Source organism: Eleutherodactylus coqui, chromosome 13, assembly GCF_035609145.1.
Source record: "Eleutherodactylus coqui strain aEleCoq1 chromosome 13, aEleCoq1.hap1, whole genome shotgun sequence".
NCBI lineage: Eukaryota > Metazoa > Chordata > Amphibia > Anura > Eleutherodactylidae > Eleutherodactylus > Eleutherodactylus coqui.
In genome coordinates, this window is record NC_089849.1 from 28,696,796 (window position 1) to 29,231,123 (window position 534,328).

Consider the following 534,328-nt stretch of genomic DNA (forward strand, 5'->3'; position numbering starts at 1 on the left):
ACGGCGGAGGAAATAGTAACAAAAAAGGTGTACTGCACATGACCGCCTGTGTGAGTACGCAGTTATGTGCAGTACATTACATGGCCGGGCTCATAGCTGGGATCCACTGTGGGCCTCAGTAAGTGGACTCCACATATGGCCGTGTGAGTCCAGCATTATTCAGACTGCTACCTGTAATACGTATTTCCCCTCGTCATCCTGACAGCATACACCTGGAGGTTGTTCGCTGGACACCTATTGGGACAGGAAGCGGAAAAACACAAAAGGTAACTCCCACCACCGACTCACCAGTGTCTTCCTGTCCCTACAGGACAGTCCAAGCGGAGCCTCCAGGTGTATGCTGGAGGTGAACAAAGGAGAAGAAAAAAGACTCCCATGCAGCCTGTCTGCCCCTGGGGGGACAACTCTCTGGTTGGGCTGACAGGGCTTGCGCGGGTGAGACCCTACGAGGAGACCCTCACCCGCAGGATCTACCCAGCACTGTTCCCCCTGTGGGAAAATCCTCCCCCAGCACGCTGCCCAGAGGGTAGTCGTACTGGTAGAAGCAGCCCCGGTACCTGGAGGGCTTGGAACAGAGGCCCGGCGACTCCAGCGGGGATCCAGCAGCCCATCAAGGCACAGGTATGGCGCGCAGCAGGCAGTGCATCGCGGTAACAGCAGGGGCTCGGGCGCCGTGGTCGGCGTGCACGCGGTCTGTAGGGCATCAGCTCCATGTGTGCTCCTCCTTAGTCGGCATCCCTGTGTATGTGGCGTATCCCCTGGGTCCGGCGCGGCTGCGTCACGTGGGGGGTGGGGCCTCGCTCAAGGGGGCGTGAGGGCGCCAAAATTTGAAATTTAAAGGGCTGGATTTCCCTGTATGTCTCCTGTCTGCACCTTACTGAAGATGTCCGCCAGAGAGGATGCTGAGAGCAGCCTGCTTGTGAAGAAAACTCCTTTGGATCGTGTACCGGAGGGAGGAGAGATCAATAGATCCAAGTGCTGGAAGTTCTTTTGCTGTCTCCGTTTCTTTAGGACAGACGCGCAAAAGGTTAGAGAGGCCAAAAAACGCGTACACAAATGTCCGGTCTGCTTGCGGCGGCTAGAAGAGGGCCACACCAAGCCACTGTGTGTGGACTGTACGGAGAAAGTGGTCCGTGAAGAGGGCTCCTCTGCCATGACGGACATCCGATCCATGATTCGCAAGGAAATTGAAGCCTCTCTCTTTCTTTCTCTTCCGCCCCCCATGAAAAGGGCGAGGCGGACGCAAATGGAGGAGTCTGACTCTGAGGAAGGACTCCTGGAAGATTCTCCCTCAGAATCCATGCAACCAATGGAAGATGTGAGAAAATACTTCTTCTCATCGGCGGATCTGGGTCAGCTGTTAAACGCGGTTTGACGCACCATGCAGGTGGAGGAAGAGGTGCCGCAGCAGCCATCTTTTCCAAGATAGCCTGTTCCGGGGGCTCCTACTGCAACCAAAACCGTCATTCCCAGTTAATGACATTTTGAAACGACTGATCCTGACGGAATGGAAGCAAGCAGAACAAAAATTCTTCCTGTCCAAAGAATTTAGGGACCGAATGGTCTTCACACCAGATGACATTGAGTTCCTGGAAACTGTGCCTAAGGTGGACCTGGCGGTAGCCAGGGTTTCAAAGAAAGCAGCCCTCCCTTTTGAGGACATTTCACAACTGCGGGATCCACTAGATACCAAAGTGGATTCAGCGATGAAAAAGGCCTGGGAGATGGCGGCCCTGACCATTAAAGCTAACATCACGGCCACATCCGTGGCAAGGTCTATGACGGTCTGGCTGGACCAGCTTCAGACGCTGATCTCCCAGAGGGGCTCTAGGGAAGACATCTCTAACTGCCTTCCCCTTCTCCAACAAGCAACCGGCTTTCTGGCAGACGCCTCTATGGAGTCGGTGAGGTTTGGGGCCTGTTCAGCAGCCCTCTCTAACACAGCCAGGAGGGCCGTCTGGGTTAAGGCCTGGACAGGGGATAACGTATCGAAGAACAAGCTCTGTTCCCTGCCCTTCCAAGGACATAAGATCTTTGGGCCTGCCTTGGATACCCTCCTGGAGAAGGCATCGGATAAAAGGCAGGGACTACCTATGGAGAAGTCCTTCAAGCGGCCTTCCTCCTCCTACCCTCCATCCTTTATTCCCTCTAGGACATACAAGGGAAAAGGGAAAACTGGACGCTGGTCCTATCCCAAAGGTGGAAAGGGTGAGAATCCGCCCTCCAGGACCCTGCAAGTAGGGGGGGGGGTAGGCTGATGGGGTTCGCCCTTAAATGGAAGGAGGTGACCTCCAATCCCTGGGCCGTGCGCCTAGTTTCGGAGGGCTATAAAATCGAATTTTCCTCCTTTCCTCCCCGGAGGTTCATGGTCATCCCCTGCCAGTCACCCTCGTCTGCTCAAGCCCTCCAGTCGGGGGTGCAGGAGCTGTTGTCCCATAGGGGTCATCACTCAGGTTCCCACAGAAGAACGGTTCAAGGGGTGCTACTCCCCCCCCTGTTTCTCGTTAAAAAGCCCAACGCGTCCTATAAAATCATCATTAATTTAAAATTCTTGAATAAATCTATCTCATATTTAAAATGGAATCGGTGCGGTCAGCGATCCCCTTAATCACCCCAGATAGCGTCATGGCCACCGTGGACTTAAAGGACGCCTACTACCATGTCCCTTTACACACAGATTTCCAGCAGTTCCTGTGATTTGCCCTGGTGATTGATGGGTCAGTCTCTCACTTCCAGTTCACGTGCCTGCCGTTCGGAATTTCCTCCACACCCCGGGTGCTCTCCAAACTGGTGTTAGAGATGGTGGCGGCACTAAGGACTAACAAGGTGTTGATCGTCCCGTACCTCGATGATTTTCTGATCATAGCAGGATCAGTTTCAGAACTCCGGTTCCAGGTCAATATCACACTCCGTCTGTTTGAATCTCTGGGCTGGATCATCAACACCGTTAAATTTAGTCTCCTTCCCGAACAAAAGAAAAAATTCCTGGTCGTTATTCTGGATTCACACCGCCAGTGTTCATCCCTCCCTCTAGAGAGGCAAAAGGCGATTCTGGATGAGGGTCGGGCACTTTCTCTTGCCAACAAAGTCTCCCTTAGGAGAGGCATGAGGGTTCTCGGCCTAATGACTTCCTGCATCGGGGTAGTCACTTGGGCCCAATTACATTGTAGAACCCTCCAGGACTTCATCCTGAGCAACTGGGATAAATCACCCGCTTCCCTGGATCAGATAGTCATCCTTACCCACAAGTCCTCCTTGGATTGGTGGATGTCCATTACCAACCTTGCCAGAGCCACGGTTTGGTACCCCGCATCCCCAGTATCCATCTTTACCGACGCGAGTGCAACTGGCTGGGGGGCCCACTTAGGCCGACATTACGTCCAAGGGGGCTGGAACCGGAAGGAAGCTACTCAGTCCTCCAACTATAAAGAACTTTGCGCTGTCTGGAAGGCCGTCCGGGGCCTCGAGACAGAGATCAGGGGTAGACACATTAAGATCTTTTCGGATAATGTAACAACTGTGTCCCTCATTTGTCACCAGGGATCTACGTGGAACCCCCGACTCCAAGACCTGGCAGCGAAAGTTCTCGGGTGGATAGAACAGCGGACACCTTCCGTCACAGCGTTCCATGTAAGGGGCCCAGAGAACTCCATGGCAGATCATCTCAGCCGCAGGAAGATAGATTCGGGGGAGTGGACTCTACATCCACTCGCATTCCAGCTAATTATAGAAAGATGGGGGACACCGCAGGTGGACTTGTTCACCTCCCGGGAGAACACCGAGTGTCCCCGGTTTTACTCCAGGGGAGCAGACGGGGGCTCCCTGGGAATAGACGCACTGTCCCAGGCTTGGGATTGGGACCTCGCATATGCCTTCCCACCCATCCCCCTGATCCCTCTGGTCCTAAGGAAAATTCAGGGGTCCCCAGGCTCCGTTATCCTGGTAGCTCCATTCTGGCCCAAGAGACCCTGGTTCCCACTCCTGGCCGCTCTCTCGACACAGGACCCTCTACATCTGCCGCAGAGAGACGACCTCCTTCAGCAGTGTCCTCTGATATGCCCAAAGGTCCGACAGTTCAGACTGGCGATCTGGAAGCTGAGCGGGTAAAATACCTGAGCCAGCGCCTATCAGGGAGGGTAGCCACTACCTTATGCGAGAGCCTCAAAAATTCCACCAGAGATATATACACTAGGGTTTGAGATACCTTTTCTAGGTGGTTGGGGCATAATATCCATGACCTCCAACAGCCTGACATCGGAAAGATATTGGAGTTCCTGCAGGATGGTCTGAATATGAGGCTAAGACCTAGTACCCTTAAGGTCCAGGTGGCTGCCCTGGGAGCCTTCTTTGACTCCCCCTTGGGCGACCATAGGCTAATTAGGAAATACCTTAAAGGGGCAGTCAGACTCCACCCGTTTGTAAGGGAAACCATGCCCCCCTGGGACCTGAACCTAGTCTTACAAGCCCTCTGTGCACATCCCTTTGAGCTCTTGGAAGATCTATCCGTTAAGATCCTCTCCTATAAGGTAGTTTTTCTAGTCGCCATCACATCCGCTAGACGGATTGGTGAGATCCAATCCCTCTCTATTAGGACCCCGTACATGAACATCTTCCCGGATAAAATAGAGTTCAGACCTGACCCCTTTTTCCAACCTAAAGTTCTCACAGACTTTCACAGAGAGCAGCGCATAGTCCTTCCCTCCTTCTGCCAGGAACCCCGTAACACCACAGAACAGAGGTTCAATAATCTAGATGTTAGACGAGCAATCCTGAAGTATTTGGAGGTCACACATTCCTTCAGGAAGTCTAACAACCTTTTTATTGAATTTCAGGGTCCACGCAGAGGAGGGGCCGCTACTAAGGATTCCTTAGCGCGTTGGGTCAGGAGGGCCATAGAAGAGGCATACAGATCCCAGGGGATCCCACTCCCGGGCAACGTTTGAGCCCATTCCACTAGGGCGATATCTGCAGGGCCGCCAGGAATGGTCGAGCACTCATACCTTCACTAAACACTATCGCCTGGACCTGAGGGCCAGCCGTGATATGGCCTTTGGGCGGAAGGTGCTACAGGCAGTGGTCCCTCCCTAAAAGCCCTTGGTTGTTGGCACTTCTCCAGGTGTATGCTGTCAGGATGACGAGGGAAAGACAGGAATTAGGTCCTACCTGTTAATTCCTTTTCTTGAAGTCATCCTGACAGCATAGGGGCTTTTCCTTCCCCTTGAGTTGTTTTTACGTGAAGTAACGTATTGTACTATGATTTCTGTATTAAAAAGTATTGGTTAAGCAAAGCCGGGTCACTGTAGTCATTTGGTACACACTGGTGAGCCGGTGGTGGGAGTTACCTTTTGTGTTATTCCGCTTCCTGTCCCAACAGGTGTCCAGCGGACAACCTCCAGGTGTATGCTGTCAGGATGACTTCAAGAAAAGGAATTAACAGGTAGGACCTAGAGATGAGCGAGCACCAAAATGCTCGGGTGCTCGTTATTCGGGACGAACTTTTCGCGATGCTCGAGGGTTCGTTTCGAGTAACGAACCCCATTGAAGTCAATGGGCGACCCGAGCATTTTTGTATTTCGCCGATGCTCGCTAAGGTTTCCTTGTGTGAAAATCCGGGCAATTCAAGAAAGTGATGGGAACGACACAGCAACGGATAGGGCAGGCGAGGGGCTACATGGTGGGCTGCATCTCAAGTTCACAGGTCCCACTATTAAGCCACAATAGCGGCAAGAGTGGGCCCCCCCCCCTCCCAAAAACTTTTACTTCTGAAAAGCCCTCATTAGCATGGCATACCTTAGCTAAGCACCACACTACCTCCAACAAAGCACAATCACTGCCTGCATGACACTCCACTGCCACTTCTCCTGGGTTACATGCTGCCCAACCGCCCCCCCTCCCCCCCACAGCGCACACCAAAGTGTCCCTGCGCAGCCTTCAGCTGCCCTAATGTCTCAGCACCCTCATGTCTATTTAGAAGTGCGTCTGCCATGAGGAGGAACCGCAGGCACACACTGCAGAGGTTGGCACGGCTAGGCAGCGACCCTCTTTAAAAGTGGCGGGGCAATAGCCCACAATGCTGTACAGAAGCAATGAGAAATAGAATCCTGTGCCACCGCCATCAGGAGCTGCACACGTGGGCATAGCAATGGGGAACCTATGTGTCACACACTATTCATTCTGTCAAGGTGTCTCTGCATGCCCCAGTCAGACTGGTAATATGTACCTTAACAGTAACCGCGTTGGTGGTAATGTGGTGGTGACTGCGGAACTAGTAGCGTGGTTTTATTTTGTTGGTTTTCGGAATGTGGCCAGGATTAAGTGGGCCGTGGCGGGGGGATGGTGGGGGGGCTCTCTTGTAGTGTCGGTAAAGGTGAAATTCTTGGACTGCCACCAGACGAACCAATGCAAAGGCATTTGCCAAGAATGTTTGTTTGTTTTCCCTGTTGGAGGAGGAGGGGGATGTTTTTGAGGCACTACGTATCCTCTACACGTGTCCGTGGTTATATGCACCTTTACAGTAACCGCGTTGGTGGGAAATGGCCTCGCCGCCATCATGTCTTTGGGAAGCCTCTGTTTCCACACCCCAGAGACATACCATTAGCAGCGGTATAGGCAGAGCCCAGAATTCGTAACATTTCAGCCGTAGCATTTAGGACAGGCCCCACTAACATATCACTAGCAGCATTATAGCGGGAGCGCAGTCTTCGTTCCATGTCAGCAATAGTAGCACTCAAGACAGGCCCCACTAACATATCACTAGCAGCATTATAGCGGGAGCGCAGTCTTCGTTCCATGTCAGCAATAGTAGCACTCAAGACAGGCCCCACTAACATATCACTAGCAGCATTATAGCGGGAGCGCAGTCTTCGTTCCATGTCAGCAATAGTAGCACTCAAGACAGGCCCCAGTAACAATTCCGAAGCAGCAGTATAGTGGGAGCGCAGTCTTCGTTCCATTTCAGTAGCTGCAGTATAGCCAAGGCCCAAGTTACATTTATGTAGCTAAAGTGTAGGCCAACCCCACACACACTTCTGTACCATGAGTGCAGGTGAAGAACATACAAATTGCTATGATTACACTGTAGGTGAGGGCCCCAAAAAATTGGTATACCAACAGTACTAATGTACCTCAGTAAAAATTGGCCATGCCCAACCAAGATGGCAGGTGAAACCCATTAATCGCTTTGGTTAATGTGGCTTAAGTGGTAACTAGGCCTGGAGGCAGCCCAGTTTAACGAAAAATTGGTTCAAGTTAAAGTTTCAACGCTTTTAAGAGCATTGAAACATATAAAAATTGTTTAGAAAAATTAGATGAGTGAGCCTTGTGGCCCTAAGAAAAATTGCCCGTTCAGCGTGATTACCTGAGGTTTCAAGAGGAGGAGCAGGAGGAATATTAGACACAGATTGATGAAGCAGAAATGTCCCCGTTTTGGATGGTGAGAGAGAACGTAGCTTCCATCCGCGGGTGCAGCCTATGTATTGCTTAGGTATCGCTGCTGTCCGCTGGTGGAGAAGAGAAGTCTGGGGAAATCCAGGCTTTGTTCATCTTGATGAGTGTTAGCCTGTCGGCACTGTCGGTTGACAGGCGGGTACGCTTATCTGTGATGATTCCCCCAGCCGCACTAAACACCCTCTCCGACAAGACGCTAGCCGCAGGACAAGCAAGCACCTCCAGGGCATACAGCGCTAGTTCAGGCCACGTGTCCAGCTTCGACACCCAGTAGTTGTAGGGGGCAGAGGCGTCACCGAGGATGGTCGTGCGATCGGCTACGTACTCCCTCACCATCCTTTTACAGTGCTCCCGCCGACTCAGCCTTGACTGGGGAGCGGTGACACAGTCTTGCTGGGGAGCCATAAAGCTGGCCAGGCCCTTAAAGACTGTTGCACTGTCTGGGCTGTACATGCTGCTCGATCTACGCACCTCCCCTGCTACCTGGCCCTCGGAACTGCGCCTTCTGCCACTAGCGCTGTCGGATGGGAATTTTACCATCAGCTTGTCCGCCAGGGTCCTGTGGTATAGCAACACTCTCGAACCCCTTTCCTCTTCGGGAATGAGACTGGGAAGGTTCTCCTTATAGCGTGGGTCGAGCAGTGTGTACACCCAGTAATCCGTAGTGGCCAGAATGCGTTGAATGCGAGGGTCACGAGAAAGGCATCCTAACATGAAGTCAGCCATGTGTGCCAGGGTACCTGTACGCAACACATGGCTGTCCGCACTAGGAAGATCACTTTCAGGATCCTCCTCCTCCTCCTCCTCCTCCTCCTCCTCCTCCTCAGGCCATACACGCTGAAATGATGACAGGCAAGCAGCATGGGTACCGTCAGCAGTGGGCCAAGCTGTCTCTTCCCCCTCCTCCTCATCCTCCTCCTCCTCCTCCTCCTGAACGCGCTGAGATATAGACAGGAGGGTGCTCTGACTATCCAGCGACATACTGTCTTCCCCCGGCTCTGTTTCCGAGCGCAAAGCGGCTGCCTTTATGGTTTGCAGGGAACTTCTCAAGATGCATAACAGAGGAATGGTGACGCTAATGATTGCAGCATCGCCGCTCACCACCTGGGTAGACTGATCAAAGTTTCGAAGGACCTGGCAGATGTCTGCCAACCAGGCCCACTCTTCTGAAAAGAATTGAGGAGGCTGACTCCCACTGCGCCGCCCATGTTGGAGTTGGTATTCCACTATAGCTCTACGCTGCTCATAGAGCCTAGCCAACATGTGGAGCGTAGAGTTCCACCGTGTGGGCACGTCGCACAGCAGTCGGTGCACTGGCAGATTAAAGCGATGTTGCAGGGTGCGCAGGGTGGCAGCGTCCGTGTGGGACTTGCGGAAATGTGTGCAGAGCCGGCGCACCTTTACGAGCAGGTCTGACAAGCGTGGGTAGCGTTTCAGAAAGCGCTGAACCACCAAATTAAAGACGTGGGCCAGGCATGGCACGTGCGTGAGGCTGCCGAGCTGCAGAGCCGCCACCAGGTTACGGCCGTTGTCACACACGACCATGCCCGGTTGGAGGCTCAGCGGCGCAAGCCAACGGTCCGTCTGCTCTGTCAGACCCTGCAGCAATTCGTGGGCCGTGTGCCTCCTATGCTGAGTAGTTTCAGCACGGCCTGCTGACGCTTGCCCACCGCTGTGCTGCCACGCCGCGCGACACCGACTGCTGGCGACGTCCTGCTGCTGCTGACACATCTAGATTGCGAGACAGAGGTTGAGGAGGTTGAGGAGGTTGAGGAGGAGGAGGAGGAGGAGGAGGAGGGTGCTTTAGTGGAAGAAGCATACACCGCCGCAGATACCACCACCGAGCTGGGGCCCGCAATTCTGGGGGTGGGTAGGACGTGAGCGGTCCCAGGCTCTGACTCTGTCCCAGCCTCCACTAAATTCACCCAATGTGCCGTCAGGGAGATGTAGTGGCCCTGCCCGCCTGTGCTTGTCCACGTGTCCGTAGTTAAGTGGACCTTGCCACTAACCGCATTGGTGAGGGCGCGTACAATGTTGCGGGAGACGTGGTCGTGCAGGGCTGGGACGGCACATCGGGAAAAGTAGTGGCGACTGGGAACTGAGTAGCGCGGGGCCGCCGCCGCCATCATAGCTTTGAAGGACTCCGTTTCCACAACCCTATACGGCAGCATCTCAAGGCTGATAAATTTGGCTATGTGGATGGTTAACGATTGAGCGTGCGGGTGCGTGGTGGCGTACTTGCGCTTGCGCTCCAACACTTGCGCTAGCGACGGCTGGACTGTGCGGTGCGAGACATTGGTGGATGGGGCCGAGGACAGCGGAGGTGAGGCTGCGGGTGCAGGCCATGAGACGGTTGTGCCTGTGTCCTGAGAGGGAGGTTGGATCTCAGTGGCAGGTTGGGGCACAGGGGGAGAGGCAGCGGTGCAAACCGGAGGCGGTGAACGGCCTTCGTCCCACCTTGTGGGGTGCTTGGCCATCATATGTCTGCGCATGCTGGTGGTGGTGAGGCTGTTGGTGGTGGCTCCCCGGCTGATCTTGGCGCGACAAAGGTTGCACACCACTGTTCGTCGGTCGTCAGGCGTCTCTGTGAAAAACTGCCAGACCTTAGAGCACCTCGGCCTCTGCAGGGTGGCATGGCGCGAGGGTGTGCTTTGGGAAACACTTGGTGGATTATTCAGTCTGGCCCTGCCTCTACCTCTGGCCACCGCACTGCCTCTTGCAACCTGCCCTGCTGATGCCCTTGCCTCCCCCTCTGAAGACCTGTCCTGAGTAGGCGTTGCACACCAGGTGGGGTCAGTCACCTCATCGTCCTGCTGCTCTTCCTCCGAATCCTCTGTGCGCTGCTCCCTTGGACTTACTGCCCTTACTACTACCTCACTGCAAGACAACTGTGTCTCATCGTCATCGTCCTCCTCACCCACAGAAACTTCTTGAGACAGTTGGCGGAAGTCTCCAGCCTCTTCCCCCGGACCCCGGGAACTTTCGAATGGTTGGGCATCAGTGACGATAAACTCCTCTGGTGGGAGAGGAACCACTGCTGCCCAATCTAAGCAGGGGCCCGAGAACAGTTCCTGGGAGTGTTCCCGCTCCTGAGCAGGTGTCATTGTAGTGGAGTGAGGAGGCTGGGAGGAAGGAGGAGCAGCAGACAGAGGATTCGGATTTGCAGCAGTGGACAGCGCAGAACTGTGGCTGGACGATAGGTTGCTCGAAGCACTTTCTGCCATCCAGGACAGGACCTGCTCACACTGCTCATTTTCTAATAAAGGTCTCCCGCGTGGACCCATTAATTGGGCGATGAATGTGCGGACGCCAGAAACGTGCCTCTCTCCTAATCGCGCAGCAGTCGGCTGCGACACACCTGGATCAGGAGCTCGGCCTGTGCCCACACCCTCACTTGGGCCTACGCGTCCTCGGCCACGTCCACGTCCTCTAGGCTTACCCCTACCCCTCAGCATGCTGTATTACCAGTGATTTGATTTCCCAGGCAGGAAATAAATTGGCGCAAGCCTGCAGGCCAAATATAATTTCTTTTCCTTTTTTGCAAAGGGAAGACCCCACTGCGTGTATTCAATGAACAAGAAGTTTAATATCTGTGGTGTGGCCCTCAAAAAGTGTCACACAAGTATAGTGTAGCAGAGTTATTAACTCTAGCAGAGCAGGTATTTGCCAGTCAGGAAAGACAATGGCGCTAGGCTGCAGTAAAGCGTAGCTGGTTGCGTCTGATTTTTGTACGTTGTACACGCAGCACACACGTACATGGAGACCTTAGGACTGACACAGGCAGGCCAAATATAATTTTTTTCCTTTTTAGCAAAGGGAAGACCCCACTGCGTGTATTCAATGAATAATAAATGTCTTCTGGCCCTGCCTACACAATTCTATCCCTGTAGTATTAATGCCGGGTGCAATGCTCTGCAAGCCGGTTTTGAGAAAAAAAAAAAAATATGCAACACTGCTAACAGCAGCCTGGACAGTACTGCACACGGATAGAAGTGGCCCTAGAAAGGACCGTTGGGGTTCTTAAAGCCTACACTAACTCCTAACACTCTCCCTGCCTAACCCCCACTTCTGTCCCTATTGCAGGGCGCAATGCTCTGCAGATCCAATTTTGGACAAAAAAAATAAAAAATACTGTGCTAACACAGTACTGCACACTAGTAGATGTGGCCCTGAGAAGGGCCGTTGGGGTTCTTGAAGCCTACACTGACTCCTAACGCTCTCCCTACAGCAGCACCAGCACGATACCACTGTCCCTCAGCTAAGTCACAAGGCATCTGAGGCGAGCCGCGGGAGGGGCCGACTTTTATACTCGGGTGACATCTGATCGCCCCAGCCACTCACAGCAGGGGGGTGGTATAGGGCTTGAACGTCACAGGGGGAAGTTGTAATGCCTTCCCTGTCTTTCAATTGGTCAGAAAAGCGCGCTAACGTCTCAGAGAGGAAACTGAAAGTAACCAGAACACCGCGTGGTACTCGTTACGAGTAACGAGCATCCCGAACACCCTAATATTCGCACGAATATCAAGCTCAGACGAGTACGTTCACTCATCTCTAGTAGGACCTAATTCCTGTCTTTACAAGAAGTCCTGGGAACGGTCACCTTCCTGCAGTTCCAGGAGCAGCTTGTTGAGCACCTTCTGTGTGAGAACGCTGCACCTCAGCAAGATTACAAAGCCTCACAGAGCGCCACTTTTTACACCCCATCCCTGCTGGGCATGGGGTATAAAAGTCAAGAAAAACCCCTCAGAAAAGTGTTGGGTTTGCAGCAGGCATGGGAGGAGGAGGGATACCCAGTTTAATTGCCCCATGTGCCCATCCCAACCAGCCTCTAATTCCCCTGTTTTCAGACATACCACACAGCTTACATTATTACTTGTATCTACATTTTAAGGAATGCCGAGGAGGAGGTGGCGGTGGTGGGGGGGTGGGGGTGGGGGTGGTTAAAAGATTTGACTCTCTAAATTTTTATTTATTTTTTCTACACAAGTGAGCAATGGGGCCTGGAATTTATTCAGTTGTGCCCTGAAATCCAATGGGTGTTCTCTCCATTTACAGGCCTAGCAATGTGTCTACTAAGTAGATTGTCCAGTGTTCAGAAACCCACCCATCGTAGCCCCAAACAGGGGCATTCATTTTGGGGTGAAAGTCTGTTTGTTTTTTCAGCACACATGACAGGCTTTTAAAATGACACAATTGCCAAAAATAAATTTTATATATATATATGTATATAATTCCCCCCCCCCCCTACTGTTTTACTTAGATTCATACAAAATGTGGGGTTGAAATACACAGTACACCCCTAGATGAATTCATTAAGGGGTATAGTTTTCAAAATTTGTGGGGGTTCTCAAGGGCTCTACAAGTGACCAATGAGGCCTAAAACACCTTCAAACAAAATGTATTTTCTGAAAGCTACTGGCTGCTCCTTTCCGTTTGGACTCTGTTGTGCATAGAGGCATAAGCTTAGGACCGCAACGGGTATAATTCTGAACACAGGAGAAACGGGTATCTATTTTGGGGTGCAAATCCTCATTTTAATGTGCATTATAGGAAAAAAAATCTGTCTTTTTAAAGACATAGTTGCAAAAATATGACCCTTTTATTTTTTTCTCCTCTACATTGCATTAACTCTTGGCAACCCCACAAATTACCCCATTTAAAAAATATACATCTTAATGTATTCACTGAGGGGTATCTATCAATATGATACCTTTTGAGCCTTTGCAATCTTGGCTTGGTGTAGAAAAACAGTGTTCCTCAATGTGTTAAGAAAATTTCACATTAATTTTTATTGTTTCCTAAATGTTTAAAAAAACTAAAGTTTTTCAAATGTGCTTCCAAAATAAAGTAAACAGATGGAAGTATCTTATTAAAAATTTGTACAGTAGGTTTGCACATATTTGAGATACTGCAGTTGAAAATGTGAAAAAATAAAAGATTTTTCAAAATTCTGGCACTTTTAATAAATATACACATCGTGTCTATTTTTACCACCTAAATGAAGTACAACATCAATGTCAATCACTTGGATATGCAAAACCTTTATGGAGTTATTCTATGTTAAAGTCACACATGTCAGATTTCCAAAATTTGGCCTGGTCATTAAGAGGTTAAGGGTGTGTGTATATTGATGTGTGCACAACACAAGTACACGGTATACTCAATATATTGGGCTTTATTTATTGGAATACTATTGAATTATGATAAAACAATGAGACAACTGTGTACTTGACAAGCCTGATTTAGTACATTAGTACAACGGTCACTTGGTGCTACATTTTCAATCTGGAAAGATATAATTTTCTTTTTTTGTCACATTTTCCTGGAATCTGTAATAAGTAGACCTGCTCAGTCAACTTGTATCTCTTGTAACAGTTTCTTGCATCAGTGCCAGAGATACTGTGGGCTAAAGACAAAATGGATGTTAGATGACTGCTTGTCACTCCAGTGGACTTTAAGGTCAGACCTAACATCAGGCAATACCCTTTGAGTGCTGCTCAGGAAGCCAGTAATTATGAGCAGTTCCAGCCCTACCTTCTGTAAGGGGATCAAACGCGAATGGCATTCCCCTTGCAATACTTCATTGTTTCAGGTCAAGAAAATGGTTGCCAAGTGCAACTGCAAACCTTTCTCATGGTCAACAACTGTGACGGAACGAACTGCTCACAAATTAATACCCCACTAGTGCCAAAACACCTCACGTTGTCACAGGTACCGGCCAGATTCACCACCTTACTATGGACAGAATTCAGGCAGTTCAAGTTATCCCACTCCCCAGAAGCCCGCAGTAACTCCACACTTTCCTGGGATTGGTTGGGCTATTGCATAGAGAATGGATACCCCAAGTCTCCTCCTTCTGCAACCCCCTCCCAAAATGGTACCTTCATATATCACAATTAGAAGATGTTCATTCTTGAATCCAGCTTCATTACTTCCACTGAATTCAGAAAAGATGAGGGAGAAAAAGTAGAACATCAAATGCATAATTGTTTTAAAGTTGATGGAAAACAACGCCAGAGGTCTTGAGAATGTTGTTGAAATCCTCATTATTAAAGTAGAGTTTGAGTTTTTAGCTCCAAGGCACCGTGAAAATGGTCATGCAAAACAGGCTATGCATTGGTAACCAACAATGAGGTAATATGATAAAAAACACTCCCTCCTGGGAAATCTGTTAAAGAGCTCAAGCTGATGGCACCCGCCAAAGTGTATAAACTGTCTGCTGTCAAGACTATTAATGTCTACACCAACTCGAGGGGCGCCTTTGGAATCTCACTCAATTTTGCACCTTTTGTGGCGCAGTAGAAATTTTGTTGGCTCATTGGGTAAAAAATCCTAAATGCAGAGACAGTATCGGGCTTTAGCTCTTCCCAAACGAGTAGCTGTCATCGAAGTCCAGGCTCACACCAAGGAAAGTACTCCAGAAGCTTTGGGTAATCGAAGAGCAGATGCAGCAGCCAAAGTGTGGACCCGACTCCCCCTAAATGAGGTAACTGCGGTCAATCTGGTTGCAACTGACCCAGGCATGGATATTTCTTTGTTGTCCATTTTTGCAGCACCAAGAAGGAGTGGCATTAGAAGGGTGCCGTGGACAAACTAATCAGTCAAAAAAGTAATGTCTTCTGCTTGGATTGCCCCAGGCTTCAACAATGCTGCGACCAGGTTTGTGCAGGAATGCATGGCTTGCTCCCGACAAACCAGGCAAAGTTGCCAAAGTACCTCCTCGCTGCATTCCAAGACTACCCGTTCCAGCGACTGCAGATTGACTGCATACAGCTACCTAAGATAGGTGTTGGAGGTTGTTGGTTTGCATAGGCCACTTCTCAAGTTAGCCAGAGGTGTGAACGTAGAAAAAAAAAAAGAAAAGTGCCAAGACTAAAATAGTTGAACAAAGTGACTGTACATATGATGTACCAGAAGTCCTAGAAAGTAATAGAGGTATAACGTTTATTAGCCCTGTACTCGATAAGAACCATACCTAATAAGAACGCCAAGCTGTCCCTATTCGAAGTTGTTTGGTGGGGAAAATGTAGACCTGTTACATGGGCCCTAACAACTCCAGGCCTAGCATGGGGACCTTGACTCCTATGTAAGTGCTCTATACCAAAAATTGACTGCCACCCATAAATGTGTATTTTCCTCTATTCCAGATCCAGTCTCAAAAGATTCGATGGTCCATACCAGATCCAAATGACAACTACCACTTCAGTCAAATTGGAAGGAAAGGTCACCTGGATACATGCCAGCCAATGAAAAAAGGTTTTTAGCTCCGGAGATTGAGAAATGCTTGAAAGGCTGCATCTACTGTCCTGGACAATCCTCCGTATAAGGGGACTCTATAATATGCTAAATACAGAACTGGGATAATAAATTAAGCATCATGAGATTAAAGCTTTTGATAAATCAGAGAAACTTAAATATTGATATGTACAAACAGTCCCATAGCTGCAACAACTATGTCAAATATAGCCATTCCCCTTAATATGTTCATACTGAAAGAACTGGCTAAGACCCCATACATGATGGTGAGCCCCCACCAAATTAAAAGCAGTTACACTTGTAGGTCAGTGGATCTGTATTGCAGTCATTGCAATGATAAGACATCCAAATGAAAGGCAGTAAATATAAATTTAGCCCAGTGGTTAGCTGGTGTCCTCAACCATACCGCCCTGGCACTTCTCTATATTGTGTGTAGGCATGAGGCCAACGAATGGCTTCCATTGAACAAGACAGGATTATGTACCCTTGCTCAGCTTATGCCTGTCAATGATCTCCTAAAAAGGGTACGTTTAGGCAGTGGCGTAGGAAGAGGGATGTAGGTCGCCCTGAGTGCTATCAGTGGTGGAGGGTGACAGCTTAGCTGTGGTCCTGCCCACCGTCCGATCCTCTCACATCCCCAGCCTTCCGCTCTCACAGTCAGGCTGGCTGCAGTGCTGGGATGGACAGCAGTGGAGAGGGACAAGAAGTTGAGCCCTCAACTTCCAGTCCCTTCTGTTCTCCATCACTGCCTTCTGCAGCAGTTATTGGTGCCTATCAGGATGGCACAACTCTGCTTCAGCCTGCTAGTTTCCCTGGCAGTGGTGGCCCTGGCATGGAGGGGGTTAGTGGCACTATTTGTATCTGCAGTTGTACGGGAGACACATTGGCCTGAATTGCTGTACAGATGCTGGATGCGGTCCGCTGTGTGTTCTCCACGGAGCTCTGTGTCCTGGAGGTGCGGGGATTCTCAGGCTGCTTGTGTGTGCGGAATAGGTGTGTATAGAGGAGCATGTATACTCCGGTGTAAGCATGTACTTCTTTATAACAAGCTAGGGAATACATGATGTACCGAAATAGATACATCCATTATCTGCAAGACGTGTGTGTCTGTCTATTACGGTGCACCATGTATTTCCCACTGTGGCCTGCTGGGGTGCCTATACTACTTCTAGGGAGGGGATTGTATTTCTGACAGCTAGAAGTTGTCAAAATCTAATGAAACTTTACCTGTCTAATTGTAACCTTGCTATAAGTGATTTATAATATAAGAGCAAAAGGAGAACTTATAGCAAAAAACTGACCACTTGAAGGGAGGCTCTACTATTCTGTTGTATCTCCTATTGGTTGGATACGAGATGTGATATGGGCAGGCATTGAGGCTCTAGTACCCTATTGTACCGCCTCTAGCTTGGATACAAGATGTAATACAGGAGGGCATGGAGGCTCTAGTACCCTGTTGTACCGCCTCTAGCTTGGATACAAGATGTAATACAGGAGGGCATGGAGGCTCTAGTACCCTGTTGTACCGCCTCTAGCTTGGATACAAGATGTGATATGGGCAGACATGGAGGCTCTAGTACCCTGTTGTACCGCCTCTAGCTTGGATACAAGATGTAATACAGGAGGGCATGGAGGCTCTAGTAACCTGTTGTACCGTCTCTAGCTTGGATACAAGATATGATACTGGCAGACATGGATGTTCTAGTACCCTGTTGTATCACCTCTAGCCTGGATACAAGATGTGATACAGACAGGCATGGAAAAAAAATCTCCACATCGGGTACCGCCTGTCCTTGCTACACCACTGCGTTTAGGGATACTCGTATAGGAGAGACAATCGTGTGAAAATACAATGTCCCATGGCCTAATAGTTAGTCCTATGTGGTATTTATGGGTAATGCTAATAAGGTTTTTAGTCTTTTTTTTTTTTTTTCCTTCTTCAATCTATCCCATGTTTTTACAAATGTGGTAGAAGTTGGTAGTGGCCATTATTTATCTAGATGACCAATTATTTGCAGTATCTGAACTGGTAAATCAGACTAATATAATACAATATCATTGTGGCAAGAACTAACATATAAATCTTAAATTATCTCACAGCTGCCCAGGGTGGGATCTGTCAAATGGAACCAACCTGTTGCTATTATGTGGATCCTGAATGCAAATGTAACATGCAAACTAAAGAGTGTCCAGATAGTGGCCGAGATGAGAGAAAGGGTTAAGAGAACATTAGCAAAATCAAGATTTGTGGTGGTGTAAAATGTCTTCGATAATTAACACTGCAAATTGGCTCAAATCAATTAGTAGGGTGGATAATGGGGATAATACAGGCTATTTTTCAGATAGTACTGCTATGATTAACTGCTTATGTTGTATTCAAACAGCTCGTTTCTTGAAAGCCTTAAAGGGGTTCTGTCATTAGAAAAAAAAGATCAATACTTACCTATCCCTCCGCAGGCAGCCTTCTTACCGCATTTTTTCCTCCCCGATCTTCTCCGGTCCCCCGGGTCACCTCACCTCCGGCCGCTGAATCCTCTTCTTCCCGTGACATTGCGTACATTCTCGGCAGTCTCCTTCCAGCAGGTCAGTGTAGGTTACGTCACTAGCGACGTAGCGTTCACTCCCTAGCAGAGAGTGCCGAAGTATTCCCGAGACTGCACTTGCGTGCTGTCTCACGTCAATAGTATATGAACACTTGTGGCGAGACTGCACACATGCCCAGTTTCAGCAATAGCCCGGCATTTCTTGCTAGGAAGTGAACATTACGTCACTAATGACTGGCTACCTTGACCTGCAGGAAGGAGACTGCTGAGAATGTACGCTCCATAACGGGAAGAAGAGGATCCAGACGGCCGTCTGGAGGCAACGTGTCCCAGGGGACTGCAGGAGCCTGGAGAAGATCAGCGAGGAGAAGATGCGGAAAGAAGACTGACGGGGGAAGAATAGGTAAGTATTGATTTTTTTTTAATTTTTTTTTATGACAAAACCCTTTTTTTACGGGATATAGTATGCAGCACTTGCAAAGAAAGACCATTAACAGGGTGGTAAACCCTAGACAACGCCCCTGTGTTTATCTAATGGCAATTTGTAATTCTGTACCACAATTATGGAAGCTGTCCTTCACTTCGTTCCCCAATCCAGTGTGCCTCAGGGTTAAAACAATCCAGGTCAGGGGCTAGTCCTGGCTCGGTGAAGATGGAAGCTCTCCCTTTGGGATTAGCTTTAGGGATATACCTGAATCAGGAATAATGTGTAGAAACAAAGGGAGGAAATGTAAGAGTCAGACTGCCTTCACACTTGTGAGAAAACCGTGCATTTTTTTTGTTTGCTCAGTGCAAGAAAACGCAGAATTATGAAACCCACGCTTTTCAATTACTTTATTTACATCTGTGGTGTTTTCTACCATGCGATGTTGCAAGATTTGGAAATTGCTGCATGTCCTATTTTTCGGCGTTTTGGGTTATTGTTTTTTTCCACTCGCCCACATTTCCCTGTGGAGCCTCTGATTTATTGCAGAGCAAAGCGCACAATTGTGATGTCCGTGCGATACGTTTTTGACATTAGAAACTCATATTATCTGTTGCATGAGAAAGCAAGAGGCAGCGGTGCAAGATTTTCCAGAAAAAACATCATTGGCACACTTGCTGGAATATGCCAACCGGTCCCATAGACTCCTATGGGAGCCTATGAGAGCTGCCGGAAAAGGGAGGTGGGAGGGAGTTTAGCAGCGGCTAAATTTTATCCAAAATTCAAGGATAGCATGATCACTGCGTCCTAAGGTCCCAGCCATTCCCAGGGGAATTTGCACACAAGAGGAGAAGAGTCACTTGGGACCTACAATCTGTTACCAGCTAAGAGGAACTCATTTTGGTGGATTCACCATATAAATTACATAGTCTATGGAAAGTAAACCACACCACCCTGGCACCATTCATTTCCTACATCACCAAAATGAATACATTTTTGCTTACTTGTATACATTGTACAGACAATTTATAGACATGGCAGATACTAACATGACTTGGGGTTCAGGCACACAATATTCTAGTACTCTGTTCATTTAAAGTTTCTCCTATCAATCAGGGAATTCAGCAGGTGGCGCTGCCCACCTCTCCAATCAAAAAACACCAGCAAATGTGTCTTTTTCTTAAGAGAAAGCCATAAAATGTATGTTTTTCACTAGGAAATGTATACCTAGATCATGCTATGATTTGCAAAACAATAAACAACTGATCCAAATGTGAAATGCACTACTAAGTAGAACTTTTGTAGCATTTTTCTTACAACTCCTTATTGAACTACAACTAATCTCCGGGTGCTGCCTAAGGGCGCCCACCCACTGGCGTTTGCGATTTTCGTGCGTGAAAAACGCCGCGTTTTCGCGGCGTTTTTCCCGCGTTTTCGCGGCTTTTCCATTGATTTCCATTGACTTTCATGGGTGCATTAGGAGAAAAATAAGGACACATATGCAACTGACAGTTCCTATGTTAAAAAACGCAACGCAACGCAAAAAAAAACGCCAGTGGACAGGAGTACATTCAATTCTAATTGCTCTTGAGAAAAAACGCAAAACGCAAAGAAAAAAAAAATCGCCAGTGGGTGGGCGCCCTAAGGCTGCTCTCTCACTGAACGCTTTTTTACCACAATTAGTGTGGGGTTCGGAGCGCTGCACTAACCAATGGGGCTTTGCAGACCAACAATTGACCGGCGTAACACTAACCTTAGTTGTGGCACAGAGCCTTAAAACAGTGTTTGGGGTTTTTTTTGTTCCAGAAATGGAAATAAACAGGAGTATAAAGCTAGCACTATATGCCACCTTTAGCACTGACACCGGTTAAGCAGTCAAAGATTGCAGAAGGCACTCAATCAATATGATCATGTTGTGGCCTACAAGGGCCTGCACCCTGCAGGGCATCTATTGTGGGACGGCGTAACTTATGAGCCGCACTGTGACCTCTGCTGGGTCACATAGCTGAAAAATTGGCATTAAAAACGGCAACTTTTTAAGAAAATGAGATCTGTGTAACTACCTTGCACTATTACTGTGCCTACTGCCACACCTTCAATAGTACCTGTGGCATTAATGCAATTAATTTCCACGTGAAGACATTACAATTTGTACTATGACATGAGGTTCAACTTCAGTGCCTCGATGAGTGACCTATTGCTGCAGCAGTGGGCGCATCACCTGCCTGTGGCAACAAAGCTGGGTGAGGAATCTGCGCTCCAGTGAGGGCATAGTATGACGTGAGAGGAGTGGAGTTGCAGGTTCAAATGGACTGCGGATTCACAGCTGTATAGCAGTCACAATCCACACAGATTTTGATGATGTGGGTTTTGTTGCAGAAATGCTGCAGATTTTGTAGCGGAAACATCAGTTGCAGAATATTTGCAGCATTTCTGCTCCATGTGATCGCACTCTAGAATGGTGAGGAATAGTGAGGAATCACTCTGATGCACAAGTGGTGCAGCCAAGTAGATGTAGCAGCACATAACGCTGGTCCTCCAACTAATGTCTGAACGTAGAATTCCTTCCCTAACGACATTGTCTAAGAAAACCAAAGAGGAGACTCCAGGGGGCAAAAGAGCGCAAAAATGTAATCACTGAGCAGCGGAAAAACATCACCTGGTCAGATTAATCCAGATTTCTATTGCACCGTGCTGATGGGAGGTCAGAATTTGGTGCAAGCAGCATGAATTGATCCCTTCCTATCAGCTGTTCAGAATGCATCAGCACCTATATCTACAGTAGTTTGTAGCAACTCCAAGAAGCTTCCTGTCCACAGGGGCCAATATTTCTGTAGAATGATTTCAACACCTAATGCAATCTATCAATAATCAATTGCTGCGGCTCTGAAGGCCCAACGCTCTACTAGATGGGGGTCTCTAATGTAGTGGCCATTTAGCTGTATAACTACACTGCATCTTTATTGTTCATCCACATTCTTTAGATCACTTTATAAATGCCTAAAATAGAGGAAGCTTACTCATGGCAAGAGATTGGGCACGTATTATATTGATGGATGGCACTAAATACACTTCCTGGTAAGTCTCAAAATCGTCTAGTTACAATAAACTGCAGCAGAGAAAGGGCGGCCGGCTGCAGCTCAGGAACCTGACAGTCCAGGAACCCAAGTGACAACATAATGTATGAGCTGCTTCACTATCTCTGCTGCAAGGAATAGTTTCATTACTGGTACAGAATACAGTAGCAGAATAGACTTCCTAGTGAAGTAAAGGTCTATAAAAAGAGGGTGCCTTGTCATGCCTGTAGTGTGCTGCAGCTGGGCACTGCCAACCTTCATTACTGTGTAGCACTGTAACCCTACGGCAGTGGTAGCGAACCTATGGCACGTGTGCCAGAGGCGGCACACAGAGCCCTCCCTGCTGGCAAGCGCCACCGTAGGCAGCTCACCTTGTTAGTGAATACCGGCAGGGGCTGCGGCTCCCCTGCCGGTATTCACTCACTGCACTGCTAGCGGCGCTGATCCTGACACACACTGTGACGTCAGTCTGCAGCAGGGATCCTCCTCCCCCCTCCCCTGACATCCTCTCAGGTTCTGAGAGAGCAGGGGAGGAGGCGTCCGGAAGCACACTGACATCGCAGTGTGCACCTGGGATCAGCGCCGAGCAGAGGAGTTTCCACGAGGAGGGGGGGGGGGGTAAGTATGCGGAAATGGGCAGGGCTGTTTTAAAATAGACAGGGTGCAGATTTTGACTGCTTTTTGGATGTGGAAATGCTGCAGAATTTTCCACAGAAATTTCCACTGAGGACATTCTGCAGTATTTCCGCATCCAAAAAGCAGTCAAAATCTGCACGCTGTCTATTTTAAAGTGGCCCTGTCCTTTTTAGAACGACGGGAGTATAATCATACGTCGTGATAAGCCCCGCCCCCTGACATGTTGGCACTTCGCAGTAAAAAAATGGATTTTGGGTTGTAGTTTGGGCACTCGGTCGCTAAAAGGTTCGCCATCACTGCCCTAGAGTAAGGCATCCTGCCTCAATAAGTGAGCCCCAAGTTCTAGTAATCATGGTGTAAGGCACACATGTCAAACGAGTGGCCCGCTGACCGAATCCAGCCTGCCGTCTCATTTTATGTAGCCCGCCGTCCATGCAATAACCCTTGAAGGGCAACGCCCGCTGGGATACACTGGGGTTGAAATAAGCACTGCTTCCTCCTAAATGGGTTCTTTTCAATGTGTATTGTGCACAAAAAAGCACTGTAGACTGAGTGCATTAGTCTGCAGGGACTGTACATGTGTGCAGAGGTGCCGCTAAGACAGATGCAGCAGTCTGCAGGGAAGCTGCTTAAGAGAGGCCCATGGTGGCTTCCCTGAGAAAACAAAGAGTGGGAAGAGTCAGTGCAACAGCCCTGAACTGGTAGGGCAATATGGATTTTAACCAGAACCAAATGGAATGACATGGTGAAGTTGTATTCCTGACCTGAGGCAGCTAGGGTCATTTGAAGTGGTGACTCCCAAACAATGCATCCGTGAGTATGGCCGGCCTCCAACAGATAGGTGTTTACACCTGAAAGAGACTTAGCCCTATCTTCTATAGCAGGTCTGATAACTACCGGTAATGGACTAACTGTATGGACATAGCACTTTATGAAGGTTTTGGGTCACTCGAACCTGGGTTAAGGATTGTTTCATTTAAAGGAACACATGAGTAACAGGGAACCAGTGTTCTTGAGACTGAGTGGGCTATTGATCACTGAAAGTGAATTGTTAATGCTTTAAAGACAAACTCTATAACTTTTGATTTATTTTTCAATTCCACAGGACTGATTTGTCTGCAGCATTATTGATATTGATTTTCTGACACGGTTATTTCATGTTAAATGCAAAGTATTAATCCTAGGATTCAGTTTACCACAGAACCACCTCTTACTAGCTATGGCCAAGGTTGTTTTCTCGTTAACATACTATTTACTTGTAGGTTTCTGTTCTTAAATACTTTATCTTTGTAAAGCCGCCTCTTGCATCGTATCCTGAAATACCACCAATAATACTGCAATACCCCAGCTGTTCCCAACCAAAACATTTGTTCCAAAAAGTCAGATTCAGAGTCCTAGAGTAGAAAAGATTACAGAATCTAAACCTGGTTATGGAAAACTATGTATAAACTACCACATGCAAGTCTACACTGAAAGCTCATGAACCAGACTCTTGCGTGTATTTTCAATGATTTACTCGTGTCCTTTCACATTGTTCACACACAACAGATGTCTCGGCTACTATTCCATAATGACATGCTTCTTTTTTTTTTACATTAGCCCATTTACCAGTGAAGCTTACGATCTGAACACAAGATATCATGTAGAAACAAAAAGTAGCTATTGAATATTAATACCCATTATACATCTAATAGCCTCCTTGTGTGTGTGCGTGGGGGGGTGTTGTTGCTTAACCCTTTAAGGACCAGACACTTTTTAGGGATTTTACCCATGTTGTAGTTTTACTGCCCTATTTTTTTTACTTTAGCTACCAAAATTATTTTTGCTGCATTTTGTTTTCCGTGACATATCGGGCGATTTTTTTTAAAATATCTTTTTTACTGACTTTTTCCCCGTTTTTTAGTTTTATTGGGGATAAAAAGCTAAAAAAAATTATTTTTTGAATTTTTATTATTTTTTTTAAATTAGTATATTTATGCTAAAATAAAGTACGGGAACGGGTTCCTCTATTTGATTCGGACATTTTTATATATAATATCTATTTTTTTGGATTACAGGGCGCTTACAGCGACGGTTTTGGTTGGTGTTGGCTTTGAGTTATTTTCTTTCTTATGTATATATTGTTATTTTATTCTGTAATTTTGTTTTACTGATATATGTAATTATGTTTTTTACTATCTATGTCCCCCATGACGCCATGTAAGACCTCTGAGGGACATTCACATGTTTTTGTTTTTTTTTATTTGACATTTTCCCACTGTAGCTGGGGCATCCATAGGAGCCCCAGTTACAGGGTAACCAACCCCGGGAGTGACATTAGTCACTGGCAGAGCTGATCAGGGTCTTGTACAACCCTGCAGCTCTGCTATAGCAGAGAATCCCATGACCTCCAGGCTCCTGTAGTGGAAGTTACACTCCCACTTTCACTTTTCAGTACACAGTGCTGACTGAGCGCTGTGTACTCGGGGAAGGAAAAGGCAGTTAAAAAACCCTCCTGCCTTCTCCTCCGGGTTATAAGCTGTTACTAACAGCTGACAACCCGTCCTGCCTCTAATTGATTGCAGAGACAGGAGGCTTAAAGCCTCACCATAATTTTACTATCAGCGGGGCTTTAAGCCCAGGACCAGGCGCCGTATATTTACTGTGCCTGGTCCTTAATGGGTTAAAGCATACAGTGTCATGCAATGGAGATTTTGTAATTGGTCTGATATTGTTGTATTTTTATGGTGTGAATATGCCCCTTATGTACCTCTTGTTGAGAGATCACTGACTGCTAGACATCTTCTATGACACCAAGACATTTTGACCAGTTAGTAGGGTGCATCATTGGAATGAGAAGCAAGATGGTTATTTTGATGAATTGCCCGCCATCTAGAGCGCTAAGAGATGTTGGAAGCAGTTGTTACATGAGGGCACGCGCACACGGCGAACAGGCTCCCGATGCCTCAGACAGACCACCAGTAGAGAGGATCATTTGATACACTGACAAACACGAACAGATCCAACGGGTTTGTTGTCCACCATCCATATACAGGTGCCACCTTCATTACGGAACCCTGTCTCTGCCCAGACCATTTCAAGGTGCTTAGCAGAAGGGAATTTGGTCTCAATGACAAGACATGTAATGGGGGCCATAATACCCCAACACCCTCACTTTTGTTTGTAGTGATGGTGTTTCTGCTATTGACTGGAACCGTATCACTTGTAAAGATGAAGCCAGATTCTATTTGGGAGCTGATGATGGTCGTGTTCAAATATTGAGGCTGCATGGTGAACGCCTCAATTCTGCCTTTGCTGTGGAGCAGCACACTGCCCCCTGCTGGTGTGATGATCTCTGGGGCCATCACATATGACAGTCAGTCACCCCTAGTAGTGGTACAATGGACAATGGCAGCTCAGCGATATATTCAGGACATCCTGCAGCCACATGTGTTCCTCTCATGGCAGCTTCCAAGATGCATTTTTCAGCAGAGTAATGCTCAGCCGCACCCACAAGGGGGTCACAGGGATGTCTCTGCCAGGTTGCCTCATTTCATTGGCCTGCGCTGTCAGCAGATTTATTGATGATTGAGCATTTATGGGACCCACTGGGACATTAGATCCTGCACAATAGTAGACTGCCAAAGCTAGAGGCCCAGTTGTAACATCCTCGGGCAAATATACTGCAGGATAACATACGGAACCTTTATGCCTCCATGCCCGCCCATATCTTATCATGTACCCAAGCTAGAGGCAGTACAACAGGGTACTAGAGCCTCCATGCCCACCCGTATCTTATCACATATCTAAGCTAGAGGTGGCCCAACAGGGTACTAGAACCTCCATGCCCGCCCGTATCACATCTTGTATCCAGGCTAAAGGTGGCCCAACAGGGTACTAGAACCTCCATGCCCACCTGTGTCTCATCATGTATCCAGACTAGAGTCAGCCCAACAGGGTACTACAGCCTCCATGCCTGCCTGTATCACATCTTGTATTCAAGCTAGAGGCGGTGCAACAGGGTACTAGAGCCTTCATGCCCACTCGGATCACATCGTGTATCCAGGCTAGAGGCATCCTGATGGGGTACTAGAGCCTCCTCTGAATTGTACAGTTTTCCCCATAAACGTATCTTTTCGCTCTAATCTTATAATCACTTATATATATCATCATTACATGAACACACATAGTTGTACCAAGAAGGAGTGGTTGGAATCTAATGAATTGTATTTTTTGTCAATGAGTACATTTGTCTCTGATGCAGTACTACAGAAGTGTCTGATTTCTCCCCTCTCCTCATTGAAATAAAGCATGTTTATGGTGAAGTCGGGAGAGAATCAGTATCTGACCCAAATCTCCTGCATGAAAAGGTCCACTTGTGAAAATAAAAAAAAAAACATGAAATCCTGCATAAACTGCACTGAATAAATGAACTTTGGGAAGTGTTCATGTGATCAGGTATAAAAAAGGAGCCAAATTGGAGTATGGGCTGTCTAAGTGCTACAATGAAGTCTGAAGAATAACCTGATAATATGGTTCACTGTTCGTTAGGGTCTATTTATAAAAGGTTATATAACCACACAATGTCTCCTAAGCTGCAATTACAAGTCTGAAACTAGAATGCAATTTATATGGCTGCTTTTAACCCTTCGGAAACATTAAGAAAAATTTGTGAAATGCTCTTGAACACTGCATAATACTGCACCAGTTTCTTTGTATTTGCCCTTTTGATAACTTTAAAAAAGTGGTTAAACTAGAAAGTATACATATAATAAAAGGTTTAAAATTAGAGTTGTGCAACCTTTTGGGCCAAATACACAAATTGTTAGTGTTGTATGTAGGAACCAAACAATTCTATCTTGCACTGCCAGTAATAATCTCTAGAGAAATAGGGAAGAGGACACAAAGTGATATTTCGTCTTTCTCCACCTTCATCCCATTAATGGGATTTCATGGAAACTTTAATTGTGAAATGATCTTTTAGGCTGCCCTCACATGGGGTGAAAAGTCCACAGCAAATCCGCACCTTTAGGCCGCCTGCACACGAGCGGAAATTCCGCGGCAGGATTTCCCGCGGAATTTCCGCCACTGGAAGCCTGCATAGGATTGTGTTAACAAACGCAATCCTATGCAGACGGCTGCGATTTTGCCGCGCGTAATATTACTCGGCAAACAAATCGCGGCATGCTCTATTTCTGTGCGGGGCTCGCACAGAAATGTCACTCACCCGCCGCCGGCTCCGGTCTGCGCATGCGCCGGCTGCCCGGCAAGCCGGGCGCGGGTGAGTAAGCGCTGGTCCCTGCATGCGCTCGGGTTGGGTCCCGCGGCGAGAATCCTCGCCGCCGGATCCAACCCGCCCATCTGCAGGTGGCCTTAGGGTGCATTCACATGAGCACGTGCGTACATAGGTGCGCATAGCATGGACAGTGATGGTCACAAATAAGGCGATCCTAGACCGTGTCAGACCAAAAGTATCACTAGAAAGCAAAATCACCAAACAATGGCTTTCATACTTTGGTCATGTCATACAAGCCAACTCTCTGGAAACAACATTAATGCTCGGCACAGTCAGTGGATCCGGAAAAGGAGGACGCCAAAGAACACGCTGGCTAGATACAATCAACAGGACTGTGAAAACCATTGTCACCTCGTGCGCATGCTATATGCATTTTTGCTGCGTATGTGTGTTTTATGTCTGTATTGCATCCATGTGTCATCCGCTTTTCATGAGTGAAAAAAACGCAAGAAGGGCCTAGTGATGTTGGTTTTGTCACAGCCCATAGAAAACAGGGTGCGCAAAAAACTTGCAGTGAACATGGATGCTATTGTGTGGGGCGGGACACAGCAGGGAGAGGTGAGAATATGCTGATTAGTTATGTTACTTCATGGGGAATGAGGCTTTAACATTAACTCATTGGGTCCAAGTGTAAAACTACAGACTGAATATAAACAGGAAATCCACCCGTATGAAGGGGCCCTAACTAAATCTGCAATGGACATTCTGACTACGGGAGAGTACTGTATTGTCTATTGTAACGATTTTCCGTAGATGTATCCGTATTAACTAAATCATTTTCCACCAATAAGCTGTACGATTAAGACTTTTATATACTTCTCTGTATTTCACACTATTTTTTTTAATGTCAAACAATAAAATATTTTGAGTTGGTTCTAAATGTACCAAAATGGAGAAGAAGCTTTTGTGATTCTTTAACAATACATGAGTAATTTTATGGAGTATCCAAGGTGATAAAAGGATTAGCGCAACTTTGGAATTCACCTCTTAAGTTATTATTCATAGATCACAGTAATTGTTCATCTGGCATTCAAGAATTTCTATAGAAAGAAATGAGGGCTCTAGTATCTAAAGTGAGCCGACTGACCACTAAAATATCAGTGGTATAATATTTAAAGGGGTATTCTGAGCCGGACAATCGTGATCCCCATCGCTGAGTTGATCATTCGCCCCCCTGCCAGTGCAGCAAGCTGGATGTCAGCATTAGTGGTCAGGGCAGGAAGTATAATAGTTGGCTTGACACCCATTGAAGTCAATGGGAGTAGTGCTTCCTTTTATACTTCCATCTCTTTATTGAAGTCGGGGTTGGACGTCTGATCCTGACTGCAACGTGGAGCCAGAGGTTTAATAGGAGACAGCGCCCCCCTTGATATCAGTGGGAATGAATACTACTATTACACGTCCTTCTCTGACCACCTCGGATGATGTCTGGCCTGTTGCACTGTTAGCAGGCTGAACCATCAGCTACTTGACGAGCACCCATCAATCAGTTACTGATGTCCTGTCTTGATGATAGGTCATCAGTGGTAAAAGTACCAGAATACCCCTTTAAGTTATCCACAGCATTCACATCCTTTGTGAATATACCCTAAGGTCTTCTGCACAAGGCAAGGTCATAGGCACTACGCGATGCCTCTGCATAGCACTGTATTACAGAGATATTGTGTAGTATGGCATCCAATGGAATGGTAGGAACCTGACAATTGGAAGTACTGTATGGCCACAATTCTTCCTAGTGTGGCAGCACACAGGCTCTGTTCAGCTTGGGTAGTGGCAGATTAGGTAGACCATAGGCCCTGGGCTGCTCCCTCTTTTCCCCACTGGCACCTTGCAATGCTGTGCCTATAGTCAACACCACCTTTGTGTGCTGCCATTTTTAAATTTGGTTGTTACCATTCCCCTTGTCCAAGCCCTGTGTCCCTAGACATAAGCACTGTTCAATCATTGTTTACAGTATCAGGCTGTAAGTGTACATAGTTCTCACAATGGAACAGCAGCATCCAGTTGTCATTTAGATTAGGCCTACATAGATGACTTGCTGTGCAATACAAGAATTTACTATAATGCACATGTCAGAAGAGTAGTGAGATCCTCTATAAATTTAGTGACTTGTAGGTGATATCATTTGCATGTAGATGCTCTTTCATTTTCTTCTCCAGCAGGCCCTGTCCACCATGATGACTTTTCCTGATGACTTAAAAGTTCCCTGTTGAGAGATCTTTGATCCCTCACTACTGAAGCCATCTCCAGCATCTATAATAACACAAATTCAGACCCTACTCCAAGCCCCAGGATGAAAACAGAGCCAGGAATAAATATCGACTCCCCCTAAACTAATAGTCACTAGAACCCGGACCCTCTGAACAGACACTCTAAATACATACCCAGACCAGACCTCCTAAATAAATACAGACCCAGGAAAGATCCCTAGGATCCGTGTCACGGGGGAGCCACACAAAGTGCCAATATTTTAATCCACCATTGAGCTTGGGGGCTACTCTGTGGAGCCCACTATCACATCCTATGTAATATCCACCCAAAATATCTTGAAGACAGTGCACTCTGCATGAGAGATAGGATGCACTTAACAGCTTTTAATTAATCCTCTTGCATTAGGATTATGTACTTAAGACAGTGTAATTAGACATTGTACCGTATGCAAGGTTTGACAAAGCTGCATAGACTTTGAGTTGTAATGAGTCTCTATAGAAGCTTACATAGGGTTCATCATGAACATGAGCAGATTATGGCTCCAAGGTTGCCCATGCATTTTTGATAGCGGTCATCTCATTTGACACCACTACACACATGCAGACTCAGCTAAGCATGCATGTGTTGTAAATGGAAGAAGTGGAGAAAACCACTGACGGACATTTCTGGCAAGGGCTTATCTCTCGAGAACAAAAGAATTGCGCAGTTGAAATCCAACGGCCCTATTCTTAACACCCCTGACATCTGCCATTGGGGAGGAAGTCAGGAGGCCACCGTACACATTAGATGATTGGCTATTCCCCCTGAAATTGGTGAGTTTGGACAACCTATGGCTAAACTGTATGGCCACACTAAGTCTATCCATTGAGTTTTTTCCTCCTTGGCCAGGAGCGGCACCTACAGAACTGCCCCTTATGATCGCGGCCTTATCTACTGCTGACTGGTAGATTGTACAGTAATAAAAGGGAAACAAATTAGCTCAGACAATCCTTAGTGTAGCACTTTTAACACAGCACAATATAGGACTTGGTAAGAGTTACAATTAATTAATAAGCCGATGTTCCTATAACATTTTTTACATTCATTTTTCAAACTTTTTCAGCCATGAAATTGCTTTCAAAATGATTTAAGGAGCAGAGTAATCGCCGATATGTTGGTAGTCTTGTGTAATTGCATTGTACACTGATCATCTAATCACTCATAGCTATCTGCAGTTGTTTGTTTAGAGGCATTTTTGCCCGGTTACAGCGGAGATCTGAGATACACAGGAAAAAAGTACAATTACAGGGGTAAAGTACGTGAAGCCGGACTCATGTTGTTGGGACAACTCGCTCTCTTGACCCCATTAGGCCGCTTCCACGCGGCTGAAAAAAGCGCGCAAGATTTGTGCGTTGCAAGATGCAAGAATATGAACCCCGTTCTTTTGAATGTGGTCATATGCATGAACAATTTATTTATCCATTTATTTTTCTGCATCGTGGGGTGGGGAAAAAATCGTAGCATGTCCTATCTCTGCGTGTGCGCTCAGAATGCATCGCCCCTTTGTTTTCAATGGGGTCGGAAAACACAAACTCTTTGCTTGGTCATGTGATACTAGGCAAAGGTACTAGGGAAATGTTGATGTTCAAATCCTCTGCCACCAAATAAGAGGCACAACCCCTTTTTCCTAGCATTAGCATTCAGGCCTTAACGAGTGATAATCTAATTATAGCTGGAGGTAGTCTTTAAGGTTACTCTACCCTTCAAGTCAACATGATCAGTGAATGGGTATTAAATAGAGATGAGCGAACGTGCTCGGCCATGCCCCTTTTTCGGCCGAATACCGCGATTTCCGAGTACTTCCGTACTCGGGCGAAAAAATTCGGGGGGCGCCGTGGCGGCATGGGGGGTAGCAGTGGGGAGTGGGGGGGAGAGGGAGAGAGAGAGGGCTCCCCCCTGTTCCCCGCTGCTACCCCCCGCACCGCCACGCCTCTCCCCGCCCCCCGGCGCCCCCCGAATCTTTTCACCCGAGTACTGAAGTACTCGAAAATGGCGGTACTCAGGCGCGTAAGTACTCGAAACGAGTACGTTCGCTCATCTCTAGTATTAAAGGCACCTGCCAGTCACATGTCTATAAGGTTTACAATTACAATCCAGCTCCTAAGCCTTGGGGGTCCAAGGGCCCCCCTTACAACAGTCACAGCCCCTCCCAAAGTACTGACCATGAAGATTACAGGCTGCTTTATTATACTGCAGTGCTATAGTCTCTCATAGTGTCTTGGAGCATAGCACAGACCAGCTCCTCCGCCCTCTCCAGAGCACATAGACTGTACTGAGAGCAGGAGAGTGTATGTGCTGTGGAGAGCGGGGAGGAGCCGATCAGTGCTATGCCCCAGAGATGCTGCCATAGGCAGCGTGAGTAATGCAGGAGCCTGTATTCTTCCTTGCCTGAGCTTTTTTTGGGGGGGGGGGGGGCTGTTTGACTACAGGAAGAGAAGGGGGACCGCATGCAGCATGGTAGGTGGATACACGGTGCATGGGAGTTTGCAGAAGGGGTTCAAACTCAGAATGAAGGGGAATATACAAGAGAGGTCACACTAAGCTGGGGTGGAGGTTGCAGAAGGGGGTCCACACTCCACATGAGGGAGGGGGGCACAGAAGGAAGGCCAAGCTGAGCATGGGTGGGTGTACAGAAGGGAGTCCGCTCTCAGCATGAGGGGGTGCAGAAGAGGAGCCAACATGACCATGTACAGGACACAGAAGGAGATCCACACTCCGCATGGGGGGGGGGGGGGGGCACAGAAGGAAGGCCAACCTGAGCATGGGTGGGTGTACAGAAGGGGGTTTGCTCTCAGCATGAGGTGCTGCAGAAGGGGGGACAACATGACCATGCAGAGGACACAGAAGAGGGCCACTGTGACCATAAGGGGAACTCTGCAGGGGAATTAGTGATAGATACTAGGGGAAAAATATAAGGATACATGCACATATAGTGAATTTTAGCGCGTAAATTGACACAGATTTTGGTGGTGATTTTCCGCAATTCTGCTATGTGTGAACGTACCTTTACTGTATTTAAGGCACTATTACTCTGCAGGGCACAACAGTGGGCACTAGTACTAGTACAGTTTTGAATACAAATGCAAGCATTATTACTATGGGAAGGCACTGAGAGGGAGCATTGAGGCTAGGATCAGGAGAATGCGCAGAGATTAATCATTTTTACAACAAGAGAATGTTAACGACATCAATCAGACAAGACGCCAACAGTGATCACTGTAGGTAACTGCACTGTAATCACTATCCCTGTGTAGAACTAGTATCTGATGATTATATGGTGACTGCATTATTTAAAGCTACACTAGATCAGAACTGCGGTATCTGAGCCCGCAGTAGTATAATAGCTGTCTACGAGTTTTTAGCTAGCCCCCCCCCCCCCGGCACCTGTCCTTTCACAATTGGAGCTTCCCTGTGTGGGAAAATCCAATTACATGAGCGACTTCCAACGAGATCTGGTCATTGGTGCTAGACTAGCCGGGGTCAGGATTTCTCTGCGAGTCTTGTAAAATTTTCTCCTGCAGCAGTGTGGAAAGTATACTAAAAATGGTGTGATCGAGGAGAAACCTCCAGTGAAAGAGGATCCTGTGGATGGAAACAACTCTGCCGAAGAAAGGGGTCAGAAGAGGATGTCAAGAAGCATTCTAGCAGTGCACAGTCAAGTAAACTGCAACTGAATACAACGCTGGTTATCCACCACCATGTCCGAATGCACAACTCATCATTCCTCAGCTTGGATGGGCTATAACAGCAGAAAACAAGTTCCAGCATATTGATACTTCAGAGAAACAGGAAGGAGAGACTCCAGCGGGAAAAATAGCGCAATAATCGTATCACTGAGCAGTGGGAAAAACATTGCCTGGTCAGATGAATCCAGATTTCTCTTGCTGATGGGAGGTCAGAATTTGTCACAAGCAGCATGAATTGATGACCCCTTCCTGTGAGGCTGGTATAGGTGGAGTAATGGGGTTGGACATGTTTTCACAGCACACCCTGGGTCCTCTCATACTTGTGGATGAACACAGCAACAAATTGCTGCTATTGTGAAGGACAAAGGAGGTCCAACATATTACTAGATGAGGGTCTCTGAAAACATTGCCATTCACTGTACTCTACATTCTACATCTCTTTTTCATATTACTCCTGAATGAATGACTGCAGGCTTTTAAACCCCAATTCCTGGTTGCATCCCTAGTTTTGCATAATCATATGCATGTATTGTCATTCTTAAGTAGAAACCTGATTACACTGTGGTTTCTCCCCTAGATACAATGCAAAAATCTAAAGAATTTGAAGACTGGAATAGAGTCCTCTGGAGCGATGAATCAGTCGCCACCACCTGCCAGAGTCTTATATCAACCTGGTTTGGAGGATGCCAGGAGAATGTTACCTACCCAAATGCATAGAGCCACTTGTAAAGTCAGCTGGAGGAAGAATGGTCTAGGTTGGGTCTCTTTGTTCACATGAACAGAAAATCTTAAAGTGGTTGTTTGATTTAAAAAAAGCCAATTTCAAATCCTAGTAGGAAATGTTGAGTTAAGGTCTTGTTATACTTGCAGATTTGCTGCCAGGAACGAGACCTGAGCGTTGTTTTTGCAAGTCAATCGGGGCTCATTCAGCTCCAATTACACGGAGTGATGAGCACTACTGTATCTGTCCATACCAATATTCGGACACATGCAGCCCGTTGACACAGAGTGATGTGCTGCTGACAACAGCTGACTTTTGGTGCTGCATAAAAGATGCAGGGAAGGAGGGGCGCACATCTCCATAGTAATGTACATGTAACTCATGAATCAAGCGGCCATGTGAAAACAATCTTATTTGTTGCCAGACCACTTCTAAATTTGCTTTGCCAACAAGTGTGGAGCATTTTGGTTTATTTAAATGGGCTATCTATTACTAAAATATTGATGACCTAGCTTCAGGATAAGGCCCCATTCACAGAGGCGTATGCAATTTGGGTACGTGGAAAACGCTTCATTTTCATTGAGGGTGTATGTGCGGTTTTGGCGCATATGCAATTTTTTTTTTACGTCCGCGTTGCATTGGTATTCACTGCGATTTTAAAGTGCCAAAAAAAAAAAGAAGGCACAAATGATATCACTTTTTTCCCACTGTCCTCTGGCAACATGCACAAAAAATTGCAGCAAATACGTATAAAACTGTGTATTTGCTACATTTTTATTCGATCTCATAGACTCTAATGGGCGATTTCTGTGCATGATAAAGACCAAGATAGGACCTGCTGCAATTTTTTATTGAATGTAAATAAAGCACATCTGAATACAGCGATGCAAATCAGTGGTGTTGTATGCTGTCCGTATTATGTCCATAAAGAATATGCACGTAATATGTCCAGAAAATACACTTGTGTGAATGGGCATTACCTCATCAATATCAGATGGTGGGGGTAAATCCCAGAAACCCTGTCAATCAGCTGTATGATGAAGCCGCCATGCTCAAGTAAGAGCTGTGGCAGCTTCTTAGGCCTGTGATGTCATGCCCACTGGTTACATGGTTTTTGTGTAGGTTAAAGGGGTTGTCTCGCGAAATCAAGTGGGGTTATACACTTCTGTATGGTCATATTAATGCACTTTGTAATATACATCGTGCATTAAATATGAGCCATACAGAAGTTATTCACTTACCTGCTTCGTTGCTAGCGTCCCCGTCGCCATGGTTCCGTCTAATTTCGGTGTCTTCTTGCTTTTTTAGATGCGCTTGCGCTGTGCGGTCTTCTCCCTTCGGCTCTGCTCGGCAGCATCGGCGTTTTGGCTCCGCCCCCTTGTACGCATCATCGCGTAGCTCCGCCCCATGATGTGTGCCGGTTCCAGCCTCCTGATTGGCTGGAATCGGCACGTGACGGGGCGGAGCTACGCGATGACGCGTACAAGGGGGCGGGGCCAAAACGCCAATGCTGCCGAGCAGAGCCGAAGGGAGGAGACCGCACAGCACAAGCGCGTCTAAAAAAGCAAGAAGACACCGAAATTAGACGGAACCATGGCGACGGGGACGCTAGCAACGGAGCAGGTAAGTGAATAACTTCTGTATGGCTCATATTTAATGCACGATGTATATTACAAAGTGCATTAATATGGCCATACAGAAGTGTATAACCCCACTTGATTTCGCGAGACAACCCCTTTAATTCCAATCAAGAGAATGGGATTGAGAAGAAGTTTCAGCGTCCAAGGAGCGGGCCCACAGCCGAGGACACAGCGGGGTAGATTGAGGCCTTGTCACTGGGCTCTACCATCTCCCCCCCTGGGGGCAGCTCAGGACCCGACCAAGTTACTGCTGGGGGGAGTTTCACAGGGTAACCCAAGATGTGGTTTACCTTAAGTCCGTTTTGTCACTCGTGATGCCACCGTTCCATCCTCTGTGGTGAATCTGGATGGTTAAATAAAGTAGTTTACACACAGGGAAACATTTCGGAGCAAAACCGGGAATGGTCAGCAGTGCTCGTTTGCTTGTAACAAAGGTTAACAGTCCAACACTTTACATAAACCATCAGGACACTGCTGCAGGCAAATTAGTGGTGTAACAGGGAGGAATCACAGGATGGCAGACGAGTCCACAGTCCCAGTTATCTGTGGGGTTTTGTTCCCGGCCACTCTCTCTCCAACTCTCTACTGGTCAACACGCACGTTTTTAGGAAAAGGCACTCAGCGCTGCATGGCAGTTTCCTCTCAATCTCTCAGTCCTCCATGTTAATCGCAGGAAGGCCTGGGTGTATTGTGCAAATGGCACACACATTGCAATCACTCAGCCTTTTCCATCCTGGGGCTCTTCACAAGAGAAGGCACAGTCTCTCCTACTCAACAAAAGCTCCTTGCTTCCTTGACTGTTGCTAGACTCCACACTCCTTTGCAGGACCAACTCACTAACTTGCATCAACTAGACTCTCCCACATTCCACCTTGCAATCACATATATATGACATGGTCACATGACACACAACAAGATACATTTTCCAGACAAAACCCAGACAGTAACCCATTCAGTGCTGCAATACACATCAAATTCATGCACATAGAAGACGCTGATAATACATCGACACAAGACGAACACATTCATACTTATGCAGGGGGCCAATTAACTCTGGGCCACAACACACAGTACCAGTCACTGCCACTACAAAGTTTATGGCGCTGTTGCTTATATTCAGTGTAGAGGCTGCAGCGCTCCCCCGAACGCCACAGTCTCTTCAAACAACTGATCGGCAGGGGTGCTGGAAATGGGACCCCAACAATCTGATATTGATGACTTTTCCCGAGGATTGGTGATCTTTTTTTCTTTTAGTCCTGAAAAATCCTTATAAAATGGATTAAATGATTAAAGTCTACCAGCTTTACGCATTGATTCCTACTGTTGTTTTGCTGTTCGAGAGCCATAAGACTCAATCTATAGGCATCCAGATAAAAGTCATCGATCCACTAATGTGTATATATGTTATATAGTGTTAAGCGTTACACAGCAAAGAAGTGAAGCTCAACTTCAAAGTTGAGATCTATTGCTTTAATAAAGTTGTTACAAATATTTATGGATGTTTGATCGATAAAATGTTCCTAGCAGGTCCCCTGAGCGAGTGATAAGATAAGCTGCGTTCATAAAGGGAGATTCCCGTCACAGCAAATTAATTCTTACAAAACAAATGTCTCCGTATACAAGTGGAGGCGCCGAGGTTCAGTATAGGCAGGATATGGGCATTGTATTACAGATCCATACAGCACAAATTCATAGACCAGCCATGTGGATGTGGCCTAATGTTGCAGTAATTTAAGCTGAATGCATGGATGATTAGAAAGCAATTCAATTCTATATATTATATAAGACAACTTCCCCATCTGTACCGATGCAGCCGAGCCGCAATGACGGCGGCTCCTTGAGATCTGCCGTCATCATGTAGGCTTTCCTGACTTTTGCCATCCAGTAAATCATTCAGCTCTGCTATTTCTAAAGTAGAATGAATGGCAATAAGAGGCTAAAAAGCAATTAATCAAACGATATGACTTTTTCCACTTGTTATACAGCAGGGTTGAAGCTTTTTCCTCTATAGTACTCTCAGGAGTGCACTTTCATGTTCAATAAGCTGATTATACACTTTACCCAAACTGCTCTCTTCCACTATGTGACCTTCTGATGTCTTGTAATGTATGCCCTTACTTGGACAATCCTTATTTTCAAAGATCTAATATGTTCCACTGCAGGGGTGGATTCAGGATATCATGGGCCCTCGGTGTATGAAAACTGTGAGCCCCCTTGCAGCCCAGAATTGTAAAATGTTTTCTTTTACAGTAAATGTATAACTACATTCACATACTTACTTACACCTCCATACACATACGTATTAATTATACACATATATGTATATTAACTATGTACCAAGAGTGTAGAATTGGAACCTGGGTGCTTTGGATGTTGGTTGTCAGGTGAAAACGCCAACAAGCCATTCTCCCGTGGTTGGGTATGTAGATACAGGAAACCAAATCATTGCTCTACGTGAAGTATATCCTAGCTATGCGTCTGCTATTCACATACATACAGTAGATACTGATATTCACCATATAAATACAAACAGTACATAGACACTGAGATGATTAAAATACAGTAACGGATCCAAACTTACATTAAGAGAACCAGCTTACCATGTAGATATAGTAACAGAACCAAGCATACCACATAGATACAGTAACAGAACCAAGTTTACTATGTAAATACAGTACCAGAACCAAGCTAATTACGTAGATACAGTACCAGAACCAAGACAACTATACAGCTACAGTACCAGAATTAAGCTCACTATATAGATACAGTGACAGAACCAAGATTACTATGTAGATACAGTACCAAAAACAAGATTTCTACATAGATACATTATCAGAACCAAGCTTTCTACATAGCTGCAATACCAGAACTAAGCTCACTACATAGATGTAGTACCAGAACCAGGATTAATATATAGATACATACATACTGACATTCCCAGCAATTTCCATAATGGAATCCTCATTGGTTGCTAAGGGTCATAGTTTTTCTCTGCACTAGTTATTTTTCTACATCTCCCTTGTGTGTATTAAAAAGTTGCAGAACATCATTATACAATGTATTCCCATAAAATCGGACAATCCCTTTAAATCCTTTAGTTTTCATATACATATATTATGCTTTCTTCTCCCTCACTATCAGGTTCTCAGCCCTCATCTCAATTCATCAGCTCATCTTATTCTAGATTTAATCCCACTTTATAAGGAAAGTAAAAACCTAAACCAAACGTGACATCCACTACTGTAAGCACATAAACTTATTACTAGGCCAGAGCAGAAATATTTTGCAGTGACACAACTGTAATACTATTTTGAGATTTGCCTTGTGTAAATCTGACCTGCTGTGTCTGTTGGCGCAGCTATCCTCTGTGCCTTCAGCAATGTAATGTAATAAGGTATAAAAAATAATAGAATACATGTAATAACAAATCGTTATAGCCTACGGGGTGCTCTCCACCTTCCCCCTTCATGTAGCCATCGGCATTCTCCAGGCACCTCACTATTCCTCCAGTAGCCTCTGCATATAAGGCATGCATGTGCACGGCCCATGTTTTGATTACTACCTTGTATGAACTCCAACTTGCACTAACCTTGGCCTGTTATACTGACTGCATCTTTGCCTATTCCTCTGGTACCTTGCTTTGGTGTCTTTTGGTCCACCTGAGTTTGCTGCCACTGCACCCAGACCCCTCCTGGGTAAACAACATGGGAGTTACCTGCAGCAAAGATCAGACCCCTCAAAAAGGGATTAAAGGGTGAAGACCATAGGGCCTCTTAGAGTAGCCCAATGTCAAATCAGGCAGTGCACACCCGCTGCATTACACAAATCATAATAAAGTAATAGTTTGTGATTGGAACTGCACACTATTGGATATACAGGTTATGCTGCTGCACAAAAGTCATCCATCATAGAGCATAATGCATCAGCCGTCTACAATGGTGCAAAAAGTGCATACATTGGACAGCTGAGCAATGGAAGAACGTTCTATGGAGTAACGAATCACGATACTTTATCTTCACATCAGATGGAGGTATCTGGATGTGTAGGGTGTCTGGGGAACACTTTTTGCCTGGGTGTGTTGTGCCAACAGTCAAATACATCAGAGGTTCCATTATGGTCTGGGGATGTGTTACTTGGCATGGTCTCGGTCCGTTGATTGTAGTGAAAAGAACCATGAACATGAAGGTGTACCCTGACATTCTAGATAATAATGTGCTGCCGAAAATGTGGTAATACTTTGGGAATGGTCGGCCATACTTCCAACAAGACAACGTGCCTTGTCACAAATCCAAAGTTGTTTTACGCTGTTTTGAGGATATGGATGTTCCACGATTGGACCGGCTGCACAGAGTCCCGACCTGAACCCTACTGACCATCCTTGGAACGAACTGTAATGTTGAATCAGGAAATATGAACAGCATCAATTTTCTTTGAGAGAACTCGACAGACGTTTGCAGGATGAATGAAGGGAAATACCAGTTGAAGTCTATCAGACATTAGTAGAAATATACCACAGAGAGTATCCAATGCCATTAGGGAAAAAGGAAGCCCCACTAATTATTAACATATGGAAATCACTAATTATTAACATATGGAAATAACTACTATTTTGATTCTTGCTCAGCTGTCCAATTCCTTTTGGTAGGCGAGTATATAATGTAGTCTGTTTATAATGCACTGAGATACTATTGCATAAACTGTTAGCTCTTCCTTCACACATAGGAATGTGTGTGTGATTTCCAGCTGCTAATCACCACTATTCCCTCCGGAAAGGAAAGAGTAAGAAGAACATATTGATGAGGTCAATGAGTCCAATAACAGCTCTCTACCTGTTTGCAAAGTGTGGAATTTGCAACTATCATTTCCAGAGCAACCAGTGCTGATCTCCACCTTATCAATCCGGCTCCTCTGTACACAAGCGCAGATCTGCCCAGCGACGAAAGAGTGAACAGAAGGGATTTCCTTGCAAACTGTCTTATAGACATGGAGAATAAGACTTGTCTGTGCATGCAACGTGAGTCTGGATTTAATAGAGAGCGGCCCCACTCCACCCCCAGCCGCGGATTACATTCAGCACCACACAGAGAGGACAGCTCCCACTATCTGCCCATTGATCTGGATGCTGGCTCTTGGTGGTGATCTCCTGTGATCTCTGACCTCATTGAGGACTTGGTCAGGGACTATTTTAAGACATCAAGGAGCTGGGGCTGGATTGAAGTTGTCATCTAACAAACAGTTGTGGCTGCTGACAACTCCTCTCTCCTGGCACATGTGTAGTTTGGAGGTGGGGGGAGCACAAGCTCTATGCACTGCTCTTCCCATCCCTGCAAATCCCTAATCCTCCCATCATCGCACTGGAATAACTGGCTTATGCTTACAGAAAGGGTTAAACTGAACCGCAAGATGTTATTGCCATGAAGCTAGAAGATCGGATACGTGCAGCGAGATTTCCTTTGTTAAAAGACACAAATACAAGGGTCGCCTAGGGGGATTTGGGAACTTTTCTGCTGCTCTTACTGACGGGAGACACCGGATTCCAAGATGCCGGTGAGGAGGGGGCATGTGGCCCCCCAGAATACCTACCTGGACACCATCATCAGGAAGTTTGAAGGACAGAGTAAGTACTTGTCAGAAGTCTACATTCACACATCTGTGTAGTCATCATCTACCAGCAATGTCCCTCTGAATACAAGTGATTAGTGAATGCAAGGGACACATAATACACACAACAGATGCTGCACACAGATAATTCACCCAGGAAGGGCAGATGATGGTAGAAACACTCCGATGGCTCTAGTTAAATGTCCATTTGATCAGTCTGTTGTCAATCCCAATGATCTGTATGCCCAGGAATGATAAACTTCAACAGTGATTGTACTTGATGTGTAACACAGCCCTGGGATCACATAACTGCCAAGGCTGGTGTGCAGGGAGATCAGTAATATGTCCTGGCCTGAGGTATCAGCAGAGTCATCCACATAGGATTTAATGAAGAGACCATACACTGCAATGCTTACCAGATTATGACTAGGATCAATAATAATATATCACAGCCGGGACCTGTTCTCATCTAATCCTAAAGTCCATGACAGTAATGGGCCAGACACAAACTTAAATGATGGACAAGTACAAACTTTACATTTGCTAAAAGTTATGGTATTATATTAAGGGATTGAATGCAAAGTGGGACTTTCCACCCAGTACTGCAGACCCCCTTAAGTGCAGGGTAAAGCACCTTTAAAAACCCATTGATGGTGAGAAAATGTCCCCAAATCACTTTATAATTCAAACGCCAAAAGTGCTGGTGGTGTACATTAATATAGACCGTCCACCATCTCCACAGAACAATGATGATGGCAACTAAACTTATTTGCTTACTTTGCCAAGCAAGCATTGTGTTGATTTAAAGGGCATTCCCAGAATGCCTATCACTTAACCAAAGGGTTGGTGATAAAAGTCTGATCAGTGGGGGTCTCACTGCTATGATCCCCATCAATGCCGAGAACGGGAGTCCTGTGTCCACCTCCCACCTCAATGTATCCCTGCAGTGAGGAGGATCTTGAATGGAGTGGCAGCTGAGCATGGGTGCTGCCACTCCGTTCATTTCAATGGTGCCGCCAGAGTAGGCGAAATAGAACAGCACGGCATTTATGGCAGTCCTATAGGGTTGAATAAAGTGCATGCTCAGCTATGACTCCATTCAAGCTCCTCCCCACTATGAGGAGTGGAGAGGGGGATACGGAACACCATTCTCAAGTCGGTGGGGGTCCTAGCTTTGGGACCCCCATGACCAGTCCTTTTTCATCTATCCTGTGAATAGGTGCTAAAAGTCAGTTCTGGGAATACACTTTTAAATTGTTTGTTTTCTATACAATTTCTCTTTAAGCCATGTGTTGCTCTCACTATTACTACATATAACCTGGATGGATAATAGACATACAATGGAGCACATGCTTATAATCCTTAGGGCACAAATAGTGCAATATCAGTGGTTGTTGTAATAGTTCTACTAAAAGTCTGTAAAAGTCTGTGACACATGCTAATGATATATATGTACAACACAAGGCTGTACCTACTTATTCCAGTTTAGGCAATAGAGTCATAGTTACTATACTGTGTATGGTGTGTATGTGCTATGTAGGAAATATGGTGATGAAGCAAGAAGAATAGTTAGGCTGGTAATGTAGATTAAGAAAACTATAGTAGAATTGTCAATAGCATCATAATGAGACTCTTATGATAAACTTCAGAGCTGGAATGACATTCCCCACCACCTGATATGTAAGAGAGCTCATTAAAGAGTTTGTGCCAGGATTAAAAGTTATCCCCTACCCATAGGATAGGGGATAACTTGCTGATTTGTGAGGGTCCAACCAATGGGCTCACAACTAGTGATGAGAACAGAGATACCAAAGTTCCCTGCATAAATGGAGTGGTGGTCGAGCATGCGGACCGCTGTCTGATTCATTTCAATGGGATTGCCTGAGATAGCAGATTTCAAGCGCTTGGCTATCTTTGGTGGTCCCACCGAAATGAAATGCTTCAGATCCCTATTCTCAGGATCAGTGGGGTCCTAGTGTCAGATCCTACTTATCAGCAAGTTATCCCTTCTCCTTGTTTTCTTGGAGAACCTCTTTCACTAACAAATGCCTACTACAAAATCTGAGACTATTGTAGACATGCTTAACAAACGGGTCACAAACTTGTCTCATGATCTAAGCAAAATATCAAACTTTCTACTTTGCTATTTACTCTGTTAGAGGAAACCAAATCTATATCTATTAAAGCAATGCCGGTGTATCACTAGGATATACCATCAATGTCTGATCCGTTGGGATTGAATCTCTAGTGTCTTGTCCCAAGGCCTAGAACAAAAGGTCCAAGGTTCCTTTGACTTCTCTCTGATACAGCACAGCAGCTGGCCAAGTACTATACAGTATATGGAGCTGAAACAGAGTAACATTAAGGCTGGGTTCTCACAGGGCGGATTCTCGGCGGAAATCTCGCAGTTTGGCCGCAGCGAAAAACCGCAAGATTTCCGCCGGGAGAACCGCTGCTGCAAAACTCGCGGCGGCTTTGAAGCGGCCCGACCGCTTGCTCTTCCGCTGCCGCCGGCGCTCCCATAGAGGAGAGCGCGGCCGCGGCGGGAGAAAAAATGGACATGCTGCGGTCGGCTAATCCGCGCCGCAGGGGCGGCTTCTGCCGGCTTAGCCGCAGTGGATTTGCTGTCCCGTGTGGACAAGATTTCAGAGAAATCTCATCCACATGGCTGGCTAATCCCGGGATTAGCGGCCGCATGCGGATTTGCCGCGGCGGAATTTCACACGGAATTTCAGCGGCAAATCCGCCCCGTGTGAACCCAGCCTAAAGTAACTATGGCTTTGTTGCAGTTCTTACACAGCAGTGGGTTAGAGGTAAACTACATAGGACAAAAGCCAAAGGGGCCAATGCACTTACTGCTAAAGCTCCTTCATTCCAGGGACTTGTGGTTTGACCTTCACTGATTAGATAGTAATGGCAATTCCTAGCAATATTTAACCATTGCTCATAATCTAATTACCCTTTAGGTGCATCTTTTATTTATGATGACAGATAACCATTCTGAAGATGAAACAACAGTTAATAGTAAATTATAGGAACATTATGTAGAGTATTCAAATACACAGGACCCTCAAGTTCCAATATTAAATAGGTTGTCTCACCAAAAGAAGTTCTCCCCTATTCAGAGGATAGAGGTTATATAGCTGATCGATAGGGTCGGGCCAATTGGACTGCTGAAGTTAGCTGAATGCATGAATTTAGCTATCTCTGGCAGTCCTACTGAAATGAATGGAGTGGTTGACTTCATTATTTGGGATCTTGTGATCAGTGGGGTCCCAGTGGTGTGTCCTTCACCAATCCGCTAGTTATCCTCTATATAGGGGAGGACGTCTTGTGGTGTGACTCCACCATTAATTCATCGTAGTAAGGTGAAACTATTGTACAAGCCCTTTTACACGGAACTATTATTATTGTTCAAATGAGCGAAAATGAACGCTAATCATTCACTGTAAGCACAGCCAACAATTGGACGACGAACAATAAATTGTTCGCTATTTGTCCTTCGTTCATTTTATGCAGGCATAAAAATCATCATTGGCTGGTTCACTTATCATTCAGTTTAAATACTGATCGTTCAATCGGTCTCATTCACGAATACAGTGAATGTGAACGACTGAATGATTTCTTGTTTGAGTGAGCCAAAAATGTATCTGCTTGTCTAAACAGGCTGCACAAGCGAACAAGCTGAATCTGACATCGTCCGCTTGTTCAAACGAGAAATCGGCAGTTCTAAATGGACCCTAACTTGAGATCAAAGACAAATAAGTATAAACTAATACCTATAAAACAAGTCCTTACATACAACTGTCAGAAAGAGCTGTTGGAAGCTGTAAATCACTTACTATGAGGACACGAGCTTCTCCAGGATCCTGTACAATACACACAGTGCACCAGAAAATAACAGGAGAACATGTAATACTATATCACAGAGAGGTCCTACTAGACACCAATCAGTGCACAAACTTCAGTAATACAGATCCATTCTTCAATTTGCATGAATTTTAAGTCATACAGTTTGTCATGATGCCAGTCCACATAAGCGTAACTTGAAGCTGCTGCACCCCAATAAAAATTTGTAACAGGGCCCCCAACTATAATGCTTCATTCATAGTACTATTTTACCTACATAGGGAAGAGAGGCATTATAGTCCCCCTATGGCTCCAGGGCCCAGGTGCAATTGCAACCTTCTGCACCCATAAGGGCACCTACCCACTATGTTTTCTTGCAATGCGAGAGCGAGTGAAAACGCTAGCCTTGCAGCGCTAAGAAAACTCTGTGATATTCCTCACTGTTTTAAATGGGGCCGGCGGCAGGAGCGCCAGCACCATTGAAAAAATAAAGAGTACATTGCGGACTTCTGCCACAGCTGTGACAGCTATGGCAGAAATCCACAATGCTATCCAATTGTTTTCAATGGAACTGGCACTACTGTGGCCATTCTTCTGGTGGAGACAAGATACACCAGTACCACAGTTACCATAAGGCAAAAGTTGTGGTCACATAAGTAGCAATAGTTTTTAGCATATAGCAGCAAGACAGGAAGCACTTGAGGAAGTGCTAGGGCCAAGTATATATCGGAAGTGCAAGGGTGCTGCTAATCAAGCAATCAAGGCAAGGAATCCCAAGAGGCAAGAAATTAGTCAGTAGGTTCAGTATAGATGCTGTATAGTAGCTACATCCTGGGACACAGGAGCTTCTGAGTTTGCATCCTGACAGATGGCTTCTTCTAAGGATCGACTATTTATATAAGTACCCGGAAAAGTTCTGTAAAGGGAACTTGTCACTCTGAAAGTTCAGCTCTTTCGGCAGAGCAGATTGATAAATAGCTTTGATGCAATATTACTTGTAATTTAGGAGACCAGTCACATTTACTGATTGACAGCCGTCCCTGTATAACTTTATAGCTATCAGTCACTGATAGTACCGCTCACTGAACTCCTAAGTGACACATTATACTGAATCCTTTCCTATAAAACTACATATCTGCTCCACTTCTCTTGCTCTATTACTTGCTGCCTGCCGATTGGGCTGCATCTTCATCATGACAGGTTCCCTATAATGAATAAGAGTTGTCTGATACTCAAAAGGAGCAGGAAAATGAACTTCTGCAAATTCTCCAGTAGATACAAACTGCTGAAAAGTAATCCACATCTGCCTGGAGGCTGTTGGAAAGTTGATTTTCATGTGTGACCTGCTGTGTTATATCTGTCTGCTTATCAAGGGAGTGATTCTGATAACAGCACACAGTTGTCTTTCAAGATACAATGGCGTCAAAATACAATATTTTTGACGTACAGCGGTCTCTTCTGGGCCATTATCATTAGAACTAGAAGCTACAGTACAATCAATATCCGGTGACAGACACTTTAGTTGTAATTAGCATTTGACTGATAAAACCCCTGTACAGATGTGTCCTTCCTTAAAGGGGTTGACTGAGATATTTTTTTTAGTCCAATGATTCCCACATCATTCCTGCATAAACTTTTTATTTACTTTACTATACGCCAGATGCGTCCAATCGCCTGCTTCTCTGCGCGTCACGTGACTAGTGATATCACCTTCTCAGACATCCCGTAAACATGTCAAATAGACTATGACGTGGCAGTCTCGCCCATGTTTATAGGGCAGCTCGTTCTGGGGCCATACCTCCCTCTGCTGCTGTGTTTGCGCATGCAGCGTCCGTTCTTGATACTGCAGACTTAACTGGAGAAATCAATGCCAGTTAGCTGCTGCAAAAGCAAATAAAGTCTTGGGGTGCATTAAAAGAGGTATAACGGCGAGAACATTATTCTCCCACTATATAAGGCACTTGTCAGGCCCCACATGGAATACTGCGTACAGTTCTGGTCACCGGTGCGCAGGAAAGATGTCACAGTGCTGGAGGGGGTTCAAAGAAGGGCAACTAAATTAATAAACAGAATGGGAGGACTGGAATACCCAGAGAGGCATCAAAATTGGGATTATTTACACTGAAAAAAAGACAGTTAAGGGGCGACCAAATAACTATCTACATTAGGGGACAATACAAGGATCTCTTCCATGATCTGTTTATACCCAGGACTGCGACGGTAACAAGAGGACATCCTCTACGTCTAGAGGAAAGAACATTTCATCACCAACACAAAAGGGGGTTCTTCACTGTAAGAGCAGTGAGACTGTGGAACTCTCTGCCTGAGGACGTGGTGATGGCAAAATTCATAGAGGAGTTTAAGAGGGGACTAGATGTCTTTTTAGAGCACTATGATATTACAGGATATAGACATTAAATAACCAGTGGGGTTGTTAGCCGGGTCTTGGAGTCAGGTAGGAACTTGCAAAATGTTGATCTAGGGATTATTCTGACTGCCATTATGGATGTGGAAAGGAATTTTTTTCCACAAAAAAACTTCTGCCTTAGGGTGACTACCCACTACAGTTTTTTTTTCACTCCGAAATTCGCAGCGTTTTTTTTTTTTTGCAGGAGTCTATGGGACTTGTGATGTTAAAATCGTGATTGTGCAAAATCACAATTTTAGCTTTACAAGTCCCATAGCCCATAGACCCATGCAGAAAAAAAAAACGCTGCGAATTTCGAAGTGAAAAAAACTGTAGTGGGTAGTCACCCATATTGGGTTTTTTTTGTCTTCCTCTGGATCAACAATAAAGCGGTGGAAACAGGCTGAACTAGATGGGCATTGTCTCCTTTCAGCCTAACATACTATGCTACTATGACCATGCATGCACGGTCATCTCTTCTAGCCACCCAGACCTCCTCTCTAAAAGGCTATGGAGTCTGTATCTCAGCTGCACAGCGGCAATAGCTTGAGAAGACAGGCTAGTTATTAATGGCACTGTGATAGGGTATGCGTAAGGATTTCTTTAGGCTGCCTCAACCACGCATGTGCGATCATCCCTGTTCTCAAAGGCTGTGTTAGCTGTAGCTCAGCTGACACAGCACCGGCGCCGATGGTTTGAGAAGATCGGCTAGCTATCTCTGGCTCCTCTAACGTCATTAATTACTTGGTGTCAAAAACTCTTGTGTTAAATAGTTTCTGTGTTTAACATATACTTTTTTTTACTCTTTGATTGGCCAGGGTGTAACTGTTAGGGCGCCTACCCACCAGCAATATGTTTTCTTGCGAAGCGAGAGAAAACGCATGGCCCTAGCGCTCTGCTTTCTTCCCTCCCTGCTCAGGCGCAGTCGGTCAGCTGCCGTCAGTCTCCTCGCCAGCTGGCTTTGCATAATGGCTGCAATATCTGATGGCAGCAAGGGGACTGACAGCACAGGAGCTGGGAAGGGGACAAGGGACAGCGGCGGAGGGGTAAGTGACACGAGGCGGGAGGGGAGATGATAGACACCCATTCTCCTGCCCAGCCAATCAAGTTGTGGGCATTGGTTGTGGGTGTGCATTTTGTCTCCACCCATTCTTCTGGTGGAGACAAGGTACACCAGTACCGGTAACTGTTGTCACTTACCTGTGTACCAACCGTGCACTGTTACCTGACTAAGCTTGCTTTATAACACCATTCTTCTAGATTGTTTCAGCCACTAGACTCTGAACTTGCTTCCAGAACTTGACACCATCTATGTGCCATCAGCGGGTTTCAAACATCGGTGACCCCCCACTGAACAGTAGAATAGAAGGGCTGTGGTGCTGTTTTATACACTGCTGTCCCTTCAATGTGGTTTTAGACACAGACTCATCTATAAATATAGCTATGCCTGGAACTTCAGCTCAATCACATTTACTTGGGGGTCAAAGCCCATTAATCCCATATTGATGGTTTATTCTAGGTATAGCACATAAATTAGAATTACTGTAAAACTTCTTAAAGTTGGGAATGTCGATCATAGAAACAAATCAACAAACCTTTTCTACATGCACTATAATATAGACGTGAATGTAGAAAAGGTCATTCATGTATAGTCTTAACAGATTAGTTTGGTCCCGCAAACTGAAATCTCACCAAAACCATTCAAGTACACAATCATATCAAATTGATCTATACTTAATCAAAGAGTCCATAATGAGATTCATCAGTATGGAGTTTGCACAGCAGGACTACAGAAGTACAATTGTTCAGTACAGACGATGAATCAGCATTCCCACAAAAAAAGCCAATTGAACCAAATGTAAGAACAAGTCAGTTTAAAGGGTTAAGAAAACCTACAACAACTTCTAAGTGAGTAAAGAAAGATATGTGAAAACCTGGTGACATCTTGGAGGGAATACCAGATGAGAGCAAATATAGCCCTAAATATCGCATTAGCTTTCAGAAAGCCAGTGGATTGCCAATTGTACCTTTAGGCGATCATTATACTAGTACTGCTGATATCAATAATTCAAAGTAACACAAAAGTAAGAAAGGGTCACTTTGTGTCACAGCATGTTTCTTTTTTAATGAAAATAGAAACAATGGAGGAAACTGTATTAGATGCCATAAAAATGTGGATTTTAATAGGATTCAACAGTTATAGGGGATCATTCCAATAACTAGAGTCCACCGGTCATGCCTGGTATATGCAAGCTTTCTAACTCAATGTATTCCCCCTTAATATTTTATTATATGCATGTGACATTTGGTGCCTGAGTGTATTCCCGAGGACTGGGACTGTTGCACATCTCAGTATATTCCTATGGGCTGTGACTGCCACATAGCATAATAATGTATTCCTTTAGACTCTGGCTGCATTTGTATGGATGACATTAATAAATTACAAGATGACTTAGACACGCTACGTTTTCGAGTATCCAGTGTAGATGAATGCAAAGTTATGGATATTATAATATGTATGTATACATCTTCTGCAGTTGCAAGAAGAATTAAGTGAACCCCTTTGGAATTACCTGGATCGCTGCATTGATTACTAATACAATGTGGTCTGGTTGTTTTCTAAGTTGCAATTATAAACAAATACAAGCTGACTAATAGCAAACAAACAGTTGTACCTTTCATGCCTTTTATTGAGTACACTGAGTAATATCCACAGTCAGAGGCGTTAGGGCTCCTTCCCATGGACGGATTTCCGCTGCGTAATTCGTGGCGGAAATCCGCTGCGTTGCCCGCAGCTATTAGGTTCTATTGAACCTAATAGCTCAGGGCTCATGGTGAGGAATTCCACCGCAGAATTCCGCACCATGAAATCACCCGTCCTCACCCGCAGCATGCTCTATTTGCCGCGGGTGTACGCGCGGACGGCTTCCATTGTAGTCAATGGAAGCCGTCCGTTCACGCTATCTTCCGCTGTAGCACAGCGGAAGATAGCGTAAAATCGCCTCTCCGCCTACCGCGTCATGTGACACGGTGGGCGTGTGACATGACGCTGTGCGCGCGTCACGTCACGCCGGAGCGTCATGCGGGAGCGAGGACGCCAGATTCGCAGGTACGTTTTGGGGTCTCTGGCGGAGCCCGTCACGGCTGTGTGCAGCCGGCCTAAGGCCGCCTGCAGACGGCCGGGTCGGATCCAGCTGCGAAAATTTTCGCCGCTCACCCACTCCCGGCGTCTCCGAAGCCTATGATGTGCCGGCTGTCGTCCAGCCGGCGCATGCGCAGAGTGGAGCCGGCGGCTCTTCACTGACATTTCTGTGGGGCCACTGCGAGGCACGCACAGAAATAGAACATGCCATGATTTGTTTTCCGCATGTCTGCCTAGGACAAATCGCGTCGGTCTGTCTAGGATTGCATTTTCTAATGCAATCCTATGGCAGCGGCCATGGGCGGAAATTCTGCAGAAAACCCGCCGCAGAATTTCCACCTGTGTGCAGGGGGCCTTACTTGAAGCTTCTGGGCCCCAATGCAAAACCTGTAACAGGGCCCCAACTATAATGCTTTATTCATAGTACTGAGCTCCATATATGGAGAAGAGAGGCCTTATGGGTCCCCTAAGGCTCCTGGGCCCGGGTGCAACTGCATTCCTGTAGTTACGCCAGTGTCTACAGTACAGGTAAAAAAAGTAAGTGAACCCTAAATTTAATAATTTAATGATTCCCCTTTAGCAGCAATCACCTCCATCAAATGTTTCATGAGGCTGCAAATAAGATTTAGGGCTTATTTACAAGTCAGTATTTTTCATCAGTGTTTTCTAAGCCAAAACCAGGAGCAGGTCTAAAATGAGGAAGAAATGCAAATCTTTCCATTATACTTTCTCTCTGTACGTTCCATTCCTGTTTTACACTGTTGGGTTGCAGTATCATAACAAGGTAAATGTCAAGCTAACATTTGCTACATCTCTGCATAACTAGGTTACACATATTTTATAGTTCTATAGTCTGTGGCTGAGAGAAGCCTGACTGCGCGGTAATTCTCTGGATTTCTATGCTACTATGTATTCCTGCATATGCATTCTCCTTTTTATTACCAACTCTTGAAGCCCTTTAAGGACCAAGCACAGTAAATTTAAGGCACTTGGTCACTATAATCCTGGCCAATAGTAAAAATACTGTTCCTGCAATTTCGCAGGGCCCTCGGCTGTTAGTCAAAGCTAAGCACCCGGAGGGGAAGGCAGAAGTGGTTTTTAACTGCTTCTGCCTTCTCCTTTACAGGCTACATAACGCTCAGTGAGCACTGTGTGGTGAAGAGAGGAAGCCGAAGTGTTGCCTCTGCTATTCAACCCACTGATCATGTGACCGTTGAGTACCCCTGCCATAGCAGAGCTGCAGGGTCCTAGTAGACCCATATCAGCTCTGTTAGTGACTACAGTCACATGTTTTCCCCTGTAACTAGGGTTTCTGTAGATGTGGCTCCTATGAATGCCCCAGCTACAGTGGAAAAGTGTGAAATAAAAAAAAAAAAAAACAATGTGAATGACCCACAGAGGTCTTATATGATGTCATAGGGGACATAGATGATTAAAAAAAGGTAACAAACAAAAAAAAAATTATATATATATATATATATATATATATATATATACACATATATACACATATATATATATACACACACACACACACATAAAGAAAATGACCCACTGCCGACGCCAACCAAAACTGTCACCATATGCGCCCTGTAATTCAGGACTAAACAAATTGTATATCAAAACATCCAAAACAAAATAAGGAACCCATTCCCATACTTTATTTTTGTGTAAATATACTAATTTTAAAAGCAAAAAAACTGTAAAAGTTAAAAAAAAAACCTTTTTATCTTTTTACCCCTAATAAAACAAAAAAAGTGAGTGAAAAAAGATATAAAAAATAGACCTACACATCACGGAAAAACAATGCTACAAAAAGGATTTGGATAGCTGAAGAAAAAAAATAGGGCAGTAAAACCACCACATGGGTAAAATCCCTAAAAAGTGCATGATCCTTAACACCCTGGTCCTTAAACAGTTAAGCAAAAATAATGTATTGTGTTTTCCCATAGTTCACATGTAAGAAATATCATCAGAATTTTGTCAATCTATGGCTGATAATTAAACTGCACAAATTAAAGCTGTGGCAGTAGCATCCCATTTAGTTGAAAACATGCAGCTCTGCACTGTCTGCCAAGCTTTCCCTGCCATCTCCCTCTGGTGCCCTGGGGCACACAGTCTTGTCTGGACACTTCACAAATTATTCAACAAGTTTAGGTGAGATCCTTTTGCCAGACTGTTGCTGTGAAACTCCGAAGAAATGCAGAAAAGTATCTGATTTATGGGAGATGTCCTTGTGGACACAAAGATTGATTCTGTGTGCCGGCGTTAATAGGAAGAATAAGGCCGTGTGTGAGCCGCGATGACGCGATGGTGGTTATGGAGAGATAAAAATATTACTGGCACTGAAGCACTTTGTATCACGTAGCTCACCCGTTCATCACCTCATTCTACTTCACATCAGTCATTCATTCCTCGCAGGATGCATTTGAAAAATCAACTCTTCATTTTAAATGCTTCCTGTTAGGCTGGGCTCACATGAGCGTACATCGCAGCGTGCCGCCTGCGAGAGGTACATGTGCGGCACACAGCAAATACGCAATGGCATTGCACACTTCCTGCACTAGGTCGGTGTGTATGTATGCATAATACTCGCCAAGATAGAACATTCTGCGATTTTTCTCATACGCCTTTTTTGCGCAATTTCTGTCAGCAGCAACATGGCTGCCTATGGATATTGGTACAACATATTTTGCTTTCAAAACCTGTGTGCGGAATGCGCTATACCAACATTGTCAAGTGAGACCATCCTTAAAAGGACAGTTTATTATTGTGTGCAAGAAAGAAATGCTTGAGAGGGGTTTTCTTATCAAAAACATGTCACCTATCCACAGGATAGGAGATAAATGTATGGCCGCTGAGGGTCCAACGGCTGGAAATGGCACGCCCTGGCCCCCTCTAGTGAGTGGAGCAGTGGTGTGCACGTGTGACCATTGCTCCATTAATTGACTATGGAGATAGCCAAGCAGATGCACACAGCTATCTTAGTCAGTCTCACTAAAATGAATGGAGTGGTGACTGAGTACATGTAATGCTGCTCTCATTGCCAGTCACATACGGTGACACAGGACCTCAGTTCTGGCGATCAGTGGGGATCCAGGTGGTCAGATCCCAACCAATCAGATAGTTATTCACTATTCTGTGGGCAGGGGTTAACTTGACTTTATCGCAATACTCCTTCAAAGGATGTTGCTAACATGTTGGTGTCAGAAACCACAGGACATCTTCAGAGGTCTTGTGTAGTCCATTCTTCAACAGCTTAGAACACAAGTAGACCTACATACCGTGTTTCCCCAAAATTAAGACAGTGTCTTATATTTATTTTTGTTCAAAAAGGTTTAACTTTTTTACATGTATAGCTGCCTGGACACTATTTAAATTGACTTTTTCAATTAACTGTTAGCAGGGCCTAATTGTAGAGTAGGACTTATATTTCAAGCATCCTCAAAAACCCTGAAAAATCATTTTGCATCCTCAAAAATTCTGGAAAATCATGCTATGTCTAATTTTCAGGGTATGTCTTATTTTCAGGGAAACAGGGTAATATTAGGCTGGTGATTTTAGCAGTCGTAGCTGGTTGGAGTATACAGATTTTTAAATCTGTCAGCTACTTTGAGCCATATAAACTAAGCTTATGGGCTCAAAGTAGCTGACCCCCTGAGTTTGGGAATGTAAGTTTTATACTTACTTTCACCCCTGTTTCCCCTGGTGTCACAGCCTAGATGGGATGACTTATTCTGCACCATTCAATGCACAGAGTGGTGGGTTTGAATGCTAACACTAGGGGAACTTACATCCCTGGACTCAACAGGCAACCTACTTTAAGCCCAAATGCTTAGATAATAGAGCTGAAAGTTGCTGACAAAGTATCTTTAACATGTATATATATATACTCCAGTTTCTGGGGCAAATTACAAACAAATGCCCTTCCAACAAGTTGTGTCCCCTTTTTTAGAAGTAGCAGACAGTGGCACAGACATCAAAAAGTGACAAACTTTTAGTGCAAACATAACTTGTGCAAAATTTTGCAATTTTTTTACACCAGAATTTGACAGAAAAACAAATTTCACCCACCAACTCTTCTTTTTTTTGGCAAATGTTCCCAGCGCGTTTCTCTTCACACCTTATGGTCAGTTGGTATTGGCTTTACTTATGTGTTACCTGCCCCCCTTTGATACTTTTGACTTGTAATATCACAATATCAGTTCTCAAAGTTAACTGATCAGATCTGATGTGAAAAGCCATGGGAATAAAAATTATATAAATTTAACGCAATGCAGACAACTTAAAACATAATGAGTATAAGAAAATATATAATTAGATGATCCTATGGCTTGGAGGTAGACTCACCTGTCGTCGTAATCCCAGTGTCCGTTTACCCGGGCTGTTCCCATACTCACCAGCTCTCTGTCCTCAGGTGTGGGCTCGGAGCATGCTGGTGCATGTGCCCTTGAGGTTTGCCAGTGTCCTGGGAGCAGTAGTTGTGTCAAGCAGCCCCATGTAAAGGTGGATTGGATTGTAATCTACTTTCTATAAAGCGGACTATCCATAAACTGACCGGGAAGCATTTTTAAAGTCAAAATGTACTTGACATGATTTTCAAAGTGATACCCAAAAGGCAGTTGTTGCAATCATCAAGCTCCTTTATTAGTGGATGTGCTGTAGGTTATGTCTCTTGTCCCAAGCTATTGCAATTATAAGTCCAAGATTGGTCCCATACAAAACCTGGAACTTTAGCAATACATAAAATGCAGCATGGATAACTGGAAGTCCAATGCCTATAGTTAGACTTAGGCCACATGTCCACAGGGACAGATCTGCTGCGGATCACCCGCACGTGTGATTCGCGCCCCATAGGGATGCATTGGACACCCGCAGGTAGTTAAATACCTGTGTATGTCATTTTCCCTTTGAGGCGCGGATAGCGTGTGCACCCACAGCTGAATTCCTGCTCTCCGGCGCGGGAGAGCAGGAGTTCAAAAAAGAGTGCACAGTGCATGCGCGCAGCACGCTGCCGGCGTGCCGAGCACATCCGCAGGCCGAAGAAAGAAGATCCAGCCGCGACGGAGGGCAGATCCGCAGCATCCGGACAGGCAAGTAATGCTTATTTTTAGGCCTCATGTCCGCGAGAAAGGAGGGACCCGCTGCAGGATTCTGCATGAAGAATTCACGGCAGGCCTGATTTTCCCTGTGGACATGAGGCCTTAGAGACTTAGAAAAAAATTGTGATTTTTGTTTGTAACAGTAGCAATATGCAGTGATAAGAGAACTGATAAAATGTAAATAAAAAACATAGAGCTGATGAACATCTTGCCAACCTGAGCAATACGTAATAAATAATAGGATCTAAAATATAATAAACAGTATAAATTAATAATATGAAAAAATAATTATATTATTTGGACTAAACCTAATGTGAAAAGGAGAAGTGAAAAAAACCCCAAAAGTTACAATATTAGAGATAAATAAAAAATAAGTCATAAAATAATTAAATAAACATGCATAAATGTGTAATAAGCATCATCATAAATGGCAAGACAAATATTAACCCTTTTCAATCCACTGTCTGATGTCTAAAGACATTCTGATTGAAGGCTGTACAACTCCGATGTCGGAAGACGTCCGGCAGGGTATTCTTACTGTATATTACTGGCCGCTCTGTTGTCGGGGCGGCCTTTCCAACATGTCACATATCGCAGTACTGGCTCTAGCCAGTAGATGGCGCCATTGTATAATGGCAGAAAGAGAAACCTCCCCCTAGGAAACCCTGAATCCAGAATTGGATTGCAAAGGGTTAAAATTGGCATAAATGGATGAAATTACGTCACTTCAACTGGACTCGGCATAACGTGAAAAGGAGAAAGGGTAAAATATAGTACAATATAATAACGCAGGGCCTAAATGGAGCGGTAAAGCAAAATTAATATTAAAAAAGGGAAAAAGAGAGAAGCCGGCGGTAACGACCAGTTGGCAAGTCGCTGTGTTGGTGAACTATTTGACTAATGGTGTGCAAACCATAATACTGCAATACATAAAGAGTCTACAGAAACCTAAACATTTCAAAATCTGCAATGCGTTTTCTAATGAGGAGAGACTCCTATCCACCTATCATGCGGAATTCTGCCCCAGACACGAGTGATATGTAGTCACTCCTCCTATCCACCTATCATGCGGAATTCTGCCCCAGACACGAGTGATATGCAGTCACTCTTCCTATCCACCTATCATGCGGAATTCTGCCCCAGACACGAGTGATATGCAGTCACTCCTCCTATCCACATATCATGTGGAATTCTGCCCCAGACACGAGTGATATGCAGTCACTCCTCCTATCCACCTATCATGCAGAATTTCTGCCCTAGACACGAGTGATATGCAGTCACTCCTCCTATCCTTTGTAATTAATTAAAGACCTAAAAACGATGTTATAAATACGCTCTGATATTCATTTCTTTAACTGCCTAGAGGTCCTTCCTGTCTGTTGCTTGTTACACGGACACAAATTACCCCTTGACTACCGCAAGCCAAAAATTGTCCTACATTAAATAGATATTGATTTACAGTCGATCTTACGCTGCTTAGAAAACTTGTAATTCTACAATTACTACAGCTGCCACACCTGAAAGAGCTCTTAACTGGAAATGCTGATATGGGCTGTAATTTGGGACTTAGTTTAATTGTTGGGGTGATTTTGAAATCCAAGTTAGGAGCTCTGGTATATACCATAGTAGGCTTAGGGGGTAGAATGAGTCCTAAAAATGTGTCACCCTGGATCAAATGCCAAAGTGTTTGAACAGTTATTTTTACTTTTTTATGTTGTGTGTGATATGGTAGCACTGGTTTAACTGACCCCAATTCTCTGTGCTATCCAAGAATTGTAGGTCCTCAGTCCGTGGATGTGTCTCATGCCTCTTATGGTAAAACTCTTTCTTATCTAGATGTCTAGCTTTGGACAATGCCTCCTCTAACGCGGGTTCCGGATATTGTTTTTGTAGGACTTGATTGGTTAGTTGTGCGGCTTCTTCTTCAAATTTGTTGTTTTGGGTATAATTTCTCTTCAGCCTTCTAAACTGGCCATAGGGTGCATTAACGAGCCAACTAGGGAGGTGGCTGCAGGTGTATTAGATAAAACAACTTCTGGCTGTAGGCCAGATAAAGGCCATTTCTGCACTCAAAAAAGGTGCAAAGTAAAGAGGTAGTAGACAACACAGGTTAACTCCTAGTAGTGCACAAGACCAAAGAATGCCATCACCTAGACATCCAACATATAAGTCAGGGCTACAGCATTTTGAGGTGGATATTCAGAAGTTCCATCAAGCTGCTTTATTAGTTACGGTCCATTACAATAAAGCGCAACGTTTTGGCAAAATACCTGCCTTTCTCAAGCTGGAGATAATCAGTTATTTTGTCCAAACATCGCACTTTATTGTAATGGACCTTAACTAATAAAGCAGCTTGATGGAACTTCTAGATGTCCGCCTCGTGAGGCTATGATCCTGACTTGTACGTTGGTTGTCTTACAGAAAGTGCTGCCTTCAAGTTGCTGATTACAAGTCTTATCCAAAGGTCCAAATATCCGATACTTCTTTGAGTGATGTGGGGTGTGAATTGCAAGATGGACTCCTTTGTATTCAATGTGTGAATAAAATATTCTAAATAAAGGATAAGTCCATTCCATACCAGACCTACATGATCAATACACCTATGCCAGAGGAGTAAGTCTGAACCTAGCCTGGGACCGACAGTTAAATGTTCTTATAGTGCGAACCCAGGGCTGTTTCATGGTACGAATGCTCCCAGGGCATCAGTAAACCTCAAGGGAACATGCAATGGTGTACTCTGAGCCCACACATGAGTTTGGGGAATATGCAGACAGCCTTGATAAATGTACACTGGGATTACGATGACAAGCGAGTCCACCTCCAACCCTGTAACCTGGATTTGTCATATTACGTATTGAGTCACCCATAGTAAACGGGCATGTTAAAGCCTCAGACGAAATGAGAAATAAATACTTATGTACATATGCAGACTGAAATGTATCACATATAAGTGCCTATTTTAAGGGTTTATTTCAACTACCTGGAACCATATAGGGATTTTACTCATTAGTTGTTTATACACAAGATGGGGCCAATTCTTTAATTGCTTGCGATATGGGCCCAGCCGCAAACTGATGGTATCCTTGATTCCAGAAATGACTTTTTACCTTTCTCCTCTGATTCTTTGTATGGTTTTAATTATTCCTGCATTACTTTATATTTTCCTCTACTCATTCTTGTATTTATTTGTCTGCATTGCATTACATTCATATAACTTTTATTCCACTTGATTTTCCAATCAAATTTAATCAGAGCCGGTATTATGATATTGTACGATGATCCTCAGCCTGTGGATGCCAGTTTTATACAATGCACTCAGCTTCTGGCCATTGATCTATTAGGTTAGGGAGGCTTTACATGGGATGACTATTCTCCAACTAATCACTCAAAAGAACAGATGCAGATGACGGTCATTCCATGTAAAAACAGCTACCAATGGGGTGATGAGCGATGAGCTATAATTTGCTCACTAGTTGCTAGTTGTTTTGTTACAGCTTACCTAAAAAACAGTCGCTGGTTGATCAAAAAGTCGCAGTCATTCAAATTTGGACGACTTGCAAACAAATTTGCATGGAAAACTCCTCTATAAATGATATCTCAGCAAACAACTAATGAACAATCAAAGTGTTCAAACAACTGTTGTTTGTATGCTCCAGCGACTTTTGAAGGATAGTTGCTCAGGGTAAAGGTATCCTCAGTCAGCTGCCCTATCTTGTATACCATGCTGACTGCCATTTGACCACACAGTGATTATCTTGCAGGCTTAAAGGGGTTGTGCCACCTTATAAAGTTATCCCCTATCCATAGGATAGGAGGTAACTTGATGATCGGTGAGAGTCTGACTGCTGGGACCACCACCGATCCCAAGAATGGAGGACGGGTTGGTCCGCAGGTGTCGGAGGTTGCCAAAGTCCTTCAACTCGGTAATCTCCGATGCTGTCATTAAAGTGAACGAAGCAATGGTGCACTTTTGTGACCTCTGCTCCATTCACTCGAGACCAACTGGACCACCATTCCACCAGGATTGGTGTTGATCACAGCGGTCAGACCCTCACCAACCATAAAGTTACCTGCTATCCTGTGGATAGACAATAACTTTCTAACTTGGCACAACTTTTTTATTGCACAGAACTGGTTGTTTCACACATTAAAATGGTCGTAGACAAAAAAGTTGTCACTCAGACAACTGTTCAGCCTAGAGCTATTTTTCCTGACTCCTCATTATTATGACAACTCGGTAAAAAGGCATGGAATATATTTTAGAAGGAAGGAGTTAAGTGGCTGCCAGTAAACTTCTGATCCTGCTTTTCAGAAAGGTAAAACTCCCATCTGGAGTTTCCAATGTATGTGAAGCACTCATTATTGCCCTATTTTTATAGTTTAATGGGTTATAATAGAACTATCCTAGTGGATACAATATCACTCATGAACTGCTACTGAATTGTTGCTCTGGGGCTAAATAGTAGTGTGCAGTTTAGGGGTGCACAGCCTTTTCACATTGTCTAACTGAACCAACCCCAAAGGCTGGAATAAAACTTGACCTTACCATCGGAGACATTTATGGAATACTGAACAAGTATGCTACAAATGTCTGAAGAAGGGACGTAACTAAAGGTTCAGGGGTCCGGGTGCAAAAGTTCAGCTCATGCCCCCCACACCCATATAATGTATAGTGATATGGTACATACCTCGTTGCACCGCATGGTTCATTGACTCTGCTTTCCTCTTCACTATCTGGCACCGCCGGCCTGACCAATCATGCAGCTAGCAGTGCACTGATAGAGACTGCATTTGTGATTGGTCACAACTGCAGTCTAAGTGGATGGGAGGATTACACAACAGTGGAGTTCGCAGCCTGCAATTGGCTGCCGGCTCCCCAGGTAACGGACCCCCCCTCCCTAAGTGCCACCCCCAGCTGGCCCACATGCCGTAGCGGTGAAACGGCATATGACATGGGCTTGCGTGCCCCTGTTTGCTAAAGGGCGGGATTGGATTTGTGACCCCTAGCAGTACCCCAGTGGTCTGATGTGTGTTGGTTTCACATGCCTACTGAGCGAATGGGTCCACTTCTCACCCCAAAAAGGAAAAGTCTAGGGATGCAGTTTTCTGTATTGTAGTGTATGTCATCACACCGCACTCTGAAATGTAAAATACATGTAAACAGCCACTAGACACAGACCAGCATATGTGTGATCAAATGACTGGGGCACACAAAATGGCATGGTGGGCCGCATGTGGCTCCCGGGACACTGGTTGTGTACCCTGTTGTGGAGCCATGCAGCCTGTATGATTCCTCTAAACCAAGGTAGAATTTACTTTTTTGCAAACTAAATTTGTTTCCATTCAGCACCAAAAAGGGACTCTGGGGTCCAGTCAATGGGTATATTGCATTCAGTGGGGTCCAACCTATTGCTTTCCGGCTGCTGCAAAATTATTCACGTCTGCATTTGAGTTTTTGTTCTCCAACATGAGAGCAGGAAAATGCAGTCCATCCAAAGGATGGATCCAAAAGGGGCCAGACAGTCGTCACTGACTATAATGGGGTCCAACAATCATACCCTTTGGCATTTTCCATGAAACAGTATATAGCATACTGCACTATTTTGTCTAAATTTTGTTATGGATCTGCACAGGAGCCTCCAAGATATGAACAGATATGAACAATGCCGAAGAGTCCCAGAAATGGCAGAATCCTCATTGTAATTTACATAAAGTAATACAATAACACTTTCATATTTTATAATACATAATCATTTCCATAATAATACATAATATCCTAAAAAAAAACCACAATACTGCTAATAGATAGAAAGGTGCAGGACTATTCTTTAGGATTACGTAGCAAGGGGCAGGAATGTTGGAGCACTTACTGAGCTATCAGCCCTAATGGTGTGGTTCAAAGTCAATATCTATCATAGAAAATGAAAGCAAACAATTACTGTAGCAACCACAGAAAGCAGAAGCGTCCAGGGCGGGACACAAAATCCTTTTGTCCTCTTTAATTCCTTTTACAGTAATTATATTGCTATATAAATGGATTAAGGTAATGAGGTCTGGTGATCAGCAGTGATTTGTTTCTTACCACTTGGGAACATATGAACAAAGAATGTATCACCCGGCAGCACAGTGATAAGAGTAAGCCGCTGCCTGCTGCTTGCTGTATGACCTTTGTTGCCTAGTTTAGCTCATTGTCATAAAATAAGATGTGTATGAAATGGGCAAAGGTTAATCCCATCCTCATACATAACTGATGTAACTCGTACCTAAGCAATCAGTACTTTTTGGCCCAGTTTGCAAAACCGAATTCTTTACTGTAGTGTCTTCCAACAAAGATTGGGGAAACCCCGATATTGAAGGGGTATTCCCATCTGGAAATTATGGCATATCCATATTATGGGATGTGTCATAAAAGTCTGATAGGTATGAGTCTTACCTTTGGAACCAACATCTATATCTAGTTCAGTCCCTACTGCTCCCAGCACATATATTTATTTTCAGCCCAACTTCAGCACTATTCAGCAAATCCAACAACCTGATTGGTTCTGATTCACAATTCCAGCAACCCAATTGGTTGTTTGGGTTGTCTGTTTCAGAATTCCAGCAACCTGATTGGTGAATAGTGCTGAAGTGGGGCTGAAAATAAATATCTGCCTCCTGGCCACCCTGTACAATTGCAGACATGTCTGACTGAGATGAAAATACCCCTTTAGGGCGACTACCCACTAGCTTTTTTTTCCGCTGCGAATTCGCTGCATTTTTTTTCCAATTGTCAATGGGACTTTCTAATGTTAAAAACGCAACGCACCAAAAACGCAAGTTGAGTTGCGTTTTTAACATTAGAAAGTCCCATTGACAATTGGAAAAAAAACGCGGCAAATTCGCAGTGGAAAAAAAACGATAGTGGGTAGTCACCCTTATTAGGAATTTGGCTGAAGGTCCCCCATGTTGTTATTGTTATGGCATGGATGACCTGCTCAAATACATTATGATTATGTTGTGGCTTTTGCAACATTATTCTGAAATCTGGACAAAACTGATGCGTTTTTATTACAATTTCAGAAAACTCAGGGCAATAAAATGTGACATAACCACAGGCTGTGAATAAGTCCTTGTCAAGCAAAGCATTCAACTAATCTTAAAGGGGATGTCCCAACAAAAGAAGTTATCCCCTTTCCATGTGATAGCAGTTTACTAGCTGATTATGGGGCCCAGCTGTTGGGACCTGCATCATTCACAAGAATGGAGGTCCCAGAGGCCATGAATGAATAGAGCCATGGTCACACATATGCACTACTGCTCCATTCATTTCAATGAGACTGCTGGAGATAGCGGAGCTTAAGCATTCAGCTATCCGTGGTGGCCCCATTGCAAAATATACTTTAAAAAGCCACCAGGAATGGGGAGAAAAGTCATAGGGACGAGTATCTACAAGAGTGGGCTGTTTTTGTACAGAGAACAGCCAGCCAGAAGTCACCCCATAACTTATCTCCCTGGTCCCAGAAACTTGTTAAAGTATGTTTTTTTCCGAAACACTGCAAAATATGCAAACATGCATCCCTGTAATGTGGGCGCCTGTCTGGACTTCCTTCTGCCCCTACTTCAGGCAGTACGAACCTAGTGACAGGTTCCCTTTCAGATCACGCGGTGTGTGATTTATTTCAGACTCTGTGGGCTGATTATTCCATGACTCCCAGGCTAGCTTTAGGTATACGGTAGATGGACAGAGACCATGCCAACGAAGCTATCACAAGTCAAAAGTCAAGCAACTTTGCTAGAGGCTGTAAAGCAGTTGGTTATTCTGAGCGTTGGCTTTTCTGGACTCATGAGGACTACAGTTTAGAAAAACTGTCAGCATGGGAATAGTGTCAGGTACCCAGACTACACTGAGCTGTGTATAGGTAGGGACAGACCACTTGTTAACCCCCTAACAATCACATTAAGGGTGCGTTCACACGTGGTGGAAAGGCTGCAGATTTTTCCAAGGCGGAGTGTACCTTAAAACTGGAAGAACCCTCATGGAAAGGTCACTTTTTATTGTAGGTTTTGAATTTATGTGTCATGTCAATATATGTGGCGCAGAATTCAGTCACCTTAAGTCTATTTCTAACCCCTTAGTGGCAGAATTAATTTTAGTCCTAAGAACCAGTAAATCGTTTTCCCTTTTTTGTTCCAGCGGTCATCGCTTTTAGTTTTGCATCAGTGTAGCTCTATGAGACCTTGTATTTTGGGAGTCAAGTTCTAGTTTTTATAGGAACCAATTTCGCATACATGTTATGTATTGATTGACTATTAATTTTTTGCTGGTGGCAATGAAAAAAAAAACTATTTCATTTTTATGGTATAATTATTATGTTTCTGTTATGGGTCGTTAGGATTATGACAACACCAAATGTTCTACTGTTTTTGGACAATATAAACACTTTTTTTTGTTTCACAAAAAGACTGTTTAGGTGTCAACACATTGCAAGACCAGAGCAGTTCTGTTTACCATTCACATAGCTGTATGGAGGCTTGTCTTTTTGCAGGATGACTTGTAGTTTCTATTGGTACCATTGTGAGGCATAAATGACTTTTTGATTACTTTTTATTATTGCTTTGGGGAAGTAAGATACATAGACAATGGCTATTTTGGAATAGCTTTTTTCTTTTAGTTTTTTTTTTGTTATCGTAGCTACAAACAATGCTTTTAGAACCAGAGTTACATACACAAAGTAGAACAAGGTTTGTGCATCCAAAACTGTCTGTTTTGCTGTAGAAGAAACAGAGCTCGAAGCAATCAGTGGGGGGTGGGGGGCGGGTTAATACTGAACTGGGTGGGGAGAAGCCAGAGGGAAGCCACCCAGTGAACACCTTTCCCACCATGGCAGATATTTATTTTCAGCCCCACTTCAGCAATAAATATATGCTTCCCCATGCCTTGCACTTTCATGGTCAGGGCAGCATTAACCTACCGCATGTTCCCTTTTAACAACCTATATTGAGCAAAATAAAATATCTGACCAACATGATAGCCAGAAAGGAGGTGGTTATTTATTATGTCATTTTGTTTATGCTGCTGAATAACCCTACTATCAGGCACAGTATCAGCAGAGCTTCATGTGGTGCAGCAGGAATGCAGTCCTAAGCTCTCACTCCAGACCTGAAGGTTGTGGGTTCAATTCCTGCGTGGTTCAGGTAGCCAGCTCAAGGTTGACTCATCCTTCTGAAATCGGTTAAATGAGTACACAGCTTGCTGGGGGTAAAAGAGGATTGGGGAAGTCAATGGTAAAACAGTCTGCCAGGAAAACATCACAATGTGATTTCACCCTGGGAGTCAGTCAGATGAAATAGTCAAGTAAAGAAAAACGCTGCATGTCCCAACATTTCAAGTACAAAAAAGCCCATGTGTGCAAAGCCATGAATGGATGCCATTTCCATCTGATTTTCAGATGGGAAAAACATCCGTGTGCAAATAGCTTTAGGCTACATGGCAATTATATGATATTTTTGGATTGCACATCAAAAATGTGTGTGTTTTATTGTGTTATACCATGGTTTAATGGCATGGATTTCAGCCTTTTCACTTCTACAGGTGCAGTACATAGAAAGCATGTTTCACTTATACAAATGGATCACCTGAAAACTGCACATCATTTCACAATAGATAAGCATACACTTTTCAGTTAAAATCAAAATCGCCATAGAGTCTCCGTATAAGAGCCACTTTGAAACGCAGATACAGAAGTACTTCTGAACATTAGCTCTCATAAATATGGCAGAGCCCAGTATACGGTGCCTGTACTATAGTGCTAGGTGGTGGAACACGCGCTACTACAGACAGTGTCGGGTGCCCTATGTATGGAGATTTGCTCCTCTAGGTGCAGAGCTGTCTGCCATGTTCTGTCAAAACCTCCCCAAGCCTCTCTGTAGGAGCCCTATCATAGTTCTATGCAAAACGTTGCCATAATACAACCATGAATATGGTTGACTAAATGCATTCTTTTGGCTACCAGGATCCATATTTCCGCTAAATGGTGATCCCCATCTTTCCAGTTTGCAGCAGTAATTTCCAGAATATTATTGTGATCAGTGAGAAGCTCAGTTCCGTCCATAATGATACCGCGGAATGACTTGAAAACATACGGGATCCTTGATTATCCTCTTCTCAGTCAAATGGTATTTTGTTTATCAGCCACATGGTCTGAGAGCAGCTCAGTCTCATTCAAGTGAATGGGATTGAGCTGCAATACCAGGCACCACCTCTATACAATGTGCGGCACTGTTCCTGTTATGGATTGAAGTGACAGCGGTGCAGCGCCCCTGTCACTTCAATCAACTGATCAGTGGGGATCCTGAGCAGTGAACCCCCACTGATCTGATACTGATGACCTACCCTCTTTAATAAGATTTTATTGTATTAATGAGCAGCAGAATGCAATAACTCAACCATGGCCAGAAACTGAACAAACACTTAATAGGGTATTCTCAAAATTAACTTTTATCACTGTTACATAGATGGTAAAAATCTGATCAGTTGGGAGGGTCTTGGAAGAAGAGCTTGAATGGAGTGGCAGCTGAGCTCCTTTCAACTCTACACTTTGGGACTGCCGGACATAGTCGAGGACTGTACTCAGCTATCTCCAGTAGTTCCATTGGAATGAATGAAGCAGCAGTGTGCATGCTTGACCAACGCTCCACTCAAGCTCCTCCAAACTGTGGGTGTAGTGAGGAGGAATGGGAGAAACAGGACCCCATTTTTAGGATTATGGAGGGGCTCCGCATGGGATAGGTGATAAAAGCCAATTCTGGGAAACCCCATTACATGCTACGGGCTTAGCGTTTTGGATAACTAGAATATTGGCACATTTGGAGCAGTAAGCAAGTCCTCACCCCCCATTATACATTGCCATAAACTCAGCACAACTGTTATTGCTTTCAGTAGGAGAAACTAAATTATCTTGTAGCTATGATACCTTTTAATGGCTTTTTGTTAGCCGCTAAAAGGTATCATATCTACTAGATTATGTTCTCTAAAACAATTGTTATTGCTCCCAGTAAGGCTGGTGTCTCACCAGCGTTCGGCTTTCTGTTTTCAGTTCCATCATGAAAACAAGAAAACACAGTGCCAGATCTGTCCTACGATGGATACAAATTGCCCCAGACAGACCTCATTGACTATAATGGGGTTCATCCAGCTTTTGTTTTGCCTTCCAGCATTTTTCCCTGCCGCTTTATTTCATCCAACATTTTGTGTCATTTGTACTCTATGTGTTTTTGCATAGAACTGGCGGTCATCTCTAGGGAGTCATCTCAAAGCAATGCATTATTACCCTGCACAATAGAAAGAGTTCAATGACAAGTCTGTCTCCGTTACATCTGTATATTGCATAGCATCAAAGCTATGCAACACATGGGAACTTCTGAACCCTCGTGCTACAGAGTCTCAAAATAGGTAATCTTCGTCACTTCAGCTGTTCCTACACCAAAATCTACTAGCCGATCAGCCAGCTGGTAGATGATGACTTGGCTGAGCCTCATGGGAAATGCAGTTCAAACCAGCTGGAATGCAGAAGATTGCTCGTTGTTGCTCCGGCCTCTGAGCATGTCCTTGTATAAATCCCTTTCCTCTGAAAGCTACTATTGGTAGGTTCTGTGATGAAGTCTTCCATGATACATTGTATCTAACATGCCCTAAAATTAACTTTGCAGCAATTGCATAACAGAGTGACACGCGGGTTAGCATGATGGCCATGGCTAAGATTCCTGTGTCACTGTGACATCAGTCACCAGGATGGAGTTATCTGTGTACATCACTGAATATCTAGGATGATCTGGAACAGGAAAATCCTGCAGGGTATCTGTTTGTAATTTGATCTTCTGAATGGGGAGTTAAATCCTCTGCTCCCCCCTCCTCCCTCCGCCTCATATGCAGGCTGTGCAGGTTTAGCAATAGGAGGAAGGATTTGTATAAAGAGATAGTTATATCAGTGGCTGGCAGCACAATGGCATCCGTGTGTCTGATTCTATAAGGGGATGCGCTTACTTTACTGTCCTGAAACCCCACAAGTTGTAGAACTGGTAAATGAAGAGCTGAACTCTTGTAAACTCTGATCAGCCAACTAAAGATACCTTTATACCCAAATTATCATTGGAAACAGCAAATTTGGGCGATAATCGTTCCCTTTACAAGTGGCCACAGGAATAAAGAACAAGCGACTATCGGGCCGTGTAACAGAAGTTACCCAATCTTTGAGCGACTCCTGCTTACTGTGAATGGAGGCGGACGGACGGAACAATCCCAGCCTGCTTTGTCTCCATTCACTGGAACAACTATTGCTCCTATGTAAAGCACAGGAGCGATAGTCGCTGGTACGGGGTGCAGGAATTTTGCGCCCAGTTTTTTTGACGGATCTACACCGAACGCCGCTTCTGGCGCAGAAGTGAACAGAGACGGGGAATTAGGGGCCTTTTACATGGACTGATAATTATCGTTTGTTCGCTTGTTTATTCCCAATTATTGCCTTATGTAAACAAGGTTGCAATTAGCTGGCAAATGATCAAATTCTTGTTTGTCAGATGATCGCATCTTTTATGCTGCCAAAATATAATTGTTTGTTGGCAGCACGTATTGCCGTATATAGGGATATGCAAACTGTATGGGGTCTGAACGACTGCATTACCCATTGATTGCCCCCCATACAGTTTGTAAGAGGATGTTTAAAGAAACAGCGATCTGCCCTGGTAAAAGGACCTTAAAGGGATACTCTCATTATGGAACAGCATTATAAAGGAAATGATGGCGCTGTTTGGGGAGGTGATGGCGAGCTGGCTTATGTATTTTTTATACACACCTGCTCCTCCCATACTGTGGTGTTTCCTGGTGAAGTTCACGTGCGGTCTGAAAATTTGACACTCTTCAGACCGCTATGCGCACGCTCTCCCACAGACTTCTATGTCGGGTAAGTAAAGTGAGCTGAGGTCAGGAGTGGAGAATGCAGAGAAGTCAAGGTACAGTCAGAATTAGAACGAGGAAGTCAGAACAAAAAACCGGGATGGTAGCTCCATCCAAAAGACGAAAAGGCACCTTCCTATGGGACCTTCCACACGGGACGGAATTAGTCCACGCAGACATTTCTGTGTCACAATGTTATTCCTAAGGGGCTTGAATTCCATGCCTGTTAAAATCCTCGCATCTTTACTTCAAAACCGCAACATTAAATTCTACAGTGGAAAAGCTTTTTACTGAAGAATTAAGTACATTTTGCGAAATTGTTGTTGCGGATTTCTAACATACAGCAGATATAATTCCACAATTAAAGTCTGTGGAAAAATTGCAACATATTCTGCAAGATGTTCTGCAGAACACATTCTAAGGCTTCTTTCCCATGAGCGTATATCAGCTGGCTGTTTTCACGCCCGGCTGATATACGCTGTGATCTGATGCATGGGATTCCAATGCATCGGATTACATAGGCGTATTCCTGAGACATAAAAGCGCCCGGCCAAGCCAATATAGCACAGGGCGTTTTTACGTCGGGCCCAAAAGATAGTCCTGAAACTATCTTTTGGGCTGGAATACGTCGGCCGCTGCATGGGCTCCTATAGGAGCCCATGGCAGTGGCCGCAGGTGTTAGGGAGTTTAGCAGCGTGGCTGCTAAACACCCTCCCTCTGCTCTCCTCCCCGCTGTCTCTCTGCAATGGGAGGAGGGCGGGATGGGGGCCGCACTAAGCACTGACATCTCCCGCCTCCTCGTATTGCTGGCTGTGGAGAAGGGGCAGTACATGTGCAGAGCTAAGCTCCCACCCTCTCCACGCCCCTTGTCCATAGCTATCAATGGGAGGAGGCAGGACAGGACAGCACTGAGCTCTGCCCCCGTCCCATCCCTCCCATGGCAAAGAACGAGCAGGGAGGAGAAGAATGGTGAGCCTGCGGTGGGGCGGGAAGGAAAATGGGCGATGGCATTGTAGCCTTGGCGCATATGCGCCAGGACCCATTCCATCTGAACGGGCGCCCAAACGTTTGATTTGCGCGCCCGTTCACCAATTTTATCTCTCCCAACATAGTGTATATTGGCCGGCCGTGAAAGCGGCTGGCTGATATACGATCGTGGGAAAGAACCCTCAGGTTAAAGATGCAGCAAAATCTGCACTCATTGCAAAAATTTGCATCTGTGCTGAGTCCTGCGGACCATTCAGTTCCGTGTGAAAGGCCCATTTAAGGGAAGGTGATCGATAAAGGCAGAGGTGTCAGGGATTGTAATGGGATAGATTTGCCCCTTTACACAAGCCAAAGATCACCCCTTGTAACAAGCGCCCATCGGCAAAGTATGCACCTTTACTGCTGTTCACACGCCGCAGAGGATTGCTAGTATGGGGAGGAAAGATCATTTGTCCCCATACAGCTATCACTGTTTGACTGCAAATTTCCCTATTTACACAGGGAGATATGAGGTCAGTAAGTGAGCATTTTTATGTTTGCTAAAAAGCCCCAATGAACAAGCATTTCCTTGTTCATCAGCTGATGACGGGCGCATTTACAGAGCCCAATGAGTAGGTACATGAATATTCAGCCCTGATCATTGGGCCACAGAATGAGTGCATGATAAACTATGTAAAGTACTCAAAAAGCTACTCAACTTTGCAGGTAGATTAATTTGATCAATAACTCAAAAGCAGAAATATCCTTCAAAGTGAGAAACCTGTAACCTGTGTTCCTGCAGCAGTCACTGAGACTTCCCTCTGTTATGCAAATACACATGCTGGCACCTATAGTTCCACAACAGCTGTACATATATATAGGTAACATACACTCCGCTGATGCCGCTGGAACATTTGAATAATGCACCGTTAAGTTTTTCTACTATAAGTCTGTCACCTCGTCTTTCATTCTGTTACTAAACCAACCCGGCTGTAACTCTGCATAATCTCTGCCACTTCTATACGTATTAAAGCATGGAAAATGGAAAGCAATTAACAAATAAAGTATACATGAGATAAAAACACAGGCAGCTGGGGCAGATGCTCTGCGAGAACTAGGAGGGATGCGTTATAAATAACCCACAGAAGTACTTTAGATCTGCACATTTGTGATCGGGGAATTTTTTTTCCCTTGTTTGCCTTGATTTTATATTCGGCTGAATTTTTTTCCCCCCATATTTCACAGTTAGGAAACAAGAACTGCGGTAACACTGTTTATGCTGATTAATGCAGTCCCATTCATATCCAACAATCCCCTGTTTTAGCAGCAGAAGCCTATTATGCCCGAGCCGAAACCTAAAGAGCAAATATTTTATGCTGACTTTGTGATGGATGGTTTCATTATGTATTTTATGTGTCTTCATAACTCTGTATATTAACAGCAGGCTAGTATACTGGCATGCAAACAAACAGGCAGTCCCATCTATCTACATACCTACCTAATTCCCTGGGGGAACTCTGGATCAGAGAAATGAAGTTTAGACATCTGTAAAAATATGAAAAAAAATATTCAGCACAGACTATTGGACAAAAAACTATATAGTGTTGAAAGTAGAACATTTAAAGGGGTTTTCCAGGCAGAAATGACTGATGACCTATCTTTAGGATAGGTCATCAATAAATAAAAATAAGTAAATAAATCTTGCTATTTGTCTAGCGCCAACTTATTCCGCAGAACTTTCAGGTCATTTTGTACAGGCTTATGTACTAACCTCGGAAGGCTAGAAGGCTGAGTCAACCTTGAGCCGGCTGCCTGAACCATACAGGGATTGAACTCACAGCTTTCAGGTCGTGAGCGAGAGCTTAGGACTGCATTTCTGCTGCCTTAACACCCTGCGCCACACAAGGCTCTACAGTAGTTGACTGGCTGGGATCTACTACTCGAGACACAGGCCAATCGGCTGATCAGGTGACTGCTGTCAGCTCTATAGCACACAGGGGTAATGAAACGGAAGCAGTTGACTCCGACCCCTGTGCAGTGGGCAGTGCTGGTAATTGCAGGCACAGCTGTCATTGATTTTATTAAGATTCCAGACTGCAATTACAAGTGCTGGCCACTGCACAGGAGTCGGCGCTAACTGCTTCCACTCTGTAACCTTATCTGTTATTACACTGACAGTGGGTGGCTGATCAGCTGATCGGCCAGGATCCCGAGCTGTGGACCATAGCTTATCAACTATTGATAACCTATCCTAGGGATAATATTTGCCCAGAAAATCCCTTTAATTAAAGTCATGTTGTGGTCGCATGTGGCTACTTGTTCCTTATGATGGTACCTGCACAGAGACACTGTCAGGGACCATTTTCCATAATTTCTGCCTTACGATAGTCAGTGATGAATTTTGAAAGACCAGGTTTTTGGTGTCACCCATAAGTGACATCATAGGCCCACTGCCGGACTGAGTGTAATGTGATTTGACAAGTCATAGATCTCAGCGATGTATAATTCATTCCATCTAACTATAGATGATATATTAATTTCCATGAGAGATATAAATAGTAGTAACAAAAATGAAAATGCATTATAGTATCTGCAAGGTCTATTATAAGCTAATGGGAAATAAACTGCTAAAATATAATGGTAATATTCCAAAAAACGATTTCTCACTTTGACAATGACACTGATTTCTACTGTATAAAATTAAAGAGCTTGACCCCAAATGTAATAATATTGGAAATGACACGTGGTACCAAAATAACAGTATAAAGCTGCAACATACCATGTGTACAGAAGCTTATTACAAGTATGTGAGGTTTTCTGTAACCTTTTACTTAATTAGAAGGGGTTTAATTTCTTAGAAAATCAAAATCCCCCAAGATTCACCAATTATTAACTAGAAACATTTAATGCTCCCATTACTGAGGAAGAAATTGAATAAGTCATTAAATCATTGCAATTAGTAAATTCTGCATATCCTGATGGGTTTTTTGGGGGAGGATTTTACAAAATGGTAAAAAGGGTTGTCCGGTTACTGAACAACCCCATTTGAAAAGGGCGGACTGCATTAAAGTAATAAACTGAAGTACACTTACCCCTTTGCTGCTGCGCTGCAGCCCCACTGTGGTCCCAGTGTTTGTTGTGACAGATGATGTCACAGGGAATCAGGAGACCGCTGCAGCCAATGAGAGGCTATGGCATCTCCACTGATTCTCCTGGCATCGGCACTCTCATCCTGAGCACCATGATGCCAGCAGTTCGGGAATGTGATTCTGCAGAGGTCATCTGATTTCCTATGACACCATCTGTCACAACAAATGCCGGGACCACAGTGGTCCTGCAGTGCTGGATCCTTGTGGCTGCAGAGGGGTGCGTATGTTTCAGTTTGTTATTTTACTGCAGCCAACCCTATTAAAGAGGTTGCCCTGAATTTTTATTATTGATGGCCAGGATAGGTCATCACTTTTTGATTAGAAGGGGTCCGCCGCTCTGGATCCCCGGCGATCAGCAGATCACCAGGCCTACTGTCAGTGCTCACTGCAATGAAAGCAGATAATGCTGTCCTGATTGTAGCAAACTGGGTTGATACCGCAGGGACACATGGCATTGAATTTAATGCGGGGCTGTGCCTGCAGTACTAACCTTGGCCACTGCAATGTTGACAGTGCTATCTGCTTCCAGTGCGATCCAGACTAACAGCTAGGCCAGTGATCAGCTGATTGGCAACAATCATCCCAAAGATTATGGCTGCTGTCTCTTTACAGAAGAGTGTTCTGGAGATCTCTTCCGGCTGCCCACCTCCATTCAGAGTCAACGGGCAATCACATATAGGTGAATGACTGCCTGTTTACATCGACTGATTATAGTCAGGTTTTAATGCCTGCATAAAATGAACAAACTGTAAGTAAACAAATTATCGTTTGTCGTTCAATGGTTTGCTCAGTTTCACACGATCCAATGATTACTTGAATTATAATCGTTTCATGTAAAAGGGCCCTAACCCTAATTTTCCAGAAGCGAAACCCTCAACAATATATAACTCGCTTAATTAATTTGATGCCCTCATGTGATACCAGACCACCTAATGATTCTACATAAACCTGATACACTGCCATTGATTCAATCCTAAATCTCTCCTTTTATTGCCTGTTCTCACCTTAGCTATAATGGCCCCAAAGCTGATATGTATCACTGCATCATTGGACACCATTATATTATGCCACCCCACAGTATAATGGCTGTTCATATAGTGTATGAAGTCAGACAGTACTGCAAAGTGTGAGAACATTGTCGATAATGTCATATGGCTTATCCTTGATGGTCAACTTGTGATTTCTGGTGGTGAGTGGTACAAGCAGCATTAAAGTACATGAGGGTTAGAGAAGCATATGGCATCAGGTTGTTTTCCTGATGGTCAGTCCCATTCCTCCTTTGGTTTGATAACTCTAAGTGATCCACTGGCATTAGAGTCTTTGGTAGTCCAGTGACAGTCTAATAATCCTTGGCAGTCCAGTGGCGATGTGAACTCTTAGTTTATACTGTGGAAGTCAAAACTGTGGTCACTTTGCTCCACAAGTGAAATGGTTAGTCCACCATGTTTTGCATAGCTATATTTTTAAGCTTTATACTTTACCTTTAGTGTTCCTTGTAAAGCAACCCTCTGGTCCTGATACAAAATGTTATCCCAGGACTGGAAGGGGGCTGTTTTATTACTTGCTGTCCTTTTTTATTCCTGTACAGCTTCCAATTTGCCAGTTCCTGTGGTCCCACTCTGGGGATCCAAGATGGCTGCGCTGCTTCTCCGACTACCCGATGTACACTGTACATTGGTGGTGATTCTAAGACACTGCATTCTGCTCTGGTTGGCCAGCGCTGCTCATGTCAGTAGCACTGACCAGCTAGAAAGAAGCATGCAGTGGTTGATTATTGATCCACAGTGTGCATTGATTAGCAACAGCAGTGCCGTGTTAATAGTCGATCCCTGGAGTGAAGTACCAGGAACTGACGGATTGGTGGTTGGACAGGAATAAAGGTGGGTAATAGATTTTTGTCCCGGGAACGGAGGATCACTGTAGCCCAAAAAAGTTACTCTAGCTTTACTTTAAACTCATAGAAGAAAGAATTTAGAGCAGACAACTTTCAAAAAAAGAAATGGATGTGAATGGACTTGTGATAAGTGCAACAGCTGGGGGCCCTGATGAATAAGGCTCTTGGGAGCTTGTACAAACATAGGTGCTGAGTACTAATGTAGCCGTAGCTGAAGGCTCCTTGCTATTTCAGTTGTCCATTTAATTATATCCAGTGGCGGAGTTAACAGATGGCTTACCCCAACGCCTGCAGAGATCCCTGCAGGATCAAACAGGACGCTTTACCCAGCATAGATGATAGCTGTTGTCAGCTATATTTCTACATTAACCTCTCAAACACCTGCTGTTAAGGCTTAGCTCTTACAACGGTCACAGAAGAAGGCGTGCTGTATCATACAATAAAACATACCTTTTATTAACTCAAACATATAATAAAACCCTATTGCACCGTACCAGGTCCCAAACACTAACCTATAAGTGCTGAAGCAGGGTAACCGCCCTGAAAAGGACGACTTTGTGCTGCCTTACTTCCCTCTAGATAAAAGGGGAGAATGAGGTGCTATTGTAGGGGTCAGGAAACAAAAAAAAAGATTTGATCCAACCAATGAATATGTTGACAAAAACCTGGAATTACTATTTAGATTTGTACTCCAAATCAATGGTGCAATTATCTTTTAAAGACATATAGGATACTTTGAAAGACGTAACACTAATGATATCAGTATTCACATCCTCACAGCCTTCATGCTTCACCCTTAAGTCAAAGGGCTCATCAGGGACCATAAACAAAAATCCTGTGTCACGGTTATAGCTACGCTGCTTCCAATCATCATCAACAATTGTGTATAAAACCAGATACAAAAAACCGTATACCAAATAATAACCACTAAGAAAAATATACTAAGCACTCACAATTTTAAATATTTGATATATCAATTATGTATTTAAAATGGGAGTGCTTCGTATATGAGATTTGGTCCTTATTTTTCTTTGTGACTTTATTATTCGGTATACAATTTTTGAATCTCATTTAATACGCAATTGTTGTTGATGGTTGGAAACGGTATAGATATAACCGTGACACAAGATGTTTGTTTATGGCCCCCTAATGAGCCCTTTTTCTGTAACCTCAGAATATATTCTGTCTGTGAATCATTCATATTCTTGCATAGAGGGACATATATCCCAGGTAATTCTGTGAGTTATTAACTCTTGCAACACCTCAAGGAAACCCAAGGTATTTTATTTTGCACTTTTAAACGTGCAGATTATCGCTCACCAGATCAGGCAATGATGTATCTGCTTACCTATCTGTATGACTGAAATAACTATCTGAATTAGATCTTGGAGATAATGCAGTACAAGGTTAACGTGAACTAGTCGTCTTCGTATTCATTCCCGTCATAATCTGTGAGCCAGTTTTCTTATAATCATGTTTTTCTCTATGTGGCAGATTTTTAATTTTCCTCTATCCTATATACTGACCCTCTTTTTTGAAAGGAACACCCCACTAGAAGACAGTTTTCACTACAATTTTGGGTGAATGCTTTTATGTAGGTATATGTAAAAAAATAAATTATATGCCCACATTTTAGGTACAAGAAACACAATTCACACTATAATGTAAGTATCGGACGCTGATATGGTTACAAAGCAATTTCCTCTGTTCTAGCTCAACTCCTCCTTTTTAGCACACATGTTGTCTGTTTTACCATAAGTGCTAATAAAAAGTTAAAATAAAAAGTCCCGTACCCAAAGATTAAGAACGGTATTTATTAAAACCAACATTTCATGTCAGTCTTAATCTAAAGCTGCTAAAGGAAGATGCGCCAAATATATTAAATGGCACATATACATTTGGCATATGTGGCCGGTCTGTACGCCACAAACTGAAATCTCACAGCATACAGATGGCATAGATTTCTGCTATGATTTACACCAATTTTTGACATAAATTTCCCCTACATATTTATTTTGATTTATTAAGTTACGTTATAAATTTGCAGCTATACAACAATGTCTACAACACAACATTAAATATAAAATTCTAAGGCTAAAGCTAGTTTCACACGAGCAATAAAACGCCGTTTGAAAATTGCGACCATCTGAAGCATTGGATTACAATGCATCTGTTGAGGTGGGCGATTTTCTGGTGTGTGAAATTGGCAAGCCGGAAAAGATAGTGCATATGCAGCGCATTCCAGCCGGCCGCTTGTATGCCGTCCGGAAAAGATAGGTCTTCTCCTATCTTTTGCCGGAATACGCCAGCCGTTCCCATAGACTGCTATGGGAGCCTATGAGAACCATTAGAGAAGGAAAGCGGGAGGGAGTTTAGCAGTGGCTCGTGTTGCTAAAGTTCCTCCCATTGCCAGCAGTTCCCAAAGGCTGGGGAGGAAGATTAGCACGACTAGCTATGCTAAGCTCCCACGCTATCCCGTCCTCTCCGCTTGCCCACAAACAGCAAGGGGCGGAGAGTCGGAGGGAGTTTGGCAGAGGTGAACTCTCTCACACCGGCGGACGGTATTCTTGGTTACGGCCGTATACACGCCGCACCTGGCCGTCTGAATGGGCGAGAAAAAGTGATATGCTGCCACGACTTGGTCGCGGAAACCCCTTGTTCATGCAATTTTCGGCTGCGATTAGGGTGGCTGAAAATTGCAGTGCCCTAATCGCAGAGGCCTTAACTGGTGCTGTCCTCTTCCCTGTTCATTTGTCAATCTGCCTGCTCTTGGGGCTCCTCTTCATATGTCCAATATGGCCGCAGAGTTCCTATTACTTCTCAGCGCACACTGTGGTTCCAGGAACAGCACGATTGGTGGCCAAAGCAGGAATAGGACAGCACCAGGTAACACAGCTTTCCCCCTCCAGTTCCTGGCTGAATTTTGTTTCTGGACCAGACAGTCACTTTAAGACCACAATACAAATTAGACTACAGTTGTCAGTATTCACTGATCTTGACAGAACCGGAAGTAAAGTTATGACCCATAGACTTCTATGAGTGCTGAATTATGGATCCTTGCAAAACAGATCAGTAAAGCTGAATTCACACAAACGTTTTTTGGTGGATCCTGTAACGGAAGTCTAACTAACAGAAATGAATGAAAAGCGTATCTCTGCTTTTTATGGCAGATCCTTCAAAAAAACGGAAAGAGTGTTCCGTTTTTCAGCATTTTATATGAATTGGTTTCCTGTGCATGCTCCGAAATAAAACCTGATACATAAACAGGAAGGAAAAAACAGATGAAAATTAAGTGATTTCTGTTTTTTCCATCTTTCACTGACTACAATGTAAAAAAAAAAAAGATATGTTTTTTTCCTATGACAGAATAGCTAAGCGAATAACGCTAGTGTCAAATGGCCCTAATACACCCGTATGCATGATCCCTTAAACTTGCATGGGTGTGTGATGAATATAGGTTTCTCTCCAGCAGCAGTGTCCCTGAACATGTTTTCCTCTGCAGCCCATGATCCATGCCCAGGATTATGCTCATAGATCATGTGCAGAAATCCACACTTTCCAGGCAATCTGCCCCAGCACAAGCTGTAACAGAAATGATATTGTAATAGCAGTGCCGTAAGCTTTTCCCGAGTGTCACCTGTTCTGTAGCACTTTCCCGCTTATTGGTATTGTCTGATACAGTACGTGTTTTCTTTAGACATGTTCTCTTTGCCAAACTACTTTCTTTCACCCTGGAAGAACAATGTCTATTAGCGTGAAATGGAAACAAATATAATTACATTATGAAAAAAATAAATAGGATGTGAGGACAAGCAATAAGTAGCAATTACAGATCTCACGTTTCTCCATTAAGGGCTCGGTCCACTTGTGGTTATGGATTGCAGGCTTTAGTAAACATCTCTAGGTGCTTTTAGGTTCTAGAAGACATTCATAGCGCTGAAAAGTATAAACTAGTGGTGTAACTGCGCGAAGAACATTTTATATCTGTCCAGCCAAACTCCCTGCCATTACTTAATAGCAGGTGTCAGCTTTTAGTCCCTGGATCTTTACTTTGGTGGTGGAAGACCTCACTGGGTTTAAAGATTTTTTAATACGAAATTAGTTGGAATTTCTAGCTTTGCACATTAAGGGCTCAGTCAGATGAGCGGAGATCCTCACGGAAAAAAAACGCACCACGTGCAGAAAAATTCCCCATGACCACGTCCATTGCCACCCATATGTTCTATCTTTGGTAGGTTCGGATGTTTGCCCGCACACGTGGTGCATTTTATTTTCCATGCGGATCTCCTCTCGTCTGACCGAGCCCTAACAGCATACTAACAACCAAAAACAAAAATCGTGATTTAGACTTCCTTCGTGCTCACATTTCACTGGATGAGGCTAAGATTGTCACCTAGTCAGTTCAGTCTTTCCCCATCTTCATGGCAATCAAAGAATTAGGGTACTTTTACATCGGTCAACAGTCCCCGAGTAAGGTCCCAAAAGAACGATTACGGGTGACTGTTGTCCCATGTAAACACAGGACCCAACAGGGCAAGTGAGCGTGAATCGCTCATTTGTCAGAGTCACTTGGTTTTTAAATCACCTAAAAACCAAATGACTATTAGCCGTGTAAACAGACAGTTGTTTATTGATGAATGACTACCTGTTATGTTCGTGTGGGCTAGTGATCACCGGACTCACACAAATATTACCAGGTTGGGAACACCAGGTAAAACAACCACTGATCAACACCTTTCCTTATCTTCTACAAAGGAAGATGACCAAGGACCTACCAGAGCCGGCACAGCACCCCAATAGGGGGCGGCCCAGCAGTCTTTGGATATGGGCCCTTGCTGCCTCTAAAACCACATATCCAGGCTGAGACGCCTACACATTCCACCACCGACAGGGACAAGTGGACAGTATAAGAAGACACACAGTGCCAAAATCACACCATACAGCAGTCAATACGCAAGCACTATTAGCAGATGTTAATGCTATAAATGCCAGCTATTTGTTGACATTTTGGCCGAAATATAGAAGCTAGCGGGCCACGTCACAGCTCCCGGCAATACTGCCAGTCCCTACACTAACCAGGAGTCCAGTGACATAATCAAACAAAAGCCCAAGACACAAACCTTTCTTGCAGCCACCACTCATAGAACATGCTCACAAAACACAGAGAGAGAATGAGAACAGAGACAGCTGACCACACCCACACCTGGGAAGGCAGCTTATATGTATACTGACCTGGAGTGATTGGCTGACTGGAGACACACACCCAGCCAGCACAATCCCTACAACTGAGCAGGAAAGCTCCAGAGAACCTATAGTACAACAGATCTCAGGAAACAGATTTGACACCGGTTTGCTGTAAATGGAGGTGGTCATTCGGGAGAGATTTCCAGCATGCTCCACCTCCATTTACTGAGCAGTCATCACTCCTGTGCAATAATCATTGGGGCTGCTGTGGGGCACTTAAAGCACCTTTATTCTTCTTCAATCTTGGGCTACCGTAATGAGAACAGTTTCACAGACAGTACTTTTTGAAAAAATGCCACTGTTGTTTTTATGTAGCTTTTTGGGCCAAAGCCAAAAGTGGATCCAACAGGCAGAAGAAGTAGACGTCCTTTCTGTATATTTTCCATTCCTTTTGAATCTACTTCTGGCTTTGACTAAAAAACTGCAGCATTTTTTTCAAATATCACTTGGTGTGTAAAAACCCTATCATAGCAACTTTAAACATCTGACAGCTGGAGTGGTTAGTTAGTTATGAGCTGGTGGGTGCAGACTAGCTGCCATGATGTCTCTATAGGCTGCATACATAGAGAAGACAAGATCATGATTCACTATTTCTATCTGTTATATACAGAGAGGCAGCAGCAGGGAGGGCATATACTTCGAAATACTGAGTAGTGTAGATGTCATTTCAGTAAAACACTTACTATTAGCTGCAGCAGCATGTCTATGCCAGCCTCTCTGCTTTTCTCTCACTTGGATCCTCCTCCCTTCTTTTCCATTGATTACTATGGTGAGTAGGCTATCTAATCAACCAGTCAGTTGTTCGCCCATTTCGTTTCCAAGACAGATTTTAGCAGTTTTTCAGAGTGAGGCTTCATTCACGTGACCGCATAAATGGTGACGTTTTTACGCCTGCCCAATAAATACGACAATCTGAGGCATTGGTTTCCAATGCATCCGTTCACACGGGCGAATATACAGTGCGTAAAAACGTTGAATCGTGAAAATTGGAACATACACAACCGAAATATGATGCATATACGATGGACAAAAAGATAGTTCTGGAACTATCTTTTGCCCGATATACGGCGGCGACTCCCACAGACTCCTATGGGAGTTGGACTAAGAAAGGGAGGGGGAGGCATTTTAGCAGCGTTCAATGCTGCAAAAAAATTACAGGTGCCTCTATACAGGCATTGGAAGACATCCTGGGGATTTTTGCAGAGCGAGGGTTTTCCGCGATGCAACGTTTTTTCTTTTGCTAAAAACTACTCTCACGGTCACGGGAATGGGCAAGAAAACGCTGGCCGTGATCGCGGAAAAATATGCATTCATGCCAATAGACGGCGTGGACGTGAAAACATAAAAACACCTATGCTTGTGTGAAAGAGCCCTAAGGCTGCTATTACACAAGCGTCGTTAAAGCCCGTATAGTAGCACTAATGTTCTGTTTAAACACATAGCTCGCCCCATGTAAAAGCGCCCTCACCCATACAGCTCTCTAGTGGTCTGTGAAATTTCTCTATTCCAAGTGACTGGGGCTCCATAGGAAGCCAATATTATTGCTTTGTCTACAGTGCACAGAAGATCGGTCTGTTGGAGAACATCAATATTATCTGAAGTAAATGATTCAGTATAAGGAGAGCAAAAGCATGAATTGGTTTCACAGCAACTAAAGAGAGAAAAAAATGCTCCGAAAATGGGAAAAACAACTCTGAAACAAACAGCTGTCAGATACAGGCTCCAAAAAGGCGGAAAGTAGGAAATTATTCTACCAAAAATGACTCAGCTTTGTGGCGTTCCTCAAGACTATTTTTGTGAATGTGGTCTATCCTTAGCACAGTACACTTACAGACAATGCACGCTACTATGGAGACAAAAACACCTTGTAAGACAGGTTAAGACATAAATGCATAAACCTTAACGCCGTGACGATCAAACTCAAACATACCAGCTTCTTGTAACATCAATGTAAATCACATGAAAGAGTCATGTCCAGAGATAAAGATGTGATCATTTAATCCAATTGGTTCAAGTTTTAATAAGGCTGCTATTACACGCCTTTGAATATATGCGTTTTGCTGAAGATCCTCTGCGCAGACACCGATCGCGGATTCGGCAATTGAAATCTGCCTGTGTGGTGTGAGCCTGGCCTTAGGCTGATTGTAGCTGAAGGTTGTGAGTTCATTTCCCACATGGTTCAGGTAGCCGGTTTAAGGTTGACTCAGCCTTCTATCCTTCTGAGGTCGGTAAAATGAGCACCCAGCTTGGGGGGGGGGGGGGTAATAAATAAATTACCTGAAAGTGCTGTGAAATAAGTTGGCACTATACAAATAACAAGATTTATTTTAATAGCACCTGCACTTGTCAGTTCAACTAATATGACAAGTCCAAGTGCCCACCGCAATCAGCGTTTTGCAGGGTAGAAATGCTGCAGTGTAATAGCACCTTAAAACCTATACAGCCTATTACAACAGGCAAAACGATGCAGTTTTAACTGCACTTCAACTGCTCCATGTGAATGAATCCCTATGAGTGGGAGACCTTGATGTTCAGTAATAACAGTATTCATTATAATCTTGCCATATATCTATCTGGTCATCAGCTCACACTACATGTATAATATAATGTCATAGTCTTGCACCTTGAGCAAGTTACTCTTAGTATCCGCTTTTTTACACTGCCAGTCTTAGTAAATGTGTCAAAGTTATGTCATTTTGATGTCCAGAGTTCTAGAGAGATGAATGTGGTGGACAAGTCCTATATTTAGACTTTAGAAAAAGGAAGCTGCACCTAGGTCTGGTACTGGTGCATCTTGTCTCCACCAGAACAATGGGTGGAGGCGTGGGATTGTCCAGGGAAGGTATAGGATATGCCCATACCTCCCATCATTTCTGTACAACAGAAATCTGGATTCAGGTGATGTATTTCACTGCTCAGTGATACAATTTTTGCGCTATTTTGCCCCTTGGAGTCTCGCCTTCTTGTTTCTCATAGACAGCAATGGTGTAAGAACTGGTTGCCAACTGTTATAGCCCATCCGTGCTGAGGAATGATGAGTTGTGCGTTCAGACTCTTTAGTTAGAGCGCCAGCGTTGCATTCGGCTACAGTTTACTTCTTGACATCCTTCTCTGACCACTGTTGTCGATGACTTGTTTCCGTCCATAGAATTTCCTTTCGCTGGATGTTTTTCATTAATCACACCATTCTCTGTATACTCTCCACAGCATTACATGAGAAACCCCATGTGGTTGGCAGTGTCATCCTGACCCTGGCTAGTCTAGCACCAATGACCGGCCTCATTAGAAGTCGCACAGATCGCTGGATTTTCCCATCTAATGTGGATTCACACTGAAACGGATCCACAGAAAACTTGTCCCGTGATTTTGTGCTGCACTCCGGGGTCACGGGTCTAATTTCCATACAGGGAAGCTCTAATTGTGAAAGGCTTGGTGTTTCTATTAAAGGGGCCATTCAGTGTATATCCTATGTGTCTCCATAGTTACACACTACAAACAAACCTAGTCAGATCTTATAGCCATAACACACTACTATCTGTCCCCTACTTCGTCTAAACATACATTTAGTATGTCAGCATACAGTAGAAGACGGATTAGAGTATGACTGCATGATGAGACTGCACATAGATTTTGCTAGCTGCAGATTAAGCTGTGTCTTTCAGTGTATCTCGAACAAAATATTCCGCTCGTTTGAAAGCACCCTAGGAGCTGTAAACACCAAATGGTAGGAAATTTTAAACAAGACTATTTGCAAAATACAGCTCTCATCGCTGTCGTCAAACTAGATACATAGGGGATCTCTCTTGGAAACTAGGAAGTCATCGGCACGACAGAGCCCTCTAATAGTATGCACTAACAATTTATCTCTATCTGCTAAGGCACCATCCTCTTCCATGATGTCACGTCTTAATTAGCATGCTGTGCCCGCTTAATAAGCACGCTGCGCCGCTGGCATTTATTAATTATTTAAACTATAAAGATGAAAACTATCATTTTAAACATTAAACCACCCTTTCTTGTCTTAGCAAAAGTGAAAAAAATAACCCGAATAAACATTTTTATAGCGACCACATGCCGAGAGCCAAACAGCAAAGTTTCTTTGACTCTTCTATTCTAGAATGCATAAATGTATCCATGCAGTAATATTAAATACAAGGAAACACAGAATAATGAATGAAAGAGGTGAGACGTGGATGTTGTGATGACACGGTGGTGAAAGAAGGAGGCCGAACGTTTGATCAAAAAAATTTTTTTTTCTAAGCTTCAAAAATAATCTACATTTCATCCCTGTATGAGAAGGTTCAGTAATTAAGGCCGCCTGCAGACAGCCGGGCCGGATCCCCCGTGGGAATTCTCGCAGCGGGATACGACCAGCATCCCTGCAGTGACCAGTGCGGGTCTCACCTGCTCCCGTGGCTCCGGCTCTGTGATGTGCGGGCGCATGCGCAGAGCGGAGCCCGCTCGTCACTACTGACATTTCTGTGCGGGCCCCTGCGAGACCCACACAGAAATAGAGCATGCCACGATTTGTTTTCCGTGTGTATTTTCACGCGTACAAATCGCAGTCGTCTGTCTAGGATTGCATTTTGTAATGCAATCCTATGCAGGCGGCCACAGGCGGAAATTCTGTGGGAAATCCCGCCGCTGAATTTCCGCCCGTGTGCAGGGGGCCTAAAGTGTTTTAACAATAATATTACATATCCATATCATACAACATTCTTCTTAAAGCTACAGTAACTAAATATTCACTGAAATCCAAACTGCTATTCACATTATACTGCATTGCACATTACTACTCAGTTCTCTCCAGTGGCAGAGCAAGGCACGTGTTGTTGTGGGCCTTCAACATATATTCCTATTCTATACAATTTTGGAAACACGGTTTTACATAGTTCCGATCCATATGCATATGGGGCTCAAACCATAATTTCAAAAACCTACACTCATACTGGCAGCTGTTGGAATTTTTATTTCTGCCAAGGGTGTATGGAGGCTGGTTAGCTACACACACTTAGCGGACACCATACATACTATATGCATGGGAGCCTTCTCTCAAATATACACTTCTTGCAACTTATTTTAGTTTAATCATTTAGCCCGCACCTCTCAGAATCCAAATATCAGAACTTTTCCGGTAAAAGCGTGGAAGCCTTGTATATAGTATATTGCTGTCCGTGGCTCTATTACTGTGTGTCGCATATAACTCAGGATGTGCAATGAAGCTTACTATCAGACATTACTTTCAGGATACAGTTTGTACCTTGCCGTATCATTATATCCGTAATAAATCTATAAACATTGTATCATCCTATCATATAACTATGCAAGGCTTTGCACTTGAAATGGTGCCCAACGTTATTCCATTCACAAGCATTAACCCTTTGGAATAGTCCTATAAAGCTTAAAGGAGATGTCCCGCGCCGAAACGGGTTTTTTTTTTTTTAAACCCCCCCCCCCCGTTCGGCGCGAGACAACCCCGATGCAGGGGTTAAAAAAACCACCCGCACAGCGCTTACCTGAATCCCGGCGGTCCGGTGACTTCAATACTTACCGCTGAACATGGCCGCCGGGATCTTCTACCTTCGTGGACCGCAGCTCTTCTGTGCGGTCCACTGCCGATTCCAGCCTCCTGATTGGCTGGAATCGGCACGTGACGGGGCGGAGCTACACGGAGCCGCTCTCTGGCACGAGCGGCTCCATAGAAGAAAGCTGAAGACCCGGACTGCGCAAGCGCGGCTAATTTGGCCATCGGAGGCCAAAAATTAGTCGGCTCCATGGAGACGAGGACGCTAGCAACGGAGCAGGTAAGTATAAAACTTTTTATAACTTCTGTATGGCTCATAATTAATGCACAATGTACATTACAAAGTGCATTATTATGGCCATGCAGAAGTGTATAGACCCACTTGCTGCCTCGGGACATCTCCTTTAAGACTCTCCCCCTGACTGGAGGAATGAGTGCACTCACAATGGATACCAGTATTCTCTCCATAGCGCTTGGTCTCCCACAGCAGTGATGGTCCACCAGGACTCCTCTTCCATCTTCATCTACAAAAACTTTTGCAACACCAATTTTGTCTCCAGGGAATGGCGAGGAGGAAGACTTGCTCTCCTCCCACACACCGTATGGTCTTCGTGCCCAGTGGTCTGGACGCTCCTCCATTCTCAGTGGCCACTTCCTCGCTCAGCAGGTCTTTTCTTTATCTATCCATGATGGTGATGGCCTCAACCACTTCAGTAGGCTGGCTGGTTGGCTGGCTCTATAGGACACTCTACTTCTTCCTTTATCTACTGCATCATAATCTCACTTTCTAAATTGCCGAGTCACTCTACTAGTAATTATTAGGAAATTATAGTACCAGTGTTTTTGGTGGTGCAATGCGCCACACCGTTCTGCTACATACACGTCACACACCCACAGCTTTCATATATGCATGTTACACACACATACACACACACAGAGCTCTGCTACATGCACGTCACACACAGCTCTGCTACATGCGCGTTTCACACACAGCTCTGCTACATGCACGTGTCACACACACACAGCTCTGCTACAGGCACGTCACACACACAGCTCTGCTACATGTCCGTGTCACACATACTGCTGTGCTACATACATTCTTCATCCCATACAACAGGGATCACAACTGACACAGCAGTCCTGCACACACTCATTCCCCCCTGGACTCCTCTCACACAGGCGACTGATCACATGCTCCTCCATCTCACACATGCACGGCTCTGCTCCTCCGTCTCACACCCACACGGCTCTGCTTCTCCGTCTCACACATGCACGGCTCTGCTCCATACACTCTCTGAATACATCCTGGTGGGACACATAAACTGCATGTCACACAGCAGAGTCCTGCATACATTGTGACACCAGACTCCTTCCACACAGGTGACTGACTGATCACATGACAGTGACATCATCACAGATCCTATAAGAACACAATTGTTGTCTGGCTCTGCAGGTTTTTAATAAAGTGAAGGACCTGTGATGACATCACCATCATGTAATCAGGGGTGGAGGTTAGAGCCCAGGTGATTGATCACATGACGGTGACATCATCACAGGTCCTGTAAGCATACGGGTGCTGTCAGGCTCTGCATGTTTTATGCTTTAGGACCTGTGATGACATCACTGTCATGTGATCAGGGGTGGAGCATGTAACACACTCACACAAGGACTCATGGACAAGAGGTCATTACTACTTTAATTATGACTGCTGACTACGGCCAGTGGTTCCTCTCCTGCTGGTTGCAGCTGTCAGCGTTACCTCCGTTATCTATGATGCAGATGCTACAATGCCTCTGCATTTGTCGCTGCCACCTGTAGGGTATATATACCTTATTAAAGGATTAGTGCATACACTCATCTTTTCTGTCCTTATGGCCAATTCTGAACTCTCTCGGGTAATGAAGGGTGCCTGAACAATGACTCCTGGTTTTGATCCAGGAGCTGAGTGTTCACCCAGCTTTTCTGTCTTCTGCAATGACCTCAGTACTTTGACTAGGATTTATCTGATTGTTACGTAACCTAACTATAAAAGATAACTTTGGAAAGATAAGCTCTATGTTCATCTTTCCATTTACACGAAAACTCTACCTCTCCTGATATCGGCCTGTGCAATCGACTAAGTCTCTATTTGTCCCTCTGGTATTGCATTATGGGGCGTCTGACCTGTTTGTGTCAACTGCCACTGTACCAAGACTACTTTTGAGTTAAGGGCCTGCGGGTCCCTGCAGCTAAGACCAGAATCTACTTGGGAGGGGTTAAAGGACAAAAAACAGTGATGCTCTAAGTTAAATTGGTCAGTAGCACAGATGGACCACACCCACTGTGTAACACATACACTGTATATTAAATATAAATACTTTAACCCTACAATACTACACCTTCCTAGACAGACATTAATACTGCACTTCTATTTTTCAAAAACAGTTGTACAACAATTGCCAAGTACATCGTCATACACAAAAACAGCCGTAGGTGATCCATAATAATAATAAAAGAACATGTACTCTCCCATCTCGGATCCAGGATGGCATCTCCTGTCTTGTCACTTGCTGGTGCACTCTGTGCATCGGCCCTCTGAAGCACTTCACGTTGCATTCAGAATAGACAGAGCTGCTCACATGAACCACACTGGCCAATCAGAGAGCAGGTGCAGGGCATCAGTAGTCTAAGACACTACCAATGCACAGTGTACATCAGGCAGTCGGAGAACTGATGAAGGCATCAGGGAAGAAGAGGCCAATAACCAAATCCACAGCAGAATGCCCCAAAGGAAAGGTAGAACGTGACCTTACTCTCCCCACCAAAATTTATCCCAGGACCGGAGAGCCCCTTTATTTAAAGGAGAAAAATTATTTGTCCATGTACACACCAAACTCTGTATGCTGGCACACTGTGTTTCTACAGGTCCCGTAGACACAGTTACCTGGTGCCTTTGCAAAGAAAACAGAAATGTTGCATCAGTATAACCAAATGCTGCTTGTCTTTAATTAGAGAGTGCAATGTTATTTAAAACAAATATTATATTTGATTCTGTCTCTTTCTCTGCAGGTCGAAAGTTCCTGATAGCCAACGCCCAGATGGACAACTGTGCTATAATCTATTGCAACGATGGCTTCTGTGACATGTTTGGCTACTCTAGGGTGGAGGTTATGCAGAGACCTTGTACTTGTGACTTTCTAACGGGTCCAGAAACCACCCACAACAGCATTACACAACTTACTCAGGCCCTACTAGGAGCTGAAGAGCGAAAGCTGGAGATCTTATACTACAGGAAAGAAGGTATGGAAACTATACACCTACTGTAAGACACACCTCACAAGTGTCCCTCTTTCGAATGGACAGTCCCTACTTTTGACTCAAGTTCCTCTTCGCCCCTTTTTGAGCTAGGAATGGGATTTGAATTAATAAACTTGTTATATTGTTCCATAATTCATCTATATTGGTCATATTTGTATATTAATCCATCATATGGTGTGGTCTGGATCTTAAAAATTTCTATATTCTTATGATTTTTGCACTAACATTTTAATGAAAACTATTCAAGTGTATAACTCTGCACTCTCCCACACAAAGAGCCATAAGTGTCACTTTTTGACTGTCCAAAAAAAACAGGAGATATGCTGTCAGATACTAAGTAAAAAAAAAACCTGCTAGAAGTAGCCAAAAATCAAACCACTCAAGGGCCTCATGCCCACGGCCGTGAAAGACACCGTCAGCGGAGTATCGCAGCGGAGTCAGTCACTGCGCCCCCCAAAGACCCCATACTCACCTCTCCGATTCGCTGTGCGTGTCCCGCCCAGCAAGCTGGTGCACATGCGCAGTACAGTGTGTGATGCACCGGCAGTGTGGTATTACGCGGCTCCCGGGGGGCGGGGACGCATAATCACGCGATACTTTTGCTGTGCTACAGCGGAAATATAGCGTGATAGCCGACTTCCATTGACTACAATAAGGTGAACAAGGCTGTAAAGATGAAACGCGTACTTCTTATGCGCGCCTGACCATGTAAAGCATGAATTTGTAATAAAGCAAGGAATATACTACAAAAATCCACGCTTCCCTGTATCTACTATTGTTTATCAAAGAAAACCATTGGACCGAATGGTATGTGGAAAGTGAGTATATCATTGCATTTAAAAACAGACAGATCGGCGGACAACAAAAGAGGTGAGATACTTTCTATTATATGCCATTGACTACAATGGAAGCTGGACGCACGTATTTCCGCGGCAATTAGAGAATGTCACTTTTTTTTTACGCTGTGGAATTCTACGGTAGAATTCCGCAGCGTGAACATTGAGCTATTCGCCACGTAAAACGCGGCAGAAATCCGTCCGTGGGCATTAGCCCAAAGTGAGACAACATAATAGGAAGTTGGGTTTTGCCCTGTTTCATTTTATTAGCGTAATATAACTAATAGATATTGAAAATTAAAATACCCCCTGCTAAAGTATGTCCTAAACACTGGTCACCACAGAACTCTGGTGATGTACGTTTGGTGCAGTAAACCAGTCAGGGGCTCTGAAAATATAGTATAAGATGCTCAGTGCACCTCATTTCCTCTCTCTACCGGCTGCACCACTGACAAGAGGGCAGGGCTTGTGGTCAGGACCCAACAGGGGCCACTCAGGTGGAAATTATGTGGCGCTCCTACCAACATTTGTGGTAGTCAATGCCCGTACGGTGTACTGGTAAAATGGTGCGGCGAGTGGATGCACAGGTGAGCATAGCCTGGCCGGATTATGTGTTTCCGGCTTTGCAGAGGTGTAACTTGAAGCTTCTGGTCCCCAATGCAAAACCTGTAACAGCGCCCCCAACTTAAAAAAAAAGCTTTATTCATAGTACTGGGCTCCCTATATGGAGAAGAGTGACCTTACGGGCCCCCTACGGCTCCTGGACCCGGGTGCAACTGCATCCTCTGCATCCCCTATAGTTAGGCCCCCATAAATCTATTTACATGCCATATTTTTCCCATGTTTTATAAATGCAGTATGCACTACTTTTGTCCATTTTTGCCTCTGTATTTGACTTAATTGGTATTACTTTCTATTGGGCAAATATAGATCTGTACCAACCAATAGAAAATAAAACCAATGACTGCAAATACGGAGACAAATATAGATAATACAGTGATACAATACTGATGGCGTACGGTTGGAATGTCATCTGTAACACAGCGGTATTACAGATGCGTATTATGGACGTGTTACGGTACGCTCATGTAAAACTGGCCATACACATAAAGTAGCAGCACTAATATCTTGTGCAGATTAGCGACTGAAGTATGTTTTGACCATATCTACAGACTACAGGATTAATTAGACTGCTAGCCCTACAGAGCAGAGATTCCTGGAGGTTTGTAAAGCCGGTGACCTATTTTATGTCCTGCTAGTATGTACACAGGCATTTCTATAGAAATCCATTTTAATCAGTGAATGAAGCATTAAGTGGTCCTTTCACCTCATACCACTGGGACTCGCGCATCGACAAGCCGCTGTTGCTGGTATCATCATATAAGAACATGAGGAGGAACATTAGAGCAATGGGGATGGCCTGTTAATGCAACCCAAGGGAGGCTTCTGTGTGTGACTGGATATGGGAATGTATTAATGCAGAAGTCCCACTACTCCCTTCACACGGGCGTATTTGCGCGTGCAATACGCAAAAAATAAAATCCATTGATTTCAATGGGTTCATTCATGTATGCATATTTTCCTGCACATTTCAGTCGTGCAGAAAAAACACACCATGCTCTATTTTTCTGCACTCTTGTGCCCCAGAAGTCCCCATAGAAGTCAAAATACGCTAGGAGATGTGTGAAACACTGCATACTTGTGCAGGAAAAAGAACACATCTGGAACTCCTTAGACTAATTAGCCATTTCAATTGGTACTTATTTTTTGGAGGGTGCGATGAACATGCCTTGCGGGGGCAAAAAGTACCCTAAAATACGCCAATGCATGCGCAAAAAAGCCTTGAGTGGTGCAAAGTGCTAAGGTAGCAGAAATGCAGTCCTAAGCTCTCGCTCACAACCTGAAGGTTGTGAGTTCAGTCCCCGCTTGGTTCAGGTAGCCGGCTCAAGGTTGAGTCAGCCTTCCATCCTTCCTAGGTTGTTAAAATGAATACCCAGCTTGGTGGGGGGTAATAAATAAATTACTTAAAATAAGTTGGCACTATGCAAATAACAAGATTTATTTTTTTAACTCATTCCACAAATATGCATACGCTCGTGTGAAGGGGGCCTAATTGTTAATTTTGAATTAAGACCCAGAATAAAAAAAATACAGAACAAGAAGGAAGGACATAAATCTGGCACAGCTGTGATAAACGCTATCTCTAGGGAGGTTACAGATCTCTGACTTGTTATCAGTATGTAGAGAAACATCCTGCAGTATAATGTAAAGGCACAAAAAGAGCCGCGACCTACGCAATTTTATTTTAGATTTAAAGTCTTTTATTCTTCACATAAATATTGCACGCTGTATATTTCCTTTTTCACATCGCGCCTCTAAAGTCGGATCCCAGTGATCACACATGATATTTAAAGACTGTAGCTTGTCATGCCAAGGTCGTGTCTGTTTTTATCACAACTCCCAGGAGACAATCCTCCCAGAATGCACCTGGAAACGTACTATCATGGGCGTTAATGCAAAGTGCGCCATCTGCAAGGTGTGAAGAGGACTACCGCTTACAGTGTTTAGTGGGTTCATGGCTAATCCGACAGGCACCTGACTTTTTGCTTTATGTCAGACATTGTGATGTTTTGCTTGCATTACTCACTGCTTTATGATGCAGTTTTGTTGTCTAAGGGCTCAGTCACACGGGCGTTTTTTAGACCGATTTGCAGATGCGCTTGCGATCTGCGTCTATATATACCCAATGCTTTGCAATGGGATCGGTCACATGTCCGTTATATGACACAACGATTCGCAGAATGCATGTAACTGCGTTGTGCGCAAATCATTGTTCTTGTATATGCGCTCAATGGGGCCGGGGGCAGCAGTGCCGACCCCATTGAGAACATATACTAAAGATCATTCTCCTCTGCCACAGCTGTCACAGCTGTGACTGAGGAGAACGATGTGCACCCATTGAATTAACCCATTGAATGGAGCCGGCAATACAGCTGGCTCCATTGAAAGCAATGGGCTGACGGCAAGCCCTGTATTACTTTCGGGGAACGGCTTCAAATATAAGCCCTTCCCTGAAAAGCATCCAAAAAATTGTAAAAAATATATATACTCACCTTTTTGCAGCTGCCGGAGATCAGCCGCGTCCAGCTGGCTCTTCTCCTGAAATGCTTTCGGTAGTATTCAGCAAGCGGGAATTTAAAATCCCTGCCTGCTGAATGGGCTGCTCTGATTGGTCACAGCTCTCAGCCAATCAGAGGCACCACTCACTCACCCATTCATGAATTCATGAATGGGTGAGTGCTGCCTCTGATTGGCTGAGCACTGTGACCAATCAGAGGCAGCTCTCAGCTACTGAAAGTTCACACAATCAAAATCCACATTGGAAAAATCACATGTGAATTTTAAAGGAAATCTACATCAGAAATCTGCATGGGTGTCGTGGATTACTGACACATAGTCTCACTTGAAGATGTTGCAGATAAACAACAAGTTGAGGGCTTCTTCACATGGATGTGATTTAGTCCCGTTATGTGGCCGCTGGACTTTCTCCATTTTCCTGTGCAAATAAGACATTGCATGCCAAAAATGACACCAAATATTGGTGCAATTTTTGTCGTGAACTCAGCCAACTAAACTAATTGGTATATAATGGTTACTATTGAAAGGTTCACTAGTTCTGTATTGCACCAAGGCTTATCTGCTATCTCTGTCATTACATGATATGCTGTGAAAGCTTCATCTAGGGCTGAGTAAATGTGTTGCATCAGTGGATTTCTTACAAGATAACGTTAATGTGACAGCTGCCCAACACATTTATTTATCAAAAAACAGAAAAGAATTGGGCAAATACTTGTGATAGTCCTGCCTTAAAGGGAACCTGTCCCCTGCCTAAAGCACCATAAACTAACTTATATATACTAGATTGACCGGATGTTCGCTACGCAAACATAAAATGTTTTCAAAAATAGTGGTTGTGAACTTCTAAATCTGCTTGGTTAGGTGATTATTTAAACTGTCACTTTCTAATTGGAGCAAATAGTTAAAGGGGTTGTCCCGCGCCGAAACGGGTTTTTTTTTTTTCAACCCCCCCCCCCCCCCCCGTTCGGCGCGAGACAACCCCAATGCAGGGGTTAAAAAAGAACACCGGACAGCGCTTACCTGAATCCCCGCGCTCCGGTGACTTCTTACTTACCTGCTGAAGATGGCCGCCGGCATCTTCTCCCTCGGTGGACCGCAGGGCTTCTGTGCGGTCCATTGCCGATTCCAGCCTCCTGATTGGCTGGAATCGGCACGTGACGGGGCGGAGCTACACGGAGCTACACGGAGCCCCATTGAGAAAAGCAGAAGACCCGGACTGCGCAAGCGCGTCTAATTTGGCCATTAGACGGCGAAAATTAGACGGCAGCCATGGAGACGAGGACGCCAGCAACGGAACAGGTAAGTGAATAACTTTTGATAACTTCTGTATGGCTCATAATTAATGCACAATGTACATTACAAAGTGCATTAATATGGCCATACAGAAGTGTATAGACCCACTTGCTGCCGCGGGACAACCCCTTTAATACAAAAAAGCCTACAGGTCTCTCTCTCTTTCTCTGTTTGTCTCTCTCTGTCTCGCTCTATGTCTGTCTCTCTATGTGAATGTGCTGCTCTGTCTCTCTCTCCTTCTTTCTATGCCTGTTTGTCCCTCTCTGTCTATCGTTCTGTCTCTCTATTACACTCTCTGTCTCTTTATCGCTCTGTCTGTCTCACTATTGCTCTCTCTCTTTTGCTTTCTCTCTCTATTGCTCGCTCTCTCTATCTATCTCTTTCTCTTTCTGTCTATTGCTCTTTCTCACTGTTTCTCTATCGCTCTCCGCTGTTTCTCTCTCTTTATCGCGCTTTTTCTCTCTGTCTCTCTATCGCTCTCTCTGCCTGTCTCTATTGCTGGCGGGGGAGGGACAGCAGCCGAGCGGGTGAGTGGCGGGGGCATTACTGCAGGTATTATATGGGCACCCTGGTGATTGGGCAGTGTATTGTGCAGTTTAACAGTGTATGCTGTGCTGCTTAGCAACGCTTCACTCATTCCAGCGCATGCCTAAAGCGCAGCAGCGCCACCCATAGACTTAACATTGTAACTTTCAACCCGCCAGACAGTCCCTGAATGTATTAAACTCACATTTGATGATTTTACGCCACTGGTGAGCATGTGTGTCATCTAATAACACCAACATTATACACCAAAGTTACAGCAAAGGGGTCAAAGTGTGGTGCAAGCATGTAGGCTTATTTATATTAGATACGTCAAACTCCCCGCTTCCAGGTTCCCGTGGTGCCCATTGCTGAAGTCCATGTGCTGGACAAAAATCTGACTTTTTTCAGAGTCCCATGAGCGCATCTCGTATACAGAGCAAGGAACTCTGAAAAGGGTTGGATTCTCGGCCAGAGTGCAGACTTCAGCGGGAGACACAAATCTCCTCCCCAAATGGCATCATAAGTTAGTTTAGAGAGTGCTTTAGGCAAGTGACCGGTTCCACATAAAGAGGTTTTTTCCATGACTTAAAATTGCTTCACAGTCACTCTCTCCTTCCTGGTTGCTGTTGATCAGGACATATGACTGCTGCAGCCAATTACTGGCTATAGATGGTCAATGCTGTGATCAGTGATTGGCTGCAGTAGTCACATGTCCAGGTCGACAGCAACCAGGAAGGGTAGAGTGATTAAAAGCAATTTTAAGTAATGCAAAAAAAAACCTTTAAGTGACACCAATCAGCGATCGAGTACGAGGTTGGGGGGCTGTTGCATCAGCTGATTTCTAACAGTTCTCTGTTGGGCCAGTGTCCCTGATCGCAGCTTCAAGTCCCCTTAAAGGGCAATAAAAGTGTTAAAAAAAAGTAAATAAAGTTTAACATTTAGTAAAGAAATAAACACAGTTATGGAAAAAAAAAAAAATTAGGTATTGCCACGTTTGGAATAACCAGTACTGTAAAAATATGTTCGTTGTCCCACGTGATGAACGCCATAAAAAATATTTAAAACTGGCAGAATTGCTTTTCTTCATTCATCTGCTACCAAAAACAATAATAATAAGTGATCAAAAAATGTTACCCATGGCGACTACAACTGATCTCACAAAAAATGACAATAAAAATGTTATGGCCTATGGAATTCAGCAATGCAAATACAATTTTTATTAAAGAAGTACTATACACATGAAAAAAAACGATAGTTTTGGTATCGCCATAATCATAGTGATCTGCAATCTTAATGGGCCAGTTTAGATCCGCCCCCCGTCCCGCACCCTCCCATTGCAAACAGTCAGCAAGGGGCGGAGAGAAGCAGGGAAGGGGGTGGGAGTTTAGCAGTCATGCTGCTAAACTCCGTCCCACTTCCCTTCTCCGTAAAAGCGTCTGGCCTAAATGCACTATCTTGGCCGGCCGGGCTCTTTTACACTGTTGAAATACGCCCATGTACACTGATGTATTGTAAACCAATGCATCAGAGGGGCAGCGTATATCGGCCAGGCGTGAAAACCCGTCTGATATACGCCCGTGTGAATCCAGCCTTAGCTGTAGGTTAATGGAAAAGGAAATGATTATCTGCTTAGTAATTAAATGATCATAGGGGATCCAATATTGACAATCCTACATGATCCGTACCACTATGTAGTGCTAGGCTGTGGTCATTCACACCAGTGATTATAACAATTCCTACCATAGCTAAAAGGAAAATAATTAGAGATGAGCGAGTATACTCGCTAAAGGCAATTGCTCGAGCGAGCATTGCCTTCAGCGAGTATCTCCCCGCTCGAGACTGCAGGTTCGGGTGCCGGCGCGGGGGAGTGGTGAGTAGCGACTGTCAGCAGGAGGGAGAGAGGGAGAGAGAGATCTCCCCTCCGTTCCGTCCCGCTCTCCCCCACAGCTCCCTGCCCGCTGCCGGCACCCGAACCTGCAGTCTCGAGCGGGGAAGATACTCGCTAAAGGCAATGCTCGCTCGAGCAATTGCCTTTAGCGAGTATACTCGCTCATCTTTAAAAATAATGTGAATATCTTTGTAAGACTGTACTTACACGGACAACCGCCGTATCGGTAAATTGCGCTTTTCTATGTGTGTGATGTGATTTACGAGAAAATCGCATTGTACTGCTGAACATTCGATTCGATTTTCTTAATAGGAAAATTTAAAGATTGCATTGCACTTGCATGTGTATGTGTATGTGTATGTGTATGCAAGTGTGATGCAATTTTTAACTTGCCCATAGAAATAGTGGTCAAGTTTTCTGCCAAATGGTAGAAAAATAGAACATGCTCTGATTTTTCTATCTCAGTGTATGGCTGCGAGAAAAAAAAATAAAAATCACACATGTAAATCGACCCATTGAATACAATGCATAATTCTCACCCATGTAAATGCAGAGGAAGTTTTAAAAAAAATGGTATGAACAGACTAGTATCTGATTTATTAATATATAAGTTTTATATTCTGGCTGAAATCATTATGCGCACCGCTGTGTATATTACTAATGACAACGTTTACATGTTACATCTGATTGTGTCATCCTCGGCACTTACCTCTATCCGCACCATCTGGCGGGGTACCTTGATAGCCGTTCACTGTGTCAACACTTCTCTTTATTTGCACACTTTCTTGAATGTTATAACACCTGTGTGTACATCAGAACAGAAACAAAGCATATGAACGGATATAGAGGTTCATCGCTTCAAATCAAAGGGTACCATGGTGAGCAACAGGTCACACCAAATTAGAATTAACTTTATATCTCAACCATGCTGTGTTTAAAGAGAACCCGTCACCTTTCCTGACATACCTTGTGTTAGTAAATTACTCATGTAATAACAGTTCTGGAGCATCAGTTCTCATAACTCCACTTCATGTTGTTTCTGTTATTCTTCCTTGAGTTTTATGAATAAATCGACAACTAGTAGAGATGAGCGAACGTACTCGGCCACTCCCCTTTTTCGCCCGAGCGCCGCGATTTTCGAGTTCTTCCGTACTCGGGCGAAAAGATACGGGGGGCACCGTGGGTGAGTGGGGGGTTGCAGTGGAGGGGAGAGGGAGAGAGAGAGGGCTCCCCCTGTTCCCCGCTGCTACCCCCTGCTCCACCACGCCTCCCCCCGCCCCCCGAATCTTTTCACCCGAGTACGGAAGTACTTGAAAATCGCAGTGCTCGATCGAGTAATCACTCGAAACGAGTAGGTTCGCTCATCTCTAACAACTAGTAGTTAACATTCTTCTTGCCTAAGGGTGACTACCCACTACAGTTTTTTTTCACTCCGAAATTCGCAGCGTTTTTTTCTTCTGCAGGGGTCCATGGGACTTGTAATGTTAAAATCGTGACAAATTTTAACATTACAAGTCCCATAGACCCCTGCAGAAAAAAAACACTGTGAATTTCGCAGTGAAAAAAAAAACTGTAGTGGGTAGTCACCCTAAGGGATGTGTCCTTACACAGTCAGCACTGATTGGACAGTAATACGGTGCATAGGGTTACATCCCCAACAGGTAATACCCAGTTGTCAATTTATTCATAGATTTCTAAAAGGAGTAACTGAGGAACAGCAAAGAGCTCTAAGAAAAGATGCAGCAGATTTGTTATATTATAAGGAATACACATATTTACTAAAATAGATGTTAGGGGAGATGACAGGTCCTCTTTAAACCCTCAGAAGTAGATATCTACCTAAGGGCTTTCACACAAGAGTAGCTATTTTTGGTTGGCCCTGCCATGGCCACAGTGCGACTGAAAATCGCGTGAATGGGTGCACAAATCTGCAGTTTGGGCGCCCATTCAGACGGCTCGGGCCCGGCGCATATATACGACAAGCCTGGATTGCTGTTGGGCAGGGGGAGACAGTTTAGCTTTGCTAAACTGCCTCCCCCTTTTTGGCTCTCATTACTGCCGGAGAAGGGAAGTGGGAGGGAATTTAGCAGCGTGTCTGCTAAACTCCCACCCCCTTCACTCCTCCTCTCCGCCCATTGCCGGCTGTTTGCAAGGGGAGGGGAAGGGGTGGGACGGCAGATAGTTACTAAGCTCCTGTTTGCAGCAGACAAGGGGTGGAGAGGAGGAGTGAAGGGGGTGGGAGTTTAGCAGACACGCTGCTAAACTTCCCCCCCACCTCCCTTCTCCGGCAACTACCATAGGCTTTCCTAGCCGCCGCTGTATTCCGGACAGGAAGATCCTGAACTATCTTTCCTGGCCGGCTGTTTTATGCCGCTGGAGTACTGCACATCTGAACTGATGCATTGTAAACCAACGCATCAGATGGGCAGCGTATATCGGCCGGCCCTGAAAGCGTGGCCAATATATACACTCGTGTGAATGAAGCCTAAGGCAGAATAGGGTTGATTTTTTAAAAGTGCTACAGGAATATGTTTCGGCATTGTGCAAAAAAACTGTCATTAATTGGAGTTATGTATGCTCCATATTTAAAATTACATGCAGCTTCCAGGACTGGATGAGGTCAATCAATTTTACGCTAGCTCTCAAAAATTGTTATAAATATACAGAATTTTTTTATTTTTTATTTCACCAGATAGAATGGATGTATAAAACCCCTGGCCACAATGTTCTCTCAATACATCCGCATGACTCCCTATAAGCACTCTTACATAATTCCCTATGGCTTGTACACAGTCTCCTAGCTGGATCCCATACCGTGCCCAGCTTTATTTGAACTTGTATATACTGTCTACCCATGTATACGCTGCATATATGAGGCTTTGTTTAGTTTGTTAGACCCTCTTTACCTTTGCTGTCTTTGTTCCCCAGGGCATACTCTCCCTACCAACCTCCCCATGTATAGGGCATTCTTTTCTTTATTAAGGGCTACTATAAAATGTAATGGACGTTTTCAATGTTATATAGAGCCAAATCTGTTAGACATTTACAAAAGTCTGTGCGCCAGAATACTAGAGTACAGAAGTCGCATTTTTTTGTGCAAACACTGCTTGTACAAAATTTTGTGAGTTTTCTTTTTTCAGCGCCAACCCTGACATTTTTTCAAAAAGTGGGCAGGGCTTGTATTTATAATGTATGCCAGAAATTGGCGTAAATTATACCAGAAATGTACACCAGGCGTACATTTCTCAGAAGGCGCATGGACCTGGCAAGAATGTGCTGATTGCGCTGGTGGAAATTATACTTAGACCAGAGCAGGAAATACCAGGCTTACCAAATTTCCTCCAATATGCGTAGCGGCATGGAGTTTGGATGCAAGTTTTTGTGACTGCAGATTTCGTGACATCAGCATCATGTGAGCAGCCGTGAAGCAAGAAATCTAATAACACTGGTCGTTTATGCAATAGATCGTGATCATGGAAAGGCTCCTAGACAGAACATTTATAACTTAGGCTCTTTTCACATCCGCATTAGAGGCCCCATTCAGATCCTTCGCTGACAATCTGTCATGAATTGCTGGATAAAAAAGTCCTGCTTGTAGGACTTTTTTAGCCTGTAAGAATGCTGCGCAGGTGCAGCAACTGAACAGACCCCATTATAGTCAAGAAGGTCTGTTCAGCACCATTATGAGATGGATCACTTAATGCAGGGGATTCCGCTTTCCTGCTCCCGTAATGAAGCAGGAAAATGGAATCCCTAGCGCTGATGTGAATTTAGCCTTAGTCATACAAACTTAAAGACATATATAGGGTGTCCACTGAAATACTATCTGGGGGCAAAAGAGATCCTTCCAGCATTGCGCAAGTGTATGTGTATGGAGATGCTTGTTCCAACACTAAAATAACCGAAGAAAATCAACTTAAGACCAATTCACAAATAATTTCTGACTGTAAAGGATTAAGACAAATACAAACAAAAAATGAGCTTTATTATCTTACATAAAAAGGTTAAAAGCAACCGCCGTCAGCAGCCATACAAAGATGTACACGGTTAAGTGTGGCAGAGTGGAGGGAGTGTAGTATTTCACAGGTCGCTGTATTTGCCTCTTCAGTTCACCAACATCAGGAGGTGCTGCTGGGTATCTGTCCCAGTCAGCTGCCTAAAAGTAACATGGACTGTTGAAATGAAAGCTAGAATCTGATTGGTTCTTATCCATAGCTCCTCCTCTTTGTGGACTCTTTGATTGACTGATTTATTTTATTTCAGTGATTGCATTTGAAAGGACTCCCTGGCAGAGGGTTTCTTAAGCAGGTAGGTAAAGGTAGAGTCCCCTGGTGCAAGCACCGAGTCATGACTGACTCCTAGGGTTACGTCAGATTGTGACGTTTTCTTGGCAGACTGTTTTTGCAGGGTGGTTTGCCATTGCCTTTCCCAGTCATCTTTACTCCCCAGCAGACTGGGTACTCATTTTACTGACCTCGGAAGGATGGAGGGCTGAGTCAACCTTAAGTCGGCTACCTGACCCAAGTGGGAATTGAACCCAAAACGTTCAGGTCGTGAGCGACAGCTTAGGACTATATTTCTGCTGCCTTAACACTCTGCACCAGGTACTTTGCTAAAATTACTGCAAGGGATAAAGAGGGGCTCGGCAACTCTTCCACTCGCCTCTGGACCACCACTGGAAAGTCCTGGGAAAAGGCTCGATCACGGGCCCAACAAGGAATTTTGCAACTTGTTGGCAGCTCTTAATGGAAGAACCATATGGCTCTGTCTCTTGCTCAACTCAGAACTTTTTTTAACCCTTTCCAATCCACTGTCTGACCTCTGAAGACATTATGATTTATGGCTGTACAGCTCCGATGTTGGAAGACGTCCGTCGGGGTTCTCTTGCTGTATATTGCCAGCCTCTCTGCTGTCGGAGCCTATCCAACGTGTCACCTCATGCAGTACTGGCTTTAGCCAGCATATAGCGCCGTTGTATAACAGCAGAAAAAGAGTAAGCCCCCTAGGAAAACCAGGATACAAATTGGATTGGAAAGGGTTAAAAGAGGTTCGGCACTGGATACACCAGTCATGGACCTTCAGTATTGGAATTTTTTGAATGGTTGGAGCTCATAATGCCTAGCAGTCATATAGACAACACAGACAGCTTCACAACTTTAGGAGCGCTTCACGACTTTGGGGAAACCAACAGGTTCAGCGATGCTTGGTCACTTTACTTCACGGCAGCTCTCAGGAATGCAGCTCTTCCTTCTGCCAAAATGAATTCAGCTGCATCACTTAGGCCCAATGTCCATGGGCAGATCTGATTTGCAGAATCTGCATGGGTGACCTGTGCGGAAGATCCACAAATCAAGACGCCAATAGGCAAGCATGGGCGTCCGCACATGAATTAAAGCATACGGATTTGCTTTGTGGATCTTTTGGTTCGGAAAACAAATCGCAGCATGCTCCATTTCAGTGCGGGTCCCGCACGGACGGCTTCCATTGAAGTCAATAAAAGCTGTCCGATCCACGGCCCCACCACAATTGAATTGCGGATGGGCCGCAGATTCTGTGGGAAAGCAGGAGTTTTAAAAAGATAAATAAATAAATAAAACTCTCCAATGCACATGTGCAGCGACACGCCGTCCTGCCCTTTTGCAGACATACGCACTGAAGAAAATAGAAGACCCGGACGGGTAAGCAGTGTCCTCGGCCGCAGGCTGAGTCGGATTCCACTGTGGGCTCCTGCATGCGGAATCCGATCCGCCCATGGACATTGGGCCTTACACTGACTTCCACTCTCTGTGGAGCTTTATCAGCTCAGCAGTTACTAAGCAATAGCCATGAAAAATCCGCCTCTATGCAGTATCGCACCAACTCACCTGCTGATAAAAAATGTAAAGTAATAGTTACATAATAAACAAAAAACTTTTTTCTAATGTCACAATCAGGGTTTCATAGCGACACACACAGAATAAAGACCAAACTTCATATAGTCCTTTTTCAACAAAATTACTGGGACTACCAATCCTCTCTCACATTTTGAGGCATTTTTTAATTGTTATCCATGATTTAATGCATTGTTATGCTAATTCATCTTAAATTGATTCCCTTCCATTATTTTAGTGTGGAACAAGCAGCCCCACACACATCTCTTCCTTCATGCACTGCTGGAAAGATCTCTCTTGCCCATGATAGGTATTTCTGTGATCAGCCTATGTACTAAAAAGCCATGGAAGTATTTTGGCTAGATTAATCATACTTTGGTTTCTATAAAAAGGTGGAGGTGTCTGTTTCTCTTATAGTAATTCTGTATTATATTTCTTCTCCTTCCTCTCCCTTTTCTTGTTTTTCATCACCCACAGGTTACTCTGTTACCTCAAGCATCAAATTTGTTGTGACTTATCTAATGTATGTTGCATTTGATACTCTGTTTAATTATCTTGTATCACTAAGTTTTCTTCTGGCCCAACAAGACCCTAGTGTTCGTAACTCAACCTTAACTTAGTCCAATCTGGCAAGAATTGAACAACTGAATGTACCTGCTTGCACACCTTATTTCTGGTTTCAGCCACTCCATGCCCTTACTGCAGATTTGTGGGTTGAGCTGTAAGTGAGGCCGGCCACAACAAAAATTAGGTGTGCACACCATTAAGGAGTGTTGTTAGTAACCAACAGGCCTGCTGTGTAGGACTTGAACTGTTGCTCACAGTTATACACTGGGAAAGTTACAGAAGGGTGCGAGCCAACACAGTAGAGACACAACAGTGTGGGTTTGAACCAGTAGTTTCAATAGACTGTGCAAAGGATGAAGACCGTGATTTGTATTTCAGTTTATCCATAATGCCAAGACCGATCTCTAAATAGTATTACTGACATTGTTCATTTGGTCTTATCCTGTATTGTGCACCAAATATTAATAATTCTACGATTTAGCTAGCGGTAGTTGGTGCCAAGGTATTCCAAAGGAAAATGTTTGATGCTTGGCCTGTCCTGTTAGTATTTACCTGTTCTTAAATATATCTTGTAAATAGAGATGAGCGAGCATATTCGCTAAGGCAAACTACTCGAGCGAGTAGTGCCTTATGCGAGTACCTGCCCGCTCGTCTCTAAAGATTCGGGTGCCGGCAGGGGAGACCGGTGAGTTTGCGGGAGTGAGCAGGGAGGAGCGGGGGGAGAGAGTGAGAGAGAGATCTCCCCCCCCGTCTTCCTCGCCGCTCCCAGCCCCCACGCCCCGGCACCTGAATCTTTAGAGACGAGCATTCAGGTACTCGCATAAGGCACTACTCGCTCGAGTAGTTTGCCTTAGCGAGTATGCTTGCTCATCTCTACTTTTAAACTGTTGATACTCATTCTACTCCATCATATCATGAATCTGCATTGCAATACCACCACCCGTGACAACTGTATACCCACGCAATGTCTTGTCATGTTTTTCAAATATGTCCTTTAATAAATTTATTGATAATTTAAAAAAATAATAATAATGCACAGCTCCTAATAAATCCACTTTATTGTCGGTGCAGTAATCTATCGTGGTAACCAGAACAGAGCATATGAAAACAGCTTCAGAGAAATGGTTTTTTGCTGTGCCTTATATTTTCCTGGTTCTTTTTCATCAGTATTACAGCTGCGACACATTGATAACTCTGTCACAGCAGGCTTTGTAGGTGACAAAATGGAAAACATCTACCCAGAAGTGTGTTATATCACATCAGCACAAATGACTGCTGCATCAGAATTCTCAGAAATCCTCTTGCATTAGCCAGGCATCACTGTAAAGAGGTAAAGGCTTTCTTGCTGTGGATTCACAGTTTGTGGTCCTCTGTGCAGTCTCCTGTATTGATGACTGAAGTGTAGCAGCACGGACACATTTGAGAGCAAATAAAGTAGTATATGGAGCAAAATGAACAGAAAGACAGCTCTTGACAGTAAGACTTGGCAGTGCTGTTACAATGTGGTCTCCTACATGTCTTTCGGGTTTATTAATTCATTAGTGGAGTTTGTGGACTCCAATGTACTTCTTTCCAGTTTCAATGTAGTGTTTTATTATCGAAAATGGAATACAAGAGAGCCGTCTGATACAAGGTGAGGTCTAGGGCTCCTAAACTGCTGGTGTCTGCAGATACTATGATGCACTAATAGCATGGATGTTATTACTGAGAATTATTCTGTATGAACGCCGCGGAATTCAGCATCAAAATCTGCACAGATTTTGATGCGGAATTGCCAGCAGAATTCTGCCACTTTCATTCTGCATCAAAATCCACACATTAGTAGCACAGAATTTGCCGTTCTTGAATTCCACGCCAAAATCCACACTGCTAACTGCTGAATTTTATTTGGATTCTGCTATTTTCAATTCTGCACCAAAATCTGCACGTTAGTAGTGCAGATTCTGGGACTGAATATTCTGCAAGAGGGCTAATTATGCAACACTGCTGCAGATATTCTGTCCTATGTGAAAGGTCCTTAACCCATTAAGGAATAAGAGCTGTAAATGTACAGCGCTTGGTCCTGGGCTTTAATCCAGACTGATAGTAAAATCGCCACGCGGGATTAAAGCCCCTGCTTCTGCAATCAAGCAGGAGCAGGACGGGTTATTGAAAAATACCAAGGAGAAGGGAGAAGTGGCCTTCTCCTTTTCTTAGTACATAGCATTCAATGAGCGCTATGTACTAAGAAGTGAAAGTGGAAGTATAACTTCCGCTATGCGAGGCGATGGTCACATGATCACTGGGGTCCCCTGGCACAGCAGAGCTGTAGGATCCTAGCAGACCCTGATCAGCTCTGCCAGTGACTGATGTCACTACAGAGGATGTTTTTCCCTGTAACTGGGGCTCCTATGGATGCCCCAGCTACAGTATAAAAATGTCAAAAAAAACCAAAACATGTGAATTTCTCCCAGAGGTGTTATATGACGTCAGGGAGGACATAGATAGTTAAAAAAAAATTACATACATAAGTGAAAAAAATTACAGAATAAAATAAAAATCTATACATAAAAAAGAAAATAACCCAAAGCCGACGCCAACCAAAACTGTCGCCGTATGCGCCCTGTAAACCAAAACCATACATATTATATATCAAAACGTCCGAAACCTTGGGGGCAGTAATTGGTGTTTTAACTGAGGTATAGGAGTAAACTAACAAGGGAATTTATCCCCTGGTGGATTATACTTTACCAGTGGGATTATGTGAATGTGTTCAAGATGCAAATATAACCTAATTATGCAAACCTCCTGTATCGTAATGTGTTTGTTTTGATTATGAGAAAATTGTAATAAAGAGTTTATTTAAAAAAAAAAAACTCCCGAAACAAAATGAAGAACCCATTGCCATACTTTTATTTTAGCGTAAATATACTAATTAAAAAAAAAACAAAAAAACTATAAATGTTTAAAAAAAATCATTTTTTTTTAGCTTTTTACCCTCAGTAAAACTAATTACGGAAAAAAAAGTCAGTGAAAAAGATATTTAAACAATTGCACTATGGGCTTATTTACATGAGCGTATAGCGGCCGGCGTTTTCACGGGCGGCCGATATACGCTTCCATCTAAGCAGTTCCCTCCTTTCCTCCCACTCACCGACTCTCTGTCTCTCTCCTTCCCTCCGAGTGGTTTGCAATGTGAGTGGGAGGGACGGAGCTAAGCTGCAGCCCTCCCCCCCCCCCGCCCCTTGTCCATAGCCAGCAATGGGAGTGGGCAGGACAGAGCTGAGCTTGCAAACACCGGACTGGAGGAGAGAGGCAGAGAGCCGGTGAGGGAGGGGGAACTGCTTAGATGGAAGCGTATATCGGCCGGGTGCGAAGAACCGACCGATATACACTCATGTAAATATGTCACGGCAAAAAAACGCAGCAAAAATAATTTTGGTAGCTAAAGAAAAAAAATCCCTAAGAAGTGTCTGGTGCTTAAGGTACAAAACAGCCAGGTCCTTTAAGGGGTTAACGGTTCTTACATATGTGGTTGAATATTCCACAACACACAAGAGAATCACCGCTAATTGCCAGGCTACACCTGGACTTGCTATTGTTTCAATTAGCAAGTTCAGGTGCAGTCCAGCAATTAGTGGTAATCCGCACATGGATAATCCGCAGTGTGTACGGCACCCTAAGGTATTATCCAGAGCAGACAACACCTTTATCACCAACTGTTAAATTGTTTCCATGGGGAATCAGCATGCAGCCTTTACAGCCAGTCTATAAACTTGCTGCTACAGATGAGTAACTTGTTCGGCCTGATATACAGATTAATCCAATCTGACATTTCATAGAAAATAGGCAAAAAAATGTTACCTCTTCAATTTACTAAAAGTGGAAGTCAAATATGAAAGATTGTTTCCCTAATGTCTCCTAATTTCAAGGAATTATTAATCTCCAGCTCTTTTGATGTGTAGCGGTTCTTGCCCCTCATAAGTGCACAGTAGGATTCTGGTCGGCTAGGTAAGAGGCCATGAACTTGAGTCCAGGGAGAGATAATGTTTTTCCTTGTGTACCACTGCTAATCTGTGGTATTGGGAGTGCGTTGCTGGGCAGTGTCAAAGTACACATTTCTCTCTTTCCTACCCACAACTTCCAAAACCCCTTGCATGTACTCTATACTTTTGTAAATTTGCTCCACATCACTACCAACTCTGAAAACTGTAAGAAAAAAAGTCATTTTGCTGCAAAACTCGTCCTGCAGTTGCATCTCAGGCAGATATACAAATGATGAGAGTTGCGGTGATTAGATGAACGGTCTTGTTACCTGAGGACCTAAAAGTGGTTCCCCCCTTGGCCTATAAAAGGCTCCCGGAGGCTCCTTGTGTGTAGTGACCTCTTCTTCTGCTTGTGTAGAGCTTGTTGACCACTAGACGCCTCTACGGCGCAGAGAAGAGATTTAACCCCGTTACCAGAGTCTGAGGGGGGGCGCATTATTGGGATGTGAGAAGCCGGATGGTCATTCTGACCAGACTGTTGAGGTGTTGGGACCAATGGATGCGTGGGAGAATGCATGCAAGGAGAAAAGGCTTTGGATGCTCTCAACAGACCACCAAAAGAGAGGATCATCTGATTGTCCAACAAGCATGAGCAGCTTTATCTGTTTTGTTGTCCGCCATCCAGAGAAAGTGGCACCATAGTTACAGGCCTCTGTGTCTATCGGAACCACTTGGCTGAAGGATATTTGATCTCACCATGTCCATTAAGTGTACTGTCTTTGACACCCACCGTCGCCCCCGTTTGCAGTGATGTCAAGAACGACAACCTGGCGTGCTACAGAGTGGAACCAGTTTGTCTTCAGCGATGAATCCAGGTTTAGTTTGGGCACTGACAACGGCCGTGTTCGTGTCTGGAGACCTTGGGGTGAGCGCCCCAATCCTGCCTTTGCTGTGGAGCGGCACACTGACGTCATGTTCTGGGGGGCCATCGCATATGATAGTCGATCACCCCTAGTAGTGGTACGAGGGACAATGACAGCTCAGCGATATGTTCAGGACATCCTGCAGCCACATGTGTTCCTCTCATGGCGGCTTCCAGCAGGATAATGCTCGGCCGCACACACAGGAGCCCCCACAACATTGTCACACTTCCGTGGCTTCCCTGTCACCAGATTTATCGCCAATAGAACATGTATGGGACCATCTGGGACGCCAACTTCGAGAGCTTACGGTTTGCACGATCTAGAGGATCAGTTACAGCAAATGTGGACTAATGTGGCACAGGATGCCATACAGAACCTGTATGCCTCCATGCCTGCCCATATGACATCCAAGCCAGAGACGGTACAACAGGGTACTAGAGCCTCTCCTCAAGTGTTCAGTTTTCTACAATAACTTTAGCTTTTTGCTCTAATATTGTAATCCCTTATATCAACGTTACAATCACACATATAAAGTTTCATTTCATTCTGGCAACTCCTTCTAGGTGCTTGAGGTTTTTTTTGTCAAAATAAATATATATAGTCCCCAGTAATTTATCTAATCAGTTTCCTTTCCCCTCTCCCAGCTGTAAATATAGTTCACAGTAAGTTTCCTAGTCTGTCTTCTTTCCCTCTGGCAGCTGAAAAATATATATTTTTTCATATATATAAGTGTCATATAATATTGATGGTTTGTGATCTATAGGATAGGCCATCAATTTTTAAAGGTTGCATAACCCCTTTAACAGCTTTCTCACATAGCTATATGCAGTAGGTACAAATACATTTGTATAGAAATTAGCGTGATGGGATATGCTAAATATTTTAATTCTAGAGGAACGAAGATCTTTGATCAGAAGTGATAAAATGCTCCATGGAAATCAATTTCACCTACATTTAAAATGTTGAAGAGTTTAGTCTGAATTACACTTCAAACTGGAGGGGAGTAGAGAAAAACGTGCCGTTTAACACAATCCTTCACAATAATCTTACAAAGCGTTCTCTGCGCCTGTTGTTTATGAGAAGCCTAAGGCAAATATCTGAACGAAGTAATTGATGTAAATGCAGCAGAAATAACCGAATATAATAACTGCATTGAAAGACATAACAAAAACCCCATCACAATGCAAGAAATCACGGAGCGGCACACAATAGTTCCCTCAAGTTCAAGGAAAGAAAACAAATAACAACAGTATCGATGCATTAAGAAAAGCATCATCTCAGTGAAAAAGATCGAACTCTTGAATGTAGCAAATCAGCAAATTGTTCTACTATATGCACACCGGTAATGACTTTTTAGGATACTTCAAACTAGCAATTATGCTACGATCAAAACAACGCTGCTAGACTGAATTATTTCAAGGAAGAAATCCAACATGTTCACCAGTGACTTTTTTCGTATAGGGCAACACTGAGGTTGCTGTGTCCCACTTTTTTACTGCTTCTATCACGCCACCAAAGGCTGTCATGGAACAGTAGCCTAAAGAAGGATTACGTCATGCCTAAATCTTCTCTAGAGTTGGGGAGGACTATTCCCCTTCTCTCATCGCAAAGAAGGCAGTGAAGAAGGTAAAAACAAAAAGGTCCTAGAAGAGGCAAATAACGCCCAAGTTTTCTTTCAAAACATGGTTAATAATAGCTAAAATGGTTATTAGGGGCCTCCTATACAATCCCATTTTGTAGCAACATTGCAGATTGTTATGTCAGTTTAAAGCCAAATGCAAAGTTAGAGTAGCATAAATGGAACTGTATAAGGAAAATCTGCAGCGTTTTTTGTTACGTCCGAGCTGGACACAAAACACCTTGTCTGGATCAAACAAAAAATATTATCTTAAAGAATGGATATACACGTAATATTACGCGGATAACAGAATATGAATATAACAATACCAAAAAGTGGGAAAAGGGAGAATCTGATCCTGACTTACTAATGCAAGGAAACCCTGCCTAAAAGAGGAGCACTCGTCCTGATGAGGGCAACCCCAAGTCAGGAACCTAGGTCAACCCTGACTCTCCCTAGCTGGATACTAATAATAATAATAGCAATAGTGTGTATATATATATATGTTTTAAAATACAAGCAATTTGGATAACATTACAAGAAATCCCATCAACACACTATAAAAAAAGATTGCAGTGGAATTTGGCTGCGGTGTCGATTTTAAATCCACATCATGTTAATTTTCTCTGCAGATTTTCAGTGTGAAGTTTACCCTTAAAGGGGTTGTCCCGCACAAGCAAGCGGTGTTAAGCCCTTCTGTATGGCCATATTAATGCACTTTGTAATATACATCGTGCATTAAATATTGGCCATACAGAAGTTATACACTTACCCCCTCCGGTGTTGGCGTCCCCGTCTCCATGGCGCCGACCGAAGCCTTCTTCTCCCTCGATTAGACGCGCTTGCGCAGTCTTCTCGTCTGTTCTGTTGAATGGGGCCGCTAGTTGTTCTGGCATCACCACTTAGATGCTGGCAGACATGATGCAAGGAGAACGGCACCTGACCGCTGCGGCCTCTGACTGGCTGCAGCTGTCAAGTGGCAGCCATTCCACAAAAAAAAAACGGGAGGACTGTGGGGCTGCAGCGCTGGATCACCGAGGCAGAGGACGGGTAAGTATTGCTGCTTTTATTATTTTAACCAGAAAACCCATTTAAAATTGGAAAGCCAATCTGGAAAAGGGCTCCATGTAGCCCCAGTCTTATTGCTCCTTTTGGATTCCTTACTAATAAGTTTTTGTAGAAGGCTGTATTCTGTGCTTGTACATAGTCATAACAGCAGCGTATACACAGACTTTCATTATCAGCAGCAATATTTGGCCCGTGTCCTGTATACTAAACTGCTTCTGTTCTCCAGGGCTATAACACAACATTAGAGGGTAATGACTTCAGTGCCTTATCTGCTCTTGTTTTGCTTCGGTTACTATGGTGAGGTATTAGATTGTCATTTTCTTGTTAGAACTTCGGTTTTATAAACAGTAAGATACTTTTTAACAAATTAGAAAAATAAATATTTCTGCCTTTCACAAGCCTCTTTCCGCAGAACACATTTCTGCATACAATCTTAAAGGTTTGTTACAGGAATAGCCAAACACGGGCACACGGGGCACTTCACTTACACTGCGAAATATCCACTGTGGGGGTGATTATCTGCTGCAAAACAAATATTGAGTTCGATTCTAACGCCATTTATTTTCAGACACTTTCCCTGAAAACAAGGGAGGGAGTTCACAGTTGTACATCCTGCAACATTTCTCCTCTCCAAACCATTATGAATACAGCAGCCAGGGTCATTATTCTGCCCTGGCGCTCCACCGTTGCCTCTGTGCCAGTCACTGCATTGTTTCACTCTCATCCATAATGCTCTCCACAGTGCTGCACCGTCCTATATCTCTTCCCTCATCTCTGTCTACCATCCTAGCCATGCTTTCCATACTGTCAGTGATCTAAGACTGACATCCTCCATAATCCAAACCTCCCACTCCCATCTCCAAAGCTTTTCCCAAGCTAAACCAGTTCTCTGGACTGCGCTACCCTCGACAATCAGATTAAAGTGACCCTCAGATTTTGAACAGAATTCTGTCCTGGGACCAGAAAAGGTGGAGGGTATATTACCTGCAGTTTTTCTCTGCTGTCCTTCTAATTCGCTGGTTGCCAGTTCTTTTTTGAGCTGCATAAGATAAATCAGAGGGTTACTTTAAATCACAACATTCGCTGTATTAAGCGAGCCCATAAAACACATCTCATTGGGGAGGCTTATCACATTCTCTAATCTAACTCTTCTTCGCATATCCCTCTTCAACATTCTCCCAAAGAACCCCACCCCCTTAATCCGAGTGTATCCCCCACAACCCATACACCTCATATCCGTACATACACAGATACTAACTGGTAAATGGATTATACAGCTTTATGTATATCAGCCTACTTATATAAAGGATGGCCAGACCACTGAACAGAGCAAGCACTGCTACCTCTTGTGTCACCCCTATTTTCTCATAGATTGTAAGCTCTTGTGAGCAGGACAATCAGTCATCTTGTTTGAATTGTGAATTACTTAGCCGGAAGCCCGATGTACCTCATCAAACAGTACTCAATAGGATGCGTTCTATGCCATATGGGTCTAGTATGGGTTGAATTCGGCACTCTCGGTTTTATGCTTACGTTAACCCAGCTTTAGGCTATATTCACTTAGGCAAGTGCGATATAGGTCAGTGAAAAACTAACCATTTTATCTACGATTTCACAGCAATTTTTCCTGCGTATACAATACATTTTTGTGATAATTTGCATCAGATTTACATTTTTACATTTAGTTTTGTTTTTCATGCACATAAAAATAATGTAAAAATCACATGTGGTTCCATTACTAAAATGCTTTAAAAACGCATTGCAGTCGCATGCAAATTGCAAGTCGTGATTATTATGGTTTTTTTTCGGACTCCCATAGGAAATCATGGGCGAAAACTCACATAAAAATAGGACATACAGCAATTTTTCAAACGGTGACTATCAGTGCAAGAGAAGAATCGCTCGTGTCAATTAATCAATTCAAATGAACGGATTGTTTTACTGGGCAAGGTCTATCCATCAGAAAATCAGACAGAACTCGAGTACGAAAATTGCTTGTGTTAAAGCACCGTTATGGCTTGTTCACATGGGCATCAGCATTTTTACGCTTGCCAGACGGCTATGTAAAAACGTGTGAACGGGCACACAAATCTAACGAGCCCGGTGCATATACGCTGAGCCCCCAATGTCATTGGGTGGGGGGGGGGTGGACAACAGTTTATCCCTGCTAAACTGTCTCCCCTTCCCAGCTCTTGGCAAGGGGAGGAGGCAGGACGGGGCCGGAGCTAGTGTGCTAAGCTCCCGTCCCCTCTCCACCCCTTGTCGGCAGCCAGCAATGGGATAGGGCGAGAGCATAGCAACTAGCTCCACCCCCGTACTGCCCCCTCCCATTGCAAACAGGCGGCAAGAGGCAGAGAGGAGGAGAGAAGGGGAAGGGAGTTTAGCAGTCTCCAGCAGCTACCATAGGCTCCCATAGGAGTCTATGGCAGCAGCCGTATTCTGGCCAGGAAAGATAGTTGCAGGACTATCCTTTTCTGATCGGCGTAAAAGCTCCAGGACGAAATGCGCTATCTTGGCTGACCAGGCGCTTTTACACAGTGGATAATCGCACGTCTGATCTGATGCATTGGAATCCAAGGCATCAGATGGTAGTGTATATCGGGCAGCTGTGAAAATGGCAGCCAATATACACTCGTGTAAATAAAGCCTTAGTTGTATATTGGCTGAATCGGACAATATTGAAGGGATGCATGAAGGGATTGGTTGAGACAACCATGTAGTGCACTGCATGCATGGGCAATAAATACTTAGATGGGCATCTAAATTCATGGCAATCTTGGCAATGATCAAGATTAGCTGATAATTGATCAGAGTGAGATGGGGACTTTATATTGGCTGATACATTGGGAGGATAACTTGTTATCCTACAACACTTGGCATCCATTTTACAGGTGCAGTAGCTATACAGACGTTATTATCCTCTTTTGCTCCTTAGTATGAACATAAGCAGCTAGTTAGCACACTAGATATAATTGAAATAAAATTCATAGATCAAATTTTTTTTTTTCTTAAACAATAGCGATATTAGTATCTACAGTTGTAGAATAATTTCTAGCTAAGAAGACAAAGTAACAACTGTGGAAGAAGTCGCTAGATAAGACATGATACTGGCGTGAAAAGAATAAGCAAATGCATCTATTTTTATTAGAAGTCATTTCCAGGATGATGTTCTTTATGCTTCCTAGAATTCGGCTGCGTATATTGAGTATTCCATATTCCCTCGCCTCATTGCTTATTTATTGTTAGTCATCTGAAGTAATAACTCCCTTGTTTCTTCGGCCTGTCCTTGTATCCAGAAGAATGCCATTAATCATATCTTGTGGATTTAGACTGTCCTAAATACATTACTTTACACTTGCCTGGATGGAAGTGCAATTTCGCATTCTCAGAAATTGTTCCAGTTCTTGCTAATGTTCATCCAATCTGCTTAAATGGTTAAGAGGTTAGAAATACTGTGTCACCTTTAAAATAGGATTTTGCAGCATCTCATATATTCCATCTTAAAGAGTACCTGTACTCTCAGAAAACCTTTGTCATGCCTTAAAGGCATGACTGCTGGGACCCCCGCTGATCACTAGCGGGGTCTGGAGCGCTCCCCCAAGCACCGTGCCCGCTCGGCCATGTTCATTTGTTTTCAGCTGCTTCTGGCAGCTGAAGATGGCCTCATAGAAGGAAGCTTCTATACACCTCTATGAGGCCGTCTTCAGCAAACAAGAATAGCCAAAAATCAGCAAACATTTGGCTTTTTTGATCACTTTTATTGCGGTTTTGTGGAATGCAAAATGAACTAAATAAAAGCATGGCGGAGGGCTGATAATGTCACAGAGGGATCATGGAAGGGGTTAACGGCAAGGATTGGTGTTCTAACCGATCTCCGCTATTGCAGTGGGAGGCCAACTATCAGTCACTGCAGAAGGCGCAGGCTCAGCTTCTGGGCAGTGCAAAATCTGCAATAGGACCCCACCCCCACCCCCTATTTACCATGTGTCATTTATAATACTGTGTCTTCTTCTGTAACAGAGGGGCCTTGGGGCTTCATCGGGCTCCACAATCCGGGTGTGACTTCTGCACCCACTATACTAAAATCTGCAGTCTGTGGGAGAAATTTGAGCCAAATTCGGAAGAAAAGTAAAGTGATTCACCAGATTAAATATTTATTCTGCATGTATCTGCTTTTTTCAAAATGTGTTTAAATCTCTTTTCTTAGAGAATAAAGTGTTTTTTAATTGATTCTGGGGATTGTAAGGGGAATGCAGTTTGCCTAACCTGCCTAGGGCACCAAATCACATTGTCTCGGCACTGACTATCAGATCAGTTGCGGTCTGACTCTCAGCTGATTGTTTAGCAGGCACAGCTAAACTGGCCGCATAATATATCTCAGAGCAGCACAATTCCAATGGAGTGGATGGGACTGAGCTCCAAAACAGGTTACTGCCAGTACAAAATGTATAGCGCTGTGCCTGACAAACAATAAAAAAACAATAAAGGGGACATGGTGCTTCTTAAAATGTTGTGGCCCATTCAATCAGCTGAGCACAGGAGCTGCTGAAAGTCAGATCCCCAGCAATTTAAGGGCTTATTTACAGAAGCGTATATCGGCCGCCGCTTTCACGACCGGCCAATATACGCCCCCATCTAAGCTTTCCTCCCCCTTACCAGATTCTCTCCTCCCCTCTGGCTGTTTGCAATGTGAAGGGGGTGGGGCTTCCCATTGCAAACAGTCAGAGGGAAGGAGAGAGGCAGAGAGCTGGTAAAGGGGAGGACAGCTCAGATGGTAGCATATATCGGCCGGCCGAGAAAACGGCGTCCGATGTACGCTCCTGTGAATAAGCCCTAATAGTGAAAGTCTTTTCTAATTTTATGCTATTAATTTTGTAATCTCAGAAAACCCTCTAATATCTTCAGGACCACAGATTTTTAATTTTAAATTTTAGGTTTTTTTTTGTTCCCACTTTCTAAGAGCCATTTAAAATTTTTTTTGTATTTTCAATGTTTTTTTGCGGGACAAGTTGTATTTTTTAATCGTATCATATAATGTATGGAAAAACCTTTATACGTTTTTAAGTGGGGAGAAATGAAAAAATGCAATTATGCCATTTTTGGGGTGGGGTTATTTTTTACAGCATTCACAGTACAGTAAAAAAAGACATATAACAGGGATACCAAATTTGTATAGTTGTAAATATTTTTCTTAACCCCTTAAGGACCAAGCTGTTTTCTACCTTCAAGGATCAGACACTTTTTAGGGATTTTACCCATGTGGCGGTTTTACTGCCCTATTTTGTTTCCTTTAGCTACCAAAATTATTTTTACTGCGTTTTTTATTCCATGACATATAGGGCGATTTTTAAAATATCTTTTTCACTGACTTTTTCCCCCCCATTTTTTAGTTTTATTGGGGGTAAAATGCTAAAAAAATGATTTTTTTAACATTTAAAGTTATTTTTTTATTTAGTATATTTATGCTAAAATAAAGTATGGGAATGGGTTCGGACGTTTTGATATATAATATGTATGGTTTTGGATTACATGGCGCTTACCGCCACGGTTTTGTTTGGCGTCGGCTTTGTGTTATTTTCTTTCTTATGTATGTATTGTTTTTATTCAGTAATTTTGTTTTACTGATGTATGTAATTATGTTTTTTACTATACATGTCCCCTATGACATCATATAAGACCTCTGGGGGACATTCATTTATTTTTTTTATTTCACACTGTAGCTGTGGCATCCTTAGGAGCCCCAGTTACAGGGGAAAGCAACCCCTGTAGTGACATTAGTCACTGGTAGAGCTGGTTAGGGTCTAGTATGACCCTCCAGCTCTGCTGTAGCAGAGAACCCCAGCAGTCACATGACCCATTATAAAATTTACTCTTTACTTTCACTTTCTAGTACACAGTGCTCATTGAGCGCTGTGTACTCAGGGAAGGAAAAGGCAGGAAGGGTTAAAAACCCCTCCTGCCTTCTCCTCCAGGTTATCAGCTGTCACTAACAGCTGATAATCCGTTCCTGCCTCTGATTGATTTTACTATCGGCAGTGCTTTAAGCCCAGGACCAGGCACCGTAAATTTACTGTGCCTGGTCCTTAATGGGTTAAACAAAAATTGCTTTCCACCATCATATTCTAAGACCCATAACTTTTTTATTTATTCGTCAATTGGACAATGTGAAAGCTCGTTTTTTGCCGGCTGAGCTGTAGTTTTTATTAGTAGCATTTTGGGAACATAAGTGTTTTGGATCACTTTTTATTCCATTTTTTAGGGAGCTGGGATAAATATTGTGATATTTTAATAGGTTAGACTTTAATGTACACGGCAATACCAAGTATGTGGGGTTTTTAGTTGTTTTGATTTTTTAAAGGGGAAAACAGGAAAAACGCATTTTTACATTTTTTACTGTTTAAAAAAAAAAAAATGTATTGAATTTTTTTACATTTTCAGTTAGTCCCCACAGGGTACTTGAACTTGTGATCATTTAATCCCTTGTACTATATACTGCAATTAGAGATGAGCGAACGTGTCCGTTACGGACACATCCGCACCCGGACACCGGCTTTAGCGAACACTGCAGTGTTCGCGCGTAAGTGTCCGGGTGCCGCCGGGGGGCGGGGAGATGCGCGGCGGCGCGGGCGGCAGTAGCGGGGAACAGGGGGGAGCCCTCTCTCTCTCCCTCTCCCCCCCACTCCCCGCCGCAGCCCCCCGCGCTGCCACGGCGGCCCCCGAACTTTTTCGCCCGAACACCGAGGTGTTCGCAAAGTTCGGTGTTCGGGCGAAAAAGGGGCGGGGCCGAACGTGTTCGCTCATCTCTAACTGCAATACTTCAATATTGCAGTATATAGCTTTTTTATGTTGCCTATCAGGCCCTAGGCAGGGCTTGATAGGCATTTATGCATGGCAGCCCCAGGAACTTTCAGTACGCTCCAGGCTACCATGCTAGGTTACTGGCACCCACAATCACGTTGTGGGGAGAGGCAATGGGGTGTGGACATGGGTCCCCCCTCCCACTAACTGTTTAGACGTGCGGTCAGCTTTGACTGCAGCATCTGAACAGTTAACTGGCACGATCAAAACTATCTCTGATCAAGTCAGTTACCAGCATCTGTCATTTATAAGAAGCAGTTGATAGCCAGCAGATATGGAGCAGACTCGGCTACTGAACTCGCTCCAAACACACGCTCCCACCGGCAAACGTAAATTTCCATTAGGTGGTCGTTAAGTGGTTAATTAAGTTCCTGAGCTTCCTCTGGTGGTGGCTGCATCCTGAATTTTAGCATTTAACTCTAGGCTGTGAACAAAATCAAGGGTTTACAGTTCTGTAAACGAAAATAAAATCAATAATAAAGACATTGATAGTATTTTCCTGGACCAGGATCTTGATGACGTAGCCTCAGGATAAGTAATCAATGACCAATCGGTGGGGTCTGCTGCTCGGGACTCAACTGTTTGAAGAGCCTACAGTAGCCTTTTCTCAACTTATTGACACCATGGTTATTTTTCACATGGCCTATGTGCAGCTCCGTTCCATTTAAGGGAATGGAAATAATTCTGCAATACTAGGCACAGTTGCAACAAAATGTACGGCGCTATGTCTGGTATGCAGTGAAGAGGCCGAAGTGCTGTGGCCTCTTCAATCAGCTGATCAGTGGAGATCCCAGGCGGCAGACCCCCACCGATCGGATATTGATGACCTATCCTAAAGACAGACCATCAATATCCAAGTCTAAAAAAACACCCTCTCATCATCATAGCATTTTGGACCTGGTTAATGTAAAAATAAAACCGGTGCACCATGGCCAAGACGCAGGATTTATAAAGCCACTATTCACATTGTGTCACATTGTGTATGAGCCTTCTCTTGAAGGCATGCATCAGGAGCTAGGAGGAATTACAACATAACTGAAAGCAGTGCTGATGTGATAATGTATTTTTCTTTGTGTTAGTTTTTTTGTTTTACTGTATTCTTCTGCATAGAATTCTCTACAACTCCATTCTACATAAAAAAGGAGGTAAGGAGACACATACCGACTTTGTATTAACAAAAAAGATACCCTTTTGGCATAAGCCTTCTGAAAGGGACCCTATAGACACTACGTACACTGAACCTAGTTCACAAATGTGCTTATCGCCCGACGGCCGTCCTGTGTAAAGGTAGCCTTAGTTGCTATACGCCAATGCCTGTTTAGCCCATGCTTCTCCATACTTCTATTATACTGTGCAGCTAGAAAATCCGAATCCCCTGCCGCTCAGGGACTGTTTCATTTGAGTAGCAAACACAAAAAGAAACCAGAAAGTATATATATTGTTTGAATGCGGGTGCTGAAGCTCGGCACCATTAATGCTTCTTTCTTTTTTTGCCATTAAAGCGTGGGTTTACTTGAGGCCCCGCTATTACAGCTATCACCAATAAAGCAAATCTAATTAAATAGAAAAATGTAAGAGAGGAAGTGCAGTCAGGAAGCCGGTGATCGATCCGGCTTAATATCTCACTAATCATGGCCTAAATATTCCATGCACTAGGGATTTGGGAAAAGAAAATAATAATCTTCAGTATAACTACTGCGTTCAGCATGGTTTTTTATGTTTATTCATTCTCCTCGTAAAGTTTTTTCAGTGTTCTCACTGTTTTGTAAACTAACTCTTTGATTTACTCAACTGTATCTTCACAACCCTATCCACACGTAGTGGAAAATATCTGCACAGAATTCAGATTTTCTGACACTTTGTTAGGTTTTGTGCATAGATTGTTCTTTGCAGATCTGACTGATTATATTTATAGGTGTAAAGTGAGACCGCGAACAATTTAACGGGGAGTTTCCAAAAGCCCCTGACATTGGTGGCAGTGGGGGTGGAATAGAAAAAAACAAAACTAAATATTCACTTGCGCCTGTGCACTGCTTCCCCACCGCCAGTGGACTCTACTCCAGTCTTCTGTTTATATTGGCTGTAGTGGTCATGTGAGTTGTTTACCCATGTGACTGCTGCAGCCAATGGGAGGCAGACAGGGACATCATAAGTGACCTGCGTGACGGCTCTACGGCACATCACCCGGTCTCCTGGCCAGGTGACATCATTTGTCAAATGCCGAGGTACTGGACCACTGAAGTGATGTCCGGTGTCACATTGAGTATATTAGTTTTATATAGTTTTGGACACTGGGGGGACCCAAAATGATCTAAAAGAAAAGCTCTTTAACTTTCCGACAGTCTAATTTTCATTTTGTTTTACCATTCAACTGTGAATTTTTTTTCTATTTAGGGTCATACTTAGTCATGAGAGAACGTTTGAAAAGTTTAGTTCTGCTGGTTTGCCGAACTTTAGCAAAAAGTTTAGTTTGGTCCAAATTAGTTCCAACCAAATTGGAAGTTCACCAAAACTCCTAATACTGGTGTATAAGGGCTTGTTCAGATGAGCGCTGTTTTTGCACTGTTAGCAGTGCACATAATGCGCTTCTAATAGGAACCAACAGGTTCCTATAGAAGCATTCACATGAGAGAATCTAAGACATGCTAAATCAGTGCACCCAACAAAAGATAGGACATACGAGTGCAAACTCGCATGTTGGCTCCGGGGTGCGCACAAAGATAGGACATTGAAAGCACGCAGCAGACACCTCAGATTGTATGAACGGCCACTTCAAGTAGCCTGTTCACACACTCTTTACAGCACTATATCCGCAAACTTTTCTCACGGCTATAGTGCGCGAAAACAGCTCTCGTCTGAACGAGCCCTAACACTAAGAGCCAGTGTTCAGGACTAGTATTAAAAGAGACGAACCAGTAGAACCCTGTTTCTGGTAGAACTTTGCTAAAAGTTCAAATCAGGTTTGTGCCATTGGAGAATCACCCACCGCTGAAGCCTGTGATTAGCTGAGCGGTCACATGAAGAATGTACAGCACGTAACTGCCTGCCGGCTTCTTCTAGGTTTTGGGTGGTGCGGATCGGGGTTGCAGTACTGGATGGGGAGCCGCTGAAGCAGGTGAATGTACATTTTTTTTCTCTATTTTATGCTATTTTAAGCCCATTAATTTTTTTTTAATACCTGGAAACCTCCCTTAGGCCTTAGTCACACGGGCGTTTTTTCACGCGATTTGCGGATCACATGATGGATGCGCATCCGCAAAACGCGTGACCGGTGCGCGCAAATCGCCCGCAAATCGCCCGCAAATCGCCCGAAAATCTGCTCCTAGCCGCGTTTCATTAGAAACGGGCCGGAGCTGTCTAGCGCATTGCATTCAATGGAGACGGCAATAGAGCCGGCTCCATTGAAAGCAATGCGCTGCGGGCGAGCCCGGGATGAATTGTCGGGAAGGGCTTAAATATATAAGCCCTTCCCTGCAATTCATCCTAAAATGTGTAAAAATAAAACATATATATATACTCACCTTCTCCCGGCAGCCAGAGGTCCGCGCGGCCGTCCTGCAGTGGGTGTGAAGGGGGTGTGAGTCAGACCTGCCCCCTGATTGGCTCAGCGCTGAGCCAATCAGAGGCATGTCTCACTCACACCCATTCATGAATTCATGAATGGATGTGAGTCAGACCTGCCCCTGATTGGCTCAGCGCTGAGAGGCAGCAGTCTCTCACCCATTCATGAATTCATGAATGGGTGTGTGAGTGAAACCTGCCTCTGATTGGTCAGGGCTGTGACTAATCAGAGGCAGATCATTCAGCAGGCGGGGATTTTAAAGCCCCGCCGGCTGAATAGTGCCGTGAAGCAGTTCAGGAGAACTGACAGTGGCCGCGGCAGAACTCCGGCTGCAGCGGAAAGGTGAGTATCCAATTTTTTTTTATTTTAACACATTTTAACACATTTACAGCTGTGGCAGAGAAGAATGATTTGTCTTCTATATGTTCTCAATGGGGTCGGCGCTGCTGCCGCCAGCCCCATTGAGCGCATATAGAGAAGAGAACAGGAATCGCAGATCGCAGATAGGTGCGATCTGCGATTTCTGTTCTATAATTTATCGGACGAGCGCATAAAAAGCGCTCATGTGTCCGATACCATTGCAAAGCAATGGTTTTATAAAATCGCCGGACGCATGCGCATATCGCGGCTAAAAACGCCCGTCTGACTAAGGCCTTAAGGTCAGCTCAGTAAGAACGGCTCTCGCTTTCATCAGCCTTGTTGTCTTTTAAATGGACACCATATAAAACGATATTGTGTAGTTCTAGAATGTGACTTGCCAATATCATCCAATTCTTGTGACATTCAGAAAACAAGCCATTTAAAGTGGTTGCCTAGGAGTATAACATGCAGTACCCTCCAAACGTTTGGGAATCACGCAACCAGGGAATCACTCGTCGGAATCATCTGTGGAAAGTTCTATACCAAGAATGGAAACTTATCTGACCAAAATATGTTATTTCTTGAACAGCCCCATGCCCATAGTCCCCTAATCTGCTGTATACCCTGTAAATAAATACATACATCCCAAAGCATTCATCCCAATTTTACATTTTTGAAGAGCCCTGTATACCAAGTGCTGTATGTGGCAAAGCAATTGACAGATCTGCTGTAGGACCCACTATACTCTAACTTCCTTAGAGATCAGATAGTCTCTTCTGGAAAATTTAACTTTGTTCCAATCTTTCTCAATTTGTTGTAACAGCTCTCACTGTAATTGAAATATGCTGAAATCCCGGAACTTAGAAATATTGCTTAGCATACCTAGACTGTTGTATTCCTCATCCTTTCTGAAATTTCTTTCATTTGTGGCATTGTGTTCTTGAAGAAAGTCTGTAACAACCACTCACTTTATATTATTATTTATATTTTCTCTTGGTGTGATCAATGCTGGATACATTTTTGGGACCATAGGAGGCAGTGATCATGCTATCCTTGAATTTTGGATGAAAAAAAGGGGGAAGACCTGAGAAAACTCAGACCTCAAGGTTGGATTTCAGAAAGGCAGATTTTAATGAACTCAAAGAGAGGATAGGAGGGATCCAATGGGGGGATGTTCTTAAGGACAGAAATGTCCAAGAAGGTTGGGAAATATTGTGAAATGAGATTCTCAAAGCACAATCGTTAACAATCCCTAAAAGAAGGAAGAATGGGAAGCATTTAAAGAGACCAGGATGGATGAAAGCAGAACTTGTACACATGTTAAAAAGAAAGAAAAATATGTTTATCAAATGGAAAGAGGGGGAAATATCTAAAGAAAAATATAATGCGGTCTGCAGAAATTGTAGGGCAAGTGTCAGAAAAGCTAAAGCTAATAATGAATTGAGGCTTGTAACAGAGGCCAAAAGCAATAAAAAAGGATTTGGGGGGTATGTCAAAAGCAAAAGAAAAATCAAAGATGCTATTGGATGCTTACAAGATGAAAATGGTGAATTGGTTAAGAATGATGTTTTCTCTCAGAAAGTAGATGTAACATCAACTGATCTTCCCTGTGCTATTGGGGGAATAAAAGAATGCAGGCTATCTATAAGCAGAGAGATGGTGAGGGAACACTTCGCTAACTTAAATGAAAGTCTCAAGGTCCAGATGAATTACATCCTAGGATACTAAAGGAAGCAGCGGAGGTAATTGCTGAACCACTCGCCATAATCTTTGAAAATTCCTGGAGAACAGGAGAAGTCATAAAAGATTGGAAAAGGGCAAATGTTGTCCCCATCTTCAAAAAAAAGGAAAGAAGGTGGATCCAGGAGACTATAGGCCTGTGAGCCTGACTTCTATACCGAGAAGGATCTTTGAAAAAATTATTAAACAGCATGTATGCAAGTACTTGGATGAAAATGGAGTATTTAACCAGAGCCAGCATGGGTTTGTGACAAACAAGTCATGCCAGACGAATCTAATTTCCTTCTATGACGGATCAGGGAAATGCGGTGAATATAGTAAGGCATTTGACAAAGTATCTCATACCATACTTATTGAAAAAAAATGACCAAACATGGGAGTGACAAGGCAACTGTTAGATGGATTCACAACTGGCTGAGTGATCGTACTCAAAGAGAGGTCATAAATGGTTGCACATCCAAGTGGAAGAATGTATCAAGTGGGGTACGACAAGGCTCTGTCCTAGGCTAAGTGTTGTTCAACATTTTTATAAATGATCTGTAGGAGGAAATTGATGGGAAATTGATCAAATTTGTCAATGACAAAAAGCTAGGAGGGAACTGTTCATGAAAACTAATTTCTTTATACCCATCATTCAGACAGGCCTATTGTATCTACATTTAATTGTCCATCTTTTTGCTATAAAGAGGATCTATCACTGTACATTGAGAGGACTCATTGACATCTATGGAAAGATGTTGTGTGCTCACCCTGCAATCTGGGAGGGGGAGATAAACTGTGACATCACCTATTGTGAATGTTGTAATCCGGCCTATGTTGATGAGATGACTACTTGAGTAGTGATCTTCATAGAGCAGGAAGTGTTTGTGTATTGTGAAGCTGTAGACCATGGATGCCCAACCCGTCGCCCAGGGTGGCTATGAATTCAGCCCAACACAAAACGGAGACTGAACATGGAGGAGGCGAGGCCGCAGGCGGTTTCCGCTTAGAGACAGGCTCATACAGGCGACAAGAGAGTGTGCGGCACTCACAGCTCTGTGACTGTCTAACACACTCAGTCACTCCAGGTCTAATGTGGGACAGCGATTTTTCCTTCCTGTCCTCCTGAGTCCTGACCGATCCTATCCAGTATCGAGGTAAAGATGAGAGATGGTGGTGTTATCGTGGCCAGCTGACGCTGTGTGTCGCTACACTGTTGTCAAAAACGGGCCCATGCACTGCATGTGAGCCTGGACAGGAACTGACTCCAGTCTGGGGTCTGTATGGCCTCATGGCGTTGTTTGGAGGATGATGGGGGTTGCTTGGGGGTACAATGGAGGTTGTTTGAAGGACTGTAAAAGCTTGTGTGGATGACAATGAATATTGTTTGGAGGGCTGTGGATTAGGATTATAATGTGAGGACTCTTTTGCTTATCTAAAGTTGTAGATGTCGTGAAAATTATGCACAGACACCTTTCTTTTTTTTTTTTGATTATCAGCTTTTGTTAGGGTTTGTGAATTTAATGTGTGGCCCAAAACAACTATTCTCCTTGCAAAGTGGCCCAGAGATGCCAAAAGGCTGTACACTCCTGCTGTAGACTTTAGGTTTAAGGGATTGTCCAATTTGTAACATCTATGGACAACGCCTTTCCCAAGCAGCGAAATAACAAGTGGTGATATACTTACCTCTCTCAGCTCCCGCTGTGTCCTGCGTCGCTGCCCGGTCCCCTACTTCCGTCTCTGTTGACAGCTGTAGTCCCTCCCCGTTCACGGGACATCACAGGGGATGCAGCTTATATAAGAGGTCAGCGATCAATCACTGAGACAGTGGGAGTTGGAGGAGGAGAGAACATCGCCATTTAATATATTACTGCATGGGTAAGGGGTTGTCCACTGATGTTACAACTCAGACAACCCCTCTACTGTTAAGTAAACAATGTGGACGCAGATAAGTTTGCACACACTCCATTCCTCATATGTGTATATGTGTATATATATATATATATATATATATATACACACACATAGATACAATGTTTTGCAAAAGTATTCACCCCCTTAGTGTTTTAGTGGAGTTAGAATGGATTTTGGGTGTTCGTACCATTTGAGGGTGCATTCAGACGACCGCATATCGGTTGGGTTTTCACACCCAGCCATTATACGGCATCTCTCTCTGCAGGAAGGGGGGAAGGCTGGAAGAGCCAGGAGCAGTGCTCTGAGCTCCCGCCTCCTCTCTGCCTCCTGTCCACCCCCCTGCACTATTTTCAATGAGGAGAGGCGGGACGGGGCGGAGCTAATTCCCAGAACTTAGCCCTGCCCCATTCCACCCCCTCTCATTGCAAATAGTGCAGAGGGGCGGAGAGGAGGCAGAGAGGGGGCGGGAGCTCAGAGCACTGCCCCCAGCTCTTCCTGCCTCCTCCCCCTGCAGAGAGGGACACCGTATATCGGCTGGGCATGAAAACCCAACCGATATACGGTCATCTGAATCCACCCTGATTTACACAACATATAAAAAGTAATTTAGACAAAAAATGTGGAACTTTAATGTGCATACATATATACCACCTGAAAGTCAATACTTTGTGCACCTTTTGCTGCAATTGCAGGTACAAGTCTCTTGAAAGATGTCTCCACTAATTTAGCACATATAGACACTAGGACTTTTTCAACATTCTTCTATGGAAAACTGCCCCAACTACTTGAAATTTACACAGAACAATATTGCTCAGATTCTTGCTCTATCACGGGAATCTGAACGATAAGCATTCAGTATAAATGCTGCCAGTGACTAAACGACGAACAATAATTAATTCACTTACCATTTGGTGTTCAGTTTCAGCAGGCATAAAAATCAAACAATGATCGACCCATGTAAACAGGCAGTCGTTCATCTATTACTGCCTATTCACTGTGAATGGAGGCCAGTGACCAGAGTGATCTCAAACCTGCTCCGTCCTCCATTCACTGAGCGATCATTGCTCTTGTGTAAAAGCACAGGGGCAATTATTGCTAGGACGACCGTCAGGCGCTTCAGTGCTCTACAATCATCCCTTGTAGAAAAGGACCCTCAGGGCTCAGTCACACGGGTGCATCGGCACCCGTACACCGGCGCCGATGTGCCCGTGTGACTGACAGTTAGAAGACCGCCGTATCTGAAGACGGCCGTCTCTCTCCAGCGCTGATCATAGAACACATGACCGGCAATGGAGCCGGTCACATGTTCTTCCTCCCGGCGCTGCAGAGAGACGGCCGTCTTCAGGTATGTCCATCTGCTGGCTGCAGTAACACGGGCGCCGATGCACCCGTGTGACTGAGCCCTTAGATACACAGATTCTCAAATAGATTCAGGTTTGGGCTTTGACTAATCCATTCGTATGCACTGAAATGCATCCACAACCAATTATGTAACTTCTGAAGTTAATTGGTGAATATATATGCACTCTGCTTTTGTCTATTTTTAAACATGGTATTTTTTTACTCCACTGTAACGATTTGGATTATTTTGTCAGGTCCAGAATAAAATGTAAATTAAAATCCATTAACTGCAGATTGTAATGCATCAAAGCAGGAAAAAACATTGTGTGTGTATGAATATTTTCACAAAGCACATTACATACCAATATTTCTTTAATAAATCTGGTCCATATTATAACTCCACACCTTTTTTTTTGTTTTTTTCAAACATGAATTTGGCGCGCTCTATTTTTTTGGCACAATTTGTGATAGACTCCTCGGGCGAGATTGTTTATTACATACTGAACTGATGCGAGTTAAATCATAGTGCTTTCACACGCGCTGCTCGGAGTGCTGAAAAGGGGAATCCTCGCGGCCGAACGCTTTCGTCTCTGGACAGAACCGAGCAGCGCCAGGTGGATCCTATTGACTATAATGGGGTCCGCCCGCCTTCTACTCAGCTGGCTGGCTTTTGGATGGTAGAAAAAGTTCCGCAGAGCTTTTTCTTCCGGTATTTTCAGCTGCATCTATGACGTAACCTCCGATGCAGATGTGAAACCCGCCTCAAAATGATATATTTATTGACGTTTATCTCATGTTCACAAATGATTTGCAATATATCTGAGCTAAATAAATCTGCTGAATAAACAGGGGGGGGGGGGGTTAGAAATGTTTTTCCATTATCTGAAAAACAGTAGACAAAGAAATATGGACTAATTTCCAGGATTTCCACCTATAGTTCACTATAACAAATGTTTTTAGAATGAGGGTTTATTTCAGTTTAATGCGTTTGCTTATTGTTGTATAGAAAGCTATAACCAGTTCACTGCGCGGCTGACATCTCAGAATAAATGGTATTAATAAGAAGAACTTATGTTCCTCCCCAGCATCTCCAGGTACCAAGGGGAATCTCTGGGAGATTAATTAAAGGCAGAATATATTGAGGGGTAAAATCGCAGTGCTACTGCTCATCCCCAGCTGTACCCAGTCACTTTATAATGTATAGTCTAATAAACGATTATATATGAGCTTTCTGATGAACTGTCCATCCCTATAGTTCTCCACCTCTAACTCGCCACTATCCTGCAGTCTGCTTTCACACCTGTGCTGGGGATTCCGCTTTTCTGCTCTATCCAGGGAGCAGGAAAAGGGGATTCCTCGCGGACGAATGGTTCCATCTCTGGAACAAGAATGGGGTCTGCCTGCTTTCTGCCCAGCTGTTTGGTTTTGGAATGGGAAAAAAGCACTGCATGCAGCGCTTTTTCTTCTGGCATTTGCAGCCGGATCTGCGACAGAATCTCTGGCTGGAGGTTCTACTGCAGATGTGCAACCACCCTTAGAGAGTATTATTAAGTGGACACTACCTTTTCAAATAACTTGTGCTTATATGATAGCCAGTGTTATACCTAGTAAAACTGCTATTTACTTTATTTACCTAAAAATTAGAGATGAGCGAGCGTACTCGGATAAGCAATACTCGCTCGAGTAATGTGCTTTATCCGAGTATCGCTGTGCTCGGGGCTAAAGATTCGGGTGCCGGCACGGAGCGGGGAGCTGCAGGGGAGAGCGGGGAGGAACGGAGGTAAGATCTTTCTCTCCTTCTCTCCCGCCCGCTCTCCCGTGCTCCCCACTGCGACTCACCTGTCAGCCGCAGCGGCACCCGAATCTTCAGGGACGAGCACAGCGATACTCGGATAAAGCAAATTACTCGAGCGAGTAGTGCTTATCCGAGTACGCTCGCTCATCTCTACTAAAAATACATTTTTGTGCTGCAAAATCACTCTAAAGAACAGGACACTAGGGGTCTCCCTTCCTCCTGGCTTGCTGTCCACAATTTATTGCCAGGAGACTTGGAGGGATTTGAACAGGGGTCTGTCAGGGGAATGATGAGTCATCCTGCCCAATCAAATGTATAGAAAATAGAGCAGAGGGTAAGGGAGAGAAGAAAGTCACACAGACACTGTCTGCAAGCTAATAGGCAGACAACTTTTACTGCATTTTAGCTACAAAAAATCACATCTTCACTGCACTATTATTTGATTTTATGTTTGTGTCTGTGTACAGTCTATAGAACACAACACATCAGCTAGGCTGCTCCCACCAGTTCTGAGAGAATTGAGAATCAGATTTACACCCTGTAGAGGGGTCATATGGGGGAACATACAGGATACAAGTCATATAATGGCCACAAACAATGTTATTTTTCATGTACACACACGGCAGCTTATTTTGGAAAGCTATCTGGAAATTAAGGTACGCTAAAAGGTATTGGTAAAACAATTTTGTTACAGTGCAGGAGAGTTTGATGAGCTTGATTAACTGGTGTCTTTTTAATCTTAAGTATAATGGCAATAACAGTGACCACCTGCAGGTAACTGTTGTACGAAGTCATAGTAGGGCATCTATGGACTCATAATTCATCTCAATATGCCTTAGATTTCATACTGAGAGTTTTTCCCCATATAAATCTGTTAGCAAACAAGTGGCAACATCTATCAAAAGTACTCATCCTTATTAATATGGTTAGAACATCACCATAATGCCTTACTGCATGGAGGCAACATACAGGACCAAGAAGTTTGCCTACTACTCACTAGTATGGAGCCATAGGTATACTGTAAGCCAGAACTACACAGAATGAGCTATTTATTAGAGATTCTCATCTAGTAGTATGTTGGACTTCCTTTAGCTTTCAGAACCGCAGTAATGTATCATGCCATAGATTCCATTCAGTGTCAAAATTGTTCTTCAAGAATATTAGGGCCAAGGTGTGCCAAGAAAACATGCCGCACACAACTAGGATGCTAGTATAGGAATGCTAGTGGTTGCCACTATCATTTGCATTTTCACAATTGCTGAGCCGCACCTGTAAGATGCAGTTCAGCAAATAAGCATTATTACACAAGCATTAATGGTGCTTGTGTAAAAGCAGCCTTACTCCACCTTCACCAGCCTGAAGTGTTGACAGCTGACAGGAAGGGGTCATCGATTCATGCTGCTTACGCCAAATTCTAACCCTTCTCTCAGCATGGTGTAACAGAAATCTGGATTCAATTGACCAGGTGATGTTTCTCCACTGCTCAATGATACAATTTTTTGTGCTCTTTTCTCCACTGGAATCTCGCCTTTCTGCCTCTCTTAGAGACAATGGCGTTGGAACTGGTCATCTGTTATTATAGCCCATGTGTGCTAAGGAACAGTTGTGCATTTGGACACATTAGTTGGAGCACCTGTACGATGCAGTTTGCTTGACTATGTGCCGCCGTTTAATCAGATCACTATTCTTGACATCCTCCTCTGACGCCTTTCATTGACAAGTTGTTTCCACCCACTGGAGCCCCTTTCACTGGGTGTTTTCCTTGATCATGCCATTCTCGGTATACTCTCCACATTGCTACATGAGAAAACCCCATGCGGTTGGTAGTGAAATCCTGGCCTTGGTCCAGGCCTCGTTGGAAGACGTCTATATCGCTGTATTTTTCCCTTTCTAATGTGATATGAATATATAAAAAACTTCCCATGTAATTTTATGCTGCACTCTGGGGGCACGGCTCTAATTTCCATACAGGGAAGCTCCAAGCGTGAAAGGGTCGGGGTCTCTAATAAAGTCACTAGTCAGTGTATGTGCATGAAGACTAATATGTAATGCTTAGGTACCAGCTATCTGAAAATATAAAAGGATAATATTTTTGTATATTTATTTTTTTAGAAATACACTAAATTGAAGGCTCCTATTTACTGCCAACTGTATCTTATTCCAGAATAAGGGCGGATAGATTTAGTAGCATTGTAATTATTGAGAAAAATGGTTTTTGTCCGAGTCCTGCAGCAGCGTGCATATAAAGGGTACACAGACAACAAATCTTTTCCTTGCTTAGCAATCAGCTGGACATTAATGGCACCTATGTGGTTTGGTCTTTGATTTAAAATTCTAAAACTTTCAAGACCCTGAAATGCAAACTTTCACTAAAAATGTATCTAACAACAAGGAAATTGTAGATTCCTGTACATAGCTGTAGAGAAACGGTGTCACTTTTATGTTGCAGTATTAATGATACAGTGCTAAATTCACTCAAGGGCCTCATAAGTATATCTGCAGTCTATCCTTCCCCTGCTTATATATATACGCCGTTAGCATACAATCATTGCCCGTAGCACAGGGAACTGTATGAGCTAAATCGCCTCCTAAATTCTTACCTACCAAAAAAAGATTGTGCCCAGAGCATGGAACAGTCAGCATGGCTGCCTTAAAGGGGTTGTCTCGTGAAATCAAGTGGGGTTCAGCACTTCTGTATGGCCATATTAATGCACTTTGTAATATACATTGTGCATTAATTATGAGCCATACAGAAGTTATTCACTTACCTGCTCCGTTGCTAGCGTCCCCGTCGCCATGGATCCGTCTAAATTCGCTGTCTTCTGGCGTTTTTAGATGCGCTTGCGCAGTCCGGTCTTCTCCTGGTGAATGGGGCCGCTCGTGCCGGAGAGCTGGTCCTCGTAGCTCCGCCCCGTCACGTGTGCCGATTCCAGCCAATCAGGAGGCTGGAATCGGCAATGGACCGCACAGAGCCCACGGTGCACCATGGGAGAAGACCCACGGTACATCGTGGGTGAAGATCCCGGCGGCCATCTTGGTAAAGGAAGAAAGAAGTCACCACAGCGCGTGGATTCGGGTAAGTAATAAACTTTTTTTTTTTTAACCCATCCCTTGGGTTTGTCTTGCGCCGAACGGGGGGCCTATTGAATAAAAAAAAAACCGTTTCGGCATGAGACAACCCCTTTAAATATATGTAGAAGAGCATGGGCAAGATACTTTGTTTATATATACTCTGAATTGTTTCTTTCAGCTTTTATGTTTGATAACACGGTTCCTTTGCTACAGGCAGATTAGTTTCCCATAATCAGCAGCTATCGACGACGTAGCATGCCGATTGGCGCTCACTTAAGCACCTTTTACACTGGGACTCTACACCTGCTTTGATTAACCACTGGGCAATTGTTGGGAAATGAACGACTGAAAGTTGCTGTTGTAAGTTTTGAACTATCATTCGTGCGCCCGTTCCTTTCCATTAATTTTGGCGGCACATCCTGTGCTTTTGACAATCGATAATATTATCTCCCTGTATCTCCTGTATCTGCACATGTACAACTGAGGATACAGCCGCCACCATCTTTAGAAGCTATGAATGGTCTGTATCTGCACCTGTGCTGAACACTTTCAGCCCTTACATAGTAAAGCTACCGCCATCTTTGGAAACAATGGACACCACAGCTTGTTAGAGTTGGTAACAATGGGCACTATGGGGGGTGGGGTGGTGGGTAACTTCTGCATGTGGACTAAGCCATGCCCTGAAGCAATTGAGCAGTTTCTTAAGCCATTTCACAGCAGTGTATGGCTTATGTGATATGTTTGCAGGAAGTGGACAACCCGTTTAAATTGCGGTCGTCAATCACGATGTAGAAGCACTTGGATATATTACTAGGTCCAAATGCCTTAGGCTTTATTCACACAGGCGTTGCAATTTTTGGCTGCCTACATCGCGGGCAAAAAAAATCACATGAATGAGGGGAAAGCCGTGGCCAAGTCGCGGCTAAATGTCGCATTTTTTCTTCCATTCACACGGCCAGGTACGGCATATATATGCCATAGTCTGGAATTCCATCAGCTAGAGGAAGGGAGTCTAGCGCTGGTAAACTCTCTCCCCCTCACTCCTCCTCTCTTTGCTGGCTGATTGTGACAATAGAAGCCTATAGGAGCTGACAGCAAAAGGAGGGGGAGGGAGTTTAGAAGCACGATTCATGCTAAACTCCCTCCCCTTCCCTTGCCGGCATTTCCCTTAGGCTTCTATGGGAGCTGCCGGCTGATCGCAGCCAAAAGATAGGGTAAGACCTATCTTTTCCAGCCATGTGTAAAAGTGGCCGTCCGGAATCGGCAGCGTATGCGCTATCTTTTCCGGCCAGCTGATTTTACTTGTTGGAAATTCGTCCATCTGAACGCATGCATTGGATTCCAATACTTCAGATGATCATGACTTTCGGCCGACGTTTTATCGCAGCAAAATAGCCGCGAAAACCCTTTTCTGTGAATAAGGCCTTAAAGCGACCCTCGGACCTGGAAGTCAAAGATGGCCGCACCAGCTTATCTGACTACCTGATGCACACTGTGTATAAGTATACATCATTAGTTTTAAGACACTACACTGGCTTTGATTAACCAGTACTGCCTACATCACCAGCACTGGCCAGTCGGATACACAGTGAGCATCAGGTAGTCAGAGAAACGGTACGGCCATCTTTGTCCAGGCCCAGTGGTTTGCTCTAAAGCAGTTGACCTCCAAGGACAATACCTGTTGATTTGCCCTATTGGGACATATAGACTTATCCGAAAGGATCCCGAGTGGGAAAAAATGGATAATGGCGCATCAATGCCTTACGTTTACAGAGTCAACATTCATATATATGACAACCTTTTCCTATTTGGATGCAGACTTCCTATACATCTAAATGTGCAAAGCGGTTAGATACTCTAGGCAGTATTATACATGCGCTGCTCTATGAAGGTTTCCAAGAAGCATACCTATGATTCCTCCAACGACATTAAAAAAAGAAGACACATCAAGAGTTTTTAATGTTTTTGTGTCAATGTAGTGCAATTTGCATTCACACCACTAATATCTATGTTTGCCCCTATCTGAGCAAGGTCAAAAAGAACTCATACATGTAAACTGGCTTTATTATATCTTGTAAGTAGAGGTTTGGAAGTATAAATGTATCCCAGTTAATTCTGACTAGCCTCATCTTAATCACTGACATTTTTTATGGTGTGGTAGCGCAAGTTAACACCGCAGCGGCGAACACTTGGCAGAAAAATATCCCCTTCTATATGCAACCAGATTATTAAGCGAAAGCCTCATTATATTTAAAATTATTTCAGCCTGGACTTGCAATTAATTGATTTAACAAGAGAAAACAGCAGGATGTGCTTTGTTCTCTCCAGCTAATGAGGCTGCTCATCTACAAGAACAGGAATGAGAGGAGAGGGAAATCCTTCATGAATAAGAATTCACAAGAAAAGGTGGATAATAGACTTTGTAAAAAGTGTTATCAGCCCAGTCAGCAGATGCACCGTCAGTTTTATTATATGGGGCACGAAAATTAACTCCTTGGCAACATTTACCAGCAGAACTAATGTGGCTGTCATGGTGCCTGGAGGACTGAACACCCGACCTGCTGGAGGTACCAATTCCAAAAGCATCTTCACATACAAAAACATCTTTGACATTTACAGAAGGACTTCAACTTAAAAACACCTTAGGGGACAAAGTGGCCTGGAGTTTTTTTATGTTCTAAATTCTAATTTTATTTTCCTATGACAGACATTATGGTAAATAAATACCACGAAGACTGAATGTATGGATGGATTTCATAACTTTTCATGAAAAAAAGTTCTTAGATTTTGTCTTCATATTTTAGGTTATATAAACATTTTTCCATTACAATTCAAAAAAAAAAAAGAAAGAAAGAAATAAAGTACATCCTGGAACAACGCAATAATATTTTTCAAAAATGTTGCATTTACAAAAATGACTTACATCGTCCTCTTGGGAAATAAAATATTAAACATTAAACATATTGATCTCTTGTACTATTTCCTTTCAATGGTTTACTCGTCACTTTCAATCCTCCCATTGTCGTCGTATGAATTCATTTTTTTCAAATTAGGCAAAAAGAAATAAACAAAAAAAAAAAAGAGAAAGAGAAAAAAAAACAACAGGGACAGGGCTTATTTATACGGGCGCATATCAGCCGGGTTTTCACAGCCGACCGATATACGCTGCCCCTCTGATGCATTGGCTTACAATGCATTAGTGCACAGGGGTGTATTTCCGCGGCATAAAAGTGCTTGACCGGGCACTTTCATGCTGGCAGCTGCAGCTACATAGCTTCCTATGGGAATCTATGGTAGCTGCCGGAGAAGGAGGGTGGGAAGGAGTTTAGCAGCGTGCCTGCTAAACTCCCTCCCCATTCTCTTCTCTGCCCCTTGGAATGGGAGTGGCCGCAGCAGGGCTAAGTTCCACCCCTCTATTGTTGGCTGAGGACAAGGGGCGGAGTTTAGTTCCACCCCATTTCTTCCCCTCCCATTGCAAAAGGTCGGAGGGGAGAAGAGAGGAGGTGAGCCGGGAAGGGTGAGGAAAGGTGGAATGTCTCCCCAGGCCCCACAGCATTGCGGCCTTGAGGTATATGTGCCAGGCCCTTTGCCGTTCAGCCGTTTTTACGCGCCGGCGGGCGCACGTAAAGCACCTACGGCCGTGTAGATGGGCCCACAAGTTGTATTTTTCAACAATACTGTGTAATGTACCCTATAATTCACTGAAAAACTTAAAAAAAATTCTAAGTGGAGTGAAATGGAAAAAAAGCGCAATTCCGCCATCTTTGTGTGTGTGAGAGGGGGTGGTCTTGTTTCTACGGCGTACACACTGCAGCAAAAATGAGATGATAACTTTGTTCTATGGGTCAGTATGATTACTATGATACCAAATTTATATAGTTTTATTTTGCTATACTACTTTTAAAAAATAAAATATCTACGGAAAAAATAAAATTATTTTCTGCCGCCATCTTCTGACAGCCATAACATTTTTAATTTTTTTGTCGACGTAGTTGTGTGAGGGCTTGTATTTTGCAGGACATACTGTAGTTTCTATTAGTACCGTTTTGGAGTAGAGGACTTTTTGATCACTTTTTATTATACTTTTTCTTGGACATGGTATGACCAAAAAAGCACAATTTTGACATTGTATATATTTTTTTCTGACAGTGTTCACCGTGTGGGATAAATAATGTGTTACTTTGATAGATTAGACGTTTAGAGATACAACGATACCAAATATATTTAGGGTTTTCTAAATTTTGTTTTAATTATACAAATGGGAAAAGGGTTATTTTTAAGAAAAAGTTTTTACTACCTTTTATTTTTATAAATAATTAATAAAACTTTTTTAAAACTGATTTCTTTCTTAGCTCCCATAGGGGACATGAAATCGCGATGGTATTACATCATACTGCGACCTGACAGGCAGTCTACCAAGCCAAGCCACAGGCCTGCCTTGATAGGTGATAAGCAGTGGCAGCACTGGGTGCCTTAGCAACCAAACAGCACCCCATACTGTAAGGCCGGCTGCACACAGCCATAAGCCCATTTACGTGTACATATTTGCACGCGTCTGTGCATGTTTTACTATATTTTTTGCACATGCAAAAAAACATGCAAGCATGCTCCCATTGATTTCAATGGAAATTAAGTTAAATTAGCATAATATGTGCTATGTGCAGGAAAATAGAACATGCGTATATGTTCTTGTGAACAAAGCCATTGAAATCAGTTGGTTCTATTTACTGCGTATTGCACACGCAAATTTTGTGTTCGCAAATGCGTTTATGTGAATAAGCCCAAATAACCCCCCCCCCCCCCCACCTCATCTGCTTGGCGCTGTTGCTGCCACTGATCCTAGGAGCACACTGTGACGTGCTTCCAGACACCTTCTCCCCTCCCCTGCTCTCGAGGAACCAAGTAGGAGACATCGGAGATGAGGGGAGGAGGATCCCAGCTGCACACTGACATCACAGTGTGCGCCGGGATCAGCGCTGCTGAGTGAATACCAGCAGGGAAGCTGCGGCACCCCTGCCAGTATTTACTAATGTGGTGAGCGGCCGACGAAGGCGAGTGCCAGCTGGGAAGGCTCTGAGTGCCGCCTCTGGCACGCGTGCCATAGGTTTGCCACCACTGGTCTAGAGCATCTTTGGAGCACATGGTCTAGCTGTTCATCATTGCTGAATCATACTCCACAGAACATACTCAGAATGTACTATCTGTGCTTCTTCTAAAAACAGTATGACACAAAACATGTTAGTCAGTTTGTGGGGCAGTTGGCACCAGAAACTGTCAAATTTTCAATATTAAATATTGAAACAGCTCCACTGTGTCTAAAAATGTACTTGTGCTCATAGAAACCAAGAGGATATCAGCTAAGAATATAACATTCATATTTTTGATTGCTAAAAGTAATATCACACATCAGGTATGTTCAGCATGGAAGCCAATAAGAGTCCCACTAGAAACAATAATGTTGATCATGACAACCTAAAAATGTGACTTCACCCATAGAAAGCTTGACCCAAAAACCATAGATACTGCTTCCAGTCACTCTATATAACACCCATGGCCTTTAAACATTCATGCTAAGATCAACACTAATTCTCTCAGGTAGCCTTCATGGGCAGCTTCCGCACGTATATTTTGCTCTCTTTTTTTACTTTATTAAATAGAAATGTTGAAATGTAAATTTTTGGGAAAGTGTTACATTTTCATGATTATACCAAAATCTCCCTACCTCGTATCCATGGGGATAGGTAAAAAATGATTATTTTCTATTTCTCGTAAAGTTGGTTGCATTTTTGACCCCTTTTTACATTTTCTTTATATTTTTTATTCATCAATTTCCTCCAGAGATAATTATGACCTTAAAGGAGATGTCCCGAGGCAGCAAGTGGGTCTATACACTTCTGTATGGCCATAATAATGCACTTTGTAATGTACATTGTGCATTAATTATGAGCCATACAGAAGTTATAAAAAGTTTTATACTTACCTGCTCCGTTGCTAGCGTCCTCGTCTCCATGGAGCCGACTAATTTTTGGCCTCCGATGGCCAAATTAGCCGCGCTTGCGCAGTCCGGGTCTTCTGCAGTCTTCTATGGGGCTCCGTGTAGCTCCGTGTAGCTCCGCCCCGTCACGTGCCGATTCCAGCCAATCAGGAGGCTGGAATCGGCAGTGGACCGCACAGAAGAGCTGCGGTCCACGGAGGAAGAGGCCATCTTCAGCGGTGAGTAGAGAAGTCACCGGAGCGCGGGGATTAAGGTAAGCGCTCCGGTGAGCTTTCTTTACCTCCCTGCATCGGGGTTGTCTCGCGCCGAACGGGGGGGGGGGTTGAAAAAAAAAAAACCCGTTTCGGCGCGGGACAACCCCTTTAAGCTCTTAACAATAACATGTTTTGCTATCAATGACATATTACAGTAAGAACAATTTTTTTTATTATCCAAACTATTAAACTTCTCCAATAAATCTAGAATATATAAAGTTGGTGATAAATATAATAAAAAAACACTTAATATTTTGTGTGTGTGTGTATATATATATATATATCTCAAATACATCTCTTGGACAGAAATTTTCTTTAACCTCAAGTCAATAAAAATTCTAGTGCATGCCCTCATCGTCTCTTCTGTTGACAATTGCAAGATCCTCCTTGGGGCCTCCCACCCAACACTCTTGCGCCCCTGCAGTCCAACCTCAACCCTACAGCCTGGCGAATCTACCTCTCCAGTCGTTACGTCTATGCCTCTTCCCCCTGCCAATCTCTTTACTGGCTGCACGTTGCCCAGTGAATGCAATTTGAAATATCAATGACAAACCTGGCTGTCCACATCCTGTCCCCTCCACACATCTGTCCACATCCTGTCCCCTCCACACATCTCTGTCCACAACCTGTCCCCTCCATGCATCTCTGTCCACGTCACCTCCACGCATCTCTGTCCACAACCTGTCCCCTCCACGCATCTCTGTCCACAACCTGTCCCCTCCACGCATCTCTGTCCACAACCTGTCCCCTCCACACATCTCTGTCCACAACCTGTCCCCTCCACACATCTCTGTCCACAACCTGTCCCCTCCACACGTCTCTGTCCACATGTCCCCTCCACGCATCTCTGTCCACAACCTGTCCTCTCCATGTATCTCTGACCTAATCTCCTGATACCTCCCCACACGTAATCTTCTATAATCTGTCCCCTCCATACATCTCCAACCTAATATCCTGATATCACCCCACATGTAATCTCCAGTTCTCACAAGACCTATGTCTCTGCACTCCATTAGTCTGTTTCTTACGCAACCATATCCAAGGTTTCTCCTGTGCATCCCCTATACTCTGGAACTTGCTACCCCAACACATCACTCTCCAACTACCTTTAAAAGTAATCTGAAAACCTCACTTCAGAAAAGCCTTCAACCTAAAATAAACTCTATCATCCCCAAACTGAAATATAAGCAGCTTCTGCACTCCCTTATTGTCTCTTTCTCCCTTCCATTTTATATTGTACACCTTCATGGGTAGGATCCTCCTCTCTATAGCAATGTGTAGCTTATTTTGTTCAGGAGGGACGTATCTCTTCAACAGAGATTTATGAAAAATTCTATGAATCTTCCAAGAGTCCGGCAGTGCCAATTCATAAACTACTGGATTGACAATCCTGGTGACTAGGAAAGGTCCCACAAATCGTGAAACCAATTTCAATGCGGGGACCTTTAATTTCAAATTTTGGGATGATAAATAAACCAACTGACCAACAGAAAATGAGCCAGAGACTATGCGTCTATTCACATTATTCCTCAGCATAACCTTCTCAGAATGCTCCAAATTACAACGCACCTCACCCCAAATCTCCTGGAGCCTCTTGACCATTGAATCCGCAGATGGATTCTCGGAAGCAGGAGAAACAGAAAAGGAATACCGGGGATGATAGCCAGCATTGCAGAAGAATGGTGACGTTCCAGAGGCAGAATTGGAGTGATTATTAATGGTAAACTTTGCCAATGCCAAAAAATCTACCCACTGTTCCTGACAGTCGCTGACATATAGCCTAAGGTACTGAATCAGTTCTTGGTTCATGTGCTCAGTCTGCCCATTTGATTCAGGGTGAAATGCCGTGGAGAAAGACAAACCAACACCGATGTTATTACAAAATGCACCCCAAAACCGGGCGACAAACTGAACCCCTCGGTCAGACACCACGTTGTCAGGAATGCCATGTAGACGCACTACTTCCTTGATAAAAATGGAAGCTAATTCAGGAGCCGACAGTAGTTTTTTTAGAGGAACAAAATGTGCCATCTTAGAAAACCAGTCTACTACCACCCATATGACTGAATGTCCATGAGACAAAGGTAGGTCAGTGACGAAGTCCATAGACAAATGCGACCATGGTCTGGAAGGAACAGGGAGTGGCAGAATTGGCCCCTCGGGTCGTCACTTAACATTTTTCCCTCGAGCACAAACAGAGCCTCAGGACTTGACAAAAATTCTGACATCCCGGGACATCTGCGGCCACCAATGCAGACGTTTACAAATCAAACCTACCACGGATACCAGGGTGGCCAGCCAAGACTGATGCATGGACTTCCTCCAGGACAAGTAAACGCAAAGCACTGGGCACAAACAATTTCCCTTCAGGAAGAGCACCCGGCGCACCCAGCTGGGCCGCAAGAAACTGGCCGGAGATGTCTGACGTCAAAGCCGCAACCACCACACCAGGGGATAAGATGCTCTCGGGCTGAGAATCCTCTAGCTCAGGCACCCCAAAACTGTGTGATAGAGCATCAGCTTTAACATTCTTAGACCCAGGCACATAAGTTACCACAAAATTAAAACATGAAAAAAATAAAGCCCACTGTGCTTGTCGAGCATTTAGGCGCTTAGCAGACTCTAGATAAATTAAATTCTTATGATCCATGAAAACAGTAATCTGATGTGTGGCCCCTTCCAGGAAATGCCTCCACTCTTCAAATGCCCATTTTATAGCCAATAATTCTCTACTGCCAATATCGTAATTCCGTTCTGCCGGACTAAATTCGTAGAGAAGAAGGCACAGGGCTGAAGATTGGAGAGATTGCCAGATCACTGGGATAGGACAGCACCCATACCATGCTCAGAAGCATCCACCTCTACAACAAACGGACAATTAAGATTCGGTTGTACAAGTACCGGGGCAGTGGAAAACACCTTCTTAAGGCATGTAAAGGCTTCTTTAGCCTCGGGTGACCAAACATTTACCTCAGCTCCCTTCTTAGTAAGGTCAGTCAAAGGTTTGGTCATAGCTGAAAAATTCCTGATGAATTTACGGTAAAAATTTGCAAAGCCTAAAAAGCGTTGCAGAGCCTTTAAACTGGTGGGTTGAAACCATTCAGTTATGGCCTGAACCTTGTCTGAATGGAGTTATGACATACCCCAAAAAAGAGATCTCTTGGACCCTAAACTTGCATTTCTCCAGCTTGGCGAACAAATTGTGCTCTCGGAGACGGGAGAGCACAACACGTAAATGACTCAGATGCATCTCCCAATGGGTGGAGAAAGTTAAGATATCATCTAAATACACCACCACAAAAGTGCCCAAAATATCATGAAAAATGGTGTTCATGAATCCCTGAAAGACGACTGGAGCATTGCATAATCCAAACGGCATCACCAAATACTCAAAATGCCCAAAAGGAGTATTAAATGCGGTCTTCCATTCGTCCCCTTCTCTAATTCTAATCAGGTTGTACGCTCCCGAGGTCGAGAACCATCTAGCTCCTACAACCTGATTAAGAGATCAGGGATCAAAGGAAGTAAGTATTGATTATTCACAGTAATCTTGTTTAAAGCTCGATAATCAATACAAGACCGGAGACCACCATCCTTCTTTTCCACAAAAAAGAACCCGGCCCCTGTGGGAAACTCGGAAGGACGTATATGCCCCTTGGTCAAGCTCCCAGTTATATACTCCTTCATGGCCTCTCGTTTGGGAACGGTAACATTGTAAATTCCCTCTTTAGGAATCTTACCCCCAGGAACGAGGTCAATTTTACAATCCCATTCCCTGTGCGGAGGTAACACCTCCGAGAGTTGCTTGGAAAACACAACAGCAAACTCCTCTAAATACTTAGGTAAAACAGGAACCTCACAGCTGGAAGAATGAAGTTGGACAGATGTTAAATGATCTCCACAATCCGCTCCCCACTGCATCAACTGAGAGGCTGTCCAATCAATAACGGGGTTATGGAGACATAACCAAGGTAATCCCAATACAATATCAACTGATAAATTCTCCATGACTAGAAAAGTAAAGGTCTCTCCGTATGTAAGGCTCCCAGTGAGAATGTTAGCTCGGGTGTGACCTTCCTGACTATTCCCGCAATCAACGGAGTGGAGTCAATCCCAGAGACCTGTATGGGTGGACTCAAGTCACGCAATTCTGACGCTAAGGACTTGACAAACTCAAAATTTACAAAATTGGCAGCAGCCCCAGAGTCAATAAATGATTGACCGTACATTTGACATGACCCAAACATAATAGAACAAGAAAAAAAGCAACTTAGAAATATTCGGAAGTACCTGGGCTCCTAGGCGATCCTTCCGGACATCGCCTAGGAGCGGAAGTTTTCCTGCAGATGTCTCTTGTGATAGGTGGTGACCCGATGTCCAGGATTCACGCACTAGAAACACAGCCCGTTCTTAAGGTGGAACGCCTTCCGTTCTTGAGATCACATGGACCCCAGTTCCATGGCTTCAGTGTGGTAGCTGGGTAGAACGGAAATCTGCTCCTTCTGTGTGGGGGAGGAGCTAGTAGTTCTTGGGTTACGTCTGGCCCCAAGACGACGGTCAGCCCTAACTGCTAAAGTCATGGCAGTCTCTAATGTCTCAGGCTCTGGATGAGACAACAGCAGGTCCTTCACTGACTTAGACAACCCGGTGAGAAATAAATCCTTTAAGGCCCAGTCATTCCACCCAAAATCAACACAGAACTGCTGGAACTGAGAACAAAACTCTTTAGCTCAGTGCTTACCCTGACAGAGACTTAACAACTTAGAAACTGCATAGCCTGCTCGGTCAGGTTCATCATATATCTGACCCAGGGCTGTGAAAAAAGCATCAACTGTTTGACGAGAGGGTGAGTCAGGTGACAAAGAAAAGGCCCAATTTTGCAGATCACCCCTCAAACGAGAGATAACTATACCCACCTTCTAGCAATCAGAACCAGAAGAGTGCGGACACAAACTAAAATATAATTTACATCCTTCACGGAAAGCAAAAAACACTTTCCGGTCACCTGAGAAGAAGTCGGGAAGTGTAGCCTTAGGTTCGCATACAGAAACAGGACCCAGGGGAAGCGCCGCATGGGCACTAGCCGTGGCTTGCTCCTGGTGCTGGAGACGATTTGATAAATCCTGTACCAACCTGGTCAAAACTTGCACCTGGTTCACTAACCCAGACACAACCTCCATAGTAGGGAATACCCGGGGTGGGAATATACAAACCCGAAAACTGTATGGCCAGTGTTTCTGTCAGGACTGGCTAGAAACAGGGGTTTACGGAACTCCCTATGCCAGCCCTCTTCCGTGTCCCTGCCTACTTGCCCCCATGGGCTAGGCCCCAGGGCAACAACTGGGCGACGGTCCCTACTCTGCACTAGGGACGTGACCCCCGGAAGGGAAGGGACAAGTGGAGAATATATGTAAATGCACCAGACCCGTAGTGCCAACAAGCAGGGACAAACTGACCGAGAAAGACAGACCAAAGGAGAAGACAAGCTCAGAGTTAGGGAATAGCAGGGTCAAAACCAACCGGGAACGACAGACCAAAGGAGAAGACCAGCTCAGAGTCAGGGAATAGCAGGGTCAAAATCAACTGGGAACAACAGACCAAGGGAGAAGACAAGCTCGGAGTCAGGGAATAGCCAGATCAGAACTGAAGGCAGACTGAAACCACGCGGGTGTTAGCTGGACGAAACCTAACCAAACACTGGCACTGGAAGCCAGCACCAGACAGACTAAATACAGAAGTCCCCGTCTAAAGCTGGGCAGGGCGAGATGAGACGCCCACCAGTGATGTCATAAACCCAGCCCCGTCCTACCATGTGCCCTAGCAGGAGAGCTGTGAGTTTGGCCAGGAGAGACGTGATTCCACACGCGGCGGGGCATGCGGTGCTGGCCAGCCCAAGCAACCACCAGCACGGGAGAGCCCCGAATGGAGATGCCCGTACGACCACCAGCGACGCCAAGGAGGACAGCGCGCCCGCCGGTGCCCCCAGTGGTGAGCTTCTCCCTAACAGGATCTGGCTAGCTGGAGGTGATGTGACCCAGGGGACTGGAGGAGCCAAAAGATGATAGGTGAGTAGAAGATCTGGTAAGAAGGCGGCCTGGGGAGGAATAGGTAAGTATTGATTTTTTTTTCTAATAACAAAACCCCTTTAAGTAATGTACATACACCCCCGTACTCATATGTACAGCTACTTGAAATTAATGATTTGAAAATAAGTAACAATATCGCTTTAGTTTAGGCCAGTGTCAGAGAAGATACTAAGTTTCTCATTCTCCTTCCAATATTTTGGGCATTTAGAACACTCTCACTAATAAATTTTCAACAATACTTTTATGTATAGTATAGTCTACACATGATTTTAAATTGTATTGTCTAGTTTTGAGTTGTGCATGATTTTTCCCATCTGATTTCTACTGTGCAAATAAAATTTCTTCCACACCTTCTACCCATTTCAACCTTTTAGAATAATCAATTTCACTTTCAACCCTTAATCTTATGCAGTTTCCCCAAATTACCCTTTGTAATCACAGCTCTTTTAATACACTGTAAAATTTCCCATCTGAAAATAATTAAGTTTTCTGGTTTTTCTAAAGTTGGTGAATGATATAACTGGAGCTGAATTTTTTTTACAGTATCTTTATCTGTAGTGCAAAGTTTTAAAAAATTCTAAATCTTAAATTTTTCTGATTCAGAACTTGACATTTGCCCTCTTCACCGCAAATGTGTTCCTCCCCAATTACCTAAATATGTAATGACAAGTGAATCACAAGTTCCTGCATGCTTTGAAAATGGCAAGTAGAGTTTTGTACGTGGTGAGCAGAGCTAAAACTGCACCCAAGACCTTGTACTGTCAATAATAGAGACCAAGGCCGGAAGCAAGATAGTGAGTCACAGTTATTCCGTAGGAGACATTGGTCTCTGACAGACACTAATGGGGTGAAGGATAACACTACATATATTTCTGTGAAATATGTAGGTGCATCAGGAAATAAATGCTGCCGCATCTCTCTGCAGCATTTGACACTGTAGATCACCAACTCCTCTGCTCTGCTGGCCTTCAGGGCTCTGCTCACTCCTGGTTCTCCTCCTACCTCTCTCACAGCTTGTTCAGTGCATAGTTTGCTCTACTTCTCCTGTTCCTCTTGCTGTTGGGGTTCCTCAAGGTCCTCTCTTCTTTTTTTCTAGCCCCATCTGGACTATGCTGATGACACCCAATTATATACTTCTCCCTGCGTCATCACACCCTCACTGCTACAAAGTGCCAGTGATTGTCTACATTTGCTGTTTCTAACATCATGTCATCTCTCTATCTGATAATGAATCTTTCAAAAATTGAACAACAAATTGAACAACTTGTATTTCCAACATCCACTAATTAACTTCCTCATATTTCCATCTCAGGGTGTGGTACTACCGTAACTCCTCAGCATCATGCCTGCTGCCTTGAGGTCATATTTGACTCCAATCTTTCCTTCGCTCCCAATATTCAACCACTAGCACGCTCAAATCGCTTGCATCTTAAAAGCATCTTCAGAATCCCCCCTTTTCTTACTATGAATACAGCAAAAACTATTATTGTTGCCCGGATCCATTCTCTGCTTGACTACTGCAACACATTACTGATTGGTCTTGCCCTCACTAAACTTTTCCCTCTCCAATTCACCCTGAACGCAGCAGCCAGGTTCATCTTTCGATCGGATTGAAAGGAATCGTGAAAATTTGTGGACATGGAGACGCAGCTCTCAGGAAATGGTATTCAAGTAGGTAGTTTTATCCGGTTCTTATTTATTAAAAGTATTTTTTTTAAAACAGCCAATATTTAACATGTTTTTCGAGGACACAGCCCCTTTCTCAGAAATGAGTGTAATGGGTGCGGGATATAGCAGAGGTTTCTCCTATCCTCACTACCATTTTGGAAAACAAAATATACCCGCTGTTCTCCACAACGGTAGCAAGGATAGGAGAATCCTCTGCTATATCCCGCACCCATTACAGTCATTTCTGTGGAAGGAGCTGCATTCCCGGAAACACATTAAATATTGGCTGTTTTTTAAAAACCTTTAATAAAGAAGAACCAGGTGGTCTATCTACTTGAATACCATTTCCTGAGAGCTGCGTCTCCATGTCAAATTTTCTCAATTCCTTTCAATGTAATTGTTACGCTCTGTTACAGGCGGTTTGGCATTAGTGGACTGGCAGCACCTTAGTTTATTTATTTTTTCCTATAAGGAAAACTATCTTTCCTGCACCACAACAGCAGAAGGAGCTCCACCCCTCTCTTTTTTTAGTTTCAACAAATGTTATTAAAGTTCAGAAAGTTAATACAATAGTCATTCATGCTTTCTTATTACCCCACGCAGGGGGCGATGAGACTGGTAAAAGGAATGACAAAGGTTTACTTTCGGACATTTTGTACATTTCTTACATAACTTTTCTTCTAATGAACTGAATTCTATTATATCGCATGTTTCTGACAATTTCAGAAAATTCTTAGTATTCAGGCTAAAGCAATTACAAAATTATAAAGGAAACATAAAAACATGGAAAAATAGGTCTTCACTTTTTGTTTTCCATTCGTTACTAACGGTGGTTAGCTTTTCTGCTTAGCTCTTCTAGGATTTATATGGTCATCGGAGAGAATTTAGGTTGAGAGCAAGTTATGTCTGAGGCCTGGGATGTCTATCAATTCAATCCAAGGTCTCCATAATTCGCTGTAGTTCGTTAGAGTGTCAGTTTGTATAGCATGTGGTCTTTCATATAGAGCAATCTGGGAGATCCGGTTTTGGACTTCATTATATGAGAGGGTTGGTTGTTTCCACCTAGCTGCTATATGGATTCTAGTTGCCATGCATATGTGCTGGATCAGTTTATGCGCTTGGTATTTTATTCCTGGAGGACGGTCTCCTAGTAGGAATAGTGTTGGAGATTTTGGGAGTGGACCCATAAATAACCTTTGCAGTAGTCTGTGTTTCTGGGACCATAGTCTGGCTACCACCGGGCAACTCCCCACCCCTCTCTTTTTATTTACCATCTTTCCAATGAACACTGATGCCTCCACCCAGTGCCAGTCACTACACCAATGCTTCCACCCAATGCAAGTCACTACACTGATGCCTCCACCCGGCGCCAGTCACTACACTGATGCCTCTACCCTGTACCAGTCGCTACACTGATGCCTCCACCATGTACGAGTCACTACATCAATGCCTCCACCATGTACCAGTCACTACACTAATGCCTCTGTGTACCAGTCACGAAACCAATGCCTCCATCCTGTGCCAGTCACGAAACCAATGCCTCCATCCTGTGCCAGTCGCTAAACCAATGTCTCCACCATGTATCAGTCACTACACCAATGCCTCCACCCTATGCCAGGCACTGCTCTGGTTGCCTGTGCACTATAGAATACAATTTCTACTTATTACTCTCACTAATAAAACTCTCCACAGCGGTGCATCATCTAATATCTCCTTTCTCATCTCAGTCGCCACCCTACCAGGGCTTTCTATTCTGCCAATGATCTCACACTAAAATTCTTCATGATCCCAATCTCCCACTCCCATCTCCTAATCTTTTCCTGAGCTGCACCAGTTCTCTGGACTGCACTACCCCAGGCAATAAGAATAATTCTTAATATCCACAGTTTTAAGGGAGCCCTAAAAAAACACATCTCTTTAGAGAGGCTTATCACATCCCCTATCATCTTTGTATTCTTCCTCAGAATCGGGCCTACTTCATCTGCCAGTTTCCCCCATACTCCCTAATGCACATCATAGTTGTGCATACTCAAATACCGGCGGGTGACCTGCTCATGCAGCTTTATGTATACTGCCCTATTTATATAAAAGTTGACTGGACCATTGTACAAAACAAGCACTGCTACTTCTTGTATCATCTCTATTTCCTTATAGATTGTAAGCTTTTGTGAGCAAGACCCTCACTCCTATTGTTTGAATTGTTTCTTAGTTTACTACTGTATTTAATGTCTAATTTTGCTTTTTCATGTACCTTCTGATTTCTAAAGTTCTAATTATCACATTGCCATTATATAAAGATTATTATTATTATGAATAATAATAACAACAATAACATTTTTCCACTACCTTTTTTTGTCTTTTTAAACCAATATTTGTGGTGACAAGATACTCAAAATATAAAGTAGACACAATACAGTAGCCTATAATCATCAGCCCAAACAGTATCCATATAAAAGGTTACAAATTAAAACTAGAAAGTTAACCAAGGAAGGAGGGGGGGGGGGGGAGAATAAAGTAAAAATGCGCAATTATCAGGACTTCATCTTCATCAGTTGAAAAAGAACAACAGCCAATCAAATTATGGCCAAATACATCAAATATCACAAAAGAATAACAGTCTCTGCAGTGTGATTTTAACCCATCGCAGGGCTCTTTCACAAGGGCGTTCTGATTTTCGGCCACCGGCATCGCAGGTGAAAATCACATATACAATATAAAGCCGTGACCAAGTCGCGGCTAAATCTCCAGTTTTCTCACCCATTTAGATGGCCAGGCTGCGCTGCTGAAGTCTCTTCCCCTCCCTTTGCCAACTGATCGCAGCAGTATAAGCTCCCATAGAAGCCTATGGGTGCTGCCGGCAAAGGGAGGGGAAGGAACTTTAGCAGCGCTTGCCATGTTAATTTCCCTCCCCTCTCTTCCCAGCCTATGGGAGCTTCCGGCAAGAGGAGAGGGAGGGACTTTAGCAATGCAAGCCGCTGCTAAACTCCCTCACACCTCCCTCCCCCTCCCCTTCTCCGACGGCTCTCATAGGCTCCCATAGGAGTCTATGGGAATGGCCTGCGTATTCTGGCAAAAAGATAGGACAAGTCCTACCTGTTTCCAGCCACACTGCGCACCATATGCGCTATCTTTTTTGACCGGATGATTTTACGCGCCGGAAAACCGCCCACCTGAACGGATGCATTGGAATCCAATGCTTCAGATGGTTGCGATTTTCGAACAGTGTTTTATTGCGGCAAAAGAGCTGTGATAAAGCGCTCGTGTGTAAAAGCCCTAAGTATGGTAAGTGACTAAAACAAGGTATCCACCAAGATTAGAAATCCGAAAGTCTCTTTTGTCTCATCAGGAAGAATGTGTAGAAGTCATGTCAATTAAATCTTAATAGATGAGGAAGTGCGGGACCTCCATTTCCTAGCAATAAGTAATAATACAGATAGTTAGATGTGGCAAATTAATCTTCTCGGACCAGCGGGATATCTATCTATCCTTTAAGGCAAACAAAGCACGGGTGGGACTGGGAATCAAACAAAGCTTAGTAACTGTCAAAAAGGTTAAATATTGATGGCCACCAAGAGTGGATAATGGGACATTCCCAAAATATAATAATTAAAGGGGTTGTCCTGCGAAAGCAAGTGGGGTTCAGCACTTCTGTATGGCCTTCATATTAATGCACTTTGTAATGTACATCGTGCATTAATTATGAGCCATACAGAAGTTATTCACTTACCTGTTCCGTTGCTAGCGTCCTCGTCTCCATGGTGCCGTCTAATTTCAGCATCTAATCACCTGATTAGACGCGCTTGTGCAGTCCGGTCTTCTCGCTTCTGAATGGGGCCGCTCGTGCCGGAGAGCTGCTCCTCGTAGCTCCGCCCCGTCACGTGTGCCGATTCCAGCCAATCAGGAGGCTGGAATCGGCAATGGAACGCACAGAGCCCACGGTGCACCATGGGAGAAGACCTGCGGTCCACCGTGGGTGAAGATCCCGGCGGCCATCTTCGCAAGGTAAGTAAGAAGTCACCGGAGCGTGGGGATTCGGGTAAGTACTATCCGTTTTGGTTTTTTTTAAACCCCTGCATCGGGTTTGTCTCGCGCCGAACGGGGGGGCTATTGAAAAAAAAAAAAACCCGTTTCGGCGCGGGACAACCCCTTTAAGGTACTGTGTTGTCCACATAAACACCAACAAGTACTATCAGTTTCATTTAATATTTTTGACAATTTAAGGGGTAGTAAGTAATACCATCTCATCAAAAGTTTGAGATATACTTCTTGCAAATTTGCAGACAGAGATGCTGTAGTGGGACCATTTAATGACCGTAAACCACTGTTCTAAAGAGAATGACTCATCAAATTCCCTTTTCTAATTAAGTAAATGACTCTTCTTAGAGGTCCCCACTTCGCCATTAACATACTCCTATATATCCTTTCAACACTTTTCAGCTCCATTTTAGGTGAATTAAGGAGAAGCTCCTGGATTTGATAAAGAATAGCGAGTTGTGTAGAAGAAACAGATTTTAGCCAGTGTCTAATACGCAAGTATTTATAGATATCTTTTGTGGGATTATGATAGCTGGAGCATAGATCATGAAAGGGTCTAATATCTTCCCTATGTAAGTCAAAAAGATAGCGTATTAGACCAGTATTGATACCTACTTCAGGGAGACAGAATTCCACAATATCTAATGGAAAATGAAACTTTGATGTAGAACTCGGGTTCTTTCGGGATTGAATCAAAGAAAGCTGTACCAGTATGCAGGCTCTCAGAGTTGGGTACTGAGGAAGAGCCATGTTAGGGTCTATAATGTAGCCAATTAAATATGAATGGAGGGAAATTTTCCCCACTTAATTCTGTTCAATAGAAGGTCAGCTGATCTCATAAATAAATGAACAAGTTGGGAAATCCCAAGCCCCCTTGCTTCTTCTATTTCTACAATGTCAATAGTGCTACTCTGGCCCACCCCCTTTCCGATACAATTTCTCATTTCTTTCTGATGTTTAGTAATAGCAAGTTGAAAAGGGATCAGTAAAGTTCTAAAGTAGTACAGTATCTTTGGTAAAGTAAGCATTGTATACAAGACTGATTGTCCCAACCATGACAGTTCAATCCCAGACAAGCTTGAGAATTTGGAGTCTATGAGAGCGATAAAATTAATTTCTGATAGTTTGCTCAACGGGAAACATAACCAAATGCCTAAATATGGTACACTCTTGCTCTCCTAATTTGTGTTGAACAGCTTTTTTGATTTGCAATACAGGAACCCCAATAATTCGCAATTACTGGCAATGATTTTATAATAGGAAACCCGACTAATATCTTCAAGGATATTTGGGGCAGCCCTAAAAAAGTAGTGAGGAAAGGTAGTCAGAGTGATGACAATGTCATTTGCAAACAAGCCTAATTTATGCTGTCTAGGTCCAATTGAAATACCTCTAAAGGCCCGTTTACACATAAAGATGATCGTTCAAAATTCATTCAAAAAATAGGGAGAATGACAGTTTGCGCAATCATTTTGCATAAGCTGCTAATAGGCACTAATGCCTATTAGCAGTTTATTACCTTTATTTGCATGTAAATTAGCCTCCTGAGCTGTATGCAGAGAACAGCAGGTGGTCTGCTCTCTGTGTACAGTTCCTTTGTTCTGCTGCAGGCCTGCAAGCGGAATACAATGTAATCAGCGTTCCCCATGGAGAACACAGCTTTCGGTTCCTGCTATCAGCTCTCTGGCTAAACAATGGATTTTATGCTTACCTAAAAATCAACGTTCAGCCGAAGAGTGAAAGATGGGAGCATTGACACACAAGGATTATCGCTCAAAAGATGGCTTTTGAGAAAATTTTGAGCGATAATTGTTGCATGTCAATGGGGCTTAATATGGGAATGTGATCTAATTGCTTCTGCCAAAGTCTCCATTACCGTAGTGAATAACAATGAAGACAATGGACATCCCTGTCTAGTGCCATTTGTTATTTGTAAAGGTTTAGATAAAATTCCATTTGGCATAACTCTAGCTGAAGGCAAGACATAGAGGGCCTGAATTGCTTGAAAAATATTTCCCTTCAAGCCAAATTTCCCCTATGTGGTAAAGGCAAAACCCCAATGAATTCTGTCAAATGCCTTCTCTGCTGCTTACGTTGCATCACCCTCAACTCTTGTCATCAGGTCTTGTACCATCAGTCTCCCCTTGGAAAACCCAACCTGATCAGAATGAATTATGGATGGTAGAACATTAAGTTAATGTTGTGCAATACGTTTGGCATATATTTTTATGTCACAATTCAAAAGTGAAATAGGCTGAAAGTTAGCTGGGCAGCCAGGATCCTTCCCCAGTGTGGGAATCATAATAATAGTAGCCTGCAACATCTCAGAAGGCAATTTGCCCAGACTAATAACCTCATTGAATACATCTGTTAAATATGAGGTTACAACAGACTGAAATAACACAGTATTCATTTGTATGTCCGGCAGGGCATGGAGATTTACTTCATTTGGCCAAACTGATTATATTGCTTATTTCTGAAATACTGGTAGATATGGGAGCATTGATGGCTGTAGATGGTCATCATTATGGGCAGGTAAATGGATATGGTTGAGAAAATTATTTATGCTTTCTTACAATGGTTGGATAGTGGACGCATAATCCTTGGGCCTCCTTCACGAGGTTATAGGCGTTTTTACGCGCCCGCCAGCGTCGTACAAATGTGTAAACAGGTGCACAAATCTAACGTTTGTGCGCCTGTTTAGACGGCCCAGGCCCAGTGTATATACGCTAAGGCTGCAATGCCATTGGACTGGGAGAGACAGCTTAGTTCTGCTTAGCTGTCTCCCCCTTTCCTCCCCCTCCCCGGCTCACCTTCTCTCTCTCCTCCCCTCCGGCTGTTTGCAATGGGAGGTGGGGGGCCAGGGGCAGAGCTAAGCTCCTGCCCCCTCTCCGCCCCTTGCCCGCAGCCAGCAGAGGGAGGGGCGGAGCCTAGCGTTGCCTCCATCTTGCCCTCTCCCGTTGCAAACAGCCAGAGGGGAGAAAAGAGGAGGAGAGAAGGGGGAGGGAGTTTAGCAGTCACGCTGTCAGTGGCTCCCATAGGAGTTTATGCAGCGCCTGACGTATTCCAGGAAGAAAGATAGTTCCAGGACTATCCTTCCTGCCCGGGGTAAAAGCGCCTGGCACCATATTGGCCAGCCGGGCGCTTTTACGCTGCGGGAATACGTCTGTGTGATCTGATGCATTGGAATCCAATGCATCAGATGATAGCGTATATCGTCCCGCTGTGAAAATGGCGGCCGGTATACGCTCTTAAGATTAAAAAAGTTTGCAATAGAAAAGGCTAAAACCATCAGCAATATCTTGCGGATGCGATATTTTGTGACGTTTAACATCTGACCATACAAACAGAATCTTGGATTTAAGAAGCTGTTTGCCTTTTTGGGCCATAAATTTGTTAGCCTTTTTGTAAGATGTATAATATAACTTATGGAGGGGCGATAATTTTTTGTCATTTTCTGCTATAAGGACCGAACTTAGGTGGATTATTCGAAGTGCGTTTCCTGTAGAAAAAGCATGTCTGTTTAAGAGGAAATAACATCAATCCACACCAAGGACATTTAAGAGGCCTGTTTAAACCATTTGTATTAAGAGACATAATTTTTATAGCCATTCTATAATACATTTAAAAGCTTAATCTGGATCCAGCCTACTAGAATTGCATCAGACATAGGATATAACTAGAGATGAGCGAACGTACTCGGTAAGCCCGATTTCGCAATCGAGCACCGCGATTTTCGAGTACTTCACTACTCGGGTGAAAAGTACTCGGGGGCTCTGTGGGTGAGCGGAGGTTGCAGAGGGGAGTGGGGGGGAGAGGGAGAGAGAGAGAGCTCCCCCCTGTTCCGCGCTGCTACCCCCTCGCTCCACCACGCCACGCCCCGCCCCACAGCGCCCCCGAGTACTTTTCACCCGAGTAGTGAAGTACTCGAAAATCGCGGTGCTCGATTGCGAAATCGGCCTTACCGAGTACGTTCACTCATCTCTAGATATAACTAACCTGGCAGACTGTGAGAAGTTGCTAGTTTCAAAAATGTGCACCACATAAACATGGAAAAGACGAGGGAAGGAAAAAGTAAATAAAATAACTAAAGGGATATAAATTTTGCAGCATATTACAAGAATACCTGCAAAGAATTAACTTAACCGCCAGTGTATAGACACGGGTATAAATGGGAGAAAAAGTTCAGCTGTGGAGAAGATGTGGATCTCCAACCTGAAAAAGTACCTTTGTGCATAACTCATAACATCATTTCACTAACTAATCCGGCAACAATTAGTTTGGAGGCTCTCAATTTGTAAGCAGGATTAGCCTATCTTCTGGTTTCAATATCACATGAAGTTTGCCATCCTTATCACCAGCAATTTTGTGGTAAAGCTCCATTTGTAAGCTATCTTGTGTTCTCTGAGTGAGGTCATGATTGGGGTGAACAACTTTCTAACCATTATTGTCGTGGGAGGGAGGTTGATGAAGAGTTGGATGTTCTTGAACGAGTCAAGGAGTTTTCCTGCCTTAGTGGCAGCATAAAAATATTGTGGATAGCGTCCCTAGGTGTTTCAAAGGGTAATGTTTTGGGTCTTGGGCAGCGGTGCGTCCTGTCGATTAAAAGATCACACCGTTGATTCGAGGGAAGCATTACTTGCATTGGCCTCTGCAGGTAGCCTGTTAGCTCATAGGGTTGCACTTCAGGGATACCTCTGAATTTTACATTATTCCTCCTGTGATCCTCGATGTCAGCTAGTTTCATTTTTAGGTGTTTAAGCTCCCCTTCCAAAGAATAATGTGTGCCCACCACATCATTGTGCCCCTGGGTGATCTCTCCCATTTTGTTTCCTACAGAGTCCACTCTACGCCAATATCATCAATAGAGGAGTTCACTTTAGATATAAAATGTGTCATATCTTGTCGCAGGGATCCCCTTAATGCTATTATTGTGGACTTAATAAGTCTCTGATCCAGCATTGTTAGAAGATGGAATATTACTTCGAGGATCTGGAAGGACCGCAGATGCAGCTTGTATAGAGCTTGGAAGAGATTGCTCATCCAGTCTGGTGCGCTGTTTTGGAGAACTATTGGTTGGAGATTGCAAAGGACTTTGTGCATAAGCCCCTGGAAGAGCTTTTCCTGGGCTTTCTGATGCCAAGGATGGGGCTTTTTGGCCATCACTAATAAGCCCTGGGTCTGTATGGTTATGAGCAGGAGAAATAGGCCAACCAGAAGGCTCACCACTGGTAGCCCCGGCAGAAGGAGACCCACTGGCATCTTCTCCTCCCTTGTGCTGCAGGCTGCAAGATGGGAAGAAGTCTGTCAGCTGCTTGCATTCCTTCTTAGCGGCTCTCTTCCTCATTATAGCTTTTTCCTCTGATGGTCCCCAGAAGGAAATCACCAAAAGTTCCCATAAGGCCTCATTCACATGAGCGCTGTAAGCGCACAGTATAGCCATGTGCAAAGATCGCGGCTATACTGCACTAAAGATCGCGTGAAAGGCTTAAAGGGGTTGTCCCGCGGCAGCAAGTGGGTCTATACACTTCTGTATGGCCATAATAATGCACTTTGTAATGTACATTGTGCATTAATTATGAGCCATACAGAAGTTATAAAAAGTTTTTCACTTACCTGCTCCGCTGCTGGCGTCCTCGTCTCCATGGTTGCCGTCTAATTTTCGCCGTCTAAAATGGCCTAATGGCCAAATTAGACGCGCTTGCGCAGTCCAGGTCTTCTCCTGTTCTCTATGGGGCTCCGTGTAGCTCCGCCCCGTCACGTGCCGATTCCAGCCAATCAGGAGGCTGGAATCGGCAATGGACCGCACAGAAGAGCTGCGGTCCACGGAGGTAGAGGATCCCGGCGGCCATCTTCACCGGTAAGTATAGAAGTCACCGGAGCGCCGGGATTCAGGTAAGCGCTGTGCTGTTCTTTTTTTCAGTCCCTGCATCGGGGTTGTCTCGCGCCGAACGGGGGGGGGGGGTTTGAAAAAAAAAAAAACCTGTTTCGGCGCGGGACAACCCCTTTAATTCCAGCTACTTGGATTAACCTGATCACACAATCCGAGGTGCCTGGTTCGTGCTTTCCAGTTCCCATAGGAGTCTATGGAAAGCACGCACCAAAGATAGATCAGGTCCTATCTTTGCAAGCACCACGGAGTGTAGATGCGACCTTGGAGTCGCGTGTCCTATCTTTGTTAGGTGCGCAAATTTAGCGCGTCTAACATTCTTTCATGCGAACACTTCTATAGGAAACCATTGGTTCCTAGAGATGCGCTTTCTGTGCGCGCTCATACTTCGCGCCTACAGTGCTCGTGTGAACATGGCCTAAGGGTGCCTTCACACTGGCGAAGAAATTGCATGATTTCTCAGCGCTGCAAGAAATCGCAAAATTATGAAGCCACTGGCTTCCAATGGCTCCATTCACATGTGCAATGTTTTAACGCTTGCGATGCAGTGTGAAAACAAAATCGCAGCATGTCCTATCTTTTAGCGATCTCGCCCATTGTTTCCAATGGAACACGATCACTGAAGGAATCCCCTGCTGCAGCTGTCACAGCTGCAGCAGTGGATCCTGATGTTCTCCCATTGAAATCAATGGGAGATGATCGCAATCATCAGGGGCAGGGGACACCCCATGGCAAGTTGAAATATAAGCACTACCCGAAAAATAATCCCTAACTGTAGAAAACAAAATTAAAAAAAATAATATATCACCTTAGCAGTCCTATCATCTCCGGCGCGTCTTCTAGCTGGTCTAGCATTAAATTCAATGAATGGCTGAGCACTGCCTCTGAGTGGTCACAGCACTCATCTAATCAGAGGTAGCACTTTCAGGAGGCGGGGATTATTCAATCCCCGGCCAGAAAAGAAACTGAAGAAGAGTGCTGGGGACCTGCTAGAAGATGCGCCGGAGATGACAGCGCTTCTAAGGTGATGTATTATTATTTTTTATCTATTTTTTCTACAATTAGGTATAATTTTTGGGGTAGGGCTTATATTTCAAGCCCCCTCCTACCCCCCGAAAATTGTCACCGCGGGGAGTCTCCTGTCATTGCTGTCACAGCAGTGACAGAGGATCAAGATCATTTCCCATTGATTTCAATGTTGAGAACAATGAGAGAACATCAGGATCCACTGCTGCAGCTGTGACAGCTGCAGCAGGGGATTCCTTCAGCGATCGTGTCCCATTGATTTCAACGGGGCTGGTGCTGCTGCCGCTGGCCCCATTGAAATAAATGTGAAAAGATTACTCTCTCCTGCCGTGGCTGTGACAGCCACAGCAAGAGATTCCTTCAGCCCTGCTGGGATGGGAGGCTGTTTTCCTGCGGAAACGCCTCACATCCAGTGCTTCAGACGGATTGCGAGAGCAAGTCGGGGCATCAATCACATCCTGATATCGATCTCGCCAGTGTGCAGAAGCCCTAAAGGTATGCCTAGTAGCTTTTGGAGGTCTTCAGCACAGAGCTCAGTCACAAGCATCAAGCCCGATCCACATACAGGCCACATCCATTATTACCATGCCCCAAAAATTGGAAAGGAGAATGGGCTTTGCAACATATAATGGGAAATAATACCGTACAGCTGCATTTGGTGCTAATGCATATGGTTAGATGGACTACAGTAGTTGTACGTTTTACTTACATGTATTTTATGGGTATTAGATCAGTTTTTAAGGAAGATGGAACAATGCATGGCTTTATAAGTCTCCACACACCTTCTAGGAGGAGAGACAATAACCCTCCCGAGATCAGTTTTTGTCTTGGGATCCATTAAAATTATGTGCCTGTCAGCTTACCATGGCATGAGCCCAAGACGAAGAAGTGTCACATAAATACAACCTGATGCTTTTTTTTTTTAAGCTCTGGTGGTACAAATCTAGAGGGCGTTCTGATCTATTCTTTCATATCCAGGAGGTCTATGACAGAAGTAAGCACATAAATCAGAACGCTGTGATGTTTGTAGCAGGTGGATCCTCAAATTGCTCTCTAACAGCTGTCAGCAAATACTTTGTAACTGGCATCAGTATCCATATAACCTTCTTTATTGTCATTTTAATGTGATGGATAAGACTGTGGGCTAAAATAGTGGCTGCTGCTTAGTTTTATCTGGCGCTAAGCACTGACAGAAAAGTATTTTGACAGAAAGTTAATTACAATAGAGAAAACTGCAGATGCAGCAGTCAGAAGCTGTAGCATCATATGCCAGCGATATGTGACCAGAATTGGGGGCGTTCGCTGAAACAATAGGCAGAAGCAGGGAGGATGTGAAGAAAATAAGTAGAGCAGACAGTTATTTATGACTATATGAGACAATGTCAGAAACACGGGTCACTTAAAGGAACTAAACTACAATTTGGAGAAGAGGACTGTCATTTTTAGGGCACTGTCCATGCTGTAAAAAGAAAACTCAAAAAATTATGGCACAATTGAATTTTTTTATTTTGGCCCACTTAATAATAATAATCTTTATTTGTATAGCGCCAACATGTTCCGCAGCTCTTACATAGACAGGGTGAATATAGACAGACAAAAGTATAAAAATTACAGAACCACGGTTACATATCAGTTGATGGAAACAATAGGGGTGAGGGTCCTGCTCCAACGAGCTTACATACTACAAGTAATTGGGTGATACAGAAGGTAAAGGGGCAGGAGATGTGCACAGTATGGCGAGGTGGAGAGTGAGGGATGCTATGCACAAACAATGGTCAGACGTTCAGCCGTGTGCCAGGCGAATCGGTATGACTGCAGGGGCAGTTTATTATGGCTAGCAGGGATTGCAGTCAGTAGGACAGGGAGCATGTTATCAGGCGGAGTACAGAGGGGTTTGGCTTAGGAGACATGGTATGCCTCCCTGAAGAGGTATGCTTTTAGAGCACGCCTGAAGTTTTGTGAGTGTTGGATTGCCCGGGTAGCCTTTGGTAGTGCGTTCCAGAGGACCGGTGCTGCTCTGGAGAAGTCTTGTAGGCGGGAATGGGAGGTTCGAAATAAAGGGGGTGCTCAGTCTGGTTTCATTAGCAGAGCGGAGAGCCCAGGCTGGGTGATGGATTGAGATGAGGGATGCAATGTAGGGTGGCACTGCGCTGTGGAGGGCTTTGTGGATGAGGGTAGTGAGCTTAAATTGAATTCTGTATTTAACGGGCAGCCAGTGCAGTGACTGGCACAGGGCAGAGGCGTCCGAGTAGCGGCTGGACAGGAAGATGAGCCTGGCTGCAGCATTCAAGATGGACTGGAGGGGGTAGAGCCTGGAGCAGGGGAGACTGATCAGCAGCGACTTGCAATAATCGAGGCGTGAGTGGATGAGGGCAACAGTGGGCATTTTTAGCGTGTCTACAGTGAGAAAAGAGCGGATTCTTGCGATGTTCTTGAGATGCAGCTGACATGTTCAAACCAGAGATTTGATGTAGGGGGTCCACGTAAAAAAAATAAACATTGTACAGTATATTTTATGGTACATCAGTGGCACTATCAGATTTGGCTACTTGAAAGCAATGAATATGCCAGATTCATCTCATACAGTAGATATTTTGTGAAGAATAAGTGTCAGTGATAGGAAATAAAGTGTGCCTAACATTTGAAATCAAAAATTAATTATTATATTATAATACAGTGTGATAAAACATACTTTTAGGGGTTTTCTGGGACATGAGAAAAAAATTATACAGGCTTAAAATGAAGAAATACTGAATACTCAGCTATTCCAGTGTCTCCCAGTCCAGTGCTGCAGCCCTAGTGCCAGCCGCACACAACCCGCAAGAAGCGGCAGCGGTCACATGACGAGCATTGGGCATGTAGCAGCTCAGCCAATCACAGGCTTCAGCGGCGTTTCTTTCATGGACAATGAAGTCTGTGACTAGTTGAGTGTTCAGATGCACAAAGTAACCAATAAGAAACCTAAAATGTACCTCTGCAGTTATGATTAATTGCGCTGACACCTACTGATGATGACTTCTGGTACAGGATGTCTCTGACATATCAGAACTTCGGTGGAGGTAAGTGCACTGCGATCTCAAGTCGTTAGAACAAATGGCCTGTGGGGCTCATCAGAATGCCAGTCATCTTTAGAAACTATTGGGCCGGTTTCAAACGAACGCCAATCTTGTGTGAATTTTTTGCACTGCGAGACTCACAAAACTTGTGCGAATATAAACTCCATTCTTTTGAATGGACTCATACACATAAACGATGTTATCCCTTACAGCGATGCTGCTAGGAAAAAAATTGTGGCATGTTCTATTTTTTTGCATTCCTCAGAACGCATCGCCCATTGATTTCAATGAGACTTCAATGAGATTGGAGGAGCCGTGCAGGTGTCATGGCAGCCAGGGGCCTTCTGAAAGGCCCCATGGCTGTCTTGGCAGACTACCCATCAAGTCGTCCCCGTGGGGTGGCTTGGTAGGCTGTCTGTCAGAATGCAGTATGATGTAATGCTATGGCATTACATCATACTGCAGGAGCGATCAAAGCATCGCTGGTTGTGGTCCCCCCTGGGGACTAAAAGAAAGTGTAAAAATAAAAACAATAAAGTTTTACTAATTATAAAAAAAAAAGTAATAAAAGTTAAAAAAAACACCTTTTGCCATATTTGCAATAAAAGAATCTAAATAATAAAGCAGAAATATGTATTTGGTATTGCTGTGTCCGTACAAGTCCGATCTATCAAAGTAACATATTATTTACCCTGCATGTTGAACGTCATCCGAAAAAAAGAGAATGCCAGAAATGTGATCGAAAAGTTGTTTGCATTAAAAAATGGTACCAGCGGAAACGACAGGACGTACCGCACAAAATGAGCCCTCACACAACTATGTCGACGAAAAATTTTTTAAACTTATTGTGCGCAGAAAATGAAGACACAAAATAATTTTAAAAAATTAAATATCTTTAAAAAAATACAAGTAGTACAGCAAAAAAAAAAAACTATACAAGTTTGGTATCGTAGTAATCGTATAGAATAAAGTATAGAATAAAGTTATCATGTCATTTTGTTGCAGTTTGTGCGCTGTAGAAACAAGACACACTGAAAGATGGCGGAATGTCGTCTTTTTCCCATTTCTCTCCACTTAGAATTTTTTAAAAGTTTTTCAGTACATTATATGGCACAATAAATAGTTACATTGAAAAATTCAACTTGTCCCGCAGAAAACAAGCCCTCATACAGTGAAACCGACGGATAAATAAAGGAGTTACGATTTTTTAAAAGGGAGGAGGAAAAATCGAAAATGGGAAAAAAAGCAAAATAGCTCAGTCACTAAGGGTTAAAGGTCCCATTGAAATTCATTGGGCGATGCGTTCAGAGAAACGCGATGCCACGATTTTTTTCTGCACTGCAAGATCGCTTGTGTATATGACTCCATTCAAAAGAATGGGGTTCATATTCGCGTAAGACTTGTGCATCTCGCAACACACAAATCTCACGCGAGTTTCATAGCCGTGCAAAAGTGGACTGAGGGCTCATTCACACAGGCGTATGCGATTTTGGTCTGTAAGAGACCCAATTGATATCACTTTTTTGTCCTCACTGTTTCCGGATAACATGCATTAGGGACTTGGGGAAAGGGACTTGTTATTTGTATAGCGCCAACTTATTCCACAGCGCTTTCAGGTAATTTGTTTATTACCCCCCACCAAGCTGGGTACTCATTTTACCGACTCCGGAAGGCTGAGTCAACCTTGAGCCGGCTACCTGAACCAAGTGGAGATTGAACTCACAACCTTCAGGTCGTGAGCGAGAGCTTAGGACTGCATTCTGCTGCCTTAAAACTCTGTGCCACGAGGCGCGTAAAAAATGCTTAAAAAAACGCAGCGCACCCGCACGCATCTGTATTCGCGGTATTTATTTAACGCTCCCCTAGACCTTCATAGGCAATTTTGGTCCGTGAAAACAAACTAAAATAGTGCAATGGCACGGTGGGCTGTCTATATTCAGAGCTTCAACAGATGGGCGCATTACGCCACGATTTTGCGCCCAAGAAAATCCCGCCTGCAAAACTTGGACGATACCCATTGATTTCAATGAGATCATTTCACTTCTATTTTCCGTTGTTTTCGTGAATGAAAAAAAAATAGGATCTGCTCCATCTTGTGCCCCATGGAGCTCTGTGACAAGTGCGCCAACACGCCCACCTGCCCAGGCGGATATGCACTTTACGCAGCGCATACCAATGAACACCGGCACCGCGTTAGACTAACTAGTCAGTTAAATCAGGGTGAGGTGATTACCCCCCTGTGTGACCGAGCGGTGCCTGCGCTATTACGTTCAGTATTTGGGCAGGCATAAGCGCAAAATACACTCATTCACTGCGCAAAACACAAAAAAAGCACAGGAGCGAGCGTATTCCGTAACCCGCTGGTCTGTCAAAGCGTCAGTTGGTATAAAATAGCACAAGAATAGAAAACACGCCTGTGTGAACGCGCCCTATGGCGCGGCTTACGTTTCCATCTTGTGGTTTCTGCTACGAGTTCCATCAGAAACGCCATAAAAAATAGTATTTTGCGGTAAAACGATGACGGAAAGCGGATGGTACCCCTTATAGTCAATGGTTTCTGTCAAGCGTCGCTGCTTGCCGTCATTTTGACAAATCCGATGCGCCATTTTATTTTTGTCCTCCTGTTCCATAATAGTACGTAAGAATGGAAATATGACAGAGCTTCGGGCGCTAAGAAGACGGTTGTCCTGGGTGACATAAGAGGACATTTTATAAATGGAGCGGACTCCTCTCTACCTCCTGGCCCCTCCACACCAGCTGCTCACCGTATATTATATATACCCACAGGCACATTATATACATATATATACCCACTATTACAAGAGGCAGCCTTGTTCCCTCACAACTCTCACTACCTTTCTTCTATTTACCTCATAAACCAGGTAAGCTGCCGGCCATCACACTTTTACCTCACGGTTCGCTGCGTCGTCTCTCAGAGGATTGGAAAAGGGCGGGAAAAAGGCAAACCGCTTCCAGAATATTCCACCCCAACGAAGCGCGGGCTCTGAGGGAGCCGCCGGGGAGGGCTGTGTGCGGGCGGTAGGCTACAACATGCTAGATGGCTGCTGTGTGTGCGGAGGGGTGATATATGTTCCCGGTCCCCGCTGCTGGCTCTGGGCTACCTCCGTGAGGTAATAACACGACTGGAGGCGGACATGACAGTTGTGTGGTGAGAGGTCGGCCCGGTTAGAGGAGTATGAAGAGATGGCGGTGTAGTACATGTGCAGGGAGCACATCTGACGGTTTATAAGGTACTTGGACTCTCCTGCCATGCTTTTTTCTTACAGGATGGAAACCCCCTTTAATCCCTGTTTATCTACATTGGTGGGTATAAGGCTGTGGGTAATTTTAGGGTACATTAGGGGCAAATATGTACCGAAATCCGTAGCGCAATGTATGTCAGATTTCAGCAGTGATCAGGGTGTGTTCACACAGCAGAAGCCACCTTGGAATTTACCACCTGAATTCTGCCTCTAAAACGTTTTTTGGTGCAGATCCGCATACAGATTTAGCCCTGTCAATAGGTAAAATACACGTGCGCAATTCTGACAGACTTTGCCTGGGCTAAATACGCATGCGGATCCACGCCAAAAACCGCGTAAGAGAGACGCCTATTTCCATGCAGTTTTTAAAACTGTAATTTATGTGGACAGTTCTACGTTGAATCCCACCGTGCGAGCATACCCCGAATTACAATCTCTACCTTGTTTTTTTTTTTAAACACGATTTTTCACGTTGGAATTCCACACGTGGATTTTGTCCATTGCCATGGCAAATTCAGCATGCGGGTCCGCGCCAAAATGCGCTGCAAAAAGCTGTAGATTTCCATGGTGGATTGCACAATGTGAACACACTCTAAGGCTGGGTTCACACAGGACGGATTTGCCGCGGAAATTCCGTCCGGAATTTCACCTCGGCAAATCCGCCTGCGGCCACTAATCCTGGGATTAGCCAGCCATGTGTATTCTGTACCAGTGTAAAGCACTGCGCATTTTTTGGGGGGGGGGGGGGGGGGGGGGGCAGATTTGCAACAAATTCCATTTGGTGCAGATTTTGACGCAGATCTGCAACAATTTTCCACCAGATAGAAAAAATCCACCATGGACTTTAGTGTGCATCCACAGCAAATTTTACCCCAAGGGTGAAGTCTGCTGCGCATCCGCCTGAAATTTTGCACCAGTAGTACAGATTTTGATGCAGAATTTGATGTGGAATTTCCGCTGTGGAAAAGCCTCACCATTTCTACTACATGCGAATGCACCCTTAACCCTTAGGGCTTATTCAGACGGCCGTATATCGGACGTGTATTCACGCCGGCCGATATACGGCGTCCCTCTCTGCAGGGGGAGGAGGCTGGAAGAGTCGGGAGCAGTGCTCTGAGCTCCCGCCCCCTCTCCGACAATTCTCCACACCCTCTCCGCCCCTCTGCACTATTTGCAATGTGAGGGGCAAGCCTAAGTTCTGGAAATTAGCTCCGCCCATCCTGCCTCCCCTGATTGCAAATAGTGCAGAGGGGTGGAGAGGGGGCGGGAGCTCAGAGCCCTGCTCCCGGCTCTTCCAGCCTCCTCCCACTGCAGAGAGAGACGCCGTATATCAGCCGGGCGTGAATACCCAGCCGATATACGGTCGTCTGAATGCACCCTTAACCCTTAGGGCTTATTCAGACGGCCGTATATCGGACGTGTATTCACGCCGGCCGATATACGGCGTCCCTCTCTGCAGGGGGAGGAGGCTGGAAGAGCCGGGAGCAGTGCTCTGAGCTCCCGCCCCCTCTCCGACAATTCTCCACACCCTCTCCGCCCCTCTGCACTATTTGCAATGTGAGGGGCAAGCCTAAATTCTGGAAATTAGCTCCGCCCATCCTGCCTCCCCTGATTGCAAATAGTGCAGAGGGGTGGAGAGGGGGCGGGAGCTCAGAGCCCTGCTCCCGGCTCTTCCAGCCTCCTCCCACTGCAGAGAGAGACACCGTATATCAGCCGGGCGTGAATACCCAGCCGATATACGGTCGTCTGAATGCACCCTTAGGCTGTATTTACAAGGGGAGGAATTTGCTGCAGAGTGTCTACAGCAGATCCGCACCTCAAGATCTCATCCACTTTGCTGCTTCTGTAAATGCCGCAAATTGGGGAAGGTCTGCACAGAAAATCAACAGCAAACCCGCCCTGTGTAAACACAGCCTAAGGGGTTTTACCACGAAATACATCTATCCTTTGTCCATAAGATTGGGGACAAATGTCTGATCACTGGGAGCTGAACAACAGGTCCGCGTGCGAAATTCTCAACATGGATTCTGTGTGGAAATGGTGCAGAATCTGCGTGGAGAACTGGCATGTCTCCTTTTCTGCATTTGGAGTTGAAATCCGCATGCAGAGAAGTCCGTGCCGTAGACACCACTGCGCAAATTCCAATTAAAAGTAATAGAATGCAGATTTGTCACAGATTTCACAGCAAACATCTGCTGTGTGAACATACCCTAATAGTGTATGCAGTCTGTTGATTTTTGACCTATCTGATGGATTAAATCTCTGCGTGGCCACCCAACGCGGTTTCACACCAAAGCCGTGTCAGGAATTGACACTTTTTTTTTTCTGCAATTTGAAATTTAAAGTCCACACACAGAAAATAATTATTGAAAATAAGGGAAAGCGAAAGGAACGTGGACTCCGGCACAAAATCCATGAGGAAATCGGCTCCATTTCACCTTGCGAATGAGGCCCAGTAGCATGTTCACACGTGGTTGTATGCTGGAGATTTTCTGGCGCCGATTTGCATCCAGAAAGTCCACAGCGTAATTGTTGTGCAAGCAAAATGGAGGCAATCTAAGGAAGTCTTATCCACACGTTGCGGAAAAAAAATCCACAGCGGAACCTGACCCAAAGTTCTCACCCAGGAATCACACCGGAAAGTCAATTTAGTGTTGGCGTACCCTCATTTGGGAAAAACCAGGGGTGCCACTAGGTTTGGCACGCTGCATAAGTTTTGGCGTTTTATCTAGGGTTTGACTGCACCGTGTGAATATACCCCTAGCCAGAAAAGTGTATTCTCTGTCTGCACTCACTCCATATTTCTTATTGACTGAATATGGACCCGTTAATTTATCGTATTCAGATGCGCTTTTTTTTTTCAATACGTGTTAAAAAAAAATGACAGCATGTCCTGTTTGGTCCGCGGCACAGACCACAGTCAACCATGAAAGTCTATGGGATGTCACACGTGTATTCACTACGTTTGGACGCATGTTGCAAGGAGACAGTGGGGATGAGGGGAAATACATTAATTGTACTTTTTTTTTGCGTGTTTGCAAAAAATGCAGGGATTATGGATGCAGCGCGGAAGGGAGAAAAAAGCGCTACGCACTAAAAACACGCACCTGTAGTGAAAATGGGGCTTTTTAAAGGAGCAAAATTGCATATACCGGTGTGAACGAGGTCTAACGTCTCCGTCTGTCTGGCCTTCATCTCTCTCACAGTTGGCATGTTGTCATTCATGCCAGTTAGCAGCTGTTTGCTGGCCGCTTGTCATCACTGCTATCTGCCGTAGTTACTAAATAGGGAGGGGGGATTAATGGTGAATTTTGTGCTATCTGTGAGCACTGTTAAAGTCCGTCACTCAGGCAGTGGATTGTGGTGTGAGCCGTGCCCGCATCGCGTGTCATGGATGTTGTTGCAATGACATCTGTTATGTCAGAGTCATGGGATAATTCCATGTTCCTAACGGTTACAATAGCATGGTAGCTTGGAGACAGACGGGAATTAAATATGACACATGCAGGTAGTGGGAGATGTCTGTGGATATTCCGGGAGGTACTGTCTGCCGCCCACCCTATAGGGAGGAACGTATAGTAACTGCAGTATGTTTTTATTTCCCGACTCATGTCACAGGCCTCTCGCTAGCCAAGCCAGAAACCTACTGCACACTGATGAGGGGCAAACACCCCGAAACAGCTGTCTGTGTATGGATACTGGCTTGGCTTTCAATTCCCAGTCATTGTTACAAGGCTTGTATAAAGAGTCTAACATTGACTTGCAGGAATGCTGCCTTCCAATAGGTGGCGCTGCAGAGGTATTCTTCCAACACCCTTATTTGCATATTACCCAGAGGAGCATGAATGGCCTTAGAAGTCTCCTCACTCACCTTCTAAGCGCTCTCCCTAAGGAAAAAATATAGAATTCCTGACCAACACCACAGGCCTCTCGCTAGCCAAGCCAGAAACCTACTGCACACTGTTGAGCGGCAAACACTCTGAAACAGCTGCCTGTGTATGGAGTCTGGCTTTGCTTTCAATTCTCAGTCATCATTACAAGGCTTGTATAAGGAGTCTAACATTGATTTGCAGGAATGCTGCCTTCCAACAGGTGGCGCTGCAGAGTTATTGTTCCATCTGCCTTATTTGCATATTACCCAGAGGAGCATGAATGGCCTTATAAGTCTCCTCACACCTTCTAAGTGATCTCCCTAAGGAGAAAAGGTAGCGTTCTCGACCTTTACTACTTGTGACACACGCTAAAAAGGAAAAAATGAGACTGTAAACCTGTGGCTATTGTGAAACTACAACCCTGTCAGGCCATGCTGGGAGTAGTAGTTCCACAACAGTCCATCTTTGTTAGTACCAGCCAGAGGTGATGTCAGCTGCTATCTATCCATGCATGTGGCCAGCATTTACCATCCAGAGCGGGTAAAAATTTCACAATACTGGGACACGTCTAGAGGGGCTAATGAGGACCCCATGGTGCGGAATGTTTGCCCTTTACACACTTGTGCATTTCCTGAGGTGACGGCGGTTTCAGCGGAGTATTAGTGACGATGTTTGCTCTTTATTAACAGGTATAAAGTTGCATACAACTGGGGCATATGGCTAGTTTGAGTCCCATGAGGCTCGTAGTCCCACTCGATCTTAGTTTTAGCTATAGTGTTCTTTCATCTGAACACATAATTAGGGCAGGGACAACGAGCGTGTTTGCGCACATTTTTGTGTGCGCAAAATCTACCCACTATACACAGAGAATAGAACCCATTGAGTTCAATGGGTTTCATTCTGAGAAGTGCGTTCTTTGCACGTATTTCATGTGCACGCAACAAAAAATAAAACCTCTATTTTCCTGCGTTTTGCACAAAAAAAGGGCCACATACGTCTATGTCAAGTTCAAAAATACGCAAGGTGATGGGTGTGACACTGCCCAAAAAGTAGGAAAAAGAAGACAGCTGGGCCTTATTAGGCTCAGGGTGCATTCAGACGACCGTATATCGGCTGGGTTTTCACGCCCAGCCAATATACGGTGTCTCTCTTTGCAGGGGGAGGAGGCTAGAAGAGTCGGGAGCAGTGATCTGAGCTCCCGCCCCCTCTCTGCCTTCTCTCCACCCCCTCTCCGCCCCTCTGCACTATTTGCAATGAGGACGGGGGCGGGGCTAAGTTCCAGGAATGAGCTCCGCCCCCGTCCCGCCTCTCCTCATTGAAAATAGTGCAGGGGGGATGGAGAGGAGGCAGAGAGGGGGCGGGAGCTCAGAGCACTGCTCCCGGCTCTTCCAGCCTCCTCCCCCTGCAGAGAGAGACGCCGTATATTGGCCGGCGTGAAAACCCAGCCGATATACGGTCGTCTGAATGCGACCTTAAATAGCCAATAAACTCCATGGCAAGGGTGAGTCGCACGTGTGAGAACTGCACATGCAAACACTACAGTAATATGCGCAGACACGCGCTACACTCCGATGATAGTGATTTCCAAACTTCGTTCATCCACAAATACTCTGTGTTGCGACAAGCGTATTTGTGCAAATGCTCGTATGACGCCGCCCTTAGGCTCTTTGTGCATCATATTTGCTGATTTCTTTATGCATTTTCATTTAAGGCCGAATTTACAAAGCCGAGAAAACCGTTTGAGTTCTGTCCATTTGTGTGATGCACCAATAGTGCAAAACTGAAGCTCTTCCAATTTTCATGTAATTCTCGCGTGAGATTAGGTCTTGCAATGTGCGGTGCCTTGCACATCACACAGCGCGAATCTTAGCCCTGCTCCTGGCTTTTCCAGCCTCCTCCCCCTGCAGATCGACGCCGTATATTGGCCGGCGTGGATACGTGGCCGATATACGTTCGTCTGAATAAGCCCTAAGTCAGTGTCTGCGAGTGTTCTGTCGCCCATACTCAATTAACATTGTGTATGAGCTGTGAAAACGCTCGCAACTTCAGAGGAAAACAGAATGGCCAAATGCCAGCTGGAGGGGAGAGGGAGAGCTTTCTTCTACGTGGACAATATGTTGTGCACGGGAAAACGTTTACATCCGCGATCATTCGCAATTATTTCCACAAATGATCGCAGGTCTTCCGCTGCAGAAATCTGCAGCGAAATCCAACCCGTTCGTATGAACGCGGCCTTATAAGTAGAAAACAAGGTAGCAACATATTTGCATGCAGTTGGATACATTGTATAATAGCAGTATTTATCCATGATTGTAGAACCACATAGCTACCATAAAATGAGTTTTGGAACATCAAGTTAACTTATATTTGGCATAACTGACATTGTTATAGAAAACGTACGCGGTCGGAAGGAAGAGAAAGCAAAGAGAAGAAAATAGAGAGAAAGGTAGGTGGGGAAGGAATGTATCAGGGCTAGGGGTCCAATATTTTTAAAGCCAGGAACATCATTCTGCAGCCCTATTCCTGCTGTCAGAAGCACCAAACTTCAAAGGGAACCTGACAGGCCTAATTATAAGTCAGTGGAATCTGTCAAGAAGCATTGGCATCCCATCATACTTGATCAGAGACTTTAAAGGGCCACTCCGGGGAAACTTTTTAAGCTTATATCCTTGGGGTGCAATTGCCGAAAAGAGCATATTAGGGCAGATAACGTACTTGCTTGCTGTTCTCTACATTACTGACATTTCTGCTCTGTTCTGCTCCCGATCATCCTGCATGACCTCTCCTATATATTCCCATATCTTCTCTGTCCTGTTAGTGACTTTTCTTTAGGATGTATCCACACGGCCAATTTTCGCGCTTGATTTCTGTGCTTTGCGGGATTCCAGAAATCGCATGTGAAAAAGAACCCATTATTTTAAATAAGTTAATTTACATGGGTGATTTTCCTCTCCCAGCGAATCGCCCATTTTTGCCTGTGGCAGCAAAAAAACGCATCACATTCGCTTGTAAATGCGAGTTTCATGCTTGCGCAATGCAATTTGTTATTTTTCTTTCCCTATTGGAACAACATGCATTTTCACACGCGTGCAGTGATGCAGTTTTTTTATTTGCAAAACACATTACATTCACATTAAAAAAAATCACAGGTCAGAAGTGCGATATATCGGACCGATATCGCCCTCGCCCGTGTGAATACACTCTTACTCCTTCCTAAAAAAGTCTCGGTATGAATAAATTGAGAAAATTCACTTCTGCAATACAGAAGACCTCGGGTTCTCACGCGCAATAAAAGGGGAGTATGAACCCATTGACATCATTGCGTAAAGGTTGCGGATTCCGCGTCATTATTAGGTGATGACGTGGGAAAAGCAGGAGTTCAAAAAAAGAAAACTGTACTGCGCATGTCCGATGGTGAGCCGTACGGACCATCCGCAGTACAGAGACGCCGGAGAATGACAGGTACGCAGGGTCAGCAGCCGCGGTCAGGGCCGGATTTCGCTGCAGGTTTAAACAGACAAATGTGTTTGCGCCGGTTTTTGCAGGCGTGAACAAAGTGAACCCATTGAATTCAATGTGTCCGTTCTCGTGAATGTGTTTCTTGCGCGCAATTCCTGCCCTATTTTTCTACATGTTAGGCAGAAAGCTGCCATAGAAGTCTATGGCATGCTAAAAAAAATAAAGGGTAAAGGTGTGACCCTGTGGACAACCTCTGTTCAAGCGCAAATATGCTCCGTTGTCTACCAAAGCCCTTATGTAGTACATATGACGGCATATGTGTAGATGATGCAGCATTCTTCTATTATTGCCGCAGGAGCTGACCTTTCACACTGCTCTGTGTCCAGTCCCTTCCCCATCTCCTGCCCTCTTCCGTTATATAACATTGGTACAGATTTAACTACTGCGAATCCCAAGGATTAATTCTGCTGGACGCTGCCACAGCGAACGGAGGATGGGCAGCTGGCAGCGTCCGGGGTGGAGCTCATGAATAGATTTCATTATCTAGTAATGTATACTAGCAGTCTGGAGCGATGCCCGGCACGTTCTCCACCTGATCCGAGTGGGTTTTCCTGCGTTCTCTTGCTGTGCGTATTAATATGTGCGGCGGTAAATAGGAGGCAAGAGCTGATTTACATGTATGAAGCTTTCCCCCATGCACTGCCCATATGTCACTGATGGCTGCTAACAAGGTTGGTGTGCGAGGCCGACATCGTCTGCTGTAATAAAGGGACAACCTGTAAAGTCTGCTAGTCTGGATGAGAGAAGAGCACAACTTATATAGGATCATTGCATCATGTTGGCTGTGTCCGCACAGGGGAGGATTTGCTGCGGTGTGCAAGACCCACACAATTTGGTGCAGATTTTGGTGAAGAATTTGCCCCCTTTGAAGAGGGGGAATTCACATCACAAATCTGGTGCAGCTCATGGACATGCTGCAGATTTAACAGTCTCCGAATGGATTTTGGGTGGATTTTCTCTGCAGTGAATGAAGTTTTGAAAGTCTCATTCTCATGTTGCTGCTGTATATACTATGAATTTTCTATGGGCATCTTATATTTCAAACATACCGCACCCCCTCTCCCTACGAAAATCCCGGCAAAAGAGTACCATGCAGGCAAAATCACGATATCGCCGTGAGAAAATGCAGCAATATCGCACAGAACACAGATGTGAAATCACAGCAATTTTCTTGCGCCAATATCGATGTCGCCTGTGTTAAAGAGGCCTAAGCCATGGATTTTTTCCGCTGATCCGGACGTGGATTTAACACCAGTAAATAGGCAAAATCTACATGCGAAATGAATACAGCTCGGTTTTCACGCCGAGCCGATATACGTCGTCCTCATCTGCAAGGGGGGAGGAGGAACTGAGCTCCCGCCCCCTCTCTGCCTCCTCTCCACCCCCTCTCCGCCCCTTTGCACTATTTGCAATGAAAGGAGGAGGGATGGGGGTGGGGCTAAGTGGCGAGAATTAGCCCCGCCCCCATCCCGACTCTCCCCATTGCAAATAGTGCAGAGGGGCAGAGAGGAGGCAGAGAGGGGGCGGGAGCTCAGTTCCTGCTCCTGGCTCTTCCATCCCCCACCCTTCCCCTGCAGATGAGGACGACGTATATCGGCTTGGCGTGAGAAACCGAGCCGATATACGTTCGTGTGAATCCAGCCTTAGGCTGGTCTTACACTCACAATCATGATTTTGCCACGAGAAAATCGCAGTAAAATCGCACATTTTTACCCACGATTTTTGAGCATCCGCGCTCCCGCTTGCAAGTTATCGTTCATTTTCATTGCGGGGTTTTTTAGCGAGAGTCAATAGGACTTTCTAATATTAAGATTGCATCGCATCGTTTGTGCTTTGTTATGCAATAAAAAGAAGGCTCCGTAGGGAAACATGAAAGATAAAAAAATATATAAAAATCGTGCACCGCAGAAAGATAGGGCATGCCGCGATTTTTTGCTGTCACAATATTGTCCGAGTGAAAACATCACTAAATGGGAAGGAAACCATTGTAAATCATTGGTTTCATAATCTGCTTTCTTACTGACTCTTGCATTGCGTTCAAATTGCGCGATTTTTTTCGCCTGTGTGAAACTACCCTACGAAATGATACGTCACTTTTTTTTTCTGCAACAGGGATTTCAAATCGACAATGAAAAATTTGCGTAGTGAACACGCAAATCACATCAGTGTGAACACGCCCTTAGGCCTTAGTCAGACGGGCGTTTTTTCGCGCGATTTGCGGATCGCATGACGGATGCGCATCCGCAAATCGCGTGACCGGTGCGCGCAAGTCGCCCGCAAATCGCCCGAAAATCTGCTCCTAGCCGCATTTCATTAGAAACGGGCCGTAGCTGTCCAGCGCATTGCATTCAATGGAGACGGCAATAGAGCCGTCTCCATTTAAAGCAATGCGCTGCGGGCGAGCCCGGGATGAATTGTCGGGAAGGGCTTAAATATATAAGCCCTTCCCTGCAATTAATCCTAAAATGTGTTAAAATTAAAAAAAATTGTATACTCACCTTCTGCCGGGAGCCGGAGCTCCAAGCGGCCGTCCTGCAGTGGGTGTGAAGGGGGTGTGAGTCAGACCTGCCCCCTGATTGGCTCAGCGCTGAGCCAATCAGAGGCATGCCTCACTCACACCCATTCATGAATTCATGAATGGATGTGAGTCAGACCTGCCCCTGATTGGCTCAGCGCTGAGAGGCAGCAGTCACTCACCCATTCATGAATTCATGAATGCGTGTGTGAGTGTTTTCAGCCTCTGATTGGTCAGATCATTCAGCAGGCGGGGATTTTAAAGCCGAGAAGCAGTTCAGGAGAACTGACAGCGGCCGCGGCTGGACTCCGGCTGCAGTGGAAAGGTGAGTATACAATTTTTTTTTATTTTAACACATTTTAGGATCAATTGCAGGGAAGGGTTTATATATTTAACCCCTTCCCGACAATTCACCCCGCGCACGCCGGCAGCCCATTGCTTTCAATGGAGCGGCTGTATTGCCGCTCCATTGAATTCAATGGGCAAACATCGTTCTTCTCTGCCACAGCTGTTACAGCTGTGGCAGAGAAGAATGATTTGTCTTCTATATGTTCTCAATGGGGTCGGTGCTGCTGCCGCCGGCCCCATTGAGCGCATATACAGAAGAGAACAGGAATCGCAGATAGGTGCGATCTGCGATTTTTTGTTCTATAATTTATCGGACGAGCGCATAAAAAGCGCTCATGTGTCCGATACCATTGCAAAGCAATGGTTTTAAAAAAATCGCCGGACGCATGCGCATGCGCAAATCGCGGCTAAAAACGCCCGTCTGACTAAGGCCTTAGTAGTAGTTTGTAAAAAGTTTATAAAGTTTTTTTTAACTTTAGTTGACCTGTAAAAAGGCAGAAACCCCCCTTGTATGTCATACAGCAGGCCAGTTTAAATGGAAAAGATGCCTTTTATTACCCCATAATAGCAATCTGACTTCGTCTACGTATATTTGTCAGGCACTGACCTCACTATTACCTACAGACCTGCCGGCGGAGGTTTTACATTGACGTCTATTGTGGAGGAACATTTTGTATTGCGGATGTTCTGTACTCCCCCTAGCAAGTTTTTTCGAATCCTTGATAGTCCAGAACTTATTACATCCCATTAATGCAGAACGAAAGTACTTATTATTATTTAAAAGATGTATAAAACATAAGCCTAACTGTGCGCATTGTATAGGTCTCATCTCGCTGAGTTAGACTGTCTCGTCTGTGATTTAATCAAAGGTCACCGCCTGCTAATGTCAGGGAAATGTCCCACAATTTGGGCAGAGTCTTTCAGTCATCTTGGAATGATCTTTGGACGCAGTTTGCAATGAAAAGCACTTTTCTAATGATATTGAATTAAAAAGGGAACGTAGAGAAAATGGTTCTGCGTGTAATGACGTGCATCCATAAAGTCTACGGTGGTATTGAACGCTAATGCCATTACTGGAGCCTGTCAAATTAAATCTCAGTGCCTGCGCCCCACAATGATCCCTCTCCCGATACGTCATGGCATAGAGGCTCCTTCCACGGAGGACTGCGGAGTCGTTAAGCCAAACCTCCGACTCCTTCATATATGACTCAGATTTTTTAAGTGATGAATTTACTTACTAAAGTGGGAACATCAAGATTTTCATGACCATTATGATAAAATAATCAGGCTACATCCTAGTTCTCAATGTTTTTGATAAATAGGGGCTTAGATGGATAGAAGATATATTTATTGGACATTTCAGGACTTTACTAAATTCCTATGAAATGAAATATGCAATAAATTCTGCGTTTAATTAAAATATACCATATTTAATAATGATGAGCGAGCATACTCGCTAAGGGCAATTGCTCGAGCGAGCATTGCCCTTAGCGAGTACCTGCCCGCTCGAGAGACAAGGTTCGGGTGCCAGCGGTGGGCAGGGAGCTGCAGGGGAGTACGGGGAGGAACGGAGGGGAGATCTCTCTATCCCTCTCTCCCCCCTGCTGACTGCCGCAACTCACCGCTCCCCCGCGCAGGCACCTGAACCTTGTCTCTCGAGCGGGCAGGTACTCGCTAAGGGCAATGCTCGCTCGAGCAATTGCCTTTAGCGAGTATGCTCGCTCTTCTCTAATATGTATATATATATATTTTTTTTTATAAATCCAGATTCAGTAGTTTTCTACCGATTCCACCAAAATGGGAATGTGAGTCCAACTCCACTCCCCTGCTCCCAAGTGAACACTGTGTCAAGCCAAATATGAGCATATCCTATTTACAACCAATGGGGCAAGATATAGAATTTGTGCTTCAACTCATTTCTTCATGCCACAGCTGTAATATACACAGCGTAATATCACAGTGGTTAGATACTTGAGAACAACAGTAGAATACAAAGCGGATTGGCACAGCTTGCGAACGTGCGATGAGGACATTGTGTATTCATCAAGTGCTGCTGTATAACATGTATCTCTGCCCTAGCTGGGTTACTACTCAGCTGGAGACTATCAAGAATAGGACAGCGTTCATAACACCGTCATTAGGAGACATTCTTGATATTTCTCTTTTCGTAGCTTCATAAATATATAAATTGCAGCTGAAAGGAGGGTGAAGTGAAAAGTGCCAATACCTGCCGGGTGGTAGAGGTAGTGAACTATTGTAAAATAAGAAAACTTTACGGTTGATAGCATTGCACTTTTGAAGGTTTCTCCGGAACTACAAAAAAAATTATATATATAGCTGTTAGGCCAATTTCACACGGGCAATCGCGATTTTATCGTGAGAAAATCGCAGCAAAATTGCTTATTCCCTCGATTTTTAAGCGTTAGTGATGCTTTTTTTTAAGAGTAATCTCGCATCGCATTGCTGCGCCTGCAATAAAATGGCGCGATAAAAATGCGTGTTTTTTATTGCAATGGTCAACGCAAGTTTACTGCGTGGCGATAAAAAGTTGAGGCTCCATAGAGAAACATGGACGATAAAAAAAGGCAAAATGCAGAAAGATAGAGCATGCTGCGACTTTTTTTTTTTTGCTCATGGAAAATCACATGAGTGAAAACATCGCTAATGGGAAAGAAAGCATTGTAAATCATTGGATTCATTAATCTGCTTTTTTACTGACTCCCGCATAAGGCAAAAATCGTGCGTTTTTCTCACCTGTGTTAAAAAAAAAACGTGATTAGCGATGTGTTCACTCATGTGATTTTGCTTGTAATATATCATTTCTGTGATATACTTATATCAAAAATATTGTTGCTTTAGCACTGCAACACTAGGGGCTCTTTCTGCAATCCCCTCCCTGTTGTTAGGTACAGAGCTTCTGTAGTAACAAAAACATAGAGATGTTTCCATAGCAAAAGGGGAGGGGCTATCTTGACAGGCAGCTCCTGTGCACTCCAAGACTGCAGGCTGACAGATCTACAGTGATAATGATCTCTACAGTATTTGCCTCTCCTGCTGTAACACTGTGTGTGTGCGCCCATTATACACACACATTATAGAGGGTTTACTTACCATTGGGCCAGAATGCCGGAATCATCCTGGGAAAACAGAGGGGTAAGCATTCAGATGCTGCCAGGGGCGTAGGGATAAGAAAGTCAGGACAGTGAACTACTGGCAGAATGCTAGGCTTTCTACCAGCCCCTCCCTAATAGTGGATTACAAACAGCAGAGCAACAGAAAAATGGAAACAGCACTTCCAAATCAGAACTTACAGATTGCAAACTTCCGCAAATGAACGGGTAAGGAGAACCTGGTATATTTTAGAAAACTAGTTGAAAACTCAGGTACACATTAAAGGTACAAAAAAAATTCACAGAAAGGGAAATATTTTTAAAAAAATCCTAGAAAGTGGCCATATACTTACTGATATACCAATACAGGAGGGCAGGCATATTCACCACTTATCCATCAACATGCAGATAGCTAGACTGCTAAGTGGAGGAGCAAGTAACACATGTGGAGGACACTGATAAGACAGCCACTCACACTCCTTCCTTAGGGCTTATTCACACAAGCGTATATCGGCTGCCGTTTCACGGCTGGTCAATATATGCTACTTCCTGAACTGTCTTCCCCTTTCCCCGGCTCACCGCCTCTCTCTTCTCCTCCGGCTGTTTGCAATGGGAGGGGGAGGAGCTAAGCCCCCTCCCCGCCCCTCGTCTATGCCAATATATGCCTGCCCTCCTGTATTGCTTTCTGTTAAACTTAAAAGGTATGTTCACAAGTAGTGGAAATGCTGCTGACCTAAAATCAGCTGTGTATCTGTCTAACCTCACTATTCTTCCTGCTGCCCGCTCACCCTGGCAGCATCTAGTGAGCCAAGTTTCATAAAGTCTCTGCAACGCTGGGTGTAACACTTTCAATTTCTTCCAGTCGTATAATATCTGGAAACGGATCTCTTTCTTTCTCCCTCTCGGAATTTAGTAATTCCTGTTATCAATCATTTTTCATTTTTAAACTATTAACATAATTTGCCTCAGGGAAGGGAACCTGCTCCTGAATTAGCCTGAGACGGAGCAGCTCATAAATGGGAGCATAAAAAATGCATGGCTTATATTGGACATACAGTATCTCAAACACCGTTCACTGGATTCATCCTGTTACATATCATTACGTGCGGGACTTACAGAGGTATCCAAAGACTATAATATAAGGAATGTGCTTACACCTCTGCCAGGCGTACAGGATGTGCCGAGTGTATGAGAGAGACATAGTGAGGAGGATCGTTGGGCTATGCCGGATGTAACGGTAGAGATACACACTGAATGGCCACTTTATTAGAAACCCCCATCAAGTAGCGCATTGGATCTCTTTTAGTCTTCAGATCTGCAACAATTCGTCATGGTGTCCATTCACTGGTATGAGAGGACCTAGGGTGTGCCAAGAAAACATTCTTCACCTCCACTGGTCTGACAGGAAGGGTTCATTGATTCAGACTGTTTGCGCCAAATTCTGACCCCCCATCTGCACAGTGTAACAGAAATTGGATTCATCTGACCAAGTGATGGTTTTCCGCAGCTCAGTGATGCAATTTTTGGCTCTTTTTTCCACTGGAGTTTTACCCTTCTGTTTCTCTTAGACACAATGGCGCTCGAACTGGTCGTCTGCTTTTATAGCCCATCTGAGCTAAAGAATGAGGAGTTGTGCGTTTGGACACGTTACTTGGAGCACCAGCATTATATTCAGTTGCAATTTTCTTGATTGTGTGTGACTGTTCCTCAAAACGATTCTTGACATCTTCCTTTGTCCCTTTCGAGTTGTTTCTGCCCACAGGATACATTTCACTGAAAGTTTTCTGTCGATCGCACTATTCTCTGTATACTCTCCACACCGGCTGTACAAGTAAACCCCACGCGATTAACACGGAAATCCTGGCCCTGGCTAGTATAGCACCGATGACCCGGCCTCGTGGAAGTCACTTCGATCGGTGGATTTTCCCATCTAATGTGGATTCACACTAAAACATCCATGGAAAAATGTTCACATTATTTTATGTTGCACTTCGTGGTCATGAGTCTAACTTCCATACAGGGAAGCTCCAAACGTGAAAGGGTCGGGGCGCTAATAAAGTGGCCATTTAGTATAGTATAGCGCATATTGCACTCTGTGTAAATACGGCCTTAGGTAGTGGCTGAAAGCAAATCATATAAACATTCTGCTTGGCACACTTTGGGTCATATTTACATGGGTGAGTGCTATATCGGTCTGAGAAAATTGGACTGATATTGCACTAGTAAACCTGCGATTTTTTTTTCCCCTGAGATCGTGGTTTGTTTGCAAGAAAAATGCATTGCATCGCCGTACATGCGATTTTCACACACTTGAAAAAGATAAAAATTGCACGTTGTTCCAACAGATAAACTAGAAATAAAACTCATCACACTTGTATGACATTCATACACTCACAGGAAATAATGGCCAATTCTTGAAGAATAGCCCAAAAATAGCATATGTAGTTTTTTTATCTTGGACTCTCGGGACTATGTTTATAAACTGGATTATTTTCTCATGTGACTTCCATTCATATTACAATTGGACAGAACTCGGGCAAGGAAATAGTCTGTGTAAATGCAAACTTACTCCCTAGACACTGGACTATATAATATACGCTCTTCGCTAGACACCAAGAAATGCAATCCTGTCAACCCCCTTTGGTACCATAGATTATACTTCTCCTTCACTGATCACTAGAGAAGGATTCCCACCAATATAACTCCTTCCCCACTGGGCACCTGGGAACCAACTAATAGTCTTATTATCCTCGTTCTGAGAAAATCATATCGATATCGCACTTGTAAACCTGCGATATCACTATAGACACTAGATTCATGGTGGATCACTTACAATTGCAATCAAAATTATTCAACTCCCATTGCAAATTAGGTTTACTTGCCAAATTTACAAACCTACAGCTGTTTGCAAAGCAAACAAGAGCAAGTTAAATAGCTCAATGCAACTAATATAACCAGTGGTTTTTCCAAGTACAACTCAAAATGCCACTTTTAATGACTCTGCAGTCTCCGAATTATTCACGCCCTTCATAACAAGCGTCTTTAGCACTTAGTAGAGCATCTTCTGCTGCAAACGTGATGTATAGCCAGGCAGCAACTTCTGACAGTGTTCTTAAAGGGAATCTTAGCCTATTGCTCATGACCAATGGCCGCCAGTTCACTAATATTCTTTGGTTTCTGTGCTGCACCCACCTTCTTCAAGTTTTTCTTGCTGAGAAATCATGTGTTGTTCAAATAGTTAAAATAGAAAAAGACACATCGTACTCTCATGTAAATCTCATGGCATGCGATTGCGATGTGTTTTTTTTTTTCATGCAACCATGGGAAATAATGGGTGATTCTTGAATAAGACTTGCCCTAAATAGGACATGCTGCAATATCTCTATCTTGGACTTTAAGGCCCAATGTCCACGGGCAGATTTTATTTATAAAATCCGCGCGGGAGATCCGTGCGTCTTGCTGCCCATAGGGATGCATTAGCATCCGTAAGGCAGCGAAAAGCATGCGAATGGGATTTTTTCCCGACGTTCGGGCCGCACACATGGAAAGAAATTGCAGCATGCTCCATTTTCTTGCAAATCTGCCGCACAGACGGCTCCCGTGGCTTCCATTGAAGCCTATGGTAGCCGTCTGTATCCGCGGCACACCCGCAGCTGAATTTCTGCTCTGCTACGGAACCGCGGGAAAGCAGGAATTTTTAAAAAAATGTGCGTGGCGCATGCGTGCGGCACGCTACCGGCGTGCCGGGCCGAACAAAAAAGATCTGTCTGCGACGTAGGGGAGATCCACAGCGTCCAGATAGGTAAGTAATAAGGATCTTCTTGCCTCATGTCTGCGGGAAAGGAGGGATCTGCGGCGGGATTCTGCATGGAGAATCCACGCGGGCCCGAATTTTCCCATCGACATTAGACCTTTGTCCGAGAGAAAAATTGCCCCATGTGTATAATAAACACACAGAAAATAATGGGTTATTTTCTCGTGCAAGTTCCGCCCATATTGCAAACAGATAGAACTTGTTGCAAGGAAATCGTCCTTGTACAAACTCTCATGGGTCTGATGAGTACCCAAACAGCTAGATGATCTGTGGTCTCTAGACATAAAATACTGGGCATACATGTGAAGGGGTGTACTGTACGCCTATAACCAAATGTATATTTAGTAAGCCGGTAGGGTGATTATAGACGGAGGGAGCAATTAGAGAATAGAGCTGCTTGTCTGTGTCTACTGGGTGCACAAAGGATGAAGAAGATCATGAGGCTGGGACGAGGAAGATGTAGAATTTAATGAGATGCTATTAGAGATGAACGATGAGTTATAAATTGCTGTATATACAGGTGAAGGTAGGATGTGTTGGCGAGGTAGAAGAAACGCCGCTTGTTCTTGGTATTTACAATATTGCACTATGTTCCTTCTGCCTCAGAATCCGAGTCCAGCTGAGTGGGTATAAAGCCACCGCTCACTCTTGGGAACTCATTATAGGATTTTAAGCCTCAGGACGTCACCAAATACTCAGAATTAATAAGGTTCTTTAGACATTACTACGTTAACTCTTCCCCTCTCGACGAGTCCTAATCTCTTCTGACTTGGAAGGGGTTAACAGGCTCCCATTTCATGTACAGCTCATGTCCCCTTCTTCCTCATTTGGGCACATCGATGTCATATCTCCTTTTTCAATTCCTATATTTTTAGATTCCAATTATTATTTCGATTTTGCCCGTTCTATAAACGGGCCTTGTGTCTTTGACGATTAGCAGGGGAAGGGTTAAAGCCGTAACACGGCAAGGAGACCCCCACCCTCAGGTTTAACTCTGCCGCACTGTGACGGGAAGCGAGTCTGTGTTCTGCTAAATCCCTACCTTCCTTTTAATCTCAGTCCCATCTGTTTTGGTTTAATATGAAAAATTAATCAGATGAAGAGGTAGAGAGAGGGAAAGACCTTGCCAGCATCATGCCCAGATTGTCCAGGAGGTGGGCCTTGCGTCTGTTGTGGTCTCCTGCAGCTATGTGTCACCCTGTCCTTCCAGGGGAGGTCAAGAGGCAGAAGTCAGAGAATGACACCAGCAAATCTCTTTATAAATTCGGAATAAGCTGCAGTGAAGTGGCGGATATAGAGCGGTAAATATGAGGCAGAAGTGTAAACAGCGGTCATAGTAAATCCCTGAGAATAGACACTAGATTCATGGCGGATCACCTACAATTGCAATCAAAGTTATTAAACACCCCCCCCCCCCCCCCCACATTGCAAATTAGGTTTACTTGCCAAATTTACAAACCTACAGCTGTTTGCAAAACAACAAACAAGAGCAACTTGAATAGCTTAACACAACTAATGTAACAAGTGGTTTATCCAAGTACGACACAAAATGCCACTTTTAATGACGACCGACGTCTCAGAATTATTCACTCCCTTCCTCACAGGTGTCTTTAGTACTTAGTAGAGTACATCTTGCCATTATGACCCGCTACAGACGTGATGCGTAACCAGGCAGCAACTTCTGAGTCTTGGCCGATTCCTCATGACCAATGGCCGTCAGTTCACTTATATTCTTGGGCTTCTGTGCTGCACCCACCTTCTTCAAGTCCCACCATCTTGCCCTCTACCTGCTGCTAGTTTCCAGTGCCAGAGGAAGCAAAGTATCACTGAGCCACCACCATGCTTCACTGTAGGCAGGACGTTTTTTTATATGCTTCACTCTTCCTCTTCTAGATATACCACTGGTCCACAGGCCCGAAAGTTCCACTCTTGTTTAATTGCGCCACCGAACAGAATCCAAAAACTTCTCTGGCTTATTTATATGGTTTTGAGCACATTGGAGCTGACTTTTCTTGGACTATTTGGTCAACAGAGGTGCATGTCTTGGATTTCCGGGCAAGAAGACCTATAGCATTTAGGAATTTGGTGGTGGCCAGGGATGACTTCCTCTTTCTGCCACGTCCAAGTAGTGTAGTATTTGTGACTCTGCTTCTAGTTGAATTGAATAAAAGTTATACAAAATCTTCTAAAAATATACAACTAATCCGACAAAAAAAACAAGCCCTCATGGGCTATGTTGATGAAAAAATATAAAGGTTATGGCCCTTGGAATGCAAAGATGGAAAAAAACTGAAAAATGAGTTGGTCACTAGGGCGCAAACAGGCTTTGTTACAAAAGTGTTAAGCTATGTATTCTTGTTTTATTTTTTTTTGCAAATAGCTGAAAGTTGTAAATTTGAAAAATAAACCTAATTTATAATGGGGGTTGAATAATTATGATGACAACTGTACATCTTTTATGAGTCCTAAAACAAGAGGGGGGGATGGCAAAGATATTAAAGGGGTTGTCCCGCGCCAAAACAGTTTTTTTTTTTTTCAATAGCCCCCCCGTTCGGCGCAAGACAAACCCGATGCAGGGGTTTAAAAAAAAAACCGGATAGTACTTACCCGAATCCCCGCGCTCCGGTGACTTCTTACTTACCTTGCGAAGATGGCCGCCGGGATCTTCACCCACGGTGGACCGCAGGTCTTCTCCCATGGTGCATCGTGGGCTCTGTGCGTTCCATTGCCGATTCCAGCCTTCTGATTGGCTGGAATCGGTACACGTGACGGGGCGGAGCTACGAGGAGCAGCTCTCCGGCACGAGCGGCCCCATTCAGAAGGGAGAAGACCGGACTGCGCAAGCGCGTCTAATCGGGCGATTAGACGCTGAAATTAGACGGCTCCATGGAGACGGGGACGCCAGCAACGGAGCAGGTAAGTGAATAACTTCTGTATGGCTCATAATTAATGCACGATGTACATTACAAAGTGCATTAATATGGCCATACAGAAGTGCTGAACCCCACTTGCTTTCGCGGGACAATCCCTTTAATTTAAAAAAAAACCTGTAATAAAAACCCATGACAAGAAGAAAAATGCAAAAGACAAGTTCACACTTCGAGTGCAGAAGCTCCAAGAGACATTGACGAATGCATGCCGGGTGCTCGATATGCTGACATTCTCATTTTACAACAGCTCACGCTGATGGCTGCAGTGTTGGTACCCCGCTGCCATGTAATATCATGTACTTAGATTCCAACTGAGACTGGTAACTGAGAGGTGGTAACATGGGAAGAGATCCAAACTTTGGATATTGCACGTTTGGTTAAGCATTAGAAGATGCAACATTTTCATTTCTTGGTTTGTTTATTTGAATCAAAGAGTTTTATACATTTCAAAACAATTGACTGTATTATTCTCTTCTGACATGTTGCAAAAAATTATTTTCAGCTGCTTTAGATTGCCTGTCCACGGGCGTGATCTCGCTATGGAAAGCGCTGGCCCCCTGTCCACGAACGGAGAATCATTGCGATTCTCCGCTTGCGGCTGGCAATTCGCAGAATGCTGCGAATTCCTCTTATTCTCCGCGGTCAGCCTATCTATCAGATTAGGCTGACCTGTGGAGAACCGTCTGTGGCTCCTGCTCCTGGGCAGCGAAGATCCGCCGCGGAATACTGCAACGCCCGTGGACAGGGGGCCTTAGTATACTCATCCAACTTGACGCATCCAGAACAAATCTGCCTATAGAAACAAGGAATGTGTGGCTGCAAATAAGCAATTCAGTAGTCCGAAAAGAAATGGTGACAACTATAGATGAGCGAGTATACTCGCTAAAGGCAATTGCTCGAGCGAGCATTGCCTTTAGCGAGTATCTCCCCGCTCGAGACTGCAGGTTCTGGTGCTGGCACCGGGCACGGAGCGGCGGGGGAGAGCGGGGCAGAACGAAGTGGAGATCTCTCTCTCTCTCTCTCTCTGTCCCTCTCTCCCTCCTGCTGACAGCCGCTACTCACCGCTCCCCCGCGCCGGCACCCGAACCTTCAGTCTCGAGCGGGGGAGATACTCGCTAAAGGCAATGCTCGCTCGAGCAATTGCCTTTAGCGAGTATACTCGCTCATCTTTAGTGACAACCCCTTAGAGAGCTAATGGCCATATTGGCCTATCGAGAAACAGATGTAGCGAAAAAAGGCCAAAACTAATTTAGTAATGGATAGACAAAAGGAAGGGGGGTGTATATATTAAATTATTGAATGTAACACTGACATTCTGCATTAGGCTCTATTCACATAACATTTGTGGCTTCTACCAGAAGAATACTTTAGGCGAATTTCTTGATGTATATCTTTAATGGAAGACTGATTTCTGCCATTGGAAAGGCATACATTGGCATATGATCATATACAGATACAAGAAAAAGTAAGTGAATCTTTTGGGATTACCCGGATCTCTGCATTAAAAACTAATAAAATGTGATCTGATTGTTATTTAAGTCACAATTATAGGCAAACACAATCTAACTAATAGCAGGCAGTTGTACCATTCATGTCTGTCATTGTGATTGTTCTCAGTAAGAGAAACCAAGTAATCTTGTAGATATGATACCTTTTAATGGCTAACAAAAATACATGGGGTTATAGCCAGCTTTTGGGTCTTCTATCGATCCTTTATCAGGCATAATGGAACAGATCTGTACAAATGTACACACATGAAAAGGCACAGACATAGGGAGACTAATTTGCACTTAAAACAATACCAGACAAGATGAGCAGAGAAGTAAATATTTAATTAGTCCACTGGTACGGAATGTGACAGTTTTATGATCTCTAAATTGGTATCATAGGCTGTGTGTTATAGACCTACAAAAAGGAAGATGAAGCAATACCTCTGCAGCGCCACCTATTGGATGGCCGCATTCCTTCAAATCAATGTATGACTTTTTACCAAGTCTGTAAAAGGTATCACATCTACAAGATTCCTAGGTTTCTCTTACTGAGAACAATCACATTTTGCTCTACTGGCTAAAACGGTACCAAACTTTTTTTTTAAATTTTGTCTTTCATTGAGCATGTTGAGTAAATATCTAGAATGGAGGTAGCAAAAACAACAACCTCCATGTTAATGACTTCTCCAAGAGCTGATTGACAAAATGTATTTCAGTTAAAGAGATGGTTCTTCGAAGTGCGCCCTATTAAATAAAGTACCCAAAGCCTGGTTACTGACAAGTCTATTGCTGTCAAGAAAGATTGACTAGGGCGAACCATGCCTCAATGCAAACAACTTTCAGAAGACATGTTATAGAGATGCATGAGATTGGAACAGACTAAACGCATTCCTAAAGACCTGCATGCACATCAGTCCATGGTTTGGCAAATTATCCACAAAGAAAATTCAAGACTGTTGCTACTTTCCCTAATAACAACCGTCCTGTTCAGATCACTACAAGATGGAAGAGGGGAGAAAGAACCCAAAGGTAACAGCAAAAGACCTACAGAAGACTCTACAAACTGTCAAACCCTCTGTTTGTGTGTCTACTATTAGAAAAACACTGAACAAGAATGTTGCTCATGGAAGAACACCGCAAAGGATGTGGCTGCTTTCAAAAAAAGACACTGCCACCTGTCTCAGGTTTTACCCCAAACCAATTCATGTTCCTCACTGCTTCTGGGCAAATTTTCTATGGATGGATAAGAGAAAAGTTTAACATTTTAGCCTCATCCAAACTGCAGAACATGGGGGAGGGAGCATCATATTTTGGGGCTGCTTTGCCGCCTCACGATCCATGAGTTCTTGGTATACAAACGGTGTTCAGAAAGCGCCTCAGGGTCGCCAATTGGTTGTTTAAGTGGAACAGTTCTTATCCTCCAGACATTGGGAGAGCTGCAGAAACAATTGGGGGTTTCTCTTAACAAAGAGCTTCCCCCAAGTATAACATTTATAGAAAAAGAAACTATTAATAAAAAGAATTCTGCGCTCTTGAGCTGGTTGTTGAACTTTACAGCTCAAGAGAGCAGAATTCTTTTTATTAATAATTTCTTTCACGATCCTTGAGGAAACAATGAATTCTAAGGTGGATCAAAACATTATCTAAAGTGATATCTAAGTAACAGTCATAGACAAAAACAATCAGACCACGATTAACTAGTAGCCAAGGCAGAAATCCAGGTAATTCCGTATGCGTTTTTTGAGGGATTCTTTAACCCCTTCCCGCTCCAGGGCGTACGTTTACGTCCTGGGAGCGGGGGACTTCCGGCAACCGGGACGTAAACTTACGTCCTGGGGATAGCGCGGGATCACATATGATCTCCCGCTATCCCGCAGCGGGAGTCGGCTGTCAGTCACAGCCGGCGTCCGGCTGCAGCAGTGGGGGCATCTCCGATGCCCCCCCTTTCCCCCCGCTCCCCGCTGTTAGCCCCTTCCCTGCCGCGATCTAAGTAGATCACGGCAGGGAAGGAGTTCACAGAGGGAGCGCGCTCCCTCTGTGTCTTCAGCCGGCTCTTGCGATGTTATCACGAGAGCCCGGCCTGTCGCCATGCCAACAGGACGCCAGATACTGGCATCCTGTAGTGCCAATGCCTATGATCGCTGTATAATTACAGCGATTAGCAGTACTGTGGTCAGCGTCCTTAAGCCGAAAATAGGCCGTGTCATTAAGGGGTTAATATAGAAAGGTGCAATAGACTGCTTTCCTAAACCATAAAAAAAATGTATATCGCCATATATACTATTGGTGGGTGCTGAGCGCACACTCTTTTTTTTTTTTAGCTTTTTTTTTTATTAGTTTTATTTAACACAATTGTTAAACAAAGACAGTACACAATGATGTAACATTGAAGTTGCTTACACATTATTGTATCTGACAATAGTATAGTATCAAAAACATACCGTTTCTGTTATTATACTGTATTAATAGATCAGTAGACTAAAAAACATTCAAACGTGAACTTAAATTCAAAGTTAAAGTTACTGGCATATAAAAGACGAGAAGAAACGTCTCCCAAGGGGGAAGTTAACAGTTGGTTTGCAATGTGGAATGTACATCCAACCAAGAGCCCAATACTTTTTGGAACTTGCCAGGACAGCCCCTTTGCTGCTATGACTTTTTCATAAGGGATAATTGTATTGACCAGCCCATTCCAACTTGCCAAAGAGGGCGATTCCACCGCCATCCACTTCATGGCAATAGTTTTCCGAGTTAAAAATAGTATTTCTCTAAGAAATATTTGTGTATAATGTGGCCAATGATCCTCATCAAATAGACCAAACAACGCAATCTTTGGGTCTAGATTTATGTTCAAGGGGGGAGGTAAGAATGGGGATATAAAATTGATAACCTCAGACCAAAAACTCGTTATATAAGGGCAGTCCAATATCAAATTCCAGAATTCGGCATTGATTTGACTGAACGCACACTCTTGGCATCTGTCCAGTCAATAGGGCCCTATAGGTGTATTGCACATACACAGCTGAGCCCTGATTGTATGTTACCTTACAGGGGTTATTCAGGTTTCAGGTACTGATGGTTTATCCTGAGGATAGGCGATCAATTTCTAAAACCCCGGATAACGCTTTTTATATAAAGTTACATTTGTAATTGACTTGAACAACACAAAAACCTTCTGCAGCTTTTAAGTGTTGACGTTCAGATCACTGGAACAGAGCTGTCTGTCACTTGAGGCTGCAAGTTTAGCACATCAGAGATTCGGAGGTGTAAAGTCTTCTCTTGTAAGCACAGATTGGAGGACGTGCATGTCCGGCCTTACCCCGGGGAACTTGTTATGTGAATATTGGCCATTACCAGACCTCTCATTACTATATGTTCATTAAACAGTAAATTTACTTGCATTTCTTCTTTTTCATAGACAAAGTTAACCCCTAATTGTAACTTAGGGAAAGTGGCAACAAAAAATTAATTTAGGATTTTCAAGAAAAGTAAAATAGGCATTTCAAGAAGCATCCCTCCAAATGCATTCAACTTTTAATTGTCATTTTACTTCAAAGACATTTGTTGGTGACAGAGTAGTGTATGTCTGATCACTGCTGACCAGATGAATGGCTTGTTAAGCCATCAGGTTTTGGACTTTCACTGCTTTATTCTCAATTTTCTGATAGCACTTAAAGGAGATCTTTCTTTTACTTAAATGCATGTATTTTGGGCCGACAATCCTTTTTGCAATATTGTTTCATTAACCGTTTTGCAGAGTTTGGCTTCTGCAGCTTCTACATATCGCTGTATATAGAAACTGCAGACTGACTTTCCCTTCAGACTCTGAAGCCGTAAGTCTAGCTTCACTGACTGATCTGAAGGGAAAGTCATCCTGCCGCTACTATGCATTGTGATATGTCGATGCTGCAGAAGCCAAATGGTGCAACATTTTTAATTAAACCAAATTTAAAAAATTGCCAGCTCAAAAAAAAAAATGGATTTTAGTAAAAAATTACATCCAAAGGTGTCCATAGCCTTTATAACTCTAGTCTTTTTTTTGTGCAACCTCTATTCTTCTGATTTAGGATTAGGATAAAATACATTCAGGACTATTTTCTTAACGGCGGAATTCTGAGAATCGCTTGAAACTCTCTCAAGGGCTACAGTAAAACATAAAGGGATGTTGCTATCTGAGAGATATATCACATATCGAAAGTATATACAGAATAGATGCAGGTTCCACTTCCAGGACTTCCACCTATCAGGAAATGGGGACCCATTTCTTCCTCCAATCAACAATGCAGATAGGTGAAGACCAAGCTTGCATGTTACTCTCTCTACTGTAGATGAAGGGTGCTGTGGTAACCACCTAACATTTCACAACTCCCATAAACTACAATGGAAAAAAGCCACATGCATAGAGTGCCAAAGGGGGATCAAGTGACCCCATTCTCCGATATATGGTGAACAAGACATGGTTACATAATGCACCATTGTTACTTGTCTGCCTTCTCCTGAACAGTGTTGCACACCCCAGATCTATATATATATCACCCCCACTAGCGTACCTATAGTGGATGCGGTTGCACCCGGGCCCAGGAGCCTTAGGGGGGCCCATTAGGCCTCTCTTCTCCATATAGAGAGCCCAGTACTATGAATAAAGCATTATGGTTGGTGGCCCTGTTACAGGTTTTGCATTGGGCCCAGCAGCTTCAAGTCACACCTCCGATCACCCCAATATATGGTGGTCTATCTGCTAAGGCCTGCAGCTTTGGTCAATATTTATAAGTCAAAACCAGGAGTGAAACTTAAATTCAGAAAAGTATAAGTGAAAGATTTGTGCCTGATGGAAAAATACTGAAATTGCTGTGAAAGTAGCCTTTATAGGGAAAAAACTGTGAAATATGTTTCTTCCAAGGGTTCATATATAGAAAAGCAAAGTCTGTTCAGTCTCAGAGCTATATCTCATTTAGAAACCTCCTTCCCTTAATCCTGTGGATATTTTTCATGAATCTTGATCAAAGCATCTTGAGTGACCTGTGAAGTTTTCTTCTTCGGCTATCTGTTTGATCAAGTCTGGTTAGACTGACAGCACCTCGGTAGGTTCAATCCCTATATAGCCTATTTCTAGCAGAACCTTTGGTTTGCAATAAGGTAATCATGATAAATTTGCAAAAAATCCAGCTTGACTAATTAGATTTTATCAATATTAAAGGATATGCATAACCTATATTTTATTTTGCTAATTAAAAGCAGGTAGCGACACATTTCCCATTTTTCTAATTTGTTTTTATTTTCTGATTGTAGATTTTTTAATTCTATTTTCTGTACATGACTATGGGGCGGCCATCTTGCTTGAGCTGCTGTTAACAGCATTCAGAGGTATACTTTATAGCAGCCATATGTTCCTAGGAACCTCTAGTCTGTGTGCAGGCCAATTGTCCGAAAGGGGCAGGTGGTAATCTGGGACCATCACGACATTGGCTGGACACAGGACAACAGAACTGGATTTCGCCTATAATAGTTGCCTTTCCCAAGTACTATTGGTGCTTCCCAGTACTCCGATACCCCCAAGACTTACCGTTCTTTTACACGGGATGACTTTCAGGAGCTTAAACTCCAGACAGCCATCCCAGCAATTATTGCTCCTGTGCTTTTACACAGGAGCAATAATTGCTCACTGAATGGCGGTGAGGCGTGCCACATATCTCTTCCGACTGCCAGTCAGAGTAAATAGGCAATTGTTCAAAGTTGCTTAGTTTTTAGGTGAGTTAGAAACCAAGCAACTACGACAACCCTGTCCGGGTCTCATATTTTCATGGGCTGACAGTCATCATCTGTAATCGTTTTTTTGAGCGATTACTCGGACGACAGCCCATGTAAAAGTACCCATACATTACGGCCAAATTATATTACAACTATACTTGTAAGCATTATTATGAAGCATGTATGAACACTAGTAGGTAAAAAAGATGCAAGAATAGGAACCCAGCAATTGATTATAGGGAATAGATTGTTGACAGTTTTAATCAAGCATTTGGTGATGCTGAAATGAGTATAATTGACCCTAACTCTAACTTTACCTAAGTCTTCCCCTTATCCTTGATGCTAACCCCAATACCAGACACTGCTGTTCCTCAGTATCCCTAAAGATGTAGTTAATGGAAACCATATCTACAACACTGATCCTGACAAACACTGAGAGGGTACTAAGACCCAGAAACAAGAAAAGCAAACTAAACTGAGAAGAGCTGAACTAAGAAGTAAGACACTAGATACAAACAGAAAAAACAACACCACAACCAACTAGGCTAAGAAGCAAGGACTGGACTAGAGTTACCCACAAGAACAAATCTACATTGAATAGAAACAGAGCTAGACTAGGAGCAAGATACTAAAAGCATACAAGTAATAATTAATTTAAATGCACATAGCTTTCACTATAACCAACAACACACTACAGAAGCCGGGAGTATAGCTGTCTACAAATATCTGAAGGGCTGTCACAGTGCAGAGGGATCAACCCTATTCTCATTTGCACAAGGAAAGACTGGAAGCAATGGGATGAAATTGAAAGGGAGGAGACAGATTAGATATTAGACAGTGAGGGTGATCAATGGAACAGGTTCCCACGGGAGGTGGTGAGTTCTCCTTCAATGGAAGTCTTCAAACAAAGGCTGGACTGACATCTGTCTGAGATGATTTAGTGAATCCTGCACTGAGCAGGGGGTTGGACCCGATGACCCTGGAGGTCCCTTCCAGCTCTACCATTCTATGAGAATTTAAAGAGAGCTTAGGCAATAGCAACTCCTCTCCAAACAAGCCTGGGCTGCAGCAGTGTGGTCAGCTGAACCTAACACTATTGTTGAGGGTGTATAAAAACAAACAATCACAGAATACCTGGCATTTAGTATGTATTATTCACATGCAGTGCTGCTATTAGACGCCGGGGGAGCCCTGGGTGCCAGCACCAATGTGGTTCACCTTTTGGGGTGCAGGGCAGCACGTCAAACTGATATGGCGTCACTAATAGGTTGCTAGCCTGCATTGTGCACTACATATCTCACACCCTGTATTTACTACTCTGTGTAGGAGTATACACTAAGCAACCACCCCCTTTATATTAGGAGGGTGTGTGAGTGGCTGTCTCATCGGTGTCCTCCACAGGTGTATTTGGCTCCCTCATTTGGCATTTTTGCTGCCTGCATGTGGAGGTGGTGCACATGTCTGCTCTCCTGTATCAGTAAGTATATGGACGTTTTCTTTGATTGTAACACTATTGTTAATACTAATTAATGCCAGATAGTGAAAACTTTCCATTTTTCTAATCTGTTTTTATTTTCAGACTGTGGATTTTGTTTGTTCTATTTTCTGTAGATGACTATAGGGACGGCCATCTTGCCTGAACTGCATTTAACAATATTTAAAGATATGCTTTACAACAGAATTCATGGGCCATATACAGAATGGACAAGAGGGGACCCGTTGACTTGTTTGGGAGAGTGTTATGAGCATGCTCTATGACTTGTACAGAGATAATTGTACAGAGAGGGAGAGGAGGTGAGCTGTGACTATCCCCTACTGTGAATGGCAAATGCTGTGTCATCTATATATAGGCAGTACCTTTCAGTATAATCCTGTCTGTGATGATAATGAAATGACTGCCGAGAAGTTTTCTCTATAGAATAAGAAGTGTCAGACTATTATTAGGTTTAGTGTTCAGTGCAAAAACTGCAAGATTTCAAGATTTTTTAAAATATGTAGTGTCATTGAAAAATTTTGAAAAATCATCAAATTTTTTAATTTGACATGAAAACAACTTAATTGAAGCAATAGTTCATATTCTGACGTGTTTGACTGCTCGGAGATATCAGGAGCTGCTATACTGGAGGCCTCCATGGGGTGCCCTGATTTCACTGAAGGAAGCAGAGAATATCTGCATCGAATCCGGGAGAAATATTGAATATAACACTGATCGACTTCAACGGGAAGAATCCGAGACGTCCTCCAATAATGCTCAGGACCGGTCAACCAGTCCTACTAAAACATCATAGCACATATGGGTATATTATCTTCCGACCAACACTTAATCAATGCCCTAGAGCAGACAAACCCTATTGGCAGATTGCTCGGAACATTTAAACATAACATCAGAGAAATCCTAGCCAGGGAAATACATCTAAGACATTACAAGAGGCTGCGCTATGGATGCCAAACTGGATGTCATCCTATAGCTGCATCAACCGGGCTCTCATGGGCTTTAGTACAGCCAAGAGGGCTATAACAGCTCTTGCCTGAGTAAAGCTTGACAAATGTTTCAATAAGCATTAACAATTTTTCTGTGTATTGCCATCCTCTGGGGACACCACCGTCTGCTGAACGCTCAATTCATCTTAAAGCGATATTTTATGTCCAATGAAGTTTTCTGTTTCTCTTAGCAATGGCGCTGGAACTGGTTGCCTGCTGAGAAATATTGCCTGGTTCTTTTGGATAGTGGCATTGGCAACTACTTGTCTGTATACCGTCTGTTCATTAGAATAATTGTGACATCCTCCTCTGACCCCTTTTGTCGGTGAGTTCTTTCCGTCCACAGGATCGCCTTTCGCTGGATGTTTTTTCCTCAATCACACCATTCTCTGTACACTTACCAGACTGCTGCATGACAAAACCCCAATAGAATGGCAGTGACATCCTGGCCCGGCTAGTCTAGCACCGATGACGCGGCCTCATTGGAAGTCGCTCCGATCGCTGGATTTTCTCATCTAACGTGGATTCACATAAAACTGATTCACGGAAAACTTGTCCCGTGATTTTATGCTGCACTCCGGGGTCATGGGCATAATTTCCATACAGGGAAGCTCCGATTGGGGCTATAATATAATGGCCATTCAGTATTGATTGCTGTAAAAAGTTGTCTATAACTTTCTGGTGGATTTTTTTCTAAGTCAAAAGAGAGAAATCAAAACTGCTTCTGCCCTATGGATTGTTCCTAGTGCTTTGTAAACTCCAATTTTGGATTAGAAATTGAAAAATTGTAAGTTTGAGAGGCAGGATAAATAAAGCCAAAAGTGACCAGTAATAATGTCCCATTTCAGTGCCCTACTCTACTTAAAGGGGTTGTGTCATCAGAGAAAAAAAACTTTTAAACTGTGTCCATTGGAGCGTTCAGCTGATCTTCCAGCAAAATAGATGATGTTTGCCCGAAGAAGCTGCAGACAGCCAAGTGTTTCCCCTGCAGCGGCCACTGCTGGGGAAATGTAGTATTACATGGCAGCCCGTCAAATGAATGTATTGCAATCACGACTCGAGTCTGCTAGAATGGGAGCAGCTCCTACAAAACGGCACTCTTCTCTGGCTCATAGAGGGAGGTCTAATAGGGCATGTGGCCAAGAGTTGTCTTCATGAGAAGACCATATTTTTCTATAAATAAAGGTGCCATAGCGCCATTTTTAGAATTGGGTTGTGCTTGCTTTTCGCTTGAGTGATACTGCAGTACCAGATAGGGCCCATGAGCATAGGTGGCGCTGTTTTGGGTGGTGGTGGGGGAGCTCAACCATTTTTTCTAATCTTGTCCAATCTCTTTTTACCAGGTTCACCTGCTGTTTTGCTGCAACATTTTGTAAAAATCTAAGTTAAAAACATTTTTTCAACAACCAAGGCACAAATGGTAGATGTGAACTCAACCGTGAAGGAAGAATTTCCCTACGTTCACCTATTCACAAGTCAGCTGCTGAAGTCAAACACATTTGCTATGTGATATAATTGATGCTTTTCAGGCCAGCAATTAGGGACCATGGGCAGTGCCTTCTGGCAGTTCTGCCACTTACTAAACCATTAATTAAATCAACTGTGCTGAAACATAGACATGCTGAAAGTACATGTTAGAGCTGGTTTAATTAATGATTTGGATAGAGAAATACTGCACTGTATATCATTACCATTAAATGCATTGTATATGGCTGGCTGGCTGGGTAATTTCTTATCGCGTCATTTTTTGTGTGTGTGCAACTTTTAGGGCGATGTGGAAATACATTAGATGGAAATGTGTGCACAGCAAAGGCAGGACACTTCCTGCAAACCTCATCAATTACTATTAAAAATACAAGGCTTGTATAAAGGGTCTGAAATTGACTTGAAGGAATGCTGCCTTCCAATAGGTGGCGATGTTGAGGTACTGTTCTATCTCCCTTATTTGTAATTAAAAGTAGTTACTAGCCCTGCAATACAAGCACATAGCGACCAGTCAGACTAGGTTGGTTGCTGTGAGTAAACTTCATATTTCCTTCTGTAATGCAGTATATGGAAATGAGTAATAGAATACTGGAAAGTAGTTACACTGAGAGTCAATATCTGACTTTTTAAATAGGCTTGATATTTGACTAGGGATGTAAGCCACACCAGAATACACATGTACATAAAGCTGTCAGCGCTGGTAGGGTTCTGGTTAGCTGTGTAAGATGCTATCAACTTGTGTACAAAGGGTAGGGGGTAATGTTTCTCCTTGTGGAGAGCACAACAAGGGTGTAGGAAGTCTTATATGCCATGCAATGCTCTCTGGGAAAAAGCTATGCAAATGAGTGATGGAGTAATCTTCCGCAACGCTGTCAATTGGAAGGTAGCTACCCTGCGAATCAATGTGCAGCCTTTTAATAGGCCTTACAACTTGACTAGGGATGTAAGCTAAACCAGAATACCCATGTACATATGGCTGTTTCAGTGTCCTTGCCCATCATCAGTAAGAGGCCATTACCATGAGTCGGAGGGGAGGGGTAACGTTTCTCCTTGTGGAGAGCACTACTAGCGTGTAGGAAGTCCGATATAAGCCATGCATTGCTCCTTTGAAATAGGCTGTGCAGATAAGTGATACAATAATCCTCCACAGTGTTACTTGTTAGAAAGTGGCTACCTTTCAGGCTGGATTCAGACGCACGTATATCGGCTCAGTTTTCACGCCGAGACGATATACGATGTCTTCATCTGCAGGGGGGGAGTGGAAGAGCCAGGAGCAGGAACTGAGCTCCCGCCCCCTCTCTGCCTCCTCTCCACCCCTCTGCACTATTTGCAATGAAAGGAGGTGGGGTGGGGCGGGGCTAAATTACAAGAATTAGCCCCACCCCATCCCACCTCTCCTCATTGCAAATAGTGCAGAGGGGCGGAGAGGAGGCAGAGAGGGGGCGGGAGCTCAGTTCCTGCTCCTGGCTCTTCCAGCTTCCCCCCTGCAGAGAAAGACGACGAATATCGTCCGGTGTGAAAACTGAGCCGATATACGGTCGTCTGAATCCAGCCTCACAGTGTGAATTTATAGAGCAAGAGATGAAGCCACTGCTGCTGCTTCTATAGGAGTTGTAGTCCACTTTTACCTGACTCATGAGTGGCCATCATGCCTAATTCTGCAGCAGTACAGAAGCCATGGGTATATTATCCCCTTAGTCACTGGCCTATTTTGTGCCATAATGGGGTTATCCAAGCAGCGGCCGCCGGGATTGATTTTAATGAGAGCTGCGCTTGCAATTATGAACGCCAGTCGTTACATAGGGGTCCGAGCAGTGCTTCTGCTCCGACCCTGTGTATTCCAGTGATAGCTGTATGGATAACCCCTTTAAAGACAAAGCAATTTTCATTGTCGCATTTGAAGAGCCACGACTTGTTGACATGACTATATGAGGGCGGGTTTTTTGTAGGACAAGTTGCATTTTTAAACTGCAGTATTTTTTTACCTTTTACAGCATTCACGATCCAGTAAAAATACCATGATAATTTTCTTATTTGGATCAGCACAATTACTGCGATACCAACTTTATAGAGTCTTTTTTTAATTATTATTATTACTTTTCAATAATAAAAACAACTGAATCTGCATCGCCGCATTCTAAGTCCCATCGCATTTTTATTTTTCTGACAACTAAGCTCTGAGGTCTTGTTTTTTGTGGGAAGAGTTGCAGCTTTTTATTGGTACCATTTTGGGATACATGTTTCTTTTGGATTGCTTTTTATTTTTTGGGTTTTTTTTAGAGGTGAAGAAAAGAAAAATTGCAATTCTGGCATTAGCTTTTAAAATTATTTTTAGGACGATCTCCATGCAAGATAAATAACACAAAATTTTCATTGTTTGAAGTGCTACAAATGCAGTCATACCTATTATGTGTTGCTTTTTAAAAACTAAAAAAATGTAGCATTTGGCAAAAAGGGGTTTTGTGGAGGCAAAAATGTGTTGGTTTTTTTAACTGATTTAAAAAAAAAAGTTAAACTTTTTTTTACATATTACAATCGTTTGATCACTAGATTGGCACCCTGTATTACATATGCAGTGCTTTCTGCTATGCCTCTAACATAGGCTGAGTTACATGGCAAACACATAGGCTGCCATTGGTACCTTCTGATGAGATGGATGCTGTTGGGACCTATTTGCATGCTTCAGTTGGTATTGTTAATGGCAAATGAGGGGTTACACTGCCAGGACCTGGGGTTTCTCTGCACCTCACAGTTAGGCCTCATGTCCACGGGGAAAATCAGGCCGCCGCGGATTCTATATGTAGAATCCGTAGCGGGTCCCTCCTGCCCCGCGGACATGATGCCTAAAAATAAGAATAAACTCACCTCTCCGGGCGATGCGTGTCTCCCCTTCTTCGCGGCCGGATCTTCTTTCTTCGGCCCGGCGGATGTGCTTGGCATGCCGGCAGCGTGCCGCGCGCATGCGCCGGGCACATCCGCCGGCCCGAAGAAAGAAGTTACGGTCGCGAAGAAGGGAAGAAACGCATCGCCTGGAGCAGGTGAGTTTAATTCTGGTACGAGTCCCCCGCGGATCCGGAAGGCTTTCATAGGCTTCAATAGAAGCTTGCGGGAGCTGTCCCCGTGGGAGACCCGCACGAAAATGGAGCGTGTCCGGATTTTCTCCTGCACGCAGGAACCGCGCCTGCAGGGAAAAATAACATCCGCGGGTATTTAACTACCTGCGGGTGTCTAATGCATCCCTATGGGGCGCAGATACGCGTGCGGGAAAAACGCTGCGGATTTTAATTCTTAATTTCCCGGTGGACATGAGGCCTTAGAGCAGGAGCCTGGCTCTCAGTAATCAGTCAAGCAACTACCTTAAAAAGATGTATGTGCAAGTTGAAAGCCTGTTAAAGACATACTGGTCATCAGTTAGGAATTACTACATAGCAAGGCAGGTGTGCTGATAGGAATAAATATCCGGGGTGTCACCTACAGTCACTGTCTCCTAAGGAACGGCATATTTTGCCTCTGTGGATTTTCTGCAGCGGGTCTTCAACTCAAGGTTCCTGCACACCGGCGAGAGCGATCAGCCCGATATCGCAATCCTTCTGAAAATCCCTGGATCCAAGGCGTTTTCACATGCAGCCTGGCATCACTGCGGGGGTTCCCATCATCCCTGCCACAGCTGTCACAGCCGCGGCAGGAGATCGCGATGTTCTCCCACTATTTTCAATGGAGCCGGCGCTGCTGCCGGCGTCCACCTTGAAAACATGTGGAAACCCCTGGATGCAACAGCCATACATCTGTGCATGAATGAATCCCCTGCTGCAACCATCAAGCCGCGGCAGCCCCATTGAAAACAATGGACGATACTGCAAAAAGAAAGCGGATGCTGCGATTTTTTTTTTTCACGCAGCATCGCAGGAGTGAAAACATCGCAAATGAGAATGAAACCATTAAAAGTAATTAGTTTCATAATCATGTATTTTCACTCACTCTCGCATCGCGCACTATTTTCTCGCCAGTGTGAAGGAGCCCTTAGAGTTAACCCACCATTGACTATATTGTGTATATTATATCAAGTGAGCAATATTTGCCATTTAATCCAATATGATTCATCTACATACAACAATATATAATGGCTAGGTGCACCCCGGAGAAATACCTCATCGTACCCCCAATAATTTAATACTGTAGCAACTCCAAAATAGATTATTTACTCACAAAAGATTATTTATATATATATATATATATATATATATATATATATATATATATATATATATATATATACACGAAACGCACTTATAACGGCTTCATATATTGTCAATTTAGGGGTGAAAAAGATTTTTCTGACCAAGAAGAGTACAAAAAATAGGCACACCAAAAGTAACATCAATGGGAATTATCACTATTTGTCATTCAAATACCCCATACATAATCGTACAAACGGCAGCAAGTGTGTACAAAAAAAAGGTAAGTATCGCACCATGCCCCACTGTCTTGCGCATCGTGAATATAGTGTCAGTGCACACGGCAAAAACAAAAAAGACGCAATGCTGCATGCCATCATACTTTATGTAGCCATAATAAGGTCATTAAAGGATTACATGAGTGGCACGCAAAGAAAATGTCACCGCCTGTAGTGCCGTCCCCACCTAAATATTCAGTATATGAAACAATATACAAATGACAAGCCACATGATAGTAAGTATGCAACATATCTCACCCATATAATATTACTCTGGTGCATCCACGCTCCCCACCATGCATTTCGTCTTTTCTTAAAGAGGAATAATTTTTTCTGCAGCAGATCTGTAACTTAGAGTTATCCCACCATTAAATATATTGTGTACATCATATTAAGTGAACAATATTTGCACGTTACATGCTGTGAAAAAAAAATCAATCCAGTGAAGTTATTACAATATCTTACATAGTACAGCACCACCTGGTGTTCAATGTATAGCGCAGCGCATGTGTCCTCCTAATGAGCCGACTGCTGGAGGACACACATGCTCAATCACTCTCTTCAGCAGGGTCTCTGCATAGTGATCCCCTGCCCACCACGGAGCGGCTAATAGTAATAATTTTGTGCCTGCGTATCAGGAAGGAGCAGCCTCTGCAGTATGTGGCAGTATAGCTGAGACAACCACTTCTACAGGGGAGAGAATAATGGACTATGCTGTCAGCTGCCAGAAGCGGAAGGAGACTGATTCTGTCCAGAGCTCACCCCTGTAGCAGAGATTCGCAGCAGCACCAAGTGAGACACGTGGTAGAAAAATGTAATGGAGAAAGGTATTTTTATACAAACTACAGATTACTTAAAAAACATTAACAGTATTTCAGGGCTTTCAGTATGAACATTTAATTCATTGGATAACCCCTTTAATTGGACTACTTCTGTGCATATGCCTAGATAAGGAGGGGTGCGTCCACTTGGGTCTCTCCTACATTGTAAAGAGTGGCATTAGGTAGGTGTGTGTCTGTGGCATCTGTAGATCAAGAAATAAAAGCCAAATGTAGTGTTTTTTTTGATAATCGCCTAAAAAGAAGTTGGTTGGTTCCAACAGATATAAATATACATAGTTTTTATTCATCTTTACCCTTCTCTTTTTGTTACTGCCCTCTACAGGTTCCTGTCTGCGGTGCCTGGTGGATGTTGTTCCAGTAAAGAACGAAGAAGGAGACGTCATTATGTTTATCTTAAACTTTGAGGATCTGGCACTGCTGCTGGCAAGAAAAGCGAACAAGACTCTTCATCAGAGGTTGACACGAGCTGCCTTCAATTCAGGTCAGTGTCTTGTATCCTGTAGTAGGACTCTTTGGCTGGTTGAAACTTTTGTCTGGAATTAAACTCTTGTATGGTGGAAATCTGCTTCAAAATGTCATTTTAGTATACCACGGATATGAACGCAGATTTAACCCTTTCCGCTGATTTGGTGCGGAATCTGCATCAAGAAGTGACATGTCACCAGTGGCATAATTATAATGGGTGCAGAAGTTGCGGTCAAACTCCCAAACTCTGGAGCCTTAGCGGGCCCATAAGGTCTCTACCCTACAGGAAGAGACCCAGTACATTATAGCTGGGGGACCCTGTTATAGATGCAGCAGCTTCACGTTACGCCTCTACATGTCACTTCTTTTTTTAATTTCGTACGAGAATTCCAAATCTGCTTGTGGAAGAAATCCTTGCCGTATGGACTACAGCGTGGATTTGTATGAAAAGTAATGGGATGCACATTTAAAGCAGATTCCAAGCAGGGTCTGCATCAAATCCACAGTTAAAAGATGCCGTGTGAACAAAGGCTAAGGAGTACCTAGCATTTTTGTCAACTTTAGAAAATGATAGGTACCCTTTAGTGTCAGAAGCTTTGATCGGTGTGGGGGTCCAGGTGCTGAAGCCCCACCAGTCGCTGATACAAAGGGGCAGAAGTGCTTAGCTGAGTGCTACCCCCTCTGTTCTTTGTATTGTCATAATAAATATCAAAGAAAACAAGGTAAAAACTCACCTTCTATCTATAGATTATAGCACACATGACCTGGGTACTACAAAGTCATTCCTTCTTCGCCCCCCGAACCCCACCTCCTGCCGAAAGGAAACACACAGACTACTTCTTTGGATAATTTCGGCCACAGATATCATTTTATTATACTAACAGTTTACATTTTATATGTGTTGGACAAGAACCCCCACACCATGAAGAGAAGAGGTTCCCTGGAGCCCCTTACACAGGTCTGTCGCCTCCACAGCCACCGACTCGGGAGCCCCAATTACTCCTCTAAGATACCTCCCCACCGTGAGCCAACGACTCGGGAGACTCAACCGTACCAGTAGCTTCCTGCTGCGTACCTTCCAACCCGGAGACTTGCTAGCCATTTCCAGTCTAGCCCAATCTACCATGTCTGCAAGGCCATCGCCCTGTCAGAGCCAAGAGACGACAGACCCCCTGTAACCATTGGTCAACCATGGCGACCCCAAGGGACCCCCCCCCCCTCTACTTTCTGCCACTGCTGTGACAATGCAACATCCCCCCCATTTATTTCCCCAATACTGACTCCCCCCACCCACCCCCTATTTATTAACTACCAGGCGGGCAGAACTTCCAGACTTCTTACTTGCTGCTTCTTCCTCCGTTCTTGATTCTTGAATGACTCCTTGCCTCTTCCTCCTCCTTTGCCCCTCCCCCCCCACCCACCTCTGTTAACCCCTTCCTACCACTCCTCGTTAATCCTGTCATGTGCAGCCTTCCTATGGCCCTGCGGGGCCCCTGGCTACTGCCTTTCTTATAGTGTGCTGTCCTTATAGAATACTGTAGACACATATAGCTAGAAGTACAATAGGAGGTTTAGCCTCAATGGATTTGACTGGCGCAATATAGTTGTGTGCTGATCCTTTAACGTCATTGATACTGTTTCTAAAACTCTTCTCCGTTTTTTAATAGAGAGGTCAAAAATGAAGCCGGGCTTCTTCAATTCCTCCTCTGATGCAGACCTCATGAGGTACAGAACCATCAGTCAGATACCCCAGTTTACTCTCAACTTTGTGGAGTTCAACCTAGAAAAGCACCGGTCCGCTTCCACCACAGAGATTGAGATTGTAGCCCCCAGCAATGCCTTTGAGAGGACTCAAAATGTCACAGAGAAAGTGACCCAGGTAAGATGAATTTTCCACTTACTCACCACAACCATGGCGCACAGTATGCACTATAGATTTCAATAACCATATATGACCATATACATTAACCATAGCCATATACATGATGACTCATTAATTAGACAAAACACTAAGCACTCCAACAATTAAGCAAATTAAAGTATAAATGAAGTAAAATATACCTAAAGTGATAATATACTGTACACTAAATGCTCACTTTTGGAGCTTACCTGTGTGGAAACCAGACCTGTGACCTCGGAGTGCAGCATAAAATCAAGTGACAAGTTTTCCGCGGACCAAAGTCAGTGTGAATCCATATTAGATTGGAAAATCCAGCGATCTTAGTGACTTCCAATAAGGCCTGGTCATCAGAAAAAACATCCAGCGGACGGGGATCCTGTGGATGGAGCAACTCAATGGCAAAAGGGGTCAGAGGAGGATGTCAGGAATTGTTTTAGTCAAGGAAATTGCAGCTGACTACAATGCTGATGAAGCAGCTAATGTGCTTAATCGTACAACAGACAACCAGTTCCAGCACCATTGTTGTCTAAGAGAAACAGAGAGGTGAGACTCCAGCGGGCAAAAGAGCTCAAAAACTGTATCACTGAGCAGCAGAAAAACATCGCGTGATCAAATGAATCCAGAGCGCTCTTGCATCGTGCTGAGGGGAGGTCAGAATTTGGCGCAAGCAACATGAATCAATGAACTCTCTTTGTCAGCTTATGATAGTTCAGGTTGGTGGAGGTGAAGTAATAGCATACGGAATGTTTCCTCGGCACACCCCGGGACCCCTCATATCTGTGGATGGACACCCCAATGACTTGTCAGAGTTCTGAAGGCCAAAGGAGGTCCAACATGCTACTAGCGGGTCTTATAAAGTGGCCATTCACTGTGTATTAGTTTTGTATAATGGAGTAAGACTTGCTAAGATGCCAATATATAATATATCATCCCCCTTTTTTTTTCTTTTTAAAGGAACTTTATTTAGCCAGAATAAAATGGACAAATAAACAGAAACAGTGGGCACAGAAGGGGGAACATCATAATGGCTCCCCCTAGTACATGGAAACAGAACGAGCATTATTGTTTGTATATGTGCATACATTCCTTATAAATTATAACATTTGTCTATATATTTTTATATTAACTTAATGAATTAATTATTGATAATGAGAAAAACACAAAAAATGGATCCCAAACCTTAAAGGGGTTGTCTCGCAAAATCAAGTGGGGTTATACACTTCTGTATGGCCATATTAATGCACTTTGTAATATACATCGTGCATTAAATATGAGCCATACAGAAGTTATTCACTTACCTGCTCCGTTGCTAGCGTCCTCGTCTCCATGGTTCCGTCTAAATTCGCTGGCGGCTTGCTTTTTTAGACGCGCTTGCGCAGTCCGGTCTTCTGCTCTGAGCACTAGCTGCTTCAGTGTGCTCCCCGCTACAGCTCTTCTGCGCATGCGCAGACGAGCTGTATCTTCTCGGGAGCGCGCTGGAGCGGCCATTCTGCTACCATCCTCTGTTAGAGGAAGGTGCAGAAACTCAGCACCAGCAGAGCCGCCCAGCCCAGCCACCCAGGTAAGTGATGGGTGACGGACTGACGGGGGTGACGCGTGACGGACTGCTGCTGTGGCCCCGGAGCCTACCGCTGTGGCCCCGGAGCCTACCGCTGGGCCCCGGGGCCTACCGCTGGACCCCCGGGCCTACCGCTGTGGCCCCGGAGCCTACCGCTGGGCCCCGGGGCCTACCGCTGTGGCCCCGGAGCCTACCGCTGGGCCCCGGGGCCTACCGCTGGACCCCCGGGGCCTACCGCTGTGGCCCTGGAGCCTGCCGCTGGGCCCCGGGGCCTACCGCTGGGGAGCCGGGGCCTAGCGCGGGGGAGCCGGGGCCTAGTGCCGGTTACCTGCTGCCTGGCGGTGGGTGACTGGTCGGCCGCGTTCAATCCCGGGGTCCGTTCGGCGGCTGCGGGCCATCTGGTTGTCAGGGAGACACAGCTGGTAGCGTCTCGGGAGCGCGCACGTCGGGCTACAGCAAGCGACGGGAAAAGAGCCGGCGGCCATCTTGGGGAAACTTTTTATAAGTTTCTGAAACGCTGGAACTGTAAGTAGAAACCGGCTAGAAAAGTCATTTACATGGGGGCTTAGTAATGTAGGCTTAATAAGGGGGACTGGGCAAAAAAAAAATGTCTCTGCTTCCTCGAGACAACCCCTTTAAGTCTGAAAATAACAACAAAAATGAGAAGAACTATAGCAACCCCCACCCCCCAAACAACACAGCGTGACTCTTAACAAAAAAGTAGGATGTCAAACTTCTCCGGGTATCCCCTGGCCATATACGTCAGCTTATATATAGGAATCACAGAATTTACCACCTGGATCCATGCCCTCCTGGTCGCCCTCTCAGGGTGTCTACAGTTCAGCAATATCACCTGTTTAGCATAAAAAAGCAGCAATTTATATAAGGTGCGGATTGCCCCAGCCACAGGGAGGTTTCCAACAAGCCCAAAGAGGTACACCCCAGGGTGCAGGATCCTCGGGGCCTCTAGGATAGACTCCATGAATATGAGAATGCCCCTCCAATAATCTCGCATGACACAGCAGTCCCAGAACATATGCATAACGGTCCCATATCATCCTCTTTATAATAAATATTGTGGCAGGTTATTGTACCCCTGTACCTGAAAAGTCTGATATCTGTATGTGACACATTGATTCACAGGAACACTACACAGAACTTCTCCACTATTTTCCTGTTATTTCAATAAACTCCAGCTTCCCATGTTCATCATATCAGAGACATATTTTACCCCTGAAGAGTTCCTAGAAGAATCTCCCCATTGTGCAGATTACATGGCTGTTTTACAGCTCACTGCTGCCACCTAGTGTTTTTGTTAATCACTGAGCGTACTGACTTTGAAAAAGGGAATGTAGTTCAAATATGAAAACTACTACCGTATATGTACTGGTAAGAGATGCACAAGAGCGAACTTATCTTTTTAATTTAGTAATACTGAGCAGAAAATATAGCTCTGCATGTAGATTATGAGCATTAGAGGGTATGCGGAGCATGGCAGTTATAGCGTATCCCTAGGATAATTCATCTGATAGGTGGGGGCCGATGCATGCTAGAAAATTATTGCAGATTTTTTTTCTAAGACGTGAATTGAGTTTTTATAAAGCATTAATCATCATTGTGCTTCGCAGCAAAAATCTGTTAATCTAAATAATTTATTAGCAGCTAATTGACTCAATAATAATAATCTTTATGTATCGCCAACATATTCCACAGCACTTCACAAGTTAGAGGGAACATGAACAGACAGTCAGACACTAAAGGGCAACAAGCTAATTAACAAGTCATACAATAGGGGTGAGGGTCCTGCTCACAAGAGCTTACACTCTATGTGGAAATAGAGGTGACACAAGAGGTAGCAGTGCTAGTTCTGTCCAACCCTCTTTTTTAAAAAAAGTGGATATAAAAAGTCTCCACGCCCCTGTTAAAATGCCATGCTTTTGTCATGTTAAAAAAATCCAACAAAAATGAATCATTTCAGATTTCTTTCCACCCTCGGGGCGAAGTCAGATGAGTGGGGGTTTTTGCCCATCTATTAGAACCATTGGTTTCCTATGCAGTGTTCACATGTCAGTTTTTTACAGGCGCAAAATCTTTGCAAAAGATAGGACATACGTGCACCGGTAAGGTCCATGCTGTGTGTAACATTGTGTGATGTTACAGGGAGTCCCCTTATCACTGGACACTGTGACAGCACTGTCACAGTGTTCAGTGATTAGGGGGCTGCAGCAGGGATTAAAGAATCCCAGCTGTGCCAGAGGATCGCGATATTCTCCCATTGCTTTCAATGTGGCCCTGTGTTCTGCCGCCCCATTGAAAGCAATGGGATGCAGGCAACCCCCGCAGTGATTTTCGGTGAAGGGCTTAAAAAGTAAGCTCTTCCCTGAAAATAAGCTCAAGCTCCTTGAAAAAAATGTAAAAAATATATACATCATCTCTCTGGCGCAGTCCAGCTCTGGCACGTCTTCTCCCCGGCTTCCCGGCACTCTTCTGAAGCATTTTCTCCTGGCTGGGGATTTAAAACTTAAAGGGGTTGTCCCGCGCCGAAACGGGTTTTTTTTTTTTTCAACCCCCCCCCCCCCCCCCCCCGTTCTGCGCGAGACAACCCCGATGCAGGGGTTAAAAAAGAACACCGCACAGCGCTTACCTGAATCCCCGCGCTCCGGTGACTTCTTACTTACCGGCTGAAGATGGCCGCCGGGATCTTCTCCCTCGGTGGACCGCAGGGCTTCTGTGCGGTCCATTGCCAATTCCAGCCTCCTGATTGGCTGGAATCGGCACGTGACGGGGCGGAGCTACACGGAGCCCCATTGAGAAAAGAAGAAGACCCGGACTGCGCAAGCGCGTCTAATTTGGCCATTAGACGCTGAAAATTAGGCGGCTCCATGGAAACGAGGACGCTAGCAACGGAGCAGGTAAGTGAAAAATTTCTTATAACTTCTGTATGGCTCATAATTAATGCACAATGTACATTACAAAGTGCATTAATATGGCCATACAGAAGTGTATAGACCCACTTGCTTTCGCGGGACAACCCCTTTAAGCTTTCAGCAAAAGCCATAAAGAGCTTACATCACATCAAAGGGAACAGGTTGCCACGGGAGGTGGTGAGTTCTCCTTCAATGGAAGTGTTCAAACAGAGGCTGGACAGACATCTGTCTGGGATGATTTAGCGAGTCCTGCACTGAGCAGGGGGTTGGACTCGATGACCCTGGAGGTCTCTTCCAACCCTATGATTCTTGGATTCTATGGAATCTGATTGTTGGAAGGTATTAGGCAGGAGAAGGGGACCAAAACATTTCCAAGACATTAAATATACCATGGGACAGAGTTAAGACCATCATCAAGAAGTGGATTACATTTGGTACAACAGTGACATTACCGAGAACTGGACGTCCCTCTAAAATTGATGAAAAGACCAGAAGAAAATTGGTCCTGGAGCGAGAAGGGGGCTGCCAAGAGGCTTACAGCAACATTAAAGGAGCTGCAGGAATTTCTGGCAAGTACTGGTTGTGTATTGTTGGTTGGAGAACGTGTTATGTCTGAGACCAAGGTTGAACTTTTTAGCCATAATTCCAAAGACCTCCAGACCCGCAGTGAAGATGGTGGAGGCAGAATTAGGCTTTGGGATGTTGTTCTGCTGCTGGAACAGGGACTTCAGTCAAGGTGGAGGGAATTATGAACAATTCCAAGTATCAGCCCATTTTGGCACAAAATCTTCAGGCCTCGGCTAAAAAGATGTAGAGGAAGAGGAGTTTCACCTTTCAGCATGAGAACAAAGCAGACCTCCAAATCAACAAAAGAATGGCTTTGCCAGAAAAAGATCAAAGTTTTGGAATGGCCCAGACCTGAATCCCATTGCAAATTGGTGAGTTGACCAGAAGAGGGTGCCACACACAAGATGCCCCCGAAATCTGTAAGATTAGGAGTGCTTTTGCAAGGCAGAGATTGTCAAATCCAGATTTGCCATGCTGATAGACACTGACCCAAAAAGACTGACTGCTATCATAAAGTCAAAAGCTACATCAACAAAGTATTAGTTTTGGTGTGTGTATTTATGCAATCACATTAATTTAGTGTTTTTTTTATTTTTCCACCCTATGGCCAGGCTTGCAGAAATGTATCTGAACTGCTTTTTTTACACATATGATGTGCAAGCATATAATATGCGGTGTATCTTGGCAATCCAAATACATGGATTTTTTGCTGTTATACTCACATTAGCATTCTTTAATTGCGTATAATACGTGATTAAAATAGAACAAGACATGTTCTATCTTAACGTGTATTACGCGTGATAGAGCCCTATTCTCTAGAGATGAGCGAGCACCAAAATGCTTCGGTCCTCATTATTCGAGTCGAGCTTTTCGTAAAATTCGAGAGCTCTATTCGAGTAACGAACCCCATTGACTTCGATGGGAGACTCGAGCGTGTTTGTATGGGACCCGCCGGTTGCCGAGTTTTTTTTTCTCTCTCTCTCTATCTCACACGTCAGCGGTGGGGTCGAACACGGTGTGATGCTCGCTCGAGTAGCGAGCACCATCGAGTATGCTAATACTCGAACGAGCATCAAGCTCGGAAGAGTACGTTCGCTCTACTCCACTATTCTCTATGGGTGCGTACTAAACGTTGTACATACGCAATTACATTGCATATGTGAGGCGTTTAGATGCAATGTCACTAAGTGACAGTGGAAAATTTAAAGAAAAAATGAAACAAGTCAGACTGCGCATGACAGCGTGCATGAGATAAGCCATTGTATGCAGTTGAAATATCACTATCAATACACCGACTCACACAGCGTTAGAATGCTGCGTTATACATGCCGCATTCCACCAGACTCTCGTATGAGCCGTGAATTGTACAGATAATGGGTCGCAGTGAAATCAGAAATAATCATGTTTGTTGGATTTTTTTATCATGGCAAAAACCTGTCATTTTAACAGGTGTGTAGTCTTTTTATATCCTCTAAAAGGGATATTACTAGTTATTAGAATTATTTATAGTATTAGTGTTTCTGGTGGCGCAATACGCCACTTATAATATAATATAGTGAAGGACTTGTGATGACATCACAATTATGTAATCAGGGGCGGAGCATGTAACTCACCCAATCACTCACGGACACAGAGCCCAGGTGACTGATCACATGACAGTGACATCATTACAGGTCCTGTAAGCACATGGCTGCTGTCAGGCTCTGCATGTTTTAAGTTTGAGGAACCTTGATGATGCCACTGTCATGTGATCAGGGGAAGGGCATGTAAATCACTCACTCAGTCACTCATGGACAAGCGGTCCTTAGTACTTTGATACCTTAAAGGCCTCCTTTACACGGGTGACACGGCATCGCCACGAGAAGCTCACAGCGATATCGCATTGCTGGTCCATGCGATATTGCTGCGGTTTCTCATGGTGACGCAGCAATTTTGTAGTGCTGCTGGGGGGGGCGTCTTGAAATATAATCCCTACCCCAAAAATATGCCCTAGCTGCAGGGAAAAAAAGAAAATATACATCACCTTAGAAGCGCTGTCCGTGGTTCCAATGCAGCTTGTTCTCGGTCCCTGGCACACTTCTTCATCTTTTCTGGCTGAAAAACCAATCACAGCCAGCGCTCGGTGAATGGTTGTGATTGGTTCACCGAGCGCTGGCTGCGATTGGTGAAGCGTCAGCCAATCACAGCCAGCACTTCCAGGAGGCGGGGATTTTTCAATCCTCGGGCAGAAGAGATAAAGAGAAACAGTGCCGATGACCGAGAGCAAGCTGCTGCAGCATCAGACAGCGCTTCTAAGGTTATGTATATGGTTTTAAAATTTTTTTTCTGCAGCTAGGGCTTAGATTATAGCTTTGACAGTAGGATTTCCTACTGTCAAAGTCGCACTGCACGAGAATCGTGTTTTCGTGCGATGCAACGTAGAGGAAGGCTCACGAATCGCAGGCGTATCGCAGGACCCGCAAGGCTTTTGTTTCGGGTTATCGCATGCTACAAAACATCGCACATGTGAATTAACTCATAGGAAGGCATGGGCTTCACATACATGCGATTCGAAGCATTGTCACAACACAACAAAATCGCACGACTTTGTCGCTCGTGTGAAGGAGGCCTAAACCTGGCCTCCATCCAGTATATGCAAATGTGAAGTGCATTAGTGTGGAGCATACAGTCAAAAAAAGGGATGAGGCTCCCTATAGGTCATGTAGAAGAGGCTTTAAATAAAAGAATTTAGATTAGGGAATGTGATATATCTGCCTAATGCCACTTTTAGATAGGCTGGAAATCTCACGATTCTCGTTTGTCTGAGAAAACGAGCTGAGTGCTTCCGTGCTGGGGCAGCCTGTTTAGGGCTCATTCACACGAAGGAATTTGTGCAGTTAAGTTAGCCACACACAAAAAAATCGTGACCAATGGTTTCCTATGGAAACTTTCAGAATTTTAGGCACGTCAAAAATTTTTTTCTAAAAATCGCACCGAAAAAAATAGGACATCAGCAACTGAAATTCCCTGCTGCGCGAAAACATAGGTCTTGACCTATCTTTGGTGTGCAAAGTGCAAAAGTGTCCCTAGACTTCTATGTGAGCTAGAAAACAAGGGAAGGGGAGGGAGTTTAGCTGCATCCAATGCACAGAAAAGAAGACAGATCCTGTAGTTTAGACATTAAAAGTCAATAAGAGGATTTCTACCGACCGAGGAAATTCCGAACAGCAGCGCATTTTTTCTGCAACACGCAGCTCCTGATCATGTGAATGGGCGATTTGCACGCTAATGAGGCTCAGGATTTGATCGCTGAAAATCGTCCATGCAGTTTTTTTTTTCTGCCATTAGAATTTTTGTGCGAATGGGTCCTTTGTGTGAACGAGCCCGTAGACTGCATGCTTCTCATTGAGAATCATGCAGTTTTCGTTTACTAATTGTTCAGAGTTTCACATTTCTTTGTGAAGTACTGAACGATCAGTGTGTAAGCTGGCTGAAACTGAATGATGAACGATCAGTGTGTAAGCTGGCTGAAACTGAATGATGAACGATCAGTGTGTAAGCCGGCTGAAACTGAATGATGAACGATCAGTGTGTAAGCCGGCTGAAACTAAATGATGAACGATCAGTGTGTAAGCCGGCTGAAACTGAATGATGAAAGATCAGTGTGTAAGTCGTCTGAAACTGAATGATGAACGATCAGTGTGTAAGGTGGCTGAAACTGAATGATGAACGATCAGTGTGTAAGCCGGCTGAAACTGAATGATGAACGATCAGTGTGTAAGCTGGCTGAAACTGAATGATGAACGATCAGTGTGTAAGCCGGCTGAGACTGAATGATGAACGATCAGTGTGTAAGCCGGCTGAAACTGAATGATGAACGATCAGTGTGTAAGTCCTCTGAGACTGAATGATGAACGATCAGTGTGTAAGCCGGCTGAAACTCAATGATGAACGATCAGTGTGTAAGTCGTCTGAAACTGAATGATGAACGATCAGTGTGTAAGTCGTCTGAAACTGAATGATGAACGATCAGTGTGTAAGTCGTCTGAAACTGAATGATGATGGATCAGTGTGTAAGCCGGTTGAAACTGAATGATGAACGATCAGTGTGTAAGCTAGCTGAAACTGAATGATGAACGATCAGTGTGTAAGTCGTCTGAAACTGAATGATGAAGGATCAGTGTGTAAGCCGGCTGAAACTGAATGATGAAGGATCAGTGTGTAAGCCGGCTGAAACTGAATGATGAACGATCAGTGTGTAAGTCCTCTGAGACTGAATGATGAAGGATCAGTGTGTAAGCCGGCTGAAACTCTATGATGAACGATCAGTGTGTAAGCCGGCTGAAACTGAATGATGAACTATCAGTGTGTAAGTCCTCTGAGACTGAATGATGAACGATCAGTGTGTAAGCCGGCTGAAACTCAATGATGAACGATCAGTGTGTAAGTCGTCTGAAACTGAATGATGAACGATCAGTGTGTAAGTCGTCTGAAACTGAATGATGAACGATCAGTGTGTAAGCCGGCTGAAACTCAATGATGAACTATCAGTGTGTAAGCCGGCTGAAACTGAATGATGAAAGATCAGTGTGTAAGTCGTCTGAAACTGAATGATGAATGATCAGTGTGTAAGCCGGCTGAAACTGAATGATGAACGATCAGTGTGTAAGCCGGCTGAGACTGAATGATGAACGATCAGTGTGTTAGCTGGCTGAAACTGAATTATGAATGATCAGTGTGTAAGCCGGCTGAAACTGAATAATGAACGATCAGTGTGTAAGTCGTCTGAAACTGAATGATGAACGATCAGTGTGTAAGTCGTCTGAAACTGAATGATGAACGATCAGTGTGTAAGTCGTCTGAAACTGAATGATGAACGATCAGTGTGTAAGCCGGCTGAAACTGAATGATGAACGATCAGTGTGTAAGCCGGCTGAAACTGAATGATGAACGATCAGTGTGTAAGTCGGTTGAAACTGAATGATGAACGATCAGTGTGTAAGCTAGCTGAAACTGAATGATGAACGATCAGTGTGTAAGTCGTCTGAAACTGAATGATGAAGGATCAGTGTGTAAGCCGGCTGAAACTGAATGATGAACGATCAGTGTGTAAGCCGGCTGAAACTGAATGATGAACGATCAGTGTGTAAGTCCTCTGAGACTGAATGATGAAGGATCAGTGTGTAAGCCGGCTGAAACACTATGATGAACGATCAATGTGTAAGCCGGCTGAAACTGAATGATGAACGATCAGTGTGTAAGTCCTCTGAGACTGGATGATTAACGATCAGTGTGTAAGCCGGCTGAAACTCAATGATGAACGATCAGTGTGTAAGTCGTCTGAAACTGAATGATAAACGATCAGTGTGTAAGTCGTCTGAAACTCAATGATGAACGATCAGTGTGTAAGTCGTCTGAAACTGAATGATGATGGATCAGTGTGTAAGCCGGTTGAAACTGAATGATGAACGATCAGTGTGTAAGTCGTCTGAAACTGAATGATAAAGGATCAGTGTGTAAGCCGGCTGAAACTGAATGATGAACGATCAGTGTGTAAGTCCTCTGAGACTGAATGATGAAGGATCAGTGTGTAAGCCGGCTGAAACACTATGATGAACGATCAGTGTGTAAGCCGGCTGAAACTGAATGATGAACGATCAGTGTGTAAGTCCTCTGAGACTGAATGATGAAGGATCAGTGTGTAAGCCGGCTGAAACACTATGATGAACGATCAGTGTGTAAGCCGGCTGAAACTGAATGATGAACTATCAGTGTGTAAGTCCTCTGAGACTGAATGATGAAGGATCAGTGTGTAAGCCGGCTGAAACTGAATGTTGAACGATCAGTGTGTAAGCCGGCTGAAACTGAATGATGAAAGATCAGTGTGTAAGTCGTCTGAAACTGAATGATGAATGATCAGTGTGTAAGCCGGCTGAAACTGAATGTTGAACGATCAGTGTGTAAGCCGGCTGAAACACAATGATGAACGATCAGTGTGTAAGTCTTCTGAAACTGAATGATGAATGATCAGTGTGTAAGCCGGCTGAAACTGAATGATGAACGATCAGTGTGTAAGCCGGCTGAAACTGAATGATGAAAGATCAGTGTGTAAGTCGTCTGAAACTGAATGATGAATGATCAGTGTGTAAGCCGGCTGAAACTGAATGTTGAACGATCAGTGTGTAAGCCGGCTGAAACACAATGATGAACGATCAGTGTGTAAGTCGTCTGAAACTGAATGATGAACGATCAGTGTGTAAGTCCTCTGAGACTGAATGATGAAGGATCAGTGTATAAGCCGGCTGAAACTCAATGATGAACGATCAGTGTGTAAGCCGGCTGAAACTGAATAATGAACGATCAGTGTGTAAGTCGTCTGAAACTGAATGATGAACGATCAGTGTGTAAGTTGTCTGAAACTGAATGATGAACGATCAGTGTGTAAGCCGGTTGAAACTGAATGATGAACGATCAGTGTGTAAGCTAGCTGAAACTGAATGATGAACGATCAGTGTGTAAGCCGGCTGAAACAGAATGATGAACGATTAGTGTGTAAGCCGGCTGAAACTGAATGATGAAAGATCAGTGTGTAAGTCGTCTGAAACTGAATGATGAATGATCAGTGTGTAAGCCGGCTGAAACTGAATGTTGAACGATCAGTGTGTAAGCCGGCTGAAACACAATGATGAACGATCAGTGTGTAAGTCGTCTGAAACTGAATGATGAACGATCAGTGTGTAAGCCGGCTGAAACTGAATGATGAAAGATCAGTGTGTAAGTCGTCTGAAACTGAATGATGAATGATCAGTGTGTAAGTCGTCTGAAACTGAATGATGAATGATCAGTGTGTAAGCCGGCTGAAACTGAATGTTGAACGATCAGTGTGTAAGCTGGCTGAAACTGAATGATGAAAGATCAGTGTGTAAGTCGTCTGAAACTGAATGATGAATGATCAGTGTGTAAGCCGGCTGAAACTGAATGATGAACGATCAGTGTGTAAGCCGGCTGAAACTGAATGATGAATGATCAGTGTGTTAGCTGGCTGAAACTGAATGATGAATGATTAGTGTACGAGAAGCGTACGATTTTTGTTCATCGTTTAGCCATTGGATCGCGCTTAACTGAAGGATTATCGTCCGATTTCACTCGTTTGAACAATTTTCTGAAGAATAATCATTCCGTGTAAATGCACCATTAGAGATGAGCAAACGTGTTCGTCCGAACTTGATATCCGTGCGGATATTAGGGTGTTCGGGATGTTCGTTATTCGTAACGAACACCATGCGGTGTTCGGGTTACTTTCACTTCCTTCCCTGAGACGTTAGCGCGCTTTTCTGGCCAATTGAAAGACAGGGAAGGCATTACAACTTCCCCCTGCAACGTTTAAGCCCTATACCACCCCCCTGCTGTGAGTGGCTGGCGAGATCAGGTGTCCGCCGAATATAAAAGTCGGCCCCTCCCGCGGCTCGCCTCAGATGCCTTGTGAGTTAGATGAGGGACAGTGCTGTTTGTACCGGAGCTGCTGTAGGGAAAGAATTGGTAGTTAGTGTAGGCTTCAAGAACCCCAAAGGTCCTTATTAGGGCCACTGATAGCTGTGTGTTGGCTGCTGTTAGCAGTGGCAATTTTTTTTTTTTCTCAAAATCGCCTCTGCAGAGCGTTGCACCCGGCATTAGGGACAGAAGTGTTGCATAGGCAGGGAGAGTGTTAGGAGTGAGTGTAGCCTTCAAGAACCTCAACGGTCCTTTCTAGGGCCATATTTAACCGTGTGCAGTACTGTGCTGGCTGCTGTTAGCTGTGCTGCATATTTTTTTTCTTCTCAAAATCGCCTCTGCAAAGCATTGCACCCTCCATTGATACTGCAGGGAAAGAATTGTGTAGGCAGGGCCACAACACAGTTATTATTCATTGAATATACGCAGTGCGGCCTTTTGCTTGTAAAACAAGTGAAAAAAATTCTATTTGACCTGCCTCTGTCCGTCCTGTGGAGTGTGGACACATGTGAGCTGCGTGTACAACGTTAAAAAATCAGACGCACCCAGCTACGGTTTACTGCTGGCTTCGCCATTTGCTTTCCTTAATTGGGAAAAAAATACCTGCTCTGCCAGAGTTATAATAACTCTGCTACCCTCACGTTCTGTGACACATTAGCAGGGCCACAGCACAGTTATTAAACTTCTCATGTTCATTGAATATACGCAGTGCTGCCTTTTGGTGGAAAAAAACTGAAAAAAAAACTATTTGTCCTGCCTCTATCCGTCCTAAGGGCTGTGTGTACGTGTCGGCTGCGTGTGCAACGTTTAAAAATCAGACGCACCCAGCTACGTTTTACTGCTGGCTTCGCCATTTGCTTTCCTTAATTGGGAAAAAAATACCTGCTCTGCCAGAGTTATAATAACTCTGCTACCCTCACGTTCTGTGACACATTAGCAGGGCCACAGCACAGTTATTAAACTTAGATTATTCATTCACTAGAGGCAGTGGGGCCTTTCGTTTTCAAAAAAGGGAAAAAATTATATTTGGCCTGCAGTCTTGCGCCAATTTATTTCCTGCCTGTGAAATCAAATCACTGGTAATACAGCATGCTGAGGGGTAGGGGTAGGCCTAGAGGACGTGGACGCGGCCGAGGACGCGGAGGGCCAAGTCAGGGTGTGGGCACAGGCCGAGCTCCTGATCCAGGTGTGTCGCAGCCGACTGCTGCGCGATTAGGAGAGAGGCACGTTTCTGGCGTCCCCACATTCATCGCCCAATTAATGGGTCCACGCGGGAGACGGTTATTAGAAAATGAGCTTCGAGCAACCTATCGTCAACACGCAGTTCTGCGCCGTCCACTGCTGCAAATCCGAATCCTCTGTCTGCTGCTCCTCCTTCCTCCCAGCCTCCTCACTCCACTACAATGACACCTGCTCAGGAGCGGGAACACTCCCAGGAACTGTTCTCGAGCCCCTGCTTAGATTGGGCAGCCGCGGTTCCTCTCCCACCAGAGGAGTTTATCGTCACTGATGCCCAACCATTCGAAAGTTCCCGGGGTCCGGGGGAAGAGGCTGGGGACTTCCGCCAACTGTCTCAACAACTTTCTGTGGGTGAGGAGGACGATGACGATCAGACACAGTTGTCTATCAGTGAGGTAGTAGTAAGGGCAGTAAGTCCGAGGGAGGAGCGCACAGAGGATTCGGAGGAAGAGCAGCAGGACGATGAGGTGACTGACCCCACCTGGTGTGCAACGCTTACTCAGGAGGACAGGTCTTCAGAGGGGGAGTCAAGGGCATCAGCAGGGCAGGTTGCAAGAGGCAGTGCGGTGGCCAGGGGTAGAGGCAGGGCCAGACCGAATAATCCACCAACTGTTTCCCAAAGCGCCCCCTCGCGCCATGCCACCCTGCAGAGGCCGAGGTGCTCTAAGGTCTGGCAGTTTTTCACAGAGACGCCTGACGACCGACGAACAGTGGTGTGCAACCTTTGTCGCGCAAAGCTCAGCCGGGGAGCCAACACCAACAGCCTCACCACCACCACCATGCGCAGACATATGATGGCCAAGCACCCCACAAGGTGGGACGAAGGCCGTTCAGCGCCTCCGGTTTGCACCCCTGCCTCTCCCCCTGTGCCCCAACCTGCCACTGAGATGCAACCCCCCTCTCAGGACACAGGCACTACCGCCTCATTGCCTGCACCCACACCCTCATCTCCGCTGTCCTCGGCCCCATCCAGCAGTGTAGTTCAGCGCACCGTCCAGCCGTCGCTTGCGCAACTGTTGGAGCGCAAGCGCAAGTACGCCGCCACGCACCCGCACGCTCAAACGTTAACCGTCCGCATAGCAAAATTCATCAGCCTTGAGATGCTGCCGTATAGGGTTGTGGAAACTGAGTCCTTCAAAAGTATCATGGAGGCGGCGGCCCCGCGCTACTCAGTTCCCAGTCGCCACTACTTTTCCCGATGTGCCGTCCCAGCCCTGCACGACCACGTCTCCCGCAACATTGTACGCGCCCTCACCAACGCGGTTACTGCCACGGTCCACTTAACAACGGACACGTGGACAAGCACAGGCGGGCAGGGCCACTACATCTCCCTGACGGCACATTGGGTGAATTTAGTGGAGGCTGGGACAGAGTCAGAGCCTGGGACCGCTCACGTCCTACCCACCCCCAGAATTGCGGGCCCCAGCTCGGTGCTGGTATCTGCGGAGGTGTATGCTTCCTCCACTAAAGCACCCTCCTCCTCCTCCTCCTCCTCTGTCTCGCAATCAAGATGTGTTAGCAGCAGCATGTCGCCAGCAGTCGGTGTCGCGCGGTGTGGCAGCACAGCGGTGGGCAAGCGTCAGCAGGCCGTGCTGAAACTACTCAGCTTAGGCGATAAGAGGCACACGGCCCACGAACTGCTGCAGGGTCTGACAGAGCAGACCGACCACTGGCTTGCGCCGCTGAGCCTCCAACCGGGCATGGTCGTGTGTGACAACGGCTGTAACCTGGTGGCGGCTCTGCAGCTCGGCAGCCTCACGCACGTGCCATGCCTGGCCCACGTCTTTAATTTGGTGGTTCAGCGCTTTCTGAAAAGCTACCCACGCTTGTCAGACCTGCTCGTAAAGGCGTGCCGGCTCTGCGCACATTTCCGCAAGTCCCACACGGACGCTGCCACCCTGCGCACCCTGCAACATCACTTTAAGCTGCCAGTGCACCGACTGCTGTGCGACGTGCCCACACGGTGGAACTCTACGCTCCACATGTTGGCCAGGCTCTATGAACAGCGTAGAGCTATAGTCGAATACCAACTCCAACATGGGCGGCGCAGTGGGAGTCAGCCTCCTCAATTCCTTTCAGAAGAGTGGGCCTGGTTGGCAGACATCTGCCATGTCCTTGGTAATTTTGAGGAGTCTACCCAGGTGGTGAGCGGCGATGCTACAATCATTAGCGTCACCATTCCTCTGCTATGCATCTTGAGAAATTCCCTGCAAACCATAAAGGCAGCTGCTTTGCGCTCGGAAACGGGGGCGGTGAAAGACAGTATGCCGCTGGATAGTCAGGGCACCCTCCTGTCTATTTCTCAGCGCGTACAGGAGGAGGAGGAGGAGCATGAGGAGGATGAGGAGGAGGGGGAAGAGACAGCTTGGCCCGCTGCTGACGGTACACCGGCTGATTGCCTGTCATCCTTTCAGCGTGTATGGCCTGAGGAGGAGGAGGAGGAGGAGGATCCTGAAAGTGATCTTCCTAGTGAAGACAGCCATGTGTTGCGTACTGGTACCCTGGCACACATGGCTGACTTCATGTTAGGATGCCTTTCTCGTGACCCTCGCGTTGCACGCATTCTGGCCACAACGGATTACTGGGTGTACACACTGCTCGACCCACGCTATAAGGAGAACCTGCCCACTCTCATTCCTGAAGAGGAAAGGGGTTCGAGAGTGTTGCTATACCACAGGACCCTTGCGGACAAGCTGATGGTAAAATTCCCAGCCGACAGCGCTAGTGGCAGAAGGCGCAGTACCGAGGGCAAGGTAGCAGGGGAGGTGCAGAGATCGAGCAGCATGTACATCCCAGGCAGTGCAACAGTCTTTAAGGACCTGGACAGCTTTATGGCTCCCCACCAAGACTGTGTCACCGCTCCCCAGTCAAGGCTGAGTCGGCGGGAGCACTGTAAAAGGATGGTGAGGGAGTACGTAGCCGATCGCACGACCGTCCTCCGTGACGCCTCTGCCACCTACAACTACTGGGTGTCGAAGCTGGACACGTGGCCTGAACTAGCGCTGTATGCCCTGGAGGTGCTTGCTTGTCCTGCGGCTAGCGTCTTGTCGGAGAGGGTGTTTAGTGCGGCTGGGGGAATCATCACAGATAAGCGTACCCGCCTGTCAACCGACAGTGCCGACAGGCTAACACTCATCAAGATGAACAAAGCCTGGATTTCCCCAGACTTCTCTTCTCCACCAGCGGACAGCAGCGATACGTAAGCATTACGTAGGCTGCACCCGCGGATGGAAGCTACGTTCTCTCTCACCATCCAAAACGGGGACATTTCTGCTTCATCAATCTGTGTCTAATATTCCTCCTCCTCCTCCTGCTCCTCCTCCTGAAACCTCACGTAATCACGCTGAACGGGCAATTTTTCTTAGGGCCACAAGGCTCACTCATCTAATTTTTCGAAACAATTTTTATATGTTTCAATGCGCTTAAAAGCGTTGAAACTTTAACTTGAACCAATTTTTCGTTAAACTGGGCTGCCTCCAGGCCTAGTTACCACTTAAGCCACATTAACCAAAGCGATTAATGGGTTTCACCTGCCATCTTGGTTGGGCATGGCCAATGTTTACTGAGGTACATTAGTACTGTTGGTACACCAATTTTTTGGGGCCCTCACCTACAGTGTAATCATAGCAATTTGTATGTTCTTCGCCTGCACTCATGGTACAGAAGTGTGTGTGGGGTTGGCCTACACTTTAGCTACATAAATGTAACTTGGGCCTTGGCTATACTAAGGCTACTGAAATGGAACTAAGACTGCGCTCCCACTATACTGCTGCTTCAGAATTGTTACTGGGGCCTGTCTTGAGTGCTACTATTGCTGACATGGAACGAAGACTGCGCTCCCGCTATACTGCTGCTTCGGAATTGTTACTGGGGCCTGTCTTGAGTGCTACTATTGCTGACATGGAACGAAGACTGCGCTCCCGCTATACTGCTGCTTCGGAATTGTTACTGGGGCCTGTCTTGAGTGCTACTATTGCTGACATGGAACGAAGACTGCGCTCCCGCTATACTGCTGCTTCGGAATTGTTACTGGGGCCTGTCTTGAGTGCTACTATTGCTGACATGGAACGAAGACTGCGCTCCCGCTATACTGCTGCTTCGGAATTGTTACTGGGGCCTGTCTTGAGTGCTACTATTGCTGACATGGAACGAAGACTGCGCTCCTCCTATAATGCTGCTACTGATATGTTAGTGGGGCCTGTCCTAATGCTACGGCTGAAATGTTACGAATTCTGGGCTCTGCCTATACCGCTGCTAATGGTATGTCTCTGGGGTGTGGAAACAGAGGCTTCCCAAAGACATGATGGCGGCGAGGCCATTTCCCACCAACGCGGTTACTGTTAAGGTGCATATAACCACGGACACGTGGAGAGGACACGTAGTGCCTCAAAAGCATCCCCCTCCTCCTCCAACAGGGAAAACATTCTTGGCAAATGCCTTTGCATTGGTTCGTCTGGTGGCAGTCCAAGAATTTCACCTTTACCGACACAACAAGAGAGCCCCCACACCATCCCCCCGCCACGGCCCACTTAATCCTGGCCGCATTCCGAAAACCAACAAAATACAACCGTGCTACTAGGTCCGCAGTCACCACCACATTACCACCAACGCGGTTACTGTTAAGGTGCATATAACCACGGACACGTGGAGAGGACACGTAGTGCCTCAAAAACATCCCCCTCCTCCTCCAACAGGGAAAACATTCTTGGCAAATGCCTTTGCATTGGTTCGTCTGGTGGCAGTCCAAGAATTTCACCTTTACCGACACTACAAGAGAGCCCCCCCCACCATCCCCCCGCCACGGCCCACTTAATCCTGGCCACATTCCGAAAACCAACAAAATAAAACCGCGCTACTAGGTCCGCAGTCACCACCACATTACCACCAACGCGGTTACTGTTAAGGTGCATATAACCACGGACACGTGGAGAGGACACGTAGTGCCTCAAAAACATCCCCCTCCTCCTCCAACAGGGAAAACATTCTTGGCAAATGCCTTTGCATTGGTTCGTCTGGTGGCAGTCCAAGAATTTCACCTTTACCGACACTACAAGAGAGCCCCCCCACCATCCCCCCGCCACGGCCCACTTAATCCTGGCCACATTCCGAAAACCAACAAAATAAAACCGCGCTACTAGGTCCGCAGTCACCACCACATTACCACCAACGCGGTTACTGTTAAGGTACATATTACCAGTCTGACTGGGGCATGCAGACACCTTGACAGAATGAATAGTGTGTGGCACATAGGTTCCCCATTGCTATGCCCACGTGTGCAGCTCCTGATGGCGGTGGCACAGGATTCTATTTCTCATTGCTTCTGTACAGCATTGTGGGCTATCGCCCCGCCCCTTTTAAAGAGGGTCGCTGCCTAGCCATGCCAACCCTCTGCAGTGTGTGCCTGCGGTTCCTCCTCATGGCAGACGCACTTCTAAATAGACATGAGCGTGGTGTGGCATGAGGGCAGCTGAAGGCTGCGCAGGGACACTTTGGTGTGCGCTGTGGGGGGGAGGGGGGGCGGTTGGTCAGCATGTAACCCAGGAGAAGTGGCAGCGGAGTGTCATCCAGGCAGTGATTGTGCTTTGTTGTAGCTAGTGTGGTGCTTAGCAAAGGTATGCCATGCTAATGAGGGCTTTTCAGAAGTAAAAGTTTTTGGGAGGGGGGGGGCCCACTCTTGCCGCTATTGTGGCTTAAAGGGGTTGTCCCGCGCCGAAACGGGTTTTTTTTTTTTTTCAACCCCCCCCCCCCGTTCGGCGCGAGACAACCCCGATGCAGGGAAGTAAAGAAAGTTTACCGGAGCGCTTACCTTAATCCCCGCGCTCCGGTGACTTCAATACTTACCGCTGAAGATGGCCGCTGGGATCCTCTGTCTCCGTGGACCGCAGCTCTTCTGTGCGGTCCATTGCCGATTCCAGCCTCCTGATTGGCTGGAATCGGCACGTGACGGGGCGGAGCTACACGGAGCCGCTCTCTGGCACGAGCGGCTCCATAGAAGACTGCAGAAGACCCGGACTGCGCAAGCGCGGCTAATTTGGCCATCGGAGGGCGAAAATTAGTCGGCAACCATGGAGACGAGGACGCTAGCAACGGAGCAGGTAAGTAAAAAACTTTTTATAACTTCTGTATGGCTCATAATTAATGCACAATGTATATTACAAAGTGCATTATTATGGCCATACAGAAGTGTATAGACCCACTTGCTGCCGCGGGACAACCCCTTTAATAGTGGGACCTGTGAACTTGAGATGCAGCCCAACACGTAGCCCCTCGCCTGCCCTATCCGTTGCTGTGTCGTTCCCATCACTTTGTTGAATTGCCCAGATTTTCACACATGAAAACCTTAGCGAGCATCGGCGAAATACAAAAATGCTCTGGTCGCCCATTGACTTCAATGGGGTTCGTTATTCGAAACGAACCCTCGAACATTTTGGTGTTCGCTCATCTCTATGCACCATCAGAGTTCTTTTAGATGAGCAGATTATCGTTTAAAAGAGCAAGTGATGTGCCTTTTCGTCTGTCGCCATTCCTTGTTGGCTGCACTTGGCAGCCCAAGACGTACGCACAGAGGTCTATGCATCTGTCTTCAGCCAAAGTGCATAGTGGTCAGGTGAGCCTTGCTGCCCCTTCATTTAACCGATATCGACTCCTGGACCCTCTTTGCTCAAGGCTTTTGGCATGTTGCTGTGACATGTTAAAAGCTTTGAAAGTGCAGTTACCCTCTGAGGATCATACCTTGTGGATTATGGTGCAAATTCAATCTCCACTGCTGATTTTTGGTGGATTTTGACATGGTTTTTGCCGCAGATCCGCAGCAGATTTCACCTTTTCAATTGATGGGGGGGGGGGATCTGGTGCGGATCCCTATCAAAATCTGCGGGTTTTGATGGCACAGAATTTGATGTGGGTTTTACGGAAAATTTTGCTATATCTGAACGCACCCTAATTGTTGTAATGTCTCATTGAAGTCATAATAGTCTTTTGAGAGGCAGTTAATCTACAGGTTTCTTGTTTCTCTATGCAGTTTCCATTAGTAGAAGATCATAGAAATACCACAAACTTAAAAATAAGATCATTTATAGCATCACTGCAGTTATTCCACATTAAGTAAAGCGGCCTTATTCTTCCATTATGGATCAGCGGACTTGGACATGCGTAAATAGCGGCGGCTTCAGTAAGACTGACTTTGTGCTTATGTGTCACGTAGGGAAAAACACAGCGTTTTCCTCAAAAAGTTATGTTTTTAGGGCCTTTTTGTGCCAAAAACATGGGGCCAGACATGAGCTGTAGGTCAACAGGGAAATATAAAACGCATTGTGGCTTTTTTTTTACCTTTTGTGCGTTTTTGGTACGATTGGAATTTTTTGCATGTTAAAAATGTGTTGATAAGAAAAATAAGACCCAAAAACACAGCTTTTAAAATCTGTTTAAGAAAACTTTGAGCGCCACCAGAAAAGTACACAAACGAGGGACAGATTTAAACAGACCTATTTGTGTGCTCAAAAATACAGAATAGAACCTATTTATTTCATTGAGCTCCTTTTTACTTCCTGAAAGATAGGACCTGCTCTATTTTTGTGCGCATTTGTGCTCCCAGGGTCCCCATAGAAGTCTATGGATGCGTAATTCCATGAAAAAAAGAACATATCTAGAACTCATTAGGCTAAATAGCCATCTAAATCGGGGTGTGTTTATCTGCCGCTTGCAGATGTACATGCCTTGCAAAAACAAAAATCACAGTAAAATGCGCAAATACATTGACAGAGGTATGTGCAAAAATGCATACGCTGTGCGAAGCTGCTCTTAACTTGGAGGTGTAAAATGTCCAAAATGCAGTGAAAGGGTTAAAAAAAGTCACAAAAGACATTTGCAAAAACACATCAGAAAAAAAAAATATTGAGTTTTTACAAGCCAAAAAAAACACTACAAAAAATTATGTGAAGGAAACCTTAGACAGCTTATCTACCAGTCCACACTGCCATCAATAGTATGTAGTGTAAAGGAATGCTGATTTCTCTAGTTCATTTAAATAGCTGTTACTTTGGATTCCAGGGCTGTGTATAATCTGTGAATGACCTTTAAAATCTGCGTTGTACCTATTCTGGGCAAGAGAAAGTACCTGTCATGCCAGGCTATAATAGTGGGACTTTTCTAATAAAGATCCAGGAGCGGGACAGAGAGGGTTCCCCTCAAGTGTACATTATCCTTCTATCAGCCTCTGTATATGGCCTTTTTGAGCAATGCAGCATGTATATGAAAGAAAGCAGAAGGCAACTGAAGCACAAGCTGCAACCCCATCTAATACTTTCTGTGTAAATGCACCTTAAATATTGGCCAAAAAACCTTGGTTCCCCCATCTGAGTTCAGTGCTAGCCTTAGGTTAGATGGCACCCTGTGCGTCATAATAAAAAAGATATAGGGTATATTGCACTGGTAGACAAGCTGCCTGTATTTGTTAGTGCAGAAAGTGTCAAGATAGCAGCGTACTTACAGCAGAACTGCTCAGTGAATAAATTCAGTACTAGAACCAAGCTCATAACATAAATACAGCACCTGAACTAAGTTCATAACATAAATACAGTACCTGAACTAAGTTCATAACATAAATACAGTACCTGAACTAAGTTCATAACATAAATACAGTAGCTGAACTAAGTTCATAACATAAATACAGTACCTGAACCAAGCTCATAACATGAATACAGCACCTGAACTAAGTCTATAACATAAATACAGTACCTGAACTAAGTTCATAACATAAATACAGCACCTGAACTAAGTCCATAACATAAATACAGCACCTGATCTAAGTCCATAACATAAATACAGTACCTGAACCAAGCCCATAACATTAATACAGCACCAGAACCAAGCTCATAACATAAATACAACACCAAATCCAAGCTCATAATATAAATACAACACATGAACCAAGCTCATAACATAAATACAGCACCAAAACCAAGCTCAGTACTACATACAGTAGTAGAACTAAGTTATACTGTTGCGAGGGCACTTGCTACAGTAATATCCAATCTAAACAATCGTATGAGTTAACCGGCTTAGAACTGCAGACCCATACTTTTTGACTGAGCTGTTACATTGTCACATCCTATAAGGACAGGAAAGAGATTTGGACTGCAGATGCATTAATCTCACAGAGAATTGTCTAGATGTGAAACAGTTGTAGAAAACCCACAGCAGTGAGAAGTAAGTCTAAACAGAGGTGGTTTCATTCAGTGGCAACAAGAAAAAATCCATCGATCTGTCGATGTTGAGGAATTAAAACAAAAGTATAGAACAAAGCTAAATACACCTTGAGGCTGGATTCACACGGGCGTATGCATTTTTACGTTTACTCACCGGCGACATAAAAACGCGTGAATGGGCGCCCAGATGGCACGGGCCTGACATGCAATGCTGTTGGGAGGGAGCAGACAGTTTAGCTCTACTAAACTGTGTCTCCCCCTTACCTCCCCCTCGCCATCTCTCTGCAAGGGGAGGAGGCAGGACGGGGCGGGAGCTAGTGTGCTAAGCTCCCATCCCCTCTCTGCCTCTTGTCGTAGTCAGCAATTGAGGGGGCGGGGGCAGATCTTAGCATTGCAAACAGCCGGCAAGGGGCGGAGAGAAGCAGGGAAGGGGGTGAGAGTTTAGCAGTCACGCTGCTAAACTCCCTCCCACCTCCCTTCTCCAGCAGCTATCATACGCCCCCATAGGAATCGATACAGCTGCCGCCGGCATAAAAGCGTCCGTCCAAAATGCCCTATGTTGGTTGGCCGGGTGCTTTTACGCAGCAGAAATACGCCAATGTGCACAGATGCATTGTAAACCAATGCATCAGAGGGGCAACGTATATCGGCTGGGAATGAAAACCTGGCCAATATACACCCGTGTGAATCCAGCCTCACGGCTTATTCACATGAGCATATATCCAAATAAGCTCCACCCCCCCACCCCACCCCCTCCCATTGCAAACAGCCGGAGGGGAGGAGAGAGGCGGAAAGCCAGCAAGGGAGAGGGAAGGGGGAAACAACTTAGATGGTAGCGCATATTGGCCAGCCATGAAAACATCGGCCGATATACACTCCTGTGAATAAGCCCTCACTGTGGAATAATTAAATTAACGCACAAATTCAATGTGACATGCAGATTGTGCTGCAGATTTCACCATGGCTACATTGGAAGTGGTAAAGATCCACGTATAAAATCACAACATCATTCTTGGTACTGTTTTCCGCATCGGATTTTAACTGCACATTCATGCAGATACAATCCACAGCAAGTTTGCCTTGTGTCAATTCACCCATATAAGATAATGCTCCAGCCATGCTTCTGCGCTATAATAAACAGCAACTGTGTGTATTGGAGTCCCTTCTACGTGATTGGCATCAGTGTCCCTAATGGCCTTTCAGGCATGGCTCCAACCTCAAGGGAAACTCCAGGTGCTGATCTCATGGGCATTGAGTAAACCTCTTCAGACTGATTCTGGAGTTCGTCAGAGTTTACTTTAAATGCAAACATACAATGTGATGGCAGAGAACCTGGATACTAAATGGCCCATATCCCTGCCTTGCCTAATCCCTAAATGACAACCTAGACCTTTGCTAGATTTTTATATTCATATAAATTATCACTTCTCTAACTGTGATTTAAATCTGCTGCTGTCAGCTATGTACACAGCGGCGTTTCTGGGAGCCGGTCCTCCTCAGTATGAGCCTCTCCGCAGGTTCCTTTAACTTACTGATTGAGATGAGAATTTCTTTCCATTCCTATATACTGCTTGTCACAAATCACAGGATTTCCCTGCCTGTTCTGTGTCCTACACCCAGACATGTTTGTTGCATCAGGTCCAATTGTGATCCTACAACTTCTGAAATTATTTTACAACTAACTCTTGTTTTCATTAGATACTTTCCAGTCTTTAAAGTGCAACTAAGTTTTCAAAAACGTTTTGACATGTCTATTACCCCCCAATCGACTCTACTCAAGGCGGTGTAGAGGCTCAATAGAAATTCTAATAGTGTATCCTGCTTACTGATCATAGCCTATGTGGAACAATGCTTAGCTAAGCGACTTTGCTCCTTTGTTTCAGTAATTGGTCTCAGCAACTGAATGCTCACAATCAAAACTTCTGACGTTACTATATGCCCATTTACACGCAAAAACAATCTTTCAAACGATTGAAAGATTGACAGTTTTAGCTATCGTTTTGCATAAAGTGTTAATGGACACTAATGTCTATTAACACTTTATCAGCTTTATTTGCACATAGAAAGATCTACGGAAGCTGTTTGCAGAGCACAGCATGTGGTCTGAGCTCTGCACACAGCTCCATTGTTTTTGCCCGGGCTGTTGGCATGAATACAATGTAATCAGCTGCTCCCGTCTAGAACATAGCATGCAGTTCCTGTTATCTCTCTCCGGCTGAATAAGAGATTTTAAGCTCACCTTAAAATCATCATTCAGCGGAAAAGTAAACAGTTGTAGCATTTACACGCAACGATTATCGCTGAAATGGCATTGTTTGAACGAATTTTGAGCGATAATCATTGTGTGTAAATGGGGCTTATGACATGTCAAAGGCTTTTGAAAGTTTAATTGCACTTTAAGTAAGCACTGCACTATACATTCAATAAACTTGTGCTTATGTGATAGCCAATGTAATAACTTGGGGGGATAGGGCCCCAGTGCAGAGCGATTAAGAGAGAGAGCATACATTTTGGTAACCAAAATCAGTCTTTACTTGGCAGTTAAATCAGCAGTACAGTCACTTTAACCTGGCACACAGTTTCAGAAGTTTCATTGCAAGTCCATTTCAATACTTTGGCAATGCTGACTTACTACTCAGCAACACTTTCTCAGCTTGTCAGACTTTGCAGAATCAAGACTCGGTCTTTTTTACTGTGTATGTCCTCAGTAGTTGATCAGCTGAGGTTCGACGCTTGGGACTCCGGCCCATCAGCTAATTGGGCATCTGTTATCAACGCTTCTACATGATATGGAGAGAAGCTGCTGCTCCAACCACTGTGGAGTGGCCAGTGCTTGTAACTGCAGGTGCAGCTCTCATTAAAATTGGGCACCCTCTGTCAGCTCCCACTCCTTACGCCTGTGTGTAGCGGCGCTAACAGCGGACACCCCATCAGCTGATTGGCCAGGGTCCTGAGTAGTAAATCTTAACTGATCAACTATTGATAACCTAATCTGAGGATAGGTCATCAGTAGTATTTTTCTTAGAAACTCCTTTAAAATAACTGTCGAAAGCTGTGACAAATCTTCGGTCACATGACTGTTTCAGCAATGTTGCAGGGAGGGTGGAGAGTTGCGCTACAAACACGGGAATTCCCACATGTTCAGAATTCTTGTAATGATTGCAAGTCGTTTGGGACTTTTTGGTGATCGTTATCATGACCAAAGCTACCATGGAGCCATGGCCTTAAAATAGTTCATAAAATGCAGTTATCTGTAACAAGATGGAGGAAGCACCCCTCGTTCCTTCCAACCATATAAATGGCACCATCTAAATTGAAAATAGCTGCCCCACAAGTTCGGAGAGTGACTCTGCAACAGAGAATGAGCTCTAAAAGTGGTGGAGGCCAACTGTCACAAAAAGTCACAGCGGACATATCCCGATGCTGTGGAGGGGCTAAAGTGCCGCCAACTAATAAAGGTCTATGTAGCAGCCAATACACAAACAAAGAGGTGGCCCACTGTAGCACGGCTGCTACAGCAGGTGCAGAAGAGCCCGCCGAGAATGGAGGAGCGTCCGGAACATCGGGGCCAGGAACCCTTCAGTGCATGGGAAGAATGAAAGTCTCCCTCTCCACCATTTCCTGACACCAAAGCGGCGGTGTTACAAAGGTCTGCGCAGACGAAGATAAGAGTGACGTGCTGCTGAACCATCACTGTGGATAATGGTATTGATTGTGAGCCAACTCTTTCACCCTATTCTGATATGTGTAAAATCCTTGGCCAGGATGGGGGTCTTGGATCTTAGGAGACTACCCAAAACGGCTAATGATACTAAGCTCTGTTAGGTGTGGCTCCATCTTTCATGCAAGGCCTAGTGTGGTTGATAGGATGATGTAACATTATGTTTGCTATGGTTTTTATGGCACAGCAAGGCACCTGGTGTATAATTAAAGACTGATAATGAGTAATATTGTATATTTTGAGGTATAGGTGACATAGCGATAAAGTTGTGGACAGCTATATAGCAGACAACACTCTCAAGCACTGGATGAGAGTGTTCAGAGAAATGTGGATTGAATGATTAAACCAGAGTAAGTTTCCAGAAGTGTATAGTCTAATGAATGCTTCCATACATTTATGGTGTCCTGAATTTGCCTAGAAATGAGCTTCCACACAACATGGGTAGAAGGAAATTGGATGTGGAATCCCAGCAGCTGCCTGTCCTAATAGAAAGCCTGAAATGTATATTTTAGAGCTTTCCTGTTTACCGGTCGGAACTATTTAGAAGTGGGCTGCTAATTTCTAGATAGATCAGGCATATATGTTGAGGGCCAAAGATAACATGTGCCTTGCTGCTGCCACTTTCGAGGACCCGAGAGGTAATATATAGACCAATGTATTGTGACGAATATTGTAAACAAGATTTTGGATTTTAGTGAATGTGTGGTTGGTGTTACTTCAGGAAGATGGTTCTGATGCATAATGTTATGATGCAACATTTAAAAGGGTTGTCCAATTGTAAACTATTGATTGCCTGTTCTTAGGATAAATCATCAATAGTAGACCAGTGAGGGTCCCTCAGCAGGGACCCCCACCGATCAGCTGTTGTCTGGGCTGATGCGTTCATCCACTTTGCTGATTTCTGCAGGAAGTAGATAGCTCCGTTCCTGCTGCAGTGGCTGGACTTGGTATTACAAGCAAACTTCTCATTAAAGTGAATGGCCTGCAATACCAAGCCTGACCACTGTGGCGGGAGTGGAGCTGTCTCCTTCCTACAGAAATCAGAAATCAGCTCTGTGCACAAGTGCACTAACCCGGCAAAGAGCTCCTTTAAGAATACAAACCCTTCCATAGATTATTATAATGTACAGCTTGTTTATGGTTTAGTAAAAATTATTTATTGCTACAACAAACTGCCACCGTCTGTCACCAACGAACCATCACACATCAACCTGTTTTACCTCTTTAGTTAGTTTTTTTTAGTTCTATCAGTTATCTGTTACACAGCTTTCCCCAGACTCTTGGCTGTTATTTCTACCTAGTTGTGCAGTCATGCAGAAATAAGGCACAACTCTCTGCATTTCCTGGCTGGGTGACAAACCCTATAAATGCAGCCATACTGGTTGTCTCCCAACTTTCCCAGGATCAGATCTAAATCTAATGAATTCTACCATACATGCGGTGCAGAGTCTTATTGCATAACAAACTCTTATTAACCCACTGCTTAATACCCTGTAGAGCCTTGTGTGGTGCAGAGTGTTAAGGCAGCAGAAGTGCAGTCCTAAACTCTCGCTCATGACCTGAAGGTTGCAAGTTCAATCCCACATGGTTCAGGTAGCCAGCTCAAGGTTGACTCTATCCTTCCGAGGTCGGTAAAATGAGTACCCAGCTTGGTGGGGGGTAATAAATAAATTACTTGAAAGCGCTAAGCTGGTGCTATACAAATAAAATGATTTATTTATTTTATATAATTTACAACTATAGAAGGCTCTAGGATTTATATTTGCAGGAACCTTTTATTTATGCTTTAGGGGAGGGTAATGCCTGCGGTCTGTGGGCAGAGGGGGCACACAGAGCACAGTATAACAGAAAGCAGAGGTGCTGGTGAGTTCAGTAAAAGGAAACAGAGGGTTGCTGATGCAGAAACTGATAAAGCCAGGACTGTGAGTGTTTGCAGAAGTGATGTCACATAGGGCAGAGCTGTGAATGTGCCTGAGTGTCACCCAAACATGCGAAGCATGAGCCTAAAAACACAGCTGAGGCCGGTAAGTGTGTGATACTTTGCAACCTGGCACCTTTCCTGTTCTACCACCTTCCTCCGCGCTACCTGTCTTCTCACATTTCTCATTGGACTTCGGTGCTCGGGGAGGGTAAAGTGTTCCGTTTGCACGACCATCAGTTGAATAGTTAATACAGTCAGTTCACTTTTCCAGTCTTCTGTCAACCACAGACCCTTCTCCCCCCTTTTGACTTGGGCGAATATGACAACAGAGCTATATTGAGCCGGTAGGAGGGGTTGTGGGATGAGCTGGAAGCGGGGTGTTGTGGAAAGCATAAGATCATGCAAGCATCTCTGAATAGTGACTGCTCATCCTGGCTCTGATCTCTAGCAGAACACACTAAACCTACCTGTGTGTGTGGGAGGTAGGTGATATCCTCCTATCCTCCGTGTGCACCCCAAAAGTTTGTCCTCTTTGTTGTTTATCCTGAAGCACCCAAAGAAAAATATAATCCGACTTGTGTTTTGTAGCTCAGTTAGTGATTATTATCTGTAGCATAAGAGATATGTCTGTGCCAACCACTCCGCAACCCTTTTCCTGCCTCCTCCAAACCAGGTCATTCGCTCCGCAGTTCTCATCTCTACCGTATTTTATGCACCATATGATCTAACAACTTTTACGGTGAGTAATCGGTGATATTAGCACTCTCCTGCCTGTAGTTAAGAGCAAGCAGCTGTTGTCAGACCTTACGTAACTGTCAGTTTTGCAGTAGGCAGTATGATAGTCATATACTGGAAATTAAGGGGCAGCGGAAGCCATTGTATGGCGCTGTACTTCTTAAATCTGTATGTACTCAAAAATAGTCTCATTGCTCTCGGTAAAAGAAACCAAGTGATATTCTTGCAGATAGGATACATTTATGTAACTAGGAGGACCGATGAATTATGGATGGAAACATTTATAGGTTCATAGTAACAAAGTGGAAAGCATTGAATAGACCCAGCGGTAAGACTAGCAGGACTGTATTATACTGTAATAATTGGGGCAGTGTAGCCAAGCGTTATCGTTACCATCGCTTATTAACCTAGCATACAGAGTAGAGCGCTGCTGCTATAATGCAAAACCCTCATACTAGTGTAATATGTGGTCGCATGAAGTCTAACATAACCAAATATGTGGCAACAGCGAATAATGCAATGTAAGCAGTAATTGTGTTACTATCCTGTAATAATAAGACAATATAAGATCCAGACATGATCGGTGTATTGTATAGAAACAGTATTACAATAATAACCATATTGCGTTATTGTATGGAAACGCTATGGCAATAATGACTGTATTAACCACAGCATGTTCCTTATTTTGCCTGGTAGCTGCATTGGTCCTTGTGCTTTTAAATTAGTTCAATGGCTATTGCAAATGAAGGGGTATTTTAATTTGATGTAAATGAGGGTTACTCCGTGCACACCGCCAAGTTTTACACGTTTTTAATATACTTATTGTTTCAGTTCATCAATTTTTTTTTTAAAGAACTCTGCCTCTTTCAATGACTGTAATCATTCTTGGTAATAGCCAAAGGGTGACAATCTGGCCTGATCATGCCCATTTGATGCAGGCTCAGTGCTTCTTGCAGGACATGTTGTCAAGAAGGTTTCTTGGAAACTAAACCTTCTATATGGTGCATCTGGTAATGTTGGGGACAGTCTTCAATAGATATATTACAATAACTTTAACAGCTCGTTCACATCTGCGTTGGATGTTCCATTCGGAGCCTTTGTCGCAGATCCCGTTAAATTACCGGCGCTGTTTTTTTCCATTAAATGCTATATCAGAAACTTAATGGGCCAGTTTTAGTCAACGGGGTCTGTCAAATGCCGTTGGTGTCCGCTATATTCTAAATCCAGCACTGCCATTATTTTACTTGTTCTGCTGAGCAACGGATACGTATAAGTGCCAATATGAACAAGCCCTTAATCAATCAGTTATATAACCGGCATTACATTATATAACAGTCCTGTACTGACCACTTGCTACATCAGCGGAGCTTATAATCGAATTTCCCTACACAGGCAACATGGAAAGCTGGTACTTTTATAATATTGGAGGGAACATAGGAAATTACAAGCTATTTTAGATGTTACAGATCAAAACCACAGCCCTGAGTTTGCATCAGTGACCACTATAATACCGTTAGAACGTTTGTCAGGATCTGCAGAATTGAGTTTGTTACTTGGTGCAACTTATTATCATACCATGATTTGTTCTCTGTGGTTTTACATAGGAATGAGGGACCTTTCACACGGGCAGAATATTTTTGCAATCCGCAGCTAAATCTGCCGCTGTGGATTTCTACTGCCGGCATCTATACATGCGGATTTTGGTGCAGAATTTTCTGTTGAAAGCGGATATATTCCACCCGTGTGAAAGACTCCTAAAGGCCCAATAATTGGGAACAAATATTCGTTCACCCAATCATTGCTCCGTGTGAAGGTTCCTGTGATCAGCCAGCCAACGAGCAATTGCTCATTTGTTGAGTGATCCCATCTTTAACGCGGCACAGAAAATCATCAGTCATTGGCAGCACATCGCTCTATGCAATCACCAATGTGCTGCCAACAATAATGCAAACTGGATGTGCCTGAACGATCGCACTAAAGATTGCTCAGGCATAGTACAGCTGATTGCTCCCTGTAAATGGAGCTGAATGACAGTTGATTGGCAAAAACGTCAATCCGTGCTCATTGCTGGCCGAAAATCTGCCAACGTAAAAGGGCCCTGACTCATAGCCTTATCACATTGCAGGCTCTAAACAGTTAAATGATAAATTGCACTTAGCTACATCAATGCAGTTAGAGTTCATGAGGACTGTTCTCCAACACATAGTGGAAATGTATTGAATTTTGTACCGCCAAATGTCATATTTCATTGCAGTCACCCATTATTTTCATTCCATCTATTCCAGTCATATGCATTTACATTCTTTCTGCCAAGAGCGCCTACAGTTCTGTAACGCTTTGCACAGCAACATATTATAGCGGTATGAATATCTCCTTAATATGGCAGATATAATGTCAGATAACATGAGGCTAATCTTTGCTGCACGGGGTCCTGACCCCTCCAACAGTGAACAGGTCTCTTAATTTCTATGGTGGTTCGATACTTTCAGACTCAAGGGTGAATAGGGGTTAATCACAGGCCGTAGGGGTTGGGGGAAGGGATCTTCTGCCTGGATGACAGAACTCATGTACCCCGCTGGCACACACATTGATTGGGATTAATTAGCATCCAGTCGCCTTTCCGATGCCCTTTGCAGACTCGTGCATTGTGTCCATAAGAATTAGCGTCTTTCTGTCCTGGATAGGCAAGAGGAAGACCACTCTTGCTTTCCAAGTCATTGAACTTGCAATGAAACCAGATTATAGTGCAGAAACTGCTTCTTCGGTACTTGTTTTTTAGTAATTCTTAGAATTTCTTTTAAGGGCTTATACAGTTGCCCCATTTTCTCCCATAGCTTTTCTCCCATAGCTTCGCACAGTTATGATTTATTAATGTAGAACCTACTAGTTTGCATCGAGGTGGTTGTCCAAGATTGGGTAAAAGGATCTGCTTTTTTATCCCCCAAAATAGTGCCACTCCTGTTAATGGTCTGTTCTCGGAATGGCAAATCAATCTCATTCAAGTGAACTTGTCGGAGCTGCAATACCCGATATGTCCCACACACAAGAGTGGCGGTTTGTGGAAAAGAAAGAAAGTTTCTTTAATTATGTGAAACCTCTTCATTAATTACTTGGGGGTCCAATATTACTTTAATTAATATACACACAGAAGTATTTTGGTGCTAATTGCAAATATACAATAGCTGCTATTATTTAGAACTCAATAAAGGAAACCTGTCATGTTGAAGATGGTGTCTGACCTGCATACAGAATGTTATTGAGCAGGAGGAGCTGAGCAGATTGATATACAACCTTGTGGGAAAAGAATCAGTGTAACTTAACATAATAACATAGCGTGTAAGGCTGAAACAAAGACCTATGTCCATCTAGTTCAGTCTATTCCCCCCGCCCCCTAATGTTGATCCAGAGGAAGCCAATTTTCCTCATTTTAGGGGAAAAACGTTCCTTCCCGAGTCCAATCTGGCAATCATAATAACTGCCTGGATCCCTGACCCTTCTGAAGTAATCAGTGACTATAACATGTAATATTGTTACTCAATAAGGGTGTCCAGGCCCCTCTTGTACTATTTTTGTGAGTTACCCATCACCACATCCGTAGGCAGAGAGTTCCATAGTCTCACTGCTTTTACAGTAAAGAACCCCCTTCCATGTTGGTGTAGAAAACTTTTTCTTCCAGATGTAGAGGGCACCCCCTTATTACAGTCCTGGGTTTAAATAGATGATGGGAGAGATCTCTGTATTGTCTCCTGATATATTTATACATTGCCCTATCTGCTGTCTTTATTTATAAACTAAATAGCCTCATTTTTGATAGCCTCTCTGGGTATTGTAGTCCGCCCATTCCATTAGTTGCCCGTCTTTGTACCCTCTCAAGCTTTGATATATCCTTCTTGAGTACTGATGCCCAAAACTGTACGCAACATTCCATGTGGTCTGACCAGTGACTTACAAAGAGAAAGAACAATGTTCTTGTCATGCGTCCCAAGACCTCTTTTGTTTCCCCCCCTATGATCCTATTTGCCTTGGCAGCAGCTGCCTGACACTGGTTACTACAGTTGAGTTTATAATTAACTACAGTGCAAAAGTCCTTTTCCATGTCAATTTTTCCTATTGCTTTCTCATTCAGTGTGTCCTGTCCTCTCTTGTGTTAATTACTTTACATAGTTCTGAATAATCTGAAAATACTGACACAATGTCATGGTACCCCACTAGTAACGATGACCCAATCAAAGTGTCTATCATTAATAACGCCCCCCTATGCTTTTTATCACTGCCCAGTAACTTACACACATTCTCCCCCAGACCAAGCATTCTCATTTTATATACCAACCTTTTATGCGGCACGGTATTAAACGCTTTGGAAAAAATTAAGATCTATGAGATCCAATGACTCTCCCTGGTCCAGTTTAGAACTTACCTCCTCATAGAAGCTAATCAAATTGGTTTGACAGAAGTGACCCCTCACAAAGCCGTGCTGATACAGAGTCATGCAGCTATTTTCATTTAGGTCCTCCAGGATAGCATCTCTTAGAAACCCTTCAAACATTTTACCCACAATAGACATTAGACTAAAGTTCCTTCTAAGCTGAAAGATTATTGTTTTAAAAGAAAAAATACGATAATCATTCAGTGTAAACACAACCAACAATCAAACGATAAACAATGAATCGTTCGCTTTTCATTCATCGTTTAATTTATGTAAGCATAAAAATTATTGTTGGTTCGTTCACTCATTATAATTGACGGTTTAAGTACCGATCGTTCAGTCATTCTCATTCACTTATACAGTGAATGTGAACAACTGAACGATTTCTCATTTGAATGAGTCAATAATGTATCTACCTGTAAAAACGGGCTTCTTAAACAAACTCTGACATCGTTTGCTTATTCAAACAAGAAATTGGTAGGTCTAAACAGACAATAACTGGCCTATAGTTTCCAGTTCTTTTTTGACCCCTTTTTGAATATCTGCACCCCATTTGCTATGTGCTCATCCAGTGGTACAGACCCCTTCACTACAGAGACCTTAAATATAAGAAACAACAGTCTGTCTATCACATTACTTAATTCCCTTAGAACTCAGCAGTGTATACCATTGGGATCTGGTGATTTGTCTATTTATTAATCTTTTTAAGGCCGCCTGCAGACAGCCGGGTCGGATCCCGCTGCAAGAATTCTCACAGCAGGACCTGACCCGAGCCACTGAAGGGAGCAGTGTGGCGCTCACCTCTCCTGCGGCTCCGGCTCTTTGTGTCGGCCAGCCGGCGCATGCGCAGAGCAGAGCCGGTGGCCCGGGAGTGACATTTCTGCGAGACCCACACAGAAATAGAGCATGCCGCGATTCGTTTTCCACGTGTGATTTCACACTGACAAATTGCGGCCATCTGCCTAGGATTGTGTTTTCTAACGCAATCCTATGGCAGCTTCCACAGGCAGAAATTCAGCGAGAAATCCCGCCGCAGAATTTCCACCCGTTTGCAGGGAGCCTAAGGCAGCCCTGCAGTTCTTCGTGGGTTAGACTGGTGACATTTAATGGAGAGTTTACTTTATCACTCTGTATTTCATCTGACATTTCATTTTCCTGAGTGAATACATGGACAAAGAAAATTTTTAACAGAATTGCTTTTTCCTCATCACCCTCTACAATTTTTCCCTCATTGCTTTTTAAGGGGCCAACACTTTCTGTTTTAATCTTTTTTGATATTTATATAGTAGAAAAACAGTTAAGGTTAGTTTTACTCCCTTTGGCAACAAGTCTCTGTATCTCCACCTGCTTTTATCTGATTTTTTACATATTTTTTTTCCTCATAACTTTTTAATGCTTCTTTGCTGTCTTCTTGTTTTAGTAGTTTAATGCTTGTTCTTTGTTGTTTATAGTTCTCTTTACATCATTATTGAGCCCCATTGTTTTCCTCCTCCTCTTAGCCCTTTTATTCCTGTAAAGCATGAACCGCTCACCATAAGTATTTAAAGGAGATGTCCCGAGGCAGCAAGTGGGGTTATACACTTCTGTATGGCCATAATAATGCACTTTGTAATATACATTGTGCATGAATTATGAGCCATACAGAAGTTATAAAAAGTTTTTTACTTACCTGCTCCGTTGCTAGCGTCCTGGTCTCCATGGTGCCGACTAATTTTTGGCCTCCGATGGCCAAATTAGCCGCGCTTGCGCAGTCCGGGTCTTCTGCTGTTCTCTATGGGGCTCCGTGTAGCTCCGTGTAGCTCCGCCCCGTCACGTGCCGATTCCAGCCAATCAGGAGGCTGGAATCGGCAGTGGACCGCACAGAAGAGCTGCGGTCCACGAAGATAGAGGATCCCGGCGGCCATCTTCAGCGGTAAGTATTGAAGTCACCGGACCGCCGGGATTCAGGTAAGCGCTGTGCGGGTGGTTTTTTTAACCCCTGCATCGGGGTTGTCTCGCGCCGAACGGGGGGGGGGTTTAAAAAAAAAAAAACCCGTTTCGGCGCGGGACATCTCCTTTAAGAAGGTTCTAAAAATGTCCCATTTATTGTCTGTACTCTTATTTTGAGGACATTATCCCAGTCAATAAAGTAAAGGGCATCTCTGAGCTTATTGAACTTTGCCTTCTCGACATTTTTGTAGCTCCCTGATAAGCCTCCCTTTTAAAAGACAAGTTGAAATATATTATATTATGGTCACTATTTCCCAGGTGCTCCTCAACCTGCACCCCTGTTATTCTGTCAGGTCTGTTGGTTAATATTAAGTCCAAAATGTTCGACCTTTGGGTCCCCTACAAGATGGGTTAGGTAATTATCTTTAGTCATTGACAGAAACGTGTTACCTTTACGAGATCCGCAGGTTTCGGCTTCCCAGTTTATGTCCGGATAGTTAAAGTCCCCCATAATAATTACCTTATTGGGATTTGATGCTGCATCTATTTACCTCAGTAATGGATTTTTGGCAATTTCTGTTATGTTTGATGGCCTATAGAAAACCCATAGAAGGATTTTATTATACTTTTTCCCTCCATGTATTTCCACCCATAGAGGCTTTACATGTTCATCTCCCTCCCATATATCTTCCCGTGATGTGGGCTATAAACAGGATTTTACATAAAGCCAAACCCCTCCCCCTTTTTGTTTTTTTTTCCAGTCTCGTCTGAACAGACTTACTTGGTAAGTTCACCGCCCAGTCACAGGTTTCATCCAACGAGGTCTCTGTTATTCCCATTGTGCTATAGTTTTCCTCAGACATTATTACTTCCAGTTGATCCACCTTACTGGTTAGATGTCTAGCATTGGTCAGCATATAGTTTAGAAAGTTTTGGTTATTTTTTTATTTTAAATGTGTCCTTATTACCTATTCTATCAATTCTAACTGCACTAACCTCTCCCACCACTCCACCCCTATTTCCATTACTTAGTCCCAGGTCACTATCTTTCTCTCTGTCTCTGTTGCTCTTCCCCTCCAGCCCCTGGTTTAACCACATCTCCAACCTTCTAGCCATTTTTCCCGCAGCACAACTGCACCCTCCCCATTAATGTGCAGCCTATTCCTATGATAGAACCTATAGCCAACAGCAAAGTTGTCCCAGTTATCCAGGAGCCCAAATCCCTCCTTTCTACACCAATGCTTCAGACACTTGTTTACCTCCTAACATCCTGGTGCCTTCTGGTGTGGAACATGGTCCAAATAATAATTCAGAAAATACTACTTTGGAGGTCACTGCCCTAAGCTTACATACTACTTCTCTGAAATAGTTTTTAAGGACCCTCCACCTACCTCTAAATGCCAATTTGCTGATAAAGATTGTCACTCAAAATTCGCTCAATTGAACAAAAGTGCACGACAATCATTACATCTAAACGCGAAGCCATCGTGCACTTTTTATTTGCTTTACATTTGTCACTCAGTTTCAGATAGCATAAGAATCATCGCTGGTTCACTTCTTTTTGTCTAAACGCTCCCCGCTCAGTGTTTCACATAAGAATGTGAAGCACTGAGAGAGAAGCGAACAATTCTCAGCGATGATCTGCCTGTCTAAAGATTCTGCACAAGCATAAATAGCGGTGACGTCACTCACTTGTGTGCTTGTTTAACGATAGTTGTTCCGTGTAAAAGGGGCATAACTTTGTCATTGGTGCCAATGTGTACCTGTTTTGCAAGCTGTGCATTTAAATCCAGGATTTAGGCTACTATGTGGGCAATGCACTCACATTTCATGCAGCAATATGCACCATCAAACGGCTGTTGAAGGTCTGCATACATGGCACATGATATACATTGGCATTATGGAGGACATGTAAAAAATAACAGTAAATAGATATGTGACTCCCTTCTAAAGTTCTCTGACTTTAAACTCACCCCATTCTAAGTCACACACACTTAAAACAGCCACACTTAAAATCGAGCACACTGTAGCGTTTTGCTGGCACAGGATAGGAGCCACGTGTGTAGTAGCCGAGCCAGACTGTAGTAGTCAGAAGGAAGTCTAAGTCGCTATCAGGTGGTCATGTTTGCAATACAAAGAATGAGGCGGGAAATGTAGTCAGGTGGAAGCCAGGAGTCATTATCGGGTAGTCTTTGCAGTAATTGCTGAGGAGCAGATAATGTGGAGCTTGACTAAACGGTGCTGTGAAGCAGAATACTCATGCACTGAGGGAGTGGCAAGGCCAGGCTTTTATAGGAGATGCAATCAAGGCAAGAGGCGGGGTCAGGACCAGGAGGCAGGTGCTAGATAACTAGGATCAGAAAATAAGGCTGAGAGTTATGCAGGGAAAGCATTCACAGGATGGAGCGCTCAATAAGAAGGGCCAGTGCTTGTATTACAAGAGGTTCCCGGTTCAACTCCTGACAGTAGCCCCCTTTCTTCCAGGACAGCCTCCGGACGCCCCAGGGGCTGGCTTACCAGGGTACCTTCTGTTGAACTCCCTTGTGATTCTTGGGGTATGTACATTCTGGTCTGGCTCCCATGAATTTTCCACTGGTCTATTGCACCAGGTATTGCAACCTACCTCTGCAAATTCGAGAGTACGTAATTTTGTCAACTAGCTATTCCTCTTCCCCTTTGACTTTTACTGGGGGAGGAGGTGACTGACTTCTTCTAGCAAATGTGTTCTCTTTGAATGGTTTCACTAGCGACACATGGAAGACAGGGTGAATCTTCGGGCTTCGCAGAAGTTACTAACGAAATGCCAGCTGGCTGACCCTCGCTGAGATTGGGAAGGGGGCCGATGAATTTTTGCCAAGTTTGGGAGAGGGTATATTTGCCTTTAAAATACTAGTGGATAACCACACCTTCTTTCCAACCTGGAATACAGAGACCACTTGGCGGTGCTATTCTGCTGGTTCCTTACAAACATCCTGAGCCTCCTGTAAGACTTCCTTCAACCTCTTCTGAGTTTCCGCTAATTCTATCAGTCTGTGATTGATAGTTGGAACAGAGGTGTTGATCCAAAGGCCAAGAATGAAGACTGGATGGGAACCATAATTTGTGTAGAACGGGCTCAGAGTGGTTAAAGTGTGCTTGGCGTTATTGTGGGTGAACTCCGCCATTGGTAGGTAGTCCACCCAGTCGTTTTGGAGATGAGAAATAAAGCAGCGAAAATACTGCTTCAGGGTCTGGTACATCCTCTCAGTCTGGCCATTAGACTGGGAATGAAAAGCAGAAGAAAGATTTATGGTGGTTCTGCAGAAGTGTCTCCAGAACTTTCAGGTGAACTGGACCCCTCTGTCAGAGTCCACATCATCTGGAATTTGGTGTAATCGGAAAACTTCTCGGATTATCAACTCTGTGGTGTGCTTGGCTGTGGGAATCTTTACCAAGGGGATGAAGTGGGCCATCTTCATAAGTCAATCCACAACCACAAGGACAGTAGTCATCCCTTTTAAAGGGGGCAGATCTACTATAAAATCCATGGATATAGATCCCCAGGGTCTGGATGGGACTGGAAAGAGCTGCAGCAAACCCAGAGGGCGAGCTCATGGCATCTTGTTCCGAGCAAATACTTTGCAAGGGGTGTCATACTTCTCCACATCCCTCCTGCAGTCAAGGCCACCAGAAGAAATGAAGTAAAGGTTCTACAGTCTTTGTGACCCCAAGGTGACTTGCAAGCTTAGAATCATGGACTAGTTTAAGGACTTCAAGTCGACCAGCCTCCAGAACATATACCGGTAGTTGGTTTTCTCTGCTCCAGAGCCCCTCTCTACAGAAAATGTTCACATCTTTAGAAGAACGACTAAGAAACTAGTCTTTTTTATATCCTCCCTTAAGCTTTGTTAGCAGGTCTTCAGAGTGTAGGATGCCTAAAAAAATTTTGGGGGACAGGATTGTGTGGTCTGTATTTGCCCTCTCTTCAGACTCTGAGAATATCTTAGACAATGCGTCTGCCTTTCCATTTTGAGACACAATGCAATCAAACCTGGACAAGGAAAGGGCCTATCATGCTCGCCCTGCAGATAACCTCTTGGCAGTGCAGAGAAATTCAAAATTTTTATGGTCAGTAAAAATGGTTACTGGATGATGCCTCCATTCAGTGAAAGCCACCTTGATGGCCAGAAGTTTCTTGTTCCCAACGTCATTTTTTTCTGCTGGTGATAAGGTGTAGGACAGAAATGCACACAGGTGTTGTTGCATCTTATCTCCGACTCATTGTGACAGGATAGCTCCTATTGCAGATTCAGAGTCGTCCACCTCAACAACAAAAGACATTTCTGGTCTTTAGTTTCTCCAAAGTGACTTGTGTCTCCGGGGACCAGGAGAACATGTGTGCTTTCTTCGTGAGGGAGGTGATGGGAGAAATGACCTTTGAGAAGTCCTTAATAAATTTTCTGTGAAAGTTTGCGAAGCCGATCAGGCGCTGTACTTCCTTTACATTTCTTGTAAATGGACCATTCCAGGATGGCTTTAATCTTGCTGGGGTCCATACCCAGGCCATCTGGGGAGATAATGTAACACAGAAATTGTATTTGGGTCTGTTCAAACTCACATTCTCTAGTTTAATGTAGAAAGTATTCTTTTGGATTCGCTCCAGGACCACCAGATGTTCCTCCAAGTTATCAGAGAAAAGGAGGATGTCATCGAGATATGCCACTATGAATTGGTCCAACAGGTCTCGAAATACATCATTAATGAAGTGCTGGAAGGTAGCACTGTACCAGATTATATGCTTCTGAGAGGTCTAGTTTAGTAAAGACTTTGGCTGCCTTAAGCCTCTCCAGCAATTCTGGAATTAACGGGAGAGGATAGCGATTCTTAAAAGTAATTTTATTTTGTTCCCGATAGTCAATGCATGGCCGAAGAATAGAGTCTTTCTTTTCAACGAAGAAAATGGGTGCTACCGCCAGTGAGGGAGAGGGACAGATGAAGCTCTTTTTTTGGATTCTTGTTGCTGCAGACAGCCTTGAACATCTGGTATTGAACCGGTAGCTTCTCAAAGTCTTGTTGACCATCCACAGGGTCTTGCACTGGTCTAGGGGCAGATGGTGCTAACTAGAAATTCTCTTTACAGAATTCTGAAGGGAAAGAAATGGTCATTGATTCCCAATTGATAGAGGGATTATGGGTAGAGAATCAGGGGATCCCGAGAATCACTGGAAATTTAGAGGGCGAGATGAGCTGGAAGCTGATTGTTTCATGATGGTCCGGTTTCATGCAGAGCTCCAGTTCGACTGTCTCCTGTGTAACAAGTCCCGAGGACAAGCATGACCCATCCACAGTTTCTATTTCAATTGGTATGGGTTTAAGTCTGGTGGCCATGTCTTTGTCAAGACAAATTTTAAATCCATAAAGTTTCCTCCTGCTCCTGAATCCAGCATCGCTGAACACTGCATCATCTGATAACCCGTGAAGATCTCTATTGGGAGAACAAAATGGTGGAGCAATGGAAGGGTCTTCACACAGTCTTGAATTACCGTTGCAAAGTTGTGTTTGGTGACATCCCCTTGTTCTGTGACTGCTAGGTTAGTTGTGGGCTTGACATTAGCTAGGGCGAGAGTCCTTTGGAACTTGTTTGGACAGTTTAAAGCATAATGTTGCGAGTTACCACAATAAAGGCACACATTATCAACACAGCATCTTTACTTTTCAGTGGTGGTAAGGGGTTTATGGATGACATCGACCTGTATCGGTTCTGGTGCGGCTTCAGTCTTCGGCGGAGGACTCAATGTGGATTGGCTAAGCCTTCGGCGGAGGACTCAATGTGGATTGGCTGAAGGAATAAGGGTTGTTAGTGCCCCAACCCTGCAGTCTCTCTTTTTGCTGCTCGGAAAGTCCATGGCCAATCAGGATGCACAGTTGAATGAAGTCTTCCAGGTTATTACGAGTCTCCACTCTGGCAAGTTCATCCTTAACCACTCCAATAATCCCCAGCAAATGGCTCTGTTGTGCAGCTGGATTCCACGTGGTATCATTCGCCCAGCAACGAATTCTGCTATATACTCTGCAATGGAACGTCGCCCCTGTCGTAGGTTATGTAATCTCCCTTCGGCCATGGCACAAATCACTATAAGCAGCAATACCTCCTGCACTGAATACTCTGTTTGGCAAACACCCAGCAAGTTCAGCAGGTGCAATTTATCAGACCTCAATTAGGTAATGCCGCCCTTAACTAATCAATTGTGCAGGATCCTAGAATTTGAACACACTACCAAACAGTTTTTTTTAATGTATATGTTAACATATAACATATCAATATGTTATTTTTAAATATAACAATGTAAACACCCAATATACCCCCTCAACACAATGTATTAAACTCTAAGAACTTGTATTTCATTTATAAACATGCCTGCTCATTGGTGGCTTAGGAGTCCAGTGGGCAGTTCTATCAGTGATTGACAGCCTTCCCTGTATGACTGTGTATGCAGAAATTTGCCAATCACTAATAGGAGCACCCATTGGATTCCTAAGCATAGAAATAGCAGGGATTTTAATGAATTTAATGTGTTATACTGATTCTGAATCTTTTCCCACAAAACTGTATATCCATCTGCTCAGCATCTTTAGCCCTTTTATTTATTACTTGAGGTGCGCCGATGCGGAGGAGACCACAGGGATGTTTTCCAGATGATCGTCATGGGTGGCTATGATCTACCTTACAATGGTGGCAAGGGCCTAGCTCGGTCACACATAGGTGCAGTAATGGAACAAAGGCAAAATGTAGATGGTGGCAATCAATCTCAAGGGTGTTGTCATGTGACGCCAGTACCTCATTTCCCATAGATAGTTACTTGTTGGCAAATAATAGAGTCCACACACAAAGTTAACTTTCAGAACAGAAGTACATGATTTCCTTTACTACTGGAATTCAACCTTGTTTTTCCAAGAATACAGCAAGATGACATTTCAGACACAGCGCTTCTAGCAGGCTTCTTTCTGTTTCATCTCTGTTACACACACTCCCACACGTCCTTCTAGGAGGCACTTTTCCTTCCCGTTACTAGGTGTCTTCAGTCCAAGTTATGTGATTTCACGATCCCTGAGGGTACTCTCCTGATGCAGTGTTCTCCTCACCACTCCTGTCTCCCTTCCGTGTTCAGCTACACTTCTCAGCTGGCACTATTACAAGCCATTGCTTTCATTTTCAGTCCGGTCTCTAGTATGTCTCTTATTTTAGTACCATTGGAGAATGCTGTCCACCAAGCAGACAACCCCTTTATATATAATAAACTTTATTGAAGATCTATGAAAGTAATGGGAAAAGAAACCACAACAGCAATACTTTACTGACATGCTTCCAGGACATAAAGAAATAAAAACATCAGACCATATTTAAAATCAATTGGTAATGTAGTGGCCAGGCACATCATCCTGGTCCTCTCCATAAATGTCATACATGTTTGTCTTATGTTGATGCACTGTGCAAAATCCGTCTTGTCATTTCCAGTATGTGTGTTGCACAGCTACAGCACTGGAGGGGTTAACGTCTGTAAAATGCAAAGCCTGCATGTACATGTATTAAGTCTGTCATATCATGTGGTATGAGAGAAGGTATAAATAGGAGTGAGTGAAAGCGGCAAAAGAGTTTCATCTTCTGGAGTAGCAAGAGTTCCATCTAACACAGAGCCACATGGTGGCACCTTTGACCTCTCTGTGGTGAAGATGGAAGAAAAGGAGAGATTTCCCATGTTGCATGAGTCTGGATGGTAATGGAGTGAGCCCCCAAGAGTGGAAAGCATTTGTAAGTAAGTACTTCTTCTCAAGGCCAGTGCACAGGTACAATATACTCTTCTGATTTTCCTACGCAGCCATCTGGAGCCAGGATCACCGCGTAGAGGTACACCCTTTAATTGTCACACCCACGCGTCTACAAGACGGGGTGGTGGTACTGCAATATAATAGTCTCTGGTCACACAAATGTGTCTTTGAGCCTATAAGAGCCGTGTGGAGGTACTACATTTTTTCTTAAGTCTAATCTTCTACCTGCACTGTGAAGTTTAAAAGTGAACTGCCTTCTAATATTTGTTGCCAAGTTTCAAGTAAAGTTTGCCCAGCTCTAACTGCTCCTAGGGACCTGTGGTACTAAGAAACTGTCTGAGACTTGAGTTTATTATCCACCGAAGGTCAAACCGGTGTGTATAGGAATGGTGGCATCACCCGTGACAACTACAACCACTGTTAATCTGTGTAATGGGCATTCCCTATCCTAGGGCTGTCCCAGGTGGCCTGCAGTGTTACCCTGGCTTTGGCTCTGTGTGTCCCTCCGGGAAGGAGCCTGGTAAGTGCCGCCATAACAAGCCGACACTTTACCCTCCCAGCTCCCCACGTATGTCAGGTGTCCAGGGTCTCCCTATGGGACGCTGCAGTAATATACACCCAAGATAATTAATTGACCATGTGACTTACAGCAAAGCAATCCAAACATCAATACAATTACGAACTTCCTCATACCCATTTCTTCAGATTCCTACAAATCAGACACACACTACAGACACAATTTTTATCTCCTGGACCCTCTATATCACACTACCCCCTGATAGGTATACTACGCTCCCAAGGCCCACAGGACCTCATATCCACATTGTACTCCCATATAATCGCATCAAAGACCTCTCACAACACTCCCCCAGCCCTGCTGAAATGGAAAACTCTGATACCATCTTTAACGGACGACTCTTTCCAAGATTTACTAGAATCGCCGCTATTTGTTTCCCCTGCGACTAATAACAAAATGATACAGTTATACATTGTATGCTAGTACTACCTTTCTCCAATGAGGCTGCAGAGAATGGACAGAACTTCATCATCTAAGTGTATTAGATACCCACACGACTCTGCTAATTTTTGGCACATGATTTGGAAGTGTCCAGTTATTTGAGGCTTCGGGGAGAGGTCACGGACTTCCTCTTTGAGGTTTTGGAAATCCCTGTCCCTACTAGCCCTGAAATATGCCTCTTCTGGATACTAGATGAGGAGACTTTGCAGCACCAGCGTAGAAAATTCTTGAGAGAGGTACTTTTCTTAGCTAGGAGAGTAATAGCATTGCATTGGATGGATCATAAGAACCCCTTAGTGTCAATGTGGCAGAAATTGTACAATTCCATTATTCCATATAATTATACAGTTTATTAAGGGCGTAGATGCCCATGAAAATTTGATAAGGTGTGGGGTCTGTGGTGCAGTTCCCCACTAACGTCCTACCTTCCACGCTTACTCTCATCCTCCATTTCAATGACTCAAGAGACTCCCCCATTAACAAGCACATTTCAGTGCTGGAAGCAGAAGCCCACTGACAATAGGTCTAAACTCCTTCTCTTTCCCTCTATGTAAAGACTTACGCTGTTGGAGTGAATTGCCCTCTTTGTCATATGTTCTCAGCTGTATGTTAATCTGCCACGTCGTTTGATGTATTACAAAGCTACAAAAGATGTTGTAATTTAGTTACTTTTCAATAAAACCAGCTTAAAACAAATATATATATATATATACAAAGTTCCTGAGCACTCAATATAATTTAACCATCATCATAAGAGTGAAACATAATAAGCATAATATTAAATGTGATAAGGACAAAAGATCGTTCACCTGAATGCTATTAAGAAACACTAAACTGTAAGGCCCAATGCCTATGGACGGATTTTCGCTCTGGAATTCGCAGCTAGACGCCACGAATTCTGCAGCAATTTCCATGCATAGACATGCTATATTAAAAGATTCTTGCCAGCCCAAAAACGGAAATCAACTGCGATTTTTCCACTGGCGGGGAAGAATCGCAGCATGCTTTATTTGGTTGCAAAATCGCAGTAAATGGAAGTGCCAGCGCATCATGCCCTGCACTGCATGTGTGTACCGACTTGCCAGCTGAGACGCTCTCGGTGGATCCAGACAGGTGAGGATGTGTCTCTGGGGGTCTCTGCCGTGGCACCGGGTCTGATTCCGCTGCGAGATTTTGCAGTCAGAATCCAACCCGGCTGTGGGTATGAGGCCTAAACTCCAGTGCATGCACAGTACATCATACTTGCAGCACTGGCAGATGTGCCACTCGCACACACAAAGAACCAGTGCCATAAAATTCTGAGGCACCGAATACCAGAGATCATGTACAGTGCAATTTGCTGAAGCTAGACTCAACTTCAATATGTTTGGACCGCTGGGCTCAGTTGTGTCATTAACAGGCACAAAGAAACCGTGCTACAAAATTTCAGACGCGCTACACACTGAAAATCTGTGCAATATAACTTACTTGAAAAGTCAGGCTTAACCCCTTAGTGACCGGGCTTTTTTGCTTTTTTCCATTTTTGTTTTTTCCTACTCCCTTTTAAAAAATCATAACTCCTTTATTTATCCATCGACGTCGCTGTATGAGGGCTTGTTTTTTGCGGGACGAGTTGTATTTTTCAATGGCACTATTTATTGTACCATATAATGTACTGAAAACTTTTTAAAAATTCTTAGCGGAGAGAAATGGAAAAAAAACGACATTCCACCATCTTTCGGTGCGTCCTGTTTCTACGGCGCACAAACTGCAACAAAAACAACCTGATATTTTTATTCTATGGGTCAGTATGATTACTACGATACCAAACTTATACAGTTTTTTTTTTGCTGTAGTACTTGTATTTTTTTTAAAAAGATATTTAATTTTTTTCAATTATTTTCTGCGGTCATTTTGTGCGCGCAATAACTTTTTTATTTTTCTGTCGACGTAGTTGTGCAAGCTCTCATTTTTTGCAGGATGTCCTGCAGTTTCCGATAGTATCAATTTGGAATACATACAACTTTTTGATCGCTTTTTATTGCATTTTTTCTGGAAGACAGGGTAACTAAAAAAGTGTATTTCTGGCATTCTTTATTTTTTTTTTCGGATGACGTTCACCGTGCAGGAAAAATAATGCACTACTTTGATAGATCAGACTTTTACGGATGGGGCGATACCAAATACATATTTTTATTTTAGGATTTAGATTTTTTAGTAATTGATATGGCAAAAGGAGGGTGATATAAACTTTTATAACTTTTTTTTTTTTTACAATTTAAAAAATATTATTGATCTTTTTTTTTACTTTACTTTGAAGTCCCCCTGGGGGACTTTAACATGCGATGCTTTGATCGCTCCTGCAGTATGACGTAATGCTATAGAATTACGTCATACTGCTTTTTTACAGGCAGTCTATCAAGCCACCCTCTGTGGATAGCTTGATAGGCAGTCTGCTAAGGCAGCCCTGGGGCCATTCATTAGGCCCCCGGCTGCCATGACACCTGCACGGATCCCCCGATCTCACCGCGGGGGGGCCGTGCGGGACCCCCAAACAGCGTTCAGGGGATTTAAATGCCGCTGTCAGAATTGACAGCGGCATTTAAAGGGTTAATAGCCGCGAACGGCCGAGCGCGGCTATTGCCCGCGGGTGTCAGCTGTAATAAACAGCTGACGCCTGCGCTGTATGGAGGACGTAAAAACACTATAGCGTGGTCACTAAGGGGTTAAAAATTAAAAAAAAAAACAGCATTTGCAGAAATCACACTTTAAATATTAAAGTTCATAACACTGCAATTGCAAGCATAAGGTAAAAACAAGTCAAAAGGTATGAGACCAAATCCCATAGATAAGTGTAAAGAAAAATAAAAAGGTGAACATTATGTAAACAACAGTACGATTAATGAAGATAACAGAAGAAACCTGTATGAAGTAAAAATTGATGCAATTTAACATAGCAAATTAAATTGCTGGTCACTACAGATGGGGAAATGGCTCAAGGAGTCAGTCAAAATCTTGCTTTGATTAGGAAGTGGAGGAGCTGCTATTTGTGTCACTTGAGTTCGAGAGACCTATTCTTCTATGTAAAAATACAAAGATTTATCCTTGACATTCTTAAATAATGTCAATTAAGATGTTTCTGTAAAAGGACCACATTCTTGCATCATGGGGTAACAGCAGGAAGTGTTCAGTTCTTCTGCAGCGCCTTCGCAGGAGAAATGTAGTATTACACAGTTGTCATTGAATTCAGCAGGCTATTCATGTAATTCCTGGTCCTCCACAGAGATGCTAACAGCTCGGACTAATTAATGGAGATCTCAAACTAGGAACTCTGGCTATTTACTAGAATGTCTCAGTGAAGTATTGCTAGTATACATGTGTTGGGGATTGATAAGATTAAGTCAGTCTCCGTGTGGTTTTACAAACTCCTAACCAACTTATATCGGATTACTCTGCAGTTATGTTCTTCCAGTTCACTCACATCTATGCATGTAATATAAGTGACAAGACATTAGATATGCTCAGTAATTGTCCTCTCACCACCCGCAGGTCCTTTCCCTGGGGGCAGACGTGTTGCCAGAGTACAAGCTGCAGGCACCGCGGATACACCGATGGACCATCCTCCATTACAGCCCTTTCAAAGCAGTGTGGGACTGGTTAATCTTGCTGCTGGTCATCTATACCGCCATCTTTACCCCATACTCAGCAGCCTTTCTGCTGAACGACCAGGACGAAGAAAGAACTTGGGCATGTGGCTATTCCTGCAACCCCCTCGACATCGTGGACCTGATAGTGGACATTATGTTCATTGTAGACATTGTTATCAACTTCCGCACCACCTATGTCAACATAAATGACGAGGTGGTTAGCCATCCAGCCAAGATTGCCATCCATTATTTCAAAGGCTGGTTTCTTATAGATATGGTGGCAGCAATTCCCTTTGATCTTCTTATCTATAGGACGGGCACAGATGAGGTAAGAGGGTGAATATAAGAATTAAGAAAATGTAGTGAAATGGAAATTGCAGCATGAAAACTCTTAAGATGTTTGTTCCCAAGTTTTCAACCTACGACAATACATAAAATAGAACCAAGTCTGTAAAGTCACACAGGAAGCAGCTGCTTCCCTCAAGTCAATGTAAGAAAAAAAAACTCTGGTCACAGTTGAAGCAAGACTTCAGAGGCAAATTTGTAGGCAGACAGATGTGGATCCGCCTTGCCACACACCTGTTTGGCTTTGGGCTATCTGAGGTAGCACCTGAGAACCCCATTTTTCACGCTTGACCCCTCCTAGTGAGATTCCAGCTCTACTGTGGGGTCCCCAAACGTTTACATAAACAGTTAGTCCTGGTAATGTGGCTGCTGACACTGCACTTGGCCAGGGCATGGTACTTGAAGGAACGGGCTGGAGTCAGGGCTGGTGGCATAGGTGCAGTAACAAAGTCCAAATTAAAAGTCAGGGCAGGCAGCGAGCAAAGTCCAGAGTACAGAGCCGAGGTCAGAAAGCACAGAAGTCAAAGTCAGACAAGGGTCAGAACCAGAACAAACATAAACTGGGGTATGGCAGTATGAGACCAATTGCTTAGGCACTCACCCTTGGGTGTGGATGTCTGATACAGGTGGTGACGAAACAGGATCGAATAGAAACAATTGATGGGATTGTGCACTGGCCCTTTAGGAGACTGGGTGAGAGCGTGCAGGAGCCCTATGGCCTGAACTCAAGGAGTGATCCGAGGAAGAAGTAGCAGGATGGCAGTGACCCCTCACAGGTGAGCTGTGACGGAATCTTGCCATGACACAAAAATATTTAAATCCTATGTCTATGTTTATTAGATATTAATCTTGCAAAAAGGCGTGTTTTGGGGTGAAGGAACCCCTTCCTCAGTCATGCCGGGAGGGTATACTGATGTATGAAGGGAACGGTAGCACTAAAATACATGAACCATACGTGTTGTGCACAAAAAGATGGATACAACCAATAGAAATGAAAAAGAAAAAAACTGGGGGTAATAACAGAAAACATGCTTTAAAAAAACCATTAATGAATAGAATAAAAAGCAAAAACTTACCTGAGACTCAAATAATTAATTAAATGTAAAATGCTTAATATGAAGAACATAATATAATATGGAAGACCAAATATCGATAACAGGGCTGTGGAGTTGGTAAGCCAAACCTCCTACTCTGACTCAGACTCCCGACTACTTCATATATCCTTCATTCCACAGTCTACTTATCAAGACTTTTGATAAACAGGGACTTACGGTAGATGAATAGAACATATATTTAAATGACATTTCAAAACATTCCTGAATTCCTATAAAAGAAAATATGCATATATTTATTTATGTATGTGTGTATAAATATATACATATATATAATATGATTTCTACCGACCACCAAAATGGGACACTGACTCCAACTCTCTGACTCTACAGTCATGATCGATAAAACTAATATTTATTTGCTATGAGAAAATGTGATATATATCATAAACCTCTAAAATACTGACTGTCCGTTCTATTTTGATTAAAGATGGTTCATGTGTTTTTGTGCTACCGTTACTTTTATATATCAGTGTACCCTCCCAGCATGACTGAGGAAGGGGTGCCTTTACCACAAAACGTGTCTTTCTGCTGGGTTAATCTATATATATAAAATTGAATGTATGCGTGTCTGTCTGTTTGTCTTTTATGCGCTACTACACCATTCATCTGATCGCCATGAAACTTTGGGAAGTTGTTGAGTACACTCCTGGGAAGATTATAGGCATACTACAAATATTCTATGATAAATGGCGCGTGCGCGAGCGTCGTCGACAGTTACGACGCCCCCACATAGATCGTTCGATTTCCATCATTGCCACTAATTCTCTCACTTCCCGATAGCGTAGAAACATGAAATTTGGCACGAGCATTGATTATGTCATAAATAGGAAAAGCTAATGGGTCCCAACTTGATTATTCAATTCTAAGCGCCAAAGGATTAGCGTCCAAATTTTACGTACGGAATCTAATTTTCTCGCTTCCCAATGTCATAGAAACTTGAAATTTGGCACGAGCATTGATTATGTCATAAATAGGAAAAGCTAATGGGTCCCAACTCGATTATTCAATCCTAAGCACCAAAGAATTAGCGTCCAAATTTTACATACAGAATGTAATTTTCTCACATAGAAACTTGAAATTTGGCACGGGCATTGAATATGTCATAAATAGGAAAAGCTAATGGGTCCCAAGTTGATTATTCAATTCTAAGCGCAAAAGAATTAGCGTCCAAATTTTACGTACGGAATCTAATTCTCTCACTTACTGATATATATAAATGAATGTCTGTCTGTCTGTCCTTTATGCATTACTACACCATTCATCAAATTGCCATAAGACTTTGGGAAGTTGCTGAGTACACTCCTGGGAAGATTATAGGCATAGTACAACTATCCTACGATAGGTGGCGCGCATGCGAGCATCATTGACAGTTATGCCCCCCAGACAAAGATCGTTTGATTTCCATCTCAAGCACGAAAGCAAAAGGCATTACGAGCAACGGGATGAGTGTTCAACTACAAAGTGATGCATCCGCCGAACGTGTCACAAGACAATTCCTGGATATTGAGAATCCTGAGGTAAAATGAAAGCTGTGCTGTGATTGGTTGCTATTTCTTATACTGCTGAGGTAACATGAAAGCTGTGCTGTGATTGGTGGCTACTTATACTACTGAGGTTACATGAAAGCTGTGCTGTGATTGGTGGCTACTTCTTATACTACTGAGGTTGCATGAAAGCTGTGCTGCGATTCGTTGTTATATATTATACCACTGAGGTAACATGAAAGCTGCGCTGTGATTGGTTGCTATATATAATACCGCAGAGGTAACATGAAAGCTGCGCTGTGATTGGTTGCTATTTTTTATATTGCTGAGGCAGAATAAAAGTTGCGCTGTGATTAGTTGTTATTTCTCTTACTGCTGAGGTAACATGAAAGCTGCGCTGTGATTGGCTGTTATATTTTATACTGCTAAGGTAACATGAAAGCTGCGCTGTGATTGGTTGTTATATATTATACCACTGAGGTAACATGAAAGCTGCGCTGTGATTGGTTGTTATCTAGATATATAAAAACGAATGAATGTACGGTATGTCTGTCTGTCTTCGCAGCAACGCACGACGGGTAAGCTAGTATCTAATAAAAAGAGAAGTTGGATTTTTATCATTTGCCTCTGAAGTCTTGCTTTAACTGGGAGTTTGAGTCATGAGCACAAATTTTATTGTTTATACCTATTATCACATCTGCCTCTTACAGACGTGGTGCATCTCTGGATGAGCAGCAATTCCATAGATTTCTCTCTGACTTTCTTCTTATCCACTGTTATGACTCTTCACATTTAATTAAGAGGCAAATTACATCCATTTTTCCTTTTGCACCTCAATACACAATAATTGTCCGATTCTGCTAAATTGGTGGTTTCGGATCACTTTTACCTAATGTGTGTGGCCAGCTTTACAGTGGGTGTACACAATTGCTGGTGGTCTTTGGACCAGGGTTGCCCCCAAGAGACAACCACACTAAATTATGCTGTAGAAAATGGAAATGCGCGGATAACAGGATGATTATTTTCACCCACACCATGTTATTGTCTCCTACAGACGACCACTCTGATTGGCCTTCTGAAGACCGCACGATTGCTGCGTTTAGTGCGTGTTGCCAGGAAGCTGGATCGGTATTCTGAGTATGGAGCTGCTGTCTTATTCCTTCTCATGTGTACCTTTGCCCTCATAGCCCACTGGCTTGCCTGCATCTGGTATGCCATTGGCAATGTGGAGAGACCCTACATGGAGCATAAAATTGGTTGGTTGGATAATCTGGCCAATCAAATTGGAAAGAGCTACAATGAGACTGATGTTGCATCTGGACCCTCCATCAAGGACAAGTACGTGACAGCTCTGTACTTCACCTTCAGCAGCCTGACCAGTGTTGGATTTGGAAACGTCTCTCCGAACACCAACTCAGAAAAGGTCTTCTCCATATGTGTCATGCTGATTGGATGTAAGTATCAGATAAAGAAAATGTTGCTCTCAGGAGAATCCTAAAAAAGTAACTATAGAATCTGTAGCCAGTGACTACTACTTCACAATGCAACATATAGAAAGGTGATCAGTCAGTTTTAGCAGATGGCGGTATGTTCACTGTGAATTAATATCCCAATAACCATGCACTACCTGTATACATCATCCTTTATTACGAGGGTTCCGTAACAGTAGAAAAACATTGCTTCCTTCTTCCTGAAACATTGTCGTTCTTACTGTGGGCTGTGTCTGGTATTGCATTGCTACGCTTGCAGTTACGCGCGCTGGCCACTACACAGGGTCGGAGTGATGTGTTGTGGTGCTAACAGCAAGTGCCGAATTAGCTGATCAGCCGGCGTCTTAAGTGGTGAAACCCAGCCAATCAACTATTAATAACCTATCCTGAGGATAGGTCCTCAATAGTACTGTATTTGCCTGGAAACCCCCTCTAAAGCAAGTCCACCAGTGAAGATTATTTAGTTTTACCAATCTATACTCCCAATCTCTATCGGACAGCCATTGATTAAAATGACATTCTACTGCCACTAGGCGAGCCTGAGAGCTCACTGCTTAGAAATCCCCTTTCAACTTAAAGGGGTTGTCCAAGTTATATAAAGTGCCTTTGAGCGGGCTCCCCGTCGCGAAAAATAACTAACAGGCTGGGTTCACACAGGGCGGATTTGCCGCGGCAAATCCGCCTGCGGCCGCTAATCTCGGGATTAGCCAGCTATGTGGACGAGATTTCTCAGAAACCTCGTCCATACGGGACGGCCAATCCGCTGCGGTAAGTCCGGTTGAAACCGCGGCTGCGGTTTCAAAAGTTGCAGCATGTCTATTTACTTTTTTTGTTTGTTTATTTTCGACGCGGCCGCGCTCTCCTCTATGGGAGCGCTGGCCGCAACGGAAAAGCAAGCGGCTGGGCCGCTTCAAAGCCGCCGCGGCTTCAACCGCGGCGGTTCTCCCGGCGGAAATCTCGCGGTTTTTGCTGCGGCCAAACCGCGAGATTTCCGATGGGAATCCGCCCTGTGTGAACCCAGCCACAGATGATACTCACTGCCTCCACCTCCCCCACCTGTTCCCCGCTGCCGGCTCCGGTCTCCCTGCTGACGTCATCTTTACAGGCTGCAGTCAGTCTGTGCCATTCTATAAACCTGCTGCTGTAGCCAATGATAGCGCTTAGGGATTATTGCTGAGCACGATCATTGGTTGCAGCAGCTTGCTTGCAGCCTGTAAAGATTACGTCAGCAGGGAGACTGGAGCCGGCAGCGGGGAATATCAGCAGTTAGTTATTTTTCACGATGGGATACTCGTTCACAGGCACTTTATGCTGGGGATTTGACTATTGGGAATTATGAGAATAGGGGTGCCATGTGTCCCCAAATCAATGGAATGGCAGTCATCTCATTATCATCACAAGTAGGATTACAATGAAAGGTGATGCCTATAAATGATAATAAGTGATCCACCATTTACAATAGGTGATGGTCACAGCTCACTTCCTCCCCCTCACTGCACAGTGACCTTTGCACAGGCCACAGAGCATGCTCACAACACTCTCCCATAGATGGCAGTGGGTCCTTTCCTGGAGTGGAGCCCCATAAAATACATAATCAGGCTCAAATGTGATGGAACGGGAAGTAAGTTCGGGGAGCTTTGTTTCATACTCTGTGGGTCCCCCATTCCCACAAAGTTGCTGCACGCACACAGCGCAACTCTCTTCTGTTAGCTGTGTGTGCGATCTCTGCCATAGAGACGATTGAGAGAGCACACAGACATAGCTGAAAAGATACTGGCATCCCGGCTTACCATTGCCTGTGATCGCTATGGTAAGCGATAGCCCACTGTAGTACAGAAGTCCTGCACTGCATTGTAATAGCAATCATAGCACTTATAGTTCATGTCCCCTACAGGAACATAAGAAATGTAAAGAGAAAAAGTGTTAAAGAAAAAAAAAAAATAAACTTTTTTGCGCACTATTTTTTAAAAAAATGTAAAAAATCAAATATATTTGGCATCATCATATCTGTAATGATCAGTACAATATACTGGACACACTATTAATCTTGCACAGCAGAAACATAAAAAAAAAATCTAAAAGACTGAGAAAAAATGCTTTTGTTTTTTTGTTAGGCATCTCAAAAAACGCAATAAAAGTGATTAAAAAAGCAGTATGTAGCCCAAAATGGTAGCAATAGAAAACTACAGCTCATTAAACAAAAAACAAGCCCTCACAGTGCTCCGTTCATGGTAGAATAAAAAACTTACGGGACTTAAAATAATTTCCAAAAAAAAGGGGGGTTTTATTGTGCAAAAGTGGAAAAACCTAAGTAAATAACTATTTTGGTATTGTCGTAATCATATAATTGTACCAGCCCACAGGAAAAAATGTCACATGACTTATGCTGCATAATTAATGCTGTTAACAATGGCAGAATTGATGCATTTTACAATACACTATATGCACCCAAAAATGGTACCAATAAAAAACTACAGTTTGCCACACAAAAAAAGACCTCATAGGGCCATGTCGATGGGAAAGTAAAAAAGTTATGTGGAGATGAAAATCCCCCAAAAATCGTTGTGAACTTTGGGCCAAAATAGGCCATTTTATTAAGGGGTTAAAGGGAATGTTTCAGCAAGAATTACCAACTATACACATAAGAATTTTATGTTAAACGTACCTTTCAAGAATTTTTGGTGATTTTTGTTTTTCTTTTTCAATGTCATAATCAATATTTTAAAAATAATTATATTTTAAAATCCTGCAGTTCTCACACTGACCACTAAGCCTAATAATACTCTGATGCTTCCCGTTCTGTAGAGAAAACTTTTCAGCAGTCATCTCATTATCATCACAGGCAGGATTACAATGAAAGGTAACACCTATATGTAGATAACACAGGATTCACCATTCATAATGTGTGATGATCACAGCTCATAGATCACGGAGCATGCCCACAGCACTGTCCCATAGATGCCCTGTCAATTTTGTGATTGGCCTAGGAGGCCGCTGTAAAACATATTTCTAAAAGCTGCTGTAAAGCATATCCCTAAAGTAAAGACAAAATGTCCACCACCATAGACATGTACAGACAATAAATGAAAAAAAATAGTGAAAAATATAGATGATACATTCCCTTTAACTCTTATGTGTATACAGGGGGATTTGAAGCTCTGCAGAAGAATGGGACCCTGAATACTGCTATTTAACACAGAATTTGAGATCTAAGAATGTGGCTACTGTTTAGTGGCCAGCTCCACTGGTGAATGGTACTTCCATTTGCTAGCCTACATCCTGGAGCAAAAGCTATCTTCTTGGTCTGTTGGTGGAACAGTGTTCGGTGTCTGTTTACATGCTTTATTTTTCAGTGTTTGTTTACATGTGTATAGACTCTAAGTATGAGCAATGTCTTGGTCTGTGTCTCTATGCATAGTTGATTTTCTGTTTGGTGCCTGTAGGTGTACAAACGCCTGTTACCATCTAGGGCGTGCCAGCCCTCTTGGTTTCAGCGTGGGGCCGTCCCTATTGGGACAATTGCCCCACTTATAGGCAGGGTTCCCTTTTTGTGGTTTTGGTAGTCTTGTTAGATTAGGGACTCGCAAGACAATGAGGACCCTTGGCATGAGCTTATGAGCTTACATGTTCTCGCCAGAAACAATTCGGTTTTCCCATGGCCTGGATGGATGTAACAGTGTAGAGTTGACAGACTTCCAATGGGGTATTGTGGTGAGATCTGCCCTGAGCAACCAATCACTACGGGATATTGCAGCGCTTTTGGACCTTCCACAGTCCACTGTTGGCAATGCTATTTGGAAATGGAAAATATTAGCTGTGTGTTTAGTACAGTCATGGGCAGGGAGACCTCGTATAGTGACAAAATATGGACAACGGTGCATTGTACAAGCTATGTAGGCATCACGCACGTCATCTGCCAGAAAACTCACTCAGGAGGTCTAACAGGCTATTGGAACATCTATTAGTGCAGCGACCGAGAACCAGGCCTTCAGCTAAGAAGACAGTGGGGTACAAGATGGCAGCGGTTCACGGTGGCTTTACTGTCTCCTCTCTTCAAAGGCTGAAGCATAACCCAGCTCAGCCATTAGCAAAGGAGATAGGATTGTAGCAGGCTTGATAACTGCAATTCAGTCCTGGGGTATAATCGTGACGCCAGTGTCCCTAGATGAGTCATCAGTTACTCGCGGTGAATAAATGAGTTCACAGACAAATAAAATGATTTTCAAAACCGGGGACACGCGGTTTTCTTTCACGTTCCAACTTTGATTTTCCAATACAGACAAATTCACTGGTACTTCTTAACAGGAAGTTACAAGCTTCGGAACAGTTTCCTAAACTCTACTTTCTGAACTCATTCTGACAATACACGGTTCTTCTCTCAAGCATCCACATCTTCAGTCGCTGTTATCTGAAGGGCACTTGCTTGGGTTACACGGTCCCTCATATGACTCTCACTTTAGCCGTTAGCTTAAAAGACTTTTACGCGGGGGCGCGTACAACTCTTGCATTCCCATACCGACTCTTAACAGTATCTCCTGCGCTCTCATTCCCAGAGGTGACAAACGTTCCAGCAGCAGAGACCTAGCCATGGCCTAGCCCCAGCAGGAGCATCAGCTCGTCTCTGCTGTGTACACCTCCTTCTCCAACGACACACACCACACTACTCCATTCTCTCACTAACTAACTCCTCCCCCTTCTACTCAAACAACCAATGATAACACACTGAGAAGACAGAAAGACAAACAAACTCACAAAAGATGAAGGGTCACTGCATTAGCACCAGAACCACCTGTAGAGAACTGCATGCGAAGAGTTACCATGGTCAAGAGGCTGCACACAAGCCCAACATCACACAGTGAATGCACAGAAGCGCTTGTGATGGTACTTGCAGCGTTGTTCTTGAACTGTAAATGAGTGGAAGAAAGTGTTGTGGACAGATAAATCACAGTACACCATCTTCTAATCTGATGACCACATTTGGGTGTTGCTGTTGCTTAGATAGCGGTTTCTACACCACTGCTTCGTCCCAACAGTGAAGTTTGGAGGAGGTTCTGCTATGGTGTTTGAGTGTTTCTTGTGGGGAAGGACTAGGGCCATCGGTTATAGTGAAGTCCACTCTCAACTCCAATGGGTACAGAAATATTCTGGACAATGGTGGCATTACCTACCCTCTGGCAATACTTTGGTACAGCTACTTGTCTTTACCAGCATTACCAAGCAACATGTTATATAGCACGCAGTGTTCAGGCTTGGTTCGAAGAGCAGAACGTCTGCAAACTTCATGGACCAGCCCAAAGTTCGGATCTCAAGCTCATCAAACATCTTTGGGATGAACTAGATGCCATATCCATGTACGCCCAACATGTCCATCAGCCCCCACATCACTATCTGAAGATCTAATCGAAGAATAGAGGAAAATTCCTCCACACATCTATCAGAATTTGGTGGAAAGCATGCCTAGGAGGGATACTGAAGTCATTGAGGCCAAAGTCGGCCCAACACTGTATTGCAAAATGTGAATAAAATCGAATTTAATCACCTTCTATGCGTCCTGTTACTTTTGTCAACATAGTATATTTTCTGTATGTAGGCCATAGTCCACCAGTAAGATACTATAGTTTATTGTGTCTATAGCCAGAAGATATGACACTAAAAATGTGGTTGAAGGTTGTCTCCGGATCAGTAACCAATTTAGTAGGGTGTGCAGAACTTTTCCCTTTTTAAAGCGACCTTCCGGTCCAGAAACAAAGATGGCCACACCAGCTTCTCTGTCTACCTGATGCACATTATGCATTAGTATGCATCATCAATGTGCATCAGGTATTCGGAGAAGTGGTTCGGCCATCTTCAGGATTGGAGAGTCACTCAAAAATATGACCAGAAGGGAAACAAGACACTAGTCTAAGCACCTTATGAGCCTTCTAGGAATAATTAAAGGGGTTTTCTGGGATTTAAAAAAAGGCTTAACTTTTTTCTCAAAAACAGCGCCACTCTTGTCCATGGGTAATATTGCAGCTCACCTGAATAGGGATGCAGTACCAGGCACAGGTTAGGCAGAGCAGCCACTCGTGACCTTGTGTGCTCGGTTTTCGGTAGATCATTAAAATATAGGAAAATACAATCTTAGCCCCTGATCTGATTTCTGTTTCATTCCTGTTATGCTCTGAATGTTACACTTCTTATTTTTGTCTCTCCCAGCCCTCATGTACGCCAGTATCTTTGGCAATGTCTCCGCCATTATCCAGCGCTTGTACTCCGGCACGGCACGCTACCACACCCAGATGCTACGTGTAAAAGAGTTTATCCGCTTCCATCAGATTCCCAACCCGCTGAGGCAGCGACTCGAAGAGTATTTCCAGCATGCTTGGTCCTACACTAATGGCATTGATATGAACGCGGTGAGTACATTACCAGCACTACAGGTGGTTCATCAGTTGGTTAGTTCTCCTGTAACCTGCTCCATCTGATTCTTAGATAACCAAAAATGTTGTAGAGGTTTTGTTTCCCCTTTTAGTTGGCAGCAGGCAGGACCTTGGCTGGAAGAAAAAAGGACTAGGAAGATGTTTTCACATGAAAATGCCTCACATTCATGGGGCTTTCACATTGTGGGGAGCACGACATGGGGGCGATATTCATGGCCCCATATCGCGCTCGCTTGTGTGAAGGCAGTCTTAGGCAGGTGATAGGTTCCATTTAAAGGGGTTTACCAGGAATTTACTATTGATGACCCATCCCGAGGATAGGTCATCAATAGTTAATCAGCAATGGTCCGCTGTTCATGATCCTCACCGATCAGCTGATCTTCCTGCCAATTAACAATGCAGCCGTAATAGAAGGCATCACTCCCATAGAGATCAATGGAAGTGATGCCTTCTATTACACTTCAAGTTCTGACCCCAATGCAGACACGCGGCTTAGCTGTAGTAACAGTGGGCCGGTGGATCAGCTGATCATTGGGGATCCTGAGTAATGGACGCTAGCCGATCAACTATTAATGACCTTCCTGGACTCCTAAGAGAAAGACATGGCTATAGTGGAAGATGAGGGTTAACTGCAGTCAGTTTAGGTGGAGTTATAATATCCGTTCAGGGTGTTTAGTCATTTGTCCTACGTAATTTCTCTATATGTACAGTTTACATACAGCCTATCTAGTCCTTATTACTATTTGGACACCAACAGGATGTCCACAGAAATACCTATCCGCCCATCCAGGGGCAAAAGAGATCTTTCCAGCATTGCAGGAGGGTACATATGTGACGCTGCTTGTTCCAGCGCTAAAACAATCGAAGGGAATCCGACAAATTAGTAGAACAAACAGATCATTTCTAACTGTAAGGCGCTTTCACACGGCCGTAAAAATTGCACAAGATTTGTACATTGTGAGTCACACAAATATGAACCCCATTCTTTTAAATAGGGTCATATACATGAGCGATTTTTTTTTTTGCTTTTTTCCCGCATCCCATTGTGACGTGGCTGAAAGCTGCAGCGGAGGATCACAACTGTACTGAATTGACAGGAGGCGTTGTTGACACAAACGCCTCATATCTGCGAGCCCGATATCGCACTCGGCCGTGTATAGTTAGCCATGTGTAGGAAGCCTAAAGCCTCCCTCACACATGCATTGCCGCAATTTTACTTTCGCTTTCGGCCGCAGGTAGCTGTGGCCGACAGCGGAGTTTAGCATACCTCATCATTGATGAGGTGCGCTAAACGGGTAGAAATGGAACATACAGCGCTTAAAAATCATGGCGTTGGAAAGCGCTGCGATCGAGCAGCTGTCTGAGTGGTCCCATTGAAAACAATAGGAGCGTTATACCACGCTTAGTGCGGTGCTGAAATCGCCACGTTAATTACGGTAAAAAACGTCTGTGTGAGGGAGGCCTGAAGGATAAAGATAAATGTAGAGCCTGAAAGAAAAAGAGAGCTTTATTATCTTACACGTTCAAAACAACCACCGTCAGTGACTGTACGTAGAAACATGTTGGGTGTGGAGGAATCAGCGGCATGCAGCATTTCACAGGCCGTTTGTCAACATCTCTCTAGTTTACCAATATCACAAGATGCTGCTGGGTATTTGTCGGTCATAGACCGCTGCCTTGATGCCACTGGACGTAATTTTACGTCTTGCCAGCGTGGTAGTTAACACAACAGGACGTAAACTTACATCCTGTGGATGGCATGGGCTCAGAAGTGAGCCCACGCCATCACGCAGAGGGAGCTAGCATTGACTGATCGCCAGCCTCCCACTACTACAGCGGGATTTGATGAGAACACCGATCCCTCTTCTTAACCCTTTACATGCTGCGATCAATGTACATAACAGTATGTGAAGAGTTCACAGATGTAGCGTTCTTCTTTTCTGAAGTCATCGGCCCTCTGTGATGTAATCGTGCAGGGCCGATGGTTTGCCATAGCAACCGGATGCCATATACTGCTGTCTGGGCCTGCCATGGTCTGTGATTGCTATTGTGTGCGATTTATGTACTGCAGTACAGAAGTACTGCAATGCGTTATCACAGTAATCAGAGCTATTATGATTCAATTCCCCTACAGGGACATAAACAAATGTAAACAAAAATAGTGTTTAAAAAAACGGTGAAAAAATAACAAAACTTCCCTTTTTTTGCACACTTTCCTGTGTGTATAAAAAATTCTAAAAACTCACATATTTGATATCCTTGTATCTGCAACGACCCGTACAATAAATTGAACACACTATTTATCCTGCGTGGAAAAAAACGTAAAAGAAAACCCCTAAAAACAAAGGCGGAATTCTTATTTTGTTCATTTTGCCTCCCCCTAAAAAAAAACACAATAAAGGTGATCAACGTATGGAGTACACTTAGTGGAAAAATCCCCGCGCTCCGGAATCCCCAGGGACCAACAGAGAACTCTTTGGTCCGTAGTAATCTTTTATTACAACGATCAATTCAAAATTAATAAATGTGATCGTCGTATGTACCCCAAAATGGTACCAATAAAAACTACAGGTTGTCTCACAAAAACACTGTCCCCACAGAGCTTCGTGCATGGAAAAATGAAAAAGTTATGGGGCAAAATCGTACCAGCGGAAGGAAAATGCATCGTGACCTTTATTGTGTTAAAACAAATAAAGAAGCAATGCCAAAATTTCTCTTCTCTCCCTGCCCTCCAAGAGAAAAATGTATAAGGCCATGGTCACACAGGGCGGATTCCCGACGGAAATGTTGCGGTTTGGCTGCAGCGAAAAACTGCGACATGTCCGCTGGCTTTGAAGCGGCCCGGCCGCTCGCTCTTCCGCTGCGGCCGGCACTCCCATAGAGGAGAGTGTGGCCGCAGCGGGAAAAAAAGAAATAGACATGCTGCAGTCGGCAAATCCGCGCCCCAGCAGCGGCTTCTGCCGGCTTAGCCACAGCGGATTTGCCGGCCCGTGTGGACGAGATTTCAGAGAAATCTCGTCCACTTGGCTGGCTAATCCTGGGATTAGCGGCCGCATGCGGATTTGCCGCGGCGAAATTCCGCATGGAATTTCCGCGGCAAATCCGCCCTTTGTGAACCCAGCCTAAAGGTTTTACAATATGTTCCCAAAAGTGGTACAAAAAAATGCAGTTTGTCCCATAAAAACAAGCCCTAATATGGCCATGCTGATGGAAAACTAAAAACGTTATGGCTTTTGAAAAGTAGGGGTTTTTCGCTGGTACAAACAGCTTCACGCACGTAGAATGATGGGAAGATCTCTTTTGCCCTTGCATAAAATAGAACATATTCCACATTACGTTACAGACTAGTTGATTATTGTCAAGTAGAGGAAAGACAAAAGTCTTGCAGCAGCTGAATTAATCCCAACTTGTATATTCCCCAGCTCCGCGGCTTCTAGAGTAAGTAGTAAATAATCCTATGTTTTATAGAACGTCTGCAGAAATGACGTACCGAGCAGAAATATGGTAGCAAATACAGCGGCCGGCTCAGATGTAATCACCTTTATAATTATTTTGGGAGAACATAAGAGAAGCACATCAGTCTCTCCTGCTTTATCTTCTGCTTTCCTTGTGTGACTTTATATCTGTGCCATGTTATCAGGAGGCAGTTGCTTCATTTCCTGGCCTATGCGATAAGACATTTATCTTTTACGCTCTTTCTAGTAGATATAAATTCATCGGAGCTACATAATGTTGGGACGATAGGAACAGCTGGTTTTCTAAAATGTAGCAGAAGTAGGACACCATTAGTTAAGGAGGTTGTTCCTATTAGGGTTATTATAGTGGAGAGTCAATACTTGGGATCACCAACTATTAGCAGGAGTAGAGAGCCGCTGCGAAACCTCTGGGGGTCTTCACATGGATGTAACTTCCACAGCTGAAAAAATCCTTATCAAAGTCCACATGTTACATGCTGGTTTTGGTGTAGAGTTGTGGAAGATTTATTTAAGCCCCTCATTTGAAGGGGTACAACTTGTGCTGAAGACTGACATGCTGTGGATTTAAAATCTGTAATAAGGCCAAATTTTCACTGGATGTTTTCTGCATCGTGTGGATGAGTGTTCTTTGAATCTCATCCACATCACTTGTTCTACCGTGTTTCCCCGAAAATAAGACCCTGTGGTATATAATATTTTGCCCCAAAAGAGGCACTGGGTCTTATTTTCTGGGGATGTCTTATTATTCTTACCTCCAATCCACAGATGTCTTACCTAGCAGACTCGGTTCAGGTTCCTAACGCTGCTCTCCGGAGCTCCGACACGCTTCTTGAAGTCCTCGGCGGCCCACAGAACATCATTTCCTGGTTACTGGATTCATAAATCCCGCCTCTAGGAAGCGATTGATTGGTTCTCAAGCACTGCTCAGCCAATCAATGCAGCGCTTGATGAACCAATGCAATGGCTGTGATTTTTTTGAAGGTCCGGATTCGCGACCTTTCCGCAATGCCAATTGTGGAAGGGATGCTGATCAGACAGCTTCCATTGACTTCAATAGAAGCCGTCCGCGTGGAATCCGCACAAAAATGGAGCATGCTGCAATTTTTCCTCAGCGAGCACAAACTGCAATTGGTTTACGCTCATGTGCCTGAGGAATCACTTTTCCATAGCATGGTATGGACAGTATTTGCTGTGGAATCCGGAGGTGGGCGCCTGCTCTGGATTCCGCAATGCAAATGACCATGATAACTCAGAGTGGAATTGCTACAGATTTTCCATGTGTTTTTTTTTTTCGCACAGAAAATCCACAGCATTTATCGTAGCGGCAATGTGGATGAGATTTTCAAAATCTTATCCACATGCTGTGTAAAAAATATGCGCTAAATCAATGTGGAAATTCACCTGCGGTGCGAAACTTAAATCTACAGCATGTCAACTTTAGCAGTGGATTTGCGGACTTCAATGGAGTCCAAAATCCCCAGCAAATCCACAACAGTAGCTGCTAATTTGGAAAGCAGATTTCCACAGCAGACTGACTCCTTGGGACTTTCACTAAATGGCAGATGATCACCCAGATTTGGCCAATCATACACAGATTAAAAATGGGGGGTGGTGGGCACCGGATCCCCATTTATTAAATATTTATAACCAATCTTGTGCGTGTGCCTTTAACGTCTTTGATTAGAATACCCCTTTAACATCACTAAGGCATTCGATGTAATTCCCACTATACAGAGTGGTAGTAGAAACTTTTGACTCATAATATGCCAAGTTTGATGCTGAATTTGCTTTTTATTGCTGCACAAACTAGATTATTCTTATTTTTTACATTTTGAAAAAAAAGTGTTTTTTTCCATCAAGCAGGCTGCACCAATCCATCTGTCAAAATCCAACTCTTCTCTTACTTCAAGAGGTTATCCAGGTAGGGAAATACTTACCTGATCCAGTTTGGGTCTACTTGGAACACTAGGTCACATGCTATGGAGTTTTCTCTCCTGCCTCTTGTTATTGGTGATGAGCAAGTAAGCAAGGCAGCACCCTTCCCTGTCTCTATGTGAGAGGGTCAGGGTGGCAGAGTTGGGTGCTTTCCCGTTTGTTCTAGGTTATGGTGTAAACCTGAAAGGCAACAAACAAACCGAGCTCTAATACAAGGAGTGCCAGTCTACGCTCCAGTAGTGAGGTCATAGTTTCTTTGATCTCCTCTGTAGTTAAAGGGAATAAGAACAACTCTTTGGGGTTCTGACCACACTGATTCAGGAGAGGGCCAGGTCTTAAAATAGGTCTGGTTGTTTGCTGTAACTCTGTGGGAACCTAACGTGTTCTCCAGGAATCGTCATTTATGCTTCCAAATGTTAAACCATAACAAAACGGTGCTTCAGATGAGCAAATCAAGTCCCGGATTCCAGTGTTAGAGAGTCTTTATATCAAACAGTCTCTACCTTCTGCATTAAAAAAAAAAGTCTTCTTATTTATATAGCGCCAACTTATTCCGTAGCACTGGGTACTCATTTTACCAACCTTGGAAGAATGGAAGGCTGAGTCAACCTTGAGCTGGCTACCTGACCCAAATGGGGATTGAACTTGCAACCTTCAGGTTGTGAGTGAGAGCTTAGGCCTGCATTTCTGTTGCCTTAACACTCTGCACCACACAAGGCTCTGCGTTAGCAGTAAGATAGCAATAGCTTGTTCCCATTTTCCAGGGTTTTTAACAGTTTGTTCCTGTTGCCAAGGTTAATAACGGTTTCTATGCATTCACCAGGACTGGTAGTCATTTTCTTCAAGCTGACATTGTATGAAGGGAGGGAACAAGTAACCACTTGACTCTGAGTTCTTGTACCTCTAGTACCTCACCAGTTCCCTCCCCGGCGGAGACTTTGCACATAGGACAATTTATTGGGTCCCTGCAGTATTAAACAGGAGAAACTCCTCTGTACATCCATCTGCAGCTTCACTTCTTACTCCACCACCCTTCCAGTCTCTGCCCACTCAGAGTCACGTTACCTCCCTCTCTTAGAACAACAGTACTCTCACACGGTATTAGTGTATCTTGACGCCACCAGGAAACTAGGGGTTTGACAGGGCTTAGATTCAGGAACGCCCCTGTCACACCCCTAGCTCCCGATTGGCTTCATTCCTAAAGGAGTTTGAAGGTCCTTTACCATCGTGTAGCATGTACCCTGGGAGCGGAGCTGTGGCTCAGCTCGCTCACTGCTCCATTAGCCCACAGTACTATGTGAACTGATGTGCCAAATTGGATGCCAGAGTGCAGATATTCACACCGCTGTCCCCGGAGGGCGCAGGTGTAAGTGTCCTGTGGCCGGTGTAGTTGGAATTTTGCCTGTCACCTCGGGACAGAGCCCGCATCTGTCACTCTGCCGTGCCCGCATTTGTGCTATGTGCGGCTGTCAGGTGTGAGTCCGTGGTGTTCAGGGTTGTGCGGCAGTCGAGAGTCCCCGGAGGCCGCAGCTGTAAGTGTGCAGTGGCTGCGATATAGCCATGTGCGGGCATTGGCTGTGATGTGCTCTGCAGAGAGCCCTTGACAGCAGCATCCCCGCGGCCCAGCCAATTCCCTGCGCACAACTTTTTCTTTGAAGTCCTGTGCCGGCTGACGCTGCGCTGAACAGTGTAGCGCTGAACAGTGTGCTGGGAGAAGAGGAATTCTGTCACCGCTAGGTACATAACTTTTTCCTAACCAGCCCTGGGGGCTGCTTGCAGCCGCTCCTCTGGCGCCCCGTAGCTTGAGCACAGAAGTGTGTGCCGCCGGCGGTAATGGGCTTTGCACCAGCGGCTGCAGCGGGGGCCGCTCTATGCAATTTTAATCCAGGTTAGCTGTAGGCTAACTTTAGTGGGCTGCCAGGACCTGCAGCCCAGCCTCCTCTGCAGCCAATCACGTACAGTGGGCGTCACTTCCTCTGTCAATCTTCACGCCACCAGCACTTGCTGGTGGCGTCAAGATGCACTAATACCCTCTCACACAATACAACATTGTAATTAGCAGTAAACAGCAACACCGTATTAAATGGGCAACAATAGCAATCTGTACCCCACATACATGTACATTGGTCATGACAGAGAAGGGGGTTGGCTTGGTTATGGAAATTGGCTGAACAACGTCTTGCGATGACATCACCGACCACGAGACCCGGGGTCTGAACCACTGCCTGTGAACTGGATCGGGTATTTTCCTACCTTGGATAACCACTTTAATGAACAGACAGGAGATTAATCCATAAGAGCTAAAGACTGACTCCACTGTGAAAATTCAGTAGAATCTCTGATTTATTCCACCCAAATTTATATCCACAGAGGTTCAAGAAGTTCAGATATGTGGTGCTATATGCAGTAAACAAACCAGGTAAACTTGTAAAGCTACTGTTTTGTTAGCCAGGGCCAGGGAGAAGACCATCACAGGGATAGGGACAGCCAATATTTGCAAGGACTCTGCAAGTAGCCTAGGTCTGAGCCTCTAAGAAGCCTGTAAATATGTTGGTCGTAGTTAGAGATTCTGCACAAGCCTTCTCAAACAGGCAGAGGTAGAAAACATTGATATGTATATTGTACCTGAAATAATGTATATTGTACCTGAAATCCAATATTGTCAATAAATATGAAGGAGATGTATTCATAATTTGCAAATACAGTAAGTCTTCTTGAAGGAGCTGAAAATATGGAACATTTCTTCATGTAAGTATCAGATGTAAACTGCATTTTCAGACTCTTTCATTCACCAGCATGTAATTAGGAGCAAGATCAGGATGCCGTGGTACAGGGGGGTAATTGCCCTTAAGGTCACTCTTTTTTGGTGTGAAATTACTAGGAAAATAACTGCAACCAGGACCATCCAAGTCTTACAACCCACTATAGGTGATTTTTTTTTGCTATAATAGTATAGGCATTGGACTTCAGAGGTCTAGTACTAATATACATTGAATGGTCACTTTATTAAAGACCCCCAAATACTAGCACATTGGACCTCCTTTGGCCTTTAGAACTGCAGCAATTCATCGTGTCATAGATTGCACTAGGTGATGAAATCACCCTGCAGGAATATCGGCCCCTGTGGACGGGAAGCTTCTTGTAGTTGCCAAAGACTAGATGGAGGTACTGACATGTTCTGACCAGTTGACAGGAAGGGGTCATCGATTCATGCTGCTTGTGAGAAATTCAGACCTCCCATCAGCACGGGACAACAGAAATCTGGATTCATCTGACCAGGTGATGGTTTTCCACTGCTCAGTGATACCATTTTTGTACTCCGGAGTCTCCCCTCTCAGACATAAGTGTTGCTGAAACTGATCATCTGCTGTTACAGCAATACTGTGCTAAGGAATCATAAGTTGTGTATTCGGACATGTTAATTGGAGCACCAGCATTGCATTTGGCTGCAACTTATTTGACTGTGCAGCGCCTGTTCATTATAGCGATTCTTGACATCCTCCTCTGACCCCTTTCGGAGACTAATTATTATTATTATACTCTAAATACCTCTGCAAGAGAAAACCCCACACGGTTGGTAGTGAAATTCTGGCCGCAGCTAGTCTAATACAATGACCAAGCCTCGTTGGAAGTCTCCCAAATCGCTGGATTTTCTTATCTTATGTGGATTAACACGAATCCATGAAATCTTGTCATGTGATTTTTTTGCTGCACTCCAGGATCACGGGGGTTATTTCCATACTGGGAAGCTGTACCAGAAGGCCGGTGTGTCTAATAAAGGGGCCATCCAATGTATAAGGAATTGATGTGCTGGGTAAAGTGGTCTCTAGTTCTTGTGAAATACCAGTGCGCAGCTATCGGCATACTGAGAATTGTAGTTTCACAATAGCCAGAGAACTATGGACTGGACACGATGATCTAATGTAAGGATGAGAACAGTTAGTCCTGTCAGTGGGAGGCGACATCTCAAAGTCATCAGGACCCGCCACATCTTCAGGAATCCTGTCTGTGTGTAGTACCGGTGTTAGACTATAGACCTCGTGCTCCTGTGTATATGTCATTTATAGTGTCGTGTTTGGGGTTTTGTCTGCATGCGGATATTGTCTTCGGGGAATGTATATATATATATCAAGTGTATTTCTGGATAACCATTATTGTGATTTCTTTTGTGCCCTAAAGGTGAGTGTCATTTTTATGTCTGATATGCTTGTATGGAATATTGTATGTGCAAGGAAATACCGGACCTTAAAGAAAAGGCTGTTCAATTTTCCATCTTCTTGAATCATATCAAGTGATCGTATCTGCTAGGCTGCAAGCCCTAACTAGTCACTACAACTATGGGGCTTGCAGTGGTCTTACGAGCACCATGACCCTGCAGCTCCAAAAAGGTCAACCCAGCAGCGATGCCATCCAGCCCATTCCCTGGCATTCACTCCTGATTGAAGCAGAGTGCAGCCGATGGGACCCTAAGGGGCGCACTGTTTGGAAGTTGCTGCAGGTCCTTTTGTTTTAATGATTGGTGGGGGTCTCCTAACGGATGCCTAAAACATGTTAGAAGATGGGAAATTTTGTCATTTTACTTTAAGGAGCGTTTTCCATCACAATCTTCTTCCTAAATATATATATTTTTATTTGTTTTTCCCTGCGGCCAAGTTGTTAGACTCTATAAAGCTGCCTCTTCGATCTGTTTACGGGTTGTCGCTCAGCTTTTCTGGACGTCTGTGCAGCTATTTTGCCTAGTTGTGCCGTAATACAGTCCATAGCAGATTTGACACTCAGGAGTCTGAAAAAGCTGCCTGACAAATGCTGTAAGTGCTTTATTGATGGGTTGGCCTGAAACTAATGCCTCTTATGTTGGTACACAACGTCAGAAGCTGATGTTGGCGGTATGGCAACAGAGTTTGAATCTCACCCGCCAATATCCGGTATATGGGGTCTGTCATGTGTATAAAGCCAAGGTGTGTAATTGAATTGCTCCATGCAGAAAATTATTGCACCCATTGACATTTATTTGATGCTTGCCAAATGTTTATTAAGACCAAACGGTAGATGTTGGAACAGTAAGGGGTTGGGTGGCGTGTTTCAACAATGGCAACAGTGATGTAAAAGACAAGAAACGCATCTCGATCAGCTCTACCACACAAATCGTCGGATTACAACCAGGAAACCGTGTAAGGAGTCGAATATTGGCTTCAATGCTTTGGATGATCGCAAAGGATGAGCTGATCGAGGCGCTCTTCCTTGTGGTGTGACAACTTTGCGTGGCTGTCCGAAACGTGGCTTGCCTTTCAAGTGCTGTGGCCATGGTTGGAGTACACCACCCACCGCCTCACTGTGATACCATCTGGTCTCCATCGATGAATGTCAATGGATACATTTTTTTGCATGGAGCAATTCAATTACACACCTTTACATTATACGCACTTTCATGCCAGATGCCAATGTGTCAGACCGCCAATCTGCTGCCATCTTTTGCAAAGTAACAACATTTACCGGATGTTGGTGGAAAGGTTCATACTCTATTGCCATACCGCCAACATCCGCTTCTGACATTGTGTGACAACATAATTAGGAGGCATTCGTTTCGGAGTGACTTGTCGATCAGTGTTCCCGCAAACCAGATTTGATTAGGACGGTTAAACAGAATTCTTAACAACTTGACTTTTTTCGGTGATAACTGGATTTTGTTATTTTAGGTGTGAGTGCGATAGGGATCCTGTGTGTGTGTGTTGTGATCTTGTCTTTACAGGATTCCTGTGTTCATTGAATCCATACAGTTTGCCTAGGATTATATTGGGATGGTGTTGGATGTTGTACTCTGCCAGGGTCTCATGGTTTCTCTTCCCTTTGAAAGGCTAATATTCATCCCGCGGCGGCTGGATCTCAAGCAAAGATCATCTGCCAGGCAAGGGTATAAACTTTCCTTCCTGCTCCATGTCAGTCAGCTGGTAGCATGGAACGGCGGTGCGTCTTATATGATGGCGCAGGAGTGGTGACTTACTGAGAGAGGGATCCTACACTGAGCATCTATGCCAGGTCATTCCACCGCCGCAGGCCGGCTGCCGTCCCTGACATGACGCACACTGACAATGACTTATATAATCATTTAAAAGACACATAGATGAGATCACCACAGATAACCTTCAAATATATGACAAACACCATTTATCAGAGAGAAGAGAATCCTCCGTTTAGATTAGCAGATTATGAGGTCGTTTACTGCTCCGCTTATAAAATTGTAAAAGAGAGGCAATTAGGATATGTCACTATTGAAAAGCTAGTAAATAGAGAATAGATGCTATACATTCTACTGATTAGTATTTTAATCTAATGTAGCTGCAGAGATTTAGTATCCACAAGTCGTGAAAGGAACAAAAAAAGCAAACCGACCTTCCGCAGATCAGACAGGCAATGATTAGATAGCGGAATGCTGGTGAACTACAGATGTAAAAAAAATAAAATACAACTAAATATGTGATCTGTTTGTGCAACACTATTACGTTTCTTTTACACGGAATGACTGTCAGACGCTGAAGCACCCAACAGCGGTCCCAGTGATGATCGCTTCTGTGCTTTTACAGAGGAGGATCATCGCTCAGTGAATGGAGGTGCAGCGGGCCGGGAATCGTTCCAGCCTGGCCACCTCCATGCACAATAAACAGGCCATCGCTCAAAGATGAACATTGGCCTGTTTAAATTGAATGATGCAGCTGCAGACCAACAATGATTTTATGGTCTCTATGAAAGATGCGTTCTTTCACTGCATGCATTCACATTGCAAAATTATTGTGCAAACTCTTGATCTAACGAGCGATTTACACGATAATTGTGACGTGTAAAAGGGTCTAAGGGTACGTTTGCATGGAACGATTGTCAGGCGTGTAAGAGTCCGCCAGCCGTCCCAATGACTATCGCTGCAACTACCCACCTCCATTCACTGCAAACAGTCAGTCGTTCATAGATGATTGGCCGAACCTTCTGAACTTGACAGGTTCAGCCAGCGCCAGAGGCTCTATTCTGAACTTCTGCCATTGAGTTTCGTTAAAATTCAGGATGAAATAGAGCTGCATACAGTGCTATTTGGTCCTGTAAAGTCCAGGACAGCTTGTCAGAAAGCGAATGGACCCCATTTTTGTCAATGGTGTCCCTTCGGTTCTGTCAAATGATGGTTCAGCCAGGTTCTATTTTCCTGCTTTCATAACGAGCCCTGATGTGTGTGGCTACCTTTAAAGAGAGTGTGTCAGCTGATGCAAAAGTACTACTGTGTTTCCCCGAAAATTGAAATATAAGCCATACCCTGAAAATAATCCCTAGCTGCATTACATTAATAAAAACCAATACATTACGTAGCAGACTTGGTCCGCGTCCCTCCCGCTGCTCTCCGCAGCTCCAGCGGGCTTCCTGCAGTTCTTGGACGCCCACAGAAGATCACTTCTTGTTTATGGGATTCATAAATTCTGCCTCCAGGAAGCGATGGCTGAGCTGTGGCATTAATTGGCTAATTCATAAATCCTGCCACCACAATGTGATGGCTGTGATTGGTTCTCCGTCCGTTGCTCAGCCAATCAATGCAGTGCTCGATGAACCAATCACAGCCATCATTTCCTGGAGGTAATATTTATGAATTCTGTAACCAAGAATGATCTTCTGTGGGTGACTAAGGAGTGCAGGAAGCCTGACGGAGCTCTGGAGAGCAGCAGCAGGGACGCGGACCGAGCCTGCTAGGTAAGTATAATAAGACATCCCCCAAAAATAAGACTTAGTGCATCTTTATCCGTGCTTTTGAGATCACCAGGAGTCAGGAAAACAGCTTTGATGCTACCACCGCAAGTGCACTGAGGGTGAGACTGCTATACCAAACTGGGACACTGCAATACAGACAGCACTAACTGCTTTCAGCATTGTCCACACTGAGAGTGGGCATGGCCGTCAGCTGATCAGTGGCGAACCTAAGTAGCGGATTCCACTGATCAACTATTCTGAGGATAGGTCAATAGTAAAAGTGCCGGAAAATCCCTTTAAAGATGTGGAGCAGCTCAATGGACAGAACGTAGTTCAAAGTACTTGTGGCAGTGGAATCAAAGTTCGTTTTCTGACTGCTGGAGACCCCAAAAATACTGATAAAGTGTTAGCAGTTTTTCATTGGCAAAACTTTTTATGTATACTGGGATATGATATAGTATCTGAGGTATGTCTAAGACTGGGCTTACGCTCTATGGGCCTAGAAAGATCCGATTATGATGATCATGATGATAGTACAGGAAGTATAGGATGTACATAGTGTTTCATGCTGCCATTTTTATAGAGTCACAAGCAATGGCAGTAATTATCATTATTACATAACAGTTACTGCAGGTTATTTAGATGTAGCGGGCATTGATAGATTGAAAGTACTTAAATTGTACAGAAATAAGAATAAAAAAATACACCAACGTCTCTATGAATCAGAGCATTTCACATAGTGCTTATTGGAGTCGGATGTTAGCGACAATCGATGTTTGTATTGTATATACAGACTCCTGAAATATTGTTGGTTCATTAATACTCTGACATGTTAACTGTATCTTCGGCTGCAAAATGATAGTCTGATGTACAGATTGGGTTTAATAGTTTTTCTATTGAGTCCATTGACATTTAAGGAAGTGATCTAAACTGGTGTATCTCAATACATAGTAACATAGTATGTTAGGCTGAAGGGAGACAATGTCCATCTAGTTCAGCCTGTTTCCACCTCCCCTTGTTGATCCAGAGGAAGGCAAATAAAAAACAAGGAGGCGGAAGCCAATTAGCCCATTTGGGGGGAAAAATTTCTTCCCGACTCCAGTTTTCCTATATCAAGCACCTCTTATTCACAAAAACTTCAATCAAGTATCTCCAAGGCTGTCAGCATCCCATAAAATGACCAGTCACAGTGTCCCCATAACATATCCGCCAACAGTGCCCCTTAACATTTCCAGCCACACTGTTCCTATAAAATTGCTGACCACAATGCCCTTGTACAGTATTAGCTTCGGTATTCCCAGAATTGCCAGTCACAATACCCCTAGCAAAGAACCTGAAACAAAATCCCCACTCGCAACATAGAATACTAGCTTCGGTATTCCCAGAGCATTTCCAGCCACAATGCCCCCATAAAATTGTCCGACACCGTGCCCATCACAAAGCACCAGAACCACAGTGCTCTTAGCAAAACACCAATTTCATTATTTCCAGCCACAATACCCCCCATACACAGCACCAACTTCAATATTTCCAGCCACAATGCCCCAAGTAGAGCACCAGTTTCGCTGTCCATAGAACTTTGCCAGCCTTGCTGCCATCAGAGCATTTTCAGGTCAATGCATGACCAACTACAGTGTCACCAGAATATTGCTGGCCACAATGCCCCAATGCATAACATCAGCAACACTATCCTAATATTTTAAGCCCTAATGTTCTCAGTGCATTGCCAGCCACCGACCAACCCCTTTCCAAGACCAAAATGCCACAGAGTGAAACACTTACCTCTGCGCTAATTATCCCTGCACTGGCAGAAGTTACTGTACAGTTACTGTGGATGGCTATTATCACAGGAGGAAACCATGCCAACATTTTGTGGCCTACATACACTGGATGTAGGATCCATATATAAAATAATGGGGTATTATAAACATATTTATATTATTGTCTCAAACAAGGTCCTTCTTGGTTGTGATGTAATGGTAAAAGAAATCTGTACCCATATTAAAGCTACTTTCCTGTCCCAGAAGGAGAGAGTTATGTTACCTGGTGCCCTCTTTTCTCCACATTCTGCCATAATGCGCTTGTTCCTGGAGTCACTTTGTGGTTTTCCAAAATGGCCATGTCAGTTCTGAGACTATCTGATGCACACTGAGTACTGCTGGCGCATCAGCAATCCCAGACACTACCCACTGCCCTGATTGGGGCCGGCACTGGTCACGTGAGCAACGCTGAAAACCCAAAAGGAGTCTGCAGTGACCATCGAATACTGAGAGGAGCACCATGGTCATCTTAAAAAGGACTGCAGAAAGGCCCCCCAGGAACAAATCAATCAGTGGTAAAATGGGAAGAGAGGAGGAAACCGGGTAATTTAACAACCCCTCTGGTTCCTGGACTGATTTTGTCCCTAGGACTGGAGGGTCACTTTAACACATTTTTGGCATTGATACAGGATTGCTGTATCAGACTTGAGACTAGGAATACATTAGTATATGAGCAACTTCTCTTTACCTGTTTTAAGGTTCATGTTTCTTAAAAGCTATGGAAACCTTTGTGCATGAAAAATCAATACACACATATCTTATTAAGTCTCTTCATAAAAAAAATTATGCACTTATCTTTTTTTTTGCATTGAGTTTTCCTTCTCATGCATTTAGAAAGCCTCATATTTAGATGACAAGCTTTTCTACATTCAAGTTTCTGGCTTCTGGGCATTACCAGCACTGACCAGCCTGTCTCTCTCATGAATGTGCACAAGCTCAGCTCCCCGTCCCCTATCCTCTTTCAGAGGCTGTGTAGCATAACCACACCCACTCAATACTACACATCTATCTTTCCATCCTCTTTCTGAGTAGCAGCTAGATATTCACCTTCACTGCTGATAAGAGCAAAAAATTCCTCTGGTGGGAATTACAGCCCTCTGTATTAGTAGTTTTCTCTTCTCTCTGTCCTCCTGATCTCTTCCACGATTCCCTGGCACTGTCATACAGCCCTCTGTAATAGCTTAGTGGAAAAGCAGTGAATGCACCTTCACAACAGAGGAGCAGGCTGGGGTGGAGGAGATGTCAGTTTATTGTGAATGACAGAATTTTCTATGTTTTCAGTTCTCCAGTCTGCAGAGCCTTGAAAAAAATAATACAAGCATAGAAATAAAAGAATCTGACCTTTCTAATGAAAAACAATTACAAAAAGTCTTCATTACCAAAAAGGCATTGATTAAAAGGAAAAAAAAGTGCAAAGGTGTACATAGCCTTTTAAGGTCCCTTAAGAGAATGTGCAGTCTTGAAGGAAGTTGTTCATCTAATAGTGGGTTAACAGAACAGGATGAATTCCAATTTTCCCAGCCATCAGGTTTAATAACCTGCGAAAAAGTTGAGTCCGTCATAAAGGCTTACAGGTCTGTTCATCACCAGTCAGTAGCTATTATGAATGAATGACCCTTATGATGATGTGGTACTCAGCCATAGAGTAGCTGACTAGGTAGTTTGTTTTACACAGACCCCAGGGTCGTATTGCCATATGTAGATATGAAACAAATCATTAAAGGAACCTAATCGGAAAAGGAAACATAAATATCACAATGGCTGTAAATCATGGATATTACACCCTTTATACGGCTCCAGTTCTGTGGTGCAGTACAGGGGAGCATGATTTGCTATCAGGGTCTCCCCAGTATGTAGATCCTTGCGGAGGGTAAAATGCTGTTAACTTGTTTGTTTTTTACAGATCCAAGCAGTATATCAGCAAAAGACAAGGTGCCTTCGTGGGTTTTGCTACTTGATAACTGTGCTAACACAGTTCTCAAAGACCAATACACTTCTTACCAATCATCCCCCAGCACTGATACATAGACCCAGATGTTTGGTCGAGTCCTAATTCTGCATTTCCATTTTTCACATCCTTTATATGAAGTGGATATAAAAAGTCTGCACACCCCTGTTAAATGCCATGTCATGTCAAAAATCTGACAAAAGTGAATCATTTCGGATTTATTTCCACCTTCAGTGTGACCCGTTATCTGTACAATTCCATTGCAAACAAACAAATCTTTTAGGGTGAAAAAAATAAAAATGACAAATCAAAATAATGATGTTGCATAAGTGTGAACACCCCCTTATATTTGGGAATGTGGTTGTGTTCAGAATTGGCGAATCACATTTAAACTCATAAATAGTAGTCGGTACTCCGCCGCCATTATTTACAGGGATTCTGATGCCGCCCATGTAAGCTCTTCTAGCAGGATTCTCCTGACATTTTCTTAGATCCGTTTTTCAATAAAAGATGTAAAGAGCTTATAATATCATAGGGATAGCCCGGCTATGATTTGCCAAAACCTACATCAAGTCTGCCAGAAGTCTGTAGGAGAACCTGTTATGTCTGATGAGACCGAGGGGGAACTTTTTGGCTTGAATTCCAAAATGTATGTTTGGTATAAAACCAACACTGCGCATCACCAGAAGACTCCCAACCCACAGTGAAGATGGTGGAGGGGGCATTATGCTTTGGGATGTTTTTCTGCTGTAGGAGCTGGGGAATTACTCAAGGTGGAAGGAATTATGAACAGTTCCAATTATCAGCTCATTTTTGCACAAAACCTTCAGACTTCAGCTAAAAAACTGAAGAGGAATTTCATCGTTCAGCCTGACAATGACCCAAAGCATACCGCTAAATCAACAGAAGAATGGCTTCGCTAGAAGGAGATCGAAGTTTTGCAATAACCCAGCCAGAGCCTAGACCTGAATCCCACTAAAAACCTGTCGGTTTGACCTGAAGATGGCGGTACACACGAGATGTCTTTGTAATCAGACAGATTTGGAGCGCTTCTGCAAGGAAGAGTGGGCAAAGATTGTCAGCCCAAGATGTGCCCCGCTGATAGACACTGACCCAAAAAGACTGAATGCTGCCATAAAGTCAAAGGGGACATGTACAAAGTATTAGTTTTAGGGTGTGTATATTTCGTTTTTTTTATTTTTTCACCCTAAAAAATTTCAGTTTGTTTTAAAGTGTAATTGTACTGATAATGGGTAACATTGAAGGTGTTTTTTTTACATGACAAAAACAAAACATTTTAACAGGGGTGTGTAGAGTTTTTATATCCACTGTATCTCACTTCCACTGATCAATGTTCCACCCCAAACCTCATGTTGACATCATATCTCTCTAACATTTCTATCTCTTCTGATCTATAAGTCCTATTCCATGACTGTGCTTATTTTCCTTCCACATACTGTATACTGGATCTCAGCCCACCACCACCCACACACAAAGCAATATACCTTGTAACCACAAAACCTTTCCTCTTTTCAGTTTCCTTCCATCCATCCAATCTGCATTTCATTGCCTTTTACAATGACCTAAATCCTGGTAGCACCGCCTTCCTATAGTGTATCATCCTATTATGTGGTTCATTAAAGGGGTTCCCTGGTTTGGACATCCCCTATTTGTTAAAAGGGTCCCTTGACAATAAGCTGATCACAAAGTGTCCCCCTGCTGGGACCCTGCAGCGATCAGCTGTAATCTATAGAGGAACCCTGCAGCAAGTGTTCAACTTCCTTACAGTGCCACCACAGGGGAAATGAAGTATTACACAATGCCCATTGAAATCAGTGGGCTTTCTGTGTAATACTGGGCAGGTCCTCCAGTACGAGAGACGTTCTTTGTAACGGCTCTCTCTGACCAAAAGACCAAGGATCCAAAAAAGACCTCCTCTCTCTTATTGCTTTCCTAACCTAGTTAACCCCTTTAAAATGTACAGTACATCCATAATTGACTCTCTTAAACCGTGCACATCTTTTCTCATCCCCTCTATACATTTGGCTGTTATGTTGTTACTATCCCTTGTTCTGTTGTATATGTAGACCTAGACAGGATGATTCAAATGTCAGGGCCATCCAGAATATCTTCTGAATGAAAAGGAATACAAACAGGAAACTTTGTAGAACATTTAGGTGGAGAAAAACTTTTTGGCACTATGTTGGCGTTTGTTGGCCATCTTAGTGGAAGCCATCTTGGATTTAGCCCAAGAAACGTCATCAGAAATTGATAGGTGCATGACAAACCAAGAACTGGAGAACTTTAATCATACCATGCTCCAATGCCAGCTTGTTGGTGCTTTTCTGTGGACTCTTCATGAGAACAGATGGCTCAGCTGTTGCCACCTGGGGATTGGTAACATGCTCAGATGACCAGTTCTCAGTTTGTCCTGGACTCTACCGGTTTCCCATATCTTCTAAATGGGTTTCCTAACATCTCGTTACCTCACTGGCTGTCTTCCTGGGTGTTCTTGTTTGAAAGCCTTGACCACCTCATGTAAACGCCTGTTACAAGCCATCAGGATGATCTCAATTTTGTCCCAGATTGTCAATGGCATCTGCTGGTACTTGAAAAGACATGTGATGAGTGTTTTCCATATTACATAATTCAACATAACAACTTAATTACATCATCCATAACTCAAAAATGGTTGCAGTTATTGAAAAAAAATTACACACACATCAGTTCCCAGTGAAATTCTACTCTTAAATCATGTATCACATGACCCTTTTTTCATTGAAGGTTTTTGGGCTGAATCCAAGATGACTACCACCAAGATGGCCGACAAGCACCACCATAGTGCCAAAACGTTTTCCCTTACCCATCTAAGTGTTCTACAAAGTTTCATACTTGTATACTTTTTCATTTAGAAGATATTCTGGGTGACCCTGACTTTGGAATCATCCTGTATATTCGCATCTATTCAATACGCAATGAATTCCATTCATTCGTCCATATAACACTAACCAAATCCGAAATCCATTCCCTCCAGATATTATATTGTCCTCCTCTTTTAATAGCTCAGTATCCAACCTCTTTACTACAATCTGTATTATTTTTCTTCCCCTCTAATACCCCCTTACATTTCTCATGCCTTCATTCTACCTCCTTTTTTCCTTCTGTCTTTGTACTACCCAGGTGCTGAAAGGATTCCCGGAGTGCCTACAAGCAGACATATGTCTGCATCTCAATCGCACACTGCTTCAAAATTGCAAAGCCTTTAGGGGAGCAACCAAAGGATGCTTGAGGGCACTGGCCATGAAGTTCAAGACTACACATGCCCCACCGGGGGACACCTTGGTTCACTATGGGGATGTGCTCACCACCCTCTACTTCATCTCTCGTGGGTCGATTGAAATTCTCAGGGATGACATTGTGGTGGCTATTTTGGGTAATAATGGCTATTTATCTTGTAGAGAATACATTTAAAGACTTGTTTGTACATGCAATCATCTTACCCACACTCATTGCTTTCAACCTACAACACAATTCATGAACATTTCTATCATCTTTTGACAGGAAAAAATGACATTTTCGGAGAACCTATCAGTCTGTATGCCCGTCCTGGAAAGTCAAATGCCGATGTGAGAGCTCTGACTTATTGCGACCTTCATAAGATTCAAAGAGAAGACCTTCTGGAGGTGCTGGACATGTACCCAACGTTCTCGGACTGCTTCTGGAGCAACCTGGAGATTACCTTCAACCTAAGAGACGTGAGGAGGTTACATCATGGGTAGAATAATGGAGGATGGGAATTTGTAGTATTCATTTTTTAGGTAGATAAGGTTGGGCATTTTCCTAAAAGTGGGTACTTTGCTCCAAACCTGAGGGTGGAAGAATTTTAGATAGTATAAACACTCAATGGGCACTTTATTAGAGACCTTCATGTTGTAACACTTTGGACTTCCTTTGGCCTTCAGAATTATACAATTCCTAGTGGCGTTCAGCCACAGGTATCAGAGGTCCCAGGGTATGCCTAGAAAACCCTACCCAATTACTCTACCTCCACCAACATGCACTGTTGAAACCTGACAGAAAAGGTTCATTGATTCATGCTGCTTGTGTCAAATTCTGACCTCCCATCAGGATGTTGAAAATGTGGATTCATTTGACCAGGCAATGTTTTTCCAGTGACCCAATTTTTGCACTCTTTTTTTCCCCACTGGAGTATTAACTTTCTGTTTCTCTTAGACAGCAATGACGCTGAAACTGGTCACTTATAGCTCATCCATGCTAAGGAAAGAAGATTCATGTGTACAGACAAGTTAGTTGGAGCACCAGTGTTGTATCTGACTGTAATTTGCTTGTCTTTGCACCACCTATTCAAAAGAATGAATCTTGACATCCTCCTCTGACCCCTTTCTTCAATTAGTTATTTACATCCATAGGATCCCCTTTTCTTGGATGTTTTACCTTGATCACGCCATCCTCTGTATACTCTCCATACTATTACTCAAGAAAACCCCACAAGATTGGCAGTGAAATCATGGCCTGGCTAGACTAGCACTGATGATGAGGCCTTGTTGGGATTCGCTCAGATCCCTGGATTTTCCGATCTAATGTGAATTCACATTAAAACTGATCCACGCAAAACTTGTCCCGTGATTTCTATGCTTCACTCTGGGGTCATGCGTTTAATTTCCGTACAGGGAAGCTCCAATCGTTAAAGGGCCGGGGGCTCTAATAAAGTAACCATTCAGTAGAAAAACCACAGGCGATGATATTGTGTTGTCCATAACCTGCTGTTTGTGTTCACCCACATCAGGCCGACAGTATTCCTCGTTCCCCTGGGAGTGAAGACTATAACTGCAGTTACCGTAAGCCGCGTAGATGTAAACAACAAGGGCGCCGCCGGAAGAAACCTGGTAAGACAAAATGTGTATACTACTTATATCTAGTATACAATCCGCATTTAAAATCAATGTGTTGAGAAAAGTCTCATTATCTCACATGAAGTGGAAGGCATCGATGACATCAATTCGGATGCTGAACAATATCACACGTACTCTGAGCTGACCAATCTCCAGCGGCCGCTGAGTAGAGAACAGTGGGATGAAATGGCAAGCAGCACCACTCCGTGCTCTCAGACCAGTGATGATGAAACCAAACCACTAAACTCCGGACGCATGGACAGGCTACCACCGGCGGACAAGCAAGAATTCATCCCGGCTGTGGTGAACCTGGTGACGGCCAACATCAGCAGCTGTGAGGGAGGCAGAAAGGTCTTGGAAACAGTGGAAACTTATTCAGGTAACACTTGAAAAGTCAGACTGTACAATCAAATACCAGAGCTATTTAGAGTTCGAACTATGTTTGACTAACAGCCCACATACTTTCTACTTTTATTGTTCAAGGCGTATTCCTATCTCCTAAAGTAATGACATATTGCTAGGATATAAAGTGATCATAAAGTGATTACGTAACCAACCGATATGCTGTTACTTTTAGATATGGTAGTAGCTCTTGAACCCCTTAACGCCGCAAGGCGTAAGTTTACATCCTGGCTGCAGGATACTTAATGCAACAGGACGTAAGCTTACGCACTGTGGACAGCGCGGGGCACAAGCACAAAAGTCATGCAATGACTTATTATAATGATCATAGCTGCTATGGTTCATTTCCCCTTCAGGGACATAAATAGTGTAAAGAAACAAAATAGTATTAAAAAAAAAACCCATAACAAAAAAACCCCTCTTTTGCTCAGTTTCCCTATTTGTAAAAAAAATTAAAAATTTAAGAAAAAACCCACATATTTGATATCATCATGTCTGTAATGACCTGTACTATCATTTGAGCACACTATTTACCCTGCGCAGCAAAAAACGTAAAAATAACTGAGGCAAAATGCCTATTTTGTTCCTTTTACCTCCCAAAAAGCACAATAAAAGTGATTACAAAAATTATATGTACCCCCAAAATGGTACAAATAAAAACTACAGGTTGGTACAAATAAAAAACAAGCCCTCACTGAGCTCAGTCCATGGAAAAATAAAAAAGTAATGGGACTTTGAATGTAGCAATGTAAATATAATTATTATTTCCAAAAAAAAGGGTTTTAATTGTGCAAAAGTGGAAAAAAACGGAAAAAAATTTAATATTTTTGGTATCGTTGTAATCATGCTGACCCACAGAAAAAAATGTATTGTGTCATTTATGCTGTATGATTGACGCTGTAAATGGCCAAAGCTGTCCGTCGTTTCAATGCCATAAATGATAGGATCATATCCATATGCATCAATGGGAATCCTCGCACGATCATAAATTTAGAAGTTCAGGCGCCCACAACCAATGTAATGGAAGAAGACATTTGAAAAATTCTACGCTGATCTCCAGGAAGCAATCGATCAGATACCTGCAAAAGATGCCACTTTTATAACAGGGAATTTCAATGAAAAAATCGGCTCTGGAGGAGACCTTCCAGTCTGCAAATTGGAGTTGGGCGAGCGCAATATTGCAGGTAACCATATAATCCAATGTTGCACAAAAAACGCCTATCGATCATGACCGCATGGTTCGAGCAGCCGAAACACTGTTTGTACACATGGACGGCCCCAAGTAGCGTGCACCAAAACCAAATCGACTACTTCCTATGCCAACTACATTGGAAAAAGCTCAATACTGACTGTGAGAACATTTCCGGGTGCAGACTGTGGCTCTGATCACCAGATACTAGTCGCAAAAACCAAGCTGAGATTCAGCAATATCAAAAGGTCACCAGCAATACACTGTTTCGATGTAGACAACATCCCTTCACGATACGCAGTCCAAGAATATAACAGATTTGAAGCGCTCAGCAAAATTCTTCTAAAGATCATACAAAAACGCATCGCTACAATTGTTGAACGAGAACTGCTGGATGTTGAAGCTGGCTTCCGCAAAGGTCGCGGCACCAGAGACCAAATCGCGAACCTGCGCTGGATCATGGAGAAGACCTGGGAGTATCAAAAAGATGTATACATGTGTTTCATCGACTACAGCAAAGCATGTGATTATGTCGAACATGACAAGCTTTGGAAGTGTCTGCAGCAAATGGGCGTCCCAAAACACATTGCACAGCTTATAAGGTCACTTTATAACAACCAAGAAGCAACAATCAGGACAGCTTATGGAAACACCGATTGGTTCGGAATCGAGAAAGGCGTACGGCAAGTCTGCATTCTATCACTTTTTCTGTTCAATCTGTACGCAGAAACGATCATTAGCCGATGCAATCTGGACGAATCAGAAATCGGAGTCAAAATCAGTATCAGAAATGTCAACAACCTCCGATATGGAGATGACACCACCCTGCTGGCGGATACTGAAAGGAATCTGGAATACCTTATCCAATGAGTGCAAAAGGAAAGTGAACGCATGGGACTGAACCTGAACAGCAAGAGAACGAGTCATGACCGCCGTAGGCAACGGTACAGTGAACATAAAAATTAACAGCGAAGAAGTTGGTCCAAGATTTAATCTTCCTTGGATCCACAATCGATTGCAATGGGCAATCTAGACCTGAGATCAAGAGACGGATTACACTTGGTGGGAATGCAATGTGAGGAATGGTAAAGATCTTGAAACTCAAGAATATTAGCATTGCTACGAAAAACAGACTGGTCGATGCAATCGTCTTTCCCATAACGGCGTAGGGTTGTGAAAGTTGGACGTTTAGGAAAACAGACAGAAGAAAAATTGATGCGTCTGAGCTCTGGTGCTGGAGGAGAATGCTACGGATACCTTGGACCGTCATGACAATGAACAAGGTAGTGTTAGATCGCGTCAAACCGAAAATATCACTAGAGGGCAAAATCATCAAACAGCGGCTCTCTTTTTTTGGCCACGTGATGCGCGCTAACTCACTGGAAACAGTACTGATGCTCAGCAAGGTCAGTGGGAAGAGAAGATCAGGATGACAAAGAACAAGATGGCTGGATACAATCAAGGCCACCACAAACATGTCAATCACCGAACTGAAAGAAACCGTGAAAGACAGAAACGTGTGGAGAACATCAATCCATTGAGTGACCGAAGGTCGGATACGACTGCTCTTTAAGCACATCAACACCTGTGGGAAGTGTCACAAGTCTAATTTGCCTACGCCTGCTTACACCATGCCTCATTTTGCCCAAACTTCTAAAATAAATATGTTTTAGATTTAATATCATACCAAAAACAATACATTAGCACAATATATTTCTTACTTGCTAGTGCTAGCAGACACAGCCATCTGACCATAAAATTACGCCCATAAATTGCATGGTATAATCAAGGGCAGCTGCATAAATATTGATTTAACCGGGTAAGTCCTTTCACTAGGTCAAGGAGACTATAGGAGACAAATGAAATGCGTAGAGATAAAAAAGAAGAGTAAAGTCATTGTATTGTTGGTATATTTGTTGTTAATGTTCTCTACCTCACCTTCCCTTATTATCCTAGCCCCTCCCCTTCCACCTCCTTTTTTTTCTTCTCTTTTGCAAAAATATACTATTCTAGCCAGGTCACAAAATCTTGTGTACCCCGTTGGACTAAGGGCTCACTCACACGAGCGTATGTGTCCCACATATTCCACACATGTGCATTTGGTATGTATGTTAAATCCCCATAGCCTATATTGGTGCAAATTACACATCAAAATAGGACATGCCGCATTTGTTGCGCAACACGTGTGAAGAAAATACAGGTGTGAGTGGCCCAATAGAAATCAATGGGCTCTTAGCACTGTGTATTACATGCATGAAAAACGTGTATGAAATACGTGGAATGGGGACAGATATGCGCATGTGAGTGGGCCCTAAGATAGATAGAATCAAAGAGCCAAATATTGTAATGTTGATCTTGGATTTCTTGGGTCAATATTGCCTTCTCTTTTACCCGGTTGATTTTGTTCTCTGATTTGATAGAAATGTTGAATATGTTTTAAGTGGTAAAACTAATAAAAACATTTTAAAAAATGGCATGTGATGTTTGGGGAGCCTTGTTACAGATTGTACATTATGGCTCTGCATTTCCAAGTTATACCCCTGCACAGGTATACAAAAAATGTATTCAAATAACTGAACTTCTCTAACATCAGTCTCCGTAACACTTTTCTTTTCTGCTGTCTTTATTCTCTATTTAAATATATTTTCATTTCTCAAACAGCTTCCCCTATTGAGGTTCCCAACCTGTTCAGTTTCTGGGGGGACAGACGATCGGCTGCATGTCCGGAAGGCCCCCAACATATTTCTATGGTGCATAATTCCCTGGATACCCCACTCAGTCCTGATGATCGGCCAGGAGAGGTGGAGTCACGTCTAGAGCTTCTCCAGGCTCAGCTAGACAGGTATGAATCATCAACTAGAATGTAAGTTGCATTACATTTAAAGGGATTTTTTGACACTCCGAAAGAGTGGCCAATGGCTTGGGAGGGCACTAAATATCAAAGTAAGGCATACTCACCAGTCAGATGTTCTTTGGGGCTACTGCAGCCCCTCCGGAACCAGGAAATTGCTGCGGCGGTCACATGCAATTCATTCTATACATGACCACTCAGCCAATCATGGTCTTCTGTAGTCATGTGGCAGAATCAACGCTGATGCCTTGACTGGCTGAGTGGTCATGTGCACATTGTGCGGCACATGACTGCTGCAGCAACTTCCTGCTTCCGGACATTTGACCGGTGAGTATCATGCACAAGATTAGTTTGCTATATTGTGCCCTCCCCAGCCACTTTTATCCAAGTGTCAGAAACCCCCTTTAACTATTATTATCTTCAAGTCAAATTGCTTCACTTGTTTTCTTTCAGGTTGGAGACCAGGATGTCTTCGGATATCAATATAATCCTGCAATTACTGCAGAGACAACTCTCTCAGATCCCTCCTGCATATAGCCCCATCTCTCCCAGCTCCCACACTCTAGGACTCTATCACTCAGCATCCAAAAGCTTGGAGCCTATACAAAGCAACCCTTCCCTTCCGACAGACTCCCCAGTCTCTCCTCTCCAGGTTAGTGCATGTCTGTGTTCACGGACAAGACGTCCAAACTCTTTGTGTACATCTATTTCAGTTATTAAGACTTCTTTTTCTTTCTACTCTTGCAGAGTCCAGGACTGACTGACTACGATGATTTAGAACCTCTTAACCTTAAGCCTAATGTTCTGCATCTCAGCCCTAGTCCCCAAGAACCTATCGCTGTAATACCAGGACCTGGATATGCTCAGACCCACCCCATCCCACCTCCAGAAATCCCATCCCAGGCAATCTTAGGGAGCCTCCGCTTCCCATCTCTCCCCGACCATTTGGAGTGTCCTTCTCCACCAGGCCTGGAATTTCAAAGACACCTTTCAGATCCTGTTCTTCCAGGGAGTTAGGGCCATGGAGAAGGACACGGAAGAAGATTATCTGTTTGCATTGCACAGTTGAGGAGGGGAGAAAGATATTTTAGCCTGAGCTCCCCCTCCTTTTTATGCATAGAATAGATTTATTGTGGGTCATTTCTACTGGAAGAAGAGGGTAGATGGGAATGCACTTTCAAGATTGCAGACCCTTCAAGGTGGTGGCAACCGTTCTTCCTACAAAATGGATCTCCATTTCTTCACATCTCCTAATTCTTAACAATACTATGTCCTAGTGAGATCCTCTTCTACAGGGAAAGACTAAGCTATGGAGAGCCTGAAAGCAAACCTGTCTGCGAATGTGAGTGGTGCCACAGCAGTGATAGAAAAGACACAAAGATGAAGAAAACAATTAGCTCTTCCATTCCTGGAACATACGCACTGCATGCAATCCTAAAATGACCAAGATTTATTTGGGTGGCAGTTGAATTTTAGGAAGGGGATTACAACCGTCAGGGTCTCAGCGAGAGAGTTACACTAGTAATGCAATGAAACAATGTATTCCTTAAAGATAGCTTCACAGACTTACGTATTTAATATCGTTATATAGAGCAACCGTTCGGACTTAGCATCATGATATATTGATCCCTGTTCTGGAATATATTACTGCACATCATTCATTCAGGACATAACGTATTTTACTATAAACATGAGTGTCAATATGTAATGCAGCAAAACGTGATAGGACCTTGGCTGGACAGTTCAGTTCTCCCTCATGCACTTTTACCATGTCTCTCTCATCCCGTTTTGTAATCTTGTCAACTTTGGCTTATGTCCAACCTCTGGTGAATGAATTATGCACATAATAACTATATATTTGAAAAAGCCATAAAATTAGGACATGGTATTGTTACAAAGCTGTTCAGTTTCCGCATCTCTTTAGTAGTAGTAGAGTAGCCGTATACAAAAGTCTCTTAGAAGACCTCCTCGGTAGGGCAAGAATCTAAAGCATTTCATGGGTCAGGTCTTCCATCTCTGCCTCTTGGGCTACTCACCATTCCCACCAAAATCCAGTGGGATGCAGAAACTCATTAGTACAGGTGGTGTTTTTTGGGGTAAGACACTTGTTGAAGCTTACCAATGGGTGACCAATATTATCTGTAGTTACCAAAGTTCTCCAAATTCCGAACATGCATCTATTGATATCAGTATTTTTATTTAAATACCATTACGTGTCCAGATGATGTGATTGCAGGTTAACTGAGAGCTTAAAGAAGTTGTCCGGGATTTTACAGACTTTTACTATTGATGACCTATCCTCAGGTCCGCCACTTGGGATCCTTGCCAATCAGCTGATTGCCCAGCCCACTGTCATTGCAGATAGCTCTGGAAGTAGGTAGAACTGTGTGTACTGCAGCAATCCGGTTTCATAGTGTAGGCATAGATCCCATTGAATTCAATGGGAGCTGTGCCTGCAGTACCAAACTGGGACACTGCAATGTTTACAGTGCTCTCTGCTTTCAGTGTTGGTCGCCCTGGCAGGGGGCTGGGCAATCAACTGATCGATGGGGGATCCCTAGCAGCGGACACCCACCAATCAACTAATAAGACTGCATTATATGTTCTAGTAAAAACAATGGGGCAAAATGGAACTGCAGCAAACTGAAAACATTCAGTTTTTTTGAGAACCCCATTTCAATGGGGTAAAAAACTGAAACATTTCAGGTTTAATTCTGTTTCTCTGCCCCAAAAATGGAACAAAGAGATTAAAAGGCGCAATGGATGCAAAACGTTTGTGTAAAAGGGGACTAAAAAAATGTCAGTTTAATAGTTTTTTAAAAATATTACATAATAAAGATGTTAAGTTTTTAAAAAAACACCCTTTTCCTATCATGAATCTAAACAATAAACATAATTGTAACTTTCACGCTCTTAGGCCTCATGTCCACGGGCAAAAGAAGAATTAAAATCCGCAGCGGATTTTAACTCTTCTCCTGCCCACGGATCCGCACCCCATAGGGATGCATTGACCACCCGCGGGTAGATAAATACCCGCGGATGGTCAATAAAAGGGATTTTTTTAAAAATGGAGCATGAAAAAATCCGGACCATGCTCCATTTTTGTGCAGGTCTCCCGCGGGGACGGCTCCCGTGGGCTTCTATTGAAGCCTAAGGAAGCCGTCCGGATCCGCGGGAGACCTAAAATAAGAATATACTTACCTGTTCCGGATCTTCCCTTCGCCGCGGCTTCATCTTCTCTCCGTCGCGGCTAGATCTTCTTTCTTCGGGCCGGCGCATGCGCACGGCACGCAACCGACGTGCCATGCACATCCTCCGAGCAGAAGAAAGAAGATCCGGCCGCAACGGAGAGAAGATGAAGCCGCGGCGAAGGGAAGATCTGGAGCGTGCGAGAGGTAAGTTTATTCTTATTTTAAGCGCTCATGTCCGCGGGGCAGGAGGGACCCGCTACGGATTCTACATGGAGAATCCGTAGCGGGCCTGATTTTCCCCGTGGACATGAGGCCTAAAACATCCAAACTATTAAAATATTATTAATCCTATTCCATGAATGCCTTAAAAACATGCACAATGCTAGAATTGTGGGATTTTTGGTCATCCCTCGCGCCCCTCCCTCAAAAAAAAAAAAGGAAAAAAGAAGGACTAGTCAAAAAGTTATACTTACCCGTAACATGGTATCAATAAAACTACAACTCACTCCATAAATCCCCATCAACACAAAAGTACAAAAAAGTTATGGGTCTCAGAACATGAAGACATAAAGTATAAGAATAAGAAAAATACTATTTTTAAAAGTAGTAGAACATAAAAAATATATGTTTTGGTATATTGTAGTGATCTGCAGAAAAAAAGTGCGCCCCATGATCACCCGTAAAAACAAAAACTAAAAAACAATGGTGCAACTGCAGTTTTCTTTTAATTCACTCCACTTGCCAGTTATAATTCTCTCTCTATTTCCATTTTAATTACATTTCTCTGCTCCAAAAACACCACAAACTGATCCATTTTTTCCCAGCTGATTTCAGTTTGCTTTTGTACTGTTTGTTTCAGGTTTTTTAATCCCATTGAAATCAATGGGGAAAAATATCCATTATTTCTCTGCTCAAAAAAATGGAACAGAGAGACAGAATTATAACAGACCGCCCGAACGCAAGTGTGAATGCGGCCCTCATCTGACTATGTTGATGGAAAAACTTCATGACTCTTGGAAGACGAGGATATAAACCAAAAAATGGCCGGTTGTTAAGGAGCGTTGCCCATGTTCATTTTAGGGCTAATATCTGGGCTGGCACTATTGACAAAACATCACCTTGGCCAAGTCCTAATGTTGGAGTACTTAATCAGTACTAAATAATACTTGGGTAACTGAGTCACCTGATGTAAACTAAGGGGACATTTATTAACTGCTTTACACCAGAATCCTGCTGTTGAAAAGTCACAAATGTGGGCGGTACTTGCAGGAGGGGTTGTGGCCGCCCGGACCGACCCCTTTAGTACTTCATTGCATGTGTTTAGATAACAGCGGGTGGTCTGTTCTCTAAATACATCGCTATTGTTGTCCAGGGGGACAGCAGCTATTAACAGCTGTTAAAGAAAGTTATCAGCGCTGTCTGCAGAGATCACAGAGTCTAGTCCGTCTTATCTTATTGTCCTGAGGGACAAGGATTTCATGCAGACCTGAAGTCAGCGATGGACGAAAAGTGCACGGTAAGTGCACAATGAGCACATATTTACCTACAACGATGATCGCTCAAAAGATGGCTTTTAAGTGAATTTTGAGCAATCATCGTTGTGTGTAAAAGAGTCTTTACATAGTAATACTTCCCCCATGTACTAAGTGGACATACAAGTACGTAGCGCAATGATGCAACATGCTCACCATTCATTAAAGCAGGTCAAATGTGACTCTCAAGATCCAAACTGTTCAGTGCAGGGTGACTATATATGTAAGTGTAGAGGAAGGACAGAAGAGCCTTCCGTATACAGAAAGTGTGAAGATGTGGTACATGTAACCTGCGGTATACCACACAGTTACACGTGTGCCAACATGCCGTAAGGTGGCCGAAGATATTACATAGCTGTGGGCTATTGAATGAGTATTTTATACTACTTTATGGGGGAGATAAGTAGCTGCCAGATACCTTATGCTGCTTATCTCTGTAAGGGCTCCTGCACACTGGCGAGGACAATAGTGGGCTGTGACTCATGGCCCAATATCGCCCTAACAGTTCTTCTGAAAACCCCTGGATGCGAGGCGTTTTCACATGGAAACAGCCTCGCATCCCTGCGGGAGTTCTCTTCATCCCCTCAGCGGTTGTCAGAGGCGCAGCAGGAGATCGCGATGTTCTCCTACTGTTTTCAATGGGGTCGGCGCTGCTGGAGTTGTGAATTTTGAAAGGATCAACAAGTAATCCCTGCACCTTTCACAGCATGAATTGACATGCAGATTTAAACAGTCCACACCGCTGGTCAATCTCCGCGCAGAAACTTTCAGCTGTTTCTGAATTACATTTGTTGAAATTGCGGTTGGTTTGGGATTTTCTATAGTCAAATCTGCCCAAAAAATCTCCAGCAATTCAGCTACATCTGCATTTCTCCAAGTGCAAACATGCAGTCAGATTCATTCCCACCGATTCGTGGGCCGGAGGACATTATGTGTCATTAGTGATGTCCTGAAAAGGTAGCTTCACACAAGAAAAATATGGTCTGAACCAGAGGCGTAACGTGAAGCTTCTGGGCCCCAGTGCAAAACCTGTAACAGGGCCCCCAACTATAATGCTTTGTTCATAGTACTGGGCTCCCTATATGGAGAAGAGAGGCCTTATGGGCCCCCTAAGGCTCCTGGGCCCGGGTGCAACCGCATCCCCTGCATCCTCTATAGTTATGCCCCTGATCTGAACAGTTACCCATAAAGCAAACGGAAGCGATAGTTGGTTTGTGTAAACACGGCCACCAATGGGTTGACGAGTGAGAATTTGTTCATTAGTCACTATGTTTCAGCCCACCTAAAAATAGTCGCTGATTGATTGAAGGGAACCTTTCACCAGGTTCATGCTTCCTGAAACACAGGCTGCACGAACCTGGGACTGGTATACTCATTTCAATCACAGCCCAATTTTGCGCTCATCAACATGTAAATTCCTAATGGATGTGAGGCGTTTTTATGTCAAAACTGCCTTGCAATACTTTGGGGAAGTCACGATCCTCCAAAGTCGCAGCAGAGGATCAAGGAGTTTCTGCTATTGTTTTCAATGGGACTCATCACACCGCATGCACCTGGCGCAATGCTGCCACAGGCCCCATTGAAAACAGTGATCTGTTTCCCCCATCGCAATGCAAAAACAAATCGCTCATATGTATGACCCAATTCAAAAGAATGGAGTTCCTATTCAAATGATGTTTGTGCGTCTCGCAACACACAAATCTCGCGCGAATTTTCTTGCTCATCTGAAGGCGATCTTACTGTTTGGTGAGCAGTTTGTACACCTCCTCATGAGCACCACGGAGATCTGCTGCTTTGCTTAGGCTGCCTGTCCACAGGCGTTGCAATATCCCGCGGCGGCTCTCCGCCAGCAGACAGATCTCCGCTGTGAGCCTATCTGACAGTTGGGCTCACTGCGGAGAAACGCAGCAATTCGCAGCATGCTGCGAGTGGAGAATCGCTATGATTCTCCGCTCGTGGACAAGGGGCTGCGCGTTCTATAGCAACACTATGAAAAGTGTTCACTGCGTTCCCTGGGGCCGGATTAACGCCGTAGGGAATGCAATGCAAAACACCCGTGGACAGGCAGCCTTAGGCCACTCCCACACATGCGCTTATTACCGCGATTACCATGGTGTTTTGAATGCCACGGAAAAACACTTGATTTCAATGGGGCCTCGCAGACCTGTTCCCGAACACAATGCTTTCTAATGCCGCAATTTTCGATCACTGCCTGCTCTATTTTGCTGCGTTTTTACGCTTTTTAACACACCTTATCACCCATCACAATGATGGGGTGCGTTAAAAACCACTCTCAGGAATGCTATCTCTTTTCTCCTTAGTGAGAGCACCTAGAAGTTGAGAGAGGAGACCTTATAAAGCCATTCATGCTCCTCTGGGTAATATGCAAATAAGAGAGGCTTGTATAAAGAGTTTAACATTGACTTGCAGAAATGCTGCCTCCTAATAGGTGGCGCTGCAGAGGTATTGTTCCATCTCCCTTATTTGCAAAAACCGCTGTTGGACGTAGCAACCTGCGTCCGAAAGCAGCGGCAAAACGTTGCGATCAGAATTGCGGCATTTTGCCCACACTGTGTGTGAGAGTGTATGTGGTATGATGGAACAACTGGTTAACTGCAACATACTGGGTCGCTAGGAGAAGCTGGTTTCTCCCCGTACATGGCATGGCTCTCATCACATCCGAAGTCGAACTGCATTCCGTCAGCCTGACATGATTTATACAGTGTAAGTGTGGTTTATGTTATTATTGTACCTCCTTCTGCTGCCCGCATATTATCTCCAGCTACTAAATGGTCACCTAGACCCAGGTTTCTTCTCTCTACCCATCGGAAGCTTTTAATGGACTACTGCACTCATCATCCTTAGCCTGACCCTATAATGGACTTCACCTTCATTACACTGCAATACCTCTGGTCAGTAGCTGCTATCCCCCGCTGAGAGCCCGGACACAGGGCGGAGGAAATGGAGATGACATCTCTGGGTTTCACACACCAAATACCCGGACATTAGAGAAAACTGTGAACGTTTTTATTCTTGAGTTTTAGCAATTATTATTACAAAAAAATTTAATAAATCTGCATTTTTTTGCCAACAGTTGGTGTTTGTGTTGTTTTTTACCCAGCAGGCTGCAGTTATCAAAACTGAAATAGACAACCAGCATGACGGTTATATTAGAGGCAGACACGGCTGGATTTGGATGGAGTCCATTTACGTGTAACTATGACAACACTTTTTGTCTGCTTCAATAAAACTTTCCTTAGCGAAAGAGGATTACATGACATAAAGGACAAAGTAAGGTATGGGATGGCTCATCAGATCGCCGTTTGTCCTCCACCTGGATGGATGGTCAGTAACCCGCGTTCAGGCCAGAAGTTTAGTAAAACTCAATAAATCCGTCTTTTATTTTGACACATTAACAGAATTCATAAGGCCGCGTTCCCACGGGACAGAAATCTTGCGGAATGTCCACAGCGGACCGCACGGAAATTCCGTGGGATTCTGCAGCAGAAAGGCAGCTTCAAAAACCACGTCATTCGGCGCGGGTTTGAAGCGGATTGTCCGCCTATATTCCGGTGGGAATCTCTCCCCATAGAAAGGAGAGAGCCCACAGCAGAAACAGTGATACAATTAACATGCCACAGCTTTGAATTCCGCGCCGCATGTCAGTTTCAGTACGGCCTAGCCACAGCCTGTGGACGAGATTTTAGCAAATCTCGTCCACTTTGCTGCTTAGTCTCAGGCTTAAGACTGCAGGTGGAAATTCCGCCCCGTGTGAACCCAGCCTAATGCAATCTTCGGTTGTCATATGTCACAGTACACATGCACGTCCCTGGCCGTCTGGGCGCTACATAAAAAGACGTTTTTGTTTTCCTGTATACTACATAGGACTAGCATCTCAAACACAATATCACAATGTCCATATTGCATACCTAGCCAGGGTGTCAGTTTAGGGGGCGTACTCCCTTGTCAGACTTGTGGTCTCCACTGGACCTCTTTCAAGGACCCTAAAATCAGGCCGTCTGAAGGCTTTATTTCCCCCACAGGTACTTTTCCTTTCCCATTTGCCTGCTCTCAAGCCCTCTAGTGGCCATTTCTGGCACTGCACTATTACAAGATCTATAGGTGGCACCAAAGAGAGGCCTTTCTTCCAGAAGATTCCTAATTTGCATACTTTTTCCCAGGGAGTGTTGCAAGCTGGTGGTCTCCTCAAGGTGAAACAGTACCATTATGAGCTACCACATGTTATGACTGGGTGCAACTTAACGGGATCATGTGACACAAGACATCATACTCTGAAGCTGAATGATAACATTCGTACAGTGACTGATTTAAGCTTCACGCATCTTTAGTTCCACGACTTTACGGTTCCATCGCCCTTCCCACCTGTCTGCGCCTTCCTAACCTCCCCTGAACCACCAATACTGAAGGCCTCCAACTAATGTAAAAAATGGCATAATTGCCATTTTTTCACTTCTTGCCACTTCATTTTTTTTTACGTTTGCCAGTACATTCAAAGGTATTATTGAAAAATACAACTCGGCCCGCAAAAGACAAACCCTCAGACATCTCTTTCGATGGAAAAATTAAACAAAGTTGTTTCGTTGAAAGAAAAAAAAAAGAAAAAATGAAAAACGTGCATGTCCTCAATGATTAATGGCTAAGAAAAACGCATCATGCCTACGAGATTTTGTTCCTCTTAGGCAGGGTTTACACGAGCGTATGTATATCTGCGCCGTCTTCTTGTACATAGGGTGTTGTGTATTTTTTTATGCGTAATCACATTTTTAGTGTACTTTCTGCGCGTGCAAAAAAAAAAAAACACGCAGCGCTGCGCTCAGCAACTGAAATGGCCAATTAAGTTAATGAATAAGGATGAGCGAGTATACTCGTCCGAGTAATGTGCCTTAGACGAGTATCTCCCTGCTCGTCCCTGAAGATTCGGGGGGCCGGGGCGGGGAGCAGCGGGGGAGAGCGGGGAGGAACGGAGGGGAGATCTCTCTCCCCTGCTCCCCGCGCGACTCACCTGTCAGCCGCGGCGGTCCCCGAATCTTTATGGACGAGCAGGGAGATACTCGTCTAAGGCACATTACTCAGACGAGTAGTGCCTTAGCGAGTATACTCGCTCATCCTTATTAATGAATTCAAGATATATTCTTTCCTTGCACAAATGCTCCGGAAAATAGACTAAGCTGCGTATTTTTGGCGATACAAAATTACGCCAAATACACGCTGGTGAACCCACTGAAATCAATTAGTTCTATTTTCTGCGTAAACTTTTTCATGCACAAATACATCCGTCCTTACTGAAAGCAATGACTATTTTTCACCCCGTAATGCAGGATCTAACTTCCCTCTTTTTAAAAATTAAAACATATGCTTCTTGCTTGATAGAGGGGGAAAAAAATTCCTTGAGACCAGATTGTGCCAGAAACATTTTTGTTTCCCCACTTCTAGGCTTATATACCTCTCACCACACTCCTATACATCCACTGCACCAATCACGAAGCACAAAACGAAAGAGAGGTTTGACACGCACCTGAAGCCAATCAGCATCCTCATCACCTAGCCAGCTCGCTGAATGGTACGTCCAATCAGAGCTGAGGACACTTTCTCTTTCCACCCAATCAGCGTCGTCTCTATCTCCAGGACTGTTTACGTTAATGTCCCGCCCCCTGCCTCTGATTGGCTGCCGCCGAACCTGCAGCTTTGCGCATGCGTGCATTCTCCGAGGGTTCTCGGTGGTTGTGTTGTCGGTGAGGGTCCCCGCTGTCCGCCATGTCCCTGCACGGGAAACGGAAGGAGATCTACAAGTACGAGGCGCCATGGACGGTGTACGCCATGAACTGGAGCGTGAGGCCGGACAAGAGGTTCCGCTTGGCCTTGGGCAGCTTTGTGGAGGAGTATAACAATAAGGTGCGACTTGTCGGGCTGCAGCAGCTGCGGGGACGGTTGTCCAGCTTCCCGGTACCGGCAGTAGGTTGTGGCCAGGGCTGACCGGCCTCTACCGCCCCCTGTTGGCAGCATTTTTTGGACATCTTTCCTATCTCTTCTTTGAATCCCCAAAACTGCAGAAGTTGCTGTAAAAAAAGTCGCCATCTAGTTTAGTTCGCAGGCCTCTCGTGCGCCAAAATAGAGCGTTCTCTTTTACGTTCAGGTATAACGCGATTGCAGTACGCTAATGTGAGCAGTACTGCGCAAGGCGGTGTCATGGATTGTCAGCGAGCTACTGCGTTACACACGGGTGGACGACGCACACGTAATGCGCGCTAATGATACGCTGGTGCGATCCGGCCTCACAGTGGAAACCTTTTCTGCGTTTTTTTTTTTTTTTTTAATTTTTGTGAATGTGAATGACCCCCAGAGGTGCCCGACGCAAAATGAGGAACCCGGCCCGTAGTTTGATTTTAGCAAAAAAAAAATACTAGTTTTAAAAAATAACATTTTTTTTTTTTTTAAATCCGTTTTTTATTTAGTTTTTTTGTTTAGCTTTTTACCCCGTAATGCCCAGAAAAAACAGATCCAGTGAGAAAAACATATTACAAAAAAATTGCGCTATATGTCACGGAAAAAAACGGAAGCAAAAATAATTGTGGTAGCTGAAAAAAAAAAAAGGACCGTGAAACCACCACATGGGGGGTGAAGTCCCTAAAAAGTGTCCAGTCCTTAGGCCTCATGTCCACGGGGAAAATATTATTTAAAATCCGCAGCGTTTTTCCCGCACGCGGATCCGCGCCCCATAGGGATGCATTGGACACCCGCAGGTAGTTAAATACCTGCGGTTGTCATTTTTCCCGTCAGGCACAGATCCGCGTGCAGGAAAAAAAATGGACATGCTCCATTTTAGTGCGGGTCTCCCGTGCGCTTCTATTGAAGCCAATGGAAGCCGTCCGAATCCGCGGCACACCCGCAGCTGAATTAAAACTCGCCTGTCCTGGACGCTGCAGGTCTCCCCTCCGTCGCAGCCGGGTCTTCTTTCTTCGGCCCGGCGGATGTGCCCAGCGCATGCGCGCGGCACGCTGCCGGCGTGCCGAGCACATCCGCCGGGCCGTAAAAAGGATATCCGGCTGCGACGGAGGGGAGACCTGCAGCGTCCAGGACAGGCGAGTTTATTCTTATTTTCAGGCCTCATGTCCGCGGGGCAGGAGGGACCCGCTGTGGATTCTGCATGGAGAATCCGCGGCGGGCCTGATTTTCCCCGTGGACACAAGGCCTTAAGGTACAAAACGCTCGGGTCCTTAAGGGGGTTTTCCGTTGAGAATACTATGATGACCCATCAGTCGTTGATCGGTCTGTGCGGGCGCCTGCTGTCAGCGCCACGAATACACAGAGGTCATCACTTGTATTTTCCCTGGAAAACACCTTTTAAGGGCTTAAAAAGTCTCTGTACCCGGACATCCCCTTTAAGCAATATGTATACTTATTATTATTTTTATGTTAAAGGGGTTTTCCAGAATTATCCAAGTTCTCCTGCAGGATAGGGGATAACGTGCTGATGGGTGTCCCTCCACCGACCCCAAGAACGGGGTCCCTGTGCCCCCCTCCTCCTTAATGAGGGATCGCTGCGCCCCCTGCGGGGAGGAGACAGCTGGTGGCACAAGCACTCTACCTCTCCGTTCAGTGGGGCTGCGGAGAGTGAGCAGCGAGCGCTCGGGGGTTTCCGTCAGCCGCGCTGAAATGATTGAAGCGCTGACCGCTCGGCCGTCGCTCCATCCACTGAGGACCAGACCCCTGTTCTCAGGATCAGTGGTATCTCAGTGAATAGACCTACAAGATCAGTAAGTTATGAGGGTAGGGGATAACGTATGATTCTGCTACTGCCCCTTTAAATGTGTTTTTTGTGTTTTTTTTATGTAAAAAGTAACAAAAACATCTGGTTTTCACTATAAAGTTTTGTAGTTTTGAATACTTTTTTTGTCGTTTTGAGAACAAAAACTGTATAAGTTAGACGTATGGAAACGTGCGGTCAGCTGCAGGTAAAGATGTTGCCTTCTGAGGCCACCCTCACACAGGGAGTCGGCAAAACGCCGTGATTTTACCACCGTTTTCGGACACAAGTTACTACGTACGGCAGCAGTTTTTAACGCGCCCTATCATTGTGGCAAGGTGCATTTAAAAAGTGAGAAAATGCGACAAAATAGAGCAGACAGCGCTCCACGCTGCGTTTGTGCGCAGGTCTGCAAGGCCCCATTGTAATCAATAGCGGCGTTATTTATACCCCGGTGTTCAAAACCTTGCGGTTAAAAGTGCACATGTGAGAGCGGCCTTAAAGCCTCACAAGCTTTGTAGAATGATGCTCACTAGGATTTATTAGTTGGTGGGAAAACCGGGCCTACAGACTCGTTGAGGCTCTCAGCCAGACCCTCCTGCCTTCACCAGGACTAGACTCGTTTAGACCAGACCCCCCCCCCCCCCCCCCCCCATGCCTCTGCCAGGACTAGACTCGTTAAGACCAGACACCCCTGCCTCCCAAAGGACTAGACTGGTTTAGACCCCCCCTGCCTTCCCCAGGCCTAGACCGGTTTAGACCAGACCCCCCCTTGCCTTCCCCAGGACTAGACTGGTTTAGACCAGACCCCCCCCCCCCCAATGCCACCCCTTAGGACTAGATTGGTTTAGAACAGCCCCCCAGCCCCCCTTACCTCCCCCAGGACTAGACTGGCTTGGACCTGCCCCCCTTACCTCCCCCAGGACTAGACTGGCTTGGACCAGCCCCCCTTACCTCCCCCTGAACTAGACTGGCTTGGACCAGCCCCCCTTACCTCCCCCTGAACTAGACTGGCTTGGACCAGCCCCCCTTACCTCCCCCAGGACTAGACTGGCTTGGACCAGCCCCCCTTACCTCCCCCAGGACTAGACTGGCTTGGACCAGCCCCCCTTACCTCCCCCAGGACTAGACTGGCTTGGACCAGCCCCCCTTACCTCCCCCAGGACTAGACTGGCTTGGACCAGCCCCCCTTACCTCCCCCAGGACTAGACTGGCTTGGACCTGCCCCCCTTACCTCCCCCAGGACTAGACTGGCTTGGACCTGCCCCCCTTACCTCCCCCAGGACTAGACTGGCTTGGACCTGCCCCCCTTACCTCCCCCAGGACTAGACTGGCTTGGACCTGCCCCCCTTACCTCCCCCAGGACTAGACTGGCTTGGACCTGCCCCCCTTACCTCCCCCAGGACTAGACTGGCTTGGACCTGCCCCCCTTACCTCCCCCAGGACTAGACTGGCTTGGACCTGCCCCCCTTACCTCCCCCAGGACTAGACTGGCTTGGACCTGCCCCCCTTACCTCCCCCAGGACTAGACTGGCTTGGACCTGCCCCCCTTACCTCCCCCAGGACTAGACTGGCTTGGACCTGCCCCCCTTACCTCCCCCAGGACTAGACTGGCTTGGACCTGCCCCCCTTACCTCCCCCAGGACTAGACTGGCTTGGACCTGCCCCCCTTACCTCCCTCAGGACTAGACTGGCTTGGACCTGCCCCCCTTACCTCCCCCAGGACTAGACTGGCTTGGACCTGCCCCCCTTACCTCCCTCAGGACTAGACTGGCTTGGACCAGACCCCCCTGCCTCCCTCAGGACTAGACTGGCTTGGACCAGACCCCCCTGCCTCCCCCAGGACTAGACTGGCTTGGACCAGACCCCCCTGCCTCCCCCAGGACTAGACTGGCTTGGACCAGACCCCCCCTGCCTCCCCCAGGACTAGACTGGCTTGGACCAGACCCCCCTGCCTCCCCCAGGACTAGACTGGCTTGGACCAGACCCCCCTGCCTCCCCCAGGACTAGACTGGCTTGGACCAGACCCCCCTGCCTCCCCCAGGACTAGACTGGCTTGGACCAGACCCCCCTGCCTCCCCCAGGACTAGACTGGCTTGGACCAGACCCCCCTGCCTCCCCCAGGACTAGACTGGCTTGGACCAGACCCCCCTGCCTCCCCCAGGACTAGACTGGCTTGGACCAGACCCCCCCTGCCTCCCCCAGGACTAGACTGGCTTGGACCAGACCCCCCCCTGCCTCCCCCAGGACTAGACTGGCTTGGACCAGACCCCCCCCTGCCTCCCCCAGGACTAGACTGGCTTGGACCAGACCCCCCCCTGCCTCCCCCAGGACTAGACTGGCTTGGACCAGACCCCCCCCCTGCCTCCCCCAGGACTAGACTGGCTTGGACCAGACCCCCCCCTGCCTCCCCCAGGACTAGACTGGCTTGGACCAGACCCCCCCCTGCCTCCCCCAGGACTAGACTGGCTTGGACCAGACCCCCCCTGCCTCCCCCAGGACTAGACTGGCTTGGACCAGACCCCCCCTGCCTCCCCCAGGACTAGACTGGCTTGGACCAGACCCCCCCCCCTGCCTCCCCCAGGACTAGACTGGCTTGGACCAGACCCCCCCCCCCTGCCTCCCCCAGGACTAGACTGGCTTGGACCAGACCCCCCCCCCCTGCCTCCCCCAGGACTAGACTGGCTTGGACCAGACCCCCCCCCCCCCCCTGCCTCCCCCAGGACTAGACTGGCTTGGACCAGACCCCCCCCCCCCCTGCCTCCCCCAGGACTAGACTGGCTTGGACCAGACCCCCCCCCCCCTTACCTCCCCCAGGACTAGACTGGCTTGGACCTGCCCCCCTTACCTCCCCCAGGACTAGACTGGCTTGGACCTGCCCCCCTTACCTCCCCCAGGACTAGACTGGCTTGGACCTGCCCCCCTTACCTCCCCCAGGACTAGACTGGCTTGGACCAGCCCCCCTTACCTCCCCCTGAACTAGACTGGCTTGGACCAGCCCCCCTTACCTCCCCCAGGACTAGACTGGCTTGGACCAGCCCCCCTTACCTCCCCCAGGACTAGACTGGCTTGGACCAGCCCCCCTTACCTCCCCCAGGACTAGACTGTCTTGGACCAGACCCCCCTGCCTCCCCCAGGACTAGACTGGCTTGGACCAGACCCCCCTGCCTCCCCCAGGACTAGACTGGCTTGGACCAGACCCCCCCCCTGCCTCCCCCAGGACTAGACTGGCTTGGACCAGACCCCCCCTGCCTCCCCCAGGACTAGACTGGCTTGGACCAGACCCCCCCTGCCTCCCCCAGGACTAGACTGGCTTGGACCAGACCCCCCCCCTGCCTCCCCCAGGACTAGACTGGCTTGGACCAGACCCCCCTGCCTCCCCCAGGACTAGACTGGCTTGGACCAGACCCCCCCTGCCTCCCCCAGGACTAGACTGGCTTGGACCAGACCCCCCCTGCCTCCCCCAGGACTAGACTGGCTTGGACCAGACCCCCCCCTGCCTCCCCCAGGACTAGACTGGCTTGGACCAGACCCCCCCCTGCCTCCCCCAGGACTAGACTGGCTTGGACCAGACCCCCCCCTGCCTCCCCCAGGACTAGACTGGCTTGGACCAGACCCCCCCCTGCCTCCCCCAGGACTAGACTGGCTTGGACCAGACCCCCCCCCTGCCTCCCCCAGGACTAGACTGGCTTGGACCAGACCCCCCCCCTGCCTCCCCCAGGACTAGACTGGCTTGGACCAGACCCCCCCCCCTGCCTCCCCCAGGACTAGACTGGCTTGGACCAGACCCCCCCTGCCTCCCCCAGGACTAGACTGGCTTGGACCAGACCCCCCCTGCCTCCCCCAGGACTAGACTGGCTTGGACCAGACCCCCCCCCCTGCCTCCCCCAGGACTAGACTGGCTTGGACCAGACCCCCCCCCCCTGCCTCCCCCAGGACTAGACTGGCTTGGACCAGACCCCCCCCCCCTGCCTCCCCCAGGACTAGACTGGCTTGGACCAGCCCCCCTTACCTCCCCCTGAACTAGACTGGCTTGGACCAGCCCCCCTTACCTCCCACAGGACTAGACTGGCTTGGACCAGCCCCCCTTACCTCCCCCAGGACTAGACTGGCTTGGACCAGCCCCCCTTACCTCCCCCAGGACTAGACTGGCTTGGACCAGCCCCCCTTACCTCCCCCAGGACTAGACTGGCTTGGACCAGCCCCCCTTACCTCCCCCAGGACTAGACTGCTTGGACCTGCCCCCCTTACCTCCCCCAGGACTAGACTGGCTTGGACCTGCCCCCCTTACCTCCCCAGGACTAGACTGGCTTGGACCTGCCCCCCTTACCTCCCCAGGACTAGACTGGCTTGGACCTGCCCCCCCTTACCTCCCCCAGGACTAGACTGGCTTGGACCTGCCCCCCTTACCTCCCCCAGGACTAGACTGGCTTGGACCTGCCCCCCTTACCTCCCCCAGGACTAGACTGGCTTGGACCTGCCCCCCTTACCTCCCCCAGGACTAGACTGGCTTGGACCTGCCCCCCTTACCTCCCCCAGGACTAGACTGGCTTGGACCTGCCCCCCTTACCTCCCCCAGGACTAGACTGGCTTGGACCTGCCCCCCTTACCTCCCTCAGGACTAGACTGGCTTGGACCAGACCCCCCTGCCTCCCTCAGGACTAGACTGGCTTGGACCAGACCCCCCTGCCTCCCCCAGGACTAGACTGGCTTGGACCAGACCCCCCTGCCTCCCCCAGGACTAGACTGGCTTGGACCAGACCCCCCTGCCTCCCCCAGGACTAGACTGGCTTGGACCAGACCCCCCTGCCTCCCCCAGGACTAGACTGGCTTGGACCAGACCCCCCTGCCTCCCCCAGGACTAGACTGGCTTGGACCAGACCCCCCTGCCTCCCCCAGGACTAGACTGGCTTGGACCAGACCCCCCTGCCTCCCCCAGGACTAGACTGGCTTAGACCAGACCCCCCTGCCTCCCCCAGGACTAGACTGGCTTGGACCCCCCCCCCCCTGCCTCCCCCAGGATTAGACTGGCTTGGACCAGACCCCCCCCCCCCTGCCTCCCCCAGGACTAGACTGGCTTGGACCAGACCCCCCCCCTGCCTCCCCCAGGACTAGACTGGCTTGGACCAGACCCCCCCCCCCCCTGCCTCCCCCAGGACTAGACTGGCTTGGACCAGACCCCCCCCCCCTGCCTCCCCCAGGACTAGACTGGCTTGGACCAGACCTCCCCCCCCCTGCCTCCCCCAGGACTAGACTGGCTTGGACCAGACCCCCCCCCCCTGCCTCCCCCAGGACTAGACTGGCTTGGACCAGACCCCCCCCCTGCCTCCCCCAGGACTAGACTGGTTGGACCAGACCCCCCCCCCCCCCCCGCCTCCCCCAGGACTAGACTGGCTTGGACCAGACCCCTGCCTCCCCCAGGACTAGACTGGCTTGGACCAGACCCCTGCCTCCCCCAGGACTAGACTGGCTTGGACCAGACCCCTGCCTCCCCCAGGACTAGACTGGCTTGGACCAGACCCCTGCCTCCCCCAGGACTAGACTGGCTTGGACCAGACCCCCTCTGCCTCCCCCAGGACTAGACTGGCTTGGACCAGACCCCCTCTGCCTCCCCCAGGACTAGACTGGCTTGGACCAGACCCCCTCTACCTCCCCCAGGACTAGACTGGCTTGGACCAGACCCCCTCTGCCTCCCACAGGACTAGACTGGCTTGGACCAGACCCCCCTCTGCCTCCCACAGGACTAGACTGGCTTGGACCAGACCCCCCTCTGCCTCCCACAGGACTAGACTGGCTTGGACCAGACCCCCCTCTGCCTCCCACAGGACTAGACTGGCTTGGACCAGACCCCCCCCCCCCTGCCTCCCACAGGACTAGACTGGCTTGGACCAGATCCCCCCTGCCTCCCACAGGACTAGACTGGCTTGGACCAGATCCCCCCTGCCTCCCACAGGACTAGACTGGCTTGGACCAGATCCCCCCTGCCTCCCACAGGACTAGACTCGTTTAGACCAGATCCCCCCCTGCCACCCACAGGACTAGACTCGGGTACTGGTGCGTTTTGTCTCTACCAGAAGTATGGGTGGAGACATGGGTGTAGCCGTGTTGAGATGCAGGGGACGGGTAGGTGACGCCCGCAAGGGCCACAGGTTCTAATTGGCTGAGTTCCAGCTCTCTGGAGCCTGCCCACTGTCATTGTGCTATTCTGCTCCCATCTTCCCTGCCGACCCCGCTGTAACTTTTCCCACTGGGCTGTCATCTCCTCTCTGTAAGGCCGGCTGCTGTCAGTGTCGTGTTCCGCTCCCATCTCCCCTCCCGACCCCACTGTCTGTGTTGCATGTGTCGTGGGGACTCCGCTGTCACAGTCCCCGCTAGCGCTGTAATATCTGTCAGCGATCCCAGACCTGCTATGACTGTTTTCGGCCCTGGCGCCCTCCCAACTCCACTGCCGGCACCGCTGCCCTCCCAACTCTATTGCTGACACTGCTGTCAAGGTGTCTGTGTATCCTGTCCCATCCCGTCCCCCACTCCTCCACTGCCGCTGCTGCCATCGCCCTCCCCTGCTCTGTTCTGGTAATTGCTGGATGCATGAATGGATGTCCGGCTCACAGTTCCTTTCCCCTGCCAGGTCTCAGCCGCTGTCGCGATAACCATTGTGTTTAGCCACGGCGGTGGCAGCGTGGAGTCCCCCTACCCACCACTGTCTTCTGCCATTGGGCATGAAGGTAACCAATCGTCAGCTGTGGGTGTTGCCTATAATGCCACCAGGACATACCCATGTCTCCACCCCTAGTTCCGGTGGACAAGATGTACCAGTACCCTAGATTCGTTTAGACCAGACTCCCAGTGTTGTGATGCTGCCCAGCATTGGTCCCCGGCATGTAGGACCCCCATAGTTAATAGATGCATTGAAAGAGACACTGATATTCTTCGATGCAGGTCATAGAATCATAGATCATAGAATGGTACAGTTGGAAGGGACCTCCAGGGTCATCGGGTCTGACCCCGTGCTCAGTGCAGGATTCATTAAAACATCCCAGACAGATATTTGTCCAGCCTTTGTTTGAACACTTCCATTGGAGGAGAACTCCCCACCTCCCGTGGCAACCTGTTCCACTCATTGATCACCCTCACTGTCTAATATCTAATTTGTGTTTCATCCCATTGCTTCTAGTCTTTCCTTGTGCAGATGAGAAGAGGGCTGATCCCTCTGCACTGTGACAGCCCTTCAGATATTTGTAGACGGCTATTAAGTCTCCTCTCAGCCTTCTTTTTTTGCAATCTAAACATTCCCAGATCCTTGAACTGTTCTGTATAGACCGCTCACCATCTTGGTAATTCTTCTCTGAACTTGCTCCAGTTTGTCTGTCTTTTTTAAAGTGGGGTGCCCAGAACTGGACACAGTATTCCAGATGAGGTCTGACTAAGGAAGAGTAGAGGGGGTAATTACCTCATGTGATCTAGACTCTGTTTCTCTTAATACATCCCAGAATTGTGTTTGCCTTTTTGGCTGCTGCATCACATTGTTGACTCATGTTCAGTCTATGATCTATTAGTATACCCAAGTCTTTTTCACATGTGCGGCTGTTCAGCCCAATTCCTCCCATTCTGTATGTGCTTTCTTCATTTTTCTTGCCCAGATGTAGGACTTTGCATATCTCCTTGTTAAATACCATTCTGTTAGTCGCCGCCCACTGTGCAAGCTTTTCTAGATCTCTTTGAATCCTCTCTCTCTCTCTTCCCTAGTGTTAGCGATCCGTCCTAGCTTTGTGTCGTCGGCAAATTTGATCAGTTTCCCACCAATTCCCTCCTTCAGATCATTTATAAAAATGTTGAACAACACTGGGCCTAGGACAGAGCCTTGTGGTACCCCACTTGATACATTCTTCCACTTGGATGTGCAGCCATTTATGACCACTCTTTGAGTACGATCACTCAGTCAGTTCTGAATCCACCTAACAGTTGCCTTGTCAATCCCATATTTGGTCTTTTTTTCAATAAAGATGGTATGAGATACTTTGTCAAATGCTTTACTAAAGTCAAGATATACGATATCCACTGCATTTCCCTGATCAAACCCAGTCAGTGATTCTGTCATGGAAGGAAATTAGATTTGTCTGGCATGACTTGTTTGTTACAAACCCATGCTGGCTCTGGTTAATCACTCCATTTTCATCCAAGTACTTGCATGCATGCTGTTTAATAATTTGTTCAAAGATCTTTCCTGGTATGGAAGTCAGACTCACAGGCCTGTAGTTTCCTGGACCCACCTTCTTCCCTTTCTTGAGGATGGGGACAACATTTGCCTTTTTCCAATCTTCTGGGACTTCTTTTGTTTTCCAGGAATTTTCAAAGATTATGGCGAGTGGTTCAGCAATTACCTCTGCTGCTTCCTTTAGTATCCTAGGATGTAATTCATCTGCACCTTGAGACTTGAATTCATTTAAGTTAGCTAAGTGTTTCCTCACCATCTCTCTGCTTATAGATAGTCTGCATTCTTTTATTCCCCCAATAGCACCAGGAAGATCAGTTGATGTTCCATCTACTTTCTGAGAGAAAACAGATACAAAATAGAAATTTAAAAGTTTGGCCTTTTCAACATCATTCTTAATCAATTCCCCATTTTCATTTTGTAAGCATCCAATAGCATCTTTGACTTTTCTTTTGCTTTTGACATACCCCCAAAATCCTTTTTTTTTATTGCTTTTGGCCCCTCTTACAAGCCTCAATTCATTATTAGCTTTAGCTTTTCTGACTCTTGCCCTACAGTTTCTGCAGACCGCATTATATTCTTCTTTAGATATTCCCCCCTCTTTCTATTTGATAAACCTATTTTTCTTCCGAAGTTCTGTGTTCATCCATCCTGGTCTCTTTAAATGCTTCCCATTCTTCCTTCTTTTAGGGATTGTTAACGATTGTGCTTTGAGAATCTCATTTCACAATATTTCCCAACCTTCTTGGACATTTCTGTCCTTAAGTACATCCAGCCATTGGATTCTTCTTACCCTCTTTCTGAGTTCATTAAAATCTGCCTTTCTGAAATCCACCCTTGAGGTCTGAGTTTTCTCAGGTCTTCCTTCCCTTTTTATCCAAAATTCAAGGATATCCTGATCACTGCCTCCTCAGGTCCCAGCCACCCTTACTTCCTCTACCATTCCCTGTTGGTAAGAATTAGGCCCAAGATAGCAGATCCCCTTGTTTTCTCTTCTACCTTTTGGAAGATAAAGATGTCAGCGAGAGCGGGTAAGAATTTGTTGGACCCATTACTTTTACCTGAAGGAGATTCCCAACAAATAGTCTGGATGGGTAAAACCTCCCATAATCACCGTCATGTTTTAAGAGCTTGGTCATCTGACCCCAGGTCTGCGGGGTCCGGACAGCTGGGGTCTCCAGTCTGGATTTCGATCATGCTGTGTGAGTTCACTAGCCCTCGTCTAGTTCATAGCTGCTTCCGTGACGACTAATGGTAGTTTCTGTCCCAGATAAGTGCATGATTGTCTCACTTTGGGAGGAGGGAGGATAGAAAAAGCTAAAATGAGAAAGTCACTTTAAGGAAGAGGGGGGATATTGGTGTTGGACACAGTTATTGGGGCATGATGCCTTTTCATGTGTGCCATTTGGCATCCCCCTCTGTCTAAGGCCGCTCTCACACAGGCGTATTGTCATTGGACCTTGCATGCGTAATTGACCCACCCTTGATGCCACTAGCCCATTGATTTGTATTAAGCCACTCACAGCAGCATTTTTTTTTCATGCATATATTGCTCACACGAAAAAAAAATCACAGCATGCTCTATTTTGGCGCATACACGCACGGTAGTGTATGGTAATTGGCAGTACGCAGCAAGGACTCTTGCGCACGTCATGCCACACTCGTGTGAGCCCAGACTAAAGCTGCCAGCAGAAGTGATGTGATATCCTACTGGCATCTGTGACAGGTAGCGTTGACTAATGGGCACACCAACGTGTTGTTTCTTGGGTGCACTGGGCACCACATAGCCCCTGAAGGTGGCCATCCAGGCTATGACGTCAGGACTCGCCATTTATACCAGTATTACTTGGGGACATTTACCGACACGGCAGTATAATGTCCTCCCAGATATCCCGTCACCATGTATCAGTGTACTCTGCGTCTTCCTCTTCCAGGTGCAGCTGGTCGGTCTGGATGAGGAGAGCTCGGAGTTTATCTGCAGGAACACCTTTGACCACCCATACCCCACCACAAAGCTCATGTGGATTCCGGACACCAAGGGAGTGTACCCCGATCTTCTGGCTACGAGTGGGGACTACCTGCGCGTCTGGAGGGTGCGTACATCTCACAGACAGGACATGGCGGTTTCTTTTGCTTATCATGATGCGGTCTATTTCAGCATTTCCACTTTCTGTTACAGGTTGGAGAGACGGAGACCCGCTTGGAGTGTTTGCTGAACAATAACAAGAACTCAGACTTCTGTGCTCCTCTCACCTCCTTTGACTGGAATGAAGTAGATCCCAATTTACTTGGTGAGTCTTCTGAATGTCCACCCTTGTTGTTTAAAAGAGGGTCTAATATGTTCCACGCCTGATTCTGCTATGAGATGCGCCATCCTGCCACTTTGTAATAAAACTTGCTATGCCAGCTCTGCTTTTTCCATGTTTGCAAAGTACATTCTGAAGTAGTTTCTTACTGATCTTAGGAACCTCCAGCATTGACACAACATGCACCATCTGGGGTCTGGAGACTGGGCAAGTTCTTGGCAGAGTCAACTTGGTCTCTGGTCACGTGAAAACACAACTCATTGCTCACGACAAAGAGGTAAGACTGGATTGTCATTTTGTAGAGATGCTATGGACAGAGTAAGTCACGTAATGTAGAAGAAAATCCTGGCAGCATGTAGAGGTGCTATATAAAATGTACTCTTTATTCTCCCATCACACAAGGACAGCAACGTTTCGTCCGTGAGGCCTTTCTCTAAGCTTGAGAAAGGCCTTACGGACGAAACGCTGCTGTCTCTGTGTGATGGGAGAATAAAGAGTACATTTTATATAGCACATCTACATGCTGCCAGAATTCTCTTCTACATTACGTGGACTTCTGTGGGAATGCGGTTTGGACTCTTATCTGGCTGTTGCATTTGGTGGCCCTACCCAGATTGGGTTTTTCTGGTGCTGTTGACAATGTTATTTTGCATGGACAACGTAAGTTTCACTAGAATGGCAATTATTTTTAAAGGGGTTGTACTGGAATTAACTTTTAACTCCTATCCATAGGATAAGGGCTAAAAGTATGATCAATGGGGGTCTCACCATGGAGACCCCCAGCAATCCCAAGAACAGGTGTCCCTTTTGCCCCGTCCTCCTCGATGTGGGCTTGCTGATTGAATGGAGCGATGGTGGTGCGTGCACAGTGCTGCTCTATTCATTTTCAATAGGACTGCTGGAGACAGCCAAGTACAAGCACTTTGGTTATTTTCATCAGCCCCACTGAAACGAATAGAGCAGCAACCGCACACGCTCGAACACCGCTCCAATTATTGTGACATCACTGCGGGAGGGAAAAACATCCTCGCAGTGACGAGAAGAGGACATAGGCACTCTGTTCTTATGATCGTGGGGATCTCGGTGGTGAGACCTCCACCAATCAGACGTCTATTTCCTATCCTGCTAAAAGTTAATTCTGGTACAACCCCTGTAAGATGAATGTGTGTATAGATGACATCAGCGGACCGTGGGGCTTATTTCCATGCTGGAACACTGCTGTACAAGGCAGCAATTCAGACTAAACCAAGGGGCAGATAGCAATATTGTGACTGCCTATTTAAGTGACCAATATTGACTGATAGACAAGTTTGATTTGGTAGGTTGCAATATCAATGTTATGTCAATGGAATATTAAAGGGCCCAACTGCTGAGAGCCCCACCAATCACAAGAACGGGGGTCCCATGTTCCACTTTCCTCACAGCGAGGAGGAACTTGAATGAAGCGATGGCTGAGCACATGCGCTGCTGTGGCATTTATTTCAGGTACAAGTCTACCTCTGGCAGTCTAATAGAGTTGATTGGAGCAGTAGTGCGGATGCTCATCCGCCTCTCCATTGTGATTGCTCCTCCCTGTGGGGGTTCACTAAGGAGGGGGGGGGGACATGGAACCTCCATTCCCATTGGTGGGAGTCCGGCCATTGCTACCCCCACCGGTCAGACTGTCATTATCCTGTAGCTAGGTGATAAGTTGGTTGTGGAAATAACACTTTAAGAAGTCAAGAGGTGTCCGGATATTTCAACCATGAATTGTCCCACAAGGGGTGAAAACTTTGTGGCTTTTCTACAGAAGAATGAGCTGCTGTAGATTGATTTCTATGCACTTGTGTTGCAGTACGTGTGGATGTTGCTTTGAAATCCTCATCCGCTGTAAATTGGTGCAGAATCCGCACTGTGATTCTGTAACTTATGAGCTTCTCTTAAGTTTCTTCACACTCCCCACTCCCTTTCCCCCCTGCATTGTAGGTGTATGACATTGCATTTAGCCGAGCAGGCGGCGGGCGAGACATGTTTGCGTCAGTGGGAGCAGATGGCTCTGTAAGGATGTTCGACCTGCGTCACCTAGAGCACAGCACCATTATCTATGAAGACCCACAACACCATCCTCTACTCAGACTCTGCTGGAACAAGCAGGACCCCAACTATCTAGCAACCATGGCCATGGATGGAATGGAGGTAAGACATGTCAGTAGTTGCCTAGAATATTCCTGCGTGGACAATTTGTTAAGAATTAATGAACATTCCTTGTATGCATTTATAGTGCATGTAATATGAAGATCTTTCATAGAGCTTTATAGTAAGGGTGTGTTCACACGTTGCTGATTTGCTGTGGATTTTGGTGCAGATTTCAGCCCTTTAATTAAAAAGGTGAAATCTGCTGCAGATCCACAATAAAATTTACAACTTTTCGCCCACGTGTGAACGCGCACCCTAAGGCGCTGACACTTTGCTCCTCCACAGGTAGTGATTCTGGATGTCCGAGTGCCCTGCACCCCGGTGGCCAGGCTGAATAACCACCGCGCATGTGTGAACGGCATTGCTTGGGCTCCACATTCCTCATGTCACATCTGTACTGCCGGTAAGTCATGATCACTGCTTTCCCTGATATTATGTGGATAAAGCACATTTGTTGTATAATGAGAGGTTCTGCTACTTCCCAGCATACTTTGTGTATCAACCCTTCACCATTTTGAAGATCTCTACTTGCAGCCATTGAATGGGAAGACTGTTTTCTTCCAGGGGATTTATAGGGATTTTCTGGGACGTGGGGAAAAAAAAGGTTAAATATAGAAAAAACTTGAATCCTCTCCTATCCTGGCGTCTCCCCATCCAACACTGCAGCCCCAGTGCCTGCCGGAGCCCGGAAGAAGTGGTGGGCGATCATATGCTGTACATGAGCCACTTGCGGTGATTCTTCTATGTAAAAGCCCGTTGATGTGTATTGTAGAATTTTCCAATCAGGTTGCACAGCAGATAATGCGCATGAATTATGCCTTGTGTGAACTCTTAGGGCGCCTGCACATAAGCGGAAATTCCGCAGCGGGATTTCCCACGAAATTTCCGCCACTGGAAGCCTGCATAGGATTGCGTTAACAAACGCAATCCTATGCAGACGGACGCGATTTGGCCGCATAAAATGTCGCATGGCAAACAAATCGCAGAGCCCCGCACAGAAATGTCACTCACCCGCCGCTGGCTCCAGTCTGCGCATGCGCCGGCTGCCCAGCAGGCCGGCACATCAAACAGCCGGGGGCGCGGGTAAGTACGCGCTGGTCCCTGCAGCCTCTTAAGTCGGGTCCCACGGCGAGAATCCCCGCTGCCGGATCCGACCGCCCGTCTGCAAGCGGCCTTAGGCTAGATGTATAATAGCGGCTTTTTGAGCCGTGTGCTGTTCGTCTAATTCCAAAGACAGGCTATAGTAAAGCTGCGTGCTATCGGGCTATACACAGGGACACTTTTTCACACAAACGCATGATCCATGTGAAAAACTCATTGTATGTCCTATTCCTGTCTGTTTCATGGCCAAGAAATAGGACATGCCAATGCATGCTAGTGTACTGTGTCCGTATAGATTGGGCAGTACGCGGACTGGTGTTCATTCGCTGTCTAACGCGAGTTGCGTACGGGTCTCTCAGGCACAAGTCACAGTTACACTAGTGTGCATGTAGCCTTAAGGGATAGTTTACATAGAACAATCCCTTTCCTATTAGAACAGTCCCTGCAGGGGGTGAGCGGACGTGCCCAGAGGGAGCTCCCACATTACATCCTCTATAAGACATCCTGGACTCGGTGAATTTTGCATCGGAGGACCGCTGTCAGTTAACAACACAGCCCTGTACACAGGGGACCCCCCCAGCGCTAACGTGTAAATAAACCGTGTTTTATGAAACAAATATATTTCTTCGGAGAGGGAAAAGACCAGGCCATATGCTGGCGGCTATAGCTACAGCGCGAATGGGATCCACCTATGTTACTGGACTGAGAAATGATAGGGGAACAAGTGACACCGACATTACTTCCATCAGTAAGACTGGGTACTCCTTTTATGCTTCGCTGTATTTCACCGGATTGCACAGGATCAGAGAGCAAACTACACAATACTTGGCGACTATAACAACGCCCCGCTTATCACAAGAGCAGAGCCTCCTGTGGATCTGGAGGAGTTGCACTAGCCACCTTGTAGAATAATAAAGCCCCCGGGTGTTGATGGATTACCGGCTGAAATTTACAAAAAATTTGGGGAGATATTGCTCCCAAGATTGTTTACAGTATTGCAAGAGGTGGAGCGCAGGCGCGAATTTCACCCGTCTATGAAGGAGGCAATGATGACCATTTATACCCAAACCAGGAAAAGATCCGCTGATGGTGGATTGTTATAGGTCCATATCCCTATTGAAAGCAGATGTTAAAATTCTTGCAAAGGTACTGGGTAATCGCCTCATGATGGTGATCCCATCCCTAATCCATCCAGATCAGAGCGGCTGTATACCAAGGAGATCCACAGCAACCAATGTCCGCAGATTGTTTCTCAATCTACATTTACCAGCAGGGGAGAGAATAATATGTTCACTGGACACCGCTAAGGCGCTTGACAGCGTAGAGTGGCCCTTTCTATGGGAAGTTATGCATTAAATTGGTATAGCCTCCAAATTCATAGGCTAAGTACGACTATTATAACTGATGCTAAGGCCTCAGTAGCCGTGAATGGGGGGTGTACAGACACATTCTCGTTATTCAGAGGAGCACGTCAGGGATGCCCCCTTGTAGTAGCAATAGAGCCCCTTGCAAGTAAGATACGGTCCCATCTGGATATAGTGGGATTTAGATATATAGAGGAGAAGATGGCATTATATGCTGGTGACACGCTGCTGTTCCTGGGGGGCGACGGGTTATCACTGAGCGGCTATTTCCACGATTGATGAATTTGGCAGTCACTCAGGACTCAGAATTAATTGGAACAAATCCACAACTATGCCAGTAGACAACCCTGACCTAATTATCCAAACTGAGCCGGCCGCACTGGTCTGTACAGCAACATTTAACTACGTAAGCGTAAACCTAATAAGGGATCCATCAGATTACAGAAAACTAAATCTGGACCCGCTATTATCTAAATGTAAACCAGAGTCGGAAGTGTGGTGCCGGCTCCCCTCTCACTGATGGGTAGGGCAATGATATGGATGCCACAACAACGCTACTTGCTGCACAATGCGCCGCTATGGATTATACAGCGCTTCGTCTACAAGTGTGGCCGAATAAAATTTGAGACCCTCTATAATCCAAAGGAGGAGGGAGGTTTGGCTTTACCTAACCCTATGGAAGTACAAGACGTTCGTTTCCAAATCCTTAAAAACTATTTTGACGGAATGCATTTCCTAGAAGCCCTGGAAAGACATAGTTTTAAACTCAACGCCCACAGCTTCCCCACGCTCTGACTCATATGTAAAACCTGGTGGAAGACTGGGGACATAGAGGGGACATAAGGATTTACACAGTATACCCCAATATGGGATACTGCATGGCTACCGAAGCTCAGCAAACTAACAGAATTTGACGGGTGGAATGGAAGAGGCCTAGAGAGGGTCTCCCAGATACTGATAGAGATTCAGTCAGTTACGAGTGGAGGATGATTTAGGACATTCACAATTTTACAAATATTTGCAGCTCAGACAGTCAGTGGCCAGAGAGAGAGCGGCTTCTCACTTTGTCGTGGCTGACACTATTGGTACATCTTCCACACCGCAGGGAAAATATTTATGATGTATGAATACAAACAAAACTAAATTTACGAAAACCCACTGGTGGCCAAAAATAAGTGGGAAGCGGACATTGGACCCATCGAGGATTTACAATGGGAGGAGATTCTGAGTATGACCCCTAAACTGTCACTGAGCGGCATAGGCTGTCACAGCTGTACCTACTACACCGAGTATATCGCACATAGGAGTAAGGAATAACCCGCTATGTATACGGTGTGAGATCCAGAGTGCAGGGTTAGTTCACACGATGTGGAGATGCCCAACTTTAAACATATGGGATAGATGTACACTCAATAATAAATACCGTATACAAAGTTATTCTGGATCTTTCCCCACTGGTGTGCATACTTGGTTATGTGCGTCATCTACCACTAGAGGGACAAGAGCAAATGGCGCTAGTGAGGTTACTCTATGTAGCAAAAGAGCTGCTACCCCAACACTGGCTGAATGCAACGCCCCACAGTAAGGTTGGGACATGGACACAAAAATATCGATAGTCGATACTATCGATTATTGTAGTTTTCCACCGATATATTATCGATATTTCGATATATCGACTTTTTTAAATGCTGTATAAAAATAAAACAGGTCTAGGGTTAATAAAGCAACAATCAACAAAAAAATTACAGTTTTCTTTTAAACGTTAACCTGTTGAATTTATTAACTTCTAACTATTAATAACATGAAAATATATTAAAGTTACAAATGAAAATAAAAAATTAGAGATGAAACATAATTAAAGTTAGGACTATGAAAAGAAGTTTTTTATCATTGGCCCCAATAATCGTTATCTAATGAGCCTAGAAATATTAATTTGCTCGCATGCTCCCCCTTCAAAATGCTCCTTCGAACAGAGATAACTTCACCAGCTTTTGAACACATTCTTTCTGCAGGAACCGAAGTAGTAACTACAGAAAGATATTTTCTACCACGATGGTACAAATTGGAGTGGGGTTGACATTTGTTACTCCATATTTTAAAAGCATTGTCTCCTAAACGACCTGGGGGGGGGGGGGGCATTTTTAAGTACAAAGAAAGTTCTGGTGTTTCATCTAAAGTGTTTTTGTTTTTTTTGTTTTGTTTTTTGAGGTTCCAGGTCTCCTCTACAACCTCCTGATGAGAGCTCCATAAACAAAACTCAGCATTTCAAGTTGCCGCTAAGGGGCCAACAGTCTCCATGGCAACTCGTAAACAATGCAGGGCCTGGTAACGCAAACGCAGTGCCCCGAACGCAATTGTAATTGCATTAGATGGGTCTCCTATCTTTTCTATGGGCACTGTGTTTACGTTAGACGCTGAACGCACAACATGTCGCGTCTCCTTTTCTGGACCTTTGTGCGTTCAGCGCACCCCTCAATCTGCATGTGGAAAAACTTTCATTTAGAAAGCATTGCCCACAGCCATCGCGGTAGACGCAAGCATTCAGATCCTACATCTAACGCGATGAACAAACGCATGTGGAAACTGTACAACACAAAGGAAAGGGCGAAATCTAAAGAATGGAAATCTGGTCACCGGACCACAAGACACGGTTCTTCTTTACAAAATCAATATTATATCGCCTTAAACGATCGATGTTACCGATATATCGGAAATAACAATATCGATGAAACGTATCGCCAAACCATTAGGGATATTTCGATATGTCAGTTTTCGATGTCCCAACCTTACCCCACAGTGGGAGAATTTAAAACCAAAGTTATGTTACCCTGCGAAAAAGGGATAGAACTCAAAAGAAACGCCGGCCACAAATATGACAAGATATGAGGGAAATAGCTGAGTACAACTAGAGTGGCAAACGGGGGACTAGAGGTTAACAACTAGATTATGGCGCTGTCCCAGCCTAGAAATGAGTGTTGGGTATCTGCTCTGTGCAGCGGGTGGTAGTGGGGGTACAAACTTAATAGGGTAGATATGTTCGGTCACTTGCTATATTTATGTATTTGATAGGATTTTACAGGCCGATTCCCCTTATTTTCGGCATCATGTGACACGATACCAAGGAAAAATACTTTTTACACCTAAGGACATTATGTATCGACTGAAATAATTATGGTCTAATATGGTGTTACGAGCTGATTTAATTGTTGGGAATGTGTGTGAGACAGAGGGTTGGATGGGGTTAGAAATGTAAGTTTGTGTTTGGGGGAAAAAAATGTCAAGTCAATAAATTATTGGATTTAAAAACCGTCCCTGCAAATCGCAGGTATGCCGCTGCTGGAATCGCCAACAATCCATGCTAGACTTTGGGGGAGTACAGCAGCAAATGCTCAGTTTCTCTGCAGCACATCCATAGGGGAAATAGTGTTACATAGTTGCTATCATTGAAGACTATATATTTAATGTGTGGACACTCTGTGTCATTTGGAGTAAGGGTAAGTTCACAAACAGCGGAATTGCTGTGGAATACAAAGAGAAATGCTGCAACAATGTACAGTACATGTCAAACCCTATTCACTTACAGCTGAAAAAAACCTGAAGTGGAAGATTGTCACGCTTTTAAATCTGCAGCATGCTCTTATCTATTGCAAATAAGGGAGATGGAACTATACCTCTGCAGCGCCACCTATTGGAAGGTAGCATTCCTTCAAATCAATGTTAGACTCTTTATACAAGCCTTGTAACAATGACAATTCCCAGTCATTGTTACAAGGCTTGTATAAAGAATCTAACATTGACTTGCAGGAATGCTGCCTTCCAAGAGGTGGCGCTGCAAAGATATTGTTCCATCTCCCTTATGTGCATATTACCCAGAGGAGCATGCATGGCCTTATAAGCCTCCTCACTCACCTTCTAGGTGCTCTAAGGAGAAAATATGGTGTTCCGGACCTACTACCTATTGCAGAAATGCTACAGATTTTCATCACAGAATTCATTGCAGTGCAGAGTGAATTCCGCTGTGAAAGTTTGCACCAAAATCTCTGCAGATTTACTTTGTGATGTGTGATCTTCTCCTAAGAGACTCCTTTATAGCTTCCTGGGTTAAACGGCTAAAGTCCTGGATGGTGGACACCCATAACCCTTAGCAATCCAATTTTCGATTCAGGGTTTCCTAGGGGGCTTTCTCTTTCTGCCATTATCCAATGGCGCCATCTGCTGGCTAGAGCCAATACTGCGGTATGGGACATGCTGGAGAGGCCCCTGACAACAGAGTGGCCAGTAATCTACAGCAAAAATACCCTGCCGGACATCTTCCGACATCGGAGCTGTACAGCCTTCAATCAGAATGTCTTTAGACGGCAGACAGTGGATTGAAAAGGGTTAATTCCCTTTGACTTCTCTAATGGGTTCTCAAAAACAGACAACCCCTTTAAATGTTTTTAAGGTTGGACAGCGGTAATGGTCATAGTAGTCTTTACATGATGTATTTAATCATCTTCTACGTCTCATTTCAGCCGACGATCACCAGGCACTGATCTGGGACATCCAGCAGATGCCTCGAGCCATTGAAGACCCAATCCTGGCATACACGGCAGAAGGAGAGATCAACAACGTCCAGTGGGCGAGCACCCAGCCAGACTGGATCGCCATCTGTTATAACAACTGTCTGGAAATCCTCCGAGTCTGACTTTATTTATTCTGTACTCCTTTTCACTGTTCCCTCCTCGTCCCGTCCCAGAATCTGGGGTTTTTGTATATCGTCAGTGTCTCTACTTTACTCTCAGTATATTCCTGTTGGGTTCTTTGGGCCATCTTACATACAGATGCCCGATGGGTGATGTAGTTACTGTCTAATTTATTGGCATCTCGAGACTCATCCCGAAATATTAAACAGGAGCGGACGGACATAATGTACTCCCCCCGGAGTAATTTCTTCTTCTTTTTACTTTGTGTAGATGACTTATTAGGCATTAGTATTGTCTTGCTGTGTTTTTAATGGGGTTTTTTTTTATATTAAGGCAATACTTCATTTTGTTGAACCCTTTTACCTGTGATACCAAGCTTTGTAGGAATAGCAGCATATATGTGTTTGTGCACTTAATATTTTTTGTCAATGCCAATTAATTGCATTATTTGAAGTGCCCACGCATGATTAGAAATGGCGCCACCCCTGTCCACAGGTTGGGTATGGTATTGCAGTTCAGCCTCGAGAGGGGAACTGTAATCCCACAACCTGCTGGCAGGCGTGGCGCTGTTTCTAGAAGAAAGCAGCCACGTTTTTCTAATCCTGCATGACCCCCTATTAAGAATCCCCTTTTTTGCTATGGGTGGGGTATTATTGTGTTTAGAAATGCGTGAATCTCTTTTTGTTACTCTTTAAAAAAACATTGATGGAGCGAACAAATATCTTGGAGTACGGTTAGAAAATTGAAATTGCGCATGTACAGCTTGGCTGTTTTGTGCGCCAGGGGTGGGCTGCCCATGGCTGTCACCTAGTAGGGCATGCTTGGGGTAGGTCCACAGTAACCACCAGCTTTCCATACTCAATGTCCTATACCACGAAATGTAAATATCAGTGGAATGGTTTCCCCAATAAATTCCAATTGACTCATCTGTGACACGAGTGCTCTTGTTTTACCACCTTCTGCAGTGTGTTGGCTGGTAGGTGTTATAGGCAGTATAGTATGATTATTGCATGTATTATCAGCTGGTCGCTAAGGGTGTTGGCAGTTGGATCATTTTTTTTTAGGGAGCTTTTTCAGAGACGAGGATGCACCTTTAAGCAGCCAGCATAAACTATATTATGGAGGGAAGAGGAGTGCAAGCAGGTATGTGTTCCTGCGCTGTCCACGTGCACACAGTGTGACTCTTTCAGATTGCTCTGTGCACACGCTCCTCCATTCATCTCTGTAAGAGAGCGTGCGCACAGGGCCATCTGAAAAGAGTCACGCTGTCTGCTTGTGTGAAATTCGCGGGAACGCAGCTCAGGAACAAGGGAACCATTAAGTATAAAACATACCTCCCCTTTCCCTCACCCTAACGTAGTTTATGCTGCTTAAGCCCTCTTTCACACTGGCAACAGTGATATCGCCGCGAGAAAATCACAGCGATATCGCAATATTGTAGCGATCTTTTGTTGAGATTTTCGAGGAGATGCAGGAAAGTGAGCTTCAAATAAAAAGCCCTACCCCAAAAATAGGCCCCATCAGTGTTAAAAAATATTATATATAAATACATTACCCAATAGGCGCTGTCAGCTCCACCACACCTCCTCCGCAGCTTCGGCACTTGTTTGTAGTCTTCTGCCAGCGGTTCCTGGTCAGGGGTTTCAAAAACCCCGCCTCTAGCAAGCACTGGCTCCGATTGGCTGAGCCACCGCACTCAAGAACCAATCAGAGCCATTCGATGTGATGGCTGTAACTGGTTCATTGAGCGCTGCAGTGATTAGTTCTCGAGCACTGCAGCTCAGCCAATCAGAGCCAGCACTACCTGGAGACGGGGTCTTTGAACCCCTGACCAGAAAGCGGTGGCTGAAGACTACAAGCAAGTATGTTGGGGAGCTGTGGAGAAGTGTGGTGGAGCGGACAGCGCCTGTTAGGTAATGTATTGGTTTTTTTTTTGTTTTTTTTTTTTTTAAGGAGACACAGTAGGACTTCCTACTGTAAAAGTTGCACCACACGAAAACCATGCTTTTATGCAATGCAACACAAAGGAAGGCTCCAAAGGGAAACATGGGTTACAAAACATCGCAAATCGCATCTGTATAGAGTATGCCGTGATTTTTTTGTTCTCGCAATGTAGCCTACAAAACATGGCTAATGTGAAGGAACCCATAGGAAAGCAGGGGCTTCACAAACATTCGATTTGTAGCGCTGTCACATCACGAGAAATGGTGACAACTTGACTACTTGACTTCTGCAGTTTACAGAGTCCATTATGGGTATTTATGGGACATGATGAATCAGATGAAAATACCACCTTTATAATTACCAGCAGTAAGTGAGCAAAACTGTTATGTTGGTGTACAGATATGTATGCATTCTAGAGATGAGCGAACGTACTCGTCCGAGCTTGATACTCGTTCAAGTATTAGCGTGTTCGAGATGCTCGTTACTCGTGACGAGTACCACGCGATGTTCGAGTTACTTTCACTTTCATCTCTGAGACATTAGTGCGCTTTTCTGGCCAATAGAAAGACAGGGGAGGCATTACAACTTCCCCCTGCGACGTTCAAGCCCTATACCACCCCCCTGCAGTGAGTGGCTGGCGAGATCAGGTGTCACCCGAGTATATAAATCGGCCCCTCCCGCGGCTCGCCACAGATGCATTCTGACAGAGATCAGGGAAAGTGCTGTCTTGCTGGAGTTGCTATAGGGAGAGTGTTAGGAGTATTTTAGGCTTCAAGAACCCCAACGGTCCTTCTTAGGGCCACATCTAACCGTGTGCAGTAGTGTGGAGGCTGCTTTTTGCAGTGTTGCACTTTTTTTTTTTTTTTGTATATCGGCCGTGCAGAGCATTGCGTCCTGCAGTTATTTTACATACTCCAGGGCCAGTAGCGGTGAGGCAGGGACAGAAGACATATTTATTGAATATAGGCAGTGGGCCTTTCCAAAAACATTTGGGGGAAAAAAATCTATTTGGGCTGCCTGTGCCTGTCCTCAGTGTACTGGGTCTGTGCTTGGGGTAGTTGTCCTAATTCATACGCAGCCAGCTAAGTGTTACAGCAGGCTTGCGCAAAATTCTTTCCTACCTCTGTGTTGCCTCTTACATCACTACTGTATTCCTGTCCACAAGTGTACTGGGTCTCTGCTGGGGGTAGTTGTCCTAATTCATACGCAGCCAGCTAAGTGTTACAGCAGGCTTGCGCAAAACTATTTCATGGCTCTGCTGTGCGTTCCGTAAGCGAAGTCAGCCTCCAACCACAGGCCAATAAGCGGCACATTTAATTACAGCGTTCTGTTTCTGCACTACTGGTAATACACCATGCTGAGGGGTAGGGGTAGGCCTAGAGGACGCGGAGGCCCAAGTCAGGGTGTGGGCACAGGCCGAGCTCCTGATCCAGGCGTATCACAGCCGACTGCTGCGGGATTAGGAGAGAGGCACGTTTCTGGCGTCCCCACATTCATCTCACAATTAATGGGTCCATGCGGTAGACCTTTATTAGAAAATGAGCAGTGTGAGCAGGTCCTGTCGTGGATGGCAGAAAGTGCATCCAGCAATCTATCGAACACCCAGAGTTCTGCGCCGTCCACTGCTGCAACTCTGAATCCTCTGGCTGCTGCTCCTCCTTCCTCCCAGCCTCCTCACTCCATTACAATGACACATTCTGAGGAGCAGGCAGACTCCCAGGAACTGTTCCCGGGCCCCTGCCCAGAATGGGCAGCAAGGGTTCCGAATCCTCTCCCACTGGAGGAGTTTGTCGTGACCGATGCCCAACCTTTTGAAAGTTCCCAGGGTCCGGGGGATGAGGCTGGGGACTTCCGGCAACTGTCTCAAGACCTTTCAGTGGGTGAGGAGGACCATGACTATGAGACACAGTTGTCTATCAGTGAGGTAGTGGTAAGGGCAGTAAGTCCGAGGGAGGAGCGCACAGAGGATTCGGAGGAAGAGCAGCAGGACGATGAGGTGACTGACACCACCTGGTTTGCTACGGCTACTGAGGACAGGTCTTCAGAGGGGGAGGCAAGGGCAGCAGCAGGGCAGGTTGCAAGAGGCAGTGCGGTGTCCAGGGGTAGAGGCAGGGCCAGACCGAATAATCCACCAACTGTTTCCCAAAGCGCCCCCTCGCGCCATGCCACCCTGCAGAGGCCGAGGTGCTCAAAGGTCTGGCAGTTTTTCACTGAGAGTGCAGGCGACCGACGAACAGTGGTGTGCAACCTGTGTCGCGCCAAGATCAGCCGGGGAGCCGCCGCCACCACCAGCATGCGCAGACATATGATGGCCAAGCACCCCACAAGGTGGGACGAAGGCCGTTCACCGCCTCCGGTTTGCACCGCTGCCTCTCCCCCTGTGCCCCAACCTGCCACTGAGATCCAACCCCCCTCTCAGGACACAGGCACTACCGTCTCCTGGCCTGCACCCACACCCTCACCTCCGCTGTCCTCGGCCCCATCCACCAATGTCTGTCAGCGCACCGTCCAGCCGTCGCTAGCGCAAGTGTTGAAGCGCAAGTACGCCGCCACGCACCCGCACGCTCAAGCGTTAAACGTGCACATAGCCAAATTTATCAGCCTGGAGATGCTGCCGTATAGGGTTGTGGAAACGGAGGCTTTCAAAAGTATGATGGCGGCGGCGGCCCCGCGCTACTCAGTTCCTAATCGCCCCTACTTTTCCCGATGTGCCGTCCCAGCCCTGCACGACCACGTCTCCCGCAACATTGTACGCGCCCTCACCAACGCGGTTACTGCCAAGGTCCACTTAACAACAGACACGTGGACAAGCACAGGCGGGCAGGGCCACTATATCTCCCTGACAGCACATTGTGTGAATTTAGTGGAGGCTGGGACAGAGTCAGAGCCTGGGACCGCTCACGTCCTACCCACCCCCAGAATTGCGGGCCCCAGCTCGGTGGTGGTATCTGCAGCGGTGTATGCTTCCTCCACTAAACCACCCTCCTCCTCCTCCTCCTACGCAACCTCTGTCTCGCAATCAAGATGTGTCAGCAGCAGCATGTCGCCAGCAGTCGGTGTCGCACGGCGTGGCAGTACAGCGGTGGGCAAGCGTCAGCAGGCCGTACTGAAACTACTCAGCTTAGGAGATAAGGGGTACACGGCCCACGAACTGCTGCAGGGTCTGACAGAGCAGACCGACGGCTGGCTTGCGCCGCTGAGCCTCCAACCGGGCATGGTCGTGTGTGACAATGGCCGTAACCTGGTGGCGGCTCTGCAGCTCGGCAGCCTCACGCACGTGCCATGCCTGGCCCACGTCTTTAATTTGGTGGTTCAGTGCTTTCTGAAAAGCTACCCACGCTTGTCAGACCTGCTCAGAAAGGTGTGCCGGCTCTGCGCACATTTCCGCAAGTCCCACACGGACGCTGCCACCCTGCGCACCCTGCAACATCGGTTTCATCTGCCAGTGCACCGACTGCTGTGCGACGTGCCCACACGGTGGAACTCTACGCTCCACATGTTGGCCAGGCTCTATGAGCAGCGTAGAGCTATAGTGGAATACCAACTCCAACATGGGCGGCGCAGTGGGAGTCAGCCTCCTCAATTCTTTACAGAAGAGTGGGCCTGGTTGGCAGACATCTGCCAGGTCCTTGGAAAGTTTGAGGAGTCTACCCAGATGGTGAGCGGCGATGCTGCAATCATTAGCGTCACCATTCCTCTGCTATGCCTCTTGAGAAGTTCCCTGCAAAGCATAAAGGCAGACGCTTTGCGCTCGGAAATAGAGGCGGGGGAAGACAGTATGTCGCTGGATAGTCAGAGCACCCTCCCTGAAAGTGATCTTCCTAGTGAGGACAGCCATGTGTTGCGTACAGGTACCCTGGCACACATGGCTGACTTCATGTTAGGATGCCTTTCTCGTGACCCTCGCGTTACACGCATTCTGGCCATTACGGATTACTGGGTGTACACACTGCTCGACCCACGGTATAAGGAGAACCTTTCCACTCTCATTCCCGAAGAGGAAAGGGGTTCGAGAGTGATGCTATACCACAGGAGCCTGGCGGACAAACTGATGGTAAAATTCCCATCCGACAGCGCTAGTGGCCGAAGGCGCAGTTCCGAGGGCCAGGTAGCAGGGGAGGCGCAGAGATCAGGCAGCATGTACAGCGCAGGCAGGGGAACACTCTCTAAGGCCTTTGACAACTTTCTGGCTCCCCAGCAAGACTGTGTCACCGCTCCCCAGTCAAGGCTGAGTCGGCGGGAGCACTGTTAAAGGATGGTGAGGGAGTACGTAGCCGATCGCACGACCGTCCTCCGTGACGCCTCTGCCCCCTACAACTACTGGGTGACGAAGCTGGACACGTGGCCTGAACTCGCGCTGTATGCCCTGGAGGTGCTTGCTTGTCCTGCGGCTAGCGTCTTGTCGGAGAGGGTGTTTAGTGCGGCTGGGCGAATCATCACAGATAAGCGTACCCGCCTGTCAACCGACAGTGCCGACAGGCTAACACTCATCAAGATGAACAAAGCCTGGATTTCCCCAGACTTCCCTTCTCCACCAGCGGACAGCAGCGATACCTAAACAATACGTAGGCTGCACCCGCGGATGGAAGCATCGTTCTCTATCACCATCAAAAACGGGGACCTTTTAGCTTCATCAATCTGTGTATAATATTCATCCTCCTCCTCCTGCTCCTCCTCCTGAAACCTCACGTAATCACGCCGAACGGGCAATTTTTCTTAGGGCCACAAGGCTCAGTCATATAATTTTTGTAAACAATTTTTATACGTTTCAATGCTCATTAAAGCGTTGAAACTTTCACCTGAACCAATTTTTATTTTAACTGGGCTGCCTCCAGGCCTAGTTACAAATTAAGCCACATTAACCAAAGCGATTAATGGGTTTCACCTGCCCTCTTGGTTGGCCATGGGCAATTTTTCTGAGGTACATTAGTACTGTTGGTACACCAATTTTTGGGGGCCCTCGCCTACAGTGTAATCCAATGAATTTTTTGCCCACTTGCATTAAAGCTGACGTTACATCAGCTGTGTTGGGCAATGCAATGGGATATATTTATGTACCGCCGGTGGGTTCTAGGGAGCCACCCATGCTGTGGGTCGACAGGGAGTTGTAACTGCATGTCTACTTCTAAAGAACCCCAGTCTGACTGGGGCATGCAGTGTGGGCCGAAGCCCACCTGCATTTAATCGGACGTTACCTCAGCTGTGATGGGCAATGCAATGGGATATATTTATCTACCGCCGGTGGGTTCTAGGGAGCCACCCATGCTGTGGGTGCACACGGAATTCCCATTGCGGAGTTGTACCTGCCTGTGACTATTTATAAAAAAACGCAGTCTGACTGGGGCATGCAGACACCTTGACAGAATGAATAGTGTGTGGCACATAGGTTCCCCATTGCTATGCCCACGTGTGCAGCTCCTGATGGAGGTGGCACAGGATTGGATTTCTCATTGCTTCTGTACAGCATTGTGGGCTATCGCCCCGCCCCTTTTAAAGAGGGTCGCTGCCTAGCCGTGCCAACCCTCTGCAGTGTGTGCCTGCGGTTCCTCCTCATGGCAGACGCACTTATAAATAGACATGAGGGTGGTGTGGCATGAGTGCAGCTGAAGGCTGCGCAGGGACAATTTGGTGTGCGCTGTGGACACTGGGTCGTGCGCGGGGGGGGGGGGTTGGGCAGCATGTAACCGAGGAGAAGTGGCAGCGGAGTGTAGGCAGTGATTGTGCTTTGTTGGAGGTAGTGTGGTGCTTAGCTAAGGTATGCATTGCTAATGAGGGCGTTTTAGAAGTAAAAGTTGTTGGGGGGGCACTCTTGCCGCTATTGTGGCTTAATAGTGGGACCTGTGAACTTGAGATGCAGCCCAACATGTAGCCCCTCGTCTGCCCTATCCGTTGCTGTGTCGTTCCCATCACTTTCTTGAATTGCCCAGATTTTCACAAATGAAAACCTTAGCGAGCATCGGCGATATACAAAAATGCTCGGGTCGCCCATTGACTTCAATGGGGTTCGTTACTCGAAACGAACCCTCGAGCATCGCGATAATTTCGTCCCGAGTAACAAGCACCCGAGCATTTTGGTGCTCGCTCATCTCTAATGCATTCCTTTAACCCCTTAAAGGGGTTGTCCCGCGCCGAAACGGGTTTTTTTTTTTTCAATAGGCCCCCTGTTCGGCGCGAGACAAACCCAATGCAGGGGTAAAAAAAAACAAAACGGATAGTACTTACCCGAATCCCCGCGCTGCGGCGACTTCTTACTTACCTTGCTAAGATGGCCGCCGGGATCTTCACCCACGGTGGACCGCAGGTCTTCTCCCATGGTGCACCGTGGGCTCTGTGCGTTCCATTGCCGATTCCAGCCTCCTGATTGGCTGGAATCAGCACACGTGACGGGGCGGAGCTACGAGGAGCAGCTTTCCGGCACGAGCGGCCCCATTCAGAAGGGAGAAGACTGGACTGCGCAAGCGCGTCTAATCGGGAGATTAGACGCTGAAATTAGACGGCACCATGGAGACGGGGACGCCAGCAACAGAGCAGGTAAGTGAATAACTTCTGTATGGCTCATAATTAATGCACAATGTACATTACAAAGTGCATTTAATATGGCCATACAGAAGTGTATAACCCCACTTGCTTTCGCGGGACAACCCCTTTAATGTCGCAGGACACAGTTATGTCCCATAGGTTCAGGGTACGTATGGAGGGCCATCACGAGGCGATCCTGCTCCATACAGTGCGGCTGCTTGGCTGTTTCTTACAGCAGACAACAGCCAGCAGCAGCTCCAATTAGCAGCGCTGCTGATTAGAGCTGTTAACCCTTTTAATGCCACTGTCAATTCTGACAGCGGCATTCAAATACCCCACTTGATGTTCAGGGATCCTGCACTGCCCCTGCAATAAGAGCGCGGGTTGCAATGGCGTGATCCAAGCGGTGCATCCCTGATCATCATCCATTTAACCTGTCGGTCATTAATAGAAAAAATTCCTGAAATACGCCTTTAAAACCTCTGATAGATATTCCACTTATTAGGGACCATGACTGCAGCTTCTGCCTTCTTTAAGTTTTATCTGAGCACAGTACGCCCGTATTCAGACGGGGGTCGCAAGACCCGGACCACCTGTGGTTCTACTGAAGGTTGATCTGATGCCAGCTGACTGCGGTTAGTCTGAATGCAGCTTACGGCCTCATTCAGACTGCAGTATTGGCCACCCAGAAGTAAGGACTCAAAATTGGTATTCCCATTTTATAAAGCGATTGTGAATTGCTAGGATAGGCCATAACTTGATAATTGGTGAAGTTCAACTTGTAGATCCCCCACTGATCTGAAGAATGAAGGGGCCACAGGGCCCAGCACTGATGATGCTGAGACTATGTATTTTGGGATGAGTAAGAGGCCTCAAATAAGCAACATGGAGTGTCTGCGTCTATGAAAAGGGATTTGTGCATGTGTCCTATGTGCAGGAGCTTAGCATCAAAACCTGGTGTAATGAGGCAAACTAACCAGCAGGGGGAACTATGTCCTATCCTGATTCCACACTGCTCATGATTATTCCATTAATGTGCATCTTAATCCCTCTGTAGGAGGGCAGAGTAAGCACTCGCCAACTGGTCAGAAATTCCTGGACAGTCTGTAAAAATAGGACTTTTTTTTCCCAGTGTCTGGGGAGGGGGGGGGGAGAGAATAGATGCGTCCGTTTTGTTTAAGCTGTTGGTACTTGTGCAGGTTACTATGACTGCAATTGTCATTTTACAGGTCACATTAAATGCTGGCAATGAGTGCATATAGCTATCTGACCTATAAATATGGGTCATATCTTTATCATTTCATTATGGTTTTCTAATGTGTCTGTAAAAAAAAACAAACATTGGCGATCTGTGATTTTTGAATAAATTGTCCAAAAAATTCAGGTTGTCAACCCTGCAACCCAGTTCTGCTACCTATTTGGAAATGTCAAAAAAGGGGTTAAGCCATTTAATGGGAATATGTCAGCAAAATATGCCCTATTGTATAAATGACCGGGGTAGTGAGGGTATGTAATAGACAAAAAGGCCTTCACAGAAAAACTGCCTAAAACAATAACTTTATTAATAAGGTATAAAATTGGGGCTACAAGATTAACGCAACAAAATGTACACAAACCACACAGGTTGGAGCTAATTGTATGTTTTATGGGATTTCACGCCCATGTGAAAGAAGGGTTTAGTGCGAAGGGAACAGTCTCTTTGAATTAAAGTGAATGGAGCTAAAACATCCACTCTGAGCAGTGTTAAGGCCCTTTTACACGGGACAATTACCGTGCTCCCGCGGGGTTCTGAGCGATAGTCGTCCCATATAAATGCATGCAAAGACTGAACGACAGAGGGAGAGTTGTTCCATTTCGGCTTGCTTGAAAACCAAATAACAAGCTGTTCAGTACTGAACGACCACTACTTACAGTGAATGGAGGCATAGGAGCGATACTTGCTCCTGTTTAACCGCACAGGGATGCGATGTCAGGCATCTTTTGCCCGACGCTCGTCCCATGTAAATGGGCCTTTAGAGTTTAACTGTCTCCTTGGATCCTTCTTCTTATGATGCCTTCTTTCTCTGCGGTCTTCTTCGTCACTAGTAGCGTAACGTTCACTGCTTAGGAAGGAATGACTATTACCGAGACTCACTACTAGGCTGTGAACATTACGTCACTAGTACATTGGCCGGCGGGAAGAAGACGGAAGAGAATTGACACTTTGTCACAGTAAGCAGCAGAATCGGCCGGCGGGCGGTGAGGTGATATCCCCCTGGGACTGCAGGAGACAGGAGAAGATGTGGTAAGGAGACTGATGGGAGAGGAAGAGGCGAGTATAGATTTTTTTTTTCTTTAATGACAGAACCCCTTTAAGAATAGCACTGTTGAGGACAGTAAGGTAACTGTATGTGTGAATACTAACTAAAATAAATTGACTAGATAATACTGGCTAGGCTATACTTAGCTAGCTGTAGTAAAGGTCAGGGTGCAATCCTGGGATAGAGCAATTATTTATTGAATCTTTTAGCACTCTGAGATTTTATTTTTCTCTTAGTATGTCACTATTAACCCTTTCCAATCCAATTTGTATCCTGGTTTTCCTAGGGGGCTTACTCTTTTTCTGCCGTTACACAACGGCGCTATCTGCTGGCTAAAGCCAGTACTGCATGAGGTGACACGTTGGATAGGCTCCAACAGCAGAGAGGCTGGCAATATACAGTAAGAGAACCCCGACGGACGTCTTCCAACATTGGAACTGTACAGCCTTAAATCATAATGTCTTTAAACGTCAGACAGTGGGTTGGAGAGGGTTCAGATCCACACTATTAATAGGTCACTCACAAAATCCACACCGTAAAAGGTGATCTATCAAAGGAATTTAGGTACATCCAGAGATGTACTATAGTAACCAGTGAGACAGCTTGCCTAATTGGCACAGGGCATTGATGAAAGCCAACCTGGTGTCAAAAAGGACACACCAGAGGGTATGGACCCATGGTAAAATAGAAACAGCAGATATAAAAGTTCTGCATGGAATTGTCAATGGGAACCATTCTGCTGGACACAATGTCAGAAAAATAATAAACGAGCAGTCAGCCCTGATGGTGGACTGACGGCGTTGATCGGAGTATCTGGCATAGTCTTCTGCTATCCAGTTTAATAGCCCCATAGAGGACCACGCATCGAAGATCACAAGGCCCAATCAACAACTAAATAGTAGGAGGCTTGGCCGGTCTGGGAGGCGTGATGCAAAACAGGAAAACGTCACGCACTAATGCTCTGGAGAAGAGGGAATCCCCGCATGCTGTTGCGCACGTAAACCCTCCACGTGATGCACGCTACAGGTCAAAGACACAAAACTGTGCATGCCCAACAAAAGATCGGCGCATGCACACATCTACGCAACATCCATTAGGTAAGGAGCCCATATTATTGATATACGATCATTAGCCCGTGAGATGAGTCGATGAAAATAGCCGAATAAGTCTGCATTCTCTACTACTAATATCCAAATTAGAAAAACGGTAAATATCTAAAATATAATTAGATGATATATTGGATTATATACAATTGAACATATGAACTTTAAGGCCTCATGTCCACAGGCACGCAGCGGTTTCCAGCCGTGCCCGCAGCCATGACGCCTAAATAGACATTTACTTACCTATCCGGCTGTTATGCAGGTCTCCTCCGTCGCAGCCGGATCTTCTTTCTTCTGCACGGCAGATGCGCTCAGCTGTGCTTTTTTAAAAATCTCCTGCTTTGCCATGAATCCGCGGCACGGACAGCTTCTATTGACTTCAATGAAAGCCATCCGCGCGGGAAACCACAGAAAATGGAGCATGCTACGGGCGCATTTAATTACCTGCAGATGCCCAATGAATGTCTATGGGCATATTGAACTGCTGATCATCCGCAATTCAATTTTGCCCGTGAACATGAGGCGAAAGGCTGTTTTCTCACGGGCTACAAATTGCATGTATGTGAAGCCCATGGTTTCCAATGGGTTCTTTCACATGAGCGATGTTTTGTAGGCTGCGACACTGCAAAACTACAAAATCGTGGAATGCTCTATACAGTCGCGATTTGCTATGTTTTGTATCCCATGTTTCTCTATGGAGCTCCTTGTTTATCGAGTCGCATTGATTGAACTTGTGATTTTAACAGTGGAAAGTCCTATTAACTTTCTCGTTGTGCGAGAAAATTGCGTGTAGCAGCGACGCAATGCTACATTTTTCCCAAGAAAAAAGCATCACTGACGCTTCAAGATTGTGTGTACATAGCAGCAATATCGCTGTCGCCCCTGTGAAAGAGGCCTTAGAGTAATCCAAGGAATAGGAAAAGGCCCGCAACTTTGCACTTAGAGAAGATGAAATTTAAAATCGCACTTAACCCCTTCCCGCTCCTGGACGTACCTGGTACGTCATGTCATTAAAGTGTCGCCGCGGTGACAATCGCGGCGACACAGCAGTGATGTCTGCTTACATAGTCAGCAGACAAGTGCTGCGTCCGGGCTGGGGACCAATCAGAGCGGTCCCTCCCCCACGATCGCTGTGATTGGTCAGGGAAAAACTCCCTGACCAATCACAGCGCAGCAGCGGACTTCGCGCTGTTTACAGTAGGGGCTCCATGTGCAAGCACCGCAGTGTGTTTCCGGTGCTTGTAGATAGAGCACCTACTGTCATATCTGTGTGAAAAAACGAGCGATTAGTGTGTAGATTAGGCAGGGAGTGAGTGTAGTGTAGTGGAGTGGAGTTAGTGATCAGTGTAGTGGAGAGGAGTTAGTCATCAGTGTGGTGTAGTGGAGTGAGTGTTAGTGATCAGTGTGGTGTAGTGTAGTGAGTGTAGTGAGTGATTGATCAGGCAGTGTAGTGAGTGATTGATCAGGCAGTGTAGTGTAGCAGAGTGGAGTGGGTGATCAGAAGTGCAGTGTAGTGTAGTGAGTGAGGGATCTGTAGTGTGTGATCAGAAGTGTAGTGAGTGAGCTGTAGCGTGCGATCAGCAGTGTAGTGTAGCGCAGCGTGTAGTCAGTGTATCCCTTGGTGTAAAAAAAAAAAAAAGTTCCTGTTGTTCCCATTTCGTTACCTGTCCCGTCACCCGTTATTAGTTAGTGTAGCGTTTAGTTAGTCCGTCTAGTGTGTAGCGTGTCGTTAGTCCGTGTACTGTCAGTGTATTCGTCTGTGTAAAAAAAAACAAAAAAAAACAACATGGTCACCCCATCCCGCAGTGTCCCATCTAATAAAACTTTTTCCCCGTGTGCCCCATTTTATATAAATATGGCCCGCAGGAGGTACACTTCAGAGGAACTGTATGCAATCATTGCATCAGACTCGGACTCAGGTAGTGGTGATGACGACCCCACTTTTTTGGCATTCTCCGACTCCTCATCCTCATCCAGCGAGTCTGAGCTCCCTGCACCCCCGAGAAGGCGTCCACGGACCGCCACTGACCCCAATGCATCAGATGCTCACTGGAGTACCCCGGAAGATTACAGACCCCAGATCCCTGATTTTATTGGGAACCCAGGGATTCAATTTGACACGGAAGGGCTCAGAGGGAAGGACTTCTTCAAGTTTTTTTTTCTGAAGAGTTCATTGCCCATATTGTTACCCAGACGAATTTGTACGCCCAGAATTTTATAGAAGAAAATCCCACCTCCAGCTATGCCAGACCCGATAAGTGGACCCCTGTGGATGCACCAGAGATAAAAAAAATGTTGGGGGCTTATACTAACCATGGGGCTAATAAAGAAGCCAACAATCAGGGCGTACTGGTCTACCGATATTTTGTACCACACCCCAATGTTCCGCATGGCGATGTCGAGGACACGCTTTGAGTGTATTTTAAAATTTCTGCACTACAATGACAACCAGCTGTGCCCCCCCAGCGATCACCCCAATTACGATCGGTTGTATAAGATCAGGCCCGTAATAGACCATTTTAACGCCAAGTTTGCCCAGGCGTATGCCCCACAGATAAACATTGCAGTAGACGAGTCCCTGGTACACTTCAAGGGGAGGCTAAAATTCCGCCAGTACCTGCCCAGTAAGCGGGCACGGTATGGTGTGAAGTTGTACAAGCTGTGCGAAAGTACATCAGGGTACACCCACAAGTTCCGTATTTACGAGGGGAAGGACACTAAAATTGAGCCCCCAGAATGCCCCCCCGTGCTGGGAGTAACAGGGAAAATAGTGTGGGAACTGGTGCACCCACTATTAGACCAGGGTTACCATCTGTACCTGGATAACTTTTATACCAGTGTCCCCCTGTTTCAGTGCCTCGCTTCCAGAGGAACAGTGGCATGTGGCACTGTTCGGAAAAATCAAAAAAGCCTCCCTAAGACGCTGCTTGGGCAACTGCTCAGAAGGGGTGAGAGCCGGGCCCAATGCAGCGACAATGTATTGTGCGTTAAATATAAGGACAAGAGGGATGTCCTTATGTTGACGACAATACACGGCCACAGCAGTACCCCCTGCCCAGTACGAGGTACCAGTGCAGAGACCCCCAAACCAGACTGCGTCCTCGACTATAATAAGTACATGGGAGGGGTCGATCTATCAGACCAGGTACTGGAGCCCTATAGAGCCATGCGGAAAACACGGGTGTGGTACAAAAAACTGGCCGTGCACCTCGTACAGATGGCACTGTATAATGCCTACGTGCTGTTCCGAGGTGCAGGCCACAGGGGGACATTCCTTGAATTTCAAGAGGAAGTTATCAAGGACCTAATATTTGGGGACCAGGAGGTGGGGGAGAGGCCCAGTACTTCTGGAAGCGAGGCCACAAGAATTGTACCAGGGCAGCATTTTCTCAGTGAAATTCCCTCCACTGCGACGAAGGGAAGGACCCAAAAGAGGTGCAGAGTGTGCTACAAACAGGGGATAAGAAAAGACACCATATACCAGTGTGAAACGTGCCCCACACAACCCGGCCTCTGTATAAATGAGTGTTTTAAGATCTACCACACGTCCCTGAAATTTTAATTTTTTTATTGCCCTGACGTTTTACCCTGATGTACTTCGCACAGCTTGTACATAAAGCCACATGCTAAGTCCTTCCCTTCTGAGCCCTGCGCCCTAAAAACAGTTTAGATTCACATATGGGGCATTTCCCTGTTGGGTAACATCATGGGTTACGTTTTCTCCTTCTGCCCCTGGTAAAAAATAAAAATCTGGGCCTAAACTGAGCATTATTGGAAAAATGTGAATTTTTCGTTCTCAACTCAAATTGTTAAAAAAAATTCCTCAAATACCTGTGGGTTCAAACCGCTCACTACACCCCTTAAAAAATTCACTGAGGGGTGTAGTTTCCAAAATGGGGTCAGTTGTTGGGGGTCTCAAATGCACTGGTACCTCAGGGGCACTGCAAACACTACACGGTGTCTGAAAATTATTCCAGCAAAATCTGCATTCAAAAAAAGCGCTCCTTTCTTTCTGAGCCCTGCCATGTGCCCAAACAACAGTTTACATCCACATATGGGGCATTTCCGTGCTCGAGAGTAATTGGGTAATGCATTATGGACTATGTTTTCTCCTTCTGCCCCTGGTGAAAAATGAAAATCTGGGCCTAAAGCTGAACATTATTGGAAAAATGTGAATTTTTCGTTCTCAACTCAAATTGTTAAAAAAAATTCCTCAAATACCTGTGGGTTCAAACCGCTCACTACACCCCTTAAAAAATTCCCTGAGGGGTGTAGTTTCCAAAATGGGGTCAGTTGTTGGGGGTTTCAAATGCACTGGTACCTCAGGGGCACTGCAAACACTACATGGGGTCTGAAAATTATTCCAGCAAAATCTGCATTCAAAAAGCCAAGAAGCGCTCCTATCCTTCTGAGTCCTGCCATGTGCCCATACAACAGGCTACGTCCACATATGGGGCATTTCCGTGTTCGAGAGCAACTGGGTAACGCATCATGGGGTACGTTTTTTCCTTCTGCCACTGGTAAAAAATATAAATCTGGGCCTAAAGCTGAACATTATGTGAAAAATGTGATTTTTTTGTATTGAACTCAAATTGTTAAAAAAAATCCTCAAATACCTGTGGGTTCAAACCGCTCACTACACCCCTTAAAAAATTCACTGAGGGGTGTAGTTTCCAAAATGGGGTCAGTTGTTGGGGGTTTCAAATGCACTGGTACCTCAGGGGCACTGCAAACACTACATGGGGTCTGAAAATTATTCCAGCAAAATCTGCATTCAAAAAGCCAAGAAGCGCTCCTATCCTTCTGAGTCCTGCCATGTGCCCATACAACAGGCTACGTCCACATATGGGGCATTTCTAAAAACTGCGGAATCTGGGTAATACATTCCAAGTTTTGTTTCTTTGCTAACTCCTACTGTTTTATATAAAAAAAAAAAGGTTTTATATTGAAAATCAGTAGAAAAAAGGAACTGTTCTAATTTTTGATGCACTTTCCTTTAATTCCTGTAAAACATCTAAAGGGTTAATAAACTTTCTAAATGCCATTTTGAATACTTTGAAGGGTGCTGATTTTAAAATGGGGCAATTCATGGGGGATTCTGATATACAGGCTCGGCAAAACTATGTCTGAACTGCATTGGTCCTTAAAAAATTTAGATTTTGAAATTTGCTAGTAAATGTGAAAGATTACTGCTAAATTTATATACTTTGTGGAGTCTGCAAAAAGTAAAATAACACTTAAAAAATGATTGCTGTGTAAAGTAGGCCTATGGGAAATGTTAATTAATAACTATGTTGTGGTGTTTGACTTTCTATCTTACAAAGAAAACAATTCAAAGTTTGAAAATTGTGAATTTTTCCAAATTTTCAGTAAATTTGGATTTTTTTTCCTAATAAGGACAAAATTTATTGATGAAATTTTTACACTAACATAAAGTACAATATGTCACGAAAAAACAATCTCAGAATCACCTTGATAAGTAAAAGCATTCAAAAGTTATTAGCACAGAAAGTGACAGATGTCAGATTTGAAAAATAAGGCTTAGTCCTTAAGCTCAAAATAGGCCATGTCATTAAGGGGTTAAAAAGTTTTTTTGTTTTTTAAACTTTTTTATTGAAATTTTCATGAATTACAAACATAAGCATATTATAAATGGTGTATACAGAGAGAATTATATCACATACATTTTTTTATAGGAGCATTACAGTTTTCGATCTTAATTCACTGTTTTAACCAGTTCTGTAAATTATACCACACTCCTATCATCTAGCATTTCTATGTTTTCTTCCACCTTTAATTAGAAAAGTTTTAATGTCCTGGCAGAAATAACTCAGTTCGTGAATTTACTTGGTCCAAATTAAACTTAACCCCTTAGTTTGCCACCCATATGTGTTTTTACGTCCTGGGTGTCTGGGCTATAATCCCCAGAGCCATAAAAACATGCTCGCCCTGGGTATAAAAGTCACTGGGTCTGCGCGGGTGACAGCTCTCTGCTATCAACTGCCGGAGGTAGCTTATAGGCTGGAGCTGTCATAGGGGGCCGCTATTGATAATGGCAATCGCATAAAAGTTTAAAAAAAAGTTAAATTTTCAGCTCCCCTCACGGATTGGATCCATGAGGCGAGTTGAAAGTACTCACCTCCGTCCTTTGCAGTGTTCAAGTCCTGCTAGGATGTGACACCATCTTCTGCGCATGCGCGCCAAACATAAAATGTCAGGCGCATGTATAGAAGGCCAGGAAGCCCGGAAGATTTAAAATCTCCCTTCTACTGGCTAGCATAAGTAGCCGAGAGCAAGGAAATGTCACTGTGGGCCGCAGTATACAGTCCCTGGTCACGTGATCGCTGTTATCCAATGGATAATGGCGATCATGTAAAAGTAAAAAAAGGGATCTGATCTGTCAGGGGAGGTGAAATTACTTACGTAAGGCCTCCAGCAATGTCCCCTGATGGGATCTTTATCCGCAGACCTTTCCCCAGCTTTTTCGCATGCGTCCGTTGGCAAAATGACAGATGAAAACACAGTAGCTGAGGAGGGCATGGGAAATTTAATATTTCCTAGTTCCTGGCAGCCGAGAGCCTAGAGCAGTGACCGGTGGCCTCATTGAGCAGTCCCCGGTCACGTGATCACGTAAAACTAAAAAAAAGTTGAAGTTTAATCTCCCCTCACCGATGCGATCTCTGAGAGGAGATGAAACTTCTTACTGGAGGCCTCCGTATTTCAACCCCAATGCGTTCCTCCTCCACGGACCTTCCCCAGTTTCTGTGCATGCGCCCGCCAGCAAAATGACAGACACAAACAGCAGTGAGACTGTGGAACTCTCTGCCTGAGGACGTGGTGATGGCAAAATCGATAGAAGAGTTTAAGAGGGGACTAGACGTCTTTCTAGAGCGCTATGATATTACAGGATATAGACATTAATTAACAAGCAGGGTTGTCGATCCGGGTCTTGGAGTCGGGTAGGAACTTTCAAAACGTTGATCCAGGGCAGGGGGCGTACCTAAAGGCTCAGGGGCCCGGGTGCAAAAGTTCAGCCCGGCCCCTCCCCCCCCCTGGGCCTCTACCCCACATTCCCCCATACCCATACCTAACTAGTGCTGCATACATGATCTGCCCCTTGGTGTAATCTTTCCAAACATGATGCATTTCCTGCACTACATGAAAATTTGTTTGTAGCCCCGCAGGCCACACTCACACACACCGGTTTTTACTGCTATTAGCGTGGTGTCCCGAGCGCCGTACTAACCACAGGGTTACTTAAACCTGCGCTCGAACGTGGTGTTTCTAACACCGTGATTTTCTAGAGCTGTCTGTTCTATTTTTGTGTTTTCGTGGTTTTTAACACATCTCATCACCAATCACAATGATGGGATGCATTAAAAAGTGCTGTCAAACTCTGTACCATGCGTTCAAAAACGCTGCTCGAAATTCCGGTAAAAATGCTATGATTACAAGCTGCGTTTTTGAACGTGTGAGAGTGGCCTTAGGGGGGGTCATGTTTTAGATGGATAGATAGATATGAGATAGGATATAGATAGATGGATATATGGATATATACATAGATAGCAGATGGATAGATAGATAGATAGATAGATAGATAGATAGATAGATAGATAGATAGATAGATAGATAGATAGATAGATAGATAGATAGATAATGGATGGATACATAGATAGCAGAAGGATGGATAGATAGATAGATTGGAGATGGATGGATAGATACATAGATAAATAGCGGATAGATAGATAGATAGATAGATAGATAGGAGATAGATGGATAGATACGTAGATAGATAGCATATGGATAGATACATAATTGATGGATACATAGATAGCAGAAGGATAGATAGGTAAATAGATATGAGATAGGATATACGTTGATAGATAAATAGATAGGAGATGGATGGATAGATACATCGATAGCAGATGGGTAGATAGATAATGGATGGATACACAGAGAGCAGAAGGATAGATAGATAGATAGATAGATAGATAGATAGATAGATAGATAGATAGATAGATAGATAGGAGATGGATGGATAGATACATAGATAGCAGATAGATAGATCGATAGGAGATAGATACATAGATAGATAATGGATAGATAGATAGGAGATGGATAGATAGATAGATAGATAGGATATGGATGGATAGATACATAGATAGCAGATAGATAGATAATAGATAGATACATACATAGATAGATAGGAGATGGATAGATGGATCGATAGATATGAGATGGATCGATAGATACATAGATAGATAGCAGATAGATAGATAAATAGATAGGAGATGGATGGATAGATAAATAGATAGGAGACGGATAGATAGATAGATAGATAGATAGATAGAGAGAAGATGGATAGATAGATAGGAGATGGATGGATAGATAAATAGATAGGAGATGGATAGATAGATAGAGAGGAGATGGATAGATAGATAGAGAGGAGATGGATGGATAGATACATAGATAGCAGATAGATAGATAATAGATAGATACATAAATACATAGATAGATAGGAGATGGATAGATGGATTGATAGATATGAGATGGATGGATAGATACATAGATAGATAGCAGATAGATAAATAGATAGGAGATGGATGGATAGATAAATAGATAGGAGATGGATAGATAGATAGATAGATAGATAGGAGATGGATGGATACATACATAGATAGCAGATAGATAGATAATAGATAGATACATAAATACATAGATAGATAGGAGATGGATAGATGGATCAATAGATATGAGATGGATCGATAGATACATAGATAGATAGCAGATAGATAGATAAATAGATAGGAGATGGATGGATAGATAAATAGATAGGAGATGGATAGATAGATAGACAGAGAGATAGATTGATAGATAGGAGATGGATGGATACATTGATAGCAGATAGATAGATAATAGATACATAAATACATAGATAGGAGATAGATAGATGGATCGATAGATATGAGATAGATCGATAGATATGAGATGGATCGATAGATACATAGATAGATAGCAGATAGATAGATAAATAGATAGGAGATGGATGGATAGATAAATAGATACGAGATGGATAGATAGATGGATAGATAGATAGGAGATGGATAGATGGATCGATAGATAGGAGATGGATGGATAGATATATAGATAGCAGATAGATAATGGATAGATAGATAGATAATGGATAGATAAATAGGAGATGGATAGATACATAGCTAGCTAGATAGATAGATAAATAGATAGGAGATAGCTAGATAGATAAATAGATAGGAGATGGATGGATAGATAAATAGATCGGAGATGGATAGATAGATAAATAGATAGGAGATAGATAGATAGATAGATAGATAGATAGATAGATAGATAGGAGATGGATGGATATATACATAGATAGAAAACAGATAGATAGATAGATAGATAGGAGATGGATGGATAGATACATAGATAGCAGATAGATAGATAGCAGATAGATAGATAGATAGGAGATGGATAGATAGATAAATAGGAGATAGATAGAATGATAAATAGGAAATGGATAGATAGATAGATAGGAGATGGCTGGATAGATACATAGATAGCAGATAGATAGATAGATAATGAATGGATATATAGAGAGCAGAAGGATAGATAGATGGATAGATAGATAGATATGAGATAGGATATAGATAGATAGGAGATGGATGGATAGATACATAGATAGCAGATAGATAGATAGATTGGAGATGGATGGATAGATACATAGATAAATAGCGGATAGATAGGAGATAGATGGATAGATACATAGATAGATAGCAGATGGGTAGATAGATAATTGATGGATACATAGATAGCAGAAGGATAGATAAGTAAATAGATATAAGATAGGATATACGTTGATAGATAGATAGGAGATGGATGGATAGATACATAGATAGCAGATGGGTAGATAGATAATGGATGGATACACAGAGAGCAGAAGGATAGATAGATAGGAGATGGATGGATAGATACATAGATAGCAGATAGATAGATAGATAGATAGGAGATAGATACATAGATAGATAGATAGACAGAGAGGAGATGGATAGATAGATAGGAGATGGATGGATAGATACATAGATAGCAGATAGATAGATAATAGATAGATACATAGATAGATAGGAGATGGATAGATGGATCAATAGATACATAGATAGATAGCAGATAGATAGCTAAATAGATAGGAGATGGATGGATAGATAAATAGATAGGAGATGGATAGATAGATAGATAGATAGATAGATAGATAGATAGGAGAGGGATAGATGGATCGATAGATAGGAGATGGATGGATAGATACATAGATAGCAGATAGATAATGGATAGCTAGATAGATGATGGATAGATAGATAGATGATGGATAGATAGGAGATGGATGGATAGATACATAGATAGATAGATAGATAGATAGATAAATAGGAGATAGCTAGATAGATAAATAGATAGGAGATGGATAGATAGATAAATAGATAGGAGATAGATAGATAGATAGATAGGAGATGGATAGATGGATGGATATATACATAGATAGAAAGCAGATAGATAGATAGGAGATGGATGGATAGATACATAGATGGCAGATAGATAGATAGATAGATAGGAGATGGATGGATAGATACATAGATGGCAGATAGATAGATAGATAGATAGATAGGAGATGGATGGATAGATACATAGATGGCAGATAGATAGATAGATAGATAGATAGATAGATAGATAGATAGATAGATAGATAGGAGATGGATAGATAGATAGGAGATGGATGGATAGATAGATAGATAGATAGATAGGAGATGGATAGATAGATAGATAGATAGATAGATAGATAGATAGATAGATAGATAGATAGGAGATGGATGGATAGATACATAGATAGCAGATAGATAGATAATAGATAGATGCATAAATACATAGATAGATAGGAGATGGATAGATGGATCGATAGATACATAGATAGATAGCAGATAGATGGATAAATAGATAGGAGATGGATGGATAGATAAATAGATAGGAGATGGATAGATAGATAGATAGATAGATAGATAGATAGATAGATAGATAGATAGATAGATAGGAGATGGATCGATAGGAGATGGATGGATAGATACATAGATAGCAGATAGATAATGGATAGATAGATAATGGATGGATGGATAGATGGATAGATACATAGATAGATAGATAAATAGATAGGAGATAGATAGATAGATAGATAGATGGAGATGGATAGATGAATGGATATATACATAGATACATAGATAGCTGATAGATAGATAAAGGATAGATAGATAGATAGATAGATAAATAGATAGATAGATAGGAGATTGATAGATAGATAAATAGGAGATAGATAGAAAGATAGAATGATAAATAGGAGATGGATGGATAGATAGATAGATAGATAGATAGATAGATAGATAGGAGATGGATGGATAGATACATAGATAGCAGATAGATAGATAGATAGCAGATGGGTAGATAGATAATGAATGGATATATAGAGAGCAGAAGGATAGATAGATAGATAGGAGATGGATGGATAGATACATAGATGGCAGATAGATAGATAGATAGATAGATAGATAGATAGATAGATAGATAGATAGATAGATAGGAGATGGATAGATAGATAGGAGATGGATAGATAGATAGATAGATAGATAGATAGATAGATAGATAGATAGATAGATAGATAGATAGATAGGAGATGGATAGATAGATAGATAGGAGATGGATGGATAGATACATAGATAGCAGATAGATAGTAGATAGATGCATAAATACATAGATAGATAGGAGATGGATAGATGGATGGATAGATACATAGATAGATAGCAGATAGATGGATAAATAGATAGGAGATGGATGGATAGATAAATAGATAGGAGATGGATAGATAGATAGATAGATAGATAGATAGATAGGAGATAGATAGATAGATAGATAGATAGATAGATAGATAGATAGGAGATGGATAGATGGATCGATAGGAGATGGATGGATAGATACATAGATAGCAGATAGATAATGGATAGATAGATAATGGATGGATGGATAGATGGATAGATACATAGATAGATAGATAAATAGATAGGAGATACATAGATAGATGGAGATGGATAGATGGATGGATATATACATAGATACATAGATAGCTGATAGATAGATAAAGGATAGATAGATAGATAGGAGATGGATAGATAGATAAATAGGAGATAGATAGAAAGATAGAATGATAAATAGGAGATGGATGGATAGATAGATAGATAGATAGATAGATAGATAGATAGGAGATGGATGGATAGATACATAGATAGCAGATAGATAAATAGATAGATAGCAGATGGGTAGATAGATAATGAATGGATATATAGAGAGCAGAAGGATAGATAGATAGATGGATAAATAGATAGATATGAAATAGGATATAGATAGATATGAGATAGATAGATAGGAGATGGATGGATAGATACATAGATAGATAGCAGATGGGTAGATAGATAATGAATGGATACATAGAGAGCAGAAGGATAGATAGATAGATAAATAGATAGGAGATGGATAGATAGATAGATAGATAGATAGATAGATAGATAGATAGATAGATAGATAGGAGATGCATAGATAGTTAGATAGATAGATATGAGATAGGATATAGATAGATATGAGATAGACATAGATATATAGCAGATGGATAGATAGATAATGCATTCAGTATGCAAAATAAATGGTGAGATAACATTATTTTCTGGGTCATCACGTTTCCTGCGATACCAAGTTTCTAAAGTTTTTTTATGTTTTGCAATTTTTGTACACAAAAAAACGTAAAAAAAAAAAAGATTTGCTTTTGTGTCACTGCATTCCAAGAGCCATCACATTGTTATTTTCCCATCGACGGAGCTCTATGGGGGCTTCCTTTTTGCATGGTGAACTCTAGTCTTCATTTATCACATTTTTGGGAACATGTAACATTCTGATTATTCTTATTCCATTTTTTTCTAGAGGCAAGACTAACAAAATCTGCAATTCTGTCATGTTTTTTTTTAACAGCGTTTACTGTGCAGTATAATAATATATCACATTAATTCTGCAGGTCGGTACGATTACACCAAATTTATATACCGTTGGTTGTTGTTGTTTTTTTTTTTACAACGTTATCATGATTATTTTTAAAAATAATGTTTTTTTGTTTATCGCTGCATTCAAAGACTCCTAACATTTTTTTCTTTTGTCAATGGTGCTACGTGAGGTTTTTTTTTGCGGGATGAGTTGTACTTTTTAATGGTGCCATTTGTTATTCCATGAAACATTTTGATGACTTTTTATTCTGCTTTTTGTAAGACGAGATAGGCAAAATTAGCTATTCTCACCTCGTTTTTTTTCCCATGGTGTACATTGTGCGGGTTAAATAACATACTAGCTCTTTCCTCTGGGTCATTATGAACACAGCCATACCACATGTGTGAATTTTTTTAACTTTTTTTTTTTTTAAAGTAAAGGGGAAGGGTTGGGTTTTGTCATTTTTGTTTTTATTTTTTTTATACTTTTTAAACTTTTTATTTTTGACTACTGGGAGACTTGAATATCTGCATCTTTTCTCATTCTTCTAATGCAGTACTATACATCAGTATAGTAGTGCATTAGAAAGCCTATGAGGTCAGCCAGAAACTGAGCCTCATAGGCCACCGTCACTGGCAGACCTGGAAGCTATAGTTAAGTCACCGGGTACCATAGCAACCCCAATTGGAACCCCGCGATCACATCGTGGAGTTTCGATGGGTGACAGATTGTCTGCCTTTTACATGCCATACTGATCGCGGTGTGTAAAGGGTTAAATAGCGGGAATTGAAGGTCTCTTCAATTCTCCCTATTAGAGCAAGTGCCTGGCTGTCATCCACAGCCAAGCACCCACTCACCTGGCACAGGAGACCCGTGCCAGGCTTCTGGTGCAGCCGTCATTTTTAGACAGCGCTGCAGATTAAAGCCCCTTAACAGCCGCCGTCAAAAGACATATGGGCGGTTAAGCAATCGAAAGATTATAATAATTCTTAAGATGCTTATATGCAGGTTGATCCTAACACTCAGGGACAACACTTCACTCATTCATTGCAATTGCATGTTTCATTATTTCTTCCTTAATTCTCTGCATACAATCATGTAAAGTATGCCAGGGCTTCTCTATATGTTGCCAGAATCAGTAGGATATTCATATCTTATACCCATCACTACATCTCCTCTGCGCTTATTAATATTATGCAACCTTAACAGCTCTTTTTTCTGCTATTGTACCATATTGATCTGTTTTATCCACAAGCAACCTGTTCTGACATTGTGCCATTACCAGAGTACTATATACATCCCACACCTCATTTTCCAATTTTTTTGCCCTTCCTGTAACACACTCTAATATTTATTGTGCATCTTCCGATACGCACTGAATAATATCCAACCTCTCCAGCACACAGAAGCAAATTCTTTGCCCTTTCGCATCTTCACTCTCAAACATCCACAGGCTCTCCACTCTCCATTAAATCATCCCATGGCTCTCCTAATCCAACACACTGTGATCACTTAATATATTATAGGGTTCTTTATCCCACCCCGGAATAGGTGTTGATTCAATAGACACTTCTTTTTTTAAATTAAATCATGACATTTTCTCACTATGCCAGATGATTAGAATTTTACTTTAAATTTCCGGGTTATCAGAATTTCAACTATAAAATGACCCTATTGCACTCTACATACGCTACTCACAGCCCCAATTCATATTTTGATTTAAGTAGCAAGACTTAGGTTCGGATACGGCTTTGAAGAGACAATATGAAAGGGTTAACTATTATAGTTCATTCAAATTAAGTGATAATCGAGCATAGTGATAAATAATTGTCCTCCTTTTGTAAATTATTATATCTATATACAAAGGATAAAGATTGCAGCTTACATCACATCACAAAGTATGAAGATAGCAAATTATATCACATCATTATCTATATATATATAAAGGTTACAATTTACATCGCATCACTGGAAAGGTAGCAACATCTGCCTTGACAGAGACCCTTCTCAAAAAATGTACTTTGCATCACTGGGAGATCATCATCTGACTTGCGTAACAGCAGCCAGAGAAGCCCATTTTTAATCAGCGCCAAGACAGAAAACTTTTCCAGGAACTGGACAAGTAGAGCGTCCACTTACACTTCTGAATGGCTTCTGACTTAGTTCCGGAAAGTAATACTTTTATACTACTATAGCAAAAAATGCCTACGTGTCAATTTCCTAGTCTTTATAGCAGAATGACGTCAGTTTCTGCCATGAGACAGAAAAACAAACCTGTTGTGTGTAGTCTTTATCTAAAACATATACAACTGATCCTTCTCCCAGACACACAATAACATAATGCCCCATTTACACAAGACGACTGTCAGGTAAACGATCTGCATGAGCAGGTGACACTCAAAAGTGTTTAGGTAGGCAGATCACCGCTGATTCAATCACTTCTCGCTCAGGGCTTCACATTCTATGTAAAGAACTGAGCGGGGAGCATTTAAACGCAGTGAGAAGTGAGCGAGCCAGCGATGATTTTTATGCTAGTTGAAAGTGAGTGACTAATGAAGAGTAAACGAATAGTAAATGTTGGCTTTGCATTTAGACGTAATGTTTGCTGCACATTTATGTCCGTTTGAACGAATTTTGAGTGATTATCGTCCCATGTAAATGGGCATTAGCTCTTTAATTGTTTGCTAACTCACTCTTAGACATACACATCTTCATTTTATTACACAGCTTAAACATGGGTCTTAGCTCTCTGTCTAGGACAGAAAAATAACACTTTAGTTCAGATATGTCTGAGAGAAGCAAATTAAGATTCTAAATAATCACCAAATCACCATATTCTTTACACCATGGCGACTTAGCAGAACCAACCTCGGCCTGCAACCTTCTTCACCAAGGACAACCTAATGGAGCCGACCTCTAAATGCAACCTCCGCTCTTGGCAGCAGAACCGGTTTTGGCCTAAAACCTATGAACCCAAGGTGACGACGTTTAGCCAACTTTGGCCTGGAGCCTTCTGTAACAAGGGCAACCCAGCAGGGCTAAATTTGGTTTAGACCATCCTCCAACCAGGGAAACCTAGCAGAGCTAACTTTGGCCGAGTCCCTTCTACAGCCAAGCAACACAGCAAAACTGACTTTGCTTTGAACCCTCCTCTATCCAGAGTGACCCAGCAGTGCAAACTCTGGTCTGGAGCCTCCTCCAACTAGAGGGGAAAAGAAGAGACAAATTTGGCATAGATCCTCCTTATACCATGGTGACCCAACAGAGTAGACCAGCCTTGGCCCTTCCTCCAATCTGGAGAACGAAGCAAAGCAGACTCTGGCCTCTACTATCCTCCAGCCATGGCAACCCAGCACAACCGTCTTCAACCTTGACCCTCCTACATCCAGGATGACCCAGCAGAACCATTTTTGGCCCGTATCCTACTCAACCCAGGGTGACCAACCAGAAATAACTTTGGCCTGGACACTGCTCTAATCAACACAAAACAGAAGGGATGATTTTAGCCTGGACCTTCCTATATGTAGGGCAAACCAGCGGGGCTGAATTTGGCATGGACCCTCTTCTTCCCAAGTAGCAAACTGCCTGATCCTTCCTCCACCCAGGGTGATCCACCAGAGCCTATTTTGGCCTGGACTCTCTACTACACCGATTAACTCAACAGAACTGATTTCAGTTTTATCATCCTCCACCATAGATGACCTAACTGAGCCAACATCTACTTGCACCTTTCTCTACCCAGGGCAACCCAGTGGAACCAACTTCGGCCTGCATCCTCCTTCACCAAGTGCAACCCAACAGAGCCAACTAAGGCGTGGGCTTCCCCCACTCTGGACCCTTTTAACTCAGGGTGACACAGCAGAACTAATTTCAGTTTGGTTCCTTCTCCACCTTGGGCAACCCAGCAGAGATGACTTCAGCCTGGACCTTCTTCAACCCAGGTTAAACCATCAGAGATGATGAATTTGGTCTGGATGCTCCTACTCCTAGGGAAACGCCTCAAGATTATCTTCTGCCTGCATCCTGCAGCCCATTTTGGCATGGACCCAACTCCACTCAGGGTAACTCAGCAGAGCCGACTGTGGAATGGAGCCTCCTTAATCCAGCATGACTAAATAGAGATGACTTTGGCCTGATCCCTCCTCCCGCCTGCCAACCTAGCAGAGCAGATTTTAGTATGGACTTTCCCCCACACAGGGTAAATAAGCCAACTTTGGCCAGGATTAGAGATGAGCGAGCATACTCGCTAAGGGCAATTACTCGATTGAGCATTGCCTTAGCGAGTACCTGCTCGCTCGGAAGAAAAGGTTTGGCTGTCTGCGGCGGGGGAGAGATCTCTCTCTCTCCCCCCCCCCCCCCCCTGCTCACTGCTGCAACTCACCTCTCACCCGCGCGGGCAGCCGAACCTTTTCTTCCGAGCGGGCAGGTACTCGCTAAGGACAATGCTCGATCGAGTAATTGTCCTTAGCGAGTATGCTCGCTCATCTCTAGCCAGGATTATTCGTCACCCAGGGTGACCCAACAAAGTGGACTTCGGCCTGGATATTCCTCCACAAAGGGTGATCCAGCATTGCGAACTTCAGCCTGCACCATACTCTAGTTAGGTTGACCAAGCAGAGCCTTCTTTGGCCTGGGTCCTCCTCTATTGAGGATGACCTAATGGAGACAACTTCTGCATGTACTCTCCTCCACCTAGGTTGACCCAGCACTGCAGGGTAAGACGTTTTATGTGATTCTCTTTGGGCTTCCTAGTCTCTTAAGTATATATAGTGCAGCAGTGTGCTTAATAGTTTTTCTAAAAATTTTTTATATACAGATAGTCCCCGACTTGCGAACATTCGACTTACGAATTTCGCTAGATACGAACTATCTGTACAGCACAGTATGATGTAATGCTATGGCATTACATCATACTGTGCAGCGACCGGGCAGGCTTCTATCAAGCCTGATAGAAGCCTGTCCGGTCAGATCGCGGTTGCTGAGCAGCCGGGGGCCCTAGGGCTGTCTATGCAGAGCGCCTAGCAAGCCGTGCGCTTGATAGGCACTCTGCATAGGCAGCCCTGGGGCCTTTCAGGAGGTCCCCGGCTGCCTAGCAACCGCACAGCGTCCCGCAATCTCATCGTGGGACGCTGTACGGGCCCCCTGAACGTCGGGTGCAGGCTGTTTCTTACAGCGGGCACCCGGCGGCAGCAGTTCAGACGAGCCACGCCGCTCGTCAGAACTGTTAACACTTTAAATACCGCTGTCAGAGCGGTATTTAAAGTGTTAACAGTTCCGACAAGCGCCACGGCTCCTCGGAACTGCTGCCGCCGGGTGCCCGCTGTAAGAACAGCCGGCACCCGACGTTGTATGGAGCAGGATCCACCCGCGATCCCCTCCATACAACCATTTGTTCGACTTGCGAACGGGCTCCCGGAACGGAACCTGTTCGCAAGTCGGGGACTAACTGTACATCCTGTGTTTATATAACAGCAAGAACCAACTGAGGTCCATGCTCACATCTCTTCACTAGCAGACAGAGCATCCTGCAGTTCGCAAAATAGTAAAATCCTCAAACTATAGAATAGGTTTTTAGCAGGTTACTTACAAAGTGAGTTGCTAAAACCTATCTGCGGTGCCAAGAGGTTTGCTGGTTTTAATTCTGGCCCCATCCAATTGCCAAGTTGTGCAGGCCTTGTCTAGACCCTCCTCCTTCACCCAGAAGTCAGCAAAGTGGACTTCAGCCTACATCATCATCTTCCCAAGGCAACGTAGCAAAGTGGACTTCAGCTTGGACACTTCACTACCATAGCAGACTTTGGCATGCACCCTCCTCTACCACAGGCAACTGTTAAGAAAATTTATATGACTTTATGTTCTATCTAATGAGTAGCCTTTTTGTGAGCAAGTAGCCATCTTCTGTGTCATGTATTTTGTTATTTTCCTCTTATGAGATTTGCTAAAATGTAATGAAGTATAAGAAGTGACCTCGATGATTAGAACATTCCAAGGCCCTAGATTGAATGTCTCAGGTCATTGCGCCCTGTTCTCCTGTCTCTCTGTAAACAATTATTGTATCTTTGTGTTCAGAGAAGTTAATCATGTAGGATTCTACTGTCTGCGCTGCTTTCCCTTCAGCAATTTAGATGTTAAATTCCTTATCTTGCATGTTTATGTTTCTTTGACAAATGGTAATAAATGAATTATAATAGATTTGAATTATTGTAATTAGATCATCTGCCTCTATAAAAGCTGCTGTCTGTCAGTCAATAAACAGATTACTTTGATCACCCTAAATCTTGTTGTGGTGACAGTTAATCTCCTGAGCTCAGTTTACCTCTATACAATTGAATTTGGACCCCAATAGCATATTGTATAGCAAATATTGGTTTGCACTAACTCAACCAAGCAGAGCAAACTTCAGGCTGGAGCCTCCTCAACTAGGGCGACCCAGCAGAGCTGCCTTTGGCCTGAACCCTATTCCAAGAGCGAACCAGCAGCGCGGTCTTCTGCCTGCACCATCCACCCAGGGGGACCAACTCTACATGCCAAAAGCGACCCAACTTTGACCTGAATCCTACTCTACCAGGGCCATCCAGCAGAGCTGACTTTGTCCTGCACCCTACCCCATCTAGAGATGTAGAGTCATTTTGTACAACGTTTGCTATTGGACTGAAATTGCAAAATTCTGTGGCATTTTTAAAAGTTGCAAGCTGCCTGCCGCTGACACGTCCTCCATCAAGGGTGACCTAGCAGACTCAACTTCTTCCTGCATCCAACTGCTTCCTGCACCTTCATCCACAAGGACAATGCAGCAGCGCTGACTTTGGCCTGCATCGTACTCCATCTGGAGATGTGCAGTCACTTTCTACACCACCTGCTAGTAGAGTGAGACTTCTACAAGTTGTGTGACTTTTTAAAAAGTCGCAATTATTAATTTCATCTAAAAACGGACGATGGGGGACAATTCATGGATACGACCATCCAGCTTCTCGCATCCCAGTAATGCGCCCCCCTCAGACTCTGGTAACGGGGTGAAATCTCTCCTCTGTGCCGTAGAGGCGTCTAGTGGTCAACAAGCTCTACACAAGCGGAAGAAGAGGTCACCACACACAAGGAACCTCCGAGAGCCTCTTATAGACGGAGGGGGGAACTACTTTTAGGGCCGTTCATCTAATCACCACAACCCTCATCATTTGTATATCTGCCTGAGATGGAACTGCAGGACGAGCGTAGTGGCAAAATGACAACTTCTTCTGGGGGCGTATATATATATATTATATATATATTACCCCCTCCAATAGAGCCGAAAGCTCCCGTGACCCCCTGCTGTTTAGCAGCCCGCCTCCCTGCTGTGTGACTCCCCGTCCTCCCTCACACCCTATGTCTACTGTCCATCCCTCACTCTCTCCAACCGCCCGCTCACTCCTTTATCTCAGCTGAAAACTACACTACCCAAGAACCCCCGCGGCATCCCCCGGAAGAGGCTCTCCGTGAGGGGGGAGGACTTCCGGTAGCGCTACTTCCGGCCCGGAAGAGCTGTGTCAGGGTGCAGGAATAGGGCAAGATGGCGACAGCGGCTGTGATCGAATTCCAGAGAGCGCAAGAAATGCTGGTGACGGACCGGGCGGCGAGTATAGACATCCTGCAGTCTATAGGTGAGGGGAGCCGGCCGGGGCTGGCTGGATGCGGGGGAGGCTCGACGCTGACAGCCGGCCATTTCTTATGTGTGTGTATGGAGGAGCCGGGGACACGTGATCAGGCATCTACTGCCCGTCCAGCTGCAGTGCAGTGGGGTCCTGGGGTCTGTAGGGGCAGCGGAGACCCCCATCACAGGGCTATGCGGACAGAGGGGCCCAGATGTGGAGTGATGGGGGGCCACCAGCTTCCCTATAGCAGGGGATAGCCATCAGTCACTTGGGGGGCCACAACCGGTAAAACAGCAGTCGTGGTGGCATGTTGGTGGCGGCGGGCGCCGGGCACATCTATGGCGAGAATTTAGTTTTTCTGTTTAGTAATTGAGACAGAAAATCGCGATGCAAAATGGTGGCCGCCCCGCCGCGTGACGGGCGCGGACCGCTACAGCAACGGCAGATGGGAGTCCCTCGTGTTACCGACTTTTGTGGCGTACAGCGGAGACGCGGGGCCTATATAACTGGCGAGAAGGATATATATATATATATCCTACAGGAGCAACCTGTAATCATTGAGTCCTGCAGCAAGATCTCTGCTTGCTGTCAGTGAACAAAGACATGCAGAGGCTGAACACGGGCAGGCGGTCCGTGACTTGTCGCAGCTGAGTGTTTGCTACAGTTACAGGGGGATTGCCATCTCAGCTGGGACCCCCTTGGTCCAGAAAAAAAGCCTACATCCCAAACTGGACATGTCCGCCCCCGCTTACTTCTGCGGGACCGCCGCAGAGTGCTGCAGCTCCGTTGCCTCCCAGCGGTCCCCATTGAAGTGAGTGGCGTCACGGCGAGCGCAGCCGACCATCTGCAAAATTCCTAGACCTGGCAAAGCGATTTCTCTGGATCGGCGGGAGGTTCCAGCGGTCGGACCCGCTGCCAGCTGCCCTCTCCTATGAATGGGGTATAACTCCTGCGATGGGGGGGGGGGGCATTACACGGACAGCGTACAACACCGTTAACATGAATTGGGGTATTCAGATGAGCGGGTTTTTTCGTGGACTGGTCATTCGCGTAAAAACCGCAGCATGCCCATTTTTCGCCCGTATTTACAGACCAAAATCGCCTATTAAAGTCTACGGAAGCGCGTAAAAACGAAGCAAGAATGCAGTTGTGCGCGGCGCTGATCTTTACTTTATGCGTGTTGCCAGGAGACATTGGGGGGGGGGGGGAAGCGACATCCATGCGGCCTTCTTGCCTCTTCCCCCCCCCCCCCCCCCTCTTCCTCCTTGTTCCACAGACGCCCTTACTAAGATGGCTGTTTGCCCTATTTCTGTGCTGTTCTCCCAGATCCGCCCGTGCGGTTGTGACACGTGTTTGTCGCTGGTCACTGCGGCCCTTCGCTAGGCGATGACGCGGGAAAAGCAATAGATTAAAAAAATATCTGCACTGCGCATGTCTGAGGGCGTACCCATAGGGTAGGGGGAAACGTGCTGATCAATGGGGGTCTCACTAATGAGGCACCCTCCGATCCTGATAGTGGGGGTCCCGTGTCCCACTCTGCAGTTACATCAGAACAAATGGCGCTCTGGCGGATCATGTGCGGTCGGCACTCCAATTATTTCAACGGGGCTGACGTAAATACTCGAGCGTCGGCGCACTTGTGCAACCTCTTCCTCCCTGCAGGGGATGCAGTAACCTCACGGTGAGGGGGGCACGGACCCCCGTTCTCAGGATGGTGGGCGTCTCATTGATGGCTTTGAGGTATTCCATTGGCCAGTTTACCCGACAACGATGTGCAGAACATAGAAGTGGACCGTCTTGGAGGAAGAAGCGGTCTTGTGACCCGGAGCAATGCATCGGTTCAATCAAATGTAGCATTGGTTTTTGTCGCTATGGTAACAAGGACACTGATGGTTAGTTTGTAACACTCTCTTTGTCCATAACAACCAATCGGCTCCCAGTTTTGTTTTTTGAGCAGTGATGTGATTGGTCGTTATGGGTAACTAGATGAGGTTTAGTATAAAAGGGGCAGTTGGGCTTTAATGGGTTCTTGACCCCGCTGGGTTACAGTGGATATAATAGGCGGCTTTAAAACCCGACGGTTAGAGGACGGCCACACTTACCGGAAACACAGATTTACACACTCAGTCCCCAGCAGTAGTGGGAAAGCAGGTGAGAGTCTAACAAATTTCATGCACGCGGTGCAAAAATTTTTAGCGCAGAACCCGACCTGCACAGCAGACATTTAAATCGCCGTCATGCTGGTTGTCACTACGGGTTTTCACAGCGCATTTCACCTCCGTCTATGTACAGGGACAAAATCTCGTTGTTTCACCGGTGCTAAGATTATGGCATTTATTTAAGAAGGCCAAGAAAAAGGAAGGCAGGAAGCTGATTATTTGCTCCTCTTTTCTTTCGCTCCGGAGTATCGCCGATCGGGTCCTGCGAACAATCCAGAACGCATATTTACCGCAAGGCGAGAGTCAGGCTCCGCGTTTCACGCTGTCTTTGTTTGCTTTGCAGTGAAGCGGGACATTCAGGAAAGCGATGAGGAAGCCGTACGCGTCAAGGAGCAGAGCATCTTGGAGCTGGGTGGGCTCCTGGCCAAAACCGGGCAGGCAGCAGGTGAGTTCAGACGAGGACGCTGCTGACTTTTATCATTGTGAATCTCTGCTAATACTCGTATGGGAGAATAGTTCTGGGATCGGCCGGCTGGGACTGAGGGGAAGATTCACTACTCGCGCCTCCATTCATGGTGTAATCACACTGGGGCGTGGAGATCAGGCGTGGGCGGTCACGGGCGGATCCTGCTATGACAGGCGCGGGAATTCTTCATCACGATGTCTGGCTGCCTGAGGCCCTGTCTGCCATGTGCGAACGGCAGTGGCTTTAAGTGACGTGGGAGGACTCGCAGCGTGTAGACGGCAACGTACTTTAAAAGGGTTTTCCAGGCATACTATTGATGACCTATCTGCAGGAAAGCTAATTGATAGGAGTCCGCTGCTCGGGGCCCAGGCGCTTGCTGATCAGACGCTCGTTGTCAACGCCACAACACGGGTACAGAGCGGAAGGAGATGGCTCCGACCCTGTGTAGTGGCCGATGCTGATAATTTCAGGCACAATAGTCAATGATTTTAATGGACATTGTGCCTGCAATTACCAGCGCCAGCCACTACTCGGGTCGGGGCATCATCTTCTGCTTTGTACCTGTGTATTTTGACAGGGCCGGCCGTAACCAGAACTGTTGTGTTACGATCCTGAGCAGCGGACCCCAGCTGACTAATTATTGATAATCTATCCTGAGGATAGCATTTGCCTGGATAAGCCCTTTAAGGGGGCTATTAAAGGGGTTGTCCAGGGAGGAAAATTGTTTTCAAACAGGCCCAGAGTGGTAGAATCGCATAAAAAGAAGCTTTAGGGTGACTACCCACTACAGTTTTTTCACAGCGAAATTCGCAGAGTTTTTTTTCTGCAGGGGTCTATGGGACTTGTAATGTTAAAATCGCAAAATCGTAATTTACCGCAAAATCGCAATTTTGGGTGATTGCGATTTTAACATTACAAGTCCCATAGACCCCTGCAGAAAAAAGAAACGCTGCAAATTTCGCAGTGAAAAAACTGTAGCGGGTAGTCACCCTTAGGCTGCCTGTCCACGGGCGTATTTTTATTGCTTTCCCCACGTTGATAATCCGTCCGCGGGGAACGCGGTGCATGCCTTCCATGGTGTTGCTATGGAAAGCGCCCCTCCCCCTGTCCACAAGCAGAGAATCATAGCGAATTCCTGCCATTCTCCGCTGTCAGCCTATCTGTCAGATAGGCTGACAGCGGAGATCCGTCTCCCGACTCTTGCTCCCGGGCGGCGGATCTCGGCAACGCCTGTGGACAGGCAGCCTTACTCGCTTGATCCTCTGCTGGTCTTTATTTTCGGCTTTAATGCCTCAGCACATAGACACGTGACTGGCTGCAGGAGGTCACATGTCCCTTTTAGCATGCACATCACCCCTGGCTTTTTCAGGGAATGGGGCATCAATGGAACAGAAGCAGTGGGGAGGCTAGTATGGCTGCTTTCATGTTCCTCCACGCTGTGCCTGCTTGAAGATGATATATCCTCGCTGGATAACCCCTTTAACCCTTTCACAAACCAGGACATATATGTTCGTCCTTGGTGCTCGGGGCTTGTGTGGAGCAGAAGCTGAGCCCGCTCCTCACATGGTCAGTGTCTGCTGTCTTTGACACCCAGCCACAACAGCTGCGATCTGCGTTCATGGTGATCCGGGCTGTTAACCCTTTAAAATGCCGTTGTCAATTTTGACAGCGACATTTAAATTCCCCCATCAGTGATCAGGGGTACCAAATGCTCCTCCCTCTACAATAAGATCGCACGGTGCCGTTCTGGTGTTGTGGTAGTCGGGGGGGCCTTCTGAACATCTTCAGGGCTGCCATGTATTTCTGCCTATTAAGACATGCTTGTGGCACGTCTTTATACAGTTCTGGTACAAATACCATATAAAAATGAGTATGGCAAAAAATGGATTGTTGCAAATGTAAAGGTTACATTTAACCCCCCCCCCCCCCTGCTGTATTTATAATATAACAATCAAAACAAACATTTGGTATCGCTCAGTTAGTAAGGCCGCCTGCAGACGAGCGGGTCGGATCCGGCGGCGAGAATTCTCGCCGCGAGACCCGACCCGAGCGCCTGCAGAGACAAGCGCGTAGTCACCCACGCCCGGCGGCCCCGACTCTTTCATGTGCGGGCAGCCGGCGCAGACCGGAGCCGGCAGCGGGTGAGTGACGTTTCTGTGCGAGGCTCTGCGAGCCCCGCACAAAAATAGGACATGCTGCGATTTGTTCGCCGTGCGAGATTTTGCGCGGCCAATCCGCGGCCGTCTGAATAGGAGTGCATATTGTAATGCACTCCAATGCAGGGTTTGAGCGGCGGAAATCCCGCAGGATTTCCGCCCGTGTGCAGGCGGCCTAAGTCTGATCTATCAGGGAAGTAAAACTGCAGCATTGCTCTTTCTTGGTCACCCAGTCTCGTACAGAAATGTAATAAAAAACAATAACAAAGTCGTGTGTACTCCAAAATGGTACCAATAGAAACTATAGGAGGTCCCGCAAAAAGTGAGCCGGCGCACATCCGGATCTACTGAGAAACAAAAATGTTATTGTGATCAGTGGATGGCAACAGAATTTTTTCCCCCCAGATCTTATATTAAAAGTAGTAAAGCAAAACAAAAAACCCCTCTATAAATGTGGCCTCCTAATCGTACGGAGCCACAAAATAAAGTTATCATGATGGTTTTGCTCGTGTGCGTGCTCTAAAAACAAGCCCCTCCCCAAGATGGCAGAACTGCAGTTTTTTGCCTCATCACTTAGAAATTGTTACAAGTTTTTCAGTACTTTATATGGTACCATTTGAAAAATACAACTCGTCCCGCAAAAAACAACAAGCCCCCCGACCGCAGGGTCAGCGGAAAAATAAGTTAGGATTTTTTGAAAGTGGGAAGGAAAAAAAAAAATGGTTGTTAAAGGGTTAAGATAAACTTCATTGACAAGTCTGTAGGCAGCAGCAATGGCTTCATGCAGTGCGCAGCGAGGGGTTATTTTCTGCCTGCCCGTGATGTGGGCAATGTACCACCATGCAGTGCAAGGAGACGGTCCGGCGGCCGCTCTGCCGTCTGACCTGCTGATGGGCTCTCGGGTTGTGACGCTGTAAAAGTTTTGCAACTTGTGTGATGCGCTGGGATGAGGCGGCGTCCGTGTAATGTAATGTACACCGCATCACCCTGAGCTCGTATAAATAGCCGCCGGGCGCCTCCTCCAGGATGGCATCACACTTCATGCCAAGTCATTGTCATCAATCTTGTGGAAGAAATATGGGTCTCATCATGACAGGAACATTTTTGAATCCACCATTAACCCCTTAATGACATGGCTTGGTTTTGCGCAGCATTTTTATTTAATTTTTTTGCTTCGTCATGCGGTATCATTACGATTACAGTGATACCAAAATTATAGTCTTTTGGGAAAGTTTTTAAGGTTTCACAACTTTTTCGCAATAAAAACACTTTTTCTGGCATCTCTGTATTAAAACATCCGGACCGTTTTTTGCTTTTCCATCCACATAGCTGTATGAGAGCTCGTTGGCAGGACAAGGGGCTGTTTTCATTGGTACCATTTTTTTTTTCTTTAACTTTTTTAATGGTATTTTTGAGAGGCCGAGGGAAGAAAAAACAGTAACTTTGGCTTTTTTTTTTTTTTGTTTGTTTTATTTGTATTATCCACTGAGTGGGCTAAATAATTATTTCCTTACCGATGTGGCGATACCAATTATGTGTGGAGTTTTAGACATTAGATTTTGTAGCTGGAAAGAGGCAATTTTTTTTACCTTGAATTTTTTTTCTTTTTGAGAAAACGTTTTTTTTTAATCTCCTAAAGCCCCATTTACACGATGATTGTTCAAAAGCTAGGATGATTGACAGCTTCAGCTATCATTTTGCATAAGCTGCTAATGGGCACTAATGCCCATTAGTAGCTTATTAGCTTTGTTTGGATGTAAATGAGTCTCCCTTTGCTGTATGCAGATAACAGCAGGTGGTCTGTTGTCTGCATACAGCCCCTTTGCTCTGCCATGGGGCTGCAGCTGAAAACAATGTTATCAGCACTATCGTGAAGAATTCGATGTGCGTTCCCTGCTATCCCTATGTTCACATGAAATCCATTGTTCGACAGAAAAACAAATGATGGTAGGATTTACACGCATCGATTATGGCTCAAAAACCATCGTTTGAATGAATTTTGAGCAATAATCATTGCGTGTAAATCAGTCCCACTAGGGAATTTGGAGATGTAATCCTCTGATCCTGCATATAATACAGTGCAACACTTCTGTATTACAATGTATTATGTCTGTTGTAAATTGGATATGTAGCTTAATAGGCCGGCCTGGAGACAACTGTTAGGCCGTTGGCTACCGGGGTATCCTGCTGTCACATTGCAGCAAGGCCAGTGGGCTGACAGACGCGGCCCCTCCCTCTGTTGAACCACTTAAATGGTCAGTCATCGCCACCTCTTGACCTAATACCGTAGTAAAAAATGATGAGCAAGTATATTCGCTAAGGCACTTTACTCGAGCGAGTAGTGCCTTAGCCGAGTATCTCCCCACTCGTCTCTAAAGATTCGGGGGCCGGCGCGGGTGACAGGTGAGTTGTAGGGGGGAGAGAGAGAGATCTCCCCGCCGGCCTCCGAATCTTTAGAGGCGAGCGGGAAGATACTCGGCTAAGGCACTACTCGCTCGAGTAAAGTGCCTTAGCGAGTATACTCGCTCATCTCTAGTTTTTAACTAATCACATAAGTGACATCATCCCAGGTCTTGTAGTGCAAGCACTGAACGGCCTGTGATGACATCAGTTATACACGGATTGAAAAAAATAAGCAAAAACAAAGAGGCCCAGCAACGACAAGGTTTGCAGTCCCCGGGCACGATACGCTGTTATCAAAGATAATAGCAATCTGGTGCAAAGTGTAAAAAAAAAAAGTTTTGAAAGTGAAAAGTTTCATCTCTGCTTGCCGATCGGAACGGTGAAACTCATAAGAGGCAGAGAAGACCATGGTGGAATCCCCCTCAATGCCAGAGTATTGAGAGGAGCGACTTCCGCATCGGAGTCGTCATACAAATTATGCCTCCTAAATGAGGTACAATATGTGGCGAAAAAAACAAATGTCAGAATTTGTTAAGTTTCTCTGTTAAATTGACACACGTCAGATTTCTAAAATTTGGCCTGGTCACTAAGGGGTTAAAACAAGTGGCTCAGAATCACTTTTGCTTTTCCAATGCGGAGTGGATAAAATCTAGGTTGCACATAGTGATATGTAGGACACATTGAGATTGGACGAATTGTCCGCCCGGAGGAGTTTTTCCTTGGACAAACTTATTTAAGGACAAGAAATCTTGGACCAACTGCCCTCCAACCGGCCGATCGTCCAGTCATCCTTCATCCTGGAATAGGGGAGACCTTGCGGTACAACCCCTTTAACTTTGTGAAAAAACTTTGAATTGACTGTAAAGTATGTTCTACTCTTCTCCATTCACACCCAAAGCGGTTTTCAGTCCCCTTCTGATTGCTACTCGGAATAAATGACGTGACCTAAAGGAGAAATGGCTGTCAACTGAGTAGAGAGCAGTGCATTGTGGGGCCTCAGTTATTACTACTTGTAGATTGGAAGCCCAAGGAGGGAAGTGATTACTGAATATAGATCCTTCTATCCTCGATGACTCTGCTAACATGTTCTTGCCTCTTTCTGTTTCAGAGCTCGGTGGTCTTCTGAAATATGTCCGCCCCTTCCTGAACTCCATCAGTAAGGCAAAAGCAGCCCGTCTTGTGAGATCTCTCCTGGACCTGTTCTTGGACATGGAGGCTGCTACTGGACAGGAGGTGAGAGACGAGGCTCGTGGGTTTGATGAGAATATCGTGGTGGTACAGCTGTCTGCAGTTGCATGATGCTGACCGTGCACTTCAGACAGCTGTGTGTTAGTTCGCCACATAAGGTCAAGCACTAGTTAAAGGGATTTATCATGGTTGAAAATTATCCCCTATGCACAGGATAGGGGATATCTATCCAATCGCTGGGGGCCCAACCACTGGGACGAGAATGGGAGACCTGCGTCCTCTTGTGTGAATGGAGCGGAAGTTGAGTATGGGACTGCTGGAGATATCAAAGTGCTTGAGCTCAGTCTCCCGTAGTCTCATTGGACTAGAGCAACTACCCTGTTTCCCTGAAAATAAGACATACCCTGAAAATAAGACATAGCATGATTTTTCAGGCTTTTTGAGGATGCTTGAAATATAAGCCCTACTCCAAAATTAAGCCCTGCTAACAGTTAATTTTAAAAAAATCTATTTAAATAGTGTCCAGGCAGCTATACATGTAAAAAAAAGTTAAACCTTTTTGAACAAAAATTAATATAAGACACTGTCTTATTTTCGGGTATGTGCATGCTGGATCATCGCTCTAGTCACTTGCAGACACTTGGCACCCCTATTTTTGCGACTGGTGAGGCTCTCAGCGGTCAACCCCCACTGTTTAGATACTTAAGCCCTATTCTGTATATAAGGGATAACTTTCATCTTCGGCACAACTTCTTTAACACTACGAGAAGTTGGATTCCAGACAGTCGAATTGTCTCCATACACATCATCAGGACAACCCCTGTTTATACTGAAGCCGTGGGTCTGGTGTTAAAAAAACGTAACAGTGCATTTCCAGCTTGACCGTACAGCGGTCACTCCAGGGGACCTATGGGGTTACATGCAGACCATCGCAGAGATCAGCCACCATCTGAATATTCTAATCTGTAGTGTACGGTTTGTAAATTGGATTGCAGTTCAGCAAATGACAAGCTCAGCCCACCTTACTATACTTGTGGCCCCTCGCGTGCATTAGAGGTTCTGCAGCAGCTATACATCACCCATATTATGTCTGATCAGGTAATCTGTATTACATGGATGACCTCTGATCTCTTGCAGGTGGAGCTCTGCTTGGAGTGCATTGAATGGGCCAAGGCTGAGAAGAGAACCTTTCTGCGCCAGGCACTTGAGGTAAGTGTGACTCGGTAGAAAATAAGTGCAATCCATCATATCATACACCACATATGAGAATACAAGTGTGGTCCCGCTCACTATACAACAGCCCATAGGGATCAGTTATTTTCTGTTTATCATTAGTGTTATATCCACATCCCTGTTTTTGCATCGTTGCATTTATTGACTTCCCTTGTTCTAGGCTCGACTCGTGTCGCTCTACTTTGACACTAAGCGTTACCAAGAGGCGTTGCAATTAGGTAAGTGTTCCAGCAGGTGGCAGCCTTTCTCCTAGTGTAACATCAGAATGTCAAGTTCTCGGTTCAGTTTCTCGAGCGCTCAGTGAATACGCAGTCCATTTTTGTAAGAAATGAGGATGCAATGGGACATGCAGAATATGCGTAATGGACAGGTCTGACGTAATTACACATAATGTAAACTATAACACTAATTTGGAGCTACTTTACAGAATATTAAGTCGATTGATTAAATGAAAATGGACTAAGATAATGTTCTAATCTAAAGCTCCTGATACCCCATCTGTATGCACTTAGTTTTCTGTTACTGTATAACATACTGACATGCCAAAAGTCATGTGACGGGAACGAATATTATGTAGGACCCCCTTTAACCCAACTTCGCGAGCCCAGATGAGGCTCTGTGTCTGGTGTCATGGTGATAACAGAGGCCCAATGGTGGGTCCCATGGAAGCTAAAGAACACCACTGGATAAATGCAGGAGACCCCACGCATTGCATGTGGATGTGATTTCTTCTGGAGTCGCTTGTCTGTTCACACGGACAAATCTAACCAGACTGTCGGTCACAGGGCGGCAACCACATCGCTGTCCTATGTAGGTGGTAACACCTTCTATGACGCATTCCCAGTACACACATGACACTGTGGATTGAGGAATGTTAAATGCCCGCACAACTTTGGAAATGGAATGTACCACCCATCCGGTACCCACTATTATGCCTTGTTCAACCTCCAATCATTCACATCGCCTTGCCATGAACACGTTGGCCAGTGTTCACTCTCACTCACGAGCTAACACATCACAGCTTATTACAGTTATGGACGTTCCCAAGATGTCAACTGAGGTAACGTGTTTCATGATCAAATTATGTATTGCTGTCCTATGACTTTTGGCATGTCAGTGTATATCATGATTACCAATTAGGACAGGCCAGTTTGTCCGCATACATTGATCCATCTCGTTCTTTTTTTAGGTTCACAACTTCTACGAGAACTGAAAAAGATGGATGACAAAGCCCTTTTGGTGGAGGTTCAACTCCTGGAGAGCAAGACCTACCATGCCCTTAGCAACTTACCCAAAGCCAGAGCCGCCCTAACGTCTGCCCGTACTACAGCAAATGCCATCTATTGCCCACCCAAGCTCCAGGCTGCACTGGACATGCAGTCGGGTTAGTAACTTGCAGTCATTTTTAAAGTAGTTGTACCAGATATACAAGTTATCCTCATCCACTGGATAGGGGGTAACTTACTGATCAGTGGGGGCCTCACTGCTGAGACCTCTATTTATCCTAAGAATGGTGGTCACCTTTTTATCACTGTGGGGCCTGAATGAAGTGCTAGTTGAGCATGTGCATTCGACGCTCAATTTATTTCAATGGGGCTGACTAACACCCGAGTGCTTGCGGCTTGGCTGTCTCTGGCAGGCTCATTGAAAATGAATGGAGTGAGAGCGTGCCTGTGTGACTGTCACTCCATTCAGTCTCCTCTCCACTGCAGGGGGGTGCAGTGAGGAGGAGGTGGTACATTAGACCTCCATTCTCGGGGTCAGTGAGGGTTTCTGTGGTGAGACCCCCACCGATCACCAAGTTATCCCCTATCCTGTAGATGGGGAATAACTTGTAATTCTCCAACAATGCCTTGAATGACCCTGATTGCATTATTCTATGTACCATGCACTGGACCATTGCTATTACTGGGACTTAAAAGCCCATCACTCCTGCGTCACGGAAGTTTAGCCGTGGCATAGAATTTGTCATTTCTCCCATTTTCTCACTCTTATTGACATTGACATTTCAGGCATAATCCATGCAGCAGAAGAGAAGGATTGGAAAACGGCTTACTCCTATTTCTATGAGGCTTTTGAGGGATACGATTCCATTGACAGTCCCAGAGCTATCACAGCACTGAAGTACATGCTGCTGTGCAAGATCATGTTGAACACGTAAGTCTCACCTTAAAGAACTCGTACATAGGAATACAAGAGCTTCAGCCATTGTCAAGCAAAGCCTGAAGCTCTTGTATTCCTATGTGGTCATGACAACACTTCCTGGCCTGTGCTCTGGCTTTATATGGCCTAGTTAATCAGAGACCAATTCTTCGTTTTCGTCAGTATCAGCTCATACAGCTGCTAAATTTTAATGCAACTAATATGTACATATTTATGTCCCTGATGGCTATTTGTAGCGGTGTAATATCCTTATGATAGGTCTCATCAAGTGAAAGCACAAGCAGGACATGTCATAAGCACATGGTAGTCCAGCAAAGACTTGGAAGAAGTGTTCTACTGAGAATATTTGCACAGATCTTGAGTACATTTTATTTTTTTTGGTTGGTGTCCTTTCAACAAATTAGGGCCCATGGGTACAAAGAAGTGTCTGGGGATGGCATTCTGGGTATTGTAGATATGTAGATTTACAAACTGTCACTTTTACATTTACCTGGTCAACACATTTAAAGGAATTTTCTGGGCAAAAACTATTGACGACCTATCTTCAGTATGGGTCATCAATAGTTAATCGTTGGGGTCCGGCCGCTCGAGCTCTCCAGCCATTACCTGATCGCCCGCCCACTGTCAGTGCAGCAGGCCAAGCGTCCATCATAGAAGATGGTAGCAGGAGTGGTTTAGCTGGCTTCGCTGCCATTGAAAGGTACTGGAGCTGAAGCAGCTATTATACTACCGCATCTATCCCTGGGGTCGGAGGCGGAAGTGCCTGAAGTGTAAGATTTGAATGGCAGTGAAGTCACTTTCGCTGTCGTCACCTATGACTCACATCCGACCCGCTGCACTGACACTGAGCAGCAGATCTCCAGCGATTAACTATTGGTGATCCATCCTGAAGATGAGTCATTGGTAGTTTTTGCCCAGAAAATTTCTTTGTCTTTGTACTGAAGACAAGATTGTTGTGTTTTTTGCAGCTCCATCAGTGCTAGAAATTAGATTTTTATTCTGTGATTTTCTGGTAATTATCTTCGTGAAATCATAAAACCTTGTTCTTCAGGATTCTAGACTGTTTCCTGCACGGGACATATTTCTCATGTTTCTCTCTTACAGGCCAGAAGATGTGCAGGCCTTGGTCAGCGGGAAGCTGGCACTCCGTTACGCTGGACGGCAGGTTGGTAACTTGCTATTTGTCTTTTTCTCTACAGAAAAGGTGACAGTATTTGTAAAGCTAATAGTTACCCCCACCTCCGTCTCACACCCCTTGTCCATTATATGAGAGCTGTGCCCAGCATAAGGGCTTCTTCACATTTAAAGGAGTTCTGGATTTTTAGTATTGATGACCTATCTTCAGGATTGGTCACTAATAGTTGAGCAGGACTCTGATCACCACTGATCAGTTGATCGCTGGGCCACTGTCAATGCAGGCAGTCTCAGAAGTAGATAGCACTGTCACCGTTGCAGCTTCATGGTTTGGTAATGCAGGCACAGCTTCTGTTCATTTCAGGAGGAACTGTGCCTCCAGTACCAAACCCGTCCACTGCTATACAGACAGCGCTACTTGCTTCCAGAGCTGTTTGTTCTGACAGCAGCCCAGCTGATTGGCAGGAACCCTGAGCTGTGGACAGGTCATATATCATAAACGTTCTGGACAAACCCTCCATCTGCAAAGTAGATGGTGGTTTTTTAATACAATTTTTTTTTTCTACAATCTCTTCCATTTTCTTTCTGTATTGTTTTTTCTCTGTCTGCTTGTTAATGGGGTTTCAAGCAATCGATGACCCATCCTCACTTGAATTAAAACTGTGCTTGCAGTCCAGGGCGCTACAGACTTTACTGAGCTAGGGGTTTCCAGCACATAGCAGTTCTGTTCACTAGCGCACCAACCCTCCACCTGCAACAATACCCCCTTACAAACTGTTACAACACCTTTAACCTCACTAAAGGAAATGGTAAAGCCATAAATGTCCGATAGATGGAGTTGTCCATCAGTCCTCAGACTACACTGGTTAGTGCCTTATTTGTGCAGAACCTTCATTCTGCAGCCTTTCTCTAAAGTGTTATAAAACCCCTTGTTCTCTCAATCATTATGGGTTTCCCTGGTAAGACCACCATTTATCAGCCATGGCTAAACCATATATGTTTATCATGAGAATACCACTTTAATTGTCGGTGGCTGTATTGAAATTGAGTAAGGAATTACCACATTTGTCTTACAGACAGAAGCATTGAAGTGTGTGGCTCAGGCCAGCAAGAATCGCTCTCTTGCCAATTTTGAAAAGGTAAGACTTGCATCAGTAATAAACTTGCTCATATAACGCTTTTCTGTGATCGAGATGACGGTAACCCCGAGGGATCTCCTCCTCCGCCCTTACAGGCACTGACAGACTACAAGGCAGAGTTGCGGGAGGATCCCATTATTACTACTCACCTGGCTAAACTCTATGACAACCTGTTGGAACAGAACCTTATTCGAGTCATTGAGCCTTTCTCTAGAGTACAGGTAAGTGCTGGGAGGACGGTGATGTCTCCGGGAGCTTTCTTATCCGTCTCGGATAGGTTTCCTTGCGTTTACCATAGCAGTCTCCCTGACATCATCTTAGATATACCTGTTCTTAGCTGAATGCGCTTGTAATTTCCATAGTGGGCACAGGGATAAGTGAGAACCAGACACATCATACACCATTTGTCCCGTGTAAAGCCACACTTACAAAAATCCTCAGTAGTCGCTTCAGTTCGGCTCACTGGAACAAAGAAACTAGTGGGCAAGTTCTTGCTCAGTGTAAACAGGTATTCGTTCATCTTTGACTGCCTGTCCACAGTGAATGGAGGCGGGCAGCTGGAAGACATCTCCGGCACGCTCGACCGCCATTCACTGAGCGACTATCACTCCTGTATGAAAGCACAGGAGCAATAAGTCTTGGTATGACTGTTGGCACTTACACAGCTGACAGTTGTCCTGTGTAAAGCCACCTAAACCCTAAAATAGTTGCTAACCTGTCCGTATACCCCTTTCCCAGCAGCAGAGGTCGTCTGCTAGTTCTAGTCACTGTACCTGCAAAATTACATGTGGTCATTGGGGACACCTCCTCTGATCAGTTTGTATTCTGGGTACCCTTCAAAGGCAGATGACCCCTTAGTGTTCCTTCATAAAATGTCATTATATTATCTTTCATCCCATGAGCTTCTGGATGTAATTTTCATTCTACTTTTCCTTATAGATTGATCACATATCCAGTCTCATCAAATTGTCAAAGGTAAGGAGCGTTTGACATAAAGGTGGTCTGTAGGTATCTTTTTCTACTGTTAGTTTTATGCATCAATCAATACTATTGCATTGTCACTGCTGCAAGCTAAGAAGAGCATTTCCAGCTTGTATTCAGTTGATGGGAGGATGTGGATTTTTAAAGGGGTTGTTCCACTTTTAGCTATTGATACCTATACTGAGGCAAGGAACTCCTCATAGATCAGCTTGAAACTGTGCAGCTTTTACAGATGGCTTAGGCTACATTCACACTTCATTTCGGCGCCTGTCTAGGCTTCTCATACCAAAACGGCATTCCGATGGAACCCCGGACAGCTCCATAGGCTGCCATTTTTTAAATGGAGACCAAAGCTGCAGGATAACATCACAGTCCAAAAAGCCACCAGTCAGGGGTTGTGCACACTACATCCGGTGTCAATCTGCAAGCCTTGGTCTCCGTTCATCAGGTTTCCATTTGTTTCCAGCATTTTGCCCAGGTAGAACAGTGTAGTCTACTACGGACAGGTACAAGTCGTGAATGTGATCTTGGTACTTTCACACGTAGCAGATATTCGTGTGACTTTTGGTGCGGATTTTCCGCTGTGTAAATCTGCACCAATTCTGCTACATGTGAAAGTACCCTTAGGCTGTCTTCACACATGGTGAAAATGCTGCAGACGTTCCGCTGACAGAATCGCAGTGGAAATTCCGCGTCAAAACCTGTGGCTTTCTGCAACTGCTCTTGTTGCGGATCCACATGCTAAATTTGCCCTATCAATGTGCAAAATCCACATGTGGAATTCTGATGCAGAAAATGGCGTTTTTGCGTCAAGTAAGTTTTTGCCGCAGAAACAGTGTTTTCCACATGGGAATTCCCACGTTGATTTTGCCCATTGACAGCAGATATCCTGCATGCGGCTCTGCGCTAAATACTGCGTCAGATGCGGGTTTTGATGTGGATTTTGGAGGCAGAATTTGCACGGCACTTTCTGCAATGAATTCCGCCACGTGAACATAGCCTGAATCTGCAACATGTGTATTTATGCTGCAGAGGTGCTGGGGAAAAAACTTGGACTTTCCTGCATATCTGCTGGGTGTTTTTTACGCAGCGGTTACGGCCCTTATGAAGGCGTCCTTAGTGACTTCCAGGTCTCAGTCCGGAATAGTTTCCTTGGTGTCTATTCACCATTGGACCAGGACAGTATGAGAGTCTGAAAACCCACCAATACATCAGCCGGAGGTTGCACACCCCATTTTGCATCTTTTTGTATAAATTCCTTCTCTTTTTCTCCTTTCAGCCCGAGGTAGAACGCAAACTCTCCCAGATGATCCTAGACAAGAAATTTCACGGTGAGTCTCAGAAATGCACCCAGACTGGTCTTCTATGACTTAGAGCTTTACTTATGACATTCACTTGTTTTCTCGAGTGCCAAGCCCGGCTTGACGAGGAAAGGTTTTAATATGTTGGTGCATTTAGTCTAAATAAGACGTTCACAGCCATCTGGGCAGAATTTATTAGCACATCAGCACAGAGGATTAGCAGAGGCTCAGAGAGAAGCCTGCGTGCTAGAGATAAGGGATCAAGAAGATGAGCGCTCCCTGGAGGCCAGTTAAATACGTGTTATGTAAAGAGCTTAGATGCTTCCTAATTGTTGAGCTGCTTTTTTGGCCAAAAAAAAAAAAAAAATCCAGTTTAACTACAGTATATGTTACACTGTCAGCATATGGATTTACAGCATGTTTGTGCTTACGAGATGCTGGCTGTCTATGAAACGCACTTCTCTTGGCCGAGGGGTAGTAGTGAAACACATCCTTGAAGGTAATAGAGCGGAAATATCTCACATGAGGAAAACTGTCAGAAACCTGTTTCTTCTAGTATAGTGAAGTATACTCCGCACTAAAGCTGTGCATTGATGCTAATGACAACTCCCTGATCTTTAAAGGGGCTGTACCGGATTCGCAAGTTATACCCAATCCACAAGTCTCACTGTTAAGAGGCTCATTGATGCAGAATATAGGGGGATCCAGTGTCGTGTGTGTGTGTGTGTGTGTGTGTGTGTGTGTGTGTGTGTGTCCCCCTCTCCTCCTCACTGTGGGCTTACTGCACATCCCTTCATGAAGGGGGGGGGACTGAATGGAGCACTGGTCATGCGAGTGCACATCGCTCCATTCATTTTAAGGCGACTGCCAGAAATAGGCGAGCAGCAAGTGCTCAGGTATTTTTGTCAGCCCCATTGATATGAACGGAGCGTCGACCACACATGCTCGGCTGGCACTCCGTTAAGTCTGACATCACCGCGCGGGGAGAAGTGATGGGTAGAGGAGGACAAGGATCCCCTATTTTCAGGATCGGCTGGCGTCTCTGCAGTTAGACCCCATCTGATCAGCAAGTTATCCCCTTCGATTCTGGTACAACCCACTTTAAATTACATTCACACAATGTGACCTAAACGGTATGACCTGCTGTTTTTACTGCAGGTCGGTGCAGTTTTTAAGTTGCATGGCGATTGCGGCGTGCTCTGAAGTACATGGCAGTCATTGTGAAAATGGTGCCCATATGCAGTTTTATCATATGCTGCAGAGTTCTGGCCACAACCTGTGTACCCAGCCTTCAAGAGGTTTACCAAGTTTTACACATTTACCCTATCTACAGAACACAAGAGAAGTGACTGCTGTCACACCCTCCCTCACCCCCCCCCCCCCGAATGATCGCAAGTGTCCTGTGTCCCCCTGTGTAAAAGGAGCAGCAGTTAAGAATGTGCCGTCACTCTACTGTTTCCAACAGTCCTGTAGATATGAATGAAGTGACGGTGAGCATTGCTTACCGCGGCTCCTTACATACAGGGGAAACACAGGACCCCTTTCACGTGATGAGTGGGGCTCCCAGCGGTCGGACCCCCAGCCATTGGACACTTATGCTGCATCCTGTGCATGGGGGATAAGTTTACACTTTCAGTTCTGTTAGTATAGCATTCATGGAGTAATGAAGTTTTTTGCAATTTTCTAATCTACCATTTTGTTTAATTCTCCTTACCAGTTTCAAGATCTCGGCTTGCAGTCAGTGAATGGAGCCATTCATGTTTACATTCATAGGCTGAAAGCCTGTACAGTGTTTATATGTCTCACGGCTGAGGAGTCGCTACAAATGTATCATTCGTATTTGTATACTTATCTCACAATCTTTCTACTTTTCTGAATTTTGTTTGTTACAATGTATCAGCTTGGAGGTTGTTTAGCTCAGAGCCTTGTCTGGACTGGATGCAATTGTAGCAAACCTCTGCTGTGATATGTTTTACATCAGCATGTCCAGTGTTTGCATGTCTCTAATCCTTCTCTCCTTTCTCCTATATAGGCATCCTAGATCAGGGAGAGGGGGTGTTGATTATTTTTGACGAACCGCCTGTAGATAAGACGTACGAAGCCGCTCTGGAAACCATTCAGAACATGAGCAAAGTGGTGGACTCTCTGTATAACAAGGCCAAGAAACTGACATAGGTGAGACGTAGAGGATGAAGGAAGCGATTAGAGCTGTGGTTGTAGTTCAGGGTGGGATGGAGGACATAACGCTATAGGAAAGTATCTCCTACTACTACCTAATACTGTTAGGTGTATAACAAATGTATATTCAGGCGGTATGCCTCAGGTAACGGCAGCACGGACTACGGCTGCTCCTTCAACAATCACCACAAGTTATATAGGAAGCCAGTTATGGAGTCCTGTACTGTAATACAGTTTGGTACATGACCAGCAGATGTTCAGAAACTTCCCTGTTTCTGAGGTTGGAACCAGATTAGATCGGGACAGAGTGATCTTTTATTTTTGGCTAGCGGAGATTGCACAAGATCAGCAAATGTCAAACACCGCGGTGATGATGACTGCCCCTACTGATAATGATGCATTACGCCGGCCGTCTATAGAACAAAGTATCCAGCTACTTCTGCTTTACACGCCGTGTAGACAGGATGTAGTTTATTAAAGAGGTTTTATTTGGTCTCTGTAAATGAAGTTGGCTAAAAAAAAAAAAAAATAACCCACAAACTTCTAAGACTGATAAAGGTTATCCGTAGTGCGTTTTTTTTTTTTTAGTATAGCGCTGCAGAATAAGTTGGCGCTTTACAAATAAAGATTATTATTAGTTTACATAGACTGTATGCAGGACATCCGCGAATAGCAGAAACCAGGAAACTTCAGTATATTTTATTCAAGGTTACCCAACCTTGTGGCCCTCTGGTTTTGGGACAGGATTCTTTCATGGGAGCAGACAAGGTGGGGGGGACCATTATCTGACTTGGTTCTTCTCTGTCGTCTGTCCAATAGACTACCAGTGCACTATACCTGCTCTCTGATTGTCCAGTGCTACTCACATGATCAGTGCTGGCCAATCAGAGATAAGTGTGCATTAGCTAACTATAAGTCTTAATTCTAGAAGGGGTCTGGCCAATATAGTGAGCTTGGGAAGGGGGTACGGGTCTGCGTAAGACATGTATTAAAGGGGTTGCCCAGTGAATAGAAGTTATTCCCTGTCCACGGGATAAAGAATAAGTATCTCATCAGTGAGGGTCCAACCACTGGGGCCTACACTGATGCTGGGATTGTGGGTCCTGAAGGTGCCCATATGAATAGCGGGGTGGTTGAGCATGTGCATTACCCCTCGATTCATTTCAGTGGGACTGCCGGAGAAAGACAAGTGCTTGAACTCTCCTCCAGCAGTCTCATTGTAATGGATGGAACAGTGGTCATGGGGTGGGGGTCCCAGTGGTTGGACCCTCACTGATCAGATAGTTAGCCATATCACTGCTAGTTACTACCTTCTATTCGTGAGACAACCCCTTTAAAACATGGCCGCAGTCTTGTTTTGGTGGGTTTGACTACAATAAGGTGACACATGGTTTAAGCACTCTTATCCACAAGCGGAATATTTCCACAATACACACTGCAGGGCTGCGCTTAATCTGCTGCTGTGGAATTCCTTTCCCAAACCTGCATGTCTACATGTGGGTTTTGACGCGGAATTGTCAACAGATCTAAGCTTTTCGGTGCAGGATTTTCTGCATCTTGTGGGGAATATTCTGCTTGCTGTGAAAGAGCCCTAATATGACATCTACACAATTGCAGTTTATGATGCATTTGAAGGGATTGTCCAGGATAAGATGATCAGGGCTGTTTTTCTTCCTGAAATGCTGCCACCTTTGTCCACAGATTGTGTGTGGTATTGCAGCTCCGTACCGAAGTGAATAGGGATGAGCTGTAGTAGTAGACACAACCTGCCGACAGATGGGGTGCTGGAAGAAAACCGCATGTGCTTTTTCTAATCCCGAACACTTTAATACAAAGTCTACATTCAGTGTTTAGCCGATTCTAATGTGTTTCATCTTCACTTTCAGACCATTGAAAATCAGCCATTGAGAAATCAGAGCGGCAGGAGCAGCGGACACCTCTCCTCCTCATGTGGGATGGTGGAAAAGGGGCAGGGGGTGCGGAAGGGAATCCTTTATTTTTTCCATTTTTCCTAGGAACATCTTTTGGTTTTGAATGAGCAGTTTTACTATCACGACGAACGGGTGCATCCTTAGGACGGCCTCTTTCAGGTTCTGGGTTAGATCCATGCTCTCGACTATTTCCACTCTTCCATCCCACATCCAGGGGCTGGGGTTAGAACAGTTGCTTGTTTTATAGGTTTTTCTGTGTACTTACCTAAAGCAGCGCTGGTGGGGGAGGGGGGGGGGGGGTCCTCTACGAGCTTACCCATGGTCCCCAGAGCCGTGGGCACATACGTGGCATATGCTGTATGTGCCGCGAGCCACCGAGGCTTGATTGGGAAAAGACTCATTAGGGCTCACGGTTCAGCTCAGGCAGGGAACCCTCACTTTTCATAAATTAAACGGGTTTGCTGCTTGCAGGGATTTAATGAAACAAAAAATTGCCATTGCCGCTCCTCTTACAGTTCCATGCCCCCTCGTCCCTGCTGATGTCCTTTGGGTTTCAATGTCCCACAAGAGGTGCACAATTTCCACCCAGCTGAAACCAGAGTATATCTGATGTTCAGATGTGTTCCAATAAAGATCTTTTTTTTTTTTTTTTCTTTTTCCTTCTTTTTTTTACTTGTCTTTGGTGTGTTAAACCTTTCTGGGGCGTTGGCGCTCTGTAATACTGCTGACGGGTCACCCCTTGCAAGCCAAACACAGAACTTCAGCATTAGCTTTGTACAGGTGAATGAGCTGGATGTTTTTGTTTTATGCTTTGTTTAATATGTATGCCTTTTTTTTTCATTTGCTTCTCTTACCCTATTTGGTGAAAGTGGTTTTCCAGCTCCTAAAAATTGATATTAGGATCAATAGCTGACTGGACCCCGACTGAGTTCAGCAGGCTGCTGTCGGGACCCTGTATGGAGCAAGAAGCAGAAGCTCTGTATGTGGTGTAGTAGTCTGGCATGGTATTGGAGGTACAGCTCCCATTCACTTCAGTGGGAGCTGTGCCTGCAATACCACACTTGGCCACTGCCCCATGTATGGTGCTATCTGTTTCCTGCTCAATACAAGGTGACAGCCAACTGGGCGTGCGGACCCCTGCCAGTCAGTTATTGATGAGATATCCACTAGATAGCTAATGAGTTTTTAAGAGCTGGAAAACCCCTTTAAAGAGTATCTGTCCCCTGCCCCTAACATGGCTGTTTTAGTAAATGCTTGTCTTCCACGTGCAGTAACAATTTTGGAGAATCTTTACTTGGAGTACCTACACTTGCATGTTGAAGTGCTCCTGCCCCGTCGGACAGTTTCACCTTCTTCCGGGAACTGCAGATGGTCCAATATAGTGCTGGAGCCAGAATCGTAATAGGAGGCTCCGCTGCAGTGACTGCATGGGCTGAGATCACCTGATCGCAGGGGGTCCCGAGTAGCAGTCTACCACCACTCAACTTATCCTAAGGATAAGCCATCAATACTACAGGAGGGGGAGGGTAAATGCCTGGAATACCCCTTTAACACAGACAAGCACAATACACCAGTATTGCAATGTATTCTATAAACAATCGCATGTTCCAGTTCCTGAGTTGGACATTTAAAAAGGAAAAATAAAAGTTTAATAAATAAATTAACATTTTTAAATATTAAAATATGTAAAAGAAAACATTAAAAGCTTAAAAATCATTTTCTTTAAAATGGAAACCGTAAAAGCCATCATTTATATTGCTGCTTCTGTCAAAGTCAGAACTATTAACATATCAAGGTTTTTATCCTCCACGCTGAGTGTCCTTTAAAGGAAAAAAAAGGCTAAAATTGCAGATTTTTTTGGCCGCCTTACCCCCAACAAAGTGAACTTAAAGGTGATCAAAAAGTCATTTGCACTCCAAAAATGGTACCATTAACCCCTTAAGGTTGCTGCCTTTTTTTGCTGCTCCATTTTTGTTTTTTCCTCCATGTTTAAAGAATCATCCTAGTTAACCATTGACATAGATTTCTGAGGGCTTGTTTTTTTTGCAGGACAAGTTGTATTTTTCAGTAGTTCTATTTAATGTATCATAAAGGTAAGGTTCCCTGGTGTAAACACCCAGTCATGACTGACTCCTAGCAGACCTTTTTGTGGGGTGGTTTGCCATTGCCTTTCCCAGTCATCTTTTTACCCCCCCAGCAAGGTGGGTACTTATTTTACCGACCTCGGAAGGCTGAGCCGGCTACCTGAACCAAGTGGGAATTGAACTTGCAACCTTCAGGTCATGAGTGAGAGCTTAGGACTGCATTTCTTCTGCCTTAACACCATAAAATGTACTGAAAATTTTTACATTTCTAAGTTGAGTTAAATGGCAAAATACCAAATTCCTGTCAGCTGTGGGGAGGTCTTGTTTCTGCGGCGTACACACTGCAGCAATATAACAAAGCTTTATGCTGTAGGTCAGTACGATTACGGCAATACCAATTTTATATAGCGTTTGTTTTTGTTGCACTACTTTTAAAATATATAAAATATCTTTGGGGGGAAAAAAATAATTACTTTCTGCCGCCATAACTTTTTTTATTTTTCCGTCGGATTCGGTTTTTGCGGGGCGTCCTGTAGTTTCTATTGGTACCATTTTGGAGTACATATGACCTTATTCCTTTTTTTTTTTTTCCCTCTGACGATGTTCACCAAGTGGGCTGAACAATGTGTTACTTTGATAGATCAGACTTTTATGGATGCAGCAATACCAAATGTGTTTTTGGTTTTTTTAGAAATTTTTATTATTCATATAGCAAAACTTTTTTTTAACACATTTTTTAAAATAATGAATACAACTTTTTTAAACTGATTTTTTACATTTTATCTATTTTTTAGTTCCCATAGAAGACAAGAACTTGTGTTGGTTTGATCGCTCCAGGTGTGTTATGTAATACTATAGTATTACATTATAAGAGGGTGTGACTATCAAGCCATGCCACACGTAGGGCTTGATAGGCAATCTGCAATGGCAACTGAATGGCACCCCACCATCTCATTGCGGTGGCAGGACTCCCGAACTCTGATCAGGGTGTTTAAATACTGCTTTTGTGGGCACCTGTCGGCTGCAAGAAACGGCTGCCCCCCCCCCGCATTGTATGAGCAGGATCGGCCGCCAATCCCCCTACATACAGCCCCCCATTATGTAAATGTATGTCCTGGAGCAGTAAGGTGTTAAAAAAAAGAATTACAACTCAACTCCCAAGACAAGAAACAAGGAAACAAGTCCTTCTCTGTTCATGCAAAAATAAAATAAAAAAAACTTGTTGTGGGGAGGGGAAACAAACAGTCGTTGCCAATATTGGCTGTGGTTCCAAGGGGTCATAGGTATGCAAAATGTGTGAACGTTCAGGGGCAAACAGTGCAACAGAGGGTCTGATGGGGGTGCAGAGAGTTTATCTTAAGGCCACTCGCACATCCGGTTTTTTACTATGGTGTTCTGAACGTGGCGGTTATCAGGGTTCAGGCTCCCATTGATTTCAATGGCGCCTCGCATACCTGTGCTTGATCGCGTTGTTAGAAAACACGACTTTCGAGCGCTGCCTGCTCTTATTTTACCACGATTAACGTACGTCATCACCAAACAGAATTATGGGGTGCGTTAAAACCTGCTGTCGGAGGCCGTAACCTTCGTCCAAAAATGGCTGTAAAATGCGGCCTTACCATGTTCATATATTCAGCATTTCTTCACTGCAAGATGAAGATAGAGAAATACTGATCTGTTTTGGGGCGGATCACAAACAATAAGGCTTCTTGCAGCAGATGTCTCCCAGCTTCCATAAATACACCCTATTCGCTAATTTTGAGTTAATGGAAGGGGGTCCCTTTTATAGGCCCGTCATTCAGAGTGAAAAGCGGTTCCAAAGAAGGGCTCTTGCAGGTCTTGTTCTGTATTACATAATCCATTGATGTGGATGGGCACCCTGTAATGTTTCATTTACCTTGTGGTGCTGCAAGGAACGCTTGTAGGCCATTTACATGGGACGATTATCGCTCAAAATTCGTTCAAGCGAATGAGTGTGATCGATAATCGGTCCGTGTAAATGCAAAATTCTAGTTTACTATTCGTTCGCAACTTGTTATCGGTGCCTTTCAGTCAGCAGAAAACCCATCGCAGGATTCTTGTTATGTGTAAATGCTCCCCGCTGAGCGAGAAGTCCGCGATCCAGCGGTGAAGTCTGTCAATGTAAGCTGTGACGTCAACGCATGTACAGCAGGGGAGACGTGTAAAAGGGACTTTACTGACAGATGTCTGCACAGATTACAGTCGATCCATGGAATCCCAGCTGGCGAACGCTTTGGGACCAGAGTATTGTCAAGTATTGATTGTCCCAGAGAAAACAGTGGTTGCTTGGTCTCCAGTGGATTAAAAACAGTGAAGAGACCCTAATGGACCATTTACACGGGATTTGTTCAAACTAATCAGAGTAGCATGTTCCACTCCGAACTTTGCGTATTGTGGCTTCGGTAATGGGTGCCCAATCAGCTGATCGGCCAGGATCCTGAGCGGCAGACCACAGCCGATCAGCTATTGATGGCCTATCCTGACGTTGCACCATCAGTAGTATTCTCCCTGGAAAACCCCAAATGGTCCTCTGAGCGTTCAGTCACCCAAAAATCTGGCCATGTAAAATCACCAACGATCAGCCACTTGTTTGTCCGCTGATCTTTGACTTTCAGAAAGCATAAAAATTCTTGCTGATCATATGCACATCTTCCCATGTGAACTGGGGGATATACAGCCAGCCTATGAGGGCGAACGATCAGAACTACGATGGTTGGTACCCCTAAACTGAGTCTTGGCCCCTGTGAGAGTAAATTATATGAGCGAGGTATGTTGATCGGTGCTCAATGCGTCGGCCGAGGATTCAGCTGCTGTATAAAGGGATACATAATCAGTATGAGGCCAGCCGCGCTCTGGACCCCGGGGCTGTTGGTTTCCAAGGCCAAGCCTTCAGGTTCATGAGCAAAGTCATGTGGCTTCTGGTCGGGCCAGTTTCCTCTGTTTTTATGTATTTTTGTAGGGAGAATTCGCTTTTCTATGTTTCCTCGTCTCGTTGCCTCCAGCCTCCTCGTCTTCTACACCGTGAGTGTGGGGATTTCTTCATCTTCTCTGTACTGTGAGTCACGGGATTACCGGAATCCGGTTCTCTTCCTGGTCCACGAATGTCCCTGAGGTACAGCCTGCCCATCGGGGAATTCTTCTGTACTCTACAAGGCCAATTCTCTGCAGTTTTTGGGTTCATGTCTTAGAGGTTTCACTGTATATACACAGTACTCAAAAATGTCAGCTGTGTAAAGGGATCAGCATGTAAATGTAGCCCATCGGGACAAATGGATGGGTACAAGAGGAGCCGCCGTCATTCTGAATCATCGATCTCCATGTAAGACTTCTGCCTGATGATATTCATTCTTGATGAATTCTGGGGCCATATTGCGGATGCGAGGCCTGCACCCCTGCAGTTCAACTAACCAACCTAAGGGACCGTTCACACAGGACGAAATATTTTGCAACAGCATGCCGAATTTGCTGTTCCTGAATTCCACAGTAAAGTCCCTGTGGCTAAGGCCGACTTCACACGGGCGAGAAAAGCGTGCAAGATTTATGCATTGCGAGACCCACAAATCGCACACGAATATGAACCCCTTTCTTTTGAGGAGGGTTATGCACATGAGTGATTTTTTTTTTTCCCGCACCGCGATGCAAGGTGGCAAACAAATCGTGGCACATCCTATCTTTGTGTGTACTCTTGCATCGCATCTACCGGCAGCATCGCACCACATGCTGGGTACACACGAGGTCTCCCCATTGAAAACAATGGGAGAAACTCCACAATCCGCCGCCGCGGCTGTTCACTACTTCCCTGAAGTGATGATAGGCGGTTTGAGAGAAAACCGCCTCGCATTCACAGGGAAAATGCATGTTGGCGAGTGCGATATCAAGCTATGTTTCATGGCCTGACAACGTGCTCGCCCGTCTGAAGTTAGCTTAACTGTGGATTTTGCTGCGGAATTGATGGCAGAATTCTGCTGTTTTCCATTCCACATCACAATCCGCAGGTTAGCAGTGCAGATTTTGGTGCTGGATATTCCGCAGGAGGGGATATTCCATAACACTGTTGCTGTATATCCCATCCTGTGTGAAAGGCTCCTTAGAGCATCATATTCAGTTTGATTCTTTTGAAGTAGCCTAAATATCTGCACTGCAGTTACAATGCAAATCCAAGAGTTATATATATAGATCTCCTGTAAGGGTCATTCTTGTAGCACTTTTGGCTGTGATTCTTAGAATCATGTTAAAAACGCACCAGCTTTTTCAAAAATTGCATAGTTTATGCCATGACAACGAGGACTGTGGCCGAAAAAGTTATCGAAATGACTTGTGAGTGCACTCTAATAGGGCACATGTTGGCTTCCATGTACCCCTACTAGATCTTTAGGCTTCCATGTACCCCTACTAGATCTTTAGGCTTCCTACACATGTCCGAACGCGATATCAGGTGTTGGAGGAGCGACAAGTGTTCCCCATTGATTTCAATGGGAAACCTCGCATTGCACACCGTGCGATGTGGTTTCCTGTCCTATTGAAAACAATGGGCGATACATTCCGAGGGACCGCCCAAAGATGGGACATGATGCAATTTTTTCCCCCCACACCACGATACGATGTATATAACCCCATTCAAAAGAACGGGGTTTGTATTTGTCCGTCTCGAAACGCACAAATCTCATGTGATTTTCACGACTGCGTTAAAGCGGCCTTATTCTTCTGATTTGATTTCTATGTAAATGTTAACATTTGACATGTTATGCTAATTTATCTACAATGTACTCCAGTGCTGTAAATCGAGTCCTGTAGTATACAGCATATCTATATCAGCGGCACACAACATATTGCGGCATGTGACGGAGCACGGCCCAATTTATTCTGCATGGATTCAGTATGAAAACACAGCTGAGACCCCCACTGATCCCAAGGACAGAGGTCCCGTGTCCCTCGTCCTCCTGCAACCCCCGCAGTGAGGGGACTGAACACAGCACCGGTCACACAAGCGCGCTGACGTTCCATTCATTCTCAGTGGGACTGCTAGAGATAGTCAAGTGGCAAGCGCTCAGGTATTTCCATCAGCCCTATTGAGATGAATAGAGCGGTGGCAACACATGCTGGGCCAGCATTCCATTCATTGTGACATAACTGCGGGTGGGGGGGGTGGAGAACTACCCTGCAGTGACATGCAGAGGGGGACACAGGACCCCTTGTTCTCAAAATCAGTGAGGGTCTCAGCAGTGATGAGCAAGTTATCCCCAATCCAACGGATAGGGGATAACTTATTATTCCTGTACAACCCCATTAAATACAATTTACTACAATGCTGTAAATTGAGATCTTACAATGTACCAGTCAGGGCTCCTTCACACTGAAAAGTGTTATATCAGGCCGTGAATATCACCCCCATATCACGCTCTGTGAAACTCCTGTGGATGCGAGGTGTTTCATGTGAAAACAGCCTCCCATCACTGCAGGGATAGGGGGAATCCCCACCATGGCTGCCACAGCGGGAATCACGGAGTTCTTCCATTCCTTTCAATGGGGCGGCAGCAGCGCAATGGGGCCGCAATGCGAGATCTTGCAGCTAGATAGAACATGCTGCAATTTTGTTCCCGCATAGCATTGCGGTGCCATGCGGGAAAACATCACTCGTGCATGACCCTATTCAAAATAATAGGTTTCCGATTTCTGCATCTTGCAATGCACAATTTTCATGCCAGTGTGAAGTCAGCCTCATAGTAACGGTTTTGTGTATGGATGCCGTTTAAATCAGGAGGGACGCTAAGGGCGCGGTATTATGGATCCGTAGAGCCGTATGCATGGACCCTTCCCAGCATTAAAATATGTTTGGGCGGACCCCCTCGCTGGGAATGTTTTCGGCTAATCTTTGTGTTTTCTATATATGCATGTCAATGGGGGAAGACTTGCTATTAGTGGTAGATGCCATAGGGGATCTGTCCCAGTGCAACATCCTGCATCACCGATTGTCTGCATACAACATCATTGCGTATCTAATAAAATTGCACAATTTCATTTGCGCAGCTAAAATAGTCCTTGCGGTTTAGGCCTAAAAACTAGGTTCTGCCTCCCCAGAGAAGCCTGTGCTCACGATGAGGCGAGGATGAATGAGGCTGGGCAGTGCTGGAAGTGCAGCTGTTTCCTGGGAGGAGCAGCAGCCTGTGCTGAATCTGTCAGTCACTCACAGATGCTGCTGGCTGCACACAGAGCTGCTCAGCCCGTCCACATTATTACCATTAGTGCCAACCACCGTGCCATAACATGGGCACTGGGCCTCTGCGGCAGGGCATGCACTCTGCGAATGGACAAGAAGTCGTTCACACGTCAATGAGCCGGTAATCAAGGCGGAACAGGCTGCTCACAACCGCTTATGTCAGGAGATCTGGGACACTGTCTAGAGGTCTCAGCTGGGGGGGCAAATTACAAGCTCCAGGAACCTGCAGGGACTCCGTGAAACGTAGATTTGGGTTTTACGGGGTCAACAACCTCAATGAAAGCCGCTGCAATTCTCGTCAACCTGCAAAATCATCTGCAATCCCAACAGAAGCTTTATGGATGAAAGCCTGGAGCGGATCGGAACCGACAAGCCTCCCAAGATCCTGAACTGCCACACCTGGTACCTGCAGCACCTTGGGTAGACCAGGGGCATCACAGGTAGGTGTTTAAGGGTTGGGGGCGGTGTTGGTAATTCATTGACTCGTGTGTTTCCAGAAAGCTGTTGTGATTCCCTGGGGGTTCTTACAGGAGTTCCCCCTCCCCCTCCCTTTTATATAATTAACCGTAACATGCCCTAGAACCGCTGCAAGTGGGAGGGAAGAACAATGGAGATCCCGTAATAATGAGGTTACTCTGTTATTGCTGATGCCTACCTATGGTGACTGAACAATGGCCGTCTGTAAGGTAGGAGCTCTATGTATCGTCTATGGAGGAATGAACCCTATGGGCTTTCACGGTGTCCCAGGACCAGCGTAATGTCTATAGACAATGGACTGGTTTTATACATATCTCCCTATACATGCAGATATGGAAGAGAACAGGATAGCAGAAGGGTCTATAAGCCGAACACTTGTACATACGGTTCCCATGACTTAACATCCCCGTTGACACCAGTTGGAAATTTTTGACCGGGTGAACACTGCTCATAACCCATCGCTTTCCCTCTGTAGATGCTCTAGTTATTTCTCGGATGCTATATATGGCCATCTTTATTATTAACCCCTCTGTATAGTACAACAGGTGTCGTGATTGCATGAACATTGGCTTGCTATGGCTTTTCGAGCCATGCGTAGATCTCGGCTCCTATCATTACTATCTGCATAACCCGTATTCTATTCCTACGTATTCGTGGCCCCTCAATATCTTCCTTCCACCTTCACATCAATATCTGCTCCGCAGACCGCTACATCTTCGTTCACCACGATCTGCCGTTATTCATCACCCCCCCCCCCTCCCCTTACGATATTCTGTATTCTACGATGTGCTCCCAATGCGGAGCGGTCATGGCAGCTGGTGCCCCTTGGCCGTACGCTTGCTGTGCATGACATCTGCATATGCCATCCATTCCACAACACTGGCATTGTTTGCATCTCTTGTCGACGTCTTTCAAACCCTTCCACGGTTTTTGCTAAAGCAAAGCTGAACGCTGTGATGGCGGCTCCCATGATGCTCTTTGTCTGTCTTATCGCACATAAATATATGCACACGTAGAACCACTTAGGCCTCGTTCGCTCCAGCGCATCCGTTATGTAACGTGGATGGTTTGGGATACAGGGACATGTTTATCTCTATTTAGGTTCTGTATTTAAAGGGGTAGTGCAGGATTAGAAAAACATGGCTGCTTTTTTCTAGCAACAGCTCAACATCCGCCGGTGGTTGGGACTGGTATTGCAAGGCAGCTCTATTGTAGTGAATAGAGTTGAGCTGCGATACCACATACAACCTGTAGACAGGTGTGGCGCTGTTTTTGGAAGAAAGCAGCCATGTGTGGGGGATTAGATCACGAGCTGACTCACAGGCCCATCAGAGGATCCTATGGTGGGCTCAAGGCCTGAGGGTGTATTTATATGGGTGATTTTTCCCGCATGATTTCTGTGCATTGCAAGATGCATGGGAAAAGGACCCATCGTTTGTTTTAATGGAGGCATCTACATGTGCGATTATATTTAATTTTTTTTTTACTATTTTTTTAAAATTTATTTTCCCCGCAGCACTGCAATAAGAAGCAATGCAAGGGGAAAATCGCCAATTATTTTGTATGGGAGCTTAAAAAAAAAAAAATCACAACGCACTTTCATGTACATGAAAGTTTCATGCAATGCGATTAAAAAGAAAAAAAAGTTTTTTTGCATCCATAGGTGGTAATGGTTGATTTTTATGTGCATTTTTCACACAAGCACTGTGATGCAAGTGCAACGTGTTTTTCTTGCAAGACGCATCGCACTCGCATAACAGTCGCATCTCTGCCCGTGCAAATGCCCTCTGACTCAATAATGGCCTCATAGGTTCAACCCCATTTAGAGGTGACTTTGGAGCCAATCACTTGCTACTAGGGTTTATGGGTCAATTCACAAATACCCTATTGGATCCTATAGATGTCCTGCGTATGCTGCAATGTGCGCATGTTCTGTATAGATGGAGGGTGCGCTCTAGAGTCATTTCCACTGGTGGGCCCAGGGATCCTCAGTCCAACGATGGTTGAGGAACCTGGTTGGGTCTCCATTGAGTGCCTTTACCGCATTTCTGTAGCATCTTGGATGGGCGCATTAATTCCACAAAGTTTTTAGAATGTGTTTTTTTTAATGCATTTCATCACAAGCTGCCGTGGTTTTCAGCCGAATGGCTTTCACAAGGGAAGAACGTTGGAACCTGTAAATGTAAATGTTGCTTGCGGTTTTCAGAAAGTGCTGTTGAGTGCAACTAAGGGCCGATTCACACCTGCGTTTAGCGCTTCAGTCGCAATTCCGTTTCTCTGTTCTATTTTTGAAAAAGTTAAATGTAAATAATCGTTTTTTTCATTTTTTTTTTCACTATTGATTTCTATGGATTTAAGAAAAAATGGAAAGGAAATGTTAAGCTTTCAGTTTTCTTCTTTTCCGTTAGGGTTGCATTTATTTCTATTTTCATTCTGTTTTTCTCCTCTAAAAACGGAACAGAGAATTGGAATTGTGACTGAAGCCGTAAACGTAGGTGTGAATGGGCGCAAATTTTAAAATGTACATCCAAAACGCTATAGAAATGTGCTAAAAAAACACCATGTAGAAGCCTTAGGTCACCTGTATTAGTGAAGATTGGTGGACTTCACTGAAGGTGGGGGAGGGAAGGACAATGTACTCTGTTTACTCTCTTGTCCTTGACATGACGTGGAGGCCAAGAGGCTAAACTGGTTTGAAAACCTAATATTGGCTGAAATAACATGGGTGACTCTGTTTACCATGACGACATGGCTCTTCAATGCAGACTGTTCTTTGTTACAGCTAGTCAACAAAGGCCGGGTGGTAATCCAGGGTTCATTGTACACCTAGGGTCAAATACAGCACCGTACCTGTGCACAGGTTGTGTGTGCTATTGCACACAAACCCATTCACGTTAATGGAGTTGAGCTGCAATACCTCACACAGCCTGTGCACAGATGTGGCGCTGTTTCTGGAAGAAAACGGCCATCTTTAATTTCCTGAATTTCAGTAACTCTGTTTAGCATTTTATCAGATTTACAGTAGTAGAAACCTTTATATAGTGGCAATATGATCTGATCTCTCCATAGAGACCCATTTTGGATGTCAGTGGTCACTAATGTGATCCTTTAACCGTTCCTCATAGGACATGATTTGCAGACCGCTCACCATCTTGGTAACTCTTCTCTGAACTTGCTCCAGTTTGTCTATGTCTTTTTTAAAGTGGCCCAGAACTGGACACAGTATTCCAGATGAGGTCTGACTAAGGAAGAGTAGAAGGGGATAATTACCTCACATGATCTAGACGCTATGCTTCACTTAATACATTCCAGAATTGAGTTTGCCTTTTTTTTGCAGCTGCATCACATTGTTGACTCATGTTCAGTCTGTGATCTATTACTATGCCCAAGTCTTTTTCACATGTGCTGCTGCTTTGGGCATCCTGATAGTAAATGTTATTTTGCAACTAGTGATCAAACCCATTAAAAAAGCTGTAGTGAGGACGTCACCACCGTTGTTTTGGGCTTTGACTGGGCAGAAGCTATATCTTGGTGCCAGAGCTGAGCACAATTGCATTATATTATACCCTTTGTCACTAAGAGGTGGAAATACTTTGTTACATCCAAGGATGAGCAGGGTTATGCAAATAATAATCCCAATGATTGTTTTTTTTAATTGCCTCGGAGTCATCTCCCTGCTTATAATAGGAGCAGTGCGGTCACATAGTTCTGTATTGTTAGGGGCTGGGTCTTACCGCGCTGGAGATAACTGATTATTATTTATGTAGCAGTGAATATGCATTTTCCATCCAACTTCTGGCAGCTCTAAATATGAAGCTGTCAGCTGCGCCCAGATCGAATGCAGTTGGAATACAAACCTGTGGATGGGACAATGCAGACAGCAGCAATTTGCAGCTGACTCATTGTTGTTTTCACTTCTAGGACGGGAGCAAGTAAAGAGTCATTGATGCACACACACATAGGAATGCAGACGACTCTCGACATAGGGTTTATATATAGATTAATAGTTGTTAATTGTATGGTATACACAGCGTGGTCAGTTGCTAGCCTGCTTGCCTTGCAGAGCTGGGGTTCTGGGGTTCATCCAAGAGCAATATCTGCTTGGAGTTTGTATGGTTCTCCTCCCACACTCCAAAAGCCTACTGATACACACTAGAGCCAATTTTATGTATTTAATGTATGTAAAAGATACGTAAGTTAAATTGTGAGGCCCATTGAGATGATTTTTGTACATCAATGCTGAAAGTGATACTATATATATGCAACAAGAAATAAGTATACGCTCATAGTGTGTACACGTACTACTAACCTGATCCATTGTGGCAGTTCACGTCAACATGAGAAGGACTGTTGAACCATCGTTGTACTCTGTATGTTATGCAAATACTGAGGAGTTCTCTGGGACTTTATTATCGATGACTTATTCTTAGTGAAGACCGACAGCTGTGTCCATATTGCAGTGGCCAGGTCTGGTACTGCAGGTACAGCTCCTATGGCATTCAATGGGAGCTGTACTTGTAGTGCTAAACAAGGCCTCTATAATTCTGACGTGGGGAATTATAATATGTATGTGTGTTGTGATCTCTCATCCAACCCTAAATATTGGTATTGACCAATCAGGTGCCCCTAGTGCTTAAGCAGATATTTTACTATATCAGATTTTATATACGTACTGTGTTTTGCGGTATGGATCTTTTTGTAGAATTTTTGGTTTCAGTATAATTTTGGTTAGTCAGAAATAAACATTTTTGTTTCATCTTCTTTTCCAGGCATCTTAATTTCATGAGAACAGAGATGAAATGATATCTGAAAATTTCTGAACATCAAACCATATCCTTTTTTTAACAAGGGTGTCACACCGAACGGTGAACAATCATGGGGACTGTCCTATCCGTGTCTCCGAGCTACCGCAAGGCAGGACTCTTTGAGGGGAGCTCGTCAAGTGTGGCCCATTATACTGCTGTCCAGAACAGCAAGAATGGAAAATCTCTGAAGAGACATTCCTTCATCTCGGTCTTGCCCTGGAAAAGACTTGTGGCTGTCTCATCCAAGAAGAGACAACCGAAAAAGGGTCAAGCCAACGGTAGTTACCAGAATAATGTTACGCATCTCAACACTGAGAATCTGAAGAAGTCTTTGTCCCCTTCAAATCTATCAAACTTCAATCAAGACTCTAAAGATTCCGTTACTAAAGACTCGGCGTCGTCTGGTTGCAAGTCGGTCCAACAGCAGCAAGTGCACTCGTCTCCAAAACGAGTGGTGGTGCAGGCCTCCACCAGTGAGCTGCTAAGATGTTTAGGGGAGTTCCTGTGTCGAAGGTGTTATAAACTCAAGCATCTTTCCCCTACGGAGCCTGTACTATGGCTAAGAAGTGTTGACAGATCTCTTCTCCTCCAAGGGTGGCAGGATCAGGGCTTCATCACCCCAGCCAATGTGGTCTTTCTTTACATGCTCTGTCGAGACATCATATCTTCTGAGCTAAGCAGCGAGCAAGAACTTCAGGCATCTTTGTTAACTTGCGTCTATCTGTCATATTCCTACATGGGCAATGAGATCTCCTATCCACTTAAGCCCTTTCTTGTGGAGAGCTCAAAGGAGGCCTTTTGGGACCGTTGCCTTTCTGTCATTGGACTAATGAGCCCAAAGATGCTGCGCATCAATGCTGATCCCCAGTATTTCACTCAGATCTTTGCTGACCTTAAAGCTGAAGGTGGTCAAGAAGAGAAGAATCGGCTATTGATTGGGTTGGATCGGTGAACTATAAGGACTGGAGGAGATGGAGCAAGGACTGTGTTAGGATCATATTGAGAAGAAGCTATTTAGTCTAGTTTTGTATTTCAAAGGAAAGACGGAAAAGGGCATTTCCATGTGGATGATAGCGTGGGGTTCAAATGTTTTGATTTTCTTAAGGTCCATAAAAGTCTCTTATGTTGTGTTCCTGCTTGACAGGTTTCAAGCAGAATAGGTTTACACATTGCAACGTTCTGCCCTATCAGTGTTGTGATGCTCTACAGGTCTCTAATGAGAAATATGGATGAGCACTTCTAGTAGATTCAGAGGTGCAGCGAGTCTTGTCACAGATATCTCTGTGTTCCTGTCCTCGTAATCCACCAGGTTTCTTTCCGTCTTGCTAAGCCTCCTGATATCACCTTAATGAACCTGATAGCGAAATCTTATTTACCAGTCAATGGCATGAAAACTTCAGACCAGTTGTTCTGCATCCATAATACTGTGCAGGGCAGGATTAGCATGAACTCTAGAACTATTTAGGTCACAGATGGAACTGTAAATGGTTGCACTCACAAGAGTAAGACAGCTTAGCATTCCCCTCCCAAAGCCTGAAAGATACCTAGAAACCCTACACCGAGTCGTGTAGATGCACCCATGTGCAGTGATAAACCAGTAAGGAGTCCAGGAAAATGGGGTGCCCAGTTGGGTCCAGGAACTGACGAACTCGATTGGCTCAGCTCGATACTTTCAAAACAACTTGGCAAAAAATTGTTGTTGTTTTTTTTTTTTGCTATTGTAGTTTTGGTGGGATGAAAGAAGGAGGAACCGGTCTTCGTGCCAAGCCTATTTATACACATGGTAATTTACTGGTCGATAAAAGTAAAGAGACTGGTGGAAGGAAAGGTTGGAACTGGCTTACTGTTTACATGAGGTCTTCTAAGCTTCTATCACCATTGGGGCTTCAGAGTTTCAAACCCATGGCTCCCCAGCAGTTGCAGAACTACAACCTGCTTTATGCTTTCAAAGCATGCTAGGAGCTGTAGTTTTAGGTGGCAGATCACTGCCCATTCTAAGTAGACATAGCCTAAGCCATTCCTGTTCAGCCCCAAGTATTTAATAGTTTTGTTTTGGTGGAACCAAGATCTAACGTGGGAAAAATGGATGATGTTGATGAAATAGGCAGCATGTGATGTCACTATTGCCTATTCTTAATTGGTTGAACATACAAAATCACTGCCTCTGATCTGTGTATGCATGAGATGTTCTGGAAGAGGTCTGTACAGGATAATATGACGTCACTCGCCTTGGGTGACATCATGTGTGCGCTAAATCTCTCTATATCCCTGGAATGTGAACTGACCTAAGCATAAGATGCTAAAATAATTTTATCACTGTGAAATAGCTCAGGATGGGTGGTGGAGCAACTTTCTTGGGCCATGTTTTCAAGTACATTTGTCCCATACTTACAAAAGAGAGCCTTTGATTTACATACTCCATAGTGGATGCTGTTATGTGGATACACTGCCTCTACTACATGCAGGTATGACCCTGCCTATCTTGACTTGTGTAACTACTTGAGTAAAGCCTAAAAGATATGTAGCTCAGAGTCCCGGACCAAACTAATCTAAACAGGTTCATGGGAAATGGAATAGACCACTAGGACTCATCAAGCGTCTTAATCGATAGTTTAAGGGTTTATTTAACCCTAGCGGGTACTAGGAAATCTGAAAGATGGACCCTCCTGTAATAAATGACAAATGAAGCTGGTACCATGCAGACGAACAGTCAACCAGATCTGCACTGAAGGAGGTTCACCATTAAAGGAGATGTAGAAAATGTACCACTCCAGTCCATAGGCTGTGTTTGGTATTGCAGTCGAATGCCAGGCCTAATGGACACGTGACTCTATTTGTCTTGTACAACCCCTTTAATGGTGGTCACTTTGCACATTGTTCCAAAAAAAACCCTGCCCAGATCCTGCATGATATGGAAAATGTTGCACTTTTGGGTATCACGTCTAGATCGCTTCAATGGATTGAGCTAGACCTTCGGACATGTGCCATTAACTCTTTGTTTCCATACTTTTTGCAGATGAGAAAACAGGGAGTGTTCTCTGTTTATTATAAGTTCAGTGTTAGAGGAAAAAGTTGTGTTCACTTGTAAGTTTATGTATTTTGCTATTAGAATGCAGGTTCCTGATCCAGGTACTGTATATACACTGGGGTCGTACCATTATGGTTTTCATATAAGTCACATGAAGACTGTATCTGTCTGAGTAATGCAATAAGTGGTCATAGGTGGGCAGTTCACATGTTTTGGGTTCCATGTCTACAGCCCTTATTGGCAGTAACGTGAGGTCTGTTGTGCTGGCTCATATATGCGGCTTGGTGGTTGCTGGTATATATGTGCATGCATCCTACCATACTTAAGCCCAGTGTTGGAATGGCCCACCAGTTCCAGGTCTTGCTATATAGTCCAACCACAACAGGACTCGTAAGGTCTAGCAGGGACAACTCTTTTAAAACTGGCAGTAGTGCTGGTCACTTTCTGCTCAGGTTTATCACTTGCGGCTAGGGAACGTGCACTTTTTGGGCATAGCTAGAGGAAAGGTCCTCAGCAGTGCTTGCCCCAAGTATATGTGTGCCCATGAGCAACCAAGTCATTAGTGGCCTCCTGCCTTAGCTTGACATCCACAAAGCTTCCCTCTCTAAGTAGTGTAGTCCTCCCGCTCCATTTATTACTTTAGGTGCCCGCCTTTGAACCCGATCAAGCTTGTTTATTGTCCGTACTCTTATTTTTGAGGACATTACCCAATCAACAATATTAAGGGCATCTTTGAGCCGATCGAACTTTACCTTCCTAGAGTTGAGTATTTTCGTAGCTCTCCGATAAAACTCCTTTTTGAAAGACAAGCGGAAATGTAACATATTATGGTCACTATTTCCCAGGTGCCCCCCGACCTAAACCCTTGTAATTATCAGGTCTGTTGGTTAATATTAAGTTCAAAATGGCCAACCTTTGCGTTGGGTCCTGCAGAAATTGGCTGAGGTAATTAACTCGTTACTTTTATGAGGTCCGCAGGTTTCAGCTTCCCAGTTTAGATTCGGATAGTGAAATTCCCCCATATTAATTACCTCATTGTGATTTGCCGCTTCATTTATTTGACTCAGTAATAGATTTTCAATGGCTCCTGTCATAGTTGGTGGTCTCTACCCCCTTAGAGACTCCACCTGTTCATCTCCATCACATATATCTATATCAGTGAATGATGGCACTTTGTGGATGCAATTTATGACCATCCATGTATAATACTAGGTGGCCACAGAAAAGTAGGCCGGCACCGCACTGTTATGAAAGCAAATCTGTCTTTGTTGCCCATAGTGACCAATCGAAGCGCAGCTTTCATGTCTTATACTGCTGAGGTTAAAAGAAAGATGCACTGTGATTGGTTGCTATGGGCAACAAGGAGAGATTTTCTTTCCGACATCTTTCATAAGAGTGTGGTGGCGGCCTATGTTTCTGTGCCCATCTTGTATCCTCCCCACTGCTTGAACGCTGTACCTCCTGTCATCCTGTACACGGAGCCGTAATTACTGCTGATAAAGGGCTGTAACATGGTGACCTCGGATGGGTATATATGGGCAGACTGTAACCTGGCATCTGCCTGTGTAATATAAGTATATGTATATAATAACTATGTATTGGTGTGACTGAGTGCATGGCAGCCAACCGCAGCCCACACCTGTACGCAGGGTACGCATGTTTCTTGTACAGGCGTTTAGGCATGAACATGGCAGAGTACATGTGTGTGGGATTATCCCACGTGTAGCATCTCCTGGTTTACATGAAGTCGTCATGTAGTTTGTGTATGAACGACACTAATGCGGGGTGCGGAGGTGACAACTTCCCGCTCTTGTCTAACTCTGTGTTTTTATTTATTTTTGTACGGTGAGGACGAAATAAAGACTCACAATCGATATCGTGTGCGTGTGGTTATTTCTAGGGGGCGGAGGCATCATTTCCCAGGACGGCCAGCAGTAGAAGCGGTCTATCAGCAATAGGTACAATAAAATGAAATAAATCTTTTTATTTGTATAGCACCAACTTATTCCCCAGCGCTTTCAGGAATGGGTGGTGGGGGAGCCCTCTCTTCCGTTCAAGGTCTCCTACGTTCCATCCTTTTTTTTTTTTAAATATTTTTCTTCAAATGACCCTTCGCCCCTGGACAAACAAAGGTGTCCGCACTACTTCTGACTGTGCTTTAGTATGAATCGGTAGTCTAACACACTACATGCTGCTCTGATTGGCTAGCACAGCTCATGTGGGCAGCGCTGGCCAATCAGAGCAGCTGTAGTGACATAGATTAATCAGGCATACTAATGCACACTGTGCATCAGGTAGTCAGAGGTATTGTGGCCATCTTTGTTTGTCCCGGACAGAAGGGTCACTAATTTATTAGATAGAAGCTATAATGAATTGCAGGTGCAGGGAAGATCAAATCAATGCAGATGAGGATATTTCAGTAAGCCTCTAGTATTGTAAGGCCGTTTTCACGCGGCTGAGAAAATTGTGAGATGCAAAAATCCTGCATGAATATGAACCCCATCCTTTTGAATGGGGTCATACATATGAGGAATTTTTTCCTGCAGTGCGGTGGGGGAAAAAAAATCGTGGCATGTCCTATCTTTGGGTGTTTCCTCGTAATGCATCGCCCATTGTTTTCAATGGGACTGGCGCAGCATGGGACGGTGTGCGAGGTTTCTCCATTGAAAACAATAGGAAACACTCCACGATCCTTAGCTGCAGCTTTTAGGGCCTCTATTTCCCTGAAGTGACGCAAGGCGGATTTGAACGCAAAAACGCCTCACCTCTGCGGGTACATCGCATGTTGGCGAGCGCAATATCGGGCAGATATCGCACTTGCCTTGTGAAATTAGCCTAAGGGTGTCCACCCACTGGCGTTTTTTTCTCCACTGCGATGCGAGACTAAAGTTAGTCTTGCATCGCAGTGCGAGAAAAAAAAATTGGCATCACGCCAACATATCGCTGGTCTTTTCAATGGGGCCAGCTAAGATATAGCTATTCATGAATGAATAGCTAAGGGCTATGTGTGATTGGCTGAGCGCTCAGCCAATAGCTAAGCAGTAGCTGCTATTGGCTAAGCCCTCAGCCAATCGGCACAGCCCTTTCAGGAGGCGGGGATTTTTAAATCCTCGACTGCTGAAAGAGCTTAATAGCAGTGTCGGGGAGCCAGCAGGAGGACGCGTCTGAACACCGGAGAGGTGAGTAATAGATATTATTTTTTTTACCACTTATTGATGATTATCGGGGAAGGGCTTATATTTCAAGCCCTTCCCCGATAATCATTCTGTGGGGCTTGGCAGAAAGCATTGCCTTCAATGGGATTGGCAGCAGTGCCGATCCCATTGAAAGCAATAGAATAGAATGCTGCAGACTTCTGCCACAGCTGTGGCAGAGGATTCCTTCATCCCCGCAGGGATGAAGGAAACTCCTGCCACAGCTGTGGCAGAAGTCCGCGGCATTCTATTCTATTGCTTTCAATGGGGCTAGTGCTGCTGTCGCTGGCCCCATTGAAACCACTAGCGATATGCCGGTTCTATACCGGCGTCTTTCTTGCGCTGCGAGGCGAGAGTTTTCTGGTGCTCTCGCAGCGCAAGAGAGAAAATATCGCAACTGAGCGTCCAGCCTAAGGGTGCTTTTAGATGGAACAATTATCATTGAAACAGGAGAAAGTGAACAATAATTGAGTGAACGACAAACAAGAATAATTTCTTTTTCGTTTGTCCATTTTATGCAGGTGTACAAAGCGTTAATGGCTCGTTCGGTCCATCCCATTCGCTTATACAGGGATTGAACAATTCTCGTTTCAAAGAGCCAGAGCTGCATTTGCCTGTCTAAACAGGCTGCATGAGGGCAAACGAGTTCACTCATTCTAATTAGTCGGCTCGTCTGAAAGAACCCTTATACACTTGTAATGTGTGTTCCTTTAGGGTGAATTCACACATTGCAGATTTTACCTGTACAACTCCACAGTTATAATCTGTAATGCAGAATGGTAGATTTTGGTTAAAATCCCCTTTGCCTGCCTGTTCCCAAGTGCAACCTAAGAAGGAGAGAGGTGTAGCTGCAGGTTCCCTCTCTATCCTCTGTTAAGGGAGGGCAGTAGACTGAAGACCTCTGATGGAGAACACAATGTACATTAACAGCTCCCTGGTGGTTTCTGTAAATCGACATGGTTTAGTGAAGAGGGGGAATGGACGGCTTAGATCAGTGTTTCTCAGCTACAGTCCTCGGGACCCCCAACAGGTCATGTTTTCAGGATATCCTGTAGCAATGTCTGAGGCACTGACAATTACATCACCTCTGCAATACTGTTGAAATCCTGAAAACATGACCTGTTGGGGGTCTCTGTGGACTGGAGTTGGGACACACTGGTGTAGACAACATCCTGCTTTGTTGGAGCCCTTGCTGACACTTAAGATGAAGCTGGACAAGGTGACTGGAGAGCCTCAACGACTGGTGAAGAATAGATTGTGTGATTATTGTAATGTGCTTTTATGCTATATTTGTAGTGTACTTCGGCGAGACCATAAAGCTCTCTTGTTCCACCCATTTGGGCAAGTGAACGGTTCTCTTGAATTTGAGCACTACAGTAAAGAAGCCGTTATATTGTGTTTAGGGCGTTCCCACAGCATTATTTTCCGGCCCTGTTGCGGTCTGTGCATCCCACGGACTGTACGCTGTCTCAGAATAGTCGATGAGGCTGTTTAGACTAATGATTCATCACATGGACCACTGATGCATGCCAAAAAAATCCCTGCACCTATTTTCATTTGCTTTCATGCATGAGAATAGGCCATGCGATGTGCAGGGTCCATGGAGATCGGCCAACACATGGATGTCTGATGCGGGTTGTGCAGAAGTTTCTCAGGGGCGACACACTTAGGCTGCTTTCACACGGGTGACAAAATTGTGCGATTTTCTCACGATGGGACAGCGCTACAAATCGCATGTAGGTGAAGCTCATGCTTTCCAACGGGTTTCTTCATATTAGCAATGTTTTGTAGGCTGCTACGAGAAAGAAAAAAAAATCACGGGTTGCTGCGATTTGTTATCTCTTATAGCCATGTTTCCCTATAGAGCCTTCCTTTGTGTTGCGTTTTTGTGCGATGCAACATTTATAGCAGGTTGTCCTACTGTTTGAGCCCTAAAATAAGCCCTAGCTGCGTGAAAAAAAAAAAACCAATACATCACCTAACATGCGCTGTCAGCTCTGCCGCACTTCTCCGCAACTCCGGCATTCGTCTGTAGTCTTCAGCTGCTGCTTCTTGGTTTGGAAGGGACATCTATTTCACACACATCCCCCCCTTCCCAAAATCCTAGCAAAGGAGCACTACAAAATCCTGCCACAGGAAAACGCAGTGATATCGCACATGGTCATGTAAGTCCAACCTTATCCTTCAGCGGGAGGGTGCCTGGCAGGAACAGATCTCCACACTCCATTGTTTGCAGAGTTCCACAAGTTGCGGTGCTCTGCTGGATCGCATAGGGATGGTGGCAGAACGCCGTTGGCGATTTTCCATGCAAAGTTTTCTCAAAGCAGCCGTGTGCTTCTAATCCTTACACCTTACCTGGCGCTCCCCTCATGTCTGTACCTGTCCTGGGAATCTCCAGGTATCACTCTAAATAACCTGGTAGTCTAGAGATTTCTTGCCAGCGACATATTTACTACCTGCTTTACTTGTATAAGCAAGCATTTTTACAAACATTAACTCCTTAGGGGTTGGCTGTTATCGAAATGGTCTGACTCACAGTTTAGCATTTTTCTTCACCTTCCCTGCAGCAGTGGAACGTGCACCATGCTGTATCTTCATCCCACGATTGCAGAACAGGCACCCCAGTTACTGTAACCCATTTCCATATTGTCTGCGGATTACAACATACTATTCTATAGCACTGCTTGAGTTCAGTCCCCAAATACCCCAATCTGGATCCTGTCCATTGCAGGGCGGGCAGTATATATCGCATATGTGTATGTATATGCGATTTAAAGAAGGAGTGCTGCTGTAATACTATTTTTCCAAATACCCCAACAGGTCAGGTTTTCATTCATATTGTACAAGTGATGCAATTATTGTCAATGCCTCCAAAGTTGCTGCAGGTGTTCTGTCTCCATAGTGCAAGAGGCTCAGCAGCGCCCCGTTAGCTTCCTTACTGAAATTTGCCCCAATTGTGAGCTTAAGCCTCACATCCTGCCAGCACAATGGGCAAGTGGGTAAAGAGGAGAGAGAATGAGACACGGCACTAAGTGCTGGAGAGGAGGCGCCTCATCCCAGAAGATACCAGAGGTAATGCGGCTAGCGCATTACCGCTGGGAAGAATCAGCCCCATGTTAGGGCAGTGAAAGCAAGGCTAAGTCCTGCACCCCTCTCAAATATCCCAAAACCTTCTCAGCACCACATAAAAGCAGTGAACAGCGCCACAGCAGCACAGTGTTGGAGGCCAGCTGCCACAAGACATCATGGCGGCTGTATCGCAACACTGAAGAGCTGCCAGAAGACTGCTTAAGAGACTGAAGAGGCAATGTAAAGCCTTGTACGGCGCCTGCTGCACCGGAGATGATGGCACGTTGCGTGGACAGAGAGTAAGTCTCCCTTTCCACAGAGCGCTAGATCCTTGTTCAAGTTCCTGGTGCTGTTGTCCACTTCTGGGACCAAGTGTCAGGACACGAGAAACCGGTCTCCAACAATATAGTGTGCACACTGTATGGACTGTGACGGAGGAGGACGAGGAACTACCTCCCCACGAGGGACTGTAGCATTTTGACAAACTTTGTACTGTTGTCATGCGAGAAAAGAGTGAGGGTTGTGGTTTGTGAGTAGTTTTGCACCTACAGAGGGTGATGTTTGCAGGATGAATGGAGGGAAATACCAGCTGAAGTGTATCCAATATTATTAGAAAGTATGCCACAGAGTGTCTGATGTCATTAGGGCCAAAGGAGCCCCACTAAGTATTAACCTATGGAAATAAATACTACTTTTGGTAGGATAGTGCATCATTAACCCTGTATAACGTCTCTGTACTTCCAGTATTTCCGAGGAAGGGGCTTTCGCTTTGAAACGTGTCTTGCTGCTGTTTTTATTTTTGTAATCAATAAAAAGAAGTCAGGCTAGATCAAGTCTGAAATATACAAAAATAGGGCAAATGGAAAGCGCCGGTCCTGGTGAATATACCCCCTTGGCTATAGAGTGAAGTGAAATGTGTCTATAAATACAGATGACAGAGGATATAAATAATTTATTAGAGCAGGTTTGTCTTTGCGCAGAGGTTTTTGCAGTATATAAATCATTTACCACAGAGATTCGTACATTCTTAAATAATTTACATTTATTGGAGGGAGATGCCATCCGGGCAGCATTATATGCCATTTTTGCATTGCATTGATAAACGTGTGTACGGTACCTATCAAACATATCATAAAAATACCAGAATGCTAAATACATCGACAAGCGGATAAACCCGGCCGACACCATTTATAAAAAAACATGGCTACGTAAGAACCGCATAAAAACCGTATACTCGCTGCTTTGTGCTGCTGTCAATTGTTCTGCAGTGGGAGTACCATCCTTGGAATGCCCTACCAGCTAAGCCCAGTAGACCGTAACATCGGTCTGCAGCAATGCCATTGCAGCGGGTGGCGCGGTCATGTTGTGGGGCAACCTTCAGTGCATTTGGGTTGCGATATTCTGAGACTCGTTGCAATTCCGTAGAAGTCACTTAACTTTGGATACCCTTGCACCAGTGCGTGTCCAAAGCCATTGTCATCCCTACTAAGAAATGACACTTCCACTGACGGTCAAGGCAATTACCATTGATTTATCGCTGTAGAATTTAGATACCTACATATTAATTATTACTAAAAATATAATCCTGTCAGCACATAATTATATAGAGAATTCTTAAAAAGAGACAGCCGCAGGCTGAGGAACCTGGGATAAAATTGCGCAATGGAGTTGTTGGAGGAACCGGTCCCCCAACGTATACCTGTGTCGTTGGCTATTTTAAGGCACGGAGATAGTTGGTATTGCGATAAGGTGCGCAGCGTCTAATTGGCTGACACACTTAAGGTGAAGCCGGAGCGGCTCTTGTTGAAGTGAGGCTGTGCTTGATTGATCTTGGTTTCCACAGTGATGGAGCAGGACTTGCCGTGCTGGCTGCACTGGACTGGGTGCGACACGGTGACCTGGAGACGCCTCTTCTCGCTGGCAGGATACAAAAATGACAGACGTTTAATGAGACTCAAGACACGACTCCTCCTATTGTTCTCATGCATAGAAATGAGCAGCCTACTAATTACACAGAACCTCTTCACAATGCAAATCCTCCATCAGTGACGCTTGGAGTGACATCAAAATGCATACGGTAACCGCCGGCTTATAGGGTGCGCCAATGGGACAGCGATCGTCTGAAGAGTCGCACAAAGTTGTGCGCTTTTACACAGAGCGCTTGTTGTTTACTGGTTCATATTCACAGTCGCTGAAGAACGCACCTCCCTAAAAAGTTATTGGCTCGTTGTCGCAAGACAAACGATTATGTATTTACACTAGACCACAATTAAAGGGGCTGTACCAACATAGACTTATCAACTATCAGTAGGATAGGTGATAAGTCTGATTGGAAAGACCTCACCAATGAGACCTCCACCAGTTCTCAGAACGTGGATCCCATTTCCCCCTCCTCCATACGGTGGGCTCGCTGCAGCCTCTGCAATGAGGAGATTTGAATGAAGCTATGGCCATGCATGCTCATTCATTTCAATGGGGCTTCCATTGATTGCCAAGCACTTTGTACTTTGCCATTTCCGTCAGCCCCATCGCAAATTAATGGAGCGGCGGCTGCGTATGCTTGGCTAGCACTCGATTCCATCTGACTACCGATGGGAGAAGTGACCCTATAGAGAAGAGGAGTGCACAGGACCCCCTAGGAATCGGGGAGGGTCTCAGGTGTAAGTCTAATATAGAAGGCATCACTCCCTTGAAAATGAAGGAAAGCAAACACTTGTATTACACTTTTTAGCTCCAACCCCAATGCGGACATCCGGCTCAGCTTGGTGGTGGTGGTGGTGGGGGGTAATAAATAAAATTACCTGAAAGCGCTGCGGAATAAGTAGGCGCTTTATTTATTTTCCTTTTCTTCTGAGGATCGCTCCCCAATAGTAAATGCCCAGAATACCCCTTTAACATCATGTACCCAATTTCAGTTTGGAGAGATCTTTGAATCAAATGGATGTTGCAGTCAAAAACTTGGTTCCCCCTACAGTAGTCACTTGGTTCCCCCTACAGTAGTCACTTGGTTCCCCCTACAGTAGTCACTTGGTTCCCCCTACAGTAGTCACTTGTCAGCCTGCAGGACACCGCTGCATTTATAGATATACCGCCTTTAATGTTATTCGCTCGTGTAAATGATCTTATCAATACCGCTGAATCGTTAGGAGAAAATGGAATGTCAAATATTTGTATTAACCCGAAAGAAAGGCCTCGATTGGCGTGTATGACATCCGTGACCTACATACAGTAAGCTCCCAGGTCGCACTGATGTAACACACAGGAAGTTTTGTCTTGGTGTCCCAACATCCTCTGACACAATGTAACAGATCATATCGGCTTACTGCACACAGACAAGGTATGGGAGGTTGCAACACACCATTGTCATCAATTATAGCAACTAGTGCAACAGACCAGCCGTGTGACCGTACGGGTGTCTATACATGAAGCGCCATCCACTGCGGCAGATTCTGAAAGTTTTTCTTTACCGTATGGATCCGCACATCCTAGTCCAACATGAGGCTACAGAAGCCGTCCGCTGGGTTTCCACCTGGTATTTGTCCTGGATTTCTAAAGCGCCACAAATAAAGATTTATTGTTTTGAAACGCATTCTAAAAGCGCAATTTACAGCGAATCGCTGCGGCTCTGCTCTGCCGTTTTCAGCCGTGCAGCTTTTGGAGTTGTGTGATTTCAATGCACTGCAAAGCATTAATTTGTGATACAACGGGTGCAGTTTTCTAATGCATTGCTGACAGTTATTAAAAAGCACGTAAAAAACACCAGAAAACCGCAATATATGGAAGGAAAAACCACAGTAAAACGACAAGTAGAAACCGACCCATGACAAGTATTACCTGTATAGCTTTAGGCTATAGTGTCTGAGTTACTGCGTGTCGTCGGCCCTTCTGCACACCGGCCGGTGACTACTGCAGTCAGCACAGGAGCAAACAGATCAGCCCAAACACTGATGTGTTCTTAAGGCGTCTTTTGCACAACTGTATGTGTTTCGCAGCCGAAAAACGCAGAAAGAAAAAAAGTCGTGACCAGTTCGCGGAAAAATCTCGCGTTTTCTCGGTCATGGACATGGCCGGGTGCGGCGTATATATGCTGCAACCCAGAATTCCTTTGGCCGGCATAAGTACTTCTACTGGCTCAATAGAGCCGGCTGACATGGTTTAGCAGCACTAGCCGCTGCTAAACTCCCCCACCTCCCCTTCCTTTGCCGGCAGCTCCCATAGAGGCCCATGGGAGCGGATAACTGATTGTGGCAGGAAAATAGGGCAAGATCTATCTTTTCCGGCCGTGTCAAAACATCAGCCAGTGTATTTGGCCGCAATGTCCTATCTTGGCTGGCCGCGATGTTTTCATATAGTTGAAAAATCGGCCATCTGGACAAATACATTGGAATCCAATGGCCGCGATAAAATGACTGTGTGAATAAGGCATAAAGGGTATTATCAGCTTTTCAATACATTTTTAGTTGGTTTTGCAGTCCATTGAAAATAAAAAGTAAAGGAAAATAGCCCGAATTATAAATCTCCTATCGTTTTGTCTATATAACACCCCTATACACACCAATGTGCCTCAATGGTTACAGGCTATAAACATATTTTGTGTAGTTTGATCCTCGGGGGCGGAACCCAAAGTGGCGCTGGAAATAAAATTACAAAGTTGTATCACGTAGTAAGTAGGCGCTAATCAGCAGCAAGTGGGGCAAACAAGTAGGCAAACCGCCAGTCAGCAGCCATGATGGCAGGAGGAGGCAAGAAGTCTATATGGGGTGCATAGCTCACCACAGTAAATTTTTGACAAATCACAGAACACGTTAAACTGGAGGCATATATTAAGGCCTCACCTATTTTTAACCTGTTAAGTCTCCATGAGGTAAATGTACCCAGGGTTAATAATGCCCATCATAGCCTCCAATTAGTAGTAATCATCTTATATGCACTGTAGATTCCAAACGGTTGTAAATTTTTATTTAACGTGATACTCCGGTTTCAGGACAAAGTTCTTCGAGGACCAGAGGGGGAGGGTGGTAGGTTACCCGCAGTTGTCATTCTCTGCAGTCTTTCAAATCCACCAGTTCTGAGCTCTGTTTTTGGCCGTCCAAGATGGTTGCAGCAACTTTTTAACTACCTAATGCACATAGTGCACTGCTCTCTGATTGGCTAGATCTGATCATGTGAGCATGGGTAGTCAAACATTACCAATGCATCTTGGGGGATCAGGTAGTTTGAAGATTACGTTTGCCATCATGGAACCTGAAAACAGGACCTTGAACTAGCAGACAGAGAACAACAATTGCAGGTTATACCCCCAACTCCCCACATCCAGTCCCGGGACAGAATTTTGTTCTGAAAGCTGTATTTCTGGACAAGAACAGGACATGCAATGAGCAGGGTCCGTGTAGATCAGACAAGCACCCAGGCGCACCTCACATTACGGCTATGTGCTTCTAGTAGGGTTTGACCCCAGCCGGTAATTAAATCCAAAGGCCGCTGCCAGTAATTTCTACTGGACATATTAACCCCTTCATGACATGGCCTATTTTGGCGTTGAGGACCAAGCGATTTTTTGGTATTTTTCCATCTCCATTTTTCAAAAGCCATAACTTTTTTATTTTTCCGTGGACGCGGCCGTATAAGGGCTTGTTTTTTGCGTGGCGAACTGTAGTTTTTATCGATGCCAATTTTGGGTACATAGACTATATTGTAAAATTTTTATTTTTTTTTTTAATGATAGCAGAGAGAGAAAACGCATCAATTCTGCCATAGATTTTTTTATTTTTTTTTTACACCGTTAATCATGCAGCATAAATGAGACTTTCCATTTTTTCTGCAGACCGGTACGGTTACAACGATACCAAAATTGTAACATTTTTTTTAGGTTTTCCCACTTTTCTGCAATAAAAACCCTTTTTTTTGGAAATCTTTTTTCTATTCTAAATTGCTGCATTCAAAGTCACGTAACTTTTTTATTTTTTGATGTACAGAGCTCTATGAGGGCTTATTTTTTGCGAGACGAGCTGCAGATTTTATTGGTACCATTTTGGCGTACATACGACTTTTTTGATCACTTTTATTGCGTTTTTAGTGAGGCAAAATGCTAAAAATGAGCATTTTGCCTCAGTTTTTTAGCTTTTTTTTTAGCGTTTTTTTCGGTGCACAGTCAAAAGCATGTGCAACTTATTGTACGCATCGTTACGGACGCGACAATACCAAATATGTGGGGTTTTATTTTTTTTTTACCTTTTTTTATGCTAATCTGAGAAAAAGCATAAAAAATGGTTTTTTTACTCTTTTTTTTTACATTTTTTTAAATTCATTTTTTAAATCTTTCTTTTTTTTACACTGTTTGTGTCCCTCTGAGGGACTTTAATCACTGCCCTGATGATCGCTGTTATAAGGCATGGCAGAGCTACTGCTCTCCCATGCCTTATCGCTCATACAGCGATCTCAGGCATAGGCAATACAGGACGCCAGTGTCTGGCGTCCTGTTGCCATGGTGACAGGCCGGGCTCTCGCGATGACATCGCGAGTTCCGGCCGGAGACACAGAGGGAGCCGCGCTCCCGCTGTGAACTCTTCCCCTGCCGCGATCTACTTAGATCGCGGCAGGGAAGGGGTTAAAAGTGGCGGGCGCATCTCCGATGTCCCCCCGCTGCTGCAGCGAGACGCCGGCTGTGACTGACAGCCGGCTCCCGCTGCGGGATAGCGCTGGATCATATGTGATCCCGTGCTATCTCCAGGACGTAAGTTTACGCCCTGTTGCGGGAAGTACCAGGCTGCCAGGACGTAAACTTACGCCCTACAGCGGGAATGGGTTAATGGCTGGTAAGAGATAACTGTTAGCCTGGAGCACGAGGAGCAGCAACCACACCGTGAAGTACCTCAACTCACTCCGAGGCTCCAGTCCAGCCAGCACTGACGTAATCACAGACTCTGACCTCTCCTCCGGCATCTCCGTTCCGGCACTTACTGTATTCAACGCAGATGCTGGAGGGAGCCGTTAGAGTCTCTGATTACATCAGTAGTGGTCGGACCAGAACTAGAGAGGGAGTTAAAAGTACTTCATGTTGTGGTTGATGCCCAGCCAGAGGTACAGGTGTACGGAGTGCACAAAAAGGGGGCACTATTATTATGGGGAGCACTATCCGTACTAGGGCCACTAAAGGCGCACCACTTCTACAGCGGCCACTGAGAGGGGGCCACTATTTCTATTGTGGCCACTATTACTACTGCGGCCACTGGAATAATGGAGGAAAAGTTATATATCATGATAAGCCGCACCCCTAACCATGTCCACTAAAACACGGCCCTTTCACCTTGGCCAGTATTATTTGGTGACAAAGATGGCAACCCTACCCTTTGACTTAAACCTTATTACAAAGTTCCTTCAGAACTTTTTTAACTAGAAAACCATTTTAACTGATTATAGGGGGAAGAAAATGCAAATCTGGACATATCCTTTAAAAATCTTACGCACAAGTGTGAGCTGCCTAGGAAGAGATTGCCAGATGCAGGAGACTATACTGCTAGGAAAACTGAAGTCGTCTTCTGCTGCTCCGCGGAAGTACTGGTACGGGTGACCTGTATTAAAACCAAGTCAGAATCCTCCAGGGATAATTGCTGCTGCTCCCCTGCATGGGGTGAGGATGTTTTTGTCACCTTGGCCTAGTTTTCCTTTTACTGCCATCTTATGTAACATCCAGCACTTTTAGTAGTTGCCGTGCTTCATTGCTTTATTTAACCATTTGTTCCCCAACTTTCGACTCGGCTAAACTGGGTGCATGCTTTGGTTGTGAGCTGCCTAAGATAAAGCATGTGAGCGATGCCGGCATGTGATCTCAGGATGAGAGGCGAGTGTGAGAGTGATTAATATGGTGTAATCACACGGGCTGAGATCTCGCTAGTCACTTATGGTGGAAAAGGATAAGGCGTTATTGTGCTTTTATATCATCTCCGAACAAAGGAGTAATACAGGAGGAGAGGAAATATTTAAGGCTCCTTCCGAGGCGAAATGTAAGAGCCAAGCATAGACCAGAGAAGTTGGCATATCGAGGAACGGCTGTAAGTGCCGTGGTGGCGATTCTGGAAAACGATTTCCTGAGTGCCCCTCGTGTCCGACCCTTCACCAGTCTCATAGGAGAGAAAGGAGGAAAGCGAGAGGAGGAGGAGGAGGAGGATGAAAGGGTGGAGGGAGGAGGCGCAGGATGAAAGGGAGGAGGGGGATGCAGAAGAGCGAGAATGAGGCAGGGAAGCTGATGGCTACAAAGAGCTTGGACGGCTGCCTGGTGCTGACCGGGGTTTTTTTAGTGGAGCTCATTAAGCTCTCCATCCTCTCCATAGATCTATTCAGATACTGATGCAGCTGCCATGGAAACAACCAGACCCCCTCTCTCCTAAGTATTACCCCCTTTTTTCTTAAAGGGTAAGGAACACTTGAAAAGCAAATAAAGAAAAAAAAAAAAAAGGTCTACAAATGCCCAACGGCATTGCACACGTTATCTATGAAGGTAACCGAAGCCTTCTAAGAGGACGTGAGGGGTACATAAAGATGGAGGACGGAGAGGGCAGCTTCATGGAGAGGAAGTGGGAGGCAATAAAGACAGCTGACAGCCCAGCATGAAGTGACAGGGGGATGCATGGAGCCCCCTCCAGCTGGATGTGTCACTCACGATGTGACGGGAATGATAGTGGAGAACCACAGAAATGGGCAAAGCAGGAAATATCACAGGAAGGATCACAATCGTTAAAATCTTCCACTTCTGCACCATTTCCCTTTTTTTGGGTAGCGCACACCCCCATGACTGTACCCCTCCTCTGGTGACTGAGGCCCCAGATAGAAATATATACATTTCTTATTACTAATGCATTAAAATGTATATCAGTGATATCACTGAAGCGGAAAACTGTCCACGACATACATACAGGAAGGGCGTTTGTAGGCCGAATCAATAGATTTGAAAACCCCTAGCATTCAACAGCAGCGCTCCACACCGGCCATGAATTTATAGCTTGTAGTGGCGAGTAATGGTCTGGTCCAGCGCACACATAAACTGTTTTACTTGTGCCTCAATCGAGGTCATATTGAATTTACAGGCCTGTACTCCCATGAATATTATGCCATCTACACAATCGGGATGTGCAGGGCGATACGACAGATCAGAATCAATAGTCAGCATTTAGAGATTTACTTAAACCTGAAATGATATTTCTAGAAGAAGAGAACGCTCATAGCAAGAATCTGAGTGTAAAGACGCCTTTGGGGGCCTTTTTTTCCCTTAAATGCGTGTATTTTGGTCCGACAATCATTTCTGCAGAAGGGTTTTATTACAAATTTTGCACTGTTTGTTTTCCGCAGCTTCTACATATCCCTGTATATGGAAACTGCAATTAAGGCTACATTCACACGAGCGTGAATCTCTTGTGAGTTTGCGTTGCGAGTACACAAAACCCGTGCGAATATGAATTCCATTCGTCTGAATAGAGTCATACAGAGAGGGAATACATTCAGTTAGATGGGCGCAAATTTATGTGCGCAAAAACGCATGCCAAAGAAACCCCCAAAACACGTGACCAAAGTGGGTGTCATAAAGGGAAAAAAAAACGCACTTGGCTGCGTTTTTGTGCACCTAAAGTGCGCTGCCGCTATTCCCTGCTGCGGCTGTGACAGCTGCAGCAGGGGATTCCTTGGATGTGAACCCCTGAATGGTGTCACATCCATAGTTGTGACCTTTGGTGAATGGGGCCAGCGGCAACAGCGGCCCCACTGACATACAGAGAACATCGCGATCCTCTACTACAGCTGTGACAGTGGATTTCTTCAGCTCCGCAGGGAGTCCTCTTGTCACTAAACACTGTGACAATGCTGTGACCATGTCCAGTGACAACGTGACTCCCCGCGGAGATGAAGAAATCCTCTGCCATAGCTGTAGCAGAGGATCACAATGTTCTCCCATTGAATTCAATGGAGCCGGTTCTATTGAAAGCAATGGACTGCTGGCGAGCCCTGCAGTGATTTTCCCTGAAAATCATCTATAAAATGTGTAAAAAATAAAAATAATATATATTCCCCTCTCTGCAGCTGTCGGGGCTCAGGCGCATCCAGCCACATCTTCTCCCTGCACTGCTCTGAAGTGCTTTCAGCAGACCAATCAGAGGCAGCTCTCAGCTATTGAATGACAGCAGAGAGCTGCCTGTGATTGGTTCCTGCGCTCAGCCAATCAGAGCCAGCACTCACCCATTCATTGAATTCAATCATTGGCTGTCGCATCCGGGGGTTTCACATCCAAAAAAGACAGATGCCGCAGTTACCTGCGTTTTAAAATCTACTGCCCTATATTTACTGCTGTGCATTTTTGTGTGCAGGTATATATAGGGCATATGACCGCTGCCATTGAAAAGCATTAGTTTTATATAGAGGTGGATCGCAAACGCAGGTAACATACGCACATAAAAATGCCTGCCTTACTGAGGCCTCAGCGAGGTAAAGAATAGCTGAATGTCATATTTTTCGCTTCCCTTGGAGCGCATCACCCATTATTTTCAATGGGACAGTCAAACACATTGATGCTCGACCCGTTGTCCTATTGATGCCGACTTCTGCGCTATCACACAGAAGCGAGTATTGCCAGCCACGCTAAAAGCGCTGCCGGCATGGAGGCGGCGCAACTGGAGAGTGTTCTCTCCCCACCCGAGTCCATTCACTGTAAACAGCACGCCATTCTGGTTTTCTGCATGCAAAAACTGAACTCTCATTCAGTCGCTGCATGCATTTACATGGAACAACAATTCCTCAAATTCCTGCAGGAGCGCGGGGATTTAAACGACTCTCAGCGATAATTGTTCTGTGTAAACGGGCCTTAAGCAGACAGTCCGGCTTCACTGATGGATCTCCTACTGAGACTTGGATTGCAATGTCATTGAAGATCTGTGGGGTGACCTGAAGAGGGCGCTGCACACAAGATGCCCTCACAATCTGACAGATTTGGAGTGATTTTGCAAAGAAGAGTGGGCAAAGACATGCTGTTAGACACCAGTCCAAAAAGACAGAGTATTAGTTATAGGGTGTGCATACTTATGCAACCACATTATTTTACTTAGCTTTTTAAATGTTTTACCCTAAAAGTTTTACGTTTGTTTTCTAATGGAATTGTAGAGATAACGGGTCACACTGAAGGTGAAAATAAATCTGAAATTATTCATCTTTGTCGGATTTTTTAACATGAGAAAAACCTGGCATTTTAACAGGGGTGTGTAGACTTTTTATATCCTGTGATATGTAGAAGCTGCAGAAGACAAACAGACCAATATTTTTAAGTAAACCCCATTGCAAAAATGATTCCATAAAATTAAATAAAAAAATGTTTAAAAAAAAAAACAACAAATCAATCAAAAACATAGCTTTAAAAATAAGTCTTCATTAGATAAATGTTGGGTGAACGCAGTGTTTTTTGGTGGGAACAACCAATGATCTGATATTAGGGTTCCCCAGTTTTCCCCCCACAGCAGATTGGTGCTTAAGAAGGATCAGGTAGATTGATTCCAACATGCCCCATCTTTTTCTTATCAAGAGAGATAAGTTCAGAACACACAGAGGCTTGTCCGAGCCAAGCGTGCATGTATATGGAGGCATCTGGAGGAATAACTCTACCACAGCTATCTAATGTGTATGGCCATCTCTAGATCTAGTTTTATTATGACGATCTGCCACCGCACACTTACTTCTTGAAGTGGTTGCCCAAGACTCCGACAACTTCTCCCACACGACTGTCTTGAGGGGATTGTCCAGCAAGACATAGACATACAATAAGGTCTTTTCGGTCCTTTGTGTGGAAAACCACCAGCTGGTCCTTGCCATCGGTCACGCTGATACCAGATACCTTGTGGAGGGAAAGATAGATCAATCTGTAGTCAGAAACCAGCCAGATAGTCCCCCCAGGTCCACAAAAATAGCAATGCATCGAAACCAAGCAGAAGCCAAATGTAGGGTACAGAAGAGGCATGGCATTTTCTATTAGCTCACCAGCTGCCCTTATAACATACACCATAGGGGTAAGGTGAAAACAGCCCTAAGTGGGCTACCAGGTTGGTTTGGAAGTGAACTTAAGAGTTTTTTTTTTCCAGGAAAATACTTTTGACAACATATCTTCAGGATAGGTTATCAATAGTTGACTGACTGTGGTCCGCCACTCGGGACCCCAGCCAATTAGCTGATTGGGTGTCATCATTGCCGCTACACACAGGGGAATAGAGTGAAAGCTGCTGCTCCGACTGCCATGTAGTGGCTGGTGCTTGTAATTGCAGGCACAGTGTTGTGGCTCTGACAGCTTGTGCCTGATCAGCTGATCTGCCAGGATCCCAAGCGGTGGACCTTTAGGTCATCAATAGTATTTCCCCAGAAACCCCTTTTTATTCCTGATCCAGGATTCTGGGCTTATAGGACAGGAGGTGCCAAGTCCAGGGATGTGATTTTCAGCCTCACCTGGCCTCTGTACTCTCGCTCTCTACCCGCAAATGAGCAGACTTCTTCATTGCGTGTGCATGCAAATATTGCCCATAATAAGAGAACTGTGTGTGCTTCCACGCAATGAAGTGAAGGCATCCGCTCAGTGCAAAGAGCGTTCACTTCGTGAGCGGACAACAAGGGAATAGGGAGGCAGGCGAATTTGAGAGTCACATCACCGGATTCAGCTTTTCTTGTCCTATGAGCCCATAATCTTAGTCTATAAGGCTCATAGGACATGACAAGTTCTCTTTAAAGGGGTTCTCCAAAACTTTTACTACTGATTAGCGATTTCGGATCAGCTGATTCCCAATACCACTGTTAGTTTGGACAGCACTGGGAGCAGATAGCGCTGTCAGTATGGCAGTGGTTAGGTTTGGTAGAGCAGGCACAGCTCCCATTGAATTCAATAGGAGCTCTGCCTGCAGTATCCAACTGGGCCACTGCAATGTTGACAGCAGTATCTGCTCCCAGTGTTGTATACAATAAGTGGGCCTGGGAATCATCTGATTGGTGGAGATCTTGAGTGGCAGACTCTTTCTGACCAACTTTTGATGATATATCCTGAGGATAGATCATCAATAGTAAAAGTCCTGGAGAACAGCTTCAAGTTTGGACTTAAAAAAAAAAAACACAACACCTTCACTCAGGGCATGCCCAGTATTGTAGTTCAGCCCTGATAAAGTGAATTGTGCAATACTAAATACAGCCGATGGACAAGAGTGGCGCTGTTGCTGTAAAGAAAAAAAAAAGCTGACCCCCCCCCCCCCAAATCTTACACAACCCCCTTAAAAAGATGTTACCCAGTACTATAGAAAAAAAACAGTCTACTTTTTTTCCCCCAGCTCCACTCTTGCTCACAGGCTGTGTCTGGTATTACAGCTCAGTGAAGGTAGTAAAGGCCTGGTAATAAGAGGCAGCTTCATCGTAACCCATTTACTACGACCTACATCATATAGCACACACATCCATCTTTTGTATATGTCAGTCACATATAGGATTACATCAGAATAATCACAGTCAGTGACGCTCATTTATACTAATTATCTACTATGAGTCAGCTAATAAAACCCACAAATAGAACAGTTCTTAACAGGCCACAACCCAATAACCTTGTAAATGTAATAGGCTGGGTTTCCCAGTACACAGAGGAATCAGGTGATATTGGAAAATGTAGGGTGGTGTTGGATACTTATAAATGATCATCATATGTGCAGGTTCTAGTTCTAGTTCAGACATTGTTCTAGATTGTTACAATCCCTATGATGTCTATAGGTCCCCTGCCCCATATCTGTATGGAGGGCAGAACTTATGCCGGTTCCAATTAAGGGCTTACTCACACGGGCGCATGTCACCGGCGTATCACGTATGTATGTTCCATGTGTGTAATACATGGTGCTAAAAGCCCACTGATTTCTATTAGGCCACTCACACCAATTTTTTTTTAACACGCGCGAAAAAAGACTAAGCAGCATGTCCTATTTTGTTGCGTAATATGCATCAATATAGACTATGGAGATTTAATATATACAGTGCACAAAAAGCAAGGAAAACATCCTCAGGGGGATATGAACCGGCTTTTTTGATGGGAATCTAACCAATGATCGCCACTGTTTGGAGAACCATTGGGGTCACAGTAGCAGTCAGCTCTCAAGGTCATGTATCAGAGAGGACAGTAGAACATCGGTCTTTCCGTGGCGCGACTTATCAACTTGGTCGCTTTTTTTATTATCTTTGTAGAACTTAGTAAAAAGAACTCTGAAAAGGGTTAATTGGTCAACCAGAAAGTGATGGAAAGTAGTAATTTTATGCAAACAAAGCTACACCTATGATGGAAATCTCACCAAAGGAAACTTTTGAAGAAGTAGGAGAAGACTCTGCCACTTCAAAGACCAGACTGATGAAAGCAGGAAAGGGAGCCCAACAGCAGGAGGTGATAGAAGATATAATAGACTGTGGATGGGTGACCCAAGGAAATCATCTATAAACGTGACCCGTCTCAATGTGGTATAAAGTGGAGGGCAAGAACGGCTCGACATCGGGTGAAAGAATCTGGTATAAATGGTAGAATCCCAAAAATATATTATATTGCTCAAACAAAGGTTGAAAAGATTACAGGGGGCTAAAAACCATGTTAGCAGGACAGAAGAACAAAGACAGAATCATCCGGAGTGAGGAGACCAAAACCTTCCCATTCAGCAGTGATACGAGCATAAAAGTATGCAAGAACACCAACTGGAGATGATTTGCATCCCGATTGCCGTATAGCTACCATGAAGCCCCCAGTTAGTTCTGGGATCCTCGAGGATCCTGGGAGGGATGACAGCAAAGGGTGCAGGCAGGATTTATGTGATCAATGGGACTGAAAACGCCAAAAATACTATATGACACACTTGAGCCCAAACCAAAGCTTCTGCATGTGATCTTTCCCAAGATAATGAGGCCTTTATATTGTAGCAGGATTCGGCTCCCCGTCATGTAGTTGTAAAACGTGGCTTCAGGATAATCGTATTCCACTGCTAGGATGGCCAGGAAATAACCCTGATCTGAAGGCCATTGAAAATCTATGGAGCCCCTTAAGGAAACTTGTTAATCAGAAGCAACCAAGGAATAAAACACAATTAGGCCTCATGCCCACGACCGGGTCAGAATCAGACCCAGAGACCCCATATGCGCCTCTCCGGATCCGCGTGAGAGTCTCTGCTGGCAAGTATGCGCAGTGCAGCGCATCACGCGATACGTCCGCTGTGCTCACAGCACGGAGTATTGCGGGACGGATGGCTTCTATTGACTGCAATGGAAGCCGTCCGCGCCATTTTCTCACTCATCACCCAGCTGCGGGTTGTGTTTACACGGAACGGTTGTTACTTGCATTTCCTCTATTGAGCGACTACTTGGACGACTACTTGTAAAGCCACCCTTAGGCTCTACGGTCAAGAGTTGTTTTCCGTGATTTCGAATACAAGTCCATAGTTCTGGTTTCTCCCCTCCTACATGTAAGCGTTGATTACATATAAAGCCGCTTTATTGCAAAATGTGGACTTAAATGTGCGATAAACGAGGAAAGTGTCAGATACAATAAACTGCAGACAACAGGAAAGAGGACAGAAAATACTAGTAAACATCCATCTCTGTAGGCCGAGCTGAATAGAGCCAGCACTGGACCAGACATCGGCTGCTGCAATCTCCATGGAGATCTCCATGGCAACCCCATCCCCCAAGTAGTTGTCACAGCGATGGGATGCTGCTTTTGGATGCAGAGTTACTTGCATGTTCCAAAGTGGATGATTGCAGCCTCTTTAGTCTCTTGTTCCATTCGCTTCAGCTCCAATTACTCTGTTACTCGCTAATACCACATGTCTTTTGAAGCCGGGCGCTGCGCTACCCACCGGGCTATGCCAATCTAATCCACGGCAGGGACAGAAGTGCAATCATGTCATGAATGCCTATAAGGGATGATGATATAAAGACCTTCTTTCAGCCTTTAGTAGATCGCCGAGATGAATCTGCACGGTGTGCAGCCCAGGAGTTCTTCATCAGGGAGTAATGGGAAGGGTACATACACTAAATCCAGGATGGATCGACGGTCGTGTGTAAAGGTGGGACACCCGTTGTCCAATTATTTTATATGTTAAGAAAAAAAAAACGTCAAAATGCTTTATCCCGTAATCGGCGTCGGCGGTCACGTCTCTGTCAGGGCGTCGGCGCTGCAATAGAAAGTATAGACGGGCAACGGACTGGGGGACGTTGGAAGATTTTGTTGCAAGATTATACAGTTTTCAGGGTATGTTCATACAAACAAGTTATACATACTGATGCAGTTTTGCGCCAATGAGGAAGCGTGATAAAAGGGGAAAACTATTCTGAGAAGCTAAAGGGTCATTTACCTGGGATGCACAAATTGGCGCATTAATCATGTCTAAATACAAAGCCTTCATGAACTACTCGTTTGCAGTTCGCTGGTTGATCGCTTTCAACTAGCATGAAAATCATCGCTGACTTATCGCTGCGTGCCAACGCTCCTCGCTCGGTGTATACATAGAATGTAAAGCGCTGAGTGAGAAGCCCGTGAGGATCTGCTTGTCTAAACGCTCTGCACGAGCGCCAACAACCAGCGGTGACGTCAGCACTTCTGCAGTTGTTTAGATGACTGCCATCCCGTCTGAATTGGACATAACAGTGGAGACATTATCACACCAACGGAAATGGCTAAAGATGAAGGAGTGAAGATGCCTTTATGTGGGGCGATTATCATCCGAATTTGCCGCCTGCAGTAATAATTTTGGTGATTATCGCAGTATGTAAAGGTAACGGCAAATTCGGGCGATAATCATCCCATGTTCACACGACCACCAACAAGGCACCAAGAGAGAAGTCGCTCACCTGTCGGAGTCGCGTGGTTTTGGTGGAACTAAAGCCAAGTGACTGTTGTGACGGGTAAACAGGAGCGGTTTAATGTTTGAGTGACTCCGGTTTACAGGAGTAATAGTTGGGCGGTAGTTCGCGGGATGGTTGTGGGGTACTTATGCGCCCAGCAGTTGTCCGGCGTGACGGTTTCTTCAGACGCTATCAAGAGCAATTTCATCAAATGGACCTGTTCCTAAAGGTTTCATCGTGGGGCTATGTACAGCCGGTTGGCCTTTGCATCGTAATGTAGCAGAAAACCCAACAAGATACCACAATCGCGGGTCAAAATTGGAGACGGTGGTCAGCAGAAAGAACCGTGCCTTATCATAGCGAGACTGGAGCCCTGAGATGAACATCACAATATCCGGTATCATGTAATTGTGCAATCCATGTGGGCGCTCAAAGGTTTCATAGGATATAGATACATGACCAAATTCACTGATCATCCCCTCCCATCTGTTACACACTTCACTGAATAATTCATGCCATAACTAGCACTCCGATCTTTATGAAGAGGAAGCAGGCGGCTTTTAGCATGGCCCCTGGGTATATAGCAGAGACAAGCACTGATGGGCATACAATGGGCAGCAGTAATGCTTATCCCTACGTGCTCAGTGCTTCCGGGGGGCACAAGTGCCAAGGAAGGAAACCTGATGCCAGAATAAAAGGAATCTTGCTACATATATTTTTATTTGCATCAGTTTACTCTGCGGAGATCAGTCCCTATATGGTTAACAATATTCTAAACCAGGGCTGCAGCTTGTCATCTGATAGGCAATAAAGCTCCGTAGGGAAAAGATCTGCTCTTGCTGGAGACATGATCAGACATGAGGTCTGAGGACCCCGACAGCTGAAATAAAGCCATCAGCTGTCGCTAAGGTAATTCTGAACGCAGGGGATATTCTATACGGGGAGAGATGAAAATCTTGCTGGGATTGTCTGGTTAAAGGGATTGTGGTCTACAATGGCTGCTGTCCATGCAGCCTGGGGAAGCCCATCGTAGGACACAACGTGGGAGCCTAATGTTACACTGATGGGGAAATTCATGTACAGCGCACAGGGGAAAGGAGAGGGGCTGTGGGTTCAGAACAGTGTAGTGCCAGGTTCTGCCCATCAGCAGCCCAGAGGAGAAAGGGGCGGGGCTGTGGGTTCAGAACAGTGTAGCACTAGGTTTTGCCCACCAGCAGCCCAGAGGGGCAACGAGCTGGGCCGCGGGTTCAGAACAGTGTAGCGCTAGGTTCTGCCCACCAGCAGCCCAGAGGGGAAAGGGGCGGGGCCGCAGGTTCAGAACAGTGTAGCGCTAGGTTCTGCCCACCAGCAGCCCAGAGGGGAAAGGGGCGGGGCCGCAAGTTCAGAACAGTGTAGCGCTAGGTTCTGCGCCACCAGCAGCCCTATCTCTTTCCCGTCTGTCTGCTCACGAAATCTCCCGTTCTAGGAAGGGTTTCAACTGGCTGCACCGATAGACATTTTACACCATTCCCAGAAAATCCCTTTAAAATTTTTTTTTTTAAACATATTAGAAGTGAATTGTACCAGAATTGCAAGCGATTCCCCTTTGCAGATTGGTGTCGGTTTCACCACTGATACACTCACTGGTCTTGAGAATGGGGGTTCTGTGTCCCCCTTTCTTCTCATTGCCGGCTTACTGCACCCCCTGCAGTGAGGAAGAAACTGAATGGAGCAACGTTTGCGTGAGCGCACTGCCGCTGCATTAGTTTTCGATTGGATTACCAGAGTTAGCCAGTATTTCCGTCAACCCCATTGAAATGAGTGCCAACCGCGCACACTTATACAGTGCTCCATTCGGTGTGACATCACAATGAGCAAGTTATTCCCTATCCTATGCAGCTGATCAGGGGCTCCAGTAGCCAGAGGATTAACAGCCCCTTGGGCAGCACACCCCATAGACCGGGGAACTGCTGTGCATTTGGTTTACCCCTGCATGGAGGGAGAGGAGTGGTGGCTGCTGCCACCAAGCCAGGTAGTAATGCGCGAGAAGGGTTATAGCTGTACTCTGGTGCCGGTCCTTCAGATTTGCTCTGATGCAATGGTTTACATTGCAGTCCATCAGAAAGGTCGCCGAGTCGCCTCACGATGTCCGAACTCCCCTTAGGAGAATACGGTATTCGCGTCTGCACCTCTAGCTGGTCAGGCTCACTGTGCCATTATGGCGTCACTTCCTCTCTTCTGGTCCCAACAACACCGCTCCCCCCCTTAATGTGGCCAACTCTCACATAAACTGACTATATACAATCTAAAATACAGTGTAATTAAACTGTTGGAGAAGAAATGCAATAGAAAGTGCTAAAAACACAGCACCCCTCTAACATACATGTGGGCACTGCCACAGAAGATGCAAAGAATTGTCATTAGTGCATCATAATTTACACTTATGGCCGACACTACAATGTAATCCTGGACAATGCCTTTATCATTTTTTGCAAAAAAAATATGATTTGAAAAACTGATTGCATTTTACAAATCGGGAGCGTTTTAGAAATGACACTTTTATGTTAATATGACAAACAGATTTGCTCAGTATGTCCACAAGGGGTGCTATCTGCCAGTTACAAAGGTTTTGCATGATTATGGCTATTACAATCTGGATGGATCAGCATACACCGCTACATTCCGAAAGCCAAATCAAATCGCATCACTTCCTAATAAATGAGATGCAAGGAAAATGGACGTATTATGTATAAGCTGGGGATACACAGCGGCTGTGGCCGCAACACATGTGGACAACAGAAGAGAAGAACTTGCGTACTCTGGTTACAAGTAAGCTAAGCAGTAGTGCTCAATTTCAAGCAGCAGCTGCAAAAGCTAATAGGATTTTAAGGTGTTAAAAAAAAAAAAAAAAAAAAAGATAAAAACCTGTGATCACAATGTCATGTCCCCCCCTCTATAAATCCCTCACAAGACCACTTGCAAAGGTTGGGATTCAGTTTTAGGCTTTGCTTTTCAAAAAGGATAGAGAGAAACTAGAGGTTTGAACGGCAAACAGCTAGATTATTAACCCCTTGAGTGGCGGGTTTCCTACCACCCTGTCAGACCCACCAGGGCAGGTTTTTTAAAATGGTCTAATCATTGAATTTCAACTAGTTTTGCAGTTGCGTCTCAAGAGCCATAACTTTTTCATTTTTCCATTGACATGGCCATATGAGGGCTTGTTTTTTGTGGGACAAGTTGTGATTTTTTTAAACAGGGGGGAGGAAAAAAAGAAATGGAGAAAAAAGAAAAAAAGGGGCCATGTCATTAAGGAGTTAAATAATGTATTAACTTCCTTCTCTGGGTCGTTACGACGCATGGATACCACATGTGTGATTATATTTTTGATTTTTTACAAAGTAAAGGGAGACAATTGTTTTTATGATTTTTTTAATGATTTTTTTACTTTTTTTTTTTTTCTTTTTTTTTTCTTTTGTCCCTTTAGGGGACTTCCACAGGGACCCATCAGGACCCCTGATCACATTCCGGGGGTCCGATGGTGACAGCCCTTTACATGCTGCAGTGACAGCCCTTTACATGCTGCAGTCACATAGACTGCAGCATGTAAAGGGTTAACACAGCAGAGATCGGAGGTTTTCTCTGATCTCTGCTGTAAGAGCTAGTACCTAGCTGTCCTCTGACAGCTAACAACCAGCTCTCCCTGCCACAGAGACCATCTGCTTGCTTCTGACAAGCCGATGGTCTCTATGGCAACCTGTAAACAAACCAGTGCAGGAGATTGCCGGCATGTCGGCAATATCTTCTGCTGGTTTTTCAAAGCCCTTGCTTTGTTCTCTGTGGGTCTGTGCAGGCAGAGCACACTATCACAGCTTGTGGCATTGTGCTCTGCAGCTCCCATAGTGATACATAGCCCGGAAATCTTCCGGGCTATGTTGCTATGAGCAGTGGAGCTCGTCCCGGAAAATTTCCGGGCGTGCCACTCAAGGGGTTAAATCAGATGGGAGGTCTCTCATAATGAAAGGCTTAAAAAAAAACAAAAAAAAAACCAAAAACACAACACCTTAGGCTGGTTTCAGACAGCATGTAAGTTGCGGAATTTCGCTTTGGAAATCCGCAGCAAAATACCACATCTACCCTGTTTCCCTGAAAATAAGACATAGCATGATTTTCCAGAATTTTTGAGAATGCAAAATGATTTTTCAGGCTTTTTGAGGATGCTTGAAATATAAGCCCTACTCCAAAATTAGGCCCTGCTAACAGTTAATTAAAAAAGTCAATTTAAATAGTGTCCAGGTAGCTATACATGTAAAAAAGTTAAACCTTTTTGAACAAAAATTAATATAAGACACTGTCCTATTTTCAGGGGAAACACGGTAGGTACAGTACAATATTACTGAATGGGGTTCTAATAAATCCCATTCACTCACAGCGGAAAAGAATCTGCAGTGAATTCAAGTCATCTTGTGATGTCACTAATCCGCAGCGTGCTCCCTTGACGATTTTCCCTATACTTTGGCTGCAGATTTTATCAATTTCAATGCAATGCTTTAAATTTGTAGCCAACAAGATCTTGTGCCACTTTCCTGGTGGATTTTACATATTTGCATATATAAATATATTTGGGGTCAGTAGAAAAAACTGACACAACTATATAGGAAATAGTTCTTTACAGTTAGAGCAGTCAAACTATGAGAGATGGCAGATACTATGAGCATTTAAAGAGGTCTAGATACTTATGTGGTAGAGGATGTCTACATCAACCCCTTTAAAGTTTTAACCCCCTACAGTTTAGGACGAGCTCTGTTCATTCTGCAGGAAAACAATACAATTTGGGATGAACATGGCTCGTTCTAGTTTAAACATCAGTAGCTCTGGTTCTATCAGCGCTATCACCATGGTGACACTTTAAAGCTAAGATTCTTGGCTTCAAATTGAAACAAAAAGTATGTTGGTAACTCTTACAGAACTGGAGCTTCAGTTGTTTGAAGTGGGGGTCGAAAATACTGACCTTACAGCTGTCACTTTTCAGTCACTGTGTGCAGACAGAGAGGGAGGTGGAGGGGGCTGGGGTGATGAGCAGGCAGCAGAGATAATTTTTTTCTCCAAATCTCTGTTTTCCAGAGAAATACGATTGATGATGTATCCTCATGATACGTCATCAATACTTGATTGAATGAGTTCCACCGCTCGGGACCCAAGTTCGATCAGCCAACTGGGCGTCCTCTGGCAATTAAAGTGAATGGCCTATAAGACCAAGCCTGACCACTGCAGAAGAAAACAGCTGTCTGCTTTCTAGTGAAATCAGCATAATGCAGGAATGCCCTTGCCCAGTGAAAAGCTGATCACTGACCGGGGTGACCGCTCCCGCCAATCTACTATTGATGACCGATCCAGGAAAATCCCTTTAAGGCCAATTGTGTCAGTAAACTCAAGAATATAACAAACATTAAAAAGTGTATTAATTCTATGGATAAGTGTTCAAGAGGTCAGAGATTCAATGTTCAAACACACCCAATACTCCTATTACCATGGGAGTTGCATCAAGCCCCTGACCACCACCTGCCATCCTGCATACATGCAACAACGGTGAGCATGTCAGAAATTGCAGGCACTAATAGGCTTGTCTGTGCTCATTGCTTTACATGTTGTAATAGTAACTGTCAGAGGAGCTGTGAACTACCTGTGGGATGCAGCATCCTATGTGTGTCTCCATTGATAAGACAAGCAGACATCCAATCTAAAGGTGATGGCCAACCACTACAAAATATCCAGGTAGTACTCCCCATGCAGGCGGGATTGATTACTTACATTATATAGAGGTGTGCTGCTCATGACTTTATACTGCTTGCTGGGATCCATTTTATATAAGTGTCTATCGGTTATAAAGATGGCACGATCTTCTACTTTATTAAATCTGTTGACCTGTATAAGGAAAGGTGGACACAATCAGATGAGATTTATCAGATTCTTGAAGACATGACAACAGTAGCTCACTGAGTGACATCACCGATATATATATACCTTGCGCACGTTGCAGGAAAAGAGAGGCTGCATAAACTTGTCTTTCCTCTGTAGTTCATTTGCCCGAGATGCAAACAAATCAGAACCTTGGCTGTTCTCTTGTTTCTGTAAGACGACAGAAATTAATTGTGGCTTCTGAAGCCAGGAATGCTAGATTACAGCTCTGGAGCATTGTAAACGCAGCTCTGGAGTGTAATACACGCCGTAAATCAGGAAAGATATAAAATAAGTAAAGTACTGTATTTCAAAAAGAATACTGTTCAAAATTGGGTCAGGAGGAGTGTCGTGTCTCCTTAAGGAGAGCACCCAAAAAGTGTGTGGAGACACCTAGGGGGCGAGTGGGTCAGGGGATGGTATAGTCTCTCCCCAAGGAGAGCACCCAAAAGGGGTGTGGGGACACCTAGAAGGTGAGTGAAGAGACCTATAAGGCCATACATGCTCCTCTGGGTAATTTATGCAAATAAGGAAGATGGAAAATTACCTCTGCAGCGCCACCTATTGGATGGCAAAATTTATTCTAATCAATGTGACTTTTTAACAAGTCTTAGCAAAGATTGGGAATAGAAAGCCGATTGGACATGCACTTTTTTTTATTAAAGGGTCTTTTACACATCCCGATGATTGTCAAGTACATTAATTTGCCCAATCATCTGGCCATGTGAAGGCGCCACTGATCGCTTGACAAACAAGCAAATGCTCATTGATCAGGTGACTGCATCTTTCAGGCAGCACCAAAGTCATCATTGTTGGCAGCACACCTCCCCACGTCAACGGAGAATGTACTGCTGACAGGGAAGAAACACAGTATGGGGGGGAACGAATGATTGCATGAACGATTGTTCCTACCTGAAACGGCCTGAATCAGCCTATGGGAACGCCATAGAAACAAGTGCTGATCTGATTGATTAGCGCTAGTCACCTGGAACAGATCACATGATGCAAAAGGACCCTTAGAAGTACTTACAGATGACAAGTAATTCCCTTCCCAGATCCTCTGAAGGCCCATGTCCGCTCTGTGCCCTTTAAGAGTTTCAAAAGCAGCAACTTTGGCCTTGATTTTTGGTATGTCGGCAGGAGGTATGCCCTTTATTAGCTGATACGCTCTCCATCTGTAAAAAGAGATTGCAAGCTCTGTGGGTTTGGTCACAACATCATGACAGGCTGCTAATTCAATGCCACGTCCCAAGTACCTGTTGAAGATACTCTGCATGTATCCCTGGAATCGTCGAAGCACCTTAGGAGGTGTTGGCCACTTTACATTCTTCCCGTAATCTCTGCTGTTCCGTACTCCATTGAACCTACGGACCACCTCCAGAATATAGGACTTCACTTTGTAGCGCCTATAGTATCGCAGTATGGTGAGGGCAGCCTTTGTTCTCTTATATCTCCAGCGGGCCAGTGTACCTCTCCACATCTGGAGGAATTAGAAGGCGACACTTAAGGATATGAAATGGCAAAGAAATGGATAATACCGCACTTAGACTTCATCATACCTTTTGCAGGAAGAGGATGATTCGTATCAACATCTCGCTACGCTTCTCCTCCAGGGAGAACAGGGTGCGCGGGGTGCGAATAAACACTTTGGTTTTACCATATGCAGCATCCTGCTGGAAGCCGCACTCTGTCAAGAGTTTTTGTACAGCAATTTGGTCTGAGGGTAAGTCATGGTTCGGCCACGTCAATTGGGAGATCATCTTGTACCTGGGCAGGTGGAAAACAAAGATGGATGTTGCATGGAATGAAAGATAAAAAGTTACAATTTTTTTTCCACTTGTGTGGCTGGAGCGGTCATCTGCTTTCCAGCAGCACAGGACGCATATTAGCTTTTTACTCCCCACTTCTACATGAGCCAACCTAAATAACCAATCACCGTGAATCAGGCAAACCAAATAACCAATCACTGGGAATGAGTAAATCTGAACAACCAATCAGGTTGCAAATGGTGTGCATCTGGGGAGTAATATAGGTATATGCGCACGGAACGCAGATGGGGCTACGGAACCAGTTAGCGGTGCCCAAGGGACCGAAGACAGGCGAGTATACGTGTTTTTTTTTTATTTTAACCCATGCCTTGCGGTTAAAATTTTTTAATTTGAAACCACATAACCCCTTTAAATGCACGTATTTTGCGCTGACAATTATTTTCGTAATAGGGTTTAATTGAATTTAGCACCTTTTGGCTTCTGCAGCATCTACATATTACTGGATACAGACGTTGCAGTCTATCAGCGAGGCTAGACTATTAACTTAGTTTTAGTCTTAGTATTGGTCTTCCTCTGCTTTCTCCTCTCCTGCATCTTCTCATCAGTTAATTTATGACCACAACAAAGTTTATCTTATAAATAAGCTGATAAGAAGGTGCAGGAGAGGAGAGAGCAGAGGGAGACAAATAAAGGCCCATCTGGACACACTGATCTCGCTCAAAATTCGATCAAAGCCATCTTTTGAGCGATAACCGTTGGGTCTAAATGCACGGACATTGTGCAGTTTTCTTGCACGATTCGTTTCTCGCTCAATTCTAGTTTTCTAGAATTGAGCGATGAACTCTTCTCAGTGGTGCAGGCAGTTCTCACAGTCGGCGGCGCTGATAAGATTCTTTCAGCTCGTGTCCCGCTAGTAGTTCACAGTGAGATGCGAACTGTAAACGCAGAGAACAATGCAGCTGTTTGCTTATGCAAAACAGCTGTATTGTTCGTCGAGTGATAGCGGTGGTGTCCCGCTCCGCCTGCATAGCTCTTTAGTACCTAATTAGCTACTATAGACTATGCAAAGCTGATCGCTTAAAACTGTCACTTAAACTGTCGTTTGAGCGATCATCTTTCAGTGTAAATGGGGTCTAAGCTGTCAGTCCAGCCTGACTGACGGATCTCCTACTGAGACTTAAACGGCAGTGTCTATATACAGTGATGTAAAAGCTGCAGAAAACAAATGGTGAACAATTTTTAATTAAACCCTATTACAAAAATTATTGAAATATGTGGACTTAAGTGAAAAAGTATGCCCCCCTTCCCCCAAAGGTGCCAAAAACCTTTAAGGCCCTTCTACATAGGCCGACAGCAAACAGGTTGATGCTGGCTGTATGGAAGACAAGAGATTGTTAATAGAGTCAGAGTCATTCATCCTCAGCATTGTCAGCCGCACACCCTCGGTTTATATATTTTTTCTGTAACAATCTAAATCAGTTGACGAAAGAGCGTTTGCTTGCTTATTGGCCGATTGGGTGTATATCTACATGACTTGATGATCAGGCAAACGTTCAGATGAATGATAAAGCCCAATCACTGACCCATGTAAAAAGGTGCCTTTCTAAAGATACAGTATCAATCCCCTTTAATATGATGGACTACTGTCATGTCACGATACCGCACATGGAAAAACAGAATACTCCTACCTGTGAAGAAACTTCTCATATACTTGACGATACGCAAAACCAGCTCGTCGGACACGGACATTCTCCAGTAAGCCCAAATACTCCACTTGGTGTTTGCAGCGCTCTTCATCAAACAAAGCTGGGGATTTTTTGTCATTTGGCTTAATGCAACGGACGTAATAAGGCTCCTGGGAGATCAGCATAGATGACACAGGGTTACATAAGTGCAAACAGCAAGTGGACAGATGACTGTATAGACCATGCTGTAAATACTACAGATTCCATAATGTGAATCACCAGAGAACGCCTATGTAGACCTTGAACTTGGCATTTAAACTCTAAAGCCTGCAGAACTGTGAATACAGCCATAACCTATAAAACAGAGCTAACATTGCTACAATGTAATTAGAAAGTTACACAACTTTATGAAGTTTAATTCTTTCAACAGATAAGCTATAAAACGGTCTTCAAAAGGTGAACATGCGCAAATGCCAATAATACGGCAGAAGGAATAATACAGAGGAATAAGAGCTACAGCCACTATTGTGGGATATACGTATATGGAAATGGGTGTTCTAAACTGGATAACCCTTTTAAGAACAACCTCTTAGGGTGGCTTTAGGTATCGCAGGAGTGACCGTTGTTCCGTGAATGGAGTCGGAGCGTGCCAGACATTTCTTCCAGCCTCCATTCACTGCGATATAAAAGAGAGAACAACTCCTGTTTATATGAAGCAAGAAGTCGCTAACTACTTGTTCCGCTTCAGTGAGCTGAAACAGAATTGTAGTGCACAGAAGTTCATGTATGGAAGTTTCTGGAAGGTTGTGAGTGATCTATGTAGTCTCGTGCTAATCTCTATTGTCAGTATGTTTTATGTTGCATGAATATCAAGTGTATTGCCTAGCTGCAGCACTGAATGGGTTACTGTCTGGGTCATGTCTGGAAATGTAACTTTTGTAAGTCATGTGACCATGTTTCTTATATGTGTTTGCAAGCTGGTTGATTAGGGCTTTATGCTTGCTGCTACTGGTCTGCTTGGAGTGGAGTACTGTTGTGTTGAAGTGCTGCCTGCATGCAGGTACCTTCAACTTGCATTTGGTGAAGATGGAGGAGAAGGAGAGGTGGCCTAGAAGTCTTTTCTAGGACCACTTCTTACAAGCGTTGTGCCGTATGACTGGAGTATTGGAGTCCGCCGTGCAAGGACAGAGAAGTCAAGAATGAGTGAGTGACTGGTGGAGAGTTCGTGCCTTTTTCTAAGGAGTATTTTCCAGGAGCAGTAGTGCACAGATAACTTGGACTGTGGGCCCGATGTCATCTTGTGTCTGCCTCCCTGTCCTCATTGCTAATTTTTGCCTGCATTGGTGTGTTTTGCTGAGCCTACTTCAATCTACTGTGAACTGTCATTATTCAAGTAAAATTACAGATGTCAACCAATCCCGGCAACTGTTGGTTCAGCTACTGTGTGTGTGTGTGTGTGTGGACTTTAGGCCATCTTCATCTCCATCGCGGAGGAAGGAACATGTGGCGTCACATGTGACAAAATCAAGTAAGCAAAAATTCCCCATTTTTAATAGCCTGCCCTTGCCCCCTGGGACGTGCTCTCCGGTTACCCTCCAGGTGGGAGACGGTAGTGCCATCGTGACAAGGCCTTATTATAATCCCCGCCGTCTCCTAGGCTGAGACCCGCTCCTCGGACGCTGCAGAATGATTACCAACTACTGAGCGACTTTTCGTTCAGCACCCTGTTGGGTGCCGACAGCTGCCCGTAATTGTTCGTGTAAAAGTTCCCCTTAGTGAATTTTAAGTTAAAAGTATGTTTCTTGTTCAGAATCCTCATTCCTCGACTAGAGAGGCGAGTGGTTAAAAGAGGACCTGTCCTGTCCTGCATTATCCAGACAACTCATTGATTTGAATGGGCACTGTGTAATGCTTCTTTCCTCCTGTGAAGGCACTGTAGGGAAAGCCAACACTTACTGCCAGGTTTTCCCATAGAGAACAGCTGATCACTGTTGGTCCTAGCCAGTGGACACTTTGTGATTAGTCTATTGTCAACCATTCTAATAAGTAAGGATTGTCCAAAGCCGAGAACCCCTTTAAAAATCACCTGAAAAAACCCAATAGGAGCACATTAAAAAGAGTGTATAGTAATAACTCATAATGTTCCCATATTATAGTTCTTTTAGGGCTCATGCCCCCGTGGGCCAGCGGAATATCGCAGCCGAGTCCGCCACGGCCCCCCCCCTAAAACCCCCAAATTTACCACTCCAGATCCTTCGTACACGTCCTGCATGGAGGGTCGGCGCGCATGCGCAGTACAGTGCGTGACGTGCCGACAGTGTCAGATGACGCATCGGGCGGTGGGCGGGGCCACGTCTTCATGCGATACTTCCGCTGTGCTACAGTGGAAGTATAGCGTGACGGCCGGCTTCCATTGACTACAATGGAAGCCAGCCGGGCATATTCCCACAGCATGTTCTATTTAGAACATGCCGCAGTTTATTTCACGCTGCAGAATTCCGCGGTGGAATTTCGCAGCGTGAACATTGAGCTATTAGGTTCAGTGGAACCTAATAGCTGTGGGGCAACGTCACGGATTTCCGCCGCATGCAACGTGGCAGAAATCCGGCCCTGGGCATCATCCCTTAGGGTTGGGGGTCAAATAGTGAAGTTTGGTCATTACTAGGATACTCTGAAGTTACACAGCAGTAAGACATTGCCTTCCTCCTCCTCGTACCTTGGATGCCAGATTGTCCACAAGGGCGATCATGGAGTTTTTGAACAATGTAGCTGCAGTCAATGGACGTTTGGTGACCTCCGTGATGCTTAGCTTCCCTTCTGGCCACATATTCTTCAGCACAGGATTAGTACTAAGTAAAGAGGAAAAAATAAAGATAGCGATATCAAATAAGGTGTCAGATAACATTTATTTAGGGGTCTATTATGTACCATACGGCTTCTTTGGCAAAATTGTGTAAAGAGCCTTTTACATGGTCCGACAGTCTTTTAACCCCTTCAGTGGCAGATTTATTATTACCATATTATGGCAGGGAAATCTCCGAGGCTTGCTGTGCTGATTATGCAGTAAAAACCCTGAAAGATTTCAGATGACAGGCTCAATGCTCTGCACATTTCAGCACTAGAGCTGTCCACGGAAATCTATCGGGGTTTCACTGCATGGTCAGTGCAGCAAGCCCCGGAGATTTTTCGGGCGTGCCACTAAAGGGGTTAAACGACTACAGGAGCGCTGATGTCATGAAGGTCGTCAGCGCTTATGCAGAGCATTTAAACTGAAAGACTTGCTGGCGGCTCGCGGGCTCCATGTCCGCTTCTCGTTCAGCACTTCCCTTCCTATGGAAAGGGCTGAGCACGCAGAGTTTACACTGAACGAGAAGCCGGCAAGCAAACAAGGTTTTTTAACTGTGATCTTTTTTCTGCATTCACACTGAACGATTATCGCTCAAATTCGATCGTTTGAGCGAATTTTGTGCAATTATCGCTACGTGTAAATGGGCCTTTAAACATTTATAGCTAAGTTCTTTGTTCACGTAACAGACAAGTAGTTGGAAATAAGCTGCTGTCTTTTTTCCTGAGCAGCAGGCTAAATTTTGCCAGCAGCTACTGACAAACCCCACAAGACAATTCAAAATTGGGACCAAATCAGTAAATGGAAAAGATTTGCCAATATACTCAACTTTTTACATAGACTCAAACTGTGGAACTATAACATTATGCCTCGAGGAAGGTCAGATGGTTACAACTTCTATCCTTATCTATAAATATGAGTATTAGAGATGAGCGAGCATACTCGTTAAGGCGATTTACTCGAGAGAGCATCGCGTTTTTCGAGTACCTGCTGGCTCTTCCCTGAAGATTCGGGGGGGGCTGCGGGGTGGAGCGGGGGGTTGCGGAGGCGATCGGGAGGGAGAGAGAGAGAGATCGATCTCACTCTCAATCCCGCTCCCCTCCGCCGCCCAGCGCCGCCCCCCCTTCCCCGCAATCTTCAGGGACGAGCCAGCAGGTACTCGAAAAAGGTGATGCTCTCTCGAGTAAATCGCCTTAACAAGTATGCTCACTCATCTCTAATGAGTATCTGAGATATTCAGCACCACGGCTAATGGATAGAAACAAGTAACTAAATGGTGACCAAGATCGGGGGCTTCTGTAGAGTGATGCCACACGGACCCCATCACTTCTTCTCACCTGTTGTACAAGAGCCTCTTGAAGTCCTGGAACAAGGTGTCTTTGTTCTTATCAATGAATCCCACCACAGAGTAACTGCAGGAAAGGAAAAGAGATTGTTAAAATATGAAAACATCACAAAGTTTTGTCCTTTAAGTCTCAGAAAATGAAAACCATAAGCCCTACGTTTGCGTTATGGCCTGTTGGTCCCAATACTCACACGACATCTCCAGCATAGTGGCGAATTCGAAAATCTCGGTCGTATTCCAGAGCTTTATCTGTTGGACATGTCTGAAAAGACAGAACTTAAATGTTAAATAAAACCAGCTTTAACAATAAGTAACCTATATAGTAAGGCTGGCTGGGTTCCCACTGGGTGGAATTTCCATACAGAAAGCAGCAAAGTGGATGAGATTTGCAAAAATCTCGTCCACACACTGCGGAGAATCCATTGTAGCCAAGCTGCTCTGAAACGGACATGCCACGCGGAAATCAAAGCCACGGCATGTCAATTTTAGTGCCGTCTCCGCTGCAGGCATGGCTCCTCTCTATGGGAAAAGATGGCCGCAGTGGACTACAAGCAGCGAAGCCGTGAGTTTTAAAGCTGCATTTCAACCGCAGAAATCTTGCAGTAAATCCGTGCGGTCTGGCTGCGGTCATTCTGCGAGATTTACGCTCAGTGGGAATCCAGCTGACAAAGAGGGGGAATAAACATACACAATATATAAAAACATACAAATCAAAAACATCCTGTTGCTAGTAGGAAACCGACGTAAAGCTGCTGTTGACTGATCTGCTGTTAATAGAAGTGCATTTCGCGTGCCTTAAATGTCAATTCATATCTCACGGCTCTCTATCACAAATATTGATAATCAAGACAAGAAAAGAAAAGCAAATTTCTAAAAATGTACACCATCCTGCCAAAAGTAATCGGGTAATTAAGTAAGGCTGCCTGCATACTAACGGATTTGCATTGCAGAATCCACAGCAGTCCACGCCGCGGAACCGCAACAAATCCCGTTCATAACATGCTAAGGGAAAGCGCGTCTTCCTGTGCACTCGCAGAAAGAAATTGCCGTTTCCACGAACTCAGGGAAAAAAAAAAAAAAAAATCGCAGCATGCTTTATTTTTGTGTGGTGTCCACACAGACGGCCTCCATTGAAGTCCAACCTGTGGCCCTTCTGCAATTGACAATGCGAGGACCAGAAAGTAAACATTAAAAAAAATCAAAAAATCAGTATTTCGCCGAACCGACGGCGTCTCGCCGCAGCCATCCGCAATATAGACCAAAGAAGAGAAATGACAGGTACGCAGGGTCACCGGCCCGGCACAGGGTTGGATTCCGCTGCAGGATTTCACTGCAGGCTCCCGCATGCGTAATCCAACCCGTTCGTGCGCAGGCGGCCTAGGAATCAAAAAGTAGTATTTATTTCCATATGTTACTTAGTGGGGCTCCTTTGATCCTACTGAAATCAAATACTCTCCATGGCATACTTTCTACTAACATCTGATACACTTCCATTCATCCTGCAAATGTCTGGCGAGTACGCTCAAAAAAGATGGACACCATATTTTTTTGACCCAACATTTTAGTTCGTCCTAGAGATGTTCAGTAGGGTTCAGGTTGGGACTCTGTACAGGCGAAACCAACATTGGATTCGTGGCAACGCCTGTCATCTTGTTGGAAGTACTTCTGACCATTTTCAGCAAATTATTGTCTAGAATGTCAGTGTACTCCTCAGTGTTTGTGATTCGTACCACAACAGCCAAAGGACCGAGACCATGCCACGTAACATAACCACAGACCATAGTGGTACTTATCTGCTGGCACAACACACTCAGGCAGGCGGTGTTCCCCGGGATCCTCCACCTGATTTCAAGATGGAGTAGTGCGATTCGTTACTCAATAGAACTTTCTTCCATTGCTCAACTGTCAACGTTCCTTCCACCACTGTAGATGGGCTGATGTATCTTCTTTGAGAGAATTCGCCGGACTTTTGCAGGATGAATGGAGGGAAACATCAGCTGAAGCATATCAGATGATAGTAGAAAGTATGCTACTGGGAGTATCTGATGTCATTAGGTTTAAAGGAGCCCCACTAAGTATTAACACATGGAAATAGACATTACTATTCTTGCTCAGGTGTCCAATTACTTTTGGTAGGATACTATGCTTTTATTCACCTATGTAATCATTTGGCACTACATACAAATCTCAATGGAATTGTTGAATAAACAGATTTTTGATTCATTGCTTCCTTTTCTCTCCACTTTGTTGCATTAAAGTAGATAGAAGCTAACCTAAATAATACAAAAGGTCCAAAGCACAGACAGAGCACCAACTACACCAACAAGAGAACACATTGAACATAAAAAAATTCAAAAATCCATTTTTTTAATTATAGTTCATTTAAAAATACATATTCCAATCCCCCCAAACGTGCATATAGCTGTAATGAAAATGAACATGCTTTACATATATATTTAATTGCCTGTGTGGAGGGAGAACCCAACACACCTGATGCACGTTTGGCCAAGGCTTTGTCTGGGATTTGGAATTTGATATTTATTTACTTGTCTCTGTGTATGAAATGTATATCTTGAGGGATTACCTGTTTTTTATTAATACATTTTTTGTGTGTTTTTGGTTTTATTATATGCATTTTTTAATAAACTATAATAAAAAAAAAATCTTTGAATTTTTTATACCCGGTGTGTAGTATCGAATCAAAATTGTTGACCAAGACCCCGGTGGCTGCACCTACCTTATATATTCCCTATCACCGTTATGCCTCCACTATTATGTTCATGTGTTAATGAGCAGAGTCATAATGAGGTCTGCAGCAGCAGCTCACCTGCTTGTTGATGGTTTCCATATAGCAACAGATTTGTTTCTAGACAATTAAACAGAAAATCTAATAGGCAATTAGGGGATATTAAAGGGACACTGGGTTTTACATTAGATGGCCATGCAGCCAACTGGAGCACCATTGTAGTATAAACATAACTACGGGGGGTGCAGAGGTTGCAGTTGCATGTGGGATCTGTCAAGGGGGTAAAAATTTTGTATCAGGGTCTGGAAGTTTCAAGTCATGCTAAAAAAGTCAAGCCAGGATTGCCAAGGGTCAGCTCAGACATATGTCCTATGAGTCCTTTGCTTCATTTGCAAATCTGCATATACGTACTGTAACTGCTTGCATAAAAAAAAATTGCCCATAAAAAAAAACATTGATCAGTTATCTACAGGGTAGGTGATAAATATATGAACGCTGGGGGTCCGACTAACTGGTGACGACAATTAGGGCCCCAAGTCCCCTGTGAGAATGATGTGGTGGTCATAGATGTGCTCCATTCATTGTCTATGGGACAGATGCAGAAAGCCAAGTACAGCGCTTGGCTGTAGATCGGTGCGAACGTTGTTGGCCGACCCCTTCATCTAGCAGGGCTGACTAGCAACATAAAGGATGGCTTCACACCAGCTCTCTCTTTCTGAATTCCTGCTCCATCATGGGGGTAAGAAAAAGGAATGCTGGATCTGTCCTAGGATGGAATCAGATGGACCCTCATCATCAACTATGATGGGGTCCGTCCTGCCCCCAATAACTATTTTGTCCGGCATTTTGTGCCAGATTTGCCTTTAGAGGTTCCAAACGGATGTGATGTGAACAAAACCTAAAACTCTACTTCCTCACTGCGGTGAGTAATGCCCTTCTCTCACAGCATCATGAAGGATGAGGGTCTCTTTATAGAGGAAACAGGCCAATTCTCTAGGATTTCTTTTTTCTTCAAAAGTCAACAAAATAAACATTTCACGCCAAAGTGTTGGAGAGTCTGATGCTTGGAAGTCTGGAATACCAATAGGCCTGCAGGCTGTGTAAATCAGGCGACAGCGGCGTACAGCGTCCATTGGCTAGACATGACATCATCTTTCACGGATTGATCCATGCACAACACTGGCAACACAGTCAGGAGGGATTTTGGCTCCCTCTGCTGGAGAGTTTAAGAACATCTACAATATGTTAATTTTTCTGCAATTTTTTATGCTTATAAGATTATTACATTTCAGGATAGAATGTTAGGAAGAGGTTAACCTCTTGTATAAGGCATTGCCGGGGTTACTGCATATATATTAGGCGATACCTTGCTGTCTACTTTGAACAGCGACTTTATTGGAGCCCCCGATCCTTTCATGGTTGGCGCTTCCCTGTATGGAAATTCTCCCCGTGACCCCGGAGTGCGGCATAAAATCACCGGACAAGTTTTCCGTGGATCAGTTTCATATAAATCCAGATTAGATGGGAAAATCCAGCGATCTGAGTGATTCCAACGAGGCCGGGTCATCGGTGCGGGTCTAGCCGGGCCCGGGATGTCACTGCGAACCACGTGGGGTTTTCTCATATAATAGTGTGGAGGGTATATGGAGAATAGAGTGATCGAGAAAAAACATCCAGTGAAAGGGGATCCTGTGGACCGAAACAACTCATCACCGAAAGGGGTCAGAGGAGGATGTCAAGAAACATTGTACTGAACAGTCACGGATATTGTAGTTGGATACAATGCTTGTGCTTCACCTAACATGTCCGAAAACACAACTCATTGTAGCCAGTACTCACACCAGTCCCCATCATCAGTGGGGCTCCCAATGTCATCTCCCCATGTCAGCTACACACATCTATCATGCTGGGGTACGGGCAGCACATTGGCTCAATAGTTAGCTTTGTTACCCATGCAGTGCCGGTGTTCTGGATTTCCTCCCAAACTCCAAAAACATGCTGTTTAGGTTAAATAGTTTCTACGAAATTGGCAGAAAAATCACACGTCATAACTGGCAAAAAACCGTGTCTGCTATTTGTGATGGGTGGTCCAGGCGATGATGACCCCCGGCTTGTAGACATGAATGTGAACTTTATATTAGAACACTTCCAGCACTCCTGTCAGTGGAAAAAGCTCTGAAGTGCACGAATAATAATTCGCAGATGCAAATGCGGTATATACTAGCACATTGTTCTTCCAGGAGGTGAAGCAAGTGCAGCGTTTACTGTGAACGGTCACCGCAGATACACGCAAGGACCGTATCAAGAGTTTGCACTGATCTGAATACTTAAGGAGGATCGGCAGACGTTCCACTGCTTATAATGGCACTGAACCCTCCTATTACCAGGACTATTTATGGTACCCTTGAGATCCCTTCATGCTTCCAGCAAGTAGCTGCTAGTGGAAACGCCATTACTTCGAGATAACCTACTGTAGTTAAACTCATACTTGTCGGCAGGTAGATATACTGCTGATACATTAAGGGTACGTCTACACGTCACCGATTTGCCACACATTTTGCAGAGGATTTTAGTGCAGATCTGCAGCAGATTTCATCCCTTCAATGTACATTAAAATGAAAAGGTGAAATCTTCTTCAGATCTGCACCAGTCAGCGACATATGAACGCACCCGAAGGATCACCATGACTAAGCTTGGCATGGAGACCCTACAGCGCCCTAAAGACATGGCAGGAACGGCGCTACCAGATTTTAAGCTGTATTCTTTGCCCGGACAAGTTAAGTATATTCGGCACTGGTTGTCGAATGCCCCCCCATCCCAACTCCAAACACCACCTAATGGTTTTTCTATTCCCTCTGGATCGTTCTGGAGAAACCAGAGCTACTGGCCAAGTAGATGCTACCTAGAGTGTGGCAGACATGTAAATCACTGACTAAATATGTAGGTACCCCTTTAGAAACTCCTCTGTGGGATAATAGAACGCTCCCATAGCTTGTGAATCTACCAGCCAATGTCGGTGAGGGATAGATGGAAGGGACTTATCCCCTCCCTTACTGGTGAGCAATGGGATGTCGCGAAGGCATCATACACCATGGTATAACCAGACGCAAACATTAAATTGGCTCAACTGTATATACTTCACCAGTGATATCGAACACCGACCAGGCTTTATAAAATGAACAGGGTGTCTACCAACCAATGTCATCGATGCCCAGCACCGGGGGCAAATTTTAATTGTTTAATATGGAGCTGCCCAGATATCTTCGCATTGAAGGGAGGTTACAGAATTTCTAAGCCAGTTAATGAGGATTCCAATTCCACTTGACCCGATCATGTGACTATTCGGTATTTTGGAACACTGGCACATGATCGGATATTTCTTACTAAGGTGTTGTTCCTGGCCCGCAAAACAATAGCTTTACGCTGGATGGAACAACATTACCCAACGCTCTCGATATGGCACAATATTGTTGATTCCACCTTACCGTATGAGAACATAGTCTATAAATATAGAAAATGCCTGGAGGTGTGGGGGGGGATGGTTTGGCCCCACGGACACAACTTAAACACAAGACTTGCTCGAAGGTTTATTGAACAGAACCGTATCTGGGGGTGGTCGGTAATGTGGGTGCCAACTGTCCAACTCTGCTGACACTGTAACCCAATGGCTAATGCATTGTATTTATATGTCAGTTGTGACAAAGTACCTGTGTAATTCTCCCTCAACTTGAAAAGCCTACGATGTACGCAAAGTTATCTGTTCATATACTGTATGGTGTATTTAATCTTCAATAAAACAGTAAAAAAAAATCATGACTGTTTAGTAAACCATAAAATACTGGATCTCTCATACTGCTGACAGTAGGAAAGTTTACCGATCAGCGCGCCATATTACACAAGCGTTACCTGCTGCGGGTTACACTTGCTTTTTGCCACTAATTGCCGGGCTGCACCTGGACTTGCAACTTCAAACGATGGCAAATCCTGGTTATTAGTGGTAAGCCGCGAGCATTAAAGGGGTTTTCCCAGGACTAAACTACTGATGACATCTCCTCAGTTGATTGGTGGGTTCTGCTGCTCGGGATCTCTGCCGATCAGCTGACTAAAGAGGCCACGGGTTCTTCTCAGGCCTGTGATGTCATGTACATCGGTTACATGGCCCAAGAGCAGCTCAGTTCTTTTGAAGTGAATGGGAGTGGGCTGCAATACCAGGCACAGCCATTATACAATGCACAGCGTTATGCCTGGCATGGACATAAGTGACAGCAGCGCTCACCCAAACACCACTGTCACCTCTATCAGCTGATCAGCAGGGATCCTGAGTGGCGGACCCTTGTCAATCAGCTATTGATGACTTACCCTGAGGATAGGTCATCAATAGTTTAGTCCCGGAAAACCCCTTTAACCCCTTAAGGATGCAGGCTTCCCCCCCCCATTTTCGCTTTTTCCTCCCTCCTTTAAAAAAAAAAAAAAAAAAAAATGTATAACTCATATATTTATCCATCGATGTAGATTTTTGCGGGACGAGTTGTATTTTTCAATGGTACCATTTAATGTACTGAAAAACGCAAACAATTCTAAGTGGGGTGAAATGGGAAAAAAACGAAATTCCGCTATCTTTGCGTGCATCTTGTTTCTACGGCGCACAATCTGCAACAAAAGTGACATAACTTTATTGTATGGGTCAGTACGATTACTACGATACCAAACTTGTATAGATTTCTTTTTGCTGTAGTACTTTAACTTTTTTTCAAAGATATTTAATTTTTTCAAATTATTTTCTGTCGCCATCTATCGACAGCCATAACTTAATTTTTTCTGTCAACATAGCGGAGCTAATTTTGTGCGGGACGTCCAGTAGTTTCCGTTAGTACCATTTTCAAACATACATGACTTTTTGATCGCTTTTTATTACATTTAGTCTTGTAGACAGGGTGAATAAAAAAGTGCACTTCTGGCGGTCCTTTTTTTTCTGACAACGCTGAACGTGCGGAGTAAAAAATGAATTACCTTGATAGATGGGACTTTTATGGACGCAGCGATACGTATATGGCAAAAGTTGTTTTTTTTTAATAATTAGTAAAACTTTAAAAAATATTTTTATTTTTTAGTCCGCTGAGGAGACAAGAACTTGCGATGCTTTGATCGCTCTTGATCTGACAGTCAATCTATCAAGCCATGCCACAGGCATGGCTCGATAGGAATTTTACAATGACAGCCCTGCGGCCTTTCAGAAGGGCCCCGGCTGCCATGGCAACAGCACAGCAACCTGTGATCTTATCGCGGAGAGCAGTGCGGGACCCCTGAACATCGGTAGGGCATTTAAATGCCGCTGTCGGAATTGACGGTGGCATTTAAAGGGTTAACAGCTCCAATGAGCGGCTTATTGGAGCTGTTGCGGGCGGGTGTCTGCTCTAAGAAATAGCCAGCACCCGCGTTGTATAGAGCTTGATCGCCCTGCGATATCCCTTCATACATACCCTGAAGCTGCAGGACGTAACAGTACGTCCTGTAGCGTTAAGTGGTTAATGGCCTTTTACACAGCCCGATTCGATAAGAACGTTCATAAGGATATTTGCTTACCTGATCATCGGACTGTGTGATAGTGCCGCTGATCACCTGACAAATGAGCAAAAGCTTGTTTGTCAGATGACTGCATCTTTTATGCTGCAACAAAAAGCATATCTCCCCAGGGCGTGTGCTGCCAATGGCAAGGATACAGTAGGGGGGACAAAAGATCGCATAAACGATCATTAGTCCCTAAAACATTGTGAATGTAACTGTGTGAAGGCCAGGAAAAAAAAGGATGCTGATCAGTGAGATCAAGCCGTGTAAAAGGACCCTTAACACCAGCAGCTAACATCCATGTACTAGCACACTTAATATGTTTTGCAGAGTTGGAGGAACATAGAAGGTCCATGTACTTGTAAGGGACTTTTAAAGAAGTGAAGATAGGGCAATGCCTAGAGTGTACTGAGCTTCACACTGAAGCACCAAAATCCACTGCTGCACTGAACTGAGCATGCTCAATGGGAACATTTTGGTGGCTGGAGACCTGGATACATAAAGGATAATATTTGTTGCGTCACAGGGGAGAGCATCAGGACTGTGTATGAGAGCTGAGGTGCTGCTGAAAGGGTGCATGGATCAGCAGAGCAGCTGCTGCTGCCACATGGGAAAAAAAGAGGGGGCCTGAAGCCCTCAATGAGAGAGGCTGTTTGGAGAAGGCCGAGAGCACCGTGCAGAGCAAAAATGAGACTGCCCACTGTCAGCGCAAGACAGTGTGGAATTGCGCTGTAGAACTACGGATCCAGGCCAAGGAGGACATTGAGGAGGGTATTGTAAGTAAGGCTAGCCTCAATAAAACCATTAACTGTGCACACTGCTAGGGAAAATATGATAGCAGGCTTACTATAGGAAGGGCTAACATTGCGGCCACCGACATTGTGTAAAATCTGGGTTATGGACTTTGATATTTAAAACAGACATTGTACTTGGACATGGGAACTGCTTTGGGGCGGTTAGCACTAAATGTGAAGTTGTGTATGGTATTTGGCCCTACAGCCTCATTAATTATTCTCGAATGTACTTGATATTTTCCACAAAGTGTTGCTGTTATTACTGTGTGCTAAATACAAAGCAGCCATTGTGAATGGAGTATTAATAATCCTAGGACTTAGTTAGCTATAGCTAGCGGTAGGAAAATCTACGGTCAATGTTAAACTGCTTGCTTAATATCAAAACATTACTCACTTACATTTTTTTTATCCTTAAGATTGTACAATTTTGTAACTCCTTCTCCTGCATCATATCCTGAATCTGCGTCGCAATGCCACCCCTGCGATATACTGTAGATGCCCAGGACTGCTGAGCTGCAAGGCAACTGTGCTAACCATCAAACCATAATGGTGTCCAACTGGTAGGTCTTTTAATGCAAAAAAAGCCTGTACCTTGAAACAAACCCTTCACACGAAATGCTTTATAAGTGTATTAGGGCATATGGTTGTTGTGGGGCGGGGGACACGGGACCTAAATTTGAGCCTCCCTGCTGTTATTCAGAGTAGAGAGCGTCTGAAAAGAGCTTTGGTGAAAATGTAAGAAAATGAGCACTATAAAATTCTGCATTACACCCGGTAATAATAGCAGATTACTGGAGGTTCAAACAGCTAGATCCCAAAATGATGAGCTCATGAGTTGTCCTGAATGCTACTCGGGTGCTAGAACAGAAGCACTAGTGGCAGCTAACACTTACAACTGATAACTACCTGCCGGGCTAAACTTGTAAGGTGCAGCACCCAATTGATTCTGAATCGCAATGGTTAGCGGTGCGGATACAATAGCGCCATTAGAATACTGAGTGGCTTATTATAAACCAGCATCCCTCATTACCCATCAGTCTTTCTTCCTTAGGCTACCATTACCTTCCTGCTGGAGTAGTGGGCATGTTTTCCCAGCGGCTTGTTTAGTGCATCCAGGAACATGGGGTCCGTCACTTTCCCCACATTCATACAGGCGTCGTCCAACAGAGATATGATTCCCCGATGCTGCTGCTCTACCAAATCCACAATGATCTGGTTGTTAAAATAATCTATCTGTAAGAAGAAGAAGAGGAGACGTATGAGAAGTCATTGAGGGAACCACCAGATCATCATCGATGAAGAACAGGATTATTTATGGAAATGGAGGCACAAGTGGCGCAGGTTGAGCTCCTTCTCCTCGGGAGTGAATGATGCGGTTACTTACGTGCTTCCAGGGAATCCCTTCTCTCTTGTACTCCTCTTGTTCCTGGGTCAGGACAAGCTGGATAAACAGCTGCTGGAGTTTCTCATTACAATAATTAATGCAGAACTGTTCGAAGCTGAAAGACAAATGGACAAGTCATCAGAAAACACCAATCGGCATGATCTATAGCCAAGATCACCAACCCAAGTTGTAGGCTGGATCTCCAATCTCCGGCAACCACATGCGGCCAAAACCATGTCTACCCATGATGGGCGATGGGCAATGGCCGCATGATTTTGTTGATAAAAGGGCATTATTACAAGCAACATTATGCTGCCATTGGCCAGGAAGGGCAGGTGAGGTTTCAGCCAGAGGCTACTGCTGCAGCATGGAAATCTAGCCTCTAAGGCCGCTTTTACGCGTCAAAGAAAATTGTGCGAGACGCACAAACCTTGCATGGATATGGACCCCATTTGTTGGAATAGGGCCATATACATGAGCGATTGTACATCGTACTGCAGGGAGGAAAAAAAATTGAGGAATGTCCTATCTTTGGGCGTTCCCATTGTTTTCGACGGGGCCGGCAAAAACATTGCACTGTGTGCAATGCGATGCAAGATTTCACATTGAAAACAATGGTAAACACTTGCCAGTCCTACGGTGTTGCTTTCAGCCGTGCCGGAGGATCGTTACTTTCATGAAGTGATGTGAGTTTTTAACACAAAAATGCCTCCAATCCGCAGGAAAAACGCTCATTTCCGAGCTCGACATAAGCGGAGTTTCACGGGCCGGTAGCGTGCACACCCCTGTGTGAAGTTAACCTAATTGTATAGTAAAATGATTATATTGGAGGACTGCGCACAATAATCATTTTCCTAAGTAACGTGCACAGCAGAATCTGCTTCTAGATAGCAGCACGTACCAGCAGGGTTGGATTGCGGTTCTTTGGGCCCACAAGGAAAATTAATTACAGCGACACACAATTATCTGATTTACGTTTGTCAATTCCCAGCTGCTGTATTTCACATTCACTTCAATGAAGAGGTGCAAGTGGTCCTGTCTCCACTGCAGTGGATGGAGCAGGAATCCTGCTTACCCAATAGCAGGTTGTCCGCAGCATGTGGGGAACCTTACTAATGTATGACCAATCTTACATTCTGGATGGAAGCCCTCATACCTGTTATTGTCGAAGATCTCAAATCCGTAGATATCCAGCACACCAATAACTGTGTTTTTGCCGTGGAGAGCGGCATCTTGCTTTTTAACATCGATGACGTCATTGATATGGGTGACGATCCAGCAGAATAGGCGTTCGTAGATGGCCTGTAAACATATGTATAGTTAATCATCTTCACCTCAGGAGTGACATACACAATCCAGCTTTGCATCACCATATCCGTTAGCCTTTTTGTACCTTGGCGAAGGCATCCCTGCCATAGCTGGCTTCTTGCTCGGTGTGCTGCTTGTCGATGACATCTCTGCCGGTGGCCACAGTCCTGTACAGAAGAGCCTTCTCTAGAAGTTCAAATTTGGAACCAAGTAAGTCCGCCACTACGGACACAACTTTACTGTTCTCAATCAGGGGGGTATCGCCATCCAAAGTGAACTTGAGGTTCCCCTGATGGAGAGAGAACAAAATATTAAATGTGAAGTATGAACTTATTTTAGAAGCCATCATAGAAGCCAGAGTACACTAGAAAATCTGGGAAGTGCGATAACTTTATGATTGGTCCGACTACTACGGTAGGATCCTTACTAATCCTAAAGCAAGAGTAGAGGATGCACATGTGTGCTGCTGCTCCATTCATTTTAATGGGAGTATTGAAGATTACTTAGCACTTGGCAGTGGTGGATTAAGTCTACAATGGACCCCAGGCTGTATGAAGATTGTCGGGCTCCCCACTGGTCTGAAGATTAAACATAATCTAACACATACTACATAGATAGATACAGTACCTGAACCAATTTGAGTACCAGAGTTGAGGTTACTACAGGTTTATGCAGAACCAAGCTTACCATATAGTTACTCTTTTCAGTGATGTCTCCATCTCTCATCAACTCTCTCCCCTCCTTTGCTGTGTTAAAGGAGAGAGCAGCAACGCGTTTCTCAGCGGTACGGAAAGAAAGCAGCGTCTGGCTCTCGGCTGAGGCTAGAACGTTGGGCAGGCTTACTTGTTCCCTGATGCAAGTCACTGTACGCTGCTTCTTAATTGAAAGCAGCGTGCTGCGACACCTTCCATCTAACAGCATATTATTCACCTGAGGGAAGACTGGTGAGAAATAGTGGGGCCAAGCAATGGTGGATTATTGATAGGGGAGGTTTGGGCAACCGTGGGCACCGGGCTGCCAACTAAAATGCCCCTATTATAATCTGTCATTGGAACTCTGAAATTTCTAAAGCTCCCCTTGAAATAAATAGAGCAGAAGGGCATATGCACATCCTTTGCTTCACTCATGTGGGGACTTTGGAGACCCCCATTCTCCCAATCAATGGGAATCCCAGCAATCAGACCCCCACCAATAACAAAGTTATTTCCTATCCTGTAAGTCGGGGATATCGATATAACTTGGCACAACCCCTTTAAAAGTGTCCATAAAGTGCTAAAACCCCTTTGGTGCCGCACAGAGATTTCTAGACTCATTCACACGGGCATATGTCATTCTAGTCCACGCATGATTGAATACACTAATTTAATTCAACGAGTCTGCATTCAGTCCTTTAGTAAAAAATACGGACTGCATACGGTCAGAAAACACAACCGTGTGAATGGGCCCCAAGTACATGGTCAGATTTTCCAAAGTAGAAAACTGAGCATTGCCAAAAGTGGTCGAGTTCTCCATACAGTCCTTTCATTCTCAAATCAGTGGTGGTCCAAGGTCACACACTTCGCCCATGCGATCTTCTACCATGTATCTACATCATATCCGATGATCGTGTTGATTGGATTTCCCCTTTAAGAGAGGACTCAGACCAATAGGATGTTCTGACATTTCTTCTGTGAACACAGGGAGCTGATGCAGCCCTGTAGAGTATTTGTAGGGTCTTGTAAACAAGTGTGTGTATATGTTTTGGCTCTAGTACGGTAGACGCATGTTCTTGCGGCACTAAATATGTATATTGACACAGCTGTAGAGGAGTTCTGCCAATTTCCATACACTTCTCCTTCGGAAAGATCATCAGTAGCAGCTGGTTCACCGCACTGTAACCCAAGCGCTGACACTTTCTTCCCCGTCTCTTCACCACATACTCGCACCTACTCACCAGATGTAGAATAGCGGCCAAGACTTTGTAGACTGTCTGGATCTCTTCTGGCTTAAACCCGATCACTTTCATGGCTTCTGACACTTCTTTAAACTCTCCGGCATCATTAACGGAAGACTGGATGAGAAGTGAAGCGAATCACATTAGCCAAGTATTGTAAGTAACCATCAAAGTGATGGGCAAAGTTTTAGGAACTTGGATTGACAATGGGTGGATGGATGTGTTCCGCATGTGATATTATCATAACCTGTTCTTACCTTCATCTGAACGATGGATCGGGTGTACATGTAAGAGGAGATATCCTTCTGGAGGTGAAGGGAACGCAAGGTCTGCTCGGGTGCTCCCAAGATCAACTAGAGACAAAAGTAATTAAATCCAGATTTACAAGATGTTGATTTCCTTCTTAAAAGGGGTTTTCCACTTTGGACAATCCCTACTTGACAGAAAAATCTCATTACAGTAAGCAAACCAAAAAGCGCCCCTGGCAGCAAGTGTTCAATTTCACTGCAGTGCCTCCACAGGACAAATGAAGTATTGCACAGTGCCCTTTTATATCAATGAATTATCTGTGTAATGCAAGGCAAGGCAGACCTCCAGAGCCAGAGATGCTCTTTGTAAGCGCTCCCCAGTCTGGTCAAGAGATGAAGATCATGAACAGAAGTCCCCCTCTTAACTCAGAATTGCCTAATAGGGTGTATGACAATGCGCTCTCTAAACAGAACAACCTCATGTAGAATTAAACATAATTATTAGCAAGATACTGTCTGTATTAAAGCTAGTTGTAACTATCCACAGGGTAGAGGATAACTTGCTGATCAATGGGGGGTTTTATTACCAAGACCCCCACTAATCCCAAAAATAGTCGTCCTGTTTCCCCCATCCTCCTCACTGCAGGCTTACTGTACCCCCACAGTAAGGAGGAGACTGAATGGAGAGGGAGTCACGCAAGCACACTGACGCTCCATTCACTTTCAGTGGGACTGTAGATATACATATGCAGCAAGCGCTCGGGTATTTCCATCATCCCATTGAAATAAATGGAGCACCGATTGCACATGGTCAGACAGCACTCCATTCATTCTGACATCACTGCATAGGGAGAAATGACCCCACAGTGACAGGCAGAGGAGGAAACGGGACCCCTGTTCTCAGGACCAACGGGTGTCTCAGTGGTGAGACCCCCACCCATTCGCTGGTAATCCCCGATCCTTTGTATAGGGTATAACTTGTGATCCTAGTACAACCCCTTTAAGTTTCTCGGACTTTAACATTTGTATATACCATGATTTAGAGCCTTGCTCGAAAAGCGTACGCCCCATACTTCCCATGCACAGTTTTACTCTATTTTCATACTTTTGAAGTTCTTCATGTAGAATTAAACATGCAGCAAATTAATTATTTGCAAGGGACTGTATTAGGGCTAGCTGTGACTATCCTGCCCTTAGAAGTAGTACCGATGTGCAGTCTATCCAATGTATTCCAGTCATTTGTGCACTTCTCCTCTTTGTAGTTTATTCTATAGAAAACAGCAGGCTGACTGCCCCCACCACTGTGTCACCATTTTAGCTCTCATAGAGATACTTTTTCTATTATCGGGTCACCTAAAAGATTCTGTCCCTCTCATAGCTCTCCCTGGCAATAAAGGGAGAACCTTCCCATTTCTATGACTGTGAAGGCACCCTTCGGATTGATGCTAAGCCTGTAGAGCAGTGTTTCTCAACTCCAGTCCTCAGGACCCCCCAACAGGTCATGTTTTCAGGATATCCTATAGTAAGAACACCTGTGGCAATGTCTGAGGCACTGACAATAATTATATCACCTGTGCAATACTGAGGAAATCCTGAAAACATGACCTGTTGGGGGTCCCTTAGGACTGGAGTTGAGAAACACTGCTGTAGAGTGTGACACATGATGTTCTGTCCGTGACCAGTGTGTGCATCATATGTCAGGAATGTACAGAAGGAAGACCGATGTAGTGAGAAATGGGGAGATCAGACGGGATATTGGTTTTCTAACCAACAAGAAAAACCAACCTGATAAAAAGAGTGAAAATTTCTCTCTCCCAACTGCTGAACAATCACCCGAGACTGAAAGGCAAGACATGAAAGTATTAATTCATTGCAAGTAAATACTTCAAAGCAGCAACAGGTCATTGCTGTGTGTGGATCTAGAGGTCACGGCTGGGCTCTGGATTCTCCGGGGCCACATAAGAGGACACTGGTACTAATAGCACATGGTAGGTGGGCACCATGTCATTGTGCAGTAAATCATCCAGCGGTATTAGTTTAAGTTACAGTCAGCGGCTGCCAGCTTACCCCTCCTGGCGGTCTGCACCCTGACTGCTCCTCGGCAGACGTCCTGCTATGGCATCTGCTCAGTCTGAGCTCCATTTATAATCTATGCCATACAGTACAGCGAGGATGGTAACTATATTATTTATATATATATATATATATATATATATATATATATATATATATATACATACATATATATACACATACATATATATACATACATACATACATACATACATACACACACAAATAGCTATAGTGCATTTCTGTAAAAGGTAGAGTCCCCTGGTGCAAGCACCAAGTCACAACTGACTCCTAGGGTGACGTCACATCGTGACATTTTCTTGGCAGGCTGTTTTTGCGGATGGTTTGCCATCGTTGACATAGTTGCGAGAGCTCTTTTTCTGTGGGACGTTCTGGAGTGTCTATTGGTACCATTTAAGAGTACTTACAACTTTTGGATTACTTTTTGTTCAATTTTTTTCTTGGAATTGCGGTGACCAGAAAAGTGAAGATATAATGTTGTATGTTTTTTTTCTATGTTCACCATGCAGGATAAAGAATGCGTAACTTTGATAGATCGTACTTTTACAGACGCAGCAATACCAACTTTTAGTTTTTGTATTCTTTTAATATAAATATGGGAAAAGGTTTTTTAAAAAAAATCTTTTAGTACCTTTTAATTTTAATGCTTGATAAACGTTTTTTAAACTAATTTTTACATTTTTTTTAGTCCCCATTGGGAACTTGAATTTGCGATAATTTCATCACTCAGAGTATAATGCAATACCATAGTATTGCATTATATCGCATTCTGGAAGTCTATCCTTCAGAAAGGCCCAGGTTGCCATGGCAACTGAATGGCATATCGTGGGACCCCCAAACTTGGATCAGAACATTTAAATGCCTCGGTCAAAACTTACATCGGCATTTAAAAGGTCAATAGCCGCGATCAGCGCTTACGCTGATCGTGGCTGTTGCGGGCAGGTATTAGCTGTCAAAGACAGCTGGCATCCGCTGTGCATGAAGCAGTATCGGCTCCTGATCCATACTAACCCCGCGCCTCCATGATGTAAATATTCATCATGTGGCCGTAAGAGGCCAAGTAGTTGTTGCTTACTTTCTCCAGTAGGTAGTTACTGATGTGCCCCCCAATAGGATCTCCTTTGAAGTCAAAGTTAATGTCCATGTATTTTCCAAATCGGCTGGAGTTGTCGTTGCGGGTAGTTTTAGCATTTCCAAACGCTTCCAAGACGCAATTCGACTTAAGCAGCATATTCTTCACCCTGTGGAATTGTGTAAGAGACAGTGAATCTATAGCATGTCAAAACAACAACGCATACATTTCAGCATGGCCCTCCTAAATTGATGAGAACACTAAAACCCCTTTACCTCTCCACCTCGGCTCGCTGGCTTGGATTAGTAATGGCAGCTATGTACTGCATTATATATTTACTGGCTTCTGTCTTCCCAGCGCCACTTTCTCCTGCAACGCAAGAAATAAACCATTATAATCCTGCAGAGATAGAGTTAAAGGATAGAATTATGGCTGCCTGCAGCCACCACTAGGGGGAGTTTACTGCATACTGGTCAATGGATGAATAGTTTGCCATAAATTACAAAATTCCTTGTCCAGTTAATCACTTAACCAAGATTCACCGGACCTCGATACACTTATTATAGTTCGTTATGACACACAGATGAAGAGCGACTACAGCAGATTACCTGATATTACTATACACGTGTCTTTGCAGCGCCTCTTCATGGCTTTGTAAGCTGCGTCTGCGATGGAGAAGAGATGTGGAGGTCGTTCATACAACTCTCTTCCCTTATACTGTTCTATAGTGTCCTTTCCATAGATTGGAAGATTCTTGTAGGGGTTCATAGAAACCACGACCTCCCCGATAAATGTATAGATGCGCCCCTTCTCAAACCTAAACCAAAACAGACAAAAAGGCAGAGAAATTTAGGAAAATTCTTCAAATATTAAGATAATATGACAATCTTCTGATTATGTTTGATAAGACAAAAACACAAATGTATTTTTATAAGATCGCTACACACAGCAAAATGGATAAAAAGGACTGAAGTTACTGCAATCCCTTCTTTACGCTGGTAGTTTGATGCTACAGGAATGTCTATATAGGTGGACCAAATGCAGATGCATAACACACACAGTTTGAACAAGTCCCATGCTCACATCACAGAGAACCTCCAAAAGAAAAAGTCGGCAAACATAAGTTGTGATGTTAGCTGTACCACCACAAGAGGGAGCTCTTCTACAACATATATTAAAATGCATCAGAAAAGTGACAAACTGCATAATAAACTGACCTGACCATTGTAATGTGTATGCAGCTACTACTCATCCATTGGATATGATCATGATGGGGAACACTACATAGTCTTTGCAACTGCTATTACAGTAAACTGCAATCATGATAATACATATAAAAGCCCATAATTGCCATTTTCATGCTTTCCCCCCCCCTTTTTATTTACTTAAAGGTGGCAGTTTGCAGAAAACTGGAAAGGTTAAGGCAGAAATATAATATACACTGAATGGCTATTTTATTAGAGACCCCCCATCTAAAAGCGCATTGGACCTCCTTTGGCTTTCGTTGTGGAGTACATTCTACTAGGTGTTGAACTCATTCTGCAAGAATATGGGACCCTGCGGACCGGAAGCTTTTTGCAGTTGCCACAAATTAGATAGAGGTGTAGTGGCCCAGAGTTAGGGGCCCCTCCAACACTTATAAAGGTTTTATGTATGTCGCATGTCTAATCTGTAATGTGGAAGACAAGTGTTGTGTGTATTGGATGTTTGCAGGCATGAAAAAGGTTAATGTCTTTTGTTGTCTGGAAAATGTATCTATTTGTCTATCTAGTTTCTGATTGGTCTGTATCCATGTGATATATTTGTGGAGGGAAAAAAAAGGTGCAAAAAGAGTAGTGAGTTGGTCAGAAAAATATGAGGAATCAGAGTGTAGGAGAGGAGGTTAAAGAGCGAGTTAGTGAGAGAAGGAGGTGAAAGTTAGCGAGGGGTGAGGGAAGAAGCAGAGAGATGGTCTATCGCTCATGCTTGGGCCCAGCCAGTCCAGGAACCCACTGAAAGCCCAGACATGATGGAAAACGCGTGAGTGTACAGCGCAGGTACCGCAGTTATCTGGAGAAAGGGAAACCGCTGCTTAGCAAGGAAAAAGTGAGAGAATGAAAGTGGAGAGAAAGTTTGAGGGAAAAAGACCCAACAGATAACTTAGCCTGTGGATTATACAAATGTCCCGAGAGCCTTCATGGCTTCAACACTACAAATTGTTTTCTGTACCTAGACTGTTTTATTGACCTTCATTTCAAGAGTTAAGTAAAAGTAGCAAGACCACCGGATCCCAGTTTTGTCTTGAAAAATACTTTTCTGTGTGTGGACTACTTTATTTCTGCAGCAGGGAAAGGAACCATGGCGTCACGAGTGACAAACAGGACGTAAAGCTAACCACGGTAGTACTAAGGGTGGGATTTCCCTTAGCCATTTTGAGAGGACGGTAGAGCCACCCGTGATCAGGTTTATTTTTCTACCTTGCTGTCTCCTCGGCTGAGGGCCTACTCTTCGGACGCTGCAGAGGTACTGACATATTCTAAACAGGTGACAGGAAGGGGTCATCGATTCCTGCTGCTTGTTGTCAAGTTCTGAACCTCCTATCAGCACAGAAATCTGGATTCATCTGACCAGGTGATGGTTTTCTACTGCTCAGGCATATCATTTTTGCACTGTTTTGCCCACTGAAGTCTTGCATTCCTGGTTCTTTAGAGACACAATGGAACTGGTCGTCTACTGCTATAGTCTATCTGTGCTAAAGAGCAATGAGCTGTGAGTGTGGATGTATTAGCTGCAGCACCAGCGTTGTATTTAGCTGCAAATTCATGTTCATCAGATCGATTTCTAACATCCTCCTCCGACCCCTTTCAGCAACAAGTTGTTCACATCCACAGGATGCCCTTTCTCTGAAGTTTTTTCTTAATCATGCCATTCTCAGTATACCAAAAACCAGTTCAAGTTGCAACATAACAAAATTCACCATTGTGTAAAAGTTACCCTATCTTTCATGGTAATCACAGCCGAACGACTAAACCATCTAGCCGAGTGCTATGGACATAACCAAGTGGATCGCATTCCAGTTTACACAAAGTTGCTGTCAAATGACGATAATCAAATGTTATTAAAGTTTGCAGTTGGTTCTGCTTTGGATTTTGTGTCAGACGTCCTATACGCCATCACCTTCTCCCGGCACTTCAGAAGTGTTTATTCCCAGGTTGCCGTGAATACGTGCTGTAGCCTCTGCTGATGTAAATACTAAATTATCAGGCCAAATCAAACACATTCCTCTACTTAAGGTCGCTTTCACACAGGCGACAAAAATCGCATGTATGTGAAGCCCATGCTTTCCAACGGTTTCCTTCGCATTAGCGATGCTTTGTAGGCTGCTACATTGCAATAAAGAGGGGGGGGGGGGGGGATTTTAAAATAGCGATTTGCAATGTGTTCTAGCCTATGTTTCCCTAGGGAGTCTTTCTTTTTGTGCGATGCAATAATGCAACACAATCGTGATTTTCATGCGTTGCAATGCAACTTTTACAGTGAGAAGTCCTACTGCTTTCCCCTAAAATAAGCCTTAGCTGCATAAGAAAAGAAAAAAAAAGGAAAATCAATACATTATCTAACAGGCGCGGTCCACTCCGCCGTACTTCTCCCTCGGGAGTTCTGTGGCACTAGTTTGTAGTCTTAAGCCACTGCTTCCTGGTCAAGGGGGGCGGGGGGGTCATGGAGCGCCATGGCTCAGCCAATCAGAGCCAGCGCTTCCTGGAGGCAGAATTTTAAAACCCCTTGACCAGGGAGCGGTGGCTGAAGACTACAAACAAGTGCAGCGGAACTGCTGGAGGAGAAGTGCGGTGGAGCGGACAGCGCCCGTTAGGTAATGTATTGGGTTTTTTTGAATGTAGCTAGGGCTTATATGTCGAGCCCCTCCGAACACCCCGGCAAAAGAGCGCTACAATGTTGCGCAACTTTCTAGCACTAGAAATTCGTGATAATGCAGCAATTTCACACAGAATGTAGCTGCAATACCGCTGCGATTTTCTCGCTGCAATATAACCATCACCTGTGTGAAAGAGGCATAAAGCCCAAAGAGTCAGACTGAACCTACCCATTATAAGATCCAGACACAGAAAAGTACAAAATAACCCAACGATGCCCAGTGCACAGGCGGAGATAAAAACACCACATTAAAGGGGTTTTCCAAGTTATACAATTTCTGTAAATCCAGTCCCTTATGCAGTATAATAAGAAGCATATACTTATATATACATACACTCACCTCTCCCTGCTCCCCCACATCATGTGACACTGCCCCGTCACGTTCACAGGTTTCCCCAGGCGGTTTACGGGACTTCACAGGTGCGGCAACCAATAACAGAGCTCAGTGCGTGATCGGTGATTGGTTGCAGTACTTGTGACATCCTGTAAATAGGGAGGGACTGCAGCTTGTACACAAACAGGTGCGGGGGACTGAGCACCGATATGCGACTCAGCGGGGGAGCAGGGAGAGGTGACCATATGCTTATTTATTTTACTGCATTAGGGACTGGATTTACCAAAATTGTGCAACGTGGAATACCCCTTTAAGCCTGAGGACCAGGCAGCTGACAGGACATTTCGGATAAACACTACTGTATATGAAAGATTGCCAGGAGGAAAACTCAACTTGACAACACATAATTATAATCTGGCTACTTTCCCTTTAAACATAAAAACAGACGTCACCGCGCTCCTTTAGTGACATCCCGTCATCGCTCAGAACCGGTTTGCAGACCTACAATTTATGAAGTTGACCATCGCTATTTCCAGCAGACAGAAAACAATAATTCTAAACCTCGAGGCAGCTCTGGGGTTAAGGAGGGGAACGCAGTAAATGGATTAGGAATACAGACTATAAATAGGTCGCTTTTCCTTTCCCAAAATTTTATATAATGCTTCTTTATACCTCAAAGTCAGCAGGCGCTCAGAGAAAGAGGCCCGGAGCTAGCGGGAAGGGTGGAAGCGGCAAGCAAAGTCAACGAGGACAGTGTGGGTTAAAGGGTCAGTCTAACACCTCCCGAATCCCCAGAACTGGAATACAAGGAGCTCCGACGAGACACGTGTACATCATCTACGGCGACACGAACAAGACCGCAGGTTATATATACACTGAAACTCCCTCCGCTGCTACAGACTAACTCCAGAAACATTCAGACCTGACCGAGTTCATAGTCAAATACCAAATATTATACTCACAAGGGTCAGGGAAGCAGAGGTTCAGAAGGGAACGTATCACTTTTTTTTTTAAACTAATGAGCAACAGATAGTGAAACAATTTTCCATTATTCTTATCTGCTTTAATTTCTGATTGTAGTTTTGTTTTTTTTTTTAATTGTCTGTATACGACTATGGGGGCGGCGATCTCATCTGAGCTGTAGTTAACAGTACTTAAAGATGTGCTTTACAGCAGCCTCATGGGCAGCAGCTGACTTGATGACTTTTATGAAAGAGTATTAGAGGCATGTTCTATCACATAAACAGGAAGGGGGAGGAGGTGAGCTGTGACCATCACCTATTGTAAAATGGTGGATCCTGCGTTTGTAAGAGGAGCAGAAACTAGGTTTTATTAGTTATCGTTCAGATTATGAGTGATGGCTGGTAGCATGGGGAGGTAACCACGAACACGCCTTGATGTAGGCGTGGCAAACATTGTGGGCATCCGAATGTGTGGCACATAGGTCATGTGACATAACGTAACCTGGAAAGGGAGGAGTTAGGTTTGACGCAGGGCCCTTTCACATGAAACCATTATCGTTCGGTTAATACCCGAATCATAGGAAACTAAATGATATCCAGTATACAAAGGGCCAACGACTGAATGTCGAACAAGAATTCATTTGGTTATCATTCGTCATTAAGTTTAGGCAAGCATAAAACTCAAACAACGTTCGTGTAAACAGGCAGTTAGTCTATGAGCGACTGCCTGTTTACTCTGAATGGAAGCCGGTGGCCAGAAGAGATCTCGAGCCTGCTCCGCCTCCATTCAATGAGCATTTATGGTTAGAATGACCGTCAGGTGCTTAAACGCCCGACAGGTGTCCCATGTAAAAGGGCCCTTATGCCGGGCTCACACGAGTGCGTCGGTATTGAGCATTCTGCGCGGAATACACTATACTAATCTCCCATAGGTAGCCATGGTGCCGCTCATACGAATTGCGCAAAATACGCAGGCAAGAAAAATCTCAGCATTTTCTATCTTAGTGTGTGTTACGCACGCATACACACCAAGATACCGTAGTACACTGCGATGGGCAGCATGCAGTCAATACTCAATGTCATTGACTGCATGTCATATGCGTATATCTCACAGCCTGCGAGATATGGTCACGTGAGTCCGGCCTTAGTCTTAGGTAGACTAGAGGAGAGAAGGTCAATGTTAAAAGTCTGTAAGAAAATTAAGAGTAATTAAAGAAGCAGACGCACTGTGGTCAAGCTACAGAGCCTAGCAGAACTCCAGACAGCCCAGTTCTTCCTTTGAAAGGATGCAAACGCTCTCTTTTTCCATAGAAACTTCCAGATTCCCGAAATCCACCAATAGCCTGGTTTCCTCTGTGAAAACAGTGTCCGTTCCAGTTCCACTTCCGTAAAAAAAAAAAAAAATCATCTAGTTCTCTAAAAGTGGTGGTCTGTGTGTTTCCTTACCGCATTACTAAATGGATCACAAACCGTGGGCCGTGATCAACTGGGGCTGCCAGTCATTGGAGGGATCCAATGCAGAGTTATGAACCCCTACCAAAAATTCATAAAAATAGGTTTAAACATATGAACAAGATTTACATAATAGGTCATTTTCTGATGACACCTTCTCCTTAAAGGGAACCTGTCAGTATTTTCTTTATCACTATAAACTAATAACAGCAATACAATCATATAGAATCACTCTTTCCAATACAATTTTTGCTATTGTAGTGGCCCAGAACACCATCCTGGTCCCCTCCATAAATGTCATACATGTTTGTCCTATGTAGATGCGTTGTGCAAAGCTGCCATGTCATATCCAGTGCGTATGTTGCACAGCTGCAGCGTCTGAAGGGTTAACTTTCATAAAATCATCGCATGCCTGTAAATGCATCAGTTTGTTTTGTCATGTGGTATGAGAGAAGGTATAAATAGGAGTGATTGAGAGTGGGAAAGGAGTCCATCTTCGGGTAGAGAGAGTGCTAATACAGAGCCGTACGGAAGCACCTTTAGCTTCCATGTAGGTGAAGATGAAGGAAGAAGAGCGATGTCCCGTAGCGTTTGGAGTGTGGATGTGAGAGGATTGAGTCCCTTCAACAGAGAGAGAGAAAGCCCACTACCCCAATTTTAAAACAGGTACCCGGTCACATCGCAGGCTTTTCCTGTGCGGCCATCCGTAATTAGGATCACTACGCAGAGGTACTTTATGGAGTCACCCACACACTTGCCGTGCAGGGTGTATATTGGCTAAGCCTTCCTGAGTAATAAGTGTTTTGCCAGAGTGACTGAGGAGTGACCCCTATCCCCCTTCCTCCTCTAGAGTGCTCCCAATCCAGCACCGGTGACATATAGATAACATGGACTGTAGGGCCATATTCATCCTGTGTATTCTCCCTACCTCCGAGCTGTAGCCTGTAACTACTTAAAGTGAATTGTACCTGCATTACCTGTTATACAAGTTTGTTACAAAGTAAAAGTTATACCGGGCCCTAACAGTTCCTAGGGACCCGAGGTACTACACACTAGTCTCCATTTTTAGTACTCCGCCGCATAGAATATCTGTGTGTGGGAACGGTGGCGTCACTAGTTATAGATACTACTACTCCCCCCATCCCCTTTATTGGCAATCCCTGCCAAAGGAGTGTCGAAGCTGGCCTGCGATCCTGCTCTGGCCTTGGTTGTGTGTCATCCCTCCGGGACCAGAGCCTGGTAAGTGCCACTGTGACGAGACAGCACTTACCTCTCCCAGCTCTTCACATTATCCAGGTGCCCAGAGTCACCCCTCTGGGGTGTTGTACTATGACCGTGGCTAAAAGGACAACTGAGTATTTGAACTTTGAAAATGTCCCCTGCAGCATGTCCTATTCTGGTATGTAATACGCACCAATATAGGCTATGGAGATGTAACATATGCAGCAAGTACACATATACATGCGTATTTGCTGTATACGGCATATTTTAAACACATGAAAAATGTGCGTGTGATACGCGATACACAAATATCCGTGTGAGCGAGCGCTAACAAACTGCGCTTCTGTATACTTAAATGAACGTGTCACAACCGAGTAGCCATACCTCCTGCCAAAATTTGCAGTGTGCAGCTGGAGATTCAGCATCAGACAGGGTGGTCCCGTTATCACATGGTTTCTTGGCGACCAGATCGTCCTGTCTGACCTTCATTTCTTGACACCATTTGCAATTTCTGGCAGGAGACGAGACTACCAGATCATGGCAGCGTCACGTTAAAGATAGAGCCCTTATACTAGAAGAGCGGCCATGTTTTAATGGCCTCTTTAACTTACTTCTATCTTGCTCTGCATTAGGCCACTTTCACGCAGCCGAGAAAATCGCGCAAGATTTGAGTGTTGCGAGACGCACAGATCTCCCAAAATCTGAATATGATTCTTTTGATTGGGGTCTTATGTTTGAACCATTTTTTTTCCTGCATTATGGTGCAGGAATAAAATTACAGCATGTCTTATGTTTAGGCGTTCCCTCGGAACGCCTAGCGCATGGTTTTCAATAAGGCTGGTAACAATATTGCATGGCATGCAAGAAGCACGTGAGTGCGATGCAAGGTTTCCCATTGAAAACAATGCGGTGCGGCTGAAGGCTACAGAACGATTCTTGACATCCTCCTCTGACCCCTTTTAGTGACGAGTTGCTCCCGTGCTCAGGATTCCCTTTCAATGCATATTTCCCTGAATCACGCTATTCTCTGTAGACTCTCCACACCGCTGCATAAGAAAACCCTACATGGTTGGCACTGATGACCCGGCCTCGTTGGAAGTCGCTCAGATCGCTATATTTTCCCATCTAATGTGAATTCACATAAAACTGATCCACAGAAAACTTGTCATGTGACTTTATGTTGCACTCCGGGGTCACAGGGATAATCTCCATACAAGGAAGCTCCAATCATGAAAGGACGGGGGATCTAATGATGTGTCCTTTCAGGGCATGAAGATCTATCCAACGCCCAGGCATGCACTACTAGCTTTGCAAACAATTGCACACGATGAGTCCATCATTGTATCTCCATGTAAGCAGAGGCAGCACAAGACCAGTTGACTTGTTGGTGGCCACTAGAGACCACCTGGCTACTAGGATGGGCCGGTGGCAGAAGAATGACTTGTGCAGGTCGAAGAGGAAATGTCATGTTGTGTAATAAATATGTGCCAGCGCTCCGTCTGAGGGCGCTCCCATCCTGTTCTGGGGTGCGGCAGCAGAAGTCGCTCCTTCTAGATTACAAAATACTTCTCGATTACCTTCTCCTCCCTAGACAAGGAATGAGTGAGCGGAGCGGCTGTGCCAGCGTGTGATCTAATAGGCTGGGTATTCACACGTCTAACTGATATATCAGGAGAATGGTGATGGGATCAGGTATAAGGGCGCCCGATCCTCGCGTGTTGGACGCGCGGCAGATTAGCTGAACTAATCTCATCCGCGTGCTGCAGAATCTACACACAGCGATCGATCTGCGTTCCGGATTTGGACTTTTCAGCGTGGGGAGATTTATTCAAATAAGTAGCAAATAATTTTTCCATTGTGTCTAGCCTTAGGGCTCCTTCACACGGGCGAAAAAAGGCGTACGCAATACGCAAAGAATGGAATCCATCAACTTCAATGGGTTCATTCACTTTTCTTATTTTTGCACATGCATAAAAAAGATAGAACAAGTTCTTATTTTGTGCGCATTTGTAAAGGGACCCATAGAATTCTATGGGGGGGGCGCAAACGTGTATGCAAGATCATGCGCAAAATGCAGCGCAAAGCCGCAGGGAAAACAATAATACATCTTGACTTCATTAGGCAAAAATCGCCTTTTAAATTGGTGCATGGTTGTGTCACATGTGCAAAATAAAATGCACCGATACGCGTGCAAATCAACCTTGTTCATAGCGCAAATCCATTGCGCGCAAATGTGCGCATTTGTGCATTTCGAGTCTTAAGGAGCCATTAGATATACACCGTTACATTCATTAGACTGATAGATGATAATGGATGTATGGATAATATGGATAACGGGAAGACATTATGATTTAAGGCTGTACAGCTCCGATGTTGGAAGACATCCGTCGGGGTTCTCTTACTGTATATTGCCAGCCTCTCTGCTGTCGGAGCCTATCCAACATGTCGCCTCATATAGCCAGCATATAGCGCCGTTGTAGAACGACAGAATAAGAGTAAGCCCCCTAGAAAAACCAGGATACAAATTGGACTGGAAAGGGTTAAAAGGGTGCGGATTTTGGTCTACAGTATATTTTGGCCACCTTCACACATGGCGGAAATGCTGCGGAAGTTCCATTGCTGTCTATATACGCTGTGGATTTATGCTGGGGATTTCAACACTTGAAATACAAGGGTTAAAATCTGTAGCATTTGCGCAATTGAAAACCGACAATCCCGCGCCATTTTAGGTGAGTATTTGGCCACTTTGGATTTGGCGTGTATTTGCAGCGGGTTGTTCATTGCAGAGAGCAGGCAGCAGATACTCCACATGTGAAGGTGACCTAAGGCTGCGTTCACACACAGCGGATTTGGCGCGAATTCTGATGCAGAAGTGAAAACGGCACGGTGTGCTCCACGTAGACAAAATTTTTTAAATCTCATCCACACGGCTTATATTGTAAATGCTGCAGAATTTTGGTAGAAAAAGGCATGAAGGCACCCTAAAGGACTGATGCATGATCCGACAGGAATGGTCAATGACCTTACCCAGTGACCTGAAGAACAAATCTAGCAATGAAGTAACAGATGGAATGGGGAGGCATCACAATGAAACAGCCCAATTCTCATTAAGGCTGGAGTCACAAGGGGGGGTTTTCACGTGCGTCCAATAGCGATATAGCCGGAACTCACACAGGAGGAAAAAAAATCTATTTATTTCAGTCTGTATATTCCCATTAGTGACTCTTCTCTCGGATTCATGGTCCCAGATAGAAGAATCGCTGCGGGTCCTTCTGTCGGGGACTTCCTCACAAAGAATAGCCTTTTTTATTTTAATGAGATCATCAAAAAGAATTTGCATCGCCCTCGCATGCCATGTGATGTATACCATTTTAGCTATTGGAAGCGCATGCAAAACTTTCATGTTTGTGAAAATCACAAGTACATAGATAGGAAACACAATTTTGAGCGTGCGATATCAGTCCGAGTTTCCTGAACCGATATCGCTCCCGTGATTTTGAGAAACTTGGCCAATGAATGGTGTGGGAATTAGAAGAATGACCATTTTGGTTATTACTGAGATTCCCCGGAAACAGATATCCGGCAGAAAAGAATATTTAACAACTCGGTAGACGAAAAGTGGTGGACTATCAGTATTTCTGGATTATTGGACTAAGAAGGGTTTCAGGATGACGATCCTGATGCAAAATACCACTTCCCTATTCAGTTGACACGCAGCATGAACCACCGATTCCTCTAAGGTACGTTTTCTGTAGTGATGCTATTTAAAGGGGTTGACCACTATATAGGAACAGTTCCTAAAACGTAAAGGTTTGCTGCAGTTTAATGGGCCACAACATGAACGACCTCTTCAAAGGGGTTGTAAACTACCATATTTATGGCCTATTCTTCAACCAATGATCTGCAACTTTCTCTCTATGCACAGTAATAGGCATCTGCCAATCAGTGCCTGCAGGGTTGGGTAGGTGAACTAGCCAGCAGGTCAGGAATGTCCAGGACTACTTCCTGTAGTCCTTCCTGCATGTGTTGCTAGTGATAAAACCCAAGTTTCTTCCAATAGGTGGCACTGTAGAGGTATTATTTCCTCTCCCTTATTTGCATATTTCTCAGAGGAGCATAAATGGCCTTTTGAGTCTCCTCACTCACTGTCTAGGTGTTACCCCTAAGGAGAAAAGATAAGAGTTTCTGACCCCCATCCCAGGCCTCTCACTAGCAAAGCCAGACTCCTACTGTACACTAAGACAGCTGTCTGTGCATGAAGTCTGGCTTTGCTTTTAATTCCCAGTCATTGTTACAAGGCTTGTATAAAGAGTCTAACTTTGGCTTGAAGGAATGCTGCCTTCCAATAGGTTGCACTGTGGAGGTATTTTTCCATTTCTCTTATTTGCATATTACCCAGAGGAGCGTGCATTGCCATTCGAGTCTCCTCACTCACCGTCTAGATGCTCTCCCTGAGGAGAATAGATAGCCTTTCTGTCTCCAAAACTACTGCACAGAAAACTTCTCCCTGTAATGTACAGTAGATGTAGCAAACAATCATCTAAATCCACCAGATAGACGGGTGTCTTTCAAATCAAGGAGCAGTAAGGACAGAGCAGAAAGAAGATAAAAGATTTCTCAAGAAAGTCACCGATTCATCTTTTCTGGAGAGCAGCAGCCTACGGCCCGGACTTTGGGTTCATCCAACATTCCAGAAGTGTGTGGGATAAATGTCATTACCTTTCATAACCCAACTCAGCATATATAAAGTAAAATAAACTGCACACACGGACCACCATTACTGTGAAATGTACCCCTCAGCACGGCCACGTGTGACCCGTGCGGCTGGTCAGATGAACTTTTTTCTCCATTCAGCAATATCTTGCGGAGCTACATAAATTCTCCACCTCCTGGCTCGGTCTTTTGCCCTCTGATGTTCCGAAGTGCCGCTGTCAGCCCACTGGTGTCCCAGGACACACAGTTGCTGAGTTCTGCTACTGTATTTATGCTATAAGCTTGGTCCTGGGTACCGCAGTCATGCACAGAGCTTGGTCCTGGGTACCGCAGTCATGCACAGAGCTTGGTCCTGGTAGCAAATTTTTTGGGGGTATTGTATAACACTATCTTTCTGCCATTTAACTTCTGTCCGGCACAGCCACTTAAGCCTCCCTTACACAGGCGTTCAGCAAAGAAACGCAATTTCAACCGTGGCGCTTTGCCGCAATTTTACTTTCGTTGTCGGCTGCAGCACCCTGCAGACGGATCTCCGCTGTCAGCCTATCTGTGTGTTCTAGCATAGGACTGTTGCCCAGGAGGGGAAATGTCTTCATATATATTAGTGGATCTAAGGTGCAGTTTCATCTACCCTATAGTTAACAACTAGCTCCAACTGCACTTTAAAGGTAGGGGCTGATAAATGAGGAAAGGATTGTTCCCTCTTCTGCTATTTATATACACGTTTTCTCATAGGTAATTTGTACTTCCTCTGTCTAATGTAACCACACCCTGGTTGTCAGAGACTGCTGTATCTACGTAAATTGATCTCTTAAAGATCACAATACATTTCTATAAACCCCACCCTACAGTTTACACTAATTAATCCATAACACAGTCATTTCCTAAGGCCTAAAAAAAATTACAAAATATGAAAGGAAAACCAAAGCAGCAAACAAAAATTATATATTAAACATTACAGGTCTAGAAATCCTCCTGTTATGACAATTGCAAATGCAGCTTCCAAGGAGCGGACCCTCAGCCTAGAAGACAGAGGGGTAGAGTTTGGGCGGCAGCTTGCTGCTTCAGAAACCTTCCCCCTACTGCCCTGTCCGGCCCTTTTACACAAGACGATTCTCGCTTGAATGAGCAAGTGCACTTTCAATCATTAGAACGATTTTTTCAACGATTGGCATGTCTAAAACAGGCCTTTAGGGTGCTTTTACACAGGAGGATTATTGCTCATGTGCGCAGAGGGAAAGTGCGCCAGAGATCTCTTCTGGCCGCCAGTCTCCACTCAATGTGAACAGGCAGTGAATGACTGCCTGTTTATATTGTGTGAGAACTCGCTTATTAGTGGCTTTGTTCCAGTGAGCTGAAATGATGTGACTAGATACTAGACTAGTGATTTCTCGCTCAGCACCGAGTCCAGTCCTGTGTTCACACAGGACGACTATTACTTAAAATTGCTGCCCTACTTTTTGTTTTATGGATTCTGCGATGGAGGCTCAAGGGCATGTTCACACAGACAAATCCAACACAGATTTTTTCCACGTGAATTCCCCTGCAGATGAGCTGCAGAATTTTGCTGCGACTACCCAAATGTATAGCCGTAGATCTACACGTGGTTTTAGCCTTGTTGAAATGGCAAATCCACGTGCGGAATTCCCAATGCCGATTTCTAGTCTTAAAGAGGTTATCCCACGAGAATTATTACCTATCCATAGGGTAGGTAATAAGTGTATGAATGCTGTGGAGGTGACAGCTAGGTCCCCGAGGGATCATGAGACTTGAGCACTCTGTGTGAACGGAGAGGGGGAATGTATGTGCGACCACCACTTCGTTCTGGAGATAGTAGGGCACATCATTCAGCCATCTCCGTCAGCTCCATAAAAGTCAACGGAGTGATAGTCACACATGCACACCGCCTCTCCATTCACAAGAGGGACTTGGGGTACACCATTCTCATGATCCCTGGGGATCCCAGCAGTCAGACCCCTAGTAATCACTCATTTATTACCTATCCTGTGGTTTTTGTAGCATAACCCCTTTAAAGGGGGTTGTCCAACTTAATTTTTTTTATATCGTTTTAAGCAGCTACTGCCAATAACTATATAAAAGCAATATACTGACCGTTTCGGCATTTGACAGGTGATGTCACTGGGTTTTCTGGCCTGGGGACATCCTATAAACCTTTCATGTGGGCTTCTAAGGAAGAAGCCCTGGCAGTTTTATGTGAAATCAATGATGATGTCCCTTGTTGTGGTCTCCTATTGGTTGCAGCGATCACATGGGTAAATAGCCCACATGACCACAGCAGCAGAAGTAAAGGCTAGAGGACTGGAGCCGGCGGCGGGTAAGGAGCGGGGAGTTGAGCATATTGTTATTTTTTAATATATAACTTGTCCCCCACTGTTGTCAATGTGTGCATTAATAGGAAAACCCCCTTTAAGCAGACCAGATCTTGCATGCTGGAAACTGTAGTTCTTACAAACCACGTGCTGGAGTAAGAAACAACAAATGAAAGCATTCAGGCCCATTGAGCACTGGAATACACGCCATGCTCTGAGGATATAAATATAAGTACACTGTATCATGCATTATGTATGACGTCTATTAAAGCGATGTCCGCACAACAATAGGCGGCAGACATTTGGCAGGCTATCCAGACACGCAGCACATGTTCAGATGAGACAGGGTTCTGATAATAGGCTCATGGTTCTCTTATGTATATGTGCAAACCTATTTACATGAATCCACGTGCGCAGCTCCACCCGGCCGCTCTGATCCTGCAATGTGTTTTGAGTTAGAAGGGACATTTTTGTGGTGCAGTTGGCTTATTCCACAGGGGAAAAAAAGAGACTTGAATTCCTGCTCAGACCTTTGGCAGCACATTTTTTTAACTCGTTCCGAGGAGCTACTGCGGGGTTAATTGTTTAGGCCAAGTTAAAGCACCATAGTTTCCTTGGAGTCATTAATCAGACAAGATCGGTGTCATCCTAGTCAATGTCTAATTAAAGGGGTTTCCTCATCTCAGTATGGTCAATAGGTGGGGGTACTATCTCTGGGACCTATCAGTTAGCAGGTATCCTCTAACCCCCCGTTCTGCCAGGCGAGGTGGCGGGAAATGGCTGCATCCAGCCAAGACTGAAAGGAAAAATGTGCGTTTCTATTTTTGCAAGTTTATGGAAGTTAAAGAAAGAGTGCAGCCAATCAGAGGCCATGGAGCTCAGGTGCCGTTTTCCTGGCATCAAGGCTCCCAGCATCTGAGCAGTGATGCCAAGAGAATGGCACCTGAGCTCTGCGGCCTCTGATTGGCTGCAGCAGTCAGGTGGTGTCTGTTCTACAAGAAAGATCAGGAGGGCCATGGGGCTGCAGTGCTGGATCGCTGGGTAGAAAGATGGGCAAGTACCACCGCTTTTGGTATTTTAAATTTGAGCCTATATAAAAAATAAAAAAAAATTATAAAAATTTAAAAAAATTATATATATTTTTAATTAAAATCGTCCAGCAACCGGACAACCCCTTTAACGGCTGTGCAGATTCGCAGTTAAGACTGTGGTGTACTTGCAAACTCTGTGACCATTAACAACTAATTTGAGAATTGCATTAATCTGCACTAAAACAATAATTTTGGTAAAACTTGTGGCTGCGCTGTGGCCACTCTTAAAGGGGACGTCCCCCTTTTTCCCGTATAATTTTACTTATAGCACAAGAATGCTTACAATTTTGCAATATATTTAAAATTTTGCTCACCTACTGTTCTTATATCAGTGCAGTAGCCCCTATTTGCACAGTAGAATAGTAGAGTCCCTGGACTGGTCTGTCCATAGCAATGGACATCAGTCATGTGACCTACCAGGGAAAAGAATACGAAAGCTACTTCTAATCAGACACTGATAGATCTGAGGAGGCGCTGCTGTAGTAATACTATATAATGTCTGTTCCTCAAATGACTAAATAGATGCTTGATCAGTACCCGTTGAATACTAGGTCACATGACATGTTTGGTGGGTCACATGACTGATATTCATTATTACGGAAAGAACAGTTTGTGGACTACAGAATTCTATTCTGCAAATAGGGACCGCTGATATAAGGGTTCATTCACACGGGTGTGTGCAGTTTTGGTTGGTGAAATATGCAGAGTTTTCACAGACCAAAACTTTGTGTATTCATTGCGTTTTTCATGCGTGCAAGAAAAACGCAGGAAGGCTCCATTGATTTTGCCTGTCTCCATGCATAAATACGCATATATCGCACATATTCACTGTGTATTTAAGCAATCCCATTGAATTTATTGGGCAATTTCGGTCTGTAACACGGACCAATATTAGGACGTGCTGCAATTTTTTCATTCACGCATATCTGATTACCCCAATGCAAATCAATTAGGTTTAAGCTCTTCGTATCACATGCATAATATGGGAGTGAAAAGACATCCGTGTGAACGAGGCCCAAGAAAGGTTTGTGGGCAGAATTTTAAAATATATGTATATTAGAAAATATTAAATCCTACAATTTTCTAACTAAAACTTTGGAAAGTGGACAACCCCTTTAAGCAGAGGAAGAGAGAAAAATTGCAGTAAAAAGACACAGGCTTTGTTGAAAGTGCAGTGACACATGGCAGCAGCAGGGATGGAAGAAGGAAAAGGCCGTCTCTGCGAAGCCACTAAGGAGCGGCACAAAGTTTAAGGATCACAAGAAGTGTTCTACCTGCAATTTTTTTTTACTAATCATTATGCCCCGGTGTAAAGACACCAGTGATTGGTGGGGAAAGGTGCGATGTCTATATTTGGCCATGCTCACATTTCTATAATAAGCCCCCCACAGAGTATATTTTTGGACAGATCACTATGTGCTCCATAAACTCCATGACCAACGCATTTAAAAAAAAAAAATCCCTTTAGTCACTAAAGTTTAGTGAGTCAATACCATGCAGTCTTCATCATAACACAATGATCGACCCGACCTAAATTAAAGGCCGTCTCCTGCCAAAAATCCGAATTTGACTGACTGCCTTCCTGAGTCCTTATGTGCAGTAATTAGATGAAGTCTTTTTTTCTTCTTTCCAGAGCTCAGCCTTCAGTTTTTGGGACAGGAAGTAGCTGCCACCTACCCCTATCAGAAAGTTAACTTTGATTAGATTGATTTCTGTCATCCATAGAACCCATCAAATGCCTCTTCTAGGCCTCCTTTCATATCAGTCACATGAGAAACGCTTCACTGACTTGGAACCAGAGACCAAGTGAACACAATCAATGGAGCCGTCTGCAATGGTAAGTAGAGGTATATAAAAGGTCGCCGTCATCCAAACTGGTGTGTACAATGATGGAGAATCGTGTGAAGAACACAACAAAAGCACGAGAACTGCCACAACTTTTTGGGTTGGAACCAAAACTCCATTTGTAGCTTTAAAAGGTTAAGCATTATGCCGGTCTTGGCAGATTATTCCCTATCCACAGAATAAGGGATAACTGCCAATCAGCGAGTGTCCGGTCACCGCACCCCCACCGGTGCAGAGAAATTGCCCCAACACATCCTCGAATTTTGACAGCAGTGGTCGTGCCTGTGCGCAAACGCACAATTCACTTCAATGCGACCGCCGAAAATAGCAGAATTAAAGCACTCAGTAATCTCCAGTTGTCCCAATGCAGTGAATTGGGCTGTTAGAGATTGCCGAAGTTTCCATTGAAGTGAATGGTGCGGTGGCACTGTCAGAATTCAGAGACACCAGAGATCCCAGCAGTCGGCTCGTTATCCCCTATCCTTTCGTGTTCACCTCCAGCTTCTTCAGTGAACTGCAGGTGAACACAATGGCTCCTGCTGAAACATATTAGGGTCACATATAGAAATCATGTTCTTTCTCTAAGGGTGATACCTGGCAATCATGTTCTCCCCTGCTCTCTGAAGAAGAGGTGACAGTCCTCAAAATGCGTTAGCTACTGTCTATTAATAAAGAGGATTTAACTTTACAAGCTATGACTTTTAATTCCGACCTGTAAAGTTGTACAGATGGGCTTTTATTCTGCACTCCTTCATGTGTCCCAGCGCTGCATAATACATACAAATCTACTGATGAGAATGGGCACTTTGTAATGTTTCATTTCCCCTGTGGAGGCGCTGTAGGGAAACTGATCACCTATTGCTAAGTTCCCCTACAGATAACTGGGGTTCCCAGTTCAGGGACACTTTGTGCGTGGCATAACAACAAGTAAACATTGTCCGAAGTAGAGAACCCCTTCAGAAAGGAATGTATATAGTCCTATACTTTCTGCAGAGACAGAGCTAATGAGTCACAGGAAATGATGGAACACGATGACTGGTACTTCTGCCATGTGTGCCAGTCTCCCTGCTGATGTGTTTCCGAGCCAATCTTTGGTAGAGACCTGATATAAGCGTTGTTTTCCAGTCTGGAGCAGAAACAGTTATGTGGGCACACCCATCCTGGAGCGCAGTCACCCCTCTCTATTTTAAGATTTGGCTAATTGCAGACTAAGTGTGCGGTCACAACACCAGACTCTATGCTTTAAACAATGATTACACATGAGGATGGAAAGGGCACTTGGCTTTGAAGTGGGAGATGCCAACCCATATTCTTAGTGCTGTTCTGTACAACATCCACCCTCTGCTTTCATTATACAGTATGGCTAGCTGAGGGAAGAGCTGGCCAACTCTGTGCCATAAACATAATTTATTGACATTCCATATTGGTAGTCCTGAATGCCCCATTTGTAGCACAAGCAAGAGAGGAAATTGTTTTTCGGTTTGCACCATCCCATCTCCACTGAAACTTACCAATCTCAACATGGCAATTCATCTTAAACCCATATCACGGTGCAGGTGGTGTGATTATTTAGACAATATAGAATTTAACGTTGCTGATGTGAATTAACAGGGAGGGATCTATGCCTGCTTCTAGGGCTGATGAGATAGGTATAAAAGGCAAGGCCTGTTCCCAGGGCAGGGTGGTGACTCAGCAGTTTCTGCAGAGCACAGAGAGCCTTGTGAGGAGTGAGCTGCCCCAGTGCTAAGGCAGAGCTGGGTTTTCCTGTACCAGAGAGAAAGAGAGTGCAACTTGGCTTCCTAGAGTAGTGCTCTCCAGCTATTGTAATGCAACTGTCAGTGGGAACTCTGCCGTCCTCCAACGAAATGTCAGCTGCCACTACCAATCAAAGGTACTGAACTGTCACTGGGAGAAAGACTACCGGCGAGAGCAGATAGACCAACAGCCAGTATCCTAATACTTACGTTTCGATGGTGTATAATCATGAGCACCATCGTACAGCCTCATCACTAGTAAAATCGATTGTGTTGACTTTATCATTGTACAGCCTCCCTAAAGGTAATATGCTAATAATTTGTTCAGGGGACAGTAACTACAGATTTTCAATTAGTCATTTGGTTAACTGGAGTTCCTGCAAGACTAAGTTACTTCAGAGGAGACTCCTCTTTTCAGGTAGCATCTACGGAACCATTTACCAGACCAGGGTAAACCACTTATCATCGCTGATAATTCTATATTACGTGCACAATATTAAGGGCATCGTATTTGTAGAGTATGGAATGAGTTATAGTGTTTATGAAACATTAGCAAACGGTTTGCCAAATAATACTGTTGTACGCAATTGTATTATCGTACATTGAGCATTGTTTGTTGAGGTGAACTGGTGTAAAGGCTCTAACATCGGTGTCATATTTTGCACCTGCAATCTGTTTCATACACAGCACAGACGCCTCCGCACTTCAGGATACTTAAACTAAAGGGTTAATTCTGCAAAGAAATAAGGCTGCAATCCTTTTATAACAGTAATAAAGAGGTGATATAGGGAGGGGGCACACCAGATGACTTCTGAGGGGTCTGGACTTTGGCTCTAAGAACCATAAAATAGATTTTCTTCTGTCCAAGTTTCTATTGACAAGATAGGATAGTCAGTGAACTAAAGGCTAATTAGAAGATCATATAAGAAACTGCAAGTGGGTAAAGTTTCACTTTGCACATGTAGCAGAACTACTGTAGGTTTGTCAGTACAGGAGTTCATCAGGTAACAAGTCTATAGACAAAGCCTTCAAAATTATTTTTATGGGGTATTCCCGTTTTAGGTATTTGACTGATAAGCAGTAATTCCCTGCCTAAGAGGTCTTTCCCTGACATAAGCATTAGAGATGAGCGAACCTACTCGGCCACGCCCCTTTTTCGACCGAGCGCCATGATTTTCGAGTACTTCCGTACTCGGGTGAAAAGATTCGGGGGGTGCCGTGGGTGAGTGGGGGGTTGCAGCGGGGAGTGGGGGGAGAGGGAGAGAGAGGGCTCCCCCTGTTCCCCGCTGCTACCCCCCGCTCCGCCACGCCTCCTCCCGGCCCCCGGCGCCCCCCGAACCTTTTCACCCGAGTACGGAAGTACTCGAAAATCGCAGTGCTCGATCGAGTAATTACTCGAAACAAGTACGTTCGCTCATCTCTAATAAGCATGTTATGTTGCTCCCATGAAGTTCTTTTTATACCTCTAGAAGGACCCTCTTTAGGCAGCGCCAACAGGGTGTAAGGATCCATTGACATAGCTCATGACTTCCTTGATGAGGTCTTATCACCCTTTAGCATGGGTGAACAATTAGCCAAGAAGGTTTGTGTGAATGCTGGTTTGTTCAACTGTTGGCCCATGTAAAGCTGCACGCGATCAGCCAAGGAATGAGTGAATGCTCATTTGTCGACTGATCGCTGATTGTCAGCTGTACATCTCCCCATGTAAACGAGGGAGGTGCTGCCAACGTGATGACGCTCTGTGGAATGAAATCTAGCATTAACAATCTTTCTTCCCCAGTAGAGTCTGCTGTAAAGGCTGGTTAAACGAGTCAAAATCTTGTTGACTGATGCTCGTTTAACACCGCAATTGCCCCTTGTTAAAGGGCTCTTAGGAAGAAGATTGTATTACTTTCCACTGGCATTACGAAGGATTAGTCTATGTGATCATGAAAAAACTGTTTTTTATAAACACTTGTACAGTATATCTGACAAAAAAAATGTGTTGCAAGCTTGTGGTGATACATTCAAAGCAACCCTCTGGTTTCTGGACAAAATTCTGTCAGGACCAGAGGGGGCAGGTGGTATATTACCTGAATTCATTCTTCTCTGCCATCCATCTGATCTGACGCTTTCAGGTCCCATTTTCAGCCGCAGCAATCTTTAGACTACCAATGCACTGTATCTACTCTCCGATTGGCTAGAGCTGCTCACGTGATCAGCACTGGCCAATCAGAGAACGGTGCACGTGTTCACTAGCTAGATAGAAAATTGCAGCAGCGATCTTGGACACACAAAAACTGGAACGAGAATTAGTGGATTGATTTCATGGCAGAGAAAAACAAGTGCAGGCAATGTGCCCTCAACCCCTCCGATTGTGTCCTGGGACACAGTTTCGTCCCAAAGCTGGAAGTTTGCTATAAATCAGGTAAATAAACAAGGAGGTACACTTTTGTTGCTAGCACCTGGCACCAGGAGCATGCAAGTCTATTATCTAGTGCACTGGCTACCTTCGCCCAAGCCATCAACCTATTCATGTTTAATTGTATCCTCAGCTTCCTCCTCCAGGTCTCTTCAGGGTCTACCGGTAGCCCTGAGGAGTTGTGAAGGAAGGGTCTTTTCTCTAGGGAAGATCAACTTTGGGTGTTCGCTCCTTCAGGATCTAAACATCTGTATAAAACATACAAGACACATAGATACTAATCTGCAAATCTTCTCAGAAAAGAAAAGTGAGTACAGGTGTTTGGCAACACTTCCACCGCTCTTTTCAAAAACACTCACTACATTAGGGCTTATGATAATGATCAACCGTGGAACGAATTACCTTCCCACAATAAACCTGTAAAGCTTTAGTGACAGCTTCAGAAGACGAGATAAAAGCCCTAATTTACAATAGTAATAACACATCATGAAGATAAATCGGTTAAGGTGTAGTAGTTTATTGAGATAGAATATCTCGAGTTTTCTTCAGGGAAGAGAAGAAGGAGTTAAAAAACCTCGACATAATGCGAGAGAGCAAGAAGATAATCAGTACCAGGTAAAGTTTGTAGGACAGTGTGCTTCCTTCTCTCATAGTACAGAATATAACAACCGCATCACCTTGGGGTCCTCTTACTCTCTAGGTCAGAGCCATGTGACGAGTGTCAATTAACCAGTTTAGTGATCCTTCAAGGTTGATTCATAACTTATGGTGGACGAATGATTGTTCATGCCATTGTTCGTTCCCCATAAATGTTTCATCGCAACTGGCATTGCTTTCCCCTGTTCACATGGGAAGATGTACTACTGATATCAATGATTTTTTGGACAGCGTGAAAGATCCATCGCCCAACAACCGAGCATTTAATTGTGGATTGGGTGACAGCCGCACCTTCACATGGCCCAATGATTGGGAAAATGAATGTTCCTACAGACATTCCTGTCTGATCATCAGTCCATGTAAAAGGCTCTTTAGGCTAACATTGCCCATACACCTTCAGTGGTCAATGAGAAGAGAAACACTGATGTGCAGTGCAAGTTTCCGCTTAAAAATCAGGAAGCTTCACCTGACCTCCCCTGTATTAATCAAACCAGAAAAAATACGCTTTTTGAGCTCTTTCTTCGGTAATATTGATGGGGATGGGCACGGGACACCATTATGGCCAGATAAATATGCTTAGTTGTGTCATGGGTCTTCATGGATTGTGAATTTCTTGCCTTTAAAGCCTTTATTTTATCTGAAAGTTGCACTGCACACCAATATTTTTTTCTTCGGTCTGTAAATTACGCCCACTTTTCACATTTTTGCCACTGTGCCCTCTAAGCACTCACATCATTTCCTAGGGGAGCTCTACCCAATTTTCCTCTCTTGCACCAATCATACATCTTCCATAGTTGTCCACTAAGAGTTTGTTCGGCCAGCAGCTATTTCTCCCTACTCCCCCATACACAAATGTTCGGTTCAGTAAAGCATTCATATTCTACATTGAAAAGGGAGGTAAGCTGACATCAGACAGGTCTGTCGGTGACTTATATCCCAGGGATACAAAAGGATCAAGTATTGAAAAATCAGAGCGCCCGATCATTTTTTTCCTTTACATCATCTGTCGAGGGAAAGTTGTGAGGCCCCTTTACACATGTGGTAGGCGCCCAGCCTCACGAAAAATCGGTGGGTTTGGACAACTAATTGAAATGTGTATGAGGGGCCTTAAGATATAACCACCCCACACTACAGAGTCGTTCCTCTTTACCCATCACAGCTACACCACTGCCTTGTTTTCACCTTCAAAGCATATATTAAAAATGAATGTACTCAAAGCAGGTTGTCCAGAAGAAAAATAAAAATAAAAAACAAAAAAAGAACATTGCCATGAGGACGGACAGGCAGGTCCATATAAACTAAATATGTTGGGGATTATCCAATGAGTATGGCCAGCTTTATGTATTGCCTATTTCTCATGATTTCTCCATGAACAATCATGTTTTGCTTCGTCAAGCATGCCCGTTTTATTGCAAATGGGGCAGGGATTCACCCAAGGCCAGATTATCGCCTATGGGAATCCAACATGCCCTATCCCTCCTCCCTTCTATAATCAGTCAGGCAATCATCAGCTGACCAATAAGATATAAGATTGTTGATTGCTCTGGCTGAAATCAGCTGTTTTTTATGATCCCTTGCTCTATATTTGATCTGGTAGACCTTCATTAGGGCTCTTTAAACACCGGCAAATTTTCTGCCAGGATCAAGCACCAATCAACATGTTTTGAAAGACAATCAGAGCTAGCTGTACATGGGGCAATCAGTAGCATTGTCTGTGCCCGAATGGTCGTTAGTACAATCGTTCAGGCATACGAGTTTCCCTATGGTTGGCAGTACATCCGTTTACAGAGAGTGATGTGGTGTTGACAGTCGATGACTTTTGGCGTCGAACAAAAAAACGGGATCATCTGAAACTAGTGTTTGCATGTTTGTTGGCCGATTGCTAGCACCATCACACAGAGGAGCGACCTAGTGAATGAATGTTCAGACCATTCATTCCCATATATTGGCAGGTAAAACACTTTCCTTGGGGATATAGATCTAGCTTATCAAACTGACCTTCTGATGTAGGACACGGCGTCAGTCATCCAAGGGCACTTTTACATAGGACGATAGTCACCTGAGCAATCACTCATAAGAACGATTACGAGCAATTGTTATCCTAAGAAAATACAAGACCTGACAGGGTAAGTGAGTGAGAATCGCTCACTTGTTGAATCTGCTAGGTTTTCAGCTCACCTAAAAGCCAATTGGTGTAAACAGGCAGTTGTTCATCTGTGAACAACTGCCTGTTCACTCTGAATGGAGGTAGGTGGCCGGAAGAGATCTCCAGCACACTCCGCCTCCATTCCACAAGTTATCATCGCTCCCATGTGAAAGCACAGGAGCAATAATCGTTGGGATGGCTGTCGGGTGCTTAAGTGCCCGACAGTTGTCCCGTACAAGGAGTACCCCATTATGTACAAACAGCATTAGCTTATCAGTCTCCAATAACACTGGACTTCAGGAGTTGAAAAAAAAAACAACACACAAAGACCCAAAACAGCCATCTACGGGTTTCTATCCTGTGCCTTCAAACATGTTTTTCACTTCTAAGTTTTAATATCACTTTAAGTACGAAGCTTTCATATCCCCTTAGGGATAGTCTGGGTACAGAACAGCACTTCCTGTGGTTATGGTCCTACAGTAATAAAAGAAACAAAAATGTATCAAACCTTGTAAAATGGATATTAGTCATCGCTACAGACCCACAAAATAGACAACCAAGATGATCTTAGTCTATGGACATTTGGGTTACAATTACCGGCTTTAGCTTCGTGACGGCCCCACCTTCTCAGTCAATAGATACTAAAGTATATTACGTTCTAGCTAATAGAGAAGTCAGAATATGATTCATGCTATTCTTAGATACCACTGGTGTGAAGATATCCGTGTGACTGTAATTTCTAAAAATAAATATGCAAAACTGATCGTCATCCAAAAACAGTATACGGCGGCGTTAGCGAGATAGTCCATGAAGCATGGCGCTAGGTTTCCTTTGCATTACAAATATTTGTCTCGTAAGGTTTAGGGTAAAGATCCCCACGTAGATTAGAGTTTAGGCATCCAAACGTGCTGATAACGGCAGAGCGAGACGACTCTCTAACTTTCCCCATCGGAGAAAAGAAGGATCGGGGGGACATTGACTTACAACGCCCAATCCGTACCGTACTTTTACACATCATGGGAGAGGAGTGCAGGTCGCATGCTGGGGTAGTTGTAAAGTCTAGCCGCTTCATCATAAGTTATCCCGCTAGGAAAATACAACCACATGGACTCTATAACAAGGCTCATTTATTTGGTGGCAAATGGATCACAAAGTTAACATCAGTCTCTGAATACTTTTAGCTTAACAGGTTCCAGACGGCTGAGGGGGTGCTAGTTTTTCATTTAGGCCTAAACTCGAACAAGTCTCTTTCTACTTAGCGCATCGCCCTCTTTCTCACTCCAAGTGGTATCTTTGGCCTTTACCCTCTGCTTATGCACTAACACTTTTGACTCATATATGCCATGATGTCTCCGGCTACCTCGCAGTATGATGTGTGTCTCTCTGTGGCAATTGCAATGACTTCTACTGGATGCGCCCTTACTCCCCTTTGTATATTATCCCCTTGGAGTGTGCCTGATCGTTCCTTATGTATAATGCAGTCACTTCCATGCAGTGCAGCTTCCTGTCTGATACCTATCAGATGCTATCTTGATTTTTAGATTTCTCACCGCTTTTTCCTTCTCTATGCTCTGCTAGCAATCCAATGATGAAGCAGTACAGCACCGCATGACCAACTAGAACCAGTACCAATCGTACCTGCTGAAAGGATAGTGTGATTATCATTACCCTCTATGATCTCCAAGTAAGCTACAGACCATAAAGGAATACAGTCAGGAAGGAAGAATTGTCATATTCTTCAACTCTGTGACAAGAGTCTCTAATCATCACCAGTATCTGTGATAGGAGATTCTGTCCCCCTGTGAAGAGCCTGTGTGGTACAGTCCACACAGTTTCATTATACAGGAGGTTTTGGTCATTGAAATAGCGACTACTGGAAAAAAATAAGGACAAGTAATTTCCTGGTGGTCACAATGAGATTACATGACCAAAATGAAGACCAAAATGAAGGAATAAAATAAACTAGGTTATACTAGCTGACTTATAAATACTGTGCAAATAGTTATAGCCTTTTTTTTTTAACCAGAGTGGCCCTTTAAGTTTATGTAGGTGGTGAAGTTAAGTGGCTGCCAGACCCTTCTATTGCAAATTACTTTTGCTTCCAATGCAAGCCACTAGGTGACATTCTAGCAGCCTACATAACCATTAAATACTGATACCTATTGCCTATTGGCAGATTATGTCTACTATTTGGAATCTGCAATTAAAACTTGTTGCGTCTACAGTAGTTGTTGTTACATCTCTGGGTTCCCCCATCCTCTATGACACTCAATACACATACTAAAAGGTTGTCCTGTTAAAGTGACCCTCCGGTCTAAGAACTGCTCTCCGATTGGCCGGCACTGATCAGATGAACAGCACTGGCCAATCAGAGAGCAGGTATATTGTATTGGTAGTCTAACACTATCAATGTACTATGGGGATTAGGTAGTTTTAAGATTGAGTCGGCCATCTTGGACGGAAGGCAGAGAAGAACAAACGCAGGTAAAATACAACCCACTTCCTTTGGTCCCAGGACAGATTACTGTTCTGAAACCGAAGAGTCACAAAGTTGCCTCGTTTCTTTAGATTCATGTTCAAGCGTGTTCTATCAAATTGTGAACTCCTATATATTCTCCAGCTAAAAGTGCATAGTTTTGTTTCCACTGAATAGTGAAAGCTTAAAAAAATATAACCAAATTATGGATGCAGAGAATATGACCATAGCAATAATCTCTAGGACCGCGATGGTTAAAATCACTACCTCCAACATGATAATGAATACAAACAGAGATCTTGTCAAGTACTGGTTTGCAAAACCAACCTGCCACATCAAGGCTGTAGTCTACTAGGATTCTAACTACCATTTATGTGAGCTACATAAACAGCTTAATTAACTCTCCCTTTGTAACAGCAGCCATTAGCCAACTTTACAAAAGTGTATGAGGGGTGGGGGTTTAGCTCACCTGGAGAGCCCTGGCAACACTTGGCTAATCTAAGAACCTCCATCAAAGAGAGATTAAGGCCACATTCACGTGGCAGTAATTGTAAACCAAAAACAGATCCAGGTCGGAACTATCGGAGGTTGATCCAAGGATTATTCTGACTGCCATTATGGAGTCGGGAAGGAATTTTTTCACCGAAAGGGCTAATGGGCTTGGGGTTTTTGCCTTCCTCTGGATCAACAAGGAGTTTGAAACAGGTTTAACTAGATGGACATTGTCTTCATTCAGCCTAACATACTATGTTACTATGTAGATCTGGAAAATACACAGAGATATAATGGAAAGATTTGCACCTCTCTCAAATTTTGGACCCACTCCTGCTTTGAGTTTAAGAACTGAAGGGCTCAGCACACTATTAGGGAGCCTGCAGTACAACTTCCGTGTCCAAGTAGTTGTGGCCATTGTGGGACTCTGGGCACATTTAAAGTCCTTCTGAAGGGTTTGAAACTCAGGGTACTGTGCGTCCACCGACTGCTGGTCCTAAACCCGGCTATGTAAGAGTTGGTCACAGGGCTGGCGAGCCACAGTGCTGACTGTAAGAAACGACTGGAATCACCACTTTATTTTACAACCCAATGTTTTTACTGTAGACACAAACACAAAGTTATAGGCAGGTGGGGAGGTTCAGGGATGGCGAAATGGCTGTTCAATGTTTTTTCCACATTGACACCTACAGAATGAGAACTGGGGTGTCTCAGGTATTGTTAGGCCATGTACCTACCTACAGTGCACTTTGCACACAGTTCACATTTCAGTTTCTCACTACTTTTTAAGCTCTCTAGTGATAGCCCCATTCCCTTGCAGGCTTCCTGGGGACTAACCGCATCACATCCCATTGACTCTTTTCCTTCTAGGCCACATCATTATCACAAGACCTCGATCTAATGAATCAGGTGCCAGCTATAGTACCCATCCTTTACCAAGGCATGCTACTCTTGAACCATCGGACACTGTTACTTTCCCCATGCCACTAGTGGTCACTTGTATTATTGCGCAATTTTCTCTGTCCTGCATATAAAATAATAGAACAATTGAACAATAAAATAAATTTCTGAGCAATCTTTCAAACGGTTGAAAGATTTAGTGATATATTCGCATAAAGTGTTAATGGCTTTAATGACCATTAACACTATATCATCTTCATTTGCATGTAAAAGAACCTCTAGGAGTTGTTTGCAGAGCCCAGCTTGTTTAAACACACGCTGAGCTGTGCAAACAGCTGCCAACACATTCCATTGTTCTCCTCATGGCTAGTGTAAAAATGCAGCAGGGAGAACATCCTGCAGTCTATTGAAAGATGAGTGAAATGCATTCCAATGGAATGTATTTGCTCAGTCTTTCAGCGGCTTCACATAAAATGCATCGTTCAAAACGAAGTGTGAACGATGCCCGCATTTCCATGTAACGATTATCGCTCATTTTCGTTCAAGCACGAAGACCTCTGGTGAACAGTGCAGGCGGCGCAGGCTGCCGAGGCACGTCTTTCCTCCGTCTCCCTGCCACATACAGGGCTTCTGGCACATCCAAAAATCTTTGGAATTGTGTCACCTCCAGGCATCCTGTCGTGTTTAATCCAGCCGAACCTGACGAAGGGGCTCAACCCTGAAACGCGTATTTCCTTGCTGGTTCTCAATGTTGTTAAATAAATAGAAATGCTTTCACTATTGCATCTTTTAGAATATTTTCTTTCGCCATACACACACCCACCTTGGTGGAGCGTCATCTGGTTGGCAGCACCTCCATCATTTAAAACACTTTTTACGCCAGAACTATTTCACCGTTCTCACTGGGTCTTGCTCCACCCTCCTTTTTCATCTTTGCCACTCATTACATGATACGGGCTAGATGAGGCTGGAGCGGCGTCACCCCTGTGACTTGGTGCGCCCTTTCGAGTCAAGCTTCAAAGTATGTTTATGCTGAAATGCTGTGGCATTTCAAACCACATACATGGGCTTACTGTACATACCGGTCCTGTGTCGAATGCACACCATGTCTGCGTTTGGTGGTTTGTTAACCCCTGCCAATGTGTTCATCCTACTTACTGACATTTTGGCCCACCTACAACATGAGGCCACTTTATAATAATTTTTTTTCCAGTGCCACTTTGGGTTCCCAATCCGCCGTTGGTTAATAATCACCTTTATTTATACAGAGCATGCATGTTACATCTCTTGACATTGAGTTCTGTCCCCATTGGGGCTCACAATTCATCTCTCTGTAGGTTTTTGGAGTGCGGAAGGAAACCAGAGTACCCAGAAAAAAACCCGCGCAAACATAAAAACTTCATGCAGATGTTGTCCTTGGTGGAATTTGAACCCAGGACCCCCGGAATAGAAAGTCAACAATGCTAACCACTGCTCACTTTATGGCTCTTAGACAGTATTATACACTACCTTTGGGGGTATTGGTGATGTTCCAGTTTGGTTTAAACTCATTCGGACCAAACCAAAACCTTTTTTGCCGAAATTTGGCTAAACAGCCAAACGGAACTTTTCAAAAGTTCACTCTTCACTACCGATAAGGTTGTTGCACATAAAGAAGCAGCTAATAACTTTTAATACCAGTCGTGCAATCATACTTCTGCACGCGTGGTATAGATACAGCGAGAGGAGACAACCATCTGAGGGTTAACACCACACAGTCCTATCTCCTTTGAGGTCTCCAGCGCCTGTAAGAGCAAAGATGGCGGCACATATAGGTCAATACAAGTCCCCTTCTGTCATGAACGCTCCTTTATGTACATCACATATATACTAGATTTAGGGAGTCGACGTTACATTCCTGGACTTGCGCTGGTTTAATACAAATATACCATTTCATGTATAGAAGAGAAGACGATGAGGCATAAAAATAAACAAATGGTGAAACCAGTCAGCCATAAGGTAAAATGCATCAGCGTGGGACACAAAGGTATCTCACACGATTGTAAAGTCATTGTGTATTCCGCCTGGTTTTTGCACGTGTAATACACAGTATCAGTCTCCCAACAGTGTGAGAAATGCGTGCGCAAAAGAAAAAAAAAAAAGTTGTAGTGTGTTTCATCCTGGCGCGTAATTGGCACACGGCAAGTACGCATTTCATTGCGTACTTTCTGCCTGCTCTTGCGCAAGAGATCTGAGCGTGAGACAGGCCAGACATGGTTTTTTTGGTTGTTAAGGAAGGTTAAGCAACGCATACGGATCCCAACAGGTTTTTATATAAACTTTTACAAGGCTTATAAAATGATATGAATCCGGCAATTCAGCATCTCCAGTGTTTGCGGGGGATGAAAGAGGCAATAAATACAACCTTTGGATCTCTTCGTAGGAGCGGTGCAGGACTTATGTCGTTAGTGACAAAAAGTCATAAAACTGTGGGAGAGAAATCCAGAAAGCCAACAGAAGCTGAAGATGGTTGATATTAGTGGCCGTGATCCTGGGTCATATAGCAGTTCACCCCAATTAGAGTGTTCAATGCAAGGATGCCTGTATGTATAAGAGACTGTAAATGTTAGCCAATTTTGACTATTTTTGTTGACCATCATTTGGAAATTGAAATTATACCCAAGCGATAGACTTGATGACTACCAAAATGTCATTTGTCAGGCTATGGTCAGCTAAAAATACAAATATGTGGTGTGCTGGCCTGAAGCAGCCATGTTACACAATCACACGCTATTTAAGGTTTTGGTTTTTTTAATTACCTTCTGGATCTGCCAATTTAAAGCTGTTGCGCCAACGTTGTGATGCAAGAGCAAAAGAAGTTGGTTCAAGATAAAGTAGAAAAACGCTGCACCAACACGGTTTAGCCTGTGATCTTGGTTCAAATCTAGGTTCTATTTGATCCTCCGATTTTGGTGGAGCAAACTAGTTGAACTTAGTTTATCAGCCAAAATCCAAGATGGCGGACTAGGCCGATAGCCTGTTAATGGGTGAAATTATACCAATTTAACAGAGGCAGTGAAGTCCAACTAGTTTGGAAAGAACTGACTATGTGGACCCTTGACCAAAAAAAAATTTATAATAAAATATAACTTTTATTAAAGAAATTACTAAAAGGAAGAACATACACACATAAATCTAGATCCAGGAAAACCCATGGAACCGATAAAAATGTATTGATACCACTGTCCATAAACAGTAATAGACCGGTCAGTCTGAGTATCGTTATGACTCAGCCATTTAGTGTATTCGGTCTCTTTGCAGAATCTGACAGGATTATCAGAATCTATTGTATACACGTCAACCTAATCAGGAGATGAAAAAGTGACATAAGTCCGACAGTTGGATGTTACAGAACGTGACCCAAACTCCAGAGATCAGGTTCGGTGATGTATACGTCGTTCACATCGAGAAAATAAGCTATGCCGGCCCACTAAAAATTGTAAGCGTAACCCAACGCGTTTCTCCCACAACGTGGGTTCATCAGGGGTTTCAATACGCAAAAAATGGTACTTTACTGGTTTAATGACTCCCATTCAGAAATCGGATAGTGGTACAAAAATAAAAAATTGATGAAGCCTCAAAATGTCCAGTATTGTCAAATAAATGACACACTGGATATAGAGGGATCAATCAGAGTAGAACTGTCATTTCTACTGGTGACAATTATATTACTAGATAGATTATTGTCGCTATATAAGATAAATGAACTGACAGGACTACGAGAACCCTACTACTACAATGGTAGAAATAAGAGTAGGGTATAGGTAAGAAAAATTTCTACCCTTTATGTGAGAGAAAGTTATAATTTCTCAGGGATAATAGTCCCGAGTACAGAAAGATAGAATAATTTTAGCCGTTAAGTCAAAGAGTATCCCGAGGGCAAAATTTTAGCAATCGGGTCCCTGGATAATCAGATGGCATATTCACAGCAGCCCAGAATAGCCGCCTTTTGGATAGCCATCTGATAAATTTTCGCTCTAGACCTACAAGGAAAATTCCTAAGACCTATAATAGTCCCTCAATAGAGTGGAAAGAGGATTCAAAGACCTATATTAGTCCCTCAATAAGGTGGTCACTAAGTCAGAGCCTTAATAAGCAAAAACTGAAATCAAACAAATAAACAAACCGGCGGCATGTCAGCCCTGGTGGTGGACTGACAGTGAAATTATACCAACGTCTACTGTTGACAGCGGCCATGTTTTTACTATCACTATGAATTCTTGATAGATCACTTGACTACAGTCACCAATCACTGTGCGCGATACATTTCTTCGAGGTTCAACTTTTCATTGCAGATCAAGTGAACTTGGTTTTGCAAATATTAGATCAAAAGTGTTGGTGCAACGTTTGTCCTTAAGCCGGGTTCAAGAGCCGATCCCAGTTTAAACCTGGATCAACAGCGCGGTTAGTGCAACCAGCCCCAAGGGCTGATTCCCATGGGCGTTAGCACATTTCTGTAGCCCGTGTAAACAAAACCTTAGTCTACACAAGCGCAATTTTGTAAGGAAAGGAGAAAATCACCAGCTCCGCCATGCAGCTTCTTAAAGGGAATGCGTATTCAGAACATTACATATTGTATAAATCAAGCTTTCAAAAAAATTCTGCAGCCCCAAAAAGTTTGACAGTTTTAATTTTAGCCCCTACCCACCGTACTACCAAGTCATGCGGGCCGGTGTCAGTGTATGGACCAAGCAAGATTATCCCACCCATCTGTTGCCCAACTCTCAAACTAGTTTACCCAAGCTAACCGCAAGAAGAATTGATTCCTTAAAAGACCTTTCACAGGAGCAGAATAACTACATCGCGACGCAACGGAATTTGTCGCTGAGGAATTCCGCACCAAAATCCGCAAGGTAAGCCACTTTCTGCATTAACATGCACAAGAAGCCCGCAGAATTTACCGCAAATTGCGATGTGGAAAATTCTTTCCATGAGAAAGGTCTCTAAAAGGGTTTACCATGAAAACACATTGATGGCCTTTATTTCAGATAGGCCATCAATGTACGTTCGGTAAGACATCTAGGACTTCCAGTAACCCATAGGGGGTTTAGTATCACTTGAACCTGAACCAGTCACATAAGGAAGGGCCATGCTGGCAAACCCCATTAGGCATCATTTAGACATGCTGTTTTTGGTGAAGCTATTTAACACTACCCACAGCCCTGGATCCGGAAGGCTTGTATAAGGCTGCCTGCACACGAGTGGATTTTTGCTGCGGAATTCGCGGCGGGAGGCCTCACCGCGGATCCACACCAAATTCCGTTCACAACATGCTATGAGAAGTTGATTCTTCCTGAACACAAGCGTAAATCGCAGCACACTTCGTGTTTGCATGAATTCGGCTTCCACTGACCCGCAGTCCTTCCGTAATTACTTTATGGAAAGATCGCAGGTATCTGCATCATCGCCTAGCAGGAAAAATAAACATTTGGAAAAAAAAGAAAATTCTGTACTGCGCATGTCTGACAGCAAACTGCCGGGTTTAGCCGCAGTACAGATAAAAACTAAAGAACACGGGTATGGATGGTCGCGAGCAGAGACAGACTCGCATGCGGAATCCGGCTCTGCCGTGTGCAGGCGGCCTAAAGGGAGGGGTTTTATATCCATCCTGTGTTTAGATGAAAAAAGTGTGATTGTTCTCAGTGAGAGAAACCAAGTAATCTTGTAGATATGATAGCTTTTAATGGCTAACACAAATACATGATGTTACAGCGAGCTTTCGGTTTCTATCGATCCTTCATCAGGCTGGAATGGATGAAAAATATGCATGTGTGGATCAGCCAAACAAGGTTTAACCGCCCTACACCTCTATGGCGCCACCCAGAGGGCAGAATCTAAACTATATATAAATAAATGGGACAATCATTCCTAACCCGACCCGGATATATTTTTCACTACTTTTCATTAACTGTGCATATGATACAATACATCTGCAATGTTGCTGGAAAATAGCTAAAAAGATATTTCCCGCTGTTACGTGTACATAAGCAGCATTTGCATCAATACATCGTTGATTAAACTTCCTTGCATTGAACCCAGAAAATCTCCTAAAAATCAGTGTTGAAATGTGCTGAAGACTACCTAAACCTGCCACTGAAGGGGTTAAATCAGCCACAACACAGGAAAATGCAAAACTTGTTCTGTTCCCTTCCTGGTCAACACAACACATTGCCATTGGCCAGGACTGACTGCGCAGAGACAGATACTGTTACAGTCATTACTTGGATTTCATCATTACACCTGTGAGAACATAAATGGAATGTATCATCTATATTCTATACTAATTAAAGTCACATTATAAAAATAGATTAGAAAAAGTTTTACATTCTAGATAATAGATTTTGATTCTGTTTGTATAAGGCTATGGGCGAGGCGGGGAGGGGGCATCCTGCCCAAGCTGCAGGTAACAGCTTCACAGCAGCCTCATAAGATACAGCTGCAATGGACAGAAGAGGACTCATGGGAGAGAGAGTGTGGTGAGCATGCTCTGTGCAGAGGTCATTGTGCAGGGAGGGGGAGGAGGTGAGCTGTTACCATCACCTATTGTGAAGGAGAGATCTTGTACATGTAGAATTATATAATATATAAAATCACCTTTCATTAGACTTCTGCCTATAATGATAATGAGAGGACAGCTGGATTTTGTTTTCTTCAGAACTGACACTTCAGATTATTGTTAGGTTTGTGGTCAGCGTGAAAAATGCACAATTTTGTGGTTTTTAAAATTTTTTTATATATAAATTCTTTATAGACTTGAGGGAGTACAGAAGGAAAAAAAAGAGGGAAATGAGGCTACGAGTGTAACAGCACACCAAAACTGCATGGGAACAGGGAGCCAGGTAGGTATAAAAAGTACATCCCTGGACTCCTTAGAATCTGCTCTATGAGCACCATAATGTAGTTTATAGTACTTATAAATCCTAACAGTTTTCCTCTAAAGGGGTCATCGACGATTAGAAAAAAAAAAAAAGAACGTGTTGTTTTTTTTTTTTCCTTTTGTCAAAAACAGCACCACTCTTTTTCAGTGGCTGTGTCTGGTATTGCAGCTCAACCTAATTCACCTGAATAAAGATGAGCTGCAAAACTAGTCCCCACCGCACATAGCCGAAAATTAAAAACTGCTTTATGCTTGTAGTGTCCAAAACAATTACAAGAAGGAAAATGTATTAGGTCTTTGGAAAAAGGCAACTCAAACAATATTTCAGGAACATTCCAGATCCCCAACATCCAAAAAGAAAGTTTTTCTAATAAAGTATCGGGTTGATGCTTTGCAAATGCGTCTCTAGTTTATGCCACGGATTTAACACTGACCCCCTTGTTCTCTTCGGTCGGCGTGCCGCGGCCATTCGTACACTTTGGACTTGAGAGGAAGGTCGTTCAAACATGTCAATGACAGGAGTTCACGTTCTCTTTAAAGACAGTCAAAAGCCGACCGCTCGTTAGAAGCAAACATCACAGTTCATATCGCTTCACATAAAAGGTTCCCGACGTCTCCTGGAGCCGCTCAGCCTTTTAAACTTGCAAAAATAAACAAAAAGTTAAAAGAAAAAAAAAAAAAAAAGTGAACATTTCGCAGTGACAATATAAGGTTTGTGTTCTGGCATCGTCATTTCCTATCCGGTTCCTGAGCTCCCAGACATTAAATCACAAGAAAATGCCACTTGGCGTCCACCTAGGACTCCGTGCCAAGAGAGACGAAGGGGCAGAACGGGGAGGACCGGCTGAATGAGGAGGAGGAGGACAGAGTCCTGCAGATAATTACTAAAAACAAGACCAAAACATGGAGACCATATAAAGAGCGGAGATGGAAATTTCCTGAGAAATGTGCTGAATATTTACTCGGCCGGATTAGAATGGGGCGGGAGAGCAAACAACGATGCTGAATGATATTTGCTTGAGTTTAAGGAGAGGTGTGAGCCGTGTAAGTGGGCAGAGGAGAGGAAGGAAACGGGGGCCAGTGCCAATGTGAAATATATCTGCGGGGCATCTGGTTATAGATTACACATGGTATAAATACCTGGGGTTATGTACATGGAATGGCCACTTTATTAGAGACACCCATATAGTCAGGTATTGGACTTACTTGCAGTTCCACTAGGTGTTGGAATGGTTCTGCAGATATATTGGATCCAGGGTGTGCCAGGAACACATTCCCCACCATTAACTGCTAATACCGGACAGGAAGGGGTCATCGAGTCATGCTGCTCGCACCAAATTCTGCCTGTCCCATCACATGGTGCAAGGGAAATCTGAATTCATCTGATCAGGCGATGGTTTTCCACCGCTCAGTAATACAATATTTGGATCTTTTTGCTCTCTGGAAGCCAGTCTTAAACGTTTTTCTTTGACAGCAATGGCGCTGGAACTGGTTGTCAGCTGCTGTAGCCCATCCATGCTAAGATGATGAGTAGTGCGTTCGGACACGTTAGCTGGAGCACCAGCGTTGTATTCGACTGCAATTTGCTTGACTGTTCAGCGCCTGTTCATCAGAATGATTCCTGACATCCTCCTATGACCCCTTTTCTCCAGCGAGTTTTTTCTATCCACAGGATCCCCTTTCACTGGATGCTTTTCATGGATTGCACCGTTTTCTATATACTCTCCACACTGCTGCAGGAGAAAAATTGTGAAATCCCGACCCCGGCTATCTAGCACCGATGTCCAGGCCTTGTTGGAAGTCACTCAGATCACTGGATTTTCCCATTCCACGTGGATTCACACTAAAACCACTATTGGCCGACATCTTTCACATATGACTAATAAGCAGCCTATGTATAATGGTCACAGCAGGCCAAATGATCATTCATGTTCAGCCATGCCCCATATGTATTTACTTACAATAGAACACGGTGATAAGCGGCATTATTCATGGTGCCGCTCATCTCTGAAGGAACTGGAAGGACTGGATAGGCAGATAAATCCTGTTGGATCCCTATCTCCTCTGAGGGCTGCCCTGGGGTCTGTCAGGACTTATATACATTAGACTGCCATAATGAGTATCCCCTGAGTATCTATATATTACCAGTGTATTCATTTAGGACATCGCTTCTTGACTGTTATTCACCAGCGCTTGACTTATCAACATAAAAGGATGCTAGCTCTTCTTCCCAAACTGGAAAAGCGGTATCATGGTTCGCAGGTACGTGGCGCCGCCCATAAATACCTGTGAAGGTGCTTCAGGTGACTTAATCACTAGAGTGAACAAAGAACAATAATGTGAACACAATGACCCCCAGCAACGTAGCACAAGGGCCCTATTGAAGACTGGTGTCGCAAAGGCGCAAGAGGCTTTTTGGCGCGTGGTTTAGCGTATTTTACTCTACTCCTTCTGCTCGCCGGACACGTTCGCGCTGCGAACAAAGGCGCACAAATTGAAATAGCTAATTTGTCTAACAAGTGCTCAAAGAGGTGTTCTTTTTCCTTGTGTATTAAGCATGCATTTGCGCGTCCCCCCATAGCGACCTTTGGTGAGCAAATGCGCAAAATAGCAAAGCATGCAAAACGTGCAAAAAAAAATCGGAAATATGAATGATCCCATTGAAATCACGGCTTTCTTTTCTCAGCACGTAAATTTTGCGCGTGAAATACGCCCGTCTGACGCCGGCCTAACAGTTCTGAATAATACTTCGCTACTATGTTGGACCGGACACATTTAACCCTTTAACCTTTTCCTATCCAACAAGATCTTCAGCCCATTCAAATCCTAAGGCCTCATGTCCACAGGGAAAATCAGGCCCGCTACGGATTCTCCATGGAGAATCCGTAGCGGGTCCCTCCTGCCCCGCGGACATGAGCGCTGAAAATAAGAATAAATGAGAATAAACTCACCTCCCATCCGCTCCGTTTCTTCTCTTCGCCGCGTAGTCATCTTCTCTGCGTCGTGGCCGGATCTTCTTTCTTCGGCTCGGCGGATGCGCATGATGACGTCGGTGACGTGCCCCGCGCATGCGCCGTCCCGAAGAAAAAAGATCCGGCCGCGGATCCGGACGGCTTCCATAGGCTTCAATAGAAGCCCGCGGGAGACCCGCATGAAAATGGAGCATGGTCCAGATTTTTTCATGCTCCATTTTTTTTAAAATCCCTTTTATTGACGATCTGCGGGTATTTATCTACCCCGCGGGTGGTCAATGCATCCCTATGGGGTGCGGATCCGCGGGCAGGAGAAGAGTTAAAATCCGCTGCGGATTTTAATTCTTATTTTGCCTGTGGACATGAGGCCTAATAGTTTTGTGAAAAATATTAAACACCTTTTTTGATATGAAGAATAAATGCGGTAAGAAAATTGTAGATTTCGTCGTGTAATGAAAAATTTAGGGAAAAAAAAGATTGGATTATAGCTTTTAAAAGGGCGAGTACCGCGGGATTCCGATTATTTGTAGACGGAAGCTGTGAAGTTTGCTGTGCATCGTCTACATAGCTGTAGAGCATCTGTCACATCTGTGTAGCAGCCCTTATACATAGTAACCATACATACAGGAACGGCCACATGCTGAACATTCTGAGCCCATTTCGGCATGTTGACTATAAGTAATGCTTGAGGCCAGGGCTATTTGTGCTGGTAGTCAGCGCTAGTACTCCGACACCAGGGAAGATTTAGGAAATGTAGCGCAGAAGAAAAGTGGAGTAATGGTTCACAGTATCCGATTAAGGCTGCTTTCACACGGGCGACAAAATCTCACGATGCGTCAGCGCTACTAATCGCATGTATGTGAAGCTCAGGCTTTCCAACGGGTTCCTTCCCATTAGTGATGTTTTGAAGGCTGCTACATTGCGAGAGAAAAAAAGAAAAAACCTGCCTTGCTGAATATCGCTGCGATTTGCGAGGTTTTGTAACCCACGTTTCCCTTTGCAGCCCTACTTTGTGCAGTGCAACTTTGACAGTAGGAAATTCTACTGTTTTCCCTAAAAAATAACCCCTGGCTGCATTAAAAAAACAAAAAAAAAAAAAAACACACAGAACAAACAATACATCACCCAACAGGCGCTGTTAGCTCTGCCGCACTTCGCCGCCGCACCTCCGTCACCCTTTTCTGTAGTCTTCAGCCAACGCTTCCTGGTCAGAGATTCAAAAAGCCCGCCGGCAGGAAGCGCTGGCTGATTGGTTCCTGAGTGCTGCGGCTCAGCCAATCACTGCAGTGCTCAATAAACCAATCACAGCCATTCAATGCGATGGCTGTGATTGGCTGAGCTGTGGCACTTGAGAACCAATCACAGCCAGCGCTTCCTGGAGGTGGAGTTTTTGAACCTCTAAGCAGGAAGTGGTGGCTGAAAACTACAAGCAAGAGTGGCGGGCACCTGCGAAGAAGAAGTGCGCCAGACCGGACAGCGCCTGGTAGGTGATGTATTGTTTTTTGTTTGTTTTCAAAGGCAGATAGGGCTTATATTTCAAGCCCCTCTGAAAATCCCAGCAAAAAAGTGCGACTTTGTAGCAACACAAAATTGCAATGTCGCATAGAACACAGATGCGATATCGCTGTCGGGTGTGTGAAAGAGGCCCAATTCCCAGTTACCATTTTCCAAAAATTTAAACGGGCAACCCCTCCAACTCCGTACTACTTTCCATTAGTCACAGTGGAGCGTCACCCTAGACATCATGAGGCTACAGCTAGACCGGCGGCACACTATGGTAGTCGTAGTGGGTTGCACCTGTAGTGGGTGGCTGTTGTGTCAGCAAGCTCCTATTAACACCCTCATGGCTGGGCACAGTCACAGAATTCGAGCTATGTCCCTTAAAAACAAGGCTATGGTTCTTCCCGGTGGGACTGTGGCGTTTGTCACATTGCCGTATACATTAGGAGTACATTGGATCTATAAGGAGAAACCTGCTACACATCGTTGCTTTACCCCATCCGCCTACCACAATAAGGAACAGAAGACGACTGCTTTTAGCAAATTTGGGGCCTTCCCCTGCTGAGATCACCTCTTCCAGCCATGGTCCCTCCAGGCGGTATTTGTTTGCCGTATCGCCAACTTGCCACCAGCTGACCATCGGCTTGTCAAATGTCACCTGTGCATTCGTTGGTTTAACATTGGCCCATTGCCGCTCAAGCAAAATCCTGCGTGCCCCTCCTTGTGGGCAATAGCGCCATCGCTCAGACAGGGCTTCTGTGCCTGCAGGACACCTCCATGTTTCCTTATCTCTGGATGGTGCCAGGATTCTGAAACCGACCAAGTAGGGCTTCCCGCATTGTAAACATTACGTTGGATTCATTTAGTAACAATATGTTGTACTTTTGCCTGACAATCGCTCTAAAGTCTTAAATTCAGCATGTACCTCCAGAACATTCATAACAAGCTTTGCTGTGATCTCCTATTTTCTAGATTTTGTAGTACAGAGCAATACTGCTACTTGGAAACCATCAGCAAGCTGCTGTTGACTGATGCACGAGATCCCTAACTAATACTTGGTCTTCTACTGCCTGGAGATACAAAACATGCAGTTTTAGGCATTAGCTCCGAGAGGGGAGCCCCGCTTGGAGGGGGCCTTGTCGAAAACTAGACCACAGTGAGAATATACAGGGGTGTCCCTCCTTATCTTTTTGCCTGTTTTGTGAAAAGCAGTGCCAGATCAGCAGCTTCGATGAAAGTTACATTTTGTGTTACTTTACTATCTCCGGCAGTCCCATTGAAAATGAATGGTGTGGCACTGTGCGTTCACAACTGCCACATCATTCAGTCTCCTGCAGGGGGTGTAGTGAGCAGAAGAGGGGAGAGGGGGGGGGGGGGGGCGGGAGACAATAACCATTGCGATCATAATCGGTGGGGTTCTCAGTAGCGAGACCCCCATGATCACACTTTTCACCTATCCTATGGATAGGTAATAAAAGTCCTTTTTTGGTAGACCCCTTTGAGGGACGGACACAACTGTATGAATATACGTTTTGTACAGATCTACTGCATGCAAACACTATCTAACAGTTGGGTGAAGCCACAGTTGCAGCATCCTTGTCCGACAAGGTAGGTTATTCCATCTCTTCAACATCCTCAGAAGCCACCAGAGAAATGGAGCTACCAAAGAGCTAAACATGCTGATGTACAGGGGGGAGAATAATGCATGCAACCTACTGTACATACCCCTGAAAGTGACAGGTCACAAAAAAAAAACAAAAAAAAAAAACAACATGTGGAGGTGCACTTACCTGAGTTTTAGATTATCCATAAATTCTGGTAACGTGACAGAGTCCATAAGAACAAAGTCTGCTTTGCCATACTGTAAGCCTTCTTGTTCTGCCATGATGGGCCACCACTACTGATTCCGGCTGACACAATCGCAGGATGTAAAACTGTATCCAAAGTCTACGTAATCAGTGCAGAATGACACAAATGTAACACAAATAGACAATTACACAATATGTGAGACTGTTGCACCCTGCCTGCAGGAGTACACACTGTCTCTGTCACACCCAGGCTTCATGTAATCCCTGGTCATCCCAGGTGTGCGATTAGCAAGTGCACAATGCCTCTGGGATGTAGAGGTCTCCAAGCAGGTGATGCCTCCTTCAAGAGTACCAAACACTTCTTGGAAGACTGACGAAATGTTCTCTAGTAAAAGACTCGAAGGAATTTCTGGAGGATGGAAGTTTTCAGAGATCACACGAATGTCTCCTTGATTAAAATCTTCTCAGTGCAAGATGGGGGTTTCCTTCGTTAGAGATCTCAGTGCAAGGAGGGAGTAGTGTCTCAGTGCAGGTAGGGTCTCTCAGAAGAGGTCACTTTTGAACAGCTGCTGTCAGTTCGTGTAAGAGGTTTGCAGTCTCTTGTGCCTCCCTTGTGGAAATTGCTGATCCAACTCCTGTCCACCCATAGAGAGACCAGGAAGAGTGTGTGGGAGAGGTGAGAGGAGGAGAAAGGGTGGAGAGGAGGGAGGATGAGAGGTAAGCAATGCAGGGAGGGGAAAGGGAAGGAGAGGCACACTGAGTAAGAGGAAAGGTGAGGTATAGGGGAGGGCAGAGAGGAGGGGATGAGGGTGGGATAATGTGACAGAGGCTATACAGATAGAAGGGGGAGGTAAGGGGAGGAAGCGAGGGAGGGCTGGAAAGTGCAGTAGGTTGGGAAGGAAGGGAAAAAAAGTGGCAGTGGGCAGTGAAAGCACTTGGAAAGGAGAGTTAGAGAACCAGCGTGGTGCAATAGGGCATTATAACTTTTGTACAGAGGAAAAGATAGCGATAGGTGAGCACAAGTCCTCAAGGAGGGAACTAAGGCTGTAATCACAAGTGCAATGTAGTGCAGTGAAAAACTTACACTTTTCCCTCCAATTTCACTTTTTAGATAAAAACGCAGGATTTACATCCGTTTGACACACGCTTGAAAAAAATCACGTTGCCAATAGTAAAAAGATTGTAAGAAGGATCGCACTCGCATGATATCTAAGTGTAATTGGTTTTCTTCAATAATGCTTCTTCCTCAGTATTGATGGGGACGCACTATACACGGAACTATATCTGCAGTAGAAACACTTAGGCCGCCTGCAGATGGGCGGGTCGGATCTGGCTGCGAGGATTCTCGCCGCGGGACCCCACCCGAGCGCCTGCAGAGAGCGGCGTGTACTCACCCGCGTCTGCGGCTCCGGCTGTTTGATGTGCCGACTTGCCGGGCAGCCGGCGCATGCACAGACCAGAGCCGCGGCTCTGCGAGCCCCGCACAGAAATAGAGCATGCCGCGGCTCTGCGAGCCCCGCACAGAAATAGAGCATGCCGCGGCTCTGCGAGCCCCGCACAGAAATAGAGCATGCCGCGGCTCTGCGAGCCCCGCACAGAAATAGAGCATGCCGCGGCCCTGCGAGCCCCGCACAGAAATAGAGCATGCCGCGGCTCTGCGAGCCCCGCACAGAAATAGAGCATGCCGCGGCTCTGCGAGCCCCGCACAGAAATAGAGCATGCCGCGGCTCTGCGAGCCCCGCACAGAAATAGAGCATGCCGCGGCTCTGCGAGCCCCGCACAGAAATAGAGCATGCCGCGGCCCTGCGAGCCCCGCACAGAAATAGAGCATGCCGCGGCTCTGTGAGCCCCGCACAGAAATAGAGCATGCCGCGGCTCTGCGAGCCCCGCACAGAAATAGAGCATGCCGCGGCTCTGCGAGCCCTGCACAGAAATAGAGCATGCCGCGGCTCTGCGAGCCCCACACAGAAATAGAGCATGCCGCGGCTCTGCGAGCCCCGCACAGAAATAGAGCATGCCTCGGCTCTGCGAGCCCCGCACAGAAATAGAGCATGCCGCGGCTCTGCGATCCCCGCACAGAAATAGAGCATTCCGTGGCTCTGCGAGCCCCGCACAGAAATAGAGCATGCCGCGGCTCTGCGAGCCCCACACAGAAATAGAGCATGCCGCGGCTCTGCGAGCCCCGCACAGAAATAGAGCATGCCGCGGCTCTGCGAGCCCCGCACAGAAATAGAGCATGCCGCGGTTTGTTTGCCGCGCGAGATTTTGCGCGGACAAACCGCGGCCCTCTGCCTAGGATTGCGTTTGCTAATGCAATCCTATGGCAGCTTCCAAGGGCGGAAATTCCGCGGAAAATCCCGCCGTGGAATTTCCGCCCGTCTGCAGGCGGCCTTAATCAATCATGGGTTGGTCCACCTTTTTGGGTGATCACGGCTTCCAAAATGTCGGGCAACAGATTCTACAAGGTGGTGAACATCCTCCATACTCAGCTCACCCCATGCCCGCTGCAGCAGCTCCGTTGGTGAGTAAGGCCCCCCTGACAAGGCTGTATTTGCATTGTGGATTTTGGCGCCAGCAGCTGCCCATGGGTTCTGCAGAAAATACCTTCCATAGCATGCATTAGAAGAGCGCTTTTTCCTGCTTGCGAGCGGAAACCAATTGTAATTTTCTGCTCGAGGGAGAAAAATGGTAGCATGCTCTATTTTTGTGCAGGCTACGCATAGATGGCTTCTATTGAAGTCAATGGAAGCTGTCCGTCCCACAGCCCTTCTGCAATCATCATTGCAGAAAGGTCGCGGGACCTGTGTCATCGCCTATCAACGGCACGGGTAATTCTGTACTGTACATGTGCGACATCCGAAGCACAGAAGGAAAGAAGAATGACAGGTACGCAGGGGTCACCGGCCGAGCACAGGGTCGGATTCTGGTGCGGCATCTGGAATCCGACCCAATCGAGTGCAGCCGGCCCAAGTGGGAGCAGATCTCAGAGACCTTTCCAGCATATCCCAAACATGTTCCGCTTACAGCCCGGTGAGTCTGGGGGCCACGGCAGTGTGGGAATGAACTATTGTGTTCCTCCAACCACTCCCCAGTGATCCGAGTTAGATGAGTTTGAACACGGTGTCTAACCCGTTGTCACCGACGACCACATCAGATTTGCATTAACTCACTGTAGCGTTTTTTTAATTGCGTGTAAAAGATTGCAGCATGTTCTATTGTACTCCGTATTATGCACAATAGAGCCCTATTGTTCTCTGTGGTCGCATAATATACGCTGTACATAAGCAATTACATTGCGTATGTGCGGCGTTTATAAGCAACGTCGCTAGGCAACGGTACGGAAAGTTTAAAAAGAAACAAGTCAGACTGTGCCTGATAGGCTGCGTGAGATACCCTGTCATGCGCAGCGATGTGCCTGCTAACTGCTGGCTCACACAGTGGTAAAACGCTGTTGTAGACGCAGCATTTTAAGCATACGCTCCGGTGAGCCGACTCTTATGGTTGCCTTCAAAGGGCAGATTGTAAATGTATAGTAAAGACTCGTTCACAGAAGTGTATTTGTGCAGCGTATTATGCGCACGATTTTTGCCTACCCGATTACTTTTTTTAGGGGGGTGAGGGGGAGGCTTAAAAAATAAGCCCCAGCTAGGCTACACATATATAAAAAAAAACAATACTCGCCTACCGCCGGCGTTCGGGTACTGCGTTACTGATTACAGAACTGTTCCTAATGCAGGGATCACTAGGTGTATAGTACAAATAAGCATTGCAATGTATGTAAGAGAAACTAAAATTACAAAGACTGATAATGAAAGTAAAGCAGAAAACAGACAGGATGTGCAGAGAATGCGAACAAACAAAGCAATCGTACATTAACAATCGTGATTTGGGGCGATTATGCACTGGCTACCCATGCACTAAAGAATTCAATACAAACTCCTCACTAGAGATGAGCGAACGTACTCGTCCGAGCTTGATATTCGTGCGAATATTAGGGTGTTCGGGATGCTCGTTACTCGTAACGAGTACCACGCGGTGTTCCGGTTACTTTCAGTTTTCTCTCTGAGACGTTCGCGCGCTTTTCTGTCCAATTGAAAGACAGGGAAGGCATTACAACTTCCCCCTGTGACGTTCAAGCCCTATACCACCCCCTGCTGTGAGTGGCTGGGGCGATCAGATGTCACCCGAGTATAAAAGTCGGCCCCTCCCGCGGCTCGCCTCAGATGCCTTGTGAGTTAGCTGAGGGAAAGTACTATCGTGCTGGAGCTGCTGTAGGGAAAGTGTTTGTAGTGAGTGTAGGCTTCAAGAACCCCAACGGCCCTTCTCAGGGCCACATCTACTAGTGTGCAGTACTGTGTTAGCACAGTATTTTTTTATTTTTTTTTCCAAAATTGGATCTGCAGAGCATTGTGCCCTGCAATAGGGACAGAAGTGGGGGTTAGGCAGGGAGAGTGTTAGGAGTTAGTGTAGGCTTCAAGAACCCCAACGGTCCTTTCTAGGGCCACATCTATCCGTGTGCAGTACTGTCCAGGCTGCTGTTAGCTGTGCTGCATATTTTTTTTTTTTCCTCAAAACCGGCTGTGCAGAGCATTGCACCCGGCATTAATACTACAGGGATAGAATTGTGTAGGCAGGGCCAGAAGACATACATTATTCATTGAATAGACGCAGTGTGGGTGTTCCTTGTAAAAAGCAGGGAAAAAATTCTATTTGGCCTGCCTCTGACAGTACTCAGGGCTCTGTGTACGTGTGTGCTGTGCGCTGAACGTTCAGAAAAAATCAGACGCAGTCAGCTACGTTTTACCGCAGGCGTGCGGCAATTTTTTTCCTGCATGGGAAATCCCTGATCTGCTGTAGGTAGCGAATTACTTTGCATCACTGCAGTTCTGGGACAAATTGGCAGGGCCACAACACAGTTATTAAACTTAGTATTCATTGAATACACGCAGTGTGGGTGTTCCTTGTAAAAAGCAGGGAAAAAATTCTATTTGGCCTGCCTCTTACAGTACTCAGGGCTCTGTGTACGTGTGTGCTGCGTGGAGAACGTAAAAAAAACAGACGCAACCAGCTACGGTTGAGTGCAGCCTTGCACCAATTTCTTTCCTGCCTGGGAAATACCTGCTCTGCCACAGTTAGTAACTCTGCAACAGTAAAGTTCTGTGACAGTTTTGCAGCGCTGCAACACAGTTATTAAACTTAGTAGTATTCATTGAATACACGCAGTGTGGCTTGTCCTTTGAAAAACAAGGGAAAAAATTGTATTTTGGCTGCAGGCTTGCGCCACTTTCTTTCCTGCCTGGGAAATCAAATCACTGGTAATACACCATGCTGAGGGGTAGGGGTAGGCCTATAGGACGTGGACGCGGGTGAGGACGCGGAGGCCCAAGTCAGGGTGTGGGCACAGGCCGAGCCAGTGTGGTGGCCAGGGGTAGAGGCAGGGCCAGACCGAATAATCCACCAACTGTTTCCCAAAGCGCCCCCTCGCGCCATGCCACCCTGCACAGGTCAAGGTGCTCTACGGTGTGGCAGTTTTTCACAGAGACGCCTGACGACCGACGAACAGTGGTGTGCAACCTTTGTCGCGCCAAGATCAGCTGGGGAGGCACCACCAACAGCATGCGCAGGCATATGATGGCCAAGTACCCCACAAGGTGGGACGATGCCCGTTCACCGCCTCCGGTTTGCACCACTGCCTCTCCCCCGTGCCCCAACCTGCCACTGAGATGCAACCCCCCTCTGAGGACACAGGCACTACCGTCTCCTGGCCTGCACCCACACCCTCACCTCCGCTGTCCTCGGCCCCATCCAGCAATGTCTCTCAGCGTAGCGTCCAGACGTCGCTAGCGCCACAGTTTGAGCGCAAGCGCAAGTACGACGCCACGCACCCGCACGCTCAAGCGTTAAACGTGCACATTGCAAAATTGATCAGCCTAGAGATGCTGCCGTATAGGCTTGTGGAAACGGAGGCTTTCAAAAGCATGATGGTGGCGGCGGCCCCGCGCTACTCGGTTCCCAGTCGCCACTACTTTTCCCGATGTGCCATCCCAGGCCTGCACGACCACGTCTCCCGCAACATTGTACGCGCCCTCACCAACGCGGTTAATGCCAAGGTCCACTTAACAACAGACACGTGGACAAGCACAGGCGGGCAGGGCCACTATATCTCCCTGGCGGCACATTGGGTGAATTTAGTGGAGGCTGGGACAGAGTCAGAGCCTGGGACCGCTCACGTCCTACCCACCCCCAGAATTGCGGGCCACAGCTCGGTGGTGGTATCTGCGGCGGTGTATGCTTCCTCCACTAAAGCACCTTCCTCCTCCTCCTCCTCCAACGCAACCTCTGTCTCGCAATCAAGATGTGTCAGCAGCACGTCGCCAGCAGTCGGTGTAACGCGGCGTGGCAGCACAGCGGTGGGCAAGCGTCAGCAGGCCGTGCTGAAACTACTCAGCTTAGGAGAGAAGAGGCACACGGCCCACGAACTGCTGCAGGGTCTGACAGAGCACACCGACCGCTGGCTTGCGCCGCTGAGCCTCCAACCGGGCATGGTCGTGTGTGACAACGGCCGTAAGCTGGTGGCGGCTCTGCAGCTCGGCAGCCTCACGCACGTGCCATGCCTGGCCCATGTGTTTAATTTGGTGGTTCAGCGCTTTCTGAAAAGCTACCCCCACTTGTCATACCTGCTCGGAAAGGTGCGCCAGCTCTGCGCACATTTCCGCAAATCCCACACGCACGCTGCCACCCTGCGGACACTGCAACATCGGTTTAATCTGCCAGTGCACCGACTGCTGTGCGACGTGCCCACACAGTGGAACTCTACGCTCCACATGTTGGCCAGACTCTATGAGCAGCGTAGAGCTATAGTGGAATACCAACTCCAACTTGCGCGGTGCAGTGTGAGTCAGCCTCCTCAATTATTTACAGAAGAGTGGGCCTGGTTGGCAGCCATCTGCCAGATCCTTGGAAAATTTGAGGAGTCTACCCAGGTGGTGAGCGGCGATGCTGCAATCATTAGCGTCACCATTCCTCTGCTATGCATCTTGAGAAGTTCCCTGCAAAGCATAAAGGCAGACGCTTTGCGCTCGGAAACAGAGCCGGGGGAAGACAGTATGTCGCTGGATAGTCAGAGCACCCTCCTGTCTATATCTCAGCGCGTTCAGGAGGAGGAGGAGGAGCATGAGGAGGATGAGGAGGAGGGGGAAGAGACAGCTTGGCCCACCTCTGACGGTACCCATGCTGCTTGCCTGTCATCATTTCAGCGTGTATGGCCTGAGGAGGAAGAGGAGGAGGAGGAGGAGGAGGAGGAGGATCCTGAAAGTGATCTTCCTAGTGAAGACAGCCATGTGTTGCGTACAGGTACCCTGGCACACATGGCTGACTTCATGTTAGGATGCCTTTCTCGTGACCCTCGCGTTACACGCATTCTGGCCACTACGGATTACTGGGTGTACACACTGCTCGACCCACGGTATAAGGAGAGCCTTTGCACTCTCATTCTCGAAGAGGAAAGGGGTTCGAGAATGATGCTATACCACAGGGCGCTGGTGGACAAACTGATGGTAAACTTCCCATCCGACAGCGCTAGTGGCAGAAGGCGCAGTTCCGAGGGCCAGGTAGCAGGGGAGGCGCAGAGATCAGGCAGCATGTACAGCGCAGGCAGGGGAACATTCTCCAAGGCCTTTGCCAGCTTTATGGCTCCCCAGCAAGACTGTGTCACCGCTCCCCAGTCACGGCTGAGTCGGCGGGAGCACTGTAAAAGGATGGTGAGGGAGTACGTAGCCAATCGCACGACCGTCCTCCGTGACGCCTCTGCCCCCTACAACTACTGGGTGTCGAAGCTGGACACGTGGCCTGAACTCGCGCTGTATGCCCTGGAGGTGCTTGCTTGTCCTGCGGCTAGCGTCTTGTCAGAGAGTGTGTTTAGTGTGGCTGGGGGAATCATCACGGATAAGCGTACCCACCTGTCAACCGACAGTGCCGACAGGCTTACACTCATCAAGATGAACAAAGCCTGGATTTCCCCAGGCTTCTCTTCTCCACCAGCGGACAGCAGCGATACCTAAACAATACGTAGGCTGCACCCGCGGATGGAAGCATCGTTCTCTCTCACCATCCAAAACAGGGACATTTCTGCTTCATCAATCTGTGTATAATATTCCTCCTCCTCCTCCTCCTCCTCCTCCTGCTCCTCCTCCTGAAACCTCACGTAATCACGCCGAACGGGCAATTTTTCTTAGGCCCACAAGGCTCACTCATATAATTTTTCTAAACAATTGTTATACGTTTCAATGCTCTTAAAAGCGTTGAAAGTTTAACTTGAACCAATTTTTCGTTAAACTGGGCTGCCTCCAGGCCTAGTTATCACTTAAAAGCCACATTAACCAAAGCGATTAATAGGTTTCACCTGCCATCTTGGTTGGGCATGGGCAATTTTTCTGAGGTACATTAGTACTGTTGGTACACCAATTTTTGTGGGCCCTCGCCTACAGTGTAATCCAATTAATTTTTTGCCCACCTGCATTACAGCTGACGTTACATCAGCTGTGTTGGGCACTGCAATGGGATATATTTATGTACCGCCGGTGGGTTCCAGGGAGCCACCCATGCCGTGGGTCCACACGGAGTTGTAACTACATGTGTCCACTTCTAAAGAGCCCCAGTCTGACTGGGGCATGCAGTGTGGGCCGAAGCCCACTTGCATTAAACATGACATTACCTCAGCTGTGATGGGCAATGCAATGGGATATATTTATGTACCGCCGGTGGCTTCCTGGCACCCACCCATGCTGTGGGTCCACAGGGAATTATAAATGCATCTGTTTCCACTTGTAAAGAACCCCAGTCTGACTGGGGCATGCAGTGTGGGCCGAAGCCCACCTGCATTAAGCACGACATTACTACCTCAGCTGTGATGGGCAATGCAATGGGATATATTTATGTACCGCCGGTGGCTTCCTGGCACCCACCCATGCTGTGGGTCCACAGGGAATTATAAATGCATCTGTTTCCACTTGTAAAGAACCCCAGTCTGACTGGGGCATGCAGTGTGGGCCGAAGCCCACCTGCATTAAGCACGACATTACTACCTCAGCTGTGTTGGGCAATGCAATGGGATATTTTTGTGTATCGCCGGTGGGTTCCAGGGAGCCACCCATGCTGTCGGTCGACAGGGACTTCACAATAGGGAGTTGTACCTGCCTGTGTCTATGAATTAAAAAGCCCGGTCTGACTGGGGCATGCAGACACCTTGACAGAATGAATAGTGTGTGGCACATAGGTTCCCCATTGCTATGCCCACGTGTGCAGCTCCTGATGGCGGTGGCACAGGATTCTATTTTTCATTGCTTCTGTACAGCATTGTGGGCTATCGCCCCGCCCCTTTTAAAGAGGGTCGCTGCCTAGCCGTGCCAACCCTCTGCAGTGTGTGCCTGCGGTTCCTCGTCATGGCAGACGCACTTCTAAATAGACATGAGGGTGGTGTGGCATGAGGGCAGCTGAAGGCTGCGCAGGGACACTTTGGTGTGCGCTGTGGGGGGAGGGGGGGCGGTTGGGCAGCATGTAACCCAGGAGAAGTGGCAGTGGAGTGTCATGCAGGCAGTGATTGTGCGTTGTTGGAGGTAGTGTGGTGCTTAGCAAAGGTATGCCATGCTAATGAGGGCTTTTCAGAAGTAAAAGTTTTTGGGAGGGGGGGGGCCCACTCTTGCCGCTATTGTGGCTTAATAGTGGGACCTGTGAACTTGAGATGCAGCCCAACACGTAGCCCCTCGCCTGCCCTATCCGTTGCTGTGTCGTTCCCATCACTTTCTTGAATTGCCCAGATTTTCACACATGAAAACCTTAGCGAGCATCGGCGAAATACAAAAATGCTCGGGTCGCCCATTGACTTCAATGGGGTTCGTTATTCGAAACGAACCCTCGAGCATCGCGAAAAGTTCGTTCCGAGTAACGAGCACCCGAGCATTTTGGTGCTCGCTCATCTCTACTCCTCACCCTCACCCACAATGCTATCCACGATGCCGCGCCACCGTACATCACCTTTCTCCTGTCCATACATCACCCATCCTGCGCGCTCTGCACTGCTAGAACACTCAAACTAAACACACCTCTAATACGAACCTCACACAGTCTTCTCCAGGATTCCTCTAGAGTAGCACCCATCCTCTGGAACGCTCTACCGCAATACTTTCGGGCAATGCCCCACGCGTGGAACTGCAGACGCGTCTTAAAGACGCACCTCTTCGTAGAGGTATACCAAACCTCCTGATCTAGTCTCCCACCCCCAGAATATGCCCCCTGCCCCTCACTATGGCCTTCCACTTTTGCCCATCATATACCCTTCCTGCCCCGCATCTCCTGTACTACCCTCACCCTGTTTGTGTCCTAAAAACTGGTTACCGTTGCATGTTGCTGTATTCCCCCTCGCTCCACCTTCTGTCCCTGTACCTTCTGTATCACCCCAACTCCTTTGTCTCCAAATAATTGAACACCACATGTAACTTTTGTAGTTTCTGTAATTCTCATATTGTTTGTCTTCCCCGCGTGCCTCGTAAGCGCTGCGGAATAAGTTGGCGCTATACAAATAAAGATTTTTATTATATGACTTTTTTTCTTCTTCTGTTCTCTTCCATGTCTTTCGCTGTTGTTGAGCTCGCCTCTGCTTCCCTGCTTTTACGAATGTACAGAATTGTGATTTGGCGGCTCCTAAAGTCTCTCCAATCTCTCTGATAGATCTGTTTTTTATCAGTCTAATGATAACTTCCCTCACTTTTATCCACTTCTCTTTGGAGGGTTTCCATGGACAGCTACAAATGCAAATTCAACTTTTGGAATCAACTCCAGACTTTTTATCTCCTTAAAGGGAAACTGTCACCACTTCTGAGCCCCATAAACTCCGGGAAGCAGTTTCATACTCACTGGGTGCCCCATTCTAGCGCTGTGTCCCCGCAGCAGCCCAATTTATTAACTCACAAGCTTGTCCTGTGATAATAATGACTTATTTTCAGGATAGGTCTTCAACATTAGGTTGATGGGGGTAAGCTGCCCGTTCCCCCCACGATCAGCTGATGTGAAGACATCAAAAGACTCTGTCCAGTATCTAGTGGCCAGGAATGGTACTGCACCTATCTCCCATTCACTTTAATGGAAGCTGTAGTACCATTCTGGGCCACAGACAGAGCTCTGAGTCCTTTTGCACTCCGCGGCTCCTTCACATCAGCTGATCAGTAGAGGTCGCATGATTGCCGATCTGATATTGATGACTTATCCTTCGGATGCTTCATCTGTCTTATAGGACTGGGAAGCCCCTTTAATTGGGCACTTACTTGAACATTAGTTTTCTAAGCCATTTCGGACTGACTCTTCTTTCACCTCCTGGCCAGTAGTTAGATGCTTTGAGTCATCTGTTGATATAATATTGAGTTTCATTCATTTTCATTGTGTATTTTGTAATATTAATTTCAAGTGTATGAATGGAGGTAATCAGCGGTGTGACGCTGCCAGCCATCACAACCACACATGTAAGGGTTTCACAACCGCGTTGGGGTCAGTTCAGGGTTTCCGTCTCTCTACTTTGTTTTAAGAGGAGAGAAATTGAAATAAAGCAGAAAAAAACGGATCCATTTTTTTCCCCAATGATTTCAATGCGATTTTTAAAAAAACGGAACGGCTTTATTTGCTTCCATTTCGTCAGGTTTCCATTTTTGGATGGAAAAATAGCGCAGTCTGCAGCGTAATTTTTCCAGACAAAAAAACAGAAACCTGACAGACTGGAAGCAAACGGAAACCTTTATGTTTTTTTTGAAACCCTATTAAAATCAATGGGCAATAAACTGATCCATTTTTCTCCACTTCATATCAGTTTTTCTCCTCCAAAAACTGCGCAGAGACACGGAAACTCTGAACTGAGGCTACCGACACACAGGCGAGCGTGATATACGGACGAGAAACTCGGCCCAATACTGCATTCATCAGCCTGCGTTTTACCCACGGATGCGAGGCCATTTTCAGGCAAAATCACCTCGCATCCCTTCTATGGAATTCGGTTTCGCACGTGATAGCAGATTGAAAGTGGTTTCATTGGAAACCTTGTATCGCACGGCATGCAAGAGCCATGTGATGTACTTAAGTTCCCATTGAAATCCATGCGCGATGCGTTCCGCTTTGCAGTGGGGGTAAACATCGCTTGTTCAAAAGAATGGAGTTCATATACGCGGTTTCTGAGTTTCACAATGCACAAATATCGCGCGAGATTCTTGGCTGTGTGAAAGCAGCCTGAGCCCCAATGCCAGTGTGAACGCAGTCTATAATGCAAAGACAACAATGAAGGACATTTTTATACATTGCAAATGAAATTGGAAATACAATACCCCTAAGGGCAGGCTCACACGGCCATAAGTGAAAACCGCCACGGGGCTTCCGTGGTCGCGTATGGTGGTGAACTTGTACTGGCACATGACCGTGTACGCACGCGGTACAGCTGTTTTCATTTTGTTTATATTTCCCGTGCCGTCGCTTTGTGATTATGTGTATACCTGCAGCCCATACAAAATGTAATTGCGTATGGGCGCGTGTGTGTATACGGCACAATAGAGAACAATGGGCCCTATCTCGTGTATATATGCAGCAAAATAGAACTTGCTGCGTTTTATATTGCACTCGCGGATCATGCAATTCCGACACACTACTGTGAGCGGAACTGGTAAGGCAATGTAATTGATTGCCTGCGAGTTTCTGTGTATCACATGGGCGTACAGAGCAAGCGTAATACACAATTCAAATATGGCCTATAGCTGGCTGGATCAACAATTTCTATACAGGACCGCAGACAATAAACGAGTAAATGAGTGCCTTACATCTGTCCTGGCTGCATTACAGCTTCTGTAAGCCCTGAAGGGGTTTTCCAGCAAGCTGCTTGGTAAAGGTGAAGCATGAAGCTCCTGCACTTCTATCACTTTTGTCCTCTTCTTCGGCAGTAGAACCCTTCATACAAATTCTGTCTTCCGTATATCTACATGACTTATGATATGTCAATTAGAGAGCTTCAAAAAACTTCATTTCAATGGTTCATGATGAAAGAGGGGTGCAAACCAATGTTTCTTAACCCATAAAGGACCAAGCACTGTAAATTTACAGTGGTCCCGGGCTTAAAGCCCAGCCGTATGTAAAACTACGGCGGGGATTAAAGCGTCCTGTTCTACAATCAATCAGAAGCAGGATGGGTTGTCAGATGTTAGTCACAGCTGATAACCCGGAAGAGGAGGGAGAAGTGGGTTTTAACCCTTTCTGTCTCCTCCTTTATTTAATACACAGGGCTCAATGAGCAATATGCACTAAAAAAGTGAAAGTGGAAATCTTTCTTTCTACGCGAGCCAGCAGTCACGTGACCACTGGGATCCCCTGCTACAGCAGAGCTGCAGGGTTACTGCAGACCTTGATCAGCTCTGCCAGTGACTAATGTCACTACAAGGGATGTTTCTTCCTGTAACTGGGGCTCCTATAGATGTCCCAGCTACAGTGGAAAAATGTCAAACAAAAAACATGTGAATGTCCGCCAGAGGTCTTATATGATGTCATTGGGGACATAGATGGTAAAAAGAATAATTACATAAATAAGTAAAACAAAATTACAGAATACAATAAAAATATATACATAAAAAAGAAAATAACCCAAAGCCGCCGCCAACCAAAACCGTCACTATAAGCGCCCTGTAATCCAAAACTATACATATTATATATAAAAATGTCCGAAACAAAATGAGGAACCCGTTCCCGTACTTTAGCGTAAATATACTAATTTAAAAAAAAAAAAAAACTATAAATCTTAAAAAAATAATTTTTTTAGCTTTTTACCCCCAATAAAACAAAAAAAAAAGGCAGTGAAAAAGTCATTAAAAAAAAATCGCCCAATATGTCACGGAAAAGAAAATGCAGCAAAAATAATTTTGGTAGCAAAAGAAAAAAAATAGGGCAGTAAAACCACCACATGGGTAAAATCCTAAGAAGTGTCTGGTCCTTAGGGCTTATTCAGACGACCGTATATCGGCTGGGTATTCATGTCCCTTTCTGCAGCGGGAGGAGGCTCGAAAAGCCGGGAGCAGTGCACTGAGCTCCCTCCCCCTCTCCGCCCCTCAGCACTATTTGCAATGGGAGGGGGTGGAGCTAAGTCACGTGACTTATCTCCAGCCCTGCCCCGCCTTCTCTAATTGCAAATAGTGCCGAGGGGCGGAGAGGAGGCAGAGAGGGGGCGGGAGCTCAGTGCACTGCTCCTGGCTCTTCCAGCCTTCTCCCCCTGCAGAGAGGGACGCGAATACCCGGCCGATATACGGTCATCTGAATAAGCCCTCAAGGTACAAAACAACCTGGTCCTTAAGGGGTTATAGGTCACTGTAAAATCGTACTGTACCTGCTTTCTACAAGGTGCGTTCAAGTTCTACTGACTAATTTTCCTGCAGGAATAGATGCAGATATAAACATGGGACACATTTTAGAAGACGCAGACGTTCTTTGGGGCTGAATAAGACAGACGGCAGCATCAACCAGAACACAAAACCCAGGTGACAGCGTCTGCAGTAACGGCCCCTTCACAAGAGCGTATTGGCACGCGCAATAAGCAGGGAATAGAACCCAGTGATTTCAGTGTGTTCACTCCCAGCACTCCTTTTTGTGCTCACATTTCGAATTTGCAGTATGTTGTATTTTTGTACGTATTTGTGCACCTAAGGTCCCATAGAAGTCTATTGGAGGTGCGCACTCGATACCCGTGCAATTGCGCACTATGCTGCGCCATTCCGTGAGAAAGGAACAAATCTGAAATTCATTAGGCTAAATATCCTTTAGAAATCACAACGGAGATGTGTCCTGCGTCAATGTGAACTTGCCCTGCGATCACAAAATGTACAGTAATATGCACAAATATTGTGTCGCTCGGGCGCAAACGTGTTCCAATTACGCAAGCATTTTTGCGCATACGCTCGTGTGTAGGGGCCCTTAGAAGCGTTTTCAATACTTAAAGGAGATGTCCCGCGCCGAAACGGGTTTTTTTTTTTTTAAACCCCCCCCCCGTTCGGCGCGAGACAACCCCGATGCAGGGGTTAAAAAAACCACCCGCACAGCGCTTACCTGAATCCCGGCGCTCCGGTGACTTCTCTACTCACCGCTGAAGATGGCCTCTTCCTCCGTGGACCGCAGCTCTTCTGTGCGGTCCACTGCCGATTCCAGCCTCCTGATTGGCTGGAATCGGCACGTGACGGGGCGGAGCTACACGGAGCTACACGGAGCCCCATAGAGAACAGCAGAAGACCCGGACTGCGCAAGCGCGGCTAATTTGGCCATCGGAGGCCAAAAATTAGTCGGCACCATGGAGACCAGGACGCTAGCAACGGAGCAGGTAAGTAAAAAACTTTTTATAACTTCTGTATGGCTCATAATTAATGCACAATGTATATTACAAAGTGCATTATTATGGCCATACAGAAGTGTATAACCCCACTTGCTGCCTCGGGACATCTCCTTTAAAACGATAACGTTCATGTTCCAAGAACCGAGTGTAATTATCCGTCTTGTTCACCATCAGCTGAGTGAGACGGTGCAGGGGTCAAGGTCGTGAAAAATGTGGGTTTGTGGGGGGCGACAATTCTAAGAATGCTTTCCCACTGATGAAGGACGCTCTCTGCGCGTGCACATTTTCCTGTCGTGCCACTCTCGCATCAGTGATTTTTCTGGCGGCCAAAAGACCCCTAACGGTATGTTTACTTGTAGGGGAGATGCTATGGATTTTCTGCAGCAGACACGGAGTCAAAATCTGCAAAATCAGTATGGATTTTGACTCAAAATCAGCGGTACTTCCGCAGCTGATTTCTGAACATACCGCGCTCCCCTCACCTCTGAAGTCTTCGCGGTTCCTTCACCAGTGGCCTCAAGTGAACGCACCCCGCTGGTCAGGTGATTGCGTCAAAAAAAACTGCCCAAAAAGCGTTCATCTGAATGAATACATTGGAATCCAAAGCTTCGGATGGTCGCAACTTTTGGGCGTTTTCTTGTAACGCAGCTAAATGCCAGCGTATATACGGTGATGTGCGGCCTAGAAAATCATGCGAGATTTGCGCGTTTTGAGACCCGCGAATCTCGTACAAATATGAACACCATTCTTTTGAATGGGAACATACACACGAGTAATGTTTTTACGCAGCATGTTGGGCGTTCCCTCAAAATATCTCCCCGATTGTCTTCATTGGGGCCGGCATAGCATCACACAGGCATGCGAGGAGCACACGAGTGCGATGCGAGGTTTCCCATTGAAAGCAAGTGATGCAAGGTGGTTTTGATACAAAAATGCCTTGCATCCACGGCGAAACTCTGCATATTGCACTGTGTTCATTTTCACGCGACAAAAAAATACGCACCAATTGAAATGGCTAATTAGTCTGAGTTCCAGATGTGCCCTTCTTCCTGTGCAATTAGGCAGTGTTTCACGCATCTCCTAGGGTATTATGCAGACATTTGCACATCCCCATTAACTTCTTTGGGGACTTTTGCTGCGTTTTTTTTTTGTGCAACCGAAATGTGCGGGAATAATATGCACCTGTGAACGAACCCATTGCAATCAATGCGTTCTATTCTCTGCATATTGCGTGCGCGAATTGTGCATGTGCAAATACAGCCGTGAGACACTGGCCTCAGGGTGTCTTTACATGAGAGTCTTTTCTGTGCGCTACGAGATGAACAGAAATCGCACATTAGAGGAGCCCATTATTTTACATGGGTGTATTTACACCGGCATTTTTTGTCTTGACGCTGCAAGATAGGAATATCGCGCATGCCATATTGTTGGGTGATTCTGTGCAGGAATAGCCCATTATTTTCTTGGGCAAAAAAAATATCTCACTTCCACGCAGATGCGATTTTCAAACGAATGCGATGCAATTTTCTGTTTTCACCACTGAAACCTCTGATTTGCATTGCAGTGATGCGTTTTTTTCGCAAAAGGAATCAAACTAGCAGGAAAAAATACAGGTTTACAAGTGTGATGTCAGTCCATGTTTCTCGGACCAATATTGTACCCGTCCGTGTAAATACGGCTTTAGGAATCGAAAGCAATTGTGAATCAATTTTAGCTGCTTTGGGGAAAATTAAAGTGACAACAGGAGTACTGGATGGGGCAACAGGAGTACTGGAGGGGCAACAGCAAGACACCCCCAAAAAGAGCTTGTTTTTGCAAGTGGTGATCACAGATGATTCCTCTTTCCTTCTCATTTCCAGTTCTTCTCCAGTTCTGCATTTTGCTGCTGTCCTTGTCACTACCAGAACATTGGGCTACCTGCAGCCCAATCAGGTTGTCTCGGTAGTCCTGCTCCTCCAGGATGAAAGAAGGTTTGCTGTGTCTCCAGATCATGGAACAGATACCAGGACACGGCCATTACATGAGAAGAGCTGGAGAGGGTCGTAGAAGGAGATCAACCCAACATCAGGACTGGACGGAGAGGAGGAGTGCTGCCAGAGCTCTACAAAAAGATCCCCAGTATGTTGCTGACCAAACCGTCTGAAAGAGTTTCCGTGAGGTTGGCATGACGTCCTAAAGGGGAACCTTTGCTCACAGCCCAGCATTGTGCAGCTCGATTGGCATTTACCAGAAAGCGCCAAGATTTGCAGGTCCGCCACTGGTGCCCCGTTCTCTTGGTAGATAAGAGCAGGTTCACACTGAGCACAACAGAAGTAAAAGAGTCTGGAGACCGTCTGGTGAAGGTTATGCTGCCTAAGCTCTCGCTTACGACCTGAAGGTTGTAAGTTCAATCCGCGCTGGTTCAGGTAGCCGGCTCAAGGTTGACTCAGCCTTCCATCCTTCTGAGGTCGGTAAAATGAGTACCCAGCTTGCTGGCGGGTAAAAGATGACTGGGGAAAGCAATGGCAAATCACCCCGCAAAAATGTTGGAGAGGTTGAGACACAGCACAGCGTTCTGTCCCATCCATTATACTTACCATAATTACAGTGTGTTCTCCCTGTCAGACAGATGCTGAGCGCATTCATGAGTAGACACGCTCGGTAGCATAGGAAATGTAGTCGAAATAACTCCCATTGTTTAAGTCGTAATCAACTAGTGACCGCCCCTTTCCAGCCTGAGCGGTTGCTTTAAAACACCTATTCTTGTACTTTTTTAACTTGGGCTACATCCTTGGTGGTACACTTTAAAGGGGTTGTCCCGGACTTTTACCATTGATGATCTGTCCTCAGTATGGGTCATCAATAGTTGATCGGTGGGGATCTGCTACTCGCGAGATCAGACAGCACTGAAAGCATATAAACATGGAGGACAACGCCAGGATACCTGCGCTTCGCTTTCAGGATACCTACGTTATGCTGAATTAAACTCCTGTTTACCTTATGATGCTGTAGCCTTTCTTGTGTTCTGGGCAGCACTGAAAGCAGATAGAACTGTGTCTGCAGTACCAAACTAGGCCACTACAATGTTGAGGATATCTGCTTCCAGCACTGTCCAGCAGGCCCAGGGATCAGCTGATAGGTAGGGATCCTGAGTGGCAAATGCCTGACGATCAACTACTGATTACCTATCCTGAGGATAGGTCATCAATAAAAAAAAAGTCCTGAACAACCCCTATAACATAACATAGTAAACCTGGCACCAAATGTTGACTGGTTGTAGTGTGTGAAAAACATCACGTTTGGTCCACAAGAGGGCGCTAGTCTACAACTGACGAGATACACTGCGCTGAGAGCACACAGCTAAGAAGTTTGCATGTGAAAGGTAAATGTTTTCCCCTAGTGCCATCAGCATGACAACATATGAGAAAGTTCTCTGCCCTGCGAACGAATAGTAAGACCCTGCGTACCTCACTAACCTGTATTGTGTATGACCGCAGAGGCTCGTAGGCGCTCATGCGCAGTACAGGTTTTTTCCCCCCCATTGCTTGTATTTCCAGCGTCGTTGCTTAGTGATGACACGGGTACGTAAGCTGTGTATGAGCTGCAAGGTTGGACACCTCCATTGACTTCAATGGAGGCCGCCCGCGGGGATTCCACGGAAAAATAGAGCACGCTACGATTTTTCTTCCGATCACGGAATACGCAGTTCGTATCCATGAGTATGAAAGAAAAATCGAAAGTACATGTCATTCAATGCCTGCATTTTACTGCGGATCATCTGTGTGGACGGCTAGCGCCAAATCCCTAATTCAAATCCGGTCGTGTGAGGCCGGACGAAAGGTGGAAATTTTAATGGACATCTAGACACTCTATAAGGTGCTCCAAACTATAATGGACACCTATACACTATATAAGGTGCTCCAAACTATAATGGACACTTAGACACTATACGTATAAGGTGCTCTAAAATGGATACAGACTCTATGTAGGGTGCTTCAAACTATAATGGACACCTAAGTACTATATAAGGTGCTCCAAACTATAGTGGACACCTAGAAACTACGTATATAAGCTAATCCAAAATATAATGGACACAGACTCTACATAGGGTGCTTCAAACTATAGTGGACACCTAGGCACTATATAAGGTGCTCCAAACCATAATGGACATCTAGACACTCTATAAGGTGCTCCAAACTATAATGGACACTTAGACACTATACGTATAAGGTGCTCTAAAATGGATACGGACTCTATATAGGGTGCTTCAAACTATAATGGACACCTAGGCACTATATAAGGCGCTCCAAACTATAGTGGACATTTAGACACTACGTATATAAGCTAATCCAAAATATAACGGACACAGACTCTACATAGGGTGCTTCAAACTAAAATGGACACCTAAGCACTATATAAGGTGCTCCAAACTATAATGGACACCTAGACACTATATAAGGCGCTCCAAACTATAATGGACACTTAGACACTACATATATAAGCTAATCCAAAATATAACGGACACAGACTCTACATAGGGTGCTTCAAACTATAATGGACACCTAAGCACTATGTAAGGTGCTCCAAACCATAATTGACACCTAGACACTATATACGGTGCTGCAAACTATAATGTACATTAAGACACTGTATCCATTTTAGAGCATCTTATATGTATAGACTTTATATTGGGTGCTCCAAACTATAATGGACACCTAAGCACTATATAAGGTGCTCCAAACTATAATGGACACTTAGACACTATGTATATAAGCTAATCCAAACTATAATGGACACAGACTCTACGTAGGGTGCTTCAAACTATAATGGACACCTAAGAACTATATAAGGTGCTCCAAACCATAATGGACGCCTAGACACTATATACGGTGCTGCAAACTATAATGTACATTAAGACACTGTATCCATTTTAGAGCATCTTATATGTATAGACTTTATATTGGGTGCTTCAAACTATAATGGACACCTAAGAACTATATAAGGTGCTCCAAACCATAGTGGACACCTAGACACTATATAACTTGCTCCAAACTATAATGGACACTTAGACACTACGTATATAAGCTAATCCAAAATATAATGGACACAGACTCTACATAGGGTGCTTCAAACTATAATGGACACCTATACACTATATAAGGTGCTCCAAACTATAGTGGACACTTAGACACTACGTATATAAGCTAATCCAAAATATAATGGACACAGACTCTACATAGGGTGCTTCAAACTATAATGGACACCTATACACTATATAAGGTGCTCCAAACCATAATGGACACCTATACACTATATAAGGTGCCCCAAACTATAATGGACACTTAGACTCTATATAGGGTGCTCCAAACTATAATGGACACCTATACACTATATAAGGTCCTCCAAACTATAATGAACACAGTCACTATATGAGGTGCTCCAAAATATAATAGAAACGCACACACTATATAAGGTACTCCAAACTATAATGGACACCTAGAACTATTACATTGTGCAGGCACAAAGGGGGCACTATTGCCTTATAGAGGCACAAACAGCGCTCTTTTAGCTAATGGGGGCACTGTAACTGGAAGGCACAGAAGAATTCTAAAGGGGGAATAATTGGCAAATTTGTACTAATGGGGCACTGAAAAGAAAGGCAAAAAGTGGCAATTCAGTGAAAGGGGGACACTGAACAGAATGACACTACAGAAGCAGACAAATGTCAAATGGGCACATAATTTAGGGCCTCCATATTGCTCCATTGCTATTTATTACCTTTTTAAAGCGTATCTGAGTTTTCAACAAGTCTTCTAAAATATATCAGGTTCTCCTTACCCTCCCATTTGTTGATGTTTGCACTATGTTTCAGGTTTTTAAGTTCTAATTTTCAGGTGGTCTTCCCCAATTTTCTGCTGCCTCACTGTTTCCAACCCATGTGTAGCAAGTCTAGCATTCTGCCAGCAGTTCACTGCCTTGCACTTCCCATACTTCTCACACTTCCCATACTGAATTGCGCTGACTTTCATCCAATCAGCAGGGAGGCAGTATCTGAATGCTCATTCCTCTGCTTTCTCAGGATGATTGTAGGAAATTGGCATTCAGAGACTTTCTGTGCAAATGGCTAATAAACCCAAAGCAATGTGCACACTCAGCTGTAACAGCGGAAGAGGCAGGGATTGTGGAGATTGCAGACATTAATTGTGTCTCGAGATCTGTCAGCATGTGAGTGTGTCATTAATATGTTGTAAGCCTGCACAGTGCACTACATATACCATGTTGTCTGACACCCTGTATCTAGTTTTTTTGTGTAGGAATATTCCCTAAGCAGCCACTCCCTCAATATATGGAAGGTGTGTAAGTGGCTGTCTCACCAGAGTCCCTCACATGTGTAATTTGCTCCTCCATTTAGCAGTTTGGCTTCTGCATGTTGAGGGATAAGTGGTGTATATGCCTGTCCTCCTGTATCAGTATATCAGTAAGTATATGGCAGCTTTCTGTGATTTTGTGAGTGCAGGAAGCAGCCTATGAAGATAGCCCCTCACCCACAGCAAAGGAAACATCCCAGAGTGCCAGTAACTACAGAAGCTCAATACCTAACAACAGGCAGTGAATTGCAGAGGTGCTGGAAGGGAGACCCCTAGTAGCAGCTACTTCAAAGTTGATTACAGTGGTAAAACAACATAGTTTTTCAAAATAGTACAGCATATTAGCAAAATTGTTGACACAAACAGGGCATTACATGAACATAAGTTGTCTTAATGGTTAGTGCCCCTTTACAGCCTGCTCATATCACGTTAATTATCTACATTTGTCAGGAAAAGCTCTCGACGTATATGCTACGGTATCCATCGGTCTTTCTTCACCTGTGGGAGGCAAAAAGAGTGTCCTTTTGGCCTCTGTTGGGCCAGTTTACCTCGGTATACCCGTTTACTCTATTGGAATAAGAGTGGTTTCACACCTGTGTCGAGGGTTCCGTCTTCCTGCTCCATTCAGGGAGCAGGAAAGGGGAATCCCTACAGCCAAACGGCTTAGTCTCTGGACAAAATTGAACAACGTGGGACAGACTCCATTGACTGTAATGGAGTTCATCCGCTTTTTGCCCAACTTTTGGACGGATGAAAAAGTGCTGCATGTAGTGCTTTTTCTTCCGGTATGTTGAGCGGGATCTGTGACGGAACCTCTGTCTGGAGGTTCCGACGCAAATGTGAAACTGGCCTAATAAAGTAGGCTTTGCCATTCCATAGAAAAAAATATCCTATATACAAAGAATGGTTTTTTAATAGTTAGAGGGGGGCTCCATCTGTCAGCCCATTGGCACCCCTTGCAACATGATTGCTTAGTTCTGGAACTGCAGTTAAGTACTAAGCTTGGTTCCGATGCCGCCGTTATTCATTGAGCTGTTCTGGTGTAGGTATGCTACTTGCTGTTTATTGCAACAGTACAGCCAGACTGCTCATCAGTGTAATTTATATATATTTTTTCTTATGATGGAGGAAGCACAAACAAAACAATTCTGCATAGGTTTCCATCTAACCTAAGGCCAGACCTGGTTGCAACTATTAACATGTGCCCCTATCTTGCAGTACTATTTTCTCATCTTGAAAAGTAAGAAGAGTTACGATAAGTGAATGTCACGGCCACAAAACTGGACAAAGTCACGCCCATGTGTTTAGGCCCTTAATACGATTTTTTTGTCCTCGCACTGCTATCATTGCTTGGATAGATGTCTGATGATATGTAGCTAACCAGGGAGCATTTTTATGTTCACATAAAGTAGCCAATTAGCCAATGGCATATTTACATGGTGTGATGATTAGGCAAATGAACGTTTGGGTGAATGTTTGTTTCCAATGGTGAAAAGGCCCTTAAATGGGTATTCACATCACAGCAAAGCATCCCCTATTTACAGAATAAGTGATAACTTGCTGGGACCGCTGGGACCCCTGACGATTCCAAGATTTCAGCCACTGGCGTACCATCAGGGGTCACAATGGCAACTGGGCTCCTGCGCAGAGGGGGCCCAGAGGCCGCCCTCTGCCATATACAAATGCACATGCAGTGCATTGCCGGCTGGTCGCACTGCTGTCAGCGTAATTGCAATGGTGCTGCCAACAGTGCGAGCCGGAGAGGAAGCCTGCAGAAGCACAGAAAGAGAAAGATAGGCAGCTTATGTCATCATCCTGCTGCTCCTGCTGACACAGTGTACAGCGTCTGAGTGCCCTGCTGCTCTCCTCACACACAGAAGTAGTCAGGGGTATCTATCTATTTGTCTGTCTGTTTATCTCCTATCAATCTATCTATTTACAACTGGTATAAGTTATACATCTCCCTGTATTCTGTATATAATGGTACACTTTACACACAATTAAAAAAACACATGCAGTGTTTAGTAGTGTATGCAGTTTCTTAAAAACGTATGTGGTCTTTGAATACCGCATGCAGTTTTTAAAATGTGTTTTTCTTAATTGTGCACAGGAAAATGGAGAAAGTCCAGTGTTGAGTTAAATGCTTTCACTCTTATTAATGATCCAAACAGGCAGACATAAAGGAACAAAGGACATGTGCCGTCTTACATCTTTCAGGCAAGTATGTTGACCTTAGTCATAGACATTATGCGTGGGAGCGTCTGCAGAGGAGCTGGTTTCTGGTTTGCATTTTTCTTAATTGTAGTTCAAAAGTACAACAAAAAACATGAAACACCCTAAGGCCACTCTCACACATGCGGTCAGAAAACAACGATCAACATCATAGTATTTTTACCACAATTTTGAGCAGCGTTTTTGAACACATGGTACAGAGTTTGACAGCACTTTTTAATGCACCCCATCATTGTGATGGATGAGGAGGTGCGTTAAAACCCACAAAAACACAAAAATAGAACAGACAGCTGTTGAAAATCGTGGTGTTAGAAACACCGCATTCGATCGCAGGTATAAGTAACCCCATTAAAATCAATGGAACCGTTGCACCGCAGTTAGCACGAAGCTCGGGAAGCCGCGCTAATAGCGGTAAAAAGCAGTGTGTGTGAGTCACCTAAGGGCCTACAAACAAATTTTTATTAGTGCCGGAAATGAGTCCTGTTTGGAAAGATTAGACCAAAGGGCTAGTTCATGTATGTAAATTCGTTTTGCAGCTGTATGTAGCACGATTTAGGTATGGCTACAGGGGTAGGGGGCCCAAGCTGAACTTTTGCACCTTGGCCCGTGAGTCCTTAGTTATGCCCCTGATTTCAGTCCTGGCATGTAATATTAGTGTGGCGAGGAGCCCTCATTATACTGTACTTCCTTATTGTTTCCCTGCGTGTAGTTCCACAGAGTACAGAAAGGTGGCAGCACTAGTGTGTGTGTGTATGATAATGGATGTGATGAGACAGTCTCCACAACAAGTAGCTACTGTAAAACCATGTATGTTAGAGAAGAGCAGGAAGTGTGGGTGGATAAAATGCAGTCATATGATACAGAAGAATGTCCTGTCACACCCAGGCTAACACTATGCACAGATTTTGAATTATTGTATTTCTCCATCCAGATCAAACAACTCTTGGGTGAATCTGGACTGTGTGCTACCTGCGATAAACTCTGAATTTACACCCCATAGCCCACACTAAAATGAAAATACACTCTTCACATAGTTTTATCAGGTTTATGAAGAATAAAGGGGGTTATTCATCACTCAGACATTTCCTCAAAATGTCCTAAAATTGCAGGAAATTAGCAAACATTCAAATGAGCCATTAAAATTTTCCTTTAGTCCAACAGCACCACTTACTGCTGGTCCCGCTCGCGCTTGTTTATTCTTTAGGCCTGAGTAAGGGTTCATGTCCACGAATGTCTCCCCACAGCGTTTTACCAATTCTGTCGGCAGAGACCGCGTATGGCTGCAAGTGCACTGCGCATGGCCGCGTATCACACGGACAAGCGCAGTCGACTCTTTTTTTTTACATTTCTCGCTCTGTTTCAGAGCACGGACGCGTATGAATATGCCACTCGTACACAATGTATTGCGTATGGACAGCATTTCATACACTGCCTATACCAATGTGTAGGACTCAAGTTGCGTGGTGCTCAAAGAAATAGTGATTGTTCCCAGCAAGAAAAATTCAGGGACCATAAAACTTTCACTCCCTTATCAGTGTCTAGTTAAAAATGTTTCTGTTTCTGTTGCAGTATTCCTGTAAGTGCAAACCAATCACATCCATGTCTGTACCTTGTCATGAGTATGTGTGTATAAATATGCATACCTCTTCGGATCTATTTCATTTAAGCCTGAAGAAGAACCCTGCGTTGGTTCGGAAGCTCGCAGTAACATCATGTATTTTTGTTAGCCATTAAAAGATATCATATGTACAAGATAACTTGGTTTCTCTTACTGAGAAGAATCACATTTTGCTCTACTGGCTAACACGGCACCAAACCCTTTTTTTTTTCCAAAGAAATCGAGCATACTGTGATCTTTTTCTCATGCGCATTGACACGCAGTGTCTACACGCAGGTGTGCATCGATCGATAAAAGTCCACTGACTGTCAATTCTTTTTTTTTTCGTTGTGGCCTCACTCCTCTATGGGGAGAGAAAGCCGCAATGGAATGCCAGCGGGTTTTGAAGCTGTGGAACTCTCACGGCTTTCCAGTGCGGCCAAGCCGTGAGATTTCCACGGGATTTCCATCCAGTGGGAAACCAGCCTAAGACCCTCTGTCCACTGGCGTTGCGGTATCCCGCGGTGGAGATCCGCCGTGGGAGCTGCCGCCCGGGATCAGGAGCCGACAGAAGGTTCTCCGCAGTTCAGCCTATCTGACAGATAGGCTGACCACGGAGAATCACGGCAATTCGCATGTGAATTGCCGTCCGTGAGCAGAGAATCACAATGATTCTCTGCTCGTGGACACGGGGCCGGCGCTTTCCATAGTAACGCTATGGAAAGCTTCAACCGCTGGCGAAATCACTGCCATGGACAGAGGGCCTAACAGCATTCACAGCACATACTTGCACTGGCATAACCTAGCGCCTCTGCTTATTTAGCAATCTGATAAGATGTGCCCCAGCTGTTCCTCAGTGTCATAAAGTTCACATGATGACATTCTTACTATATCATCGGATTAAACTGATAATGAGTGAGTTAATGGTAGGTTGATGATGAGCTCATTACAAGGTGTCCCGATGATGCTGCTGCAATTCTCAACAATCAGTGGGGAACCATTATCAAGTAATCCATTTTCCAGTAGCGCCACCACAGATGACATGAAGCATTAAACTGGGTTCTCATGGGACGGAAATCCGGGTGAAGTCTCGCAGCTTGGCCGCACTGGAAAGCCGCAGTTTCAAAACCCGCAGCATTTCACCACGGGTTTTGGAGCAGTTCGGCTGCCGGCATTCCATTGGAATGAGGCCGCAATGGGAAAAAAAAAAAGAATTGACATGCTGTCAATTCCGCATCGCCGGTTCCGCCCGGCTTTCCCATGACGGATTGGTCGGCCCATGTGGATGACATTTTTGCCAAATCTCGTCCACATGGCTGGCTAATCCTGGGATTAGGAGCCGCGGGCGGATTTGCCGCACAGAAGTTCCGCGGCAAATCCGTCACGTGTGAACACAGCCTTACAGAACTAAATTCACACTACTGCAGTAAGGCCGGTGACAGACGAGTGTAAACCGGCCACATTTATCCATCCATAATACAGACAGGTGTTCCAGCCTGACTACAGGTAGCCTGACCCGAATTACGAGCATCATAGGAATCTATGATGCTTAGAGATTGGTTCAGGAGACCCGCGGATAGGCCGGCCGGGGCACCTCTCCGTGTTATGGATGCATAAATGTGTCCGGTTTACACTCGTCTATCACCGGCATAAGGCCTCATTCATAGGGTTGTTTGCAATTTATAGTCTGTGAAAAAAAACACCTGTGTTAATGGACCCTTAAAGGAGTTGACCCTTTGAAAAGTATAATATTCACTGCATGCTGGCCATTTAAATGCTTCTAAAAATTGATCCACAGATTAGTTATCTCACCTGCTTACATAATGTGTTTCCCTGAGAATAAGACACTGTCTTATATTAATTTTTGCCCCAAAAGAGGCACAGTGTTTTTATTTTCAGGGGGGTGGGGGCACTTATACTCACCTGGTCCGCGGTGTCTTGGTCCCTGGCGCTGCTAATCTCCGGCGATGATGCCGCAGGCTGCAGTGTCCTCGGAGTTCACACAGAACTCTCCTTCTAGTGACAGAGCTTTGAATACTCCGCCTCTGGTAAGAGCCGGCGCTCGATGAGCCAATCACAGCCATTCAGTGATGTAATTCACTGAATGGCTGTGAATGATCAAGCGCCAGCTCTGATTAGCTGGCGCTCAGTCCAGTTACAGCACTCGCTTGCTAGAGGCAGGGTATTCAAAGCCCCGTCACCAGAAGGAGACTTCTGTGTCAGTGCAGAGGACAGGGCAGCCTTCCGCAGCCTCGGGTACCAGTGCAAGAGACTCAGACGCCAGCTAGGTGAGTATTGCTATTTGTTTTTTTTTTTCAATTTGTTAGGGCTTACTTTCAGGGGAGGGATTATATTTCACGACCCTCCTAAATAGGCGTAAGGCTTATTTTCAGGGGGAACTGTAGTACATAACGACCTGGTATTCAGTGTATCATATTCTGCAAGTCCACCTATTGAGCTGAGTGCTTGAGGAAACACATGCTCATCCACTCTCTCCTCAACCAGGTCTCTGCAGTGATCCTCTGTCGGCTGCAGAGCTGCCACTAAAAAATAGCTTTCTGTCTGCTTATCAGGAAGTAGGAGCCTCTGTAGCAAATGGCAGTATAGGTGAGAAGAATGCATCTAATGCATTATGTTGGTGGCCGCCAGAGGAGGAAGAAGATTGATTCTGTCAGAACCCACACCCAGCAGTCATACAATACTTATGTAGCAACTCAATACAGTAGGGTTCACTATCTCACACCCTTCAAAGGGCTCACACACACTTATGTTTTTTAACGCAAATTGCAAGTTTGTGGTTTGCGATATTTGTGTGATGAGTTTTTAACATTAGAAAGTCCCATTGATAATCGCGTTAACAAGAACGCAGTGTTAAAAAACACAATTGTGTGGGCGCCCTAAGGGTGAAAAAATTGAAGTAGTCAAACAATGCCTTATGTAGCATTCTCAGTGTACATTTTTTAATGCCTATTAATGTGCTGTCTCAAATACTATCATAGGTGCCTACTATGTTTGCCTCAAATGCCCCTTTAACAATACCTCTGAACTGCCCCATTTTTCACACAGTTGTTCAGGTAAAGGGTCACAAAGTGGGTGCGTTATATGCAAATTTGCATTAAAAAAATCATGCTCATGGGTGGGCTTAAAATGTCCCATAAAAGGGGAATAAATATATTGGGAGGTATGCCTTTAAATATCTTAGGGTACTTTTACACAGGATATTGGGAGGTTAAGCACCTGACAGCTATCCCAGCGATTACCGCTCCTGTGCTTTCATACAGAAGCGTCAAGTGCTCACTGAATGGAGAAAGAGCGGGTCAGAGATTTCTTCTGGCCACTTCCCTCCATTCATAGATGTATGACTGCCTGTTCAAAAAATGAATGACAGTCGCTCAGTTTTTAACTCAGCGAAAACTCGGGCGACACTGTTGGTCCCGTGTGTACATGGGGCGACAGCCACCCGTAATCGTTCATTTGAGTAACTATTTGGTTGACTGTTAGTATAAAATTACCCTTAGGGCTTATTCAGACGACCGTATATATCGGCTGGGTATTCATGCTGGCCGATATATGGCGTCCCTCTCTGCAGGGGGAGGAGGCTGGAAGAGGCGGGAGCAGTGCACTGAGCTCCCGCCCCCTCTCTGCCTCCTCTCCACCCCCTCTGCACTATTTGCAATGAGAGGAGGCGGGACAGGGGCGGGGCTAAGTTCCAGGAATTAGCTCTGCCCTGTCCCACCTCCCCTCATTGCAAATAGTGCAGAGGAGTGGAAAGGAGGGGGGCGGGAGCTCAGTGCACTGCTCCCGCCTCTCCCAGCCTCCTCCCCCTGCAGAGAGGGACGCCATATATTGGCTGGCGTGAATATGCGGCCGATATACGGTCGTCTGAATAAGCCCTTAAATGTACCATGGGCTCCCACCACACTTAGCCCCATTAAACCCTTATCTCTTGTAAAGGCTGGGATTTGACATCTGACAGATGCAGGTGCTGTAGAAAATATGTCATCAAAATTAAGAGATGGGAATACGCCTTTAATAGAGATGAGCGAACGCGTTCGTCCGAGCTTGATATTCGTGCGAATATTAGGGTGTTCGGGATGTTCGTTATTCGTAACGAACACCATGCGGTGTTCTGGTTACTTTCACTTCCTTCCCTGAGACGTTAGCGCGCTTTTCTGGCCAATTGAAAGACAGGGAAGGCATTACAACTTCCCCCTGCAACGTTTAAGCCCTATACCACCCCCCTGCTGTGAGTGGCTGGCGAGATCAGGTGTTCGCCTAATATAAAAGTCGGCCCCTCCCGCGGCTCGCCTCAGATGCGGTGTGAGTTAGATGAGGGACAGTGCTGTTTATACCGGAGCTGCTGTAGGGAAAGAATTGGTAGTTAGTGTAGGCTTCAAGACCCCCCAAAGGTCCTTATTAGGGCCACTGATAGCTGTGTGTTGGCTGCTGTTAGCAGTGGGATTTTTTTTTTTCTCAAAATCGCCTCTGCAGACCGTTGCACCTGGCATTAGGGACAGAAGTGCTGCATAGGCAGGGAGAGTGTTAGGAGTGAGTGTAGCCTTCAAGAACCTCAACGGTCCTTTCTAGGGCCATATTTATCCGTGTGCAGTACTGTCCAGGCTGCTGTTAGCTGTGCTGCATTTTTTTTGGGCTTCTCAAAATCGCCTCTGCAGAGCATTCCACCCTCCATTGATACTGCAGGGAAAGAATTGTATAGGCAGGGCCACAACACAGTTAGTATTCATTGAATATACGCAGTGCTGCCTGTTGGTGGGAAAAAACTGAAAACAAATCTATTTGTCCAGCCTCTGTCCGTCCTTACGCCTGTGGAGACGTGTGAGCTGCGTGAAAAACATTGCTAAATCATACGCACCCAGCTACGCTTTACTGCTGGCTTCGCCATTTGCTTTCCTTAATTGGGAAAAAAATACCTGCTCTGCCAGAGTTATAATAACTCTGCTACCCTCACGTTCTGTGACACATAAGCAGGGACACAGCACAGTTATTAAACTTCTCATGTTCATAGAATATACGCAGTGCTGCCTGTTGGTGGGAAAAAACTGAAAACAAATCTATTTGTCCAGCCTCTGTCCGTCCTTACGCCTGTGGAGACGTGTGAGCTGCGTGAAAAACATTGCTAAATCATACGCACCCAGCTACGCTTTACTGCTGGCTTCGCCATTTGCTTTCCTTAATTGGGAAAAAAATACCTGCTCTGCCAGAGTTATAATAACTCTGCTACCCTCACGTTCTGTGACACATAAGCAGGGACACAGCACAGTTATTAAACTTCTCATGTTCATAGAATATACGCAGTGCTGCCTGTTGGTGGGAAAAAACTGAAAACAAATCTATTTGTCCAGCCTCTGTCCGTCCTTACGGGCGGTGGAGACGTGTGAGCTGCGTGAAGAACAGTGCTAAATCATACGCACCCAGCTACGCTTTACTGCTGGCTTCGCCATTTGCTTTCCTTAATTGGGAAAAAAATACCTGCTCTCCAAGAGTTATAATAACTCTGCTACCCTCACGTTCTGTGACACATAAGCAGGGACACAGCACAGTTATTAAACTTAGATAATTCATTCACTAGAGGCAGTGGGGCCTTTCGTTTTCCAAAAAGGGCAAAAATTATATTTGGCCTGCAGTCTTGCGCCAATTTATTTCCTGCCTGTGAAATCAAATCACTGGTAATACAGCATGCTGAGGGGTAGGGGTAGGCCTAGAGGACGTGGACGCGGCCGAGGACGCGGAGGGCCAAGTCAGGGTGTGGGCACAGGCCAAGCTCCTGATCCAGGTGTGTCGCAGCCGACTACTGCGCGATTAGGAGAGAGGCACGTTTCTGGCGTCCCCACATTCATCGCCCAATTAATGGGTCCACGCGGGAGACGGTTATTAGAAAATGAGCAGTGTGAGCAGGTCCTGTCCTGGATGGCAGAAAGTGCTTCGAGCAACCTATCGTCTACCCGCAGTTCTGCGCCGTCCACTGCTGCCAATCCGAATCCTCTGTCTGCTGCTCCTCCTTCCTCCCAGCCTCCTCACTCCACTACAATAACACCTGCTCAGGAGCGGGAGCACTCCCAGGAACTGTTCTCGGGCCCCTGCTTAGATTGGGCAGCAGCGGTTCCTCTCCCACCAGAGGAGTTTATCGTCACTGATGCCCAACCATTCGAAAGTTCCCGGGGTCCGGGGGAAGAGGCTGGGGACTTCCGCCAACTGTCTCAACAACTTTCTGTGGGTCAGGAGGACGATGACGATCAGACACAGTTGTCTTGCAGTGAGGTAGTAGTAAGGGCAGTAAGTCCCAGGGAGCAGCGCACAGAGGATTCGGAGGAAGAGCAGCAGGACGATGAGGTGACTGACCCCACCTGGTGTGCAACGCTTACTCAGGAGGACAGGTCTTCAGAGGGGGAGTCAAGGGCATCAGCAGGGCAGGTTGCAAGAGGCAGTGCGGTGTCCAGGGCCAGGGGTAGAGGCAGGGCCAGACCGAATAATCCACCAAGTGTTTCCCAAAGCGCCCCCTCGCGCCATGCCACCCTGCGGAGGCCGAGGTGCTCTAAGGTCTGGCAGTTTTTCACAGAGATGCCTGACGACCGACGAACAGTGGTGTGCAACCTTTGTCGCGCAAAGCTCAGCCGGGGAGCCAACACCAACAGCCTCACCACCACCACCATGACACATTCTGAGGAGCAGGCAGACTCCCAGGAACTGCTCTTGGGCCCCTGCCCACAATGGGCAGCAATGGTTCCGAATCCTCTCCCACTGGAGGAGTTTGTCGTGACCGATCCCCAACCTTTGGAAAGTTCCCAGGGTCCAGGGGATGAGGCTGGGGACTTCCGGCAACTGTCTCAAGAGCTTTCAGTGGGTGAGGAGGACGATGACGATGAGACACAGTTGTCTATCACTCAGGTAGTAGTAATTGGAGTAAGCCCAAGGGAGGAGCGCACAGAGGATTCGGAGGAAGAGCAGCAGGACGATGAGGTGACTGACCCCACCTGGTTTGCTACGCCTACTGAGGACAGGTCTTCAGAGGGGGAGGCAAGGGCAGCAGCAGGGCAGGTTGCAAGAGGCAGTGCGGTGTCCAGGGCCAGGGGTAGAGGCAGGGCCAGACCGAATAATCCACCAAGTGTTTCCCAAAGCGCCCCCTCGCGCCATGCCACCCTGCGGAGGCCGAGGTGCTCTAAGGTCTGGCAGTTTTTCACAGAGACGCCTGACGACCGACGAACAGTGGTGTGCAACCTTTGTCGCGCAAAGCTCAGCCGGGGAGCCAACACCAACAGCCTCACCACCACCACCATGCGCAGACATATGATGGCCAAGCACCCCGCAAGGTGGGACAAAGGCCGTTCACCGCCTCCGGTTTGCACCCCTGCCTCTCCCCCTGTGCCCCAACCTGCCACTGAGATGCAACCCCCCTCTCAGGACACAGGCACTACCGCCTCATGGCCTGCACCCACACCCTCATCTCCGCTGTCCTCGGCCCCATCCAGCAGTGTAGTTCAGCGCACCGTTCAGCCGTCGCTTGCGCAAGTGTTCGAGCGCAAGCGCAAGTACGCCGCCACGCACCCGCACGCTCAAACGTTAACCGTCCGCATCGCAAAATTCATCAGCCTTGAGATGCTGCCGTATAGGGTTGTGGAAACGGAGTCCTTCAAAAGTATCATGGAGGCGGCGGCCCCGCGCTACTCAGTTCCCAGTCGCCACTACTTTTCCCGATGTGCCGTCCCAGCCCTGCACGACCACGTCTCCCGCAACATTGTGCGCGCCCTCACCAACGCGGTTACTGCCACGGTCCACTTAACTACGGACACGTGGACAAGCACAGGCGGGCAGGGCCACTACATCTCCCTGACGGCACATTGGGTGAATTTAGTGGAGGCTGGGACAGAGTCAGAGCCTGGGACCGCTCACGTCCTACCCACCCCCAGAATTGCGGGCCCCAGCTCGGTGCTGGTATCTGCGGAGGTGTATGCTTCCTCCACTAAAGCACCCTCCTCCTCCTCCTCCTCCTCTGTCTCACAATCAAGATGTGTTAGCAGCAGCATGTCGCCAGCAGTCGGTGTCGCGCGGTGTGGCAGCACAGCGGTGGGCAAGCGTCAGCAGGCCGTGCTGAAACTACTCAGCTTAGGCGATAAGAGGCACACGGCCCACGAACTGCTGCAGGGTCTGACACAGCAGACCGACCGCTGGCTTGCGCCGCTGAGCCTCCAACCGGGCATGGTCGTGTGTGACAACGGCCGTAACCTGGTGGCGGCTCTGCAGCTCGGCAGCCTCACGCACGTGCCATGCCTGGCCCACGTCTTTAATTTGGTGGTTCAGCGCTTTCTGAAAAGCTACCCACGCTTGTCAGACCTGCTCGGAAAGGCGCGCCGGCTCTGCGCACATTTCCGCAAGTCCCACACGGACGCTGCCACCCTGCGCACCCTGCAACATCACTTTAAGCTGCCAGTGCACCGACTGCTGTGCGACGTGCCCACACGGTGGAACTCTACGCTCCACATGTTGGCCAGGCTCTATGAACAGCGTAGAGCTATAGTCGAATACCAACTCCAACATGGGCGGCGCAGTGGGAGTCAGCCTCCTCAATTCCTTTCAGAAGAGTGGGCCTGGTTGGCAGACATCTGCCATGTCCTTGGTAATTTTGAGGAGTCTACCCAGGTGGTGAGCGGCGATGCTACAATCATTAGCGTCACCATTCCTCTGCTATGCATCTTGAGAAATTCCCTGCAAACCATAAAGGCAGCTGCTTTGCGCTCGGAAACGGGGGCGGGGGAAGACAGTATGCCGCTGGATAGTCAGGGCACCCTCCTGTCTATTTCTCAGTGCGTACAGGAGGAGGAGGAGGAGCATGAGGAGGATGAGGAGGAGGGGGAAGAGACAGCTTGGGCCGCTGCTGACGGTACACCGGCTGATTGCCTGTCATCCTTTCAGCGTGTATGGCCTGAGGAGGAGGAGGAGGAGGAGGAGGAGGAGGATCCTGAAAGTGATCTTCCTAGTGAAGACAGCCATGTGTTGCGTACAGGTACCCTGGCACACATGGCTGACTTCATGTTAGGATGCCTTTCTCGTGACCATCGCGTTGCACGCATTCTGGCCACTACGGATTACTGGGTGTACACACTGCTCGATCCACGGTATAAGGAGAACCTGCCCACTCTGATTCCCGAAGAGGAAAGGGGTTCGAGAGTGTTGCTATACCACAGGACCCTTGCGGACAAGCTGATGGTAAAATTCCCAGCCGACAGCGCTAGTGGCAGAAGGCGCAGTTCCGAGGGCCATGTTGCAGGGGATGTGCGTAGATCGAGCAGCATGTACATCCCAGGCAGTGCAACAGTCTTTAAGGGCCTGGCCAGCTTTATGGCTCCCCACCAAGACTGTGTCACCGCTCCCCAGTCACGGCTGAGTCGGCGGGAGCACTGCAAAAGGATGGTGAGGGAGTACGTAGCGGATCGCACGACCATCCTTGGTGACGCCTCTGCCCCCTACAACTACTGGGTGTCGAAGCTGGACACGTGGCCTGAACTAGCCCTGTATGCCCTTGAGGTGCTTGCTTGTCCTGCGGCTAGCGTGTTGTCGGAGAGGGTGTTTAGTGCGGCTGGGGGAATCATCACAGATAAGCGTAGCCGCTTGTCAACCGACAGTGCCGACAGGCTAACACTCATCAAGATGAACAAAGGCTGGATTTCCCCAGACTTCTGTTCTCCACCAGCGGACAGCAGCGATACGTAAGCAATACGTAGGCTGCACCCGCGGATGGAAGCTACGTTCTCTCTCACCATCCAAAACGGGGACATTTCTGCTTCATCAATCTGTGTCTAATATTCCTCCTCCTCCTCCTCCTGCTCCTCCTCCTGAAACCTCACGTAATCACGCTGAACGGGCAATTTTTCTTAGGGCCACAAGGCTCACTCAAATAATTTTTCAGAACAATTTTTATAAGTTTCAATGCGCTTAAAAGCATTGGAACTTTAACTTGAACCAATTTTTCGTTACACTGGGCTGCCTCCAGGCCTAGTTACCACTTAAGCCACATTAACCAAAGCGATTAATGGGTTTCACCTGCCCTCTTGGCTGGCCATGGCCAATTTTGGGATGTACATTAGTACTGTTGATACAGCAATTTTTGTGGGCCCTCGCCTACAGTGTAATCAAATTAATTTTTAGCCCACCTGCATTACAGCTGACGTTACCTCAGCTGTGTTGGGCAATGCAATGGGATATTTCTATGTACCGCCGGTGGCTTCCTGGCACCCACCCAGGCAGTGGGTCCACAGGGAGTTAAACCTACATGTGTCCACTTGTAAAGAACCCCAGTCTGACTGGGGCATGCAGTGTGGGCCGAAGCCCACCTGTATTACGTACGACATTACTACCTCAGCTGTGTTGGGCAATGCAATGGGATATTTTTGTGTACCGCCGGTGGGTTCCAGGGAGCCACCCATGCTGTAGGTGCACACTGAGTTTTTAATACATCTGTACACTTCTAAAGAACCCGTCTGACTGGGGCATGCAGTGTGGGCCGAAGCCCACCTGTATTACGCACGACATTACTACCTCAGCTGTGTTGGGCAATGCAATGGGATATTTCTATGTACCGCCGGTGGCTTCCTGGCACCCACCCAGGCAGTGGGTCCACAGGGAGTTAAACCTACATGTGTCCACTTGTAAAGAACCCCAGTCTGACTGGGGCATGCAGTGTGGGCCGAAACCCACCTGCATTAACCCTTTCCAGTCCACTGTGTGACCTGTGAAGACATTAGGGTTTAAGGCTGTACAGCTCCGTTGTTGGTAGACGTCCGTCGGGGTTCTCTTACTGTATATTGCCAGCCTCTCTGCTGTCGGAGCCTATCCTACGTGTCAGCTCATGCAGTACTGGCTTTAGCCAGCATATAGCGCCGTTGTATAACGGCAGAAAAAGAGTAAGCCCCCTAGGAAAACCATATACAAATTGGATTGGAAAGGGTTAAGCACAACATTACTACCTCAGCTGTGTTGGGCAATGCAATGGGATATTTCTATGTACCGCCGGTGGCTTCCTGGCACCCACCCATGCTGTAGGTGCACACGGAGTTTTTACTACATCTGTACACTTATAAAGAACCCCAGTCAGACTGGGGCATGCAGTGTGGGCCGAAGCCCACCTGCATTAAGCACGACATTACTACCTCAGCTGTGTTGGGCAATGCAATGGGATATTTCTGTGTACCGCCGGTGGGTTCCAGGGAGCCACCCATGCTGTGGGTCGACAGGGACTTCACAATAGGGAGTTGTACCTGCCTGTGTCTATGAATTAAAAAGCCCGGTCTGACTGGGGCATGCAGACACCTTGACAGAATGAATAGTGTGTGGCACATAGGTTCCCCATTGCTATGCCCACGTGTGCAGCTCCTGATGGCGGTGGCACAGGATTCTATTTCTCATTGCTTCTGTACAGCATTGTGGGCTATCGCCCCGCCCCTTTTAAAGAGGGTCGCTGCCTAGCCGTGCCAACCTCTGCAGTGTGTGCCTGCGGTCCCTCGTCATGGCAGACGCAATTCTAAATAGACATGAGCGTGGTGTGGCATGAGGGCAGCTGAAGGCTGCGCAGGGACACTTTGGTGTGCGCTGTGGGGGGGAGGGGGGGCGGTTGGGCAGCATGTAACCCAGGAGAAGTGTCAGTGGAGTGTCATGCAGGCAGTGATTGTGCTTTGTTGGAGGTAGTGTGGTGCTTAGCAAAGGTATGCCATGCTAATGAGGGCTTTTCAGAAGTAAAAGTTGTTGGGAGGGGGGGGGCCCACTCTTGCCGGTATTGTGGCTTAATAGTGGGACCTGGGAACTTGAGATGCAGCCCAACATGTAGCCCCTCGCCTGCCCTATCCGTCACTGTGTCATTCCCATCACTTTCCTGAATTGCCCAGATTTTCACACATGAAAACCTTAGCGAGCATCGGCGAAATACAAAAATGTTCTGGTCGCCCATTGACTTCAATGGGGTTCGTTGTTCGAAACGAACCCTCGAGCATCACGGGAAGTTCGTTACGAATAACGAACACCCGAACATTTTGGTGTTCGCTCATCTCTAGCCTTTAACCCTTAGGGCTCTCTCACACACGGAGTTTGCAAAAACGCTGCATTTTTCAACGCTGCGTTTACAGCGTTTTCAGCACAGCTGAAAACGCTGCCCATTCATTTCAATAGGAGACACACAGCTGAAAACGCCCAAGAATAGAACATACAATGCTTTCAAAAGGCAGCATTTTTCAACGCAGCGTTTTCAGCCTTGTGTGAGCAGCCTCAGTGAAATGAATGGGAGCCTTTAGCACAGCGCTGAAAGTGCAGCGCTAAACGCTGATTTTCTTGATTAGATTCCCAAGTTGCAGTCCTTAGATTAGTGACTGATTAGAGGCGGGTGTGCTGTAGTGCAGAAGTTGTAGCAAAGTTAGAAATACAGCCAGGGGCCATAAATGAAATAGAGAGTAGGATGAAAAAAAGCCAAAAGATGAGTAGAGCCAAAGACAGGTCAAGAATTGATGCAAGGAATGGAACTGCAAGAACCAGGTGGCAAATCCTAAGAACGAGACAAGAACGTAATCCAGGCACATGGTCAAGGTCAGAGTCAGGAAGGAGAGCCTCACAAGGATATATCTAAATCTATAGACGAGATATGAAGGCTGAAGTCCCGTTTATATAGGCTACCAGAACCAATTTTATCTAGGACTGCACGTTGCCCTGGCATCCTGATGCAAAGGAGGACAATCGTGGCCGGGTCAAGCAGGACTATGGCAGTAGACATTAGCAAAAGAGTAAACATTCGGTTGTAGCTGATGGCTGGAGCTGCATTCTCTTGAGACACGTTGCTGGAAGCGGGCAAGATGGGTACCTCTTAAATGACAAAATAATATTGTGAAGGTGACATAATATATATAATACAGCCACAAGGGCCACATTGTGAGGTTGCATTACTTAAAGCTCTTTTATTGTTTCATTATAGTATTAAACGTTTTGAATCTTTTTTGCCTGTCCCTCCATGTAATGCAGGGATCTCCCTTTAAGAGGGAGGTGTCAAGAACAATGCAAAAACTGAACATGTTTATTATGAAACAGGTAACCACTTCTGCTTTATGATTCAAAGCTATGGGGTCTGTGGGATCCAGTGAAGTCTCTGAGATTCTTCAGACCTTGTAGTTCTACACAAGAAACCTAATGAGACCAGATCTGGAGGCTACAAAGTAAGAGTGTTCGGTAGAAATAGTTCTGCTAAAGTGGGATGCATCTTGCAGTTACATTATTCCAACTTGCCCTTTGAAGCTAGGCGCAGAATCCCACAAAAGAAGAAGCTGGTTAACCTTACACAGCTAGTTCCTAAATATGAAATGTGAGCACGGCGCTACACTAAAATGTCAGCACTTTCTGGGGAAACTGTTTAGCGGAAGCGAAATAATAAATGGCTCAAAACAGCCATGATATGATATAAGAAGAATTTTATAAGTTAAAGGGGTTGTCTCGCGAAAGCAAGTGGGGTTATACACTTCTGTATGGCCATATTAATGCACTTTGTAATGTACATTGTGCATTAAATATGAGCCATACAGAAGTTATTCACTTACCTGCTCCGTTGCTGGCGTCCCCGTCTCCATGGCTCCGTCTAATTTCGTGGTCTTCTTGCTTTTTTAGACGCGCTTGCATAGATGGGTCTTCTCCCTTCGGCTCAGCTCGGAAGCAGCGGTGTTTTGGCTCCGCCCCCTTGTACGCGTCATTGCGTAGCTCCGCCCCCGTCACATGTGCCGATTCCAGCCAATCAGGAGGCTGGAATCGGCACATGTGAAGGGTCGGAGCTACGCGATGACGCGTACAAGGGGGCGGAGCCAAAACACCGCTGCTTCCGAGCTGAGCCGAAGGGAGAAGACCCATCTGCGCAAGCGCGTCTAAAAAAGCAAGAAGACCCCGAAATTAGACGGAGCCATGGAGACGGGGACGCCAGCAACGGAGCAGGTAAGTGAATAACTTCTGTATGGCTCATATTTAATGCACAATGTACATTACAAAGTGCATTAATATGGCCATACAGAAGTGTATAACCCCACTTGCTTTCGCGAGACAACCCCTTTAAGTGACCATGGCCCATGGGTTGTGTCTGATATTGCAGCTCAGCTCCACACACAATGGGGCATTAAGACTGAAAGATGATCGCTCAAAAATTGCTCAAATAGAAGTCTGTGTGACAGTTTTCAGCGATTACCTTTGAGCGATCACCATAATTCTTAAGTAGCTAATTAGCTACTTAAAGAGTTAATGCAAATGCAGCGGGCACCACTGATAGGGAGAACAATGCAGCTATTTGCATATACAAGACAGCTGCTTTATTCTTGCAGTTATCAGCAGTGTGCCGCTGAGCTGACAGCTCTGAGAAACAGCAGGTGCACTGACAGCTCCTTTGTTCTTGGAGCTCTCAGCTGGTATCCCACTGGGAAAACCCAGCGGAATACCAGCTGAAAGAATGCTATCAGTGCCGCCCACTGAGAAAATCATTACATTATCGTGGATTCTCTCTGAGGTTGCTGAGGACCCGGCTGATCCACCGCATCGCAGGTAAGTTCTGTTAAACCACTGCCACCCGGGGAGGATACCCATGAGATGGATCCCTGCACTGCAGCGGGAAATGGTTGGTCCAGTGCATGTGAAACAGTGGAGCGATACTGGGAAGAATCTCCCTCTCTGTGCTGATCCTGGCTGCCGCTAAGCTCTTTGGTTCCAGGCTAGGCGGTAAAATGGAGGAGGTGCACAGTGGCGCCATTCTAAATGGAGCTCTAAGGAAAGGCTTGATGTTGCCACGGTCCCCCTCAACGTTCCCTGAGGGTTAAGGTTGTCCTCTTCTGTGGCCTATTCTGCTGAAGTTGGGTCCCTGAATAATGTATGTTCACCTGGTAAGGCTAGCAGGCTCAAAGGTAGAAGGAGCTCATACAAAACACAGCTTGCTCTGTCATTCGCTAAATCACGTCTGAAGTGGCTGCCACTAGGGGTCTCCCTTCTAGTTTTTCTACAACTCACTGTTTTTAGGTACAGAATACATCCAGGGGCACATGGCTGTTTCCATAGCAACAGAGGGCAGGTGTCAGGACTCGAACATGCGACCTCCTGCACTCCTACCTATTGAGTTATTCAGCGTGCTGGATAGCTCCCTCTGATTCCTAGTCCCATGTTCCTTGTCTTTGTCTACTGATCCTGGTTCCTTGTCTTCTCTGTGTAGTCCTTGTTCCTTTCCCAATTAGCCCTGTATATAAACCTGGCCCTGTTCCCTCCTTCCTTGCGTGTTTATAGTGCCTGTAATCAAGCTTCTCTTTGCTGACCTGCCTCTCACCATTTGATCGTCCGCTTGTGTACCAGACCTCGGCTTCATCCTGACTACTCTGCTGCCTAAGCCCATTGTACTGCACCGCCATCTTGTGTACCAGACACGACTATTCCTGGACCACGCTACCCTCCCGTAAGTGGCTACAACATGAGATTCCAGTCCAGCGCTAGATGCAGGACAGAATAAACACACCCAAACATAGAGTCCGCTGTAGCCATGTTACAAAAACAAGTTGTAGAGTTCCAAGAATTCTGCGCCATGATCAGCAGAAAGTCTCTACCTTAGAAAAAGAGGTAGATATGTTGTAGCGACAAGTACAGGAGTCAGGTAATTCAGAGGCTGATGTTTGTATGCCGTTACTGTCAAGATTTGGTGGGGACAGTCGCCAATCCAGAGGGTTTCTAAACCAATGGCGCATTTACGTTCAGATAAGACCCGCGCCATTTACCAATGACCGGAAAAAGGTGATGTTTATTATTAACCTGCTGGAAGGTGAAGCACTTGCTTGGGCCTTGCCTTGTGTGAAAAATGACAGCAACCTCCTTGATAACCTCCGCACCTTCATCATGGCTATGGATCAAGTGTTTGATGACCCCAACTGCGGTGCAACAGCCGAAGGCAAATTGCGTAATCTCCGACAGGGCTGGCGTTTGGCCGCCGGCAGAATTTCATCATTGGGCTAATGACATTGCATGAAATCCCGATGCGCAGCTGGCTCAATTCTGAAGAGGACTCTTGGAAGGGGTTAAAGATGAGCTGGCTAAAGTGGAGACCCCGGATGATTTGGAAGACTATATTCAACTAAGTATCTGCATAGACCAGAGGCTTACAGAACGGCGAAAGGAGAAGTTATGGCTTTTCAGAAATCACCCGTCCTATTAATTCAGTCCAGCCACCCTAAACACCCAACCAAGGACGGACTCTTCACCCAAACCAATTCAGATTGACTCCATCTGCAAACCCCTCTCTATGGCAGAGAAAGAGATGCGCCGCTCTGAACATTTAAGCCTGTACTGCGAGGGGTCTGGTCATTATGCTATGAACTGTCCTAATAAATTACAGAGGATCATCGCTCTCACACATGCTAAGACCATAATTCACTCTGCCATCCCGAAAGAAACGGATACTGGTCTACCAGCTATTGCATCCGTCACCCAAGAAAACAAGGAGAGACATCCCTCCACTTTGTTATCTCTATCAAGATAATTATGGGGAGCCGCAAAATCTTAGGCACTGCCATGATAGATTCAGGAGCAGGAGGAAACTTCATGGACTGTCAATACACTCTAGATAACCATATTGCAACCAGAGCTAAAACTGAACCTGTTGACATGGAAATGGTGGACAGGTCCCCTCTAGTTTCTGGGCCTGAACCTCAGGAGACAAGTGAACTGGAAATTCACATGGAGCCGAATCATCATGAGACCATCAGTTTTCATCTAATCTCCTCTCCAAAATTTCCAGTCGTCCTAGGAATCCCTTGGTTCTCTATTCACAACCCAGCCATCAACTGGGAAACAAGAAACATCACCTTCTCAGGGCATTATAAGGTGAATTGCCAATCCAAGCTGCAAACATCCAGTCCGGGGCACGACCTCAAGAGTACTCCCCTAGAAAACTAGGAGCTGCCACCATAATACCAGTCATTCAACGACTTTGCAGTAAAGAGAACGCCAATCAACTGCCCCCTTGCTGGCCATATGATTGTCCTATTGAGCTACTTCCTGGATCTTCTGTTCCATTTGGGTGTATCTACAACCTTTAGGAATCTAAATTAAAAGCCCTTTGGGAATATTTGGACGAAGACCTAAAAAAGGGTTTAATTTAGACCTCATCCTCGCCGGCGGGAGCACCCATATTCTTTGTTAAAAAGAAAGATTTTACTCTTTGACCATGCATACCGGGAACTGAACAAGATCACTATTAAGAATCACTATTCTCTCCTGTAAATCCCGGAACTGCTGGAGAGGCTGCGGGCAGCAAAGATTTATACTAAACTGGGCCTCGGAGGAGCATATAATCTGGTACGGACCCACCCCAGGAAAGAATGGAAATCAGCATTCAGAGCAAGATATGGACACTTTTAGTCACACCATTTGGTCTTTGCAATGCTCCTGGCACCTTCCAACATTTTATTAACAATGTATTTCATGACCTACTGGATCAATTTGTGGTGGCCTACCTAGATGACGTCCTCATTTTCTCTGACAACAAGGAAGAACATCGTAACCACGTCCGGATGGTCTTGGAGCGACTCTGAAAGAACTGCCTCTATATCAAACTATGAGAATTTGAACAGACCCAGATGCAGTTTCTAGGGTATATCATCTTTCCAAACGGTCTGAATATGGACCCTACCAAGATTAAGGCTGTTGTTGATTGGCCTGTTCCCAAAATCTTAAAAGAGGTTCAACACCTTGTCTTGTATACAAATTTTTATATGAAATTCATAAAAGACGTTAAAAAACATCCTGCCTATCACTGCTCTCATGAAGAAAACGCAAGCATTTTTATGGTCCCCATAGGCACAGGATGCCTTTGAAATATTAAATACCCTCTTTACGTCAGCACCGATTGTGATCCACTCAAATCCAGAATTGCCCTTTGTTGTTGAAGTTGATGCCTCTGATTCAGCAGTGCATGCAATCCTGTCACAACGAGTCGGAGACAAAATGAAGCTGCATCAATGCGCATTTCTATCCTACACCTTATCGCCCACGGAAGGAAGCTACGACATGGGGAATAAGAAACTTCTAGCCATCAAGGTAGCTTTCTCTGAATGGAGACACTTTCTGAAGGGACCATATCAACCGGTGACTGTTCTCACAGACCATAAGAATTTAGAGATTCTTCATACAGCCAAAAGACAATCAGCAAGACAAGCACGATGGGCCTTGTTCTTTTCAAGATTTAACTTTATTGTCTTCTGCATACCTTGTCAAGGATTCTGGGTGAATCGGAGGAGGAGGTTGAGATGGACAGTACTATTCTGGCCCCCCAAAAATTTGGGGGAATTCATAACTCTAAAGAATTGCTAATAAGGGTTAAAGAAGGGTATAAAAGTGACCTTTTCCTCAAGCAATCTTCCAAGGAAGCACATCCTTTTTATAAAAGGTGGTTCTGGATGCAAAAAAACAGACTACACGTTTCAGACGTGAGCAGACTCGAAATCCTGAAACAGATCCATGACTCCAAACTTGCAGTCCCATCTAGACTATAGAGATCCATATCTATAGACTTTTTTGTGGACCTCCCTCCATCAAAGCAAAATGACCACCATTCTAGTCGTGGTAGACTGGCTTACTAAGATGGCCCATTTCATTACCACCAAAGGAATTCCAACACTGGGTACACTGCAGAACTGGTGATCAAGGGGATATTCAGACTACATGGAATCCCTGGTGATGTGATTTCTGACAGGGGGGTTTAGTTCACATCTAAGTTCTGGAAGAGTTTTTGCTCAGCTCTGGACATTTCTATTAATCTATCTTCTGCTTTCCACCCCTAGTCAGACTGAAAGAACGAATCAGACTTTGGAACAATATCTTTGATGTTTTATCTCCCATCTCCAGAATGATTGGGTGGATTACCTACCAATGGCAGAATTCACCTATAACAACCCAAGACATTGTTCAACCTCGCAGAGTCAGTTTTTTGCGAATTATGGGCTACATCCCATCTTCATTCCTGGTCTCCCTGTACAGACTCCCATCCCCACGGTCACCCACAGACTTGTAGCATTGCAAGAAATCTGGGAGAAATTAAAAGAAGTACTATGGGAGGCTCAGGAAAGTTACAGGCAAGCAGCGGAGAGACACTGCAAGGCTCTCTCTACCTTCTAGGTCGGGGATAAGGTATGGCTATCCACCAGAAATCTCAGAAGCCATGTTCCTTCCCCCAAGCTTTGCCAAACATTATTGGGGCCTTTCCTGACCTCAGCAATGGTGGGACGAGTGGCATTTCATCTGGATCTTCCTGACAGCCTGAAGATCCACCCGGTTTTTCACATATCACTGCTGAAAAAAATTAAGGAAAATCCCTTTCAAGGAAGGGCTCAACCAATTCCCCCACCAGTGGAGGTTCAAGGAGAGGAGGAGTATGAAATTGAGAAGATTCTGGACTCTAGAATATATAAAAGGAGATTACAGTACTTAGTCCAATGGAAAGATTATGGGCGAGAAGAGAACTCTTGGGAACCTGCTTCCAATTCCATGCTTCTGACCTCACCAGAGAGTTCCATTACATGTATCCAGGGAAACCAGCCCTGACCTCAGCTTCCTCCTGACTACTCTGCTGTCTAAACCCATTTTACCGCAGCGACATCTTGTGTACCAGACCTCAGCTTCCTCCTGACTACTCTTCTGCCTAAATCCATTGTACCGCACCACCATCTTGATTCTGCATTGAGCAGGGGGTTGGACCAGATGACACTGGAGGTCCCTTTCAACTCTATCACTCTATGATTCTATCTTGTGTGCCAGAGCTTGGCTATTCCTGGACCACACTACCCTCCCGTAAATGGCTACAACATGAGATTCCAGTCCCGCACTAGACTCATGACAGCAGGGTTATCTTCACAGGTACCTCCTGTTCACTCACAGGCTGATTACTCTGTGGACACTGTGATAATGATCTACACAGTCTTTGCCTCTTCTGCTGTTACAGCATATGGGTGTGTCTTTGTGTGTGCACATTTTACGCAGACACATTTGGCCAGAATGTCTCTAAATGCCTGATTGCCTTGGAAAAGTAAAGAGATGGGCAGTCTGATATTGCTGATTGGACCAGAGACAGTGCAATGCAGCATAAGAAGTGAAATGAAGTCAGGACAGTGAACTACTAGCAGAATGTTAGGCTTGCTACATGCCCTTTCCCTGAAAGCAGATTATAAACAGCAGAGCAACAGGGGAAGACCGCCTGAAAATCAGAACTAATTTTACCTTCACATCTACATCGGGGATTCTACTTTTCTGCTCGTTTGTGGAGCAGGAAAGAGGAATCCCAGAAGCTGGACAGCTACTTCTCCAGACGAAACCAACCAGCACCAGATGGACCTCATTGAAATCCACCCGATTTCTGCTTAGCTACCTGGCTTTTGGACAGAAAAAAAGCACTGTATGCAGCGCTGTTTCTTCCGGTATTTTGTCACATTTTGCGCGCAAAATTTGATTAAACAGAACCATTGATTTCAATGGTTTTGTTTTGACTAGCGTGATTCTTGTGCGAGAAAAGATAGGCCTTGCTTTATCTTTCTCACATATAGTTTTTCTACGTGCAAGAAAAGATAGGGCAGGACGTATCTTCCTTTTTTTTTTTACCACGTGCGAAAATTGTTTAAGCCCTAACAGTCATGAAACGGTGCAAACAGCAGCAGCAAATGGGTGATTTTTTTGAAAACTCAGATCGGCTTTAAATTGTTCTTGTTTGTTTTTTGCAAAGAGCTGAACATTTGTAAATTTAGCAAATAAACATAATGTGCAATGGGGGTTGAAAACTTTTGATTGCAGCTGTATATAACCTTTATTTTAGTCATAATACTTGGTTTAAAAATCATTGACGACATTCATGGGTCAAAAATACAAAACGATTCTGCTCATACCAAATGAATGGTTCATTTCAGGCGTATTGTAAAACTGGCCATTATGGGGCATTACATCAGTCTTACTTCTGGAATAGGACCTTTGGCTAATGTCATTTATATGACTTAGGGCTCATTCACATGGCCGTGATTGCACAGAGTTTTACGCACGTGATGCACGCATGAGTGATCACAGTGCATGGAGTCAATGAAAGTACATTGATTTTCATTGATCCATTCACATTAGCATATATACATTGTGTGTAGATACGTGCATAAAAAAGATCGCAGCATGCTTTATTTCACTGCGCACTCAGCATGTAAAGCCCTATGGGCAGCGTATGCAATGCTGTCCATACACGATACATTACGAATGGGCGACATTACATACGCAATGTCGCTATGAGATAGCGCGGGAAATTTAAAAAAAGAAACAAGTCACACTGCGCACGACAGCGTGTGTGAGATACGCTGCCATGCACAGTGCACTATCGCTGCCATACGCAGCAATACCCGACACACTGCCGACTCCTACGGTGGTAAAATGCTATGTGACCACACGCTGCGTTTTACGCATACGCCCTTGGGAATGAGCCCTTAAGTGGCCAGTTTGGAAATAAAAAAAACAATTTGTTATGTTAACCTTTACACAGCATAACACAGAACCTCCTCCACAATTAGAAAAGAGAAGTTACCAGTGTAATAAAGATTATAAAGAACTGTGCAACAAACACTTGTCATCTCTTGGTCACACACTGTACTAAGACAGGCAGCTACATTTACCCTGTAGTTAATGGGTTTTCTTGTTCTCTTCAGTATCTCATAAGGATGAATATGTACCCATCCATTTCTTGATAATTCCACCAGATTTCCCAAAATGTAAAGCCCCTTCCAACCTCAAGTTCATCTGTCTTCTGGTTCTCCAAAGGTTTCTAAAAGCTATCTGTGTATTCTGCAAAATGTATAGTGATAATGGCATTCTTGTAATTTTGTGCCTATGGGAGCTGAATGATGTTGCACTTTTGGAAGTTTTTTGTGTCTACAACAAAAAGCACAAAAAAAGGAGTTCCTGATATTTTAGCAATGAAAATGTTGGATATCATCGAATAACACAGTTATGGGACTGAATAACTATACAGTACTGTGTAAAAGTTTTAGGCAGGTGTGAATAAAATGCTGCAAAGTAAAAGATTTTTCAAAAACAGAAGGCATCTGATTGGCTCCAAATTTATTCTCCAGCAGAACAACAACCCCCAACATATATCCAATCTCATTAACAACTATCTTTGGAGTAAAGAAGAACAAGGAGGCCTGGAAGGACTGCGCTGACAGCAAAGCCAACCTGCGACCAACATTGAGGGGGCGGGACATGACATAAGATGTAGTGGCCCCTTAAAGGGGTTGTCCTGCGCCGAAACGGGTTTATTTTTATTTTTTTTGCATAGGCCCGACGTTCAGCGCAGGACAAACCCAATGGATGTGTTGAAATTTTTTTTAAAAATTTACTTACCCGAATCCCCTCTCTGCAACTTCTTCCTTCTTTTCCTCCAAGATGTCCGCCGGGATCTTCACCCACGATGCACCGCGGGTCTTCTCCCATGGTGCACCGTGGGCTCTGTGCGGTCCATTGCCGATTCCAGCCTCCTGATTGGCTGGAATCGGCACACGTGACGGGGCGGAGCCAGAACGCCGCTCGTGCCCGGACCAACCAGAAGAGAGAAGACCCTTCTGCGCAAGCGCGTCTAATCAGGCGATTAGACGCTGAAATTAGACGACACCATGGAGACGGGGACGCCAGCGCAGGGAAGGGGAGTATATAACTTCTGTATGGCACATATTTCATGCACGATGTATATTACAAAGTGCATTAATATGGCCATACAGAAGCGTATAACCCCACTTGCTTTCGCGGGACAACCCCTTTAACGGGGCCCCTCCATAAGTTTGAAAGTGTTGGTCCTGTGCAATCGTATTGTCAGCGTTTTCTATGTGTATGCATTTGATGTGTATTACAACTCTGCAGCACTGAATGGGTTAAAGTCTGGGTTATGTCTGGAAAATGTATCATGTTGTATGTAATGTGACTGTGAATTATTTATGTGTTTGCAAGATGGATGCAAGAGAGTCTAATCTAGCCCTCTAGAGGACTTCTTGCAAGAGTGAGAATAGGAGTTCATGAGAGTCAGCCCACACACAGCCACTGCCTTATCGGCTTGTGTGTGGAGGCATAGAAGAGGCTGAGCGATTCCCCATTGTACAGCCTGGGATTACTCCGCCTGGGATGTACTGGTACTACCACTAAGTACTGGATGATAAGAGGGATCGTTGCTTGACGTGTTCAAAAAGAGTCGCCGGGAGCGGGATCACACAGACAACTTGACTGGATTGTCCGAATTGCCTCGTTTATCCTCCCTGTCACACCACCTTCTCTTGCTGTATCTGTGCCAACCTGTTGTTAAACTGTTATGGAAGTTTCAGTAAACGGACATTACCGACCATTTACGATTTTGTTCAGAAAAGCTAACCTTGTGTGTGGACTAAGTTCTTTTCCAACGACAAGCTTCATCACAGAGAACGGAACAGTGGCGTCACGAGTGACAAAGGACATTGAGGTAACTAACTCCTGGTTACTATTCCCCTGTGACCTTCCACAGTAGTAACTTGGATAAGTCCCGTGCTCCCCCCCAGGGGAGGAGATGGTAGAACCACCATGACAGAAATTATCTTCATTTTCACTGCAATCTCCTCGGCTGTGGGCCCGCTCCTCGGACGCTGCAAAGAGATCATGAATAAAACGGACACTGACACCTGGCAGTTTGAATAAATGAACTGTTTTATTTCTACTAGCCTTACATGCCATTTTCATCTCTTTATTTACGTGTTGGGTTGAGTTGGGGTTGGCCACAGCTTAACATAAATATAACTTTATTAACCATGTATGCAACCGAACTGGTATGGACCCGTTGCCCAGCAAAACATATGGCAATAGATCACCAATTTTATATCCACAGCTGCGACAAGCTCAAAGCACAAAACATTTTCATTCCCAAATATGCTGTCTCAAAAGAAAAGGAACGGGTGGGTGATTCTCTCCAGCAGAAAAGAAGGCCAATATCCTCTGCTGGGTGCTTAAATAGTGTTCCGCCCTTTTGCTGCCCCAGCATGCATGGCGGCCAATAGGATCAGCCATCTGCATGCTGTTTTCCAAACTTCCATCTGATCGCCCCGAGCACTTTCGCCTGGGAAGGTCAATGTCCCAATAAGAGGAAACAGGG

The 534,328-nt window shown here is 45.0% G+C and overlaps 5 protein-coding genes across 5 annotated transcripts; 4 read left to right on the forward strand and 1 right to left on the reverse strand.

The window, feature by feature from the left end:
* Positions 1–41,489: 41,489 nt before the first annotated feature.
* KCNH6 (potassium voltage-gated channel subfamily H member 6) lies at positions 41,490–288,776 on the forward strand. Its single transcript, XM_066586673.1, has 14 exons — positions 41,490–41,571; positions 88,812–89,042; positions 199,575–199,733; positions 201,385–201,596; positions 249,669–250,094; positions 253,765–254,164; positions 260,399–260,598; positions 280,704–280,956; positions 281,085–281,278; positions 282,331–282,430; positions 282,522–282,815; positions 286,689–286,869; positions 287,332–287,530; positions 287,626–288,776. Exons 1-14 carry the CDS (start codon positions 41,496–41,498, stop codon positions 287,893–287,895), a joined length of 3,195 nt encoding a protein of 1,064 aa, XP_066442770.1. The 5' UTR covers positions 41,490–41,495; the 3' UTR covers positions 287,896–288,776.
* An 8,521-nt stretch (positions 288,777–297,297) lies between these two features.
* Positions 297,298–320,135, forward strand: DCAF7 (DDB1 and CUL4 associated factor 7). Its single transcript, XM_066586353.1, has 7 exons — positions 297,298–297,514; positions 309,513–309,671; positions 309,758–309,869; positions 310,043–310,161; positions 311,850–312,059; positions 312,345–312,462; positions 319,039–320,135. The coding sequence occupies exons 1-7, from the start codon at positions 297,377–297,379 to the stop codon at positions 319,209–319,211; spliced, it is 1,029 nt and encodes a 342-aa protein (XP_066442450.1). The 5' UTR covers positions 297,298–297,376; the 3' UTR covers positions 319,212–320,135.
* Positions 320,136–351,629: 31,494 nt separating this feature from the next.
* PSMD11 (proteasome 26S subunit, non-ATPase 11) lies at positions 351,630–372,862 on the forward strand. Its single transcript, XM_066586063.1, has 14 exons — positions 351,630–351,789; positions 354,283–354,384; positions 360,073–360,197; positions 361,290–361,361; positions 361,546–361,603; positions 362,575–362,769; positions 363,398–363,542; positions 364,653–364,713; positions 365,759–365,821; positions 365,917–366,042; positions 366,761–366,796; positions 368,082–368,133; positions 370,136–370,278; positions 372,168–372,862. Exons 1-13 carry the CDS (start codon positions 351,699–351,701, stop codon positions 370,276–370,278), a joined length of 1,269 nt encoding a protein of 422 aa, XP_066442160.1. The 5' UTR covers positions 351,630–351,698; the 3' UTR covers positions 372,168–372,862.
* Positions 372,863–380,498: 7,636 nt separating this feature from the next.
* On the forward strand, positions 380,499–390,718 carry CDK5R1 (cyclin dependent kinase 5 regulatory subunit 1). The gene is made up of 2 exons (XM_066588100.1): positions 380,499–380,974; positions 385,781–390,718. The coding sequence occupies exon 2, from the start codon at positions 385,887–385,889 to the stop codon at positions 386,766–386,768; it is 882 nt and encodes a 293-aa protein (XP_066444197.1). The 5' UTR covers positions 380,499–380,974; positions 385,781–385,886; the 3' UTR covers positions 386,769–390,718.
* A 5,326-nt stretch (positions 390,719–396,044) lies between these two features.
* MYO1D (myosin ID) lies at positions 396,045–485,340 on the reverse strand. The gene is made up of 22 exons (XM_066587491.1): positions 484,560–485,340; positions 443,304–443,512; positions 442,971–443,064; positions 442,699–442,864; positions 441,315–441,368; positions 439,539–439,634; positions 439,282–439,398; positions 437,434–437,637; positions 437,197–437,342; positions 436,041–436,155; positions 435,719–435,889; positions 425,743–425,813; positions 425,544–425,618; positions 424,078–424,210; positions 421,365–421,531; positions 419,467–419,674; positions 419,164–419,387; positions 418,938–419,082; positions 417,974–418,078; positions 417,761–417,874; positions 406,816–406,973; positions 396,045–397,024 (listed from the first exon to the last, which is right to left on the reverse strand). The coding sequence occupies exons 1-22, from the start codon at positions 484,652–484,654 to the stop codon at positions 396,868–396,870; spliced, it is 3,024 nt and encodes a 1,007-aa protein (XP_066443588.1). The 5' UTR covers positions 484,655–485,340; the 3' UTR covers positions 396,045–396,867.
* Positions 485,341–534,328: the final 48,988 nt, after the last annotated feature.

Coding starts and splice junctions, on each gene's coding strand:
- KCNH6 (XM_066586673.1), top strand. CDS start 41,496: ATGCCGGTGAGGAGGGGGCATGTGGCCCCCCAGAATACCTACCTGGAC. Junction 201,597..249,668: donor TCACAGAGAAAGTGACCCAG/GTAAGATGAATT, acceptor CACCACCCGCAG/GTCCTTTCCCTGGGGGCAGA. Junction 287,531..287,625: donor CCCCAGTCTCTCCTCTCCAG/GTTAGTGCATGT, acceptor CTACTCTTGCAG/AGTCCAGGACTGACTGACTA.
- DCAF7 (XM_066586353.1), top strand. CDS start 297,377: ATGTCCCTGCACGGGAAACGGAAGGAGATCTACAAGTACGAGGCGCCA. Junction 309,672..309,757: donor ACTACCTGCGCGTCTGGAGG/GTGCGTACATCT, acceptor TTTCTGTTACAG/GTTGGAGAGACGGAGACCCG. Junction 310,162..311,849: donor TCATTGCTCACGACAAAGAG/GTAAGACTGGAT, acceptor CCTGCATTGTAG/GTGTATGACATTGCATTTAG.
- PSMD11 (XM_066586063.1), top strand. CDS start 351,699: ATGGCGACAGCGGCTGTGATCGAATTCCAGAGAGCGCAAGAAATGCTG. Junction 351,790..354,282: donor AGACATCCTGCAGTCTATAG/GTGAGGGGAGCC, acceptor TTTGCTTTGCAG/TGAAGCGGGACATTCAGGAA. Junction 366,043..366,760: donor AGCCTTTCTCTAGAGTACAG/GTAAGTGCTGGG, acceptor TTTTCCTTATAG/ATTGATCACATATCCAGTCT.
- CDK5R1 (XM_066588100.1), top strand. CDS start 385,887: ATGGGGACTGTCCTATCCGTGTCTCCGAGCTACCGCAAGGCAGGACTC.
- MYO1D (XM_066587491.1), bottom strand. CDS start 484,654: ATGGCAGAACAAGAAGGCTTACAGTATGGCAAAGCAGACTTTGTTCTT. Junction 439,399..439,538: donor GATCCATCGTTCAGATGAAG/GTAAGAACAGGT, acceptor CTTCTCATCCAG/TCTTCCGTTAATGATGCCGG. Junction 425,814..435,718: donor CCCACTACTCCAGCAGGAAG/GTAATGGTAGCC, acceptor CTGTCTTTTCAG/ACATGTCCAACAGATAAAGC.